This window comes from Cynocephalus volans, chromosome 6 (assembly GCF_027409185.1).
Source record: "Cynocephalus volans isolate mCynVol1 chromosome 6, mCynVol1.pri, whole genome shotgun sequence".
Taxonomy (NCBI): domain Eukaryota; kingdom Metazoa; phylum Chordata; class Mammalia; order Dermoptera; family Cynocephalidae; genus Cynocephalus; species Cynocephalus volans.
In genome coordinates, this window is record NC_084465.1 from 78,692,178 (window position 1) to 79,268,893 (window position 576,716).

Below are 576,716 nucleotides of genomic sequence, written 5' to 3' on the forward strand. Positions count from 1 at the left end.
TAATGAACAATTCTAGAAAAAATTGACAAATTAAGTACAGGGAGAGGCTTCTTTCAGATATATGGTAATCCCGTAAATAAACCTAGGGCATGACCACTATTAGAAGGTTTAAAAATTCTGAACTCGTTCATCTTGTCAACTCTTCCTTTAACTAAAATACTTACCATGTGAACTTTATTTTGTAGCTTGTAGCATCAAATTGAATAGGAAATATTTGAACTTAAGTTCCTGGGCCTATACTTCTAAAGATTTGCCTTGGGTATGTGACATCACAGAATGGAGAAACATCATGGCTTCAGAGAGTTTGAATTTTCTTTTGGCCACTTAATATGCTTTACCGGTTTGCACAAGTTATTTAACCTCTCTTGGACTCAGAATTCTCTTCCATAAAAGGGTTCTAATAGCACCCAATTCACATTTAGAGGCAAAATGAAGTAATGCTGATAGAGTACTACTCAATAAACAAACGCTCCATCCCTCTCTCTAGTCTTCCTTATGGTAGATTAGCAAAACTGAGTATCTTCATCATGATTCACAGTCAGTTTGCATCTTTTCATTAGAAGTGGTGGGTAATTGATGAGTCCTATTTTTAGTGCTTTCCCTCCAGAGAGAGAGACAGAGTCCTCCCAGTCAAGAGTAAGCATAAATTGCATGGCATCACTCAAGATTAATTTACAACATTAATAATAGTTACATGATCTGTCACCATGCGTTAGTGCTCTGCAAGAGAAAGCTGGACTGGAAAATTACCAGGGTTGAAGGTGAAGAAAAAGTGCTCTGGTTAATGCACAGAGACCCTAGGAACACTGCCTTTCTGGGAACCACTTCCACTTTCAAAGGCCTGGAAATTGGTAGCTTGAAAATATCTTTATTCCTAAAAGAAAACCATTCACAATTATCGTGAGGGAAGCTGAGAGAGAAAAGAGAGAATTAAAAAAATTGAGTTTACTAAAAGAAAACTTAACTTCCCCTTAAAAGGATTTTTATCATTTTTGAATTATTTATTTCCATTATTAAACTCAATTTTAGGCCACTCCTATAAAACCATATATATTCAGGCATATGTGTGTATATTTGTGCATCATTCCCGGGGAAAGCATTAAACTATTCAGCCATACTAAAAATCTATTTAAAGATTTGTAAAAAGTCTCTTTTCTATACTATAAAGAAATGATGTGACCTACAGACAGAAGAAGAGTCAGTAGTATGTAGAATCTGGATCTGGAGAATGTTCACACTGTAAGTTTAATCATTTCAAGCCAGCAGAGGGCTCCCTGCCTTAACATGATTCTACATATGCAAAGTCAGGCAAGAATTGCTGTAAAGGACAAAAGTAGGATTTAATATTTGTTATGGGCTTAAGTATTTGCTCTAACTCTGTGTTAAATTAAGAAATATAAAAACACGAATGAAGGAAAGCCAAACTCCACTTCTGACTCTTAAAGATGTAACTTGCTAATTTTCCATTATGTAAACAACTTAATCTTCCTCTGCTGTTCCACTTTAAAAATAAATATACTTCAACCTATTATGAGTCCACATAGATACCTACAGTCTGATTCTTTTCATAATTTCACACTTTTCTCTGTTTAAAGCTTAAATAACATATTTATAAAATGAGTTTATCCAACGGATCAGTCTCTATGTAATCACTATGCTAATCAGTGATTAACACAGGCAAAGCTCCACAAAGCAGAGCATTAATTCACTTAGTATTTGCAACTTTGATTATTTAAATTGTAACTTGAAATCTAAGAAATATTGGAGTGGGGAAGAAAAAACATTTTTAAATGTCTTTCAGTCCTCCTTCTTTGGACTTTATCCTGCTTACTCCTGTCGATTCCCTCCCAATAAAACATTTGGTGCAGTTTTACAATCTCAATGAAGTATGGACACATAACACCTCAGGCAATTTTATTTAGAGAATTTTATTCACATTATTGTGATAATTTTAATTAACACAGATTTACTGCTTGCTCCTCAATCTGCCAGAACAAATTGACCAAATATATTAGATATATGTATCACAAATTAACCTGTTGAACAAGCTAATTTTGACAAATTCTATTTATTTTTATTTCAGCGATGTCTCTTCTGTATAGTAGCTTAGGTCATGTGATTTTCAAAGGTAAATGCAGCCTTAGGCAGACAACTAACATAGTACATTTTTATGGCTAGAAAAATGTATCTAAGCACAACTTTGCATACATCAAAGGGAATGCTGTTGTCAAGTCAAAGCAAAGGCAATTTTTATTCAATTTTACTGTTTTTAAGTTTTCCTCTTTCCTTTCTTATACTCATTGTCTTAGATGCTACAGTGAATATAACACTATTATATTTCAGATCATTCATTTTTCAACTATTGCAATAACTAAAAGTAACCGCAACTAACTTTAATTTTAATAGAAAACAACAAATGTGAAAAACAAACAAGAGTAAATAAGTACATTTACCTTTCATTAAAGAAATGGTTCAACACATTATATAAGACAATTTTATTTCCACATTCAATGATTATATATTGTGGCTGTGGACAATTGATTAAAACAAGAGAATTGTGTACAAACTTAGGTTATTTCCAAGGACTGGAGACAAGCTGTTTCATACTTCTTGCTCCCCAGAAAGCAATGCAAATGGAAAAAAAAATCTGAAGAAATAAAACACAAAGAAGAAAAACAATTAAAACTGAGTCAATATATTTGTTCAACTGAGTTAAAAATATCTTCCTAGGGGAAAATGAACATAAACATTTTAGAAAGTTAAATTATTTAAATTGAATCTAGCAGTTGTTCACTGATAGAACATGGAACAATTTAATTTGAAACATGTTACGTGAAGACAGAAGTGGGAGTAAAAAACTTTGTTTCTGTGGCTTTTTTCTTATACTCACAAATCTTGGTCATTTCCAGGGATGGGGCCATATGAGTATAAGTTAGATGTTGAGTGAAATAGAACTTTCTTCTGGCATTTGGGGATACTGCATGTTGTATGTACTATATTAAATGATCCCAGTTTAAGAAGCCTTTGGAATAGAACAAGTAAAAATATTGCTGCTGCTGACTTATCTTTTGATGTCATCAGGTGTAAAACTGTAACTGCATAATTCTCTTTAAAACTGAAGACAGAACTGAACCATAATAAGCAGCCTCAAGAGTGCATTGAGTTTGCTCGATCTATGAACTGGTCATGGTCTTTGTACCATCAGGTTTTTCCCAAGAGAACCCTTCCCCTTGCTCTTACTGAAGCACTAAAAATTAAGCTATCACATTGCTTTCATGATTTCTATTTTAGGTGGTTGAGTACTAGAATGAAGGTAAAAGAGACTGATGCCCAAACAGCTGGAATTATTGAGATAGCTGTTCGAAAGTTTCTCCATATTTTTTCTTATGGTGCAAACTTCCTTTCCAAATTATTAAAATATGACCAGTTGCCTCTCACCAGGAAGATGATCACTACTCCTGGAAGATCCATTAAAATATACAAAGAAAGCATGTTTAAGTAATAAGATAGAGGCCTGGAAGCATTCTGGGGTGAGGGACTGAGGGGAAGCCAAGGACATTAATGAGGCCAGCCATTCATTCACAAAAGATATCTTGAACTGTGCTGATTTTGTAATTAAAGCCTGAATAAGAAGGAAAAAAAGAAAATAATAAATAAAAAATAAACTAACCACCACATAAATAAATAAATCATCACAAACATTAATATTTAGATTTAGCAGTGGATTGTCCAGTTTCCTATAAATCTTCTGGTTCTTTCTAGAGAAACATTATCCTTCACGTTAGCCAGTCTGATAGTTTTCTTCAAATCCATGCAATTCCTTTCAGCCTATAACACCCACAATATGAAAAAAATACTAAAAATAAAATCGGTAGTTATATTGAAGCAAAGTCAAGAACAATATTAACTTTTTGAAGTTGCCTCGAGGTCAACTACAATATATTTAAAGGCTGGTTTTGATATTGTTTCTTTTGACTGAATTCAAGAGAAATGACCTCATGAGATTTCTCATGATGGTGTCAGGTAAAATAATGCCAAGTTTGGGGGAATATTTGTGAAAGCTCTAGTCCTGTGTGATGAGTTGCGTTTGTCTATGAAGATGGGTTAATGTTGACACAGGGACAGCTGAGAAGACAGCTGTGTCAAGTGGGACAGAGGTGCCAAATCTATAATACCAGAGTAAATAATTTGGATCAAGCAATGAATAGGTACCTCGTGTTGTGCAAGATACTGAAATCTGAAGTATAGTTGGCAATAGAAGTTTTCACTGGTTTTCAATCTGGTGTCTATGGTTGCAAGGATTATCTCCATGGAGGAAGGCTGAGGAGAATTACTTCAGTGAAACCTTGAAATTTGTATGTAAACTTTTGTGAATGTGTCATAATTACTCTATTTTCCGTTTTCCAAAGTAGGGATAGTCTCCCCTAGACTATTTGTACTTTCTTTTGGATTCCCAGTGGTATACCAAAAAGGAGAGTGAAAGAGATTACCATTCTAGTTTGTTTCTTTGTTGTTAATCCACCACTTCATAACTAAACCTGACTACCTCTGAAACTGTAATTCAAGTCCTATTTCACCTAGGACCCATCCTTAATCAAATCTCAAAGATCTTCCCTGTTCCAATTACCTAAATGCATGTAGCTTCCTACCAAGAATGCAATGTTGCAGTTTGCAGTTTTATTTTGTTTGCTTTTTCATGTGTTTTAGACTCCTATGTATTGTCCCTCCAAGTAGATGTAAAACTGATGTAGCACAGGGGCCAGAATCATCCTGTGTTAATTGCAGTGGAAGACCCTTGCTGAGGGCAGGTACTATCCTAGGTGCCCTTACTTAATTACAAACCTTGGACGATTGGTATCCAGTTCATCGATAAGACAATAGGAACTCAAAATTTATGTGGCTTACCAAGGAATCACAGAACTGCTAAATATCAGAGCTGAAATGGTGTTTTACATTAACTTAATGTGCCCCAGAAAATCCAACTGCACAGCCTGGGAAGTTTGTTCGATGGATATGAATAACATAGTGAATTCATTACCTTTTTCGTAGTAATCATCTGGATTTGCTGGTGAATTTTCGAGTCAGTAACTACTAAATTTCTGAGACCTTTTTACAATTAATATTTTAAGCATGAAAATTGGAGTTTTTATATATAATGAAATCCATATTGGCACAAGATCATAGAAATTAAATAAAATGAATATGTCCTAAAAATACGTATGACCCTGAAATATTTACCCTGTTCCATTAGAATATATTTAAATAGAAGAAAACAGATTTGCCTTTATATTTTTGAATATGTGTATGTGTATATATATTATATACAAAATAGATTTAAATATATGTTACATATATAATTTTAAGTCAGGAAATTAACATGGACTAAATATAACCACTTCATTATTGTTGTTATCCCATTTAAAAATGTCCCTTTAACTGCTCTCTTGACTTTTGTATTAAGCTGTTCATTTTAGAACTCCATAGTTGAATAGATTAAATGTGCTGATTTAGATAATAGTTCATTAACATATTTCTCAATCATCTGTTTGTTAAATGTAGTCAAAATTCTTACTTAGGCTATTAGAATAATAAATGGAAACTGTAGCGTTTTTTGTTTGTTTGTTTTGAAGTATTTTTCTCTAATCTACAGATATGCTGCTCCTGGATACATACAAACTCAATGCACATTTATTTTATCCTAGGTCTGGGCAAGTCCCATGATTTTAACAGCTGGATTCAAAATACGAAGCAGAGGAAGTTCATTCTTAGTGTCAAACCCTCCTTGTGCTAACACATCATTAGTGGCCCTTGTCTTCAAGCTATTTTCTTGACTTTCCAGGGACCTAAACTTTGAACTCTGACCTGTACAGATGCATGAATCTATGTTTCCTCCACCTCTTTCCAAAATGTTCATCAATTGGCAGGTGGCTAATCTGAGCCACTAATCCATATTAAAACACTCAAGGGAACTGGTGTTATTCTGCTGCTCCTCCCAGTTATGTCTGTGTTTTAAAAGGCCTTATTCTAAATGACTCCAATGGTGAGCAATTCAGGCACCTAATATCTTAAAAGAAAGAGAATAGTATCAGAAGAGGTATTTGTGTGCATGTGGCAGGTCCTCACACCGTAATCCCTCAAATTACAAAGCTAGTGGATTTGTCTTGCACCTGTGTACATATCTGTCTTGGCTGGTTTGAATCCACTTACTATATTTATTAATGAATGACTTGATGAGTAAAGAACAACAAATAGCACCTTGAGCAGTGGACAATTTCAATTACAACAGGCTAGCGACATCCAACACTCTTTACGAAGGTGATAAAATAAGACTTCTCAAATAAATCATTTAACCTTTAGATAAACTTGCAAGTAAAATTAAAGCTTTAAAGTACTTGAAGAATTATTCACAAGAGAAACAAAATCTCTGAAATAGCTAAAATTTATTTTGTTTCCCAAATGTGCATTTACTGTCACAAATATTCAAATAGAAAACATTCACTTGGATATATCTCATTTAATTTTATGGCTATTGGCAGCAGCAGTGTAATTATGTACACATAACTGAATCACTAATAAGTTGAATGAACATATTAAATGAGCTAAGTCATATTGTGATGGGTAAGGTTGCTTATTACACTTTGCCAAGGAAAATAATCCAGTTATTTTAAATATGAAATTGCATTTTTGTGAAGACTTGAGACTTAATCACCTTACAAAAAATTAAAAATTTATTACCATTTACTAAATTGTGTGAGTTTTCAGCCAAATTTAGATATCTGTGTCAATTTCCTGAAATTCCCCTGAAATGAACGTACATATTTTGTATGCCTAACAAATCATACTGGCTCTAAACAGAAGAGTATACTTTCACCTAAAAATTATTTCTCTGACACTGACGAGGTTCATAAAATACCAGTTAATTGGCTATTTAGCAGAACTATAACAACCATAACAGCAAGAATTTGTTTTAAGGAAAACACAATTAAAAAAAAAATGGAGAAAAGTAAAACCAATCTTTGTTAAATACTTTTTTTAACACAATGTTTTGGTTTTTGTACAGATGACCATTCTCTGCTGAACCAAACAGGGATCAAACCTGAATTGCAACAAATTATCTCTAGTTCCTATTAATTCAAGAGAACAAATAAGCACAAACAGAACTACAGGAAAAATTGAAGTCAAATGTACTGAAGTTTCTTTTAAAATGAAACCAACAGAAAGATATTAGGTAATAATATATTTTTTTCCTAGAATTTTGCAAGAACCCAGTTTGACAAATGCCAACTGAAAAGAAATTTAGAACTATTAATTTTATTTTTAGTATATTCTATATATGACCAAAAATATTTAGTCATCTGCAAAGAAAAACAAAAGTCTTAGAGAAATAATTTCTAGACACAGCACCTACTCTTTAGAAGTCTTGTGTTCTCCCTTTGGGTTTATTTTTATACCCTGTTCAAAAGAGGATACGATCACAGTTATGTTTAATATGAAATCTTGGAAGGATTTATTATTATTTAGATTTTAAATCAAACATTATTATTTTACATTAGCTTTTAAATATATATTAAACTTCTTAGCTTAGAAAAAACAATATAAAAAGAAAGTTTATGTGAATGCCCATGTGATTAAAAACACATTATTTGAAAAGAATATATAGTTTCCTCAATTGCTAAATATCTACTAATAATTTTTAAACAAGAAAATATACTTAACACGATCAAGTTTTGAAAAAGTAAACACAAGATAAACATTAGAACATAGCTATAAAATTCTTTAGCTGAACTCTAAAAACTGAAAAATCAGGTTTTTTACTAATTTACTACTCAGTGGGGGCAAAAGACACTTAGAGTGACAAAAAGTACTAACTTAATTTACACAACAAATGCAGAATCTTCATTTTAACCATTTCTTCAGTTCTCCAGGGATGATTATCTCTTACTATGTACAATAATTTATTAACTTCTAAAAGTCTAAACCACCTAAGAAAGTGTGCATCCTTTCTGATAATATTCCTGATGACTAACCTAATTGTTCATCCAGACCACATCTGAGCTATCAGGATAATATCTGAAAACCATAAATGTTAGTAACAAGATTAGAGATTCCTGAGAGGTCTCCAAAGCATAGCTATAATTCAGAAAATATATTTGAAGACAGTTGGCATGAATTAGCTACCGTATTTGCAAACCCATCTGGTCAAAATTGTATAAACCACAATTAGCATAAAGTGAAAATAGATACTATAGTTCTCAAAAAAATGTGTGGATTTTTTCATCTTTGAATGGAAGTTATGAATATGGTGTTTTTATAGATCTCTGGCTTTTAAAAATTCAGATATCGCCAACTCTTGTTCTCAGAGTCTGGCAATCTGGTAATATGGATTTAAAAATTGCCTGTGATTAATTACTAGATTCTTCTCTTTCCTTACAAACAATGATAAAATGATACGTCTTCTATTTAGAATGTTTTCCTAGAATTTTTCTAAATTTTTTGATACATACACTCTCTCTCTCTTTTTTTTTTTTATTGTCACATAATTGATGGTACATAACTGTGGGGTACAGAGTTGATATCCAGTCTCCTTTTCCTCAATTGTTTCCAGGTTAGATTTTTTTTTTCTTTAGTTCGAAGTTTGTCAAAAGCACAGGTAAAAAGAAATGCCCAACTTACCACAACTAACACATAGAGAAAAATCAGAGAGACAACCAAAGTTGATTAGGCATGATTTATATTCATGGGGTGGCCAGAATATGTGCTTTGTTAAAACTGAAGTCTGACATAGTATTTTTCTAATCATTCATGTTCTTAATGCTACAAAAGAGTAAAACTTTTTAGAACTTTTTCTTCAATTACAGGAGAGAAACAATAATAAGGAAACACAGAAATAGGTTTGCTATAAGGTCAAATTAATAATGAACCAAATATCATTTGTCGGAAGAGATGTTAGGGAGGACTCTACTGCGCTGGAAAAACATGTTAGGAAAGGTGTAGTTTATAGAAAGAATCTTCACACCAGTAATCTTCCTCTTGTACTTTCAATGGAGTCTCACATTCTTTACTTTTTATAGATGTGAGAAGGAAATAAAAAAAAAAGCAGGACAATAAAAAGTTTTTAAGGATGGTCTGTTTTAGTTTTTATAAAGCTGGGAATAAAACAAGAGTAGAAAAAAATAACAAGGCACTTGATGAACGTTACCTAGTTTGACTTTCTGCTGAGACTTTTATGCATTAAAATAAGCAATCGGCAAACCATTCAAAATAACTTGACCTCATGCCCTGAAAATTATGACCGAATTTTTTCTAAAGTATAAGATAGTTCAGTGAATCAAAAATTCATTAAATTTCCTTTTTACTTCTGTACTTTTGCAAATGAGTTCTAGTTACACCTAGAAATAAAATTTCATTTAACTTTACTGAGTATGCCTAACACCAGCACAAAATTGTTTGCTTCCTATCCAGTATGTTTTGAAACTAAAGATTTTTGAATAAAATGTTTCTAGATGAATCATAGTCCTTAAGTGTCCTAACAGAACTCTCTCTAATGATGAAAAACATGACATTTAATCTAAAATTCAAAGTACTACATCCTTCTAATATGCTTTTATGTATAACTACTAAATTGTAAAGCATTTACATTCTAAAATCAGAGCTGTTTCAACAAAAATTATCAAGAAAATCACTCAGTCCTAATATTCTACCGAAATTCCATTTTTGTGTTAAATGAGTGACAGCACCCCCGCCCCCCAATAGTTCTATCATAACAGCATACTGATTTTCAGATATCCTAAAGAGCAGAAACATGCTTCTGGCATCTCTCTGGCTTAAAAAAGAGGAGCCTGGGGCATCTCACATGGATAACAACTTGCAATATTTGAAGACTAAAAACTTAAATCTAGAAGAGCATGTGTTTACAAATGCAGAGTACCATTCAACACTGCTTATCCAGGATTTTTAGTGTGCCATTAAAGAATTCTTTGTACTTGTCTACTATCTAGGAAACAAAAAAAGTCTCTTAAAAATGAGTTTATTTTTAGGGAAAAAAATGCCATGTTTACAGAAATAATAGTGATGTCTGGTTTTAAAAATAGAACAGTCTATCTTGGAAAGATATTTTGAAAAGATCTTCCATATTGTTTTTGCTTGTGTCAAAGGGATGATTAGAGCCCCAGTAAATGGGAACTTCCCAGAGTAGGCTAATAGAAGACCAACAGCCCACACACATATGGCTTGCAGCTTGGGGGATTTCTCTCAATGTTCTGCCAGAGATGGGACTGCCCAAATGGTCTCTCTCATAAGTTCTAAGTCATAAACTGCATCCTACTAAGCCAGCCATGAACTGGACCCAAGGGTATACAGGGTCTTGGCTGTTGGGAAACAATGACTGCTTCCTAAGGAAGCCACAGCTGCTTTCCTGAGAGACACCCCAGATGCCTGAATTTTCCCTTACTTTCCATTTTTGACTACCTGTTCTGGCAACAGTTCCAACAAAGGGAGAGGCAGGCAGCAGGCAACCAGCTGTTTTCAATATGCCTTGGCAACATAGGTACTGATTGCATAAACACTACAAACATTCAAAGAGCATATTTTCTAGCTTTCAAGCTACTAAAAAGGTGTGAGCCTGTACTAACACGCCACATCTCTTCTACTCCAAATAATGTTGATGATGATGATGATGATAATGACTTTAATTATGAAAGCAAAGATTATCAAAGGAAACATATCATGAACTGTTGGGAAAGAGGTCAAATTATATACAGTATTGAAAAAATGTAAAATCTCCATATTTCAGGGGTAAGAATGTTTTTTCCTTTATAAAATCTCAAGGTCAAAATGTACACTTAATTTGATTGATTACTTATTTTTCCCATGACCCAGGCAAAAAGCAAGCAGATGTTGCATCATCCATTGTCATTGTAGCACGTTTTCCTTTTCGTTTACATATATGCAAAAACATAATTTTAAAATCGTAATCTATATTAAGATCTCAGGTAAGTATATCAGTATATTATCACATAAGTTCTTCTGTTTATATTAATATCAGGTCTAGAAATCTAGAGAAGATATCAACTTACTTTTTAATTAAAATAGATTTTCCTGGCTTTAAAAAATACATACACTTTCTGGATTTGATATTTGAAAACTGAAAATGTAAATAATTCACTCATGCTTATAGGTCACTAATGCAGGGATTTTTAAAAATGTTTTATATATTTGACATATTAGAACAAGAATTTACTTAAACATTCTAAGAGACGAATTGGAGTTTAAGTAATCTATATTTTCAGCTGACTGTTCAATTTCCTATATAACAAAGTGATGTTCCTATCATAGTTAGAGAACAGAATTGCATTTAATTTTCTACCTTAACATTCACATTTATTTTTACCTCAGTGATTTAGAAAAATAATTTTTGTCTGTGCCAATTCTCTTTAATATATTCATTGTTTTCTGGATAATTTTCTTTCCTCTGTGATAGCTGGAGATATTATTTGACCTGAGTTTTAAATTGGATCCTTTGAAAGAATAAATGCTACTGAATAAAAGCAGCACAGGGAATACTTTCAAAGTTGTTTTAGAAAAAATAATTTTGGACAAAGTGACCAACTGCTAATTCAAAAACATAAGGCTATTTCACAGAAAATCAAAATATCATTGGCAAAATAGTGAATAGAATAAGAACGATATGTTGCATAGACATTGCAATTAACATGGGACATAAAGTTATCCTAGTAAAATCAAAAGAACTCTGGAAAAGAGATAAGAAAACTAGATTATCCCAACTCAACACAAATTATTTTATCTCAGGAGGTCCCTTGGATTTTACATTTCTGCATCTATAAAATGGGGGTAATAGCTTCCCTGATTTTTCACAGGATTATAGCAAGTATTGACTTTACATTTTTAAATTGTAAAGTACTATAAAGATATGATAGAGTTTTAAAGTATGCTATTATTTTTGCTACAAAGACTCAATAAGTTAAAAGTGAAAACAGATAGTGACAGATAAGGAGATATGAATTGTAAGTAGAATTTGAAATGTAAGAGATTTTAGTTAGCTCTTTCTCATTGGTGGTCATAAGTCAAGAAGATGCCCTTAGAGCTGTGGGTATATTGTGATTGCTGGGAATGTATAATTCTCCTACAAGGTGGGGTAAGATTTTAGTGGGTGACTGCAATTATACTCACTGTTTGAGGTATTTCCATTGTGTACATTATCCTTTAGGAATATGGAGTTCAATATTCCTGTTGAATTTTTATACCAAACTTTTCAAACAGATTTTATTGTTCTAAAATCATTTTTATTTTAATTCCTTACTTCTAACACAAAAAAGAAATAATTATTTCTAAATATTCTCCCATAAGTATGAATAGAAATTCTAATATTTACTTCTTTCATCTGAATGGACCCTCTCATTCAGTACTTTTGAATCTTCTGATCCGTAGTCAGACGCGTTATCCATTGCGCCACTGGCCCCGTGCTTCATTCAGTACTTTTGAAAACCACAATCAGAACTATAAAGAAGTCTTCCAAGTTCTCAAATTTGATGTTCTACAGAACCACTGGCTGAGTTCTAAAATCTGAGTTCTCAACCTTTCTTTCACAAGATGGCTGAATTATTTTATTTTCTCAGGACATGGGTATCTTTTGCTGTCCCATGAGAGAGTAGAAATAGAAAATCTCTGAAGTCTATTCTCAGTTCTATTATCTGAAAAAAAATAAGGAAATTGGCCAATACAATATTATGATTGTAGAAAGTTCCCAGGACAGTTTAGAAAAAGTTCAACTTGAATAAAAACACCACACCAGAAATACTTCATCTTGCCCTACTAGCACAACAAGGTAATTGAACAGAAGAAATGGAAAAGGCCTTTTAAGAAAGCATTCTCCATGCATTTGAAGTGTGTGTAGAGACTGGCAAAGGATGGAAGAGATAGATTCCCATATCGTCAATTCCTACATAGCAAGGTCCCTCATCTTCTCCTTGGACATATGCTGGCCTCCTGGCACTCTGCTGCCTGGAATCGTACAAAATTAGGACACACTAGTATCATCTTGGAAAAATGACTTAGTGGATATCAAAAAAACAATGGCAGATAATGTATCAGCAGCAGCAGTGATTTCTTACTAAAAATGTGCAGAGGTATATACTGAAATAAAAACAATTAATGGATAATTTTGACTTACTGGTAAATGACAGTGGGTTTTAAGGATAACAGAAATTTCAGAGGTAAAATATTTTCTTATTTGTGTTTATAGTTCAAGAAATACAATCTGGTGTTAATGTATTGTCTAGGTGGAGATAAAAAATGAAATCTTCAAAAGGTTTAGTTTTAATTAATTGCTGTTTCTTTCTCTCTCCAATGGGGGGTGGGGAGAGAGAGAGAGAGAGAATTACTAGGATCCCTAAAAATATGTTGTAAAAAAATCTGTGGGAAACTTGTAACCAATATAAAATATTGAATAAGGGAAAAATTATACTTTAGGACAGTATGGCTTTTTAGAAAATGTCTTTTGAGGCTGCAAATGTGTTTATAATTATGTCAAAAGGTATGTTGTATGGATTCTGGGGAAATGTGTTAAGGATTCTCATGAATAAATAAGGACAAGAGGAATCTCCTCAGTTAGCTTCTGATATTAGCACATGCAACAAAAGTTGTCCAGAGGTAAAATTACCCTAGAAAATCCCTTAAATGACCCTACAGTATAACATGCATGGTTTTGTGTGTAGAAATCCTTTCTGATAATTCTTTCACATGCTCAAGTTTGAGAACCATTGTGCTGCACTGAAGAAAGTAACCAAAGGAAGGAAGGAAAGTAACCGAAGGAGGAAGGTGAACTTTATGTATGAGGAAAGATCTCCGTGAACTTTTGAAGTACCCTCATACATCCTGGACTCAGCAGTAAGTTCCAGATTCTTAGAGTAGCTTAAAAGCACAAATGATGTCACTCCACTTTATCATAATATACAGAAGAATATTTAGCTTGGCTTCTTGACATAAAAAAAACTTGTTTAAAAATGTTTTAACTGTCGACAGCTTTTTGTGTTTGTTGCTATTTCTAACTGCATCTTTGACAGCCTTGATCCTATAAGAGGCTACGCAAGCACAACAGTTTTATTTCAAATATTCTAATGCATAAGTCCAATATCAATTCTGTCACAAAAAATGTGACACATTAAGATTTTCTGTTACAGGTAGAATAAGCTACTTTTAGATTTGAATATCATCTTTTTCTTTACCTAATTATGATCCTTAGCAACAAATCAGTCCACCACAGAGTATTTACTTCAGGGATTCCCTGTATTATGATGCAAGACTCATCTAGGGAAACTTTACGGAATCCCAGAGTGAGAAGACTATTGTTATCCTTGACAATTTTGCAAGGCGGGGACACTGACCAAATTGCATGATCGATTGAATTTCTCTATGCTCTTATCAGAAGAAAGTACATGTAATCAGAAATATTACTTTTCTTTTTTTCTTTGTTCCTTTTCTCTTAATTTTTTTCTTTGCTGTGGTGAAGTGAGTTACAAGCTCCCATAAGACCTGAAGACTCAACACAGCTTGGGTTGTGGACAGGAATTCTCCCACATGAGTTTGGCAGCCAGGTCCATTAGAATGATACTATTGTATTTAATTTTCAAAACACATATAGTGCAACAGATGTGTTTTATAGGGACTACTAGATGAAGTTCAGAAATAAGGGGTCTGGCTAATGTTTTAGTACAATACGGTTAGAGATCACTGTATAAAACTAATTCCTGCTGATAATCATAACTTGTCTCTGTGAAAATTAGTTTATAATATTTGTGTATGGCACTATGGAGAATATCAAAGCTACCAAGATTTGAAACAGTGCAGCAGGAGCTCCAGAAGTTTATGTAAATTAACCCCACAACATGGAACACATTAACTTGAGGGTTTTAGGAATTTGGAACTCAGAATGCCTAGGATGTGGGTTTAATTGAAATGCAGTATTATGACAATCAGTTTTTCTCTCGAGACAGAATATTTTAAGGTGCATGCAAATGTATAATTGAGCATCGACATGTGACATCATGGTGATACATTTTAAACAACCCGTATCTGCTTCATAATATTTATTTCACTCAAATACCACTGGATATTCAAAGATTCCTCCTTTAGCTTCCAGCCATCTGAATAAATGAACAGTACACTGAGGTGAGCCAGTCAACTCTCAGATGGGGCCAGGCCTCAAAAGGCTCACACATAGACAAAGCACTTCTTCTGGAAAAAATGTTTCTGAGTTTTCAACATAAATCAGAGTCAACACATAATACTATCATACTCTAGTGCATTTAAAAGCTGGAAAACAGTCTAACTAGGACTGTGATGCTTCCAGCAAATCTTCAGGCCAAACAGCAATCAGAGAATTCATGGCTTTGTGATCAAACTCTGTGTCTGTTCCAGTCCATGAAGGGGCTGCCTGCTCTCCTGAGGAAATTTTAAATGGGCGTTAGAAAACTATACTTTCTTTGCTGCTATGATTTTACAGGGTTTCTTTTTCTTTTCTTTCTTTTTTTTTTTTTTGTTTTTGGTAGACTGTAGACATAAATGAACATAGTGGTGAAAAATAAGAAAAGGTAAGAGCCCTGGTTTTCACACAGTAACAATTAACTTATTATACTTTTATGACCAAAGAATGAGCCAGCTATTTTGATTGGAATCCCATATGCATCACTCATAAATGGTAGCAGTAAGAAGATAAAGAATAACAATACAAATTTTAAAGTGTAACAAAAATTCTGTATAATTACAAAAATTATTTTTGGTTAAATTGCATATGGAATTCAAATATATGCCAGATAAAATCAAGTATTTTATTGTTCCATTTATTGTTCCATAAATTATAAATCATAAAACTGAAAGTTGCTTATTGCATGGCAGAGTCGAAAGCTCTGTTATCGATGAACACATATCAATTGAGCATGCACTATATTCCTAGATATGTGCTAGAACCATAGTGACAGAGAAGTAATGTGTGTGTGTGTGTGTGTGTGTGTGTGTGTGTGTGTGTGTGTGTGTGTGTATCACCTTAATGATGTTTTGTCAATGTGCAAAAAGATACTTCAAAAAGTTCATGGAAAAATGCAATTAAAAGATAATATGATCTTTTCTTGAATTTTTAAGGTACCCTCATATATATACACACACAAATATATATTATAAAATCAAGGTACTGGGACTTCCTGGAAAGAGACCTATTGCACACACAAAACTGTCTTGTAGTACAAACACATTGAAATGCTGCATAAGTGTACTCTCTGAAAACCTAATATATAGCTTGTCTCAAAGATTTTCCCTTGATTCTAGGGAAAAAAAGCAAGAGAGAGAATACAAAGTTGGACCTAGAGTTGTGAGGCTCCAATTAAACCATGAAATGTGGACTTGAATCTACGAGAGTTGTGATAGCTGGAACTGATAATTCTGTAAATGACATCCAATTCATGAAAGGGCATAGACAAACCACCAATGGCCCAGAGAAGTGGCAGAGAAGCTTTTAGTTGGTCCCATGTTACAGATTTGCAAAATTAAAAAGCCAAATTTTTCCACAAGTGGGTGTGGTTCAGATATCAAAAGCTGATAAATTAACATAAAACTGGGTCTGTGAGGCCCCCAAAGGAAGAAATATTAAACACCATAGAGATGCTTTCATATCCAAAGACACATGAATAGACCAGAGATGTAACAATCTCAGCTGAGGATGAGTTTATAATAAAAATTTAACTGCATGAGCACACACATTCTCTCTCTCTCTCACATACACACACACACAAACAAAGACATCTTGAGGAAGATTTTAAATATGCAACAAATGGAGAATTTACACCACAAATATAAAAGGTAATAGAAAAGCTGGAAATATATTTTATATAAAATATAAAAGTAAGATTTTTTTTAATTTTAAAGAGATTAAAAAATAATGGGAATAGTGAGAAACAAACAAAAGACTAAACAACAACAACAATAAAATAAACCCAAAAAAACCATAGCAGGTAAATTTAAACATAAACCAAATAAAACAACCCAAAACAAAATATAGTTACTGAAATTAAAAATCCAGTGAGCTGGTGAAAGAACTGATCATATGGAGGAGAAAATAAAATTAGTAAGCTTAAAGATGGAATACAGAAAAAGCTAAAGAAATAAAAATATGAAAAATTGTTGGAGACGTGAAAGTTAACATGAGAAATATATATAACATGTCTAACTGAAGTTCAAAAAAAAAAGGAAATAAAAGGAATAATAGAGAGGTGACATGGAAGTGGTAATATTCAGAACTGAAGAAAAAAAGAAAAGTGTAACTGAGAAACATTAATGAATCCCAAGAAGATTACAAGAAAAAAAAAAAAAGAAGAAGAAGAAAAAGACTAGAAGTATCTTGGTGAAACTATAAAAGACTAAGGACAAGGTGACACATCTTAATGGAAACCAGAAACAAAAGACATATTACATTAAAAGGAAAAATAATATGACTATGCTATATCACACTTCTGGTCTAATATTAATGAATTATCTGAAAATCTCAACAAATGTCTTTACATCTCAAGTGTCAACCTATAGCAAAATACCAGCTAACCAATCATTTAAGACTGAGGGTAAAAGGAAAGCATTTTCAGATGCATAAAAACCAGTTTACTAATCAGAAATCATTGAATAAACAGAAGAATTTATGCTTGAGAAAATTAAACTAGAAAGAAATATGGGAGGAAAAAAGGAAAAAAAAAAAAAAAAAAAGAAAGCCCAGTGCAATGAGGGGTAAAGGGGGCTTTGGTCAAATGAGTGAATATTGATTTATTTGTAATAAATTGAACAATATAAATTAATAATAACAAATAGGCATTATTTTAGTAATTTTTTAAAAGCAGAAAACTGCTATAAATTATTTAAGATATATAATAAATGAAAATACATTATTCTTCAGAGGAATGAGAAACATTAATACTACATTGACCATGGGTGTGTGTGTTTTACAAATTTTTGTTTTACTATTTTAGAAGCCATATGTTTCAGTTCTTTCAAAAATTAGTCTTTTAGTGGTTCTTTTAGTGGCTAGTCTGCATAGTAATTACATTGGATAGAGATGAAGAGGATGGGTTTGAGCAGAGTTAGCTCTGAATGTTCAGATAAAAATCTGTTATTTAAAAAAAAAAATCTGTATAAGATACCAACCATGCTTAAATTTGATTGATGTTAAATCATGGGTATTTTTATTTGTCTATTTTTCTGTATTTCTGAAAAAAAATCATAGTTTAAAAAATTTCCTTAATAAAAAGAAAAAAAGAGGGGCTCTATAAGACCTGGGAAAGTTCTGGAAAGCTTCAGGATGCTCCTGCTGGCCTGAGAGCCATTTGGAACCTGAGGTGGAGGGAGGAGAACTAAACTGAAGCATGGCACACGAAGTCCACAGTCCCCCTTGTAGTGCTGGAGGCTGGCCTGACTCTCTTTTAACATATTTGGGAGTAACAGGAAATTTGAACAAGAAGTCATTCCATGCGGCTATTCAACGCCAGGCTGAATAATGAAGATCTCATTTGATGATTTTGGGAGAAAGAGAATACCATAATAAATGCTAATAAATGTTTAAATAACAATTTTAAATGTCTACTAGGAGATCATATAAGTCAGGAAAGTCTGGCAGAATCATGTTTGTTAAGAAAAGGAGTAGTGTAGCTTCATCAATTTATGGATCAAATTTGTATTGAGAATCTCCATGCACAGATTATCTACATAATATTCATCAATATAAAGGTAACAACTAAAACACTTATTTTACAAATAATTATTTTATAAAGTGATGATTAACAACCAGGCAATTTCTACTCTTATGGGGTTTACATTAGAATAATTAATACACAAATAGTTAATCACTGAAAAATTACAATACAGTTTGCTGTATGTAGCAAGGTGTTGGGAAAATAGAAAAGTTTAATCAGGCCCCCTCACCTCAGGTCCGATTGGGCGTGGTGCAGCACATTCTTTGTAAGCAGGTTGTGTGTGGGTGGAGTTAGTGCACATGCACAGCGTCACCACCTGGCTGGTGTTTATTGCCTCCAGCGTCTGCCCCACATGGCCATGCTCTCCAACCTATGGCTCCAAGGACCTTTTTGCCAGTTATCTAGCTCATAGACCTGCATGTGAAGGGTCTGGGGATCCAGCCTGGCATTTGAAGGGTTTGTGACCCAATCTGGACAATGGGCTTGAGGGGTCTGTGAGTTCCAGACCCAGCCCTAGCTTGACACAAGGGCACATAACACAGTCTGGAAGATCAAAGAAAGTATCTCAGAAGAATTAAGTGTCTGGAACATAGTAGTTGTTCAATTAAGTATTTATGAATGGATGATTGCATGAACTGATATTTAAACTGAGACAGGAGAGATGAGAAATTTGCTAGTTGAAATAAAGGAGGCGGAATCCAGGGGGTGGGAAATACCATTTTTTGGAGGAATGAAGATACCTTCAGAGAGGTCTGACCCTGGAAGCACAAGAAAAGAGTAGAGAGAGGTGAGGCTATGGAAGACAGGGTTGGTGACTGAAGGGCTCTTATCATGGAGTGACTTGATGAGATTTGTTCTTAAGCACCTGGCTGTGATGTGGAAGATGGAAACTGGCACCCTGGATGAGAAAGGATGCTGTCTCAGTATGCTGATGATGACTATGGCCAGAACTAGAGCAGCAGAGGCTGTAGGCTGGAGAGAAAAAATGTAGTTAAAGGGTTTAAGGGATTACACCATGAGAGTGAATGATTCTCAAAGGACTATATGTATAAGAAAATATGTGTATGCTCTCTGGGTAATCCCCTAACATCTTTCCAGGCAAACCAGATGGCTGTTACACGTTTCCTGAATACACCCAGGTCTTTCCTGTTGTACAGCTCTCTTCATGCTCGCTTCCTTTGATTCTTTTCTTCAATCCCATTTCCTTAAATCCCACCCATCCTTCAAGGTGAGCCTGAGTGCTACCTCATTCATTGAATCTTCCATGACCTCAGTTCTTCTACAAAATATATAGTCTCTGCATCCTCTTAATCTTTAGAATTTTTATTTTTTGCCTTTTTTTTGTTTTTGTTTTTGTTTGTTTTACTGCCTTTACTTCACACTGCCTACTGTAATGGTATTGTGCATCTTCTGTGAATACTAAACTGTACTTTAAGGCCAGGGAAAATATCAAATACAAGTTCTTTCCCTCTAAAATGTGTGCCATACAGTCTTGTGCATATTACAGACTCAGTAATAATAACATGCTGTATTAATCCAGAAATATTTCATTAAATATGGATTAAAACTACTTCAATAAAAATTTAACCGCATTAAAACTGTTTAAATTTCAGGACTGATTGTAAAACCAAGCCTAGAATTGACGATTGGTTGCTATCAATATATGTATGCTATATTATTATTATTATCATACATGGTTTTTAGTATCTGTCCCCTGCCATTAATCTAATCTTAATTAAAGTAGGTGGATGTTCAAAGAGATATGTAAGCTGATAACGATGCTATTATCTCTGGTGACATTTATAAATCTTATAAAATAATGAAAATTACAAAAGCATTGCATAGAGTTGAGAGAAGAGGAAAATGAAATTAAGACATTGGAATGTTTAATAACTTTGTGTTGCACCCACGAGATTAGAGAGACAAACTGTATAAATATTTTTTTGTTATTGTTGTTGTTTTTTTCTGACTCAGTATGCCTCCTTGTTACTGGGCCAATAGAAAATGTAGAAGAATTATTTGGCCCCTATCTAGTTCCTGGATTTTGAGGACATGTGTGTCGGACAAGAATTACAGGGTGATTTCCATGAATGTATTCCCACCCCTCTGGAAGGAAAGTCCATCTGTCAGTTCCTTGAGCCAGAGCTGGGCTCTTGTTAAGTCATCTATCAAAATGTTGGAATCTGGCTGATAATGCTGACTGCTGCAGAGGTGCCTTTCATGAAAAAACAACTTTACCTATATCATAATCACAGAAAAAGAGGAAAAAAATGACATAATTTTTAAAAAATTCCTTTTGTTTTTTCTTTGAATTCTTTATTTCCCTTGCTGAGACAAAGGGCAATAGTGGCAACCATGAACATAATCCTCTTTTTCCCAGAAGAATCAAGTACAGAGTCTTGATTTCATAGCAGTCAACTTTGATATTGTTTTTCCTTACTGAGAAGTAGGATATGCAACCTGGTCCTTGTTTGCAGGCACACCGGTAGTAAGTTGTAGAGTTCCTTTCAAAGAGAGAATGAGCATATGGAAGCTGTTTTTTGTAAAACTATTGTTCAATTAAATGTTAAACATACCATCCATAAAATTAAATTTAAGCATCTGCTTTCTTCAAGAAATAGCCACTTGCTCTCTCTCTGGAGAGAAACCCTACAAAATAAACATAGTTTTACCTCTTGCAGTATCTATGAACTAGAAGGCAATTGCTAGGTATTTGAGGGTACTTCAAAAAGTTCATGGAAAGATTTGTATTATCTTACAGTTTCATTTTCTACGAAGTTTTCAAAGTACCCTTGTATGTTGTACAGTTTCACCAATTTCAGTCTATGTAAAAGTCAAAAATTGTTAATATTGATGTAGCATTATCTTTTTTACTTTTAAACATCTCAAACTTTATAAAAAAAGAAATATACAGACAGCTTACATAATTATCTTATAATTAGTTATTTAGTTTGGAAAGTAAAACCTCTAATCTAATCTTGAAGTTTCCTTTGGGATATTTCGATCTAAAATGCTATCATTGAAGGAAAAGGCAAGATGTAAGCTTCAAAGCATTTTGGAAAGAAGAGTTCATATTTTCAAAACCAGTATGGTTTGGAAATTGTAACAGAATTTTTTGGTCTAGGTAAATAGAATCCCAAGGATACTGAAGAATGGGTGTTCAGATTAATTATTTTACAAATATCTGAAACATAGCCTTGACTTTTGATTTTGAAAACCAGAATAAACTCAGACAAAGCCGAATTAACAGCAAACTTAGACAAGAGGCTCAAGATATTTTGAAAATAAAACAGAGAGAAAAAGAAAGACAGTAAGAGGCTGAGGGGATTGACATTTGGTGATCATTACTATTCAACCAAATATTACCTTAAAGCAAAGACTGTTTTTTCAAGGTTAGCCCTCTTTTGCAACTTGCTCGTTGGCTAGTGATTAGCAATGGTCAGTAGTTACTAGCAGCAACACCTGGATACAGTTTTATGAAGGAAATGGTTTTACCTACTAGCCTATCCTCTTTACATGTTAAATAAATTATTTATTTTTCCCATCTCTTTATAATAAACATTTTCAAACTTATAGAACAATGGAAAGAATAGTACTATAAATGTCTCTACATCTTTACGTGTTTCACATTTATTTTGTCATATGTAGTTTTCCCTATTTCTTTCTCCATCTTCTGTTTCTCTTTCTCTCTCTCTGCTTCTTTCTCCCTTTGTATCTCTACAATACTTCTGAGCATTTGAAGTTGCAAATAGCCAGAAATGTAACACTATATACCTTGGTGTGTATTTCCTAAAGATGAGGACTTTCTCCTACATACTTACAAAAATAGCATTACACACAAGAAATTTAATATTAATAAAATTATTATCTAATATCTAGTCCATATGCAAATTTTCCTAAAATGTCTCAAAATATGCCCCATATAGTTGTTCATGCAGATGGGCACTGTGTGTGTGTGTGTGTAACCTCAATAATACTCAAGAAAGCATTGATTGTGTTTGGTTAAATTTTATATTTAATTCAAATACCACTTCACTATTTTATGGTTGTAGATAAAGCAAAATAATTAGATTTCAATAACTTCACAAATTTTAAATAAGTTACCAAAAGGCAATTAAAAAACAATACTTAAATTTAGTTTCTGCCAAGACCTACAAGATGTGAAGAAATTCCAAAATGTCACAGTAACTGGTATTTCTGATTTGATCATTCTTGCTCTTTTCAATTTCGTATTGATACTAAAGGGTACTAGAAATGCCATCATTATTAATATCCAAGAGACAATTAGCAGACAAATTTTTTAATAAAATGGTAGTTTTAGTGATATCATTATGTTATAGTAACATACTACTTTTTTATCCTTATTGTAAAAAGATAATTTCAGAAAAAAGTGATTCTCACATAGATATACAAATGAACATTTGTTAAAAATTGTTTTCAATGAGGAAACCAGGCAGATATTCTAACTTGTTCAAAAAAGAATGCAAAGAAGAGACACATTTATAAAATATTAAAATAAATGTCCAATGAGAGGCAAAATTGTTTTTTCTCCATGCAGGGAGAGGGCATCAGGCTAGACAGGACAGAATTTAGATGTCTACAGACAAGAATTATTTTTCATTGCTATCAGTTACCTATAATTTATAGAGCTGTAAAATAACTTCCATGGAACAAGACTGTTACTCAAAGAGGTCTTCTCTAGAGTCTAGACAATGCATAATTTTTCACTGAAGCACATATTTTTTTCCTATATCTTTATTAATACCTACGCCCATCCACTAAAAATTTATTATGGTGATGACTATATTTAACAACAGAAGAACAGCACTGTTATGGCATTTGAGTTATTTCAAGCAATGTAATTAATTGATTTGTGACAAAGAGTAAAATAAATTATAAACACACAAATATCTAAAATGTTTTCATCAGCAGCTTCATGGGGAAATGTGCTAAAAATATATACTCTAAACAACCATTACTGGAGAAGTTTCACTTTCAGGCTAGCAAACAGAAACTTTCTTGTTCGAAATATTATTTTGACAAAACTTTGATACATAACATTTATTCATGTTGATATGTCAGGATTATTATGTATGGGTAATAAGAATGAATAGAGATCTAAATTAAATGGAGAAGTCAGAGAGCAGTTTCTTCTAAGGAGGTATGGTGCAACTCTCTATCCACAGGTTTCCAAAGTGTTCTAGAATAAAATCATAAGTAAAAGGAAACATGATTAATAGAGCTACACTCTTCTTAGTGACTTTATAATCTGCTGAAATCTTTGACGTGTGTTAGGAGTGAATGTTTGTGTGCCACTCCACTCCCCGCACCCCCACCACCAAATTCAAATGTTGAAATCCTAACCCTCAATGTGATGGTACAGAGGGAGGAAATTGGGTCATGAGGACGGAAACCTACAAAGGGATTAGTGCCTTCTTAAGAAGAGATAGGATAGAGCTTGTTTCTGCTTTCTTCCTCTCTCTTTCTTTCTTTCCCTCTCTGCTCTCTTCATTGTGAGGATACAACAAGAAAAAGCCCATCACCAGACACTGGATAGGCCGGCAACTTGATCTCAGACTTCCCAGCTTCCAGAACTGTGAGGAATACCTTTCTGTTGTTGTAAGCCACCCCATCTAAGGTATTGTGTTATAGCAGCCCAGACTAACACAAGTTATATATCCCTTCCTCATCACTTCATGCCCCTGCAGCTCCTATGCTTGAAAATTCTCCTCTATTGTTTGTCTGAGCACCATTTTCCTTCCTAACTCTAAGTAATGAGATAGGACTGTAAAGAGGACCTATGACATAATGATTTAGGCCATGCATAGGATCAAAGCAATTAGCACATTTGGCAATAACAGTAACAGGGTCCAATGATATCTACAAGTTTTCTAAAAAGTATTTTTGCTTCATATTACACTTCTACTAATATCTGGAGTTTTTTTAAGTTTTAATTTTGTTCTTGAGATAAAAATATACATACTGATTGTGTAAATTTTGGACAGTAAGAATATTATATAAAAGTTAAATATCCTATTCAGGGGTAGGAATGGGGATTGAGGAAATAGTCGGTCATCTTTTTCTTTTTTTCTGTTTCTCTCTTTATGTATTCAGTTCATTATACTAAATACATTAAGTTTGATATATTTTTTATTTAATACAAGGGGAACATTTTTCTATGTGTTTACATAGTCTTAAAAAATAATATTCTTAATGATTGTGTAGTGTTTTACTGCATGAATGCCTATGATTTTTCTCTATTCCCATAAAATTGAGCATTCCATATACACTAATAATTTCTCTTTATAGCGAGACTGTAACTAGTGATGTTTATATAACCAAAGACTCTGTTTTGTGGTTTAAGGAGAATAAAGTTGATTATGATTAAAAAAAAAAGTTCCCTTTATAAATAATTAGATAATGGTAATGTTTAATACAACAATCCTTCAGCTTATCTTCACATTTTCTTATGATACATTTTTTTAGTTGGAATTACTATGTCAAAGATTACAAATATTTTAAATTCCTCAATACATATTGCCAAAAATCCCTCATAAAATTGCACGGGAATTTATAACTCTACCAGAAGTATAAAAGTATGACCATGTCATTACACTCACACCAATCTTGGTATTTTCCATTTTAAAAAATGTGTTAACCTGAGAGATTAAAAAAAGACAAACTAATGGCTTTTCTTGCGTCTTTTTTTTTTGATAATTGCTAAAGTTATTAAGCTTATTTCATAATTGTTACTCATACTAGCTCAGAATAAAAACTTAGCAAATTCATCTCTGAATGAAAAGGTTATTTCTTTTTCATATGATTGAATAAATATATCTTGTTTTATGAAATATACAGGAAAGGCAAGAACAGACATTGTAAATGTTTTAATGCATTTTCTTAATTATTTGAGAACTGGTTAAACTGATTGATCCAAATTCTTGTATTTGTTTTGTGAAATATGATTTTTTTCTTGTTAATATTTTTTGACAGTTCTCCCCTTATCTGAACATCTAGGCACCTAGCCCTCCCTACCTGACTCATAGTACATTCTCAATAAATATTTATTGAATGAATTAAAGAGACAAGTCAGCTTCTATTATGATGTGTGGTTTCTCATTGCATATTTCACATGTGTAAACGTGGTCAAAGTTTGTTCTTACTTTATTTCTCCCAGTCTTATTCATCCTCAGCCCTAATAAAAACCAGCCTTTCTCACATCAGATTGCATTGGCTAAAATCCTATCAAATCTGGCTCTGGAGGAGGTCCAAAAAGCAGAACTTCGAGCTCCATGTTACCTCTTCATAATGACTGGCAACACACTCTTTACTTTAAATATCACTGGACTAGATCCATTTCTAAAATCAGACCAACACACCAGGAAGATAATCCACAGAAACTGGTTTGCATCTTGATTACAGGGATTCTCTCTATGTTGTCTGGCCACGCTGGACATGACCTTAGAATAGTGATGTGACTTAAGCTGTGAGGTGGCTATTTCCTTCTAACATCAATTCTGAGAAGGACATTCTGAGTTGATTTTAATGAGAAAGTAATGACTATAAAATTAATCACAACATAATCTTCTACAGGTCTCACCTTAACAAATATTCCTTGATGTTCAAGATCATGACATAAAGCCATGCTACATTTTTTTTTCTTTTTATTTTGTTTATTTTTTAAAGAGTGGAAATAGGGGGTCAGAATTCCTGTTTACACAGATCTGGAATTTGAGAAAAAATATCCTCTCTGCATAGGACCTTTTAGTTTTATTAGCCCTGGAGAATGTCAGCTTGTTCATTGACCCATAGCAAATCATTCTGGCACCTAACAGCCCACTAAATTATTCTCAAACCTTAATTTCCAACTATTTTTAGGAGGGCAACTTTGAATCCTGATTGTTACAGAAACAACACACTATTAAAGTCAGTTTCTGAAGAGTTTCACACCCAGGAAAAACAATCCAACAGAAAACATTATTATAAAGTAAATAAAAAAGAAGTAACACATCCCTTAGACTGAATATCTCCAACAAAATATCACCCAGCAGATGAAAGGGAAGGACCCCCAATTATAATTAGGAAAGAATCTTGAGTTATTACCTAAGGAATTACCTGAAAAGTCCAGACAAATTCAAAAATCCCTTCCTTGACTTGTCTTTTTTCCTCAGAACCACCTTACCTCGATTTTACTAGTTTCTTCTATTATTTGGGACAAAACTTATGTTTCTTTCCGTAGTGTTTCTTTCCACAGGAAATTAAAGTCTATACTTTTCCAGCAGGCAATAGTATAAGTCTCTACCTTGGAGGCAAGTGATAAAATGTATCTTCAATTAGCAGGTAGCTTGAGGCACATGTGGTGAAAACCTGGGTTGAAGGCTTTCCAAATGCTGATAAAAATACTTCTTGGAGGTTATGGAACATCCTAAAAGATGCATAGAGGAAAGATAACTGAAAACAACCCCCCAAGCCAAAGAGCTGGAAAGGTCTTAAAGGAAGGTAGAGTATGAAGAAAGAGAGACACATGGAAGGAGAGGTAAGAAAAGATTGAATCAAAGGGGCTGGAAGAATAGTAAAGAAAGGGTCAATTAAAACAGCCAGGGTGCTCAAGAAGAAAATAAAATATTAATAGGTAGGTGGACTCACATATTGGAAATGTATGGAGAACAGAGAGGAGAAAGAACAAGCCACTAAGAGAAAAAGAGGAAGGAAACAAAATAACTAAAGGAAAATAAGTGGAGGATACCAAGAGATATAAATGATCACTTAAGACTATCTGGCATTTATTCATGTTTTGCCACAGTAATTATCTGCCACAGCTGAAATTGCAGTATTCCTCTGTGATTCCCTTTAATGGATTCAGCCAGGTGCATTATCTGTAAGCATTCTCTTTCAGGAGAAAAATTAGCCAATCATAGATCTGGATGTGAATTTAAGGGACAAGAGTAAGTGAAAGCTTTCCAAATGATATTTACGCAGTGGTCCAATCAAAACTGCATAAATTACTGAATTCGATTGCCAGGAAAAGGGGTTAAATTTAATACAACTAGACAGCTGAGCAGCTGCTTTCATGATTTAAATAAAAACAAGCTGAAACCCTTGCTGTCAGCTCAGTGATATATGACTTGTAATGGGATGTTTCCAACCTTCACTTCCATATGGCCGCCTACACTTTAGGTAATGTTCCCTCCTCCAGTGCAAGCAACTTTTCAGAAAACATCTGGGTCCCATTCCTGCTCCATTAGCTACAACACTGCCTCCTACAAACACAAATGATTCATTGGACAACATCCCTTCACTTCAGGATCAAATTAGGGTGTTTCATTGATAATTTTATCCTGCTTATAACCAGAGATACTATATATAAATATGGCATACTTTCAAGACCCAAAATCCCTTCACACAGTGTTCATACTTGTATAGATAATATATTTAAGATTAAAAGTAAATTTTAATAGTTAGAGTTTTAAAAAATAAAGGTTATTTATCCCCCAAAAGGTGGAGTTTCTGTCTTGCTACTCTCTTACTGTTGCACACTAGAAACTTTTCCTATCTACACATTTCCCCACATTCTTCCAAAAAATTAAGGTGAGGGAAGAAAAATGACCAACAGCCCTCTGAAAAGTGAGCTTGGCACAGGGGAAAAAAAAAGATGAGAACTTTGCCAACTTCACAAAACTTTCACTTGTTTCAAGTACAAACAAAAAGGTAATTTCTTTATGAGAAATAAAATGTCAGAAGTGCCAAAGCTTACAGAAAAATGAATATATATATATATATATATATATATATATATAATACTTATTATTTGAACCAAGACATTTGTATGTCTTGCAAAGCAAACCATCTGGGAAGATCACTTCTAATAAAATATTTGCTATAGTACAATCCAATATTAGCTACTAGACTCTATTCTGTAAAGTAAATTAAAAATATTCCCTTGATACATGATACTTGGAGATTTTGCCTCCAATTATCAATTATGGAACTCGACAGTAGTTAAATACAAACCATATTTCTCATTTTTAATTCATTAAACCCAAATTAATATTTTAACTCGTGTAGGTGTCTACACATAGGTACACACAAAATTGTCAGCCAAATTTTCCAAAATGATTATTTTCCCCATTAAAAGATGACAGTGTCAAAGAAAAAGAAAAAGGAGGAGGAGGAGGAGAAGCAGACACATCAGCAGTATACTGGTGGCGGGCTATAGAAATTTGAAGAAATTTGTGCCAGAAAAGGAGGAAAAAAGACGTTAAAAGTTGCCTTTTTTCTTGCATAATAAAAGAATACAAAGGTGATTACGTTTTCCCCCCACGGTTGTAAGCTTATTGGTACTCTGCCTTATTAACGGTCAAAAATCTTCATAACATGACTGAGGGGCTCCACTCCTGGTAAAAAAAACCTATGTGTCATTTTTTAGGCCCGGTTATAGGCACTTACAAAGGTTTAACCTGGTGGGCCTCACAGAGAGGCTGCTCTCCCCACACCAGACTTAGGGCATGGCCAGCGCATGGTGGTTTCTAAAGGGATTTCCAGTGAAAGACTCATGGCCCCTGGCTGGATCATGCTTTCACATATTTAGATCCCTGATCTAGGCAACTTTTTTCCTGGTTCTCTTTATCTGAGGCCTTGGGCAGAGGTCTTTTTCAGGCACTTCTGCTGAAACCTTCCAATGGGGGTGTAGAGGGGGAAACCTGGAAGACACTTTTTTTTTACTGTGACTCCGTATCCATGACTTTTCACTCCTAGCCCCCTCCCCTTTGCTCTCTGCCCACGCCAGCATACATTAAACTGCCAGAGGCTTTTGTTCAGGGCTCATTCAACAGTGAGAGGACCTCCATGTCTGCGTTGATTCCCTTGACCAATTGGCGTACCATTCCAGGGGTGGGGGGGAATGGAACAGGGGGAGATCCCACTTTCTCCAGTTTTAGAACCTTACTTATACTACCACAATATTAAAAGCTGAACTCTTTCATTTTTGGCTTGTTGCTTTAATCAGCTCTTCCTTTACAGGACGGCTCAGCTCTCTCTCCCATCTTAGCTGAATCCCAGAAAATAAAAACAAGCCAAATTCACTCATTTACAATTGAGAGCATCATCAGAAGGGTTTTTCAGAGCATCACCAAATATAGATTCCCCCCGATATGGATCAAATATGTCCCCAAAAGTTCATGTGCTGGAAACTTGATTATGAGGATGGGAGGTCCAATTATGATATTTGAGATGTGTGGCCTATGAGAAGTGATTGGAGTGTGAGGATGCTGCCCTCCTGAATGGGTTAATCCATTCCTGGAGTAATGGGTTGTCGTGGGCATGGTTCTGTTGGCTTTATAAAAAGGGCAAGTGAGAAAGTTAGTTCTCTTGTTCATGCCGTTCTTGCTATGTGATACCTTGTTTCACCACAGGACCCTGTAGGGAGTTCCCACCCAGAAGAAGGCCCTCACTAGATGCACCCCCTGGACCATGGACTTCATAGCCTCCAAAACTGTAAGAAACAAATTTCATTTTCTTCTAAATTACCCACTTTCAGGTATTCTGTTAGAAGTGATGGAAACAGACTAATACACGCCCCCTTTAATTTCTCATTAATTCCTAAATACACCGGTTTGGTGGTTACCTAGTGCATGCAGTGGTTACAGCAGGACAGGAACATGATCCTATACCTTCTGTTACATTGGGTAGTTTGCTGGACTTCTAATCCCTTTTTTTGTCCTTTTTGTTTAGCTATTACAACCTATAAACAGGTTAATTTGATGGACTCTGTTTCTACATTTCTCTCTCACTACCCCAGCTACGTAAGTCATGTGTACTCTTTTGTTCCACAACATTCTCCACTTATCTGAAGGCACAGATCAAATTGGCATCTCTCATATGGTGAGCTTTCTTTGAAGTCCTCTTTTGTATTTAACATAATGCAAATTTTGTATTATGTTCTATAATGTCAGTCTGTTTTAAGATAAAAATAATGGTATACATCATACCATTTAAGAAAGTGTTTAATAGTACCTATTAAACAGCTTTGCATAAGGAATAACCCTAATCAATTGATATGCATGTTTCATTCTGCAAAGCAATTCCAGTTGAGCCTGTCAGAACTGGGTTAGGATTCTAGATCTTCTAGGAATTACTAAATTATCTGTGGGAATAATGCTACCTGTGTTGCAGAGTTCTATGAGGGTAAAATGAAATAATGCGATTTTCAATACCTATTTCTTCCCTTTCCTCTGCACCTGTTTTCATATGCAACTGATAAAGAGCTGTGCAACTTTGTGGCTCAGGTACAGCATAGTGTTATGGCCGAAGTAACACCAATCTGACAGTCAAAAATAATAGAGGAAAAATTGATATATTTATTGCAGACTGAGAAAAATTTTAAAGAGGGATCATGAACAGGAAAAAAAATGTTAAAATACTCTTTTAAGTGCTCTTAAAATACTCTTAAAAATTATCTTTTTACTTTTACCCCCAATGTCATACGAGGGTTCTTCAAAATGTTTATGGAAAGATTCATCTTATCTTTTAACTTTATTTTTCCATGAACTTTTTGAAGTACTCTCATATTTGTCATATAATTCTATCTACTCTAAATCTCTCTCACAAAAAATCTCGAAAGTGATTTTTTGTTTCTCATCCTCCCACCTACTAAATGTTTACTTCTCTTTTCCTCAAATATCAAACTGGCCTCTTCAATGCAAAACATTCTACCTTCCCCTCCCCATTACCCATTTGCTCCCTCTGTACAACGATGATTCAAGAATCTACCTGTCAATTTCAATTTGCTCCTTACCAGGCATAGGAAGTAGAGGTGTCATGAGTATCCATGTGCACTTGGGGAAACAGGATTTGTGGTGCTGAGTTATTTGCACAAGGTCACTGATTTTGGAAGTGGATGATGGACTTAACACACATGTCTTTCCCCTTTCTTTCTTCTCTCCCTCTCTCTTACTGTCCCAATGCTGTCTTTTTTTTTTTTTTTTTTTTTTTTTTTTTTTGTGACCGGTAAGGGGATCGTAACCCTCGGCTTGGTGGCGCCCGCACCGCGCTCAGCCAGTGGACACACTGGCCATCCCTATATAGGATCCGAACCCGCAGCCTCGGCGCCGCCAGCGCCGCACTCTCCCGAGTGAGCCACAGGGTTGGCCCTGTCTTTTAAAAAAACAAATTGCCTTAATCACATATGAACATACCACAGTACAAGAAGCATTAAAAATATGAGTCTTGCACCTCTGCTAACTTCATGGACAAGAGGGTTGCAGAAGAGCTGGGAGACACCAGTTAATGAACGTCAAGTGTTTTATGGAGAAAACACTTGGAATGTCTGTGCTAAGATTTGAAGAATGTGTTCTACACAGCAGTGAATAAAACATCTGTTAATGAGTAGAACCTGAATCAAAGGAAGTTTTACCTAACAAAATTGCCTCAATTACAATTCTGCACTTCACTACTCTATAAAAACACAGTAATTGCACCAATATTTAACGTTAAACATGCAAACCATACACACGCACACACACACACACACACACACACACACACAAGAAAAAAAAAAAAACAGGGAAAAAAAAATCCATCCAGATTCACCTATCACTTCAGTGGGTAGTCCTAGAAACAGCAACCGGGAGTAAAGAAATTTAGGATGAAAGAGGGAGAAAGAAGAGTACAGAAGTTCCAGGAGAAAGCTGAACAAAGCATTTTAAAGAGTAAATAGAAATTATAAAATACCAAATGGTGGCATAGATGGAGATAGATGGAATTTGATACCATGATGTGTATCATAAAATCAGACTACTGTTCTAAAAAAACAGAAACTTACTATCTTTTATTCATATAAATTGTTTTAAAAAAAGCAAGAATTTTAAGAGAAAAATTGGAGACATCAGACAAAGAGAACAGAATTAGCCTTGAAATCTATAGATTTTCACATGAACGTTTGACTTTTATGTACTGGACTACTATTAAGAAGTTTTATGAAAAGCATATGATAATGCATAGGGGAAAATGAATCCATCTGAAATGCCAGCCACAACCTGGCATTGTGAACACTTGCCTGGCTGGATATAAAGAATGACACTCTCTTCCTGAGATCATGTGTATCAGACAAGATCCGGGCAAGAAAACACAGCCCACTTCAGGGAGACTGAGGTAGAGATTTGAATATGGAGAACTAGTTACAAAAGCTACGACAGAGAACAGAGGATACCAGGAGCTGAGGGAAGGAGGAATATTGCTTAGTGCTTATGGAGTTTTTGTTTTGGGTGATAGAAAAGTTTTGGAAATAGATAGGAGTGGCAGTTATAAATCATTGTGAATGTACTCAATGACACTGAATTGTACACTTAAAAATGGCCAACTTGATAGACTTCATGTTGTGTATATTTTACCACAATTAAAAATAAAGGAAGAATAGAAGGAGCCAATACAAGAATTTTAAAAGTTACAGCAGAGCATAAAAGCCAGCAGGAGACAGTGGGGCTAATTTAGGGATGAGCAGCAGCAATGGATTAACCATAGCGAGAGGGAGGGGGAACAGGGTTATCAGAGTCTGGGAGTCAAAGTTCTAGCAGGTCTGGAACCACAGCAGAAGCTTCCCAACAAGAGCTGAAAACTCGCAGAAGACACAACCCTTGCTGAAGATGCTGCCCTAACAGAGAAAGTGAAAATACACTGACTGCTCCCTTCCTCCCAACCATCAGTTTCCCACTGCTGCCCTACAGCTGTCCACACTGGTGGAAGACAGAGGGTTAGGGAGCAGGCAAGGTGGTTTGCAGAGTTCGGTCCCTGAAATATGGAGTAAAGCAAGGGCATGGCAAGACATAGACATGCAAGCAAACGAGCAATTAATGCTTACACAACATACATCATTGCAGCATGTACTGGGCACATCTCAAAGGATTCTGATCAAACATATTATGAGGATATGACCAAATTGTAAAACATATTAGAGAAGGAAAGGTCAAAATGAATCTTCACCCGAAACTTGATCATTAACTACAACCTATGGAAAGGGAATTAAAAATTGTCCTTTCATGTACTTGTTTTTTTGACCACAGGCAAATTTATGTTTATCAAATAAATCATAACTCAGATGTTTCAATTTGAAGTTTATTATTGGCTTTCTCCATAGAAACATAGCTGTTTCCTTGCCATCCCAAGCACTTTATTCTGTGTGAATGTCCATCCCTTCCAAGGTGAGTGTCACCCATTTCTTTATATTTTCCTCACCTTCCTAGCACAATAAATGTCTAAAATAATCTTGACTTGCTTATCTGCTGACGCTTTAGTTCACTTGGACAATGGTCTGCATTGCAATGCATGCGAACTATTCTCGAAATATGCCATCAGAAAGAACAGTTTACAAAACAGCTCTAATGAGACACTTTTTAAAACCCTTCCATGGTTTTTTCCTTTATAGCATAAACTCTTAAAGTCTTGGGTCTACATAGGCTGTCTGGTTAGCTCAGTTGGTTACAGCACACAACCTTATAACACCAAGGTCATGGTTTCAGATCCCATGCTGGCCACCTGCCAAAGAAAAATCAACAAACAAAAAAGTCTTGGTCTGCAGAGGGATCAGCAAATTTTTTCTGGAAAGATCCAGATAGTAAATAGTTTAGGCTCTGCAGGCCATATGGTCTGCCTCACAAATACTCAGCTCTGCCAGTGCAGTGCAAAAGTAGACATAGATAATTGGCAAACGGGAGTGGCTGTGTTCCAATTAAATTTTGTGTAAATTGAAATTTGAATTTCTTATCATTTCATGTCACAAAATATTACTCTTCTTTTAATTTTTATTTTACTATTTAAACATGTAAAAAAAAACATTTTTAACTTTCAGGCAATATGAAAATAAAAGGCAAGCTGCGGACTCCTGGTTTACAACATAAATTCTCTAAGACCTGGCTCTGCTTACTTTTTCAGTTGTATTTGTTTTCTTCCTCCACTGTTATCCTTTGGTTTAGTTATCCTGAGACACTTGCAGTTCCCTGAGCCTCTCACACCATTTGTTACAAACTTCTTCTACCTTGAATGACTCCCCTTCTTTCTGTGGGTTCTTCAAATTTCTGCCCAAAGAAACCCTGTTCTGAGACTCTCACCCAGGCCCTTTGAGCTGCTTTATCCAACATTTCTATTAAAATATCTCATGATCTATGACATATGTATGTATCTAAACATGATTCTCAAAATGTTGGAATTATTTGTACCTGTTTTTCTTCCCCATTGACTCTGCTTAATGAGGGTAAAGACCTTGCTTTAGCTCGGTTTTCATCCTTAGAATTTGGAAACATTCCTGCAGTGTGACAAATACACAATAAATAATTTTCCAACGAATGCATAGAGTGGTAATTAACTAAAATAAAATGCAACTGTTTGTTTTATCAAGTAATCAACCACCATAAAGATTGCACTTAGCAGTGTTTCCTCATCTATCCACTAGTGAGTAAATTTGGTTCAGAGTACTGTTATTAAAAATTCACTTCAAAACAGATGCTATTCCTAGACAATTAGTACAATGACAGAAGAGGTGATTCTTATTAGACTGAAGATGGTGATTCTTATTAGTGTAGCTATGATCAGAAATATGTTGATTTTTTTATGTTTTGTTTTTTCTAGAGACTAAATTAATTAATGTCTTGAAAAACAGATCCCAAAGAAGAAAAATAAAGCTTGGGATGACTAAAGCCACTAGTAGCCACGGACACTTGGGGACATGTAGTTGAAATGCCTACAGACCATAATGGCAACTCTTTGGATAGAGAAAGGAACTAATTTACTTAGGAAAGTAATTTAAAACATTACTTTTATGGAACAAACTGGTGAACAAGGCAATATTGTGTTTCAGAATGCAAAATTTGCATTGTTTTGTTTTAACAATAAATTAAGAGACTATAAATGCATTCCCCACCAAAGGTGGCTTATTCTTCCCTCCCCTTTCGTAGCTTTACAGGAAAATTCCTAGAAACATTGTTATAAACAAATGGGCCTTGAAGAGCAACTTCTTAACAGCTTTCAAACACTATAAAGAAATATTAAGTAAACGAAAATGATGTACTGTTCTTTATCAGCAAAAGGTATAAGCATAAAGAATTCAAGTTATACATTGGAAAATATTACCAGGGTATAAAGATTTAGGGACACTGGGATAATTCCTTAACTAAAAGCAATAATTCTGAAGGATTTAAGGAAAAAGGTGAACATTTATTAGATTTGTGGTTGGATAATACTCTGTTGAGAAATAATTAACAGGATTATGCATAGTAAGATGTTACTGTATAGATCCTGTTATAAACTACATTTATAGGCTATTAAATATACATTTACATACTGCACATGTACATGTTGAAACTACATTTACATGCTGTAGAACTTGTATTTTTCATAAATTTGAAGGAGAGTATAGCATGATCACATGTTTATTAACAAATTAGTCAATAGAAGAAAAGGAAATAGCTTTTGATAGGTAAGTGTGGCAAAGGAAGATAAAGATCCCTGTCCTGAATTATCTATGTCAGATATGAGATGTGAAAATGCTGTTCCAAGATCCCTGCTTTGATATGGACATAAAAAGTATGTAGAGAGACAATATTGCTTCAGGCACTGAAGTGTGTAACAATAGCCTAAATGTCAGCCATAGATGATATAATTGAAAAGTTCAATGAAATGAAGGACAATGAAGATATCTGTTGGGGATATATAATTTAAAGATGAAGAAATTTACGGTTGCTGCTCTCCTGTTATCTACTGGAAGTTGTCCTCAATTAAAAACAAACAAACAGCAACAACAACAACAATAAAACCTGGAGTCTAGTTACTAGTTAGTAGTGAAAAGTTGGCCTAGAGATTTTATACCTCAGGTATTCCTACTGCTTCCTATTCCATCACTAAAATTCTCTTAAAATTTTTCAAACACTATGATTATATGAAAAACAAACTGAAAAGTGTGACAAGCATGTCCATGACCTAAGATGAACTGAGAAATGGCAATCTAAGAAATAAAAAATATTCAAACCCCAGTATAAAAAGTGGTAAGACCTTTCTGATTAAGACAAAGAAAGATCCTTTGAGCGCTTTTTCCTTTATAACCATTGAGAAATCAACCTCAAATTTGCCTTGGAACTTTTGGAACTTTCCTAAAGATTATTTTGCTGTGAAGCTCCATGTCTGCACATATTCATACCAGACAATGGAGAGAGAAAAAGAGGAAGTAACTTCCAGAAGGAGCAGCTGAGATCCAGAACCTGGGGGTGGAGAAATTGTCTACCATGTTGTGTGTTCTTTCTTCTTTGGAGGGTCAGGCTTGTGTCACAGTTTTCAAAGACATTTTCACCAGAACAGATGAAAGTAATATAAAGGAAGGGAAACAGCTCATGCAGGCTTTCTTTTTTATATATTTTCCCTGTGTTCTCTTCATTTGTGGGGGGGAAAAGAAAAGGTCTAATTGGTATTTAAGGTCTTGTCTACAATTCCACAACAATATCTATACAACATATATATATTTTTAAAACACATTTGTGTTAGATCTAGAGAAAGGCTTTTTTCTTGCATGGAGAAGATACTTTTGGAATCTAACCACACGAAACTACAGAATTCAAATTCTGTTTCAGGAAGTGGAAAATGAGAGGGCAAGAAATTAAAAATATGCTTCTATAACAATAAATTCAATATAAAAGTTAGAATAAACATTCCTCTTGCAGGTGTAAAATATCTATAGTTTCCCCTTAAATAATAGATTTATATACATACACACACACACACACACACACACACACACACACACATACACACATATTGATGTACATATACATGTATATAGACATATATATGTATACGTATATGTGACAGCATTAATGTTACCCTCAGTTTGACCAAACTTTTGATGCGCTTTCTTCCTGACTATAGGCCCCATTAGAAAACTTGCAATTGTAGATTTTTTTCTGCCTTATTGAAATGTAAATCATTTCTCAGCTTCCTGCCACTTTCACAACAAAGGATCTTCTTTCTCAGGGACCTGGGAATCAATCCTTTGAAATGTAATTCTCAAGAAAGATAGGGACCCTATATACCCCAGGTTCTGTGAGAGGGTAGGAGTCTAACTTTGATAAGTGCCAATTAGCAAACACAGATGGCCTAACCACACTGATCTTTCTCCCTTTTAATGGTCTTTAGTGCTTTCCCATGAGCTTACCCCAGCATTTAAAATCCTCCTGCCTTTTGTTTAAGGGGAGTTGAGTTCACTTTCTCTCCCTTATTGCAATGGTTATATAGTGGTCTTGACCCCTATTGCAATGGTTTTGAATACATTCTTCCTTACCATTTTTAACAAGTAGCTGGAGCAATTTTTCTTTGTCAATGCACAGACACACATGCACACATCTTTTAAAGAAAATAATATTTTCAAATTAGTCTTTCTTAATTTTTTATTAATAAATTAATCTAAAGGTTATAGAAATAGTCTAAAACACAAAGGCAGAAAGATTATATAAATTAAAATTAATATTTGTGAAAAATAGAAAACTGGAGAAGGTGAAAATTACACAACTCTTTTTTTTTTTTGTATTATCAGACAAGAACTTTCTTTGTATTTTTTCTTATGAATATTCACGAGATACAAAGCTAATTGTCACCCCTCCTGCCCATGATGTGAGGGCCAGATTCATACCGGCAGCTACCCATTACCAGAAATTGCATTTGTACCCTGTGTCCCCCACCCAATTATCCCCAACCTCCCTCCCCTTCCCTCTTTGCCCCCCACTCCAGTTTGTAGCCCTAGGAATGTTCCCTCCCTCTGTAACACCAATGCACTACCATGGTCTTTCTTTCCTTCCTTCCTTTTTCTCTTGGCTCCCACATATGAGTGAGCACATGTGCTATTTATCCCTCCGTGTTTTGCTTATTTCACTCAACATAAGTTTCTCCAGGTTCATCCATGTTGTTGCAAATAGAAGTATTTCATTTTCTTTTTTATGACAGAGTAGTATTCCACAGTGTATATATACCACAGTTTCCTTATCCAATCATCCATCGATGGACATTTAGGTTGGTCCCATGTCTTGGATATTGTAAACAGAGCTGCGATGAACATGGGAGTGCAGGTGTCCCTTTGACATGATGATTTCCATTCCTCTGGCTATATACCCAGAAGAGGGATTGCTGGATCATATGGAAGATCTATCTGTAGTTGTTTAAGAAACCTCCACACTGTTTTCCATGGTGGTTGTACTAATTTACAGTCCCACCAACAGTGTAGGAGTGTTCCCTTCTCTCCACACCCTCGCCAGCATTCATTATTCACCATCTTTTTGATTATAGCCAGTCTAACTGGGGTGAGGTGGTATCTCAATGTAGTTTTAATTTGCATTTCCCTGATGACTAGTGATGTTGAGCATTTTTCATGTATCTGTTGGCCATTTGTATGTCTTCCTTTGAAAAGTGTCTATTCAGTTCCTTTGCCTATGTTTTCATTGGGTCATTTGTTTGTTTTTTTTTACTGTATAATTGCTTGAGTTCTATGTATATTCTGACTATTAATCCCTTGTCAGATGCACAGTTAGCAAAAATTTTCTCCCACTCTGTAGGATGTCATTTCACTCTGTTGATTGTTTCCTTTGCTGTGCAGAAGCTTTTTAGTTTGATATAGTTCCATTTGTTGATTTTTTCTTTTGTTGCTTGTGCTTTTGGGCTCATGTTCATAAAGCCTGTGCCCAGATTTAATTGCTGAAGTGTTTCACCTACATTTTCCCTTAGTAATTCTAGTTTCAGGTCTTATACTTAAGTCTTTAACCCATTTTGAGTTGATTTTAGTGTAAGGTGAGAAATGCATATCTAGTTTCATTCTTCTGCATATGGATATCCAGTTTTCCCAGCACCATTTGTTGAAGAGGCAGTCTTTTCCCCAATGTAGATTTTTGTTGCCTTTGTCCAATATCAGATGGCTATAAGCCTGAGGGGTGATTTCTGGGTTCTCAATTCGACTCCACTGGTCTGAATGTCTATTTTTATACTAGTACCATGCTGTTTTGTTTACAATACCTTAGTAGTGTAATTTGAAGTCAGGTAGTGTTATGTCTCTCACTTTATTTTTATTTATTTATTTTTTTGCTCAGGATTCCTTTGGCTATCCAGGTCTTTTATTGTTCCATATGAAGGGTAAAATTGTTTTTTCCATTTCTGTGAAGAATGTCTTTGGTATTTTGATGGGGATGGCATTGAATCTGTAGATCGCGTTGGGTAGTATAGCCATTTTCAAAATGTTAATTCTTCCAATCCAAGAGCATGGAGTATCTTTCCATCTTTTTGTGTCTTTAATTTCTTTCAGAAGTGGTTTGTAGTTCTCATTGTAGAGGTCTTTCACCCCCTTGGTTAAATTGATCCCTAGGTATCTTATTTATTTATTTATTTATTTATTTATTTATTTTGGTGACAATTGTAAATGGGTTTACTTTCTTTATTTCTCTTTCTGTTAATTCATTATTTGAGTATATAAATGCCACTGATTTGGAGGCATTTATTTTGTATTCTGCAACATTACTGAAGTTATTAACCAGCTCTAGGCATTTTTTGATAGTCTTTAGGTTTTTCTATATATAGTATCATCTCATCTGCAAATAGAGACAGTTTGACATCATCTTTTCCAATCTTGATTCCCTTTATTTCTTTCTCTTCCCTGATTGCTCTGGCTAGTACCTCCAGTACTATGTTAAATAGAAGTGGTGAGAGTGGGCATCATTGTCTTTTTCATGTTCTTAAGGGAAAGGCCTTCAGTTTGTCCCCATTCAGAATGATACTGGCAGGGTCTTATCATGCACGGCTTTTATTGTGTTGAGATATTTTCCTTCTATACCTAGTTTGTTGAGAGTCTTTATCATGAAGGACATTGAATTTTGTCAAATACTTTTTTAGCATCTATTGAGATAATCATATGGTCTTTGTCCTTGAGTATGTTGATGTGGTGTATCACATTTGTTAACTTTTGTATGTTGAACCATCCTTGCATCCCTGGGATGAATCCTACTTGATCATAGTGTATAATTTTTTAATGTATTGCTGTATTCTGATTGCTAATATTTTGTTGAGGATTTTTGCATCTGGGTTCATCAAGGATATTGGTCTGTAATTTTCTTTTTTTGTTGTGTCTTTATCTGGTTTTAGTATCAGAGTTATGTTGGTCTCATAGGATGAGTTTGGGAGAGTAGTTTCTGTTTCAATTGGCTGGAATAGTTTGAGGAGAATTGGTATTAACTCTTCTTTAAAAGTTTGATAGAATTCAGCTGTAAAACCATCTGGACCTGGACTTTTCTTTGTTGGAAGATTGCTAATTACCACTTCAGTCTCCTTTCTTGTTGTTGTCCTGTTCAGGTTTTCTATTTCTTCTTGGTTCAGTCCTGGTAGTTTGTATCCTCCAGATTTTCGTATTTGTTGTCATACAGTTGTTTATAATATTCTCTAATGATTATTTGTATTTCTATGGTATCGGATGTAATGTCTCCCTTTTCATTTCTGATTATTTGGGTCTTCTCTGTTCTTTTTTTTTTTTTTTTTTTTGGCAACCTAGCTAATGATTTATCTATTTTATTTATCTTCTCATAAAAACAACTTTTTGTTTTGTTGTCCTTTTCTATTGTTTTGGGGGTCTCTATTTCTTATAGTTCTGCTCTGATCTTAATTATTTATTTCTATTTACTACCCTTAGGTTTGGATTGTGTTGTTTTTCAAGTTCTTTGAGGTGTAGTGTTAGGTCACTTATTTGAAGTCTTTCCATTCTTTTGATACAAGCACTTATTGCAATAAATTTGCCTCTTAGTATTGCTTTTTCAGTAACCCACAGGTTTTAGTATGATGTGTCTTTATTTTCGTTAGTTTCTAGAATTTTTTTGATTTCATGTTTAATCTTCTTGGACCCAGAGGTCATTCAGGATCCTATTATTTAGTTTCCATGTATTTGTATGGCTTCTAGAGTTTTGCTTATTGTTTATTTCCGATATTGGTCCATCGTAGTCTAAAGAGATAGTTGGAATGATTTCTATTTTTTAAAATTTGCTGAGATTAGATTTGTTACTTAATATGTGGTCTATCCTGGAGACTATACCATGAGCTAATGAGAAGAAAGTGTATTCTTTAGGTGTTGGGTGAAATGTTCTGTATATATCTGTCAAATCCAGTTGGTCTAGGTTGTAGACAGAATCCTGTGTCTCTTTGCTGACTTGTTACCTGGAAGAATTGTCCCATACTGAGAGAGGGGTGTTCAGGTCACCTACTATTAATATATTAGGTCCTAATTCCTTCTTTAGGTCTAAGAATATTTGCTTTATATATCTGGGTTCTCCAGTATTAGGCAAATACATGTTTATGATTGCTATGTCCTCTAGCTGGATAGATCCCTTTATCATTATATAGTGGCCTTCTTTGCCTTTTTTTTTTGGTTTTTGATTTAAAGTCTATTTCATCCAATATAAGAATAGCTACTCCTGCTCATTCTTGGTTTCCATTTGCATGGTATATCTTTTTCCATTCCTTCACTTTTAGTCTATGTGTATCTCTACTGGTGAGGTGGGTCTTTTGGTGACAGCATATACTTAGGTCTAGCTATTTAATCCAATCATCAGTCTGTGTCTTTTGTATGGACAGTTTAGTCCATTCACATTTAGGGTGGTCATTAACAGTGTTGCTTAATTCCTGTCATTTAATTGCTTCTTGTTTAGCTGATTTAAATATCTTTTGATCATTATTTCCTCTTGTTAGTTGGGAGTTTAAGGTGGGATGATTTAGCTTCTTTCTTTTTCTTGCTGGCATTTCTTTTTAACAGTGGGTTTTGCTCTTTCTTGTGTATTTGTCATAGTGGTCACCTTTATTCAGATTCCAGATGAATGACTCCCTTGAGAACTTCTTGCAGGGCTGGTCGTGTGGTGTTGAACTCCCACAACTTTTGTTTGTCTTAGAAATACACTATTTATCCCTCATTTCTGAAGGAGAGCCTTGCTGGGTAAAGAATTCTTGGCTGGCTATTTTTTTCTTTTAGTATTTTGAATATATCATTCCCCCTTTTTTCTGGCCTGTAGGGCTTTGGTTGAGAAGTCTGCTGTTAATTTGATGGGGGTTCCCATATAAGTGACCTGACACTTTTCTCTTGCCACTTGTCAAATTCTCTCTTTGTCTTTGAGCTTTGCAAATTTACCTACAATGTGTCTTGGGGAGGATCTTTTTAGATTTAATCTGTGTGGGGATCTTTGAGCTTCCTGGATCTGAAGGTATGTATCTCACCCTACACTTGGGAAGTTTTCTGTTACTATTTCCTTGAGTAGATTTTCAATACCTTTTCCTTTCTCCTCCCCTTCAGGACTACCCACAATTCAGATGTTAAAGCACTTGAAATTGTCTGCTATCTCTCTTAGTTTTTCCTCATCATTTTAAATTATTTTTTTCCTTTTTTTCTTGTCTGCCTTAGTTATTTCAAAAAGACCATCTTCAAGTTCTGAAATTCTTTCTTCTGTTTGCTCTACCCTACTGCTCAAGCTCTCAGTTGTGTTTTTATTTAACTAAGTGAATCTTTCATTTCTAGAAGTTCTGCTACACTCTGTTTTAAGGTATTAATCTCTTTGTAGATTTCCTCCTTCATATTCTGGATATTTTTCCTTATTTCATTGTGTTCTCTAAGTGAATCTTCCTTTATTTCTTCAAGTTTTCTTAAGATTATTGCTTGGAATTCTTTCTCAGACATTACAAGGATTCCCTGTTCCATGGAGTCTGACTCTGGAGCATTACTGTATTCTTTTGGTGGTGTCATTTCTTCTTGTTTGTTTGTAGTTCTAGTATTTTTTCATTGATGTTTGGTCATTTGGTAGAGGGTTTGCTTCTTTTATTCCACTGAGGTTGGCTGTGGAGTGGCCCTGGTTGCTACTGTCATGGTGACTTGTCTTTGCTTGACAGTAGGCATGGTGGTGGTTATGTTAAACCACCTTGGGTCCTGTTTCCAGAATCTGTGGTCATAGAATGAGCCTCTAGTACTATATGGTTCTGATGGGCGCATCTCAGAGGTTCAGACCCCGTGGGCTGGCACTCCCCTCCTGGTCCAAGGAGGGGCTGGCTCTAGCTGTGCATTTCTGCTACTGTTGCTCTCACCTCAGCGCAGGTCAGGGCACATGAAATTACATAACTTAAGAAAAAAAATTCCAATTTTACATTTTTAATTCATATTTCTATAAATAAAGTACATCCTTCTTAATGAAATAAAATGTCTTGGGAAGTTATAAGCATAATTAGATTTGAAATATAAAAAATACTTTAAATGTACTAGCACAAGTTATTTATTTATTTGTTTTCTTTTTTGTGACTGGTAAGGGGATCACAACTCTTGGCTTGGTGTCATCCACACCGTGCTCAGCCAGTGAGTGCACTGGCCATCCTGATATAGGACCCGAACCCACGGCCTCGGCGCTCCCAGCACCGCACTCTCCTGAGTGGGCCACGTGGTCAGCCTACAAGTTATTTTTTAATAATACATACCAGGCACTGTTTAAAGTTGTTTGTATATGTAAATTTATTAATCCACACAATGACTTTTTGAAATAGGTATCATTATCCCTTATTTTACAAATGAGAAAATGGAAGTACAGAGAGGTTCGATAACCAGCCAAAGGTCACATGGATAGTACCTGGCAGAACTGAAATTTAAATTTAGGAAGTCTGGTTCTAGATCTGTACCCTTGACATTGCTGAATGCCAACTCTCCACATGCCACTAGTGCAGCCTGTTGATGAAACAGTGCTAAGTTTGTGGCTTACTGTTAAGGGAGAGGTTTTGCAGTGTCTCTGAGGGGAGAAAGCAAGGCTAGAATTTGTCAAAAATTGGAAGTTTGGTTTAAGAAGGTCTTACAAAGTGGTGTCTTGGTTAGATTTGGGTAAAGATCAAAATACAACATTCTAGGATCCACGGAAACAACCAGGTGATGATATTTGAGGCAAAGTATTTAAACAATCTTAGGGTACAAACTGTCTGTTGATGAGTTCAGCTGAAGATGAATCAATTCTGAAGGTCCTGTGATGAAATATTAAGCAATCTGCCTGGCCTCGAGTCTCCAGGGATAGTAGACTCAAGCTAAAGAAGATAATAGAGTAATAAAGTCATGCTAATGTATATAGTAATCTGTATGGAGATTAGGTCATTCAGCCCTCAGTGTACAACTGTGTGTAGCGATATATAGTTTTCTATATATCTTAAAAGAACCTTACAAGTAGTTGTGTTTTCATTTGAAAGCAGTATGTCTGCTGCACAATTTAACTTTTTTAGGTTGACATGTTAATATGAGTTTAAAGCACCATTTATGTTAATAAATAAACCAGAATAATTAATAACTAGTAAATTAATCAGGGTGTTTTATAAATAATTTTACTTGCTACCAATTGACCCTATGTAGTGGTTTGTTATTATGTACATATTTTGAACACCCTGTTGTATTGAAAAAAACTGTTTAATGAGCCTCACTGTTTTTTAGCTTTAAATGTGTCTTGGCTAGGACATGTAAGAATGGGTTGTTTTCATATGTGCGTTTCTTCATCCATGCATTTTGAAACTAATATTTTTCCTTAAAAGTGTCATGTTTTTGAAGTTAAATTGTCCCTGTTTGTAGATGGCATAATCCTAACTAGAGAAAACCCTAAAGATTCCACCAAAAACCTCTTAGAGCTGATAAATGAATTCAGTAATGTTGCAGAATACAAAATCTATATACAAAAGTCAGTAGCAATTTTGTACTCCAACAATGAACCAGCAGAAAAAGAAATAAAGAAAGCAAACACATTTACAATAACTACCAAAAAATTAAAATACCTGTTAATGAATTTAACCAAGGAGATGAAAGACCTCTGCAATGACACCTACAAATCATTGCTGAAAGAAATTAAAGAGAACACAAAAAGATGGAAAGACATTCCATGTTCATGGATTGGAAGAATTAACATTGTAAAAATGTCCATATTACCCAAAGTGTTCTGCAGCTTCAATCTGATCCCCATCAAAATACCAATGACATTTTTCACAGAAATAGAAAAAACAAACCTAACATTTATATGGAACAGCAAAAGACCATGAGTAGCCAAAGCAATCCTGAGAAAAAAGTAAAATAAAAGAAAGTTGGAGGCATTACACATCAAATTATACTACAAAGCTACAGTAATCAAAACAGTACGTACTAGCATGAAAGCAGACACATGGACAAATGGAACAGACTAGAGAACCCAGAAATCAATCCACATACTTACAGCCAACAGATCTTCAACAAAGGCACCAAGAACATATATGGGGAAAGGACATCCTCTTCAATAAATCATGCAGGGAAAACTGGATGTCCACATGTAGAAGAATGAAACTAGACCCATACATCTTGCCATATGCCAAAATCCACTCAAAATGGATTAAAGACTAAAATATAAGACCTGAAACTATAAAATCCTAGAAGAAAACATAGAGGAAACACTTTAGGATGTAGGACTGGGCAAATACTTTATGAATAAGACCCCAAAAGTACAGGCAACAAAAAGTAAACATATGGGTATTTGCAAAGTATAAATCTGACAAGGGATTAATATCCAGAACATATAAGGAACCCAAACAACTCAACAGTAAAAAACAAATTATCCAAATAAAAAATGAGCAAAGGAGCTGAATGGACAGCTTTCCTTTTTCCAAAGCTGAATAGATTTACTTTCTCAAAGGAAGACATACAAATGGCCAACAGGTATATGAAAAAATACTCAACATTACTAATCATCAGGGAAATGCAAATCAAAATCATTTTGAGGTGTCATCTCATCCTGTTAGACTGGCTACTATCAAAAACAGAGAATAACAAAGGCTGGCAAGGATGTGGAGAAAGGGGAACACTTCTACACAGTTGATGGAACTGTAAATTAGTACAGCCAGGGAAAGCTATTGGAAACATAATGTATGGAGTTTTGTCAAACAACTACCGATAGGACTACCATATGATCCAGCAATCCCACTACTGGATATCGAAAAGAATGGAAATCATCATGTTGAAGGGATACTTGTACTCCCATGTTAATCACAGCTCTATTTACAACAGCCAAGCTATGGAATCAAACTAAATGTCAATAGATTGATGAATGGACAAGGAAAATGTGGCATATATACACAATGGAATACTATTCAACTATAAAAAAGATTGGAATTCTTACACTCACAGCAACACGGATGAGCTTGGAGAAAATTACGTTAAGTGAAATAAGCCAGTCACAGAAAGAAATATTGCATGTCCACACTGAAAAGTGGATGCTAAAATGGAAGCTAAATATTAAATTAATTAATTTAAAAGAAAGAAAGTAGGAAAGAGAAATAAAGAGAGAAAGAAAAAAAGAAACAACAATCACAATAATATGTTGAACTTTCAGAAGGAGATAATAGAACTGAGGTTCTACAGGTGGGAATGGGGAAAGAAGAAGGGGATGGCATGAAATTGGTTAATAGACACAAAGAATGATTATGTATTATAATGATGAATAAGCTAATAATCCTGGTTTGATCATCACAATCTTACAGAAGTGTTGATAGTCAACTTTGCACCCCACAAATATGTATAATCAATTGCTTCAACTTTAGAAAAGGTGTCTTGTTTTATCTTTTCTTGTTTTAACTCTTTATGAAACAATAACTGCTGCTGCTAATAGAAACTTTGAAAAGAGAAACATGCTTCCTCTTAAAAGACAATCAAACTACAGTAAAGGAATAAAATAGTGAAATAAACATTTATTGATTAAATAATCAAATGCCAGATCTTTTCATATTAGGGATGCCATATTTAAAAAATAAAAATGCAGGTTACCCAGTTAAATTTGAATTTTAGATAAACAACAAATATGTTTTTAGTGTAAATATGTCTCATGTAGTATTGCAACATAGTTATACTAAAAAAAAATTGTGTTTTGTCTGAAGTTTAAATTTAATTGTGTCGGTATTTTATTTGACAACTGTCCTTAGTGGACAGTTTTCATCTGACAAGAATTAAGTGAGGTGAAAGCTAATTAGGACACCTTCATCTATTTCAGTCAATTCTCTAACAATTTCTCTTCCAAGATTTGCTTTTCAGTTTAGGTACATGTAACTATTGGCACCATTTTAAATGGCTGCTTAGCATTTATATGTATTGAAAAACTATAATTTATTTATTTTTCCACTCTTGGGCATTTAAATTGTTTAGCAATTTCCTTTGTATAACTAGTGCTGTGGGACAAATACCCTGATAAATAAGGTATTTTAAATATTTATAATTCTTTCCTTAGGCCTTATTTCTAACAATAATATTGTATTAAGTCAATGCTTATATGCCTTTTTTTAGGCTTTTGGAACACTTTTCTAAATTGCCTTCTGGAAGGATTATTTCAATTTTTATTTCTACTAGTGATGGATAAATTCTTTTCCCTATAAATTTCATGAGAAACACATTATAAATCATATTTTAATTTACATTTAAAATCTTTAATTACTAGTAAATTTGCCATTAAAATTTTTATTTGCCCATGGAGATTAAAACTGAGTGGTCAATAAAATCAGGAGAAAATCTGAGAATATTATCACAGAAGCTGAAGGGATAGAATTTCAAGAAGGGCATTGTTAACAATGCCAGATGTTTCACAGAGGTCACATAAGGTAAGGACAGCAAGATAACCAGGGGACCACTGGCGACATGCTCAGAAGAAGTTTAGAGAAGTGATGGGAAACAGATTTCTATTTTAGGCTGAGGCATCAATGTGAAGCCAGAAAGTAGGACCATGGCTATAAGACAGGCCTTTTAGAAGCTTAGCTCTCAGCGGGAGAAAAGAATGCTGGCTAGAAGGAGGACAAAAGGGGAAGCAGAGAGAGCCTTAAGCCTGTTGAAAGGTAGATGAGAAAGTGAGAAGAAGAAGGCATTTGATATACAGCCAGGTCTAAATGAAGGATTTGGATTTTGGGCCCAGAGCATAGGAAAGAAACCATCAACTTAAGCCCTCATTACCATGGAAAATAGAGATAAGACATAAAAATATGAAGTAGGAGAATATGACATATGAAATATGTGTACATACATATATAAATACATGTTGGTGAGGCTTTAAGACTTTGATAAATCTTTATTTGATAACTTCCATCTTTTGTTGGAGAAGAAGGCAGTATAATTTGTGGAGCATGAATAATATTCACGTTATTGTCTACTAACTCCAATGGCATTAAAAAAAATCTACTTTATCAAGGAACATAAGAAATAGGGTTTTATTAGTAGCTGTTCCCCCCAAAAGTCAATATGTAAAACATCTTTTAGGGGGCTGTTTTAACTCATAGAAGGTCACAAAAGCAAATTTATTCATTACTTAAATAAATTCCTATTGCATACCAAATGCAGCATATTCAGTTTGAAAATGCTTATATACTTTAACCATTAGAAGCTATTTTGTAAAACCAGCATCCTTAGAGAGATGTTGCTGGAATATGTAATCATTTTGGCATAAAATTTAATCCCTAAAAATGTAGTTTGAATTATTGCATGATTTCTTTATCATTAGTAAGAGAGGGTTTGTGATGAAACAGATGAGCCATTTAATCAACTTTTAAAAAAATCCCTTTAGTGATGTATTCTAGGAAAATGCTTCTATTTTCTACAGTAAGGCATCCCTTAATCATACTAGACATTTTCATTGTATGTGCAATAAAGGAAATGAACAATGGAAACATTTATGTAGTGTCTGATTGTCTGGAGATGATGATTTATAAGATGCAGACCTATTATTTAATGCTTTGGGGGATTCCCTTCTCTTCCTCTATCATTCCTTTAAGCTCTGGTTTCTGTACTAATCCTGGACAAAAAACAAGCATTTATGTTATTTCTGAATTGGCACATCAAACTTGTACTTAAGAGTTACATAATATTCTCAATTAACTAAAAATAAAGATGGTTAAATTATCATGAGTAATCATCGTGCCATTTTCTTTCTTTTTGGTAGAGAAAATGGTCCATAACTCTGAACACTCAGGACATATATGTGAAACTCTTGCAATTTGTAGGTTTATGACTATAGGTTTTGAATATTTATGGTGCGCAATACCTCTATGACGGTGATTGATTTTTCCTGAGCCTCACGGGTTGCAGATTGTCTTGCCAAGTTGGGGGAGGATGAGAAGAGGAAAGAAAGGGCGAATGCTATTTTGTTCCCAGCTGAGCTAGTTAGGAATCTAAGGCTAATTTAGAAGGCTGCACATCTTAGACTCCCTCTCAGTCAATTAGGTTAGCTTGGGCTCTAATTTAGACCTATATTTAGTATTTCCCCAGGTCAAAGGGGAAAAAGAGGTATAATCTTAAGTCCCAGACCTTAGGGTGGAAAAAAAAAAAAAAAAAAAAAAAAAAAGACAGGTGGTGATGACATTAGGAATCTGGTGGAATACATTAGATTATACTGAGGGCATCTCATTGTCATCAAAGAAAAAGGAAAAAAAGGAAAAGGATATATGAAATATACCACATGATATATAATAACCTGATCTATTAGAGGGCTAGAACTTCCAAGTGATCTGGAATACTCGGATCATCTGCTATTGACACTTTCATTCTTAGAGTCTGCAGACTAACTTTTATTTTTAATTTTCTAGACGCTAATATGCTTTCTTTTATAGCATAACAATAGGATATATTATTATTTTCAAAATAGTAAATCGATTAAAATTAGCCATAATTTTAATTTAAGAATTAGCAGATACTTTATTATCTTTAGTTAAGACAGAAGAGAAGCCCTGGTCTTGTCATGAATCTATTTATAGTGTAAACTATGGCTTCTACAGAATGGAAAGATGATTTGTTTTCTGTGTTGATTTTTATTAGCTTTTGTTCCAGAATATACCTTAATGGGGTGGATTGGGGGTAGGGTGGTGGTGTTATGCAGTGTCCTTAATGCATAAATTATACAAAATCAGGTAAGGCATTAAAAAGATGAGTAACATATAACCCTTGCTCTAGGAGAACTTACAAAAAGGTAAGGGAGAGAACATTCATAAACAACAATGATGTAAGGTATTCTTATTTATCTTTGAATACATTTTTTGAAAAGATAATTACCTGGTTCTAAAAGTTAAGCTGATAGACAAAGGTGCATATTGAAAATGTTTATCTCCTCTCACATTTTATGTTTTATATCCTTCCAACTATTTCTTTATGCAATTTCAAATAAATATATATGTCTTTTATTTTTCCTTCTTTTCGTACACACACAATTTCCTATATATGCATCATTTTGCCTCTCATACAAGGTTTGCTAGGAGTTTGGAGCAAAATTTTTTAGAATGATACAAGACAGGAAAACTACTTCTAGCTCAGAAGAGATGAGGGGTGTTTTAAAAATGAAGTTTTGTTTGATTTATGACCTGAAGTATGGAGATACAGGGGAAGAGCATTCCATATAGAATGAATGTCAAAAGCCCATAGGCAGAAAATTCGAAGTTTAGGGGATGATTAGAAAGTATCAAGTGGTTGCCCGGACTATAAGTAGAGAGAATCATGGGAAACAAAACTGGATGAGTGGTTTAGGGGTAATTGTAGGTATTTTTGCTTGTTGAAACCTTGAAATCTTCCATACTTTGAAAAAATATACAGATTGCACATTCTTGAAGTAGGGATATATCTGGGTTTTGATGACTGCTAAAATCTCACTTAACTAAACAACTCAATGGTTTTTATATTACTACTTAAAATATTTAAAATCCAATTTAAAGCTTAATTGGCATATGTTTTGATTACTATGTAACTTCTCTCTTTGAAACTCTCCAGCCACGATCACGGCAAACTCATATACTTAGCGTCAAATAACATTTACATTATTCCTATTACCCATAGCTATTGGTCATATGCCAACTTGAGAAAAACAGAGATTCCTCCAAGTCCCAAACAGAGAATAAAATAGATGGATCTTAACTGATTTAACTTTTTCCTCTATCTTCTGGGAGAAAATCTAGCTCATAAGATTTTTGCGTAAGCAGGGTCCATGGATTTTACCCAGATGCTCTTCTAGGTCTCTAGATGATATAATAATAGGATAGTCTAGAGAATAGTAATGCTGTAGCTGCTTGGGAGAACAAAGAAACACTGATAAATGTCTACCACCCAACTTTAAAAAGATACTTTGCTTGGATTTAATTTGAAGATGCTCATTTTCCTGAAGGTTTGGATCTAGTGAGTAGGACTATAAAAGCAATCCCTTGAGATCTGAGCATTCTCTGCATATTAATATTGAAGAGATTTTTGAAATCTAAATTTATATTTTTTAGAATATATGCAATGATAATGCAAAAATAGAATGCTTTTAAAGTGATAGAAGAAATTCCTTTCCAACCCAAACCCTGCTCCCTCCCACACCCTTCCTCAAATCCCTACTAATAATGCTACTTTTTTTTAACTTAAAATCTGTCTTACATCTTAGATTAGTGAAGTTGGTAGCAGCTATTACTATATAAACTTAATGTCATTTACCTTATTTCTATAATTTAATAAATTAAATCATTTTATTGTTTTAATATACCAAAGATAATATGATTGTCAAGTGACACTGTTTCTGCTCAATATATACATATGCCTTTTATATTTTACATGTTTGGTTTATCATATGTTTTCCCCTAAAGTTTTGTTTTTCTACAATGGGGATAATCATGCAAATGGTGGTAATCATGTATATATTTAGGTCCTTCTCTAATACAATCTGACTTTTACTGATTACCCATCAAAACTCTTAACTCCTTTTATATGATGTAGTTTGTAACTCAGATATTCAGTGATCAGTTTAATTCTTTGCCTTATCTCAGGAACTATTATATGCTAATGCTAGGTACTGGAGCTTTACAATCACCAGTTAGCAACTCGGCCTCATCTGTCTTTTGTAGTGTTCCTTAGCATTTGTTCTTAAGACTATTGATATTGCCAATTACTAAAAGACAATTTGATTCCAAACACTATGGTTAAAAAATAAGTTAAATCCAATACCTGATTTCACCCCTATAACCCTATAACGTAAAGTACTAGTTTATGGATCAAATTAGGATTTAAATCTTGTTCCCACTATCTAGAAGATCCATCCATGAACTAAATGATCTTTAAATTCCTTCTAATTTGTCTTGAGTTCAAGAGATCATGTGTAGCAGGCAGAATCCTAAAGTGCCTCCTCCAAGATTTCTGCCCTAATTTTAGAATGCTGAATATGATGATACATCATGTCCTGATTATGTATGGTAAGGATGTAATTAAGGTCAGTATTTATTCTAGGTTAGTGGACAAGTGATTACATTCCACTCATGAATTTGTCCTCAGTCTTTCAGTAACTGTAGTTGAAGTCTTCAACAATTTAATATAATTGTGCTGAGTTACCACATTTTGTAAAATTATTAACTAAAGCCCAATATGCATATTCATTGGCCAACCTAGGCTTTCCTAAATGATCCCTGGGGAACAATGCCTGTCAAGTCCTGTTTTTAAACCATCCCAACTTGTTAATTTTTCTTAATGATCAAATTAGTAGTCAAAAAAAGTATTTATTGTATTCCCATCACCACAGAAAGAATCGTGAGACAATCAAACAGTGGTTAGAATTTTTTGTTAAGAATGTCAGTCAGATGGCCGGTTGGCTGAGTTGATTAGAGTGTGGTGTTGTAACACCAAGGTCAAGGGTTCAGATCCCCATACTTGCCAGCTGCCCAAAAAATAAAATAAATAAAGAATATCAGACTCATTTACATGAAAAATTAAGGCACACAGTAGTAAGAGCAATGTGTGTGCTAATTACGAAAATTAATGATCTGTTTATTTTTTTACTAGGTAGCACAGTCTGGTAGCATTCAAGCGTTACACAGACTGTCTGATACTTTGATAATGTATGCCAGTGAAAGGCTCAGAAGGAAATGAGTGTAAATGGAAATTGAATCTCTCTTCATACACACATACATGCATACATACACTAGTTTATGTCACTAAACTGTTTTGCAGATATAAATCTGAAGTTGAAGAAACTTGACCAGAGATGACCACTTGAAAACATTTTTAAAAATTCACCACTGAATTATATTGTAGGGTCAGACAGAAAGAGATAAGTAAGAGAAAAATTTATATCTTAAAGTTTTAAGATGAAAAAATTGTTTCTAAACCAACAAAATTTGTTCTTACATATATTCATACGTTTTTCATCCTGGCCTGTTTTGCTTGAACGTATAATATGATATTTGGCAGCTCAATTAGAATATTGTATTATCCAGCCCAGCTCAGAATGCTATTGCTTTCCTTGTGATAGCCCTTTGCTGGTCAGCCACACCCTTCCTACATGGCTCTGTATCTTTGCCCATTGCTAACATATTCAGGAGTGGACATCTGACCAAATAGGATCCAATTAAATTCTCTCTCATAGAGATTTGGAAAAATCTCTCTCATAAAGAAACTGGGAGTTTATACCAATCAGGTACCAACCAGGAAAATAACACTATCCAGGGTAATTAAAACAAAAATAATTTAATGCAGGAAACTTGTTGCATCTTTGATGAAAGAGCTAAGACTACAAATGGGGGAGAGCGAGTCAAGGCAAAAAAAAGCAGCTACATACTAGATGGGAGGAATAAAGAAGGGGGTGGTGTTACCAGCATCACCAGGGGACCAAAGTCGTCATCCTTGTGGAATTAATGTTCTAAAATAGATACAAATAATAATTATAAATCCCAGCAGGGGATCTTTTTGGTCTCTACTAAACATTCAGATTCAATGAACTACCCAGTCTACACAGAAAAATATAGAGCAGGAACCACAACTTGCTGAAAGACCCATGTTGTCAGACATTCCTACCTGTGGAGTTCTACCACAGTCATGTAGCAGACAACTTAGGTGTAAGAAAATGGGGTCCACATGGGGCGATGAAGGAACTGCTGGCCAGCACAGCTCTGCTTTAAAACTTCATGCCCCACAGGAATTAATGCTTCCTTTAACAGTTCCATACCCATAACTTTCAGTGTTCTTGCAAGGGACATGCTAGTTACAAGACTTACAACATTTAGATAGGCCCAAAACATGATGTCCTTAGTAGGTATTTATGGTTCATTCATAGCTCCTCCCATTCTGGTGGAATTTACCAACCAAGAGCCATTATTAGCATAAGCAATAGTGCTTCATAACAAAGTTGACATAATCTTTAGGTCTTTTCAGGGAAACAGATCCAGGAGTTTAATTGAAGAGCTGGTTCCCATGAACTGGGGAAAAAGGGTTTGTTAACTCTTTCACCCACAATAATCATAATGAAAAAATTAACTATACAGAATTTTAGAAGCTGGTAAATATTATGGAGAAAAGAAACTATAAGAGGATTAGTAGTTCAAGTTGGTTGCAATCTTAAACAGGATAGACAAGTTTAATGGGCAAATTGGCAAGTAAGGCAAGTAAGGTGGGCTCTGTGAGTCCTACCTTTTGGTACTCATGTCCTTATGAAACTCCCTTTCTTTGAGTGTGGGCGGAGACTGTGTCTTGTTTATAACAGGTGGAATAGGGCTAAGGGTGCAGGTTGTCCCATCAGCCATACCTGTACGATGTGGTCCTGTTTCTTTGTCCATAGCTGACAAATTCAGGATCACTTCTGTGATCACATGGCTATGTTAAAAAGGTCCATATGAAAAGTAGCTGAGGACAACTGCAGCCAAGAAACTGAGGCTTGTGCTCCAACATCCCATGAAGAACCGAATGCTGCCAATAACCATGTGAGCAAGGAAATAGATGCTTCCCCCATCAAGCCTCAGATATGGCCACAGCGCTGGCTGCTTACTGCAGCCTTACAGAAGACCAGGCAAAGCCCGTCCTGGACTCCTGACCAATGGAAACTGTGAGAAAATAAATACGTATATTGTAAGGTATTAAATTTGTGATAATATTGTTATGAAGCAATAAACAACTAATACATCAAAGTAGTTACCATTAATAAGTTGCTCAAATGTCATGTGTTTTTTCAGGGAGAACGGCATTTGGAGCAGAGGAAATACAGAGTGAAAAAAATCCCAAGGTTGGAAAGTATTTTGAATATTCTAGGAGTAGCAAGGAAACAGTACAGTCAGAACAGAATAAACAAGGAGAGTGTAATAGGAGAAAAAGAGGAAAAGGTATGTAGGAATTTATCAGCTGTAGTAAAGACTTCGATATTTTGACTGAAATGAAGATGCATTAGTGTTTTGAATAACTAACTAGCTATAACTTACTTTTATAGCTTTGTACTGGCTGATGTGTTGAAAACAAAATAGTAATAAAAGAGACCAGGTAGAAGACTATTACAATAATCTACACGAAAGAAGATGGTGATCTGGACCAGAATGAGTGATAGTGTAATTGGTGAGAAGTGGATGGATTCTGGTTATATTTTGAACCTACCACCAGCACGAATTCCAGATAAATTGGATATGAGTTGTAAGAAAAAGAAGACAGAAGGATGACTACAAGGTTTGGGGCAGAAATAACCCAGGTAGAGAAAACTGTGAGTGAGTGAGCAGGGTTTTTGTTTTATTTTTCAGTGAGAGGGTGATAATTATCAGATGCTAAGTTAAAGACGTGTGACACTTGAACGCCTATTGACTTCCAGTGGGAAGTGCTGTATCAGCATTGTTGTATCAGTAGTTTAGAGAGGAGGCGCAACCCAGAGGATATATTTAGGTGAGGCTGGATATGCTTACTATGGGAACAAATGTAGAGAGAGGACAGAGCCCTGGACTGAACCTTGCAGCATTCCAAAGTTAAGAAAATTGTAAGAAAAGAAAGAATCAATAAAAGAGATTGAGAAAAGATGGCCAACGAATTAGAAGGAAGACAGAGATTGTGGTATACAGAGAGTCAAGTGGAAAGAATGTCTCCGGGAAGAAGGTATAATCCACCATGTTAGATGCTGGCAAGAGAGAAAATTTGAGAACAATTGAATCCAGTAGAAATCATTGATATACTTCAGGAGAACACATTCAGAAGAGTATTGAGATTAAATTTGGTAAATGGGCAGTAGTTCATGGAATGGAGAGCAAAAACTAGTTTGTTATGGTTGTTTTGAGACGAGAGATAATAATGGCATAGAAAAATTGACAATGTGGAACAGACAGAGAAGAATTGCTGGAGTGATATTTTTGTGTAGTTGAGAAAGGAAGGGGTCTTCTCAGAAACAAAGGCCTAGTACATTTCTCAGAACAGGAGAGGTAGCAATATGAGGTGGAGATACTCATATTGGCAGGCGAGAGTTTACCGAATTTCTTTCCTTACTGCTTTTTTGCATTTAAGTAGGGAGTTAGAATCTATAAGCTAAGAATGAGGATAAAGGGAGGCTTTTGGCAGTTTAAGTAGAAACTAGATGCTGTAGAATAATCATCTGGGACAGTGGGAGAGAGAATGGATGGGAAAGGGAGAATGACTTCTGGGCAGGGTGAAGGACCAACCTGCATTTCCTAATCATGAATTTGAAGTGAGATGACTCAGGATGCTATTGTGCTTTTTGCTTTTTTTTTCTATCCACATTCAGCTGATCAGGTGCTGACAAGGAATAGGTGGAGACTGGGAATTAAGCAAGTCTGGAGTATTGTAAAAGCCTATGATGAAATAAAGGTGGCAAGAGGGTTGAGAATATATATAAAGTGCAGATTATAATGATTGACCATGGGATTTAAGCTGAATAATGAGGGAAGAGTGGGCATCGGGGATGTGAAGATTACAAACAGGCAAAATGCTCCATTAATTCAATGCCATGGTGTAGTGGAAAGATTGTTATAATTGAGATACTAGAGGTAGAAGAAGGATGTAAGAGACTGAGAATTTGGAGGTGCTGGCAGTTACTGGCAATGACAAGATCCTTGATATATTCAAGGGAGTGAGTATTCAGGCAGGGGGTAGGACTAGATCATCAGAGGAGAGTACTAGAGTTTTAGAAGGAACATGTCTATGCATATTAAAAATACCCAGAACTGAGTTGAAAGTGGTACTGGGTAGAGCGAAGAGAGCCAGGAACTAAAAAACAATAGGCAATGAGAGTGTGTGTCCTGGTGACCTAGAGGAGGGCAACTGTAAGGGGGTAATGACTGACAGTCTTATGGCATGAAATAAAAAGCTGAGCATTTGTATGGGGGCTGGGTAATGGCCTCAAGGCGTCAATGAAGAGCAAGGAAACCACCTACCTCACCCTTAGACTCACCAGCTCAGTGGCTTTGGTAGAAATAAGAGCTACCACCTGATGAGGCTATGTTCACTTAAAACAAGAAAGTGAATGGAATTTTTAGATTGGCTTGTTCAGATAGTTCATTTCCCAATGTCCCTTGTACCCATCAGTTCATTCTCTAAAGTACAACAGAGCAATATTTTTATGAAATAACTATAATTATGGGAATCCTTCCCATAAATTACTTTAATGGCTTCTGTTTCTTCTCTGGATAAAGTCCAAACCTCACATCTTCAACAATCCAGTGCAATCTGGGACTTGCTTACATCTCCAACCTCAACTCCTGCCACATTGCCCCTCCCATACTGCATACTGAGCACACTAAAGTCCTTTCAGTTCCCTCAAAACTCTAGCCATGTTCTCTTGCCATATGTCTTCACAAACACACGGGCTTTTTCCTTTGCCTAAAACCTCCTTTAAACGTCCCCTGTTCTGTAATCCCTATCATTCATCATTGGCAAGACTCCTTCAACTGTTAGCTTTTAATGTAATTTCTTCTAGCAAGTTTCCACATGACCCTCCCCAGTTCAGGCTAGTGTCCCTCCTGTGTCCTTCTAGAACAATGCATACATTTGCATTCACATCACTTCTTATAGAAAACTTTACATTTCACGAGCAGGTAGTGTGTTTAACATGTTTATTCTTGTAAAGGCACCATGCCAAGTAAATAATAGATGCTCAACAAGTATTGTTCAATGTACGAATGAGTGGTGAAATACATGTCAGTATATTAATTTAAAAAAGAGAAATATCATTAAGAAGTTTTATTGTTTCAGGGTGTATGTTTTATTCTTTAATCCATTTTGAGTTGATTTTAGTATATGGTGAGAGGTATGGGTCTAGTTTCATTCTCCTGCATATGGACATCCAGTTATCCCAGCACCATTTGCTGAAGAGGCAGTCTCTTCCCCAATGTATAGGCTTGGTGCCTTTGTCAAAGATCAGATGGCTGTAGGCGTGTGGGTTGATTTCTGGATTCTCTATTCTATTGCATTGATCAGTGTGTCTGTTTTTATGCCAGTACCATTCTGTTTTGGAGAAACACTTCAGGAAGTAAGACTGGACACAGACTTCATGAAAATGACCCCCAAAGCATGGGCAATCAAAGGAAAAATAAACAAATGGGATTATATCAAACTAAAAAGCTTCTGCACAGCAAAAGAAACAATTAACAGAGGTAAAAGACAACCAACAGAGTGGGAGAAAATAATTTGCAAACATACATCTGACAAAGGATTAATATCCAGAATATACAAGGAACTGAAACAACTTTACAACAAAAAAACAAGTAACTCAATTAAAAAATGGGCAAAAGAGCTAAATAGGCTTTTCTCAAAGGAAGATATACAAATGGCCAACAGACACATGAAAAAACACTCAACATCACTCAGCATTCGGGAAATGCAAATCAAAACCACACTGAGATATCATCTCACCCCAGTTAGGATGGCTAATATCCAAAAGACTGTGAATGATAAATGCTGGTGAGGTTGCCGAGAAAAAGGAACTCTCAGACATTGCTGGTGGGACTTCAAAATGGCGCAGCCTCTATGGAAAATGGTATGGAGGTTCCTCAAACAATTGCAGATAGATCTACCATATGACCCAGCTACCCAATGCTGGGAATATACCCAGAGGAATGGAAATCATCAGGTCGAAGGTATACCTGTTCTCCAATGTTCTTTGCAGCACTCTTTACAATAGCTAAGAGTTGGAACCAGCCCAAATTTCCATCATCAGATGAGCGGATACAGAAAATGGTATATCTGCACAATGGAATACTACTCTGCTATAAAAAATAATGAAATACTGCCATTTGCAATGACCTGGATGGACCTAGAGAGTACTATATTAAGTGAAACAATTCAGGCACAGAAAGAGAAATATCACATGTTCTCACTTGTTTGTGGGAGCTAAAAATAAATAAATAAATACACAAACAACCTGGGGTGGGGGGGGCGGGGAGAAGACACAACAATTACAATTCCTTGAAGTTGATACGACAAGTGAACAGAAAGGAGTTTGTTGGGAGGGAGGGGGAAGAGGCAGGAGGGAGAGAGGTTTTGGTAATGGACCACAATGATCAACCACATTGTATATTGACAATATGGAATAAAATTAAAAGAAAAAAAAAAAAAGAAGACATGTCCTTGATTCTGTATTTTCTCTGAAAATAGCACAAACTCGCCTTCCACTTCTGGCATTATCTTGCCTAGTTGCTGAAGTTATAGTGGCAGCAACAGCTGAGGCAGCAGCAGTATGTCAATAGAAATAATCTGTAGGATGGAACTGCAGCACACACAAGATCTAAGGTTTATCTAAAGTTTAACACAGACATGTTCTACAAAATCTGCTTTGCTGTATCAATTTAAATATTTATTCCTTAATTATTATTCCTTTATTTTCATTCTTCCCCGAATAGATGAGGAAAAGGTATAATTGATTGACGCTTGAGACTGATGGTGTGATTGTGTGTCTATATGTGTGTGTTTTGAGCAGTAATTTCTGGTAGATGCCAAAGAGCAAGGTGTTTACTGCCTTCTTCAGAAAAGAGAGAGAGAGAGAGAGAGAGAGAGAGAAATATCAGAAAAAGAAAAGCAATCCCCCCAAAAACTTGTAACTTATTTACATTCAAATAACTACATAAAGAATATAGAGATTTAGAAGTCTTAATTTGTTACTAAGTATCACTATAATCTCAGAAAAAGCGAGTCAAATAAATGGATAAATTCAAGATGCTATTGGAAAAGTGAAAACTGTTTAACTGCCTTATACCCAAGAAATTTAATGGTGACACCAGAGAAAATAAATGAATACATATACAGGCACTCTGTAGTGTGCTTCTAGTAAGCCTTTAAACAGAGGGACATTTGTTCTATGAGATTTTAAATTTGTATTTCCTCAATTCTATAGCTATTAAAGATAGAAATGATAAAAGAAATTGCCTCTATTTTTTGACACAGTTTTCTGTTTGGTTTGGTTTTAGTATGAATTTTACCTTTCAAAGAATGTTTCAAAACAACATAGATGATAATTCATGAACTCAAAAAGAGTGACAATGCTTCAAATACGTTATTATGTAAACCATATAGTCAAATATGGAACGAATGGTTAAGAAAGATCATTATATCCAATGAAAGAAGTCTATCTCAGGCAGATCTTTATATAATCCAAATATTAAGGTATGAATTGGATACGTGTTATGAATATATTATAATGGCTTAAGAGTATCATTACAAAGTAAAATTTGGGGATTAGTTTATTGAAATACCAATTCCTCGATGCTCTTATAACAATACAATATTTATAATTTATATTGTGTTAACATTTGAGCCATATGAAAAAAGCGAATTAACTGAAACAATTTTCTTGATAGCAAAATACGAAGAATATCAATTTCTACTGGTTTAAGTCATGAGATACTTTTTAAAAAAATTTTTTCCCTCTATCTAATAATTATAAATATAATTTCTTTAGGGGATATAAATTCTCAAGAAAATCCCATGTAACAAGAATAATTGATCTAAAAGATACTACATTTTACTTATAAACATAATATACCTGAAACACTATCTGTTCAGGAAGTTACCCTAATATGAAAGGTAATTAAAAATCAGGGTGGGGGCAGGAAAGGACAGGGAAGAAAGGGTTCAATAGCTACTTCATCTAAATGAAATCATATGCTTTCATACAACTTTTAAAAACTTCTGTGCACAACTCTTGTGGGAAGTGAAGATTATTACTTATTTAATAATTTATGCTAAAACATAAAGCTGCTGTTTAGCACCACACCCAGTCACATATCCCAAACAGATTTATTTTATGGAGTCTTTCTTTGTAGTTAACCAAAACTGTATTTTAAATGATCTGTTTAGCATAATATGAAACTCAGAAACATAAACTAAAAACACATGATTCTCCATTCTTCATCAAGTTTATAACATTTCTAACCAGATTGCCACCTTATAACAAACTGATTTATACTATCCATATAAATTCCTACTATCAAGGTGATATTTTAGGTTATAATTTTGCAAAAGTTAAGATATTTTTAGTTATAAACTAATATGTTTCTACTTTGTTATGGCCTCTAATTTTGAAGCACAGACTCTGAAATGAATTTTTGAAGTGGGTACACTTTGTGTGGGATCAAAGGTAATTTTTCCAGTTATAGTCTCTGAATACTATTTTTTTGTTTTTTCTTTTACTTTTTTTTTTTCTTCTTTTAGATGATCAAATTACCAGAGACAGAATAAGGTTAGGCCTGTGAACCAAACTGACTCCATTTTTACTGCAGAGGACATGTTACTTTTCCATTCCTCAGTCATGAGATCCCCCAGGGCACATGATTACCTCTGGACCACCCTGATTAAAAAAAACTGAGAAAAGAGGGGAACAGATATTCACTGAGTTGCAAAACCCCTCCCCGAGTCTTGTTTACAGTAATGGTAAAAATTAAGTTACAGATTAACCTTAAGACCCCTTAGGAATTCCTGCATGCACACAAAGCTACAATGACTCTTTACAATGAACACCACCACCATCTTGGACCTACTGAGCAAGCACAAGGACCAAAGCCCTAAGTGAGCATGTGCCTAGGATGCAGCCAGGAAGAACAGAATGGACCACCTCCAGTGATGCTGGCCTGCACCCCTTAACTCTTTTCTCTATGAAAGACCCTGAACAGCCCCTCTCAGGGGGCTAGCTTTCCTGTAACTACCCCCCCTTATGCATAAGTCTATCTCCTCTTTTAATAAAGCACTCCTTGCTTTACTGCTGGGTGCACCGTTCATTTCTATGACTTTGGAACCCAAGAGCCTAATTGGATAACATTACTTTGGCAAGCCAACCCAGAAGATAAAGTCACTCTGGGGGGTGGGGATGGCCCTGGGATTTTCCCCAGGTGGCACACGTGCTGCTCTAATATCTGCAGTAGTGAAAATTGGAAAACCTTGGGCACCAGAGAAGATCCCAGGGGCAAGAGGCAAGTGGCCTCTGGGACTATTTTGCTCCCTTGTCTCTGCTGCCAGTAAGTCTCTCCTAGAGTCCCCAGCCTAAATTCCGACAAGATAATGCATTATTCTCTTTTCCTCTTCCTTTTTCTTTCCCTTCTCTTCCTCTTTAAAGTGACTGCCGGACAACTACAGCTTAAACTCCTCTCACCCTGTGAGAAGCTTCTCCCTCTGGCTGGCAGCGGATTGCCCTGATGGGTGACTAGCAGAGGTGGGAAGGCTAGTCCCGCACCTGCAGATCTTGCTGGAGCAGGTTCCCCCTGACAGGGGATTCGTGATAGTGGTGGGGATTCGTTCCCATGCCACGCAGTGACTAGAAGTCCAGAAGACACTAAAATTCTCTTTTCTTTTCTCTAATTTTCTGAGTCCTCCCCTGCTGTTTGGTCAGATCACATCTGCTACTATGTAGGTGCACCCTGGAGGGCTCCCAGCTATGCTTTGTTTCTCTGATGTCAATCTGGTTGGTACCTTTCTTCTTTGTGCCCACAACAGTGCGGAGATCCGTTTTTATCAATTACTGTGTCAGTGGAATAAGAATGAGTAGGAGGTTAGCCCGCCAGTTGGGACTAGGGTAAAGCAAACCCCATTGCTCTTTTCTCTTTGCTTGCTTGCTTGCTTAGACATTTAGTTGAGTACCAGTTATCTGAATAAACTTTCCTATCCTTGCACCAACTTTTGGACTTTTGAGTCATTTATCCAGTACAAGAGGGCGAACCGAGCTTGGTCTACTGGTAACTTATCTACATATGACTGTGTGTCGATTCACTATGTATATTTTAAAATATTGATTCCATTGAGATTTTATTTTTAGTATGTTACAAAATCTCTATTTTTACCTGGTACAACTTCTTCAAACTTTATTTACTTATGTATAACAAAAATGTGATCAAAATATATTTAATGTGAATTTTTTTTTTTGGAAATTCCTATAATTTTCCTTGATAAGCATAACATCAAGTAAAAATAGACATCATGTGAGTAATACCATGAAATGATACATTGCCATGCAGGCAATATCCTGGCAGAAAGGAATGAGGGTATGAAACAAAGAGACAGAGATTAAATTACAAAATAGAATGGAGGTTTGAAATATCAAAAAAAGAGAAGGAAGCAAAAGATATTTTAGGATTATATTCATTAATTAGGTGTACACATCTAAAATAGTGATCAACTGAGAGAAGCCTTTTTCAAAGACTAATTATACATTTTCAAGTGCTAATTTTAGGAAAGCTCAAAAGATTATCTTTTCTCCTCCAATCACACATCATAACCCAGTCCAAAATGGTACAGATTTTCCTCATAGTGAAATAATTGACATACATTTATCTTAAACTATTATAAATCAAAGCAATGAATAGCCCCAGCCAAAAAACACTTTAGATTTCATTTGAGAAAAAAACAAAATGCACCTTAGATGAATTCATTGTCAAGTTTTTTTCTATGGTATTAATAATTAGTATTAAATACAATAAGGCAGATTTTCAAATAGTTTAATACTGATTACTCTTTCTATTCCCATTTAAAAAGTAATTTTAATTCACTTCAAAGGGGCAATTGTGGAAGAGTCCTTCCTGGTAACTCTCCCGTATTAATATTTTACTAAACAAAACCTTTTCCCTCTGGACAGTGATTTATTTCTCTTTCCATATGACTTATTGCTGCTTCTATTTCCATTTGTGCTCTGTTCAGTGCTTCTAATTTTCACATTCTTTCCCAGGAGCTCACTGTTTCAGAAGAGTATCCTCGAGAAGTTAAGAGAGAGATATAAACTTTTTTTTAAATGTAAGGAGCTTTCCTCCAGGAGTTTTAATGAAATTATTCTCCTCACTGACTTATATATTACAAATAAAATACTTTTTATGTTCTTCTTTCATATATTTGCCTCTTCTATGGTTAACATCTTAAAAAGTTGGGAAATTCCATGTATCTTACTAGTGTAACAAAATATATTCAGATGGTATCACATAATATCTACGGAAACAAAATAAAGGATGTTCTATAGTCAATAATCTCAAACTAGACCAGCTAATTTTAGAAATTCAAAGGAATGTGCAATTTGCTGTCTAAAACATTGACATAACTCGACAATAACTTCCTTTACTTTTGTCAAACTGTCACTTAATGAAAAAGAGAACAAAAAGAAAATTTAAAAAGGTGCTTTCTTTGACCTCTATATAAATTTGTCCCATTAGAAGTGCTTACTTTGTTTCAGAGAATTTTAATAAGTGGGAGGTTGCTTCTTGTTAAAGAGGAATCCCTTAAGAGTTAAAAACATTTGCAAAAAAATGGCAAATGTTTTATGTATTAGAGCAAATCCTCATTATTTTCTTTCTTAGAAAAATACTCTTATTTCCAGTCATTTCTCTTTTGTTTCTTGGAAAAATAAACTATGGATAATTATACTAAGATACATTGATTACACTGAAAGTTATTCTATATATTAACCTAAAGATACTGGAACATTATTAAGTGAAAAAGACAGAATATAAACTCAAAGTATTTTCTAACATATTGTGAAACAAAGTGAACTTCTTTAGTCATAATAATCTTTAAAGGCAAAAACACATAAGGATTATTACATTGACATCCTCCAGTAATTATTTCATCCAAACCAGTCTATATGTACTATTATTCAATATTTAACTTTGTTCGAAACAGTTATTCAAGGACAAATTGGATGATACAGTGCTGTATAACAGTTCACACTTTTGTTTCCACACTTACCTTTCTTTAGTGACTCATTCTGTTACTATACTCCCAATTAGCTTCTCTACATTTAAATCAGTAAGGGAAGGTGGAAGATACAAATGGGCTCACACACACTCAGAAACAGAAATCAACATTTAAGAGCAGTGATTACTCAAACTGAAGGCGAAAACTTTTATTGGAGTGGAAAGTCAAAATGTCGTGCCTTGCGCCTCCAAATTCTAAAGCAGTGTATGCGAAGATACTATGAATATTTCCAACTTTAAGAAATACAGCGAAGCAATTTTGTAACAACTCCGGTAATGACAGAGACAATATGTACTAAAATATAATTGATCTATTGAATGTATTATAAATTAAATTTCTGTATTAATTGTCTCAAAGCTATAACCCAACATTTATTGAACAACAATTATGGGTGCCATATAAAAGCTGCATGATAATAAAGAAATATTTTGTTTGCTCTTAACAGAAACATTGATATCGTGCAGGAGGTATTTTTACTTTTGGATCTGTGATTGATAATAGGAGTCCTATTAATTTCCCTTTTCAGTTGCCTATTATTTTTAATGTAATGATGAGAAAAAAATTATTTTAATTTTCTGAAGTCTCAGTTGGCTTATATGTATAATCAGAATTTGGATACACACTGTCTTTAAAATCTCTTTAAAGAACTGGGCTGACTGGTTAGCTCAGTTGGTTAGAGCATGGTGCTCATAACACCAAGGTCCTGGGTTCAATTTCTGTACCAGACAACCACAAAAAAATAAATAAATAAAATACTGACACAGTAAAAAAAGAACTAATATTCTAATTTTTTAATCCTTTTTTGTCTTTCCTTCTCAAGATCATTTGTTTCCCAGATCAAACTTTCTTCAGCCCCCACCTCAGTCCATGTGGTTACCAACATGGTGTTCAAAATCCTTTCAGAGTATTTGAAGATTCAAATAGATATCTACTATCAATATTTCAAAAAGGAAATTTTATGCATGTATTCCATGTGGTCATACAATTGTCAGGTGTCTTTTTTGTTTATGTGTTTGTTTTTGGAAGGGCCTGGAATTATATTCTCAGCATAAGGTTGTCAAATAACAATAATAATAATAATAGCAAACTGATTACTTAATAAATGCTGTTTTTTTAAATAAGCTTTTTAACCATTGTCAAACCTTAATAGAGAGTATCAAAAGGGGTATAAGATAACTCAACCAACTTTATCTCATGACTCCTACTACAATAAATATCCCACACTGGATATTCCTACTCCTGTTCTCTTTGCCACCAATATGTCCTCCTGACCAGACAGAGCAATATTTTCATCAAATTATTTGTCCTGTTCAAGAGTATAAAACATTAATTCTGAAGTTCTCTATTTAGTTCCCCCCAAATTCTTAGTTTTGTCCTATACCTAAAGAAAGGTAGATTATTTTCCCTATCTTGCATCATGATAGATTTTAGTCAATTTATAAAAAGAGTATGTACATTTCAAAAGTGAATTGTATTATCCAAATACATTGAGAATGTGTCATCAATATGCATATATTTAAGAATACTTATATATAGGCACCAGAATTTTTCAAAATAATTACAATGACATTAAGCGTCTACATTGGCATCTTTAAGTATTTTAGGTCATTTTAATACAGATAAAAAATAATTTTATGTATGATAACTCTGGTTCTTTAGAATAACTTACCAAATGTGTTTTCAATGAAAAAAAAAAAAGTCTTCCCTAGAATTCCAGTCCTTTCAATTATTGGAATTTTGAATCAATTAACAATTATGTACACCCATAATGTATATTTTATAGATGCTATGGAAATCTGAGTCTCAGATTAACTCAATTAGAATGCTCATTTTTCACTCTGTAAAAAATGATACAGTCCTCCCTCAATGTCTGTTCGGGATTGATTCCAGGACCAACCCCCTTGGATACCAAAATTGGTGATTCTCAAGTCATCAATATAAAATGCTGTAATACCTGCATATAACCTGTGTACATCCTCCCATATACTTTAAATCACCTCTAGATTACTAGTAATACCTAATACAATGCAAATTCTATGTAAATAGTTGTTATACTAATTTTTTTTATTTGTATTATTTTTATTGTTGTGTTATTTCCTATTGTTTTTTGTTTTTTCAAATATTTTTTATCTGAGTTTGGTTGACTCCAAGGATGGGGAAACAGCAAATATGAAGGTCTAACTGTAATTTTGAAAAAAATTAAAAAGTCAATTTTGATTAAATTCTTAAGTTTTAAAATACAGAAATACAGTACCAGTCCTCAAACATAGTTCTTTCTAAAGTTTGAGTTGCTTTTCTAATTTTAAAACATAAAATGTACAAATATAAGATTTAATTCTTTTTATTGTTGAATAAATATTAGTCATTTCATGACTCTAAATTACACAAAGAAAGGTAAATAATTACACTTTGTAATGATGAATATGCTAATATCCTGATTTGGTCATCAGATATTGCACAAAAATAATGATGGTCAAGTCCGAAAAATAATGATGGTCAACATAAGCAATTACGTTTCAATAAAAAAAGTGAGGGAAGACTGATAAAAATAGATATTGTTATTAAAAAATCATGACTAGCGTCAATGAAGAAAAAGGGATGAAGAAGACAAAGCAAAGTGCTACACAGAGTTCGATAACATGAATAAAAAGAGAGAAGAGATGACACTGACAATGAAAAGAGCTATTTCAGGTCTATATAGTATCAGAACAAGAAAAGGGAAGACATCATCTGGGACATATGAAATAAAGTTCAAGTGACAGAGAAAATAGAGCTCCTCAAATTTCTACATCAAGAATGTGCTTCAGGGCTGGTCGATTAGCTCAGATGGTTACAGTGCAGTGTTGTAACACCAAGGTCAAGGGTGCCAGCCAGCTGCCAAAAAAAAAAAAAAAAATACTTCAAGTGTTTCCTTAATCATTTTCTCTTCCCCTTTTTACTGACTCCTTTGCCATAGTGTATACATATACATATATATATATATATATGTATATATAGTAGTCCCCCCTCATCTGCAGTCTTACTTTCCATGGTTTTAGTTACCCATGGTCAATCCAGAAATATTAAGTGGAAAATTATAGAAAAAAACAACTCATACGCTTTATGTTGTGAGCTCTTCTGAGCAGCGTGATGAATATAAGGTAGATTCTACTCAGTCAAGTTTATATCATGAGCTGGAATTATATTTGTGTATGCATTTCTTACCAAGAGATTTCTTCTTTATGATAGCTTATGATGTAATAAACCTGCATGAAAACTATGGATTGTATCTTTTTTTTTACATCCTTTAAGTAGGAAAGAAGGAATGAACAGTTTTATGAATTAATAAAGTAAAATTCTTTGCATCCAAATCAGTCTGTGTACATATTTACTTAGTAAAGAATTTAAACAAAAAAGGAGAATAGGAATCCTATCTTCAGCCCCATATATCTGCATCTTTCTAATGTCTTCATTAAGATTCTGAGACATAAGTTTGGGTTTTTTATCACCACTTTCACATGACTTCAAAATAAGTTATTAATTTTAGGACTTAAATCATTCTGGAAAAAAAAGAGAAAAACTATGTATGGAGAAAAAAGAACATTTCCATCCTTATAAACAGCGGAGTTTTTTAAAAACATTTTTTAAAACATTTTTAGAGACTCCATAAATTTTGGCAAACATCACACCAGTCTCTTCCAACTTCTAAAGCTGGGAGTTGATCCAAAACTCTAGTAGTCAGAGATCTACTAAGTGTGTTGTTGCTCTATTACCTGACACGTTTAGCTCAATTCAAAACATTTTTTATTCAGTCTTTATATTTTCTTTTCCTATTGTTGTTGAATCTTAAGAGTATTGGAAGAGCTGTTTCTTCTTATTTACAAAAATCTGAATCTTTTAATATTGTAGTTCCATACACAAAGCAATTTACTTGATTCATAATTTAAATTATTAAAATCTTTCTGGTTCTTTGTTTTGCATTTTGCCAAAAAAGGTGAAGATCATAGCTTTTGAAAATCTTTCAATCAGTTGCATAAAGTAGATTTATGAAGTGTTAATTATATTCCTTTTTAGAATTAAATGATGAATGATTATGTATTATCATTATCCAATTTTAAAATGTATAATTGTGTCTATGATTAAAATTCTGAGACTTTTTTTTGGAAGTAGGTACATCTTTAAGAACAATATTTAATCAAATATACTTATAGACAGAAAATTCCAGATATTACTAAGAAATACATAGTTTTATTCCAATGATTTTGGTTTAGCCATTACTTTGGAAATAAAAGCTTTGTAGATCACCAAGAACATGTGATATCTGAGTAAAGAAATTTAAGTGTCTACTTACAAAAACATTTAATATATAGATTCTATTGAGTCTATAACATTTCATGAGTGTGTCTATGGAATATTTGGTTCTACCTTTTCCTGACTTCTTTGGGAAATAAAATGTGCTTAAGGAGTAATTCAAAGAAAGAGGTAAACACTGAATCCTGGTATTTAAAACTAATTTTTTTCAGTGTCTCGATTAATTGATCTGTTAAAACAGAGAAAATAAACTATGTTATAAAATATTTAAATTCACTATAGTACAGGTGGATAAGTGGGTATTCTCTTTGGTAGAGATCTATATGATTAAAGTTTTGTTGTACTTTTTCACCATTCAGAGACTATTTTGGCAACACATGCAAGAATATTATTTATTCCAAATTATTTCTTTCTTTCTTTCTTTCTTTTTTTTTTTTTTTTTTTGTGACCGGTAAGGGGATTGCACCCCTTGGCTTGGTGTTGCCCACAGCGCGCTCAGCCAGTGAGCTCACCAGCCATCCCTATATAGGATCCGAACCCGCGGTGGGAGCACCGCTGCGCTCCCAGCGCCACACTCTCCCGAGTGAGCCACGGGGTCGGCCCTATTCCAAATTATTTCAAAATATTCCTTTTAAATTTTTCAAAACATTTCTCTTAAAGCATCATTCTCACAGTTTATTAATAGGTGCTGAGGATGGGGAGCACAGAAAAAGTTTCTGAGATATCTTAAGTTAGAAAACTGTTGAGTTTAATTTTTAAAATCTGTGAAATTTTCTTTCTGAAACACTGTTTAAAACCTAAGAGTGGATAATAACATGTACTCCTTATTATCTTCCTACAAGATGCAGTTTAATGGTTCTTATGTATTTTCTTTTCTAAATGATGTCTATCCTGAACATTAGGAACAGAGATTGGGCTTGCATGTAGTAACATGGAGGAATGGGGCAACAGATATTTGGTTTATATCAAGATTTTGCATGCTGATAGGGTGGATTCCCTAGAGTTAGAGTAGGTTACATATACCCACATTCCATTCTTACCAAACCATTTAAAGAAAACAAACAAAAAAATAAATTTTACCTCTGTTAATATTTTCCAAACTTTTGTGATAATGAAAAAAAGATCTGAATGATACTTAAAAGCAGAATTTGAGGCATCACACCAAATCTACTGATTCAGAATCTGTAGATGAGGAATCCAGAAATATGTAATTTTATCTTATTTTTTTCGAGGGGTTATTATCAAGAAAAAAAGAGCTAGGAAATCATATGTTAGGACAGAAAATGGAGTCTCCCCAACCTAATTTAGCTCTGTTCTATCTATGGTAAATTTTATTCATTCCCACATACAAAACTTCAAAGCTTTAAAAATTTTCTGAGCTACAGTAATTCCTCTAATACTTAGAATATCACAATATGTGCAAGTCAGATGATATTTACAGTCTTGCTTAAGGTCCTCAGATGGCGCACATTTCTTAGGGTGTGTAAATTTTTTAGTTTATCTATTTAAAATTAAAATATCTGTGGTTAAGTCTAAGGTAGGTGCGTATGTTTACATAAATATGAGCTTACACACACATAAGTATAGAGAAATATAAACAAATAGAAACTTTATAATTCTTTGATAGCAAGTTATGCATGTATATATACATGTATATTCCTGAAACATGAATATTTTTGCAATGCAGACCTTTTCTTCAGCTTTATTACATTTCAAACTTTGCAGGTATTGAGACCTTCTTAAATATGACTCAATCTTAGTAACAAAATATTTTTCAAAAATATGGAAAATATTCTTATTGTTTATCTAGATATTAGGGAGGAAGAAACTTTTCACAAGCCATGAAATAATATTATGATCTTTTTAAAATTTAGTAATTCACTTATTCATCCAAAAAAAAATCAGTGAAACAACATTTAGGTGATAAGAACCATGCTAGGACTGAAGAGTGCAGAGGTGGATAGAAAGACACAGAGTGCCTGCCCTCAAAGACTAGTGCAGAAGACAGATAACACATAATAAAAACATCGTATGACAAATGCCAAGAAAGCTGGAGGTGTGTGAGCACCTAGAAAGAACTCATAAAGGATAGAATCTTAAAGGGCAATGGGGGCAAAGCATTCTCCATTCACTAGATGGAGAAGAAAGAGAATAATATTCAAGGTGGCAGCAGCAAGGGAAGCATGGAAATTTTAAGTGGGTATGAACAACTTGACCTGTGTGGATTGTGGTGACAGAGTGTGAGAAGTATGACTGTGATCACGTGCTAAGATTAAAAGGTAGACTCAAGGAAGGCAGTGAATGAAATGCATTAAAATTCTTTAAAGTGAATTTGGACCATATCCCGCAGGCAATGAGTTGTCAAAGATTTTTGAAAGAGTGATACGGTAGTCCCCCCTTATCTGCAGGGGATACATTCCAATATCCTCAGTGGATGCCTGACACTGCACATAGTACAGAATCTTATATTTACTACGGCTGGATTTCTTTATCATTCTTCACAATATCACAGGTAGAAGATTGTTCTTATCATAGACCTTAGCACCTTCAGCATATGATTTTTTTTCTTCTCTTATTGAGAACTTTTACCTTTTCACTTAAAGGAAAAACTTTCCAGCTTCCTTTGGCATATCACAATTACCAGTATAACTACTCTTACACTTTGGGGTCATTATTAAGTAAAACAAGGGTGACTTGAACATAAGTTCTGCAATCCCAGGAGGGTCAGTCTGACTACCAAGATGGCCACTAAGTGATTAACGTGTGAGGAGTGAGGACAGCATGGACATGTGGGATAAAGGGAGTTTTCATTTTAGGCAAGAAGGGGCAGGAAGGGGCAAGATTTCATCACACTACTCAGAATGGCACACGATTTAAAACTTATTGATTGTTTGTTTCTGCAATTTTCCATTTAATATTTTTGGACTGTGGTTGACCATGAAACTGCAGAAATGAAACTGCAGACAAGGGGAGACTACTGTACTGTGGGGTGGTGGTTGGAAAAGGTCACAAATTAGAAAGACACAGTGATATGCTGTGTGAAGGATGATGAGGGTTTAACCCAGAGCATTTATGTGAGTGGTTCTTCATCTTGGCTGAACATTTGAATCAACTGGGCAGTTGTAAAAACATGATGCTCCAACTGCACCCTAGACCAATTAGAGCAGAATGTCTGGGGGTGGAACCAAGGCATCAGTACCATTTAAAATATTGTTAGGTGATTCTAATGCACAGCCACAGTTGAGAACCCATTAGATCACTGGTTCTATTGGGTTTAGTGGCTGATACATAGTTGATGCGGGAAGGACTCTCACTGGAGCAACCGAGGAAACCAGCTAAGCAATAATACTGATGGGAAACAGGAGGAGACAGCTCGATATTGTAAAGATGAGTATGAGTTCAACTTTTAATATTTTGAACTTAGAGAAATGCACTTTACAATATCGTAGAGATTCTTCCCTGTACTTGCTGATGAGGTTATGTTGGTCTGGGAGAATGAAGAGACCATAAAGATGTAAGGGAAAGGCAGAGAAGAATTTAAATATTAAGATTTCCGACAGTATTGTTCTTGATTCTCCACCTCTGGAAACATACCCTGTTCCATCTGTTTTATGTGAGTTTTCTTTATTTAGCCCCTGTTTCAACAAATAATCACATGTTCCTCCTATGAGCCAGGTTTTGTGGTGAAGAGGCTCAGCAAAGTGGAGGAAGGCCTAGCCGCGATTTCATGTGTGCTTATTTTCTTTCCAGACTCTGACCACTCGTATCCCTGACCCAAACTTAGTAAATGTCGTAGGCTGGGCAAGCTCAACTTAACACAAAGGTGGATGATTACCTTTTTTATTATATTTACTTAATTGAAACATATTGATTGTACATATTTATGGGGTATAGAGTTATATTTGAATACATATATATGAAGTATAATGATCAGATCAGGGTAGTTCACAAATTCATCACAAAAATGTATTGCTTCTTTGTGCTCCTCCTCTCTTTTAGCCATTTGACAACACACAATAAATTATTGTTCATTACAGATTCCCAGAACTACTATACAGCAATAGAACTTATTTTTTCCTAACTAGCTGTAACTTTGCAACCTCTTACTATCTCACCTTCTCCCTTCCCCTTCCCACTTTTAGCAACTATAGTTCTACTCTCTACTTTTAAAAGTTCAACTTCTTCTTATAGTTTATTTATTTTTTTAGCTTCCACATGAGAGCTAAACATGTGGTATGGTTCTTTCTGTGCTTGTCTTATTTCACTTAACAAATTTTTCCCAAGCTCCTCCATGCTGCTGAGAATGGCAGAATTTCAGTCTTTTTTATGGCTGGGTAGTATTCCATCATGCATGTATACCACATTTTCATTATCCAATAATTCATCCATGGACATTTAAGTTGGTTCATAGCCTTGGCTATTGTGAATAGAGCTGCAATAAATGTGAGTGCAGGTATCCCTTCAACATGTTGATTTCCTTTCCTTTGAGTATATACCCACTAGTGGGATTGCTAGATTGTATGATAAAAGGCTAAGTAAGACAAAGGAGAGACCTAGAATTAAACTATACCATTTCCCTCACATCACTGAAAGATTTCACAGGTTAGGTAGGGGGAAAATATTGGTAGAGGTATTAGAGTAAGAGAAGAAGTTATTTGTCCCAAAATGATTTTTACATATGTAGATAATGAACTTAATAAAGTTTGGATCACTCCAATGTACAAACCTATGATTTATCTAAGTTATATAAAATTTAAAATAACAACAAAAATCACCCAAGATACTAGTTATAAAGGATTATTGTTTCATTCCAGCTCATAGTCTAGCCAAGCCAAGCCCCAAACTAATGGTAAATTATATACTCAAGTATTCACACAACGACCAGTGTTTGATTAGTGAATAATGATATAAACTATGTCTGATTCTCTGCATTTCTGTTTAATCCATACTAGCCTTTTCCCCAGTGAATATTAAACTAATATTCTCCGTGTTTGCCTTGTTTAAAATAACATGCTTCCCTCATCTTCCTCAATTTCAAATATTTCTAGATTCCTAGGACTTGTGCATATTTGAGTTGTTGTGTAATATTTAAAGCACTCAGAATGCACAGAGATGCAAGATCTCTGAAGAAATAGTGGTATTATACAAAGTCACATTTAGCAGAAAATCTAAATAGCGATATTTAAGAAAGGAGAGTTAGTAATTTAATATAGGTTAAAAATGATGAATGAATAGATGTCTTAGCTCAAACGATATACATTTAATGAAAATTAAATTTTTGAAGTTCAAAATCTTGAATAGATTCAAGAAAATAAGGCAGAGTTGTCAAACTATGTGACAAGCAGCCAGTAAATTTTATTTAGATTAATAGTATAACAGAATTGGCATTTAATCATGTGGAATAGAAATAATCTTTAAAAGATTTTTTTTTTCTTTTTTGCTATATAAGACATTAGGGCACAGAGTACAAACCTCTAACAGGTTGGTCATAACATGCCAGAAGAATTCCATTAAAATTGAAAACAATACAGATATATCTGCTAGTATTTGTGGATGTATTTAAAAGTACAATAAAACCTGAAACAGAAATGAGATATGAATATGGAAAAGGAAGAGAGTAAATTATTTTACATAACCCAAAAGTAATGAACTCAAAAACAATTAGAATTACTAAGAGTGGTCAATAAATTGCCAGATAAAATAAAAATGTAGACTAGTATTTCAACATATCAATAATATCAAATGATAGAATACAATCTCAATTAAAAGAGAAAAAAATATAAACTACATGGGAATAACCCTAATTTTAAAAATGCGATATATATATATATATATATATATATATATATATATATATATATGAAAATCTTAATAATAAAAATATTTCCATTTCCCTCTCCCTGGCCTGGAATGTTGGAAGAAACCCAACAGCACAAATTGGCCGTGGCCAAGAAAATGTTAAGACAATATCAGCAGAAGAACTGTTCTAGTGGTCCTGCAGGAGCAAAGAAGAAGAAAAAAAGAAAAAAAAGTCAGTAGCCCTGAGTCAACCACTCGTGGTCATTGCCATTCACCCAAGGATACACCCAAAGACCACTTTGTTCCTGTGCCGCTACCTGCTGATGACACCTTATTACCTGGCAGTGTCCCTTTGCCTGGTCCTAGTCTCACTAGCATGACATCACCTCAGAAAACATGATGCTGACAACAGCCTTGACCTCATGGACAAGACCAAGACTTTGTCATCAACTGAGAGTCTCCAACAGCTCTCTCAACAGTTTAATGGTCACATCCTACATCAGTGGGGAGGGACTCACATCTTGTACTAACGTGAAGGATCTGGAGAGCTGGTACCGAGAGCTAGCAGTAGCTCTGGACTCCAGCTATCTAGCAAACAAACAACTCAGTAGCAAGATAGAGGAACTGAAGCAGCAGCACCACGAAACTCTGGATCAACTGGAAAAAGAGAAGAACGTCAGCAAAATTAGGCAAACGAACAGGGGTCTCTATGGGAACAACTGCAGGTTCACATTCAGACCATAGGGATCTTAGTGTCTGAAATGGCAGAACTACAGAAAGGCCTGGCCCACACTTACCAGGCAGCCAGGCAGAAAGCACCTGGCCAGCCGCCTGCGGTCATCTCGGCAGCGCACAGGAGAACTGGAGCAGATTCAGAATGCCGTCTCCACACACCAGAAGCAGTCAGAGAGGTGTGACAAGAGCAGAGTGAGATGCTCTTAAGCTACAGTTGTACAACAAGAAAAACAGTGAGGACCTTAAGCAGCACAACTCCGAACTTGAGAGGAGCTCTGGGTTTTAGTGACAGAGAAGGCGACCATGCAGCTCGGGGTGGAGGAGCTGCAAAAGAAATAGAGACATCTGAGCTCCTGCGGCAACAATTCTAGTCGGTCTGAAGCTCCTGTAGAAACCAGCAGTCACAGTAGGCCATAGAAGAGCGGGCCACTCTGGAGACACACGTGGAGCAGCTGATGATCAGCAACTTGTTTCAGCAACTGCAGCTGGAGAGGGACCAATACACGGGACATCTAGATGGAGAGCGTGCCACCTGGCAGCAGAGGACACAGCAGATGGAGGAGCAGGTGTGCACACTGAGGAGAAGGAGCACGGCCTGAATCAGATCCAGGAGCTGGACACCTGCTTGGCCGAACCGAGGAGGCAGACAGCTGAGCCATCATCCCCAGAGCCCGCAGCAGAGCCCTCTAAGGAAGAACAGCGGCTGCAGGCGGAGGCTGCGCAGCTGCGGAAGTAACTGGAAAGACTGACGTATCAGGGCTGAGCCGCTTGAATCAGGGAACAGGAGGAGCGGGAGCTGGAGCAGGCTGCGGAGCTCTGGGGCTAGCGGGCGGCGGAGCGCAAGCAGACCATGGAAAGCACGCAGAGCGATCCATCGCACCACCATCAGCCGTGCGCTCTCCCAGAGGCGCCAGCTCAAGGAGCAGCCGGCTTAGCTGCAGGCCGGCTTCGTCAGGCTGGCTGATGAGAGCGTGGAGGTCACCAGTGCGCTGCAATCGGAGCAGCACGTGAAGACGGAGCTGGCCAAGTTGGGTCAATTGCTGGAGAAGCTGGGAGACCTTAAGGAGACAGTGGAGCTGAAGAGCCAAGAGGCTCAAAGTCTGCAGCAGGAGGGAGACCTGTACCTGGTCCACCTGCAGCAGCACGTGGCCGCCTACCAGCAGCTGACATCCAAGAAGGAGGTGCTACACTAGCAGCTGCTGCTGCAGACCCAGCTCATGGACCAGCTGCACCATGAGGAGGTTCAGGGCAAAGGGACAGCCGAGGTGGTCTGCCGGGAGTGGCAGGAGACCGAGGAACGCCTGGAAGGGGCCAGCCAGCACAACCAGCAGGTTCAGCTGAGCCTCATGGCTGTGTCCGGGGAAGGAGATGGATCGGAGGAGAAGGGTGAGGAGGTTCCTCGATCCAGACTAAGCATCCCAGAGGATCTAGAGAGCCAAAAGCCCTGGTGGCATTCTTTAACTCAACGCTAGCCAGTGCCGGGGAAGAGTAGGCACGCCTGCGTGCGTGGGCAGTTGAGGGGAGCACAAGGCTTGCTGCCAGCACCCGGCTCCCTGGCAGCCGCATCCCAGAATGAGCCGGGGAAGGAGGCCTCAATCCCTGGGAGCGGGGGCAACTGTGTATCTGGGGAGTCCCATCGGGCCTTGCAGCGGGCCATGGAGAAGCTGGAGAGCCGCTTTCTGGAGCTCATGCAGGAGAAGGCAGATTTAAAGCAGCGGGTGGAGGTACTGGAACTTCGCTGCATCCAGCTCTGGAGAGACAGACAGACACACTGGCAACTACATTGCTCTGTACCAGAGCCAGAGGGCAGTGCTGAAGGAGCGACACAGGGCGGAGGAGGAGTACATCAGCTGACTAGCTCAGAGCAAGAAGGAAAAGAAGGTGAAGCTGCTGGAGCGGCAGGAGCTGGTGCTGCAGCTTGCGGGCGAGCCCAGCCAGTGGCAGGGCAAGTTCCTGGCAGCTGCCTAGATCCCTGCTGATGAGTGCGCTCCAGGGTCTCCAGCCCCTCAGGAACTTGGAGCTGCCAACAAGCAGGAAGATCTTTGCGAGGAGAGCCTTGCTGACAATGTGGAGTTGGCACAAGGAGACGCTGGGGATTCCACTGTTAATCCCACTGCACAGCTGATCATGAAGCTGCTGTGTGAGATCCAGAACCCCCAGGAGCACCGAGGTTTGGGCAACAACTCATGCATCTCCTTCTTGTACTGGGAACACCAGGACGATTAGCTTAAGATCATGGTTATCTAATATGTGGGGCTGGGGCTGTGCCCCACCCATTCCTGCCACCCCATCCTTGCCACCCTGTCCCTGCCACTCCTTCCCAGTGACCTCTTTATCCTTTGAATATTAAGACCCCTGTCTAAAAAACAAAAGCTGAAAAAAAAAGAAAACAAACAAACAAAAACCAAGAAAAAAACTAGAAAAACAAAAACAAAAGATCATGCAGCTGAGGCCTGAGATCCAGAACCCCCTGGGCAACACCTCATATTTCCTTCTTCTACTAAGCGGATGAGAATGACAAGGTCAAGATCATGATTGTCTGATGTGTCAGACAAATACCAGCGAAGTGGGGCTGGGGGCTATGTCCCTACCCAGTCCCTGCCACCTCATCTCTTCCACTCCTTCCCAGTCACCCCTTTATAGTATTAAGACTCCTGTCTAAAAAAAAGAAAAACAAGAAAAAAAAAAATAACTCTGTCTAATGGGGGGACACAGACAGGTGCAGACCCTTTACCATCATAGCCAGGTCTGTTGAGGCAAGATAGCAGGGCAGCTCTACAGGCAGGCCAAGGCAAGGGTACTGGGGAGGTGGGGCTCTAGTGGTAGCCCAGGCCAAGCCAGAGGGGCCCTTAGTGGCATGCTTAGCCAGGCCAGGGGGACCCTTAGCAGCAGGCTAGGCGAGGACAGTCTTCCTTCTGGGGGCTCAAATCTTCCTGAGAGGCACTTTGGGGCAGGACAGCCAGGCCACATGTTCTGGGCCTTCAGATAGTGGGGGCTAGCCATCAGCCTGCGAAGGCAGAGTCAGTGCAGGCAGTCTTTCCTAAGCGGCTTCCCTCCTCTCTGAAGCAGTGGGGCTGGACCACCAAGCAGCATTCTTTCTGGCCTGATGACAGTTGGGGCCAACTGTAGACCAGCCAGGGGCACAGGCTGTTGGGGGATGGGCTTCCCCTCCCCCAGTGTATATATTGTATCAATGTAACATTTTGTATATTCTAGGGCTAGGGCTGCCCCCTATATCATAGCGGAGGTTGGAGCTAGCACATGAGGAGGAGGTTCTAATAATCATTTGGATCTGGGAAACTTATTTATTGATAGCACAGGACAGAGGAAGGAAGCAGGGATGGGACTGTAGCACCTTGGTGATGCGGCTCCTGTGTATTTTGCTTTTTATTTTGGAATAAATGGATTTAGCCATAAAATAATAATAATAATAGTATTTTCTTAAATATTTAAATAATTTAGGATAAAATTTGTGGGAATAGGAAGGCTGATTGATTTAAAGGTGTCAAGTGTTTTCATATTTATTTGAAAACTGAAAGCTATTCCCATCTGAACATCATTGGAGTTACTTGGAGCCTTACCAAAATATTTTAAAATGCATCTAGAGTTTCATTCCGATCAATGTAAAAGACTATATAGACTGCATATGAAAATTCAATGCATTATAAAGGAACATGAAAAATAAAAAAGTCACGAAATTTTTCCAAATGTGGTACAGTAATAATGACTACGAAAGCATAATGTTAACTTCTAATCATAAACCTAAATAATACCCAAATAAAATAATAAAAAATAGCGGAAGAAACTAAAATCTAATAGAACTGAATATTTTTTTAAATACCTCAAAAATAAGAGAGAAAATTTGAATACTACAAGCTATGGACATAATTGTAATTGCAAAATAAAATAAAAACAGGCATTTAAGATTTTAAAACATCTATACTGAAAAAAATATGTAATATATGTTATGCATAAAATCTGTAATATGTAAAATTAATAGCCAAACAACAAACTAGGAAGATATTTTCAGAACATAAAACAGGGAAAGGATTTGTACTTTTGTTGTATGCAATCCTCATTCATATTTAGAAAACACATATTTCTTTAAAGATAACTAGGCTGAAAAAAACAACAAAAAAGAAAAAACTATAATTATACATTTATTTGGTCAACAAATATTTATTGAGCACATACTATGTGGTAAGCACTGTTCTAAACTTGAAGAAACAGCAGCAAACAGACACCGCTCCAACTCTTCAACAAGTCTGATCAATTTGATTCTGAATTATATCATATTTCTTTCATGTTTTTCTGTTGTAAGCCACTCACTCATTTCAAGCTATAGCATCCTCATTGTCATATCTGCCTCCAATCTAATAGAGTAACATAAGTACTGCCTTTATGCAGAACATATAGACATTAGACAAGATAAGAAAGTGTGACTTAATATGTTCTATGGTAGTAATTGTCATGGAGAAAAATAATGCAGGGAAGGATAAGAAATGTGGGATGTGGCAGGGAGAAGAGAGAGACTATAGTTTACAGTTTCCAATTAACAAATGGTTAGAGAATGGCAATGTTACCAAAAATTTAATTCTCACTATTAACACAATCATTTTGAATTTAAATAATACAGAGATGTTTTGAAAATACAGATAGTAAGTATCCATCATTCATAACAGTATCCAAATGTACAATATTATAACACTTTTAGAAAATATAGTGGTATATTTATCAGAGTTCTTAAAATGTTCAAAACATTTCAATCGGGAATTATAATTCTGAGAACTTATTTGGAGAATAGAAATATGGAAATAGCCTTTAAGAACAGCAATGCTCAATCCAGTTTTATTTATAACAGTCAAAATTCTGAAACAAATTTGAAAACCAGAATGTTTTCTGGTTTATCAGATATCAATAGGGGATATTTACACAGAGCTCAATGCCATCATTATATACATATTTCATGTGATCATTAAAAATTAGGTCTTCAAGTATATGAAAAACAAAAATCAGAGTATTTTATTGTATATAGTTTTCTTCAATTATCTTTATTATATATGAACATTTATGATCAAAATGAAAAGATTTCATGTAATAAAATATATAGAAATAATCTGATTTAAGATGATAGTCTTTTTTTTCCCCCAGAATCACAAACTTTTATAGTGGACAAGACTGTAAAATCACCAACTTTAATTTCTCAACCAGTACAGAAACCACTCCACATTATATCTAAAAAGATTCAAACTCCCTTTAGATAATGTTGCTTGGCCCAGTGGTAGACTTTTACACAGCTTTTACCTTATCCCACAAGTCTCAGAGTTTATCTGGCTAAATTACAATTTCCAGATTGGTGATATGTGGGAGGATAACAGACAAGGTGACTTATCTCATTTGTCTAACAAATGAGGAGTTTTCCAACTGGAAGCTCTATGGCATTAACAACTCCTCCCAGGAAACACTATAGTTAAGACCCAGGTGACCTGTACTGTTCCAGATCCATTTTCTTGCTCAAGTGCCTATTCTTTCTGACTGAAATATTTATCCCTTTTTCATCTTCTTGTTAAAGTATTTCTCATCTTTTAGACCATGGCTTATTCAATAGTAAAAATATTCAATACTCTTCAAGACTATTCAATACTATTCAATAGTAAAAATAACAATTTGTAATAATAAGCATAATAATAACAACAATACAAACACATCATAAAAGGGACATAAGTGAGAAATAACTATTGCAAATAAATTACAAATACTAACTCTGTATGAGTCCCTCTCTACCCCAAACCACAGGGTAGGTATTTATATTTCTCTTTTTCAAATTAGGAGACTGGTATTTAGGACGACAAAATAATTTGCCACAGTAACACGACTATAAAATTAGCTGAGCTGAGATTTGTCTTTGTGCCTGAAAGAAGCCAAAACTAGTGTTTTTGTGGTTCTTTTCCCCAATTTTCCTATCACATAGTCTTCCTAAGATCCCTCAACTGGAATAAGCCTCTTGCTTCACTGTTTCTCAAATGTACTTTGAACTTGAGAACATCTTGAACTTGAGAACATCACTGAGTTTACAGACTACCTTGTATCACGGGTATCTATACATTTCTCATACCACCCACCCATCTCTCTCTCTCTCTCTCTCTCTCTCACACACACACACACACACACACACACACACAAAAAAAAAAAAAAAAAAAAACCACACACAGACAAGCACAGTCAGTATACAGAGGAAAATACTTGCTCAATAAATACTTGCTGATCTGCTATAAGTTCAGCTTGATCTATCACCAGCTGGCCTTCCTTAACATTTCTAATTCCAGTATTAAAGATAGCATGGGCATAAAATTCCTTGAGTATAACATCGAGTTCCAACCACGTCGATGCAGGACTACAAAGAATGTAGAGCAGTAAAAATGGAATTTTTTAAAAAATACTTCTAAAGAACAAGAGTATATAAATACTAGGTGGTGCTACATTTCACTACTGTAGTTATTGGCATTATGGAATACAGTTTTAAATAAACTTTTTTTCGAGTCAAATTACTTAATAGAAATGGAGCTATAACTGTACAGTGTGGTAAGTCTTCAGCATCTAATGGCTCATGAATGTTGGCTAAAACATGAAGATTTTGAAAGAAAAGGTTTATCTTCTTCTTGATTTAGTAGAGTAAATCATAGACAAGTCAGTGTTGAATTTGGCCATGAAGTCAAGAATAAGACATACAACGGCAAAAGAAAAATACCTGACTAGCATATTTCCCTCTCTGGGCAGGATTGATCATTATTGTGTGATGATGTGAAAAGTTTTCAAACAATTATGAAAGTGTTTAGTTTAAAAATATTTCCATGAAATCATTGTCATGTATGGAAAAATAACCACATGCACTTAACAGAAAAATAGGTGAGCATAAATGAATGAGTTTTGTATAAAGAACAAATAATAGATACGGAACTAACACAAAATCCAAATAGCCAGAAAGGCTATTCTAATTGGTTAAATATTTTTTCCTAGGAGAGACGTTGGATTCAATGTTGAGAGAAAATATTTTAGTCCATTTGTAAGATGACTGTCCTCTAAAGGTAACACTTGAATTCACGAGATAAGTCAATAAAATTTTCAAGAACATTTGACATAAAATATTTGAGTAATCACATAAAGGGAGCCATAACAATTTATCTCATCTGGGCTTTTGAAGAACATTTGTTTAAAACTGAGAAACACATAGACTATCTATGTACTTGTATAATAAGTATTATACTGGCAGACAGTGTTACTCAATTTTCCTTATAATTTTCTTAATGTGACATAAAATGCATTAAGAATATTTAAGTAGTTCCACACATACTTTTCTACTTTATCATCTAACCCAATAAATCTGATTTCTCCCTCTTAATGATTTGCCTTCACACCGCTCCAACTCTTCAACAAGTCTGATCAATTTGATTCTGAATTATATCATATTTCTTTCATGTTTTTCTGTTGTAAGCCACTCACTCATTTCAAGCTATAGCATCCTCATTGTCATATCTGTCTCCAATCTAACAGAGTAACACTGACTGTTTTATTCTTCTGTTTAGAATTCATCATTATTGGGCAGAAACACAAATGTCTTAGCATAAAATATCCTCTCTGGTTTTCTTATCTGCCTCTCTAATTCATCACTCTTTGTCTCACTTGCACTGAACTATCTTCATTTCCCCTAACTCTCCATGATATTTCACACTTCATGTCTGCTCGTGTCATGGTCCCCCAGGCCTCTCTACTTTGTCTTTTCTAAGCACCTTTCAAGACTCTGTTCAAGTGTTACCTCCTCTTGGAATTGACCTGTGGCCACTCTTTTATCATCACCCCAAACTGTTAGGTTCTTATTCTCATGCTTCTTTTAATTTAAGTTTAGCTCGATCTGAAATTCAAAGTTCGTCTTTGCTACTTATAAGTTACTTACCATGAACAAGTTAATTTCACTGAGCTTCAGTTTCACATCTGTATAATAAATATAATAATAATCAGTATTGCTTTCAATAAAAGTAATGTGCATCACCCAGAATACTTAGTTCCTTTTCTGTGCTCCCTGTTTATACATCTGTGATGATACTGATAAGAGAGCTTTGCCATAATTTATTTGTTCTTGGTATCCCCAAGTAGACACTGAATTTCTTGAGAGAAGATATATAGTATATTACTCAACTCTTCAACTCAGCACCTAATCGAGGAGTAATAAGGCCTGATATCTATATCTTACATGAACATTTACTGAGGGTTAATGCTGTGCTCAGAGTTTTCTGAATTTGAAGTATTTATTCAACATATCCTTTCTCCTTACTTAGTAGATAAGAACGTGTAAAAAAGAGAAGCAAACCACGGTGTAAGTAAGAAAACTGTGAATACCGTTAAACAAACACTGATCAAAGCATGGGGTTTTCAGCTTAATAGGGAAGAATGGGGGGAAAGTAGAGGTAGAAGTAACAGAGAAAAAAAAAATGAGGAAGATTTTAAGGATTTGCAGCATTTGAGTTGAGGCTGGAAAAGTTAGTTAGGATTTGAACATAGAGATGCCCAAGAGGTAAAGGCAGAAATATCAGGTAGAGGGGAAAAAATAAAAGCACAACGAGGGAAACACTGAACACATTTAGTTGCTACCAAATAGGTCTACTAGTTCATGATAGCAAAAGTGGTAGTGTCTTTCACCAGCAAACATGGAATTCAATAGCTTAACTGGATTTGACTACGATGAATATCAAAGCATATTTTCAGGCATTGCAGCCACTTGACAGGATTAGTTTATCATAGTGGAACTGGCATCTTCAATGCCTTGAAACAGTAGCTGATGCAGCCATTGCTCATTAATTAATTAATTAAGGTGAAGAAAACTCAAAAATTTTCAAGGAGGAAATAGATTGCTGGTTATCTTAAAATTTTTAAAGAGTGAAAGCACACACACACAAAATCTTCAAAAGAAAAAGCAATTTTTTTCTTGCTGGTAATCATTTGGATATAACACTCATATTACATTCAAATGCAAATAGTAACAGAGCATTACTTCATCTGGTGAATGGGGGAAGCTATTTTTCTACCACTAACTGGCATAAGAAAGAGCAAAACTCCTGGAGGAAATTAGCAAATCTTAAAGGTGTGGATGACATTCTGTAGTCTTGCTTGTCCAAAAAAAATGAAAGAAATTATGGTACTGTACTCTAAAGCCAAACAGCAGCAGACATTCTCTCCATGGCAAAATGCACAGTTTTCCAAGTACGAATCTCCAGGCAAGCCAACATTTTAGTGTAAGTTTGCTGTATGTTACAAGTTACACTAAGTCAGTCAGTTGAATCTCTCTCTCTCTCTCAAACACACACATACACACAGAGGAATTTTCCACTGGAGAATATAGGAAAACAACTTTTTATGTTCTAAGACACAACTGTATATTTAAGAAGTCTTTCCCGTATTTATATTGTTTCAGTGGTTGTATGTTTGTGGGTGAAATTAAAAGTGTCATTGATAGTACTCTGAAAGCAAATGCCGAATGTGTCCACAAAATAAAGGCAAATACTATTTTTTTTCAAATGCCAGAACATGACAGCCACAATTATGCAACTAGTTCTCAAAACATCATCAAAACTAATACTAGAAATGGTAATTTAAAAATTGTTTTTTGTAGATGAATATATTAGCAAAATTCTAAGAATGATAGCTGAATTTCAGGGCTGACTAAGCCACTAGGTCCATGAGACACAACGATGAGGGCCCATGATAATATTAAGGGCTCCTGAAAATGTTTTAATTTTAATTTACTTTAAAACCAGAAGAAAAAAGGAGTATAGTAATATTGAATAGGTAAGAATGAATCAAGCTTGAATCATTCATCTTTTACCAGCACAGTTATACAATCTAATTTTATAATATTTTTTATTACATAGAAATGGGTTCGAGAAGACAAAAGTGCCTAGGACCCATGAAAGTCAAAATGTAGTCCCGCCTAAAATTATTTCTGGTGCTGAAAGGAGAGAAATGGTACTAGAAAAGATTATATAGAGAGAGTTCCTCAACTTTTTTCTACAATATTGTTTTCACTAAAAAATATTGTAAGCAGACATAGCATAAGGAGATTTGACAAAATTATTTAGAGTACATACAACTTTGCTATGTTTTCCATATCATTTTATTTTATTCTGGAATAAGTCACAATTAAAATATTAATTAATCAATGAATTAATTGCTAATTATTTTTTTAAGGGTAATATTTAGGAATTTTTCTTTCAGATGTCAGTCTGGTCTTTGTAAATATGTTTCATCTCTGAAATAAATAATTGTTTTTGTAAAAAAAATTCATCTTCAGAGAAATGTGATTTTAATTTACAGAATTGTTCTTCTAACCAAAAAATTAGTCAATGAACTTTCTTTGAAAATCATATTGTTTATGGATGTTTTATAGGATATTAATGTTCTCTAATAAGATGGATATAGTGAAAAAAAGGTGTAGGGTATTTTTTCCACATTTCTTTATTCAAAATTTTATTATTTTGTTCCAACTCCAGAATTTAATAAGAACAAAATTAGGAATGTAAAAGAGATGGAAAATGTAAAAGTTGCTTAAAAATTAAAGTATCTGGAAATGAGAATATAAATCAGATAGAATAGGACATCAAGCTCAGTACTTGTTACAAAGCAGACATTTTTTCCTCAATATATTGGCTGATTTCAATTTACAAGTCTATTTTCACTAGACTGCAAGCTCCACGAAAAGAAGGCTTTTTGTTTTGTTTTGTTTTGTTTTGTTTTGTTTTGTTCACTGCTCTACTCCAGCATTCTATCTAGAACAGTACCTGGCATAGAGTATGTTTTTAATTAGTATGTATCAAATGAGCCAATAAAACTAGGATCGAGCTTCATAAAAAAAGGCAGGATTCAAGTCATAAAGTTGTCATTGATAGCAATAATTTCTGCAGGTACCACCTCTGGACTACTCTTAGAAAAGATAAAAACAAGAGAATTATCTATATATCTGCAATCAGACAAAACCCTGTAAGCATAAACTTAGCTGTATTCAGTGAGAAAACCTGAAGAACTTCGAAAGATGGAGGACATCTGGGTGGTTAATGAAGAGTCAGGAGGAACAGTCTACACAGGAAGAAAACAACTAAATACATTCTTGGAGCTATTTCTCAAAGAGCAGCTCAAAATATGGATGGTTATGAAAAAGCGCAGCTCACAGGTGATATTAAGATGGCAGCACAGACTCAGAGAGAAATGTATGTTAATAATGACTCAATAACAGGCTGAAAATTCCAGGGAGTCTTCACAATTATGCATTTCAACTAAAGGAGAACCTGTGCCCTAAAGTTTTTCTAAGTTTCAGGGGTTTTTTGTGTGTGTGTGTATTTTGTTTGTTTCTTGTATTTAAAGTACATTAGGTAGAAAGAATGATCAATCTTTTGTCAACGTAGTGGAAGATAGCTAGCAAGATGAATGTCTGTGTATTTGGCATCAAGCAAGGAAGAGAATGGAAAAAACAAAAGGAGAGAAGGAGTGGTGAACATCTGGGGTGGTTTCTTTTCTAGGAACAGGGAAAAGGTCACATCCCACCCAGTGAGAAGAAGTGACCCCCTAAAAAATGTAAGTGATCTTGTTTGACCTGTGACGCGAGCACAGGGATGACCTCGGCTGTTTAACTGCAATGTGTGTTTCTTGTTAGAAAAAGTGAGAGAGCTGTGCTCTGCCATAAAAGAATGTGAAGGATATGAAGGTGCTGAAAAGCCGCAGAAAGAAGTGGAGCACAAAGAACTTGATGCAAGCTGTGGAAAAATGGACTATTAAGTTGGCCCCGTCTTTTGTAAACATTAGGTAGAACAGAAAGATCAAAAGTATTTGTATATATACTTCTATATGCACACACACACACACACACACACACACACACACACATACACACGGATTTTTTTGATGTTTGTTTAATTGTGAGGATCAATTCTCTTTCTAATCTCCTTTTCTACTTATTAAAATAATGATATTTATCTGGAACAGAATAGGCCTGTGGGCATATCTCTATTAGCTCAAAATATCCAACACGACAAATATTTCTCATGTACTCCTACAGTCCCAAGTCTAAAACATAAATTTATGTTAGCTCAGCTTTCAGTTTTTATAGGTGATCATACCAAGTCAATACCCTGTGCAATGCTTGACAGCATCCTCAGAATTTTTTCTTCTATAAAACAAGTGGGCTATCTGCTCAGAGTAGCTGAAAGATTCCCACATTACAATATAAATGAAAGCCAATTTTAAATGTCTTGACCTACATAAATTCATAATATTTGTTTCATCCTTTAAAATCTTTTTCATCCCCTTCTCTTCCCTAGCTCTCTCTATCCCTTCAACTCCCTTGAGGTCTTCTCCACAGAGCCCCATTATTTAAGTAAGAATGCACCTGCAAACAGCTGTGGAAGGGAAGAGGTGGACTGAAATTCAAGGCCAAATCAGGATAGAAATTTTGGGGTACAATCTCATGTCTATTGGTATAAGAAAAACTAAAAAATATTGAGTTTTCAATTTTGTTATTGTTAAATGGCGTTTGTTGCATCAGTTTTATTATGGAAATATAGGGGACATTTTACAATTGAAGGATTTAGGGTTTTCAGGTTGATTTATCATAAAAATCTTACTTATTCAGTTACTGGTTAAAAAGTTCTGTTTATCCTTTTAAAAGTCCTTGACTGAACCTTTACATGACTATCATTTTTAAGTGGTCCAATGAACTCAAAGAAAAAGAAACTTTTGTTTTTAGGATGCTGCCTGCATGAATGGAAATAAAACTATAAAGATCTGTCAATTAAAACAATTAAAAAAAAAAAAAAACAGAACTGGGAAGTGATAAACCTTCCTCTACTCCAATTGCCCCAATATTCTCATGAAGATGTGAGGCACTCTTTCAGTTACACAAAACATTTAATAGGAAAGTCAACTCTAGCCAATGACTTAGTAAACCCTGAAAAGTACATTGTGTAACAATTTTCCTCTTGATTCCCTTTCCCCTAGGATTCCCTCCTGCAATCTTAAAGCAGAGTGAGCCAGTTGCCTTTAATTAGTTAAAATTAAATTTAATGTTAAGAACATGGTATTATTTTAAAATATACAAATAAAAGTCTTACTAGAAGTGATTATCCAGTGACTTGTGGTTACACCTATCTTAAATACTTATTCATCATCTCGCCATGGACTTTCTGCCACGTGTCTTTTCCCTTCTTTTTCTTTTTATCATCCTGCTGCTGTCCACGAGGGGGCAGGCAGGGGCAAGGAGAAGGCAACCCTGTTAGGAAATCTGGTTAAAAAAAAAAGTTTGATAGGACAGGAAGTGAAAAGCATTATTTAAAACAAGATTTCAAGATTATCTGCAGATTTTTTATATTCTTCCATATCCTTATCTCTCCTTGATATGGAAAAATGAAGATTGGCACTTACTGTGAGCATTTGGGTAAAGTATTCTCTGTGTGTTTGGGTTCAGTGGTGAAACATGAATGATCAAAGTGCAACATGTTGCATCAATTTCTTTTCAGCTGGCAAAATGAGTGACTGTGCCAGTTACTAAACCTTGTGATTTTGTAGTTATTTCCTTTGACTCAAATGGTTATATTAAATAAATCAATAAAAATTCCAAATTTTACTCTAAGGAAAATTACTTCAAAATTACATTTCTCTATATATGATTTGGCTGTATATCTGATCTAGAATTTGGAATGAAGATCTGTATTTTACTTTAGATGTGCTACGAATTTACTTAAGTACCACAGATGAATAAGATATATAACTTAGTTTTTCTAATGTGTGTAAACGAAGGCTTTAGTTCTAGAAAAGTCACACGAAAGATTATCTGAGTTATACTTGGTTTCTTCTCCAAAAAAGTACTGACAATGTGCGATGCATTTTGGGTAAAATTCTACTATGGGTATGTGGATGGGCTGCAAGAACAAATCATTTTTTTAAACATTACTTTCACTTTAAAATTCTGAGTAACACAAACTTTAAAGCAATAATTTTTTTTCTGGAAATTCATAAATTCTAAACATTTAAATATGAGTGCAATAAATTTTATGATAAGTAAAAGAAAATGTATAACTTTTAATCAAAGAAAACTTTAAAGAATAATTTAAAGTCTGTCTGAATGCATCCTCCAATATTCTGTTTTAATTAACCTACTTCCATTATTCACTTTACATTTTCTCTCACCTCATATTGTACTCATCTTAAATGAAATCAAAACTTGTGATATGCACTGACATTGACTTCATTAAATCCAAAATTTTGACATTTTTTGAAAAAACTTTTATGAAGGAATTTCTTTATTTCATACTAATAAATGAAAAGGTTTTGAATTTCAATGGCTGAAAGGAAGTCAAATTTTAGTTATATGAATCCAGGTTAACTTCATTCATGGATCAAAAAAGACCTCTTGGGGCTTACAAAATCTTTATTATTTTCAAGCTACAAGAAACACTTGGTTGGAGAGCTGGATAATAGGAAACATATTCTTCTGTGATCAATCCACTTTGGGGTGCTTTCCAGCTGTGAGACAGTCTCTCAAACTTAAAAGTTCTCCAAAGTTCTCCTTGGCCTGGAGCCTAAATTTACTTATAACAGAATATGACTGTGTATAAAAAGCATTACAAAATATAGCAATTTTTGTTACCTTGCTAAAAAGTTAATATGATTTATGACACTATTAAGGATTGTTAATGCTTCAAATAGTTAGATTTTAATGTTTAGAATTAGCACAATTTAAGTTTTCACCTACTATTTTAGATTGCACTAATTCTTATAGGCTGAACAATATGTCCCTAAACTTAGATCTCTACTTTATTATGCTAAGTATGCCATACTAGAAAGGCCTATTGGAAAAACATAATTTATACATATAGTGTATAAAATATTATTAAAATAAGTTATCATCATCATAACAACGGTAATAAACTCTTTCTTTGTATAAAATAGTTCACCATTTTAAATGCATAAGTGATATTAATGAGAAATAAAAGCCAATAAAGCACAATGAATTTGGGGGGGTGGGCTTTAATATTAAAAAGCAATTCGAGTTCCTACACTGAAGATTATTCAAAAGTGAAGCAATTATGAAGTGATTCCAAAAGAAAATATATCAAAATTTTCAATTGGTAATTATACAATTCTCTCATTACTAATAAGACAGGCCTGGCAGTAATGATGATCAGATCCATACATTGTGCTATCTTATTGTCTAGTCTAGTCACCTAACTCTTAACAGTCTTGTGAGAGATAAAGACATAATTCATATTCCATTATGGCATATTGCTTTGGGGCCCTAAAATGTGGAAATTCTTGTTTGACCTGATTTGTCTTCAAGCCAACCCCATTTAATTGGAAGAAATCTTGAATCACCATTTTTATCATATAGCAAAAGTTAAATCAGGCATAAAATTTTCTCCTTAGTGTAATTCAAAATACTTAATCTAAAAGTGGCAGTGGCAAAGGTAGATATAGAATTTTTGCATAAATCAATTTAAAATCTAAAATAATGGGACTCTTTAATTGGATTGTTTTAAAACGAATGTGCATGCCCTGAAATAAATCACTAAGGTATACTAGATCATTTTTTTCTTATAAATCCCATGACAGGAAGACATTATAATTACCTAATCATATATTTGCATTGCGGCGAGGAACAATAAAAAATTTCCCCAAGGTGATTGCTTCTATGCATTTGGACTCGATTACCATCTTCAAACTGACATTCCAATCTATACCTCCAAGTCTGACCTATTTTTCTGAGTTTCAGACATGCAACTCAGATTCAGGTATATCACAAGCACCTCAGTAAAAACGTGCCAACAAATAGACTCAGTATCTTTCCCTTCAAATATTTGGCTCTTCCCAGGTCTCTCAGTGAGAGTATAAACTCACCAATCCAGAAATTTAAGTAAGACTCTTCTTCCCTTCATTGTTCACCTCTGACCAATCAGTAAACAAATGTGATGAAGTTTATGTCTTCTGTCTCTCCCTAGTCAATCCTATTCGTCCCCAGTGCCTACTGCTTTGGTTTAACTCAATTTGATCCCTACTTTCTAAATACCTAGAATTTCCGCACTATCTCCGATGCTTTCAGTCTTGTGTGTTCTTTTTCTCAGTGTTCCCCTTCAACTCTTCATCTATTACCCATAGGCTGGGTAATAGAAAAATCTCCCCAAAGAACAAATCTGTGTCACTTGCTTCTCTATTTAAAGAATGTCAGTCCTCCTCGTAACTCAGAGTGGAGTGGATTAAGCTCATTATGTATTTAAATCCCTTTACTTATCCCTTTTACTTCTAGCACAAGCACCCGTCACTCCAAATCATTGGTTACTCTCTGAATATAGAAAACACATAACTTCGCATATGTTATTTTTTCTATTTAAAAATGTGTCCCTGTCCCCTTCCTCTGTTTATTTTACTCCTATTCTTCTTCTTTAAGGCTTTGATGAAGTTTACCTCATTTGAGAAGACTTTTCTCAGCTATCGAGATTGGATTTTCCTTCTGTACACCTGCAGCATTTGCTTAATATTGACCTACGTCATGGGGTTTTTCACTACGCACAGTAACTATTCACTCGTGTGCTTGTATCAATTTACTGTGAGATTCTTAAGGACAAAGTTTATGCCTTTAAATTCTTTTTTATCAGAGGCATTTTTTGTCAAAATGTTAAACAAATGAAATCACATAAATACGTTTCTATTAAACAAAGCCCTTCAATTGTCCTGTATCTGTTGATCTTATTAATTTTATAGCATATACAATGAGGATATAACTAATGTGATATGTTTTATAGTTTACAAAGGATTTCATGTAACTTTTGAAAGCAGGCAACGATTTCTACATTTTGTGGATACAGAAACAAAGTTTGAGTAATGTATTCAAATACATTCAGTCGGTATATGGTAAAATTGAAATTCAATACAATTTAAGTTCAACTTCAAAATTACTGACTTGTAGTTGGTCAAACACAGTGATTTGGCTTAAATTCATGACTTAAAAGCTTAGTTACTTAATATGAAGCAGCTTTACTACACATCTCATTATCCCAGGTATTCAGGTATTGGGATGAAATCACTCAGTCAAACAGCCACATCAAGCAATAGTTCATCAGCAATAGCTCCTTACAGCAGTTATTTATCAAATGTTCTGCATAAAAGAGACATGTCCTATTATAGAAAGACAAGCTCTGCTAAAAATCCTTTGGGAGAACTTCTTAATTGCAACTACAGACACACATTATGAAGAACCATCATTATCCTCACTGAGCAGTTTTACAGACAGGCAAGATGAGTAGGGCCAACATTTTTTCCATAGGAGGACATCTCCAAATTTTTGAGTAGGTACCAATAAAAGATGATCAGCAGAGGAGAAATATTTCATACATTTTACCAGCTCTCTGTAGTAGTGACAATCCTCAACTATATTATTTTATTTTATTTTATTTTATTTATTTTTTTTTTTGATATACATTGTAGCTGATTAATGCTCCCCATCACCAAAACCTCCCTCCCTTCTCCCTCCCCCCTCCCCCCCAACAATGTCCTTTCTGTTTGTTTGTTATATCAACTTCAAATAATTGTGGTTGTTATATCTTCTTCCCCCCCCCCAGTTTGTGTGTGTGTGTGTGTGAATTTATATATTAATTTTTAGCTCCCTCCAATAAGTGAGAACATGTGGTATTTCTCTTTCTGTGCCTGACTTGTTTCACTTAATATAATTCTCTCAAGGTCCATCCATGTTGTTGCAAATGGCAGTATTTCATTCGTTTTTATAGCTGAGTAGTATTCCATTGTGTAGATGTACCACATTTTCCGTATCCACTCATCTGATGATGGGCATTTGGGCTGGTTCCAACTCTTGGCTATTGTAAAGAGTGCTGCGATGAACATTGGGGAACAGGTATACCTTCGACTTGATGATTTCCATTCCTCTGGGTATATTCCCAACAGTGGGATGGCTGGGTCGTATGGTAGATCTATTTGCAATTGTTTAAGGAACCTCCATACCATTTTCCATAGAGGCTGCACCATTTTATATCATCCTGAATGGGGAAAAGCTGAAAGCTTTTCCTTTAAGAACAGGAACTAGACAAGGATGCCCACTCTCACCACTCCTATTCAACATAGTGTTGGAAGTACTAGCCAGAGCAATCAGAGAAGAGAAGGAAATAAAGGGCATCCAGATTGGAAAAGATGAAGTCAAACTGTCCCTGTTTGCAGATGACATGATCCTATATATCGAACAGCCCAAAACCTCTACAATCCTCAACTATATTAAAAGAGTTATGAAACAAACTTTCTGGGGAGAAGGGAACTAAGCCAACTTTGAAGTCCATTGTCCTAGCCACAGTGAAATGAACATTCCTTCCTCTCCCCCCAAACATAAGATCTCATCTAGCCAATGTAACTCAGGCGTTATTGTTTTTAAATTTTATTTTAAAAGACATAGGTAGAATGTTAGAGAAGGAGTACCTTTCCTTACTACTATATCATACATAATATAATAATTTTTGTGTCCATGTATATGTATAGCTGTGTGTGTGTATACGCACCTTCTCTAAAACAGAATATTAGAGAGGGAAGAAACTTAGTTATTATTATATTTATTTATTTTCGTTTTAGACATAATACAAATAAAGCCAAGAGGACTTTAACTGACTTGCCCGAGGCCCCTCTATCAAAAATCAGTATTTTATTTAATAAATATTTTCTCCATATTTAATAAATGTTGTTACCCATTGGAAATTATATTGGCTTCAGAGTCAGCAGGAGTAAGGTCTATTTCTCCTAATGCTATCTTTGCAGGTTTCCAGATTAACACTGTATACATTTATATTGCTCTAGCTTCATATAAATTTTATGGTGAAAGTAATATATTATTTGCTGTCTGGAAGGAAATCTTTGCTCATCCTGGTGTGACACAGGATCCCTTCCCAAGCTCCTCACATGCTCTGTGCCAGTCCTTTTAGGATTAGCAGCTGCTATGAGCAAACACATAGCAGTAAGGCTGAGTAACTTGGCATACTTTAAATAGATCAAGTTTGGTTTTGATTTAAAGAATAATTTGATTCAATAATGTTATTTAAACAAATGTAAAAGCCCTCACAAAAACTCACATGTAATAAATGATCAAAGCTGCGGTTATTTAGGTTTCTATATGCTAAAAATTTCAAGACAATATTTTTAGCAAAATTTTCCATTCCATTCTCAGCTATAACTTTGGAGTAAGGGGCCTAGCAAAAATTTCTGTTTCTAACCTTGTGCCAGAAATAAGTATATTTGGTTACCATTTGGAAAATTTTGTCTTTTAGCTTTAAATCAATCAGTATTTAAAGTAGGAAGAATTAATCACTAATACTAAAAAGAAAAAAAAATGTGTTAAAAAGTTGGATCAGGCAAAAAATGCCCTAACTTTCCTTGGCATTGTGTTCTTCCACTATTATAACATTTTAAATAATAATAAGTGTCTAAAGTGACCAGAAATATGGAGATAACACTGTTGTTATTTTTATATTTTAAATATTTAACAACATTCTTTATAAAATAAGGGGAAGCATCTATTTCTGTTAAGGCAGGGTATACATATCATTTTTGCTGCTGTTACAAATTACCTAATGTCTTAAATCAACACAAATTAATTATTTGACAGTTCTGGAGGTCAGAAGCCTGAAATGGGTCTCACTGTTCAAAAATCAAGGCATTGGCAGGGCTATGTTCCTTCCGGTGGCTCTAAGGGAGAATCTGTTCCCTTGTTTTTTCCAGCTTCCAGAGGCTGCCTGCATTCTTTTTGGCTCATGGCCCTCTACCATCTTCAAAGCAGAAATTGAGTTGAGTCTGTCTCACATCACCTCATCTGAATCTCCTGCCTCCCTCTCCCTCTTTCACTTATAAGAACACTTGTGATTACACTGAGCCCACCCAGACAATCCAGAATAATGTCCACTTCTCAAGGTCAACTGATAAGCAACCTTAATTCCGTCTGCAATTTTAATTTCCCTTTGCCATGTAACATAACATATTCACAGATTCTTGGAATCAGAACAAGGGCATATTTAGGGGAAGAGGCATTTTTCTGCCTACCACACAGTGTAGAAACAACTCTGCTTTGAAAAACAAGAACACAAACACTATTTTTTTTTTTAATTATTAGAAGCACTGAAGAGCTAACAAAAGAATTATAGATCCCAAATTCCAAGAGAAAATGGGAACTCAGAGAATGCAAAAACTACTTTTAGGCTAAGGACATTTGTGCTCTAGCAAAAATGACTTGTTTTTTTTTTTTGAAATCTTCACCTGGGTAAAGGGGAAAATAAATGAAAATCCAGGAACCATGCAAGGTTTGAAATATAACAGAAAATTCTCCTCACTTTAATCTGAATCCCCAAATGATCCCACCCCACCCTTCTAATACCAGGCTACTACAAAGAAAGTTGCTTAGGCTGAGCAGAGATGGGAGGGAAAATGTCCCCGAGAAGTAACAATCACAGGACAATTCTTGCTCAGATATGCAGCCAAGTTTTCATCACTTAGGTAGACCAAACATCTGGTCTGGTAGAACCTCCACCTGCCTGACCAATGCAAATACAAATTCTCTCTGGAGGAAGTCACCTAGGTCTTAAATAATCACTATAAATATATATTTTTTAAATCAGTGACCAACACATAATAAAAAGTAATCACATTCACAAGAAAGAAGAAAAGGATTTGAGTGAGAAGAAACCCATATAATACAAAGGAGAAGCAGATCTGTTGAAATTATCAGACATATATTCTAAAATAACTCTGTTTGCCATATTTAAATAAATTAAAGATAAATTTTAAAATATTTTCAGGGAATGAGAAACTATGCAGTAATATATTTAAAGAAGACAAAGATTCTAGCAGCAAAAATTACAATACCCAAAAGTGTGTAAACTAAACGAATGGGTTTAATATCATATTCTTTTTTTTTTTTTTTTTTTTTTTTTTGACCGGTAAAGGGATCGTAACGCTCGGCATGGTGTGGTTCACCGGCCATCCCTATGTAGGATCTGAACCTGCAGCCTCAGAGCTACCAGCGCCGCACTCTTCTGAGTGAGCCACGGGGCCAGCCCTAATATCATATTCTAATACCAGATTAGACACACATAAAGAAAGGATTTGTGAACTGTTAATGAAACTATCCAAATGTAGTATGGGAGAAAAAATAGATGAAAAATTTAAAAGAGAGAGTGTGTGAAAGAACAAACTTATGAGAGCTGGAGTATAGAGTGAGAAGGTCTAACACACATTTCATTGGCATTCTAACAGGAAAGGAAGAGAGAATTGGGTAGAGGCAATATCTGAAGAGTGAAATGCTGAGGATCTTCCAGGACTAACATAAAACACCGTTTCATAGCTTCAAGAAGCCAGGTGAATCCCAAGCATGACAAATAAAAAGAAAGTGAGGCCTAAATATAAACAAAAAAATACATTGTGGAATAATTAAAAAAAAAAAAAAAAGAAAAGAAAGAAAGAAAGAGAAAAAAACACCAATGAGAAACTAAAAACAAAGAGAAAATGGAAAATGCTTATAGTTGCCAGGGCAAAGGAATGGGGGGATGGAGATAAAAGTCAGGATTTCTTCAAATAATTGATAGCTGGGATGAGAGCTGACCTCTCAAAAACAGTAATGAAAGTCATAGGGCAATCAAACATATCTTTAGTGGCCCAAAAGAAAATAGCTGCCAACCTAGAATTTTATATCCAAGAGGTGCAGAAAGAGAGGGGTGGTGTCTTTGAAGAATGAAATTGTGAAATAAAGCTATTTTAAGACAAACAAAAATTTGAGGATTTCAGATGACACATTCACTGAAGGAATCTCTGAAGAATGAAATTCGTCAGAAGAAAAGTGAGCTGTGATGGAAGGTCAGAGGTGAAGAATGAATGCAGAGAAAAAAATCATAAATTGGTAGCCATAAAACAAGGGTACTTCAAAAAACTCATGACAAAGTAGAATTGAAAGATAATACGAATCTTTCTATGACCGTTTTGAAGTACCCTCGTATCTATGAACATTGACTACGTAATATAACTATGGTCAATGTTTTGAGGAATAGAAATAAATATGAGTTTTATGTGCACAGAGAAAACCCTTCCTTAATTTGCCTTCTTTCATGGCAATAAAGATATATTTCTCACTGATCCCCTGTAATAGTACTCTTCTTAATAAAATTAATATCATCTCTCAGTGACTTTTAATTAACTGTATTCCAGACACAGTGCTAAGCATTTCACGGTCACTACCCACAGTTCCATCAGGTAGCTCCTATCAAACTCATTTACAGATAAGGAAGCAGAACACTAAGTTTACATAAGTATTCAAAGAATCCAAAACCAGTGAGTACTTCAGCCCACACTCAATCTTACTTCTATCTGCTTCAAAAAACCCATATTTTAACAGTTAGGCTTCCTGAAAAGAATGGGCAATTTTTGCCAGCAGATGTGCCTGTATTTTGGATAGTATAAGGATTTAAGTTTCTGACAAATACTAAATTTGATTCAGTAAAGGAACTACTTCGTATACTCAAACAGAAAATAGAGAGATAAGAGGAGACAGAATAAGATCAGAGGAATGTAATGATATAATTCACAGTCATCTAAGAGTATGTACTTTGTTCATGAACAAACAGGCAAAAAAAACAATACATACTGGTAAACATGTATGCTTAAAGTTTGTAAATGTCAATTTTATATACCTAAAATTTAAAATTTAAAAAACAAACACGGGTATGTTGTACTTTATCAAATTTTAGCCTTCTAAAATTTAACCACATTCTCCTCACATCTAATCTGAAGTTCTTAGATCATTGCAACATAGCCTAAATGAGATTTTTCTTGGTTCATTTCTAAAATTTTGTTTGTGACATATAAAAAAAAACATACAAAAATTCATAAAACAATAGTGCTGTGGGTTGAGTAATGCCTCACTAAAAATATCCATGCCCTAATTCATGGAGCACATTACCCTACGTGGCTTTAATATTATGATATATATATATATATGTCAGGTCTTAAAAACTAACACCACCTTAAGTGACATTACAAGTGGCGCCATTATGGGCCCACAATGGTGTATTAATGTGGCAGCCTAAGACGGCCCTGGGAGGGAGTAGGGTGGGAGTGTCTGTGGGAACCTTGCCTTAGCCCTTATTGGCCAAATACGTGCTTCTGCGCTTGTGAACACTGCGTGATTGCAATAGCTAGGCATTGAGACAGGAAGCATGCCCTTGATCTTTAAGCTGATAGGATTATGTAAAAAACCTCCCTTCCCCAATTTTCCTTTAAAAGCAAGTGCTTGTGTGATAATAAGCGGAACTGCTCGACAGAACCCCTGCCGCGTCTGAGTTCCTTTAACGGGCTGGTTGGGGCCGGGGGCTGTGCTCACCTCTCTTCATGGCTCTCTTCCTCCGTCTCCTCCCAACGGGGACTGGAGGGAAAGAGGAATCCGGGCAATTCGCTCACCCACCAAGGGAGAGACTGTTAGTGAGGAAAGGGCTGTTTGGGTCAGCCGGCGGTGGACCCGACATATAAATATAAATATAAATATATATATATATATATATATATATATATATATATATATATATATATATATATATATATATATATTTGTCCATGGCTCCCAGTTCATTTCTCCAGTAACCCTTGTAATTTGGACATTTTAGGCCTCAGAATCAGGCTTCAGAAATCTGAGTCTTTCTCTCTGACCTTCTCCTGCCCTCCTTTCACCTGCTCTTTTGTCTCCTTGAGGCAAGTCATAGAAACTAGAATCCTCTTCCCCAAGGTGGGTCATAGAAACAAGCTCTGAAGCTAGCCATTAAGCCCTTATCTTTCTGCCTTGTAGCTGGCTGTTAAGAAATTCTGACTCATCTGTCTGATTATAGGTCATGGGACCCTCATTCCAGAAGGGGCCCTGTCCCATGCTCTGGAGCAATGGATGCTGCAGAGACAGGTCAAAAAGAACCTGAACAAACTGGCCTTGCTGGGTTTCCCCACCCAGTCTTCAGTGTTAGATCATACCCTTTTTGACCAATCACGTCTGTATACTATTTTCCATGCATCAATCATGACTATAATGAGTTCTTCATAAAAGGCCTGAGAGCACAGGGTTCGGAGAGCTTCTGGATAGCTGAACACGTGGGGGCTCCTGGAGGGTGGTGCACCCAGGGAGGGCATGGAAGCCCCATGCCCCTTCCCCCATACCCCATACCTTGCCCTATGCATCTCTTTATCTATGTCCTTTGTAATATCCCTTATAATAAACTGGTAAATGTAAATGTTTTCTTGAGTTCCGTGAGCTGCTCAGCAATTAATCAAACCCAAGGAGGGGATTGTTGGAACCCTGATTCATAGCTAGTTGGTCAGAAGTTCCAAAGACCTGGACTTGCGACTGGCATTTACCAGCAGGCTGGAGGTGGAGGCATCTTGGTGACTGAGCCTTCAACCTGTGGGATCTGATGTTATCTCCAGGTAGATAGTATCAGAATTGAATTGAATTAGAGGACACCCAGTTGGTGTCTTTGGAGACTTGCTGACTTGCTTGCCAATGGGGAGAAATACCCATAAAAAATTTGGTCTCAGAAGTCAGTCTTCAGTGCTGCTTGTTGTTGTTGACTAAGAGTGTAAAGGGAAAAATAAAGAGTGTGTGTTTTGTTTTACCTTTGCAATGGTAGAAGTAACTTTGCAGATACACTTAAAGTTGTGAACCTTAAAAAGATCATCCTGCATTATCCAAGTGTACTCAATCTAATCAACTGAACCCTTAAAAGCAGTGAACTTTCTCTGGCCAGAGACAGAAGAAGAGAAAGTGATGTAGCAGAAGTGAAAGTCAGAGAGATTTCAAGAGTGAGAAGGATTTGACATGTTGTTGCTGGCTTTAACATGTAGAGGTCTCAATGAAGGGACTGGAGGGAGGCCTTTTGAAAATAACAGCAGCCCTGTGTTGACAGCCAGCAAGAAAATGGGAACCTCAGTCCTACAACCAAAGGATCGAGATTCTGCAAATAACCTGAATAAGCTTGATTTTGAATGTTGATTTTGCCCTTGTAAAACATATAGCAGAGAAACCAGCTGAGCCAACCCAGACTTCTGACATACAGAGATATGAAGTAATAAGTTTGTGTTGTTTTAAGCCATTGAGTCTGTGGTAATTTTGCAGTGGTAGCAATAGAAAACTACTAAATGCAGCACAACTTTTAAGTTGAAGTAAAAATGAAGAGAAAAAGCATAAGGTATGTGGATATTTGCTGCATGTTTAACTCTGAGCTTTTTATAAGTAACACAAATAGAAAAATTAGATCTAGTTATAAAATTTTATAGTTATAGCAGGCATAGTTATACATGAGAGATACAAATGAGTTACTGGAGTTTCACAACTCTACCTGTAATTGGAATCAGAGGAAAAGTCTCCTTCATAAAGCAGACCATAATGGATAACATCTTCAACCACATCCATAAAGTAGAGTAAAAAAAAGTCCATCACATCATTGTTCATAATTTTCTGAATTGTAGGTCACCTTCACAATGCCTAAACAGTTCAGTAAATGTCAAAAACACAGGACTTCTCTATTACCTAAAATTTAAATTTTCTAGAGAAATAATTTCAAAATAATGCTCCAAGAAGCATTACTTTTGGGGATATTATTAGAAACAATATTATTAAGCAGAATACTATGCACCAGTTAAAAATGCCAGGGGAGGATTCCAACTACACAGAGGACAGCAAAGATCATCACAAGACCAGCTGCCAGGAACAGAAGTGTGAACACTTCTGCCCATTGCATCTTGGCTTTGGAGTTGCCAAGGAAATGTAACACAGCCAATCACTGGCTGGATTGACAGATCAGCTCCAATAGGGTGCACCGGTCCCCCATGGCTAGCTAGTCACCCCCCACTACCACCACAGACACACAGCCCCCATAGCTGACCTAGGCAATTGGCTTATACACACCCCTTTATTTCCACAGGGCAGGATCCCTCCCCAATGGAGTCTGAAATGCTGAAAACTGGGGGCATTCCTGATGGTCATTGACTGAGAACAAAGTACTCATCCAGTCTGAAACAAAGATATTACCACTCATTGTGATAGCCTGCCATAGGCTGTGTGGGCTCTTTATTCCTTGGTAATGAAGTGTTCCAGTACCAAGGTTCATTCTTATGTGGCCAAGTGGGTTGGAAGTATGCCCACATGAGACTGCCTTTCCAGACAAATATGCAAAAACAGACAAAAAAAAAAAAAAAAAACTCATTAGTAAGATAGCTAAGCAAAGGAGATCACAATAAAGTAGGGCATTTTTTTCCTGTAAGACATGTTAAAGTCTTTAACAGCCTAATATGTATAATAACTCTTCAAATCTATTTGTAAACAATAGAGTTTTTAGCAAAATTCCCAGAAAAAAACAGTTACAAAGTGTATTTCTTTGTAACTAAATAAATCAGCTCACTTTATAGGTTTATTGGGTATTAAGTAGCATACATTTAAATTAATTTGATTATTTTAGTCAGTATGTAGATAGCATAATTCACTGTCTGCCAATGGCACTTCAATTTCATAATAATAAAACCAAACTGTTTTTATATAAAGAAAATATTCAGCTTTTTGCACTCGACAACTGACAGGATGGACATAGGCAAAGGGAAACACATCGAACATATCTGAATGTGACATTGTTAGTAAAGTAAAAGCATTTTCAAAAGACTTCCAGTTTACATCTCTTTCCTCCCTGATCAGTCAAGTGAATCTTTTTTGTGATTCCCATTCTCAAAGTAGTATCTTTGACTACCAACTTAGTAAATTCTATCATTGTTTCACACAAATCAATGATGTATTGCAGTATACTGTGGATCAATATTAACTCAAATCTTCATCCTTTACTTAAGATTATTTTTGATGGGAACTATAGATATGAACTATATCAAACATATATAAGGTATGAATTTATAACCCCAAAAAGTAGTCAATTCCATAATCCAAAGACACCGTAAAAGTTTATTTAACTGTAACCTGACAATTGACAGGTGTCTAGATGAACCAGATGTTTATATTTAGTGTTGGGACATAAAAATAAATGCAGACTAGAATAAATCATAGTAATCCAGCTTTCTTTATTAAATCAGGAGTGAGGATAGACAGAGAGGTTCAAATTCCATTCATGTTATTGGATACAGTACCATCTTGTAAGAAGAGAAATTTCTTAACTTATTGGTTGGTCTAAAATTTCTCACCGTTTTAAACACCTATTAAATCCCCTCATAAGTTTGATTGGAGTGAACATGAACACATTATCATTATAGCTACTAGCAGTAAAATAAAATTTCCCAGAAGACTTTCTTTCATTCATTACTTTCCAAACACAGAGTCAGAAGTGATTTGATTTAAGTATCTGGTATATCAAGCAGTAGAAGAAAATTTGCCACCAAATAAGACAGTGGCAGCATTCAATGGGTAACACCATTGAATAATTTCCACTGGAAGGGATTTAGAAGGGTTTCTATTCTTTGTTACGTATAAATTAAAAATATTGTGAAGTCAGGGTGGTCCTTATTTTCCTATTCTCATAAAAAGTAATCAAGTTCAGGTTTACGCTGAAAAAGAAAGCACTTTGGATTTAGTGTATCATTCAAAATGACATTATTTTTAAATTGATCAGTATAAAGATAAAAATACCTTACTGATCTTGAAATCCTAGTCTACATGGTCAATACAAGCTGATATAATTGACTCATACAAGTTTACAAGGCAGTATCAAATGATGTTCCTGGAGTTCACAGAAATTAAATATTATGAAATTAAGGAAAACACTGAATTTCCAATACTCATTCTTTCAACCTTAACAGAAGGGCCTGATAAGCATTATATGTGAGGTCTATTTATAAAGAAATTTAATTACAATTTAACTATAGTATGATTAATTCAAATGTTTTAAAATATAAGGACTAGAATTATATTTTACATCGACTCAGAATATTTTTCTATTTTTGTCTTTACCAAACTTCTTAAAGAAGTTGCTAAAACTGCTTTTTAGCTAACTAGTGCTTTTTTTTTTTTTTCCTCTTTTTGGTTATCTTTTCATGTATTTATTTATTTATTTATTTATTTATTATACATATATGTGGGGTACAATGTTGATTTTCAATAACTGTGTAGAATGTGTGGTGGTTAGATCAGTATAGTTAGCTTATTCATCACTACAATACACAATCATTCTTTGTGTCCACTGACCAATTCCTCATTAGCCACCCTCTCCCTCCTTCTCCCCTACCCCTTTTCACCTTTAGTTTTCTAAAGTTCAATGTATTACTGTGATTGCTGTTAGTTTCTTTCTATCTCTCTTTATTGTTCATTTGTTTATTTATGGATTAAGCTCCCAGTTATGAGTGAGAACATGCAGTATTTCTCTTTCTGTATCTGGGTTGTTTCACTTAAGATAATTTTCTCCAGGCTCATCCATGTTGCTGCAAATGGTAGAATTTCATTCTTTTTTTATGGCTGAGTAGTATTCCATTGTGTATATATACCACAATTTCCTTATCCAGCCATCCAGTGATGGACATTTAGGTTGGTTCCATCACCTAGCTATTGTAAATAGAGCTGCAATAAACATGGGAGTGCAGGTATCCCTTCTACCAGATGTTTTCCAATCCTCTGGATATATCCCCAGGAGTGGGATTGCTGGATCATATGGAAGTTCTATCTGTTGTTGTTTAAGGAACCTCTGTACTGTTCTCCATAATGGATGTACTAATTAACAGTCCCACCAACAGTGCACAAGTGTTCCTCTTTCTCCGCATCCTCACCAGCATTTGTTATTCTCTGTCTTTTTTATAATAGCCAGTCTGATTGTGGTGATACCTCAAAGTGGTTTTGATTTGCATTTCCCTGACGGTTAGTCATGTTGAGCATTTTTTCACATATCTATTGGACATTTGTATGTCTTTCTTTGAGAAATGTCTATTCAGCTCCTTTGCCCATTTTTTAATTGGATTATTTGTTTTTTTGCTGTAAAGTTTTCTGAGCTCTTTGTATATTCTGAATGTTAATCTCTGGTCAGATGCATATTTTGCAAATATGTTTTCCCATTCTTTGGGATGTCTTTTCACTGTATTGATTGTTTCCTTTGCTGTGAAGAAGCTTTTTAGTTTGATAATCACATTTTTTTTTTTTTTTTTTTTTGTTGCCTGTGCTTTTGGGATGTTTTTGCCAGAGCAATTAAACAAGAGAAAGAAATAAAGGGCATCCAAATAGGTAGAAAGGAAATCAAACTGTCCCTTTCACAGGTGACATGATTCTATATATAGAAAACCCAAAAAACTCTACCAAAAAACTCTTAGAATGATAATTGAATTCAGTAAGGTTGCAGGATACAAAATCAACATACAAAAATCAGTAGCAGTTTTATATTCCAACAACAAACTAGAAGAAAAAGAGATCAAGAAAGCAAGCCCATTTACAATAGTCTCCAAAAAAAAAAAAAAAAAAAAACCTAGGAATAAATCTAACCAAATAGGTGAAAGAGCTCTACAATGAGAACTACAAATCGTTTCTGAAAGAAATTAAAGAAGACATTAAGGGATGGAAAGACATTCCTTGTTCTTGGATTGGAAGAATCAATGCAGTAAAAATGTCCATACTATACTATCCAAAGCCATCTAAAGATTCAATGCAATTCCCATCAAAATACCAATGACATTCTTCACATAAATAGAAAAAGCAATCCTAACATTCATATGGAATAATGAAAGACTCTGAATAGCCAAAGTAATCTTGAGCAAAACAAGTAAAGCTGGAGGCACTACACTTCCTGAATTCACACTATATTACAAATCTGTAGTTAACGAAAGCAGCATGGTACTGGCATAAAAACAGATATGTGGACCAATGGAACAGAATAGAGAACTCAGATATCAACCCACATATTTACAGCCAACTGATCTTTGACAAAGGCATCAAGAACGTACACTGGGGAAAAGACTGCCTCTTCAATAAATGGTGCTGGGAAAACTGGACATCCATTTGTAGAAGAATGAAACTTGATCCATACCTTTCATCTTGTGTCAAAATAACTAAAAACCTAAATGTAAGCCCTGAAACTTTAAACTCCTAGAAGAAAATGTAGGGGAAATGCTTCAGGATTTAGGACTGGGTGACTTAGTACTTTTAAAAAACTCTAAAATCAGACTTCTTCAAACTGTCCACATTAAACTCCCCAATACCCTCTGAATTACAAAATTTGATATCCTTTTCTCTGATCTCATCTTATTTGATCATTCTTACAGTGTTAATCATTGACATCTTCTTGAAATTCTTATCTCCCTTTTCCTCTCATGATCTCTTTCTTCCTACTTCTAAGATTGATCATGGCCAAAATCTTTCATTAGGTCTTTTTCTTCATCCTCTTTTCCATTGCTAACATTTTCCTGTTCTAGTTTGCTCTTATTTGTTGCTATTCTTCACAAAGTTGATTGTAGATGTCTCACCACAGGATTTCCGTTTTTTGTAATGGCAATTTTATAACCACACTTCCTATCAAAGCTACCAAAAAAGTGAGACAAAATAATTTTATCTCATCGTGGTTTTTATTTGCACTTCCCTGATGATTAGTGATGTTGAGCATTTTTTCATATAACTGTTGGTCTTTTGCATGTCCTCTTTTGAAAAATGTCTATTAAGATCCTGGGCCCATTTGCTAATTGTGTTATTTGATTTTTTGCTGTTGAGTTGTTTAAGTTTCTTATATATTATTGATATTAACCCCACATCAGATGTGTATTTGTGAGTATTTTCTTCTATTCTGTAGGTTTCATTTGATGAAAGCTCTGTTAACAGTTAACAGTTTCATTTGATGTGCAAAGGATTTTTAGCTTGATATAGTCTCTGTTAACAGTTTCATTTGATGCGCAAAGGATTTTTAGTTTGATATAGTCTCACTTGTCTATTTTGGTTTTATTGCTTGTGCTTTTGAGACCTTATTTTGAAAATCCTTGACCAGCTCCATGTCATGGACCAATTCTTTTATGTTTTCTTCTAGTAGTTTCATAGTTTCAAGTTTTACATTTAAATCTTTAATACATTTTGACTTGATTTTTGTATACGGTAAGAGGTGGTAATATAGTCTCATTCTTCCAGTTGGGGATATACAATTTTGTCAGCACCATTTATTGAAGAGACTGTCTTTTTCACAATGTGGTTAGAATGGCAACAATCAAAAAGACAAAAGAAAACAAGTGTTGGTGAAGATATGGAGAAAAGAGAACACCTGCACACTGTTGGTGAGATTGTAAACTAGTATAACCATTGTGGAAAACAACATGGTGGTTCTTCAAAAAATGAAAAACAGAACTACCATATGATCCAGCAATCCCACTGCTGGATGTATAGCCAAAGGAAATGAAATCCATATGCCACTCTGATTTGATCATTATACATCATCCATATGTATCAAAACATCAAATTGTATGTCATAAATATGTACAATTTCAATGTGTCCACTAAAAATAAATAAATAAATATTGATTTGTTTTTTTGTATAAAGAAAGGAAAAAGTAGGTAATAAATACACAATCATGAAGGTCATCTTATGTGACTAAAGAATAGAAATTAAGCATACCTAATGTCTGAATAAACATACTCAAAACATAGTGTAATCCTTGTACTAACAAGAATTCTTAATTTCCAGTATAAAGTGACAATAAGCAAATGTCTAAGTACAGAATTATCTTGGTTTTCATAGTATAGATTATGAGCAAGATAATTTTGTTTATTGAATAATCTCCACAAACAGATGCAGACAATTTGCCCTAAGAAAATGTTCCAATAGTCAGAGACAAATTAATTCTGACTGTTCAAGTTTTTGTTTTTAGTTATGTATTGTTTTGTTTTGTTTTTTAATTCTCTGATACAGAAGAATTGGAGGAAGTCAGGAGGGGAAAAAAAATAACCAGCATGGGAGAAATCTTCCTTTCAAGGGGGATAAGAGAAAAATTGGGAAGAGAAATACAGCATATAAAATATATTTCATATGGAGATGGTAGAAGGGATGATGTCAAAATTGTACTAATTTTTTGAGTTTTGTTTTATAATACTTTGTTGTTCTTTATGATTTGTGTCTTTAAACTATTAGTTATTTCCAATTCTATGCTTCAGAAAACCACTGAAATATCCAGGCAGGTCACTGAAACACTCAATCTCTAATAATATTTATACACAAAATAACTCAGAGATTCACAAATCATTTGTGGCTCTCTCTGGAGCGTAAGTCTATAACTTTTGCCAGAGCGAAGGGTTGTGAGGTGGAAAAGCCTGCCTCCAGACTCTGGGTTTCAGAGCAGCTTAGCAGGTGGTAGCAAGGAAATAGCCCCATGATATTGTACTAGGTGATTTCATGATTTTCTACTCATTTTAAGATGGTGAGATTATCAAAACAGACACAGAATACAGCCAAATACGGGTTTCTTTGCTTGAAGCTCATTTTAACCACAGACGAGTGCCTGGAAAGTGAATGCTCTTGCTATTACCTCTGAGTAAGGCAACTTTAAAACTCAAGGTTGCTGAAGATATTTTTATTTTCCAAAATGTTGCTTTCTTTAAAATTGTATTTTATGTTAAAAATACACATATGCATAATTACCATACACATTACCATATATTATCATAACAATCTATTATAAATATGTTGCAAAATAAGACTGCTGTAGGCCATTGCTTCTATCAGATAATTGTCATTATCACTCCACAGCAGTAACCCACCACTCAGCTACTACCAGCTAGCCTTCAGACAGGCTCTGCCCACTCATCCTCATGAAGAAACAGTAGTACTAATGGAATGGGTTGGACTTTTAGATGCTGGCATCAGGCAGCTCTTTCCCTGCACATCTTGCTCCTTGTCCTATAAATTCCAGATCCTGAGGTTCTCCTAGTTGCTGATTGTCTCCCTCTTAAAGTGTCCATCTTAGCTTGTTGCTACAATTCCAGCAAAATCTTTCCTGGCATTTCCCCTATAGGCTTTGGCTCTTTGGTGTTTGGACTTCCTGATTTCTTCTTGATTTCTGTTTTGTTACCTGGCTTCTGACTCCAGCATGGCCTTTATTTGCCCCCTTAATGTCCTCCTCTCCTGAAGTCTGTCCTGTAATGAATCTAAGTAGGCTACTCCAAACAAATCCAAAAAAACAAAAAATTCAATTTTTAAAAGAATCAAATAACTGCCATATTTTTAAACACGCTTTCAAAATCATCTCTGAAAGCACCATAATTGTTTCTTACTGATAAGTAAAATGTGAATTAAAATAACTTTATATTTTATCTTAATTTAACTCCTTGAGAAATATATACTTGGATATATACAGTTGGTCTTATGCAGTGATGTTTAAATTTCATACCCAATGTAAAATGTATTTTAAATTCTCAATGCTACTTTTATTGGAAAGGTATAAGAAGCCAGAAAATTGTATTCATTATATGTCATACAGATTTTAACACATATATACATAATTATATATATTAGAAGTTATACATTTCATAATTTTATATGTAAAATTTAATACATAATTTTATCTGTAATAATTTAATACATAATTTTATCTGTAATAATTTAAAAAGGAATCTCAGATTAAAATTCATTGTAAAAATTTATGTTCATTGTTTTTTAAACTAATTTTCCTCACATAATTCACATACAAACTCATGTAGTAAAGAATAAAACACACACACACACACACACACACACACACACACACACGACACTTAATGAGACATCAGGCCTCTAAAATAAATTTAAACAAAAAACTGTTGAAACAATAACAACTCAAAACATTGTTAAAAATGTCATGTTAAATGTGAAATTCTTAAATTAAAAATATGTTATTGTACCTGACCATCTCATATTTCACTTTTATCTAGTCTTCTAAGTTTTTTTATTCCAATTATTTTTTTCACCCTTTGTTTCATTAATTTTCTTTATTATTAACTTTTTCATAATAAGTTTTGTTATTGTTTTTATACAACATTTAATCTAAAAGGCAATTTATGGCACCTTAGCTTAGTTGTTCTGTAATTTGTTTCTAACCCTTTGAATGATCAAATAAAAGCAATCAAAGGAATAAAAATCTATATAAATGAGTATTCAGTGTAATAACTACTTAAGCCAAATTTTATAAAACAGATGAAATAAAATATTCACATTAGAGAATTTTAACCTTGGATATCACTTTTTCTTAAAAAGAATACGGACCATAATTTATAATGTCTTCAAGATACAAATTCTATCTATTAAATAAATTTGAGTAAAAAGGCTGTTTGGGAAAATGGTAAAAACCTACAGTTACCTTCTACCACTAGGTGGAGCCCAGTCATGTATACGGCAAAACTCTCACTATACATTTGGCTGTATTTGATCACGTACAGAAACTGACTTATGAGCAGTATAACCTGAAAGGGGATGGGGGTAGGACAGGTGTTTTTAAGACTGTAGTATCTTGGAAAACTATAAATTAATGAAAAGTAGATGTTACTTCTTCTCTTGAGGATCCTACTTCCTGAATACAGATTCTCCTTCACGCAGAACACACAGACCCCTTTACTTTTATGCCTACCTCTTCACTTTCTGCCTGTTCTTTAAAGGCCTCTCTAGAATAATCAGTGATGCTCCTAAGGTTATTCCAGTTCCACTTTTCTCACTCTTTTCTAAAACAGCTGATCATAGGAAACATTCGTTCTTAACTTGGTCATATATATGTTTTACAGGTGGTTACAGTGATTTTTCTTGATGAAGCGGCCTTCTCTCCCATGACAGCACTCTATGATCATCCCTACGGAATGGGTATCAATTTCAAAAATACAAATGGCTGACTTGGGACAAACAGATATTATCCATTTTGTTGCATCTTTAAGCCTCCGGGAAGTAGGGCAATCATAGAGAAAGGGTTCCTATATACAGAAGGCATGGTGACAGAGAAGAAAGCAGACAGAGATTTGGTGCTTGCTGCCTTCAAAAATTAAACTGGTCCAGGATTTTGGAAATGATTAAAAAACTAGAGACCCAGGACTAAGACAGTAAAGCTTTTTGTAAGCAGCTGGAAAGTTTGCAACTTTCCGGAGAGTAGAATTTTGGCACTTGTATTCTTAATGTAAATTATTTTCACTGTTTTTAATCAATGCTGAAAGTTCATGACATACAGTGTTTGTAATTTTGTGAAGGCAAAGATTTGAATACCATGCTGTGTTATAAAGCTTTTGTGTAAGGAGTGAGCCTCTTTTGCTTACAAATAGGTTTAATTAATTTCCTTGAATATGCATCATAACTTGGCTCTGTTGTTCTAATCTTGCTATTTATGGAAAAAAATGTTTTGGACTCATCTACTAAATCTCTATTTTGATCTTTTCTGCTTCATATTTGCAATTAGTAGAAAAGTAGATAAGAATGAAAAATGCTTGAAGCAAAGGTTCAGTGAAGAAGGAGAAAGCAGAGTCAAAACACTTTGGGCAGGAGAGAATGTGTCCACTACCAAAAGGAGGACTTGTGTCTGGATCCAAGAAAGAAAAGGAGAAAGTGTGGAAATGACTTTGGCTGTGCCTGAGGAGGCATTTTTCTGAAGCTTCCTTCACTCACATGCAAAGATCATCTGTTCAGCACCTACAATGTACCAGCCAGCCACTGGGTTAGAACTGCACAACCACAAATAATAGACAACTAAGAAATTTAGGAGTTTAATGGGAAAAGAAGATTAGAAAAGAGACTATCATAGCATGGTGATACAGGAAATACAAATGACAATGGGAGACTATAGAAGGTTTTCTACCTTTGGGGTATTTATAGTTGGGAGGTGAGAGGGACAGAGAAAGAGGGGCTTCCATGAGACAGGGATAAACTGATTTCTTAATCTATGAACAATTCAAGCAAATTAAGGAAGGAGGCTTGTGATTGAAGAGCAAGGAGAGGAGATTCTCACCACATGAACAGAGTTAACTATGAGCAATTCACTCTTTCAGACAGAGAAGTACAGGGATAATTGAAAGAATAATCTGGTGCTGGACAATCTAACCAAAAAAGGGTTTTATTATGCTATGTCTAATGCTCAGAAGCAGCCACTGAGGGTTTTAGACAAGATAGGGAAACTCATTATATATAAATTATTTTATATATATATATATATATTTTTTCAAAATAGGCCATCAATATGCCTTTTACGAGGTAAGTTTCAGAGTGCTCTTTTTAAAGCTAAGTCAAATAACATTACTCCTCTGCTCACAAATTTCCAATAGTTTCCCATATATTTCTTATACTGGTCAACAAATCTATACAGATTCTGTTTCCTATGTTACCTCTCTGACGCATCTCCTACTCCTCTCCCTTTCTGTTAATCCTTTCCAGCCACAATGGTCTTCTAGCTCTTTCCCAAACACACTAAGCATACTCCCATAGCAGGCCTTGGAACCATTCTTTCTCTCTAGTTGGTTTCCATTTCCTTAAAATAGCAGTATGGCTTGCTCCTTTATCTACTTCAGACATTTGCTGAGAGTTCCCACAGAAAGAACCTCTTCCTTCCTTGCACCCCAACTCCTTATCCACTTCTCTTGCTTTGTTGTTTCTCACATCTGATTTATCACTATGTAAAACAGTACATATTTTATTAACTTATTGCTATAGTCCATCTTTCTCCACCAGAACACGAACTCCCTGAAGGCTTTGACTGTTTATTTGTATTGTTGTTGGTATATCTCTAGAAACAAAGACAATTCCTGGTACATAGTTGATGTCCATTAAGTATTTTTTAAGTGAATTAAATCACTGGTGGTAAAAACAAGATATTAAAAACTTAGAAATCTATAAAGAGAGGTGATAAGGGCTTCCAATTTAAGTTTAGTAGTGCAGAGAGAGAAACCCTCAACCACTAAATTGGAAGCTCCCAATGGACACAACAAGAAATTGTCTATCTTCATGCAGCCTTGGACGAGGTAAACAATAAATACTTGCTTGATGGGAAAATGTTCATTTCTAAAATTAAAATGAAAAAGAACAATTCAAATATTTCTATACTCTCAGAGAAGAATAACCTAGGAACTGGCAGGTGACACTTTTATGTAATTAACATTTATCGACACTATGGGTGTCACTTATTGACATCTACATAGATATGTTCTGTTCATTATAATGTTTAATTCTTTCAAACCCACTGAGATCTCTACCCCTATCTCACCCCCATTTTATAGAGAGGGAAACAGAGATTAAGTAATTTATTGAAAATTTTGGGCTAGGAAGTGATAGTTTGGAATTCAAAACGATCTCTGGAATTCAGAGGCTATTTGCTACAGGGGGTACGGGAGTTCCATATCCATGAGCATCTTTTCTTTGCTGAGTTTGGTAGAGAGCAGAGCTGCAGCTCTCTAAAGTTAATGGAGTACCAGTAGTGTGCTTTAGGTCAGAGTACTGAAATATGAACAGTCTTATGCTCAAGTAACTTATGGATGGTCTGGTGGAGTTAAAAACAAAGGCAAACACCAGTTTATAGAAGTTTAGGGTATTATTATTATTTTTTTTGATACAGTAGATTTAACTATAGGATATTATACAATTATTTCTTAAATGTCTTTAAGACTACTATTTTTAACATCACGTTATTGACATTTCAGTCACCAATGATAAGCTGAATTGTTTCAAAGTGCGTTAAAACTAATATATCTATTTGCCAACCTGTTACTAATGCTAAAAAATAGACTCTTAGAAAACTAATTTAATTGTTCATCCCTCATTTGAAACCATTGGTAAATATTCACTTTATTTGGTGGGGAGGAGGGAAAATAGAAGCAATTGTCCTGGTTTCAGAAATGAACTTGATACAAGTTAAATTCCAACCCTAACTATGAGCTTCCCTCACTTAGTTCTTACTTCTCTGCTAATTTCGATATCAAAAATAGAACTGATAACTTAGTAATTCAATATGTAGTTACAAAAGATCATATTTGGACAATCATGTGTGTTTCACTTATGGATCTGAGTTACTAAAAAGTTTGAGCTTTTTTGATGTTAAGCATTCCCTTTACTTGAAATTCTCTTGCATTTGAACTATTTGAATTTCTACAGAGGCCTTCCCTTCTGTTTGTGCTCACCAGCTACACACATTTTTCTGGGAGGAAACACATACCTACATGCTTTACCCACATATAGAGACAATATACTTTAGCTGTTAACGGCAGGAATTTTAAAGTGAAACATTCTTGTGTGCGGGTCTGGACTTGCTAGTTATGTGAACTCCCTCTAATCTTTACCTGCTTTATCTGCCAAATGGAAGTATAAGAATCAACTTGCAAAATTGTGCCAATGGTTTATACATTCTGATATTTATATTGTTATATAAGCCCCTCCCACAATGAATCAGGACTGGCCCTGTGTGACCCATAGAACATGGTAGAAGTGATCACACGTGACTTCTAAAGTTAGGTTATAAAAGGCATTACATTTTCTCTGTTGGCCTCTTGGATTTCTCTCTATGGGGTAAGCTTTGAGTACCTTACAGCAAACAAGTGGAGTGGTCTATGTGAGGAGTAACTGAAACCACCCATTAATGACCAGTGTCTTTGTGCTAGCCTTGGAAGCAGGTCCTCCAGTCCTAGTCTAGTCTTTAAATGACTTCAGCCAACTTAAGACTGTAACTATGAGAAAGACACGAAGAAAGGATTGCCCCGCTGAGCCCTTCCTGAATTCCAACAAATAGAGACCATTAGAAGTAAAAATGATCGTTATTGTTTAAGCCATTAAGATATAGGATAATTTATTATGCATTCATAATAACTGGAACAGGGGTCACATATTTGATTGAATTGTTGTGAGGATAAAATGAGAAAATCAATATAAAGGGATTAATATAGTGACCAGCACAGAGTACGTGCCTGAAAAAACTGTGGTGGATGCTATTAAAATTGTGTCTATGTGTGTATGTGTGTTTGAAGCCAGATGCTTTTCCAGGAGAGGCCATGTTATTATATACATAATTTTTGCAATTTGTAGCCAAAGTTATGTGTTCACTAGATCTGCTTGCTGGGCTAGATTGTATTTTCCAGTCACTTTTTTTGTTAAGAATTGCATGTAACTCAGTCCTGCCAATTGAATGGGAGCAGAGGTTATACGTACCCCCAAACTTTCAATGGACAATCGTTACTCTCCTTCCACTGTCTTCAGAATGGAAAGGAGGGTGAAATCATAAGAAGAAAGGAGATTGGGTTCCTGAAAAACCTCGTAAAAGGGTATACAACAAACAAGAATACTATCATTGGTCTTTTTGTGAACAAGAAGTAAGCTTCAATTGTGTCAAGCCATTAATACTTTGGAGTTTACGTGCCATAGCAGGTATTGTGGTGCTAATTAATATTTCACTTCACTGGACACCAATACCTTCCTCCCTGTCAGGACTCCCCTCTCTGTTGCTTGCAGTTTACTCTGTGCCTGGTTCTGGGATATCACAGACACTTAATATCTGAGGGATTGAGTTGATCTCAACTGTTAAATGCACCACTGAATAAATAAGTTCTGTCTCATCTGGAACTTTCACTAAATCAAACTAGAAGAAACCACATCTTCAGACACTGGATTCAGTGTACTTCACATCAAATTTTCCTATTGTAAGTACTCAATATAAGCTCTTTCTGATATTTTACCTTACTTTCACCCTTTACCTGTCCCACTTTGCTATAGCTTCTGGAGCATCCTGACCTGGTGTCCTGATTTCCCCATTTACTAACTTATGACCTTGGGCAGGTCAAAATATGATATAAGACCTGTCTTGTATAATTCCAAAAGTAATTAATATGAAATAAGATAAAGCAAATGAAGTAAGGGACCTATCAGAGTGTCTAGTACTTAGTAGATGCTTTATAAAAAATACCTATTATTATTCAAAATAAAAATTATTTACCAAAATGACTTATATTCATTACCAAAGTAAAAAATATGTTTCACTATTTTTTATACATGATATTTAAACTCCTTCACTTTCATATCCCAATTCTTTGGCAGATTTTATAAAGTAATATCAATAGCTTACGTTATGGGTATACATTACATGATGCTTTCTGGGGATATGAAAGTTAAATGGATCAGTTCATCATTTTGTTGTGCTTTTTTTCTTCTTAAATTGAAAACTCTCTAGCAATCAAAACCCTTCATGAATACTAGAGGGAAAAGCTTATAGTCCAAACATATAACCAGAAAATTGAACTCAACTCTATTTTACCATAATATCTTGCACTAATGTGATGATGCAGCTGACAAAATTCAACAAGCTTGCTGATATTTATTTCAGAGCACCACTTTGTAGCCTGAAATAGATACTCATCCCAGCAGGTGTCAAGACTCAACAACATTCCACTTTCAAAGTTAAATGCAAATTATACACTGAAATTCTACAGAGAAAACAATTCCACTCTTTCCCCCCAAAAAAGATTTCTTACACACTCTTCACTAATGAGATCTCACTTAACTCATACAGTAAATGAACTGGGAAAAATCCCATGTGGCCTAAGAAACATCAAAGTCCATTTCACAAATGAGAAATAAAAAGTGACTTCCTTTCAACAAAACAAACACCTTGATGATGATTCTTTACCACATTAACAAGGGATTTAGAATTCTTATATTCCCTTTGAACATGGTAGTAAGTTTCAATGTTTTTTGCATGTTGATGTTAAATATGGATATGACAAGTGCTAATGTACACCCTTTGGATTACTTGATATGCTCTATAGAGATGCAGTACTGAATTAAAAAGAAAAAAAAAAAAGAAAGAAGAAAAATAATAAAGAAAAGTTTTTGCCATGGGTTCAAACATTCACTTGTAAAGAAAATGAGAAAATCATCAATATTTAAAGTGCTTAGAAAAGTATTCATTATGCAAATTATTTTACACTAATCTAGACATCACAGTCAATAGTTCCCAAGATGATGCAATAAATATCTGCAACAAGTGGTTAAAATAATCGTAGTTTGGTACTTAGTCATCTTTCTTTGCAAAGTTTCCAAATTCCTATTGTATTTAGTCCTAAAATATCTCTTCTTCCAGTGATGTCAATATATCAACATTTATTATAGACTTAGTATTTTAAATATCCCATAGCAGTTTCTACAGAATGCAAGCCCAAGTAAGTGTGAAGGAAGCAATTCCCCAAGGAAAGGAGTTAATTTCCCACAATACTGAGGGGATGGCTCAAAGCAGTAATGCTCCAAATGATGTAAAAAGAAGTTGCACAAGTGCCTGTATTTTCTTATTATCTTTTATATGTAAAGAACTATTCAAAAACAACCTTAAAAGCAACAAAAGAAAAGAAGTAAAAAATAAAATTTCACAAAGCAAATTTGAAACTCTAAATTTAATCACCTTGAAATGACATATTGGAATGTAAAATTTCAAATCATTCTGAAGTTTTTAAAAAAATTACCAAAAACCTGTTCTTTATGACCTCGTTGACTCATTTATTTTAAGAAATACACGTCTTTCTTGTTATTTACATTTACAATGATCTACTTTCAAATAGTCCTCTATTTGGGACATTAAAAAAAAACTGTCACCTCATTTTATTTTCCTTCTGTGATATCAAAGTGACTGAACCTTAGGTGATTAGAAAATAACAATCTGTTGGAACTTCAATCCCTTGCTTTCCCCTGGGGCAGTGGATTATTCCTCCATCATAATATCTGTTAGTTAATACCAAAGGCTTTGCCCAACTTCAAAGCAGAGATATTAAAGGCTCACTTTCCACTACAAGGCAGGTGTATTTTTATTAGCTTTCTCTTTCAAAATTGCTATGACTTCACTTGCGGATATCCCGCCAACAACTATTATTGAAAGTCTTACTATAATTGCTAAGTTACATGCAACGTCTGAAGCACAAAACCAATGTCACTTGCAGCCCTCCAACAATCGACTGAAACCAAGTGTTACATCATTAAAGCTGAATTACAACACAGCCATGGTGTGCTTTCCATGTGTGCTATATTTTAAACAATAGTAGAGCAAAACCTGGCTATAAATTCACAGATCCCCAATTTGTTCAAATTCATGAACAATAAGAGCTGTCCGAGAGCCTGTGCTGGCTCTATTTTAGTCAGAAATGTCATGCACCAAAATTAAATGTCTGTTTGGATTTTATTGGAGATGGAAATGCTAGCTTTATGTTGTAAATTTAAACAACCTGCCACAAAGGGAGACTCACATTTGTATCACTTGGGAAGGCATATTCATCTCTAATTGCTTAAAGTTACACAAATAAACTAATGCACAGTGTTCCATTTCTTAACTGGTTTTGTGTAGAATAAATCAGCTAAAGTGATGATGGCATGGGTTTTCAGTGGGTTCAGATTGGATTTCTTTTCTTTGATAGAGTTGAATGTGGGATCCATGCATTCAGCTATTGTTAATGATCAGGAAGCTTTTTGAAAATTTATTAAAATTCAATAAGACATTCATTAATGCTGATAAAAAGAAATATTGGCAGCATACTCACATTACTCTTTTTTTTTTTCTAATTAGGTTCAACCTATTTCATTATTCAGTGATCTAAGTGGAAATATTTCTTCTGTCATACTGGTATGCAAAGCTATTATAATTACTTTTTTAGAAAGGTCGACAACTTTTTTATTTGGCTTCAGTGATTTTATGGTGCCTAGATTCCACCGGAAAATATTTAGTCACTCGCTTACTTGGATAGAAATCCATCACCTGGAATAGAAATCATGGTAAGCGTGCCAGCATCTTTGTGCAGACAGGCCCTGAAAATATATACTAGGCAAGGCCACTGCCAAATGACTTGTGTCTGGCCAGCACTCCCTTTGAAATGTTCTCTGCATACCAGTTACTGTTAAGATTTATTATAGCATGTGTAGGTAAATACATTTTAGCTTTCATATCCATAACTTAGATAATACAGTAGCAGTCTACACTCAACATATTACTTGTCTTCAGTTATGGTTTCAGTAGCCATTCACTATAGTCAGATTTCTCACCAAAACTTAACAGTAGTCTTCATGTTATTTTAAATAGATCACATGAAAGCAAATGTAAAAATTTCCAAAATATAGTGTTTACTAATCCATAGAGAAATTAGCTTTTTTGATATGTTCCCATCACGAGAAAACACATCACAATAAACAGAGGATGTACTCGAAACTACATGGGGCCCTGTAAAAATATACAAAACCTTAAAGCTAAGTGGTTGTCTGCTATGTGAAGATAAATCAAGTACTCATATACTTTCTATTTATTTAAGTCCTTGCATTCATCTGAAAAGTAAATAACACACATGCACACAAGCTCCACAAGTCATCTCTCCTAACACATTCAATTTACCAAACAAATTATGATATCAAAAGAAATTCATCACAGCTACCAAAGAAGAAAAACAAAAACAAAAAAAACAAAACTATGCTCTCACCACAAATATACGTCCACCCAGTTCTTTTCTTTATTTAGAAAATCTCAGTGCCAACTGAATCAAAGCAGCCATACTATTTTAAGGTTTATTTGTTTTCTTTAAATTTGGCGGACACCATTCTTTCCTATAAAATTGGTTGACTCAATACGGAAAAAAACTTACACCATTAAACTTTCAGCATACTCACTTGTTATTCTTCACCTTGAATCCCAAAATCAATCTTACAGATTCATAGCTGTTGAATAAGAAGTATTTTATAAAATTATGTGTTTCCATTTAATGATTTTGGAAAAATGTATTTGTCATTTAAGTGTCTGCCATTGAATATACTAATCACATTCTTTAGATTTTAGGATATGGGCATTAAATTCATCAATTATTTGCAATTCTGCTACTTATCATGTTTTTATACACAGTCCAAGTCATAGAGAAACTAAACTATGTGTTATTTCCAATTTATTTATGTTATTTTAGTTTAATTAATTAATTTATTTATTCATTCATTCATTCATTCATTCATTCATTTTTAGCTGCTGGCCAGAACGGGGATCTGCTGTATTATTTCCAATTTAGATATTGCTAGTAAGTCTTAGTTTATAACAGTCATGTGATTAAAAAAGCATTTATTGAGTAATTGCTTATCAGGACCTACATAGATTTCAACGAATCAAGATGGCCTAGATTGTATTTAATTAGACTGTAGAGTAATTTTCCCAAACCACATAAACAAAACCATTTTGACACCTGGTCTTTTAAAGTTCATGAACTTCAACATCTAAAAACACGTGTGGGATCTTCAAACATTCCACTGCCCTCCCTCGGGGCACCCAAACACATGTAATGGTGTATATCACAATGTCATATGCCATCAAGTTTTCTTAAAGAAAATTACTGGGTCTTTTTATCAGGGCAGCAAAATGTCACAGCTCTGAATCTGTGAGATCAGGAGCCAGTGCTTCTGAAGGAGGAAGAAGTTAAATTGCAAAGTGTGAGTCAAACATGCCCACTCTTTCGGAATTCTCATGCATTCAAAACACATGAATCAGTGCCAAATAATAATGCCAAAGTACGCAAGAGGGAAGACCTTAAGCCCACCCCCCCAAATTACATTTCAATAACAGAGTAAATTACATAATTATATAATTTTTATTTTCAGTCATGCCAGGGAGGGAGGAGAACAGTAGGAAAAGGGACAGACAATGAGAGGAGTGACTACCCATAAAACAGGGGTAAGTCTGCTAGGTTAGCACAGCTCAAGGAGACACTTGATGAAATCCACCCCAGCTACTCAGCTGCTCAGCTACTCCTCTCTGCCTTGTCAGAGATCTTTCCAGCTGAACAAAGGCTTTTGGAGAAAGGGCAGCTGGAAAGGCTGATTAAACCCACCACTACGTGCAACACGCATGCAGCCTCTCCCCAGAGAAGAGCTCTTTACAATTCTGCCAGGAGAAACGGGGGGGTCAATTGCAACACACCTGCTCATCTTGAACAATCTTAACGCTTGGTAGCAACAGGTTCACAAAATGCAGTAGCAGTATCACTCAAGGGGCAAAAAAACCTCTTCAGCAGCATTTGTCCACCTGTCTCTGAGAGCAGCCACTGGCTGAGTCCTGCCAGCTGTTTCTTACATTTCCCAGACTGCTAAACCTTTTGACCACAGGCAGATAAATGAAGCTACCTGGCTCCACCTTCCCAGCTTTGAATAGAAAGAGGAAGCTTCTCTCCAGTGGATTCTTAGCTCCAGAAATTAAACAAAGAAAGCCAAGGCTCCAAGCCAGGCATAATACTTGTAGAGGACATGGGGTTGTAATTAAGCAGTGACTTGGGATGGCTGCAGGGAATATGGCACCAAAACTTTATTTCAGGTGGACAGGGCTGTTTTCTAAAGTACTTTAGGAATACTTTTATGTATGGCAATAAAAGTAATTTTTTTTTTTTACCAACTTGAGACATGTTGATATGTAGATTTCATGTTTCCTCTGTGTGACATTTTAAAACTTTTTTTAGAGGTAAAATTCACATAAGATGAATCATTTTAAGTATATAACTCAGTGGCATTTAGCATATTCACAACGTTATACAAACACCACCTCTACCAAGTTCCCCAGATATGCTTTTATACATGGCTAAACATCACAATCACCTGGAAAGTCTGTGTCTGTAGATCTTGAGTGATGGAATCAGCGTTTCTCTAGGTGTCTGTAGTGGCTATGCTGTAATTGCTACCAGCGGTCAGAGCAACCATGAATGAAGTGCACAAGAGAGTTTGGGGAAAGGCATGGGAAGGTACCCTTTGTCAAGATTATAAGTTGATCAGTTTTTGCTGAGGAGCTTGCAAATATATCTATTCTTTAAGTCAGAATTTATGGTCCAAAGCTCTGACAGGAGAGCAGAGTTTGCATAAAATCATACTTATTGCTATTTATAGAATTAGAAATCAAAATGGAATGTTCTCATGTTTTTTTAAGTTGAAGACTAGATCGTAATGAACAATGAGTTATGTAAGAATAGCTACACTTTAAAATACTTCTGCATATACCGTTTGATATTGTGTATACTTATATCTATGAAAATCCAAATATAAGACCAAAGAGTGGTCAGCTGCCATTATGTCAGGAGGCTATTCTAAGCTTTGTTAATGTGAGATGCAGTATGTCAGGGGTGAGTTTTTATTATTGAAAAATAGGCCTTGTAGCCTAGTATAATGAATGCCAGAGTCAGGCTCTGACTAGAGAAATGAAAGGTATTAAAAATATGTAGACTTGTGTAAAGCTACATGACTAAGCTGGTTGTCGAGTAAGGCAAATTGTAACTAAAGCCAAAACATTTTATTTTATTAATACTAAGTTTCCATTTGTATTGTCAGGTAGGGGCTCAGACCCTTTAAACCCATTGTACAGACTGGGTCACAAACCCCTCACATGCCAGGCTGGGTCACCAGACCCCTCACACGCAGGTCCATGCCAAGTAATTGGGAAAGGTCCTGGGAGCTGTCTGCAGATGACACGAGCTCAGTCTGCAGCAGCAGCAGCCGCAGCAGCAGCAGCAGCGGTGGCAGCCTCATGGAGGGTCTGGGGGGCCCCAGCAGCAACAGCCTCCAGCAGCAGTAGTGGCCTCCCTATGGTCCCCCCAGGGGCCTCCCAGGGGTAGGGAACACCATGGATCAGTGCCACTCATCCTTTCTACTTAAGTCCATAACCCAGGACACCGGGGTGCACATGTACAATTACATTAGACAATAACCAAGGATCACCTGGGTGCATGTGCTTATCCACATCAAATGCTCAGCAAGATTCTGAACATCCGAGGGGCCCTGACCATTTTCCTATATTTTCCCAACAACTGGTTAAAATATCTTACTTTCCCACCCTTGTATAGAAATGGTGTAAAAATCCAGTAAGGCCTGTAACCCTTTAACCCTAAAGACAATCCCTTAGGCAAAATCCTCCCAAATTTCTTGGGTTCGACTACCATTAATCCAACCAAGTTGAATTAATAAGAGCACAGAATTTTTTAAAAAATTATCTTTGTTAATAAAGTATCAATAATAATTCGTCATTTCTATAACCTAGCAATTTCTGCATTCATTACTGATATTTAACTAAGGGTAAATAAGTTAAATTCATCATGTAGCTCATTAGTTGGAAGATATCAACATGAGACTGTGACTGAGATGCAGATGGAATGAACATAACCCAGGTATAAGTACAATGACTGTTAAGACTTTAGGTCATCTTTTTAGAGGTGCCAGAGACAACTAGCCTCGTACCCAAATTTTTAGCTAAATCAACCCTGCAGGTAAAGAGATAAGAGATAAGGGCAGTCCCAAATAAATACATAAACAAATGAACAAATAAACTATTCATAAACTACTTAAAAACCACTACTTATAAAGAGTTTATTATTTATTATGCATGGTATCAATTATATAGTATGTTAATATTTATAAATGACATTCATTTTTTATAAATGAACTTTATACTTCATTTATAAACTATTTGTTTACTTAGTTTTTTTTTCCTCTGATTCTGACTTGGACCTACAAAGTAAAACTTTGATTCTCTTATTTTATTTCTTTTAAAATAAAATTAGGAGTAGCCATCCTTTCCTTATTCCTATCACAAAAGTCTACTTCAGCAGCGGCTTGACTTACCTATTGAAAGATTTGCCTTCAATACAAACTTTCCTTCATGGATTCCTGTGTGATAATTACCTCCCAGGAATATTCTAGTGGGATCCCCACTGCTGCTGCTGTTGCTGGGCACTTATATCACACTAGGGACTGAATATTGCCCTGCTGCACACTAGCTGCATACAAAAACAAAGTCCCTTCATCCTCACATTTGGAAGAAGAGTCCATCCCTCAGTGTGTGACCCTTGTGGAAGGCTCACTTTTGCCTTCCAATCTGCCTAGCTCACAGGCTGAATCCCACATGTAGGGACTCCTGAGAAATGTAGTTCTTTCTAGTTTCTGTAGTAAATAAAGGCACAAAAGGGAAAGGTTTGTAGTGAGAGAGGGACAAGCCAATCTGCAGTATTTAACACAATGATCTGAGTGGTACATTTTGAACAGTTTCTGAACACTTTATTTACTTTGAATCTTTCATAGCAGAGAACAAACTGAAATTAGTCTCTCCTCTAAACTATGATTGCTGCGTCCATCCTACCATACTTATAAATTTATTTATGTTGGTACTTATATAATTTCTCCTACTAGATGGTTATTGCCTTGTGGGCACATTCAATGCTTAAAATCATTTCTAAAATTTTCAGGACAAATGGAGAAGTTTCTTGCATTATGTAGATTTTCAAGTAATACTTGTTGAGTTATAAATGAATGAACAAATGAAGGAAGGAATGAAAGTTTGTTTCAAAAAAGATAGATCTTATTAACAGCTATGCTGAATTTTTTATTAAAAATGTAGAGCACAGAATGAATCATCTTAATCTAATCACACTGCATTTAAATGTTTCTATCTGTTAGAGCTCTACTTTAATATTGATCAGAGTTTGGTTGAGGAAGTAGAATCCCAGATGCTTGACAAGAACTTGAAGAACTGCCAATGATACCAAATATTATCTAATCTGTTCTTATATATAAATTGGTTACAGTACAGTTTTTAAAAAGAAAATGCTAACTGATGGTTCTCATATAAAAACTGTTTAAATTATAAATAATCATTGAATAGCTTAATTAGATTTAAATGAAGTAATTCAAATAAAGTAATATAAGTCAATGCTGAAATAGTATTATGTTTTTATTTTTTGCAGCTAGGATAAGAAAAGAAATGTACCCTCTCTCACCCAACTTACCAATTCCCATTGACTTTTAAATAGATGTCTTCCAAATTTATATCTCCAGTTAAATTTCTGTCATTTCCAGACCTGCATATCCACACACAGCCATCAAGTAGGGAATTAGATATGTCTGAATTTCAATGGAGAAACCAGAGCAGGGTGTACAAAATTTGGTGTCAACATCACTTAGAAGGCATTTAAACCCATGGGACTGCATAAATTGCCTGAGTAAGTTGAGAGTAGATACCACAGAGTAAACAAAAGATGACTAAGCCCTGAAGCACTGTGAGAGTTAGAGGCTGGGAAGAAAAGGAGTCTCCAGCCCTGAGAAGGAATGGCCAATAAGGCAGGAATAAAATCTTCAAGAGTGCTTGGCTGTGGAGACCAGAGGGAAGAGGAAGGAGAGAAAGGCCAAATTTGTTTCTCCAAAATGAATCCGAAGTGAATTCATGAATGTCTTCCAAATCCTTCTCCACCTAAGAAAATTTATTCATCTTTAAAATCCAGTGCTAATGAATTCACTGGTAAACTCCCCACCCATCCCAACCGTTCCCACTCCCCTGCCATTAGTCAGAGCCAGATTTGCTGGGGTGGACAGAAAGGTTTCATGTTCTACCTCATCATATCGTTTTCTCCGGTTTTAGTCAGGTTCATCAATAAAAATGCTCAGAATGAAAATATTTTGTGATGAAGAGATTTGGGCTTGCCGTCCTGATCTAACTTTTCTAAAAACTGCTTATTTGATTAATGTACGCATCTGCAAAAGGAACTGTCATGAGTATTAATATTCTGTTCAATGTCATTTTTATTCTTTGCAAGGGAGTACAGTATAGTTGCAAAAATACAGGCAGAAAATGGATCTGAATTCTACCCATGACCACGAATTAAGTTAATTAACTATGTTGGTCTCAATTTTCTCAATTGAAAAATGTGAATAACAATAGCTATTAAAATGTGCTGTAAGGAGTAAACGAAAATGCATACTTGGAATGGTGTAGACACTTGATAAATACTAGTGTTTCCTTTTATAAGTGTTTTGCTTTCTGTATCTAACATGGTACCTGATATTATACTTATATGAATAAAAAACATTAAGAAATTCAATATTTTCATATTTTCCTACAGCAATAATTGGAGCCTGAAATTTATATGATATCCAGTTAGATTCTGAGGACACCATGTACAATTATATATTAGTGTGATAGTGTATCTCACCACCCTCTGTTATAAAATGATCAATTATATTTATTAATAACTATGTACCTTTAATGGTAGAATATATCGATGTCAAATATTTAATATTTTAACAGAAAATTTTCTTTCTACCCATGAGAGCTTACTTTTCCATTCACCATTATTTCATCTTAAGGTTTCAATATCATATTGTAATAATTATAAACCATATTGTGTCAAATATTTAACTCATTTCCTTTCCTAACATCAGCATACCTCTAAGTGATACGAAATGTAAGGCAGACAGCCACAGAGCTTGGGATTAAGAGATTTTAGAAAGAAAGCGGTTGGAGAAAGTTAAGAAAATCTTTAGTAGATACAGGTTTGCTTTTTGGCATTTATGATATCTTAGTCTTTCATAACTTATTACCATCAAGTAAAGAAATATAATTCAGAAGATCAAATTACAGAAGTAACAAAACATTCTGAGTCACATATACACCTTCTTACCAAACTTTTTGCTTCACCTCACTGCTATTTTATTTTTATCTGTATATGGCTGAAAATGACATGAGCTTCATGGTTTCAGCTTACATTTTGCTGTAATCTTAATCACAAAACCTCTGCAAAAATTGTATTTTGTGTTAGTGCCTACCTTTCAAAAATGGTTCTGAATCATGGAAAGGGGAGGGGAGACATCCATTCATTACCTAGTATTAAAATAATAAACAAACATTTCCCTTCCAGTAATATGTCCTAAGCAAACATAGTTTAAAAGGTGAAATTTGTACTTGTTTACTTATGCACACAAGAAAATAAGATTTAGAAAAAATTTTTTTTTCTTTAACCATCCATAAAACTCACTGGAAAACACTGGCTGTTTTTTTCTTTTTAAAGATTTAGGAACTTAAAAACAGAAACTTGTCAGTCATGGTGGTTGATAGAAATTAAAAGGATATAATTCCAATCTTGAGAGTAGAGCAAGGATTTCTTGATTACCTATTTAGAAAATCATGCATATTTTTGGTCACTGATATATCTGAAGCACCTATAACAGTAAATAACACATAGAAGGTACTCAATAATATTTATAGAATGAATAAACTGCATATATATATGCATATATATATGTAACTGCATATATATATGCAACTTACTGGGTTGCCAACATAGATGATTTTGCAATAGGACTAGTCGTTTCAGACTTAAATTTAACTTTCATAGTAAAAACATCATATAATTTGAAATTAGAAATATGCATACAAATTTTCTTTGCTCCAAGAGAGGACTTTTGCCTTAGAAACTTGGTAGGACTACCTGAATTGTATGCCTTTCCAATGGCTGAATATGTCCCTAAACTTAAATAAAGTACCTGCCAAGTATTATCTGAATTAGTTACCTTGTTTTTTATATTAGTTGTATCTCCCAGGTAAGATTATTACTTTCTTGAAATGCAAAGAATGATATAAATTATCCCAAATCTCTCAGAGTTTTCTGGTTCTATGTCTCTATCCTCAGCATGACTGTCCTAGTTCAAGCCACTGTGACATCTTATCAGGATTACTGCAATATATTCCTAATAAGTTTCTTTGTCTCTTACCTATTCCTCACCAAGTTCTTCTTTACAAAACCATTTCAGTGATTAGAGGAAACTAAATCTAATCAAATGTCTCTTCTGCTTTAAACCTCACTAATAGCATTGGTGGTATTCCCCGAGGACAAAGTCCTAAACTATTTATGTATATTCCCTATGTAACATCTTTTTCTGAAGTTACTCTTGTTCATCTTTCTAGTGTTATTCATTGCCATCCTTTCACCCCCACTTAACACTTTAGCCACAAGGAAATATTTTCAATTCCCCAGTATGATACGCATTTTCTTACCTCCTGGCCTTATCCTAAGCGGCTTGGTCTGGGTGCCCTTTCTCACACCCTCACTTGTGAAGGGAGTAAGAACTCCTGCTCAAGATATGAATCACCTCTTTGGGAAAACTTATCACATACCACAACTGGATTATTTATGTTTCCCTTCTATGTTCTCTTGGAGCATGCCATGCATAACTTCAACATGGCATTTATCAAACTACACTGTAATTATTTACTAGTGTACTGGATCCTCATCTGCAATATGCATCTCAGTACTTGGTACTGATGATATTATTGTTGTTTTATTTATCACCAACAATAACAGCTAACAATTGTTAAAGAGCTACCAGGTAACATTTGCTATATAGCATTACCATACAGAGCATAGCAATTGTTAAATATTTACTTTGTACCCTATGTGCTTTACATGCAATATTTCATTTCATTCTTGCAACAGTCCTAACGGGTGAATATTATTATCCCCAGAAAGCTTGAAAAGTTACTTACCAATATTGACACATCTGGTAAATAATAAAGCCAGGTCCCAAACCAAGTTTGTCTGAGTCCTGACCCTCTATTCCTACACAGTATGACAATAATTCCCTCATAAAGTTGGTACTTCATAAATACTTTTTGATTACATGAATGATGGATGGATATAGTTAATCTACTGTAAAGTGACGGAAACATCAATGTTTTCATAATAGTATGTTAATTCTTATTAAAAAGTGCTAATATTTGTTCAATAGAGCTGAACTTTTTCCTTTTAAATTAACAAGATGATGATTTAAGTATATTTGTTGTAAATAGAACAATTCTGATTCTTTCTTGGAAGGTATAGTTAAAAAATGTGTTAAATTCAAATAAGTTTTGAAACCAAATGATAGTATTCTTTGCCATATAAAAGTTATGCTTTTCAAACTGGAAACAGGCACCTCAAAGTACATATACTGTATATTAGCTTTCAATCAGCAATGTAAACAATTGTAATATAAGCATTACATGGACTGTACATTAAGATAAACCAAACCACTTTTGCCAAGACAGATGTAATCACTCAAGTTCCAATGGGAAAGAGGTAACAGCATTATTTGGTCTAGGTTCCAAGTACCTTATTTAGTAAATAACTCGAGCTTTGTATACTCGTTTTTTCATAACACCTATTTCCAATGTTTAAACATTATAGTGTTTCAAGTGTTCTGGGCTTAGGATTCAATAGCAGAACAGGACATTTAATATTCCTTCATTGTGCTATTTTTGTTTGACAGTTAAGAAAAAAATTATTTTAACTACTTTTTCTAACACAAAACCTAAATAATTGTATTTAGGAGGAGTATTGTATTGCCATCCTTTTTTATACTTCAAGCCTCCTTATTTTTGTATTACAGACGTTAAAAAAAATTAAGTAAAGCATAATACAGTAAAAAAGTTGTATTTAGAAAAAAATCAACAATTTGATATTAGTCAACATGTTAATTTTAAAAAGTTATTCCAGGGTTAAAATTCAGAAATTGAGTTGACCATATGCAACATATGACTTTGGAAAACATTTGTTTTAGTGCTGATTATAAGCAAGAAAACAAATTGTCTGAATTGAAGTGTATCATTATTTTTTTAATTACATCCACTTTTTTAAATTAAAGGGGTATTTTCAGGTAACTTTTATATTTCTAAATTTACATGTTCTATGTATTATATTTTTATATCTTATGCATTCAGGGAAAAATCACTCTTTGCAGTGTAAATATAGATTCTTTATTTTTTAAATAGTCAGTACAATCATATGAATCAAACTGTAAAACATTCTGTGAAAAGTCTCCTTCCACATCCATTTCCCTGCCTTGCAGTTCTTCCTGGAGAATCCCAGTGTAACTGCATTTTTGTATGTGTACTTCCTGACAGACTTTATGCACATGCAAACATATATACAGGCAAATATTAAAAGACCTAGATCCATGCTCTGACACTTCACTAATCATGTGACTCTAAACAAGTCACTCAATCTTTTAGATGCAGGGCACATCTGTAAAGTGGAGATGCCAAAATAGATGATTAGGTTTCTCCCAATTCCTAACAGCACCACAGACGAGCGCTGACAACATACATTTACCCCTTCATTTAAAGTTTCATCTAAAGTTTAAACATGCTTTCTTCATCCATGATGGGAAATCTAGCCATTTACCTCTGCGGTTTAAAGGATTTATAGTCTTATATGTCACCTCTATTTGCCTGTCCTGCTTGATGTCTTATAAGAGACATATAATTCTAAAGAATTAAAACATTGCCTAAACATTTTAATTCTAAAATAATTAAAATGTTGCCTAGAGGGCAATTTACAGTCTCAGAACTGTTCCTCAGCTGCAACTCATTGATGGCCCAAGGGAATGCAGGCTCAGGGTGGCTGCATTTGAACAGATCATCATCGAAGTTTTCAAAAGAAACCATTAAGCCAAGATTTTTTAAAAAATTCTTTTAAAAACTATTATTATTCATATTATCTCTCTGGGCTGTGAATTCCTATAAGCTAATTATAGATAGTTTTATTATTTTTTTTTTCATTTTTTTAATATTTTATTTGGAATTGTGTTTAACCTATACGTTAACATGGGAAGAACGATACCGTTTTTAACATTGTGTTCTCATCTAGGAATGTGGTATGTCTCTTCAGTTATTCAGATGTTCATTGAGATAACTCAAAATGGTTTTGCCATATTTTTCTGCAGATATTTCAGAACATTTACTTCTACGTTTTTGTTCCTATTTTATTTTATTTTTCCCCTATTTCTCCCCCTCCTCCCCCCCTCCCCCCCGCGCAAACTCAGTTCTGTTCTCTTCTCTTAAAAAATTCAACAAATTATTGTGACTGTTTTATCTTTTTTGTTCATTTGTTTGTTTATTGATATGTTTTTGTCAGCTCCCACATATAAGTGAGAACATGCAGTATTTCTCTTTCTGTGCCTGGCTTATTTCACTTAGCATAACTTTCCCTACATTCATTCATGTTGCTGCAAATGGCAGTATTTATTTATTTATTTTTATAGCAGAGTAGTATTCCATTGTGTAAATATACTACATTTTCCTTATCCACTCATCTGGTGATGGGCATTCAGGCTGGTTCCAACTCTTGGCTATTGTAAATAGAGCTGCAATAAACATGGGAGTACAGGTATCCCTTCAACATGATGATCTCTACTCTTTTGGGTATATACTGATGGCTGAGTCATATGGTAGTTCTATCTGCAGTTTTTTGAGGAACCTCCATACCATTTTCCATAATGGCTGCACCGTTTTACAGTCCCACCAACAGCATCAGAGGATTCCCTCTTCTTCACATCCTCACCAGCATTTATCATTCTCAGCCTTTTTGATAATAGCCATCCTAACTGGAGTGAAATGATATCTCAATGTGGTTTTGACTAGCATTTCCTGGATGCTGAGTGATATTCAGCATTTTTTCATGTGTCTGTTGGCTATTCTTACATGTTCCTTTGAGAAATACCTATTCAGCTCCTTTGCCCATTTTTTAATTGGATTACTTGTTTTTTTACTAAGTTGTTTGAGTTCCTTGTATATTCTGGATATTAATCCTTTGTTAGATGCATATTTTGCAAATATTTTCTCCCACTCTGTTGGTTATCTTTTCACTCTTAATTGTTTCTTTTGCTGTGCAGAAGCTTTTTAGTTTGATATAATCCCATTAGCTTATTTTTTCTTTTGTTGCTTATGCTTTTGGGGTCATATTCATAAAGTCTATGCGCAGTTCTACTTCCTAAAGTGTTTCTCCTATGTTTTCTCTAAGGAGTTTTATAGTTTTAGGACATATATTTAATTATTTAATCCATTTTGAGTTGATTTTGGTGTATGGTGAGAGGTACAGGTCTAGTTTCATTCTACATACGATATCCAGTTTTCCAAGTGCCATTTATCAAAGAGACAGTATTTTCCCCAGTGTATGTTCTTGGTGCCTTTGTCAAAGATCGCATGGCTATAGGCATATGAGCTGATTTTTGGGTTCTCTATTCTGTTCCATTGGTTCATGTGTCTGTTTTAATGCCAGTACTATGCTGTTTTGGTTACTATAGCCATGCAGTATAATTTGAAGTTAGGTAGTGTTATGCTGCAGGCTTTTTTTTTTTTTTATCAGAATTGCTTTGGCTATTTGGAGTCATTTGCTGTTCCATATGAATGTTGGAATTGTGTACTACATTTTTGTGAAGAATGTCAGTGGTATTTTGATGGGGATTTCATTGAATCTGTAGATTACTTTGGGTAGTATGGATATTCTCATGATGTTAATTCTTCCAACTGAAGAGCATGGAATACTTTCCATTTTCTTGTATCCTCTTTAATTTCTCTCAACTGTGATTTGCTGTTCTTGTCATAGAGGTCTTTCGCATCCTTGGTTAACTTTATTCCTAGGTTTGTGTGTGTGTGTGTGTGTATGTGTGTGTGTGACTTTTGTAAATGGACTAGCTTTCTTGATTTCTTTTTCTGCTAGTTCATTGTTGGAGTATAAGAATGTTACTGATTTTTGAGTGCTGATTTTGCATCCTGCAATTTTGCCAATATCATTTATCAACTCTAAGAGTTTTTTTGTAGAGCCTTTAGGCTTCTCCATATATAGGATCATGTCATTTGTAAACAGGGACAATTTGACTTCATCTTTTCCAATCTGGATGACTTTTGTTTCTTTCTCTTCCCTGATTGTTCTGGCTAGTGCTTCCAATACTATATCAAATAGGAGTGGTGAGAGTGGGCATCCTTGTCTTGTTCTGATTCTTAAGGGAGAAGCTTTCAACTTTTACCCATTCAAGATGATGTTGGCAGTGGGTTTGTCATATATGGCTTTAATTGTGTTGAGATATTTTCCTTCTATACCTAATTTGTTGAGACACTTTATCATGGAAGAATGTTGAATTTTGTTAAATGCTTTTTCATTGTCTATTGAGATAATCATATGGTTTTTGTCTTTGATTTTGTTGGTGTGGTGTATCACATATATTGACTTTCATATGTTGAACCATCCTTGCATCCCTGGGATGAATCCCACTTGATTGTGATGTATAATTTTTTGGATAATATGAGTTCTTAAAATCTCCTGATTTTAAAATGTTGGTAACCTATCAAATTTTAAATTAAAAACAAGTAGCTCTGTGCAGGTCAAACAAAATAAAACCAGGGGTGGGATTTAACTTAAGACTCCTGAATTTGTTTCAGACTAGAACCTACTGACTGATAAGCAACTAAATAAAACAAAATCTATTATTGTCACCATATTGACACAAGATGTAGGATACTGATATTAGATCTATCTTTATGTCAAAAGTAACTTTATACCCTCTCTTGCTTTTACTCTTATAAAATGAAATTCACTCATGGCTCTTGTTCTTGAAAAAGTTTTCCTGATATTAACTATTGCTCATTGTGACTTTTGTTCTTCCAGGGTACCTTTGATGTTCATCATGATGTTACAGTACTGTTATAATAATGCTTTATCAAAGGTATGAAGAACACAGAAATTCCATTGACCTATAATCCAGATGAAATAGGTTAGCATTTTATAGTCTCATGTTCTTCCAAGGGCTCATAGCCTAATGACCCAACTACATTTCCAAATTGATACATGAATTCATTCATCTGTATCCTCTGTCTTGAGATAATCCCCCATCAGTATACATCTATATGGTATTAAAGTCAAACATGCACTACTTAAAAAGATCTTAGCCAGAGATAAGCAAGTAAAAATTGAAATGAATGATAGATGAAACTGTTTTGGTAACAATAGGAAAAGGGAAATAAGGAAAATACCTCTACCAGAAAAAAAGAATTGAGGGTCAGATGAAAGAAAGTTGAATAAAGAGAGTAACAAAATTTGAAGCTTTCAAGTAAAACTAAATGCCTTGGAATATACTCTGGTTATTTTGGGAACAGCTCTTCTCAAATTCGTATTATTCTACAATAGCTTTGGCTGGATTTCTTTCCATGTGCTGCTTTGTAACACTTGTATATTTGTACAGTCAGAAAATCTCTTTTTGTAGGGCCATTTTTACTACATTTTAAATATGAGTAGAGCATTGCTCTGCTTTTCCCTTAAAGATTTTCTTCTGGAATAAAGGAATAAGCCAGAGCTAAAAGAACCACTGAAGGCTGAAATAAATCCACCATTTTAGTTGTGTTAAGGTTGGGTTTACAGTAAATGGAAATCATGTGCAAAATTATCCATAGCCTCCAGCAATCATCTGGAGTATTTAGCAAACTGAAAAAATAATTTTTGTACAGTGATTTCTACATACTATCACCAATAAAAAAGTGGAAAAGCAAATCTCAAAGTTCTACATTATCTGCCTAATGCATTTTGATTAAACACTTTCACATGCTCACTATAAACCTCTAATGTGTCTCACATTGAGGCTTCTTTCTGTGAGTGACACCTCAATGATTTATAAATAACATTTTATGAGAACAAAGTAGAAAGAATACATGCCTCTGGCAGCATTTACTGTAAGCACATGAACAATAACAATTTTGCTAAATGTTCTTGTTGCACAGCTATCATCAATTATTGGCACAAGGATTCTCAGAGAACCTTCTTAAAGACTTGTCATTTGTATCAAAGATGGTGGCTTTGGTAATTAAAAATCCAGTGTTCTCCCAATCACAAACTTGTTTCAGGCTCCCCTCCATTGATCTGACTCATTTTCACTGACCTGGAACCACAGTAAGGAAGCTTGTCTGAGAGATGGATTTAAAAAAGCAAACTTTTTTTAAAAAAATCTACTTTTATTATTCTTTTATTTGGATTGACTTTATAGGTTATAAAGGGCATGGTGGTGACCACACGAAATTGCAGTTAACTTCTCACAATTAGAATCACTCTTGTCCCAGTTCTGTCTTTTACTTTCTCTTATACCATATACTGAAAACTCTCATGGACCCAACTCTTACCCTCATTTCTCACAGATTTCTCAGAATTTCATTTTCTCAGTGAACTAATTATATGAATGTGAATCAATAGTAACTATTTAATCGCTTTAAAAAAAATCATACATCTAGTATGAAATCTTAAACACTGAAGTAACTATAGAAAGTTTTTTCTCTATTTCATCACAGTAATTTAAATACTTATTCAGACTAGGCCAAACCAGTGTCATATATTGTCATAGACAAACACAATTTAGGAGAGATATTACCTTCTTGTGCTATACACTAAATCCCGTAACATTATTTGTCCTTATTGAATTTTGGTGGAAAAATTCAGCATATATAAAATTTAGTCAATATAAAAGACAGCATAAATTATGTGGAAAAATCCATATGAGTTTTTAATCTGTGTCCACAAATTCCCTTGGATTACATCATCATGAACATGGAAGAAGAAATGATACCACTTAAAAAATTTATAAGTGATGGGTGAGGGTTTCAAGCAGTAATTCTTCACCAGCTGGCTGTTTTTCTCTGAGATTCCATGTCCAAATGGTTATTAGAGAGGTTGCATTCTCACCTAATACTTAGGAGGAAGCCTCAGAGTTGAGTTAGAGAGAGCAGATTTCTGATTTCTCCCTGGAGAGCACATATCAATGCGTTCAATACCAAACAGCCAGATTTTGTCCTCAGATCTGAACATATTTAGGAAAAGCTGGCACACAAAATGTTTCATCTTAGAGAAAAGGAATAAACAAATTAGCTAACTTTTCCTTTCTGTGATGATTTAATCACAGGAAAGTAAATTCCAGAATATTATCAAAGGCTGTGTATAGCTTCCCCTCCACCCCCCATAATAAAAGGAAGTTTGGCTCATCAATAATGTGCCGAGGATATGGAGGACATGGAGAAGGATAAATGAGGCATTCTTTTTGAAAGATGGTAATTAAATTTGTTCAGCCTTGTTTCTTTTTGTTCTTGTTGGTATGTGTTACTTTACTCAGAAAGTTATTAGGCACTATATGCCTTTCTAATGATCCTTATCTCATTGTGGCATGCATGAGACATTAGGTATTCTAAGTAACTGAATTTTTTAATTTACGTAAAGTTATTCAATGACTGTGATAAAATCATACTATAGTTTAGGGACACTTAATAACGCATTTGAAATCAGTTTCACTACCTCATAAACCTCCATCTAGAAAACAGAGCAATCATGGGCAAATGTCCACACAAGGAGAAAGAGTCCTCATAAGAATGCAAATTCAAACTTATCTCTGTTGTCATTAAATATGTAATTACTAACAGAGGAACAAACACAAAAATTCATGCTCCTCACCTCTCCACCATTACCTAAGCAGAAATTGCAAGACTTTAAGTGGAAATAGCAGATGTTGTTTAATTCCAATGTGATTATAGGAGGTATAGAGGTAGTTTTGCTAACTAAAACTGTATTTAATGGTGATTCTAGGAATGGGGAGAGTTTGGTAGAATTTCTTAAAGGCATGAATGATCTTTAGTGATTAAAATATAGACTTGAAATCTCCTCTGGTTCTTAGCCAGCAGGAAAAACAAAAGCAGACTTCCGGAAAGCATATCATGTACTCAGGAAAGAAAAGGCCATGTGCTTGGAACTGCCAGATGATAATTCAGATCACTGGGTCTACTAAGCTTTTCAACCTGGCTTTAAAAAATTATGTTTTTATTCAATAATAGCTACTGCATTTTAATTGGACACATAAATATAAAAAATATATAGTAGCTTATCAATAAAGCTTATCAAGTAGCTATATTTAAAAATTAAAAAAAAATTCTTGTAAACTTTTATGATGTTATATATGTAATATTAAGAGAAAATGAAAGTAGGCCAATATATAACAGTTTATTTTTAAGCATGCTATGTTTAAATGAGTTATTGAGAAAGTGTTAAAATACAAAGGTGAATAGTACCAAGCATGATGAATCATGTGGAGTATTTGTTGTTATACAGAAGCATTTGAGTTGGGTAACACTGGCATGATAAAGCCTAAACAGCATTTAAATTAATACATGCAAATATATGACATTTTTTTAATTCACATTATTGTCAGAAGATGGGTTCTGATTTCCACTAACCTTGACTATCTTTACTTGTTAAGCAATTGTCATAAGAAAAGAAATAAGAAATGCTCTTTTACCATTTACCTACAGTATGGGGACCTGTTGCCAGTATTTATAACCATTTGACACAATCCAAAGATCCTCCCATCAAAGATCTTTAGCTTGTTCACTGTGAACAAGAAATATATAATCCAAATTTAACCCCACTTTCAAAGGCATATAAGACGGTCTCCTGACACGTCTTGCCTATTTAAAAAATTTTTATGATGGTAAATAAACTCTGGAAAATTCCTTCTCAGATTTTACCACCTGAAACTGCAGCTGTTGGCTGCCACTATCACAGCCTCACAACTGCAGACTCACGTGCAAACCTCATCAAGGGCAGACATTTCTAATTGATTCCAGAAGTATTTCTTTTGCTTAGATCAGGGGGCAAAGGAAGAATAATGAGCAGCTTTTCAGAGGGGATTGAGGGGTGGGGTGCTGAGGGGAGGGGGAGGGGAGCTTTTAAAATCTCAGGCTTGGCCTGAAATGCATGGCAATTTTATGGTCAATTGGCAAGAGCATCTGGAACCAGGCACTCTGGCCTCATAGTTGATGGTAGTGAAATCAGCTTACAGGCAACACAAGCCCATAATGAGTCCCTGTCATGTACGAGTGGAAACCATGTTGATTGTCTTCCAAGTATCCCTGCACCTTTTTCTCAGTGACAAGATTCCCTTTGGACCCTTGTCTAGTATATGAAATCCTGTCCACGCATGGATCTTCACCTATTTTAGCCATTCTTAAAGGCAATGAAAAAAGAAAGACTAAAACTTAGAACATGCACGTGTTTAATTCCTTGTGTGCTGACAAGGCTTTATATCACAAGGCTGTGTTTGCTTTCATTTGGGGGATATATTTCAAACGCAGCAGGACATCTTGTTAGTGCTTGAAGAGTGTGGGATGCTCAGGTCATAAATCATAGCACAGAGCATGGCACATTCAGACCAAAATGTGAGGCTCTTTGTTATTTCAAATGTAGGACAGGTGATTATCAAAAAAAAGAAAAAAGAAAAAGAAAAAAAGGTGGAGGGGGCAGTTTCTTTTTAAAATGCCAAGCAGAAAACCAAGGGTGATATGGAAATAATTTTTATGAGTAAATGATGTTTACTTTAAACTGCTGCTCATAATTCATCGTGCTGACACTGGTACACCCACAAACAAGTCAGGTAATAGGACAGCCATGAAAAGTGTAAAGATATGAGTCAATAGGGTAGAAACTTGTTTTGTGGAGAAGAATGAACCATGCAGAAAGCTAGACTTCTAATATTCCTAAATCTCTATTTTTTATCCAAACCATATAATTAATAGGGATTGCATCCATTTTAGAACTCACTCAAAATTCCAAGTTTTGCATTGTTAAACTAAATTCAACATGTTTGCTCTTCTAGTTGATCTACCCTTGGCAGAGAATCACTTCCTGTTTTCAAACAAGTAGCACAGCAAAAAAGCAATAAAAAATGAAATGAGACAAACTAAAGTAAAAGAAAAAAGCAATGCATCTGAAATTTTTTTTTTTTAATTTTATTTTGTCGATATACATTGTGGCTGATTATTGCTCCCCATCACCAAAACCTCCCTCCCTTCTCCCTCCCCCCCTCCCCCCCAACAATGTCCTTTCTGTTTGCTTGTCGTATCAACTTCAAGTAATTGTGGTTGTTATATCTTCTCCCCCCCCGTGTGTGTGTGTGTGTGTGTGTGTGTGTGTGTGTGTGTGTGTGTGTTGAAATATTTTTTTAAATGAAACTAATTTTCTGAATGTATTATTTCCTGAAAACACCTATGTCCTGATGATTGCAACATATATTATCAGAAATATATAGAATTAATGTTGCTTAAAATACTCAGAATATCAAAATGCAGAAAAAAGTGCTAGATCACGAACATTCACTTGAACATAAAGTATTTACCAAAGCAACTGCACTTTGTAAATGCTTGTGCTAATACTTTTCAAATAAAGGCCAAAGGGAGAGGAGAAAGGTGAGTAAGAAAATAGGCTGTAGTCATGTCTTAATTTTTAACTGTCTTAATAAAGAAGATACATAGAAAACTATCATGCACTAATAATTTCTTGGATGTAGCTTCAATACTTAAAATCCCACACAAATGCCAATAAAATTTAGGATATTTCATGTAAGAATTTGCAATTCACTCTGTCAAAACTAGTCTCTTTCTCTTTTCATAAAGCAGAAAAACACTACTATATTCTAATATTGCTTTTTATTATTTACCCAGTATTTCATTGTTCATGGAAAGAAAAAGTTATTATGTTTAGAAGATATGTAGGAAAAGGGCAATGTTTTGAAAAAAGAAGCCCTGTTAACTCACTTGTTTAGAGCATGGTGCTGATAACACCAAGGTCCAGAATTCTATCCCTGTAATAGCCAGGGATATTTAATTAAAAATAAAAGTCCACATGGAAATCACCCCAAATGGCTTATTTCACCTTCTGCTTAGCTTGCCCTACAACCTGGTATATCAGTTATGTTCTATCCACCCTTGTAGAACAGTAAGCAATATATACATGAGAGATGTGCATTGTGAACGAGATTACACATATAATGGTCTCTTCATAGGACCTGGGACAGAAACATTTGTGAATTGCATGTGATGATAATCATTAATCTTGAGAATGGTTATATCCTTAGATTCTAAAAATATTTGCAAGGATGGCAATGAGAGTGAAAAAATACAAGTATTTTAAAAGAAAGTGGGTGATCCTTATGTTGAATAAGAGGTGAAGGTACGAGAATAGTGACAAAGCTTTATTATATCAACACAAAAAATTCTCAAAGGGAATTTGAGAATAACTCGAGTGTTTCTGTATTTTATGTTATTCCCTGAATTTTGCATTTTTTGCTAAAGATAGAAATATATTATGTCCTATATAACATATTCTCTTATATGTTACATGAAGGTAATTTTCAAACTTGCTAATTTATAGAATATAAAAGGAATATATTATGGGACTGTAATCTTGGGTGAAATGGGTAATATTGACTTATAAGTGGCTAATGAACAGGTGAAATGACTAGTAATTGGTCTATTTAAGAGAAGACTCATGTACTCAGTAACAGCATCATCGACATAGGAGATTTTTCAATATATTTCAGAAATTTTGATGTAATATAGTGTTAATTTTGGATTCATTTTAAGTGTGAGTACCCTCCTCTATGTAATGAGGGAATTCATCTATGTACTTCAAATTCAAATAGCGAACCTTGCTAAAGAAGCCAAGATCGTGGAATTAATCTCCACCCTTTGAATTTTGGCTGGCCTGATGATTTGCTTTGACCATTGGAATGTAGCAGATGTGTGAGAGATCCAGAGCTTAGGCTTCCAGAAGCCTTGTAGTTTTTGCTGTCATGGTCCTGAAATTGCCATGTAAAGAACCTGGTCTGACCCACTGGAGAGTGAGAGGCCATGGGGAGAGAAATTAATGTGTTCTTCCTTTCTATTCAGAACCAAGTGCCCTTCATGTGACCTTTCAGCCCAGCTGACCCTTTAAGCTAAATATAGCTCAATGAGTGAGCCCAGGTGAGAACAGCAGAAGAAGCACCGCAGAAGTGTGAGAAATAATAAATCATCATTGTTTTAAGTCACTAAATTTTGTGTTGGTTTGTTATACAGAAACAGATAAATGGCAAGGAAGGCTGAATTGAAGGAGGAGGGTGGAGAGGAGGAGGAAGCAGAAGAAGAATCTATAAAAACATGAAATGAAGCTGCTAAGAACTGCTGAAGCTTCCTTCACTTTCTGATACATGTATTTTGAGCAACTCTTTAGGTAATGAGGGACACCTGAATATGTACTTGTAATTTGAAGTCAATAAATATTTAATTCAGCATTTTATTGAGAGTTAAAATTATAGCACTTGCTTTCCTCAATTTTGGTAACAACTATATAGCAGGTGTTGTCAGTGCACACTTGATATTTATTGAATAAATAAATGTTGAAGAGTCTTTTTGTTGCTACTCTGAATGTTGATTTCCTCTTCCGTACACAAAATGGCTAAGGTGGTAAATCATAACCTCTGTTAATATTTTATCAATAGAGCTGCTCAGGCAAGATAATAATGTGGAAAAAGATAACTAATAAGAAGGCATGATAATTAGACTACAGAGTGGGAAGACAAGCAGGATGTCTCTTCAAGGGTGACTTGCGCACTAACGGTAGGACTCCATATGGTTTCATTCAGAACTCCAGTTTAGGGAACTAAGGATTTTTCCAGGGATTTCTTCCTTGGATGCAAGTGAGATTTTCTGCAGTTCAAACTGAGAACCTTCCCAAGGCCGCTCAGACCTGAATTGCTACTCTTCCTAGCTTGACAGAGACTTCTGATACCCTGAGAAAGATGCCTCCTATACCCAGGTCCTCAGTGATGCCAATCCATGACACTGAATGAAAAGCCCAGAATATCTCCCCAGTGTGGATCTCCGTCACCAAACACCAGTGAGGGTGAGACAAGGAAGCACCTCACTGTGAGTTTTAGGGCTATCTTACTTGTCCTAGTTTTGCTTGAGGTTTTGGTTTTATTCAATTGAAGCTTTGGGGATGTGCACTTAAATACGAGATTTTAAAAATAAAACAGGGATTGGGATGGAAATGTGAATATTAGAAATGATTTTGACATCACTTTTGATATTTAGCTTAATGCCATTATGTAAGGCTTTTATTTTTAGATATGATGTCTACATATTAACTAGATTTATTATTTTTACTATTATTTCTTTCTATTTTTATTTCAAAAACTGATGACATAAATTTATGTTTTGGGTATTTTAGTTTATCAGTACTCACAATGTATGGCTTTCTATTACTGTAGAGAAAAAATTTCCATTTAAAACAAATATAATTACATTTTAAAAGAAGAGATAATTGAAAGAAAAATATTGAGAAGAAGGCCATCTAAGTGGCCTGCAGAAATGTCATTTTTCTTTTTGCAGAAGTATAATTTTTCCAAGAAGTTCCCAAGTATGATACCAGTGAGGAAAATTAGATAATCTTTCTCATGTCTCTTTTAGAAACAAAAGCACCTGCTGTGTATTAAAATCATCATTTCATTTACTCACATATTCTCTTTATTAGCTCAAGTCCCCAGACTGAGGAATGAGCCAGTAGTGACAAATGAGTTTGTCTATGAATAGTTTCTTTTTTTTTTTTTTTTCTTTTTTTCGTGACCGGCACTCAGCCAGTGAGTGCACCGGTCATTCCTATATAGGATCCGAACCCGCGGCGGGAGCGTTGCCACGCTCCCAGCGCAGCACTCTACCGAGTGCGCCACGGGCTAGGCCCTATGAATATTTTCATACAGCAGGTTACTCAGATACCTGTAGGCCATGGTAAAGGGCTTGGATTTTATTCTAAGTGTAATCTAATGCCACTGAACAATAAAAATAAAATTCAATCTTGCTATTATATGGAAAATGGATTGGAGAGTGTCAAGAATAGAAGTAAAGTAAATATTTAGGAGACTACTGCTGTAGTCCCAACAAGATGTGATAGTACCTTGAATTACCCCCGTCTTGTGCACAACTTCAGCAGACACAATTTGTTTTACCATTTAGGAGTGATAAGTTTCCATTTTCATGATTTATTCTAAAAGCTGTGAGTGAGATTTTATAATCTTTCTGAGTTCTAAATTTAAAGCCATCACATGTTATTTTGGATCAACTCACATTATCTGATGCTGACAGCCAGATATTCGAAGGTTTCTATTTTCATTGCTTTTGTGTGTGTGTGTGTGTGTGTGTGTGTGTGTTCTAACTTAAATTTATAGTGTGTATTTAGATAAATGCTTTACAGGGCACCATTTATTGCAGAGGCTGTCTTTCCCCTATGTATGTTCTTGGTGCCTTTGTGGAAGATCAGTTGGCTATAAGTACATGGTTCGATTTCTGGGTTCTCTATTCTGTTCCATTGGTCCATGTGTCTGTTTTATGTCAGTATCATGCTGTTTTGTTAATATAGCTTTGTAGTATAAGTGAAGTCAGGTAGTGTAATCCCTCCAGCTTTTTTTAGATCAACATTGCTTTGGCTATTTTGAGTTTTATGTTGTTCCATACGAATGTTAGGATTCTTTTTTTCTGTTTCTGTGAAGAATGTCGGTATGTTGATGGGGATTGCACTGAGTCTGTAGATTGCGTTGGGTAGTATGGATATTTTCACAATGTTGGAAAACTTCTTTAAGGACACATATCAATTAAGTGGCAAGGCTGGGACAGGCACTTAGGTTTGTGTGACTTCAAAACCAGTACTTTTGCTAGTACCCTAAATTGTCTCCCTAATTAAATAAAAAGTTATATGGAACAAAATGCACATTTGTATCAAAATATATGCAAACAAGGATTTTCCCATAATTTGATATACTATACTTATCAAAAATAACTGTCCAACTCAGACCTTACTTACTTCTCTCTGTTATAAATGTTCATCAGGCTAAACATTTTTAAATCTATGGTTCTGAGAAAATTAAATCAATCACAAGTCCACAGGTGCATCTCAGAAACAACAGATTACATGTGAGTTAGCAAACAAAACATGTATGTGCATATGTGAGTAAAAAAATGAGTACAGGAAATAATGAAGGGATTATTTTTCTGTCGAGTTTCTTATAAATAAGAAAGTAAGTACAAAAAAAATGGTATGGGAGTTGGTGGTCAGAATATTTGTCGGACTTATCCAAAGAGAAATGTACGCATCATTGCACATACTAGACAAGCAGCTGTGCATTTGTGTAGCAGCATACATAGCAAGAGCCCCCTACCCTTACTCAATATTCTTGTGAATATAAGCTAAAGGAAGTACATTTTCCACACACAGGTCACAGGATCAAGTTCAAATTATATTTTGTATTTCTGGCCTAAAACTGACATTACGCAAAAGCAGGGTTTTTTTTGTTTGTTTTTGTTTTTTAAAGATGACTGGTAAGGGGATCTTAACCCTTGAGTTGGTGTTATCAGCACCACACTCATCCAGTGAGCCAACCAGCCATCCCTATATGGGATCCGAACCCGGGGCCTTGGTGTTCTCAGCACCACACTCTCCCGAGTGAGCCACGGGCCGGCCCTATGCAAAAGCAGTTTTATAATCTAAGTGAAAAATAATTTAAGGTCAACTTTCTGGCGTGTGTGTTTCAGGCTGTAAGAGTAGCTAACAGTGTGCTTTTCTAGTATAGAAAGGATATGCTCATGCAAACCTATGGAGTTTGACTTTCATAATAAAGCATTATATCAGAAAACCTTTAGCCAGCCTTCTAAGTAAATAAAAAAGAATCACAGGGCTACAAGCTGATGTTGCCAATATATGCAACATTGATTTATAACAGAAAGGGGATTAACTGATTCTAGTGATAGCTTCAAAGAAAAATGATGGGAACACTGTGTCCTAGAATAATTACTCTTGGTCAGTCAGCCCTAAATCATATTGAATAGAGTCACTGATGTCATTTATTAGGTTTTTATACTTGTGTGGGGCCAGGAACAGTTTCATTAAATCTATGATAAATGGCAAAGATTTACATAAATTCATAAAAGATAAAATTGTAAAGTATACACAAATTTGAAATTTACAATTAGGAATATAAGAATTGGTTTTCACTACAAAGAAATGATGAATGCATGAAGTGAATGATAAAAATTAACTACCCTGAACTGATTATTATACAACATATATATATATGTATATATATATGTGTGTGTATATATATATATATATATATATTCATCAAAATACCAGATTGTACCCATAAGTATGTACAATTACAATGTATAAGTTGAAATAAAAAAGAATTGGTAGCTGGTTATAATTTTTAAAATGTTAAACTTTCAAAAGAAGTAGAAAAAAGAAAAAGCTACCTAACAGGTAAAAATGTTTATAGTAAAGTACTCTATTTTCTCTGCCATCTTCTTATTGACCTCTGATCAGAGAAGACTTGCTCATTTTTAACCATTGGGAATTAGTGGTTTAATTTTTGATAATAATAATAATTCAGTAATAATAGTGATATGAACACATATAATAACTAGAATGTACTAAGTGCTTCCTATGTTCTCTTCTTTGTGGCATCTAATTTTTCCACCAAACCATGTGAAGTAGGTACTGTTATTACACAATTTTAAAGAAAAGTTATAGTGGCAAATTACAGGCAACGTCTGCTCCTGAAGAACTGGCCATGTGTGTTCCAAGATGGACAGAAAGAGGTTCTAGAAAAAGGAGATAAGCACCCTAAAAGACTTTACTGTGGTGTCCTCCCTTCCTTGAATCATAAACCAAAGATAATACAGAGGCAAATTATTCAAACTACTTGTCTTTTCAAAACACTTTTGCAGTTAAGTTGATAAGACATTTTATTATAGCTCTTCATATATACCAGGCTACTTTTGCTATGTCTGTATTTGTCATCTATAACCGTGGAGGTAGATGAGTATTGGTATCTTTTTATGTAGAAAATATTCCTTGATGATTAAGAGTCACGGTGTCAGACTGCTGAGTTTACATCCTGACTTGCTCACTTATTAGTTATGTATATTCAAATAAGTTATTTACACCCCTCAATTTTCTCGTTGCAAAAATAGTAAAAATAAGTACATCTTGAGTTTTGCATGAGAATTAAATGGAATAACGGAAATAAGGCGTTTAGAACACAATGAAAGCTCAATGTACGTTAGCTCCTATTAAATCTATCATACAGGTGAACTACCAGAGGCACAGAGTCCAATGCCACAGACACAGTGAGCGTCAGGTTAATAATTAACAGCCGTGACTTTTTGGTCAACATCATTCTTCTTCCACACTACTCATTCCAGTTGTCTCCAAACTTGACCTGTGGATCTCTAGGCAATCCAGGGAATTATTTCAAGAGATCCTTAACTTCAAATAAAATAATAACAACAACAATAATAGCATCTAATATTCATTAAGCACTAAACTATTTGTATCACTTTGCTAAATTCTTACATATACCACCTTATTTAATCCTCAAACTCCTATTAGATGTTATTACTTCCTCGTTTTACAGATAAGGAAGCCAAGGCCAATAATAATATTTATAAATTAAATAATAATATTTAAATGGTCAAGTAACTGCCCGAGGATACACAGCTAGTAATTTCTCAGAGAATCAAATTCAGGCAATGTGGCTTCAAAGCTCAAGTCTTAACCATTCACTTTCACCTATTAATTAAATAAGTAAACTGACAATTTTTCACCACTAGAGTTCATCATACTCAAAAGTTGGACACACTACACTGCCCTACACCATCCTTTCTCATCAAGGAAACCAAAATGCAATGTGCTTTTGTAAGCATATACTCCCACATGTTTAAAATCATTGCTAAATAACCTATATTCTCTATTTGCTTCTGGAGCATATAAGATAAACTACCACCATGTATCCAAGATTGGGTTCATTAAATGGAATTATTGTCTCTCATGACTGTGTTAGAATGTACTCCTCAGAGTGTAAAAATTCCATTTTATTTTATTTTAAATTTTCTTTTGGCATGTATATTTCCTGTTTCATTAAATATGTGCAATTTGTGCTACTCCATTTTGCTTTCAGATTATAATCTCACAAAACAGACTTTAAGTATACAATATTTGAACTTTAATGACTTTTTTAATGCAGAATGTATTAGATTAGATGATGTCCAAGATACAGGCACTTAGATTTTATGCTTCATTGTTTAAATCGACATCTTTAAAAAAATATTAAATATACTTCCATGGCTCAAAAATGTTTAAGTTACCAAAAAATATTAACTTAATGAAGAATCTCCCCTCTCTTTCTTTTAGCCAACGAATTCACCTTCCCCTCCCAAAAGTAACCGTGTGTTAGGCTCTTCTTTACCTCCTAGATATATTTATACATACAGCAAAATACATTTATACACTTATATACATATATCTCTCTCTCCCCATTTTAATACTCATACGCATTGTATGGTAGCATACTTCACATGGAATTCTATATCATGCTTTATTATCATTATGTATGCAATTGAGATTGCTCCATATTGGAACTAAAGAGGTCCCTGTTTTTATTTTATAGATGCCTATTTTATTTTATGAATAAATTATAATCTTTAAGCAGTCCTCCATTAATGGCCACTAGATTTTTTCCAATCTTATGCCATTATAAATGATTTTGCAATGAATAATGATGTATATACATCTATTCACACGTGAGCATATCACTTCTGTAGCATAAATTCTTAGAAGTGGAATGCTGGGTCAAAGGGTATGTGTATTTGTAATTTTGATAGATATGATCAAATCTCTTCCAAAGAGGTTGTTTCAATTTATAATCATTACTAAATCATGAAAGTGTCTACATTAGTTTTTTCCATTAAAGCTGTAGGGGATGTTAGTATCTATGTTTCATGCTTAGATAAAGTCACACATTGCACATTCCAGTGATTTTGGAAGGTTGCTCAGCACCAAAGTTGAACAGTATAACCCTTAATTTTAAAAACTGATACCCTGTCTATTAAAGCACTAATGATGAGAAAAAAGATTTTGTTAACAGTGCTTAGACTCTGAAATAATAAATATATACCCAAAAGTTCAATGTAGTTCTTGGAAGATAAGTTTTAATTTTCAGAGAAGATCATATAATAACATATTTTTCAGTTGTAGAAAAATCTCATTGACCTCGATGATTTTATTTCTATAAGTTGATTACTTTTTGTAGGTAATTAACAAGGAATCTTAATCACAATTTTCACTTTAAAAACTTTAAAAAAAATCAAACATCAGAGTCTCTGCAATAACTTTTTGTAAAATCATTTCTATCACTTCTTGAGTACCTACGATGTGGCCTGATTTATTTATAAATGTTATGTAACATAATTTATCCAACAAATTTGCAAGGTTAATGTTATCAATCCAAATTTAGGGAGCTGAAAATTGAGGCTTAGCATTATTAATTAGTGCAAAGTGACACAACTAACAAGTCCTGGTTAGTAAGTGAATAGGTAAAAATTTCTCACAAGTACTGGTCACAAATGAAGTAGAGAGAAAACATTTTGAATGAATTAATTAAATATAGAAGTATAATTCCTGCTTTAGATACCTAAAGCAAATGTCTTACCTCAAAAGTAAACGATAAAGAAGGGACGAGAGGTTTCAGGTGACCAAATCTATATAGTATTAGGAACATTAAGCAACGAATAGTTTCCACAATAGCTGCCTTTTGTCTGAAATAAAATGTCATTAACATGCATTAGCTTTAAATATGTTCTTTACATATTTACATGTTATAATGAATATACTGATAAACTTTAAATTTTCAAGAAATGAATAGTATTTTAAAACATTTAAGAAGCATGTCTTTTATTAAACTAAGAAAAAATTCATCTTTTTAAAGAAAATCTATTCTTTATCAATTTATTGTTTAGTTTGAGCATTGATGAGTTAAGGTGAAGTTTATTTTTAACTAATAACTAAATGTTAGACAACTAAATGTCTTGGGTTTAAAGTAAGAGACTCCCCTCACTGACCCAACACCTTTTCTATTTCATTCATTGAAAAATGACTTGTTGGGAGAATTGATATAGTTTACTCTAAAATAATGAAGAGTTAAATGCAAAGGTTTCATATTTATTTTAAAAGCCACACTATAAAGTTACATAACCTACTAATACTTTGCTGCTCTACAGAAAATTCTTAAATTGTGCAAAGGAGAAAAAAAAAAAAAAGAAAGCATTTCACTTCTTGCCTTTGATCCAGAAGAAATCCAATTGAGGTCAAGGTCAGGATAATGAAGCACACCCTCAGAAGGAGAGTTACGTGCGATAGTACCTGTCAAACAAACACAGAAATCAGTGGATCCTTAGGATAGTTATTTGAAGGAACATTAGGAGTTAAAGCTGACAAGAAAACAGCCCCAATTTTATTTTCTATTACACCATTTGTCACTGATTCTTTTAAAAAATGTTGAGTACAGAGAGGACATTCTGGTTTTTGTAATGTCGTTTAGTTAGCTTGTTGGACACTTGGAGAATGAATTAAACCATCCCATGATGGTTTAATTTGCTTAAAATGTTCTTTCTAAAAATCCTTCTTTAAAGTTTTGACTTTCATGATTTTTTGAAGCACATTAGCCCCACCTGTGGAGAAATCACTCACATTTCTATGAATAAATACAACATTCCAACAGCTAATTTTAATCATACCAATTCATCATGGTTTCAAATCCAAAGCTTTTTTTTTTAAAACAAAAATTATTTAAAGGAAAATATGTTTATGAATGCAAATAAATACATGAAAGAGATTACACACTTACAATCATATCTGATGAAATTGTATATTCATATGTACATGGCAAAGTTATCTTTTGAATTATTGTAACAAAACAACATATTTTTCTGTCAGAGTTATTAATTAATTACTCATTTAGTTTACATGTCAAAATTTAATAATAATATTCATTGATCATCTGCTATTTTTACACCTACCACATGTTTCCTACAAATTCTTTTCATATTTCCAACAACCTTGCAAAATATGTATCATTACATCTGCTTTACATATTGAAAAAAAAAATGGAGACCAAAAAGGATTATATAACTTTTCCATCATCACACAAAATAAATGATGCCTCTCAAACTCATGCTTCTGGGGCCTGCCTGACCCCTAAACATGACAATGGTAGAATACAAATGAGCGACAGATTTAAAGGGGCCAGTGACAGAGATCTAAGTTGAGGTTACCTAGCCAGGTTTTAAAGCCAAATGAATATTGCTTCAGATGGAAAGTGGATCTGTAAACTCAATGGGTTGAATACACTGTTCCTGAAGACCTCCCTACTCACTGATGGTGCTTAAGTTTCACCTTGGCAATATCAGAGGTGTGATACAATAGAGTGGATAAAATAGTGACCAAAACATTATGCAGACATTCTCTTTTCTTTTTTTCCTGAAATAACTTCAGGTAATTTCAGCTGATTATTAGCTTGTATCCTGACTTACAGCTAAATTGCATTTGCCCAAAGTTATTAACAATAAGCAAAGGCCACCAGATGCAATTGCTGCTCACAGCAGTACCTTAGCTTCGTGCCACCTTATAAACCATCCCTATGTCTCATGGCCAGCTTCCTGGAATGGTAGCCAGAATTGTCAAGGCATTTTAATATATTCAAAGCAATAGCTTAGTGGAACAGTACTGCTGAGTGATCACAAATCTGAATAAAATGTGTCAGAATGTTTAGAAATATGGGGACAACAGTAATTATCAAATAAAGGATGCGGAGCTCAGTGGAAAGTAAAATGTCTTAGCAGACAGCCAGAGAGTGCTGTTTGGGGAAGTGAGGCAAAAAATACAAGAAAAACATTTTCTTGGTGGTACAAGCAACTAAGGTGTGTTGAGTTAACTAATATTTAATGAAGAGAAACATTTTGCCTTTAAAGAAAAATGATTCTCTCACTGTGTTGCTTCATTTTGATATTTTGGGTGAAAATTCACACAGAAGGGAGAAATGGTCTGAACCACAAAAATATAGTACAATTGCAAATACTCTATAAAAACAGAATTTGGAGTTATGCCAATCTATCAGCCATATAGCCATGAGCAAAAGATTTAACATTTCTAAGGCTTGGAATAAAATTTGAAAAAAAAATATGAGGTTGGCAAGGACTGTAACAAGCACTTAGAAGAGTGCTTGGCACAAAGGAAAAAGTCAATTAATGGTCATGATTAGTATTGTTGTTACTATGTTCAGGCACTTAGGCTAATCTTAATTACAATAAGATAAAGAAGTGAGAAGTATAAATAAAAGGTCTAGTTAGCCCTTCCAAGTATTATAGGAAACTCAAATATATATTTGGTTGTGGTTAGGAAATTTATGATCCCTGGACAAAAGGCAGAAGTCCTCTTTCTCACGTGGCTTCCTGACTACTGGAATCAGAGTGTCAACCAATTTAACATAGGAATCCAGCTACCTAGTCAACACTCCCACTTGGCTAATAAGGATCTGAAAGTTAGCAGGTCTGAAACATGGCATTTGATTTCACAATCCCCACCACATGTGTTCATTTTCTTCATCTTAGGAAACGGCACCTCCAGTTTTTCAATTGCTCAAGACAAAAACCTGCAACTCCTCCTTGACTCTTTCTCTCACTGTCTACTTCTAATATATCAGGTATATGTATTTAAAATAAATCCAGAATAAAGGCTTTTGTTACAAACAGCACAACCAAAGTTCCCCCAAACATAAACTTCACCACAGTTGTTGAAATACCCTCCTAACTGGTCTTCCCACTCCTAAAAGTGCCTGTCCATGGATCAAAGCCCCACCCACCGTATGCAGAGTTGTCCTTTAAAGCATAAGTCAGTTCATGTCACGCATGTTCTAAATCCTGAAGGGGCTTCAAACCTCACTCAGAATAAAGCTCAAAGTCCTTACTCTGGTCTACACACACCATATTCCAATATCAGCACCTACTAATCTCTCTCTTTTTCAGTCTTAATCCATATCAGAAATGTTACTGTTCTGGAACATGACAAACATCTTCCCACTCAAGTCTATTTCACCTACTATTCCTTTTGCTTGGAATGACTTCCTCCAGTGATCTTTGTGGCTCATTTCATTCAGGTCTCTATTCAGATATGCGTCCCTGTCAATCCTATATAAAACAGTACTCTGTTATTCTCTATAATCATCTTCTGTTTTACTCTTGTCTATATGATTTATCAATTTCATACACATACATTTGTTTGTGCATTGTCTATCTGTAATTTGTCTGACTCCTTTCACTAGAATGTAAACTCCATGAAAGCTTTTATCTCTTTATTCATTGTTGTACTCCAAGTGCCTAGAACATTTCCTGGCACGTAGCTAGTACCCAATATGTGTTCACTAAGTGACGGACTAAAAGAATAAATATTTTAAATATATGTTTTAATATTAAAACCTTTAATGGTAATAACTTTAAGTACATTTCAAATTAAATTAATCAATAATTAATACTCTAATATTAACTATTTAAATAAATATTTTAAATGTCTTAAATTTTTAAATAAATTTGATTTAATTTAATTATTTGATCAATAGTTTAATATTAAAATATTAAATGTTTCTAGATGTTTAATAATTTCTTTCTTTAATCCCTTATAGACCAGAATTGTCCTAAAAGTGTTTGAGTTTAAAGGAAATTAAGAGTACTAAAAAAGGGAATTCAGTGTGGAATATGTATGCTTCTTTAGAGAGTCCATTTTCCTATGGAACTCCTAAGTATTTTCATATAGCCTCCTTTGAAAGGCTAATTAAGGCATATAATTAATTGATTTTCTCTAACTGCTACACATTTTTTTTCATTCTACAAATATTTACTGAGTATGTGCTGAGCACTATGATAAATACGAGTTTGAGAGAGTGAGCAAGAAGGACAAAATCCCTGCCCTTGAATTCATACCATCTTTATCCCTGTGGATAGGATCATAGGTCAGCTACACTAGAGCAAAAGAGGGGGAGGGGGCGGATAGAATTTATAGGCTTTGACCACTGTAAATACTAGTCTCCTGTGTTTTCAACAATATGAGAAATCATATATAGCTTGTTAGTTTTTTATAACAGGAAAGTTTTTTATTTTTCATTGGGTTTACTCCCATTTCATACCATCTACTGCTGGTGTACCTTTCACCTAAAATATCTCTGCCCTCAAGTGCTAAAATGGAATTATTCTAAATTAACCTTTGAGTGTATTATCACTCCTTATCATGAAAAGCATACAAGGAAAGTCATATTATAAAAAGCTTCGTGAAGCTAGGAATTATTTTTCCTCCTTTAAAATTCTCTTTTAAATCCCAAACAGTTTGGTAAGCCTTATTTCCATAGGTTTTCAAGTGTTGTAGCTCTGTGCATGCCTGAAGAACACTACTTCCCTGCAATAATTCTTTAAATAGATGGGAAAAACTACTCCAGAGGAGACAACTACACAGGAACTCCAGATTAAATGTTGGATACAATGTTCCTTAAATAATCAATAAACGCACAACACCATAATACAACTTATAATTCTACGCAGGTCTCAAAAATCTGTCTTGAAATAAGACTGCACTTTAAGAAAATTGTCAATATTGACTATTTTTTCTTTTCCCCCTAAATATTCAGAAGTCCCTAGGTGTCTACTATTGAAGCATACTAAAAGGAACATGATTAGAATGAACATTTTCTAGAATTTCAAAGAAGAAAACACAATAAATATATCAAAGATGAAACTATACCAGCTAGAAAATAAAATGAATACATGTTTCAGAAACATTGAATTGCCATGGAGTTAGTTGGTCTCTACAAAAATTTGTAAGAAATAAAGCCAAAGATCCCATTTTAGAACTTTAAGTAAATGTTTAAATATTAGATATATTAGTTATATTTTCAACTATGACTCTATTCCACTAAAAAGATCAATGTGCACCTGACAAAATAAAAAAATGTATAAAAAACAGGGACAGATTTGCCCTCTCACCTGAAAAAAGTAAACAATAAAAATGTATCTGAAGCCATTGTTTTCAAAATGTTGGACACCAGGCAACAAAGGATAGTGATCTCAGGGAAACAGGATAAAAATAACGTGATCTCTATAGCCCCAAATTACTGCCTTTAGAGTTCTAGGCTGAAGCACAGATAGAAACCAGAGGAGCCTTGTGGACTCCCTGAATTAAGGAGATGGAGCTAGGACTTAGGAGAAACTGAGGAGGCTATTGTATAGAAGACCAAATGCAAAAGAGGAGAGAGTTGCACAGAGAGAACTCTATGAATCTGCGGAGGGCACCCATCAGGTCTTCAGTATATCAGCTCATGCATGTGAATAAACTGAGGCCAGAAAAGGATTAGACTTTACAATGCCCAGTGCGTATAAACCTACCATCAGACTAGAAAACCCACGGTTCTCTGGGAATTGGGCAGAGAACATTGTAAGGGTTGTGCGTTTATATCAGGTAATAATTAGTTCAAGACTGATCACCCTCAGCAATGAACTGCTGTAAAATTCTACAACAGTTTCTGGAAGATTCCCATATTGACATATTATCTTTCTTGAATGCTCACTAAGACTATCGGGGAGGTCAGTGAAGCCATTCTGAATAATTCAGATTTGCCTCAAGATCTCGTTAAAATCACTACACCAAATTTCTCTGTACTTTCGATAGGAAACTTTTATTTTTTCACTGAGAAACAAGTAGAAATACAAACTATATTCCTTTCAATTGCTTCCCAAAATACAAAGTAAAAAGATATTAAAAGACAGTTTCAAATAGACAAACTTCTTTTTCATGGGGATTACTTTTAATAAGGAAATGTGACTCCAAAGAGTTGTGCATTTAGACTTTGAGTTTCCAAAGTTGAACTAAAATGTTTAATTTTTTACATGTATTTAATAAATCAAATTAAAATGATGTCATAATTCAAATTATAAGCAGTTTGTGGTTGATTGTGTTTACTATACTGTAACTACTAAAGGAGCTGCCCGATACTAACCAAATCTGGGGACAGTACTAATGGTGTAAAGATACATTTAATTTCAAAGTTAATATTTTATTATTTGATGCATTTGACAGTTTTAAATGAACAACTTTCCACTTTATTATTTATTAATTTTTTTAAAAGATGACCGATAAAGGGATCTCAACCCTTGACTTTGAGTTGTCAGCACTATGCTCTCCCAAGTGAGCTAACCAGCCATCCCTATATAGGGATCCAAACCCGTGGCCTTGGTGTTATCAGCACCACACTCTCCCAAGTGAGCCACAGGCTGGCCCTTCCCCACTTTATTATTATATTTCAATGTAGTGTGCAAAAGTTCTAACATTTTTCGTTAAGATGCACAATGATCACTTTTCTTTTTTTAAATTTATTTTTATTAGCAAGTTTATTGTTACAAATCATACTTATTCTTTATGCCCCTTGTCCAATTTATCCCCTTCCCCCTTCCCCTCACCACTTTCCCTTCCCCCTTTCCCTTCCCCAAGCCCTTCCCTCTCCCCCTTTCTCCTCCTTCTTTCCCCTCCCCTTCCCCCTTCTAATAACCATAGATCTGTTCTCTCCATCTGATAGATCAACTGTTCCTCTGTTGGTTTGTTGCCTAGATGATCTGTCCAGTACTGAGACAGGTGTGGCCAAGTCTATCACTCTTATCGTAAATCAGATACTTCTTCTGTTACTCTGGAATGTGTTTGTGGAGAGAGAGGTTCTCTTCTTTTTTGTTATTTTTGTTATTATTATTATTATTATTAATTTTTTTTTTTTGTTTTTGGCTTCTGCTGGTGCCTCTCCTTGTGTCAATGCAGTTGAGACTCTGGCATGCCATCTGCATGGTGGCTGTGACTGCTGCTGTAGGAGACTGGCCACTTTTGTGGCAGCAATGACAATTGTGGTAGCTGTGGTGGGCTATTTGTATGAAATGGTGTTTTTGGTGTCTCTTTACCTGGCTACAGCTGGGTTTGGCTTCTCCCAGCTCCATACCTTGGGACCTCAGCAGGGCTCCAAGGGAGCAGTGACAGCCTGCCTAGTTATATTTCAATGTAGTGTATAAAAGTCATATTTCTCATTAGGATGCACAATGATCAGTTTTCTACATTGCTGGACTCTACGCTTATTAGAAGGAAACTTTCGCTAATATCTTTCCTTTACCACACATTTATTACATTCATTTCATGCCTTTAAGTAATAATTGATGCTCATTTTGGCTCAGATTTCTTCCTTTTTTTTTTTTTTCTTCCACACTATCTTAGTTATCACCTAAAAACTTTAGGAAATTAAATGAAATCCCAAGGAACTAGGCTGAAGGAAAACAGTATACACTGGATGTTGATTTGAGAGGTTTCATATAGTACCTAAGCAAGATCTATTTTGCACAAGTAACACTTTCAGTTATGAGAGTAGAACTAAATATATTGATTTTTTCAGAGGCTTTATTAAAAAATGTCAACATTAAAACTTTAGTTACAAAATTGTAGTGCCCATAATGTTTTACAGAGCATGGCATCCAGGGAAATTTAAAATCGTAAAAATCTGTTTCCAAATTTATATGGGATACTCTCAGATGCCTTGTTAACTTGAAATATATCATCAATCTGTGTTAAAACATATCTGTTGTAACGTTATTGCACATTCTATTATAAGACCTTATTAAATATTCAAACTGTTTTGTGTGTATCTATTATTTAAAGGATAGCATTGCCTTTTCAATTTTAGTTTGGAGAACATGCTAGTGCAATCCATATTTTTATTTTAAACATGTATTCAGGATATCACCCCATGAAGTGGACCCTGGCAGTTGAAGAATTGATATCCCAACCATTACTAAACCAAAATCAACAAAAATGTCTGTGAGTCATAGCATTAAACTAAACACTATATATTTAAATGGATAGTTTGCAAGTTTCAGTAAGAAAGGAATGTGCCTTTTATATCTTTATCGTAGCCATCTAATTGCTTTTTTGACTCGCAAAGTTGTTTATGCAGAATTGCACACATAAAACAAGTAAGTATTTATCTATTCTAGTATATGAATAAACGGAAAAGGGTGTGGGACCACAGCAGGGTCCCCAATTACAAGTCAGCCACAACTTTTCTGTGTGATTATTGGCTACAGTGAATCTGGGAAAAAAATATTGCTGTTGGATTTTAACATCTTTGTGTGCTTTTGAACATCCTGGAGACTAAAAAGGCACTGTAAAATTTCGCAAATAAGCAAACTTTCCTCCTCCTCACACAGCATGTTTTTAGCAAAGAAAAACATATGTGGGAAACAAGCAAACGCACCTTTCAAAATTAATTTGTGTCAGGAATGAAGCTGTCTCCAACTCTAATTTCAATTTGAAAAGGGTTTCAACACCTGACATTTCTCCTTGTCCATATATCTACATGAGTTTCTCATACAGTTTTTTATGACAGTAGAAAAATCTTGCGAAAACCATGCTATAAGTCACATCTTTTAATAAACATGGTTCCTGTTATCAAGGAAACAATCACACATGTGCAGACATTCAAATCTCTTAGTGAACTTAATGTTAAAGACTTCTATTTCAAAATTAAAAATGGGGGCCGAGCCCGTGGTGCACTCTGGAGAGTGCGGCGCTGGGAACGCAGCGACGCTCCCACCGCGGGTTCGGATCCTATATAGGAACGGCCGGTGCACTCACTGGCTGAGTGCCGGTCACGAAAAAGACAAAAAAACAAAAACAAAATGGAGGCTCAAATAGATTAAAATGGGTAAATTTCCACTGTTGTTTCTACAGATTAGTATAATTTATCTAGGGATTTTATTTAGTACAACTAAAAAACATCAATAACACAAACTGTACTCAACATTGGTCCGTGTATCAAGAGTTGGAGAATGAGACTAGCTTTTCTTTTGGCCTCGTTCAACTGTCTAAAGTCTATTAATGTATGTACATTTTAGTCATATTTGGGGCAAAAACATTAAGATAATGTATTAAACAAAGCAACCAGTGATTGGTTAATTAAATGTTTGAAGAGATGATCATGTCTTAGGTTAAGCAACCATTTTGGTAGTTCAATGTCTCCATGTGTCTACATGGTTAAGAGTGATGTGGTTCATGCTGCTAGTATGAAAGCTTTGCCCCTGGCGGAAATTTTTGGTCCAACCTTTGTCTTTTTGGGAGCTAAAGGCAAACAAACTCGTACAATATGGAATTGGCTTAATCATTAGCTGTAGAACATATAAGAGTGAGTAAACAATAAGCAAGTATATATTCAACCATTATATTTTCAAGTTATTTCTGGTCACATTGTATCCTAGTTCCTATTTTCACTTCACAAAATAGAAACTAGAATATAAATTATTGCTTTCTGTTACAATTTGAAAAATGTATTACATGTTTACCTGCAGATTTTTCTTTATTTTTTTAACTGTATTTGGACAAAGAGCACATGTGAATTTATCTTTCAAAACTGGGGTCACTATAAGGAGGAATACTAACTTTGAATGCAAAAAAACAGAATTTCATAAGGACGACACCAATCATTAAGGTCTTTAAATGATGCTAAAAATTGCAAATGGCTTTCTTCAATATATTATGCAGCAATCTCTGGAACAACTTTCTGTAAGCGTATTTTGTTTAGCGGGACACACTATAGCTAAACACTATTGGTTGCACAATCAGAAAACATCTCCAACTTATTTTTCACTAACACAGTGCTGATTTAGCCCAAGTCTAAATGGATAATGCTCAGGGGAAAAGTGAGCACTCTATCCTAAGGACATGAATTATGCTTAGTATAATTCACTCGTGGTTAATTCATGACCTGGTGTTAGTTATTGGTTCAGTGTGGGAGTATACATTAGTCTTGATGATGAAAAGTGAAAGGAAATTTGTTGGGAAGAAATTCCTCCCCCCATTCTTAAATAAAATGAAATCAAATTAAAAAGATGCCTTACAAGAATTTAACTTGCTGCCTTTGGCAGAGAGTGAGAACAGGATGCCTGGAGTTGCAGCAGTTATCTTATAATGACAAAAGCCAGAGAATTATAGAGAAGACTTTTCGGAAGCTCTACATTTTGAACTGCTGTACTAATCAATCCTGAAAACACTTGCCTCTAAATTTCCATTTATATTCAAGTCACATTTAATTGAATACTCGGTTTGTTCGAGCATAAAACATCCAATGAATGCTCATACCATAGATACCTTAAGTAAAATGGTATGCTGTAGGCAGGTTTATATGTCACTATGCATTTTATAAGTGATTATAGAATATTTTTTGAAAACAAGTTCAAATCATATATTCACAAGTGAGGATTTATGTAAATCTAACTTTTGCATACTTGAATCTATTTACCTTTTTCTATGTTCTATCACCTCAATTTTTCTTTCAAAGCCGTCTTGTTTCTCCTCTCAGACCGTGACAGAATCTGAACTGTGAAAAGCAAGTAGGAGAGAAGATTCTTGATATCATTGCTTGACGTGTTGAATCCAGAACTGTATGAAGAAGCAATAGTCCTAAACTTTTCAGTTATGTGAGTCAATAAATTCACTGTGGGTTGAATTTCTGTCACAATCGAAAAGTTCTGCCTGACATGCTCAGTAACCTATTGTAAGTAGACTTCTTTCTTATAATTCAGTATATAAAGCATATGTCGTATATGGAATTGTTATAGTGGAATTATTATAGTGAGATTATTATACTGGTGCCTAATTGCTTAAAATAATTCTACAGAATTTATATATTGAAATTATTAATAATAACCCTACAGTAGATCAATTTTCAGCACACATTATTTTTTAATTTCTATTACTCATGGGTTTTTTTTTTTAAATAGACAGACTGATGTCTATCCGCAACACTCCTTGTTCTTTGTAGAAGGTAATTTATTCTTGCATAAATTCACTGATTGCTAACTCTATTTGCATTCATTTACATTTTGTAGGGATTCTTGCAGCTTTCCTTTTAGATTTTTTTGCAGTATTCTTCATATCTGAAGATGATTTCTCTGCCATTTTACTAACTTTTTAATCTATCATATTTTCCCACTGCATAATGAATAGTTTTTTTAATTTTATTTATTTATTATTATTATTATTATTTTACATTCTCAGATGTTGTGGAGCAGTTGAGGGGGAGGGAGAGAGTGGAAAGGGGAGTGGGATAGGGTTGGAGAAGGAAGAGGGAGGGAAGGGCATGGTGGAGGCCTGCAGCACTCCCGTCATTCTGGCAGGGGATCCCAGGGGGCTTCTGGCAGTGGCTTCTGGCTGGGCTAGATGCGGACTTCGGGGGAGCATGGCTGAGAACCTCGGACCCCACCGCCCCGGCTCAGGAACCCAGGGTGCTCACTGTGTTGGATACAGACGTCGGGGGAATGTAGCTGAGGCTCTCAGAACCCCTGCCTGGCTTGGGAGCCCAGGGGGTCTTCCTGTACTTCAAGGTTTTATAGGTGTTCTTTGGTGATATGAGAACTTTACTGGTTAAAAGCAGAACGTTGTCTCTGATCTGTGGGGCTTTTGTTTTTCTTTCAGATCTGTGTTGGATTATTTGCTATTCTCCCCACCTAAACTCTGCACTGGAACTAATTTGTTGTCTTTTGTTTACTTCTGAAATGGGAGAAGTTCCTGTGGGAACCAGAACATGAACCCTGTGGTTGAGCTAAATTGCTGCTTTGCTGCTGATTCCCCGGGGAAGGCCTTTTGTGCAGCTCAGGTTTTAATTGTTGATCTTATATGCACTTCCAGGTCTTGCAAGGTCTGGTACACCTGGGTTGTATGGAAACTCTGGTTTGGGCTTGAATCTTTTCAGGAAACTGTACCCTCTGCAGTTCTATATTCCTGACCAGTCTCCACTGAGTGTTCCTGTGCTAATTGGGGGGGCATATTGGCTGTCCATGCTGTGACCCAGTGTCCCCCTGGTGGGTCAGTCTCCCCCACTCCCTGTACTCCAATCCCTTCCCATGGGGCAGACCATGTGCTTGTCCCTTGCAATGACTCACCAGCCTCTGAGTGGCTCCATTTTACAGTTGTCAGTGGCCCCTTAGTACCATGTGGGTCCTTGGGAACCCTGTTAGTAGTCTTGCTGGCTGGGGGCCATCAAGGCCCTCTTCTACCCTGCAGCCTCCAAGCAACTTCATACAAAGGGTACAGCTGTGGCCAGCTCTTACTTCATGTGCTCAGCAGGGCCAGTCTTGAAGTGATTGGGGCTCGAAATGATACAAGTGGTCCTTTCTTTCATTTTCTCTCATTGTGGCTTTTCCTGCCTTCATGCACTCTGTAGGTCTCTCCTCCTCTTCCCCTGAGCTCTAACAGCCCCAGCTTGGCTGTCATTTCTTTTAATAGTTGTAAATTGGTTGACTGTGGGAAAGTGTGATGCTGGGTACCGTCTGTGCCACCATTTTAATCCTCTTCTCTCAATAATTTTTTGAATCTATCTTTGAGTGCATTGATTTTTCTCTTCACTGTTTTTAAACTGCTATTTAAGTCATTGAGTTCTTTATGCCAGATATCATATTTTGTTTTCTAGAAGTTTGTTTTCAAACTGTGCTTCATAATATGATTCTTTTTTTTTTTTGATATTTTTATAATTTCTTAATTTCTTAATTTTATCTTCTATTTCTTCAAACATTTTAAGTTTACTTTATTCATATTTTAATTACATTGATTTCCAATACCTACTCTGAGAGTTTGATTCTGCTGTTTGATCTTTCTGCTGATGCCTCATCATGGTGACTTTCTCCTAGTATGCTTTTGTTATTTTTTACTTATGAGTTTATAATTCTTGAGATGTTATCTGTTGGAATACTCTAAGGCTCAGACTGATGGAGTTTGCTCTAGGAATGATTTGAATATGCTTCTTATAGGCACCTGAGATCTAATGTGAGACCACTTTAAATTTTATTTTTCACTTAGATTTATCAGGATCATGGTTAGTATATATTCTGGATCCACATCTGTGTGAGGGCTAGCTTGGAGCTAAAAATATTCAGATTGATTTCTGGGTTTCATATTCTGTACCATTGGTCCATGTGTCTGTTTTTATGCCAGTACCATGCTGTTTGGGTTACTATATCTTTGCAGTATAACTTGAAGTCAGGTAATGTTATGCGTCTGGCTTTATTTATTTTTGCTCAGGATTACTTGGGCTGCTATTCTGGATCTTTTGTTGCTCCATATGAATACTGGGATTGTTTTTGCTATTTCTGTGGGGAATATCATTGGTATTTTGATGGGGATTGCATTGAACCTATAGATTTGCTTTAGATAGTATGGACATTTTCACAATGTTAATTCTTCCAATTCAAGAGCATGGAATGTCTTTTTATCTTTTTGTGTCCTCTTTAATTTCTTTCAGCAGTGATTTGTAGTTCTCATTGTAGATAACTTTTGTCTCCTTGATTAAACTGATTCCTAGGTTTTTTTTTTTTTTTTTTTTCTTTTTGAGTGACTACTGTAAAGGGGCTTGCTTTCTTGATTTCTTTTTCTGCAAGTTTGTTGTTGAAGTACAAAAATATTACTGATTGTTCAGTGTTGATTTTGTATCCTGCAATTTTAATGAAATTGTTTATCAACTCTAAGCTTTTTTGTAGAATCTTTAGTTTTTGTATATACAGGATCATGTCCCACATACTTAAAGCCAACTGATCTTCAACAAAGGCACCAAGAGCATACAATGGGAAAAAGACTGCCTCTTCAATAAGTGGTGCTGGGAAAGAATGAAAACAGATCTGTACTTCTGGCCATATACGAAAATCAACTCAAAATGGATTAAAGATTTAAATACAATATGTGAAACTATAAAACTTTTAGAAGAAAACGTATTGGAAACACTTCAGTATGTAGGACTGGGCAAAGACTTTATGAATAAGACCACAAAAGCATAGGCAACAAAAGAAAAAAAACAACAAATGGGATTATCTCAAACTAAAAAGCTTCTACACAGCAAAGGAAACAATAAACAGAGCAAAAAGACAACCTATAGAATGGGAGAAAATATATGCAAACTAGGCATGCCACTAAGGGCTTAATATCCAAAATATACAAAGAACTCAAACAACTTAATAGTAAGAAGACAAGTAACACAATTAAAAACTGGGCAAAGGAATAAATAGTCATTTCTCAAAGGAAGATATACAAATGGCCAACAGACACATGAAAAAATGCTCAATATCACTAAGCATCAGGGAAATGCAAATCACAACCACATTGAACTATCATTTCATGCCAGTTAAACTGGCTATTATCAAAAAGACAGAGTAGCAAATGCTGGTGAGGATGTGGAGAAAGGGGAACTCTCCCACACTGTTGGTGGGACTGTAAATTAGTGCAGCCATTATGGAAAATAGTATGGAGGTTCCTCAAATGACTACAGATAGAACTACCACATGATTTGGCAATCCTACTGCTGAATATATCCCCACGGAAGGGAAATTATCATGTCAAAGGGATCCCTGCACTCCCATGTTTATCACAGCTTATTTACAGTAGCCAAGAGTTGGAATCAACCTAATTATCCGTCAATAGATGTCTGGATAAAGAATGGAATGTTCAATGGAATGCAATTTGTCCATAAAATAATGCAATTCTGCCAAGAGCAGCAACATGGATGAACTTAGAGAAAATTATATTAAGTGAAATACACCAGACACAGAAAGAGAAATACCGATAGATAGATAGATAAATAAGAATAAAGAAAGAAACAGCAATTACAATAATATGTGGAACTTCCCAAAAAAAAAAAAAAAAAGGGAGAGAAGAGAGAACTGTGGTTATTAGATGTAGGAAAGGAGGGGGAGGTAGGTTAGCGAGAAATTGGTTAAGTGTCACAAAGATTGATTATGTTTTGTAAACATGAGCATATTAATTATCACGATTTGATCAGCACATATTGTACAAAGGTATTCATATTCAAATCTGCATCCACAAATATGTATAATCAGTTATGTTTCAATAAAAAAACTGTCAAAAAAAAAAAAGTACTCAAGGTAGACCTTTTTTTTCTGCCTCCTCAAAGCTAAGTGCAAGATAAGCAAGTTTCCTCTCCATGTTTTTATTTTCTTCTTATTTCTCCTTCCTTTCACAGTGTTTTTGTTTTTTTGGTTTCAGTTGTTTTATCTGAGGTTCTTTATCTGACTTCCCTCCCGTGCAGGTTCTTAGCTTTGTCTCTGGTCCCTTGCAATGTTGACCATCAGGAATTGTCAGAGGTCCTAGGACAGGCAGCTATCAGAATAAGTAGTCAGTTTCCTCACTGACTTCATATTTTCTCAATATTTTTAGCCTCTTAGGTATCCTTCAGTTTTTTGCCAGCTCTTTTGTGCATTCTAAGGTCTTTTTGTGTATTTTATACAGCAATTTTAGGTGTCCTGTACACCTTAAAAAATAGGCATATCTAAACTACAATATTGCTGGAAATAGAAACCTCCTATGTTTTTTTTTAAAGTATAACAATTATTCATACAGAGTTACTGTGTAACCTTTAACATTCTCGAGTCAATGAGGTTATTTCATGAGGTGTATGTTTTCTTGGTAACAAGGTACCAAAACTGTAATTTTTATTCACCCGTGATTCTATTTTCTATTTCACCTACTTCTAATTTAGTTACTTTACTATTTTTCATGTAACTTTTTGAACAATTATAAATCTTTGCATGAAGAATATAATATAAATAAATCTATAAAACAAAGCAAATATTTTTAAAAATAGCTATTTTTATCCTTTTGGCACTTTATAGCACATTTCTATGTACCTTATGCTATTTTTGTTCTGTCCAAAATGTATGCATTATGGGTATTGTTTTGTGGCCAAAAAATTACTCCCAAGGTGGAAATTCTTGAACTAAACTATGGTCTAGTGCTCATGTTTGCATCAGAGAAATAGAATATTCTGAATGTTTCAGAAAGTGCAAAAATAAAGGAAGTAAACTCTACATTAGAACTCTCTAAAGTCATTCTACTGGGGTATTCTCTAAAAGAAGGTATTTATGTTGAAACTGATGGAAAGTGTACTTTACCAAACACATTTAATTCTTACTTCTGAAGTATTTCTATCATAACTGTTGTGAAATGTATTTATGGCAAATAATTTATTATTTCTCACTTCAATTAATAGCATGCTATTTGATGGGCAGTCTATACAGAAGTACTTTGGATATAATTGATTTATTTACATATAGTAGTACAGAAGAATTAATTTACTTGTTTAAATGAGAGGCGTTGCCAAAATTAAAGCTGACAATCACAGAAAAGAATAGGGCATGATCATAAAATGGGGAGCTTATTTTCATTTGTGAAGAGTGACAATTTTCTCACACTATTTAAAATGGGTGTCACTTACAGCTGAATCTGCAAAGGTGTCTTCATAAAATGCTAGCATCAGTGCAAACTGTACAACTGAATATGTCTTTAGCAGTTGAGATGCAGAGGATGAGAAGGGAACTTCTTTCCCAGTGACCTAGGAAGACAAGAAAGAAGCCTTTTCTTTGTATAGTCCCAGGGGTTATTCCTCTTATTGAAATTCATGCTAAGTAAAGAGATAAGTAAAACGAAAAGAATCTGCTTTTTTTTTTTTTTTTTTTTTTTTAAATAGACTCTACTATTCATTTCTTTGGATAGAAAAAGGTCTATAAGTTAGGATAATTGTTTCTCATTTTAGAAGCATTATGGTTGTGATTTAGTTTGCTTTGAAGAGCAATGTAAGAATTGATTCAGCAATATGTGTTAATGATAAAGACAGTCAAAATTAACGGGTTGGATTTTCCCCACCTGAAAATATGTTCATAATCATATATGACAGCAAAGCAAAATAAAAAAATTCAGGTGATTCTGGGTAGTGTAGGTAGTGATGCCTCAAAAGTAAATATTATTTTATTGAAAATACTTTCCTAAACTACTAAGTTTCCCAGAAATGGGAAAACACTTTCATTTTTATAATGCAGACATCAATACCCATATAACTTGAAAATATTCACTTCAAATTATTTATTGAAAAAAAGAAAAATAATAAATGGGAAATCAATGAAAAATAAAAAATAATAATAAATGGAAAAATAATAATAATAATTAACTAGTCTTTTTGGAGCTGAAAAAAGCAAATTATTATAACTAATTGTGTGTCTGGAAATTTAATCACAACAGCTTTGGTAACTGGATGAGACAAACATCTGTATTTAGATCAGGATTTTTGTAAAAGAACCATATTCAAATAAAACATATCATTTTGTTTCCTTGAAATATCATAGAATAACATAGTATTATTCATAGTATTATCTTTGAAATTAACAGTAGTTTACTTTTTCTATCACTCCTGTACTATTCATGACATTTATTTGATAAGGAATCATAACACCTATTCTAAATGATTGAAAAAAAAGCCCTTTTTCTTCTCTAAAACAGGAATTCAAGAATGAAACTGAATTTTTCATTTGGTTTCCAGTGTTTTAAATCTCTACATTTCTTACTTTTGGTTTTTAATGTGATTTCTGTATTTAATACATCTACTACCTCTACTCTACTATAGAAAGAATACAGTTATGGTCTGACCCGGTAACCACATTATCTCCATGTGACTTTAGACCTGTTCTGGAGACTTCAGTTTTTCATGAGTGAAATTAAGATTAGACTGAATCATTCCTAAGGTTTCATCTCACTCTGGTGTTCTTGGATTCTGTGTCTGAGCCGCAGGTATTTGTGAAGTTATGCCCTGCACAAAGTCTCTTGGCTGTGGATTTGAGTGAATCTGAAAACCAGCCTCTATTACTCTGCTCCACAAACTGCTCCCTGATAAGAGGCAGTGTCCACCTGAGAGAAGGCACCCTTCTCATGAGGCTCTAAGTAATGTCTACTCATTAAATTATGAACCATAGGGCTGCACCTAAGAGATTATCATTTTACAGATTTGCATGAAGACGGCATTTATACAGATTGGCTGTAGGCCTGCAGTATGAGATTAATCTTCATCATCTCCAACTCCATCAACTCTGTTTACCTCTGGAATTTCTTCACTTAGTCCAAGTCTTGGTTTACCTGGACTCCATCCTGGTCCTTTAAATATGACAGAAAACTTATTGAAGAATCCAGGTGTGGCCCAGAATGTAGCCCATATGGAAAACAAATGGTGGAACTAGAAGGAATAAAAATATAACTTATTTAACATACAACAAATATAACAGTGATGATCAAATACAACAAATCATGTATTTTATTGTTCAATGTAATTTACATATTTTCTTTATGTGTTATACATGATTAGACTAATGTAGATTAATATGCAATTGCATTTCATATTTTAATTCATTCTACGCATTCTGTGTACATTTAAGTGTGTTTTGTCAATATTTCTGAAATTCAACAAAATCATAATATTGAAATTTAAAAAATAGGGCAATTATTTAGAAAATCAGCAAACTACTAAAAAACAAGTTATGAGGCTTTGCTTCCAATCACTAACAGCCTGTGCACTCAACATCCTTATCTAATGGTACCTTTTCTAAAGTCTTGATAATTGGATATTAAGGTTGAACATGGCAACATACAAAGATTGCATATCAGTTTAAATATTTAAAAAATAAACCTCTATTTATTGTATTATGTTATACCAAAACATATTATGGTAACCAAAATTGCTTAAAGCCATTTCCTATGGTAGACTTCTGACTATTAAATAGTGCATATTATGTAATTAGAGATGGAAAAGTTTGCTGACTGAGGCCAAAGTTTGCCTTGAGTCTCATAGCAGGAATCTACATTCTTTAAGAAGCATACATTTGACTTTTATTACAGTTCAACGTATTTCCATGAGTGGTAAGTGCTCAATAAATGTTAGCTATTGACATAATTAGCTCTATGTGATCATTATATACCATAGAATTAAAAGTACTCCTAGGGTAAGGCATTAGCTATAGACTGTAGAGATGAGTTCTACTATAAGTAGAGAACTGAATTAATGGAGAACAAAGTTTTGGCTTTATTAGAATTTGTGGTCTTGCTGGTACTTTCACTGTCTCTTGAACTGCTGGGATTATAAAAATGAATTTAAAAATTGCTTGAGACATTACAATAAGGAATCAGAAGCAAATAAGGAACAACATAGGATTAATGGAGATTTTGAGGAAATGGTAAATATTAGATGGACACTTACCCTGAGGCTTTGCATTAATAACAATATGGAAAATGAATGCGGAGTTACAACACACATTAGTGAATTTATCTGTTTTGTTTTTCTGAAAACTAACTGTAATTTTATTTTTATCATTCTGGACCCAAGTCATGAGAAATACGTGGCAGTATTTTAAAACAAGAATTTGTCCTCACTATGTGTTTTACAGTGTTCTGAAACTCTGAGACTCCAAATGAGAGCAAAATGTTCTATGCTTAATTATAAGGAAAATTAAAAAAAATAAATGCCTCTGTCTAATTTGAGTCATCCTAAGTTGTTTTAGATGCTTCTGAGGGAGCAAAATTTAGCTGTATATAAAGGAATACAAGTAAAAGTACTATGACTTTGTAGGTTTATATACTTCTGATGATTAAAACTTGCTTATTTGGCATTTCTGACAATATAAATGAGCATGTAGAAGACTAAACACTAGAAACACTTGTGACAATTACTTAGCTAAAGGAAATGTTCTTGTGAGGGTAGAGACCTGGAGAACTGAACCTAACACAAATTCAGCAGCAGCTCATAAATATAGTACCTAGGACTGTCTGATTATTGTGCCTCTCCAAATCCTAATCATCCAACTATTTGTGCAGCTCTCTTCATACACAATATTCATTCTCATATTCTCTCTCAAATATGAACCCCTTTTTCCTCAGCAACAGTGTACACTCCCAAAGCCTTGCCACTTAAAGAATTACTTAATAGCCAACAGCATTGGCGTTACCTAGGAGCTTGCTAGAAATAGAATCTTGGACCAGATCTCAGACCTACTGAACAGAATTTGTATTTTAGTAAGTTATTGCCATGATTCACATTCACTTTAACTTTGAAAAGCTCTGTCCTAGAGAACAGAGTCCAAGTTGTCTATTTCTTTTTTAGTCTCCACATTACGGAGATAAACTTTACATGAAATGAAGAAAAAGTAGCCTTCAATGTATTAATTCTAAATTGGTTTTAATTCTATAAAGGTTATTAAGAAAGTATCCAAAAATATTTGTTAGTATGCTCCTGAGAGGCATATCATGTTCTCAGTAAAGTCTAACCAAGAAATAGACTGAGAGAGAGCTTCCATGTAGTTGAGAAGAAGGAATAAAGATAATTAACTTTTCTCTTTTGGTGTCTGAGGAGATAAAAATGCCTTTCACTTAAAAAGTGGAGGCAATTTGCGATGGTCTTATATGTAAAGAGGCAGCACAGAGTAAAGGTTGAATTGCGTTGAGCAAGTCTTGTGCTTGACCTACAGCTGACAAGCTGTGTGACATTAGGTGAATTATTTAAATCCTAGGAACCTCAGTTTCCTCTACCAGAAAATGGGAATAGTAAAAGCCACTACCTCATAAGGTTTTAGTAGTGGTTACATAAAATATTTGGCGTTGGGCTGTTAGAAGTATCCTGCACATAGTAGAAGCTCAATATTGTATTTTTAAAATGATGTGGAGGAAATATAGTTAAGTGCAAAAAAAATTTTTTTAATGTTAAAAATTTAATTCCTATTTCATAAAAATTTATAAATCTTACAAAGAAGGCCTAACAGGATGTGTACAAGGTATTAAGGCAACTTTGCAGAAGTAAATTACAAAGGTTTTTTTTTTAAAAAAAATTATTTTGTAGTTTTTTAATTTCCATAGAATAAAATTTTTATAATACTAATTAAAAGGCTACTTTTATATTTAAAGAAACAGGTGGATAATTCTGAGAAATAGCATCATATACCCAGCTGCCAAACCTGAAACCATTTATCCTTTTGTCTTCCTGATACCTACAACTAATCACCAATTTCTGTATATTTCACTTTCTAACTATGTCTAGGATCCACCGTTACCTCTCCATTTCTACAGCCATTCTCTTAATCTTACCCTCATAATCGCTCATCTAAGTTTTTGAAAGAGGATTTTTTGACTGACCTCAACTGTTAATTCAAAGCATTAGAAGCTCAGCATTTTGTCAATTATTTCATTATTTCAACTCTCTGTGAAAACTTGAGAAGCAGACCCAACATGAACCTGTAATTTTGTCATTTACTGAATGCTCTGACCAGTCCCCTGTACAGAGCTGTCATTGACTAAATCTTCAGCTTTCCAAGCATTCTTGTCTTTCTCTCATTTACAAGTCCCTCACCCCGGGAGTATTTGCGGTGGTCTGGTGCTGATGGATCGGAGCTTCACAGACATTCCTCATTTCTCTAGTGCCAACCATTGAATCCAGTGAACAACCAATACCACATGTCTAACAGAAAACTGGTCCAGTCCAGTGAGTCTTAGCAGGTGAGGTAATGTGCAGACCTGACTAATCTATAATAGCTTCTGACACTTAGGTCCAGGAGTAGGGCAAAGGCCTCATGTTGGATTTCTAACCACAGTCATGCAGCCTTGAAGCAAATATTTTTCTTACTGTGGGATCAGCTTTAATTACACATGTTACTACTGCTCCTTCTGAATACATGAATATATTTCAGGCCTATTCTCAGAAAGAATATGTTTGCTAAAGAGCTACTTTTTTCTTTTTTTCTTTTCATTCTAGGTAGTAGACATATCTGAAAATACTTTTAATGAGTTGTTTTTAAATGGAGTTTGCTCAATTTGATTCAAACTTTCACTTGAGTACCAGAGTCATTTCCAAATTATTTCAGTTTTTTCAAGGTACTGTAGTGTACTTTCTCCTTTTAACAATTGATTTGTCTCTTAACTCTAAGATATATGAAATTATATAAGTTCAGAAAGAATAAAACTGATTACATTACCTGTACCTTGATTGGTTCAAATGTATTAATGGGATGTGTTAGACCATACACAACTTTTTCATTCTCTGCTTCAAATGTCCCTGGAAATAAACATTAAGGGTATGGTTTTTGACTTCTTCTGAATAAAGAAACTAATTTAAATTTTTTATATATTCATACTCTACTTACCAAAAATTTTATCCCAAATAATAAGAAAGCCACCATAATTTTTATCTATGCAATAACGGTTTCTGCCTGTGAGAGAAAATATTAAAAATAAGTTTCTCAAAAAAGTGAATTTATGATTTTTAAAATATCTCTTTGTCTTGTTTTTAGAACACATTCATAAAATTAAGATTCAAGCAACTGAATGATTTTCCTGGGAATGTCCTCTCATTGACAACATCAAATTTTATTTTCTAGTAATAGAATTTTTGTTGTGTTTATTTTGCAGTTAATTTTCCCAAAAAGAGCAAAGGTTTCCTTAAAATTATATGTATTTCTTTCTCACAATATTTCAGTTTAAGGAAAAACTGAAATAAATCTTAATAATTATTTTTTCAGGGCTATTAAAGAGCAATAATTAAAACTTAAATGGCACAGAAAAAAGTAAATAAGAAATAAGAAAATAATATACATATGTGTTTTTATTTTTAATTTTTGATGTGATATACCTCTATCCCTTTGTCTGCACCTGTTTCAGGAAGAAAATTTTCTACTTAGTGTGAGATTAGACTGTTTTCTTTTTTAAAAAGACATAAGAGAAAATTACTTTTTTAACTCATAGCATATATGTTATTTTTCTTCCTCCAAAATATACAAATTACAATTTAAATTTAATATAAATAGCTGGGCATCATTTCTTTCATATATTTTTAAAATACTTAGACACTATCATCATATCAATGTGATAGTAAATCTAAAGAAAAAGAAAAAGAATATTAATCCAGCAAACCACTACTCCAACAAACTCAACTATCTTTGTGTGTCCTCATTCCTTCACACACCTTCCATGAACACAAATATACATTTGAAAGTGTAGACACAAGGTAAAATTTCCCCCAGTGCAAAAGTAGAGTGAGAATGGCCGTGTAGATGCACACCCCTTTTTCATCCATGGTCTAAATAATGGGTCTCTGTTGGGTAGGGACGTATTTTGCCTCTCAAGGGACATTTGGCAAAGTCTGGAGACATTATTGGAGTCACAGCTGGGAGGGGATACTAATGGCATCTAGTGGGTAGAGGCCAGTGATGATGCTACATCCTAAAATGCACAAACAGCCCCCATAACAAAGAAGAATGGGTTTCAAAATGTCAATAGAGCTGAGGTTGAGAAATTCTGAGATAAAGCAACAGGAGTGGAAAGGTGATGTCAGACAGAGGAAACTAGCAACTGTTTTCTTCTTTTTAAACATGGACTTGTTCTTCTCCACTCCTTATTTTTCCTTCTATATGGAGAGAACTGCAAGAGTATAAGACTTTGGGCCTCTCTACCCCCTCACTAGTTATTCCCTGGGGGTGGAGATAACTTCTGAGTCTGCAGAGGAAACTGAGCACGTGCAGCCTGATCCCCTCTCCTCTTCCTATGGAGCTGCGCTTCTGCTCTGCTCCCTGCCATGGGGAAAGGGACCTGCCCCCCCCTGAGAAGACAGGGCTGCAGTGCTCCAGGACTGCCTGTGAAACCTGAAAACTTATAATAAAAACAGAACAGTAGTATTTATTCTTTATCACTGGCTTCCTTCTCTCAACATTATGTTGTGAGATTTATTCTTGCCATTGCATGCAGCAATGGTTTGGACATTTTCATTGCTATGTAATTCTCCATCACATGAATTGTCTACAATTTATTAACCTTTTCCACTGCTGATAAACATTTAAATTACATTGCTTCTGGATTTTTGTTTGTTTGTTTTTCTTCTATCACAAATAATTCTGATATGCACATTCCTGTATAGGTCTTGTGGTGCACCAATGTAAACATTTTTCTTATTCTTGAAGTTGGTGTCTTTAACCTGAGGGACTAGCCACATGAGATTTGCTCCTTGTCACACAAATGCAACTTAGATTGAATTTACTAACAGAACATGGGCAGAAAAGTAAAGTGTTGTTTATCAGACTCTCCTCCAATCCCAACAGTTTTAAGACTAAGGACTCTCTGACTGTGGATAGGAATGACCCTCAGCAGCAGGACAAGGAAGTAGCCTTTGACAGACTCCTTCAAGCCATAAAATGTGTATAATTCCTCAGCTGATTAACTCATTTTCCCACTACAACTGACCTGAGATCTACATAAAAAGGAAAAAAAAAAAAAAATGCCAGCTAGAGAAAGCCTCCAGCTCTACCACAGTCCAGCTTTGGAGATGAGCCCTGTCTAGGTACAAAAAAAGAAACTATACCTATTCATACAATGTATGCTGACTATATTGGGTAATTGTGATAAAACGAAGTAAGGCAAAATAATAATATAAATTTAAAGAAATAAAGGGAAGAAAGAAGAAATAGAACTTTCTCACCATGATGAACTCTATGATGGCTTGGAGTATTAAGAATCAGTTCCAAAGGGCCAAGGTTATTGATGACCTGTTTAAAACAAAAGGAACATTTTTACACATAGTTATCATTAGATGTGCACATAATATTTAAATAATGCCATTAAAAACCAACATGAGTTAAGAGATATAGTAAGTTTCAGGGTTGACATCAGAGAATGGGATGAAATTTCTCTACCACCTAGAGCTCATATCAAGACAGTATTCTCACAACTCTATTTTGAGAGGCAGTATAATAGTATGGTTAAGAGGTAGACTGCCTCAGTTCAGTTCCCAGATTCTCCATTTTTTACTATGTAATTGTGGGGAAATAATTTAAGCTTTTTATAACTTGGTATCCTCATCTGTAAAATGGAAATACTAGCAGCATCTAAATAATAATGCTGTTCTGAGGATTATGAACATTCTTGTATTACATACCACTATTGCCAAGGCGCACTTCTTTCAGGTTTCATGTTGTTTATGTTTTTTGCATTTTGACTATGGCTTTAATTATTGGTGTTAGCAGAGCATAAAAACACTGCATTACGTAAGTTTTCTGGAGTTGGTTTTACCCTGTAATCAGCCACGTAGCAGCAACTTTCTATTGCATTAGGGTGATCCTGCTTGTTTAAATAGAATCCTAATGTTTCTTACTTGTAGGCAGACCATCTACCATTCCATCTTAGAGGCACAATTTAAAGTCAGATATGTAAAGGGGCCTTTTGTTGCAATTCAAGTCACTTCAGAATCTGATCTCTAACCCTCTAATGATCTTTCTCAAAAGTTCTCGGTAAGAATTCCCTATTCCACAGTCTGCAAATTCTAAGGACAATAGAAGACAGCTAGGTGTCATTAAAAAAAAGTACAGAAGGCCATATGTAAGACTTTGGTATGTTATATAATTAATATGGGGCAGTTTGGGAAAACTTTTCATTGCAGTTATGTTATTTATTCTTCTGTCAACCATGGCAGATAACAGAATGTTGGACTTCCCTTTAATCATAATCTAAATGGATCCGTTAGAGCCTACACCAATGACAAAATCAATACATTGTTATGATATTTTAAGAAATGACTCTTTAACAGAGTTAATTTCCATTTACAGACTATATAAGGAGTAAAGAAATGAGTTAAAAGATGCTTTAGGGAAAAAAATAACCACTGAACATCACGACACTGACATAAATTTGGAAACAAGACAATGGGATGGGAAAAATATTAAAAAATAGAACAACTTAAAATGAAAAGATATTTAAGATACATAACAACCAAATGTAATGTGTGACCTTGTTTAGATACTTATTTGAACATACCAAACATAAAAGACATTTTATAAGTGATGAGGGAAAATTGATTATAAATAGAGTATTAAATGATAAAAAAAGAAGTACCATTTTTATTCAGGATTATGCTGGCTTTGGCATTGTGTGAGAAAATGCAATTGTTTTTTAACGTTGTATACTGAACTATACATGACATGCAATCTAGGTTTTGCTACAAAATGAGTTGGCAATGAAAAAAAAGACAGGATAGCTGATACAAATGAATCAAAATCTTGATTTTTGAATGGAGGTTATGGAGATATGCAAATTTATTGCTATTCTCTCTTCTTTCTGAATGTTTGAAAATTTGAAGATATATATTTAAATAAAAGAAATTGTTAGTTTAGTAACACATGGTCATGCTCACTAAATCCATTTAAAATATTAATAGATTCCAAAGTCCCAAACATGCCTCTAAATCAAAACTATTTAGTGGGGTTTAATTATTTCTTGTCAATCTCTGACTTTAAAACACCCAATTTACAATTGCTTTAGAAATGTGCACAGCTGGGGTGGCCACACTGTCTTCAGCTTGTGGCATCCTGCAGCCTCTTAAAATGGAAGCTGTGGTCATACCGCGACATAGCAATTCAGTATCCCTCCACAGGACAGATGCCATCATCATCTCCCTATCAGCCCCACTGTTTACACGCCTGTAAGAGACAGTCCTTGCCTCCCACCCTGTGGCCCAGCTTCTAAGTGATTCTCAGCTTCCATTACAGGACAAACAGAAATGTTTGCGTGCAAAGAAATGTATAATATTATGTGTTGTATGTTAATTTATGTCTTTCTTCCTTCCTTCCTCTCCCCACCCCCTTTTTCTCTCTTTCTTTATTTTGTTCTTTCTTTTTTCTAAGCTGGGGTCTTATCCACTATTTTTAATGCTATTTCTAGGAGATACGTATTCTAAGCTCCAGACAGAACTTGCAATTAATTCATAGAAGAGAACTCATTTGTATGCCGAGAACTCTCTGTATTTTTTTTTTTTTTAATTTCAGGAGTTCAAAATACTGTGAATATACAGCTTTTGTAACAGACTACATTCCTATGACATAAGCCACAGAAGGTATTATCCCACAAATTCAGTACTAATGACTGGTAATTGGGAAGGGGGTATGTAGAAATAACTCTGTATTTTACTGGACTACAATTCTTTGAACTTGGTGGAAAATATTTGTTAAGAAGAATGGTGATGGACTGAGAACAAGAAACTGGGCTTCCTCAGCTGTCAGAACATTGAGATCTGATGCTTTGGTTGGGCTTTGTATCTCTGGCAAAGAATCAGATGGTAAAGGAGAAAGCCATTTTATCCTTGTTTGTCTCTTTGGTGCCTAACATGTGTTACAAAAACAAACAGCAGAGAGGGTGGAGGGGACTACACTGACCAGCTTCTGCCACCCAGATGCATTTGTGATCTTTGGTCCTGGCATGTGTGCAACCAGATTTAAAGCCACACAAATGGTGAGTGCATTCAGATGACCAGAGCCTGGGCTGAGGGTATTATTTGTTTAATGTCAAGCTCTTTTTCTCAGAGAAAATCTTTTGTTCCTGCAGGCTAAAGCATGGTGATATCAATATTGCAAGTTCCTTTTTTTTCCTGTTTTTTCAGTTAAAAGCCAAATACAACACAGCCAACCACAGTTAAATTTCCTGGTGGTGTCTATGAGCAGCTTGGATCTGGGGAAGACCACCTCAGAGTGGGAGGTGATTCATCATTCAGACAGTACAGTCAGAACTTCTCCTGTAGAAAACCTTTCCAATTCAAAAGCATGGAGAATTCATTAATATTTAATAAGGGTTGAACATAACGACTTAATTATCACTCACTTTTGCAAATTCAACCATTGAGCGATTCAGCCACATCTAGCTTTGAATCACTTCATAAAAATATGTTACTCTGGGAATAATTGCAACTGTTTTCATTTCTAAAAGTCATTCATTTGTCTTAACATTTTAGGGTTTTTTTAATTGTATTTTTTTTTTAAGTTTTATCATTACACAATGTAAACATTTTTTGTGGCCCTTTACTAATAACAATTTTAGAACATACAGAAGGCTCCAATATAATATAGCATAATACTCTATTATTTTTTAAAAAGCATAAAACTGAAGCTGAGAAATGTTCAATTACTAGTCCAAGTTTAAACAGCTTAAAATAAGCCCTAAAGTTTTTTTCAGTTTTAGCTCAGGAATATTTCTATTTTTCTATCATGCTGCTTTTGAGACATATGTCAATTTCCTTTCAATAAAAGTAATTTAAATTTTTAGAACTTTAATAGAAAATGATAACTAAATCCTTTTTGACTACATATCAGTTAAAATGATTCCAGGTATTTGTAAAGAGCCCACGGATTTCAGCTTCTAAACTGCCCCTTGTGGTATTCTGGGGACTTCTGGTACTTCTTAGGTTTCTTACGTAATGCTTTAAGTCTTGTGTCCTATAATTTTTTTGTGTGAGAGTTTTAAAACCAGAGGATATATGCCTAGAAAGGCCATAGACTTCAGAAGGTCAGGAATACTCTGAAGTTTTATGCCAAATTTTATGAAATACTGCCTGTTTATGTATCCTTCTGGGGAGAAACTACTGTTTTCACTATATATTCAACTTTAGATTATTTTCTTTGCTCTTCTTATTTATATTGATTGTTAGTTTCCATATTGTTAAAATTTGGGTGCTAATCTCTCACCCAAACTTCAAAAACAGCAACGTAAACATATTTTTTGGCCAATTTTTTGAAATCATTAAGTTTTCCCAAAAGACAATTTCTTAAGCCATTTTATTTGCATAGTAACAAATAATAAATATATAAACAATAAAAATAATCTTGTGATAGCAAGCTCTGTGAATACTATTCATTAACTTTGATCCAACAGCAGTGCTGTGGATCATTTGCTAGATTCGTCTTAAACTCCTCATTTCTCCTTCCACAATCTCTGGTGGGGATGGAGAAGAGTTAAATAAAAAGTAAGAGAACAGGAGTAACGAAACTCTGTAATCCTCTCATCATGTCATTTCCTCTTATCAAAAATAAAATGAAGTCAAATGAAACGCTTCTCGTAATGAACTACATAATGTTCCAAACCTCCGCAGTTCAAAGCCATTCACACTTTTTCCCAAGAGTGTTTTCCAATATTCTCTTTTCTTCTTCTTCTAAGGCCTTAACTTCCCATCTTTGCCTGTTGGAATCCCGCCCTTCCTTCAAGACCTACCTAAATGTCACATTCTCCAAGCACCCTTTTGATTTTTCCAATGAAAATCTTGTTTTTCTTTCTCTGAATACATATTGAGACATCATTGATTCTCATGTTTTTCTATTCTGTGTCCTGGTTATTTGTGTTAATTTTCCATGCTATATTGTAAGTTGCATAAGGACAGAAGTTGTGCCTTCCTCTTCTTTATGTTTCTTATAGCACGTACAGCATTGCCTACATATTGTGGTTCTACAAGATTATATTCAGTGGATTAATGCACCTTACTGTTCTGACACTGTTATGCCTTTGTAGCAGTTTTGCTCAAAAAGTGGTGATTTTGCCCCCCAGGTTATATTTGGAGATATCTGAAGATATTTTTGGTTGTCACAACCTGGGAAGGTGTTATTGACATCTCGTGAGTAGTCAGTTTAATGTTGCTAAATATCCTACAATGAACAGGATAACCCCCATTATAAGAATTATGTGGTCCAAAGTGTCATTAGGGCCAAGGTTGAGGAATTCTGCTTTATGGGAATGGATGTCTTTCAGTGCTCTAGTCCTTTGTAGTTCAGGAGGAGATCACTGCATAATTCTTGTCTTTTAATGTGGGAGTTTGTAGGAGGGGTGCCTTCGTGACAAAACTTGGGGGTCATTTCAAAGGCCAGAGGCAAAACATGAGTCTGGAGACCTTGAAGTTTAAAACCAAGAAGTAAGTCCAAGTATAATCTTTTATCAAGTGAGTTGGAAAAATTAAGATAAATAGCTAAAATCAAGAAACTGAAAAACAAAAACAGAAAATCACAGAGCAAGAAACTGTAAAACTGGATAAGATGTCTGAATTTTGGTGATCGTTGACAAGTGAATACCTTGTATTATTTTTACATTTTCTGAGTACAGGTTTGTATGAGCTTCAATTTCAATGAAAGAAGCCAGAGATGAAAACAACTTCCATATCACCAAGTGACTTTGCTGTTTCTTCTGAGAGTTCTTGTGACTGCCCCATCCCCTGCCCTGCACTCACAGTGTGAGTGAATGACTTACAGACCTGTAAGATTAATGACAGTCTCATTGTATCGAATTGACCATTCTGGAGTAACTTTGCTATGGAAATTGATAAACTAAGTATATGTGGCAAATCTATTAATTAATTGCCTCCTGTGAACTGATCACAATGCTTTTCTCTGGAGTTTTCTGACTATTCTACATTACCAGAAAAACATACTTCTATAGGTTTTTCCAATTTAAATTGAATAATCACTTACAGTTGAACTCTTTAAAGCATCAAAATAAATACTCTCAATAAATTTCCTGTCTGGTGATTTCTTATGCAATTAATTCATTTCATTCTGCACATTCCATAATCATTCTCACTGATTTTTTTGCTTGGGAAACACCGACTGGTTACATTTTTGGAGCGCAACTAAAAGTACAGAAGCAATGACCCTGATGATTAAGTTGGAGAACAAGACTTGCTTTCAACATAATTATTCAATTAATAATGCAAGACAAATGATTTTCTTTGTTTGAATTGCTTGGAAAATTGCCTCTTTTCACCTCATTCTGATTATTGAAGTTGGAGAAGAGACTTTCTAAATCTAATAACAAAACTCTTAATTCTATTCTGTTGTCAAATTTTAAAATAATATTGTGAGTGCCACATAATATTTCTATCTTTCAGTTTTCTGTCTGCAAATGGGTGTTTAAAATATTGGAATATATTATTAAAAAGCCACAGGAATAATTAAAACCATTTACTTTTCACAAAAATGGTATGAGCCTATAGCTAATTGTAAAGTTCGTTCCAAATAAGAGGTGCTTACAAATATTCAGGCTTCCTGTCTGAGAGAGAAAAAAAGGTGATAGAGAAAATGTGTCCTTAGAAGCATGTGTTTTACAGAATCCTTATTATAAAAATGAATGCACAAACAATATAAAAAATACTGAAGAGTGGCTGGATTGGATGTGGAGTGACATGAAATCGCCATAGTAGGAAAAATGCCTACATTCAGATGAGCATAGGCTGGAGAGACAGCATTGACTATAACCAGTCATGAACTTTACAGTACCTCACATGATTGATGTTCCAGAGGGGCCGAGACCACTGTGGGCCTCCTCATTCTACTGCAGCCGGTATTTAGGGAAATATTAAGCCAGCCCCTAGTACATTTATCATCTGATATAAAAATCATTGTCATGTTAGATTTAACTGAGAAAGATATGTTTTAAGTACAGTTTGAAAATGGCAAAACTTGGGCCAGCCCGTGGCTCACTTGGGAGAGTGCGGTGCTGATGACACCAAGGCCACGGGTTCGGATCCTATATAGGGATGGCTGGTTGGCTCACTTGGGAGAGCGTGGGGCTGACAACACCAAGTCAAGGATTAAGATCCCCTTACCGGTCAAAAAAAAAAAAAAAAAAAGAAATAAAATGGAAAAACTTTTCAAAAATTAATTTTCAGGTGGATTAGTGGCAAGATTCAATGCAAGTCCAAACTAAAATTAAATGGACTAATATTTATACCATTAATACTTGCCTTTGTTCTGGCCAATTTTCTCCCTTCTTTTCCTCCTTCCCCTACTTCTCCCTTTTTCCCTCTCTTTCTCTCTCTTCCTTTTTGGTTTTTTTTATTCTTTCATCTACCATCTATCTATCTTAACTGTGTATGTGTGTATGCTTAAAAATCTAGATGATCTTTTATTTGGAAATATCTTTATAATTAACTATAGGCTCATGCATCTTTTCAAAAAGTGAGTGGTTATAAATATTTCCATGCCCTTTTAATAGTATATTCACATATTTTAGTCCCATTTACAGTTAAAAAACCTGAATGACACAAATATTAATGTATATGCATGTATTTACCCTTATTATTAAATAAACTTATTACATATGTTAAATATTAAATATATATTCAAACACCAGACAACTACTATTTTAAGTACCAAACTACCAATAAGAGTTTTCAATTAGTACTGGAAATGATCTGTTTCAGAGCGTTAAAACCTGCATTTATAAATCCTTACCAGAATCTCTCATTAAAAGCTATTTGCATAATCAATAGAACGAGAAGCCTTTTGTCAGCCAGTTCATTCATTCTGGAAACATTTATTGAATTTCTAGGGACTTTATTTGGTTTTAGACGTATAAAGAAATAAAGCAATACACAGGCAGTGCCCAATGGAAACTTATTTACAGACCAATAGACTCTTCAATGGAAAGTAAAAACTATTGCAGGAAAAAAAGATTTTATTAAAAAAGTTACCTTTTTCATACAATTTCGCTTTCTCTTGGGATCAATGAGAAAAACGCTCTTTTTTTTTTTCTTTTTCAAATACTATTACATAGTAGAGAGATTTGAATTTATAATCAACAAGAGTTATCTAGTAAGAAGGAAATTGAGTTTTTCCCCCCAGGTTTCAAGCTAAAAATTACCTTTAGTAAAGCTGTTTACTTTTATTTATCTTCCTGTAGTGCAGCTTTGCATATAGACCAATTGATTGTTCCTGGAGAATGTTGTAGAGAATTCTCCCTTGTTCGTAACTTCAACTAATTATATAAAAATCAAAATAATCTACATGGGTTTCATTTATTCAATAGGTATTCATGCAGTGCAAGGTACCATGCTAAGATCCTTTGAAAGGTCACAGAGTGGAACAAGGAAAATTCAATTTAGTATCAGGTAATTTAACTATTTCTTAACTTAAAGGTAGAATGAGTGATCCTGCCAGCTTTTATTGTTTGAATATATAGAGAAACATATTTTTCACTATCAATAAAATCTATAGCACTTATTTAAAAGTTTCAAAAAAAGATAAAATCTATGAATGCTATAAGTCAACATTAAAATAGTTTCACTTCTTATTCTGAAATAGTTGATGTTTAAACACTCATTGTTTTCCTTGTTAAAGCTTAATCAATCGTTGAACATTTATGGATAAATTTATATTGTAGAGCATCTGGTGATGAAATATAAAAATAAAATGTTAATTACATCCCCTACTAGTTCTGCTGTGTTAATTCAAGACAACACATTCGACTATTTAGACAGATGGTAGTTGCGGTCATTCTAGTCTCTGATTTCTCTACAGGGAAGCAAGAAAAAGCAGAGCTCTTAGGATATGTGCTTGTCTGCCTAGTTTCACACTTTGAAATACTCAACAAATGCTGATGTATTCACAGCCAAATGTTTTCCTATCTGATTAGGCAGTTTTCTACTTCAGTAAGCATGTAATATGGAGGTAGCCGAATTTCCACACTAAAGAGTGAAAAAACAATATTTATAGTTTGGAAATAAAACAATCTGGAGGAATCAGGACTGTTGGGATCATAAAGAGCTTCATAGGGAGTAAATTTCTGATGAATCCATACCATAGGGTTAAACAGTTAAAGGCTTAGTTTTAACGAAGAAAGGGACTAGGCTATGTTTATACAATAAACAAGAGTTTTAAAGGAGTGGGTTTATAATAAATTATCTTGAAGGCTGATTCTTGTCACTTCGGATTACCTTATTCCTCAAACAAGAGGACAAGAACTGGATAAGTTAGCATTTTGTTTGAATTTGTTTCAGCTTACGTTTTGAATAACACTTTGGGATTTTCTTTGGAAAAATGAATACAATTTACTGCTAAACGTGTTCCTTCAAAGTGTGGTTAATTCCAAGTGACTTTTTTTTTTAACACCAATTAAATTCACAGAAGAAAAGGAAAAATTCATAAACATAACCATATAAAACTTAGTTCTTATATAACACTATTTTATATTTACGAGTTCAGGTATCCAGTGAGAAAAGGAAACACGTTATTATAAGTAAAAGTAACACTCTAAAGTGCAGAAGGAAAAGTCACTATTTGTAAGAATAAATATGCTAAAAATAAATAATTTAAAAAAAAAAAAAAAAAAACAGCCAACAGTAAACTGAAAGGTTAAGTAGTCCATGTACAAAAATCCAATTCAGGCAGTCTTATAATACATGCTCCATACTTTCAACTCATTCTAAAACTCGCTGTATTGTGACTGCCATTATGTTCATATTCCTAAATTCTGGCATGACTCTCACATTCATCAATTGACACATGTAAATGAATTACCAACTATGTGCCATATATTATCCAAGCAGTAGATAATTTAATGGACAAAACAGATATGAATCTACATTTCAGCTTCCATTCTCAAATGTCAGATGTCTTCATTGTCATCCACAACAAATTTTGATATGTTAAAAAATATTTTCAGATCCTAATATTTTAAAGTCAAATATTATAGAATAAATTCTCAATCAGTAGATTAAAATCTATGAGGAACTATACATTCATTTGCCCTGTCATTTCTATTTGCATAACTTCCCTCTTAAGGACAAATCATCTTACTAAAGTGTGACCCTTTCTCTTGTCCCCTTAGGAATATTTTTTGGATCAATCCATCCTCTCTGATCTAAGTCTTGGCTGTGAGCACTTTCTTGTTTCTTCCTCCACCCTTCTCCAATACACACACATAGTGTAGAGAATTTAATTAACACCATTAATTCATTAATTTAAAAGATGCTTTCTGACGGTCATCCAACTTCTAGACTTTGGGAAAACACTGTACAATAAAATACAGTTCTTCTCCTCAAGAAATTTACTGCAAACTCTCATATGCGTAGTGCTCACACTTCATCACATCAGTGTTCAGTCTAATCTCTTGGAGTGTTTGTTCAAAATGTAGATTCCTTCCCTCACTCACCAGAGATTTAGTGTCTGTGGTTCATGGAAGAGGATGATCATTCTATATTTTGACTAAGCACTCAGATAATTTTGATGCATGCAGGTTACCCACAACAATTATACTTGCTCTATTCTAGCTCTGACTTTATGTACCAATTCTAGTATGTCATTTGGCTTTTTAAAAACTACCATTTGTTGAAAACATATTATGTGCCAGAGTATGCATTTTACATATGTTCTTTCATTAATATTCATAACACTCTTATGGAGTGATTATAATTACCTTCACTGGACAGATTAGAAAGCAAGGTCAGAGAGTTTAAATAAATTTAGTAAATATTCATACCCATTCTTTCAACCAACATTTTTTGTGCTTCTACTGTGTAGATACCCTTTCAGGTTCTGGGAACACATTAGTGAACATTGTACACAAACCTCTAATGGAACTAAAATAGAATAAATTTATCTTTGATTACAAAATGTTTTCTCTTATCTATTATGTTATACTACTCCATAGTTCCTGAAATGTCGCCCTCTCCAACTCTGGTAAGTAGATCCCAATCATGTTCTTTGCATCTGAGAGCTCAAATTCCAGTACTTTCACAACAGACATATTTTATGGATATTTATGAATTTCTAAACAGTCCATGGATGAGCTTCCGGACGTTCAATAAAATTCTTGAAATTTTGTTAATTTTTTTCTCTTTTGGGAAAGAGTCACTACAACCCAACAAATTATCAGAGGAAGCTGTGATCCTCAAAATGTTAATGGCAAGGAATTCCAATTCAGATCAGAAGACTAATAGTTGCTTTGCCTAGTATTTCATATATATGAGGGCACTTCAAAAAGTTTGTGGGAAAATAGAATTAAAAGTAATACAGATATTTCCATGAACTTTTTGAAGACCGCTCGTATATACACGTGTGTGTATATATATAGAAAATACATTTGAATAAACACTAAAAACTCATACATGAATAAGCAAGATGGGGTGAATTACCTGAAAAGTTAACTGTAGAACAGAAGGAAAGATTATTTCTAGAGAGAACTGAAAATGCATGGGACTTACATTAAAGATGAGCTACAAGAGAGACCAAGTAGCTGAAGCTGACACCAAAATTTGACCTTGATGTTCACTTTAGACAAATTGAAGCAAAGAAGGAAAGTAGGTGATTTAAGGTAGGAGAGGTCATAATGAAATGCCTTTTAGATATGTTGGCTCAGGGTGGTGTCAAATATTCCTAAGAATGTTAAATAAGACTTTGGAAACACTGATTTTAAGCCATTAAAAGGATCTGGCATTAGAGCCATAAACTAAATAAGCAATTACTCACAGCCAACATAAAAATGTTGAAGTAAATTAAATTCTAAAGAAGGAAAAGTATTTGGAGAAGAAAAGAGAAATGAAGCCAGAATTAAGGAAGGAGTAAAATGGAGTAAGGGCAGTGCGGTAAGTATTATGAAGTGTCCCAATTTATTGCAAGAACAAAAGGTTTATTAGATTAGGTACTATTGAAGTAAGTACTTAATAATGACTTAAAGAAAGGAAGCATTAAATTTGATATTTGTTAAAATAGGTATTTTTGAAAGCACATATTTTGAAATGTAATTTGCTTCTTCACCCAAATTCCCTAAAATTCCAAAAGAGATGAAATCATAACTCTCAAAAACTTATACTTTCTTAGAAGAGATATGCATAGGTATAGTCCAGATATAAATATAAGTACAAATATATAAACACACATACATAACATATTTATTAATATTTAACACTAACAATAATTATTAATAATACGTAGATCTTCATCATTTATTAAACACTTATCAGTACTTATTAAAATTTATGTATGTGTACATATATATATATATAAAATATACATACTCATAAACACAGAAACACAAACATAATAGACGAGAAAAATTTTTTGCTATCAAGGAACCCAGAGAACAATGGCAGAGACAAAGATTTAAACAATGAATACAATACAGTGGTATTAGAATTAAACTTCACTATTATTAATTGGATGCTTCCCATATGCAGGAAGTAATATGTTATCTCATTTCTGTTCCCCAACAGAATTCATGCTCTTAATCCTTAACTACCAATGTGGAAATAGAAATAAATACAGAGGTATTGTAAAGAAAAGTGCACTTAATTCTAATTAGAAGGTGAAAAAGGATATTACAGAGGATGTGGTAATTGATTGCATCTTGAAGAATGTTTGGAAAAGGGCATCACGGAGACAGCATGTACAAATACAGAGAACACCTAAGTGTTTGGTCTGCTTAGGAAGCAGACAGCAGTGTGGTTTAGACAAGAAGCTGACCTGTGGGATGCGGTGAGAAAGGTAAGCAAGGGTCATGTATTTTTTTTTTAAGATGACTGGTAAGGGGATCTTTACCCTTGGCTTGGTGTTGTCAGCACCACGCTCAGCCAGTGAGCAAACCAGCCATCCCTATATAGGGATCTGAACCTGTGGCCTTGGTGTTATCAGCACTGCACTCTCCCAAGTGAGCCACAGGCTGGCCTGCAACGGTCATGTTTTAAGGACCCTGAAATCTGTTCATGAATCTAAAGTTTTTGATTTGATCTTGGAGGCAACAGAGAATCATTTAAGAATTTCCATTGTTGATGTTTGTTCTCATGTTAGGCATACCCTTATATTATTTGGATTCTAAAATGATCACAGTTGAAATGAAAATATACAGGAGAGAAAAGATTCTGTAGGAGTAGGAAAAAAAAAATAGAATTCTATTGCAACTATCTATGTAACTGATGAAGGAGCATAAATGAAGATGGGGCAATAGAAATCAAAAGAGTAAGAGGGATTAAAGAACTATTTGGGGGGAAACTCAACAACTGTATAACAAATGTTTTAAGACAGTAGAAGGGTGTAGTATTAACAATTATGTCACAAAAATAGGCCTATGAATATACTGGGGCTTTTTTAGGAAAATTAGAACATCTAAACACTAAAGCTCTAAGAGATATAAAATCAATGATATATTATTAAAGAGGAAGAAGAAAGAAAGAATAGCTTACCAGGCTTTGAATCATGAGTCTACCACTAACTAGTTGGAACAACACTAGGCAAGTTACTTAACCTCTTTATACTCCAGTTTCCTCACTCTGAATGAGGACAGTATGGATGTATGGTGATGAAATCAGTAAATATATGTAAAATATTTAGCATAGCAACTGGCACATGGTCTGAGAAATATGGTGGTTTACTCTTAATAAGAGAAACACTTCATGGAGATGGGGTGTTTGAGTTGGGCCTTGAAGAATGTATAAAATAGTAACGTGGAAAATAGGAAAAGGAGAGAAACTTCAGTGACTGGAAATTGGATGCATCTGAGAAATGGAAGTGGTCCAGTTTGACTCATTGAAACAGAATGGGAAGTAATGGGATGTAGACTAGGAGACATGGTTGGAAGGCAGTGCATGAGGAACATGAAATGTAAGAAATTTAGACTTTATTCAGTAATCAACAGAACATCATCAAAGGATTTTCATCAGGACTGGTCTCTGAGAATGGGTTAGATGTTAAGAAGGGGGAATAGATGCAGACAAAGACCACACAATTATTTGGTACAGACAGGATTACAGCTGAGCTCTGTTTTAATCAATGGCCTTGATCTTTTCACTGCACCATATTGGTACTTGGCTGCCATCTGCCATAGTACACTCAGTCATTAGTGGATAAATGTATTGTTTGAAGAGGAAGTCTGATGGGTGAGCAATAGCCAAAAAAATCATCTCTGAAGCCAGCTGTGTCACCTTATATAAATCATATTTCAATATTCTTAGCTTTAAAAAGGATTGTGTTTGCTCACAGAGCTGGGTGAATATAAAAATTCCAGCTATCTAAAACATTGTCTATTAAATTCTGAAATGGTTTGCTGCTGCATGTACTTTTACATGTACCCTTAAAATAAAGCCCTATTACTGAAGTAACTTGAACTTATATTCATTCTTTACAACTCGTAAAGATTTAATTAGCCTTTAGAGATTCAAATTATTTTGTGGGAATTAAGTGAAATATTTGTGCTTGGCACGTATTGAATGCTTAATACATGGTGGCTATTTTATTATAACATTAAGATCAGAAATGGCCCATCTAGAGGGAAACTGCCTAGCGTAGTGTATGAGGGCATGGAATCTGGAGCCTGACTGCTTTGCACAAACCCCAGCTTTGATAGTTGCTGTGTGCAACTCAGGGAAAGTTACTTAGTATATTTAATTGGAGGTAATAATATTACCTCTTCCAAAGAGTTGTCATAAAGATTTAATGAGGTAATATTTGTTAAAATGCTTAAAATACTTCCTGAAAAACAGTGAGTGCCGGATAAGTATATAACACACACACACACACACACACACACACACAAAAGAATAGAAAAATGAGTAAAAATGGTATCTAATCAAATTTTCCTTGGAAAATATCAAACCAATCACTACTGTAAGTAACAGATTTCTTGGCCTGAGATGACAGTAACTCTTCTCCTAAACTCTGGTCTTTTTTTTTTTTTTAATATCTTTTAAAGTCAGCTATTTTTCTTTCATCCAGAAAAGTATAACTCATTATTCCAGCCTTTAATCCCTTTTTGTCCTTATTACTAAATGCAAGACTAGAAATGCAATAGGCACTCAATAAATGCCTTTGGAATACAATAATTGAAATATTGTAAAAAGATATACTGAACTTGGCAAGTTTCTTAATTTGAACATTAATCAGCTTCTGAATTAGGGAAAAAAAAGAATATAACAAAAAACCTTAATAATGTACTTCATGATCAGAATCTCAAACTCTTAAACAGTAGCTATTCCTTTATCCACAGGGATGAGTTCCAAGACCTCCAGCGGGTACCTGAGACGGTGGATAGTACCAAACCCTACATATACTGTTTTTTCCCCCATACGTGCATACCTATAATAAAGTTTAATTTATAAATTAGGCACACTAAGAGATTAACAATAACTAATAACCAAATAGAACAATGATAACAATGTACTGTAATAAAAGTTATATGAATGTGGCTTCTCTCTGTTTCTCCCTCTCTCTCAAAATATCTTAGTATTTTGGACTACATTTGATCACTGGTAACTGAAGTTATGGAAAGTGAAACTGCAGATAAAGGAGGACTACATTTTTTCTAAAGGAAAAAAGGATGCATTTCTTCTAAAGTATGCATTAATTAATTATTTCTTTAAGTTTCAAATTCAACTGCATTAATATTAATAATTCGTATTAAACAAAATATGGATTACATTAAAATTATGTCACAAAATTACATAAATAATCATAATGATGGCTAAGAAGGGTTAGTAAGTGACACATTAAAATACCTATCTAGACTGAAAAAAAATAACAACAAATAATACTGAAAACATTTTTTAATACTTTCTACATGTCAAGCACTGTTCTAGTCATTAGATTGGAACATGAACTATCTTTTTTAATCCTCACAACAGTGCCACATACTGTTATTATCCTAGTTTTAATTAGAAGAACACTGAGGCACAGAAAGGTAAAGAAAACTGCCCAAGTTCATAGTCATAGTAAGAAACAGAGTCAGAATTTGAACTCAGACAATTTAATCCCAGAGTGTATAAAAAGATACAGTTTACGTTATGAAAATATTATTACCTATTTGTAATGTATCTTGTGTTTAAAAAAGAACTTGAAATGACCAATTGTGTGCTTATAATATTCATATTTATGTTTTTATAATCATAGAACATAAAATATTCAAGAACATCTACCCTGGTATCACGTTTTTCATGCAAAATAATATTTAATTTATTAATGAAAAAATCTTGCCAACAAGCTTAATAATTCCAACTTATTTTTCACCTATGCAAAGGGCTAAATAACAGTTTCAGATACTTGAGATAAACACTAAATATGTTTCTATGCAATCATAACTTAAAATTCATGTCACGAATATTATATATTTTTTCTTCCTGAAGGGCTATTTAAAAAATAGGTAAAGGGTATATAGTTACTAGAAGAAAACTAAATCTTTACACGTGACTGGGTCTTGCATAGACTCTATATGATTTTAAAGAGTAAACACAATGGTGCTTCAAAGAGTTCATGGAAAAATAGAATTAAAAGATAATGCAAATCTTTTCAGGAACTTTTTGAAGTACCCTCATATTCTCAGACTTCGTGAAAACTGCAAATTTGGATGCAAAAGGGCAATAAGCAAAACACTGCTCAGCAGTCAGATTCCCTAAATCTCTGCTCATGCTATTACCATTCTTTTGCTGTTGCTGCTGTGCTGGTACAGTAACATTTTATATTTTCTATATTGCCTACTTTCTTCAAACTTCTGGATTCTATTATCTCATTGGTTATATTACTTCACAGTTCTACTGCACAGTTCTTATGCTTTTTAATTCTGTATATTGCATCCCTGCCAGTTCTCCTATACTCTAATTTCTATCGGCTTTTATTACGTAGGTCTATCATAAAATTATCCCGAGAGAAAATGCCTAACTGGGACAGTTGTTTGAGTATAGAGAGTTGCTAATGAGAAGATTTTTTTTTTTTCCTCACAGACTGTCAACTAGATCATTAAATGGGCAGTGTTTCTACTTGCTGAACATAACTGGTGCAATAACACTTTGATAGAATGGCTGCCCTATGGCATGTCCTTAATGCAAGGAGAAGAGTCATAAAGCTCAAAGAGAAAGTGCCAGTCTTGTTAGGTTACATTTTAGGCACAGGTCAAATTTTGGGACTGCAAAAGTGACTGGAAATTAAGAGGGGAAAATCCCAGAGTAAATGGAACCACAGAGGGAGAGCCACAGTGTCTGCGCACAAATCACCCTCAAACTTCCACTGACTCTTAAATTACTATGTGTAGGGCAAGGGCCTACCTAAGGAACTTGATGAAAATCTAAAATGGTAAAAAGCTAGAAATTTTTGAAATGAGATTTCAACTGCTACCTGGTGATAGCAAGAAAGAATTTAGAGTTTGAATTCTACCAAGTGAGAGGGACTTTGTAAACACTTCAGACAGGCCTTGTCCTAAGATTATAGATCACCAAGCATAAGGAATATGCCCTAGGACTAAAAACTGCCAGAAAACACGTGTCCTAACAAAGTGTAAATCAAAATCTGTAAAACACAAGACAGACAATTATTTTACCACCTCCTCTAATACAAATAGGGAGCAGTTGGAGAAATATAACAGAATCTAGAGTCTCTACATGTGAAGGTTAATTCTAGGTGTGGACTTGATTAGATTAAGAAGTGCCAAGAAACCCGGTAAAGCTATTTTTTTTAGGTGTGTCTATGAGGGAATTACTGGACGAGATTAGCATGAAAGCCTGAGTGGACTGGATGGGAAAGATTTGTCCTCAATATGGGCAGGAACCGTCCAATCCACTCGGGGCCTGGATAGAATAAAAAATGGAGAAAAGAGATGAATCTCTCTCTCTTTATCTGCTGGAGCTGGGAACACTCTTCTCTACTGTCTGTGGACATCAGACTCTTCGGCTTTTGGGTTCCAGGACTTACACCAAGGATACTTTTGTCTTTCCTGGTTTTGAGCCTTTGGACTTGGACTGAGCAATGCTGCCTTCATCCAGGACTCACACCCAGGACACTATCAGCTTCCCTGGTTCTGAGTCTTTGGACTTAGACCTCCGCCATGCTAACCGCGTCCAGTTTGCAGTGGCCTATTGTGTGACTTCTCTTCACAATCATGTGAGCTAATTCCCCTAATAATCCCCTCTCATATATTTATAATATATCTTATTGATTCTGTCTCTCTGGAGAACCCTAACACACTACAACAAGCTTATAATAAAGAATAACATATAATAATAAATTACCAGACACAAAAGAAAAAGACAAATGTGACCCATATCAAGGAAAAACAAAAACAAAAACAAAAGCAGTCAAATTAAGTAGACTTATCATGACTCAGATGCTAGAATTAGCAGGCAATGATTTAAAAATGATTATTATAATTAAAACTTAAAGGAAAATATAGTCATAATGAGAGACTGATAGATAATCTTAGCAGAGAAATGAAAACTATTTATAAATAAACAAATGGAAATTCTAGAACTTAAAAGTAAAATATTTAATGTGAGAAATCCAGTGAATGGGCTTAGTAGCAGATTGGAGAGAGCAGGTAAAAGGGTAAATGAACTTAAAGACAACTTAATAAGAGCTAACCAATGTGAATAAAAGAAAGTAAAATTTAAAAACTTGACAGAACACTATTGATCTCTGAGGAAAAGAATAAGGAGTAGCGAAAGTACATTTAGGCAGACATAGAAGACTAATTCTTTTATTGATTTCTTTAAAAGACAATTGACATTATATCCGGAATAATACAAATAATACTTTTGGATTTACAAGTATAACATGCAAAAAATTAACATATGTGAAAACACTAGCCAAAAAGTTGGAGGGCATGGATGGAATCATACTGCTATAAGATTCTTACATTTATGATAAGTAGTATTTATATTTATTCAAGGTAAAATGTGATAAGAATGCATATATATAATCCATAGAGCAACCACTAACACACAGACACACAGACACAGACACACAGACACACAGACACACAGACACACAGACACACACACACACACACACACACACACACACACACCCTATATATAGAGAGAAATAAAGACAGAAAGAGAACAAGCCATTAGTGGATGTCTGCATGTCTGCATCTTTCTCTAACCACGTCTTGTACTATAGCTTCCCGCCAGAGCAATAAGGCAATAAAAAGAAATAAATGACATAAATACAGGGAAGAAGAAATAGAACTTTCTTTGTTCAAAGACCACAAAATTGTGCAGGAAAAAAACCCTACAGAATAGTAAACAAGTTATTTTACAAAATGTTCAAACAATTCTTTCTATATAAAAAGATAATATATTGTAGATAATAAACTAATGTAATTACATAGTTATAGGACATCTCAGAAATGTATTCACAGCTAACATAATTTAAAATTCTAAGATCCAAACCATAAGTTCAGAAAGTATATTCTTGCCTCCTGTGCAGCTCAAATGTCTAAACTGCACATGGTAAAGTGCTTTCAAAGTATGAGTGCAACACAAGTGAGAGGTTCTAATGCATTGCTTTTGAACTGGTAATGAAACCACCTGGAGGTTCTGAGCTTAAAAAGAGTAAGTCTCACCACCGGCTTTCCCCCACTCTCCCCTTACTTCATGAGGTGGAACTCAAGCCCTGGCTCCTGGACCTCTCTGGGAAACACAGGAAAAGGAGGAAGTTACTTAAACCCCATTGTTCTGTACCCAGACTAATACCTGATCCAACACATGGCGTGACCTGGGGCAGAGCTGCTATAAAAATGTAATTCTCCTTTAACCCCTCCATGTAAATCATCAGAAAGCTTCCCTTCCCTGATTTAAACAAATTTGGTCTTTGACCTCCAGAGTCAGAATTGGCCTCAACAATGCTTTCAGATGGTTTTGTTATTGAGTGTTTGATGTATGTCAACTATCATAAAACACAATACTATTTCATGACAAATCTTCAAATAATGCCACATATGTCCGAAGTCAGAGTAACAGTCTCTTTTTTTCCAAGTAAATCAGTAGCATGAAATACTGCAGATTAATGAAATAATGCGCTTTGTTGTATCAAGATTTGGCATCTAATGCAGCTGTGATTTGTGATGTCGTTCCACCACTTGCAACACCTGTCAACCTGCTTCCTATAGTAACTTCAAAAGGCTTCCAATAAATACCAAATGCTTGGAAGGGTTCTCATGGGTATAAGCAAGAATTTTTCTGGGTCTGTGATTTTTGATATTTAACAACAAGATTAGTACAATAGTTCATAAACCAATCAGTTGTTTAATGATCTATCACAAACATTCAAGTCTGACAATTTGAGATACCACAGAAGAATCAAAAACTCTATTTGTTCAGTTTCCAGAAAAAAAAAAACTGAATAATTTCTTGAAGAATTTTAAATAAAACCTAAACTCTACAATTAAAGCAAGTTTACCAATCAAAATTTTTTTCAATATTTCTGCGAACATTAAATTTTTTTCAAGGAGTTTTCAAGGAGTTACCACTGACACACACACACACTTGCATTTCTATATATGTAAAAATGTTCTACTTTAAATTGAAATAAATTTCAACATCTCTTGGAAAGTAATATTTAATAAACTGTAATACAGGAAGATATTGTATTGAATATAGTATTAAAATTTTTTGGTATTTAATAGTTCAAAAATTGTTTTATTTAATTGAGACCAACTGGCCTCATTGCTTCTTATAAATTTTGCAATATATATTCAGTAAAAAGGAATAAAAATGAACAGATGTTTCTCCTTAAAGAAGGCACACAAAGATTTTTCTTACACAATAAATCAGCTGCTAGTGAATTTCCAGGACATTGCTTTGGGCTAACTATTTAGGTATAAAACCTAAAAAAAATAAAATAAAATAAAAATAAAAAGATTTACCTCTGTATGTATCCAAAATTGATAGAGAAGATTGAACTGAAGATGAACAGCATATACTGAGGGTGGTATTACGAGGGCCAGGGGAGAGTAGAAAATCTGAAAGATAAAAATGTTTAAAAATTAATTTACATATATGATTTGTCACTATAAATACTTTATGAATGGTTTGACATTCTGAGTTTATATTTCTTCAGCAAATATAACTAATTATGTATGTTTTATTGCCATTTTTGACTTCACAACATTCATTTTCCATATGGTGGTAAAGTTGCAGATATGCTGGATCACAGTTCATGAGACTTCTATTTTGCTTGTAGTATTGAATAGTTAAAATATCATACATTGTGTGTTATTTTCTTAATCTTGAAAAGGTTGGATATGTTTCCTAGAATTAAATAAGCTTTTTATATACACACATATATGCATTTTCTTTATGTAAAAAAAAAGCAGGCACATGTGCCTTTATACCTTGACAGCTCCCGAACTGTATTATTACCTGAAACTTTCAATCATCAAATGAAATTATAATAAAAGAAAGTAACCTTATAGAGTATAAAAGTGAAATTAAATAAAAGAAAGTAACTTTACAGAGGATAAAAGAGAGGATAACACATATATTCCCTTTTACATTTTTTATATTTTTGATTGAGGGTAACATATCTCCTAATTTTTTCAAAGTTTTTAAGGAAGGAGGTATGATGTGGTGCCATTGTTGAAACAAATTTCAAAGGTCCATATTTCCTAACAGATGGAAATGCCTCTGCCTTGGAAAAACAACTTATGCTAAAACCACAGAACCGGTCAGAATCAACTAATAAGCACGATCTGCTGTGTTCTCCTAATGACTTTGATCCCCATGAGTGGTTTCATGTTGGAAGGAAAGATTTTATTAAATGAAAACTAAACAATCAAATAAGAATAATGACTTTTACTTTACATTCCTGATTTTATAGAGTCCATATTCTAAAAGATTAGATATTTTAAAAACTTTTTTTCTGAATTTTACAATTTTATTTCTAAATTGTTTTAAGGCTTTTATTCTCAATTAGGCAAAATGCCATTTCAAGATGTTTAGTCGTGACTATGCATTTAAAATTAGGCATTTACATAAGCTCTTAGTTTTTGTTTCTCAACTGTCATCACAAGCAGGATCAGTTTTATTATTTATAAACGGATTATTAAGCCATGGATTAGAGTTTTGAACAACAAAAGAATACTGGGCTCTTATTCAAGAGATCACCTTTAAAGCCATGTTTCCACTACAGATTCCCTCCATGATGTTCACAAAGTTCATAAACTTCTCTAGGCTTTAGTTTCCTCAAATTAATGGTGAAGAGAAAAAAAACATTTGAAAGCTAGCCATTCTTTTGGTTCCAAACGATCTGTGGTACTACAATTTGATTTTGGGTAATATATTAAAACAACTCTTTTACAATAGGTTAATAGCAAATATTTGTAAAACATGTATGGCCTATGATATAAGTCCTTTAGATTAAGGAGTATTTTGGAATCTCCTCTTTGAAAGGTAAGAAAAAACATGCAAAAATACTTATTTTGGATGCTTACTAAATATTTCTGTTTGGAAAGACCATGCATAGCAGATGAATAGTTATAGTTTATTATAATTCCCCAAAGTATGCAGAAATAGTCCCTTGAGAAAATAACAGCTATCATGGAAAAAGTGGTCCTACAGTCAAATAGGTTGTGAAGCGGTGAGTTGAACAAGTGAAATTTCTTTAACACACGACGTTTAAGAACCTTTATCATAGTAATGTGAATCACAAGCCTGTTAACCCATAGAATACTTTCTTGATAAGTTTTTCACTTCACAAGACTGGATTTCTTCAAAAACTCATTTATGAAACAATGTTCTAAATCATAGAAATCAGTAAATATAATGATGAACTGAAAATTAGAAAAATGAGTTCACCATGAATTCCAAATAATCACATTTTTAATACGGAATAAAAATATAGGTTAGGGAATGAGTCACATGAATCACATGAGTGACAATTTTTTGTCACTGTAAAAAGAATCTAATGATACAATCAAGGTTCTAATTTTTATGATTGAAAGCAGCTTAGTAAATGTGGTCCAGGTATGAGAATTTTCACTCATTTTCTCTTCTGCCCCTAATCGTTGCATTCTCAAATCCTCCGAGCTGTTGCCAGAAGCTGAAGCCCCTGGGGGGGTGGGGCTCCTGAGCTGTGGGGGTGGTGGGCGGGGCCAGAGGGGCCAACACTCCGAACCCCCCTGCTCCCCTGCTCCTCCCCCAGTGTCCGCCACCAGGCCAGTGAAGGAGTCAGCCTGGGCCAGCCCTGCCCCCTCCCCTCAGCCCCTCTCCTTTCTCTCTCCCACCATTCCACAAAAACATCTTAGAATGTAAAAAATAATAGTAATAAACTTTAAAAAAAGAGAAAAATCCAAAAAAACCTAAAACTGATTTAAATGCCACTTCTATTATAATTCCTTAAGTGGTACTAACTTCACTGAAGAAATTTCTCCTTCCTCAAACTCAGAGTAACTCTTAGTACCTGGATTACGGAAAATTATGCTGTTTACCAAATATATCCATTTCTCTCATGCATTCAAACCCATGTCATTCTGACTGCAAGTCTCTTTAGCCTTAAATTACACTGTCTATCCTAGGTGATTTTCTGATCTAATGGTCGAAGTCATATACAATAGGGCTATAAAGGAAATAAGAAATCCAGACATAGATGTGTGAGGAAAGAATAAAAAGGATAAGCCTAGAGGTGATCTTAGACTAAGAGATATTAGATGAATGAATTTTATTCTGTTATTGAGTGAATGGGGCAAGCAGGGTCATGTGAGGTGGCATCACAAAGTGTGAAACAATATGGAATTTAGGGAGAACTATAAGTATTTTGGTATTGCTGAAGGTATTGAAGAATAGCGTGGCAAGATATCAGGTTGGCCAGGGGATGCCTAGACAGAACTCAGGGAGTCCTTGAACACCCTGACACTTCTACAATGACGGGTGAGCTTGTGGGCATGAAAAAGTGTGCATTTTTCTAAAGAAACCATCTATAGCTTTCACCAGGGAGTCTCCAGTGGACCTGTGATGTGCCATAGCCAAAAAAGAAAAAAAAAAATTAGACAGTGGCCAAACCAGGAGATTGGGCAAGAGGGAACCATTAACATCTTTTTAGGCCTGTATGAAATATAAAATATAAAAATCTGTTAGGAATCTATTTCAATCACTCAGTGAAAAGTGATGCATACTTAATCACAGCAGTAGTCATGGGAGTGGAGAGGTGGAATACATACAAATAGATCTAAAGATTTGGTAATTATTTAAACATAGGTGCTGAGAGGGATAGAGCAGTATCAGAAGACACTCAGATTTCTGACTTGTGTATCGGGTGATACTGTTCATCAAGATGATGAATAGGAGGAAAAATAGGTTGTGAAATTCAACTTAGGCAATTTGTGCTGGAGTCCTTAAGATATATCCTGAGGAAGCTATTGAGTAAGTAGTTGGAAACGTGTGTCTGGAATCAATATCAAAGAATCAGGAAATGTCTGGGTTGAACTTGCTAATATGTGTGTCTTGCAAATATTAATTGTATTTGCACTGAAGGATGTGTCCACAATGGGAAGATAACAGCCAAAGATGCTACTCCATGCGTAGTCAGAAAAAAAAGAGTGGTAGCAAATTAGGCTGAAACAGGACACTGACAGAGAGAGGAAAGATCCAGTAGTTAGTACTGTCAGAAACAAATGAGAGATTTTTAAGAAGGAGAGAATGGAAGCCTCTCAGTGAGTTTTCAGGTAAGACAGGAACTGGAAAAAAAAAAAAAAAAAGTGACACTGGATTTGCAGGAATCGATCAGTGGATGAGAGGGATTAGAATCCAGACCTCAGTAAGATTAAGAATTGCCCAGAAGAGGTAACCAAGGTATTCAAGGAATACCTTGAATGCAACAATGAGAGAGGAGATTTTGCTTGTCTTTTTGTTTGTTTTGATTTAAAATGTGGGATACATGAATATATTTATGGCTTGTTCAGAAAGGGCCAGCTGAGAGGAAGAGAGACATATACCAAAAATAGCTGACTGGACAAAGTCGAAGACAGAAAATAAGATAAAAGCAATGTTATCAACCTAGGGATTAAGGCTTCTGAAGAGAGGTGACTACTTTCTCTAAAACTAGAGATAAGAAAGCATGTTCACTTGTGAATTCACAAGTCTTAATGGAAGACATGTGAACAGGAAGTTGAGAGAGGGATAACTGGAAAAACTCACATTTCTCTGTGAAGTTTTTAAATGCATTCAAGAGGCAGCAGTTGAGAAGAGATCTTGAGGAGACTGTAAAATTCCAGAAAGGATTCTTCAAGGTAGAGAGGAGAAACAGAGCAGTCTCATGTTTGCCGCTTGGTGAGCAGTGTGGAGGGCTCAGCTGTGTCTGGAAGCCAAGCAGGCAAAGGCACCAAACCCCGAGCTGGTGCTGGAGGATGCCCGCGGCTCTCAGCAACCTGGATGTGGGAGTGAAGGAGATGGATGACTGGATTCATTTGCGATTTGGGGATCTCAAGGCAGATGTAACAGAGGATGCGGGCTGTTCTTGCCAGAGTCAAGGAAATCAAGCCCCTTAGATTGGATGAGGTAAGAAGTAAAGCCAGGAGGAGAGGACAAATTGGGGGGAAAAGCAGGGGTGGAGAGAGAAGAGTTGTCCATGAGTACGCTGCTAAGCAAAATGGTTGAAGTTTAAGTGAATAATTAATTTGAAAGAAACAAAATAACACTTTGGGGCTCCAAGATGCATATCTATTTAATTTTAATAATTCAAGGTAGTTTAATTAACTTTATAATGTCTGAACTTCTAGGATTCTCATTTATTTTTATAATATCACTTTAGAGAAAAACAAATTTTTTAATTTTCCTTCAGAATTGAGAAACTAAAGATTGAAAAATCAAGTAACATGTCCCACATTTCTTAAGTCTATGATTGGTAGTGACAAAGAACCAACTCCTCTGATTGCAGATAGAGTGTACAGATCTCTATCCATGCCTACTTAAATGTTATGTCTTGAACAAGGGTTTGTGTTTCTACTTAGAAAAGAATTATCTTTAAGTAATCTAAGCCTATCTTTCTGGTTTTATTTCTGTGCTCTTATCCATTTCCTTCTTTCCCATCCCACTTTTTCATACATCCTATATTCTAGCCATACTCATGGTGTTATGTGTTGAATTGTGTCTCCCCCAAAAGATATGTGAGGCCCTAGAGCCCAGTACATTGTAATGTGACCTCATCTGGTAATCAAGTTAAAATAAGTTGATTAGCGTGATCCCTGATCCAATATGACTAGGTCCTTATAAAAAAGGGCAATTTAGAGACAGAGAAAGCCATGCATACAGAGAGAATGCCATGTGAAGTTGAAGGCAGAGATCACAGTGATGCATCCACAAGCCAGGAAATGCCAAAAATTGCCAGCAAACCGATAGAATGTAGGTGAGAGGCATGGAACTGATTCCCTCTCACAGCCCACAGAAGGAACTGACTCTGCCTACATCTTGATCTCAGACTTCCAGCTTTCAGAACTGTAAGACCATATAAATCTGTGTTCTAAGCCACCCAGTTTTTGACACTTTGTTACAGCAGCCCCAGGGAACTAACACGAACATATACCTTATATTTTACTTACTAACTCCTAAATATATCATTTTTTTATAATTTTGTGTTTGTATTCACATTGTCCTTCTACATAATATCCCATTTCCAACCTCATCCATAGCAAAATTTTAGTCTTCTTACAGATTTAACTCAAGCATCATTTCTTTTGTGAAGCTTCCCTTGACCCACAGTGGTTCCTACTGCAGGCACTTCTCTCTAAAACCTTAACAGTTTGTAACAGTGGTGTTTACTGGCCCGACTCTCTCCCAGGAAAGTGATCACCTTGAGAACACAAGATCATGTCTTACTTATTTTTATATCCCAAACCTTTGCCACCATGACTGGGCCTGCCAGTCCAAGACTGCATATGGAAAAAATGAGTGGATGTACTTCTTAAAACTAGAACAATAACATATATAGAAAGTTAAATATTTTAGCCACCTGTACATTTTTAAAAAGTGGCAATAAGATAATGCTGCTTTATGTAGAACTGCTCACTTTGCTCCCCCTTGTTTATTCTTCACTATAAACACTGAAAATGATGATCAGATTTCTGAAAAGAAAAACATCAAACATCGGAGAATAATTTTATTTTACCAAATTTCAAAACGACTTGGCAATCTGCAGAATAATTCCATTTTCCTGATACATGTTAAAATTGAGACTCTGAAACTGGTAAATATTCAAATCAACAAAGGAACGCCTTCATTTAATATGTGGACATAAACTCTCTCGTTAGCCATCTTTGAATGGAGGTTGAGGGTGGTGAAGGGATGCCTTTGCATTTTGAGGCAAGGTTATGAGAGAAGTTTTGTTTCTTTAGTTCAGGCGGGCTTAAGGCACACTTTCCTTCTGTGACAAAGAGTTATGAGACTTGTATCTCCAGTGTATTCAAATGCACTACAAAAGTTTCTTATATCTTTACTCACATTTGTCTTTATATAACTCCAACTCCCGCATATTGAAAAAGCCTTTGCTTATGTAGTTTGGTAGGGAGTACAATGTAATAAAAAGATCTGAGTTTTCACTAAGATTCCTCTGTAGTCGTATATGTAATATGAAAACAATATCACACATGAGAATCACACTTGATATATGTGATAGAATTTCCACACTCACTATTTAAGGTGATCTTCAAAAACCCATATGAAAAGGCAGAGCAAATATTAAGAGCCCCATTTCATGTACAAAATTTTTGAGACTCAAACATTAATTGAATAGTTCAGAGTGTCATAGCTGCTTAATAACTGAGCTAGTGGTGGGACCCAAATTTCCTTATTTCCAGTCAACTACTCTTCACCATTTCCTAAAGATAATGAATATTTTTTAAATTATTATGCTCAAAATAAGATCACAATACACTTATATATTCTCTAATTTACAATAATAAAGATTTTAATAAAGGTTTTAATAATTTGAAGTTATAGCTATATTTCTTTTCTCTAATGACGGGTAAAACTTCTTTTTAGATGATTAATATGTTACAAACATATTCCACTAATTCTTATAAAGTTAATTTCAACACCAACTTAGAGAACAAACCAATTTTAATGATTGAGAGACATGACAGCAAAAAAAATTTACTTAACCTAGTCATTAAAATTAAGTGCACTTATCATTAATTGACTATACTTTTGAAATACTCAGCTCTTTGAAAATAGTTACCTTACTATTTCCACTCAATACTAGCTTCATATATTAAACAAATTGCTAAAGTAAATTTTATTGCAAAAGGCAAGTAAATTGTAAAACCTATGTCTAATTTTTAGAGGAACTATTAAATGAAAAACATTTAAATAGATGACAAATTTAAATTATTTCACACATTGTACCTTTATTGGTTTCACATTTGTCTTACCCTAGTTAGCTTAGCAAAATATTTTCATTGCCACATTTATTTTGACAACTATAAAACTGTTTATTTTATTAATGGGACTACATCAAACTAAAACGCTTCGGCACAGCAAGGGACACAGTTTAAAAAGTGAATTGACAACCTACAGAATGTGAGAAACTATTTGCAAACTGCACATCAAGCAAAGGGCTAATATCCAGAATATATAATGAACTTAAACAACTCAACATCAAAAGCAAACAAACAAGCAACCCAATTGAAAAATAGGCAAATGACCTGAACAGACATTTCTCAAAAGGAGATATACTAATGATCAACAAGTACATGAGAAAATGCTCAAAGTCACTAATCATTGGGGAAATTCAAATTAAAACCATGATCAAATATCATCTCACCCCAGTTAGAATGGCTAGTATAAAGAAGACAGAAAATAACAAATGTTGGCAAGAATGCAGAGAGAAAGGTATTCTCCTACATTGCACTCCTATGTTCATTGCAACTATTCACAAAAAAGATAGAATCAACCTAAATGTCCATCAGCAGTTGAGTGGATAAAAAACTGTGGTATATACACACAATGGAATACTATTCACTTATAAAGAAAATAGAGAGAAATTCTATTATTGCAGCCACAAGGATGGAACTGGAAACCATCATGTTAAGTGAAATAAGCCAGGTAGAGAAAGACAAATACTGCATGATCTCACTCATATGTGGAATTCCCTCCTGCACCCCCCAAAAAGTGGTTCTCACAGAAGTAGAGAGTAGAATAATGGTTACCAGAGGTGGACTGGGAGAGGAGAGGGGGTGGGAGAAATGAGAAGTGGTAGATTAATGGGTATAAAACTATGCTGTTTACCTAAGTGAGTCATTGTGAGTATATGCACATACTGAAACAACACAATGTACTCCACAACTATGTACAAGTAAATGTTAAAATTAAAAAATAAAAAATAAATAAAAAGAATGAAAAAATGAAGAGTTCTTTTATAAGAAGGGCCAATTTAAAAATAGCATTGGCTGATACATTATTCTTTATGGAGTCACAGCAATCAATGTCTATTGTTTATGGCTCATACCCTAGAGTAGATATGTAATCTACAGTGGCTCTGAGTATGAAAATGTACATATGTACATATAGTTGTGTTTTTAATGATATTCACTTTATAATAGTTTTGTAATTTCAGAAGAGTTGCAAAGACAACGTATACCCTGCACCTAGATTTCCCTGTTGTTTACATATTACTATGTTACATTTGCCAAAACTAAGAACTCACACTGGTACATTTTGCGGGGGAGGGGTACCAATTTTGTAATAGTTTATGAAAAACAAGTTTATTTCTTATCTGTAAGATTAATGAACCAGGCTGTAGCATTGGTACACTTGTATTAACTAAACTTCACACTTTATTTAAATTTAATTAGGTTTTGTTCCCCCTGAATGTCCTTTTTCTGTTTTAGGATCCCATCCAGGGTGCAGCATGCATTTAGTCTTTATATCTTTAAGAGTTCATTATCTGTGGCAATTTCTCAGATGTTCCTTGTGTTTTGTGATCTTTACAGTTTTGAGTGGTAATTAGGTAACTTTTAAAATGTTCCTCAATTTGGGCTTGACATATGAGTCTTCTGATGGTTACATTGGAAGTATGGCTTTAGGGGATGGAGAACACAGGGGTAAAGGGCTATTCTCATCACATCTTATCAAGGGTATATGTTATCAACATGACTTATGGCTAATGATCTTAAATTTTATCTGAGATCGTGTTTGCCAAATTTCTCCACTCTAAAGTTTCTACTTCTCTACACATAGTCCACAGTTAAATGGTGGGTGGGAGGGGGTCCTAAGCTTCATTTCCTGGAGAGCGCAGTACCTACATATATTATTTGAAATTCTTTAAGGGGGTTTGTCTCCCATTTATTTGTCCCCATTTATTTAGTTAGTTAGTCATTTGTCTATATCAGTATGTACTGGTTTCAAAAATATTTATTTCACTGTTTGGGTTATAACTCCATACTACGTTATATATTTCATTCAAATTGTTCCAGATTTTGGCCATTAAGAGCTCTTTTCGTTTGGCTCCTGTGTCATTTTGACATATCCCATCCTTTTATTTTGGGGGTATTTCTGTAGCTAAGTTTTGAATATAAAATTGTAGCATTCAGGTATTTTACCTATAAAGTTGGAAAGAAAGGAAATGTCAATCCTGATACTGTTATGTATTATATAATATCCATCGATCTAAGTACATATTATTTGCAAAATGGAGAGACATTTTATTAAGATGTGTACGTAAAGATTGAAGTAGTGGGCAAAATCATGTATTGCAGTATAAAGTAATAAGTCTCACTTCAGATTGGCATTCTACCAATTGCAGCTCTTTTTGAGAAGGTAATATTCGGCTTTAAAATTAGCATTAAAAAATGCTAATAGTACAGTTAGAAATTCTGAAAAGTTGAATTCTTATCTTTTACTACTTTAAATGGCAGGTATACCGCTCTAATTTTCATAGTAATATGGAAGAAACACACTATGAGCTCTTTTTTTGGCTTTTCATTTTACAAATCAATTTTCTTTTCCAAGACATAACCCATTTATTATTTGTTCTACAAGACATTGTTACCTGGGTAACTGCCAAATTATAAGCCTATGCAACAGTGTTGATGAGGAGAATCTTCCAAACAACTCAATGAAAATGAAGAGACCTGAAGTCTGCTCTTTTATGTTAATGTCTAGAAAGACCTATTATAGACCATTAACCATCACAGATCCTTAAACCGTCTCTCCTAGATTCTTCTAAGGGACCTAGCAGTGCTAGTCAAGAATCCAGGCTGACGTACAATCCCTCCTTTTCATTTCCCACCATGTAAATTCTCCTATTACTAAAAAAAGAAAAAGAAAGGAAAATAAAAGCGAGGAGCTGTGTTGCATTCCAATGCTCGTTTCCTTATTCGATACGTTTTTCTCTGTCCCTGACAAAGTGGCATGAGGCTGTAAAGGAAAATTATTCTGGCAATAAGATAGGTGTGAATCTGCATTTTACATAGATTTTCATTGATCTGTAACTTTGTATGCATTGACTTAATAGAAGGAATGATAAAAGGGAAATCAGGATGGAGTTTACAATAAACTGGGGTCAAGAGTCTGGACTCGAGTTCCAACACAGCAATGTTCTATGCTGTGTGATGTGGTGGGCTCCTCTGAGACTGATTTCTCTAGCCTTTAAAGAAGGTGATTTAAACATATCATCTCCAAGATTTCTTCTAGTTCTGAAGTCTGTGATGCTCTGATAAGTCTTCCTTTGATAATTCCACAGGTAATTAATTCACTTACTGCACTGATTTCCCTGGAGCAAATTCAAATACAACTACATTCTCTATTGGAGGCTTTCTACCCCTAAATGCAATTACTGGAGATATGAATTATCTATAAGCAAAGGGAAATGTGTAAATCAGGAGAGAGTGGAGATTTTTGAGATTAGTATTCTAATCAGCCACATACTCAACAGATTTTGTACAGTATGACAAAAAACTGTATTAATGCAGCTATTTCTAAAGAAAGGGAGGAGGGATGTTGTACTTTTCATCACTGTCCCTGTTCTTCCCTCCAGTCATTATTCTAGAGCCTTAGTACGTTCTCAAGCTATGTGGCTGTGAAATAGGCAGCATTTTTTTTCTGCATTTAATCATCCAGAGTTCTAGCACAAACTCTAGGAGATGAAAACATATATATTTATTTCTTTTCTATGTATATTGCTTAGAGCTGTGTTATGGATTAAATTGTGTCCCCCATCCCCAAATTCACATGTTGAAATATTAGTCCCTAATACTCCAGAATGTGACCCTATTTGGAAAGAGGGTCACTGCAGATGTAATCAGTTAAGATATAGTCATACTGAAGTAGGATGGGCTCCTAATTCAATGTGACTGGTGTCCTTATAAAAAAGGAAAATTTAGACCAAAACGAAAACAAAAAAAAAAAAACAGGAAGAATGCCACGTGGAGATTGGAGTTATGCTATCACAATCCCAGGAACTACTAGAACTTAGAAAAAAGGACAAGAACAGATCCTCCCTAGTGCCTTCAGAAGTAGCACTGCCCTGGCAGCACCTTGATGTTGACTTCTGGCCTTCAGAACTGTGAGACAATAACTTCCTGTTTTTCTAAGCCACCCAGATTGTAGTAATTTGTTATGGCAGCCCTAGGAAATGAGTAGACGCTGAAAATACGTCTATAGTGCGAGGTTGGGTAGGGATTTTTTTAAAGCCATTATATATTAGTACTGCTAGCATATAGATTTGTTTTGGCTGTGCTGTTGTTTGGGTTAGCACACATTCCAGTGTATTTTTCTATCAGTTATAAGGCATCTGGTTTCAAGTACATGGCTTTGTCACTTACTAGCTGTGTAATCAAACTTACTGACCTTCAGTTCCCTGATAATGATTATACTTGATCTAGAGAACGATGGGCTTATTTATGAGATCACAGGAAATAAGACAAATGAAAACCAATACAGAGGCACTTAGAAGAGGATTTGGAATATAGAGGTTAAGATCAAAGGCCCTGGAGCCAGGCTGCATGAATTCAAGTTCTACTCCTCCCTTTCAGTATGACTGAACTACAGACTCAGTTTCATTATGAAAATCATAATAGCACCTGCATATTAAGGTTATTGTACAGATCAGATGAGGCAATGTATAAAGAGCCCTTAGAAGATTGGCACATAGAAAGTACTCAATAAATAGTATTTAATAAAAGTACTTTGCAAACTATATAGAACCATACAAATGTTTCATCATTACAATTTACAGATCGTAAATAGCTTATTGATTTTACCCATCAACAGTGAGTGCAAATCAACATTAATTTTACAAAGCAATAACTCTGACTTTCTAAGTTATTGTTCAAATGCATTCAAGTATCATGTATTTTGATAGCCAGGAAGAGCAGAGCAAGAGCCATCACAGAAAAGGGATATTACCAAGTAGATTGGGGTTGTCCAGTGAGTCAGAAGAACCGTAGAACTAGATATTATTTCTGGTATTCATTATTCCTGCCATTTCCTTGTGTGAGGTATTTTAGAGACAAACATGTTTTTGAGCACAATACTAATTGATTTAAAATGGTAACAAAAAGCAAAGGATTCAAGTAGATTTTACCTGGACACACAGAAATGGGAATTGACTTTTTAAAACTACTTTTAAATGTTTCTAATAAAATCTTTGCATATATTTGAATTGAGATATATGTCTATCCATTACCCTCTTGGGTGATAGTAAAGGAAAAATAGCCAGTCACTTTCTCACATGCTATATACCTCAAGGTGAGTTTGGGGGTCAAATAAAAGACTACGACAAATGGAAAACACCATTTGCCTCATGTGTGTCTGGACATACAGAGGAGAAAGAAGCATTTCAGCAAAATACCTTCTATTATTTTACTCCGAAGAAATAGAAACAGTTGAGACTTTAAAAACAAATTATAGTACGTGTTTATTCAATTATATACAACTTACCCAAGAAGTATATATCTGGAAGACAGATTGTCTCAGTGCTGTGGATAAGTTATAGTCTTCAGAACTATGGTGTGTTTGGTGGCCAGCCCACATAATATTAACCTCTGCAAAACATATAATTTGAAATGAGCCACGAGAATAAGAACAAAGCAACTTCCATTTTCAGTTATGCATAATGCTCTGTTGAGTGAGGAAGAAAAATCTGGAACATGTTTGAAAAGCTAGCCAATATAACTATAATTAAAATAAGGTGCCTCAAATCATTTTTGGAACCATGGAGTACATAAATTATAAATAAATAAAAAAATTGAAACATGCCCAATATGCCCAATAAATATGTATAGTGTATATGATAGAACTTAATGCCTCCAGCTAACTGAAATAACTTCCACAATATACACTTTGCTAACATATTACAATTTGACACATCATAAAAGCTAACTGGTAATGTTGTAACAATACTGTCAATGGATAGTGATGATTTTTCAGTATGTGATAATATATTCTTAATTAAAGAAGAATTTTCTGATGGGAGAAATTGGCACATAAATTTTGGAATAAAATATTACATAATATCATTTCCTGAGGGCTTTTTGAGAAGTTTCAAAATCTGTCTGTTGGAATAAGAAACAAAGCATAGTAATACTTGGTCCTAAAGTTTAAGGTTCCATTTTTATTTATATGTTAGCTAGTAGTTATGGTTCTTCTCAGAGCTTACGAAATACAATACCATTTCTAAATTTTTTTTACATAATTGCTATTTGTCTGCATAACAAAGAAGGAAACAAATGTTGCTTATTTTCATCAAGTGTTGATTAGATGACCTCATACTGTGTTGCAATTCATACACACCGAAAGGAGAGTGGCTTGTTTTTTCTACAACAAACTTGACACTGTAATGACCCCCTAAATAGATGGAACAGAAAAGTACAAGTCATTTTTTATTCTGCCCAAACTGTTTTATTCTATGCATATTTTTTTTTATTTTCTAATAGAATTACAGATCAAAATACCACAGTTTATTCTATTTAGTTAAAAAATATGTTCTTAGCTAAACTAACTTATATTTAGTCTTTTGTTACAAAGCCAGGAGGTGAAATTAACCATATGATATGATCATGGTTTCCTTTTCAGTATAACTTAGAAATAAATTTTTTTAGGCGTGGATGGATGGGCACTGAACAGATCTAAGAGTGGAAAAATCAAGTTACTGGTGGTTGCAGTTGCTATATACTAATAGTCGAAATGCATGGTACATGGCAGAATATTTCGTCAGAGTTTTAGGAAAATCATGACAACATATGTGTATAGTCATGCGTTGTTTAATGACAGGGTATGTTTCGAGAAATGTGTCATTAAGCAATTTTGTCCTTGTGCGAACATCACAGAGTGTACTTCTACAAACCTAGATAGTATAGCCTACTGCATACCTATTGATTGCTTCAAGGCTACAAACCTGTACAGTAAATTACTGTAGTAAATACTGCGGGCAATTGTGGCACAATGGGAAGTATTTGTGGATCTAAACACATTTAAACATAGAAAAGGTACAGAAAAAAAGATTAAAAATGGGTAAACCTTTACAGAGCACTTACCATGAATGGAATTTGTAGGACTGGAAGTTTCTTTGGGTGAGTTAGTGAGTGGTGAGTGAAAGTGAAGGTCTAGGGCATTCCTGTGCACTACTGCAGACTTTATAAACACTGTACTACACTTAAGCTACACTAAATTTATAAAAAAAATTAAGTAACTGCACTAGGACATTAGGACGGCTACACATCACTAGGTAACAGGAGATTTTCAGCCCCATTGCAGTGTTATGGGACCAGTATTGTATATGCAGTCTGTAGTTAACCAAAACATTCTTGTGTGGTGCATGACTGTACTTCACCATAATGACCTCTAAAACTGCTCAGGCATAATCCTTGAAATAACCTAGAACCCAAATCCCTGGTTTATTTATTAGCCTCTACAGCTACACATAAGAGATAACACAAAGATTTTTGTGGCACTTTATATCTTCAGATGTTGTGTGATATTTGAACGAGGTAACAAATTTGATGAACCTCCTAAATATTTAAAATTCCATGCATACTGAACCCTTGAAGTAATCTGAACACCATTTTGTCTTCAGAACATGCCCATCACTGAACATTTCAGAACATTTCAGTATTTTGTAATACTTACAAATCTTCATTAGGCAATAGATGATAGATACATTGTCTATGTTTTGGACCTTTCAGGATTTGCCTTAAAAAATTCATCCTAATACACCCACAAAATGAGTTCATAAGGGGATCAGCTAATCAGATGAGGTTTAATTAGAGAGTAATAATATATATTGGAGCTACTTCCTTATAATATTTACAGAAGCTAAATTGTGGAATAAAGATTCCACAAAGGTGGAGCTTAAAGATCTGTCTTTTTAGGTGTTTTAAAAGCATTTACTTCCTATCACAAACTGTGTAATACAAGCCTTCATTCAATGAAGTACAGCTGTATAAACAGGGTACAGTAACAGGATCCAACTGCCTTACTTCTGTCACTTTTCAGAATTAGGAAAAGCAAGAAGGAATATGGAATTTTTTTTCACAGTATACATTCAGTTTATTGGAAGTAAATTATTTTGAAGAGTAGCTATAAAAATGCATTCTACAGAAAATGGTTCCAATAGTTCATTTGTGAATGAAATGAGAAAACGTTAACAGTGCATTTATGTTCAGCCTCCCTAATACTTGAATTGATGAATTGTATGTTCTAAGGAAGGAAAAAAAAATATTACGGAAGAAACAAAAAGATATTCAGAATAAGTTTCTTTCTCTGAAAGACTTACTATAATTATAGATTCTGATCAATAGTATTTTTTCTTTTTTATAAGCAATAGATTACATATACATAAGCATGTAATTATTAGCTTTTCAATGACATAATTACAATTACGCTGCTTTCCAGTGCCAAAATGTAGATTTGTATGAATATATTTTATTACTACTTTGGCCAGTAATTCCACACATTTAATTTCATGTAATATGTTTTTATGTGTGTGTTGTATTTTTGAATTTGTTAAATTTTTTCAATTTTTTATGAAGATACAAACTTTGATACAGTCAAATCTATCCTTTTCAGTGTTCAGTTCTATGAGTTTTTAACAAACAAATACAGCTGTGTAATTACTACCACAATCAATGTACAGAACAGTGTCATCACCCCAAAAAGTTCCCACAAACCCCCTTTGTGGTGTGGTAAGCAGATTCTAAGATGGTTCCCAAATTCAGATAATGGGATTCTGGACTTTGAACTGATAATGTAATGGGAAGAAATTTTGGGGACCTTGGAGGAGGTGAATGTCTTTGGAAGGTGGGAGAAATATGAATCACGGGTGTTGAAAGGGCTGGCTCAAAGACAGCCCCTGATAATTCCTGTCCACTGGTATTTATGCCTTTTATAATACCGTCTTTTTGACAGAGCTGGATGTAGTTACTCCCTTCTAGTGAGCAGAATTTTGGCAAAGGTGAAGGGACGTCACTTCTGATGTTAGGTTATGAAGAGACAGTAGCTTGTGCCTTGAGTGCTCTCTCTCTTACTCTCACATTCTCTGTCTGAGGAAAGCCAGCCTCCATACTGTAAGCTGGCCTTTGGAAAGGTACACATGGTAGGGAACTGGGAGAGGCCTCTGGCTAACAAGCCAGAAAGGCACTAAGACCCTCAGTACAAACCTAATGAGGAAGTGAATCCTGCCAACAACCATGTAACAAGCTTGGAAGCAGATCCTCCCCCAGCCGAGCTCTCAGATGACACTGCAGCAAATAGCTGAACTTCTTAACGGCAACTTCATGAAAGACTTTGAGCCAGAGGCATTCATCTACACCATGCCCCAATTTCTGGCACACAGAAAGTATGAGACAATAAATGTTTCCTGTTTTAAGCTGCTAATTTGTTACAAAGCAATAGATAATTAATATAGTGGTCAAGCCTATCACCCCTACCCCCATCCTCAGTTTCTAGCATCCATTGATTTCTATTTTTTCCTTATAGCTTTGCCTTTTTGAGAATGTCATGAAAATTGAATCATACTATATTTAGTCTTTTGAAACTGGTTTCTTTAATTTAACATAACACATTAGAGATTCCTCCATTTTGCTGTGTTTATTAGTAGTTTGTTCCTTTTTATTGCTGAGTAGTATTCCATTTGTATGAATGTATCACAGTTTTGTTTTGTTTTTGTCTATTTACATTTGAAGAAAATTTTGGTTGTTTCCAGTTTTTGATAATTACAAATAAAACTTCTATGAATATTATCATAGAGGTTTTCTGTGAACATAAGTGTTTATTGCACTTGGGTAAATACCTAGGAGTGGGATTACGGAGCTATATGATACTATTACACTTAGCTTATTAAGAAACTATCAAACTGTTTTCCAAAGTGATTGTGTATTTTGTATTAGCACCAGCAGTGTGTGAGTGTTCAATTTGCTCCACGTCTCTGGCAGTCCTTGACATTATTCATTTTATTTATTTTTATTTATTTGAGAGCTAGTATAATAGGTGTGTAGTGGTATTACATTGAAATTTTAACATTCATTGCTGTAATGTTTAATGACAATGGTTATATCTCTGTGTGCTTATTTGCCATCTATATGTCCTCTTTTTAAAGTGTCTGTTCCAAATTCGTTCCCACACTTTGATTAGATTGTTTTCTTATTATTAAGTTTTGAGAGATCTTTATGTATTCTGCATACAAATTCCTTATTATTATTATTATTTTTTTTTAATTTTATTTTGTTGATAGACAATGTGGTTGATTATTGTGGCCCATTACCGAAACCTCCCTCCCTCCTCTCTCTCCCCCCTCCCACCGAACAATGTCCTTTCTGTTTGCTTGTCATGTCAACTTCAAGGAATTGTAATTGTTGTGTCTTCTCCCCCCCTCCCCCAGTTCTTTTGTGTGTGTGTGTGTGTGTGTGTGTGTGTGTGTGTGTGTGTGTGTGAATTTATTTATTTATTTTTAGCTCCCACCAATAAGTGAGAACATGTGGTATTTCTCTTTCTGTGCCTGACTTGTTTCACTTAATATAATTCTCTCTAGGTCCATCCATTTCGTTGCAAATGGCAGTATTTCATTCTTTTTTATAGCTGAGTAGTATTCCATTGTGTAGATGTACCACATTTTCCGTATCCACTCATCCGATGATGGACATTTGGGCTGGTTCCAACTCTTGGCTATTGTAAAGAGTGCTGAGACCTAAAGAAGGAAATAGACACTAATACCATAATAGCAGGGAACCTGAACACCCCACTGTCAATATTGGACAGATAATCCAGGCAAAGAATCAGCAGAGAAACACAAGATCTAAACAATACTCTAGACCAATTGGACTTGGCAGATATCTACAGAACATTCCATCCAACAGCCTCAGAATATTCATTCTTCTCATCAACACAAGGATCATTCTCCAGGATAGATCACATATTAGGTCACAAATCAAGTCTCAACAAATTCAAAAAAATTGGAATTATCCCATGTATGATCTCGGACCACAATGGATTAAAATTAGAAATCAATAACAAATGAAATTCTGGCAACTATACAAACACATGGAAATTAAACAGCATTCTACTTAATGACATATGGGTCCAAGAAGAAATGAAGCAGGAAATCAAAAAATTTATTGAAACTAATGAAAATAATGATACATCATACCAAAACCTGTGGGATATGGCAAAAGCAGTACTAAGGGGGAAATTTATTGCATTAAATGCTCACCTCAGAAGAATGGAAAGATGGCAAGTGAACAACCTAACACTTCACCTTAAAGAACAAGAAAAAGAAGAACAATCCAAACCTAAAGTTAGCAGACGGAAAGAAATCATTAGGATCAGAGCAGAACTCAATGAAATTGAAACCCAAAAAACAATACAAAAGATCAATGAATCAAAAAGTTGGTTTTTTGAAAAGATAAATAAAATTGACAAACCATTAGCATGGCTCACAAAAAAAAAAGAAGAGAGAAGATTCAAATAACAAAAATTAGAAACAAATTCCTTATTAGATATGTGATTTGTATAGTATATTTTCTCTGAGGCTGTAGTTTGACTTTTCATATTTTAGTGGTGACTTAAGAAGAACAAAATTTTTAATTTACACAAAATCTAATTTATATACTTAAGAGTTTTATTAATTTTTTGGTGTTTATAACAAAAAAAAATTGTGGTATTTTTTGAGAAATTTTTCAGAGTGATGAGAAATCTGTGCCTAGAAGCTAATCATCTATATGTATTACACATATAAAATATACCTGAATAAGTCCTCTCTAATATTGTCACCTATGGAATGATCTTTTAGGTTAATTTGAGACAGGAACAGGTCCACAAGAAATTTTCACAATTATCTAAGATAGCCATTTTATTCCTAACAGTGGGCAGGCTAGGAAGTCCTGGAACATCCTCCGAGTGATGATGTTGCCTTCACTCATAATCTAGAAAACCCCAAAGTTATGAGGCAAGAAATGTTAGAAGCACATTTGCAAATTGTTAGTAATGCTCCCTACCACTAGAGACATGTTGGTCAACACCTTACACAACATTTAGCATATTGTACAGTGACTATGGAATATGATGGCTGTGCCATAGCGCATTTTATTCTACTATATCAGGATACCCGAGACTGGGTATCCTGATATAGTAATTTATAAAGGATGGAGATTTATTCTCACAGTTCTGGAGGCTGGAAATTTCAAATTTCAATAACCTGACAGGTTAGAGCCCAGTTTCTCCGCTTCTAAGATGGTACCTTGAACACTAAGTCCTCCTGAGTGGAGGAACACCATATCTTCATATAGCAGAAGAGCAGAAGGTGAATCCACTCTTGCAAACCCATGTTCTACGGGCATTAATCAGCTCATGAGGACGGAGCCCTCATGACCTAAACACCTCACGTTAGGTCTCATCTCCCAACACTGTTGCATTTGTGATTAAGTTTCCAACACATAAATTGTGAAATGGACAGAAACACCCAAACCATAGCAAGCTAGAAGAGTCTTTAGAAGTCACTTAATCCAAACTTTTAATCTTATAAATAATTAAATATAATTGAAAGGGGAAATGAAAAAAAAAAGAGTTTCATTAAAGAGAAAAAAGCATTTTTCTCTCTTTCAGCAGTGATTTATTTGATGCAATCACTACCCTCTTGGAATTTTCTTTCTCTTCCAAAAATAGAAGTGACTGGGTCCAAATGTCCTCTGGGCCCCAAATGGCACATCTTTACTAATTTCCAGTAAGTGAAGAGCATTAAAGAGCTCAACACACACTATTAAATGATAGTGCTAAATCTCTTGAGTTGGAACAACTGCCTATTGTCTTTAACAACAAATCTGACAGCATAAAATTCCAAACTTTTCAATTCAGAATAAAATAAATTGTCACATTGAGTTTGGAGATACACCAAATATGTGAATCCTTTAAAAGTATATTTAATCTCTTCTCAGTATCTAAACATGGTTGATACATGAGTTCAAGAAATTAATTGAGCTAAGCAAACAAAATAGAATTAGTAACAGACTCAAGCTATCAAACTAAAATCTAACTGGAAAATGTAATATCAATAAATATACCTCCACTTCTTTCACTATTCTCTACTCATTGAATGCATTAGTGATATCATCAATTTTATCATCACAACTTCATTCAATTTCTATAGCAACAGATTAAGTTATGATGATAAATTGATGGCATTGCCAATTCATTCAATGAGACTGATATTTTTTGTTATATATTTTTTCTAATCTTCCCTTTGCCCATTTGACATCAAAACACAAATTGCTAAATCTATATAACAATCCCAAATCAATTAGAATAACATTGATAAGTAGGCTGGACCTCCATATTTTTGTTCAACATATTTCCTATATATCCATATGTTCAGCATCATAGAAATCAGTAATCTGAAGAAGTGACCAAATTTTTTTCTTTTTGCTTGGATGTTTTGCCACATGTAGACATTAAATCATCTCTCAGGAGGAGGTAGCTAATGATGGCACTAAAACTGTCACAAACACTAAACTGTCCCTCTAATCCTTCAAGTAAGCACTACTTTCATACATTTTTTCTTTTTTATGTTCAAATGGAAGCTTTTAAATTCTAGCATGCAGAATTTTAAGAAGACTTTTCCATTTGTATGACTATATTCTTTTAAAATCTAAACAAAACAAGCAAATAGCTTTTTTAGTATGAAACAAAAATATAGTAGAAAATTTTTTTCATCTTTTCAATCAAAACTTATATTTCCATACAATGTAAAAGAAAAAAGTAATGTTGTGCTTATTATTGAGTTATTTAAAGAAAATGTTTAAAATGTAAATTAAGGTTAATATTGTTACCACTTAGTTCATTCATTTGTATTAAAAATGAAAAATGTAATTTTAAAATTTCAGAACTTTCACATGTCCATATTTATGTCAGTTTTATTATATTTCACTTCCACTTGGTAAAGTCTAAGAATTAAGACAATATTTAATAAGATTATATTTAATTTGTGGATTTCTAAAAATAGATTCTTTTAGCACAAATTTATTGAATTCCTACTCTATATTAATCTTTGTGTAGATGTTCTAATCAATAAAAGCACAGAATAGAAAACAAAAAACCAAAAAGGCAAACTCCCCAAAACCAAAATAGCTCTCAAAAAGCCTGCAACCAAATAGAAGCAAAAGAAATATAAATGCCTGATACAGGAGAGAAAGTTTTACATCCATTAAAATAAACATAATTCTGTGCAAACTGCACATCTCGTATCACATAGCTTTATACAAACTTTTTAAAGGTTATAACGACCAGGGATTCTACAGCATGTAAGAAGACATTAGCTTCCCTCTGCCTGAGAGATTGACCATTTCCCTACCGGTCTTCCTATATTGACCATTTCAAAATGTCTTAGAAATGAGATTTTACAAAATCTTGTGCAATGCAAATTTGAGTTATTGCCTACTTGTCTGAATGGTTAGAATTGCCATAAGAATTCCTCTCTGCCTTTACTTAAAGATGAGACTGATTAATGATAATAATAACAGTGATGATCATTAACACATCAGAATGCTTAGTGTATACTAGGTAATATTTTAAACACTTTACATATATTAACTCGTATATTTTCCATAACTGCACTACAAGGTAGATACTTGTAGTTTCTATTTCATAGATGAGGAAATGGAAATACAGTGAGATTTAATAATTTGCCAAAGAGGTAAGTAATGATTATTATTCTTATTACATATTAGTACTTTTTGTTATCAGTTTCAGAGACCATATTTTCTAGCCCCATTGCACATGAGGGGGTTTACTGAATTGTTTCCTAATGATGCAGTGTGAGTGGAAATAATGTGTCACCTCCAGCCAAGGTAAAGAACTGCTGTACCTTATCCACACTCTCTGTTCCCCTACAACTGCAAGCAACATGCAGAATATTCAGTGAGGATCCTAAGGTCCTAGACTATGCAAAGACAGCAGATGGAAGGATTCTGGGTATCTGAATGACGGCATGGAGTAGAGTGCCTCCACTGACCCATATTGAACCAGAATGTGAATGAGGAATGAATCTTTACTGTGTTAAGTCAATGGCATTTGTTATTGTTCAGTGAACTAACTCTAATACATACTTATTAGTAATTTTTGTTTTTAATACATATGAATGTGATGCAATAACCACAAATATCTGTGACCTTATTACAAGTCTATGATCTTCACCACTCAGTATTTCCTATGAACTGACTACTAAGGGGAAAGCACTTCATAGGGTACTGGTGCCTATGTTTCTAATGGAAACCTTCAATTAGCATAGTTCAAAGTCCTATATTTTCTTATTAAAACCTTCCAAAATGACTGCTTCAAAGAGATGGCTATGGGAATTCCAGAACATATCCTGTAGCTTGTTTCTACCTCCCTTTCTTTTTCTACTTTGAGTTATCCCTCACTTCATTCTAATGAAAGGCTTACCTCACCTTAGGGTGATTGTATATAATAGGACTGGCAATATCAAGAAAAGAAAAAGTCTCAATGGATGAATGGATAAAGAAAATGTGATATATATTCACAATGGAATAGCACCCAGCCATAAAAAAGAATGCAATCCTGTCATTTACACCAACATGAATGAGCCTGGAGGACATTGTTAGGTGAAATAAGCCAGGCACAAAAGATAAACACCATATGTTCTTGCTCATATATGGGAGCTAAAAAATTGATGTCATGGAGGTAGAGAGTAGAATTGTGGTTACCAGAGTTTGGAAGTGTAGGTGGGAGAGAGAGCAAAAAAATATTGGTTAACATGTAAAAGCACCGTTAGATGGAAGAAATGAGTTCTAGTATTTGATAGCACAGTAGGGTGATGATAGTTAATAATAATTTATTATATATTTCAAAATAGCTAGAAGATTTGAAATGTTCCCAACACAAAGAAATAATAAATGCATGAAATAATGGATATCCCAATTGCCCTGATTTGATCAGGACACATTATGTATATGTATCAAAATATTAAATGCACCCCATAAATATGTACAATTATTGTGTATCAATTTTTTTAAAAGGCTCATATCTTATTAGTAGCATCTACAACCCCAGTCCCATTTTTATTCATTCACAGGAGGGAATTGCTCATATATGTGTTTCAGGAACTAGAACAAGGGAAGAATAAAAGGTTATCTATGATGAGAAAAAGAAAATGGGCTATATTTCCTCAAGAAACCTAATCAGAAAGAGAAAAGCCACATGTAAATTGTATACACACACACACACATATGCACACTGTATGTGCATTGTGCATCTCTGTGTGTATGTATGTATTTGTGTGAATATAGACAAATAGATAGGTATGAAAATACATACAGTTTCATATCATTTTCCATGTTTAGGTATTGCAGATATGAGGGGTCTTCAAAAAGTTCATGGAAAATGTGCGTTATGGTAAAACTATGCATGAATTTCAAAAAACTTTTGCTCCAAAATAAACTCATACTAACTTATTTCAACATGTCTGAACAGGACCCAGTTTGAGGCACTAAAAAGGATTAGACATTAGTTTGAAAAGAGCCCTTATCAGAGCAACACAAATTCTGCTAAAATTGAAGTAAGAACAAACATCTAACTTATAGTGAAGCTTGGGTGGAAGAATGGTGAAATTATAGATGTTTTACAAAAACTTTATAAGGATCATGCCCCAAAGAAATCAGCAGTTTACAAATGGATAACTCCTTTTAAAATGGGAAGAAATGATGTTGCAAATGAAGCACTCAGAAGCAGACCATCCACATCAATTTGTGAGGAAAAGGTTAATCTTGTTCAGGCCCTAATTGAAGAGCCTAAGATGAATAGAAGAAACTGAAAAATTACAGTTGAACAAACTTTATTCTATGGGTGCCAAAACTGTTGTGCCCAGATCAGCTGCAGACAAGAGAAGAGCTTTCAATGGAAATTTTAAACAGGTATTAAGATGTTGGAGCATTTCTTTGAAAAATTGTAAGAGGAGACAGCACATGGCTTTAACAGTGCTATCCTGAAGATAAAGCATAATCAAAGCTATGGCTACCAAGAGGCAGAAGTCCAGTCAAAGCAAAAGTGTACTGTTCAAGAGCACATAACAGATTTTAGGGATGCTCAAGCATTTTGACTGTTGACTTTCTGAAGTGCCAAAGAATGATAGCATCTGATTATGAGTGTTTTGAAAAAATTAGCCAAAGCTTTAGAGAAAAAATGCCAGGGAAAGTTTCACCAGAGAGTCCTTCTCCACCACAACAATACTCCCCCTCATCTCTCTCATCAAAGAAAGGCAATATTGTGAAAGTTCTGATGGGAAATCATTAGGCATCTACCTGACAGTCTTGATTTGGCTCCTTTTGACATTTTTTTGTATCCTAATTTAAAAGAAATCTTCAAAAAACACCCATTTTCCTTCAGTTTATAATATAAAAAAGGCTACATTGAGATAGTTAAATTTCCAGGGCCCTCATTCTTTAGGGATAGACTAAATGGCTGGCACCATCACTTACAAAAGTGTCTTGAACTTGATGAAGCTTATGTTGAGAAATAAAGTTTATATTTTTCACTGTTATTTTTTAATTCCATTTTTTTTTCACAAACTTTTGAAGTTCCTTCCTATGTATCATGGATTCACCTATGGATAGAATAGAAAGAAACTGTTTGTTTATATATGAGAGCAGAAAGCTCCACTTTGCAAGCGTCATTCGAAGCAGACTGAGCTATATTGCACATTGTCAACCTATGTTTTCCCTGTAACACTTCCAACCCATGGGATAAACTGTGCCTACTAGCCTAAAAAAAAACTGTAATTGTTGACTTTATTTTCTACTCTATTACAAGATTCTATTCAAGGCTGACTAAAAGTAATGTATAGAAGGTGCCTCGTTAGCGCAGTAGGTAGCGCGTCAGTCTCACAAAAGTAATGTATAGATAAGAGAATTTGATTACAACATACATTTTCAGCAGAAAAATGCCTGAGAAAACATCAGCAGAGAGTCCTTCTCTTAGCTTCATTATTCTTCATTTATGTCCTTCTACTACCAATTATTTTGTGTGTCAATACTGGTCAAGACCAAATAATCAACTAAAGATCTCTTTTCACAGTTCAAACTTACATTTCCTTAGCCCTAGGCCATGGTCTTGGTAATCTGCTAGGGTATCCTGATGTATTTCTGAAAAAGTGTGTAAAGAGCTTGAAATTTCCAGAAATATAACAGATCAGCAGAGAGAGATTTTTGGGTAAGGGAGATTACTATACCTCTCAACCATGAGGAAAACCAGCCCTGAAGGTAGAAAAAACTAACCTTCTCTGCACAAGTTGTCATAGTTAGATAAAAATACTTTGAAATAAAAGTTATCAGTATTATATTTAAAAATAATTTTTATGTTTCATGAAGATCATTTATTCACTTAATAAAACCAAATTGTAGTACACTTGTTTTCTGGTTGTCAGCAGTCACATTAACGCCATGACTTAAGTTTGGAGTGGTTGGGGATTTTATTATGCTTACAATACATTGAGATTCAAAGGAAGCTACATGCTTTACATAAATTAATAGCAAGAAATATTCCAGAGTATTTAATGACATTTATTTGGCATCCATAATAACCCAACTAGTACAATTAGCAGAAATCGTGGGAGAAGAACCATCTTTATGTCAATAGAGTCAGCTAGGAATGGCAAGCCCTCCTGTTACACTCCTCTGCAGCAAGCCCGCCTGTGGTGAGACACAATGAACTTCTGCTGTATTATGCTTGGAATGATGATTTATATAATTTGTCTCCACAAGTCACAGAATCCAAGAACAAATAACCTACAAAGTTTGAAAAGAGAGCAACATGAAGAAGTGAACAGGAATGCAAAATAACCAGGGATTGCCAGCAAAGGACATGAAGACAGGAAAAAATGGCACAGAAATCTCTAGGTAGAAAGTGGCAGCCACAATTTCTCTTCATTCTCTGCCTAAGGAGCCTCCTGAGTGGATGCAGATTATACCCATCAACAACAAAAGCTTACCATTATCTCTGCCGTTAATAAGCTTTCTATTGCTCTTACCATTTGCCTCTGTGTTTTGAAACTAATTTTAGCACTTCATAGCAAATGAGTCTAACTTTTACGTTAGAAACTTTCAGTATTACTGGTTTTGCAAGAAATAAGGCTGTGTCGAATGAAAGTGACAGATTAAATCAGAACTGAATGCCCTAATTGGAACAGGTCATCCTATTCTTTGTGCGTGGTGTCATGCAGATTAGCATTGTCACTGGCCCTTGAGGAAGCAATCTGCACTTCTGATAGATTTCTATTTGTGCATTTAGGATCTGTTGTTTCCTCTGTTATTACACATTGTATAATGTTGTTTGTCACTTTGATGAGTCACTATGTCCTTTCAGTTCCATTCAAGGTACTCCTTAAATCTGAATGCATTTCTATTTAAGAGGGAGGATATCAATGACTATCAGGTCTTGCTACACCTGGAGGGAGAGGTTTCATGTGATATTCTCTGACTTGGGGCATGGAGAGATGACAAGGGTTATGGAGAAATATCTCCCCCATTATTCTAATAGGGGTAACCTCATATCTTACTCCTTATATCCTCTAACCATGACCCCATTGCTACAGGACATTCAAACCCAAATGCTATTAATTAACTGAATTCGTTGTTTTCTTCTATATCTACTCTTTTTGTTTCTGATCTTGTAATACGATTACTATACTTTCGGTCACTCTTTCCTTCCAACCCCCATCAAGATTGCATTATTGACTCCCATCAATCCACAATATCATCAGCATCCTTCCATTCCTACCCACATGTGCTTTTCTGGATTGAGGGCTCATTGCCTTAGTATAGTCAGTTAGTATTTGCTGAGTGATATCTATGTACAAAATGTGCTGCCTTTACAGCATTCAAAATCTAGTTCAGGGATCAGCAAACTGCCACCAGGGGCCAAATCTGGCCAGCTGCCTGATTTGTACAGTCAGTGAGCTAGGAATGGTTTTCACATTTTCAAATGGTTGAAATAAAATCAAAACACTAATAGTTTGTGGCACATGAATATTATATATCCTCTTTCTCATTCTCATGTACCCTCCATTCTCTGGGCTTCTTGAGCACCCTAAGCACTTTCATGGTCCCCTATCTTTGTGCCACCTGTCAAAATATTTCTCATCTTTAAGAACCACTGCATATGTCATTTTCTTCAGGAAATTAACTTTAGTCTTCCTCAGCCAAAATTATTATATAATCCTTATCATTAGGTAGGCCTCTAACATCACAAATTCTGTTATTCTGTATCTTCTACTGTTTTATAAGCTTCTTAATGAAGCTTAATTTGTCCATCTTGTATTTCCCACAGAACCTCCCATTGTGTCTTTGTCTAACAGACACTGGTGTGTTTTTTATTCATTAAACATATGCTTATCAAATAAAATTGGTTCATTTGAATAACCAATAACCAAGTCACATTGTTTATTTTATTTGCTAACTACATGTATTTTTATGAGCAAAATCAATCCTTTTTTTAAATTTCTTTTTCCTTTACACTGATTTCTCCTCTCTTTCAGTCATATCCAAACATTCCACTTCGTACAACATGATCCCTTGACCTTCCACTTCCCTAATTTGTTTTTCTCTCAAGCATCTGAAAAGAGCAGATTGTTTATTTCCTTACGCCCATTCATTCTTAAACTCACTGTTAACGTCACTTGAATCTCTCCAAAATCATTATTGGCCTCTTTCTTGCCAAAAACAAAGGCCACTTTTAGATGTCATCCTATTTGAACTTGCTGAAACATTTGACAACTGTTTCTGCTTTGAAAATCTTCTATTTGGTCTTGAGTAGCATCCCTTGCTCCTGGTTCTCCTTCTCTGCTCCAACTGGGTGCATTTCCCTGATTTCTTCCCTTGTCTCATCCACCTTTAAGGTATCAACTCTTGTTTTTCTTAACTCCTCACTGTCCGTGTTTTTCAAGGTTGTGCTGGTTGTGCTATTACCGACAATGACTTATAAGCACATATCCAAAGGCTCACAAATATGTATCTGCAGCTCTCTGTTGACTCTCAGACCTGAATTCCTTTTGTGAATCCTATACATATTATTCTCTGAGTTTATCAAATTGCCTTCCTGCTTGTCTCCTGATTTTCTTTCTTGCTTAATGGCATCACCATCATCCTGGTCACCTAGGCCAGGGAACTAACAGCCAGGAAGGACCTATTAAGCAGAACTAGATCTCAGTGCTTTTTGTATCCTTTTGACCTCTCTTTAGGTTTTGTGCAGTGCATAGCATGTATCAGGGTGGAAATCAATATTTCTGAATGAATAAATTTTTAAAAATAACTTCACATTATCCTGTGATATTTTCTTCTAATACACTGAAGCAAAAATGCCTAAAAAATTGGTTTTATTACTAATAGAAATGTTATGAGTTAAATATTTCCCCCAAAAGTACATATATTGGAAACTTGAACCCTGTTATAACGGTGTTAAGAGGGTCGGAAATCTAACTATTGTGTTTGAAAGGTGGGGCTTATACAAGGCGGTTAGATTGTGAGGACATTGCCCTAGTAAAGTATTGATCGATTCATGGAGTAATGGGTTGATGGTTTAATGGGTGGGCATGAGTGTGATTCTGGTGGCTTTATAAGGAAAGCCAGGGAGCAGGATAGTTCTCTTGCTCAGCCCATTCTCACCATTTGACAGCCTGCGTTGCTGTGGAGAGTCACCACCAAGGAAAAGGCCCTCACCAGATGTGTTCCCTGGGCCTTGGACTTCCCAACCTTCAAAATTATAATAAATAAATTTCATTTCTTCTTAAACTCCCATTTCAGTTATTCTGTTATAAGCAACAAGAAATAGGCTAATATAAAGAACAATTGAATATTTAAGGAAAATACGAAGAGAAATGTGGAACAGAAAACATAACATAAAAAAACATTATTTGTGTGGGTCAATAATAAAATGTGGGATATTATTTTATCAAATATTTGATATTTTAGAAAAATTCATAAGGAAAAGTTTATGAAGAACCTCAAAGACTACACTTGACAATAAAATTCTAAAATGATGAGACAGCTCTCATACTAAAGGATATTTTCCTCTAATTCAACAAAGTACATTCAATATCATCATGTGGTAGAATGTTGTCCCCTTGGTACTGGGATTAGAATATCAAACTTGGAGCCCATTCACCTTGATGCTGTTTTTAGATTTCTTAACCACTTGCAGGATGCCACAGCCAGAGTTACCTCACTTGCTCATAGTTAAGTTTATCTCATGAAATATTTAATCTTTACTTAAAGATATATATTATGTTGTTTTTTATACACTTTTAAGTTTGGATAAATATAAATATGATACATTACTCTATTAATTATATTTTATTTTCTGAAGCATAAAACATGAAAAAAAACAAAGAAAGGCTATGGCTACACAAAACTTTCTAAACATTTTAAAATTCCTAAATGGAGAAAAAAGAAATGGTCAAAACACATAGGAATGTCCATGTGGTTTTGTTGCAGTGTAATCGCCACCTGCTCTTAATACCTAAAGGAAGCCAGCCATGGCTTCCATGAACCCCCTCCTTCCCTCTTTTCATAACTGGTCCTACTGTGAACTGGAATTCGTCCTACCCTGTCAGATACAATGAAAAGCATATTTGTTACTTAAAATAATACCCTTCCCTAGGAGTACCATTTTGTATTTAAGTATAATTACAAAAGCAAATTGTTGAAAACACTTTATAATGTCATTAGTGTCAGGGACTGTTATTTTAAAAACGATTGTGCATGTGATGAAGATCCTTTGAATTGGTTATATGTAAAAGGTCATGAAGCAAAATATTGTCAAAGTCTAAGGCATACATGGGGCAATCTAATACCAGTGAGTACTCGATAGTTTGCCTTGATCTCTGAGCTATGCAATGCCATTTGAATTTGAGCAGCCACAAATCAATTAGTAGATTTCAAGACAAATTAGTAAAAGTCAAAACATTGAATTAAACAGATTTCTCCTAATAATTATCTCTTCAACTTATAAAAAACTTTCCAAATAACCAAAAAAGCAAAAAACAAGAAAAGCCAGTTATCCTGGTGTTGCAGAGTTGCATAACGTGATCGCCTATAATGATGTCACGTTTGATGCTGCAGACAATGTGAAACAGATTAGCTGTGACCAAATTAGCATTTTCCTGTAAGGCCAGCTGATATGCACATGTAAAACATGAAACACACACACATACTTCAAGATGCAATTAAATGATTCTCAAATGCTATGTATACATAATTTAAACCTCATAAATATCTACCTTATAAAAAAGAGAGTGCTTTTTATTTGTTTCCTGAAACAACCAACATGGAAATTTAAGTAATTTCAGTGCATATTCATCTTTGAGAAACTTACTAAAAAAATGCTGTGGTGGCAATTTTTTTTTTTTTTTTTTTTTTTTTTTTTTTTTTTTTTTTTTTTTTTTGGAGGGGGTGGATAATGCCTCGTTTGTTCTTTTTAAAGAGTTTTTATTTTCATGTGTTCTGGACTGTCTTTAGGAAAGATTGATGTCTGGTGTCATTGCTAGGAAGTGCAAACTGTTCAGCCTCACTGCAATCTATGTCCTCATCCTCTTGCTCCACAGGATACCACATACTTTGGCAGACAACATCCAGAAGGGAAGTTCTTTAATGGTAATAAGTGGTGCCAATGAAACCTTTCCCACAATGCTTGAAACTCTCAGTGGTTGAACACCGAGGCACCAAAGGGCGAGACTGAAGGGAATAAATGAATATTTCAGCTGAAAGGTACTATTGCTGTTTACCTAACCAAAGCTAAAATAAATGCAAAATTTCCTCTGTCTTTAAATTTTTTTACCAAAGTATCATCCCCATGACAGCTTGGGAGAATCTGGATCTATTTAACAACGCTTTGACCCTTTTCTTTCCGACATAAGAACTTAGTGATCAATTGTGTTAATAATAGCAATTGTCAGTGTGCATTTTAGAAGTAATTTCCACAGTATAACGTGTTCCAGCTATACCTCCACCCCTAAGGAGAGTAGAGCAATAGGAGGGAACACTTTTCAATGTAAGCAAAATGAAAGGAATTTATATAAGTTGACATGAAACAGGTGTTTAAGAACCACTGAGCCCCACAGTGGGAAAAAAGTGCTATTGCGGAAGCAAGACCTACAGAAGCTGGGTGAGCATGGCAAAGTCATTCAAAGTCTGCAGTGTTCTCATTCCTATCAGTGAGGAAAGGTACTAAATTTCATGAAGAACAATGTAGCTATATTCACAATGTCAAACAGGAACAGAATCTACAGTTTTCTTTCTTATAGATGATTTGGATTCTAACTGATAGAAACAAGTTACTCTTTTGATTGCCTTGGGTTACATGTAGTCAAAACCACCAAACCCAGTGAAAACAATAAACTACCATGTGGGGATATGACCTACCACCTTGATCTTATTAGCTCTGTGCTTTATGCAGATGACATAATTCTTTGAATTATCCAATGAAATGGATTGCTATGGTCTGAATGTTTGTGTTCATCCAAAATTTGTATGTTGAACCCTCAAGGTAATGGTATTAGAGAAGTGGCATTTTGGAGGTGGAGCCTTTGGAAGGTGTTTTTGGGAAGAGATAGGCTAATTAGGGAATGGGAATAGTGCCCTTATAAAAGAGGCTCCAGAAAGATCCCTCACCCCTTCTGCCATGTGAGGTTACAATGAGAAGACCATTTATGGTCTATCTATGGACCAGGAAGTAGCCCCTCACTAGACATGGAATCTTCTGACCCATTGATCTTGGACTTTCCAGCCTTCAGAACTGTAAGAAATAAATTTCTGCTGTTTATAAGCTACCCAGTTTATGGTATTTTGTTATATCAGCTCAAACTGACTAAAATATGGATGTCAGGTACACTGCAAGTAAAAACTTCAAGCATAAGCAATCAAAATAATCCTAACAGCAATGAGACAGCAATGAGTAATTTCTCCAGTAAGTTCAAATTGTTTTTTCGGTTTTTGCCTAGGCTATCGCCAGGATTTTATCAAATAAAATTAAAATTTTTCCAGGTCTTTTTTTTTTTTTTTTTTTTTTTGCTTTTGAGTTAGGGACACTAAAAAGCCACTATTTAAAAAAAAAAAAAAAAAAAAAAATGATTCCTGCAAGGAATTGTGAGGAGAGATGAAGGTGGTTTGAAGGAGAGAAATGATAAATAACAAATTGAAGAACTAAAATGTGTCAAATTCTGGGCAGATACTTGAGATTATTCTTGCTAATGCTTACAATGTGTCAGCGCTTATTTTCACTGTTTTGAAAAGCAGGAATTGAGGAAACAACTTTTCAAAATCACAGCTAGTAAGAGTCAGAGCTGGTATTTAAATCCAGACTTATCTGGCTCCAGAGCTGGCATTCTTTCCTGAGTTCGGCTATAGGTATCTGTCCTCTGCTTTACATGTGCTAGAACAGACAGGTAAGTAATGCATAGTGTCTGCTTAAAAGTTTGTTCTTTAGACAGAAAGAGAAGATGAAGACATCTTGTGAAAATGTAAATATTAGAAAATAGTAAGCCACCAGTGTCAGGTTAGTTGTACAAACATTGCTTATAATGGAGTTCAGGGAAAGAAAAATACAGCTAAGATCTGCGTGATCACATAAATCCTCAGAAAAGCCTAGAGTTGAAGCTCTGTATGAATTTTAAAATAATAATTTCTTACATGGCTAAAGGTCGGCATATAAAGAGTGTAACCTTCTCTCTCTTTCCCATATACATGTATATGAGACAGAGAAATATATGTAAATATATTTATATGCAGTGCAAAATAATTGTTACAGTTTGCCTTCTTTTAAAACAAATTCAAAATATGGACATTGAGATGAACCCAATTGATGTATATATTTTTGCTTTTACAATGATAAAGTACTACTTGGTTTAAAAAATCATTTTATGTGCATTTTTAAGATCCATTACTAATGAATAAAGTGAAGTCTACAGAGTATGAACAACTTAATAATGTTCCATTTAAGAAAAGGAAAACTAGGACTTAAATATCACTCATTTTAAATAGAGGGACTACTTAGATCATATTTTAAAGCCTGCTTTCTCAAATTTTACAACAAATAGTTTTATGACACACTTAAATAAATTTCTGCTCAACTCCTTTATCCAATTTAATTTACATAATCATGGAACTTAATTCTTTAAAAGCCTTAGCAGAGTTACAGCAAAATATCACAAATGCTCTCAATTGCATCAACTAAACATTTTTAATTTCTATTTCAGTTTTAAATTTATTGAAAATATTAATTTTTCTTCAAAATATTGATGTTAGTATCCTGAGAATTTCACCAAAAATATTTATTCAAACATATTTTTCTTTAAAAGAAATAAAAGAACAAGGCTGTCTTTGGATTTCAGAGTAATATTTATATAAATGAGGTATGAATTTTGGTTAGTCTATTCATGGTCACACATATAAACATGCACACACACACACACACACACACACACACACACATAGCATATCTGATATTATCATGGTGCATAAAACTCTTTGTTTCTGTACACTTTTAGCAATAAAATGTGCCCCTAGCAATAAAATGCACATGAATGTATGTGACTTCCTTTGGTTTTACTGAAAGGCCTGTTGCTGGCTCATTCACTTTCCTTTAATAGAACCCACCCATTTGGCGAGTTTCTCACTTCTATTTGAAAAATATAGTTAGGCATCAAAACATGAAACATAAACAACAAAATTAAATAAACACTTTCATGCAGTACTTTATGGGGGCAAAAATGAAATTAGAACTGAAATACAGAAAAAAAATTAAGAAATTATGTTAACTGTACATTAATTATTTAGTCACACCACTTTATATCAGTGGGAAATGAAGCTAACTATGTTAGGAAAAATGTCTATCACCACATTTTACTGTAGGAAAATAAAAATTTTAGCAGAGGGTATTTAAAACCCAGTCCACTCATTACTTTTTTCCAGAATCTTAGCTGAGTTTTCATAGCCTTTTCATTAGTGGAAGCAAGCAATTCTGTAGCAAGTTATACATATACATATACATATATATATACACACACACACACACACACACACACACACACACATGCCTATATATTTTTAATGAAAATAAAATCTGATATAAAATTATCTTCCATGTAAAGGAAAATATAAGGCTCCAAAAAAAAACAATGCTTGTAATTTATTGCCTATACTTTAAGAAAATAAGAGTGATTCTAATCTTTGTAAAATAGGCAATGAGTTTTGGGTAATTACATATTCTAGTTAATAGTGTCTCAGTCTGTTTGGGCGGCTATAAATAAACAAAAAACAAAAAACAAACCTTAGACTGGCTAACTTAACAGAAATTTATTGCTCACACTTCTGGAGGCTGGGAAGTCCAAGATCAAGATGCCAGCAAATTCAATGTCTGGTGAGGGCTTGCTCTCTGCTTCAACGATGGTATTTCTGGCTGTGTCCTCACATGATGGATGCGGTCAACAAGCCTCCTTAGGTCTCTTCCATAAGGGCATTTAAGAGGGTGGAGCCCTCATGACCTAATCATCTCCCAAAGTCCTCACCTATGAATACCACCACACTGGGGATTCAACTTGAACATATGAATTTTGGTGGCACCAAAACATTCAGACCAAAGTGATATATCACTCACATAAATTGCCAATTTTCAAAAAATTTGACTAACTTAAAAGAGACCACATGAAACTACAATGAGATAATTAAATCTCTCTCTGTTGTTTCAAAAAGTACATAATATTAAAGTGCCTCAGGATCGTTTCACACCCTAAACAGCATTATAGGGCAATTGCACATATGATGTGTTTAGTGAGAAGCCCGGGTTACAGAGAGCCTCAGATATTGCCTTTAATTTGATAACATTTATCTGTTTTTACTATGTGTAGCTTGGCCTTTGTCCACCTTTGAAAAAACTGCACACAGATATTGTGCTATTTATTCAGAGCTGCTCCAAACAAAATACTAAGTATTATTAAATACTTTGAAATACTTAGTTTTAAGACATTATTCTATATTTCTTTTTTCTTCCTTCCTTTCTTTTTCTCTGTCACTCTCTTTCTTTTTTTTCTTTTTTGTTCTTACTTTTTCCTTTCCTTTCCTTCAACATTTTTATCTTCTTCCTCCTCCCTACTGTTCTTCTTTCTTTCTTTTTTCTTTCTTTTCTTTTCTTAAGGACCTCTTTGGACCATTCCTCCTGTATAACCAACGATCTCTTGGTGCTATGTTTTCAGAGAGATGTTGAGAGGTTATTTCCACTTTCCATGAGGAATCTTAGAAACAGTAACCCCTTAATCCAGAACGAGGATATTTTCATAGTAATGTATAATACACAAGATTTTAAATGCCTCAAGTTTGAGCTTAAACTAACCCAAACTGTCATTAAATTATTTTTATTTATTTCCTTAAATCTCTTTTGGTTTCAGTTTCTTCATCAGAGGGGCAATGGCATTTTGCCTAATGTTTGTAGGAGAGCATCATAGCAACAGGACTTCACATTCATTCATATTCAAAAACTACCATGTTTAGGTATAGGTTGGCTTCTATTTGGTATGGCACAAACAGATGGTGGCTAGCAATAGAATTGCTGGCAAAATATACATATGTGCATATATGTATATGTATCTGTCTATGTATACACACACACACACACACACACACACACACAAGGATTCTTCAAAAAGTTCATGGAAAGATTCATATTATCTTTTAATTCCAATTTTCCACAAACTTTCTGAAGTACTGTTGTGTGTGTGTGTATGTATATATAGAAATACATATACATACGTATATACACATATACATATATACTTACTGAATTACTCTAAAAATTTGGAAATATGAACAAGGAAAAAAATGACAAAGAAAGAAAGAAAGAACAGAGGAGAGATAGAGAGAAAGAAAACATTATAACCTGATAGTATGCAAGTGTTAAATATTATCAGGTTATTATTGTCATGGTTACAATATTATTATCAAGAATTAGTGCCTTGACTCCTAATTTTTAATGTCAGCTAACTATTAATATTCTGCTTAATTTTGTACATGAATTTCATAGCTTACTTTTATTGTACCAAAACCAAGAATTGAATTATGTACCTTTGCATTTGATGTGTATCATAAAATTTAAATAAAAATTATTTTTAATATGATCCTTTTTTCTTCTACTACTTATTTATATGCTGGTCCTCCAGCATCTTATCTCACCTGTATGATAGTTTCTGCATACTCCAATGTTTTGGTATTCCTTCTTCTTCTTTGCTTTCCTTGGAATAGCAATATAACACATTGTCATTACACCTAGGCTTTGCACTTGTTTCTTTATTCTTCTGATTGCAATTTATACAATCCCTGAACATTATCAAGTCTTCACATAGAGAAGGAAAGTGAAAGGCAGAGAAATGATTAACTTGCCCTAGAGCAAAAAGCAATTTGGTGACAAAACTGGACTTATACTCAAATCATTGCCACTTACACACGTGTAACTATTTTACAGTGAGGCACATGTTTAATTATACTTTATGCATTACAGCCACCCTCTTAACAACTCAACTATAATCTCAGTCTCCAGAAATTCATTTCTGTATTTTGCCATATGTCATACTAGATGGAGGTTACATTTTTTAATATCTAACTGTCATATAGCTGGACTATTCTATCATTATGCTTCCTCAGTAGAATAAAATTTTGTTAAAGACAATGTTCTTATCGTCTCACCCTCAACTTAATTTGATTAAATAAATGTTTTCTGTTCATTATTTGTAAAACACCATGCTCATCCTACACAAAAATTAACTCAAAAATGGAACAAAGGCCTAAGTGTAAGAGCCAAAACTATAAAAGACTTAGAAGAAAATATAAGTATGTATCTTTGACCTTAGATTCGGGAATAGTCTCTTGGATGTAATACCAAAAGCCCAATCAAACAGAGAAAAAAGAAGTAGATACATTGTAGTTTATCAAAATTAAAAACTTTTGTGTATTAAAGGACTCTATTAAGAAAGTAAAAAGACAATCCACAGAATAAAAGAAAGCATTTACAAAGCATATATCTGATACAAGGCATAGAATCCAGAATACATAAAAAACTCTTACAACTATACAAAATAAAAACCATAAAATCTGATTTTAAAATGAGCAATGTATTTGAATAGCCATTTCTCCAAAGAAGATATACAGACAACAAGTGCATGAAAAGATGCATAATAACATTAGTCATTAGGGAAATGCAAATAAAAATCACAATTCTATACCACTTTATATCCACTAAGATTATGGCTATAATAAAAAAGGGACAGTAACAACTGTTTGTGAAGATATGGAGAAATTCGAATGTTCATCCATTGCTGATGGGAATTGCAGATGCTGTGGAAAACAGTTTGAAATTTCCTCAAAAGTTAAACATAGCATTACCATATGACCCTCCAATTTTCTACTCCAGGTATGTACTCAAAATAATTGAAAGTATGAGGATACTTCAAAAAGTTTATAGAAAGATTCATATTATCTTTTAAATCTATTTTTCCATGAAATTTTTGAAGTACCCTCATACATGTTGACACAAAACTTTCACACAGATGTTAACAACGGCAGCATTCAGAGTTGCCAAAAAGTTGGAAACAATCCAAATGTTCACCATTAATGGATAAACAAATGTGATATATCTATACAATGGAATATTACTGAGCCATAAAAGGAATGAAGAACTAATACATGCTACAGTGTGGATGGACCTGAAAACATCATGTTAAGTGAAAGAAGCCAGACACAAAAGGCTTCATCTTGAATGATTCCATTTATATGAATTGTCCAAAATAGGCAACACTACAGAGACAGAAAGTAGATTAGTGGTTGGCAGGGGCTGGGGAAGAGGGGAATGTGAAGTCACTGCTACTGCACAGGAGGTTTCTTTTGAGGTGATAAAAATGTTCAGCAATTAGAGAGTGGAAATGGTTGTAAATACCAAAAGCCACTGAATTATACATTTGCAGAGGGCAAGTTTTACAATAAGTAAATTATATTTCAGTAAATTTTTTTTAAAAAAATTATTGGGATGGAGTGTGGAGGAAGGAGAGAGAAAAAACATTTACAAGTGACCCAATTGTATATATTTTCACTTAAAAGAAAACAAAAACAAAAACAAAATAAAACCAAGTCTGTGCTAAATAATGTGGACAAAAAGATGAATGCCTATTGCCTTTAAAACAACTTCATAGTGTAATGGAGAAAGCAGACACTCAGCATAACAGAATACAACACAAGTCAAGCTGTAAGAAGTGCTGCCTAAACAAACAATTGAAATATGAAAAGAGAAAAGAAAAAGCAATTTATTCTAATAAAGAGTTTGAGATTGTTACATTAAATAAAAAGAGAAAGAGGTTATAAACCAAAACAATTGAAAAGTTCAACTACGAAATAAAAGCACAAAATATAAAAAACAAATAAATTTGGCCTGAAGTTGCCTCTCTACATAGCAAACTGTAAACTAACTTAATGTAAACAACTGCAAACTAGCTTGACAGTATGTTCTTGTAACAAGTAACCAAGTCTCGGCCAATCATGGCAGCAGAGCTTTCAGCCAATCACAGGCTGCAAACTGTTCAGACTCTTCCAAATAAGGCAAACACCAAGCTGTAATCAATCAGGCTATTTCTTTATATCACTTTCTTTTTTCTGTCTATAAACTCTGCCTGCCCATGTTACTAGGTGAAGCTCCCCAAACCTATTTACTGGTTCAGGGTGCTGCCCAATACATGAGTTGTTTCTTTGCTCAAATAAACTTGCTAAATTTAATTTATTCAAAGTTATTCTTTTAACCCGATCGTTCTATAGAGCAGAGAAATTCAAACCAAATCTAAAAGGATTTCTTTAGGTGAAAATGGCATTTCAGCCAAAGGAAATTAATAAGGTCAGAAAGACCTAAATGGGATAAAGCATCTAGAGAACAAAAAGCACTTCTGTAGGCAAGAGCTAAAGCTGGTAGAGCTGAGGGCAGTCCAGTACAGGAAGTTTCTGACATAGGGTCTGTTGAAAGGTTTGCAAAATGCTTGAATAACAAAGACATGGCTTCTTATCCCAGCTTCACTACATGAGGATCTGGGAGATCTTCCACAAAATAGTTGGCTAATCTGAGTCTTAGGGATTATTGAAAAAAAAAAAAAAGAAAGAAAAAGAAAAAGAAAACAGCCTCAATATCACTAGAGGATATTGAAAGAACTTAAGGACATACATAGAATGCTGTTTTAGCCCCTGCCACATATTAGGTACATATATATATTATTGTTCTCTAAGAAAGTAAACATATGCTAATTGTAGAATATTGAATAGAAAAGTAGAAAAGAAATAAAAATTATTGACTTAAGTTCCAAAGATCTAATGGACAGTGTGGCAGCTATAGTTAATGATACTGTATTGTATACTTGAACTGTTCTGAGAGAGTAGATCTTAAGTGTTCTCTGCACACACACACAAGTAGTAACTATATGGGGAGATGGGTATGTTAACTAGCTTGACTGTAGCAATCGGTTCACAATGTTCATGTGTATCAAAATATCATGCTGTACACCATAAATATAAACAGTTTCAATATTTTTTTTTAATTACTGACCTATATTTTCTCCACCCAGAGATGGTCATTAATCACCCCTTAGTACGTAGATTTCCAGTCTTATTTTAGTGTTTGTATAATTAGATTCAGATTGTATAAAATATGATGAACTATTTTTTATTATCCTCAAACATTTTTAATAGTCCCATAATATTCTGCTTTTAGTAATATATTTACCCTAATTATAGAAATGGTTATCATCATTTTGAAAGCTTCAATTCTTCTATTGCTATGGATGTTCATGACTTACATATTTTTGCATATTTATTAAAGTAATACCTGTTATCATTTTTAAAGTTAAATTTTCCATAGGACCTATAAAGAAAAATAGTAACCCTTGACTCACTCTTCCCTACATCTGATTCTCACTTTCTAAAAGAAACCACATTTAAACTGCTTTAGCTGCTTCCTTTGGTATTTACCCTCATAATTTTAAACATTCTTACATTAGTATTTTTGAAAATATTTTAAGTATTAATTACTGACTGTCTGCCTGTGCTTCCATAGATAAAAATTTAGCTCTTTAATTTAGCTTGCATTTTCACATACACAAACACAAAAACATGCACAAACTTCCTCTTTTCCCATCCTCTCATTAGAGTTAAGCTATTATTTTTGATAAACAAGCATTAATTATGTACATTTTTGTGACTATAAAAATATTATGCACTGCTGAGCTATGCAGCATGTTATATAATATTTTCTTCTTGCACCTTTTGTTTACTTGAAGCTTGTTTTTTTTTTTCCCTTCATTTCTCTTTTTTATTCCTAAATTCTGCTGCAGAAATGTTCTCCTATTAATAATTCAGATATCTCAGTAACCTATGGAAGTTTTCTCTTTTTTTGGACATGGTTCATGGCAGCTTTGGGTTACCAGCTTCCCAATCCATACTGATCGTTCTCAGATTGGCTTCTGTCATCCTAAGGCTAACTGACACCACCAATTGGTGGTTTCCTTTTATCTCTCTCCCATTGGAATTCCGGTTTTCAGGATGCCACTTCCTCCTTTACTTATTCTCTTGTCTTGGTAAATACGTCCTATAGAACATACAGGAGGTAAAGTTTGAGACTAGCCATATAGGAAAATATTTTTATACTGTTCACTTGCTGATTCATAGTTTGGTTAGGTATATGATTTTTAGTTGGGATGATTTTTCTTCAGAATTTTGAGAGCATTGATACACTGGCCCCTAGCATCCAGTTGGTGTTGAAAAACCTCAGGCCATTTGATGCCATCTCCTTTAAATATCTGACCTGATTTTGTTTTTCTCTCTGGAAGTGGTTAGCTTATGTTTTGTCCTCAATGTTATGAAATTTCACAATGACATGTTTAAGTATGGATATTTTTTTCATTCACTTGGTCAAATTAGAAACTGCCATCCCTTAGGTCTCAGAAATTTTCTAGATGTATTTTTTTTAATGATATCTTGCTTTCCATTTTCTCTATTTTTGGAGAGAAAAAAAGTTCGTTATATGTCACATCTCCTATACATACCTCCTACACTAATTTCTTATTTATTTCTAAATTTCTTTATTCATTTTTCAAATTCTATCCTTTGGAAGATTATCTCAATTTTATCTTTCAACCCTTGTTTGAAAAATTTTCTTTCTTTTCTCATATACTTAATTTCTAAATTTCTACTTTTTTCTGCACTTTTCTTTGATATAACCTGATATTATTGTTTCATAAATACAGTGCTTACTCTTTACTCTCTAAAGACATTAATTACATTAGAATTTTTAAAGTATTTTCTTTCACTTCTTGCATTGTCTCTGTTTCCACTGTTTCTGTTCTTGTTTTATTGTTGTTTTGTTTTTGTTTGTTTTTTTTTTATCTCTATTTTTTAAAGTACTTTAAGTATTTACAGGTCAGGAAGAAATCTTCCTATATTTGGCTTAGGGGTTATAGGAATTTTCGACAGATTCTCGAACCCAGTGGAGAAAGTTTTATTTAATTTTTCTGTGTTCAATTTAGTTTTCTTGCCTTTAGATTTACCTACTATTTTCAAGTCTAGGGACCTTCTATTCCTTGTGATCAGAGAATAAGCACTCAGTCTTCTGAGTAAGAAAGCAGCTTTTTCAGCTGTGCTGAGGATCTGGGGATCACTACTTTCTACACAGAATTTCAACCAATTCTCTAGTTTCAACTCCAACTATACACCTCTTTCAGAAGCACCTGCAATCTCCGGTTCTTGAGACATTCTAGAGACCTAGGGTGCAGATCATCTTTCTTCTTGTCTCTCTACCCTGTAAGCTTGGGTTTCAACTTTCTTGGTTCAGCCAATTCATTTAATTCTAGTCCATCAAATTTCCACTTCCAAATTTTACTGCAGTGTCCTCCAATTATTGCTCAATGTTCTTGAGATTTATGACTTTCTTTGTCCATCTCTTTACTGTAATTATCATGAGACTTCCTGAGGGAGCAGAGATGAAAGCCTGTGGTGAATCAGCCATGTGTAAGTGGAAGCAGGTGTCCATGTTTTCATATATAAATTGTTATAATAACCTATGAAATTATCTATTAATAATATTTAACGAGGTAACTGTATAAGTCCATTTTGTGTTGCTATAACAGAAATACCTGAGACTGGGTAATTTATAAAGAAGAGAGGTTTATTTGGCTCACAATTCTGGGACAGCTGCCTCTGGCATGGGCTTCAGGCTGCTTCTACTCAGGGCAGAAAGCGGCAGGCAGCCAACGGGTACAAGCAGATCACGTGGTGAGAGGAAGCAAGAGAGAGAGAGAAGGTGCCAGGGTCTTTTTAAACAACCAGCTCTGCCAGGAACAAACATAGTCAGAATTCACTCATTACTTCCCCTCCCCCAGGGAAAGCATGAATGAATTCATGAGGGATCCGCCCCCATGACTCAATCAGTTTCCAACACTGCCACATTTGGGGATCAAATTTCCACATGAGTTTTGGAGGGGACAACACATCCAAACTCTATGAGTATCACACAATATTGAAATGAACTTTAGTGTTCCAATGAAATAAAAATCTCAAGCCTATCAATTTTCCAACATAGAACCTGAGATACTGATTCCTTCTGCATTCTATGTTCAGATAACTTCGATGAATACATATCCTCCTTTCAGAGATACATGTTACTCATTAAAGTAACAAAGGTTTGGACATATCCTGCAGTAAAGATACATAGTTAACTTTGTTTAAACTTAGGTTTCCTAAACTTATTTGACAGTTTTTCTGCAAAACTCACACCAGTACACAAGAATAGATTAGTTCTGTGCAGTATGTTCTGAGAAATGCTGTTGTAACATTTACCTGAGTACAGTTTGCCTAGACATGATGTATAATCACCATTTACTGCAGTTCCGATCAATCCTTTTAGATGTCTTAAAAGACAGCTAGAGGAAATTATCTTACAATGGTAATATTACTTGCATCAAATTTGATTGGTAAGTTCGGCCAGTATAAAACAATACAATTAGTTCTTTAAAGTGCATGTGCCTTTTCTAGGATATATGACTACAGTAAGTAGAGTCATTAGTATTTGGACTCCAACTACAAGCATGACAGCTATATTTTATTCAGAAGACACAAATCTGAAGAACACATTACACCTACCATGCTATCCACTTTAACCTAGTTCTATAGTGAATGCGTAGGTAATATTCTTGTCATGTTGTACTGTTCAGTACAGACACATGTTGAATATATAACCCACAAGTGATGTTCAAAATTGTTATCCCAATTATAAACTACATAATAAAATAAAATGGGGGTAAATGTGAATAAACTCTATTCATAACTAGGAAGAAAAAAATGATTAACTCATAGGACCATTTATTCTCTCACTTGCCTACAAGAAAGTTTCATTAGATTTACCAAACTAGCTATTTTTCTGCTGTAAGCTCTTAACCAAATATTGGCACTTAAGAGCACTGTCTCTCCTTCAGTGGATCAAGCCAAATACAACTACAGCCCAAAAAAGACATCCTGTCCCTCCTTCAACAGCCAGAAGTCTCTCACAGTTCCAAAGAAAAACAAGAACAAATATTTGCAAAGATTTTTGTCTTGTAGCAAAAATCAGCATTAATAAAATCATGCTTGGAGGAAAGTACTGACAGAGTATATAAAAACGATATTGTAATTTCAAAGTGGGAAACATTAATTCATAATATGCAGGAGTATTTTTAGATGGCACTGACAGTTTGCATGAAGCTTGGGAGTGGTGTGACTTGCTTTCATAGGAAAGGAATGACCTAGCCTGGGAATTTTATTGGCAGATATCATAGCTTAAAAATGCACATGGGATGTCTGTCTTATAAAGCAACTTGTATAATATTTTACTTTTTTGTCATTTTATGATAGGAACCAGTTATTATACAAGAGAAAAGTTTTCTTGCTTTTCTCATTATTCATCTCACTTTTGCTAGACAGTATTAAACAGAAGTCTGCATATCATCTTGAGTTTTTATGGCTCTCTATGGTTTGCAAAGTACTTTCACATACATCGCCGCCTTTAATCCTTGCAATGACTGTTGAGGGTATTATTAATATCTCTACTTTGTCTAAGAGAAAACTGAGCATGAAAAAGGATTAGTGAGTTGCCTAAAACTACACAACCACTAGATAGTAGGGCCAAGACTGGAACCCTGAACTTCTGCTTCCAAATCCAGAGAAGACACTCCCCTTTACAACCTCTGTGACATGTTCTTCCTTCTTGTAATTAGCTTAACATAACCCCATACTTTCCAAAATCTTCAATCTACATTAAGGAGTTATTTTCCATCAAATGTCAGATTGAAGCACACAAGATCACAATTTTTTTTCAGGTTGGAAACAGGAGAATATCACACTTTCATGTAGTTCAAACTAAGGCATACAGAATCCCTATAAAGATATTTGATTATTTGCAATACTGCTCACATATAAATGTCAAGTTTTAATGCTATACCACAATCTTTCTATACCAAACTATACCAAGTTTCTTTCTTGCTTGCTTGCTTTCTTGCTTGCTTGCTTTTTCTTTTTTGGAAACTTCAGTTCTAGAACTTGAAGCTATGTCTATGCAAACACACTGGTTTTGTCAATTTGATTGACTTAGTTAAGCCAATTCAAATAAAATTATCCAATGCATTGTTTTGAGTGCAAAATATTTGTTTGTTTGTATTTTATAATGAAGAAATCAATAAAGTTAGTTTAAAGAGTTCATTTCTATAAAAACAGTGTAAGTGATGCAGCCTAGAGAAGGTGCTTGTGTACAGGAATCGGAGAGAGTTCTCAGATGACAGACAGCCCTTTTCCAAGGCCTTAGGATGCCTAAAGGGAGGGAAGAGTGGTCATTTTCTGAATGCTCTCATTTCCTGCCCTCTCCCTAGGGAGGCATAGATAGCATAAAAGGTCCTGGAATGAACTTCTCTGAATCTCAAAATAATTCTTTTGTAACTTTTAAGGGATTGGTAAAATTTAGGTTTGATCTTTCTTTTAATAAAACAATGTTGTCAGTCATTTTAAAAAGTTCACACCACCCAAGCCATAAATTTAGATGTTTTTGCTCATAGATTGTATAATGGTTCTAAACATAATTATGATTAAGAAAAAATACATATATTTGACACACTTTAAACTGGGAAAGAAAAATAAGGGTAAAAAGAGTGATATGATATCTATTTTTCAAGCTATGTGATCAGATAACTTGATCTGACTATTGTTTAAGATATAGGTAGCCTCATTAATTACACTGGATTCTATCAGATGGGTAGCATGTTTTGTAAGACATGGTCACTATTACAATTTAAGTTATACTGTGATTAACATTTATTAAGAATTCTTATTCATTCACTTATTAAATATGTATTCATTTATAAACAAATACTATTGAGTTACTAAGCAAATACCTGTTGCTTTCTATAGTTATAGCAAGTTTACCCATGTACAATGGTGAACAAAAAAGACACATGAAGTTGTAAAGCAGCTATTTACCTAATTTCACATGTATTTATTTTTATGAAATTTCCTTATCAAAAATCCCCATTTCGCAATTTTTCATATTCTCAATATCTATAACTACACATTTTCAACAATGTTCCTTTCTGAGAAACCTTTGGGAAGAACCAAGTATATTATCATGATTATGGAATATGTTATATAATTTGGGTTGTGTTTAATTACACTATTTTATGAATTTTAAGAAATGAAAATGACTATTATATATCTCAAAATAAAAATTTTAATTTCAATAAGATATTTTAATGAGATCTGAGAAATTAAATATTGATCTAGGCTTTATGCTAATTTAGAAAAAAGATTTTCAATTCACATTAACATGGTTTAAAAATAAGACAATGAAAAAGTAACAAATATACACAATTAGGAACTTTCATAGCAAACTGATCAGAGAAAGTTGGAAGAAAAATAAGATCTATGATGTATTTTAGATAAAATGTAAGATAGAAAGAGCTGATAACTTCTAAATTAGAAATTACTCTGAGATCTTGACAAAGCTAAAGTAATGTACACTATCATTAATAAAATAAGAATATATTGTGATAGTTGTGTGATCCCTTCTTTGAATTAGAATAAAAAAGGTTGTAGTAACTCATGCAACAGACATTCACTGTGGTCTCTACTGTGTGACCTAGCCAGTGTTGAATAAGACAAACATAGTTTCTACTCCAATATGGCCTAGTATTGAACAAAGGACAGGGGTGTTACGTAAAGTCCAGAGATAAGAGGACATCTCCAACTAAAACATGAGTTATCAAACTAAAAGTCATTGCTCATTGCTTTAAAGTAGTTAGAAATTTCTGCCACCCACTTAAGTGTCTCATTATTATAATGCTATATGCTTTTGAGATTGGTATAATATTTCTTTGGAATTTTATAATTGATGATAATTGTAAATATCCCATATTTAATCAAATATATGTAAAAATGTCTTGATTCTTCCCTTTCTATTTAAAAAAAAAAACATGTTAAATTAAGGATGTAGAGAAACAGCATCATTAATATTTTCTCTCAATGTTACAACTTTATCTGTAACACCTCTAGATGCTAGCCACATCAACCCTAATGGGTTGTACCTAAGGTCAAGCATAAAGAGCTTTACTAAAAAACTGAAGGACATAGTGATTTAAGTACTAATATTACGATGGTCACAAAAGACCTATTTTACTAGAGTTCTCACTTGTCAATATCTGAGCACTAGGGGTTTTCATTAACATTCATCAAATCCTCCTGCAGAGAGACCGGGGCTGCTGATCTCCTTAGAATGAGCATGTCTTTTGGCACTTTGTTGATCAGACCTCTGGGAGATCAGAAGGAAAGCATACTCAGTAAATGATTCAGGATTTTAGAATGCATTTCCCTTGCCAAGAAAGGAAAATCAGAGTCTTTGGGGGGCTGAGAAGCTCACATATTTACACATGTATTTACTTGAAGAAGCACAGTACAAATTCCCAGGACTCATAGGAAAATAACACTGTTTGTGGTTATATTTGGCAAAAGGGCTAGAGATTCAATTTCATGATAGACAAATATTACAAACATTGAATAAATGAAATAAGACCTTTTTCTTATCCATGAACCACAAATGTTTCAAATAATTCATAATACTTCTGCAAATGACCACAGGTCCACAAACTTAAGGTTGAAAGATATTGAATTGGACTCAGAAGAATCCTACTTGGAAAAAGTAAAAAAAATTCAAAACTGAAAATGACACAAAATATGTATGGTACCGTAGTTTCATTTTATCACCTACATCAACACAGAATTTGAAGTAAGATAAGTTTCAGAGTTTAAGAGAACATCAGAAAACTAATTTCATTGTACTTATTCCCCAGTACCCTAAATTATGCTTTATACACCATTTTAGCTGAAGAAATTTCAATCAGCAGTGATATATTGTAAGAGAAATTATTGTTTTCTAATTTATTTGCTGTTCTGAAAAAGAAAAAGGCAGGTTTCAAGCCTGTAAAAATCAAACCAATGCTTTTATGTAATTGTTTGACTAAGTAAATAAGTCATCGAGTTTGTCTGTTATTCTGCTGGAAATTAAGTTTTACTAATGTCATTGACATTTTTCTTCCTGTAGTATACAATTGGAAAAGTTCTAAAATATCGGATTAAAATTAAAATATCAGATTAAGTATTAAAATATACAAAAAAATTACTGAAAAGAAACCATACTTCCTGTAACAATATAAGCCTTGACTACTGAACTCTAAACAAAAATGAATAGGCATGGCTAAATTATAGTCATGCGGATTCTAATTCATGTAGGAACTCTAGATCTATATCAACACCAAATGTGTCTATATTTTTCATTCACTAATTGCAAAAGCCAATAAATTTCTCTTATAGAACTCTTTCACAAGTGCGAGGAGAAATTAAACTCTATCATATGATTGGCCAAAATCTCCTATATAAAAAGTTCAAATATCCAATCAATATGCCAAGTAGAGTAATAATTGATTTATAAATAAATCTATACAAAATCGGAGATAGAAAAATGAATTAGCATACAAAGTGCAGTCACTCCGGTCTCCTCTAAAGGTATCTTCTAAAGGTCTTCAGTCGGATTTCCTGGAGGGTAGGAGAAATCAGCAGGCATTACCTGCATGATGTCCAGCTGTCAGATTCCCTGAGAAGGATGCTTTTCATAGAAATTTAGTATAAAATGTGAATGAAGTTAACTGGATGGAAACATCAGGTGTAAGATTACTATGAATTAGATAATTGGAATAAGTTATAAAAGGAAGTGCCTCCGACTGTCCTTCTGAATCATTGAATAAAATCTTGACATGCTTATTGCACATGTAATGATTCATCAACACAGTGATTGTTTAAAATATACAAAAAGAGTAAGTATAAGAGACCAGATTATAAGGAGCAGCAATTTTTTTGTAATAAGTAGAGGCAATAAACATGGACCACAATAAGGAAGCATACTAGAAACAGTGAGAACATACTAGAACTTTACTTACTTCATACTGACTTCTCTTTTATTTTCTGTGGTCCAGTAAGCTGAATTATATTCACCTCACTACAGCTGCATGAAGGAAAAGTCCAGATGTTCTCCATCACCTACCTTCTACACCCACCCAAACTGGCCACACACACACACACACACACACACACACACACACACACAGAGAGAGAGAAATAATAATGATGAATTGTACTTGAGTTTCTATAATTTTACTTTAGTTATTTTTCCTTTCAAGAGAAGAATAAGCGAGTAATTCTTGAATCATAACAGGTTTGATACTGGAGATCTGAGGAAAATATTAGAGAGGGTCCTTTTCCTCAAGAAGTTCATCCAGATGTTTTTTCAATGTACTGCTTGAGTCAATGCATCTGTCTAGCTGTGTGAAATTGGACAAAACAGTCACCTTCTGGAAAGATGTAGAATAGTAGCCAAATTTGAGTTGTCTTTTCATCAGGTAATGAGAAAAGGGGAGCATATCTCATGGGGGAAGAATGAGGAGTTAACACACAAAGAAAACAAAAATCAGGAACATAAAAGTAATTGTTTTTGACTGAAGCACAGAGAGATGTTAAAAGTAATGAAGAAACTATAGTTTGAATGTTCGGGTGTAGGACTACTATGACCATTTCAAAAACTGTGGCTGAAAAAACAGAAGAAAATCCTCGAAGTTGTGCTTGATTATTTTTAGTCCTAAATCTGGATAAAGCTCTTTCCTGCAAGACTGAAATATCACCTTCAGAGTACTTCAGCAGGTCTGACTGAAGTTTTGAGCACAATTTGGTATGTTAAACTATGAGAAATCTCTTGATCGGTCTCTTCCAATGATATTTTCTCATAATAGCCAAGGGAAATCCTTAACCTTTCCACTAGTTTGCTTTAGAAAGTTAAGCACAATCCTGATCACTTAAAGAAGGTCTTGTCCACAAATTCCTCAATTAAAACTGAGATAAATGCATGCCCAAATTAGAGTACACATTTGTGCAGTGCAATGGCTGGACTGCAATGGGACCAGGAGGTTACCAGAGCCTTTTAGCTGGTCCCTTCATAAAATCATGTAATCTTAGCCAGAGCTACTTCATCATTTGCCATAAATAAACAAGGTGTTTGGCTGCTGACACTCTTTAAATATTAAAAATAATCTACAGTTTCAAATGAAGACTTCAGCTAGTGCTTTTAGGCAAATTATTCTCCAATGTGCTGCATAACACATGGTCTATCTGGAAATAAAAAGAAAATCCTCATAAAAACATTTTTAAAACAAGTAAGTCATACCAATGTTCTTGAATTATTTAATTCATCTGGTAAAGTTTCTCTATTATTATACTTCCTTCATAACCCATGAGGGATACTGGCCAATTGAGTCTCAAAAAGAGTTAGTTGATTAACTTAACAGGAATATCTTCTAATATGGAAACATTCAGTGAAATACGCTTAACAAATCTTGTTGAGGTTAGTGGTTACCTGAAGGTATCAGATTATGGTATTGCTTATAGACAAGACAGTACTTATAAACATTGTGCACTGCGCTGTAATTGTTAGCATAGGCTTTTATTCTTAAAAAGGAGTCACCAAGCATGATTAGAAAAAATAAATATTAAGGATTAGGCCAAGAAAGCAATTATGGAACTTCTTGATCTCTAGGTCAATAACTCTTGAACGAAAAGTAATAACTTGAAACTTGTGATTAATAATACAAAATGAGGCAATTTTGGCAAGAAGCAGAAATTTGCAAGCACAGGCCAGCAGTCAAGGACAGCTTGACACATCTCTAAGTCCACAAGGCCATATGCCTTTTTTTCTTTAATTAGATAAAATATCTTTGGAAATGCTGCCTTTTGTTGGAGAAATGTATTGTAGTAGTAATATGACCCTAGGAAAAGCTTAAAGTCTTTACTGTGTTTTCTGAGAAGTCACTTCATGCCCCTAATTTTGACAAGCTGAGTATCAAGCCGATGTGAGCCAAACCCACCAGATATGGGTTCATGGCACCAACCTGGGCTGCTCCTTTTTCTGAGCACTGCTTCCCAGAAACAAACATGATTTTTTTGAATCTTAAATCAGAATAAGTACAAAAATCTTCCCCCATTAGTAAGAGGTTGGTATGGTGGATATGATATCACGTAGGTAATACATTTTATTTCATTTGAATAGTCAAAATACCACCAAGAGGTTAGCACTGATGTCTCCACATTACAGAAGAGAAAATTGAATTTCAAAGAATACAATAAACCTGCAAAGATTACTCATCTAATAAATGGCACTACCAAAACTGATTTCCAAAGCACATCGTTTTATGATCTCTTTGGTTCTATCAAGAGGTCTTTGTGAAGACCCATCATTGGTTGATGAAGCTCTGCATGGCACGATGGCAAAATGAAATCTGTTTGTGAAATGTAAATCTCTGAACATGATTAAAATGCTTGTGGAAAAATCATAACGAAAAAAGGGCACAATAGTTAATCTCACAAACTTACTACCTGGCTTAATACTAAACGAAGAGCAATAATTTGACATTATTAAGGTGTATATTAATGTTGGAAATACCACACTTCAATTTGTATCAGTCTCTATTCAAGACAAAACAAAAATTTTTCATCTTATCAATCCAAAGAAGCAGGCTATGTAACACTAAACTTTTAAATTTGCCACAAAGCATCCCCATTTTTAGCACAGGAAATACTTAGTCTCACATACAAGTATTTCAGAGTCAATCTATGTTTCCAATATGTTTCTAACAGTCAACCAGCAAAAATATAATACAATCTGGACTGTTTAGTATTGTAAAAACTACTCCAGACTATGCAAAAAAAACTCTCCTAAATACATATATGATACATTTTCAAGAATACAAATGGAATGAAAATGCTGATATTTATTTTCTTATTCATCTAATAATTCTGAAAATTTGTATTGAAACACCTAATATGTTTACAATACTCATTTACAAGTCAGATGGTATGACACTGAATAAAGAAGAACAGAATCCCAGACCCCAGGGATCTCATGTTATGTTATTCCAGAGCCCACCCTGTGGGCATGTGGTAACTGCTGCAGGTACAGTGATGCTGATGACAGTGATGGTGGTAATGATAGTTAATTTACTCAGTGTGTCTTCTTTAGTATTCACAATTGCCCCATCTTTATCCTGATGTACAAGTGTGGAAATGGGGTACAGAGGAATGAAATAACTTTCCCAAGAACATAAAATTAGTTATTGGTGGGGCCAGGATTCAAATCCAAGTAATCTGAATCTTATGCACCCTTCCTGCTCATAAGGATTCTTTTGGTCTAGTGGAAGACACAAGGATGAATGTAAATAATCTCACACGTATATATGTCATTTTAAACTATGATAAGCACTATACAGGAAAAGAGACTTGGAATTATAAATGTGCACAACAGGGAATTCCTGGGGTTTGCACCTCCCTCCCACACATTCATACACTTGACTTGCTTCATAACCTGAGATATCCTAACTGTGCTCTCCTTAGGACAATACTGGGCCAACTTGCTGATGCTGTAGCCACCTTTAGCCCTCATTATACACTGAGGGTCCTGCAGTGCTGGCTGTCTCAGTCCTCACATGGTCAAGGGCACACATGCAGCAGGTCTTACTCCAGGCTTTGCAAAATACCTCCAGCCTTTCACCCTGTGAATTTATTGCTGCCATTAAAGCAAGAGACATGGTGGATCTGCTTGGCATCTAGGAATGCACACAAAAGTGCAAGCGAGTTTGATACGCATTGAATGTGTCCCCCAAAGTTTCATGTATTAGAAACTTAATCTCCATTGTGACAGTGTTAAGAAGCAGGGAAATCCTATTATGGTAATTGAAAGGTGGGGCCCTATGGTTACTAGAGGTGGGAAAGGGGAGGGGGGAGGAGAGATATTGAAAGGCTGGCTAAGGGACACAAAAGTAAAAAAAAAGCAAGATAGGAAAAATAAGCCCTATCAGCATACAGTCAACCCAAAATTCTATAATCAATAATAATGTTTTACTGCATATAACCAAACATCTAGAAGAGAGGAGCTCAAATGTGCGAATCACAAAGAAATGATTAAGTTTTGCAATGATGAGTAGGCTAGTTACCTTGAATAGATCAACATACGTTGTATACATGTATTGAAATATAACTCTGTACCTCATAAATATGTACAATCAATATGTTGAAATGATTTTTTTAAGAGGTGATTAGATTGTGAGGACTGTACCTTGTGAATGGATTGATCCTGCATGGAATAATGGGTATGGTTCTTATGGCTTTATAAGGAAATCAAATGAGCAAGTTAGCTCTCTCTCTCTTGCTCAAGCCATTTGCCATGTAATACCCTGTGTTGCTGCAAAGAGTCACCACCCACCAATATGGCCCTCTCCAGATGAGTGCCCTGGACTTTGGACTTTCCAGTCTCTGAAACTGTAAGAATTAACTTTCACTTCTTTATAGCTTACCAGTTTCAGGTATTCTGTCATAAGCAACAGAAATGGACTAATACAGAGTTAAAGCCCCATGCAACACCTTTGACTAATGGGAAATAAGAGCCTGCAGAATAAATTATTTCGTCTCCCTAACACTGATGGACTGCTCAAGGAGCTTATCATGACTCCTGGAAGATGTGCTAGGAGACTAAGTGATCAGCTCATCAGGAAGGTGGGGCCAGCTCAGTCACGTACCCCTTGTATTTGCTTTTTCTCTCTTTTAATGCCCGGCTCTTATTTTCCTCACTCTTGTTTCCTTAAGTCGCATGTCCTGGGAAGATGTCTGGCTAAACAAAAAATGTATATGCTTTTGCCTCAGGCTCCATTTCCTCAGGAACTAAGACTAAAGAGTGGGAGGGAATGTTCACCTAGTCTGGGGGCAAAGAAAGGCACGTTTCTGAAGTTATCCTGCACGGACTGAATAAAGGTGGAGGTCAGGAGGGTTGGAAGTAGGGAGGAGGGAAATTGAGCTCGCAGGTGCAAAGCTCTGTATAGGGCAGGGCATGGAGCTTCTGAAAAAATAAAAGAAAGTCAATAGGGAAAATGATGTGGAAAATAATGATAGTTCCCATCATAGGCAAAGTATCACTCTAAGTATTTTACGGTGATTATCACATCTAATTTTCACAACTCTCTGAAGAAGGCGCCTTTAGTCGTCCCATTTTATCGATGAAGAAAGGCTGAGAAAGGTTCGAGAACTCATACCAGGTTTTATAAATGGAGAGAGAGCACAGAATAGTTTGATACAACAGACTTTAAACTAAATTGCCTAGGTTTGAATCCCTGCTCTGCTACTTATGAGTTGTGTAACATTGAATTCTCTGATGCAATTTATCTGTTTAATAGACTAAAAATGGTATTTAGAGCACAGCATTGCTACAGGATTAAATAAGTTATTATTTGCAAAGCATTTCAAGAAGTTTTAAATATTCCCATTTTAAGTCCTGTGTAATGTTTTATAAATAAAGGATAAAGTCAGTTTATGCAAAGTTATGAATTCAGATCCCATACTCTATATTCAATATACTGTCTGTCTTAATATGTAAATGGTAGTAGATAAGGTTAATGAGGAAATGAAAAGGAGGGCAGTGATTACTAATAACTTAGCAAGGTAAGTACAAGTTAGGGGTAGAAAACAGTATTTAGTAACATGGACCTGAAGATTCCTAAGAACTGTTGCAATACTATCCTAAAATACAAATAACATGGTTTTACAGTATTGCTAAATTAAAAAAATGTATAACAGGGGATAGAAGAATGTAAATCCTATTCAATATAATGGTCTGGAGGATTTTAAATGGAAAGCTCAATCCAGACGACAATGAAATGTTGTACTCTTACATGCCTAATAGATGTGTTGCATTTACTATGGCTTGCCCGATTTCATGCGGACATGCAGAATATATTGAGCACCAAAAGGGTACATTCAGAGAACATTAAATGCCTAAGAGCATGGGGTTTCTGTTGTTGGAGTAAAACTTGGCCAGACATATCAGGCGTAACTCATGTGAAAGGAAGGCCAGAGTAGCAGCTAAAATATTTGTCCTGACAATATAATTAGTTACATTACTTTTACTTTAGATATAGGTATTTCTTAATTCAGCCTGCTTTAATTGAAGACATTATAATGTTCTTCATTTTCCAAAAAAACATAATCAAAAACATTTTACGTATATACAAAAGGGCTAAAACTTCACAACAGTGCATGGAAATTTAATAATAGCAGGATTCCTGAAAATATTTACACCCCAACACTGTGTCTATAATGGCTCTTCCAGGCAAATAGAAAATCCAGAATTTTACACAGGGTATTTGCACTATATTAAATAACAGGTATCTGTATTTTTTGGATATTATTTCTGAAACATTTATGGGATTTGTTAAATAAATCTTCCTTTGAAATTACTAAGTCTCATTCAAAATTCTATAATTTTCAAGAAATATAATTTAAGATGAAAATATTTAATCCTTTTAGAAGAGTGATTTTATTTGCTCCTCTTTTAGGAAAACAGACATCTTTCAATATGGTATGGTCCTGGGATGCTGGGTGAGGGAATTGTCCTACCCCTGACCCCTGTAACCACTCCCCCATCCTTCCACACAAACTCAACTTCCCCTTTGACCTCAGCAGAGCTAATAGTCTGTTTCTCATTTGTAACTCTTCCTTTACCTTAACTTAACAAGATTTCCTAACAGATATGCTCACAGCCACTCTCCCCCCCCTTCCTGACTGAACAAGGTGGGCAATTCATTAAATTCTCATGTGCTTCTGGGATAACCCCTCAAGAAGATACTAAACTTAAGTGCTGGCTCTAGTGGCTAATCCAAAATGATGATGCTAAAATACTGTCACAGCTGTTACATCCGTCGTAATACTCTGATGGGTGGCAACACTATGTAAGGATAGCTTTTATTTATTTATTTATTTATTTATTTATTTTTATTTTTGCTCTGGACGATAATAGCAAATAATTTTTATTTTTGCTCTAGACATTGGTACCAAGATGACTACACCAAGAAAACATTCTTTTCTATGTAATTTAAGAATTATTTTTATGAATATTCAAAGGCAACCTTACTTAGTTTTGAAATTTCTTATATTGCCTAACAATTTCACCATAAGGAAAATATATAGTTATATCAATTGTACAATTATATATACTCAATACATAATAATTATAAATATACATTTAATATATATGTACACACACATATATATATGATTCTGTTCTGCACTTCATAAGAAGGTGCATTAGAGACATAAATTTAGATCATCTTCAAAGATGTAGAGGCATATGTTTACATACAAGAGGCCTTCAAAAGCCTTGGAAAAAATTCATATTATCTCTTAATTTTATTTTTCCAGAAAAGTTTTGAAGTGCTCTTGTATAACATATATAGACATAATATTTACATAAGTTTGATATAAGAAATATATGTGAATATGTGTGCTGACATATTTATAGGAGTTCTTACCTGTAAGAGGTTATATTGGACTTGCTTATCAAATGTTTGAAGCTTGTACAGCTTTATGAATTGGGGTAAAGTGAGTAGAGATGGATTATTTTACTATTGAAATTTGTTTCTAATATTGTGAACTGAGATGTAAAATTTACTAAAATGCTGCTTTTGTTGATATATTCAATATTTTATATCAATACAAAATCATAACAATAATTCAGTGAATTAAGAACTATATTTGCACTATAGGTTGAGTTTTGCTTTCCTTCTCTTCCTAATTCGTGTAAATGGAAACTCAGAATGTATTTAGGAAGTAAGCTTTTGATTAGGAATGTATAGATAATTTTCTTCACATATTACACAGTGAGGGTATAATAACTTGGTTGGTCTGATAAATTACCACAATATAAAATTATGATTACCTAGATTGTAGTCTCACATGTGCTTTAGAGCTGCTCTATACTCCTGGAAAGTGCTCGTGGCAGTAAGAGGACTCTTTGAATATGCAAAATAATGTTTTATTTAAATTGTCCATTTTGTTTTTGAAATAAGAACTTTTAAAAATCCCCTTTTATTAGCTATTTTAATCTCTTACCACTTTTACAGTGTTTATTTGAAAATTTGTTTGGAAACTTAATAAATAAATATATAGTTTATTTTTCTTGTCAAAAGCTAAAGAGATGAACCTTCTCATGAAATAATAGATTTTCAAGAGATGGACCTTTTCATATTATCTTAATGTGTGATAGCTGAGGAAAGTTAATTAAAATTTTATCCCTAATGTTTAACAAAGGTTTTAATTAAGTAAAAGCTTATGTGAAAACAACAACAATAGCAACAATAAAACCAATTATAACAAAATAAATGAATGGAGTGTACCATTTACTGTATGACTAAATAACTAGGAGTCAGACACTCACTGGAGTTCAGCCACCTGCTGAGACACTTCCTGGCTGTGTAACCTTAGCTGATCAATTGAGCTTCTCATGCCTCCTGGCAAGAGACAGTTTGAAACAGAACAGTAGAAATCAAAAGAGATGGGGAGACTCAAGACTATCTTAGTAGTAAATTGACAGGATTTTGTAATAAGCTGAATGTGAAAGAGAATTAGAGAAAAAAGTCCATGTTCTTCTAGATGACTATGAGATGCCAATGAGATGATTATGAGATAACAAATACACAAGAAAAGCATAAAAAATAAAAAAAGATTTCATTCTAACAAGTTAATTTTAAACAGTCTAGGAGATATCCAGGAAGAAATGTCTAAAAGCCACAATGAGACATAGAAATTTAGATCAGAGAGAGGTCAGGTGAGAATGAAGATTTGCATGATTGTCATGTTTCAGTCATACTTGGAAGGCATAAATACTAGGGAAAATTAAAAGAATGGATGGCCTTATTAGGGAATAGCTGACTTATAGCAAAAACCTAATGGAAATAATTTTTTAAGGTTTAGGTTAAAAAAGTAGAGTGAGTGAATGACTGAGAAAGGGTAATCAAGATGTAGGAGAATTAGGAGAAGTGCCATGAAATGGAAGGCAGAAATTCATGAAAGATGGGGGTAGTATGTAAAAAGTTGAAATAAAGAGATAAAATAAGGCCTGTGAACATGCCATATAATTTAATCATTAAGAGATTATATTTAACCATTAGAGAAAGTGTTTGGGGTAGAGTTTTGGAAATAGAAACCAAATGGAACAACTTTGATGAGTAAATAACAAGAAATTTGAAAGTTAAAGAAATACAATTAATAGTAAAAATGGACATATTGTATTATAATGACTTCAGTTTTTGCAAAATTTTCAAAATTTTATCCATCAAACAAGATTTCACGATTTTAGATGGTAATAAAATAAAGATTTAATCTATTTCTAAAATTTTTCAACTTTGGGTATTCATAAATAGAACCTCGATAGATTGTCTTAAACAAAATAAATTTCCATTTTCAGTCATATTAAATTAATGATGGAAAAGGTCCAGAATATCCTCATGTCACCTAAGTGGAGCTACCTCTTTTCAAGCCCATGTAATACAGAAATTAAACTTTAAGAAATTTTAGATCACTTAAACACTTTGCTATTTTTTATTTTTATTATTTATGATTTTTAATTCTCAAGGACAGCAAACTACAAGAATATAAACACTAACTCATATACTTAAAGAATTAGAAAGAACAATAGTTTCAGGGGAATTAAATTTCACCATCCTTTCTTAGAATATCCATAACTACAAATATGTATTTCAAAAGTACTCTTTTTTGTGGGCAGTGAATAGCTAACACATTTCATTTCCTCTGTTGTAATCATGTGTGTGTATATATATATTTCTGAATAATAAGTACATTCATCATCTTAGACCTAAATTGTACGGTTTTTAAAAACATAACCAAATCCTTCTGGGACAGTCAGCTGCTTGTGAGTAAAAATTAAGTACTCATGGAGACACATTTGCTCTCTGGATTTGGTGATATATTACAACTCCAACACATTAAAACAAACACATTTCCTTAAGTGGTTTATTTATACCTCTAGAATAGTATGTACATAAATCAGAATTGTACTCAATTGTCATCATTATCATTTCTTCATTTCCTCCATAATGCTTGATATCACACACTGGTATGATCTTTCAACTCTGCAAGCTGGAGATGAGATTTTAAGTGTCATGGCCATTGGCTAACAGAGGTAATACTCTGAAGCACAGAACTTAAATTTAATGTTTTCTAACTTCATTCTATACCTAGCCATAAGCTCGGATACAAAAAGTTAAAAAAAAAAAAAAGGCAGCATAATAATTATGGGTCTGTGTGGAACCACTTATGAGCATATTCCATTCTCAATAAGAATGAGATCATTTCCAGGATTCTTCTTTCTACTTTAATTATCAAAGAATAATGTCATGATTGTCATGTCTCAGTCATACTTGGCAGGTCACAGAGGAGAATCTGGATTCTTAAATATTATTTAGTAGCTTTAACTACAAATGAGAATTACCCTACAATAAAGCAGCATTGTTTCACAGACAATGTTAACTTTGTGATTAATGAGGTGATGGATGAGGAACATATTACTGTTTCCAGGTTCATTCCAGCATTTTTCTTAACTTCGACCTCAGCCAAAACTGTCAATACTAATGACAAGATGACCAGATAATGTTTCACCTGCAAGTGGGGATCTTGACTGCAATTTAAAATTTCCAAAACTTCCACAAGGCACAGCTCTTATGTAAAGCCAAGATTTTTTTTTTTTTTCAAAAAGCGTAAAAACAAATGGGATTGCAAAACTCTCAGGAGGAAAAGAAGCAGTTTGGTTTGCACTCTTGGAAGTCTTAGAAGTGAAGGGTGATTAGCAGGCTAACTATGCTGCTCAGAGACTGGAGCATAAAAACAAAGGATTTTGTATTAAGAAGAATCCAAACAATAAATATGAGCCTAATTCTGAATGATATAGTCATTCAAAATGCTGAAGCCTACAATTTTTGATGAAAACTTTTAGCAAGATGTATTGAATTCTATCATGTCGCAGTAGATTTTAAACTCTTCGAGGTTAAGGACTATGTCTAATCAAATCTATAAGATTCACAGTACCTAGTATTCAGTGCTGTGGACCCTTGCAAGATTTTGGGGGTGAAGCTTTGGCTCAGAGAAAACATTCATGTCAGCAATAATCACAGTGTCATAAAGTCTCATGCTACAATTGACTTTCTCATTAATTCATTAGAAAGAATAATTTATAATATATCTCAAAAATATTTTCAAAAAACTGTATGAAGATGTATTTCCTAGTAGGACAGACTTCAGTCAAACTCAGATCTATGCAATTAGCAAATTATTTTAACCCATTTCCTCATCTGTGAAATGAAAATATAGAACTAAATATGGAAGATCTTTTTTAGCACATTGAAACACTCTCTAGACTCATAATATTTTAGAAAGAAACCTCAGTTGTCAGTCAGGTTCAACTCTCAATTTCATACAATGGAAACTAAAATGCAGCACTGCCTTTAGAGCACACAGTCCTATTATAAAATCACAGAAAAAAAAACAATATCACAACTGATTTGAAAATTATTTTAATTCTGAAAAAAATACTTGTTTGAAGTTTTAATTATATTACATGATTATATTTCTTGGCAATATTTAAACTTTGTTGTGCCAATGTTAGCCTATATATTGCTAATAACACTAAGTGGTAAAATACTTACGACTTCTAAATACAACATCAAACCAAAATATTGCATCTCTCTATGTGAATCTCTATGGTATCTCAGCATGTTCAACATGATTGGGTCAAGCTAAAAGTCACTGTTGACTGTGCAATTAGAATAAAAGCAAATAGGAAACCAAACTATAGGAAAGCTGATGTCCTCTTTCTCATTTGCACAGTGAGCTCTTTATATGTTCAGCATCTGTTTCATTCATGTGGCCAAGCCTGATTTTCCTCAGTGTAAAACATGAAGAAATATTAAAAACTTGTAAATGTATATTGTAATAAGCTTATTAAGAAAGAATTGGGGTTTACCGAATATAAATATACTAATGTTTTTTCACCTTATTTTGATTTTTTGAATGTAACTCAGCTAGACATGATTGTAGCCTAAAAAAGAAGAAAGTAAAATAATTTGAGAATCAAGATTTAAGGAAGATTGCAATGAGCTATAAAATAAAGAGATCTCACTATTATATTCCACGTGAGATTGAAACATATATGTTCATTTCTGCAAGCATTAATTTTCAAACCCTGGGGTAGAAAAGCTTCCAACTCATCATGTAATAAAGCATTGGCAATGAATTGGGTTGAATAACCAAGTGACATTCTTGGACTGATTTAGATTGGACCAAGGCAAAACTAAAACTTTTGGATAAATGATACAGTGTCTCTTTAAGTGGAAGCTTACTGATAAAAAATACGTGCAGAGTGGGAATACATCTTAAAGCAGAAATCTAATTCACTTTAGGTTTGCTTTTATGCTTAAGGAATGAAAGATGGACTCATTATCAGAATCCTTGCTGTTTGAGAAAGCAGAGAAAGTTAAGGAAGGACTGTGGAAACCAAGGTAACAGTTTTCCAAAACAACATCTAAGATTTCAAAGATTTCTGTGAGGTCACATTAATCCACATATGGATTATATCATTCTTGACATTTTACTGAAAGTAGTGAACAATACTTTCGTGAAAAATTCAGCCTCCGAAGATATTCTTTCCATGGAATGTTTCTTTATGCCCCAATATTTGAGTATTTTATAAGAAGCTCTAATTAGTGAAGGACATGGATAAGTGAAGTTGTTGCTATTGGTGTTGTTTTATTTTCATCTTTCTATGGACATAAAGTAAGTTATTATCTCTAGAACATTCTACATCAAAGTAGATTCTTTTCAAAATTGGGAGAAAAATACAAATCTGGTTTTGTGGTGGTGGTGGTGGTTTTATCTTTCTTTTCTTCTTTTTTTTCCTTCTTCTTTTTTGTTTTGTTTTGTTTTGTTTTGTAAAGAGGGTTTTCTTTCTAGTTGGTTGTGTTCTCTAAGAGGTTGAAGTGCTACAGAACCAGAGAGCCCTTTTCCTTCTATCAAGCTCTGAAAGTTGTTGATAAGGTTGGGTCTGCTGGACTTTAAAACATGCTGAAACACATTTCCAAATATTGTGAAATACATGTGAAACAAAATAGCTGAAGGACTGCACTGTTTGAAGGACTTTGTACGTCACATAATTCAATTTAGGCCTATGAGGTTAATTGTATTATCATTATCTTTCCAATTTTATGGATGAGGAAATGGAAAGGAAAGTAGCTCACTAGTTGAGCCAAGATTTGAACTCCAGCATTCTGAGTCTAGAGACCAATTCCTCACTATCATGATCTACTTCTTATCTGAGGGTCTACCTATACAAAGTCCTCCCCAATAACATCAGGGTGTTTTTTGGTTTTTGTTTTTATTGAATGTCATCAATTTGAGCTAATCAAATTATGTATACACAAGAAAAATGGTTCGTCGATCTTTGACTATCTGTTCTAGAAAATGCTTGTTTTTCAAAGATGAATTCTTAAAACTGCTGAATATGTTAAGCAAAGTTGAGAATCTCAAGTTAAACATATGAAAAGAACATAAAAATAAACCACTGAGCAGCAAAAAGAACATATAATAAGATATAAATAAGAAAGCGTCTTTTGTCTGCAGTACCTGAGTGCCACTGAAACAGGTAACTAATTTGGATTATAGAATCTGCCCCATAGACAGTAACAGATGCTTTCATGAAATAATTGTTACATACACACTCACTGTGTCTTGTTATATGATCCTACCATGCCTCAAGGTGTAACTGTGTTCAGCAAAGCAGCATATGGATGATGAATGAGATGCTGGGGCAAGAAAATGTAAAAAGACTATATTTAGCAGTAGAATTCTTTTTAAAAGTGTCTTAGTTTATAAACTTTTAAAGAAAATTTACACAATTCTTGTGGGCTACCTAATATTTTTGCACTGCTAGTATTGTATCTAAAATACCAACAAAGCGCAAATAGTTCCAAGATATCCACTAAGCCAAGTAACTTTTACTTTCAGATTCCAAAGTTGTTATCATTAACTATCTGAAGAAATATTATTGTCTTGATACTCCAGATACTCAAAGTGATGCTTCCTTTCTTTTCCAATTTTATCATATCTCTTCTTCAAATTTACTGCTATGGAATTGGTTTTCTCACATATGAGAGCAATAGAATGATTAAGTCAATTGTCTAAACAAGTAAATAAATGATAGTATTAACCTTCGTGATTGTGATACCCAAACAAGATCGATAACCACTTCTCTACTGGACATTTGTTGAATTTGGGGCCACTGGCAACCAAACATTTTTCTTATTTTAGGGAATCTCAAAGTATGAGAAGGGAGACTCTTTCACTCTTCCCCAGTGTATTTAGAGATACATATCCTCCAGAGAAATGCTGTTTCTTGGCCAGCTATCATCCACTCATGGGTGCAGAAAAATAAAACCTGTCTGTACTGATAGTTTAATAATACTTATGAATTAAATATAGCTGTAGCCTTAATTGGAAAATGGGCCTAAAAGAGTGAAGAAAGCCCTGGACTACTATTCAAGAGATAAATTCATGCACCTAACTCACTAATTTGACATAGGACCTGGAACAAATCACTTAATCTCCACAGCCTTGCTTATACAATGAGAAGATAAGGCTTGGTAATCTCCAAGTGTTCTTCTGTAAGAAGGACCCAATCTCTCAAGTATCACTGAAAACACATTAAAGTTTAGAGAAATGTTTAACTGCTTTTTCCTTTCCAAACTCACTGTGGATCAGACTGCAAAGTGATCACTGAAGTAAACCAGTCAATACACAAAAACCAGGAGAGTCTGGCACTTGCATGTAACGTGGGTGTGACTTTGCTGTCTGCTGACAGACATCAGATCTTGTCACTAGTACAGTCAATGGGGTGCAAAATCCTGTGGAATTTGCTGAACTGAACAGGACACCACACATAACGATGGGAACTTCAGACACTGGCCATGTCAAGTGTTGTCATCACCGATCCTTTTCCTGTTCTCACTCCAGGGCCAGCCAGAGAGTCTGTTTTTTATATTAAAGTAAAGACTGTTCAGATGGGATCAGATCTTAAGCAATTATTTTGATTTGATCAAGACCTTCTTTTATATTTTCAAGTTAATGATTAGGTTTTCAAAAAATATACACCACAGATAACCAGCTTTATTTTAAATTTGGTTTACTAGAACCCTAATCTGTTGTGCTGTTCTTCATTTGGGATAAGTATTAGAAACCTAATCTTGTATAGCAACTTTATATGCTGTTATGCAAGACAAATGAGCTAATAAACATTGCACCTGCAGGTGATACAGCTCTGAGACTCAAGTTAGACACACAATTGATCATGAATAGTTTTCATTAGAAGCAATATAAATATCTATATAGACAGAGCTAGGAGGAATTGTTTTACATAATCAGTTTCTACATAGAAATGATAGACATTAAAGTGATTTAATTAGTGTGGAAAAGAGGGAACATCCCAAAATAAGAGATGCTTTTATGTTTGTGATTAGAGTTGAAAGCGACAAAAGTGGAACAGGACAGGGCCAGAAGAGGGAAGACAATCAGAGTACAAAAAAATAAAATGGGCCTATTACACACATAGGCGATATGAGGCTCATTCTAAGTCCACAAAATTTTATAGTTGTAAAGACCAAAGAAATAAAACTTGGAAGAAAATGAGTCTCTGAGAGATTAAGTGATTTGTTTAAGGTCACAGGTCAAGGACTAGGATCTTCAGATTTCTAAGCCAATGTTCTCTCCACTGAATCCCATAGTTATGGTTTTAGGTTGCTTAAATATTTCCACTGAATATGAATCATTCATATTTGAAAGAAATAATATTTTTTTTCATAGACCACCATAGAATGAAAACAAAGCTGTGGCTTGGGTTGGCACTTGCAAACATGGTTTAGTAAGTCACTTGGATAACAATTGACCTCTCTTCTCACACATCATGCATTCCATCAACTTTGAAGGCCTGCGTGTGCCTGGGCTGTGCCACGTGCTAGGGATACAAAATTGAAGATGGCGTGGGCCTTGCCCTTAGAACACTTCCTCTCTAGTAAAGGAGACAGGCATGTAAATAAATGGTTGCAAAAAGGTAAGAGGCATGAGTGGTCATGAGAGCTTAGTGAAAAGGCTGGCATATAAGGAGAAGCCCGATCATGAAGAGGGTACCTGTGGTAAGAATTTTAAACTATGTTTTGGCATCCTTGAGTCAGTGGATGACTTAAAGCAAAAAAGCAACATGAACGTGTTTATTTAGGTAAATTACTCTGGTTTGTTGAGGTAAACAGAGAAGAGAAGATGAGATAGACAACAGGGTGACCAAATCAGAAGCAGTTACAATGGCCTGAGATCTTGAGCCTGAAAGAGGAGGCATGGAAGTCTCAGTCAGTAGTTATTTCTGAGACAGATATATTCATCTTAAGTAGTAATTAGAAAGTGATTGTAAGCTGTTGGTGTGAGTAATTAAGGATTAATCAGAGCTATCCAGATTGGGGTAAGGGGCTTCAGTCATGTGGAAGAAAGTTTAGGTTTGTAAGTATAGGTAAGTTTGTTAAGGACACCTTCCATTTGAGGTTCTTATGATTAAAGCATGTAGTGGATGCCATGAGAGTAGAGGAGAGCATGAAAAAATAAGGATAGAGCTGTACAGCATCACAGTATAAGAGAGTCTAGCATTTCCTACAAAGTCACAATTAAATGGCAGGATGTCAAATTCAGGGTATGATTAGATTTTAAGATTGCCCTAATTTTGGCTGGAATTCTCCGTTCTTTCTACATACCAATTCAAACACTCTTCCAACTTAGCTGAACTGTTGCATCAAAGTGTAAAATGCTTTTCGATGAGACTTTCTTTATCTGTTCTCCCATTTCACAAGAAAATTTTACAGTTTGGATTTTATAGTTCATATTTATCTACGTCTTTGCTATTACATAAAGAAAATTATTCACACAGCACCTGCCACTGCCACAGGAAAGACACTGATTGATCCAAGACCCAATCAAGTGCCATCTAAGCTTAAAGTGAGAACTAAGTGTGTGTTGACCATGATGATTCTCTAATGAATAAGAAACCCTCACGGTATAGGTTCTTAGGTGTCAGAGAAAAATGGAAGCAGCTAGAGCATTAATATATGTTGCCACATAACCACAAGAACCGTGGGGCTGAGGAAAAGTTACTTCTGAATTTTAACTTCGTCTTCACTGTTTCAAAGGGAAATGCTGCCATATAAAATAAAAAAAAAAAAGGAACAAAAAAGTAAGAGTTGATAGTTCTTAATACAAAATATTTTTGCCAGGATCCCACCTCCAGTTCCTAATAATGGGTAGTAGGTCTGGAAAAGTGCAGCGGAATCTTTATCAGTAGGAAAGGACTTTGAGAACACTTTGAGAGTGACATAAGTGTTGGGAATTACCACCCAGTCCATGAATGTCTGCCAAAGCCATTACAGCTTGACATGGAGAAGAGCTAAATGGTTTCCTTGATTTTAAAAAGGCATGAAGCTTCTCTACCAATAAACAGAAATATTTCATAATGATAAAAATATCAACCCACAATAAAACTATATCAGTTATACATCTTTTTTTTTTTTTTTTTTGTCTCTTTTGTGACCGGTAAGGGGATCGCAACCCTTGGCTTGGTGTCGTCCGTACCACGCTCAGCCAGTGAGTGCACCGGCCATCCCTATACAGGATCCGAACCCGCCGCAGGAGCGCCACTGCGCACCCGAGTGTGCTACGGGGCCGGCCCACAGTTATACATCTTATACACTTAATAATACAACTTCAAAATATGTAAGCAAAAGAAAAGGACAGAATTAAATGGGGAGACAATACACCTCTCCCTTTCCAAAATTAATAAAACAAGCTGACAAAAAACTTAGTAAGAATAATGAAATTAGGCCAAGATCGTTAATTGTGTTGTTCGGGATTCACCAATGCATACTTCTGTTCTTTTTTCCCAGTGCTCCTGTTGTATTTTGGGGGCTAAGTGCTGGATCGTAAATCAAGTTTAATACATTTCAAAAGATTGAAATAGAGTATAACTCTGAACACAGTGAAATTAAGCTAGGAGTCAATAAGAAAAAACTAACTAGAAAGCTCCTGAGTGTCTAGAAATGTAAACAGTACACTTGCAAATAACACATTGATCTAAGAAGTAATCACAATAAATGCAACATACCACAAACTGTGGGATGCTGATAAAGCTGTGCTCTGAGGGTAATTTATAATTTTAGCACATATATTAACGAAGAAGGATGAAAATCAATGTTATAAATATCTATATTAAAAATTTAGAAAAAAATAAAATAAAACAGAAAGAGAGAAGAAAGAAGGAAATAATAAAGGTAAGAGAAGAAATGAAAGAAACAAAAAACATATGTACAATAGACTCAACCAAAGCAAAATACGATTTTTTGGAAGGATTAAAATAATTGCTGCACCACTACCAAGGCTGATCAAGACAATACAAGAGGAAGTCACATATTACATACATCAGGAATAAAAAACAAGATACCACTAAAAATCTTACCGACTTAAAAAAAAACTTAATGGGATGACATCATAAATAATTTCACATCAAGACATTTGAAAATTTAGATAAATTGGGCAAACAAAAACTTACCAAAGGAAACAGTACTTTGAAAACCTGTATAGTGATATATTCTTTTAAAGAAATTAAATCTGTAATTAAAAACCTGCCCCAAACCAAATATTCAGGCCCAGATTATTTCACAGATGAATTATCCCAACCATGTAAGGAAGAAATAGTGTTAAAAATAAACACTTCCATAGAATAGAATAAAGAAGGCCACATCCCATCTCTATTTTGAGGCTAGCATTTCTTTTGTAATGAAATCCTGAAATGAAAATTATAAAAAGGGAAATGATAGGACAATCTCTGTTCTGAAAACAGATGAAAAACACTAAAAATGTCAGCCTGTATAATATAGTGATATGCAAAAAGGATGTTATGGTATGGACAATTTGGGTGTATCTCTTAACAGCTTTGGTTAGTGTTAAAAAAATCAGTACGTTCAATTAATCACATTAAAAATAATCAGGGGAAAGAATCATATGAGCATGACATAGGCGTAGAAAAATAGTTTGAGAAAATTCAATATCCATTCATTATTTTTAAAAATTAACAAATAAAGAGTAGAGGTAATTTCCTTTATTTCATATCTATGTATTTAAAAAACACTCTCTTGTTGATTATTCTACCAAAAGTACCAGTCAGTGCAATGAGGCAAGAAGAAATCAAAGTTGTAAGGGTTGCAAAGAAAGAGATAATGCTTTTACTACTAGTAGATTTTAGAACTGGGTATTTAGAAAATCCAAAACAACTGTAAATTACTACAATATCCCAAAGTTATTTTATTTATATATACTGGCATTAATCTATTAGAAATGATACTTTTAAATAGTACAATTTTTAATACTATCCTAAATATGAAATTCCTAGGAATAAAACTATCTCAATACGGACAAGCCTTCTACACAGAAAGTTAGAAAAAATGATTAAAAAAAAAAAAAGACATTATTAACCAGATGGAGGAATATACCATTTTCAAGATTGGAAAAGTTGATTCTGTAAGGATATCAGCACTCACAAACTGATTTATAAATTTAATGCAATTGTAACAAAAAAATAAAAACAACTCAGTAGAGATTTTTGACAACTTGACAAGATGATTAAAATTTATACAGAGAGTCAAGAGGTCATGAATAGTCAAGATACATTTGAAGAAAATAAAGTTAGAGAACTTAAAGTATCAAATATCAAGATATGTTATAATGCTAGTAATTAAGTCATGTTTCTACTACTGCAAGGATAGAAAAGTAATGCTTCAATGAACATTCTAATACATGTTTTTTGATATACATATCAATTCATTTTGATTTATTATAGTTGTTAGGGTAGAATTTCTGTGTCTGAGGATATGTGTAGGTGTAATATTAGAAGATATTGTCACAGATCTTCCAAAATGGTCCAGTTTATATTTCCAAAAAAAGAAGACTCTACAAAAGCCCTTTAAAATAACTAAAAATAAAATATATATGAAATACTGAAGTAGACATAGAGTAAAGGAATTTTCATAGATTGTCAGATGCACTCATTGCAGGTATTATCTTCCATTCTGTGCCATGGCGCAAAAGAGTATGTACCATATGAGTCCATTTGTATCAAGTTCACAAATTTATTATACAGAGATAGATATAAAACAGTGGTCACACTGAGGGGCTAATGACTGATGAGGGGCATGAAAGAAACTCCTAGGGTGCTGGGAAAGTTCCATGTGGCTATGTGGATGGTGGTCACATAAAAGCATTCACTTTGTAAAATGTATCCACCTGCACACTTATGATTTATGTACTTTTCTGTATGTATCTACATTTTAAAAAATGTTTGCCAGAATTTAGAACATAAAAACATAATAAAGCACCAGGAAACTATCCTACTCCTAAAATGCTTTTTGACAGGGATCAAATCTTTCATCCTATTCAAACGAGACAGATAATTAAACTCAACTAGTGCAGGAAATGTAATAGAAACTTATGTACTTAAGAACAGGTTTTGATAAAGAGGAAGACAGAGATTGTATGAGGTCAAAGGATCCCTCAAATATAGACTGTGCCAGATCAGTAGAAAAGGAATAATAGCACATACTTAAAAAAGTAATTGAGGGTCAATCTGTTTAAAAGGTCTTATGATTTCTGCTCAGCTAGTTTTGCACATTAACAAAATGTGTAACTGTGTGGACAGGACAGGCTAGTGGGTAGAAAGAAGTAAATGAGATAGGGATGTAAAATATGGTGATATCAGTACAGAGAGATACAAGAAAGACAGTGATGAGAAAAATATATTTTGTTTTTAAGTAAGGGAAAATGAAAGAGGAAAAAAAGGGAGATACAAGGGTCAGCAGTGTCATCTCAGAAGATGGAAACAAAACCAAGAAAGCCAAATTACCTGTGTCTGTGCTCATGAGTTTTTAGCAGACTTCATCAATTTTCTCATGTTCAGATGAGGTCTCCAGGGTGGCTAGTGCTTTGGTGGTCAGGGAACCCTGCTCAGTGTTAACAAATGCACATTGTAACTCATTTCTTAAAACATAACAGAGATATTTCTCCCACTTTGGGGGGGGGCATGAGAGAAGTTGGGGCCTGATGGAGATTGATGGCAGCCTTGGAAGAAAACGTAGGTGAAAAATTACAGGCTTCACACTGTTGCGTGGTGCTCTCCAGGTCATTACCAAGATTGTTACTCCTCACTGTTCTTCTAATCAAGGAGTGCTAACTTTTTGTTTACAAACAAGGCTGCTCTCACAGCGAAACAGGCTTTATTTCCTTGTATAGACCTTTCTTTTCAATTTGGCCTTGTTTGGGGATTTGAGGTCTGAAATACTCTAAGGCTTTTGCTAAGTTATAAGGGCGTTTTCTGGTAATCTTATTAAGTGAGGTTCAACTCTACTGCATGTTTACAATTTCTGTGTTTTGTGTGGTTAGGAAATGCTCATCATCAGCAGTTCTGAGTTTCACATTCAGAATAGTATGATTGCAAAGAAACTGGTTTTACCTATGTACTACATAGCCCATGTATTGAATTATTGCTATCCATTCAGAGACAACACAAACCATCCTTCATATGTACAAGAGTGTTGCTATTAAATGTTTGCAAGTGGACATGGGCTGTAAGACTGCTGTTCAGTATCTAGATTCCATAACCCAAGCTCAGTGGTATCCAGGAGTACATCAACACAAAATCTCTAGACAGTCAGGGGTGTAATTTGGGCTTAGGAGGCAGAATATTCTTTTTAGAAAGTGATGTGACTATGTGAAGTTCAAATCTATGACCCTGGATCTACATAAAACACTCCCTCAAAAACCGAAATAAACAAGCTTGAGAAAGTCATAACGCGTAGTAAACATGAACACATGGAGATTTTGCTTGACAGAATGAAACATTCAAATGACTCTTGAATTTTTGTAAGCCATCCTAAACAAATATATAAGAAAAAAAAAATCCAAACTTAAGTTTTACAAACATGAAAATCTAAATACAGACAGATCGACAATATATGGTACTTAAAAAGAAATAGTACTATAATTAATTTAAGGAACTGTAGACTAAATTTTAAGAACCCAATTATAATACACCCTGCATTATAATAGTGATTTTATATTGTCATGTCAAATTAAATGAATGTTAACTTTATATTTCTAAAAAAAATACTTATTTATGTTTTATTTTATCAAAAAGATCATGATAATTTTGACTAAAATACATTCATTATGGGGGAAAACTTCTTGCTCACTGTGAACAAGAGGACAAAATCATTTTGTTTTAAGTAACTTGTTTTCTGTACTTTCTGCTTCACAAAAAATATGCAAGTGAAACAAAACAAAGAACCACTGAGGCCATAATGTCTTTCTTTGCTGTCCTGTTTCCTTGACAACCACCAGACGCCTCCTCCACCCCTCCATCCCTCCCATTCCGTCTGGAAGAGCTGTTAAATCACATTCAGCTTTGGTAGATTAAGACAAGTTAGGAATTTATGAAAAGGACATTGCGTTACTTATTAAAATTTGCTCTAATCTATTCTATTTAAAATAACGGTGGATTAAATTTCTCTTACAGAGATTTTTAAATACAAAGTTATATTTCATGTTCCAACTTGGTGACAAAAGATTCAAAATGAATTGTAGAAAAGAACTGCAATAAAATAGAAAAATAGAAATGTAAAACAAAACAATCATTGAAAAAGTAAATTACAATAGGAGTTAGAAATTGGCCATACAATGGAACTGAGATAAGGAGGTCAAAAGCCACATTCAGTTATATAAGCTTTGTGATTGAAGCATCTATGACCTCCTTGAGATAGCAAGTTTAATTTGAGGGACAAATTAATAAATTAAATAACATTGAATAAAATAATATGGTAAAGTTGAAGATTACATTCTTTCAAAATCATTTTGGTATCTCATCAACTAGATCTATTTATATATCATGTCTGTCTGGGAAAATAACATAGACACATGATGAATTTAGCAATATATATTTAAAAATTGCAAACTGCCTAAGCATGCAGGAGCCCATTTTTTCCTTAAACACTATATGAAAACTAAAAACAAAGTTTATCATTTTATTTAAACATGTTTCTTAGTCATGTCCTTCGTTTTACTGTTTAAACCATTTTGCCAAACTGTGTCAGACATTTTGAGGAAAAAAAAAAGCAAACAAAAAATGGTCATGGCCTTCCAAAGTAATGAAAACTATATTCAGAGCCCTTAAAAATATTTGGAGGCATTTTATAAGATCTCGAAATGTCAGTGGCAGCTAAAACATATTTTTACCTAAAATGTGATTAGAATAGGCACTGGGAATAGTACACGAGCTCCTGAGGATAGTATCCTAACAAATTAAAAATCTCAAAAAATATTATCAAGAATTCAGGCTTAAGTCTTCAGTGATTTTCCTTTTTGCAATATATATATAATTTTTCTCAAGATCTATTTAGAATAAAGCTCAGTTTCTAAGAAGGGAAGGAAGCAGCATATTTTATTGCTGGCCCATAAGCAAAGAGCAAGGCATAAAACCACCAAGTTTATTGAAATGTGGAACACATTTTCCCCAAGTTCTCAAAAGCTATTCAACCTAAGCTTCAGCTGAGCAGAAGGTAGAATATAGTTTTAGAATATTACACTCCTAGTGAATCTGTTTAGCTTGGTTTTCAAAGATGATATTGAGAATTATAGTTTGTTGAGCAAATTATTTTAACAAATAGTTTTGACTCTTTGATCATTCACGGTTTTATACTTAGAGCCAGATGCCTTAACGCAAAAGAAGAAAAGTTTGTTTCTGATTTTGGTTTTTCAGGGAATCATATTAAAGGGCAACTGATCTCTGTAATACCCTTTATGTTCACAGTAATATTTGGCCTAGACTTAGAAAATCATTAAGGACCAGAGCAAATATTTCATTTTGAAGCCACAAAGTACCTAATAGTGCTGAACAGATCATAGATATTTAATAAATATTTGAAGATTATTGAATTTGGATTCCCATAAACCATTCCCAGGATAGCTTACTACTGCAGGCAAGAAAGACTGTATCTTTCACATGTTCATGCCCAAGAGCACATATATAAAAACACATTCCATTGCGTCCTTTAACTATATGTAGATAATAGAACTATATGTTGCACTAGATTATTTTCTGTTATGTCAAAAATGAACAGAAAAAGATGACAATACTTGATAAACTGTGTGGAGTTGGTGTACTAAAAGTAAAGATTGCTATTTCAATAGATTTATTTGGAAAAACTACAGTGAAACACAATCAGTTTATCCTTACTTTCATTTGCAATAGCTGATAAAATATAAAGATTCACGCAAATTACATACTATGGTTTTGAACTATGACCACTGCTATAAAAAAATAAAGTCTATAGTTTTTAATGATTGTTTTTGAATTTATGAAAGGCTCTTGAACATGTTCAACATAAATAACTGGAAAACATTACTTTCATAATGGCCATAAAGTAATAATAAAATAACTAATATTTATTATAAAACTGTGTATAATCATGGGGAGACCTTCATAGGGAGAATAAAAACAAAACTAAACTAAATGGCTTAATGAAAATTAGTATAAATTTAAAGATTTTCTTTGATGCAGAAGAAAAAGACTCTAAAATTAAAACCTTTGTGAGAAGTGTTTGAAAGCAGGCAGGAACTGAAGCTGTGCTCTGCAGTCTTGGCTATTGTTCTATTATTGCAGAGTCCCATAGGCAATCTTCACATGTACCGTACATCCTGGATCTTTTGATTCTTTTGTCCGCCCTCCAACCTGCATGGCCAGGAACCTTCAGCCAAGAAAGATTTATGGAGCTCCCACTAACAGGGTCAACCCTGTTTTATCACCAGAGGACTTCTTCGTAAAAATAATAACATCCATCTACAGCTCTGTTGGGCTGATTCTCTTGGCATCGACATTTTGTGTTTATCTTAACAACCAGTGCACACTCAAAGCCCCCAGTTGAAATGAGGGCGTTCATCAATTCCACTAGGCACGGTAGCCCAGATGTCAACCCGATGTCACCTAAGTTAATGGACAGGTCAGAATTTTCGTACACTTCAAAAGGTTGATAGCATTTGAATTTTGAAATGAAGATAGTGAGTTTTAAGGAGAAAAGTTTGCAACAACAAAGGTAAAAATATTGCAATAGACTCATGAGTAAATAACCCCAAAGCACAATGGAGACAAGCTAAAAAATATTACAAATAACTAACTGGAAAAAAGTTAAAATATTTTTAAAAAGAAATTATTTTAAAACTTTTTCTTCTCCATGCACATGACACTCTGAATTGAAGGATATCTAATTTGAAGATACTTATCAATAAGTTATTAAAACATAATCTTTTTTCTGCTTTTAGAAGTCTTTCATGAGCTATCTTGAATATTTAAATTTACATAAAAATAATTCCTGAGTTGTAAGCATTACATATTTTTAGAAAGAAAAAGCTCACTCAGTTTTTGCAATTTAGTATTTGGAATATTTTATCAATCTATTATTGTTCCTGAAATTTTGATAATTTGTTTAAATCATTAATTTTACTTTCTTGTAATATAAATTTGTAGGATTTTATAAAATGTTTTGGGACTTCCTCTTGGAAAGAAGTGTGCATAAAAATCCAAAGAAATGCTCAATATTTTATTGTAATTTCATAAAGTAGTCCTTTCACAAAGATCATTCTGAACAATCTCAGTTCCCTGTGCTATGATGAGAGAGGCTTTTCATTGGGTACTTGGCCAAAGGTTTCTTCTAGAGTTAATACTCCCACTCTTCTTCCTTAAGTGTCTTGGGATTTTTAACATCCGCAACACAGACAGGAACTTGGTTTTATGCCTTAAGAAAAGAATGGATCTTTTTTCATATAATGATCTGCAGTGCAATTACCAATGAAAATGTAATATTGTACACCATAAACTGAACAATCTGCAAGGAACATTTTAGTAATAGACAATTCTAAATGCAAGGAGCATAAGGAATTTAAATCAAGTGAAGAAGGAAATCAATACAAGAAAATAAAAAATAATCCCACCATTTCATATGCAAAATAAACTTGGAGGAACAAATAGAATACCTGTTGTCTGTCTCAGACCTTGAGCTAATCAGAAACTCATGCTTTATTGGGTTTTTTTTTTTAAAGTGGAGGCATGGAGGAGAGTCCTGGTGGCTTAGCATCTGCAAATCTGAGAACTCTAATCTGCCCGTTCTTATACTTAAGTGGGATTACATATATATGCTCTCTCATGTATTTCTCAGTCTCTGAATCAACAAAGGTGTATCAAACAACTACTGTGTGTCCAGGCCCTGGAGGATACAGAGACGATGGAGAAAAGATTCCAACCAAGCAGCAACTCGTGATCTACTGGGGGGACTGGGCAAAAATGTAAGCAAGTAATAATTATCTAGTGTAACATGTACAAAAATAGACAATCTATACTGGTATTATGGCATAAGTACTGCTAAGAATAGTTTCGATCCCTCTTGCTGAACCGGTCTCACACTGATATTTATTCTATTTGTTCTCCATTAGCTGTCAGACTGGAAGTAAGTGAATTCACTCAGGTTTCTTTTATTAAACACTTAAATTTAAATTTAGTACTTATTATGTGCCATACCACAAAGTAAGTGCAATATATGAAGTTCTGAGGACTTTAATAATATTAACTCATTTAATTCACTTCATCATATTAGTAACAGAAAATAAATTACCATGTGCTATGGCTAAAATTTAACAGTGCATCTCATGATGAAACCCCAAAGGCAAAATGGATTATCATATGATACATTTTAAGAACGTGGTATTTACCAGTTCATGCAAAATTTACACTGCTGCATTTGTGCAGACCACAGAGCGTACCAAAGGAAATTGAGAAGACGGAGATGAAAGAATTCTCTGAGGACATTTTTTATATTCTTAATGAATAAATAATATGTAGATTTTTACAGAGGAACTAAACAGTCATTATTTTGTTAATCGTAAAATCAGAAGGACTAAAGTCTGTGACAAAGAGAGGTATTTTTCTGTTTTCACATCAGTCACTCTGTTTAGACCAAGCTGGAAATATTTGCAGTACAGTCTAGAATAAAGGATAGTGAAAGCAAAACTCTACCCCATTAAGACGTTGTGTGATGGCAACACTAACAGCAATAGCAGTATTAAAACTTTATAGTCATGCAAAGTTTCCCACTTTTTAAAGTGTTTTCAAACACAACACCTTATTTGATACTTATTCCAGGACTGTAAATAGGGGAAGATAATGTTTTCTGCTTATGAAGTGAAATGACCTTGCTTGATATAACACAGCTAAAAGCTAATTATCAAAGAAGTCCATTGTTGTTTTACACCCTCCTCTATTATGACATAAGTAGTGCTAGGAAGAGTCTCAACCCACTTATTTCCAGTCTCACAACTATTGGAGAGCAAATGGAATAAATACCAGCGTGGGACCAGTTCAGCAAGGATGGTAGCTCCTTCCTGGAGATAAGACAAAATCCTGCTGGACAACCAAGGTGGGTAAATGCAATTTATTAAAGCAGGATCTTTTGAGGCCCAATACAATCATCATCATCATCATCATCATCATCATCATCAATTCCCTCACTAGCAATGGAGAATGTCCTGGCTTTCTGCAGGGCTATACAAGTCTATGGATGTCAGACGTAGAATCTTCTAGATTGCAGTATCCAAATTGTGCCCAAGGCCCTCACAGTTATAGTTGACATCTGTCTGATAACACACAGAAATGACTAACTCAAAGCACTCCCAATTTCAATATTACATTGCACTACATTTCTTCCTACAACATCCTATCTTCCTGAAGTAGCGTTTTCAGAGGCTGTTCTGATAGGACACAAGAACCGCACACAGTGCACTGAGGAACGGTACGGAGAGCACCAGTTTTCAGTCTGATTCCCAGATTCGAGAAACTGTGCAGAACCCAACAGATGCACATGTCCTGCTGGGAAGGAGTTGTGGTTGTTTAAGAATGAAATACATATTTTTCAATTTATATGCATAATCTTTTTTCAAACAGCTAATAAGTTGTGAGGACATAAATACTTTTTAGGTTATTTAGACCTAACTGACTAATAAACAGAACTGTTGGCTATTTCCTTAATTAGGAGTGCTATGAAAAAGTAACCGAGACATAGGAGTATCAAGAAATAAGAAAATTTGGAAAGTTCTGTTTTAGAATGAATAAAGTTCACTATAAATGGTTTCTTAAGGTTCCTGTATTAAGGAAAAGGGAATACCTTAGTAAAAAGAACATAGGAAATCTTACCTTTATTAAATTATTTTCTATTTTTTCACAAAGTATGGGATATTGGACTTGTATAAAACGAAACTATTCTTTTACTTTTCACTAAAAATTTAATATGTTCATATAGTAAAAATTCAAATAATTCGAATGTACCTACAGTGAAGAGGATCTCTTCCCTTTCAATCTTCTATGTTCCATGAATGGGTTTGAATATAAATATTTTTGATCTTCTTTATATTCTTTCTCATTCAAAGTGTTTATACCATTAGACACTCTCTATCACCTTTTATTATTATTATTATTATTATTATTATTATTATTATTATTATTTATTATCACTGTTATTACTAGACCATAAGCTCAGTAAGGAAAGAAACCTCTTTTATATAGATCATCATTGTTTCCCCAGGACTAATAGAGTGCTTGGGACTTAGTCGGCATGCAGTTCTCACATATACATGATGAATTAGTAGATGAAAGGAAGGAAGGGAGAAAGTGAAGAGTATAGGGAAGCAGAGAGGAGAAGAGGAAGATTTCACAACCTACTTTGCTTCTGGTCCTTTTATAGCCTATCCTTTTGGGTCCTGCTTTGGTTTTATGTTTTTGTTCTCATTTGTTTGTTTGTTTGTTTTTGTTTTTGTTTTTGTTGTTGCTGTTGCTTTTTGCTAGTCCCTTTGCCTTCTCCTAAATCTTCATTAAAGTTTGCCATTTCTGACCTCATCTGTTTCTTCTCTTATTTTGGGACATTTAGGAAGTTTAATTGATGTTTGCTGTTATAACCAATACTTCAGTAAACAATTTTCCAATTATTTCCCTAGAATAGAGCCTGAAGAGTAGAAATGTTGTTTCAAACTTCTTGTATAAACGTTATAAGAGTGTAGATTAAGACTCTACATTGCCAAATGGGTCTAATAAAGGTTTACATCAGTGCTTTGTTTTTATGTTTACATAATTTTAAACTTAATTAAAAGATCCATACAAGGTACAAGGAACCCATATATGAGTATAATCATTTAATCATTACCCAAATTTATCATTTTTTCTTTTTTGCATTTTGCTCCATATTATTATTCTCTTTCTGTCATTTTTTTCCTAACTACTTGATAATAACTTGGGGCCCTCACGTCCTCTAAATTCTTTAGTGTGTATTTCCCAAGGACAAAAGCATTTAGTTACATAATCCCAGTACAATTTTCAAGGTTGGGATATGCTTTTACAGATATTTATTTGTTTTCGTTTTTGTTTTTCATATAACTGCAGATTTATTTTTAAAATTTTTCCTCTACAAAATTTTGTGTTCACAGCTCTGCCTGAAATGTATGTTTCTTACTTCCTATTTAACACTGGATTAAGGCTTTTAAGGTCAATTAGTGAGTTCCTGGTGCCATATAAAGGACTATTAGGATGTAACACAGTATACTACACCTAGTAGGAACTAAATCAGTATCTCCTGATAACATCCTTAAGACAAAGAGAAAAGGGCTTTCAGGACTCACTCCTCTACCAAATTTTGATTTGAAAATGGAGGCTCACCAAAATGAAAACATAAGTGGTTCAAGATATTTGAGTGCAGCTATTCACAGGCTGTGGCATATGTTAAAAGTGAATTTAGTACCAGATCCAGTGCATTAGGGTTGATTATATTCATGCTACAATTAAGGTAATTACTTCACTTTAAAATTAATGCACTCTAAATATGTTTAATGACTGAAATTAAAATGTGCAATTATAGTATAAATACATGAAATAATGTTGTAGTGTGTTTATACTAATTACTGTGTGTCAGCTAAAACAGCTGGAGTGAACACTTAAATAAGCACCCGGTGAAGTTGTCCCCAGCCCATCTAATAAAGGTGCTCCTGGACCAAGTGCCACGTAGGAGACATAAACTAACTGTGGTTGAGGGTTTAAGCAGAGAAAAAAAATGCCTTCTTCCATATACATCTGATAACTATGTAAATAACTACCTAGTTAATAGAAAATGCCTAATGCATGAAAACCCTCTTGAGTATTACAAAAAAGATCTTGACTTGAGAAATCCATTTTGCAGAAGCATAGAAATACAGACACAACCTACCAGACTGTATATAGTGTCCTGAAGAAAATATAACACTGACGTGAAGCCACTTCTTCCTGCAAGTCTATTGGCCAACTTTTACAAATTGCCTGAACAGACATCTGTCACATTTATCAACAAATGCTGATTATGTTGCCTTGCATTTGGTAAGTCTCGGACCTAAAATATTTTTACCATGTTAGTATAACCTGAAGTATGACTTTTTGTTTGCTTGTTTTAACAAATGACATTAGGTAAATGTGTTATCACAAGGAAAAATTAAAATCTCCATCATTGACATCTTTGCTACTACACGCTCACCTTATAGCATTTTGCCCAGTGCTTCAAATTTTTAAAATTCTATCACTTTAAATTCCAGGACCTGGAAGGCTTTGTTTGCTCCCCTAGAGTCATAAAATTCCCCCTCCTCCTCTGAAACTTACTGAGGTTTGGCGGTGCCCAATAGGATTTGGCAACCTTCCAAATACTACCCCTTCTCCTTGATGTTTATGCTCCAATGTGTTCCAGAGATAATTCAATCCACGTGCTCCTAATTCACTTACTCATTTCATCAAAATATTGTTTGTTTAGAATCACTTGATGCCCAGGTAGTCTTACCAAACTAGTTAACAGACAATTTCTCTTTAAAATAGAAGGCAGTGGGGACTGGGAGAGGTGCAGGGGTGGGAGGTGTAAGCCTTACAAGGTAAGTAAAAGGGATAGTGGTTTTAATTCTAAATTCCTATAGCTCATAGCCTCCCATTCCTCTACATTTAAGAGGCTATCTTAGTCTGCTCAGGCTGCTATAACAAAATACTGTAGACTAAGTGGCTTAAACAACAGACATACATTTCTCATAGTTCTGGTGGCTGAGAAGTCCAAGATCAAGGTGGTGGCAGATTTGACTGCTGGTGAGAACTACTCTCTTCCTGGCTTGTAGACAACCAGCTGCCTTCTCACTGTGTGCGCACATGGCTTTTTCTTGGCGGGTGGGGATGGAGAGAAAGATTGCTGTCTCTCTCCTCTTCCTCTTCTTATAGGGCACTAATCTCATCCTGAGAGTCCCACTCTCATGACCTCATGACCTCATCTAAACCTAATCATCGCACAAAGGTCAAACCTCCAAATACCATCACTTTGTGGGTTAGAGCTTCATCATATGAATTGTGGGGCAACATAAACATTCAATCTATAACATCTGCAAAACACTGAAAAGACATTAAAGAGGCAACAGTATTGGATATAGTTTTGCACAGCCTGGGGCACTGTTTTGCATAGCACTGCAAACAGCATCACCCCTATCCTGCAGCTGAATGAAAAGATATCAGCTTCCATGTGATTACTCCATCATCTTGAGACAGTGACTACAGATTGAGAAAAGCAACTGACAAAGCAGAACTGAGATGTGCCTGATCAGCTGCCAGCCAGTTTTGCCACCGAATAAATGGTTGGCTTTGTATATCAGCCTTGTAGGTTGTGCTGGCAATAAAACAATGCTATAACTCAATAAAATGACAAATTACTATATTTTAGATGGAGATTCTCTGCAGAGCAAAGGGCGGGGATGCTTACTGCCTTTTAGAAGACTTGAGTTGCCAAAACTCAGGGTTCCTCTCCTGTAAGGTAATGAACTCTGTGTCCTGAAGTCACCTGTCTTTTCATTGCTGGTGGGAATTGAGGCTAAGAAACCAGTGAAAATGATAGTACTCTGCCTACTGCTATTGGCATGAGAAGGATGGGCAGATTAATACATATGTGATAAAGTAAATATAATAAGAAGGCAATTATAGAGTCTAGGACGTGGATGGTTATGTGAATGTTTTCTGTGCAATTCTGTCAACTTTTATGGTTGATTGAAAATATGCTTAATAAGATATTGGTTAAATGTATATTTATTCAAAATCTCACTTCAAAATTAGTAGTAGCTCAGAAATTGAATGCAATTAGCAAGGCCCACTTGCACTACCCCTGCCCTTATGTAATACACATTTTTTCATAATCATTCAGTCTTTTATCAATTATTGATCAGATTCGCAATCACCCCAACCCTCTGTGAGACATCAAAAAGGCCTGCCTTTGCTCACAATGTCCCTAGACTAGAATTTATTTATTTACTATCCAACCTTATCTACACTTTGTTCCATTTTTTGGCTAGCTCTATTCTGGCAGTAAGTTATGAAATGGATATTATGAGAAGCATCTAAAGTATACTGAAAAGGAAAAACCAGGGATCTCAAACCTTCACCTTAGTACTCCCACTTATTCCTGAAAATAGTCACCATTTGTTGATGATGAGTTATTTTTTGAAAAAACTTTAACATATTTAATCCTCACAACAACTGCATTATTCCTATTTTACAGATGAGAAAAGGTGAGTCAAAGAGGTTAAATATCTTGCTAAGGGTTCCATGATGCAGCCAAGATTTGAACCTTGACTTGTCAGACTCCAGAGCCTGAGACTATAACCACTTGCTTGTATTGTCTCCAAGCCTCATTACTTCTTTCTCGCTACAGTAAAACTACCCTATTTCAAGGGGATTGTTTTAGTATCAAATACAAAATATAGTTGAGAAAGTATATTTTAAATTTTAAAGAATTCTATAAAACACAGGTACAATTATCATCAAGAAGTAGAGAAACTGAACTGGCTTTGACAAGTGAAATATAGCATGGCATCTCATGACAGAAAAGCCTCAGAAGAATCCTTTATACTTAGATATGCATTTCTTTGGCAATTCTAATACAGTGGGAGTACGTACACATTTAATCACATTAACTCTTCAGCTCAGGTGTGAATACAATTATTAGATTCTTTTTAAAACCATGTATTGATGATGGCAAGGAAGCATGAAGAGACGTAGTACCTATAGAAACACAGAGAAGCCATAAGAAATGCAAAAAAAAAAACCCCTAACAAACAAACAAAAAAACCCCCACTAATGATAATGGCTGGGACCCACTTGACTTGTGATTCCCAGTATATTCTGTTTCATAGGTTCATTTCATGGAAGGACATAAACACTATATAGTTCCTTAACTCAGTGATTACCAAACTTGAAAGCCTTTAAAAATCAATATAAAAAAAAAATTCTTAGGTCCAGTTTTAGGAGATTCTTATAGAGTTGGAGTGAGACTGTGAGACTTGTGAAGTTCAGTTTTAAGGTTGTTAGAAACCTTACTAAGAGATTTTGATAAACAGCAGATTTAGAGACCAATGCCTTAACCAAAAAAAGTATATTTGAAACAGTATTTTGAGACACTCCATATAATGCTTAGTGGTAGAAATATTTGGTGGCGAGAAGATTCTTTATATTACGTAGGCTGTTCTACTTGCTCTATTCGAAAAATTAGCTTGGTTCCCTTCAGTGAATTAGATAGCACTGATTAAACATAGTATGTCAAAAGATTATATGTACTATTAATACTGATAACCTAAATGTAGCCTTTACTACAATAATTGTAGTATGTATTGTTATAGAAAATGTATATTATATTTGTATGTATATGTATTTACTGTTAAAGGGAAAAAATACAGAATATGAGCTGTCCAAAAAGACAATTTTTTAAAGGAAATAGTTAAAATTTCTTAGCACTGAAAAAATTAGTTGTTATAATTCTTTGCGAAGTCTTTCATGCAGGAAAACTTTGATAGTGGCCATTTATTTTATATATTATCAATAGTTAGTGGGAATATTTAATGGTTTCAAGTCTAACTCTAGTTTTTGCATTAGAAAACTGATGAATGCCTTTTTCTGGAGACATTATTCTGCTTATTTATATTGTTTAAGTCACTTGTATACATAGAGGAAGCAAAGAATGACTTTTCCATGCTTATGTTTCTGCAGTTTGTTCCAGATGAAAAATAGTTTCATTTTGTGTGCACAGAATAAAAGAGGTTAGAAGGTTACAAATCATGTTTGTATAAGGTATTATGGCATCTCTCCAGTCAATTGGCAAATTAAACTTACTGATGCACCGACCAAATCAAAACAATGTGCTTTATTTTTTTTCTCTAGAAAATCTCCAGCCCAAATAGCAATTTGGCTTCCTATTCCTTCACTTAGAAAATACATTTTGATTTACCACAAGTGTCTAATTTAATCAAAGATACAAACATGTAAAGGGTGTCTGGTTCTTGTTTCATTGTGTTTTCAGCATACAAATGAGAAACACTGAGAAATGTACTTTCTGCCTGAAGACATCTATTGTATATTTCCCCAAGCAGTGTTTATAAATTTCAGACTTTTTCAGCAATATCTAAAATGTAAGAAACTTTTACTTGATACTTAAATATATATTTAAAAATCTCTAACTGAAATAAAAATTATTTCACCCTTAAAGAAGATATAAAGTTGTGGGAGCCACAGTTGTTTAGAGTAGAAAACATGAGGGTGCAGAGAGTCACAGAATTCTCCTGACTCTGTATTAAGAAATGAATAACAATTAAAGTTTTAAATCATGATTTTGTTAGATCTTTTCAAAGAGGATCATTATTAAGTGACCGCCTCGAAAATGATAGATAAAAAGTTCAGTGAACAAATCTGTATCCTTTTTTCTTGTCTGGTGGTAAGTTGAAGAACAATGCAGATGAGGCTCTTATCCCACGGCAGTCTGTCTATAAAAGAGTCAATTATACCTCAATAGTGATGGATTTTTTAAAAAAGAGTCTACCCCTCTCACTTCATGCGTGTCCTGTGCATTGTGTAGAACTGAATATAGCTTTGAAACAAACCCTTACCACTACATGTACGTAAAAATTTGTAATATATGGGATCACTATTCTGATCAACCAGGTATGCTCCAACTGGGTTAACAAATTCCATTAAAACAGCGCTGAGATTCTATTTTCACCAATCAGGTTGGCCAATATCTAGAAATTTAACAGTACAGTTTTTTTTTTTTTTTTTTGAAGAGGCTGTGAGGAAACTGGCACTCTCATATGATGTTGATGTATATACAAAATGAATCAACTCCACTGGAATTTTTCAATAGCTATGAAAAATACATATGACTTTCCCCTTTGCAGCCTCCTTCTGAAATCTGTCCCAGAAATACGTTGCCAAAAATCATAAAAAATATACAAGCATACTTCAAAAAGTTCATTGAATGATTTGTATTATCTTTCAGTTCTATTTTTCCACAATTTTTAAAAAATACCCTTGTATGGACAAAGCTATTTATTACTGCCAAAGACTGAGATAATCCAAGTGTTCAAAAATACAAAACTGCCTGAATAAACCATGATACGTCTAACAATGTACTATTCAACTGAAAAATGGAAGAAGGCAGATCTTTACAAACTGCTTTAAAATGATCTCCAAGATATACTATTCAGTGAAAAAAAGCAATGTACAAAATTATGTTTATCGTGTGCAATTTTTGTGAAGCAGTAGGAAAATGATTCTACATATATGCACACACATGCACACACACACACATTTCCTAATTATTTCCGAAATGGAGCAAATAAATTTTGAAATAAGAATTCGTAAAAACGTTTTCATTGATGGAAAGGCCAGAACTAGGTGTCAGTATATGTGGGGTGTATGAAAGCAAATTCTCTCTGAATGTAACTTTTCTTACAGTTTCGGATTTGGATGCAAATGTTTTATATAATTAAGAAACAAGATTAAAATTTAAAAAAACAACACTTAGAAACTGGAAATAATTAGCAAGTGGGCTTAACTAAAACCAAAGGAACCTTATTTCTAATGATTTTAAACAAAATATTTTGAGAGTCTATCCCAAGTGGGAAATAGCCAAATTACAAAAAGAGCCACAACATAGTCTAAAATGCATTAAGTGGCCTTGATTTTAAAGACAGTGAATAAAGCAGATAAGTAATTACATTAATATCATTAGGAACCAAATTTTTCATTATTAGTGAAACGATTTAAAAAAGCAATCCAAAAAGTAAAACCCTACAATATTTATTTACAGGTATCAGTATAAATTCATGTAGTATATAAATGTGTGTGTGCTTTTTATTTTTATAGGATACCAAGCTTATAGAAGAGCTTCAAGAATAGTACAAGGAAATCCCATAAACCTTTCAACAATTTTCCGGATTTCTTTTTTTTTTTTTTTTAAGAAAGAAATTTTGTAACTATGCCCACTAAAATGGCTTGTAAGCAATGACAATCTCCCAGCAATAACCACCCTAGCACCTGGAGTGTGATCTCTGCATACCATTTTGCATAAATGAAATTAGGGCTTTTGGAAAAAATAGGTATTCTGGGTTTGGGTTAGAAAATGTATACTATGAACTTGGGATAGCTTATCTTGCCGGAAAGCTAAAAACATATCAAAGACTACTAAGATCATATCAAAAAGTCAGAGATATTTGATTACGAAAATACATGATGAATCTAAAGTATTTAATGCAATAAATATATTTATGAAAGCTCATAGAGTCATGCTCTCATTATATTTCAAAAGCAAAATGTACTCATGGATCACCTTTGCTAAGACACCAATTTTTTATTCTGAAAATTCATACATAATGGGAGGAAACCAAGCATTTGTTCTGCCTTTTCTGAACTAATTAACTAACTACCTAGATAACTAACTAACTAAATATGTAGTGAGGGGAATTTTTTTAGTAGATATTAAGTACAGGAGAAATAATATACTTAGAAGGAAATGGCTGTCACTGGAGCCTACAATCACTGGGTTGATAGTTGATGTGGACTTGAAGGATGGACAGATCAACATAACACCAGACATGATAATGGTCACAAAGGAGTAGATAGCACCAATTTGGAAATAGCCTTGTCCTTTCCATGCCTCAAAATTCAACCTAAACTTTTTCAATTATCTTGATCTAAATACGGCATTTATGAAATATCACGATGACAAAAAGTAAAGTTACATGGTATTAAGATAACTAAATCAACCAAATGTAAATTGTGGGCAGGTCTACAGGAAAAATAATGACAAATGTTTTTTTCAACAGATGAATACCTTGAAAAAGTGGGAGGGATTGTTATACACATTTAAAGATATGTTATAGGCCATATCAAGCAAATGCACAGTGTTGACCTTGTTTAAAGTCTAATTTAAACAATCAACTGTTAGAAAAAGCACAAAGTATTCATTAGAAGATATTAAGGAATTGTCATATATGGTGCCAGGTGTGATAATGGCCTTGTTATGTTAAAATAAAAATGTTACAGTTAGAAACTGAAATATTCACACATGAAATATGGTGTTTGGGATTGGCTTTATTATATTTAAGGCAAAAAAGTACCTGCTTGTGATGGATGAAATGAAAATGGCAGAATGTTGATAATTTTGAAGCTGGATTATGAGAACCCTTGGGGTTTCTTACAGTCTTCTCTTCACTTTTGTGTATATTTGAAAGTTTCCATAAAAAAATTAAAAGAATAATAACAAAGTGTTTGACTAAATGAATCAACTAATGTCAATTTTATGCAAAATCAAATGAATACACAAGAGTTCCATTATCACACCCCACAGAGAGAGGAGTGAGACAAAATAGGGAGAACCCAGTAACAAGGGCATAAGAGGTAGACTTGTGATTCTAGGGGAAAGGGTGTCAGCAGCCCATGATTTTTTAAAATCAAGAAAAGGCGTAGGACATTAATTCTAATAGGCAACTGAGTGTCATTGAACAAAAATAGAAAGGCACAGAGCAGAAGAAAGACAGAAGATTTCTGTGAAAAATTGTTTGTCAAAATGTAATAATCCAAGAATAAATAATCTCATATGAATAAATCAAAACGAGCTGTAGAAGAATCGAAGTGGTTTCAAGGAGCTTTTCCTATGAGAGTAGTTCAATCCATTCTATATTTAGTTAATATTGCAATATCATTTTGCATTTAAAAATAAATTCCATCAAAACTAGCCAGTGATTATAAGATGGAAAGAATAATTCAGAGGCAATATGGTGTTTCCTCCTGAAGTCAGCAATCTCAGCACAAGTGTCAAATTTTGGATGACAGATTAATCCACATATCCTCTCTTGGCATGCATTTTCTCATCTGTAAAGTGAGGGGTTTAAACCAAATGATCTCTCAGTGTTCTACAATCAACATGCTATAATCAGATGACCTAAGTTTATTTTTTCTCATCTTTCCAAAATTCCCTGATCCTTTGCACTGTTGCAGACTAGAGGAGAGCAGCTGAATCCAACCCCGCCCCTCCTCCTTCATTTCTAAACATTCTTTCCTTCTCCCCAGCCCAAGACCCCCACCTCCCCACACACATTCTGGCAGTATGGGTGAGTGCCAGAGGCAGAAGGCTGGGAAGCAATTTATAATCACATGTACTGCTGCTGTCACCTCGGAGAGAGAGACAATTTATAATAAACCATGGACCTCTTAAAATTATCAAAGCAGTGGTCCTCAGCACATGGGGTCAGTTCCCCAGAGAGTCACTGATGGTTTTGAGGGTCTGGCTAACATTTGCATCCTGTGCTGCCTCCTCATAAAGCTCCCTCTCATCTCTTCTTCTGGATTCTGTAAGGGCCACCCTAGGAAATGCCGGGGCAAATTATTCTAAAAAAAAAAAAGATGAACTGCAGAAAAGACTTCAGTATGGTAACTAAGATGAAAAACAATACTTTAGGTAGGTAGATGCTAGGTATGTAGAAACAAAAATGTGGAAAGCAGATCAGGCAAATATATTTAGTGAAATAGAGAAAATTCTTTTTTAAAATTTTTCTTCTTTTCTTCTTTTCTTGACTCACTAATGGGTAGACAGTGTAAGTGTGACAGTAAACGGCACCGAATCTAATGCATGAAGACTGTGTTCAAATTATAACTACATCCCGTATTAGATTTCTAACTCTGTGCTAGTAATATAGGTTCAACTTTGGGGACATAGACTAATGAAAATGATGACTTCTCTCACATGTCTGCTTTTACTTTGTCCACACCAATGCCTTAGTCCCACCACCATAGGTTTCATTTTTGGAATTGAGGCATTGATTTAGAAAGACAGAGCAAATCAGAGCCAAACTGACCCACCAATTCTAAGTCATTCATTCATTCTTTCAATTTATTTATTCACCTAGTTATTTCCATTGAAACCTACTCCATACAGGACACTGAGCTAGATGAAGCAGGTTGGAAGGTGTGTCTGTTAATCTGCGATAAAGACCACTGTTGTACAGTGAGCTGGTGCTAAATATACATTGGGTCATTTAATGCTCACAACCACCTTGATAAGGAGGTTTTATTGTCTGGATTTTACAGATGAAAAAAGTAGGACAAAAAGTAAGATAAATTATACTTGAGCATACAGATGCTAAGTGACAGATTAGGGATTTGTGGCCAGGCTTGCTGTGCTGAACTCTGTACCATTTATTGACTTAATAATTAATATGGCTCCAAAAATGATATAACCTAAATATTACATTTGAAAAGCATTGAAATAGACTTAAAATTATAACAGAAACACCTTTTATTTATACAACATGAATCAGGGTATGCAGCGAGTATAGACAGGTATTTGCAGTCAGTCCCTGAAAATATTGTAAATTTTTTTCTGAAATCATTGAAAGGAAGAGAATCACGTCTTTTCCCATTTCAAAAAAAAGTAAATAATAATCAAAACATTGCATTTTTCTTTGTAATAAGTAAAATAAACATACTTTTATTTTCCAGATTATATATGGAGACTGATTTTGTGTAATTTTGAAAATCAGTTTTGTCTTTTTTTAATCATCCCCACAGCAATTATAGAGGCAATTCTCCCCAGTTTATGTAAAAGACTTCTAGTCAGTCCTTCAGGTAGAAATCTAAACATCTATAATACCAGTAGAGGGAGTGGTGATCTAAAAAGGATATATTTTTGAATGAAATATAATAAAACATTTTTAAATGCAGTGGTTAATTTCTGACCTAGCAAGCACACCAACTGCAGAAATCATGCTTTTAATGCATAAATTCTAATGTAAACATCATATCTTCTCTTTCCGACTTCAGTTGATGCATCAAAATTTATAACTACAAAGTCTACAAAGATAAATGTGAGGGAGAAAAATTAGTACCGTTGCTCTCCAAAGAACATTTGATATGTTCCAAGCCTGGCTTTCTCTGATGGTTTCTACAGAGCCGTGTATTAAGAAGGAAGGCTTTAATCTGTAAAGATGAATTTCAACCTCAAAACCCCCACTGGTTTTAATGGGAGTGACATAGCTAACATGTCACAACAAACTTTGGAAAGGTACCCCTGAGTGTCCAATTATTTTAAGTGCTTTTCCTATTCACTGTCGCTCAACTGATCATAGTGGATTTATCTGGCAATAACATTCCTCTGACATGAACTTCCGGAGGAATTGCTCCATAATTCAACCTTAGTTAATGTTGCCTTAAAAATTAAGTGTTTCCGTAAGTTTTAAATAGATACCAGTACTTTAGAACAACTACATTCTTGGATACGAGTTTATTAGTTAGACAGGGTTAAAAAAAATCTGGCAAGAAACGTTTTTCCTTTTCTAGTTAAAATGAAAAAAATAAAAAACGATTAAGAGAAAACATCCTGTCATAAGCCCCAGAATAATGTCGCCAATCTGGAACTGGAGATGTAATCATTTTTCAATATTGCCTCAATAAATGTGAAATTATCATTTCAATATTCATCTCTTTAAAATAAAAAGTTATTAGGTTTTTAGTATCATCAGTAATCATCCCCCCTTCATCTTTGAAGTGTTTTCCTAGAATTTTTGCATGCTCCAGGTCCTCAGTTTTGTAATGCCAATTTTAAATTTCATGATTATTATATATGACATTAAATCAGTTTTCCAGATACGATCTGCAGTGGATACAGATCTATACCTCTGAATTTATCCGTGCTTCAAATCAAATCACCCATTGCTGAACTGCTACATTTTTTGATGTAATAATGAAGGTACTAGTGAATACAGTTCTCACATTATTCTCAAAAAAGAGAGATAGTGTCTATTTAAAATAACAGGAGAAAATAAGATTATTTTCTTTTTGCTCTTCTAAAGGTCCTCAGGATTTACGAGCAGTATAGATGATGGGCCATACAATCAAGTTAGACTTTGCATTCATACAAGATAATATAGAGCTAACCTGTGTCTGTCTGGTTGAAATGCAGTCAATAATGTAGCAGAGTTTATAGAAATCTGTGCTTATGTGTACAGCTGAAATTGCTCTCTGCTTCTGCAACCAAGTAGGCAGATGTTATTCCTATATCATTTGAACGAACACAAGGTCTATGTCTCTTTTCCTTCCGATTTGTTTCTTGTGTTATTACAAAAAACAAAAATAGGCACCAGGCATCTACTTGTGCTACAGAGTTGCAAGAGGTCTTTAATTTTTGTACCTGGGGACAAAGAGGACTTGACATGAACATGATAAATGTGACTACTTTTATAATAACGAACTCATGTTAAATCCCCATGCAGTTGTAACTTTCAAATATTTTGGATAATTCCCATCTCTTCATAATCTTTGGAAATATTTTTTTCTTGTTTAAATTATTAATAACAGAGAGAGTCTAAAAAATCCAAATAGACTCTGTATTTCTGTTTTTAACGAAAAGTAAAACAAAAATTGCTATCACATGAACCGTCTGATGATTTTTTAAAGTTTAATAGTTACAGCATGATCCAAAATTCAGTATTTTAAAATGAAGAGTCCACCTACGCACTTGGCACATTGCCAAAGTCCAGAATACCACAATGGCAAATTTAGAAAAGAATGGGAAAATACTATTTTGATCTTGTAAACATCAAAACTACATAGAAAAAACATTCATTTACATTAGAACTGTGATCTGTCTGAATTTTATTAACACTCAAAAGTAAAGTGAAATTAGTAACTTTACTTGGAAGCACACGCTGAGCTCAGTAACTTGATATTTCCTCAAAACCTCCAAAGATACACTGAGTGAAGTTTTAGTAATTGAATATTTACTGTGTCAGGAGCTGTCTGTAAATAATATAAATTACCTATCTTTTTGATGTAGGTAATTACTATTATTTTCTTTTTACAAGTGAGGAAACTGAGGCAGAGGGAGGTTAAGAAACTTGCCCAAGTTACACCAGATTCTAAGTGATAGAGCTGAGATTCAAAACCCGGGAGTCAAGTTCCAGAGATTGAGCTCATAACCAGTGCTACACTTGCACTCTGTAGTAGTGTGTTCAGGTTATTAGTGTCCTCTGTGAACATTTGTCTGAATTCTATTCATCTGATTTACTCTCAAAGAGTAATTACTCCCTGATAGATAACTACACATAATACATTGTGTGCATCTCTGCCTGTTTTTGTTCTGAACCTTAATTCATTATTTACTCCTATGTCTTTGTTGAACAAACACGAAAATAAAGACAAGTTGTTCGAGTAACACTTGGCACTTGCATTGCACCTGAAAGAGCCTTCTTCATCCACATATTAACTCCAATACCACCATAGCCATAGAAACTTCTACAGAGCATAGAAACTGGGATATTCAGATAAAAGTGGGAGAAAAAAACAGAGCCAAGAAATCTCAGAAAGTATGAGGCAAGGTAAATACACACACACTCACACACACACACACACACACACACACACACACACACGTCATTAAAACAACGAAAAAGAGAGCTCTAGTGCTGTGAGGCTGAGAGCTATCCTAGCATACCTTTTCCTCCTAATGTTAAGGAAAACTAATTTCCCATAAAATGAGTAACAGAAATGGATCAAGGTCTCATATACCAAAGATTTAACTGGGTCATTTAAATAGGAAAATAACTCAAGTTTCCATCATGGTTATTAAAAAAAAAAATAATGGTGCTTTATTTAAAAAAAAAAAAAAGCAAAGGAAAAGGGAAGAAATAACATATTTAAGACACTCAAGGAAAGAAAACGTGAGCCAAGGATTTCACATGCAGCCAAACTGACTTCCAAGTATAAAAGTCAAGGCCAAATTGTTATCAGCATACAGAAAGTCAAGAAATATTGTTCTCAGTGTAATCTACTAGAGAACACATTTCAGAAAATCACGATGACTGAGAGTCATCAACATAAGGCCTGGTGACATGAATATCACTACTCACTTACAGAGATAGAGAATGCATAGTCGTGGGCCCCTATTGAAGGAAGAAAACACCTGAGATGAAGTGCTCTTGTCCCCCAAATCAAATTTAAATCTTATTCAGCCTCTAGATCCTACCAAGAATTAATGGGAATTACAGAGGACAGAAAAATATGATAGGCTACACCACACGGGTGGAATCAGCAAAACCCAGATAGTTGCATGTGCCGGGGGAGGGAGGCATAGTTCCTTCAACAAATAAATAACAGGGGAAGCGAAAATGTGCATTATGGTTTAACAGAGGATTTTGGGATTTTTTTTGTTTGTTGGTTGGTTTGTTTTTAATTTTCTTCTTCATTGCATTCTACCTTAATGAAAACATTCTCACACTAAACCACGGTAATAGCATTGCATTTAGCATTAGCGTAAATCAAAGAAAACAATTTTGTTCTCTAAGGAACCTGAAGGCAAGATAAATCTACAATTTTTTCTTCCTCTCTGAGTATTTACTTATTCAATTGTTCATTTGTTTAGTTAATTTTTAACTTCTGCTATGAAAATTTAATACATGTACAATAAATCCAGCTACAACAATCAACAACTCATCACCAATCTTATGTTATAAGTACCCCCACCCACTTTCTGCTTTCCCCCTGCATTATTTTGAATAAATCCCAGTATCAATATATTTCCGTGTGCCTTTAAAAGATAAGAACTCTTTTATAAAAGACATAACTGAAGTATATAATCATATTTTTAAAATAAATAATAATTCATTAATGTAGTTAAGCATTAAACATGTTTAAATTTCTCCAATTCTCCCCCGCTCCCTCTTTCTTTCTTACAATTGATTTGTTTACATCAGGATCTAAACAAGTTCTGCTTGTTGCATTGGTTGCTATGTCAGCTGTCTCTTAAGTTTCTTTTAATCTATAAATTCTCCTTTCATCTAATTTTTCCCCCTTTATCTCATAAAGTTGCCCAAGGTCTGGATTTGCTGGCTTCATCTCAGTAGTGCCATTTAATATGTTCTGTGAGACTCTGCATTTCCTGATGATTGGCTGCTGGATCCTAAGGCTTGGTCTTGCTCAGGTTAGATTTGGCTTCAGAGGTATGTGTTCTTACTTCAGAAGGCCCATTATGTCTGATCATCTCTCTGTGATGTTAGTAGTTATTGATCAGTTGCTAGATCTAGTATTTCAATAGGGATTTGCAAAATACCATATTCTAATGATTTTATTCCCTCTTTATTTACTAACTGGGATAATTCATTAGACAGAGATGTTCCTTCCTCAGTTATTTATTGTTACCCTGAGGAAAAATTCATATGGGAGAGACAGGATACATGCTTAACTCTTCCTTTTTACTTACTAGTTTTAGAAAAATGAATTGTTTCTCTGTCTTCTTCCAAAGAGACAGAGTTTGCTTGCTTTTGTTTCACTATCATTGTGTTTTTTTTGTGGTGGTAAGATTTAGTTTCTTTCTCTTTCTCGTTTGCATTTTTGTTCTACCAGTGGGATTTGTTTTTTCTTATGTATTTGTGGTAATGATTATCATTTTTAGATTCCAAATGCAGAACTCCTTTGAGGATTTCTTGCAGGGCTGGTCATGTGGTGGTGAATTCCTACAGTTTTTGTTTGTTTGGGAAATACACAATTTCTCCCTCATTTCTGAAGGATAGCCTTGCTGGGTATGGTATTCCTGGCTGGCAGTTTTTTTTTTTCTCTTTTAATATTTTAAATATGTCATCCCATTTTCTTCTGGACTGTAGAGTTTCTGTTGAGAAGTCTGCTGTTAGTCTGATAGGGACTCCCTTATAGGTGACTTAACACTTTTCTCTTGCTTCTTTTAAGATTTTCTCTTTGAGTTTTGCCAGTTTGACTGTAATGTGTCTTGGAGAGGATTTTTGGGGGTTGAATCTGCTAGGAGATCTTTGAGCTTCCTGTATCTGAAGGTCCATGTTTCTCCCTACACCTGAGAAGTACCATTATTATTTTGCAGAATAGATTTGTCATGCCTTTTCTTTTCTCCTTCCCTTCTGGAAAACCCATGATTAGAATGTATGCATGCTGAAGGTTGTCTGTTAGATCTCTTAGATTTTCTTCATTTTAAAAAATTCTTTTTTTCCTTTTTTTTTTTTTTTTGTCATCCTGGGTTATTTTGAAAAGTTTCTCTTCAAGATCAGAAATTCTTTCTTTTGTTGTTGTAGCCTGCTGCTTATGCTATCAGCTGTATTTTTTATTTCATTGAGTGAATCTTTCAGTTTCATGAGTTCTGCTACATTCTTTTTTGAGGTATTAATCTCTTTGTAAATTTTCTCCTTCATATCTTGAGTTTTTTTCCTCATTTTATTATGTTGTCTAACTGAGTATTCTCATATCTCAGTGAGTTTCCTTAAGATTGTGGCTCAGAATTCCTTTTCAGTCACTTAAAGGGTTTTCTGCTCTATAGGTTCTGGTAATTGAGAATTGCTGTATTCTTTTGGTGGTGTCATATTTTCTTAAGATTTCATAATTCTAGTATCTCTATGTTGATGTCTAGTCATCTGGTACAGCTGTTGCTTCTTCTATTATCTGGAGTGGACTTTGAAGAGAGAGACTTCCTCTTCTTTTTCCAGTCTCTGCTGGTGACTCTCTTTGTGTCAGTGTAGTTGAGTATTTGGTGGGCCTCCTGCACAGTGGCTGTGGCTACTCCTGTGGTAGCAAGCCCCATTTATGGTAGCTGAGGCTGTGGCAGTGGCTGTGGTGGGCCACCCATGCAGAAGTGGTGTTCTTGGCATGCTACTTGCCTGCCTCCATGCAGGGGGTGCTTCCCTTGGCTTCTGCCTAAGACCCCTGGTGTGCTCCTTGCCTACTTTTGGGCAGTGGGGGCTTCCCTCAGTGCTTGCCTGAGACCCTGGGCATGCTCCTTTGACATGGTGGGAACTGCCCTTGGCTCTTCCAACAGAGGTTTAACAAATAAAGTAACAATTGCAATATGATGACTTAATTGTGCCCTTATGAAAAACTTAAGATACAAACATTTTCTGACATTTATTAGATAATACCAAGAATTTGAAACCTGAATGGATAGTTGATGATGTTAAGCAATTCTTTTTTTTTTTTTTTCTGACCGGTAAGGGGATCATAACCCTTTGCTTGGTGTCGCCCGCACTGCGCTTAGCCAGGGAGCGCACCGGCCAGTCCTATATAGGATCCGAACCCGCGGCCTCGGTGCTCCCGGTGCCGCTGCGCTACCAGCGCCACACTCGCCCGAGTGAGCCACAGGGTCGGCCCTCTTTTTAACAGGGTAGGCCCTCTTTTTAACTATTTCATAGTTTGATCAGGTGGATATGTTAAATAAGAATAGAAAGGCTTATTCCATAGATATTATACTAAGCTATTTACAGATCAAATGAATGCACTGATACTGTGTCTGAATTTTCTGGGTATTATGGATGTGGTTATAAAAGGCATAGGACAGGTCATGGGGTGATGACTGTTGGGTTGGATGATGGATCCTAACTGCTGATTTTTGATATTGGAAATTTGTCATAATTAAATTTCAAATGAAAATGAAATAAAGAGATTTTCAAATAAACATAAGCTAATAGAATTCATTACTTGCAGATCTGTGCTAAAAATAACATCAAAAGGGGGTTTTCAGGAAGGATAATTATCCCACAAGAGCACAGAACAATGTAGGAAAAAAGAAAGTGCCTGGAAAATGCAAGTAAGTGGGTAAAGCTAAATGAATATTGACCATTTAAAATAATAATAATTGTCTTGTGGTATTGAAATGTGTGTAGAATTAAAAATAGCTTTCAAAAACTGCACAAAAGTTAGAGGAATCAATGAAGTCATCCTGTTATCCTTGCATTGTCTGTGAAGTAGCAAAAGCACTAATTTATATTAAACTGTAATGAGTCAAGGATGCAAGTTGCCATCTGGAGGGTAACTTCCTCTTTTCTTTGGAAGATTGGTGACTATAGTAGGTTTATTTATTTATTTTTATTAACAATGGAACTATTGAAATGCATTTGTTTGGAGCAGCTGCTCATTGCAATAAAAACCCTCTTTAGTCTTCCTAACATGTTCTGTTAGGAAGTGGGTGATAAACATATGCAGGGTATTAAAAAAAAATGCATGAAGAGATAAGAATATGGTAACAAGACTTAAATGAACACAGTTCACAAGAGAAGAGATACAGATACTAAGGAACTTCACCAACAAGAATGTGAATAGAAGACTTAGCCTGTGAAGATTCCACACAACATTGTCTTCTCTTCACTTCTCACCCCTCAACCATACTAAGTTTAAGTTAGTATGGAAACTTTTTTTTTTTTAACAATTAGAAAGCAAACAAAAATTAACCATATTTTTTGTCATTTTCCTGTTTCTTTAAGTCATGTGAATAATAAGGTATGTAAATTAAACATAGCAAAAATATATCTTAATACATTTCATTCAGGTTAATGTAATTGAATCTAGGAATATTTAAAACATAATGTAGCCTTTTAAGAAATGAATGAATGAAAAAAAATGTTTAGTAAAAAATGTGAAAACTGGCATACTGACCTTGCTTATGAGAATTTCAGAAGCTCTGCATGTAACTACCACTTGCAATTGTATAGTCCTCAAAAGTCTAACACAAATTACTTCCTTTGAGCCTCTCAGCAATCCAATAAGGTAAAAGGGGCTGGTATTGTTGTTTCAAAGTTTTAGATAAAGAAATTTGGGCTCTAGAAGATTAAGTAATGCACCAAAGGGCAAATAAATAAATACTACTGATTGAGAAAAGGAAATGAATCTAAACAGTATGGTACTGGCATAAAAACATACACATAGACCAATGGAACATAATAAACAGCTTAGAAATAAACCTAAGTATAAGGTCAACTAATTTTCAATAAAGGCACCAAGAATACACACAGCAAAAGAATAATACCTTCAATAAATAGTGCTGGGAAAACTGGATATCCACATGCAAAAGAATGAAATTTGACTGTTAAACTGTACACAAAAAATTAACAAATTGGATTAAAGTCTTAAATGTAAGACTTGAAACTGTAAAATCCCCAGAAGAAAATACAGAGAAAAATTTTATTAATGTTGGCTTTGGCAATAACTTTTTGGATGTGATACTACAAGCCCTGACAACAATAGCAAAAATAAATGAAACTACAAAGATTCTCCATAGCAAACAATCAACAAAATAAAAAGGCAATATGCAGACTGGGAGAAAATATTTGCAAGCTATCTATCTATAAGAGGCTATCTATCCAAGATATATAAAGCACTCACACTACTCAATAACAACAGGAACAAACACCACTGCCACCACTAAATAACCTGATTAAAAATGGATGAAGGATCTGAATAGAATATGTTAAGAGAAGACATTTAAATGGCAAACAGATATATGACAAAGTGCAAAATTTCACTAATCTCCAGGGAAATGTAAATTAAAAGCACAATGAGGTATCCCCTCACACTTATTAGGATGGCTGTTACAAAAAAGTCAATAACAAGTGTTGATGAGTGTGTGCAGAAAAGGGAACCCTTATACACTGTTGATAAGGAATGTAGTACAGACATTATGAAAACAGTATGGATATTTCTCAAAAAAATACAAATAGGACTATCGCATATTCCAGCAATCCCTCTTCTGGGTATATACCAAAAGGAAATTAAGTCAGTACTTCAAACAGATATCTGTATTTCCATATTCATTGCAGCATTATTTAAAATAGCCAAGATATGAAATAACCTAAGTGTCTGTGGACAGATGAATGGATAAAGAAATTGTGATATATGTATGGACACCATAGGATATTACTCAGCTGTTAAAAAAAGGGAGATACTGCTATTTGTAAACAACATGAATGAAATTGAAGGATGTAATGCTAAGTAAAATAAGCCAGACACAGAAAGAAAAATGCTGCATGATTTCACACATATGTAAAATCTAAAAAAGTCAGACACATAGAAACAGAGAGTAGAATGGTGGTTACTGGCGGGGGGGGCGGTCAGAGGATGGGGGAAATGTTGGTCAAAGGGTAAAAACTTGCAGTCATAAAATAAATAACTTCTGGACACCTAATGTACAGTATGGCAACTATAGATAATAACAATCTATTGAATACATGAAATTTGCTAAGTGAATAAATCATTTCACAATGTACATATCTATCAAACATGAATACGTTGTACAACTTGAATATATACAATTTTTATTCGTCAATTACACTTCAGTAAAGCTAAAATTTTTTCTACTTAATTTTAAAAAAAAAAGAAGAGGAAATTTGAACACAGGCTTGCCCATGCACCGAGCAAAGACCGTATGAAAACAGAAAGAGAAGACAATCATCTGCGAGCCAAGGAGAAGCCTCAGAATGAAACCAAACCTGCAGAAACCTTGATCTTGGACTGATAGTCTCCAGAATCACAAGAAAATAAACTTTTGTTCTTTAAGCCAAAAAAAGAAAAATAAAACTAAAAGATGCAAAATAATTTTAATGAGTTAAATGTAACATTTTATAGCAGCATGTATCATTCATACAAATATTGCACATTCAGAATGACAGTAGTTAATATTCTTTAAATTTATCAACCTCTCCTGCTGTCTTTTAAAATAAAAGTAGTGAATAGCACTGATCTCTCTCATTGTAATTCACTGATGATGAAGTGTGATATTTCTTCTTCAACTGAGAAATACGTGAACTAGATATTTGCCTACACATTTAATAGAATCGTCTATTTGGAGTATCTCAAATATTGGCACTTAATAAAGTGCACATTATTTACTATATCAGTCAGTGTTCTCAGACAATATTTTCTAAGACTTTTACTATTTTAATAATGTTTTCATTTATTAAGAAATGTTTTGGAATAATGTTAGGATTAGCTCAGGGACTATGAAATCTTAGAGAAATAGTACTATTCAACGTATGTAAGATTTCACTTTATCTTCTGTGTTCCATATTTTCTTTTGTATTTTTCATCCTTTTTCTCTCTCCCTGCTACATTCTGTATAGTTTATTTTTATTTACTATTGAGTAAGTTTTTCTTCTTCTTTATGCAATATATCATCGAATCTAAGTACTCAGTTTTTAATTTCCATTTTTGTAACTTTTATTTCTAGAAATTCGATTGCTTTCGCAAATCTGTGATGTCACTTAAAAATGTTTTACTATTTGTCTATTTACTTGCAAGATTTTCTTTTATTCCTTTAAACATATAAAACATCATTGTTTAATAACTGTGTCTGATACTATTGAAATCTGCAGGTGAGTTTCATTTGTCTGTTGTTTTCCTGGTTGTCAAACATAATTGCTTCTTTCGTGTGTGCCTAATTTTCTTTGATGCATGCTGATCATTGTTGTTGAAAAAATAATTGAGACATAGACAAGCATCATTATTTTTCCACAGGCATTTGCTTTAGTTTTTGTCAGATACTTGGAACACCATTTTAAACTATATTCATGATTTAAAATGTCTTGGATAAACCTGGCACTCTGCATTTTGGCGATAGCTGTCTGTATGAGCTGGTGTTTGATTTACAAATGCTCAGAGACCAGTTTTGTTTTTATCTTTCTTTTTTGGCTCTATCTCCCAGCATCAGAAAAATTTCCCCATATGTCGGTGGCAGCGTGAAGGAGGGAGTGGGCTTATATCTGTTTGAGACTTACCTTTTGAGTTCTAAACTTAATTGATAGAGTCCCCACTTGGAGCAGACCCTGAGATTTACTTCCACCCTTCTGTCCCCAAGACAACCAAATCACCACTCATGGTCACAGTTGCTTCTAAAGATGCCCACACAGTAAACCACAGTTGGAATGCAACCTTAAATTTTTGTCCTTACTGTCTTCAACATTTGGCCTGGTGATTCCTCACTATTGTGACTTCTCTCTGAAGCTAGTAAGATATTTTTTATATTTCGCCTAGCAGTTTTAATTGACCTCGGAGATGAAGTTAGTCCCAGTGACCTGGCTTACCATTCCTTAAGCAGGAATCTTTTGCAGTATTTGACACAGTTTATTATTACCTTCTCTTTAAAACACTTTCTTCACTCTCTTTTAGTACCACCCCCACCCCCACCCTCCTGTGATTTTTTTTTTTTGTACTGGCTTCTAGTCTAATTTGCTGGTTTCTCCTGTTATTCCCAAACACTAAACAATGGAACACAAAAAGGTTATGATTTTGGAGAGTCTCTCCCAACTCACTCCTTTAAATCTCAACCTCTCCCAAAGTTTTCAATAGCACCAATACTCTAAAGATATCTGCACATGCTTAGATCTCCATGCTGGGCCTCTTCCCTAAACATCAGTCTTAGATCCAACTTCCTCCCTGACATTTCCACTTGGAGATCTAACACATATCTCAAATTTAACACGTCTAAACAGAGCTCATCACCTCCTGGCTCACTAAACCTACTTGTCCTGATCCTTTTGACTTAGCCTGCTTTTCTTTCTGTTTTTGTTAACAATGGTTCTGAGGTTGAGCATGGTATCAGTGAGACAAAGCACTCACTTTAATCAATTAGTATTATCTCTTATAGATTCTGGAATGGTCACCATATACTTGCTATGCCTACATGTATAATAATAATGAAAACGACTAGTATAAATATGGTATCTATTACCACTCACTGAACACATTTATTTCATTTAATCTTAGAACACCTTGAGAGGTATACAGTATTTGTGCCCATTTTACAAATAAAGTTGAGATTCAGAGAAATTAAGTAATTTGTACAAATTCACAGTAATTAATATACGATGGAGTCAGAATTTGAAGTCACGTCTGTTATGGGTTAAATGTGTCCCCCAAAAGTTAATGTATTAGAAACTCGACCCTCACTGTAACAGTTTTAAGAGAGTGGAAATCTGATTATGGTATTTAAAAGGTGGGGCCTTTAAGAGTTGATTGAATCCTGAGGGCCTTGCCATAATGCATTGATTAATACATTTATGTAGTAATGATTTAATGGTTCAATGAATTGTCACAAGAAGACACTGATAGCCTTATAAGGAGAGCAACTGAACATGTTAAAGAGCTCTTGCTCATGACATTCTCACCATGTCATATCCTGAGTCACCATGGGACACGGTACAGAGCCCCCCACCAAGAAGGAGGCCCTCAACAGATGTGTTCCCTGGACCTTGGACTCTTTAGCCTCCGAAACTGTAAGGAATACATTTTGTTTCTTTATAAATTACCCAGTTTCAGGTATTCTGTTATAAGCTACAGAAAATAGACTAATACAGTGTCTATCCAACTTTAAACTTCTCCTCTAATTCTCTGTGTGAAACTGCCTTTCTGAAAATTAAGAGCATCTAAAACCTTGGAAAGGAAGTAGATGAGTTCCTTAAAAGAATATATGTGTTAGGTTTGGGAGAGGGGAAGCCGTGCATGAGCTCTGCAATGCCTCAAGGCCTTATCCAGTCTTGGGCTCCTCTTTCTGCAGTTTCTCCATTCATTTCTTCCTCCTACCACCTGTTCAAGAGCCACAGGAGGAAGTTAAATCCTAGAGAAATAGCTCTTCCATTGAGTGCATTTACAAAGGATGAAAAGGAAGTGCTGAGCTTTTAAAGTTACTCCTTTAACATGAATAATCACTTTCTGTCTGCTTATGCTCCTAAGACTATGCAAGTTTCCACCCTGGCCTAAATCTCTAGTGAATTTCCACTGACAACTTTCTCTATGTTAAAAGCCTCCTACCTACCTAATTCATTTTGAGTTAACTTCCTATTATCTGAGCAAGTTATCATACTTCTACTTTGAACATCATTTTTCTCTCCAGAACTGTGTGAGCTTTAGGAAAACACAGAACCCAAATGGCTCCTTTTTTCACCCTTCTTCTGATGTGTACTGGAGCTGCGCCAAAGAAGTGTCAACTTCAAATCCCAGGGCCCTTTAAAATCCCTGGAATTAGGATGTGCTTTGTTGTTATTCCCATGAATGTACGTTTTGGCTTCTAAGAAGCATGCAAGGCATGGTAACCATGTAAAACATAAAAAGATATTTTGTTGTATATGAACTAATATTTGAATGAGGACAGTGTCTATCCCAAACTGGATCATTCCTTTGTAGTGCTCCAATAGCTTTCTCATGTGGAAAAGACTGCACTTTCCTTGTTTTGTATTTTTAGATATTCTTCATGTTAGTTCCTAAGAGAATTAAGAACTATACTGCTAAAAGATGACATTGTTCTGTAGGATTTGTAAACAATGGAATCATTTTGTTATTTTCCTTCAATGGTTTTCTTTAGCAAGAACATTTGCAAGCTGTTGTGAAGATGTTTGGTAACATAAGAAGTAATTGTGGAGAAGTAGAGAGTAGAATGGTGATCAGGAGCTGGGGAAGGGAGTTAGGGAAATGAGTTTCCTAAGTTTCCTAAAATTTTATTTATCTTGAGAGTTATCACATCTCAAGATAAATAAAAGTTCAGTTAGATAGGACAAGCAAGTTCCAGAGATCTATTGTACATCATAGCTAATAACAATGTATTATGGTATTTTGAAAATTGCTAGAAGAGTAGATTTTGTGTCCTCACCATAAAGATAAGTATGTGAGGTAATGTATATGTTAATTAGCCCAGTGAGCCATTCCACAATTTACACATATTTCAAAAGATCTTGTTGTACATAATAACTATGTATAATTTTATGTCAATTAAAAATTTAAAAATAACTTAAAAATATTGGAAATATAAAATAAAAAATATTTTATTTATAAAACAAACTTTACAATTTTTAAATGTCAACAATAAATATTGCTTGTTCTTAAAAAAAAAAAAAAAAAAAAGGACAAAAGTACCCAGCTGTAGATAAGTAAAGATTTTTTTTAAAGTCCATTTCCGCTTTATGGTAAAAATAAATTCACCAGAAATGTTCATACACATATTAAAGATGATATAGCAAGATTTATTTTTAAAGACTTTTTAAAAGTCTTCATCTGATTTAAATCTCTGTATGATTTTTTTGAACTGATTTTACCTATGTAAGGACTTTCAATGCACTGCTAAATGGTTTAAAGAGATGAAAAAGGATATATTACTCTGAAGATTTTAAGAAATGCAGGGACAGTTGATAGCTGAGTTACGTGTTTACTATTTACAACTTCCTTTCTAAAGATACAGGTATTGTGTTCCCTGTCTTTTAAAATGTAATCTTATACATCTGTTGAGCATGCATCTGGACATTTAGCCCAACTCATCATTTCCTTCTGTATGTCCCAAAACTGTCAGTTATTTCAGAGGAGATTCAGCCCTTGGGAGAACTGAAACAGTTACATCCTTTTTGTATCCAGGTTTTATAAACTCTTTTTTTACCTTTTCCCCAGGATATCAGTAAGTATAAAAATAAGCAGTCTGAATTCCTTCTGGATCTGGAGAAAGCATGATTGAAGGATGAGGGGCTTGTACTTCATTAACATTTTCTTGTATAGAATAAAGAATAAGAACCTTCGTGAGAAAGAACAGACATTGTCCACAAAGTTATAAAACAAGTTTCTTCTTTTTTTTTTTTTTTTTTGGACAAAGTAAACACAATCTGAATACATAAAGGAAGCAACTTGAATACTAATGAGAAAGATCTGTACTTTCAAAAGATAAAGATCTCACACTTCATAATGTTAAATTTTCAGCTCCTCAAGAAAATGCAATGATTTTGAATGTGGTACAGCTAATATCATAGCCTCAAAATATGCAAAGTTAAATTTAAACACAATATAAATGTAAAATGTTATCTTCATAGTGCAAAATTTTATCACGTCTCATTTGACTTTATTTTTTAATTGAAACAATTGGGGTATAGATCAACTATCAGTATTTGTGTACAGTATGTGATGATCAAGTCAGTATTGTTAGCATATTTACCATTACAAATTGTGGTTATTCTTTTTGTCTGTTACCCAATTTCTCCCACACCTCTTTTCCTTTCCTGCTTTCCTCTCCTCTCTCTCTCTCTCTCTCTCTCTCTCTCTCTCTCTCTCTCTCTCTCTCTCTCTCTCTCTCTCTCTCTGTATGCTTCTTTTGCTTATAATAAAATATGCAGAACTGGGTGATTTATAAGAAAACAAAACTTATTGCATACAGTTCCAGAGGTTAGGAAGTCCAAAGTCCGGGGAACACAGCTGGTGAAGGTCTTGTGGTGTTGACAGCGATGGCAGGGTATCACATTGTGAAAATGGTAGAGCAGAGAGAGAGAAAGACAGTCTCTCTTCTTCTTTGATTTTTTTTTTTACATAATTTAATTTAACTTATTTTACTTCTCAAAATACATTGTACTTGATTTTCATGCCCCTTTACCCGTTCCTCTCCACCTCCTTCCCTCTACCCCCACCCCATCGTATCTGTGCACTTGGCTTAAATAGTTCAAGGAATTTTTGTTGTTATTCTGTCTTCTTCCCCCCACCCTTTATTTGTTTGTATGTTTATCTATTAATTTTTAGCTCCCACAAATAAGTGAGAACATGGGGTATTTCTCTTTCTGTGCCTGACTTGTTTCACTTAATATAATTTTCACTAAGTCCATCCATGTTGTTGCTAATGGTAGTATTTCATTCTTTTTTATAGCAGAGTAGTATTCCATTGTGTTTCAACACACTCCTATTTCCTAGAGTGTTTCCCCTATGTTTTCTTTAAGGAGTTTTATTTTTTTAGGGTGTATATTTAATTCTTTAATCCATTTTGAGTTGATTTTAGTATATGGTGAAAGATACAGGTCTAGTTTCATTCTCTACATATGATTATCCAGTTTTCCCAGCACCATTTGTTGAAAAGGCAGTCTCTTCCCCAGTATGTATACCACAGTTGCCTGATCCACTCATGGGATGATGGACATTGCAGCTGGTTCCAGCTCTTGGCTATTGTATATAGAGCTGCAATAAACACTGGAGTACAGTTATCCCTTTGGCATGATGATTTCCATTCTTCTGGGTATATTCCCAGCAGTGGGATCACTGGGTCATATGGTAGATCTATCTGTAATTGTTTGAGGAACCTCCATATCACTTTCCATAAAGGCTGCACCATTTTGCAGCCCCACCAACAGTGGATAAGAGTTCCTTTTTCTCCACAACCTCTCCAGCAGTTATCGTTCTCAGTCTTTTGGATGTTAGCCATCCTAACTGGAGTGAGATGTTATCTCAGTGTGGTTTTGATTTGCATTTCCTGGATGCTGAGTGATATTGAACACTTTTTCATGTGTCTGTTGGCCACTCGTATATCTTCCTTTGAAAAATGTCTGTTCAGCTCCTTTGCCCATTTTTTAATTGGGTTATTTGTTTTTTTGGTTGTAAAGTTGTTAGAGTTCCTTGTATATTCTAGATATTAATCCTTTGTTAGATGTATATTTAGCAAATATTTTCTCCCAGTCTGTTGATTTTTTTTTTTTTTTACTCTGTTGATTAGTTCTTTTACTGTGCAGAAGCCTTTTAGTTTGATATAATCCCATTTGTTTATTTTACTTTTAGTTGCCTGTGCTTTTTGGGTCCTATTCATGAATTCTGTACCAACTCCTATTTCTTGGAGTGTTTTCCCTATGCTTTCTTTAAGGAGTTTTATTGTTCAGGGTGTATATTTAATTCTTTAATCCACTTTGAGTTGATTTTGGTATATGGTGAAAGATACACGTCTAGTTTTATTCTCTACATATGATTATCCAGTTTTCTCAGCACCATTTGTTGAAAAGACAGTCTCTTCCCCAGTATCTAGACTTGCTGCCTTTGTCAAAGATCAGATGGCTGTAGGCATATGGGTTAATTTCTGGGTTCTCTATTCTGTTCCATTGATCTGTGTGCCTGTTTTTATGCCAGTACCATGCTATTTTGGTTACTATAGCTTTGTAATATAGTTTAAAGTCAGGTAGTGTTATGCCACCAGCTTTATTGTTTTTGCTCAGGATTGCTTTGGCTACGTGTGGTCTTTTGTTGTTCCATATAAATGTCTGTATAGTTTTTCCATCTCAGAGAAAAATGTCATTGGAATTTTGAGGGGATTGCATTGAATTTGTAGATCACTTTGTGTAATATGGACATTTTCACAATGTTAATTATTCCAATCCAAGAACATGGGATATCTTTCTATCTTCTTGTGTCCTCTTTAATTTCTCTCAGCAGTGGTTTATGGTTCTCTTTGTAGAGATTTTTCACATCCTTGGTCAGCTTTATTCCTAAATATTTTATTTTTTTGGTGGCTATTGTAAATGGGCTAGCTTTCTTGATTTCTTTTCTGCATGTTCCCTGGTGGAGTATAGAAATGCTACTGATTTTTGTGTGTTGATTTTGTATCCTGCAACTTTGCTGAAATTGTTTTTCAACTCTATGATTTTTTTCATAGAAGCTTTAGGCTGTTCAATATAAGGATCATATCATCTGCAAAAAGGGACAGCTTGACTTCATCCTTTCCAATCTGGATGCCCTTTATTTCCTTCTCTTCTCTGATTGCTCTGGCTAGTACTTCCAACACTATGTTGAATAGGAGTAGTGAGAGTGGGCATCTTTGTCTAGTTCCTGTTTTCAGGGTGATATTGGCAGTGGGCTTATCATATATGGCTTTAGTTATGTTGAGTTACTTCCATCTATGCAGAAAGTAACTTGTGGAGAGTCTTTATCATGAAAGTCTTACAATCTAATCACCTCTTCAAGGATCCACCTTTCACCATAATAGGATTTCCCACTCTCTTAACAGTCACAGTGGGGGGTTAAGTTTCTAATACATAAAACTTCAGGGGCACAATTCAAGCTTCAATGAACTTTAGGGGGACATAACTCAATCCACTACACTCTCTTAGCTCCCACTATGAGTGAGGACATGTGGTATTTCTCTTTCTGTGCCTGGCTTATTTCACTTAACATAATTTTCTGCAAGCTCATTAAAGTTGCTGCAAATGGCAGAATTTCATTCTTATTTATGGCTGAGTAGTATTCCATTGTGTATATATACCACATTTTTCTTAGCCAGCCATCCATCTATGGACACAAGTTGGTTCTATATTGTGGCTATTATTAATAGAACTGCAATGAAAATGGGAGTGCAGGTATCCCTTCAACAAGATGATTTCCTTTACTTTGGGTATATATGCAGAAGAAGGATGGCTGGATCCTATGATCATTCTATCTGTAGTTATTTGAGAAACCTCCATTCTGTTTTTAATAATGGCTGTACTATTTTACAGTCCCACCAACAGTGTAGAAGAGTTCCCTTTTCTCTGCAACCTCACCAGCATTTGTTATTCTCTGTCTTTTTTACAATAGCCAGTCTGACTGAGATCAGATGTTATCTCATTATGGTTTTGATTTGCATTTCCTTGATGATAAGTGATGTTGAGCATTTTTTCATGAACTTGTTGGCCATTTATATGTCTCTCTTTGAGAAATGTCTGTTTAGCTCCTTTGCCCATTTTAAAATTGGATTATTTGTTTTTTTACTGTGATGTTGTTTGAGTTCCTTGTATATTCTGGGTATTAATCCCTTCTCAGATATATACTTTGTAAATATTTTTGTCCCATTCTGTAGGGTATCCTTTCTCTAAGTTGATTGTTTCCTTTGCTGTGCAGAAGCTTTTTGTTTGTAATAATCCCATTTGTATATTTTTTCTTTTATTCTTTGTGATTTACTCATAAAGTCTTTGCTCAGTCCTATATCCTGAAGTGTTTTGCCTATGTTTTCTTCTAGGAGAAACAAAACAAAACAAAACAAACAAACAAAAAAGGATAACCAACAAAATAGGAGATAAGAATACCATGATTAAGTGAAACAAGTCACACCCAGAAAGAGAAATACCACATATTTTCACTTATTTGTGGGAGCTAAAAATAAATAAATAAATAAATGCAAACAAACAAATAAAGGGTGGGGGGGAAGAAGACACAACAATCACAACAATTCCTTGAACTTGTTAAGACAAGTGAACAGATATGATGTATGGGGGGGGAAGGATAGAGAGGAGGGGAAAAGAGGAATGGATAAAGGGTCAAGAAAATGAACTACAATGTATATTGAGAAGTTAAAATAAAAACAAACAAACAAACAAACAAAAAGAGTGAGGCAGTTCATCAAAAGGTTACATAGTTACCATAATACCCAGCAATTCCACTCCAAGGTGGAAGAGAATTCAAAAAATACCTGCGCACAGAACTTTGTACATGACTTTTCTACACTATTCATAATAGCCAAAATGTGGAAACAACCCAGATGCCTATCAACTGCTGAAAAGATAAATAAGATGTGGTGTGTCTATACAATGGAATATTATTTGGCAATAAAAAGAATAAAATGAAGTAGTGATACATGGTACAACATGGATGAACTTTGAAAATGTTATAGTAAGTAAAAGAAATCCATCACAAAAGACCTCATATTGTATGATTCCATTTACAGGAAATGTCCAGAAGAGGCAAATCTATAGAGACAGAAAGCAGATTAGTGGTTGTCTTGGGCGGGGGGAGGGAGTGGGGGAGATGAAGAATGACTGCATATGGGTATGGGGGGTCTTTTGAGGTGATGAAAATGTTCTTAAATTGGTTGTAGTAATGGTTATACAACTCTGAATATATTAAAAGTCATTGAATTGTTAAAAAAAAGAAAAAAGAAATTTAATATATACTGTCATGTGTGTATGTGTACTTATTCATATTTTTACCAAGACACAAAGGAAGAATAAAGAATAAAGAAGCACTTATGAAAAACGGTTAACTATGTGGTGTGGTTATAATAAGGTAGGGGGAAGAGTAATGTAATAACATGAATGTGTCTGAGTACACATTTTACAGCAAACCCTTGAACAATATGGGTTTGAATTGTGTGTGTCCACTTATATGCAGATTTTTTTTCAGTAGATCTACAGGAAAATTTTTGGTTAGGTATGTCATGAATGCATATTTAATTAATTAATGACATACTTAAGTAATTAAGCAGTTGAGTTTTTGAGGAGTTTAAAGTTATACTTGGATTTTCAACTGCAGGGTGGTCAGTGCCCCTAACCTCTGCATTGTTTAAAGGTCAACTGTGTATGCTTTTGAATTATTGTAGGTACATACTTACAAAAATAAAAGTAAATTTTAAAAAGTAAATGAAAACAGTTGGACAAAAGGAAACAGATTAACTATCTATCAAATTGATATCATAACCAAAAAGAGAAAATAATTAATTCAATTAACTTTTGAAACAGTTCTCTGACTCCACCTTTGGTGGAACATGCTCTTACAGAAAAGCAAAACTGAAATGAAATCTTAAACTTCTACCAGTAGGCTTTGTTTGATATTTTTTATTGTAAAAATTTTATTTGTGTGCTACATTACAGCAAATAATTAAATATAGTAATATTATTACACCCCACGATTTTCAGTGTTAGAGAATAGAAATACAATATAAACACTTAAGAACAAAATGTTAAATTATTAAATGTAAATTTCATATTCCAAGATGAAATTATATACACATTCACACGTGTGTGTGTGTGTGTGTGTGTGTGTGTGTGTGTGTGCGCATATATCCTGGCTCTGTTGAATAGAAGGGATAGAAAATGTTGGTTAATAGTTGTAGAAGGAATAATAACTTTTTTAAATCATCATTTTGTAACCCTCAGGATAACAATTGACTTAGATAATTTTCAAAATGGAGGTCAAAATCGTTGTTTGAAATGTCTGATGAAAACTTGCGAGACCCATGAGCCAATTTGTAATTATTTATAGAAACTGCTGACTTTTGATGACTAATTGAATTGTTTAATGGTCAGTAGGAATTTTGGATTTTTCTTAGGTTATTGAATCAGTCTGGAAACAATAATTTTTTTCTAGAAATTTGTCATTTGTTTATTTCTCATACATATTAGGCAACCTGCCTTATGGACATCTTGATGTGAAGTACCTAACATCACTTATAAACTTTTCTTGCCAAAGATATTAACCCTGAGTCTGATCAATCTGGAGTCTAAACCTAGACTCCAGTTTTCAGAGTACTCAGAGGACAGAAGGAAAAGTTAGGAAACACTGAGAGGGGACAGTCAGACACGTGTAGAATGTGGTCCATTTTACAAGATAATTGGCCTGGCCTCTTCAGATAATAAATGGAACAAAAAATTGGGTTGACAGCATAACTTAACAGACACAAAAAAGACAAAAAACAAACAAACAAAAATCCTTATAAGTAAACATTAATTTGATCTAATTAGCAAATTATCAATTTCATAACAGATATTCTTGGTTTAATTGGGGAGATTTAAAAAATGGACTGACAACACTAGCTGATATAACAGATTTATTGTTCAGTTTGTTAGGTGCAATACATATTTTTTATTTTTTAGAAAAGTGTTCTAAGTGTCCGGGGATGCATCATGTAGTACTTGTGGGTGTAGTTATATTTCAACATACATGTAAATCACTTAATTACACACACAGCTCTATTTATGACATTTTAGTACCTATTACTGTCAATTCATCTTCCAAAAAACTAGCACGTTGCTTGTTCCATCTGTCAATCTTCAATGAGTATTCCGTGTTACTCAGTTTGGGCTACCCATTAAAATATTGCGTGCCTTAAAACAACATCAACCACGAAAAAACAACTAAGCCCAGATCACACTCCAAGAGATTCTAATTTAAGTGGTTCTTCTTATAGCTTAGGCATAAATATCTTTCAAAGTGTTCAATGTGATTCTTATGTGCAGCCACTACACAAGGCAATAAGCTAGCAATTACTGTGATGTAGGCTTGAGGGCTACAGTATGACTAAAACATGAGTATAATATTGCATTGGGAGAGGAGTAGGGGAAGTCCCAGTTATCTATCCTAATGCAGCTTAATCCTTAATTTTCAAAGAATTTTTTGACCCTGAACAACCAAATCGTTACATTTAAATTTTGTTTCCTACATAACATTTGGGCATTTATGGAAACATGATCTAAAATAGATTGGATAGATGTTGATATTAGTATATGCTGCATTTAATAAAAATGTTTAGTTTTATTAAAAGGCTGAAGAAGTGGCAAGCCTCATAGGTTCTGAGATCAATGGAGTCAGATTAACATATCCAGGCAATGGCACATCAGCTCTGAGGGTTGGGCAAGTTACTCTCTCTTTGTTTCAGTTTTCCCTTTTCTACAAGTGCTGTGATAAAAATTATCACCTCATTCTTTTATTTAAATATGAAAATATGTGAAAAGCACTTAGAAACACCTACTAAGAACTAGTAATTGTTAGTTAATTGCTAATATCATTTCATAGTGACAGATTTCACTGCCCAAGGGGACACGAATGTTTGGTACTTGTTTGGCTTTGATATACTCGCAAACATTTTATTTTACTGTACCTGATTCCAGTGACGAACATTCAAACTCTGGAGTCCTTTAGGACTTGAGAAATGGTACTAGGACATCTTGTCACCTATAGAACATCCTCCTTACTTTTGAAATTTACTGAAATTCTGTGCTCGCCCTTCACCCACACACAAGCTTTTGGCAAAACCCCTGAGTGATATCCTTAACTTGTTCCTGTTGAAGTTTTTGCTTTCTTTATGCACTGAAATATGCATTTGGAGTCACTATAAAGATGGTTGCTATTAAGATCTAAGCAGTATAGAATACTGATGACTCCTTGTCATTACAAGGAGTTCCTGTTATGCTGTGATTACGTATTGTTTTACATTGACATATTTTTATTATCTCCATTCTCCTAAAATATCCATCAACCTCTTTTCTTGATTTTATAATTCTATCACTTTTTATTTCCCAGTTTTCCTTATATTTACTTAGTAAAAAACTTAAGATATGATGGTAACTTAATGTACTACATTACCATTATCTGGTTTCATTCTTAGATTATGATTGCCTATATTATTCTTTTTTATGGAAATTTTAAAATTTGTTTTACAGAACTTTGCTATAAATATGATTTGTGCATCACTGCCTCCACTCAAATATCCTCTGTTCGACCTACTTTACATTCTTTGTTTTCTTCTTTCTACTCGTTTGTTTTTGTGCTTTACGTGCAGTTCACTTTGTCCTTTTACTTAGGATCAATTCTTTTCTTAAGCAATATTATCACCATGGTGGAGCCCGTCAAATTCTGCATAAAGGCTTATTTTACCACTATATTCCTACATTTCTAAAGAAAAAAGATTACAACTAATGAAATTTAATACTGATGAAATCAGATTTCTTGTTGATTTAACTACCACCTGCACATCTGGTGTATTTTTCTGGGCCTCGTCTATACCGTTTGTTTAACTCACAGTATAAGCACTTCACATAGAGGTCGTGTCTTCTTCAATGCTTGAAACAGCTCCAAAACACAGAGCTGGCATTGAGGTTTTGTTTTAAAAGATGATGTAGCACAAGCTATTTACTGTGATAATATACAGCTGTGTGTGTGTGTGTGTGTGTGTGTGTGTGTGTGTGTGTGTGTGTGTGTGTTTGTATCATCAGGAATTAGTTATTTGGAGAAGAAAATAAGGTATACTGTGCACACTTTAGGAGTACCTATGGCCCAAAATTACATTTTGCAAGGCACTCTAAGCATAAGACTTCAATTGTAAGGAAAAGGACAAAATCAAATTACCTATTAGCATAAGAGAACGAACAAATCTGCTTTAGTAATTTTCGTTTTCTAGGTTCTTGAAAAGAGATCTCAATTGCTAAGCTGGAAAAACATTTTTTGACCAATTAATATTTAATTTAGCAGAAAAGTCAATATAAGAAACTTTAATATGTAGGTAAAATGTACAAATTCTAATGAATTTTGTTTCTTCCAAAATCTTTAAATATTTTTAAACAGCCAGATAAAAACACTCAAGTGTTAAAAGAAAACCAAATGCAGATACATTTTGTCTATCAAAAAAAAATCCAATTATATAATAGTCAGGTGAGGAAAAGAAACAATTTTAAAAGAAATGCATGTTGTAATTTTACTTATTATAGTTGAGAAATATTCATCTAGGAAAAGATTGCTAGTATCATGTCTATATGAGTGTGAGCCTAAAACACAGTCTGTTAGTGTTCCTTGTTGTCTAGATATCTGTAGTGGGCCTAAAATGTTCATTTTCCTACATAAACATCTTATAAAAGACAAAGGTAATTTCATTAAAATTTAATAAATAGAAACCCATATGGCATGCTTTATATAATTAAAATTCCCTAGCTTTAGTTTTTATTATATAATACACTTGTACAAATACTTAATGATACAAATACATAGCAAATCTTTATAAGATCCTTTATGAAGTACTATTATTATTTCCAGCTAACAATGAGAAAAATTAAGTTTGTATGAGAATAGGTAAACTTAATCATGCATTTTGATAAGGTGATTCTTTTACCTGCTAATGTATATTAACTGTCATTTAAAGAAAACATGATATCATTTACATTATTAAATCATATTATGATACATTAAACAGAGATGCCAGACAGCATAGTTATTTATTTTTCTACTTATCTGTTGAATTCTGCTTCAAGTGTTTTCTTTATTTTAACCTCACAATGGCCCTTTGGAGATTATACTATTGTTGTTTGCATCTTACAAATAAGGAAACACAAAGAGGTGGCATAGCTTTTTCAGTATTACACAGTTAGAAAGTGGTAGAGCCAGGATCTAAATCCAGGCAGTTCAGTTCCAGAGTCCATTCTCTTATCCTATATTTACAGAGGGTGTCTCTGGGGGATGGGTTTAGACACACATTTCATTTCCTACCTTTTCCTCATTAGATTTTTTTTTCCTTTTCCGCAATTATTTTTTATGCAAATGATTTGGAATAAGAAAAATATGTTATTTCTATTTTTTATATGAATCTTGATGGATTAATTCTTATAGAACTCTCAATCATTGTGCCTTCAGAATAAATGAATCAAAATACAAAAAACACATTACAAAATGAACTTAAAATGAGACGCTTGTTGGTTTTGAACAAACAGCAGGAAAAAGCTTAGAAAATTAATCAAACTCAAAACTTTGTACATTTCAAACTAATTACCTTGACTTTTGTACTTAATTTATAGTTTGTACAAACATGGAAAAATACCTTGAATATCTACAAGTCTTAGGGGAAAAAGTGAGAAAATATATAGCAATTTGATAACCACACCAAAAGGAAAGGATTATGATTCTCATTTTATAAATGAGGAAATTGAGCTATAGAAATATTAAATGGATTAGAAACTAGATGTTATTGACTTAATATCTGTTCTTTTTCCCACTAAACACGATCTCTTCCAGAAACCAATCAAATGGCTAGTCTATATATGTTCATGGACAGAGAACATTACTGTTTTCTCAATAAGCAAGGTGAATTGTGTCTCTCCAAAATTCATTTGTTAAAGTCCTAACACCCAGTACCTCAAAAAGTGATTATATATTGTGTGTGGTTAAAATAAGGAGACATCAAAGTATGATTTCATTTGTCTTTGCTTCACAATGCTTAAACAGTGGGGAGAATAACCAGAACAGACCTCATAGGGAATACACTTGAAAGCTGAGGCGCATTAACCACAAAGTGAGTGAGTTTCAATTTAGAGTCCAATTATTAAAGTCCAATTGCTCAATTAAGATGAAAGCAGGACTCTGTGGAAAGTAAAGTCTAATCAAAGTTGGATGTGTACTTTACACAAGTGGTTCTTGGGAGAGATTGTGCCCAACACAGCAGAGATCCGTGAGGACTTGTAAGGTTCACTGACGCTAGAAGACAGTGCCATTGTTGGCAGGCTAAGATTTGGAGATTAGCTTGAAAGCTGACAGGTCCTGTTGCAGCCTGAGTTGTTGGTCTTTGGTCTTCAGAGAGGTGGCTGATAGAGTGTAGCCTTCTACAGCCTTAACTTTCAAGGTGTTGGGCAAACTTTTAGGTTTATACCTATTTTGAAGTACAGTAGTTGAAGTCAATTGCTCCCATATGGGGTCTAATAAGGTGTGATGTCATACTCTCAAGGGAATATTTGAGAATATGACATCACATATTTGGGGGAGTACCTCCAAACTCTTATCACTGCAAGACATGCATCACTCATGTAGCAAACTATGTGAGTGTTTGGAATCATTTCAAGGCTACAAAACACTGTTTGGGAGATAAGTTCTCTAAAGACCTATGTTGTCCAGTATGACTGGTATACTTATAAAAAGAGGAGATATGGACACAGACACATACAGACGAAGACCATGTGAAGATACAGGGAGATGATTGCTATTTATAAGGCAAGGAGAGAGGCCTCCAAAGAAACCAACCCTGTAGACATCTTGATCTCAGATTTCTAACCTTGACAATTTGTGGGAAAATAAATAAATGCTATTTTTTCTTACCCCTTGAAGCAGAATACTTACAAAAAACATTCAACTGAAATAACCAATCTCAGTCCAAATTCCAAATATTGTAATAAGGAAGGAAAGATAACTAGTGTCTTCTGAAATTGGAACAAAGCTAGGTGTCCAAGCTGTTAAGGACACCAGCTCCATGGAGTTGTGCATGAGTCCTCCCTTCTGGCTCATCTTCTCCCCGTCCTGGCCCTTTGTGCTTTCTTTGCATAGAACTATGATATAGTGGATAAGAGAATCCGCTTTTTCTTTCACAATACACATCTTTAATCCCACTAAAGGTGGATTGAAAACAAGCACTAAAATGTATTAGCTTTGTGGCATATTGCTTAACTAGTTGAGTCTCTCTCCTTTTTTTTTAATCTGTAAAAGAGATATAATAAAACTAATAAATTAATCTCCAGACCCACTCCCCATCCCCCAGGATACATTGTGTGATCAGTAATAAATATTGTCCTTCTAAATTGATGACACTACTCACTTATTTGCTAAAACCAAATGTTTCAAGCATTTGTGAATTTTCTCTTTCTTTCACAACCCATATCCCCATACACCACGGAATACAACTCTGCCATAAAAAAGAATGAAATTTTCCCATTTGCAACAGCATGGATGAGCTTAGAGAAACTCAGGTTGAGTGAAATAAGCAAAGCACAGAGGGATAAATACACATGTACTCACTCATAAGTGGGAGTTAAGAGAGAAAGAAGGAAGGAAAGAAAGACCACAGTGGTGCATTGGACTTGCAGAGGAACAGAGCATACCTAGGGATACAAAGTGGAGTGGGAAAAGGGGGATGGGGAGGGAGGTCAGGGATAATTGGGTGGGGGACACAGGGTATAATCACAATTTGTGGTAATGGGCATCCTGCCAATATGGATCTGGCCATCACATCTTGGGCATGAGTGGTGACAATTAGCTTTGTACCCCATGGATATTCATAACCACTTAAAAAGAGAGAGAGAGAGAGAGAGAGAGAGAGAGAGAGAGAGAGAGAAACCCTTCTGGCATTAGATTCAAAACATATCCAGAATCTGACCACTTCCACCACCTCTGTTGATATCATCATGGCCTAAGCAACAGCCCTTTAAATTGGAGTACGCACTACAAAAACAAAAACAAAAACAAAAACAAAGAAAACCCCCAAAGGTTATTCAATGCAATGATAGTTTTAGAGCAATAAATTTCAACTTTCATATGAACATGTTCCTAATGTCACTTACCTGAAAATAAATCTATAGTGGGACATTTATTGTTTTGCTTTACAAAAGGTGTAGTCACAAATCTTAATATAATGCATTAACTTGGGGTGTGAAAATGTCTAAGGCACCAAGCAATGAAATAAAACTAAATGTTGGTTTGGGAAGACTTCTACTAGGATTAATGAAGGGACATCAAAATCATAGAGCTGTAAGTGTTTTATGTTTTGAACACATTTCTAACCATACTTGGTTCACAGAATCAATTTATAGTACTGGAGACAGAATTTTTAAATGAAATAAAATTAACTAAGATAGAATAAGAAACATGTGTACATCATATAGGTTGACAAAATACTGTTTATGAAATTGTGTAGATGTGTGATGGAATCATTATAAAATTTAATTTTTGTGGAAAATTGATACAAAGTATTTCAAATCCACTGAGCCACATTTGAGAACACAAGTCACATTTTGTCTTCTTAAGTCACTCTGAATAAAAGCTAATTTCATTACAATAACTTACCAGGTCTTGCATGATCTGCCCACCCTGGCCCACATCTTGGATTACCTCTCACCCCCATCTTCTGCAACTTTAATTCTTTCTTGCTTGGTTCTAGCCACTGTGTTCTCCTTGCATCTCCTCAAATGAGTCAACTATGCTTCTGCCTCAGAGCCTTTTCACCTGCTGTTCCCTCTGCATTGTCCCTTTCCCCAGAATAGTTGGGCTCACTCTCCCAGAAAGTTTTAGTTCCGTGCTCAAATGTCACTTTATCAGAGAAGCATTCTTGATCATTCTCCAGAAAAGTATAACCACCATACTAAACTGGCACTATTTTTCTTAACCTGTTTTGTTAATTTTACTGTACGCGTCATCCTGTGGTTATAGTAGGAAGCTTCATAAAACTGTTTTAGCTTTGGAGGATTCCATGGGTCTAACAAGATGAAAGCCTATAGTAGGTCTTCGATAGATATTTGTTAAAGAAAGAAATGCATGTAACTCCTCTCCTAAAAGTCCTCCAGTGGCTTCACATTACACCTAAAACAAATAGGGTGCAGAGTGGGTAGTGCGGCTGGGGATTAATTTACCAGTTTGGTTATTGCCAATCTTCAGGATCCTTATATGGCCAGGTCCCTGACTATCACCCCAACCTCTTTCTTCCAGTTACCCCTGGTGTCCTCCACATATGGTTTCTTGATGGTTCTCAGATGGGCCAAGCACATTTCTTTCTTTTGTCTAGAAAGCTCTTTCCTCAGATATGCTTCTACTGCATTTTTCACTTCATTCAAGTTTCTGCTAAAATGCCATCTCCTCATAGAGGTCCAGTAGAGGCCTTACCAGACTGTTGTGTCCATTACCGCTTATCCGCAACACGTCTTGCTACCTGGCATTATAGTACATAACATGCATTTTATATCTTCCTCCGTTAGGAGGTAAGCTCCATAAGGACAGCGACTTTTATTTGTTCACTGCTACGTTCCTAGCAATTAGAAGACCTTCTAGTACACATGTTAGGTACTCACTTAATGTCTGATGAATGACTGAATGCCTATTTTATAGTGTTCTGCTCAGAATTAAATAAATAGGTGAGTTGTGTTATTAATATAAAGCATCTAATCTAGTACCTGGCAATATAATAAACATTTCTTCAATAATAATAATAATACTTAAACAGCTTTAACTACATTCCAGTCACTTTCCTAAATTTTACTCATTTAAAATTTATTAAAATCTTATGAGATATAGACTATTATGATTATTCCAATTTTATAGATGAGGAAACTAAGACATAAATAGATTAACTCACCCCAAATCTGTTAATAAATGTCAATACTGAACTCAGGCCACCTGGTCCAAAAATTTATGCTTTTTGGTCAATATACTTTTGTTGCTTCTCCAATGTGATACCTGATGCTATTACTAGCATCATAATTTTAGGAATATGAATTTTAAGCAGAATCCCATTTTGTTTTTATGCACAATACTTCAGCATATTCAGAAATTTGGAAATTTAAGAATTAATGGCAATGAAAAGGACAAAGTATGTTTTGTAAATTATAGAATTCTCTACATAATCTTTATAATTTCCCTATAATTATTATTATAATTAATCATTGATATCTATGATCCACAGTAGAATAAACAATCAGTGATCGTATCTGCTATCAGCAAACTATTTCAGGTTTCTAATACAGGATTGGTATCATATAGGTGGTCTTAAATGTCTGTTGAAAAAATTAGTACATGAATAAATAAATGAATGAATGAAGTCTGTAACTGTAGAAATAAATCTCTAAGTTGATGATTATTCCAGGAATCTTCACTTAGTATATTTTGTTAGTACCTCACACAGCAATTTTTCTAATTGTGCTATTTTAATATGGCAGCATTAAATTCAGCCACAATTATACATGTTTAATAAATGAATAAGGCTAGAATTCCACTTGATTTGGCTTTTTTTGGTCTAAAATGGCAGTACTCAAATGTGTTGTATGCTAATGTATCATATACATCCAGTAATACTTTCCAAATTCTCCTTTTGAACAAAATTGCTTGGGACAAAATCTGGTTTCCTCAGATCATATTAAATTAAATATTGTTTCAGAACAATCTTAAATCCCACTCCAAACTTAAGTTTTTCTTTCTGTGCCACTTGGAACACCCCTCAATATTCGCATGACTCAATCTTGCTTCCTTTAAGTTGGCTTATTTATTCATTCCCTCATATTTACTTGGCTCCTGAACTTTCAAAGCATTTCGTATTTGAATTTTTTCACAAAACTAGAAGGTGAGTGAAATGAATAAAATCTGTCTAGAGAGGTTAATCCCAACACTGTGTGTGTGGTAAATGGTTGCACAGTAATGTGCACCCAGATCTCAAGACTCAAATTTCAATGCTCTTTATTCTACATGAGGCAACTATACAATGCTCCAGAACTAAAAGAAAGGCAGGGCATGTTCTGTTTCCTCAAGCACAGTCACAAGTCAGCAAAGTCTCATAATCTTTACTTCGTCTCTGAATTCCAGTTTCCTTTCGATTACTCATTTCACAGCTTTTTTCAATTCCTGGAAAATATTACCACAGCCATCCTTAAGTTGTTCCAACTATTCTAAGAACTATTTCTACACTTTTGTATCAACGTTCAAAAATAGGCTGATGGAGATTTCTGACATCCTTATTCTTTATTATCAAGTTCATGACTTCCCTGTTTAATAGCTCAATACATCTATGCTTACAATGCCTTGATGATAGCCATAATCTTTGTTTCAAATGGACTTTTTATACATTATCTATCTATGGAATCTAGGAACACCAAAGGAAATTTAGGTTTTAGCTTTTAGGAGTGACTGCAGCTGTCAGTGATAAGAATAAGTTATTTCTAGAAGAAAAACTCCCTCAAATACGGCTCTTTGAAGAGAAATCATGGCTATCTTTCAGTATATATGTATTTTAAGTGCTTATATGAACAAATGTCTCAGAGATGGCCCTGTCACTGAAATGAACTCAGAGGAAGATGGTTAACACAGGTGCCATGGTTTTTAGTAGGAAGAAATAACAGGAAACTGGAAGTCATAGGCAAGTTGATGGGAATTCTAAGGTGTCCCATAGAGGTTCTGAATGACACCTCCTCCAAGGGCTGAGAGAAGCTGAGGGATCATGGAAGAAGACAAAAGGAATGGTAGTAAGTCAGGCAAATACAGAGTGGACTTTGCCCTCAGTGATCTAATGGGAATACGATCACAAGGTATTTTTAAAGTAAACCATGAGGCCTAACATGTGGCAAAGAGTTACAAAAATCTTAGGTATATTCTGGTATCTCAAAAAAGGAAACGTAAGTGTAGCCAAAGGTAGGTAATCCATTTTTAGATGGAGACCACAATCCTGGCACCACCACAAGTTAAAATAAATTTTAATCAATATATCTATTTCTTTTCTTCATTTAAACAATGATGGGAATTAGGATGATCTAAATTCACCTCCCATTGAAAGTCAGAAAGGAACAAACAATTTGAAATTCCAGAAGTCATATATAGAAGCTCCCTTAATCACAATTAAGTAGTGGAAATGAACGTTTGTAATTAATTACATAAATCTTGTGATCACCTACCTTGTTTAGATACAGAAAGAGATGAGTTGAAAGTGAATTAAGCAGTTTAACTGTTGAGTAAAAGAATTAGAGTTTGAAGGAATATTATAGATTTCTTATTATAATAAGCTCTTCATTTCAGGACTGAACTTGTGTTGTAGCCTAAATGTATAATCAATGCCTCATAATGGGATTGTAAAAGGGATAGGCAGGTAAAGTCTAATTTATGATCCTATATAATATATAGGAAGGCTGCCTGTATCAGTCAGGATCCAATAAGGAGACAAAAACCACACCAGTAATTTGAATAAGGAAAAATTCACATAAAGAATTCTTAAAAGAGGTAAAGAAAGAGTAGTTTAGTGGTACAGAAGTAGCACCTGCAGAACACAGCTACTGCGCATGGAGCTGAGGGAGAGAGAACACGGCAGTCACTTATAAAGTTAAAACAACCCCCCCCACACACGCACACACACATCAATACCAAGTCTGGAGAGGTTGTGGCTACCACCGGACTCTGCTAGTGACAGAAAGACTTGCTAGAGTGTGTGGGCCCCAGAGAGTGTGGGCTGAAGCTAGTCTTCCAGTGTGCCTCACTGGACGACAGAGAATCTTGCCAGCTGATTGCCAGGCTACAGCTGAGTCACGAGGTGAACGGTACCAGGTCACTCACATACTGATCTGCTAAGTGCCAGATGGAAAACAGCACTCTGGAAAAGGGAAGCAAGTTCTTTCCTCATGTTCTAGCTTTGCAGTGTCTCTCCAGCCCCTTAGATTGTCAAAGCCTAACATCAAGTCAACTGGCAAAGGAGTAATGTCTGCAGCATACAGCTCTGATAACACAAAAAGGTCAAAGAAGGATAGATTTGGAGAAAAAAGACAATAAATCAATAACTGCTGTGTTTGTACTTTCTCTATCCTTGGTTGTGGAAACTGATACACTTAAAAACTATGTAAGGTCACCAGTTTATGCTCACAGTCACAAATCATAACTTCTCTGTTCCTATTTCTAAATTTGGTTACCTACTATATCATTCTGGCTTCAGACTATTCGCCAAGAAATCACATTGCTGGCATTATTTATTAATCTAACTTTTTATGGAAGTATAGATAAAGTCCATACCTTTTAAGTGTACAACTTACTCAATGAATTGTGTGTACAACTAACTCAATGAATTTTTACAGATAAAGTCTATCAGGTAAATGCCATCCAAGGCAAGATATAGTCTATTTCTAGCACCCTGGAAACCTCATTCTGAGTCCTCCCAAGTAGTATTTTTTTTTTTAAAGTTCCCTTATTTTTTTTTTTACTTGTTTTCTTACATGTTTAACATAACTAATAGGAAGTACATGAAAGATAAAGCAACATTTTGTAATGGAGGATAAGCATGCCAGAAGCTACTCTTAATTTAAGACCTATTTAATTTTATCATTCTATATCTCTTCCTATAAAAATTATTGTGCTACTCTTGTTTTTTTATACGTTGAACAATAATTATCAATTTCCTTCTCATTCCAGAGGAAAAGGAATGTGAAATATGAAGAATATATACAACTTCAAATATTTCTGTTTTTTTTTTTGCATAGAGATAGAGATACAATTCAAATTTTTGAGAATAAACTCTTTTCCACTTATACCAAACTGTCCCCTAAATGTGAGAAAATGCTGCATGAATGCAATACAAACAAATGACAACAACAAAACAACAAGTAACAACAAAACTAGCAATAAATTAGGTACTAAGAAAGTAATTGAAATACATGTAAAAATAAAATTTCAAATACATAATATACTGTTTCTTCAAAACTCATAACATTTAACATATTAAGTGTGGAATATTTTTTGTTATATCTCTTTACTAAGAGAAGTGAAAGGAAAGTAACACATTAGGTAGAAAAAGTGGGGGGTCCTTACTATATTTTAAGATGACATTTGGATTTTGGAACTATTGAAACTTTTCAGTTAAATGAATTCAACCAGTTACTCAGTTTGGGCTCACTAACCCAAGAGCATCAAGAAATTTGATACTATAAGTTTTTCTTGTCCCTACGTATTATGGATTTCAAAAACCCATTTTAATATTTATGCTATTATTTACATGTAAAATTTTAAAATCAACTATCATTTTGAAAGTTGACACATTTAACAACATAATTTATTTTTTCCTGCTAGATTTCCATTACAAGTCAAAAGTCTTTGAACTTATGATTAGGCTCCATAGCCTGAAGGTTGTGAGTGTTATTCCAGAAGGTTTTCAATTTTCTTTTTAATGTCTGCCTCCTTTTTTGGATTTAGTTCAAAATTCTCTAATGGGAAGCATACTTTAAATAACCTTGATTCCGTGTTTTAGTATTTTATTTTATTTTATTGGTCTTCTCTAACTGAGAGCACTTACAACCAGTATATTTTTTAAAGTTTTATATTTGGTATTATTTTGTTGCTTCTTTGTTTCCTGTTATAATGGGCTTTCAAAGATTAAGCAAATTTGCAGATTTCCCAAACACATCTGTACAGGACAGTGTGATATTACAAGGTTCCTGAAATTAAGTAATACAATGTAAATGCTTTCTGCAGTACGTCTTTGTTGCATAGAAAATGAGGAAGATTGCCAGTGAGTTCATTTTAGGGAGAAAACTACTACTTTGAATTGAAATACAAATAGTTTACTACATAGACTATATTGTATTCTTAGTCGTGTTTGATTTGGGAATATCCTCTTGCATTTATATACAAGGAAATGATGTTGGGATCTGACCTATTATATTCAAAGACAAAGGTTATCACAAACAAAATAAATAACTCTCTCTAGATTATAACTTGACTTCAAATTGCTTTAATGAATTAACTCTTTTAAAGTTTCGTTAAATGCACATGTTTAAAATGCTTAATGAAAATAATGCTATATTTAAAGTTTAGCAGGCTTGAGCATAACATTTGTCCATGCTACTCCTATTTCCTTCATCCTTGCTTGGGAAGGACATTTGGTCACACATACTCCTACACACGCAGCTCAGTTATTCGCCCTGATTTCAGGTCTCTTCTTTCCATTTCCCATTTACTTTTTATTGTTATTCCAGGTTTCTTCCTCTTTCTTCCTTCCTCTGCACCCACTCAACCCAACCACCCACTGAAATCCAGAGTTTGGCTCTTCAGTAGTTTTTCAAAATTAGAACTAACCCCGCATCCCTTCAGAAATACTTGGACATGCGTTATTTCTCCTCAGAGACCACGTGGTCCCCTTAGCTCTGCAATCATTCTTCAACCCCTATGTATCCCTACAGACCCAGACCATTTTCCAGCTCTTCCATTTCCCTTCCCGTAAGAAAACATTTCCTTGAAAGGTGAAACCGAGAATCCAAAAAAAGCAAATTAAGTGAATCAGTACCGTAAGAAGGATCTGTATTAATGAGGAATTTTGCAGAACTGGTAGCACTGGAGTGCATTATGGTCAGTGCCTAGATGATTACATTTTCATTTGTAATGTGGAAGTACTGCCAAGAAATGGAATCAAGCTTACTGTAACAAAACACGGTACCTAGAAATTTATGCTGTTACAGAACTCTTCTTAATGACCGTCAGTAATTGTGAAGGTGAGTCTCCTATGCAAGTGTCTGTAGCCTTTACCAAGCATGTCATAATAAGAACAATGTAAGGCAATACATTAAAAAGTAATGCTATAGCTATCACTTTCTAAACTTTTTTTTAAACTAGGAACAATAGGTGAGAACAATATACCTCCAATAATTTCACATCTTCTGATTGAAATCACTTGAATTTGAAAGTAAACTTTCATTATTAATCTTTATGTCCTGTAAACTATACTATTTCACTTAGGTATTTAATCACTCAGTAAAATTTACTGACTACATACTATGTACCAAACACAGTTCAACATAAATTAACAAAAATTTTTTATTTGTAACTTACCATGGGCCATGCGATGGAACCAGTAGTAACCAAAGTCAACTCCTAGGAAGGTTAAATACCAAGTCCATGGAGAATTCCAAGGCAGACTGAAGAGCCTGTAGTTCTCCCAGATATAAATGTAACTGGTCAGTTCAATGCTCCTGAAAAACAGACTGGAAAATAAAATTCACAAGCAATGATTATACCACATTTTAGATGTAAAATTTTGCTAAAACAATTTAGGCAGCATTTAAAGATTAATACTTCACATGTAAAGATGAAACTCTTTCTTCCTTCTACTTTGTTTCTTATTGCTCTTTTAGAGGCTCGATTTTCTTCCTATCAAAATGATTAACATGCTGTTTTCTTTTGTTTCATAGGCATCATGAATGCCAGCTGTTTGCACTCTCAGTTTCACGGAATTTAGAAGGCCATTCCTTTTTTACGTCTCTTAAAATACTTTTCATGGAACTAGTAGAACATAAATATGACAAAACTACAACTTATTTTCTGTGATTGTCATTTTTAAATCTTAATGAAGAACACATTAAGGATGCTTTAGAAAGAAAGTATAAAAGGCTGAAAATTATAAATGGCATATTCTTAAAGGGATCTGCAAATCGCCTACTGCCTTCAAATATGTTGATTCTATAAAATTTGCCTTTAGATTAAAGTTGTTTCTAATTCTATCTCCTCTCTTCTCTCCTCCCTTCTTCCATCTTTCTCTCTCTTTCACACACACACAGCCACGCACACATCTTCATGTTTTTAGATGTGAACCTAGAATCACATATTGGATTCTCATAGCAGTTCAATATTTCTGGTAAGGAATGTAAACTAAAGCTTCTAAGATGTTAGAGAAGAATCTTCCTCTAGAAATAAGGGATATGAAGCTAGGTAAAATAAACAATTGCTTTAAAATCTAGATACTAAAATATGTCTTGCCACCTATTCTGTGAAGCTTCTGCAAGTGCTTATTTTAAAAATTTCAAAAATATATATAACATACTTCAATTTTATAAAGTGTAGTATTTTTTCTTTTAAATTTTCTGTGATAAAATTTAAGGTCAGATTCAAGATAATCACTTAGTTTATCACTTTTATAAATTTGATTGAGTTGAAATTTCTTCTGCATTAATTATTAAAAGGTAAACTGAATTGACACGAGGTAAGAGGTGTGCTCTATGGTAGGCTGATAAACTGGCATGCCAAAACAAAAAGAAGGAAGGAAGGAAGGAAACAAGGAAGGAAGGAGAAAAGAAAGAAAAAGAAGAGAGGGAAATGTGTGTGTGTCTATATACATACCCACACACACACACACACACACACACACACATGTAGAGCGAGAGACAGAGAGAGGAGAAAGAGAAGGAAAGAAAAAAAAGTAAAAAAATAATATAAAATAAATAAATCGATCATTGTACCTGATAAAGACATATTTATAAGCCAACAAGAAGTTTGGTGCTCAGAGTTCTGAGGAAATTCTTTATTTTATTTTATTTTATTTTATTTTTGTGACCGGTATCGGAACCTTTGACTTGGTGTCTCCCGCACCACGCTCAGCCAGTGAGCGCACCAGCCATCCCCACATAGGATCCGAACCTGCAGCCTCGGCGCTCTCACCGCCGCTGTGCTCCCAGCACTGCACTCTTCCGAGTGAGCCACAGGGTCGGCCCCTGAGGAAATTCTTAAATATTCTAATTTCAGATAAGAGTTGAAGAAGCAGCTCAGATTATTATATTACTAAAATTCATCATTTTAATAGTGTTTCCCTTTATGGTGTCAGTTTCTCTGAATTAGCGTGTTACAAGGTCTTTTGGAGACTCGGGCCTTTAAGTTTTCCCTGTTCTTGAATTTAATTGTAATATCACTTCAATTATAATTTAACAACTTGAAAATGTCCTCCTGTATTTTGAATGCTTCAAGTCACTATTATTTAATCTGTAAAATAAAATACTAGCTACTTCATAACAGCAGTAATACACATAACTCATTGAAATGTTTACAGTTTTGAGCATTACCATTTGAGAATTTCCCTTTCTCAGAACTCAGTTTCCAATTTCAGATTACATGGCTTGAAAAAGCAGTTTCACCCCTGAGTGCAAGTCCTTGACCCAACAAAAGAGCCCATCCTGGACCCCATCACAATGACAACCTGAGCAATGATCTGGACACTCCAGAATCACCTGCTCAAGTGGCCCTGTGCCTGCGTGCAGGGTTTGCAATTGGCTTTTTCCTGATCTAGTTCTCCTGAGGGTGGACCTCTGCAGGTGTGCAAACTCCTACAAATGACAGGACAAGCAGTCTGGGATGTCCACACACACGTGTGTGACATCCCTCATGGGACAGGACAAACCATGAGCCAGGGGCTCCCACAGTTTTTTGGAACTCTGAGGAATCCAAGAACTGGAAATTTAATACCTGACTTTCAAGTTTGTATCAGGGTACATTTGTCAAAGTGGAGGGTTAGAAAAAAATTATTTTAAAGCTTGTTAGCTTGGTTGGTACCTTTTATATATTTAGACCGGGGCTTCTCAATAGTGCCGCTGTTGTCACTTGGACAGGATAATTCTTTGTTGTAGGAGATTTTCCTGTGCAGACACTCACTCAGACTATAAAATCTTCAAGTTGTTCTCTATTGTACAGTAGTAGAGGGTTACCCATATACAATTCAAATTTTATTTAAAAAATAACAAAAAAAGGTGAATAATATTAATTTTATATGGCTCAACCTAATAATTTCTTTAAAACAGGGATTCTAAACCTTGGCACTATTGCCATTTGGGATCAGATAATTCTTTGTTGTGAGGGCCCGTCCTGTGCCTTATAGAGTAGAGCAGCAACCCTGTCCTCTTTCTACTAGATTCAGTAGCACTGTTCCCATCCCAGTTATGACAACCAAAAATGTCCCCAGACATTGCCAAATGTTTCTTGGGAAGCAAAATTGCCCCCAGTTGATAACCACTGCCTTAAAACAACTGATCCAGAAAAAAATAAATAAATAAAACTTAGAAAGTTCAACAGCAAGTTAAAATAATCTATAGCTTCTTATGAATGCTTTCGTGCGTGGTGTCAAAACAATTCACCCATGAGTTCATTCAACCATTCAATGAATTTCTACAAGGAACGTACGACGTGCAAGGCACAGAACAAGACATAAGGGTACATTACTGAATGGGGTAAACATAATCACTTGCCTCACAAATGTTCCATTATTTTAATATCTTTCTTAAAATTTGATATCTTCCATGTCAGTTGCATTGACAATTGAAATGGGCATTAAGAAACCAAGACATCAATAAAAGAAAGAGTCCCTGAAAAACTTCCATTTGTAAAACAAAGAGAACCTGCCTGCCATCAAAATACTTTTTTATTTCCTGTACAGGTGCCAAGTCTTAAGCAGACACCCAATTTATCACTCTGTCAACTGACTTATTAGGGTTGACAGAAATTGAGCTGAAATATGCCTGACATACTACAGTCAGGACTTTTTTTCACACTTTCGCATGAAGCCAAACTTTCCTCAAGGTGAAGGGAAAGAGGGGAGAAGCTATGGGAGTTACATTCCCTGCTTTCTATCAGCAAGATGTATATGATCCTCTTCCACTACACTTGTGAAAGAACCGCCAGGGAGTGCCCACAACTAAAACAATTTACCAAAGTGATACAGCTGGGAAATGATCATCAAGTTCTGGAAAGCCCTTGATTGCAGGAAATAGCACCTACATTTTCAAAAATGTTCCCACCAGACCTTGAATCATAAACCAAAGCTCCTTCCTCTTTTTCCTCCCAATTCCTCCACCCCCCTTTCCACCCTGCAACCCCAGCTATGACTCTGCACTCTGGAATTCAAACTTAAACTCTCTGAATCCCATCCTCTGGGAAGAGGCATATATAATGCACGTGTATGTAGTGAGCTTATTTTATCACATGGAGATAGAATTTTGGGTAGCATAGGGGCTTGGAATTACCAAATACTCAATGCCATTTATGCATCAAGTTCCGATGGGCGATCAAGAAAATGATCTAAATATAAAGAGACATTAGAATCCTCTAATAAACAAGCTGTGCACACAGAGTCTTTCCTCCCATTGTCCTATTTTCTTCATGAATTTCCCCAGATGGCAATTTTCTCTTGGGTCTGAGGTATATTTTTTGGCAAATGAAAGGTAGTTTATTATTCTAACTAGTGAGATGATTCTTTATGTGTGTGGTATAACATTTTCTCTCTTTACTAGAAATGTGCTATTCACTGAAATGTGCTTTCAGTAAATAGCAATTCACTGAAATTGCTATTCAGCACTGGCCTTGATTTTTTTTTTCTTTTTAAATAATGTTTAGTCATAATATTGGGATTAATAAATAATCAATAAATTAGAAATAAATATAAATTTTTATTTGTGGACTAAGAATTGCAAGCTAATTAGCTTTCAAATTCATCTCGACCTGAATTTACCCATCTCCAAGAGTAGAACTGTGACATTAGACATGTCATTCAGCCTTTCAGGATGTCAGGGCTAGTTTAAGATATGAAAGCATTAGGTTGAATGGAAGCTATAATTATCTAGTTATCAAATACTCCCACGATCTGATCATTAAGGAAGTGAGTAAAATGGAATGTAATGCTCCCATTGCAAACTGCTAAAATTTCAAAGAAACTTTCAGAGTAAGTAGAAATATGTACTGAGACTCACAGGTATCTGCTAATTTATGCTATTTAATAACTCTCATTATAGCTGTGTTCACAGTCTGACTTGGCCAGTTTATGCAAAACCGAAGAAAATAAATTAGATGTTTTTATTTCTAATAATCTTGTTTTACAAGCTGGAAAATAAATCAATATTTAAATGAGAGCACTATAAATATCCTTTAAAAGACCATAAAGTTAAAAGTAATTAAACATATAAGTAAATAAATATATACATATACACAGAAAGAGAGAGAGAGATTTTTTTCTGAGAAATTTTGTTATTTATTAACTTAAAAATCTCTTAAACCTAACTCAGGAATTTGCACTGCCATCTGTAAAGCTACTGCCACTTTTGCTCCATCTAGTGGAATATTGATTTTTGCTCAGAAATAATAAGATAATACAACCTCTACCTTTTGCAAACAGACAAAATTTTTACTACTGTTTCTTACCGTGAAGTGGCATTGCATTTCAAAAGAATCACTTAATTTAATTTCTTTTTACAACAACCATAAAATCATAAACTTTTATTTAAAAAAGTGGTAGATTTGGAAGAAGTAAATTTGCTGTATTCTTTGCTTTGCAGGAAAATATATTACTCTTGAGCAAGGACACAAGTCCAGGCTAATAAGCAATGAAACTTGCATTCATTAGGGAAGGTTGGTCTAATAACAGTCTCTGAAGTCATGCAATTAATAAAGACAAAGCCTATTTATAAGGTTTCTAAGGTAAAAGTTAAGAGGAAATGAGGCATTCTACCTCTAATAAACATGTAAGGAAAATAAATTTTAAAAACTTGGTGTTTTTAAAAGTATTTTCTAGGTCAACAAAACTTTTAATATTAATAATAAAGTGTTATTATTGACATTACATGAATTCATTCATCTCTTATTTTGGACAATTGAATTACTGCTCATTAAAGACATCATCCAAAATGATATGCACCCATTTGATAGAAGTCTGATGTTGCCAAAGGCAATATTGCCTCTGATGCTAAAGCCTAGTGTAAAAACTCAGTATACAATTTTCCTTTATTCTCCAACCCCACCCCAAGGAGTCAAAAGTATTTCAAAGAAGTTTAATTTCCTCCTCTTTATTTATTTATTTATTTTTTTGATGAATTGAAACTTTCTTGTCAGGAATGGAAAATTCCATGGCAGGCATGGCCAGTAAAACTGTGCACGTATGGTTGAACATTGCGGAGCTAGCTCAACAGTAAAAATTGGCAGTGACCCATATATATTAAAATTGGAGTGTCCCCAACTTTATTTGAAAATTTACCTACTTATATAATCCCTCCAACCTATTGCAATTTGATTTATAATCTGCTGTTTCAACAGAATAAATGAACCCATTAAAAACAAACATACTGTAGATATTTATATCGGGAATAAAACTTCTCTGGGGAGGATGCAATTTATGGAAGCAGAAACATTGGAAGGAAGTAACAAATTGAGGTCCCGGTTTTCTAATGAAGGATTGGAAACTGAATTTTGCTTAAACAAGCAGGGAGAAAAAAAAATGTGATTATTTTTCACTCGTTAACATTTAAGTCAGTAGCAGGATATTTCACAAGTTTTGTGTAGTTTTTTTTTTTAATAGTTTTAGTACATATTTTGTTTAATCAAATTTAATTTTTATAGTCACATATGCAAGTAATTGATAGAAAGGCAGATTATCTGCATATGATACACTGTGTTTAACTATGATAAATAGAAATATCTGTTTATAACTTCACAACTAGATTCTGACAAGTAAGGCTGCCTACTGGATGTTGGAAGAAAAAAACAGATGCAGGCCTGCCCAGAATCTGGTTCTTAGGACAGATGGACTTTTATACAGATCATGGTCTGTCTAACAGGCTTGTAAACAAGATATAATCTTGTCCATAATAAATATTTTTTCTTACACAAAGATTTGAAAGATGCAGTATGTATCTTTTCTGTTACTATAGTAAGCATGCTATTAATCTTTAAAATACTTCAAATTTTGTATAATTGTGAAATTGAAATTCTCAAAGGAATATTGTTCTTCCTCAAAGTCTGCATACATTTCCATTACATGAATGGCAAAGTGGAAAAACATGTTTACTTTGATTTTCACAATTTATTTTGTCAGAGGCCACATGCTATTTAGAATTATTATAGAAAACCTAATTCTTCACAAAAGAATTAACGAAAAGTATACTAACATTTTCTTGCAGTCATGTATTGTAAGGACGTGGCAAGCCTCTGTTGCTAGTGTCAAAAACGTAGTTAGTCCCTCGGAGAGGATACGATCAATGCTGTGTTAATCTAACCCTCAGCTGTTAATGATTTGCCTAGAGATTCCCCTTGATGCTGTGGCTTCAACTGAAATATTGTTTTATGATTTGATCAAATTCCCCTTCTCATTTTTTGCTAAAAGAGGATTGAGTAAAGTGGATCCTGAGGATCAGCTTTCCTTTTTTTTGCTTATACCATATTTTTTTAAAGTGATAAAATAAAAGAAAACATTACTAAATTTTATTTTCAGATAGTTTGCTTTGCTGGGATCTTTCAGATAAAAGGCTATGAAAAATGAAATCCTTTACAAACTTAAAAAAAATTCATATTTCATAATTTAGAATCACTCTTCATACCTACAAGGAATAAAAGGAGCAATTTGCTGTTCTCATTCAGAATACAGCTGCAGGAAAATATTCTCCAAATTCAAGTTCATAACCTTTTACCTTTCTCTCAAAGGGCACCATAGTTAACAGTTTGTGTTAGCTTAAGAAGTGTTATGAGTAGTAGGTGAAGGAAAGGAACTGTATGTTCTATCTCTGAAGAACTGGTTTGTTTTGGTTTCTTTTCTTCTCTGTTTCTCTCTCTCTCTCTCTCTCCCCCCCCCCCTCTCTCTCTCTCTCGCTCCTTTTTCAGGTGTGTTTTTTTGCAAAACTATGTATTTGATTCTTGTTTTCCTGTCCTAACTATATATCTTTTTAAAATCACACTTCTTGGCAGAAATATTGTACTGAGGATACAGTTTACACTTCTCGTAGTTAAAATGTTATAAGAGAACAATCTAATTCCAATTGTAACCAAAGACAATCTTGAAGAAGCAAAAGAAATGCTGAAGCATTCATCCAACTTGTTGTCTCCCTGAGTTCTTAATAAATTCATTCAAACTCAATAAAATATGTTAACAATAATTGCATATGTAGGGTACTTCTCAGTTATCAAGTGATTTTTACAGTTTATCAATTTTCTGATTTCCATAAACCTGTATACTTAACTTTCTCAGAATGGGCTATAGTAACCAATTGGGTATTTTTCAATAATCAAATCTACATACAAATTTACATATCTCTTGGTTATGTTGAATGTATTTCTTGTCCATTTCTGTTTAAGAAGGACATGTAATAGAGGAAATTATCTATAATTTTAAATTCTTACTTAGGCTAATCTGAGAATTAGCTGCAAATAATTTGAAACATAATCCGCATCTGATTTTGACTACTATGTGCACCCATACAAGTAGTTTTCAGAGTTATTATTATCAATATTACTACTACTACCATATATTTAATAACCTACCACTCTTTTTTTTTTTTTTTTGTCTTTTTCGTGACCAGCACTCAGCCAGTGAGTGCACCGGCCAGTCCTATATAGGATCCGAACCCGCGGCGGGAGTGTCGCCGCGCTCCCAGTGCCACACTCTCCCGAGTGCGCCACGGTCTCGGCCCTAACCTACCACTCTTGAAGTAACACTTATTGAAAGAAAATTTACTTTTAGATTTACTTCCTATCTTAAGCTATTTTATGCAATTAAATGAAGTCATTTCACCTTCTCTCAGATATCTTTAAGTTTTAATGTCACTTTTTAAAAATCCACATTGGTTTCTCACTGGGCGGTTCATAGAAACATTCCAAAGCAATGAGCAGTGGTCAGAAGAAAGGCTCTTAAAACAGTGAAAGAAGCAATGGGTGGGAAGCTAGAATGAGAACATTCATAAGCAGCTCAAAGCACAGACTTCTATGGGAGTTTTCCCTCACCCTCTGCCTCTTTAGTAAATTCTCACATACCAAAGATGCCTTCTATTCACTGGTCTCCCTCTGTACACATTATAATTTACTCTTTCTAAAAAGTAGTAGATAATTTGTTATTTGCTATTATTTGGTCCCTTTACCACCTAATTTTATCACCAACATAACACTATGTGAGTATTACTTTTATGGCTTTTTTTGGAACATTTACCATGTTCCAGACATCATTCCAGGCATATGAACCATGAGAAAAGCACATCTCTTGCTTTCAAGTTGTGTGCAAGCTATCAGGAAGGGCTGGGAGGAAGACAGGTGAGCATCACACACGCTATATAATTTCATATCTGGGTCAAGCACAAAATTCTGTGGGACCATAGTGAAGTGGTGCCTAACCTAGAATTGAAGAACAGATAGGCCTTGCTGAAGAGTGTGACATCCAAGCTTAGGCCTAAGAAATGAATCAGAGTTGGCCACATGGATGGCTTTGCAGAAGGAGGGGAGCACCTGTGACATGTGACAATGACAAGTAATAGAGCATGATGGAACAGAGATAACAAACGGGGAGGACAATGGAGGGACCCAATGGAAGACTGGAAACACAAAGTCCTGGGTAGTTCAGGAAAGACATTTGTACCTTATCCTCAGGGCAATATAAAACCAGTAAAAGGTTTCTACCAGATTCATAGGATGGAAATGTTTGGCTTCAAATGTGGTGGCACTAGAGATAGGACACCAGTTAGGAGCCCAATGTCATAATCCAGAGATTTTTGTGACCTGCCCTGCACAGTGCCTGCAGCCCAGAGAGCTATTCTATGTGAATTTGGCTGAGGCAAAATAAAAGTTCCAATAGATAACTTAGGTCATAATTCAGGGCTGGGTCTACAGCAAAGCAAATGAAGCACTCACCTAGAGCACAGAATTGAAGTGGGTGCCAATAAACTTAGTAATAAATAGAAACAATATTTATGGTGATTTTTTAAATGAATGCAAAAAAAAAATCAATGATGAACACAATATCGAAATTTTAGATAGTGACAGGCACTGAATTCTTTGGGAATATATGCATAAATAGACTAATTCTCCCACTCAAGGCTTTCTTTTCCCCTCATGCTTGGAGAATTTGAGTGCTTTTACTCAGCGTTGCTCACCATCTAACTCACCTTGGAAGCCGAGACAGAACACCAGCTGATATTGATGTTAAAGCATCATCCAAACGACCTGGTGGCTTCCCTTTGCGAATCCAGCTGACAACCAGTTCAAGCAACATCAAGGAAATGAAAAATGGAGTTGCCTGGAGAGGAAATTGCAGAGAAGATATACTATTATGATCCATATGAAATTCTTTCACATTTCCTGATTAGTCATTCCAGAAATGGGAGGCCCAGAGTTGGGAGGTCCAGCAGGAGATGGTATGCATCTATCCTAAAGGGTCATTTCCTATACAATGGGCAAAGAAGTCTAATAATTTTGGACATGCACTAAACTTATGATCAAATTCTATTATCCAATTTGAAAATGGAATATGACTATAGATATAACCACGACAATTGTGACAAGAAAGTAGTAAGTTTAGGAGGGACTTGTTCCAAGTTAGATCCAGAATATACATTTAAAATAAGTTAAATAATCAGAAGTCTATCATCTACACATGACTAAGCTAAATCCACTCGAAGAGGATTTCTTGAAGGATGTATACAATTCTAGTTTTTTAATTAGAATTCCCAGAACTGCTTTGAATGATGAAAATGAAACAGTAGGATAAACAATTTTCTTCTGAGAATTTTAGAGAATAAGGTAATTGTACATGTTTGTTTAAAACACCATCCAAGTTTTATTCATTCAGTTTTGATTTTGTTTTATATAATAATAGGTGTTTTTCAGGCTCCACTATTGATCACCGAGCATTGGATTAAGTTTGGTGTTGCAAAATAAATAAAATTTATTTATGAAGGTATGAGTACCACATTTTTATTTTAAAAATTAGAAAGAGCAATATCCAATCCTAAAAATGATATTGGTTTCACTCATTTGGAAGCTGCTCTTAAGTTTTGAAGTTTTCTAAACTGAACTCCCAAGAACGTATTCTCTGATGTCATTTTTTGCTATTTCTGGCTTGAACTAGTAAATGCTGTAGGAACAACTATGACAGGGTGGGGAACTTCAGTATTCAAGTTCTAATTCTGGATATTTCCACTTCCAATCATAGCCAGGAACTAGAAGTGAAAAGTGCCTCTGAACACTTCAGAGTTTCAAAGAAAACTTGGTTCAAGTTCAAACTTAGGAAGTCAGAGTTGGACTCAGTGAAGCTACATGTCCTTCATTCTGCAGAGCTACTCTACCAAATTAAGAGGAAATAGTTTCCCAGAGGTGATGGACAAGTTAAACATTTTAAAACAGAATTCTTACAAATTTTACGGATGTGGTATAACTATTTGACATTGAGTTTCCAATGGCTAAATTCTCAATGCCATAGTATCCAGAAAAACCTCTAAACATTTTTGTCATATTCTGGAGAGACATATAAAGGAAGAAATTTATAGACAAAGATGCCTGTGAGCACTATATGGAAATTCACCTCAAGCAGAAATTCTACTTTTGTTCTATGGCTTTAAGAAACTGAATTATTTTTATTAGAATGTAACAATTTGAAGAATGAAAGTGAACAATACCTCATGATACATTCACCTTACTCCTTATAAAGAAAAAATTGAGAATAGCCTCTTTCGATATAATCTCACCTGTTTTACATCATCAGGCACCTCTTCTAGGGTTTGGAATGAAGTTTCATTGGGCTTCATCATGTAAAACATCATGCGAACTCCCTGGGAAACTGAAACATCCTGTTGGGCTTCTGAGTTCTTCATTTCTGCCCTTGTCTGATTCCCAGCTGGAGGATATTTGTGATTCAGTAAGCCAGAGGCTGAAGAAAGAGGACGAGATGTGCAGCACAGAACAAGCTCTTTGTCAGAGAACAGCTAGAAACAAGCTCCTTAGAGAGCACAGCCAACAGTCAATTCTGTGCAGAGACAGGAAAATATGAGGATCAGAAACAAGTTCAGCGTTCAGTGGGTACTCTCCCAGAAATGGGGCATGTAGGGGAGGGAAAGGGCTCCCACCCAAATCAAAGGCATACTGTGCAGTTTGATTGGAGCTGGAGTAACTTATCATTAAAATAAGAAAAGAAAAGAATATACCATAATCGTGCCTTGGAAAATGAAAGAAAAAAAAAAAGAGTGCACAGATGAAAGTTCACTCTGAAACAGTGGATCGAAGTTCAAAGGTCAAATTACATGAGAAAAATGAATTTTTTCTCCTTATTTTGAAATTCACAATGTGTTCAAGTTTGTAGTATCTTTATAGAATCATATTTCCTGAAAAGACAGGTGTTCAATTTCATAATAGCTTCAAAGTCAGTAAGCACCGAATATCAGACTTGTTCTCGCTGATGTATTTCTGGATCTGAATCATGTTAACTTTTGAATGTTTGCAAACCAATTTAGGGACATTTGGCTTGTTACATAATCTACACTGTTTAAAGGAAACTTGTCCAGTCATGTCTTCTCTATCTTTTTTAGCACTTGTGGGGATTCCCTGGTTGAAGAAGCTGCCATGATGTTGCTGTGAGACCTTATCTCTGTTTTCCAGAAAAGAGTTTAAGTGATTTCACCTTTTTTTTTAGGTAGACTAGAGGGCACTTGATTGCATCACGGTGAATGTGTGGAGCTTAAAAGAACAGCCTCAGCTTTTTATCTTTATTTAATCACAGAATAGCTGTGATTATCATCTAGCTACCATTTCACCTTTTAAAAATGTTTACATTGGGCCGACCCCCGTGGCTCACTCGGGAGAGAGCGGCGCTCCCGCCGCGGGTTCGGGCCAGTGCACTCACTGGCTGAGTGCCGGTCACGAAAAAGACAAAAAAGAAAAAAAAAAAAAGTTTACATTGATTTAATTATATTACTAATACATGATTGTTTTAGAAAAAATGGAAACTATAGATAAGCAACAAATTAATTACTATCTACAGACACTTTTAACATTCTGGTATATGTATAGTCAGTTCTGCTACAATGTAATGTATATAAGTTCCTAAAAATCACCATATTAAGTGAAATTGTGCAATAAAAATCATAGAACTTATGAGAAAAATGGGATTAGTGTACAATAATCAAAAACTTCATAGTGACCTATGGGGAGGAAAACAGATTAGAATCTAATAAAAATGGTAGCACACTTTTTTACACATTATATGATTTTATTTTTCTTGAGTACTAATTTCTGCTTTCTGAATGTTTATAGAATATTTCTGTGTCCTTGAAATTAAATCATTGTAGTGTGTTATTTTTGGGAAGAAAATCTTACAGAGGTAAGGTGTCTTGAGCCACAGATTTGAATCTTCTTTTGCTTTGGGGAAATATTCTGCCACTGTATTTCTGCCTATTATTTCTATTCCATTTATATTTTCTAGTACCCTCTCACTGATTTTCTCAAGCCTATTTCTTGGGTATATTTTTCTTCAGTTTCCTTCCTCCTTTTGGTTCTGCTTCCAATTCTGTAATGACATTATTTGTTTTCTTAAATTCTTAACTCAGTTCCCCTTTTATGTCTATTTCTTATATAATCTGATTTTTCTTCAAATTTGGTTCCTAGTTAACTTCTTTGGGTATATAAAACAATTCTGCCAAAAATTATTCTTAGTTTGCTGGGGATAATACTTAAAACCATGTTCTCTATCTACTTTGGCAGGCCCTTTCCCTGCCTTCACTCCCAATGTGTTTATCCTTGAATGGGTGCAGGTCTTTTTATGCTCCCTTCCACATTTCCCCTCACCTCCCCTACAAAAGGATGTGGATGAACATTCCTCGGGTCCCCTGCAGGTATGCGTGGCGCTGTGGAGTTTAGATTTATCTTATCAGTTCAACCAGAGAGGACGGAGGAGGGAGCTGTAACTATGAGCAGTCCTCCCCTGTCTCTGCATGCTTTTGTGCTGAGTTAGAATTGCTATTGTAGAGGTCAACTTTCTTTTTGGCCTCTACTCCAGGCACTGAAAGAACCATTTAAGATCTTCTTCCTGTAGGTTTTATTTATTGAGAATTGGGAGCCTCCATGGACTGTTGTGGGGGGCATTCAGTAACAGAACTTGGCTTTTACCTTTGAACAATTTGACAGTTGGGACAAATGAGAAGTTGTTTGAAGAAAGCTTCTCAGTTCATGAGGTTTTTTTTTTTTTCTAATTCTTATAAGAATTCCTATAAATTCCTCCCTCCTAGATAATACCATCTTTCTCTGCTGTCATTTGTCCTAAAGGCCAAAATTATTCTAACTAGAATGGGTCAGTTTTGGCTACTTCTTACCACCAGTCCTGACCACGTGCAAATTACAGGGTTTACCCACTACATAAGAGGAAACAAACTCTGCTTTTAAGCAACTGGATTGTAGAACTAGTTTATTGAGTGATCATCTTTCTACTAATGCTTAAGAATAACATATAGAAGTGAAATTCAGGGGGGACACAAGAAGGGAGACCCTCACTTTTTCCTTGGTGTTGCTATATCTTCAGCCTTTACCTCTCCACCCCTTACTAATAAGGGGATATTTGGTTTGCCAGATTTTACTCTACAACTGATGGAGTACTTTTCCTCTCCATATATACTTCTCTTTAGTCATAAGAATCAGTTCTGGAAATTAGACTGGACACCTACTCTTATACTACCATCTTAAAAAGTTTGTTTATATTTCTAAGATTATAAAAATAATATGTGTGCACTGTAGATATATAGAATGCAGAAGATGTTTAAGAAAAAAGTAAGTCATCATAACCCCACCAAACAGATTATAGCCTCATTAATATTTTAATGGCCATCTATATTTAAGGTCATTTTCAGACACATTATTTTACGTAGATGTATTCATACTCTATGTGTGACTTGAGGTCCAGCTTTTTAAAATTTGAAAGCCATATGATAAAATAACAAAGCCCCAAATTGGAAGGTGTCTGGGTCTCTAAATCACTACTTAGAGAGAGCGGCCTATCAATTAGGACATTAGGTGAGCAAATACTAACCTTGTAACTTATTTTGTGTTGTATTTTTTATTATTTGAGACTTGATCACTTAACAGCTAGCAGAACCTCCACTAATATTGACAGAAAAGCATTGGAAGGTTTTGAATGGAAGAGTCACGTGGTCCAACTTAAGCATTAAAATGATCAGTCTAGTTTCTGTGTAAAGAAGAGACTTTAGACAGGGAAGCTGGAAACAGATATGTAGGCAGAAGTGATTGATATAGTCCAGGCAGGAGATGTTGGTGACTGTAACTAGGATGGTTGCAGTACAAGGAGTTAAAATGGAAAGGTGACCCTGGATGCATATTATTGGTAGAGTGGACAAGATTTGATATCAGCTTGAATGATAATGAGACAAAGAGAGTAGACATGGATAGTTTCATGAGTTTGGTTCGAGCAGCTGAAAAATTGGAGTTGTCATTTACTGCAATGGACAAACTGTAGGATTTGGCTTAAAATATGATATGAGATGCCTGTAGACATCTAAGTTGAGATGGTTCTAGCAGTTGGATATATAAATATGAAGTTCAAGCTCAAAATAGGAGAAACAGTTAATACAAATAAAAGATAATGACAAAAATAATTACAAGTAAAGCATAAGGATGATTTTTCACAGTCACTTCAACCACATTTATGTACATAAACAATATTCATTTTTAAGTCAAAAACCAGGTCTATTACATTAGTTTTATTATCATGACAAATATTTTGAAGTTCAAATGCAAATATCATAAAATATAATAATTTTTTATACTATAAATACATTACTATAAATAATCACTAGAAGCAAACATAACTATAAATAAGTTTATTGTAGATGTAATTGAAAGAAATATTTGCATTTTAATATATAGCATGGTAAACACACGTTTTAAAATTAAGAAAAATCACAACTGTTTTTCAAAATGTATGTGCTGTTTGGTATTCACACCAATATGAGAGTTCCAGTTGTTTTGCATGTTTTCCAGAACTTGGTATGTCCAGTCTTATTTTTATTTTTTTACTTTCTCTTTTTGATCTAAATGTCTGCATCATTTGTGTAGAATATTGTTGTCATAATAGAAAATTAATTATTTCCCTTCCTATTATATCTCTCCATATTTTGAAGGCAATTTTATAAAGAATATACTTGTGTGTTGCCACAGTTTTAATATTGTCTCTAAGAGTCTTTGAATCGTTTGTATTAGTACTTTTCATTAGAAAATAGTAGCATATGCAACTTAAATCACTCTTTCTATTTTCTTAGACTATATTTTATTATAGTCAAAATCCTTTCCACAACTTACAAGGCAAAGATCAGGTAGAACACAATCCTTAAATAAATTTATGGCATACACTTGAGGTCAGAGCACAAAAAACAAATAGTATTTCAGAAGTTATTTCTTTAAAATCTCATCAAGCTAGTAGATCTCATTGTTATTTTAGCAGTCACCAGTGCGTGCCAAATGAGTAACTCAAAGTGCTGCATATATATCAGTGTCAGAATGTGTGTAACTCTCTCTTTATAGAATGGATTTTGAATCAATGTTGGAATAAATCCAAATTCACAGTGCAGAATGTGGAAGATCTCAAGAGTATTTCTTGAAATAGCTCATGAGATGCTCTGCAAAGAGAAGAATTTCTTTTATAAAATATGTTTGGAAAACACTGAATACTACATATGCTTCTCAGAAATTAGTCTTGTATATAAATACTATATCAAAGGTTCTGAGGAGTCTAAAATGAACTCATTTTAACTTGCTCAGTTTCTCAGTTGTAATATACTGCAGTTTCTCAATGGTAATGCACTAAAGAATTTCTGTTAATCTAACACTGGTGAGCACCTCTGAGAATGTGTATAACATAGATTGTATGATTTGGGGTTGCTGTTCTAAATTAGGTTCTCCAAAGGGCTCATTTCTCCATTGAGGGAAAAATAGGCATTACCTTTGGTAACGGTAATTAATGGTCATGATTTGGGGGAAAATTGTTATAATAGACTTATCTATGCTTGAAAACAGATAAGAAAATATTGGTTAAATAGTGTTCTATAGTACATACAGAGGGTATTTCTAACAATGCCAGAAGTTCAAACATAGTCCTTTACCTAAGTATTCATCACAGGAACTGCTGCCTGCTGATGAAAGGACCTGTGAACCTTCTTTTATGAAACAAAGTTGAAGCCATTCATCGTAGACATAAATCCAGTTCTTATCATTCTTTAGGACATGTGGTTAGGAATTCCTCTTAGTTTCTGTACCTAGAAAAATGTGTTTCGCCTGAACAGCATATGTGTTATTTAATTTTATGGATGCTATGAATCACCTGCCTAATCATGTTTCCCACTTCAGATGGTTTAATAGGTAGCTTAGTGTCAAATGTATGGCATAAATCTAACAAGTGTGTAGGATTCAAGGCGTGGCACACTGTCTTAGTCTGCTCTGACTGCCGTAACAGAACACCGTAAACTGGGTGGCTTATAAACAACAGAAATTTATTTCTCACAGTTTTGGAGGCTTGAAGTCTAAGGTCAAGGTGCCAGCAGATTCTGCGTCTGGTAAGAGTCTGCTTCCTGGTTTTTAAGAAAATGCCAATCAAGTGGGCTCCACCTTCATGACCCAATCATCTCTCAAAGGCTCTAACTCCCAATATATCACCCTGGGAATTATGTTGCAATATGTATTTTGGGGGGACACAAGTTTTAGTCTATAGCACATACTAAGCTCACTCCTGGATCTACCTTGATTCCTGCCTCTAGTGTCCTTGCCTAATTTTTACCACCTATTTCATATTATTTCGTTGAGTATATTTGTTAAAATGTTTTAATTTCTCCTTGCAATGAGGTAAAGAATTTTTAAAAGTTAGTAGATTGTCTAAGGAGTGACAAAACAATTCTCCAGCTAGATGTGCCTCATTTTGGTCAGGATTTCTCAGGAGACACCTATAAATTTGTATTATCCTCATGAGAACATAGACCATAATTAAGAAGAGCCAAAATCTTCTGGGATCAGACTGCTGGTTATGCCGATGGAAAAAAAAATTAAGATTTTTACAACTCCAATTCATGATCCAAGCAAACTGATATATTTTTCACTTAAGTTTTATTTCAAGCATCATCCTTAAAATAAACGCATATCAATATGAGTACAGTTGACTTTTGCATTACACTTTTCCTTGGAGGAAGAGGATTGATACTTATCCAGTATTCTCTGTAAGGAGTGTGCTGCTATATACTTCAAATAATAATTTGTTGGCTCCATAATGAACCACTGTGCTGTTGCTGCCATCACCTAGTCAAGAATGCCTGTGGCCCAGCTGAAATCAGAAATATCTGAAAGATATTTTGTGTTTCACCACCACCACAAGAACATTAGTGCACATCATTGTCACCTGTCCAGTTCAAAGGAATGAATTGAATGCCTCATGATATGCTTGTTGCTTTTTTCGTTAATGGAAAAGAACTCCTAGAGTCATGGGGGTGTTTTTCAAAATAATAGAGGGGATGCCTCACACAAACACATCAAAGCCATGTCTCTTCTGCACCTTCCCTACTTTCTCAGGACTACATCAAAATATAAACTTTTGCTCTTTGAAAGTCACTGTTAAGAGAAAGAAAGGTAAACAACAGTCTTGGAAAAATGCTCACAAATCTTATATTTAATAAAAGACTTGAATCCAGAATAAACAAATAACTCTGAAAACGTGAAACTCAAAAGTAAAATTTTTAAAAACGGGCAAGCGATTTGAAGAGACCCTTCACTAAATGCTGTTTATATGACAAATAAGTACCTTAAAAATGTTTATTGTTATTAGTCAGCAGAGAAATGCAAATTACAATCAGTACACACCTATTAGACTGGGTAAAATTAAAAAGGCTATTGATAGTGGGTGTTTGTGAGGAGGTAGAATTGAAATCTTCATATACTGCCAGTAGGAATAAAAAATGGTACAAATCACTATGGAAAGCAGTTTGGCAGTTTCTTAAAAAAAATTAAACATATATTTACCATGATTGAGCCATCAGCAGTCTTTACACAGGAAACCAAGCCTATGTCAAATACCCTCACTCCAAGGTGCAAATTTACCTTCTGTGAAACAAAACATGCAACTATTGGACATCCATTTTACTCCTAGATATGTACCGAAGAGAAGTGAAATCATATACCCATGCAAATACTGGCACAGATATGTTCATAGCACATTTGTTTGCCCTTATGACAGACAAGTCACACTAATTCCTAGGTTCATTATATAACCTGTTAAATGTCCCCACTGCAGTATTGGGTTTCTGGGGACTATTCAATTTTTCTGTCAAATTTCCCTGCACAGCTTATATCTGAGAGTCTTCCTTGTTGCTTCCATGTACCTTACTTCCCATGTCTAATTTAACATCAACTCCTCTAGGTTCTGCTGGTAAGCCAGTGTACTATCACAATCTACTAATTAGTTTGAAACTCAATTTAGCGGGCCGTGAGTAGCACTAAAAGAAAAATAAGATAGAAAGCAGAAAAAAAGACAATAAATTATTCCAAAATTTTAATGTACTGTACCTGTCATAAAATTAAACATTGTTTCATGAAATCTTATTTCACATTCACAGACTTACACATATGAATACTTTAATTTTTTTTAAAAAAATTGACTTGTTATATAACAACCACAATTATTTGAAGTTGATACGACAAGCAAACAGAAAGGACATTGTTGGGGGGGGAGGGAGAAGGGAGGGAGGTCTTGATGATGGGGAGCAATAATCAGCTACAATGTATATCGACAAAATAAAATTAAAAAAAAAAAAATTGACTTGCGGTTAAAAGATGATTGAAAATCATTGCTCCAAATCTGAATTCTCTCCATGTCTTCCACTATCATCCATCAAACTGTCTCCATGTTTTTCCTGGACCATTATAATCACCTTCTCTTTTACCTTCCTGCTTTCTCTCCAACACACTGAATCAACTGCCCACATAGGAACTAGAAAAATCTTGCTAGCGTGTTAATCATGTCAGTCCTTCCTCTACCTTACAGTCTCCATGGGCTTCCATTGCTTTCAGTACACATCCTCATGCCCACCTTAGCTGGATTTTAGTATATCCCGTGAGCTGGCTACCGCACATCTTATCCCAGCAACAGCCTTACTACGTGCCTCCAACTCCTTTACTCCACTCCATGCAGTCCTACTGTCAGTATCTCAGATGAGCCTCAGCACCGTTAAGTTCACTTCACCTCTGCCTAGAATCCTTTTTTTGGCCTCTTAGCATCCCTGGATCCCTCTCATTCTTCATGAATCAGTGTGAATATGTTCTCCTTAGATGTGTCTTCTTTGAATACAAACTGACTTCTGGATGTCTCCACTTGGGTACTAAACACATATTTAGAACTTAACATGTCAAGATTGAGCTCATCTTTGTTCATTCTTGCTTCTCTTTTCGCTCCACCTTTACCGTAGCTGTATATCTTTCCAATATCCCTACTTTTGTGAATGTTACCACTTTTTAGAGTCTAGATGTTTCCTGAGTCTAGATACATCCTTATTCCTCTCCTATCTCACCACTACCACATCCATTTCCTCTCCAAGTCTTAGAGATTTTACTTTTGATAGTGCCTGATAAATGTCTCCTTTTCAATCAACAAGTTTGATATATCAGCTTTACATGCTTGAAAAAAATGACAATGTTTGAAGCACTCAAATACCCAGGGTTTTTCAACTTTATAGATTTTATTATTGTACTCTGACATGATTTACAATATCCACTCTGATCTCTAAGGCAGTAGTACCATGTCCGGTTACTGTATGCATTCATGGCTTAGGAGATAGCTCATGAACCTAGATCATGCCTACATTAGGGCAGAGACCTCTAAGCCCAACAGTAATGGTATCTAGAAAGTTCCAGGTCCATATCAGTTCTAATCACCCCTGGCCTCGTGCAACTACACAGCAATGTGAAACTTTTTCTTTTTTTTAATCCATCAATAAATTCACTATTTATTTCAACCTTTTTCCTTGTCCTCATCTTTATTTTTTCATATATATATATATATATATATATATATATATATATATATATATATATATATATATATATATATATATTTGTTTGTTTGTTTATTTATTTGTTAATATATTCTTTTGTACATTCCCAGCTTTTGTTGCAGAGCACTTGAGGAGGAGAGAGAGAAGGAAGTGGATAAGAAATAGAGTGGGAAGAGGAAAGAGGGGAGGCATGGTTGAGGCCTGTGGCACTCCTCTCATTCCTGCAGGGGAGACCAGGGAGCTTCCAGCAGTGGCTCAGTCATCACTGGGCTGGTTGCAGGTGTTAGGGAGGCATGGCTGAGGTCCTCAGCCTCCCACTGCCTGGCTCAGGAGCCCAGGGTACTTCCTGTGGCAGCTCAGTGGTTGTCACTGGGCTGGTCATGAGTGTCAGGGAGGTGTAGCTGAGGCCCCCAGCCCTCCCTCCTCCCTGGCTTGGGAGCCCAGGGGACTTCTGGTCCTTCTAGGTTTTATAGGTGTTCTTTGGTCATGAGAGACTTTTACTAGTTAATATTAAACTTTGTCTCTGGTCTGTGGGTATTTTGTTTCTTCTTTCAGTTCTGTGTTGAACTATTTGCTGTTCCCAACACTTAAACTCTGCCCTGGAACTAATTTGTTGTCCTTTGGTTATTTCTAAAATGGAGGAACTTCCTGTGGGGACCAGCACTTGAACCCTGTAGTTGAGCTAAATTGCTGCTTTGCAATTCCTGGGGAAGGCTTTTTGTGTGGCTCAGGTTTTAATTGTTGACCTTGTATGTACTTCCAGGTCTTGTGACTTCCAGTGCACCTGGGTTGTGTGGAAACTCTGATCTTGGCTGATACTTTTCAGCAAACTGCACCTCCTGCAGATTTGTATTCCTGACTAGTCTCCACTGAGTGGTCCTGCGGTGACTGGGGGCAGGTCATGCTGTGCCCCAATGTTCCCCCAGTGGGCCCATCTCCCCACTACCTGTTCTCCAAACACTTCCCACGGGACAGGCTGTGCACTGGTCCTTTGTGATGACTCACCAGCCTCTGAGTGACTCCCTCTTCAGTTGTTCTGGCTCCTCACTCCTGTGTGGGTCCATGGGAACCCTGTTAGGGGTCTTGCTGAGCTGGGGGCCACCAAGGCCCTCTTCTCCCCTGTTTCCTCCAAGCAACTTCATACAAAGGGCACAGCTGTGGCTTTTACCAGCTCTTGCTCTGTGCACTCACCAGCTCCAGCCTTGAATTGGCTGGGATTTGAAATTATGGGAGCGATTCCTTTCTTTCTCTTATTTTACAGATGAGAAAACTGAAGGGTTTAGTCTACTTAACTAGGAGGTCTAAGCAGGTTTTCAGTAAGTTGAGGATGTAAATAAACCATTGTTCCTCAGACCCAAGATGATTCTACACATTTAGATGTAGAAAGATGTGAAGATTGCCGGAGGCTTGGAAAGAGGGTTTTTAAAATAAGTTTACTTAACATTGTACATCTACTACACACTGTTCCAGAAAAGGAGAGTCTGGAAACTTACTTTCATGATATAAAGAATTGTTCTTTGAGGGGCAGATTAACATCCTAACACACTTTCCAAACTTAATGCTCATTTGTCGACTGTTTTTAGCTGTCCTTGGAGTACACAATTTGCTCAACAGTCCACCAGAGATGACTGCCTGCTTTCACATCTGTTTGCAGTCCTTTGTAGTCACTGATTTGGAGGCTACATATCCTATTCAAAAGAAGAAGTTGGTTTTTAAAAAAAAGTGATTTGTAGAATTATTTGTAAAGAATCATAGGACTTGGGTTAAATATAGTAACTTAGTTATATATATTGCTGAGTAACAAATTAATCAGATTTTCTTTATTTGTAGTAAGTTTTTATTTTTATTAATTTTTAAAATATTTAATGACATTTTATTTTTGTTGTGTTCTTTCTTACATTACCATCTATTTGCAGGAAATAATACTAAGTATTCATTTATGTTTCTAAAAAAAACTTTCTCTGTAGGTAATTCTATTTATTTTAAAATGTAATAAAGATATATTTAATAAATAATTGAATGGGAAAATTTTTCAAAATTGATACTTATGACTAAAGTCTAATGAATATTACATTATCTTATTTAAGATAATGCTTTTGATTAAACTAAAGTTTGCATTATCTTAACTTGTGAGGCATATATTATCCCATTTTACAAATGAGGAAACTGGGGGACATAAAGACAGCTAAATTATTTAAGGTCATATTTATAATTTTGAAAAATTGACAAAAGACAAAGATAACTATGCCTAAGTTAAAAATAACATTTATTGATTATCACTGTATTTTAAAGGTGAATAAGAAACAGAAGCTACCTTTAGGAGCCTGCAGTCCTATTAAGGAAAATAATAGCCCATTCTTGGGACATAATGTGCTCAGTGCCTTAGCAGAAAGGACTGCAAAGAGGCACCATGCAGAAAACAGAATGGTAACCTGTCTGGGAGGTAAAAATTGAAATTGTGAAGTCTGGTTAAAAAATGAATTGTAAATCAGAAAGTAAAAAATTAGAATTTTCTCACCTACTAACTCAGACTACTTTACATTAAATATATTATCATATTCCATTTGATAAAAATTATTGAAATACCAAGATGAATCAATCGTATCTGTCAAACTTGATTGGGCTCAGAAATTTAGCTCCCTCTGAAAGCAGACAATATTCTTACTTTTCTAGTCTATTCCTGACCCAACCATTCTTCAAACCAGAAACTCATCAGATGCTTCCTGTTTGATTCTCTGAGTACTGGAGCTGCACTAAACACAACGCATGAAGTGCAAGTAGAGAGGGTAGACAGAACAACGTGAAGTAAGCCTCCCCTTACTGGTTTGAAGTGCTGTTCAGAACTGAGCCTATGCAATTTATTTCTACCATTTAACATTGTCATGGAATATCAACACAAGCTGAAAAAAAAGAGAACACCTTTGAATAGGTGACTTTTATATTGTTTTTTTCCAGGGAGACTTTATCAAAATCAGCATTGCTCTGTTTTTAGGGATTTATATGACATTTATTATTAGTCTGGTTGACAAGTGCAACACAGACTCCTGGTATAGAGTATGCCAGACCAAAAGCTGTATTTTGGCCAGCACCTCTGGGTTAGATGTGGTTTCTCATGTGTGTGTGTGTGTGTGTGTGTGTGTGTGTGTGTGTGTGTGTGTGTGTGTGTGTGTGTGTGTGTGTGTGTGTGTGTGTGCTGTACTTAAAAAAACAAACATGACACTGACATATCTAAACAGAAATGAAATATGCTTTGATTAGGCCAGCATTATTGAGCCAAGTTTCTTGGTAAAGCTTCAAAGTCCATATTTCAAGCCCTAATTTAATCTTATTCTTTAGCAGGCTAAGTGATAAAATCCATGCAATCAGATTCATATAGGTTATAAGAATGTTAAACATAATAGCTGCTATCTCTTGTATCTCAATTTTCTGCAAGTTTCTTTATGGAAAAACTGTGTATTCAAAGTCAATAGCATGCCATTCATGGGTTGAAGTACAGTTTATGAAAGTAGCTACAAAGAATCAGTCTTTCAATGAGCATGGAACAGGCATTGTCATCATTAGTTTGGAAAATCATTCAAGGTTAAGACAAGGGATGCTGTGACATCCTTTAAGTTATTTCATCTCATTCATTTTTCTCCACCTATCATTTTGGGAATTCTAGAGTATAATAGGAAAATAGTCTGATGGTGAGTACTCATTTCCAAGAAAAGGAAGGAAAAAGAAACATTTTTTGAGTGTCTACTGTTGGCACTGAATAATCCTTTTCCTTAAAGTCAGATAAAACTAAATTAATTTAGAAAATAAAACTTACAGTGCTGAGCTATCACACAGAGCTCATAGGCTGCTTCTAAGTGCCATACTAAGGGCATAATGGGACTCCCCCCAGGCTCTGGGACAGCCAGATGTACATTTCAAGCCTCTTGCTGGTTCTAGAACAATTCTGAAAAAGTTTCTTAAGTTATCTGATGCATTGTGTCCTCTACTTTTCAACTTAAATAATTATATTTTTCAAGGATACTTATATATTCAGTGACTGTTCAGTCTCTTCATTTACCTGATACTCTACGAGCAGAGGATGCAAGGTGATTGCAGGGGTCTTGCTACCATAATTTGTGCCAATGGGAATTGTAAAGATGACATAAAATGATCCAGGGAACAAAGAGTGGGCATTCCATAAGCATTATTTTTCTTTCTTCTTTTTTTTGAAAATGGGCACTCATCATCAGATTATTTTTCTATTATATCCTACAATTTCCTGAAATGATAGATGGAGAAAAATGAAGTTGGATCAGATAAAATGATTTAAAGGATGTCACAGTATTCCTTGGGGTTACAGCATTATCATGACTGCACGCACCTACCATTTGGTAGACACTGTACTAAGCAGTAGAATATACAGAATAAACAAAGCCTATAAACTCAAAGAGATTACACTTTAAAGACTTGAGGTTTCATTATCATGAGAGCGACTCATATGTGTTAAACCTCAAGGAAAATAATAATTTATTAGTGTATAAAATAATTTATAAAAATTCATTTATATAATTAGTTATATAAATTTTATTAACTATATTTATATATGATATAGTGCCTAATATATAGATAAATAAAATATAAACAATTTATAAAATGTATACTCCTTACCTCAGTCCTATTTTCTATTAAACAGAGTTATGTCAATTTTTTATATTTTTAATTCTGTTAGTGGCTATTTCCATGACTGTTAAACTCTAATCTTTATTATTCAGTTTGGACATTTAACCACTGACCACCTTGCCCTGGAAACTGAAGAGTTAGTTCACTCCTGCCATCATATTCTTCCACATCTTCCCCTTCAAATGTTGCCGTTTGTACTATTATTTATATTGTTATTACAATTGTAATTTTAAATAATGTATTTAAATCTGTGTTCTTGTTCAATCAACTTTCAATGATAACTCTTGCCTCCTATCTCCTAGCAGCCTTATTTTTTCCACCACCTTTCCTGCCAATTTCCATGGCCATGTCGGACGCATTCTGGTGAGCTCTTCTTTCATACAGTCAATGTTAATACATGAATGTCTTTTGCAATTCCAGCCATTACTACATGATTTGTCCACTCTAAAGGGTAGATATAAATAAACAGGATCTAAATTACTCGACAATATAAATACTGTTCACTAGGGGCAAAAATATATATACAGGGATTATATTTCTTTTTCTAGGATCCAATATCAGGAACTCCAGACTCTGCAAGGAAAATGTTACTGGCATTGTTAAGATACTCTCTCAATGTCTAAAATCACTCAATGTTTTAGTTTACTTCGTATCTGGAGCGTAATTTACTTGCACAGCTTTTAGAATTTCCTCAGGTGTTTTTAATTCCTCTTTGTTTCTTGTACTATTTGCTTTTATCATAAACTCGTCCCCCATTGCCTTTCAGTTACGTCATTGTTTCCGGTGGTTCTCAAAGTGTGATCTGAAAATCCCTGTGGTTCCCTCAACACCTTTAGATGGCCGAAAGGTCAAAACTTTTTATAATCCTGGGCCGAGCCTGTGGCGCACTCGGGAGGGTGCTGCGCTGGGAGCGAGGCGACGCTCCCAGCGGCCGCGGGTTCGGATCCTATATAGGAATGGCCGGTACACTCACTGGCTGAGTGCCAGTCACGAAAAAGAAAAAAAAAAAAAAAAAAAAAAAAAAAAAACTTTTTATAATCCTACTAAGATATTATTTGCCTTTTTCACTCTGGGCAATAGTAATGGTGGATAAACTGCTGACAACAGTCTGTACTGGGAACCAGTGTAATCTTCAGGATTATGGTTAGATGAGGGGAGGAAAAAAAAAAAAAAAGAAAAAGGCCAGTTATATTTAAGAATCCCCTTGCTGGTTGCTTTTCAGGAATTAAAAAATGTTAATTTTGTTAAATCTTAATCCTTAAGTGCACATCTTTTTAATATTCTGGGTAAGAAAATGGAGAAGTGCTCAGGAAGCACTGCTGTTGCATACTGAAGTGTGACAGATGACTCAAGAAAAAACACTTTTATGATCGCTTCTCTGAACAATGCCTTGTTGTAGAATGGCTGGATCATATGGTAAGTGCACGATGAACTTTTTAAGAGCTGCCAAACTGCTTTACAAAGGACTCGTACTCGTTTACAATTCTACAAGCACTGTACGAGAGTTCTAGTTCCTCTATATCCTTTGCAATACTTGGTATAGTCAGTCTTTTTAACTTTAGCATTTCAAATAGGTGTGTCAATATCATATTATGGTCTTATTTCACATATGCCTATAGAATTTTGGGGTTGGATACCTTTTCATGTGTTTATTTGCCCTCTGTAGAACTTCTCTGGTGAACTGTATTCTCGAATATTTTGCCCATCTTTTTAATGTATTGGTTTTTAGTTTGTTTTTTTTTTTAATTGAGTTTTGAGAGTTCTTTATATATTTTTAATACAATTTCTTATTAGATATATGATTTAAATTGATATTTTTCCAATCTGTGGCTTGTCTTTTTTTTTTTTTTTTTTTTTGTCTTTTTCGTGACCAGTACTCAGCCAGTGAGTGCACCGGCCATTCCTATACAGGATCCGAACCCACAGCGGGAGCGTCGCTGCGCTCCCAGCGCCGCACTCTCCCGAGTGCGCCACGGGCTCGGCCCAGTCTTTACATTTTTTTAACATTGTCTGTTGAAACATAGATATTTTAAATTTTATATTTTATATAGTAAACAGTGAAATTTTATATTTTATACAGACACAATACAACCTACCAACTTTTCATTTTACTCATTTTGCTTTTGGTATCTTACCTAAAAATATATTTGTCTAACCCATGGAAATAAATTGTATTTGCCTATGGTCTAGAAGTCTTATAGTTTTAGATTTTGCAATAGGTCTATGAAATGTTTTAATTTTTGTATATGGTGTAAGCTATTGATCAAAGTTCATTGTTATTATTATTATTATTATTATTATTTTGTATTTAGATAGCCAATTTTTCAATTAGTATATGGTAAAAGGACTATATCTTCCCTGCTGAATTACTTTTGCTTCTTTGTTAAAACCCAGTTGTCCAATTATCTGTGGACCTACTTCTGGACCCTGTGTTCTGTTCCATTAATGTATTTTTCTATCTTTACACCAATATACCTTCTTGATTATTAAAGCTTTATAGTGAGTATTGAAATCAGGTAGTGTTAGTTCTCAAACTTTGTTCTTCTTATTCAAAACTGTTTTGACTATTCTGGGTCTTTTGAATTTCAACATGAATTTTAGAATTAGTATATGAATTTCTACAAGAACCCTAATAAAATTTCAGTTGAAATTGCATTGAATCTGTAGACTAGTTTGCATAGAATTAATATTTTAACAATATTGAATCTTCTGACCCATGAACATGATACATCTTTTCATTTATATAAGATTTCTTTTTCTTTCACTAAGTATTATAGCTTTTTGTGTATAGCTTTTCTTTGCAAAGCTTTTGTCAGACTTATCCCTAAGTATTTCATAATTTTGTCATGCTATTGTAAATGATATTAATTTTTACTTTTAATTCTAATTGTTCCTTGCTAGCATATGGAAACACAATTGATCTATAGTCCTATATTCTGGAACTTTGCTAAGCCTACCAATTAGTTCTAGTAGGTATTTTGTACATACAAAGAGCTGTTCTATATATATGATAATGTTGTTTAAGAATAAAGACAAATTTGGTCTGTTATATTTTTGTTTTCATCCACTTAAAATGTTTTTTTATTCCCTTTGGTTTCTTCTTTGATCACACAGGTTATCCCTGTGTGTTATTTATTTTCCAAATATTTGAGTGTTTTCCAGAGATCTCTCTATAATTGATTTTAATTTCCCATTGTGCTTAAAGAATGCATTTTGTATGAACTTTTACACTTATTGAGACTTGTCGTATGACCCAGAAGATGACCTCTCTAAATGTTCCCTATGCACCAGCAAAAAGAAAAAAAAAGTGTTCTGTTGTTTAGTGCAATGATCTATATATATATATATATATATATATATATATATGTATATATATATATCAAATAAACCAAGTTAGTTGATAATGTATCTATATCTTTAGCAATTTCTACATGTTTATTTTGACAGTGGTATTGAAAATATCTGACTAAAATTGTTAATTTCTTTACTTTCCTTGCTGTTCTATACATTTTCCTTTCATGTATTTTGGAGCTCTATTATTAGGTGATAAACACTTAAAATTGCTATGCTGTTTATCATTAGAAAATAGCCTTCTTTATCAGTGGTTATTTTTTTTTCTCTGAAATCTGCTTTTCTAACATTAATATAGCCATTCTGGCTTTCTTTTGGTTAGTGCTAGCATTGCATGTATCTTTCTACATTTTGCTGTCAATCTATTTGTGTCTTCATATTTAAAGTGTGCTTTTGTAAGCAGGATATAGTTCAGTCTTGCTTTTATATCTAATCTGGCATGCACTTCCTGTTAATTGTGGTACATAAAGCATTCATATTTAATATGATTATTGATATGGTTAGGTATAAGTCTATCATTTTGCTCTATGTTTTCTATTTGTTATGTCTTTGTTATTTTCTTTTTTCTCCCTAGTTCTGTACTACTAGAGAATTCTTTTATAAATAAAGAATCAAAAGGAGTTAAAAGTTTTTCACATTATTATACTTGTAGTGATTACTAGTAGAGATTTGTATTAACATGTTTACGAAGACAGTTAATCATCCATGTAATTTTTAATTGTGCCAGTTAATTCATTCTAATTTATTGAAATCCATATTAAATTACCAGGGTGCAGGTACTGATATAAAAAAAAAATTAAGCAAACTCGATTCTAACTCCCAACAAAAATCTAAAGGGCATGTGTTTTATAACTTCTGCTACAAACAAGTATTACATAAAAGGTTTCCTGTTGATTCAAATATAAAAATCCAGAGAAACTTTGGATGAACTAAGATACAGTGGAGTATGACTTTTACAGAGCTTATTAATTTTTGAGGCTCACAACTAAGTTCAAACCCGTTTCAAAGCAAGTTAGAGAAAGCTGAAAAAATTCTGACATTATGAACTCTGAAAATGGAGATTTGGGGATGACTTCTGTCCTCATTGCTTATGAGTTCTTAAAATAGGAAAGCCTGTTCTCTAGATTTCACTGAGGCAAAATTGGCATAAATCCTGGCCTGCCTGGAAAAACTCCATTTTGTTGATGTATAAAGCAGAGTTAAAGACCTGTCTTCTTGGCATAATATGGCCACATAGAGAAGAACGCATGTGGCTCTAGTTTAAATAGTTTTACCCCCTCAATGAATGTTCATGCTGCTTTGAGGTAACGAGGATTTTTTTTTCCCCCTTAACCTTGCAAATATTAACACAGCTTATGGCTGATACATTTTTTTTTTTTAAAAAGGCATAGGCCTCCGAAATTTAAGAAGGCATAAGACAATATGCCTAAAACAATAATTAACACAAACTATAAAGTACTTTCTTTATTGCTGGTATCCAGTGGCCTGGCCCAGGTTCTTAAAAAGAATAAGGTGTCAGCAAGCATTTTTGAATAAATAAATGCCAAACCATGCCACCTTTCCTTCAGAAGAGAAAAGCCTAACATGGTGTTTTCTTTTATGGACTTTTTCTGACTGCAAGATCTCCCACTCAGTGTAGGTAGCATTGCACCACAGCACGTAGATTATGGTCATTACCTGGGGTAGGAACAGGAAACTCCACTTACCACCCCAAACAGGGACTGGAAATAGTATTGTAGAAACAGGACACAAGGTGAGTCACAATAAAAAGTAACAGTCGAATCAACAAGAGCTACAGACATTGAGAGGAGTGAGTCTTTAGGGAAGGATTCAGAGAGAAAGTGGGTTGTTTACATTTGGTTGAGAGTGAGAATGGGAATGAAATGTTAATTTTCTTAAAAAGTCCTGGAGGCAAGTTCTGTGAACAAATCGATAGTTTTGTTTTGCTACAGCCATGCTGGTGCTTTCCTCTGCTGAGAGAGAAATCTGAACAGGTATCTAAAAGTAAAATTATGAAAAAAGTATGAATGCAAATTGATGACGGTTGAACTCTGTGTTATGAAGTAAAGCTGATATGTGAAAATGGTACAAGAAAGTCAATCTTGCAGAATGTGATAGAATGCATGGGAAAAAAACAGAAAGTGGATACAGAGTGACAATTAGGAGTCCTCAGCAAGTGCCTCAGGTGTGACAATGTGGTCAGAACCTGGTGGTGATGACAGAATCAGATGAAAGGAATGGATAAAAGAGCTACTAAAATGGACGACTGTATGTGGGAAAGGAGGAAATCAAAGTGATTATTCCAAAAATTAAAGCATATGTTTCTTTAAGAATGAGTTCACATTTCACTGGAATTGGAAGATAGGCGATTTGGAAAATGGTAATAAATTCAGTTTTAGAAGTGTTGAGTTTTGAGGTGGAAGGTCAAATGGGAAGAATTGTATAGCAAGTTGTCTTACATCCAAGTCAGAAGTTTATCTATTTATTTATTAAGTGGTTAATGTGTGCTTTATTATGTTTTTCATTTAATAGTGAAATACATATTTTTATAGCAACAAATAATTAAATTTATTTTTATTTTTATTTTTTTAGACAATTTATTATATATACATGTGGGGTACAACATTGATTTTCAATAATTGTGTACGACGTGTGATGATTAGATCAGGGTAGTTGGCTTATTCTTTATTACAATATGCAATAAATAAACAAATGAACAATAAAGAGAGACAGAGAGAAAGAAAGAAGGAAACAACAATCACAGTAATACATTAAACTTACAAAACTAGAGGTGGAAAAGGGGAGGGGAGGGGAGAAGGTATTGGGACTAATGAGGAATTGGTCAATGGAGACAGAAGTTTAAATATAACACAATGATAAAGATAAATGTTCAACTACACCTAATTGACAAATAATGTTACAAAAGTAGGGTTAGATGGAGAGGATGAGTGTGAGACAAGCACAGGACCACAGATAAGTGGACAGGAAAAAAGTTGGTATCGTGGGGAATAGGTCAGAGAGGTTGAAAAACTAAGACACATTACTATAATATAAATCAAATGGCTCCAGTGTATTCATAGTTACTGAAATGTCAAAGGCAAATGAGCCCTGGAAAAATCCATGAGATTGGTGATTAGCAGGACATCAGTAAATAAATACAGGGAGAGGAATGGTAACTGGATTACAAAGTAGGGCCTAATTAAATGCATCAAATAAAGCAGGACAATCAAAACCAAAAACATTAAACAAGGTGAATATTGATAATGTGAATATTATATCTGGCTTTAGGTGTTATTTACGTTGAAATACACATTATGTTGTACAGTTCTATGAGTTTTGAGAAATATATAACCTCATATATCCACCATTATAGGATCTTACAAAATAGTCTCACAGGCCATGAAACCTCATTCTCATTCGTCACCTATTATTATTATTATTTATTTATTTTTTTTTTTGCCTTTTCTAGTATGTCATATAGTTGGAATTATGCAAAATGTAGCCTTTCAGACTGGCTTATTTCAATTACCAATGTGAAATTAAAGTTGCTCCATGTCTTTTTGTGGCTTAATAGCTCATATCTCTTTATTGCTGAATAATACTTCTTTGTCTGGATGTATCATAGTTTGTTTATACATTAATCTAGTGAAAGACATCTTGGTTGCTTCCAGTTTTTGGTGATTATAAATAAACCTGCTATAAATATTTATAGGCAGCTTTTTCTGTGAATATAAGTTTTCAAATCAATATCTAGGAGTATCATACCATAAGGCTATGTTTAGATTTATAAGGACTGCCAAACTATCTTCCAAAGTGGCTGTGTCATATTTGAACCCACCAGCAATAAGTGACAGTTGCTGTTACTCCACATTCTTGCCAGCATTTGATATTATTAGTTCTTTGGATTTCAGTTATTCTGATAGGTGTGTAGTGGTATCTTATACTTGCTTAAATTTTCAATTCCCTAATGGTGTGATTTTGAGCATCTTTTCATATGCTTATTTGTCATTTCCACATTTTATTTGGTCAGATGTCTGTGAAGATATTCTAGCCATTTTTAATTCAATTATTTAGTTTTTTATTGTTGAATTTTATGATTTCTTTGTATATTTTTGGATATAATATAAAATCCTTTATCTGATGCTTGTGTTGCAAATATTTTCTCCCAGCCTTCAGCCTGTAGTCTTATTCTCTTCAGTGTCTTTCAGAGAGCAGAGGTTTTTAACTAATAAAGATCAATTTATCAATATTTTCTTTCATGGAGCATACTTCTGGTATTATCCAAAAAGTCATCGCCAAACCCAACATCAACTAGATATTCTCCTACATTATAGATATTTTATAGTATTACATTTTACATTTAGGTCTATGACTCATTTTGAGTTAATGTATGTGAAAGGTATAAAGGCTGTGTCTAGATTTACTTATTTATTTATTTTTTATTTGCAACTGGATGTTCAGTTGTTACAACACAGTTTGTTGAAAGGACTATCTTTTCTCCATTGAATTGCTTTTGCTCCTATGTCAAAGATTAGTTTAGTATACTTGCATGGGCCTATTACTGGGCTCTCTTTCCTTATGAATTGATCTGTTTTTCTCTTAACGATACCATACTATCTCGATTACTTGGCTTTGTAGAAAGTCTTGAAGTTGGGTAGTGTCAGTCCTCTGACTTCGAGTTTCTTATTTAGTACTATGTTGGAAATTCCAGGTCTTTTGCATTTTTCTCTCATTTAAACTTTAGAATCCAGATAGTTTACTGGGATTTTGATTGAGATTATGTTAAATACATCACACTGGAAAGAAGCAACATTGAGTCTTCCTACTGAACATGAAATTTCACTCTATTTTTATTTTCTTTTAATTCTTTCATGTAAGCTTTATTTTCTTCACATAAATCCTGCACGTGTTTTGTTATTTATTTATTTTTTTGGTGCTAATGTAAATGGAATTATGTTTTTAATTTAAAATGTCAATTGTTCATTGCTGATATATAGGAAGTCAAACGACTTTTCTATATAACCTAATGTCCTCCGAAGTTGTTATAATCACATATGAATTCTAGAATATTTTCTTCACAGACAATCATGTCATCTATGAAAAAAAGGCAGTTCTATGTCTTCCTTCCCAATTTTTATTTATATCTTGTATTATTTTTTCATCTTATATTATATTATTGCATTAGCCAGGAATTCCAGGATTAAGTTGAATAGGAGTGATGAGAGGTACCATCTTTGTCTCTTTACTGATCTAAGAGAAAAAACATCTAGGTTCTCAACATTAAGTAGGATATTAGCTGTAGTATGTTTGTATATGTTCTTTATTAAATTGAGGAAGTTCCCCTCTATTCTCTGACTTTATTTTGTATTCACACTGGGGATTTTATTGAATGTTCTGAAAATAACTCTCTAAATTTAAGATGGTCTGTATGCAACCATAACTCTTCTTCTACAGATAGACTTACTTCTGTAGGAGAAACAAATGATAAAGCTTTGAACTAATCTGTTCACTTATATTTCATATTTTTAGTATTTAGTACTTCATTTTAACCTGTTTCCTTCTGGGCTAGCCAGTTCAAACAGATTAGAGAAAGGGTCAAATCAAGCAAAAGTTAAAAAGTATAATCCATCTGTATTAGTCCATTTTGTGTTACTTTAACAGAAATACTTGAAACTGGAAAATTTATAAGAACAGAGGTTTACTTGGCTTATGAATCTGGGACAGCTGCATCTGGCATGGGCCTCAGGCTGCTTCTACTCATGGCAGAAAGCAGCAGACAGCCGGTGGATACAAGCAGATCACATGGCAAGAGTAAGCAAAAGAGAGAGAGGAGGTGCCAGGGTCTTTTAAACAACCAACCCTCATGGGAACTAATAGAGCAAGAACTCACTCACTATACCTCCTCTCCAGGGACAGCATTAATCCATTCATAAAGGATCTGCCCCCATGACTCAGTTTCTAATACTGCCACATTGGGGATCAAATTTCTGTATGAGTTTTTGGGGGGACAACACATCTAAACTCAATCATCCTGCCCCTGGACACCCAAAACTCATGTCACTCTCACATACAAAATACAATCATTCTACCCCAACAGTCCCAAAAGTCTTAGCTTGTTCCAGCACCAACTTAAAAGTCCAAAGTTCAAAATGTCATCTGAGAACAAAAGCAAAAGTCCTTCCAGCTGTGAACTTGTAAAAATCGAAAACAAATTTATCAACTTCCAAGATATAATGGTGGAACAGACATTGATTGGGTACATATTCCCATTCCAAAAGGGAGAAATAGGCCAGAAGGAGAAACAGGCCCCAAACAAGTCCAAAACCCAGCAGGGCAGACATTATGTCTAAAATCTCCAAAATAATCTTTGACTCCAACTCCTGCATCCTGGGCACAGTGAGGCATCTGGGCCCCAAAGCATCAGGCAACCTCACTCCCACAGCTCTGCCAGGTGCAGTCCATTGGGCTGTGCTGGTGCCTGCAGTTTTTCCAGGCTGCTGTTGTACATCGACAGTGGCCCTGCAGTTCTGGGGACCTGGCAGCAGCCTGGCTGCCTTGGCTCTACTAGACATTTCCCTGGTGGGGGCTCTCTGTTGGGGCTCTGACCCCACTTTCCTGCTCCACATTGCTCTAGGAGATAGCCTCTGCAGTGGATCTGCCCCTGCAGCAGATCTCTGCCCCAGTCCCCAACTTTTCCATACATCCTCTGAAATCTGGGTGGAGGCTGCCATGCCTCCACTGCTCTCATGTCCTGACAGCCTACAGACTTAACGTGACATGAATGCCACCGAGGTTTCAGGCTTAAACTCACCAGGGCTGTGGCATGAACCACACTTGGGGCCATTTGAGGCAGAGCTGCTCTGGCCAGAGTAGCTGGGATACAGGGAGTAGGTTCCTGAGGGCAGCTGTGCCCCAGGTCAGTCCTCTGGGACTACTTAGACTTTCTAGGCCTCAGAGTCTGTGATGGGTGGGGCACCCTTCCAGACTTCTCAAATGCCTTTAGGGCTTTTCCCCCATAGTCCTGGTTATTAGCATCTGGCTGCCTCACCACCAAGATAATGCCTTTAGCAACCAGTTTATCTGCTTCACCCTTGCATTTTTCTCCAGCTCTCCACTTCTCTACTGCATGGCCAGGCTGCAAATTTTCCAAATCTTTACACTCTGCTTTCCTTTTAAATTCTGGCTTTACATCATGCCTTTGCCTCCATAACTCAGAATAGGCTGTTAAAAGTAGCCCTGAAGCTTCCTTGGTGCTTTGCGGCTTAGAAATTTCTTCTGCCAAAAAATTCTGGTTCACAACTCTGAAGTCTCACCTTCCACAAAGTCCAAGAGCATGAACACAATACAGCCAAGTTCCTTGCTATGGTGCACCAAATGTGATCTTTTGTCCAATTCCCAGTAAGCTCCTCATTTCTATCTGAGACCTCATCATCTGCATGGCCTTTACTGTCCACATTTCTATCAGCATTCTGGTCACAACCATTTAACCAGTCTCTAAAATGTTCCAAACATTCTCTCATCTTTTTGTCTTTGTCTAAGTCCTTCAAACTCTTCCAACCTTTGCCCATTACCCAAAGCCACATCCACATTTTCAGTTATCTGTATAGCAACACCCCACTACTCCTGGTACCAATTTTCTGTATTAGTACATTTTGTGTTACTATAACAGAAATACCTGAAACCGGATAATTTATAAGAACAGAGGTTTATTTGGCTTACGATTTTAGGACAGCTGCATCTGACATGGGCCTCAGGCTGCTTCTACTCATGGCGGAAAGTGGCAGACAGCCAGTGGATACAAGCAGATCACATGGTGAGAGGAAGCAAGAGAGAGACAGGAGGTGCCAGTGTCTTTTAAACAACCAGCCCTCATAGGAACTAATATAGTGAGAACTCACTAACTATACCTCCTCCCCCAGGGAGAGCATTAATCCATTCATAAGGGATCTGCCCCCATGACTCAATCAGTTTCCAACACTGCCACATTGCGGATCAAATTTCTGTATGAGTTTTGGGGGAACAACACATCCAAACTTTATCAGCATCTAAACTATCTCTGTTTGAGTTAGAAAAAAAATAGTTTTCACACATAGCTGTGGTTTACCATTTTGGAAAAGTATATTTTGGGCAATAAGGGTATCTAAAAACAAAAGGAAAATGAAGTAAGTAGATGGAATGAAGCCAATTCTCTTTTTAAAGTTACTTTATTTTTATTAACAACTTCATAAGGAATCATTGATATAAAATAAGCTGCTCTTAGTTTTTTACTTATAAATTGACAGATATAATTGTATGCATTTATCCTGTACAACATGAGGTTTTAAAGCACATATACATTGTGGAGTAACTAAATCTAGCTAATTAACATATGAAGTACTTCACATAGTTATAATTTATGTGGTGAGAACACTTAACATCCACTCTCTTAGCATTTTTCAAGAATACAATATATAGTTATTAACTGTAGTCACCATGTTGTACAATAGATCTTTTGAGCTTATTCCTCCTATGTAAATGAAATTTTGTATGCCGTACCTCCCAACCTTCCCAGCCCCTGGTAACCACCATTCTGCTCTCTCCTTCTGTGAGATGAATATTTTTAGATTCCACATATGACTGAGATCATGCAGTATTTGTCTTTCTGTGCCTGGCTCATTTCACTTAACATTTTGTCTTCTAGATTCATTTATGTTGTCAAAAATAACAGGATTTCCTTTTTTTATGGTTGAATAGTATTTCATTGTGTATCTATAACACATTTTCTTTATCCATTCATCTATTGATGGAAGCTTTGGTTGCTTTCATGTCTTGACTATTGTGAATAAGTATGCAGTAAACTTGGGAGTGCAGATATCTCTCTGACACACTGATTTCATTTCCTTTGGATATATACCCAGTAGTGGGATAGATGGATCATATGGTACTTCAATTTTTAATTTTTTTAGAAATCTCCATACTGTTTTTCTTAATGGATGTCCTAATTTATATTCCTACCAACAGTGTGCAAGAGTTCCCTTTTCTCCACATCCTCACCAACACTTATTATCTTTTGTCTTTTTGATAATAGTCATCTGAATAGATGTGAGATGATATCTCATTGTGGTTTTGATTTGCATTTGTCTGATGATTACTGATGCTGAACATTTTTTTATATAGCTGTTGACCATTTGTATGTCTTCTTTTGAGCTGCAGTTATTTAAAGAACAGAATGATAATTTTTGACATATGTGTGAACTCATAAAAACCATCACTACAATTAAAATAATAAATATATCCACCACCCCCAAAAGTTTCCTTATGCCCAAGAAAAAAATTTTAGTTTAGAAAGCTGGCACTGTATTTTCAGGTTTTATTGGCATAGCCCATGCTCTAATGTCTAGTCTTATGATAGATGACTGCTATGGGTTAAATAACAAAAGTTCACAAACTGGAAACTTAATTTCCATTGTAATAGTGTTAAGAGGTCAGGAAATCCTATTATGGTAATTGAAAGGTGGGGCCTTTAAGAGGTGATTAGATTGTGAGGACTGTGCCCTTATGTATATCTCATGTACACCCAATGGATTAATCCATTGATGGTTTAAGGGGTGGTCATGGACATGGTTATGATGGCTTTATAAGGATAGTGAGAGCTTAGCTCTCTCTTGCTCAGCCCATTCTGGCCATGTTATACACTGCATAGTTGTTGAGAGCCACCACTCAGAACAAGGCCTTCCCAGATGTGTTCACTGGACTTTGGACTTCCCAGCCTCCCAAACCATAAGGAATAAATTTTATTTCTTTATAAATTACCCAGTCTCTGTTATATAACAGCAGAAACAGACTAATAAAATGCCTGAAATTAAACTCTTTAAGGAATTTATGTGCATTTCATAACACTCTCAGGTACATTATAATTTCCTTGAGGCTATTATCACAGCCTAGACTTTGTATTTATATACATTTCCATATACTTACATATATACATATATACATATACATTTCCATATACATTTCCATATACTTACCTCTTCTTTGACAAATTTATAATTGGCATTAAGGAAATGTTGATTAGGAAAGGGAAAAAAGCTATTATTTATTTATCATCAAAATTTTATTATTGTGTTGAAGTTAACCATATATGTGTACTTCAAAAATTTTGTGGAAAAATAGAATTGAAAAATAATATGAACTTTTCTATAAACTTTTTGTAGACCCTTTGTGTGTGTGTGTGTGTGTGTGTGTGTGTGTGATACAAAGGTAAATAATATAGTTTAGTATTAATTAGCTTGTAATATAGTGGAAGAGTAAGTAAGGACTATAAGCAGATATAATGTACTATTTTAAGTACAACAGGAACTATGGAAATATGTGTGTTTTATTCACTGTTGTGTACCAAGTGCATTAGCAGAGTGTATAGCCAAAGTAGGTGGCCAATGAACATTTGGTAAATTATTAAATGAATCTTTAGAGCGTGTTAGGATTGCACTTTCAATGATGGTGCTCAAGTTTGCTTCAGAGAAACCCTCCCGTGCAAAAAAAAAAAATTGAGAAGGTAAAAAATATGTATACTTAAAACTGTTTGATAATTAGGGAATTGAAAACTAAAACAATGAGATAAGTGTACATACCTATTAGAATGACCAAAATCCAAAACACTGACAACACCAAATACTGCCAAAGATGTGGAGAAAAATTCCACTGCCATTGCTAGTGGAATTGAAAAAATGGTATAGCCACTTTTAAAGACAGTCTGACAGTTTCTTACAAAATTCAATATCTTTTACCATATGATCCAGCAAACGTGCTACTTGGTATTTACCCAAATGAGTTGAAAACATATGTCCACACAAAAACCTGCACACAAATGTTTATAGCAGCTTTATTCATAGTTGCCAAAGCTTGGAAACAACCAAAATGTCCTTCAGTAGGTGAATAGGTAAATAAACTGTGATGTAGCCAAACAATGGAATATTATTAAGTGCTAAAAAGAAATGAACTGTCAAGCTGTGGAAAAACAAGCAGAAATCGTAAATGCATATTGCAAAGCTGGAAGAAGCCCAAATAAAAAAGCTACATGCTACATGATTCCAATTATAGACATTCTGGAACAGGAAAAACTATGGAGACAGTAAAAAGATTGATGGTTGCCAGAGGTCAGGGTGGGAAGAGATCAAAGGGTGAGCACAGAAGATTTTTAGGGCAGTGAAAATACTCTATTCCGTATTATAATATAATTATGGGTACATGTCACATGTCATTATACCTGTGCGCAAACCCACAGGATGTAAAGCGCAAAGAAAACCCTAAAGTGAAGTATGAACTTTGGGTGGTAATGATGTGTCAATGTAGGTTCATCAGTTGTAACAAATGTACCACTCTGGTGGGGATGTTAGTAATGGGAGAGGCTGTTGGGGCAGGGGTAGTAGAGGGTGTATAGAAACTTTCCCTATGTTCTGCTTAGTTTTGCTATGAACCCAAACCTGCTCTAAAAAAAGAAAAGAAAAGAAGTTTATAAACAAAACATAACAAAACAAACAAAAAAAATCTTTTTGAGAAAACTGCAATGCATTGCTGAAATAAATTTTAAAAGACCAAAATAAATGTGCTCATAGAGTGGAAGACTTACTATTATTATTACATGCTCATGGATCAGAAGACTTACTATTATTAAGACAGCAATACTAGTCAAAGTGATGTACAATTTCAATGTAATCCCTATCAAAATCCTAACAGCCTTTTTTTTTTAAAATAGAAAAGCTAATCCTCAAATATATGGAATTGCAAGAGGGCCAAAACAACCAAAACAATATTGAAAAAGAAGAAAAAAGTTGGACTTACACTTTACAGTTTAAAAAACTTATTATAAATGTGTAATATACAAAGCAGTTTGGTACTGGTATAGGTTAGAAATACAGATCAAAGGAATGGAATTGAGAGTCCAGAAATAAAACTGTACATCTATATCCAAGTGATTTTTTTAAAAGGTGCCAAGATCCCTAAAAAAGAAAAGAATAGTCTTTTCAAAATATGATGCTGAGATAACTGAATATTCACATGTGAAATAATAAAACTGAAGTTCTACCTCATACTATATAAATATTAACACAAAATGCAATAAAAATCTAAATATAAGAGCTAAAATCATAAAACTCTTAGAAGAAAGCATTGAGGTAAATTTTTATGATCTTGAATCAGGCAGAGGATTCTTTAGCTATGACAACAAAGTCATGAGCAACAAAAGAAAAAAATAGATAAATTGGACTTCATCAAAATTACAACTTTCATGCATCACAGGACTTTCATATTCAAGAAAGTAAAATGTGAAGGTAAGAAAATATTTGCAAATCACACATCTAAAAAGCATAAAGTATCCAGGATAAGTACAGAAGTCTTACAACTCAACAAAAAGGACAAACAAGATGATTTAAAAATAGTGAAAGACTTGAATAGCCATTTTTCTAAAGAATATATACAAATGGACAGCAAGCATATGAAATGATACTTAACATTTGTCATTAAAATCAAAACTATCATGAGATACCACTTCATACCCACTGGAATGGCTACTATCAAAACAAACAAACAAGGAAAACAGAACACACCAAGCATTGGTAAGGATGTTGAGAAACTGGAACCCTTATACATTGCTCATAGGGATGTGAAATGGTTCAGCCATGGTGGAAAACAGTTTGGTGGTTTCTCAAAAAGTTAAACATAGAATTACCATATGACTGAGCAATTCTACTTCTACATATATACCTCAAAGAATTGAAAATAGATACTTAAATACTAATAGCAACACTGTTCACAATAACCAAAAGATAGAAACAGTCCAACTATCCATCAAGAGATTAATGGATAAATAAGATGTGGTCTATGCATACAATAGAATATTATTCACTCATAAAAAGGAATGAAATACTGATATGTGGCAAAACGTAAACAAACCTTGAAAACATTATAATAAGTGAAAGAAGCCAGACATGAAACATCACATATTGCATGATTCCATTCATATGAAATATCTAGAATAAGTAAATTCATAATGGCAGAAACTGTATTAATGGTTTTCAGGGGCTAGGGTCAAGGGAAAATGGTGAATAATTTTTAATGACTACAGATTTTTCTTTTGGGATGACAAAATGATTGCCTCTTCGTACTGCTTTTGCTGTATCCCACAGGTTTTGATATGATGTGTCTTTATTTTCATTAGTTTCTAGAAAATTTTTGATTTCCTGTTTAATTTCTTCTTGAACTCATAGGTCATTCAGGAGTTTCCATGTATGTGTATAGTTTCCAGAGTTTTGCTTATTATTAATTTCCAATTTTAGTCCATTGTGGTCTGAAAAAATATGTGGAATGATTTCAATTCTTTTAAAATTTGCTTAGGCTAGATTTGTGACCTAATATGTGGTCTATCCTGGAGAATGTTCCATGAGCTGATGAGAAGAAAGTATATTCTTTAGTTGTTGAGTGAAATGTTCTGCATACATCTGCCAGGTCCAGTTGGTCTAACATGTAGTTTAAATCCTGTGTCTCTGTTGATTTGTTGTCTGAAAGATCTGTCCCATACTGAGAGAGGGGTCGTCAGGTCATCTACTATTAATGTATTAGGGCCTATTTCTTTCTTTAGGTCTAAGAGTTGTTGCTTGATATATCTGGGTGCTCCAGTATTGGGTGCATATATATTTATGATTGTTATGTCTTCTAGCTGGATAGATCCTTTTAGCATTATATACTGGCCTTCTTTGTCTCTTTTTATGATTTTGGTTTAAAGTCTGTTTTATACAATATAAGAATAGCTACTCCTGTTCATTTTTGGTTTCCATTTGCATGGTATATCTTTTTCCATCCCTTCACTTTTAGTCTGTGTGCCTCTATATGTGAGATGGATCTCTTGAAGAAAGCATATACTTAGGTCTAGCTTTTTAATTGATTCAGTCAATCTGTGCATTTTGAATAGGGAGTTTAATCCATTCACATTTAGGGTGGTTATTGACAGATGTTGTTTAATTCCTGTTATTTAATTGCTTTTTGTTTAAATGTTTTAAATATCTTTTGATCATTACTTCCCCTTTTATTTCTTTTCCTCAATGATAGTTGAATATTTGAGGTGGCATGATTTAGCTTCTTTCTCTTTCTCACTGGTATTTTTGTTTTAACAGCAGGTTTTGCTCTTTCTTGTGTATCTGTGGTATTTATAGCAATAAATGCTTATATCAAAAGAATGGAAAGACTTAAAATAAATGACCAAACACTATGCCTCAAAGAACTTGAAAAACAACAACAATCCAAACCTAAGGGTAGTAGACTAAAATAAATAATTAAGATCAGAGCAGAACTAAATGAAATAGAGACCCAAAAAACAATAGAAAAAATCAACAAAACAAAAAGTTGGTTTTTTGAGAAGGTAAATAAAATAGACAAACCATTAGCTAGGTTACCAAAAAAAAAAAAAAAAAAAAAAAGAAAGAAAGAAAGAAAGAAAGAAAGAAAAAAGAAGAAGAGAAAAGACCCAAATAACAAAAATCAGAAATGAAAAGGGAGACATTACAACTGATACCACAGAAATACAAAGAATCATTAGAGACTATTATAAACAGCTGTATGACACAAATATGAAAATCTGGAAGATATGGATAAGTTTCTAGACACATACAAACTACCAAGACTGAACCAAGAAGAGATAGAAAACCTGAACAGACCAATGACAAGCAAGGAGATTGAAGCAGTAATTAACAATCTTCTAACAAAGAAAAGTCCAGGTCCAAATGGCTTTACAACTGAATTCTATCAAACTTTTAAAGAGGAGTTAATACCAATTCTCCTCAAACTGTTCCAAGCAATTGAAACAGAAGCTACTCTCCCAAACTCGTTCTATGAGGCCAACATAACTCTGACACCCAAACCAGATAAAGACACAACAACAACAAAAAAATCACAGGCCAATATCCTTGATGAACTTAGATGCAAAAATCCTCAACAAAATATTAGCAATCAGAATACAGCACATATTTAAAAAATTATATACTATGATCAAGTGGGATTCATCCTAGGGATGCAAGGCTTGTTCAACATATGAAAGTCAATAAATGTGATATATCACATCAATAAACTCAAGGACAAAGATCATATGATTATCTCAATAGAGGCCAAAAAAGTATTTGACAAAATTCAACATTCCTTCATGATAAAGACTCTCAACAAATTAAGTATAGAAGGAAAATATCTTAACACAACAAAAGCCATGTATGACAAGACCACCACCAATATCATTCTGAATAGGGAAAAACTGAGGGCCTTTCCCTTAAGAACAGGAACAAGACAAGGATGCCCACTCTCACTACTTCAATTTAACATAGTAGTGGAGGTACTAGCCAGAGAAATCAGGGAAGAGAAAGAAATAAAGGGAATCAAGATTGGAAAAGATGATGTCAAACTTTTCCTATTTGCAGATGACATGCTAATATATATAGAAAAAGACTCTATCAAAAAAACTCCTAGAGCTGGTTAATAACTTCAGTAATGTTGCAGTATACAAAATAAATGCCCCCAAATCAGTTGCATATATATACTCAAGTAGTGAACTAACAGAAAGAGAAATAAAGAAAGTAAGCTCATTTACAATGGTCACAAAAAATAAAATAAAATACCTAGGGATCAATTTAACCAAGGAGGTCAAAGACTTCTACAATGAGAACTACAAACCACTCCTGAAAGAAGTTAAAGAAGACACAAAAAGATGGAAAGATATTCCATGCTCTTGGATTGGAAGAATTAACATTGGGAAAATGTCTATACTACACAAAGCAATCTATAGATTCAGTGCAATCCCCATCAAAATACCAATGACATTCTTCACAGAAATGGAAAAAACAAACTTACCCTTCATACGGAACAACAAAAGACCTCGAATAGCCAAAGAAATCCTGAGCAAAAAAATAAAGCTGGAGGCATAACCCTACCTGACTTCAAATTATACTACAAAGGTATTGTAACCAAAATAGCATGGTACTGGTATAAAAATAGACATTCAGGACAGTGGAGTAGAATTGAGAACCCAGAAATCACCCCTCAGGCTTACAGCCATCTGATATTGGACAAAGGCAACAAAAATCTACATTGGGGAAAAGACTGCCTATTCAACAAGTGGTGGTAGGAAAACTGGATATCCATATGCAGAAGAATGAAACCAGATATGCAATTCTCTCCATACACTAAAATCAACTCAAAATGGGCTAAAGACTTAAGTATAAGACCTGAAACTGTAATGTTACTATAGGAAAATATAGGTGAAACACTTCAGCAACTAGGTCTGGGCACAGACTTTATGAACATGAGCCTGAAAGCATAAGCAGTAAAAGAAAAAATAAACAACTGGGACTACATCAAACTAAAAATATTCTGCACAGCAAAGGAAACAATCAACAGAGTGAAATGACAACCTACAGAGTGGGAGAAAATTTTTGCTAACTATGCATCCGACAAGGGATTAATCTCCATAATATACAAGGAACACAAGCAATTATACAGTAAAAAACAAATAACCCAGTTAAAAAATGGGCAAAGGAACTAAACAGACATTTTTCAAAGGAAGATATACAAATGGCCAACACATACATGAAAAAATGCTCAACATCACTAGTCATCAGGGAAATGCAAATTAAAACTACATTGAGATACCACCCCACCCAGTTAGACTGGCTATAATGAAAAAGATGGTGAATAACAAATACTGGTGTGGAGAGAAGGGAACACTCTTACACTGTTGGTGGGACTGTAAATTAATACAACCACTATGGACAACAGTATGGAGGTTTCTCAAACAACTACAGATAGATCTTCCATATGATCCAGCAGTCCCACTTCTGGGTATATACTCAAAGGAATGGAAATCATCATGTCGAAGGGATACCTGCACTCCCAAGTTCATTGCAACTCTGTTTACAATAGCCAAGACATGGAACCAACCTAAATGTCCATTGACAGATGATTGGATAAGGAAACTGTGGTATGTATACACTATAGAATACTACTCTGCCATAAGAAAGAATGAAATACTCCCATCTGCAACAACATGGATGATACTGGAGAAACTTATGTTGAGTGAAGTAAGCAAAGCACAGAGGGATAAATACTGCATGTACTCACTCATATGTGGGAGCTAAGAGAGAAAGAAGGAAGGAAAGAAAGAAGGACCACAGTAGTACATTGGACTTGCACTCCTTGTGCTACAAAGTGGAGTGGGTGAAAAAGAGGGAGGGAGATGGAGGTTGGAGATAACTGGGTCGGGGACACAGGGTACAAATGCAATTTGTGGTAATGGGTATGCTGCTAGTATGAATCTGGCCCTCGCATCATGGGCACTAGGGGTGATGATCAGCATTGTATCTCATGAATATTCATAAACAATAACAAAAAATAAATAAAATAAAGTAAAAATAATTTTTAAAAAATGTTTGCAATTACATAGATACCACGGTTGCACAACAGTGCAAATGTATTAAAAATGCCACAGAATTGTTCACTTTCAAAAGGGTTAATTTTATGTTACATATACTTTAGCTCAAGAAATTTTTTTTAAAGCACCTCTATTTGAAGATATTAGAGTGTAATCAACATAGGCTGAACTTGACAAGCCAAGGCCTTGAGGAGAAGAGAAGAGAACATAAGTTATCCTGACATTAAGTGATTCATCTATGTCAAACCATTGGCAAAATCCAAGCATCAACTCAGAGGTTAAGTGAATGAGCCGAGAAAAAGCAACTGACAAGATCCGAGCTCAGCAAAATTTTCCATAATCTGGTGGGGCTATGGGTGGGTGTGGGGTACTGGGCAAGACTTAGAGTTCTATTTCCAGTCATGAAGAGAGGTCCTACAGTTACAACATGGAATAAGGAAGAATTAAGTAGATTAGCTCTCAACTAGACTAAAACTCATCTTCAAATTACCTCATTCCTAAATGGATTAAGTTTATATATCCATACCCTAAATGAATGTCAGAAGGGAACTTAAATCTTTTCTGGAGGAAGATAAAATCATTTAGATCTCCGATAATGTCTTTGTCCAGGTAGTGAGAACAAAGATGGAGTTAAAGTGGAGTTAACTGAATTATTTACCATCAGTCTGAATGTGAGGGCAGGAAAAGAGGCAGAAGGAAGAGGCTACTTTGACTGAGAATTCTAACTTGGACATCTAAGAGGATGGAAGTGGTATAAATTGAGTAGGACATAACGCAGGAGGAGTGGGTTTAGGAAATGAAAGACCTCATAAGTTTGGATGGGGATTTATTACATTTTGAAGTATCTGTGGATTTATTCCAGGTGGAGATGTGTCCTGTTACAGGAAAAGTGTCTAGGAAAACAATATTTTTTATGTGTCTGGACCTGATTCTGTGCATTTGCCATCACTGGCAGCACAAATATGCGTGATGTGAATGCTTTGCCACCTGTTACAGTTCATTTGAAATAGCTATGTGGTGAAAGTCTAAAACTTACAAATTGTCATGTTAGTAATGAACTCTTCTAAGTGCATAAAGGAAAAGTAAATTTATAAAAGAGAAATGGAAGTATTACTTTACATATTTGAAGCAGAATTCATAAAACTCTTACTCAATTTTTTTTTTTTTAATCTCAGTATAGTTTCTCCATTGAACTGGAAACTTGATGCTCCAAAAAGGTCGGTATATGCTGGAATATATTCTCCTATTTAGTTTGCAACTTTACAAAGATATTCCTGTCTCAATCCCAAAGTTTTAATAATATTTGAAAACTGTAAATGACTAAAAAGATTTACATTTTCAATTACTTGCAAGCCTTAATCTAATATATAATTATATTCATCTGAATATGCTAACTTCTATGTTATCTTTTCTCTCTCTCAGCATATTTACATGAAAATCCCTTTTCAATGAATTTCAACTATTTTCATGTAGAAAAAGTAGTTTATAAATCAGTCCTGGAACATATAAGGAAGCAACCAATTGATAAAAAATGATTAATTCATTTAGTAATCAATTATATGTTAAAATATGCACTTTCTACATTCAACACAATCATATACCTTATAAATATATTATTTTCTTGATTATAGTAAAGAAAGTCTGATAGAGATCTCAAATAATGTCTATATGGAAAACACAAGAAGTAATAAGAAGGAGAAAGGGGTTATAAACAATTTTACTGCAGGAAAAGTTTCCACCTTGGTTTTGGTAGAAAGCCAAACGGCTGATTCGAGCAATCATTTTTTATTTTATTTTATTGAACTGTATCCATTTTCAGAAAAGTGGTGAGAGAGAGTAAGAGCCAACCCAACCAACTGTTCCTCAGTTCAGCTATGTCGATTTCATCCCCTACTGGGGCTCTCCCCTCAGCCCATTCCCCAGAGCAGAGCAGAACCTGTGCAAGTCTGCAGGGGCTCCATGTGAGCAGAATCTCAAAGAGGAATAAGTGCAGGCCTGGAAAACGCTGACAGGGAAGGGGGTCCAAGCAAAAGGAGGAATGGATTCTGCCCGAGAAATGTTCCTGAGAGACTGCAAAGACTAACAAAACAACTTGGAGCATTAGTAAAAATGTTGGCAGCAGAAAAAAAATCGTAAACAAATGGGAATCCTAATGTACTACATGTTACTAGTAAAATGTGACTCTAATGTCTGGGGCTTCTGGAAGTGACTAGAATATGCCAGGATGATACCTTAACATTTTCTGTATGATAATTTAACTAGAAAGAAAGTGAAATTATTTTCCTATAAAAATTCATTAAGACATATAAAAGCTTTAGCTATAATCAATCATATTGGTATGGTAGAATAGTAAAATTACTCATTTACATGTCTCACATAAAATTGGCTAATGGGAAATTTTCATTTGATCGCATTTTGAATTACACAAAAAATTTTGAAACCTTAATATGGAGCCAACTATTTATTTATTATATATGAGTGTTTTGTGAAATGTCATTTTGACTATAAAAGAGAAACCATCTTAGTTGGAAATTTCTGCAAAAGTACTTATCATGTAAGGGTAAAAATACCTGACACTACACCCAATTTCCAAGAACTGGATCTATAAGTATTTTTTCAAAAAGAGCTACCACCAACAACAAAGTATAATTCCTTATTTAACAAGATAATAGTAATTGAAATATATACACAAGGTTGACCTAGGAGTGGGGAGAAAACATTTTTTTCCAAACAAGAGAGAAATCAAGCATCAAAACCAATGCAAGGCACATTATGAATTCCTAGTGGAAACGCAGCAGTAAGGTGTTAAAAAATAATAGATTATGCTTGATATAAAAATATAAACTAAAAATGTTTTATGAAAGTGTTTTTATAAAATACTACTTTTTGTTGCTCTTGTATAGTCACTAAGTCAAAATTGTAAAGAGCAATAACTATGTCTTTAGTATCTTCTTCTTTTCTATTTGTTCAAATCACACCCCCTTCCTTGTTATGTTTCTTCTACTTATAAAAACAAAACATTTGTGTTCTCTTCTCTCATTTTCCATTTTAGAAGAAAAAAATATCACCCTGAGTGGATTTATATGGTAATCTCCTGGGAAAATTGTGTTTCTAAGGTTAGAACTCAAAGCAATAGTTTAACAACAGACCACTATTAAAGAGATTAGGGGGCCAATCTCTGTGTGCCCCTCCAATTTCAGCTACCTTCCAAGATCAAGAATTTCCTAATAAACACCCTGTGATTGTCAACGGATCTTTCGTCCTTCAGTTGCATCAGATTCTCAGTCAGAAGATATACACACAAATGACTGACATTTGGAGAACTATCTCACATATGCCTTTTTACCCAGCTAAATTTCCCAAGGCCAAGATAGAATAAAGTGAAGTGTAGATGTAGTCACAATTTCAAGTTCAGGGAACAATTTCAGAAAGGAAAGGCATGATGAGAGTATACACAATGCTACAATTTAATATTGTCCAGAAGATGAGAAGGTCTTAACAGATTGCCTTATTTTTATTTTTGATTTTTTATCCACTTCCTTGTTCCAGAAAGATTTTCAACTAAATTAAATTATGGAAGGAAGTTATCAAAATAAAGTAAATAAAAGAAAAACTACAATAATTGTAATTCCCTATTAAGTAATAAGGTAAGTCCTTTTACTATGGGTTATTGAGATGAATTCAAAACACAAAGTAAAAGAAGGAATTGGTAAAGGGACAGAAAAATCAACTATATTGTATATTGATATATTAAAATTTAAAAATTGTAAAAAAAGAAAAGAAAAAAGTCTAATAAGAGGCACAAAGGAAAATAAAAACACTCTTGTCTGTTGACAGCAGTTGATTTCCTGATTACGTTCTTGATAGACCATATAAGTGTAAGGTTTGCTTCAGTGCAATTTGCAGGTGTCCTGTGGCCCTCTCTTTACCATGCAGGGTCTGTAATGCTGACTGTCCCAGGATTAGGCAATACTTCAGCATCCTGTTATTCTGCATTTAGCAATACTAGGCTCTCTTTCCCTACATTTTGGATACGTTCTTATTTTCTTAGAATGTTTTTATTTTCCCTTTCCCCAGTTGGATGTATACGATCTATATGGTGTTGGTGTTTTTCTGTACATGAAGCTTTTTTCTTCATATGTGTGAAATGTCACAAGCTGTCAACTGTTTACAAGGAGATTAGGAGTGGCAGTCCCAGACAAAGCGTGAGGGTTACAGTGGAAACTAAACCCTTCTTTCTTGATAACCCTTCTCTATTGATAAGTTCGTTCCAGTCTCCTGTCATGTGATGAGGATACATGTGTTGTTTTATTAGGAGCTAAAAGTAGGAGAAGACTGTAATTACTGTGATATATATATATATAGGAGTTTCTTATAACTATGTCAATCTAATTTTTTAAAAAAACCTAAACTCTTGAGATGGGATTTAGGCACTGTATTACCTCCTTTGGTGCAGAAAAAGAATAAATTATTTATAAATCAGATTAATTTTTGCTTTTTTAAAAGCTACTCCAAGACAGTAAAAGGCCTTGATTGTTGAAATTAGCCCGTGCTCCAGACGATACACTTAGGTGGAAGCCTTGATAAGTCAATTTGCATTTGGAATGGATCGAACCTGTAAAAGTAGGATCCTGAGGTATCTGACCTAAACTTCTTGCAAGAATTATATTTTTAAAAAATCATTTATTAATGTGAAAAAATATATAATATAAATTAATAACAAAATTTGGTTATAAGCCAAGCAACACACATAAGTCACTGAATTCCTGAGACAGATATCATATAACAAGGTCTAGGTAAGAGAATAGTCCTATGCCAAAATAAAAGTAATCATTCATCAGTCGATGTTGGGTACAATACAACGTCGTTTATCCTGTGTAGTTTGGTTGAATTGCATATTTTATGTTCGTGCTAGTAAAAAATGTAATAATATAGTATTTTGCTACTGAGTCACTCATTATAAATATATATGACAGATTAATTTTACTAATAAAATTAAATTGCATGTAAAAGGATTCACAATCCCACAATGTCATCATGACCTTTATATACTATATGATCTAGTTATTTACTGTGTGAAATTAGTAACACTGTCATTTCTCTTTGAGGCCCAGGATTAATTTGTGGGATGAGAACAGCAGGTAATTTGTGCAGCATTGGATAACATTTATCAGCATAGGAGAGCACTAGACAATGAACTATTAGAAATAATTTAAGAAATGGAAAGACATTTTGCACTCCACATTTAAGCAACCAGAGATCTAGAATCATAGCTGTTTCATGATTGAAAGTATTTCTAGTCCGTGTCATTTTACATTAAGTAGTATTATAGTCCTCTCTTTTTGCTTCCCTAATGAACAAAATACCCAAAAGTGAGCTGTTCTCACTTATTTTCTTAAATTATTTTGAGCCATTTTCATCTTAATATGTGGGTTTAGATACTGTCAGAGTCACCTAGCTTGGAGAGGGTCTGAAGCGATAAATGTTTAGTGAAATCTGTATTCTCCATGGATTACAAGATCAAGAGAGGCCCTCACAGGGTGAAGGGCAAAGCTTATAGCAAGAAGACGATTTTTCCTTTCTGTCTTGAAACAGTTTTTTCCACCCTCATTCTTACAATGGGATGATTAGGGAGTGAAGTTGGAGGGCGGATGAAATTTGGAGAGAAGCATTAAATGTGCCTAGGGTAAGGATTACTTAAGTTTTATATATGAATTTGTCAGACATATATTTTTGAGGTAACATTCTTATGGCTGCAGAAGAAATAACCTCCCATGTTTGGTCTAATAATGATTTAGTCCACCTCAGGACTGCAAAAAAGCAGTACTATTAAAATAGGGTACTGACTCTATTAAAAGTATATAAATAGTACGTATTTTATTATTGACTTTAGACGAGTATTTTTATACACTGATGACATAAGGAATTTTTCTGCTTGTTGTGTTTTATATTTAGCTGTCTGATTGTTCATTGATACTGAAACTTAAATGCACATTTTGCACCATGTTTTTGATACAACAATATATCCTCTTTTCTCTTTTTTTGCTTGTGCTTCCAATAGATTTGGCACTTGAACTCATTAATGGTGACAGATATTTTTAATAATTAGATGATTCTGAAAGTCCATATGCATGTATGTATGTGTGCACACGTGTGTGTGTGCTTTCTACTAATAGATATAATATGTTTCAAACAAAAATTTATTTGTACTATACTTATACATAAATACATTTATATATTCTCCACAGCTTTTAAAGTGGCTCGTGTCTTAATGCTCCAAATTAGTGTTGGCGCCTTAGGTCTTGGGGGAGATGTACTTCAGACAGTTACCAATCCTGTGGCAGTTAAAAGTAATTACTATTATATGGGCTGCTAAATATATTATTTCAAAATTTCAAGTATATGACGAGATAATTAAAGCATGTTACAAAGTTAGCTTCATTATATTAGTATTTTAGAAGCTTGGCTTTTTTACTAGCCATAGTAAGATTAAAGGTAATTTACAAGAGCTCTTAAAATTAATTATAGATTTAAAAATATTTTTCAGGTCAAACAATGTTTAAAAATTGTTATTGATCACATCATGACAATTCAAAAATACTTGCTTTTGGAAAATTGCCATTCTTTTACTAGCATCGTAGATTGCTGAGAACTCCAAAGGTTTTGATTCAGTACGTCTGGGGTGAAGCCTAAGAATGTGTATCTTTAACAAGTTTTCACTGCAGTGTGATTTACACATCATAATGAACCAAATCCTCTTATACTGCTGGAATACATAGATTTTTAATAGGCAATTAGCTCCAAATTACTTTATATTGCTTTTCTGTGTTGTCCTTTGATATTTAAGCTGCCAGTTTGGCTGTTATAGCCCTTTGTCCTGCAGCAAAAACTTTATTATGGGATAAGAAAGAAAATAACTAAGTTAGGTGAAATTGGTTTTGAGAATAAGCAAATAAGCCTTTGCATTTAAGTCTATTGGCTTTAAAAGACCCACAAGGTACATAATGAGAAAGGGGTCTTTCAACTTCCCATTGGTGGCCTGTTTGCCTTGGCTAAAGTGGCTGATATTTTGGTTGAGGCCAAGTGATTATGTAAATTACCATACCAACCAACTAGTATGTAAATAGTCGGCCATGTTAATGACATGTCCTTTGAGAATAAATGGGATAATAAGGGAAATCTTTCTATCTTGTATTTGTTTTGGGAAGAGCCTATTTTTGGAGTGATCAAAACACAGGCTTTGAGGTTCAACAGATCTAGAAATAAGCGCCAGCTCTGCCACTTACTAGCATGGAAGATGATCTAACTTATTAAAGTTCAATGATCTCACCTAAGAGATCATGGGAACGTAGTGGAATCTAAGTAATAGAGTCCTTGTAGTTAAATGACATAATGTATTAACTGTATTGCAAATAGCAAATAAGTGGCATGTAAGAAACAAGAACAAAATTAGATTCTTATAATGATAAAGAATGTTTTTATTGTAGTAGTGATATCTACACTCCTAATTTAAAATTTGCCTATGATACGTTTTTCTACCTTGCTTTATATGAGTTAGAAGAGTATCAAATGAGACATCATGAGTCTGTAGTAAACTGAGAAAGCCTGTAATACTTCTAATAATTAATATATTTAAAGGAAATAAATTGGTCATTTTATCTTGCAGGGAGCTAAATAACTCCACTGAGGCCTATTTACTGCAGTTATTTAAGGAGTTCCAATTAATAACTAGGTAAGACTGATGTTGACTAATTTTGTAAAATTAATTTATGTATTTTAAATTGATCGTCATATTTTTCAGCTTATTGTTCCTCCTTCATTGACGTTTCAGAAAAAAACACATAATTGGGATGATATTTTAGTGAGAAAGTTGTATAACTTTGATCTAGCCTATATCCCTGATGTAAAGTAAAGCTTTCTTTCATTGTTGATAATGGAAGTAGTTTGATAATTTTACAGCTTTGCTGTGCAATCTGACCTTCACAGCACCCCCCAAAATGGAATGCTTACATGCCATGCTTAAATTCCAACTTACAGCACGGTATGCCATTCTTTCTCAGAATAACACAGTCATTTTAGGCAATTAGAAGCTTGACACCTGATTTCACTTTAACAGCATCTGCCCAGAGCATAATTAGCAATCCATTTTTTTAAGAAGGCCTTCCATACTGCACAGATGGCATTCTTCATACCAGACAAGCAATGATGTATGTTGGAAATCAGCCAAACTGTCTGCAAAATATTGTGAGAATTTTAAGACAGGCATCTGAGTGGAAGAAAAATTTTCCCTTTCCTCAAAATCATATATGAACATCTGTTAAAACTTGTTCTTAACTTTTCTTTCTACTTATTTTCTTCTGACTCGATATATTATTAGAGATATTTCAAAGATCCTAACCAGATTTTTGTTTTGGTTTGTGATTGCCGCCCACTAAAAAAAAAAAAAAAAAAAAAAACAAACAAACAAAAAAAATCCTTGAGCTCCATTTTGCAGCTACATGTGTATTAATTTACATTTACAAGTATGTCTTAGGGTGAATTTCATGCCATTTCATTCATGCATTTATTCAAAACTATTTATTGATAGCTGCAAACTGTCTGGTTCAGAGTGAGTGCTTATACTTGTACAAATTATTCATCAGACACCTTCAGGGGGTATAATTTGCTTCACAATTACCTAAAGATCTACACTTATAAAGATGGTCTGCAAGCACTGCCAATCTAGTGATTTGAGGCAGTACTGCCCTATTCTAATTCACACAAATTCAGGATGTGGGTTGGTGGGGGGGCTGCCAGGGACTGTTCAAAGTGCCAGTGACTTAGACAAAGCCCCTGCTCTCCTAAAGCCTACTTTCAATAAAGGGAAGATATTAGTAGATACCTACCTAACTAATGATTAAGAAGAAACACAGTGCTACTTAAAAGGCTAGCATGTGATGTATGGTGTCATTTTATTTAAGAGCAGGGATTGCCTGTAAGAGGAAGGGGAAACCTAAAGGAAATGAGGGAATAAGTCAAGATATATTTGGTGGGAAAACATTGCATACAATGGGACTAGGGAATAAAAAGCCTGAATGAGAGAGGAGTAAACTCATTGTGGTCAAGGGTCAGCAGGAAGCCAGGAGTGGTTCGAGCTGAGGCCATTCAGGAAGAAGTGTTGGCAGACAAGATGTGCTACCAGTGTGTGGCCAGATTTTACATTGTCTTGAGACCCAGATAAGGCTTTAGGGTTTATTCCAAGTCACTGGAGTGTTTTGTGCAAAGGAGGAGGAACATGACGTGATTTGTCTTTTTAAAAATACATGCAAATGTTTCCTTGTGGACCATAGCCTTCACTTGGAATTTTACATTTGCAAAATTCACCATGAACCACTTATTAATTTGATTGGCATTTTAGAGGAACCAATCTGTCTGCAGTGTGAAGAATTGAATACACAGGGCAGAAGAAGAATGGAAAATGGATTACAGCTATTTTCATGTGCTAAGTTTCCCTAAAGTTTGCAAATTGTTTCATCATAGGACAACTGAATTCTTCTGTCCTCCTTATCAGGGAACCACTGGGAACTCGCAGTGCTGTTTGGAAAAGAATCACTGTTTATACAGCTTTATTAATGAAATAATTTTTTAAAAATTGCAGATGAACTTCCTTTAATTTTAAACATGGTTATCAAAATTATTCTAAACACCTTTAAATCATTTTTAATTATTTTATATAATTGGATGATTGATTATAAATAATAACTCAGGGAATTGTAGGTGTACTCAAATTCTTAAAGTATTTATTTACGAGAAACAGATTTTTCATGTGATCTAATGATATTTTGTATAATTGTCTGATGAAATTTAAAATATATATATTTAAAGTAAGTAATGGCCATAAAATAAAAACTAATGATCAAAATAAATTTCAAAACCTGCAGCATAAATTGTCAGGATCATTATGGGTTTTGACACAGTAGCTTGAAAATTTGCTGGCAGAAAAATAATGATAGTTGAACACAAAGAAAAGATGGGTCATAAATGTCAGCCAGCTCTTGTTAACTGCTCCCTCTCTGAAAGGTACTCCAAATGTAGCTTTGGCTGCTGCTAACCAGCACTCAGAGTAATTAAATGGTTTTGTTTATTAGCAAACAGAAGTGGACTAAACAATGTCCAAGAAATGCTGAGCAGGCAGTTATTCCAAATGTGCTTCAGATTGGGAAACATATTAACAGAAATCAGTAATAGCAAGTAAAATGATGTTTGAGCAGAGCATTACATAGCTTAGCACACAATCATTTGTAGAATAAATGGATGAATTGGATTGAATTGACTTAATCAAATGTTGGCTGATGTAATCTGAAAAAAATATTAAAATCAAATTTAAGCTAAAATTGTCTTGAATAAGACTCTTGATTTATTAATTTTGTGGTATCAGAATGTTATAAACAAAATAGACAAGCCATTGGCAACACTAACTAAAAAAAGAAGAAAGAAGACCCAAATAACAAAAATCAGAAATGAAAAAGGAGACATTACAATCAATACCACAGAAATACAAAAAACCATTAGAGACTATTATGAACAACTACATGTCAACAATTTGAAAATCTGGAGAAAATGGATAAATTTCTGGACACATACAAACTATCAAGACTGAACCAAGAAAAAATACAAAACTTGAACAGACCAACAATGAGCAACAAGATTGAATCCTTAATCAGCAGTCTACCAAATAAGAAAAGCCCAGGACCAGATGGCTGCACTGCTGAATTCTACTAAACCTTTAAAGAAGATTTAACACCAATTCTTTTCAAACCACTCCAAATATTTAAAGAGAGCCTATTCTCCCAAACTCATTCTATGAGGCCAGCATCATCCTGATGCCAAAATCAGACAAAGGCACAAGAAAAAAAGAAAGCACAGACCAATATCTTTGATAAACATAGACACAAAATGCAACAGCACATCAAAAAGATTATAGACCATGATCAAGTGGGATTCACCCTAGGGATTCAAGGATGGCTCAACATATGCAAGTTGATAAATGTGATACTTGACATCAACAAAAGCAAGGGCAAAAACCATATGATTATCTCAATAGATGCAGAAAAAGCATTTGACAAAATTCAGCAACCTTTCATGACAAAGACCATCAACAAATTAGGTATAGAAGGAAAGTATCTCAACACAATAAAAGACATGTATCACAAACCCACCCCCAACATCACCCCAAATGAGTAAAAGCTGAAAACTTTTCCTTTGATAACAGAAGATACCACTCCTATTCAACATAGTATTGGAAATATTAGCCAAAACAATCAGAAAAGAGAAAGAAATAAAGGGCATCCAGAGGGGAAAAGACAAAATCAAGATGTCACTATTCATGGATGACATGACCCTACATATTAAAAAACCCATAACCTCTACCAATAAAACTCCTAGAGCTCATAAAAGAGTTCAGTAAAGCTGCAGGATATGAAACCAGTAAACAGAAATCAGGAGTGTTCTTTATACACCAAGAATGAACAAGCAGAAAAAGAAATCAAGAAAGCAAGCCCATTTACAATAGCTACCAAAAAAATAAAATACCTAGGAGCAAATTTAACCAAAGAGGTGAAAATCTCTACAATGAAAACTACAAAACACTGCTGAAAGAAACTAGAGCAGACACCAAAAATGGAAAGATATTCCATGTTCATGGATTGGAAGAATTAACCTTGTGAAAATGTACATGTTAACCAAAGTGATCTACACATTCAATGCAATCCCCAGAATAAAAATGAAGTTCTTTAGGTCCGGCCTGTGGCTCACTCAGGAGAGTGCGGTGCTGATAACACCAAGGCCAGGGGTTCAGATCCTATATAGGGATGGCTGGTTTTTTTCACTGGCTGAGCGTGGTGCTGAGAACACCAAGCCAAGGGTTAAGATCCCCTTACCAGTCATTTTTACATAGGAATTTTTAAAAATAATAATAAAATAAAAAATAAAAATAAAAATGAAATTCTTTGCAATATAGAAAAAGCAATCCTAACATTCATATGGAACAACAAAAGTCCCAAAATAGCCAAAGCAATCCTGAGCAAAAAATAAATAAATAAAACTGAAGGCATTAAATTATATGACCTTAAACTATATTGTAATGCTGTAATAACCAAAACAGCATAGTACTGGCATAAAAACAGACACATGAACAAATGGAACTGAGTAGAGAGCCCAGAAATCAATTCATGTACTCACAGACAACTGATCTTTGACAAAGGCACCAGGAACATACACTGGACAAACAACAGCCTCTTCAGAAATGGTTCTGGGAAAAATGGACATCCATATGTAGAAGAATGAAAGTAGACCCATACATCTCACCATATAGCACAATCAACTCAAAATGGATTAAAGACTTAAGTATAAGACCTGAAACTATTGAAGTCCTAGAAGAAAAAATAAGAAATACTTCAGGATGTAGGACTGGACAAAGTTTTTTATAAATAAGACCCTGAAAGCACAAACTACAAAAGAAAAAAATAAACAGATGGGATTATATCAAACTAAAAAGCTTCTGTACAGCAAAGTAAACAGCACAGTGAAAAGACAACCTATGGAATAGAAGAAAATATTTACCAACTACATATCCAACAAGAGATTAAACTCAAATACCGTAACAGTAAAAAACAAATAATCCAGTTTAAAAATGGGCAAAGGAACTGAATAGACATGTATCAAAGGAAGATATACAAATGGCCAACAGACACATGAAAAAAATGCTCAGCATCACTAAGCATCAGGGAAATGCAAATCAAAACCACAATGAGATATCATCTCACTGAAGTTAGATTAGCTATTATCAAAAAGATGGAGAGCAACAAATGCTGGCAAGGATGCAGAGAAAAGGGAACTCTTCCACACTTTTGGTAGGACTGTAAATTGGTGCAGCCATTATAGAAAACAGTATGAAGTTTTCTCAACTACACTGAACTATCTTATGACTGAGCAATCCCACGTCTTGTTATATACCCAAAGGAATGGAAAATATCATGCTGAAGGAATACCTGCACTCCCATGTTCATCACAACTCTGTTTATAATAGCCAAGATATGGATCCAACCTAAATGTCCATAGATGGATGACTGAATAAGGAAAATGTGGTATATATACACAATGGAATGCTGCTCAGCCACAGAAAAGAATGAAATTCTGCCATTTACAGCAACATGGATGAGCTTGGAGAAAAGTATGTTAAGTGAAACAACGCAGGCGCAGAAAGAGAAATACCACATGTCCTCACTCATGAGTGGGAGAAAAGAAAGGAAGGAAGGAAGAAGGGGAAGTGGGGGGAAAGAGAGAAATAAACCACTATAATACATTGAACTTGCAGAAGGAGAGAAGAGATCTATGGTTACTAGAGGTGGGAAAGGGGGAAGGGAATGGGAGAAACTGGGTAATTGACACAAGAATAATTATGATTTTTAATGATGAACATACAAATAATACCGATTTGATCATCACGTATTATACACAAATATTGTTAGGCAACTTGGTAGCTCACAAATATGTATAATTAATTCTGTTTCAATTTTTTGAAATATGCAACAAATTTACATATGCTACATAGGCTTCTCCATAAGGGTGTTTCCTAATAATTTAAATTTGGTTATTAGTCTTAAGGTACATTTAAAAAAAAAAATTCAGAACCAAAGTGTCCATGAGGAGCAGGAAACTATTTGTTTTCTACTTGGCTCTTATTATAACAAGTTATACTATGCTTTGCAAGCACTGGAAAATTTTTAATAGTGTATTTTATTATCACCAGTAATTTCATGAATAACAATTGGCATTTACACAGGATCTTAATACCCCTGAAGACCATTCTGACTGTTCTTTTAAAAAATGAGAGAAAAAGAATTTACCTCAAAATATCTGTTTCTTCCTCTTTCTAAGACAAGATGCTTTTGTTAAAATGTGCAGTTTCCACGCCCACCCCTCCTCCATATCTGTTTCTACTATGATCAAAGACAGTTTATTACAACGGAACTTTCTTATATTTTGTCTTTGCCACTCTACCATTTAGTGTTTCCTCAGCTACATATGTGATTTTCTTGGAAGACTTAGCTGATAACTTCTAGAAGAAATGTAGATTGTAAAGATGTAATCATTAGAAAATACTTGTCATTATAATAGGTAGTTTTACTGTTGCTGCCTTTGTTTTTCTAAAAAATAAAAATAAAAAATAGAAAAAAAAGAAAGAAAGACACCAAAGTTTGTTAGTGTTGTTTTCCCCGAACCAAAAGACCTAGAAATGTTAATAATAATTAAATTTGTTAATATTAAAATATCATCTTCATGGCTTCCTATTAAATCAAATAATGTAAGTATTTGGTATTTTAGAATTTATGTCTTAATATAAAAAATGTTGACTGTGAATAATATAAAAGATGTATTTATTTGGTCAATTGCTTACATATATAAGAAATGAGTCATAAAAATATGTTTTTGGTTTGTTTAATTTCTTACACTAGTTACTTATTGCTTTTTTTAAAAAAAATACCTACTCTGTAAAATAACTGTAGTGAGAAATAAAGGTGTAATACTTGCACATCCATACTGAACTGCAACAAATTGTTTTCCTAGATTTTTTATAAAAGTAGAGAAATTTATAATTTTTAGCTTTATAATTTTATAAGCATGTAATATTTGACATTTAAATGGTTAACACACTTAATATGCAAAGAACTTTTGACAGTTTATGAGAAGTACAAATGTGATCAGTGATTTTAAAAATATTGTCAGTAAGCACATTATGATGTCCAACTTCATTAGAAATTAAACAAATACAAATTAAAATATGCTTTTTCATCAGATTCAAAATAATTAAAAACAGTTCCAATGATTAAAATTGTCATATATGTGTGAAAAAAGGCATTGGAGGAGTGTAAATTTGCAATGGGAAACTGAAAATGTGTACTGAAAGTCCTAACAATAAACATACCTGCTTGTCCCAAATAATGCCCCCGTCGGAAAATTTAGATTTTTCAGGGAGGAATCTAAAAAGTGGTTTAATACTATTTAGGCAAACATGAAGGAAAAAAACGTAAGTATCGGATAGTAGGGGATTTATTAACTAATACATAAAAAATCCATGTAAGGGAATACTGTTTACCTACTAAATATATTATTAAGCCAAAAAAAAAAAAAAAAACCTAGCTAACAGAGCAGCATGTGTTATCTATTTCCACTATTATTCAAATATATACATTTATACAGATATGCATTTTCTAAAACTTTTTATCATGTGAATAAAAAAGTTTTTATTACTTATATATACTCAGAAAACAAATAAAAAGTGGTTTTCCTAAGTAAATATCCGATATGATTTCATATATTATTAGCAAGGATGCCTGAATCGACATGAGGTTACCAGTTAAGAGAATGGGGATGAGTTAGCACTTTTTCATTTAACTGGTCTGACATGTGTTCTGTTGTTAAACTGAATATTCTAACAAGACACAATTTCCATTGATTCCTATCTCATAAATTGTATAACGTTTAGCAAACATTTTATTTCAGATACAAGAGATACAATTTTGTCCCGTTCATCAATCTTTGACATTGGCTAAAATCACATCTCTCCACTGAACACAAAATTTGCCAAAAAATGTGTCAAAGGCAAATTTGAAAAGCATATTTAAGTTCTAAAGAAAATAAGTTCATGATACTTTTATAAAATATGCAATACCGTGACCAAATTTCTTTTTGTATTGAACAATCCAAGAAGTACTTTTTGAAAGCCTTATCACTGTAAATGTATGTTCTCTGTCCATTTTTTCTACTTTTTTTTTCTTTAACATCAAAACACTCTCTTACACTACATAGAACTGTAATAATAAAAAAATTACTATTTTCCAATGTTGGCTAGTTCAAAGAATACCAAATTCTGTCCTAAAGAAAATGAAAGCCAAGCAAGTAATTTGACTGGAATTAATAATTCGGCTCTACGTAATAGTTGAAGTCTAAAATTTCATCAAACTGGGTAAGTAGTGATATATTTTCAAAATTAATATTCACTAAACACAAAAAATGATATGATAATTAATGTCAACTATTGATACTACATACATGCAAAAATAAAGTGTATGCTTAAATAATTTTAGGATATTGTGATTGTTTCTAAACCTTGTGACTATTCTTTATTTTAAAGAAAATGCATGTTTATCTTAGGGAATTACTTTATGAAGGGCAGAAACACAAAGTACAGCCTAAACCTGATATTACTTTATACTCAAATCTCTGTATCATCCCTTACTTGAAGTGGATATGGCAATAATTCATATTTGCTAATGCAGTCTATTTTGAAAGTTTTCTGAAATCCAGCTGTAACAAAAGTAAACAATATTTTAAAGGGGGATTACTGAGCTGGTTGAATAAATTGTGATGCAATCACAATTTTTCTTGACCACAGTTTGAAGTTAGATTTGAATAAAAGTAGGCTATTAAGAGGAAAAATAAGATATAGGAGAAAAATATATTTTTGCTCCCAAATGTACTTTTAGTATATTTCACCATTTTAAATGTCAAGATGAGATATTTAATACATAATAATTGAGAATTACTTAGATAAATAAAAAGCCATATTTAAATATTGAGCCACTTATTCTTCTAGGTTCTCAAAGTTTGGTGCAGCAATCTTTTTTTTCTGGGGACATGTTGTTCCTTGGTCCACTAATTCTAGCATTATTTTGCAAGAGCTGAAAAGAGAAATGTTGAGGTACCCATGAGAAGTGCTGCTTTTCAATCCTGGCTAGCTTTAATCAGGAAATATGAAAACATGATCAAAAATGTGCTTTCATAACAGCATTTGCAGTTCAATCCTTCAGATTCAAAATGTTTGTAAGATTTAAATGTTTAGGGTATCAATCTAAACGCTAAATTTTCAGTAGCTATGAATTAATTTTATTTATAGATTGCTTTTTACTGAAAGAATGCAACTAAGGGAGCTGACAAAAATACAATTATTTCCCAAATGATTCAAAGAAAAAATATGCCAATTAAGTATTTGTATTTGATATTCTAAACATTACATTGTAATCTAAATATTACTTACCTCAAACATTAACTAAATTATTTTAATAGAATTTTATTAGAAAATAGGGCATGGCATAAATGGCTTATTCATAAAAATTACCAGCCTGTGTATTTAGAAATTAAAATGAAAAAAATTGTCTGTAAACCTTCCTATACACTAAGTTAAGACACTCTTACTGTCTTGTTACTGATTTTATTTTAGCTCTATATTTCCTCTAAACTTCTCTGCAAAGAAAATTAGCACTTGCCATCATAACTATGCTAGTAATTTTTTTTAATTCACAAAAACTAGTAGCATTGAAAATGTAAAATATTAATTTTTATAATTTATTTTTCAGTCTCTCCTCTAATTTTATCGTGTTGTCCTAGGGAAACCCCTTATTACTAAGTTTCACAAGTTATTTTCACATTAATTTCATGTAATGTCATTCTTGAGTCTATTAAAATTGTGGTCAGGATTATTTTAAACGCATTTAGTTCATTTTTAAAAAGAAAACGGCAAACTCAGGTATTATGCATCATCTCTGAAGGAGAAAATATAGATTGACAGCCCTAGGCAGATACTGAAAGTAAGAGAAAATCGGGGTCATGTTAATAGTGTGTTAAAAATTCTTGGATCAGCTTCATTATTCCGTCTTATTTTCAGAGAAAGGTGCTTTCGTGCTGTTATGAACTTCCACAGAGCTTGAGGGTTTGAGGGAATTACATGAAAAGGGCATTATGTAAAAAGATACCATATTGTACCAGGATTCCAGTGTAGAATAAAAACAAACAGAGTTCTTTTAGATTTTCTGTCATTTCTGGAGTAAATTAAATACAGATAGTGTGTGAGCATATTTTAATTTTCTTCTTTCTCTTAATTCTAGAAGGATTTGGAGGTATTATCTAGCTAACTTACGCACCACTTTGAAGACAGGAGACAACCAAACTGCTCCAAAAAGATACCAAGTTCTCCTAATTAAAATTATTCTAGCCTATTTGTTAGTGGTCAATGTGTTGACGATTGCTGTGTCCAACGTCTTTCATGGTAGACCATTTAATCCATCATAAATAAAATTATGCCCCCTTTTGTTCAGCATGTGGCCTTTCCTACTTCTGTGTATTTTCTGGAGTCAACTTTTATTTGGCAATAGATCACAATTCTCTAAAAAATGTGTGGTCCATGATACACGTGCCTCACATTTCCTAAATGTCATATCCATTGAAAATCACTTTTTTCTACTTCATTTATCTTACTGTATTGTAATTCTTATATCTTTCTGTTTGGCTAGAGCCCTTAGCTCTCTGTTTAGCTACTCCTAAGTGGTCTTTTCCTCTTATTTCTGGGAGTTATTTTCCTGCCCAAATAAATTATCCTCCACTTTGTCCTTATTGAAATCAATTTGATTTATATCTTCCCACTTCTTCAATTTGCCTGCCAAGATGTTTTGAATTTAAATCCTATTCTACAATAAGAAAGTCAGTCCACCCAAGTAGATGTCATTTGTAGAAATATACTTTGTATTAACGAGATTGACAGAAAAGTGTCTTTTATGCCTGGAAGACTTCAATCTTAATGGTCTATCCTCAATGTTAATATAGAAATATTGCTAATATTTAGATAAAAATTATTGCACAAAGAGAAGATTTGATACAATAACATAATGACTTACTTTATTATTTACTTTATTTCTTATACTCTATATAGAGTGCTAGACTAACTTACAATGAATTGAAATTTTTTTGTCAGCTTATCATTCTAAAGCAAATGAAATTAATTAAATAATGAGGTTATTGGAAATATTTACTGATTATTTTTCTCTATTTGTATTTATAATTAGTTGGGGGAGAGAGGGAATGCTGGCAGTGTTTCCAAGCATTTCTGGTTAAAATATGAAACAAATGAAAAACAATGTGATAAATTTATAAGCAGAATTTAGACTTCCAGTGTGTGTGCAATCACTCATGATGCAAGGTACATTAAGCTGATAGAATCTTTGGCCTCATATCAGTAATGTCCATTAGAACTGAGGATTCTGATTAGCTTATCTAGCATATATTTCACATCAAAGACTTGGTATTCTGACTTTAAAGTAACTATTGGATTGATTCACATATATTATACATAACTTTTAAATGTATGACTGTTTCATTTACGTCATAGTGGTGAATAATGCTACTTTTTCTCCTTCTACCTTTGATTTCATAAAGCACACAAAGTAATCCATTTGGTGTCTTCTTCCAATTATGAAAAGGGCTTAATATATACCTATCCATTGATGTTCTCTGATTAGCTGGGGATTGAATTTTTTCTGCCATAATAAAAAATTCAGAAACCAAATAAGTAAATGAATCATTATGATTATCTGAATTTATACCACAGCAGATGAATTTGAGAGTTTTGTAAGTATTGATATTAAAATCTATAAAAAGTTAAGAAACAGTAGGAAGAACAAAATTATTTACAAAGGATCATTTATTGAACACTTTTTTTTTACAAAATACAAAAATCCTTGTTCTGCATGAATACATCAAATATGAAAAAATAATGTGTTTTTACCAAATTTAACTTGAAAACATTCAGAATCTTGTTGTCTAGCAACTTGAGGAATCAATTTTGCTTTGTACCTTGTCTATCATGCCAATCAGGAAGAAGCCTTTTACTTTTTAATTAAATCATAGTCATAACAGCGAACATTTTATAGAAATAAAATCAGACAATGTCTGTCATACAAAGTTCTTTCTGCAAGGTAACTGATTTGCCTATGATCCTAATTTTTTTTCAAGCTATAAGATAGAAAAAATTGAGGAGCTAAGTTAAGTTTTATAATAACGTATTAGCAGCAGTTGATAGTAAATGCAACATAAGATTTGTTTTGTCTGTGGTACAAGAATATGTCCTATCAGACTCTACTGTACTTTTCTCTACTTGAACACAAGTAAGCACATACTGATTGTCGCTGGGATGACAAAATGTATAAAAAAAGATAAGAAGCTAGTTCTGGTTGTCATTGTGAGTGCATGTTTTCATCAGCTAATATGAATGCATTGCTAAAATTAGTGAAGACAGGAAAATGACTTAAGGGTAATATATACAGAGTTAAAATACATTTTTTTTTAATCCACTTGAGTGATTTCAGGCACCGTGGCTGTTCAGGATAAAATGTTTCATGGTTTATATTTGATAGCAAGTTAATTTCAGTGCAAGCAAAAGCAAATACCTGCCCACTGTCACACACATGACCTCATCCATCTGGAATGTTCAAAGCAAGTTCATCTTTGGTAACTTCACTCTGGAGACATCTTGAATAAAAATGTTTTGTAGTTTGCTCTTGATAGCAATTTAATTTTCAGTGCAAGCAAAAGCAAACACATACCTGCTCACTGCCATATACACGACCAAACACATCTGGAATATTCAAAGCAACTTCACCTTCTCCATCTTCACTGTGGAAGCATCTTTAACATGTGGCACTTAGTGTTAAATCTCTATCAATCATGAAAAACAGACTCAAGATGTCTGAATTTAATAATAATAAAAATCACTGCCATAGTCATCTCTCTGTGTAAACGATGTTTGGGTAAGGCTTGCCATCACAACATTTCTTTCCTGAGAATGGAGCTTGGTCCTCTCTGTGTATATCATAAGTGCGCATGCTCTGAGCTGTGGTCACTGTCGTGACTGTCTTCATTTGCTAGAGAGTCCCCTGTTTGCTGGAGGGTGGCTGCACCAATTCCTGAAAGCTCTGACGGGAGGAGTGTTCCTTTTTTCACGTTCACCAGTTCCTTTTCTCGAGCTGCAGCTCCTTGCTGTCCTCCTTTTACCCTCTTCCACTTCATTCGCCTGTTCTGGAACCAGACTTTCACCTTGAACACGGGCAAGAAAGAAATAAAGCCAAAAAGAAAATTAAAATAACACTTTTTCTCCTTTTTGTCGTCCATAAAAAATAGTTCCTCAAAGTCTTATAACAAGGACACCATGAAGAAGGTGTGAATATAAAAATAAATCAACATTGAGTCTAATCAGGTTGCATGCTCATGATAATAATCTTTAAACTTTCAGAAGGTGCATATGAAACACTATATTTCATATCTTACGACAGATGATATAAAAAATAGAAATAGACGAGAAATAGACACAAGGATTGAATATGTTTTACAATAATGCATGCTGATTATCCTGATTTGATCACTGCACATTGTACACAGGTATTGATATTCAACACTGTACCCCCACAAATATGTTTAATCAGTTATTTTTCAATAAAAAAAGACAGATGAAAAAGAACATTATCATTTAAGGTTGATCAAAGGTATTAGGCACTATAAATAATTTCTGTGACTTAGAGCTAACATAATATTTGTCTTGGTCAAAGTCCTCTCTCTCCCCAAGGTCTTCTTTGACTTGACATGTAGCTGCCAATTCCTGAGCTGATTTAAAACACGCTCAAGGAGCTACTGATGAAGCTATATTTGAAAGGCCATCTGTGCCTTCATAGCGCACTGCAGCTTTCACAAAACTTATTTGACCATTCCACCTCATAATGAGCCTGTCTTCTTTTGAACTATTCTTTTTATTCTCTTCCTCTAGTACTTTTATTTTACTTTCCAAATATGTGATCTAATAATGTCCTAAAAATATGGTCAGGATCAAAAATTCTAAACATTTGTTAAATGCTACTGCTGAGATTATATACTATACAATTCACATCAGCTTTGTAGAGAGGTTTTTCTTTTAAAAGCTTAATTGAATTTGTCTAATACATTTAACATACAAGTTACAAAACAAAAAATGATATAAACATGCACTTAATGACCATCTGTTATCAGAATCAGAATAATATCCGCCTTATTGCACCATGTTTAGGAAGAAATCTGTTCCTTTCACATTCCACTTTTCACTGTATATTTTTGTTAAGCTAAGTCTTCCTTTTACATTGTATTTCTCTGTCTACCCCACCCCAAATCACCACAAACTTGAATTTTGTGTCTCACCCCCAAGACTTTCTCTAAAGAAAAAAAAAATTTTGTTTTTTTTTAATAACATGTGATCCTAAAAATATACTGCCTAATTTTGCTTTTTGGGGCTTATCAAAAAGCCTAACTATAGGCTTTTTGCCCTATCCATGTTAACACAATAGATTGTATTATTCACTTTTTACTATTGTATTCCATTCCAGATTGTGTGAGTATACTTCCGTTTTTCCATTTACTGCCAATGGACATTTGAAATACTTTCTTTTTATAAACAATGCTGCTATAGTCTTTCTTGCATTTGTATTCTGATAAACATGTGATAGAACTCCTCTGGGTGTATATCCAGGAGTTGCATCAGTGTGTCACAGGGTATATGAATATTCAACTAACTCAATAATACAGAAAAATCATTTCCAACATTGTACCAATTTAACTCCCCTACCCACTCCAGTGTATAAGAGTTCTAACTGATGCACATTCTTGTCAGCACTTGTAATTGTCAGCCTAAATTTTTTTAAATACAATGGCTATAAATGTTATCATACCGCACTCTTATTTTTTATCTCCTGATTGCTAATGAAGTAAAGCATCTTTAAAATATTTATGGCCTATTTGTATTTCTTCTTTTGTGAATGCCTGTACATGTCTGGTTTGCATTAAATTCTTCTATCTTATTTTTTATAGTCTTAAAATATGTTCTCAGTGCCAATTTAATACTTTGAGGTAATACGGCTGTTACTCTCTTCTGTAAATTTATGCTGTTTCTTTTTCCTTTTCTGAGAGCATATTTTGATAATCAGAAACTCTTAACATTAATATGTTCAAATTTACTGCTAGTTCTTCTGTGTCTTCTTTAAGAAATCTTCTGTCGACTGAGACCAAGATATTCTATGTATAATTCTAAGAGTTTTATTGCCTTTCAAATTGATGTGGTTAATCCATGAAGTATTGTATTAATTTCAGTACATAGTGCAAAGAAAATGTCTAAATTTATTTTATTTCATTTGGATAACAAGATGTTCCACGTTTATTTGTTAGATAGTCCACTCTTTTTCAATGATTACTTTTTCAAATTTATCATAAATCAAGTCTCTGTTTTACATAGCTTTATTTCTGCAGTCTGTTCTATTCCTTTATCAATTTTTGTATACCTGTGACAAAACCACACTATATTAAATATTAAAATGTTATAATAAGTATTTGTGTCTGGTAGGGATAGTTCCTTTTTATTCTTCTATATCAGAAATATTTTAAATATTCTCCATTTTCACTTTAGAAACAATCTCAATTTCTGTAAATACTCTTTGCTACAGAGAAGGTGAAGAGAAATATATTAAATTTAAAAGATATATTTATATCAATGATTTTCAAATCACAATGCTTCATCAAAATTAATATAATTTCCTTAGATGCTTGCACAGTGAAATGCATAAACTGAGACTTTTTTCCACCCTGGATTTTCATTGGCCTCACTTTTGGTCCATAATTAAAATCATGTACTATATATTATTCATACATATATTAATACATTTGACAATAAAAAATAAAAGTGTAGTTAAAAAAGATTGATTAAAAACAAGTTGATGGGTGCTCATGTATTTTTACTACTTACTAACCAGAAGGATCTGTAGTTGCCTTTAATTATATATACATATACTTAAGCATAGTTAGTTATACAATGGAAACTATTTATGCATTATTTCTGTTACAATTTTTCCAGATATTGTTAATACTATTCCTATTTTATAGATGAGGAAGTTGAGACAAAGTTAAGTGATTTGTCTGAGATTACACGGATGGAAAAATGGGTGCCAGTATTTAAACCTGCAAGAGTTCATTTAGCTCCAGAATCTTTTTGTGGGGGGGAAGAGGTGCAGGGGGGTATCTGTTATATTTTAAACTCCTACTTTTAAAGCACTCAGGATAAAAAAGTAAAGCACATAAAGTAAGTGAACTTCATCCCTATGATTACTATCATTCAGGTAATTCTCCTACTTGATATAATTAGGTTTGTAAATATGACACTATTTTCCTGTACTGTAATTTAGGTAATTATACTACTCAGTTTAATTACCTTTGCAAGGTTGACATCGCATGTTGCATTAGATCTTTTCCACATGAGTGGGTTCTACTCCTGGCTTCATTTCTGAGTTTTTGTGTGAATTTGAGAAAATTATACTTCTCTCTGCCTCAATTTTCGTATTTGTAATGTTGGAATAATAAGCCTTTCACGATTCTCCACAGGGATATTTTCTCCATGGATAATGCCAGATGTAAGAAATACGTAAGTCATCATCATCATCATCATCATTGTCACCAAGAACTGAAACATTCAGTCAAAATAATCTTGGCAGAAAAATGGAAGAAATGGATTTCTTAAAATCTACACTTATTTCCTTTTCTAGGAGAAGAGGTAAAGTAACACTGTAATACCAGTAAAAAACCTGATATGTGCAATTTTAAATGAGAAAAAATGCAAGTGTATGATATTGATATTAGAGATACTATGTAGCCTATTTTGTGTCATTTTCTATGTTTACTATGTGAAATTTTGCCATTTCAATTTTTTTAATAGCCTGATAAAGGACCTCATACTTGTCAATAGTAACCATATATACATATATATAAATAGATACATACATACTTAGATATATACATATATGTGAGAAAGCATTGATGATTATGTAGTAATTCTTATACTTACATGCTTTTTTCATTTAAGGTAATATTATATATGTGATGCTAGAAATCCATGAAGTAAGTAATGGAACAAAAAACAGCAATAGATACATAATGGGCAAATCTTATAGAAACGGGAAGGAAGAATACAGAACTCCAAAAGTCAGTCTGTCCAGATTTATTTTCAAATATGCTATAAACTATTGGATTGAATTTAAATGAAGGAAGGAAGATTTTGGAGAAGAAACACATATTTCTCCATTAGCATCACAATATTAGCAAAAAATAAAAATACAAAAGTAATTCCAGATTATAAATCAGTATTACTATTAGAATAATAACACCACAGTAGGTTTATAAATAAAGCAGCCTTATAGTTTAATTTTTTATCACTTCAGCAAGGGAGATTTATTGACTGAGCTAATTTTTTTTTTTAGACAGCTAAAATATAATCATCCAAAGGCCTGATACTATTTTTTTTAAGTAAGTATTCTAGCTGGTTTAATTAAAATTTACCAGCATGTTTTATAAAATAATCTGCATTTATAAACTACATAGATTAAAAATAATCCCACATTTCCTTGGTGACTTGAAATCTCCATTCATTCATTCATTCCTACATTTAAAAATATTACTAAATTGTCCAGTAACTGGTACTGTGTTATGTCAAAGATGGGAGAGGTCAGAGTGAGAAATGCACAAATAAATAAAACATAGTTCTGTCCCTTAAGGCATTCACAGTCAAGAAAAGGGAGAGTCGCAAACAACAGATACTACATTGGCTTTATATGAGGCTTTTGGCATATACTGAAATGTGTAAGGGTTAGGCTTAGGCTTCATACTTGACAGAAAATCTTTAACTGTTTGCTGTTCTCGTTGGTATCATTCATCATATCCAGTTAAAAGATTCTCCCAGTGGTCCCTGAGATAGCAAAGAACTGCACCCCTACTTTTAGTGCCCCCCACTGCTATGCTGCCACACAATTATTACATAGAACTCTAAGTTCTTGGTTATCAGATCGTCAAATACATTTTGTGTACAATTAAAACAAATATTCCCTACCTTTGGGCATAATATATGTACTTTGTGAACTTTTTTTTTTTTTTTTTTTAGCTTAAAGGTGATTGTATCTTCTGGTTTGCAACTTTTCTGGAAAGTGTTGGATATATTAGAGATTTAAAAATACATTTATTTTAAGCTTGGATTAAATTTAAGACTTCATATAAAATTTTCTTTGTTACACAGTATGATTAATAACTCAGATAAAATTAAATCTTTTATCCCAAAAATCTGAGTAATGAAAAAATGCTATTATTCATGAAATTGAAGCAACATGAACCAAGCCTTGAATGATCTTAATAACTCTACATGTAGATAATATTTTTCAACGAAGTCTTCATAATAAAAAAATAACTAAAGTGTATAATAGCCTGATGTAATAGTAGTTAATTTTTAAAGTGCCCAATTATAAACTTTACTATTCAATACATTTTCTTATTATGAAATCTCATGTTTTCTCCCTGGATGATCAAACTACTCTTGAAAAAAATGGAATAATATTTATTCCCACCTTGACTCTTTTTACCAAAGAAAACAGCCAAAAGAATTTTGCTGTGATTGATTTATTTGGATGATATATATCAGAATCTAGAAATCATATTTTTGCCTTTAATAAAAATATTGTTAAAGGAGAATCATTGTTGTCATTTCCTAAATAATCATTTCAGCCCTTTGTTTAACTTATTTAGTCATTCCCACTACAGCCTGTATGCAAAAGTTCACAATACCTGTCCTCTTAGGTTTCATAATATATCAGAAGAGAACACAAATGAAATATGAATCTGTATTGTCACACAATTTCCAAAGGTGGCCAGAGGAAAACAGGTTGATAGAAAGTTGAATTTATATAATGCCATAACCCATAGTACCATAAATATATGTTTTTGAAGAAACAACCACATAACCAAACATCTGGATGAAAACTGAAAATTTCAGTGACATATCCAGATGTCTCTGAACATCTGGAATTTGTAGATTTAATATTCCTACTGTTTCCATTTTTATCTGGGCACATGAAATACTGTAGACACTATCTAACATCTATTTATTCACATCTTTAAGATGTGAAAACATGCAAAAAATAATTGTATCAATACAATTCTCCGATTTAATCACATCCCCAGTGATTAAATTTGGTCAGGATGGTTGATCTAGTAAACTCAATATAAATAGGCCTTAGAAAGACTCACCCAAGTAATTCAGTGGCAAAGTCAGTAGTTGAACCAAGGAATTAGAACCAAGAATACTTTAACGTAAGGATAAAAAACTGGGAAAAGAAAGCTTCTGTACTCTTACTGCTTGAAGAGATAGATTTGTAGAAATGTAATCCTTCAGCTTTTTCTGAGAAGCTTATTGGAGCCACTAATTGACTGTTCTTTCTACAGCAGTGTAGTGGGGTTGGGAGGTGCTCATGTCCGTGTGTTGAAGGGTGTGGTTGGTTTGGACATATTTCATGACTAAGGACTGAATTCCTGTTTACAGGACTGCCTCTCACCTTTATCCTCTATTTTAGCACAATGTTTACGGACAGGGAATCATTTTCCTGACTTTATAATTTACAGTTCTGAAGCCCTTAAGTTTTTTCTATTTATAAGTCTTGAGAATAAGGCTCATAAAAGTTTACTATTTCACATGTTTTTAAACAAAGTGAATACATATTACCTATTGTCAGTTATGGACAAACAACATATTGAACAATAAGTAACTCTTTTGAACAGCAACAAATGAAATTTTCTATAACAAATTTTAATCTTATGGACACTCTTATAAGCCAGTCTTTTATACTCTTATCTCATTCTCCTCTCCATAAATGAACCAAAGGTAACCATTTACATGATGAGCAAAGTTGTCAGAGCGTTGTTTCCTCTTAACTTGGCCTTTTAGAAATGTAACAGTAGTAGTAAGTGCTAGTAATTATCTCTCTTTCTGTAATAGCTGATGAAATTCAATCCAAATTACCTATTTCATTAATATTAATTTGCAGGGTAAATTTACTACTCCTAATCCTATTTATTTACTCAAGCCAAAAAAATAGGTATACTTTTTAGTTATTTTGAGTGCCATATGTTTGACCTAGGTACATCATGAATAAATGACTTTAGCAAATTGATTGAAAATATCAGAACTAAAGTAGGCACTTTTCTCCTTTATTGTGTTATAAAATTCCTTAACAGCAATACTTGAAGATATGAAATTTGTGTATTCCAAGTCATTACTTGGTACCTATCTTGTTCAAACTACTGATACTAACTATAAAGATGGCTTTTGTTCTCAACATCTTTCCTAATCTTTGGAATGATGTTTAACAACATATCACCATCAATATAAACAATTTTGACTAACAGCATCTACTCTAACCACCGTCAAAGTAAAACATATCAGATAAAATATTTAACTGAAACATAGGAACTCACCGTTTTTATAAGTAACGAACAGTAGAATATTGACAATTTACTGCAGTTCAATCTAATAAATCTAATTAATATTCTGATTGTTCAAGCTTTTTATAAGAATATATGTGAATCTTCACTACCCTGGTCCTTTTATTTATTAGATTTAGGGACTATCTTCTTGCATCCAAGATTTTTATAAGAACTTACAAAGATAATTATTACTATTGCATAAGTATATACTGACCCACAAAAAATAGTCAATAATTCATCAGATGAGTGGATATAGAAAATGTGGTATATCTGCACAATGAAATTCTACTCTGCTATAAAAAAGAATGAAATACTACCATTCACAGCAACACGGATGGAATTAGAAAAAATTATATTAAGTGAAATAAGTCAGGCACAGAAAGAGAAATACCACATGTTCTCACTTATTTGTGGGAGCTAAAAATAAATAAATAGATACACAAACAAATGGGGCTGGCGGGGAAGAGGACACAGCAATCGCTATTCCTTGAACTTGTTAAGACAAGTGAACAGATATGATGTTGATGGGTGGGAGGGGTGAGAGAGGGGGGAGGGAGGTATTAGTAAAGGGACACGAAACCTAACTACGTTGCATATTGATAAAATAAAATTTTTAAAAAATAGTCAATAATTTCAATAACTGGCAAAAGTTAAAAAAATTCTTATAATTTAGCACAAAAAATGAGAAGTAATAAAAGGATTTCAAGTTCAAAATCTGTTCTAAATTGAATGCATCTCTGAGTTTTTCATGAGGCCTCATGAGAACAATACAAAGTCTTTTATAGCCAGAATATCTAGTACATGTCCGTTCTCTTTGGCCTGGGTTTATTATTTTATAGTTGTCATAGAACATATGCATATACTGCTCTACATACATATGTAGATAATAGAAAATCTTGTTATAATTTAAGATACCAGAACAAAATTTGCACCAGCTCTTCAAAACTTCCAGAAGCTTTTCAGTTTCAGAATTATTTTAAAAGACATTTAAAAATTTTTATGTATGTGAAGATAATGTAGAAAAAAAGTGCATAGAATGGTCTTACATAGCAGAAGTTTCTTTCCTTAGCATTACACTTTGACAGTTCTGTGATGCAATACATAATATGTTTCAGAATGTTATTGTTGATTTATATATAAATTAATATGTTTGCTTTATTATTGGAAAAATTTGGAAATAAAATGTGGCAAATTCTTAGACTAATGGTAGCATTAACCATACCCTTTTATTCTATCAGTTTGATGAATGCTAAAAGCAAGAATCAGTAGAACGAATTTGCAAAACGTCTCTAAAATAAAGGCTCATTTTACATATATATACACATGCATATATACAGGTATGTATATGTGTGTGTAGATATGTATACACACAGATAGAGATATATCTCTATATGTCTATCTCTCTATCTCTATATAGAGAAAGAACAGCATATGAGAAGAAAATAGATTATATCTTCTCAATGCCAGTTCAGTAATGGTAGGGCCTTATTTTTCTGAGGTTTCTTTTTCTATACTATTTCAAATGTATTTACATTTATAAATGGTTAGGCATCACTCGCTTCTTTCTCAGTGTTTTACTTTATACAGGTAATATTTCTGAAAATTAATTTAAGGGAGGGTTGAAGCATTAATCTGCTTTGTATAAATCTTGTTTAATTATTGACACTTCTTAAAGAACTTTTCTTTTATCATAAGTTTTTTCTGGAACCTAAGGTAGTTTTGAGTCTGGCTTTTAGAGCTTCCCACACATTGTCAATATGCATTGCTTTTCAAAAACTGCATTATGAGGAATACCTCTTTTCATTTCAAACTAAGATTCCCTCCCATATACCACCACTAACTTCTCCACCGTATGCTACCTCACTTTTCAATGTGGAGTCAAATCATGTCGGATCTTTCAAAACAGCTGTCACTCCATGAATTAAGCAAAGAAAACATCCTACTGTTACTCTAGGTGATTGTTAAAAATTGCTCTAAAGAAATGAAGGAATATTCTAAAATCACTGGCTACACAGGTAGTATTGGATTAACTTGAATAGATAATATGCCTGATCATGAAAACATAATTTACTAGCTAAATAACTAACTGTGTTCATGTAAATTTATAAAAGTAAACCTGCAAAACAAAGGAAATTTATAAAAATGCTAAGCAAAAGACAAAAAACACTGTTTATTTGGCACACACAATAATTCTCCTTTATAGTCATCCAAGAAAATAGCCGGCTATTTTAAAAAGAGTTGGCATTAAGCCACTTAATGATTTATGAGTAACCAAAAAAATATAATCCCTCCCATTTCCGCTAATGGAGTATGATCCAACTAGGTGGGATTCTCCATCTATCTTGACAAAGATATCATGAATTCAATATGTTTATTCCGGTAATCTTAGATAGTTTACAAATCTGCAATATTGCGTCTTTGATTAGCTCTGTGAAAAAGATTGTGTGAAGTGGAACGATCGGCCACCTTTCTATATTTGGTAGCCTTAATTCCATAAAAATGTCTATTTCAACACTCCTTTAATACTGTTACACAGCTGCTTTCTCTCTCCTTTCCACTGTGAGATATTAAAAATCTGGCAGGAGGTTTCTCCAAATTTATCTGGAGATGAGGGGGAAAAAAAAAAAGGTAGAATAAGCTTTTCCAATGTAGAAATACCTTAGGACAGGAGGACCTTTAGGCTGACTGAATCTTCCAAATAGTCTAGGTGACCCTGCCAATTGGAGATTATTAGCTGTTGATATTGAAAGGCATATGAAAATATGTTGTAAAATGGAAGCTCTAAGTTAGAAGCTGTAAGATTACTGGAGTAATAACTGTTCCAATAAAACAGCATTATATAATTAAAATACTTGAAACTCAAGTTTTTCTGGGGTCTCTATTTTTTTGACATAAAATAATTCCCTTTAATACCTCTGTGCTAACATGAAATTATTTTGTAGAATGAGCCTCTCTTTTTTTTTTTTTTCCTTCTTTGGCCCAATGAAATTCGTAGAGTTATAGACTATAAAAGGAATTATAGACTCTTCCCAACATCGCATTATGGAAGACAAACATAAGAGTGTGATTTTGTGAGATTTCATGACTATTCTTCAGGTAGAAATTTGAAAATTTGAGCCCTATGTGATATTTAAGGATTTAACATATCATTTTTTTCCAAAAGGAAATCTAATCATTATTACAGATCTTTATAACAACATATATGTGGTCTTTTATAAAATATGTGGCAGGTATACTGATCGATGATGTAAATAAGGTAGGGGTAACTATGAATAAAATATCAGTTGTAGGCATGTATATTTTATAGGCAATCATATAAAATTTCCAGACAAAAGTATGTCCAAAGACTAGTTGGCTTATAAAGTAAGCTTTCATTTAGGAGAAAATTATTTCTCTACAACAATTCTGCTATAGATTTAAGTGATTTATTTATTTGTTATTTTTTTCCTTACATGATATGAGTTCTTTGTCTGCATTGAATCTCAAAAGTCTTTGACAAAATTGAGAAAAAAATATTTTAAATTTAGAGAATTCTATTAAGGATAAAGGAAACATTAAACAATATGGAGTTACATATAATATTCTTTTCTGTATACATTTAAGTTACTTTACTAAATCTCATGTTATTTTAAAGTATGGGGGGAAAAGTCTAGCAGATTAAACATAAAAATGTGCATATCTATAATTAGAATAGTTTACATGTGGAAATCCTACAAAAGAGATATAGATTACATAGACAAGCATGTATGACATTAATGCAAAACCAAGGTAATGGAATAGCTGTGCTGCGGTGTGAGTGTCTGTGTTTCCTTAAAATTCCCATGTTGAAATCCTAAACCCCAAAGTGATGACATTAGGAAGTGGGGCCTTTGGAAGGTGATTTGACCATTAGGGTGGGACCCTCATTAATGGAATTAGTGCCCTTATTAAAAAAAGACCCCAGAGAGCTAGCCTGTCTCTTCAGCCATGTAAGCTTACAGTGAAAATATGGCTGTCTGTAAGGAAGCAAGCTCTCACCAGACACTGAATCTGCCAGTGCCTTGATCTTGAATGTCCCATCCACAGAACTGTGAAAAATAAATGTCTGTTGTTTATAAGCCACCCAGTCTGTGGTATTTTGTTATAGCAGCCCCAACAGACTAAAGCAGCAGCATCCAAATTTAAAGATGAATTAAAAAGGGTTTAATTTATAACTTTATGTCTATAACTTTAAAAGCCCAGCCTCCAGAAAATAAAGTGAAAGTATTTCACAAGATTTTATTTACAGCACCTAGCTCAAGTAATATTTGTTACAAAAAAATATTATTTCAATATGCCTTGCATAGCAAAGATTTTTTTCCCCTGTGGGTTATAATTGTGTTTTATAGTTTATGCTAAAATGTCTTTCATATCCATCACCTATAAATATGAGAAGAAAAAAGAGCAAGTAGTTTTAATTTCTACTTTATGCCTTACAGAGACTGTTACAAGCCTAAGAATGCACAATTACAAGTAGCAAATTTTAGACTTTTATTCAGATTGTTTTCATAACAATTCCATTTTTTCTGACTGACACACAGTGGCCTGTAAAGACTTAGTTTTGATTAGAAATTTAGATCCATGTGCATACATCTCCCTTTGATACTAACTTGCAAAACTGCAAATAAAGACTTACGGAATTTTAAAAATCTGCATAATGTCGAATTTTCAATTCTTTGGAAACCTGATTATCTCTCAAGTGGTTTTTTTGCTATTTTTTATCCTATAAGGCTGTGGTTAGATCATCTCAGGAATGACTTCTAATGAGTTAGTACCCTCCCACACTGGCACTGAACTGGCTCATATGACTTCCTTTAGACAATGAGATATTATTAGTAAATATGATGTAAGCAGAGACTTCAAAAGCCCTTGCATGTTGGAGCTTTTTCTCTCAAAGTTCCTGGGAATGCTTCTACCACCATTTGAAGAATTAGAACATGAAACCACATGCAACAGAGACGGGTTGTCCCCACTGAAGCCCAACCAACTCTTAATCAATGCACCAGCTGACTGCAGTTCCATGAGGGACCTAGGAAAAGCCAGCAGTGGAACTTTGCAACTAAACCCAGTCCAAAGCTCTGATCCTTAAAATTGTGAGCAAATAAAATGATGGCTAGTGTTTGAAGCAACTAAGATTTGGAGTGGTTTGTTACACAGCAAAAGCTGATACAAAACTGAAAATAAGCATTTAAAAAAATTAAATTTTGTATACGTGTGTGTGTGTATATTTTTTCCCTATAATTCTTTTTTAAGTATGTCAAGTCAGTTAGGAAGAAAGAAGAAATATTGAAAATAATTTCACAATCCCCAAACAGAATTGCTTCTAAAAAGAAATCTTAGACAAAAGTGAAACATCCTCTCTATGACTATGTAATGACATAACCATAGACCAGCCCAGAGTAGCAAGTACAGAATCTTGATCTTGCTCTTGGCTGAGAGCATAGTACTATATCCACAATTTCTATAGATTGGAAGTAAATCCTAGTTTCTTATTTCTTTCAGGTATTATATAAAAAGTGATTGCATTTCCTGCAGCACACCATCTCTATCTAAGGACATTTACATGTAATTTTCCTTCTCTCTCTTTATTTTCCTGTTTCCCATTAAAAATAAATAAATAAAAATAAAACAGATGTCCGATGGTATAGATTTTGTATCCTTATTTCCAGCATAACACATGTTGCACACTCATAGAGGTAACTTTGTATGTGAGGTTCAAAAGAGGGAAAACGTGCTCCATAACTTAGGTACTAGTCATAATATTTAATAAAACATAAACTGCCAATAAATGAAACAACATAAAAGTGTTCTTCTGTATATTTGTTCTTCCCAGAAATAACCTACCAAAGCTGAAATGTAAAAAATAACAGAAGGAAAGCAGACGATTTAAGAAATTGGATAAAATAACTTGCTCTCCTAAGATATGTATTCATTTGTCCACACCCTGTTGATATTTCCTTGGTTCCAAGGAGATCCCCCGGGAGGTACATACATTGAAAGAGGAAATGAGACTCTAGCCCTAAGAGGGCCAATCATAACTGCATTGTCCATAGAGATGTTTGCATTTGCCTCTCAGGAATGTTTTTCTAAAGATTAGCAACTGTTAACCATCAGTAGGCTAGATTCTCCCAGAGCAAATCAGAATCTATACAAGGAGTGTTCTTGGAGCATTATTGGAGCAAATCGTTTGTCATCCATATAAAATCCAAGTAATTTAAAAGTAATTAATTTAAAAATATTATTTAGGACTTATTGAGGCCCAAAGGTCATTAATAATTCCAAAGTGTTCTCTGAGTGGGTACCAGAATTTTGAATTATCAAGACCAATACAATTTCAAAAATATTTTGGGTAATGGCATAGCAAATGCTTACAAACAATCTATGTGACCTTGCTTCCCATCATTTCCCAGTCTTCTTTCACCTAATCTGCACCATTTGACTATTTCTAGACATTAGAGGGTAAATGGAAGTGACATGGGTCATTTCCAGGTGAAAACATTTAAAGGTCAATACATGAATTTCCAGCTCTGTCTTACCTCCTGTGGTGACCAAGGGCACCACATGTCCAGATGCCAGAGAGTCAGACTGGGTCTGTGATTAATCATTTGGAATGCTGTATTTGTAGAGTTAGTATGGAGAGTGAGCAAATAATGTACATTTTTTGTGTTATGTCATTGAGGTTTGAAGGTTAACATGTTACTGCAACATAACATACTCTATCCTGGGCAATAACTAATCTGGGGTTGCCAATTTTCTATTATGCCAAATAAAGAGATTTAAAATATAAGCATACAAAATTCATCACCATATGCTGTCATTATATATAAAATATATATTATATGTATATATAAAATTTTAAAACAAAAAATACAGCAAGGTTATAATTGTAGAATAAAGGATTCTTTTTTATACTCAATAGGTATGGTTTTCTTTAAAACATCACTGTATTACCCTTAATTTTGTCATTTTGCTGGGCAAAAACTTCACCATGGAATAGTGCATCTATCTTCCAGTTGGTGTTTAAGAGACACAGATCTAGATATTTCAAAAATGGCAAAAGAACTTATTGATCCAAAGCAATTAAAAAGATCATATAATGACAACGCCCAGCTTTACCTGTCTCTCAGTGAGATCTAGATTCACTGCGATCTCGTATCGCCTCAGTCTGGTCAGATAATTATGATGAGCAAATTCTGCTTCAAGTTCTCTGATTTGCTCTTTGGTAAAAGCTGTTCTTTCCTTCCTGGGTTTGCTATTGACTTCTGACTTGTAATTTCCTTCCTGGGAGTCTGAAAAATAATAAGTAAGTAAATAAGTAAGAGGATTAGTATTAACTTATCCATTCAAATACATGTAATCATATCATTCATGGTTATTGAGAAGCCGTTCCAGGTACTGTGCTAAACATGGGACAGAGACTGAGGACGGTAAGAATAATTTCAGCTCAACAGGGTACGATACTAGTGCACTTCAAAAAGTTCGTGCAAAAACTGAATAGGAAGATAATACGAAACTTGCCAGGAACTTTTTGAAGACCCCTCATACATTTCTTTCTTTTTTCAATTTGCCTTCAAATAAACTCACAGCCTGATTGGGGAGGTGTCAAATTTTCTTCTTACAAACAAGAACAAAATGTTAACTGCTCGTAAAAGGGTATTATAATAATAAGATAAACCAAATCCTCTCTAGAGAAAAATTTTAGGTATGAAATTTTTTCTCATAAGTTGTATAGTACATATACTTGAGATCTAAGTGTGATTGAATAGACTAATCCTAAAGAAAGTGGCAACTCTATATATGAATATTTGAGCAATCCAAATTTTTAGCAACTGGACCATAACAGCTCAGACTGAGCATATGTAAAAGTATGTACTTACTTATTGGCTTTTTTTATATCTATTTAAATACAATCTCTTTGAGGGCAAAAGAATGCTCTCCTTTTATGTTGTCATAATTAGTCTAACCTAAAGTCTATAAATAATAATGTGTTCGTATGACTTAAAATATGAATGGAGTTTTAAAATACGTTTTCATTTTATGTGAGTTAAACATAAGATGCACAACACCTAAAATCAGCTATCCACAAACACCAAATCTTATAGTGTCATGTAGAAATAACAACAATAATTTAGAGCATATCATTCCTTTCTTCTTAAGGGTTCAAGACATAATGAACATGTAGTATTTCATTTATCCTCATAATATCCCTGAGATATAGGTTAAAAGACATTTTTAATATACTGAAAAACAATGTATGTCTATAAGGGGAAAAAATCGACATACACCAAGTAAAGCTAATCATATCCAGCTCTAGTAATTCAGTCAAACTTATCCTCAGTAAAATATCAACATATTCGGAATAAAGCAGCATGTTTGTGCTTTCCCAAAAATTATTTCCATCTCCTAATTATTTTTGAATATGGACATATAAGCAGTGTGTATATCTTTATCAGGTGGATGTACAAATAACTCTTCTATGAGCCCGAATAAGAAAAGTGATGTAGAAAAAATAATGGTTAGCCAAAGGTTGCAGAGTGACATTTTAATTGTTTTATTTAATTGATACATGTAATATGGTATGGCTTATAAAGAATCTTTTATACTACATTTATTTATTTTTTCATCCAGTGATGCTTAATTATATTAATAAGTCCAAAAAATGATTTTTTTAGTGTGCTTTTTCTTTTTATCTGCCTTGGGGAAGTCTAGCAAGTAAAGAGGTCCCTGCAGAATGGAAATCCACTAGACAAGGCACTCTAATGTAAACACTTTTGTTCTGACTCTTACCAGAATCTGGGCTGGACAGATGTAAACGTTTTTAGATCTAGCAGCAGCAGCAGCAGCAGCAGCCATTACTTTTCCTCTGATGGATCACACAGTATGTTTTACTGACTGGTGTGCTGGCACCAACTAAAATCCATCATTCAATGACTACACTTCTTGGCTTGTCACTTACCCATGTGCTGACTGGCTCCCCACTTTGGCAGTGCAGGTGGGGCTTTATCCAGCATAAAAGTGGTTTGTGATATGTGATGCACAAGTTGCCTGTGCTTTATAGAAAGCCACTGGGACCAGGTGAGTTACATAATAGATGATGTGTGAGTTCTCAGGTAGGCCATATTTACCCAATGCCAACTTACCTGGATCTAACTGAAAACTGCAGTTCATCATCTACTTTTTTTTTTAGCTGAAGATTTGCTAGCATCCACATCTTTGGAGCATTTAGCTATTTCTGCATTGTGCGAGTAAATCTTCCAAATGACTGACTTTTTTTTTTTTTTTTAACTTTTCACTGGGCTGTTCTGGCACACTGTAAATTTAATCACAGCACGGAATATTCAGATAACAAGTCCCTCTCACAAGTATCCATGTTCTCGTGAATCAAAAGAATTTTTGCCAATTTGGAGCCACACTCTGCTGAAATCTGTGGCTGATTAGTCTTTACATGGGGACAATGCTCTTTCTCCTTCAGTCAAGCAGCTCTAGAAACCGACAGCAAAGCCAGTGCATTTTTTTGCATGAGCAACTCAATTTGAATGATTCATGGTTAGTACATTCCCTTATGTAAGCATGAATGAACAAATTCACATTGAGAAAAGCCTATTAACTTGTATTTATCTTTGTTTCTTTGAAACTGATCTTTAACTTTTGCGATGTTCAAAAGTAATTCATAAATACCACATATACATACAAACAAACACACAAAACATTGGCCAAGGCTTAGAAGGATGGTCATATATGTACTGAATCTGTATACACGCCCATTGTAACTGGAAATATACAACAGGAAGTTTGTACAACCAGTGACTAGGTTTAAACAAAAATCTGGCTGTAAGTCAACATTCAAATCCAAAAACAATTTACTGAATGCCTGAATTCCAAACCAAAATTGCTCATGAAGTAAAATCCAGTGAATAAAATGAAGTGAGCTGTGCACACTTGACATTTACAATAATCACAGAAGAAACCATTAAACTGTAATTAAACCACATTAAATTGTACTACAAAGAGTGGGTGTGCGCTTCTTAACGTCATCACCTGTGAGAGAGAATGTCAATGTAGTGGAGATAGTAATGCAGCAATAACTTCTATCCTTGTAAATAAATATGATTCTGTTGTGGTTTTCATTCACAATGCTCCCACTCTGCCTAATTAAAAACATACTCCTTGTAATTGCATTTCTAGACTTGCACTTCCTCTAATCTTGGATTTTAAAAAATTTTAACTTTCTTTTTACAGTTTCCAAAATCCAACACTTGCTGACCGTAAAGCCTCTGCTACTATCACCTGACTAGCTACTCTTCAGTGGAAAATGGGTGGGAACTTTGGACAAGGCTTTTGGCAAATTTCACATCAGCTTCCATCTGTTTCCCAGCTGTTTCAACTGAAGCAAAATTCCCTCCGTTTTCTTCACCCTCCCATACCCTATGGCAAATGGTAGGTGTTGAGGGGGTAATCTGGAAACTGCCTTCTTTTCTTCCCTATAACCACAAACAAAACGTCACCATCTGTACAGTATATTCCAAAGTAAAATATTGCAATTGTTGTTTTTCGTCTCAGATACTTTAATGCACCTGTGGGTGGACCCTCATACTCTCTCAGCGCTTCTAGAAAATGTTGACTTATGTTTTCAGGTACAGTTGGCAGTTCCAGTTCCCTAACCTTTTGCTCCCTGGGACTATGCTAATGGAAGAAGTCTGCATTACTTCCGTGGAGGATAAAAATTGCCCTCCAAGGATCAATTCTGTCTAACGTACAGAACTTCTCCACATGTGACTTTTTATTTCCCCTAGTGCAAGAGGATGCCAAAAGATAATAATGTTTTATTGAAGGCAAGTAATTTGAGGGCTTGGTCTGCTCAGTAGTGGTAGAGATTACTCTTTAGCCAAAGAGAAATAATAAAGTATGATTAAATATATTTTTGGCTACTATGCACAAACTTATTAACTTGTTTAAATGAAGAGCATAATTTACCTATGTCTGTAAACTATCAAAATGTAATAGAACATCTATATAGCTTTTGTTGAAATGAATTCTTATTTCATATGCTGAAGAAATTATGAATACTAAATCTCAGCGTATTTTAGTCCTTCACAACTTCTGGTATCAATGTTTTGTAAGCTATTCAAAATGAGATAGTCTGTTATTTATGGCCAAAGCTGCACGAGTTCGTAGGTACAGAAAGCTAATAATCATCTTTACATAGGCATAGAGATCATGGACGGAGGCAGGAAAATTTGTAGAATAATCCTATTCATGCTAGTCATTTTCACATTTAAACTAGAAATTTCCTTCCTGATGGGCATTTATCCAACTTGCTACTACTCTAGCTTCTTAATGAGTGGACATTTCAGCCTCTCCATTTTTATTTATTTATTTTTTTGTCAATGTAATCAATCTTCCCCAGAGGTTCTTAAAATCCTCTCACCAATTCACTCTCCATATTTGAGAACCACAGAGTGAGCTACTATTACTCATGAATGTGTCTATTATACACTGAGTTGTGTAAAGTGGAAAAAAATAGGATTTCTAGAATAGAATAGCATTGAAAACACCCACTATTTCTCATGACTTTGATTTGAAAAAAAAGTATAGCTACGATAATAGTTTCTTTTACCAAGCAAACCTAAATTTCACATACCAAATTAAAAAGGAATCTCCATAGATTTTTAATGGTAATTATCATCTTCGAAATACAAAAATCATTCTACCCACTGGACCAGTGACTGTCAATTGGTAGATGTACTCTTGTGGCATCTGGCCTCCCCGCTCACCACCTCCTTCATTATTCATGAGATTTGCTAATATGTTCTTAGAGATAAAATGAAGTAGATAAATCCCAATTTAGTAAAACTGAAGATTGATTTGTTTTTATTATATTTGTGTAGCCGATTATAAGTCATAAGCAGATAATTTATACAGGAAATCCTACTTATATATGTTAAAGAGCATTTAAGTTTTTACTTGGTGGGTATATTGAAAGATTAATTGTCCATAGCTAAAGGTTTTCTGTAACAGTCTTTCAATTTTATTTACACACTTGACTTTTTCCCAATATGTTTTATAGGTTTGTTTTTATACAACTAATTCTTAAAATGAGATTAATCAAAATTTAATATACATGATTGTGTTGTTATTTAGCAATAGCTGCTTACATAAGAAAATATTATAATTGCTAACATATAATGCAAATTATGCTATACAAAGTATGACATAAAAGGGGAAAAGTGTGAAGACTTGAGATGCTTTATAAAATCTATACACTTTTACATTGCACTTTAGAATAAAAGAAAAGTCTGATTTCCAGAAATATCTTACAATAAATTTATCTTGGGCTGTAAAAGTTTTCCAGAAAGAAAAGAGTGAATTAAACCAAGTTCAAATACCCTTATGTGTGGGAAGAGAGGGAAGAGAGAAAGGAGAGAGAGAAACCAGAAAATAGCACAGTAAAGTGGCATACATTTAATAACTTAGCATGAATATGGCTATAAAAATTTGAAAACAAATAGCTCAGAATTTTTATAAAAATAAAATACCCAGTTCTCCAAAGTCATCCACACCTTAGATGTAGATATTTCCCCAGAGTAGGTAATGATCTTTCCTTCCTTGGCATTACATTGCATTCCTGGAATAAACTGGCAAGTATGTACAATGTCTTTCTTTTTTTCTTCCTCCTGTCTCCTCTATAATTTTGAGACGATGGCAGGTATAGGAATTTTAGCCAATTTAAAACAGGTACCTTGTCAATAGCTCATTGTATACCCTACATTTTGTGTTGATCAATCTATGAATTCAGTTTTACTTTACAGCCTATTCTTAGTGGAGTCCCTTTATTTTTAAATAATAAGACTTTAACACTTGATTTTGTTTTAATTTCAGTATCTTGCTTCTTCTAATATTTACCACTGTGTAAATCTTCCTGACTGTTAGAAGATGCCAACCCAATGGTTCTTCTTCCATGACATAAATACAAAGTGAAATCCACAAAGAACTAAAAAGTTGATGAAATTAATATCATGAGTAATACTTTACAATTCCAAATACGTTCAATAAAAACAAAGTATTTTATTAAAAAATAAAAAGCCAGAGACACATAAAATAGGTATATAATGCAATCTTCTTGAGTCAAATTTGACATAGATTTAATTCTTCTCACTACCAACTTCAAAGCAACTTAACACAAACACAAAACCAGCACATGTTTTCTGGGTATATGTAAACTTTGTAAATCTTGCTACACATTTCTAGGCTTAGAAACTAGTTACAGATGCCCAGAATTGACTTTATGCCTCTTGCTATATTCCAGAGAGAAAACACAAACTACAGAAAGATCATTGCCATCTGTCCAAGAAAGCAGGACACATGTGCCTAGACTGTGCCTGCTAGCAAAGGACTCCTTTAACAGTCATTATTTCCAGCTCCAGTGGGTCTAGAAACCCCTAGTGAAGACTTTTTGACCTACAGCATTCCAGTACATTTTCCCTGATCATATTAAAGAGGGCACCCCACCTGTGGGCTCCCATCAAACTCTTTTTGTTCCTTTCTTGCAATGCTTACCAAATTCTGCCATTACATTCTTCTCTTTACTAGAATGTAAATTATTGATACCAACTATTGCTCAGACATTGGAGATAAATAAAGATATTACTGGCATTCACACTTACATTTTAATACATGCAGAAGCTTTAGGCAAGGTTACGAAGAAGATTCAAACCTCCACATGCATCCTCCAAGCACCTCCTATCCAGTTCTTATGTCAGCAGATGGCTTGGAGTGTAACTTGTATGTCTTGGTGTTACTGCATCTTTAGGGAGATGGTGATGGAAAGAAACTATTTTTACAAATTAGGGACAGTAGGTATCTTGGCAGCGACTGGAAGTATTGTGACACTTCTAATTTACAACTCTCAACAGGGCAAAAAGGACTGAACATCTTTTATGGCACCATACGGATTTTCAGTACCAGAAAATTCAATACCAATTTTGCTAGTATCTTGGTAAATCCCTTGGGCATATAACAGGAGAACTTCTATAGGGTTTTATTTTACGGGAAGAAGTAGTCTATCTCTCAGAGTGTGAGGACTTGCATTTATGCCCTGATTCTGAGCATTTTTGGCAAGTCAGCATAGTGACATTAATTTATTTTTATCATAGTAATTTATAAATTATTAAGCTTTTCAGTTATCTTCATGTCTGCTTTGCTCCTCTGTACTCTGGACTCTTGGTAATTTAAGATTATGAATTTTGCCTTATTCATCTTTGTATTCTTAGTGCTGAACAACTAATTCTGAAACTCTGCTGGATCTTTGATTTTCATGCTCTGGCCATGGATTATAACTTCAAAGATAACACTAAGGGGCCTTGTTCTGTTATAGGAATTTAAGTGACCTTCAGCTTAACCAGAGGGAAAGCATAACTCGCTATTGCTTTATATTGATTTTTCAAAGCACTTTCACACATCTATCATATAATTAACAGCAGATGGAGACAAGTAATATTATCTTCATTTTATATCTACTATGATATCTCTAAATGTGATCACATAAAAATGTACCAAATCAGTGTCACTCTTGTAAAATTTAAAACCCAAGAGATCAAATGTTATACCAAGTGAAAGAACAGATTGCATACAAATCATAGGTCTTAACTTCAGCACTATTGACATTCTGAGCTGAATAATTCTTGTTACATTTGTATTCAATGAAATATAAACATATTCAAGATAAAGGTGTATCAGCGTGGGAGGCTATCCTGGGCATTGTAGGATGTTTAGTAACCTCCCTGGCTTCTACTCACTAGATTCCCATAGCAACCCCCATCCCCACTTTTAGTGTGCCAGATCGAACCAGATAAAATATAGGACTCTCTATTCAATTTAAACTTCAGATAAACAACAACAGATAATATTTTAGTATATCACAAATATTGCATGGAACATACTTATAAAAAATATGGACCATTGAATGGAAATTCAAATTTAACTGGCATCTGTATTTTCATTGGCTAAATCTGGCAAGCCTATTCTAGTTGTGACATTAAGAAAATGTCTCCAGACATTGCCAATGTACCCTAAAAGGACAAATTACCCCCAGTTGAGAACCACTACACACAGATAACATTTGGGACAGACATCAATAACTACAAGTTATACATCTCTCTTTACAAAATGACCAACCCGATTCAGAAGTTAGTGTGAACGACTTATGGGTAGATAGTGCCACCTATATACTATGGTCAAGCCTTATCTCCTCCAAGCCAATGATTAGGTTGCCTATAGATAAAATTGGTCAAGAAGGGATTTTGTCAATGTTAATTTACTGCAAATTATATATATATATATATATACACACACATATATATATAATTACATATAAAACTGCAAAATAAGTTCCTCTAATAACTTCAGAGAATTTTTCACAAAGAACAGCAAATTGGTACATATGGCATCACCATAGAAATGCTTTGCTATTTACCTAAGCCTTCCATGTAGAGGGGTGTGAGAGTGTCAGTAGATTTCAAAGTGAAGTATTATGTTTCCACAATGTGTAAAAGCACATATGAGCTAATTATAAATCAATTATATTCTTAAACACATTATTTAATTAATAATATATTGATTTAATTAATAAATATTGATTTAATATGCAGAGATTTTAGAAATTGAAGAGATTTTTGCAAATCATCTTTTTCCAACTGCTCTATTTATAAATGAGAACAAAAGGCTCAGAGTGGCTAAAGGGCCTATCACAGGTCACATAGAGTCACACATTGTCACACAATGTTTCTAAGCCTCACTAATCATTCAATTACAGAAACCAACATAAATACATTTTCTGAACTTCCTAAATATACTTTAACTATTGCATGGCCTTTTCATAAGAATGAGGATTTCAGAAACACAACCATTTAATTGTGATACTAAATATGGCTGTGAAAGCTAAAATACTCAAATAGAATCTTGATTACTCAAGATGCCAAATACACAGATGTTAAAAGCATACTCTCTGCCACTTATGTGCTAATTAAATCACTATTATCTTCATTTTCCTCATCTTTAACACAGAATTAAAGCGAAGAGGATTAAATTAAGTAAATTGTTCAGCATGTTGCCTGCACATTGTGAGCACTCCATAATCTATTGTAAGCTTTAGCCAATATTAAAAGGACTGTGGTCTAAGGCCTCAGTAATTTAAAGCTATAAATGTGATAGAATCAAGAGTTAGAAAGTATTTCTTTAAGCACAGGAAAATTTTGGTCTTAAAATGAAACCTCATCTAAAGTCTAGGAAGTTTAGAATTTACACAGTGACTAGTAGAGTTGTATACTACATTGAAAAATGGATGAGTCCCTGAAAGGAACTTCATGTTGTTTTTGGCTAGTGTACAAAGCTGAAGGTTTAATGATAATTTTCCACTGAAACTGGTGAGGTGACACTTTACGAGGCCCAGTGGGACTGATGTATGAATTTCTGTGTCCTTTGAAAGTTTTATTGAGAAATTCGATAAAACGTAACCAAATCTGGCATACCTAATAAATTGGAGTCAGATAGTGTGAGAGTGTGTTGTGTGTGTGTGTGTGTGTGTGTGTGTGTGTGTGTTTTCTCCTTTAAAAAGTCCTAGCAAACAGGTACATTGATTTAGGAAGCAGGAGTCACATTCTGCCTAGATGTTAAGAGCATACAAATGTATAATTAACAGTCTTAAATGGATTTTTAAGAAATCAATGAGATATTTACTAAAAAACACTTATAAGACCACTCTGTTAAGTATTGTGTTAGTATTCGTTTACTTGGAAATATTATCTCATTAGAACTTTCTCCGCATAGGGGGTTTGAGAAGTAAATGACTTAGGTGTTTTTTAACTTCTGAAATAATCATATTGGAAGATTAATAGCGGATAATTTATAAATTTATTATTTCTTAGTTTCACAGTACAATAGACAAATTATAAAAATAATAAATAATACATAAAAGTAATAAAATAAAAATAAGTTTTAAATCCCAAGCAAACTGGGGTTCTGAACCATGCACCAAGCAGCAGTTTCCTTTTGACTGATGCTGGTAAAGTTAAATGCTTTAGGATCTATTCCTCTATTGCAGCTGTACTGGCAAGAAGGATAATAGTCTCAGGGTGACTCATCTTCATAATAGTCAATTTGTGATTGTTTTTGTAATAGAACTTTCTCAATTATGTAAAGTCTAAAAATTTAGAAGTTATGTTTATAGAACACTACTTAAATATCTTCCACATGTAGAATTCTGTTTACATTGACTAATATTTGCTTTCTAAAAAATAAACTCAAATAAAAATAAAGTCAGTGCTCCACAATTAAATCAATTTATTGTGCAATTTAATAATTTCTGAAAATTAGAGAAAGTCTGATGTAAATATGTTTGAGCATGATAACATGAAAATGACAAAGAAGTGCTGACTGTTCCCAGAATATGCAATGCTTATCATTATCCTCTTTCTCATCATTATCACTATTACTTACCACTTATATATATAATATTTGTATGTTATATATACAATATTTAATATTTAACATTAAATATATATATATATATATGTTGAGTTGGGAAAAACTTCAGTGAAATTTACTTGGGAAAAACCAGTATGTGAGATCTGAGTAGAGGCAGGAAATAATAAACAAAAAGGATTTTTTGATGGTAAAATATTAAGAATTGCTGACTTACCCCAATATGAAAGCAAAAGTTGCTGGTGACAGAGACTAGTGAAGCCAGAATGGGTGCAGTGGTCTAAAAGATTACGAATAAGAGGAGGGAACAATGAAGCTTTAGTTTTGAATGTAAATGCTGTTCTTTGAGATGAAGCCAGAAGTTGAGGACAGAGACGGTGATTCTAGTGTTCAGTTTTTGGACAAAGGAGGGTATGAATTATGGTGAAGTCCAGAACTGGCTTGTCTGTGGAAACAGGGGTATTAGGAACTGACAGCATTGTTGAACTGTGAGGCTCAAAAATAGTGTTATTTACATACCATATTACTGCTATAATATGTCTTACAACCATGTACACATAACCTATGTTCTATGGTGAAAGATTGGTGTGTTACACATATAAAAATAGTTTGTTGTGCAATCTGCTATGAAATCGACAGAACAGTATGACATAGTACCTGTCCTAAAGGACCTTACAATCAAGTTGGGGATAGAAGCTGCTTAAGATTAATCTACAAATAATTGTAAACTGTAGCATTGAAAGTGCTATCATAGCAGTTATGTGTTAAAAATTGATGTTTTTTTTTTTAATTCTTAACCTGTGTCATTGCTAGAACATTTATGGGAAATATCTATAATAACATCGCTATGACTCCATGTCATGGGAAATAGCTATAGAAAGACACATATGTATATTTGTGAACATAATAGATTCTAACCATCTACCGATGAAGCTTTCCTTTAATCCCATATATAGTATGCATGATTCCTTAAAGCCTTAAGAATTGCTAACTACATAGGGAGTGTCTAAAACACTTGTTTGAAAGTCTTAAATGCAATTACTTTCAATATAGAAATTTTAAAACTTAAATACAGTTATAAAAATCAGTAATTTATTTCTCACAGTTCTGGAGGCTGGGAAGTCCAAGATTAAGATGCTGGAACCTGGTGAGGACTTTCCTGCTGCATCCTCACATGGCAGAAGGTGGAAGAGCAATAGAGAGTGAACTTATTCCCCAAAGCCCTTTTTATAGAGACATTAATTTATTCATAAGGATGGAGCACTTGTGACCTAACACCTTCCAAAAGGCTTCACCTCTTAACACTTCCATTGTGAATTAAATTTCAAACATGTGAATTTTGAGGAACACATTTAGACCATAGCATTATCCGTACATTCATGATATTTAAGTGAACAACCTGAATGGTATGCAAAATGAATTATACCAGAAAAGTAATTTTCACTGAAGTCCAAAATATTTTTAAGAATTATACATAATTTTATATGCGATTAGATATAAAAAATCTTCTATAGCTATTTCTAATCCCTACAAAGATAGTATACATATGGAGTGTGGGGTTAAATAAAGGTATGGAGTTAAGTTTACATAAATGGGGAGCTTTCATCCAGATCTTGCAGACAATTCATGGGTTGTAGTTGTTTATCAAATTGAGGCACTCCATCACAACTCACAATTTGATAATTTTTTCACGTCATAGATCACAGCCTGTAACTCTTGACATTTTTTAAGTGTGTTTTTAGGGTTAGATATTAGATAGCATTCAATATTCCATTACACTGTAGAGGTAAAGGGACTTGAAGCCTAAATATTTTTGTTGTACTTAACACTTGTACCGTCACCCACAAAAGCAATACATGATTAACTCCTAAAATGTAATTTTCCAACTCATAAACACACACTCTCTCTCTCTTTTTCACACACACACAGACACACACACACATAGCATATCATGTTCTTATCTTGCAATAATTTTCAATCAGTAGAAAAATATCTTAATAATAGTATACAATTTTAAAAGTTTTAATTAAAGCTGTATAAGCAAGCTGTGCTTTTTTATTTACAACTTTAACATATTTAGAAGAGAAAAAATGGGTTGGGGAAAATAGCAGCTGCTTTGAAGCCCACGGACTTGAGTTGGAAATCCATTGTTGTTGTTTATTAACTGTGTGGTCTGCTGAGCCTGCTAAGTCTTTTGAAAATCAGATTCCCTGCCTATAGAATTCACACATAATTCTGTAGGCAACATTAAACTTGATGTACCATAAGCAATATGGTACTAAGTCACATTTATTAGTCTTTCAATTTTATTTGAATCACTTACTTGTCACTTCACTCTTAGCATTTAGTAAAATACATCTTTATATGTTTTTTTAAAAAAATGAAATTGATTTTAGAAAGAAGGTAATTTTATTTTCCAGCTCTTTCCATTAATTTGTATTTTAAAAGACCTAGCTATATTCATAATTTCTTTGGCTAATCAGCAAGGGTTAGGAATGTTTGCTTTTAAAAAATAAAGGAGTTTTGAAAGTCTGTATGCTTTTATTTCTTTCATATTTTCTTTTCATAGCTTTGCTGCTAAAAAGTAAGGTCTAAATTAAAGCATAAATTGTTTTTCTGAGTGTAATTAAATGACATTGTCTTTTTGAAGTCAACAGTATATGTAAATTTCTAAGTGTGTATGAATGTGTATTTATAGTTTACACGTTTAAAATACTTTGTTTATATATATATATTTAACTAGTGTTTGTGCAAAGAATCTCTGGAAAGATATGTTCAAGCTAATAAACATAACTGGAATTTGGAGTAGAAAAAATTTTGTTTCATTTAGTCATCATTGGTCACATATGCATTTAGTCAAATTCATGCAAATGTTTTGATACATATATAAAACACTTCTAGATTTTTTATTATCAATCACTCCTGCAATATTTGAATCTTTTTTTAATAATTTAGAGTAAGTTATACACAATTGTGTGCTGGGAGGTGGGGGAGAAATGTTCTGAATTTACCGCTTTCTATGATGTAAATACACTCACCATAGGGGATTCCAAGCCAGTAAGCTAAGATGATGTCAACTGGCTCTCAAACTTCCTGAAAATTTAACAAGCAGCTCCCTAGATCCACTACTGGCCCCAGCACACTCACCATTGTAACATTAAAATATTTCACAAACTATATGTTGGTATTCAGGAGCATTTGTAAAATGATGGATAAAAATCTCCTTAGTGATAGCCTGCTAAGAAAGAAAGAAAATTAGATTAGGCTAAGAGAGTATGATTAGCTAATGTTAAGAGTGATCTTAATGATTACACAACAGTATTGAAAGCAGTAAAGTTCATCTATAGAACTGACAATATTTTTCTGATTCTTTAATAACTTTTCTTGCTGTGCTGATCTGACAATCAATTCAACAGCATTAGTAAATCACGGAGGCTATACTGACACCATTGTGAGCAATGAAAATGCTATGAGTTGCTATACGTAAGTAAAAAAAAAAATTCTTTTTAATCATATACAAGTAGTAAGCAATTGCTAATCATAGATGATTGGGATGTCCAGCAATGATCACAACATCTAGTGTTTTTGTCCTTTAAATGAAATAATAGCTATGTCAAGCCTAAAGCATAGAAAACTGTATATATTCAGAAGAAACAGACCACCATTTGATATCCAAATATTAGGATCTAACAGTATAGACGTGGTCTCATGCCAGTGGAAAAAAACTCCAGATTTTCCGTGACTGCAAAAATATTTTTCTTTTAAGATGGATATAGGAATTATTTTCCCTTGAAAATATTTCTACATTAAAATTGCTTAAGAAACTTACAATTTAAAACAAACAAACAAAAAAGAATTGGTTAGTAAAACCACCTTTACAGGTGACAGAGTACTGGAATTGTTTGGGGACTGTTAACAAAGAAAAAAAAATTTCTCAATTGGTCTCTTGACTATTATGCAATTTTAAAAGGACTAGAAAATGTAAGTAATATAGACAAAGTACCTGAACTCTATAAAGAGTTGGTTTATAAATAGTAAACAGGAGGGAAATTTTCACAGAAATATAAATAAACCTTGTATTCTGACGAATGTGTATATTTTTGTGTCACACGCATTAGAAGAATGTGCTTGTGTGTATGTACTTGTGGCAGTACTAAAGGAAAATTCCTATTTTATAGCTTGTATTTAATGATAAGATCAAAGGAAATCATCCAGAAATGGGAACTTACTATGAAATATTCAAAATTAAAAGGAATGTTTTTACGATTAAGCTTCATGTTAGTAGCTACATAATAAATGCAATTATTCAGCACTAAAGCCCTAATTTTTGTGATGATAGCTATGGAAATTAAAATGGCAACAAACTTGGCATAAAAACCACAGTTCTGGTACCTCTCATTTACCTAATAGTTGTAACAACTCTTCTGTCAATTTATTGCCTGCCTTATAGATTTCTTAAATGGACAAATGGGGCACTATACCTGAAAGAACTTTATAAACTGCTCTATAAATAAATATGTTTTATCTGACTTCTATAGCTCTTTGAAAATATATTTTCACAATTTATTTGCATTATTTTTGCTCAGATGAAGTGACATTTGTTTTCTACTATCATCTTTCTCACACACTTGCTTCTTTCCACTCTGGCATATAGTCTCTCAACTGAAGGAGACCCCCTCTTGTAACATAGAAAGGGTTGAACTTGTGTTTGATGAAGTATGTCATTACCCAGTAAAACCCATGATATTGAAAATCTGTGCTACTGAAAATACTGTTATTTAATTCATTATATTTTAAATGTTTATTTTATAAACAGAGCTCTATCATGTGCTTATCTATAAAGTCTTATTTAAAAAAATACTTTATGGAACATGATAAGGTTTTCATAATGAAGAGAGAAAGCTTTATAATTCATAATTACATTTAAATCATAAATTTGGGAAGAGCACCAGTATTTTTTACTAAAAAAATCACACTTACATAAACTAATATCCAGAGAATAAAGGAATGATGAATGAATTAGTGAGTCAGTATTCATCCTTCCTCTCTAATGTAGTAATTAATTTTAATAAGTGTTTCCTATTTATTGATATCTTGTTATCCTCATGGTATCATATTGACTGTATTGAAATGTTTATGTCAAAATATTTTCCATATTAAATGCAGTTTATATGCAGTAGTGTCCACACATTTGGTGCATTTATATAGATGGGCATACACACCAAGAAACAAATACAGTTAAAACCTTTATTATGTTAAACCAAGCATAGCTAAAGCTTATACTTGGTCTAATATTCACAAACAAGACTCGAATATTAAAAATTCCTTAATTTAGGTATATCAATAGTTCTACAGGAAGAAAGTTTTTATAAGCGTAACTAAGGTCTTTTATGATAAATGTCATGCTCTAAGATATTGAGGTTTTGTTAAGAAAAATCATCATGATGCAATTAGCACAAATCTGTGATACGCAAACATACATAAAATCGGCATGGAAAATATTCTCATTGCTCATTCTTACCAATAATCTAGGATTGTCTCACAAACCCACCATAACGGTATCTCAGGGAGGTCCCCATGCTTTCCACATTAAATAGTAAGGCACTCTAGACCTATGGCTCAAAAATACATCACAGTAAATTCTATAGCTAAGCTCAACAAGCATTAAGATTCTGCTTATTATGCAAGAGTCTACTTTGATGGTTCAATTTCTTTGTCTTCTCATATTACACTATTTCCTTTCCTTACCAATCTTAAGCATTAACATAGAAATTCTCAGGGATCATGATCTAGGTTCTAAAATGTAAAGACAGGAAGCTCAATTTTATGGGACATGAAACTAAAGCTTCTGTGAACAGTTACTACATACTAGTGGCAATGCTATAGGACTGAAACTTTATAAGTATTTGTAATAGCCAACAACAACAACAAATCACGAAAAGTTTTATTACTGTAATTTTTGTGAAATCGCTAAACGTAATTCCTCATTTTAAAAGATAAGCATTTAATAAAGCACGAAGACTTTTAAAATTTAATTAACTTTAAAAAAAACAATCACTTTTTCTAGGATTACCATGTTTGCATTAGTTCATCTTCTTACAAAAAATGACTTCAGAACTCTTTTTTATTTTTAAACTTCTCAATTTACGAACCATGTTTTGCCGAACTGTTAAGACAAACTCAAATGATGGAAACATAATAATGTCAGAAGAATTTCCTTTACCCACTTACTAAAGTCAGATAATCTAGACTTAAAATGCTAAATATTAACATGTTAATCCTGTGAGGCTAGAGATATTCCCATAGCACTCAAATCTATCCATAATAACAAGTGAGGTTTTTAAAATTAAATTAATACATATTGAAAAAAGCCAAGAATAGACAAGCTTTGTCTCTTTTGTATTTAAAAAGTCTTTATGATTTAATGTAATATCTGTTTCTCTGAATTATCATTAACGGCATGAATAATAAGTGTTTACAGACAAAACACAGCTACTTAAAATGTAAAACTTTATTAGCATTATTTAATTGAATAAAAATGTAAGTTTGAACCATATAGGAGATTGCTTTTATTCTTTAAAAATGTAACCAACTACCCATAAAAAATAATTTTATGCTGTTGTGGATGAAGGAAAAAAAAAACAACAAGAAAGTGAGAATTACATCACACTGTGTATAAATGGTTATATTTGGAAAGATGGCTCTTTTTGGAAAGCTACGTAATCACTGCTGGGATATAGAGGAAAGGATAGCAGGCCAGAAAAGGGGATCTGGATCCTTTATTGTTACCATTAAACTCTTACATAAAACTGTCTCCACATTCCATAAAAATGCCATGGTGCTTCAGGAAAAATGCAGACCTGAGACAATAGTTTATTTTGGCTGGAACTAAAGTTTCAGAAATGAAGAGTTACTGCCAGAAATAGGAACCAGCTTTGAGAAAAATTTAACTGAACTAGGATGCAGCAAAAGTGCTGTAGCATTAATACCTTAGCACTTGGGATCTGAATCAAGGGTCCTTTGTTAAGAACCTTGCAACATAATTAATCACTCAGAGGAAGTAAAGAGGTTAGAGGTTGGAGTCTAGTTACCCAGGGAATTCCCTCTTCCTCTGGCACCCACTTGCCAACACAGCTATAAAAGAGGAGCAGAAATGTCTCACTCTGTAAATGATTAATTATAGCTGATTTACATGAAATTAAGTTGTTCACTAGCTAAGACATAGTTGACCTGGGTTCTAGGAAACCCTCCCACAACCGCCTGAATAACCAGAGCAAGGCACTATCTGGGCTTGCTCATCTCTGTCTCCCTTACTCTTCCTTCTCAGAATGCGTCATGCCCCAAGGGCCATGCTTACTCTGATCTTGTCTATAAATAATTTCTTATCTTAAGCAGTTCACCATTTTCAAGGTGTTAATTACCATATGAATTTCACTCAAGTAATATTTTTTGAATACTTACAATGCAACTTATTGTGTTAATCACTAGGAAACAAATCAGTAAGTAATATATCATGCAACTTCACTAAGGAGCTGCTATGGCTTGGATGTGATTTGTCCCTGCCAAAACTCATGTTAGAATTTAATTGCCAGTGTAATGATGTTGGGAGGTGGGGCCTTTACGAGATGATTAGGCAGTTAAGATGGATTAACATCCTCCTCTGCAGACTGGGTTAGTTCTTCGAAGACTGGATTATTTCTCACCAGAGAAAGTGGGTTGTTATAAAGTGGATCAGCCTCATTTGTCCCTTGTCTCTTCCCATGTGCTTGTTACTTGTCCCTTGTCACTTCCCTTTCTGTTTCTCCACCATGTTATGACTCAGCAGGATTCCTTTACCAGAAGCTGACCAGATGCAGCTGCCCGATCTTGGACTTCCCAGCCTCCAGAATCATGAGCTAAATAAATCTCCTTCCTTTATAAATTACCCAGTCTCAGGTGTTCTGTTATAGTAACAGAAAACAGACTAAGACAGGAGTTTATAAAAGTAGTGTGGATAGGAGTTGGGGGAGAGAAGCATCAAGAAATGGGAATAAAAATGTTAAAAAAATAGCTAAAAACATCAAAGAATAAACATGTATGGATAATTGGATAATCAAATAAAAAAACAGACAAGATATAGGAATTATGGAAAGTTCCATAAACAGATTACACTTATGAAAGAGAGAGCTTCTACAATGGCAGAAGAGGGCTTTCTGGATAACAGGAAAAATAAGAGCAAACACTTGGGGTCAGGAACTGATTAGTGGGTGCTGGAAGCAGTGAGTACCTGGAGTATGGAATACAGATGGGAGAAGAAGCATAAGTCATTCCACAAAGACAGGTTAAGACCATGAGGTATCTTGAATAAATGACAGGCTGAGGGAGGTACTTATACGTTTTTGAGCAGACAAAGTGTTCTGTCACAGCAGCAAGGAAGGAGTATGGGAGAAGTACAGATGCCCGGCCTATCAGATCATAAGGCTGATAAAGGTAGATCAGGTCACTATGCTGCTGTCAAACCATCAGCAACTCCAAGGAGGACTCTAGTCCAGCAGAGAGTCTGGTATTACTGGATAAGTCAGGCAGAAGCTCTCCATATTAAGCCAACACTGTGCAGGTTAAGCCAAAAACTGGATCGATGTATTTATTGTTGCAAAGCAATTCATTCTAAACTCTCAAAGCTGGTGACCAGATAGGCCCAAGCCTATAAAACGTTTTGAGAATCAGCAACCGAGTAAGGCCAGATGTCTCCTCAGTCACACTCACCTAACTGCCCACTGGGAATTCCCAGTAGGCAGCTTTGTCATTCCCTACAAGCCAACAAGTTTTGAGATAAATCCTTCTGCACAAAAACTACATTAGCTTTCTTTTCCAAACTATCTATCCTTGGCACAATAATTTTCCCATTTTCAGGCTCAGAAGCTTTAAAGGGTTTTAATTCTTTTGACTTTTCTCATCCCCCATACCCTATTTCTCACCACATTCTGTGTCATTTTCCTCTGAGGTAGCAAACAACACCTCGGCCAGGTTCAGCTTCTTGTGCTAAGATCACGGCAATAATCTTAACCCAATTCACTCTTTTTTACCTGCTTTCCAGGTACCTCCCAATTTGCTTTTACTCTATATTTTTTAAATGTTCCTATTGTGTCATGGTGTGCATCATATATGTAAATGATGCTGATCTCGTTACTATATCCCAAGAACATCTCAAACCAATTCCATCTCTTGCAAATGCTTTAATACATGAAATATTTACTGAGTGCTTCCTAAGTGCCAGTAACTGTGCAGGGCACTGAGGGAACACAAAGATGAGCAAGAAATTATTCATACCCTTGTGGACCTTAGCATTGGAGAGAGGAGAAGGATAGTGAGGAGAAATAGAGGGCGGGGGGGAAACAACTATAAACACCCATTATTCTCTTCTTTGTACTTTTCCATACTTTCACATTTTTGAATTATGAAAAAAAATTGAACTGAAAAAATAAGTCAATCCAAAAAAGGTGCTTTAAGAGTGGGAAGATTCACATAGTGTATGAAAAGGAGAAGAGATGCATTTGGTCTGCCTGCCTTTTGTTAAGAGGGGCTTCCAGGGAAGGTAAATGTGAGCCAGGACTTAGAAATGGAGAGGAGTTTGCCTCAAAGAGAAATGGGAAACTGCAGGTTGATCAGAGTGAACAGAGAGGACTGAGACAGAGCATGTGGAAAGTGCAGGAAGCACTTACTTTTTCAAAGTGCAGGAAACAAGGATGTGGAGCTCAGAGGAGAGAGGAGGCTGGGGCCAGCCTGTGGGAGTCCTTGATGTCCACGCTTCGTGTTTTTTCTTGCCAACAGGAAGTCATTGATGATTTTAAAACAGGGTAGTATAAAATTGATTTGAATGTCTGATTTTGGTATCTATAAATGAAATATAATATACTTTCTCTCACTACTGCTATGAATAGCTTCATGCTTCTTTGATATTCTGAGAATTTCTCCTGTCCAGAGCAATTAAAGGTGGGGATTGTTTTATGTATTGTCACCAGTAGTGGTGTGTGGTAGGCACTGAACAACAACAGAAAAAAAATCATTTAATTCTACCATAATCTTGGTGGTCTAAATAAGGTAAGATACTGTCTGTGGTAAAATTGCAATACCATTTCTAATCACTCAGAAAAGAGAGAGAAATTCATCAAGAATGTAATGCCATTTTTAGCACTACATTTATTGTCTCAATTAATCCCTTATTTCAGAAATAAAGAAACTGAGGCATAGAGAGGTTTAGTAACACATGCAAAGTCACACAGCCAGCAAGGGTTCAGGTTTAATTTTGAGCAATCTTGCGCCAGAGTCTGTGCTCTTAATTATTGCACAAGACAACCTTGCCCAAGTACTCTATTTTGAACACATACCAAAACAGACCCTACTCAAAGAAATGCAAAATAAGGAGAAAAGACAAGAGCACAACTCAATGGCTGTACCTTCCCAATTTAAAAATTTCCAAGTCATACATAATTTCAAAATTATCAGTCTTTTCTTTTTTTCAGTCTTTAATTTCATAAGTAATAAATTTAAGTAATTATTTATCCACATGATTACTTAGTAATTTCATTTTCCGAACATAAGACAACTGGACAAGAGAAGATGGAATGATCTAGAACCCATTTAATGTTTAATGCGTCTTCTTCTCAGTCTTAGACTCTTTGCCAACAAGGTATCTGAACAGCTTTCAAAATATCATTTTTAGCAGAAATTATCTTTTAAGATGAAAGGGGATTATGACCCAAGCCTTTGAACCAATAGGCTTCTCAGCAATGAATTAATTTTCTTTTCTGGAAATTTCAAATGCAGTTACACTTTTTTACTGCTCAAAAGAAACTATATTCAGTGAACTAGATGTGACTGAGTTATAGGATATTCTGGGGATGCCTCTTTAAAAGCCTGGCACAAAGTATAAATCTCTGCAATTATTCATTCATTCTAAATACTTTAAGTAACTTACAATATTTTCAACAAAATGTATGTGGCATAAAAGCACATAATATATGTTGCTTTATCTTTTCTAAACACCAGTCATGTAAGCAGATCTTCCATTCTCAGCCATACTATTTTCCATTTTGAAAGCAGCACTAACATTGCCACATTAAGTAAGAAAATATATACTAAGAATATACACTGTGGCTAGCTGATTAGTTCAGTTGGTTAGAGTGCGGTGTTATAACACCAAGGTCAAGGTTTGGGATCCAGGATTGGCCAGCCACCAAAAAATACATACACACACACACACACACACACACACACACACACACACACACACACACAGTATTATGGCCTATATAAATAGTTAATAAACATATATCATATATCAATACACTTTAAAACTTACTGAGACATTATATTTTTTAATTGCACTAACCTTTCTATTTTAAGATAATTGTTGATTCACATGCAATCTCTACTTGTTAATCATTTTAATCATTGTTCATGGACATTTGTACTGTTTCCAGTTTCACGTTATCACAAGTAAAACTTTTGAGAATATTTATGCATAGATACTTGTATAAACATAAGTTTTCATCTTTCCAAAATAAATGTTCAAAAGTACAATTGGTGGGTCATATGGTAATTGCGTCATTAGTTTTTTAACAAACTGTCAAACTTGTTTTCCAAAGTGGCTGGATCATTCTACATTCCCACCAGCAGTATGTGAGTGATCCATTTCCTCCACATATTTGTGATCATTTGGTATTATCACTATTTTCTTAAATTTCAGCCATTATGATAGGTGTGCAGTGATATCTGTGTGGTTTTAATTTGCACTTCCCCAATAGCTAATGATTTTGAACACTTATCATGTGTTTATCTACTATTTACACATTCTCTTTGGTGAAATGTCTCTTGATATCCTTTGCTTACATTCGAATTGATTTTTTTTTTTTTTTAGTGAGATTTGAGAGTTGTTTATGTATTTTAGATAGTACTCCTTATTGCATATGTGGTTTGCTAATATGTTCCCCCATTCTGCAGCTTGTCTTTTTATCCTCTTAACAGGGTATTTCACAGAGCAAAAATTTGTAATTTTGATAAAATCTGATTTATCAGATTTTCCTTTTATGAATCATGCTGTTGGTTAGTATCAAGTCTAAGAACTCTTTACTTGGCTTTATAGATTTAAAAGATGTTCTCATTCATATGTTTTATTCTGTTTCATAATTGTATGTTTCACATTTATGTTTATGATCTACTTTAATTTTTGTATAGGGTATGAGGTTTAGATCGAGATTTTTTTGCTTATTGCTGTCCAATTGACCTAGCACCGTTTGTTGAGAAGACTGTACCTCCTCCATTGCTTTTTCACTTCTGTGAAAAATCAATTGGGCATATTTGGTTTGTTTGTATCTATTTCATTCAGGCCGATGTAATTTTTATTTCCAGCAAGACTTCTTCTTTGAGACATAATATTTAGAAATGTATTGTTTAATTTTTGTGTTTAAAGATCCATTTGTTATTAATTTCTAGTTTGATTCCATTGTGGCCAGAAAATACATTCTGTAGCATTTTAATTCTTTTAAGTTTATTGAGGTTTGTTTTATGACTCACGTTACGGTCTACCTTGATACATGTTCAACGAGCTCATATTTATTCTATTGTTTCAAGGTGGAATATTCTAGAAATATTTATTAAATCATTTGTTCATGGCATTAAGTTTTTCTATGTCTTTGCTGGTTCTCTATTTATTTGTCCTACCAATTACTGAGAAAGGTATATTAAAGTCTCCATTGATAATTATGAATTTGTTTATTTCTCCTTTCAGAACTATGTTCTTGTTTCACATATTTTGAAGCTCTGTATTTTGGTGAATACAAATTTAGGATAGCTACATCTCCTTGGTGGATTGACCTTTTATCATGATATAATGTCTCTTTCTGTCTTTGGTAATTTTTTTTTTTACCCTGAATCTACTTTGTATCTTATTAATATAGCTACTCCTTTTTTTAATTAAAGTTTTCTTAACATATTTTTTCATCTTTTTTCTTTCAACCTATATGTATCGTTGTATTTAAAGTGAGTTTCTTGTAGACAACAAATGATTGGGTCATGTCTCTCAGCTGGATCATGTCTGTCAGTCTCTGACTTTACATTGGTGTACATTTAGACCATTAACACTTAATATAATTATTGATATGCTAGAATTTGAGTCTGCCATTTTCCTTTTTTATCTTTTTGTTTGTTCATTTCACTTCCCTCTAATTATCTCTGCCATTTTCTTGAATACTTGAAAATTTATGTAGAATTCAATTTTGATTTGTTTGCTGTGATTTTCAAAAATTCTTTTCTTGAAATGTATTTGTGGAGTACAGAGTTGACTATCAGTATTTGTGTGCAATACTAGATGATCAAATCAGGAATAGTTGGGATATTCATCATTACAAAATGTACTCATTTGTTGTGGATTTGTATCTCTTTATATAGTTTTATCAAGGTTGTTCTGGGGCTTACATTATATATTTAAAAAAATGTCACAGTCTACTGGTGTCTTCGCTTTATCAGTTTGACCGAAGTGTAGAAACATTACCTCCCTTTATGATCCTTTACCCTCCACAATTTATAATATCAACGTCTTAAATACTTTCTTTACATACATTTAAAGCTACATCATATAATGTTACAGTTTTTAACTTCATGTATCAACCATAATTTAGGAAAATCAAAAGGAAAATGTATTACTCATAATTCACTCTTGCTGTTCTTTCTTCTTGCTAATGTTTCAAAATTACTTCTTTTCTGCTTAAGAAACTTTCTTTAGTCATTCTTTGGGGTCAATTCTACTAGAAAAAATTCCCCTATCTTCCTTCATTTGAAAATGTCATGATCTCTCATTCCTGAAATATTTTTTATGTATATCAAATTCTGTGTTGACCATTCTTTTTCTTTTTTTTTCCCCTACACTTGAAAAATATCATGCCACTTCTTAATGATCTCCATGGTTTCAGTGGAAAAAATCTACTACTATTCAAAAGTTGTCCAATATAGGTAAGATTTGTTTCTCTTTCACTGCTTTTAAAGCTTTTTTCTTTGTCTTTATTTTTCAGAAGTTTGACTATGATGGGTTAGTGTGAATTTCTTTGTGTTTATCTCATTTTGGATTATTTCAGCTTGTTGTGTCTTTTGCCTAATTCAAGAAATTTTCAGCCATTATTTCTGTGAGTACTCTGTCAGTTCCACCCTCCTTTTCCTCTCCTTCTGGAATCCCAGTAACATAAATATTATACTTTTTCTCATACTCCACAGGTCCCTGAGGCATCATTCTTTTATTTTTTTTTCTCCTATTTTCCTTCTGTTGTTGAGATTGGATCATTTCTATAGCTCTGTCTTCATGTTCATTAATTATTTCCTCTGTCTTCTTCATTCTGCTGTTAAGCTTATTCATTGCTATTTTTATTTTGGTAATTGTATTTTTCAATTCTAAAACTGCTTCCTGGTTCTCCTTTATATTGTCTATATCTTTGTTGAGCTTTTTGTTTGTTTGTTTTTCTTTGCTGAGACATGCTTTTGGTCTTTTATTTGTTTCAGGAAAGTCTGTACCTAAACATTAAAATATTTTTTAGAATGACTTATATGACTTTGTCAGCTGATTGTAACATCTAACATTTCTGTTATCTCAGTGTTAGGGTAATAATTGTCATTTTCCATTCCAGTGTAATTATACCTGGTTCATGGTATGATTATGATGAGTCATTTTTCAGTTGAAACCTGGATATTTGGGGTATTATGTTATGATATCTGGATCCTACTGAAGCTCCATGTTTCAGCTGGCTTTTTTTTTTTTTTTTGACACTGCTCTGACAGGAGTGAGGCAGGGAAAGCAGCTCCCTTATTGCCAGTTGAGAGTAGAAGCACAAGTTCCCCACTTAGCTTCAGTTGATACCAAAGATAGGAAGGGGATATAGATTACTTCCAGGTAGAGACAGGATTTCTAGCTCCCTACTAGATCTCTGATAATACCACTTTACATAGAAAGGATAAGAGGACCTTGTTACTGATACCACAGATGTGGGTGAGATTGTCCTCATTACCACTGGGTAGTGGTGGAAGTCCTGCCTGTACTAGGCCTCCTCTGATACCACCACTGTGGTGTGGGTGAAAGTCAAGACTCCACACAAAATCTCCACTGACACTGTGTGTGTGTGTGTGTGTGTGTGTGTGTGTGTGTGTGTGTGTGCGTGCGTGCGCGCGTGTGTGTGGTTGGGGACTCATTAATGCCAGGTGAGGATGAAGTCCTGAGTCCTTGCTCAGCCTTTTGTGACATTAGCCTGATGAGGGTGGGAGGGAGATTGGGGTTCCTCATGAAAGCTTTGTGAGTGTTTAGGTCCAGGCTACCCACTAAGTCTTCCTAGTGTAGATGAGGGGAGAGGCCACGGTTTTTTTTCTGAGGTGTTTGGCTAGAGTAGAGAGGTATCTGTATTAAAATGTTATACTTTGTGAGGCCTTTCCTGGACCTTTGCCTAAAGACAGCAGACTTGTATGAGCTTTTTTGCGTGTGTGTTTGGTGTTTTGGGTTGCTGGCTTCTTCAACTCCAAATTTGGGACTGATAGGGCAAAAAGGGAACTCAACACCATGTCATTTCTTAGGTCTCAAAGTCCCTACTTGCTATGGACGAGAAGTTTGTTCTCTCTTCCCCCAGATTTATATGTTGAATCTCTAATCCCCAGTGTGATAGCATTTGGAGAGGAGGCTTTTTGGAAGTAATTAGTGCCCTTATAAGAAAAAACTCAAGAGGATCTTCCTGCATACCAGGAAGAGGATCATCACCAGACACTGAACCTGTCAACACCTTGATCTTGGGCTTCCTTGATCTTGAGCCTCCAGCACTGTGGGAAATAAATGTTTGTCACTTAAGCCACCCAGTCTATGGCATTTTGTTGTAGTAGCCTGAACAGACTAAAACACTGGCAAGTCTTCCTTCCTCTTTCTACCTTTCGTAATCTTATGTTTGTATTTTTAGTTGTATTTAGTAAAAGAAATTGAGAACTAAACATTTACTCCATCTTCCTGGAGCAGAAGTTTAAAAATTTACGTTTTTAATACGTTAAGTTTTATAAACCAGGCAATTTTATTTTAAAATATGAGTGGTGTGGCAATCATAATACTGCATGTTTCTTCTTTTTTTTTTTATTTACTAGCAATTTCCATATACTTATTTGTAAGTATAGAGGTTAGTAGTTGGAGAAAAAAATGACTTTGCTGTCTTGTTTGTGTACGTAGAATACATATCTCATATCTAGGTCTGTTTTGAGTCAAAGGATGCCTTATGTCTAAACCCAGAATTTTGAACAATTGGGAGTAAAGAGAATCAAGAATATTTATTTTAAAAAGTTCTCTGTAATATATATCTTTCATTCTCCTACAATTATTCAGGTGCTTATTTTATTCTTTTATCACATAATTTGAGTAGACAATCTGTACCTAACCACTTAGAACTAAAGACTTATTCTCTGCAATCAAATGTTAAGAGATACAGACTAATAAATGATTTAAATGCAAAATGACTCATTCAAAAATAAAAGTATGTGCAATCAGCTACAAGATCATTGAGAGGAAGGAGTAAATACCTTTCCTTGGGTGAGTTAAGGATGGCTTCAAGGAGAAAGTGACATTTGGTCTGGATCTTAAAGTATGAATAGAATTTCTGTAGATGCAATAAGGAAGGTATTCCAGACAAAGGAAAGAGCAAGAACAAAATCTAGAAATGTGAAAGAACACAAAATGCCCTTCAGAAAGCCATACTCTCTTGGGATTGAAATGAGCATATGAAGAATGCTGCGGAATTGGAGAAAAAAATAGCAAAAGAGTGTCGGTTATGAGCAACATGGTAGAAATACATTAATTCAAGAATTTTAATCAGGGTAGAATTAGATCGGTGAACTTAAGAATAGGACCCTAACATTGTTCTTTACATCTTCTCCATACTGCCTCACCTAGAGTTTCTCAATTGCAGCACTATTGACATTTTGTACTAGATAATTCTTTGTTGGGGGAGGGGCTTCCTGTGCATTGTAAGATGTTTAGTATCATCTTTGACCTGTAACCAAAAGATGCCAATAGCACTCCCCCCACCTCCAACTTCTGACAATCATTTGTGTCTAGATATTGCCAAATGTCTCCTGGGGAAGAAAATCATCTCGGTTTGATAATCAGTGATACCACCTTAAAGTTCCAGCACTGTGCCTGACACATAGTCAGAGCTCAATGAACAGTAGTTAAATCCACGATCACACTGCATTAAAAAAACAAATAAGGAAGGAAGCAGTGGGATAAATTGGACAGGGGATGTTGTAATGATACAAATGTAAAATTGCATTTCTAAAGTATGAAACTGGGGTGAGAAAAATATGAAACAGTTGCTCAGCATATAAAATTGACAGGCTTTGATAACTAAGTACATAAATAGCTTTTCTATTGGTAAGTGGCTATCTTCTTTCCTTAATGAAGTTGCCATGACCCACAACTAAGATACTGGAGATGTTCACCCTCATCTCTATTATTTCTTAGAGCAAAGTTTATTATGGTTTTAGAGAGGGATATTCAAAGTTTCTCAATTTTCTTCTTAAGTGATTAATATATTAACACACTCACTAAATAGATTTAGTCAACTAGACAGCTACATAAAATATGGGGTCTAAGCTTTCAGATTGCTTTTGCTTTTAAAATCAACCACATGTTCCAGAAGTACAATACTTTGCCAGTAGGAAGCACTTAGTGTGCACTTTATAAATGACTGAATAACTGAAGGAGTAGGGAAATGAATCAATCGTACTAAAAACATGGTCAACCATTTTAAAGTGACATTCTTGAATGGGTTTTCCATTTATGGTTAGGCAAAAATACTCAGTTGCCTGTGTAACACAGAATGCATTTATTATATGGCTGGTAATGATTAGGACAGTACTCTATAGCCACAAAAGAAAGTCATTCTTTGTGAAAAGCTAACATCACAAATAAGCCTGTGGTTTTGGTGTTATTAGTACCACTCAAACCACTTGAGCAAATTGCCAAATTTTCCAGTCACAAATAATGACTGGATGGGATAGCAGATGTAGATGCTACTATCATCACAGCTGTATAATCACATAATGTAACATTGTGTTATACAATGGAAGGTGTCAAGTGAAATAGGGTAAAATAAAACAAAATGGTTTATAGTTAGACAGAACTTTGCAAAGTTAACTAATGCATTTTCATTTTAAGCAAGATCATCCTTACACTCTGGAAATAAAAAGGAAAAGATCAGTGGCCCCCCACCTCCCAACCACGTCAGTTTATTCTCAATTCTGATGTTGACTAAGAAAATCTAGAACAGAAAAATCAGAACCACTACTGCTATTTGCCTTCCTGTTAATTTTTTAAAAGGAAAGGTAAAAGTAGTCAAAGACTATTATTTAGAGAATTTTAAATGGAGCAACTTTGAGGTCTTCAAAGAAGGGTGCCATATTAATACAATATATAATACTTTTTCTTTAGGACTGTGTATGAGTTTTAGTGGTTTTCAGTTTGCCATTTTCCTAAACTAAAAGCAATTAAGTATTCATGGAAAGAAATCTTGAAACAGCTTACTTACAACCAATAAAAATGTGTATACTCCAAACTATACCAATAGCATGAGTATCAGCTGTACAATAGTCTAATAAGGTTTGAACCGTCAGCAGAACAAAACTTTTGAATGATTACTAGATTCAAAATAAAGGAATAAAGACAGAAGGACTGGGAAAATTAAACATATTTTGTAGTTGCCAAGCAATATAATTTTTCAAGGTTGAGTAATGCATTAATCCCCTATAGGAATAAGCAGACTTTTAGTTTCCATAACGTTATAAGCCAAATTTTGATATTTTTGGCTTAGAACAATGGAGCAGGCCCCCATTCCTTCAAAATTTTTCCACATCCTCTTTAATATCCACACAGTCCAGTGACTGAGAGTATTTTTGGTAATTTATTTGTATTTTATCCTGAGATTTACGAAAATAAAACCACTCCAAAAGCCTTATGATTAAATGCAGCAAAAATAAAAACTTAAAAGTGCAGTCCCATTAAACCAATCAATGCTTCTCATAATTAGAAAACAATAACTAGCAGACAGAAGGTCAAAGGCTAAGTATTATCAATACTGTGGGAACCGAAGCCTCTGATTTAAAAGGCCTCTTGCCTTATTATCAAATAAATCAGAGATGTAAATAGCTGAAGCTTCAAATATGTTAGCATCGTGGTCATTCCCCCATCTGTAAATAATTCATCTGTAAATCTATCCTAAGGATATAGAACATCAACTTTCTTAGTGTAGTTCCCAGTGACTGAGACCACACAGAACAGACAAGCCACACAGAACACACCCTATAGCCACAATCTATATTTTGTTAAAAAAAAAAAAAAGAAATATCTGAAAACCAATACAATTATAAATTGATTGATGAAAGTTGATGAGTAGGAAGATTCAATTTTCAAAAAGATGGCAATAAGGACTCATCCTGTGGCCAAATCTATTACTGCCAAGCAAGAGAAATTTCTTTAATAATCTTTAAAATATATGAATGGCAAAGCACTAAATTTATTTTTGAAAGAAAAAAAAAATGTGAAAGCTTTCTGAAGGCAAGAAGTAGAATATATAATTGCACAGTAGCAGGTATCCTAAGAGAAAGAGAGATTACTGTGAGGCAGGCAGTGAGAAGTTGGGAAAGACCCTTGGTTATAGCAACAGCATCATTCCAGTCACTGAGCTGCTGGCAGAGGCAAAATAACTTGCTGTTTTGATCTTCCCAATTATGCTCCTGGTTCCTTCAACACCATCTTTTTAAAAAATATACTCACCGGAGTTAAAGAATTTATCAAACCTTGAGATGAAAAAACTTTTCATTTCAAATAAAACTTTTAGTGCAGATCAAAAGCTTTGTTTTAATTTTTGTTTTAACATTATGATTGTTAAAACAAATATAAACCACAGTTGATTGTGCTCAAACAGCTAATAATTGTGTATGAAGGAGACAGATTAAGAGAGATTTGCTCTGTTATGAGACAAATAAGTTCATTAATCAAAAATAAAATATTTATATCCCATAAATATGAATAATCAATTATGTTTCAATTTAAAAAATTAATTTAAAAAAAGAAAAAAAGAAAATAAAAGATTCATACAAAGCTTAGGAAAACTAGCAATGCATTAATCTTCCAATTTAAGTTTTGAATACACTTTCAGTTTTCCTTTTAGTGTCTATTTATTTCCTTTGAATCTTATTTGCTTTTCATTCTTCCTAAGTGTTATAGCATTTCGCTTCTCTTTTTATTTTGCCTCTCTGACTAAGTATTTTCCTGGTGAATTGCTGGTTATAATGCATGTACATTTACTTTAAAAGAACACATTTATTTTGATAGAGATAAATAATAATGAAATATAACTCTGAAATCAAATATACAAGAAAACAGCAAAAAAAGCCCTCAACAATGGATGTTTACTCCTTAACCAAAAGCCCTCATTTCTAATAAAAGTTATAATATGAGGATCAATTGCCCTTTGATTTAAAGTAGGATATGAAATCATTTAAAAATAAAACAACTCGGGCCGAGCCCGTGGCGCACTCGGGAGAGTGCGGCGCTGGGAGCGCAGCGACGCTCCCGCCATGGTTCGGATCCTATATAGGAATGGTCGGTGCACTCACTGGCTGAGTACCGGTCATGAAAAAGACAAAATAATAATAATAATAATAAAAATAAAAAAAATAAAATAAAACAACTCTAGGACAAATTCAGTTGGGGCCCATAGTCCTCCAGATACAATTCCAAGCTTTTCTTCTTCAAATTTCCTATGTTCACATAAATCAGGCTTTCTACTTAAGAAGTTTCCAAGAGCCCTACAAATTTCGTTCTTGGCTTAGAATCTGCACTCTTGCTGAATGTGAAGGTTTGAAGTTCATTTGAATTCCTGCTCTGTGGATATCTGCTGGACTTTCTAGCAGGTGTGAAGACCCCACCACTCCTTCTGTTGCATCTCATCTCCACTTATTAAATACTTTATCTCAGAAGATGAAGCAAAAGTGACTTTGTGTTTCCTGGCAGTCTCCTGCTTCAAAGGACTTAGTAGTGATTTGTTTATTTCAGAGGAAATGGAGACCAGTCAGTGATGACAGATTTATTAGTTAAGTGGACATCACACGCACACAAAAAATAACCCTTTTCTTACAGTTCAGGCTTCCTTCTAACCACACTCTAACTGTTCAAGACAATGTTATACATTTTGGCAAATCAAATCCATGTGATTCAATATAGTCAAATTTGTGAATTTATATGATTTCCTTCACATACATTTTAAGAACAACCTAGGGAAAAGAAAACGAGCTAAGAAAACTAATGTTACTCTACATTAAGAGACAGAAAAATGCCCTGATGAATTGGTAACACTGAATTTTGGGGGGAACACAATAAAAAGAGTGATAAAAACAAGAAGTGATGAATTGTAAGGATTCGAGTAAGATATCTGGTATTTAGAAAGAGAACTTGCAATGCAGGAAACTTTCAGATCATGAAATAATGTCAACTATAACAGCATTATAGATTTAATTATTATATTAATCACTGATGATTTTTTTTTTTTTAAGGATGACCAGTAATGGGATCTTAACCCTTGACTTGGTGTTGTCAGCACCATGCTCACCCGGTGAGCAATCCGTATATGGGATCCGAACCCATGGCCTTGATGTTATAAGCACCACACTCTCCCAAATGAGCCATGAGCCGGCCCCATGATGAAATATTTTAAATGTTAATTTAAATTTTCAGTTTAAATTCAAAGAATAGGCATTAACTTCAGAATGGTCCAAATTATTACTCTTCAATGAATGACCAATCTTACCAGGAGTTAAATGTCATCAGCTCTCATCAATGGAAATTCTGTCCCTTCCAGATTCAGTTTAAAAAATACTGGCAAACTATTCTTCAAATCAAATGGACATTCAAATCAAACGGACATCAGTAATTAAATGATGAATTGCTAGACTAGGAAGGTAGATTTAAATGCTATCATTACCCTTATTGCTAAAAGTGATCAGCAGAGCAATCCTCAAAAGTAAATGTCAGTTATGTAACATCTTAGTAAATAAATGGGATAAAATTTTCAAACAGCAGATTGTAGAAATAAGAAAAAGATATTGAATAGGACATTATTAGTCCCAGCTCTGCATATACAATCTCATGAGTACCATTCTCTCTGAGCTTCAACCTTCTAATTTTAGAGGTTGAGGGGTGGTTCTGATGGATTCTAGAATCCCTTCCAATTCTAGACTTCTATGAATATGCAAATAGAGCCTTCTGGAAAGTCTCAACAGCTCTCAAGATAAAGATGGGGAGAAAGGAAGAAATGCCAAGAACACCAAAAAAGGGATATCTAGAAAGGGCTAAAAATCACTTGCTTCACAATTTTCATCTGAAGTCAACACTTGAAATATGGGAGAACAAATGACATTACAGTTATGCCTATAAATATCTTTTATGGACCTAATCCTCCCTTGCCTTTACAAGATGACATCAATTTCATGCCAAAAATAATACAACATACATATATTTAATCATGTAGCAATATGCTTATCTTTCACTGTGATTTTTATCAAATGATATCCTGGGAATGATATTTTTGAATTATAAACTTTAGTTATCTTGGATCAATTACTGCGCCACAAACCTTAGTGCTGAGACAAAGGAATGCTTAAATCACAGAAACTGGGGATATTAACAAGAATATCCTAGAAATGAATTTTGTGCATGATTCCAGGAACCCAAAACCTACCCTGCCTTTAATAACCTCGTTATTTGACAAGTCTCCTTTAATTTTTCTCCAAGGGTGACCTGATCCAGAACACAGTCTAACAGATTTTCATGCACTTATCACTTCAGTAGAAAGTTAAGTGGTGAGAAGAACTGAAGCAGGCATCCTCCTTTTTCTGAAACCGCCCTGAGTTTCTCTGGGTATGTCTATTACATTGCTGCATCCATTTGTTTCCATCTTTGTCTTCCCTAGTATGCTGTGGACCCTTCCAGGAACCTCAACATATTCTATTCATCTTATTGTACCCACAGCATAGAGCCAAGTCTCTGGCACATAGCAAGCATTTAGGAAATTACGTATGAGTCTATGAATTATAATTATACTGTAACACCTATTGTATTGAGGTGTGGGGTGGGGGCCTGGAGGTAGTTAGGCTACAGTTTGACACTAATTTACCATTTATCAAAATAGTTCTTTTCTGAGCTACCTGCTTTTAAGTAATTCAGCTCAATCTAAAGTACTAATGCTGCTTCCTATGGTTAATAGGTGATTCAAAATGAAGTGTAATTTCATGAGAAAATATAAGATTAAAAAGTATAAAAACATATTAGAAAAAGTGTAAATAAAATGTGAGAAAGTATTTATGTCTGATGTGACAGTAACACAGCTACTTCATAAGGAAAATTCCATAACACTCTTCTTGTGACTCTTGTCTTAGTAGCCCCTCACTAGTTCAGCACCTTTTTAGAACACAATTAAATTATAAATCCACTTTATTATATTGCATTTGTATAACATATTTAAATTTCCCGTTGGTTTAGTTTGGCTTTCTCCCATCCTGAATTTTCAAGGTAAAACCATTCAATGTAGAAATCACCTATTTTTACTGTGTATTAACATGCATTTGACTACTTTACTGTATTTAACTAACATACTTTTATTGGTGTCTCTAACAGAAGTGCTTTATATATGTAGACTATTTCTTCTAAGTGGTTTCTATTTAAAAAAAAAAACAACTCTTACCTCTACTTACTGTGTCCATGGGAAAAGCAATAACACTTTTTTTTTTTAATTGGGAAGAAAAAAGATATGTTAATCCAAAGTAAAAAATAATTGGCATTAATAACATAGATTACCACACTCACACATTTATATACTCATGGCTCCCAGTATCATATGAACCAACTTTCAATATAAAATTAAACATAAATTTCATTCACTGAAAACTACCAAAATGTTTTCCCTACTCTTCTTCTACACTACCAATAAAACCTTATTAGAAATTATATTCGTTCTGGCCATATTCTGTTCTAAATTCTCTTCTAAACAATGAGAGTTGCTTGGACACGTATTTATGTTTGCTCAGTGCTATAGTACACGTATTTGTTTTCTGTGTCCCTAAGACATCTTGGATGCAATCAGTAACATTTTTCTATATTTTCATACTTTAATGCACACTCACAACTCATAAATTCTAACATAAATGTGTCCAGTGATACTTTTGTCTAATGGGTAATATTAATATTGCCTTTTCTACCACAAATTGTTAACAGCTTAACTGTCAATTAATTCTGAATTAATCTCTATTAAAAAAATGAATTCACTGGTGAGTAGTCCTGCTCCCCACATACACACAACTCTGCGGTTGTGGCAGCCTAATTGTGTAATGTATGGCCACAGCCCAACAGGCCCAGATGTTTCATACTATAGAAGTGGGACTCCCTACACTTCCTCCTTCCTTGCATTTGCTTTTTTCTAATGCCAAGATGAATACTTCATCCCCATTTTCCTTCTAAAAAATTAATCTCTTCTAACAGGTTCTTCTGTTTGTCAGCTACCTGCCTTGCAATTCTAGAATTCAGTACACGGATTATTAAAGACCAACTCTTTTGAGAGTATTTGAAAGTCAATAATTCTATGTTATTAATCGCCACTGTTTGATTCTATTAAGTTTTCATACTTTCCCCCTGGAAAATCCAGCTTAGTTTTGGCATGTTCCCCACCCTTTCCCAGAAAAATGTTCTCCTCCCTATTCCTCAAGGGGCCTGGAAGAATCTCCCTACTTGACCTTACATTCCTGAATATGCTTTTATTGTTTGCCTTCCCACTTCCAAAATTCTGTTTTTTACATTTACATTGATTGTTTACATTGTTATATTGTATTTTACTTAATTTTAATTGTGTATCTACAATTCGATGATTTAATATCTCTGATTTTGCTTTTATTTTGATAACTGCCTAATTCCCAGGCTTATACACTATGTTTAATTAGTAATTATTTTACGATGTACTTTGGCCTTTTCAAAATCATGAATGCATTTTATTTTAATAAATATTTGCTTGACAAAAGAAAATTTATCCAAAAATTCATTTAGTTAAATAGTGCTATTTACGTTTTACTTTCATCGATGCTTCAACTTTTAATTGTATTTGGCTTCATGTGGTATTTGAATCCCATAATCTCTTTGTTCATTGAGGGAATTTCCATCCTCACTGCTTCTTTCAATAGCTGCAGGGTAAGAAAGTATGCCTTTTTGTATAGAAGTGCTGTCCAATTGGACTTTGTAATAGATGAAGTGTTCTATATTTATGCCATCCAACACATTAGCCAGTAGACTATATAGCTATTGAATACTTGGAATGTGGTTATTGGAACTAAGAAATTGAATTTTTAATTTATTTTTTAAAGTAGTTTGGAATTTTACTTTACGTGTGGCTAGTGGCTACCGTACTACACAGCATAAAAGAATATTATGATTACTGGTCATAATCACAGATATACAAAAGGCCATTTCTAGCAAATCTGTAATGTATTGAGAACCATATCTGGCATTGCTCTTCATGTGCAGAAAAGGATATTTAGAATACAGGGTCCCTGACTCCCAGAACTTTTCAACTGGGAAACAAGGCTATTCTAAATTGGTAGTTCTCGACTCTGTCTATACATTAGAATCACCTGGGAGCTTTTTAAAAAATGCCCATGTCCACATAAAATGATAATGTATCTGTTGTCTGTGTCTAAAAAATTGGGACAATGTGAGGGAGGAGTGGGATGCTGTAAATGAGATAAGACTTGTCATGTGTTGATAAATATTGAGCATAATGAGTATATGGCAGTTCTTTACTGTTTTCTCTATTCTTTTAATGCTGTAATTTTCCATTACAAAATTTTTTAAATGCCAGCTCCACTCTAGATATATTTATCTAGATATACACTATAGATACATTATGACATAGGTATCATAATCCTTGGGGCATCGGTATTTTTTTGAAAAGTGCCACAATGATTTCAATGCAAAGTCACTGTTGAGAATTTCTGGTCTGGATAAAGTAATCTTATGATACGTTAATGAAAAGGCCATAAGCATAGAGCATCTGACAGTCACCTTTCCTCATGAACCGAAGGAATTGCTGAAATAGAATCAGTATTAGAATCATGGATAACAGAATTTAAAAGAAAAAAAAATAGTCAAAATCTATTGCAATATGTATTGATTTTAACTCCCTTACAGAAATAAATGCTAATTCACTTGCATGAGTAGACTTGTAGAAAACTTTCCTTTCATCAGTTTATGCACCTAAGCTCAGAACCACGGGTGAAATGATTTTTTTTTGGCTTGCCCACCCCTCACTATGACTGTTCCTTCCCTACTAGTCAGGCCACAAATGTGGTCACTTAGTGTCTCTAATCCATATTGTCTAATCATGTAGCATTGTTTGCATATGGTTAACCAGTCATACCCAAACCAGTATGACACAGACTCAGGCAATATGGATTGAATCAGTGTCAAGGTATCAAGGTCCTCATAAAAGGGATTTTTCATTTCTCTTTTCAGTCAGCTTAAAAAACTTGAAAATAACCTATTTTTCTTTTTGAATCACTATTCGTACCACTATCCAATACTACAAGGCAGATTTCTTAATATTCCTTAATTTTCTCAATTATCCAATAATTTCAAGTTTATTTACCTTTTTGGCTTTGTTAGACTGGCATTTTAAATACTATGGTATGTAACACTCAAAACAACGCATAGCCTAACTCTGCACGGAATGCTTAGAGAATCTCATGTCTCATCTAAAACTAAAGGGATGAGGCATTTCCACATATTAATTGGCAGGATATTGGGTTTAACAGTAAGCAAATAGTTGAAAATATAGACACCTTATCTTTTAAAATATAGATATCTTTGCTGATTTATGTTAAAATTTTTAATAAATGCATATTTATTTTTGTCCTGATTAATTAGAAAATGGTAAATATATCACATGTAATGAAAGGTATTTCACTTTAAAAAGCATTTATAAATATCAATCAGATACACAGATGATTAGACTTAAGATGGTTATTTATGCAACTTTCCTATGGATTGCCAAAGTCTCTTTCAAATTTGCCTTCCTACTAGAATCCTGGAACCAAGAGCCTCAGAAAACCCCTGCATAGATGATTTATTCAGCATTAGTGAAGCATTTTCTATGCCAGAACTAGGATTTAGCAAGAACTTTGGTACATTTATACCTATCCTGAACATCACACTAAAAGAAAAAGAAGACACTAAGTTTCCTTAGGGAGTGCATGTAATTCAAATCAGAAACTAGAGACATGTGAATTAGAGACCTCAAAGAGAACCACAAGGGAAAATGTAGAGTCAAGTGACACTTAACAAGGGGGATAAGTTCTGAGAAATGTGTGGTTAATTGTACAAACATCGTAGAGTGTACTTACGCAAACCTAAATGGGATAGCCTACTGCACACCTAGGCTATACGGTATAGCCATATACGACAATCATATGTAGTCTGTTCTTGACTGAAACATTATCATGTGGCACATGCCTGTAAGTGTATTATTATGCAGTTTACAGATATTAATGTGGTAAGAAAAATTTAATAACTACTGTAGGGTGGTATTGATCTGAGAAGGTGTAACAGTACAGATTTTAATCAAAATAATACATTTAGATTGAAAAATATTATGGTATGTAGGATAAAAATAAAAAATGAATCTGGCAGGTAGCATAGAACTATACATACACAGACACTCACACACAAGTGCATTCAGAACTAGTGAAATCTGACTCATGTTGGTAGATTGTACCAATGACATTTTCTCGACTGTGGTACTGCAGTATAATTATTCAATGCATTACCATTGGAGAAAACTGGGTCAATGATACACAGGATCCCTCCATATTATTTCCTACAACTGCAAGTGAATTTACAATAATCTCAAAGAGATTTTTTGTTTGTTCATCTGTTTGTTTAAGAAGGGGTAGGCATAAACAAGTCTATTGAAAAAAAGATTGGTTAAAATAAAAGCAAAACAGCTATCAATTAAAACTGACCCAGATGGTCCATAAAGGCTTTAATGATTGCACTGAGAGATTTTAAATGGATGCCCATTAATAGATAGCCTAAATTCTTATCAAAGGAAATTAGATAGTAAGTAAAATATAGCATGTCACTGGGGTTCTTGACTAAATGAGAGATGCAGAAATGCAGCTAAACAATACATATCCAAGTACCCACATTAGGAAGTATCAGAACATTGTCTTAAATTCTTAATAATTTAGCATTGTGTCCCAAAGACTGAGTTAAAAGATCACTTTGCCAGAGAAGCACTGCCATAATCAGTGCTTTAACATCTGATATATGCATAAAACATATGTGTGTGTGTATACACACACACACATAAAACAAAATTCGGTTGCACACAAGAACCAGTACAAGCAAAATCTAGTAATCTATAATTGATGGACATTAGCCACTTCAGGTATCATGTGCATCAAAGCCTACAAATAAACATTTGTATTATAAGTGTAGAATAATTTCGGGTTAACGTAGAATTCCAAGAAGAGGAACGATAGGGTCAAAATAGCACTATGTGTTGCAGTAATGGAATCCTGGATTACATTAGGGAAGAATGAAAAGAGATAAAGAGGCTCAGAGAACAGTTACTTCAGGAGTCCTGGGGAGAAAAAAACTGAATTGAAGGGCAGGACCCTTAAAAGTAGGAATAGGGAAAAAAAATACAAAAGGATGTGGAATAGAATGACTTTGGGCCATGCTGTACAGGTGAAGTCGTGTGACTGAGTCCTGTATAGAAGTATAGTGAAAAAGGAGAAATCATCAATTGAGATCATTAACGTAAAGGCATGTTGCATGTAATTTAAAATTAATTAAGTAAAAGAGGAATTTTTTTGTGTTTGGAAATGGAGTTGTGTTTAAACCAAAGGGGGGGGGGCAGATTTTTTATATAATAATCTGCTGTATTTTTGATATTTAACCTTGTGTTTTGAGAGTCTAGTAAGAACTAAGGATCTGGAATAAGTGTGAAAGGTCAGCGTAGAGTGTTCCAGAGGTTACAGAGCTCCTTCTATTAGGGAGGAGCAGATGGATTTTTAGCATATCATGGAGAAGATGGGCGTGAACAGTAGAGGAGAAACAAGGAATGCCTGTCTGGTCAGCATAAACAAAATGACCAATCATTAATATTTTCAAGCATCTGTGCAAGAAGACTGTACTCAATTTTAAAAATCAATAGATGATATAAGAATGGAGATAAAGTTAAGGACTTGAGACAAAGGAGGTTTCCTTGATGTCTACTTGTAGCTATTTTCCTTATACTTTACCCAAACACAAAAAGGCAAGTACACTGTAGGTAAAACTCCAAAAGATTTACTTGTAATAAATTAAAATTTATCAAACAGATTCATCAAATCACAAATGGTTACTCAAAATATGATTCTGTTTGCATAAATATCTATTATTTACAGCAAAGTCCTTCTGTACATTATCAGATACCGAACTTTAAAATGCTATGGTATATCATATGAGGTGTCAAAAAAATTCAGTTACTTTGGTAGTGGATAATATGAGCTACATCATTAGAATACTGAAGCTAAGAAAGTTTATCGTTGTTTATATTCTTTAAGCAAGGATGAAACATGACTGAGGTGACCATAAAATCATATTCTGAGTGAGGTACTTTACACCCAAGTAAAGCACTTTGTCAAATTCCGTTTTGTTCACACAAAAGCAGTAGCCAACATTTTAAATGATGCTAAAGTTTATTTGTATTGGGAAGACTAGAAACTTAAGGTTTCAAAGTATTTTATGAGATTTTCCTTTTAAGGGCACTAGGCTGAAGTCAGGATATGGAAGTTCAGCTGCCGCTATTTGGCTGGATGGACAGACATGACTTAACTTCTCTGGGCACATTCCCTCATCTAGGAAATACTCACACATTCATTGAACTGGGTAATGCCTTACGTCCCTTCTAGTGTCTTAATAATTCTGATTCTAATGATCTGTTTAAGCATTTTAGATTACAACTCATTAAGAAAACTCTGCCAAACGAAGCTTACTCTGAAATCAAAGAATTATCAAACCAGTCAATACAGTTGAGTCTTTCTTGTCACTGCTGTGTATTATCGAACATTTAATGTTTTTTTTTTCTTCTCCCAACCCTTTTCTATTCCTATTCCCTCTCAGCTATTCCATTTTCTAGCAGAGAAGCTATTCCCTTGAACTGCTCTCAATGTAGGTATCAAATTGCAGTGAATCTGCGAACTCTGAAAGAGTTCACTCTTCGCATTTAGGATTTCAATATAGTGTTTGGTTCTTTTATTTATTCACAAGCAACTACTGAAAACGATCACATATAATAATTTAAAGTTTCTCTGAAGTACTTTTTCTGAATTCTCCGCATTGCACCGTGGGTATAGGAGAGGTGACTAAGTTAAATGAATAGAGTGAATGTAGCCAGTTGTCCAGAACTTGCAACTCCAGGGGATTTTGCTGTTTTCTGTTGTTTCAATCTAAGCATTATTTCTCCAGAATCTAATAAGTACATAAATGAACAAACAAATAAACAAACTATTTGTGTAAAAAATCACCAATATATAGCTGTTTTCATGCATTTTATGTGGGATAAAATTCATTTTTGGTTTTTAGTAGTATTTGTATATTTGCCATTCATGAGTCTCCAAATGGAACCACTAAAAATAACAATAATCAGCTACAATACCTAAATTCTGTCTGCAATAAACTTTATAACACAGCAGAAAAATATCACGCCCACTCTCCTAATTAACAGCTGAAACCAAGACCCGAAATTGTAATGTCATATTTGAATCCTTTTGACTTAAATTCTGTTCTCTCTCGACTAAATTCCCGTCTGTACACTTCTTTTTTAAAAAAGAAGATGAATTTTTGTCCTTTATTTTGTTCAATATACACTCCTCTTGATGCAGGTTTTTGATGGAAGTGACAGGAGATACCTGAGAACAGAAGGTTAGATGATATCCAAGCAAAAAATAAGCTGTGAAACAGGAATCTTAAGGGTAGTGAAGCCAACTTGAGCCTCTTACATAACTTGACTGCAATTTGCCCTACATTTCAGGAAAATATCATGCTACTTACAATTTTAAAAACGGTGCGATTATCTTAAATCTTTAGCAATCACTTAGGCGCACAACATTCCCTATAGCAAATATTTGTACTAAAATACAGACAAATAACATAAGACAGATTGTTTTCATACATAGTGCACTCATGACATAATTGCATGTTCATAGACAATAAAAACAATAACTGACACTTACTGAGCTGGACATTATTCTAAGTTCTTAAATTAGTTAAATTAGTGGCCAAGGGTGACAGCTAGTGAGAGACAGAGGGAGAGTTTAGCCCCAGACTTTTGTTCTCCCGGATCTACTCCCACATTTCTCCTTCAGGTTGACTCCTATGGATTTTATCCACCAATTCCTCTGTGCTCTCATTTCTTATTACATTTGGCCAATGGGAGGCAACAGGAGGAGATCGGAGGGCATGAAGACGGGTTACTGAATGATGTCTGACATCAGCTGCAATCCTCCACCTTAGGTCCCAACTTTGCAAGAAGGCTTCTGTCCTCTTGCTCTCACTGGATTCTGGTGAAAGCTCCCTCTGTTGGCCCCCTCAGGTTTAGAGGAGCTAATATTTTCCAATTATGAATAGACCCTGGCTGATTCATCATTCCGTTGATTCCCCACATTTTTCCCACCATGGTATTGTCATCATCAAACTCTTTTTTATACAGCCTTTTCAGTGTGCCACCTGTTTCTTTGTCTGATATAATGACTAAAAAATAAGATAAGTTATTTATAATTTACCAACTAATCACTAAATATGCAAAAGAAAAAAGACTTGCCACTTCTTTATATTTTCTCAAATATCTGGGTATCCGAAAATAAATCTGATAAATCCACATCCAGGAACAAAACATAGTCCTGAAAAGAAGAAGTACCTGTAACTTTCTGAACTTTGAAGTAAGAGTAGACATTCACAAGATGGTAATCCTGGAAATGTGAGTGGCAGCAGGCCCCCAGATTTAGATGCCTAAACTATGGCTTTCCTGTCATTTCAATCTGTCTCAATAGTTTACATCTACATGCTTCTAGTTTAACGCATCCAGATGCATTTATATTTCAAATTTAAAAAAGCATGTAAACATAGCCTATAGTTGGGGAGATTTTAATTGTTACAGACAGTAAACATACTGAGACCTCATTTTAAGTTTTGAAAAATATTAAATAAGGAGAAATGTCACTTGATTTTAACCCATCCAGTTAGTGTTAAAACATTGTTTAGATGGTTCTCAAAATGTGAAAGCCAATTGCTAAATTACTGGTGTCCTATAAAATCAAAGCTAAGTTTTATCCATTTGGTTCCCACTAAGTTTCTGATGGTGCAATTCTATTTTCCTGAATGGCACGTTTTAGTTACCAACATAAATCAATAATTTGTGAAATTTACTTTGCATTCATTGTTCATTTGATGAGTCACTGCCCATTTTATTTTTTATTTTTTCACTTAATAATAATATACCCCAGCTTCATCTGCTAGTTTTTCAGGCGGTTAAAAATGATCATGCAAACATTTTCTATGCAGTCCGGACAGTAAAGAAGCCGCCTCTACAGACACTGAATACATTTCACCACTGCATTTGCAAATAACTATCACTTTGCAAAAATAAGTTTTTATTTGGGTGTCATTTCTGGCAAAAGCTTTAAGGCTATATTTTCAAAGAGTAAAATTCCAGGCCTTTAAAATTCCGCTGGCATCTGCCAACCTAAGCTGGACCCTCCTCTAGGTTTCCGCAGAGCCTGGGAGATGGCTTGATCTTGATCATTTTCTTGCCCACAGTCACGTAAGATAACTGGGGTTTTTTCCTTTTTTTTTTTCTTTTTCTTTTAATATTATGGGAGTCTCTTGAAGCATGTGGAGAATAATGAGCTTGAGGAAGAGAAAAACAAAAGACAACAAAAACTGCAGGGGCCTTAGCAGGTCTGACTTTTATGACTATCATTGATTACCAGCTTCAGCCTATTGGACTCTCCACACAGCCATATATGCTACAAACTTAATATTTTATTTTACAATTAAAACATTTAATGTTATATTACAGCATTCAATGTGGATACTTTCATTCAGATTTTCTATTATCACGAATTTCAATTGGAGTACTGTCTATTAATATATACATACGAAGGGACTTTAGAAAGTTCGTAGAAAAATAGAATTGAAAGATAATACGAATCTTTCCATGAATTTTTTAAAGGGATGTGTATATTAAGACTACATAAACGTGTATTTTTAACATGTGCTTTAAGTATAGCTGCCACATCCTAGTTAATTCTGTGTCCTCCCCATTATCCTTTCTTTGCAATTAACCTGTCTACTAGAATAAAATGAAAACAAAAATCTATGAAAAATAAGCACCTTATGTTCACAATTTCAATCAATATAACTTGTGCAAGCTTCAAGAAACATACCTGCAAAATCTGAGAAAGAAATCTTATGAAAACAAACAGCACATTATTTAAATGTATTTGAAATATTCAAATGAGTTGAGTCTATAAAATTTTGAAGAGCAACAACTTTTGAATATAAAGCTATAATCAATACCCTAAAGTTTTTGCCGCTATGAGTTATTACCTGGTAAACATGTTTATGTGCAATAAAAGTAAAAGTTGCAAGATGTAAGAATTAAGCCACTAACATACATAAATATTTTAGAATTACTAAACTTTAAAGTAAATAAGTTTTTTAAATAGCATAGCAATAATATCATATAAGTTAAAGATTTAATTTGTTAATTTTTAAATCTATCTAGTATAGAGAAAAGAAAGAGATTATTTTTGAGAGTTTTTTTCCCTCTTTCATATAAACCCTTTCCAAAAATGTATGTAAAACATATACATTTTACCTGATCATTCTTGTTCATATTCACATGTAAGAAAACAAAAAACATATAAAATATTTTTAGAACCTTGTGAAAACCAATATTCCATTATACAGCACTCAATTTACAGACAGTAACAGGTGTAAACAGAAATATTATATTGCTGTGGAAAATGTAACATTATAAATTAAGGTTTCATAAATAATGAGATATTTTTATTGTAATTTAAAAGTTCAAATACAGAGAAAAATCAATAATTAACCAGCTTGATCACATATGAATGTACATGCTTACCAAGTAACTTTCTGTTAATTTAGTAATAAATATATCAAAAGGTTTTAAATAGAAATACTTACTCTGAAATATAAAAATAATTTCTGAGATTCACACCAATAGATCAATAGATATGCTATTGATAATTTTGTATTATAAAATACTATCTAACACAACTTTCTTAAAGGGAAAATAAATGCCCTATACTTTAATGATGTAATTAAAGAGAAAGAGCCATTAGAGAAAAGAGCATCAGATTTAGATTAATTCTGCCTCGAAATAAGTAATGCAAATTGAAGACTGAGACCTAAATGGCCATTACCATTATAAGTTTTACTACACGAGAACAATAAAATATCCTGCGAGTTTCTCTGCAATTGAATTTTGAATGTCACTGACGACTACGATTTAGAAGTAGTGTAGAGTTCTGCAGCTAAATTTACTGTACACTCTGACTCGTCTGCTTGGAGGCTTCAGTTGAAGACAGCTATTCATAGAAATAGTCATAAAAGCATTATTACAAAAATAAGAAAAATATTAGTGCTTCATTATCTTTCCAGCCTTTACAAAAGATATATTACTAATTCATAAACCATATTAACAACTAAAATACAAAATATATAGAACAAATTGTGACGACAAAATTCTTCTTGTTGCTTAAATATGTTAAATAGAAAATACATCATACCTACCTCAATTTCTAACTTGCAATCTTGGTTTGTGTTTCATCTTTTTTTCTTTTGATTTTAACCATTGGAATTAGCCACCAGTACCATAAGCCAGGACATGTAATTTATCCAGCCAGTCAAGAATTACTCCTTCTTATTTTATGATTAAAATCAAGAGAGAAAAATGCTACTGCTGATAGTTTCACTTCATGTGCTAATATATCTTCCCTCACAGAATGTTTTATTATTAGAAAAAACAATATGACAAAAATACAAAAAATTGGGAGAGATAAATCATCCACAACTATTAACTCAAAAAAATATTAAAGAATTCCTACAGCTCATTTATTTTCTAATATTTCTCCATCCTTAACATTTACCAATAATAGGTATTTTCAAGCCTCATTACAAGTCTTGGAAAAGAGTATGTCTGAAATTTTAGAAATATATTTCTAAAGTGAACACTATCTAAAACTAAAACATATTTTTGTATTATACTGTTTTTTCTCATTTGAAATGAAAATCTAAAAAGCCCTCACATCTTTGTTTTCTGTTTTAAGCTGCCATTTTAAATATTCTAAATGGATAAAATTGTCCAAGCAAGGCAGCATTACCAGGCCAAGTAATGTAACAGATTTATATGTGAAAACCTCTTATATAATTCAGGTATTAATTTATCTATAGGTTGACATTTCTCATTTAAAAGAACCTTAATTCTTCCATAACATATGGAATCAGTCTCCCAAATTTCCCTGAGGCTACAAGAAAGGACTGATCCTTTTTCTTATTTTATTTTTATTTAAAATTAATTTCTTAGAAAGTTTAATTTCTTAGAAAGTTTATTATAAGTTATAAATTCCAGTACTGCAATGAAGGGTTTATGAAGGCACTTCAAAAAGTCCATGGAAAGATTCATATTACCTTTCAATTCTGTTTTTCCATGAACTTTTTGCTGTACCCTCATATCTTTTCAAACACAGAGGGAAAATGGGGTAGCAATTAAAATTTTTTTTCAGTACATTAGTCTAAATCAGCTTACAAAGTGTCAATGTAATGGTTTCCATTGATGATTACTATAGACAAAGATTAAAATTTTAAATATTTAATACTGAATTTTTAGCCCAGTGAAAGTTTGTGTGGTGCCATGCCTCGTATTTAGTGCTTTTTCTTTTCAAATGAACTATAATATAGAAATTTACATGGAACTGAAAACTTTTCCTATTTTTATTTGCATTCTTTCTTCCATTCATTGCTGACTTTCAACAATAAATCTCAATTCTAAAAGAATTGTTGCTCTTGACTTCTGAGAGTAATCATTTGAAAACACTCATGTAGGTCAATGGTACTTAAAAATTTTTTTTCAGTGTTATCTCATAATTTAAAATAAAATTAATCTACCACCCCAAGAAGAAGAATGGAAGTAGTATTTTTTTATTCCATAGCTTTGAGACAATTTGTTCAACATTCTATAATCTTTAAGATCCAATAGACTACTTTTTTAAAATTCTGAACTAAATGCTGAAAAGTCACAACCCGGTGACATAAAAATGAATAATAAAATCACATTTATTTTTTATGTTTTCTTTCAGAAAACACATTGATTGAAACATCCAGGAAAAATTGTAATATAATTTCAGTTAGGCCAGGTAAGACATTACTCTGGCTTTAATCTGCAAGTTATTAAACACACATTTGTTTGTCATTCTGCATAGGCAAGCATATAGACAGACAATTTGACAACAAATATTTTATGATCTAATAGCTATAAATAAAATATTTTCAATTTTACAAGAATCTAATGTGATTTAAACCAAGTAAAATTCACCTTCCCAAATCATTCTATTCCTTTTTGATATAATTTTGATTTTCTATAAAGTGTGTATTAAGTTAATTATAACAGAAAATATCTACATATTTTTTACTTTAGGTTGCTGCATAAAAGCTCAAGTTAGATTGATTAATTAACTTTGGTAATTTTAACTAAAAGTAGACATTTAATACCTATTACTACATTGTTTGGGAAACAATCAAATGTAATTGAAGCCGAGGAACCCACGCTATTCATAGACGATTTTTTCAGAATCACCTGCTTTGCATTGATTGTTTTAAGTACAGCTGTAAATTTTCAATTTTTAAGAGTCCCTTTGAAGACGTGGCAGATGGTGGCTTTGCTAATAATGCTGGAAAGCATAGCAGGTTCAAAGTTACAAAAATGTTTAACACATATAAAAAATAATGGTGTGCTTTTCTATTAAATGTGGTTATTTTCAACTGTCAATAAACTATAAGGGAAGCCTAAAGTCCATAAATATTTGCCTCTAAAGAGCTAAGCTTCTTGAGTCTGTATATGTGTGCATCTATGTGTGTTTGTGCAGGGGAAATGTATATGAATACATTCCGGGAAATGTTACATATTGTAGATTTAGCATTATTACTATGAATAAAAATGTAAGGTTTATAAATATTTGGACTGTTTTTCAATATATTCTGGTGCTTAAAATTCTATTAGAATTTAACATAGTCATGGACACATACACATACAGTGTGGGCATTACAAGAGATACAGAAATTTGGCTCTGATTTTACCCTGGATTTAAAGTAGTATGTATAAACATACAAACGGTCTCTACTGTGCATGATGTGATTGTCATCTAGTACAATTTTAAGTTTCAAGAGTTCAGAAGTCACCTTAATTTTGTTTTCTAGAAATAGTGAAATATTAAAACTGTACTATAAGCAATGAGAGGTATATGTATTAATAATACACCAGAATTTTAATCATTTTCTATGTTGCTTTAGTTTCTGTTACATTAAGACACTATGTAATGAAATAGCTTTGAACATAAATTATGGAAGACAAAATGCAAACATTACAGGAGAAATATATCTTGGATTTAAATCTCACTAAAGATCTAATAAAAATTAACTCAAACACTGAAACTGGCAAATTAAATTTGATTTTCAACAAATATACAGATATTTATCCAGAAACTATTGTCATGTTTCTTTTTAGTTAGTCAAACATTTTTCCAAAATATACCATCAAAGAAAAAGCTCATGCTAAGTCCCCAGTGATTTTATCCTTGATGAGTAACAGTATTTCCCACTCAAGTTGTAATCTATTAATACTTTATGCAGCTGGCACAAACATTTATTTTTGCTTGTTTTTCCGGTACCCTATCAGCTTTGACACATAAAAAATAAACTTTATTTGGCAAAATGATTATTTCCCAAGGAGGAGGGAGAGAAGTACTATTAAATTATTCCATTTCTTAAAAGAAAGTTTTTATGAAAATAGTTTGAGGGAATCAATCCATAAATCCTACTTTCTCTGTTTCCCCAAGCATGTGCCTGCATGAAAATTCAGTTTTCCCTAAGAAACTTAGGGGGCACTGGTTCAGTTCAGGAAGCATAGGAACAATCCATCTCATAGGTTTCTCATTGCAAAAAGTAAAGTGAACAGTTAGAGCTTTTGGTAATCACAGATGTACTCTAACCAACATGAACTGGGATCTGCTTCCAAAAGTTACTCTGATATCACATGCTCAGTTTATGAAATGGTCAACTGCATTCTTAAACTGGCTTTGTTTCTAATGAAGATGGAAACGTTCTTGATAGAATTAACCTTTCAACTCACTGTCTTGAGAGCTTCACTTATAGTTAGTAAATATATTATGAGTAACAGTGCTGATAACTTTCTTAGATAGAAACTAATTTGTGATGGAGCATTAAAACTTCACCCCTGACCTTGGAAAGAAAAAATTGGATTTTGAGACTGTGACAGAAGAATCTGTCCCATACTAAGGTGGAAGAACAATTGATTCCATTGCTGCAAAGGGATATGAAATACGCGGCTCAATCATTGTCATTTAGGTGGCATCTTACCTAAAGCTTTATAAAGGATAAATATTTTCCAATCCTTCAATCCAAGATCTGGGATTACCTTCTAGGACTATTAAACCATTTCCGCAAGGAAGCAAAATATGCAAGCATTATATTAAACAAATGACACCTTCCAAAATGATGCAACCCAAGTTGCGCTATAGCTACTAAAGAAAACTCACAATCCCCCTAACAGTAAAGTTAATAATTTCATGATACAGATGGGAAAGGGCTTTGAAGAGTTGCCTGGAAAACTTTTGAGTTTCTGTAGATTGCTACCATTTACTCGGCAAGCCGTGCCTTCAGGCACGGGAGTTCAGAAACGTTCCTTCCCCTTTTGCTTGGCTGCTCAAGTTATTCCCACATAGATCAGCGCCTCCTGCGAACACCCTCGCATACCACCTTCCACCTCCACCTAGTGAACTAGCACTACTGGAGTTGCTGTTTGTTTCCAAGTACCTTTCCCCGACAATACCCTATTGGAAGAGGATTTTTTTTCTCACTTTTGAAACTCGGATTCTCTCTTTAGAATTAGCACCAAATGAATTAGCAAACTACTATCAAGAATCGTCTTTCTCCAAGAGTCTGAGCATCTATTTATTCACAATTCTCTGACACATTCCTCAAAATCTTCTAGGTGACGTCTTCTTCCCCAAGAAAGGGAAAATTTTACCATTTGGAATAGGATGCTATTTAAAGAACTCTGAAATCAGAATGTTTAAAAAAAAAAAAAACTAAAACTTTTTTTTTTCTCATGCGCTCTGCCAAGTTCCATTGCAAGTTCCAAATATTGTGCAATAATTTGGAAATCCAGTTAACGATGGGAAAAATCGAGCCACTCAGAGTTGGGAACTTGCAAGGAAAAAGTCAAGGAGCGGCACCCGCACGCCCGCCCGCCCAACTGACACTGCATCCCAGGGCGCTCACCCCTCCCTGGTGCTGTGCGCTCGGGTGGACCGTCAAGCTTCACAATCGATTTCACAGACTGTCACTTGTCCTTTTTTCTCAACCTTCTGGTAAACTAGTTTAGGACCTTGGAGGGCTTGGAGCTGCTGGCTGTATTTGTGTTGCCCTCAGAGAAACACGTGCCCCCAAATAACAGGACCAAAGCTGCACAGCCGAATTTGGCTGTGGGGAGCCAGAGAGGGCAAGACATTTCCATCTTCCCTGCCGCCTCCCTGTAGTGCGAGAATCTTCCCGGCATTTCCCCGCCCCCTTTCCAACCCCGCGCGCACTCTCGCCGAGGGCGCTCGGCGCGCCCTTACCTGAGCTGTCGCTTTTCCTCTTGCCTCCACTTCTCTTCTCCGCCTCCACGGGTGACAGCGCCTGGCGGCCGTAGTCCCCCGGCGCGCACGCGGCCCCAGTCGGAGTGCTGGATCCCAAGCTGGAAGAGTTGGAACACAGGACCGGCGGGCTGCTCCCCAGCTCTGGGGGCCCTCCTGAGTCGGGCTGGAGGCAGAGGCTGTGCCGAGCCGCACTCGGTGGGGAGGACATCTGCGGGAGGTGCCAGTTGGTTTGCAGAGCCTGGTGCTGCTGCTGCTGGTGGTGGTGGTGGTGGTGATGGTGGTGATGGTGGTGTCCTCTGTGATGCTGGCTGGCAAACATGCCCTCCTCGTTGGGGTATCCTGCGATTATGCAAGAGGAGGAAGAAGTAGAGAGCTCGGGGTAGGACATATGGTCAGATCTTCCATGGAGGGCGAGAGAGGACTGGGAAAACGGGTGCAAGCCTTGTGCGGTGGCGTGAGGGCTGCGCAGGCAGCCAAAGAGCGGGTGTTCCATAGCATGCAAGTCTCGGGTTCCACGCTGAAGACTTCACGACGGTTCCAAAGGCCACCACCCTCTGTCACTTTTCACTGGAAACCGTGCTACTTTTCCCCCTACCAAAGCAATAGCCGCGCGCGTTTCTGCGGAGCTCGGATAATCCCGGTCCTGAGCCCTTAGCGGCCAGTCTCCTTTACATATAAACACTGGGACCTGGAGGAGCTTCCCTCCGAGCTACTCAGATGTCAAGAGTGGGAGAGGTTGAAGCCAAAAGAAGGTGGTCCCAGAGAACTGCTTTCAGGGGGAAATGGCTCTGAGAGGTTATAAATAGAGTGTAATGTGAGCTGGGGGCTGGCTTAGGAGCCCAGCGCTGACCACATGCAAACTCCCTCCAAAACTCCCGCTCAGTCTGCGCCTCGCGCTCCCAGTTCCACTTCCTACCGCCGGCTGGACCGACGCAGCGCGTCCACGCCCGCGCGACCCCGTCAGCCGCCAGGGCTGCGGGCGGCGCGCCCAGCGCCTAAAGCCGGTCTGGGGGCCCAGGAGTGCCGCAGCGCTCGGCAGCCCCAACCGCGCACCCGGTTTCCCACCCTCTCACTTTTTCGGAAAATGTGACTTATCAGTGCCATTTGGAAGCTGTCACCTGCAGGGAAGCTAGGGGTGCGCCTAGCCCTTGAGGAGCACGGAAGAAAGAATAGGGTTTAAGGAAAAGATCAGAGCTAGTTGGGTGCGCGCTAGGAGAAATTTTTCAAACTTGGCCTGTCCCTGCGCCCTGTGCGCAGCCGCACGCCTAGCTTTTCGCAGCTGGAGTCCGTGGGTGTCTTGTTAATGGGATCAGGTCCGAGGTTGCAGGGTTGTGCACCGTGGACGGGAAAGGGCCTGTCTAGGTGCTGAAAGGAGAGGGAGCTGGTGGAGTGGGTGGGAGGAAAGCGTGAGGCGGGGACGGTTGCAAATGCCCACGCCCTGACCTCCTCGCGTAGGATGCCAGGTGGAGTCACCCTTCCTTAGCTTTCCGTCCCCCTCCCCCCGCTTTCCTGGTCCCGCTCAATTACTAGCCACTTGTCGATCAAGAAGTTTTCCGGGGTCAGGAATATTCCAAAGCGATTTAGTCCCGGTCATATGAGATGTGTAGATTACACGCGTTATTTCTAGCCTTTGCCCTCAGGAGCCAGCCCAAGTCCCCTCATTTCTCTCCAGAAATGCACCCTATCTTCTGCTCAGAAATAAATCAGATAATTGCACCCTTCTCACCACCACGGTTCCATTTGCTGAGAAATAATACCCTTCGATATCCCCCCAAATTCTCTACACTTGGGCTCTTCAGGTCTCCCTGGTTACAATTTCGCATCACTGAAAATGAGTTAGAAAACTTGCCATCAATGAGCCTGTAAGAGGCGACACGGTCTGCTGGGGGCAGAGTCGTTTACACACAACAAGCGAGCTGCGTGTAATGAGCTGCAGGGACAGTCAGGTCCACTCTGGGAGTTGTCGCATCAGGAGAGTATCTGTAATCACCAATCCCGCCCGGGGCCCGGATTGCGCCCAGCAGTGTCGCCCACGTTATTTTCATTGTCTCAGGTGTCCAAAAGGTGGAGACCAGGTCTTTGAAGTTATTAATGGGATTAATGGGTACAGCAAACTGGGTTAGACATCTGGTTTGAATTAGGAAAAAGTATTGATTAATCTTTGAGAGGCGTCCTCAAGGCAGAACCTTTCCCTCACCCAGTCCTTCAACCTGGCTATCTCCCTTTTCTTTTAAGTCGTGCTACAGAATGGTGGCTTCGCTATAAACCTTCCTATCAGAAAAATCAAATTGTTTTCCATTGCTGAGAGGTGGGGTGCAGTGGGGATTGATCAGGAATTCTGAGTGTTGTAAGCGCTGCTTTCTTTAACGGAAATTGAGCCCTATTTTGAGGGAAATTAGTTTTGCAGACTTCGTTAGAAAAAAAAAAAAAAAAACTAAAACTTTTGTTCACCAGCTGCTCAGCTTCTCAGTCCGGGTCTGAGCTGGAACCTGCTGCAAGCCTTTGACGGTAAGACTTTCTTTGCCTATATTTCGGGATTCTAATATTGTTTTAGACTTCGAAAAAGGGGGGTTTCATGTTGCACGTTTCTAAGGGTTTTAAGCACTCGCAGGACGGCGTCCAGGACTTAGATCTTAAGACTATTTCTTCCTGCCACTCCCCACACCCTTGGCTCTTTAAGAATAAAAAAAAAGGGGGGGGGGTATATTCCTCCAATATTGTCGATTTTTTTTTTTTGAATTTTCATTGTGTTTATGGTTTCAATATGTGCTCCGATATTAAAAGTTGAAGTACAAAGAACAACATTAAACTTCTCCAACTCTCTTAGCTCCTCAATGGATTCTGGATGAAAGTACTAAAGGCTTTATGTACGCAAAGTAAAATTTAGGCAACTGAACTAACCAGAAATATTTACATAATATAATACTGTCTATTAAAAGCATTGTGGGAAATGTCAAACAAGGCTGACTAAAAGTACAATTGATCTGCAGACATCAGTGAAAACACCCATAAAGGTCCTTTTGGTTTGTATTACATTGGTTTAGAGGAAGTTAAGCAATTAATAAATGAATGGATTTGAATTTAACCAGTGTGTCGCAGATAACTAGCAACTAGCAAACACAAACTTTTCATCTCCAGGAGGTGCCACTTCTCCTTGACCCAGCGACTGTGCTGGCTTTTCTCTCAGTCACTGTGTCAGATGTTAACAACATCTCCAGAAATTTCTCCACAACCTGCCTCAGCCAGTCAGCCTATGGAACTGTGGGAACAGAAATCGGAAAGGAAAAATTAGAAAAAGTTAGAAGGGGAATCTCTTCCAAAGGCATGCGAGTAAAACTAAGCTAGGAAGAAAGGTCTTTTTAATTGAAGACACAAAGCATTTAATATCAGTAAAACTTATGAAGTTCAGATTTGTAATAGAAAGCATAATATAAGGAAAATATTATTTGGAAGGAAAAATATGTGTGATTCAAAGAAGAGAGGAGTAAAAAGGAAGTATTGTTGCATTCCATGATTAAATATAACTTTTTAATTTTCTCTGAATTTCTAACTATGTATTAATTATTACATAAAGCTATAAAAATTTTCTCATTTCTTAGAATATTTGGAATATATAAAACATTGATTTTTATTTTCTAGGCTATAGGGAAATTTTTAAATGTAAAAACAACAGGAAAAAAATCCCTAGCCTTTCTTATAATAGCTACTTCAGTGTTCACATCTATAAAATCCAATGTTAAAAAAATGACTCTACTTATTATATCAAGAAGAATGATAAAAATTACAAAATTTATTTAAAAATGCCTATATAACAGTCATGTTTAACTATAATGGTATAGTATTTATCCTATATTTATAACATACTTGAGTGTTCTTCAAAAAAATGTTATATTAATGCCAATATTTCATGCAAAGTTTTAGTATTGAGTAGCACATTATAGAACGGTAAATTATATGAAAATGTAAGTTAGTCAGCTCTTGAAAGGTACATAAAGTTATTTTAAATATGTGCTAAGCTTTTATTAAACTTGATAAGTGTATATCTATCGTTCCCTCTGCTTAGATGAAATGATATTCAAGAGTAAAGGCAGAGATGTTTTTTGATTAGGACTATTTTACTTTAAGGAAAAACAGAATTCATATTATGTAATCTGATGAACTTATATTTGAATTTTAAGTTTCATGATGATTATTTTAAAACTTGCTGTTCTTCTGTACATTTGTAATATTAGGTATGATAGGAATTAAAATATTTAAAATAAATATAATAAAACTACTTTACCTTTTGCCCTACATGCAAATTTGCCTTGATATCTTATAGTCATATATGAATTTAAATGTGGGTAATTAACTTGAAACTGGAATTTGTCTCTCAAATTGTATTGACTTGAAATATTATTTCTGTTATATTTACCTGAGAAATAACAGTTATGTCCTTCAACTGGTTCTTTTGAAATAAAGGATTTTGAAACTATATTCAAGTCTGCTAAATACCAAGTGGTAATTTATGTGATTTATGATGTACTCCATTTTATAAAACTAAGGACTTGCCTTTCTCTGAGAATTATGCATTAAAAAAAATTAAGGAACAATTTTGCTACAGCTAATTCATGTAATTTAGTGATTCTACGTATTTTCACAGATTTTTTTGTTAACTATTTTTACTTATCACTGATTGATGTTTCACAATAAAACTTGTTACATTTCTACACGTTAGAAGAAATGAATACCTAAACATTACTTCTAAAGTGCAAAACAATATCCAACATAATTTGTTTTTCTAGTTTCTGCCTCCTCTTGCATTTATAGACTCATGATTTCTTTAAGAAATTGGTGGCTTTCTTTCATTCAAGTACCATATAGTAAATGACATGTACTAAACACTAAATGTAACTCTTTGTCTAAAACAGTAAGAGACAAAATAAAATATATCAAGTTTAGAACTATTTAACAGATAATGTTCAAAACACCAACATGAAATGTAAATTGTGACTGATAAAAACAAGATATAATAAAAATTATAAATATATACAATCCTTCATAATTTTAATTGTGTCCCACATACATTCAAACATTTTATAAAATTCTAATGATTTTTGTGTGGGGGAGTGCTGAAATTGGGAGGACATTTACTACTTCTCAAATTTCAAAAACTTCTAGCTGGACTTCCTTTTGTCCACCTGTTTTAAATTCAGAATTATTTGGCGTTTGCCTTATAATGATGCAAATGGGAAATAATTACATTAAATTTCTATGTTTTCATTTGCATTCACCTTGTATATTATTTTTATTGATAAATGTAGGCATTTTCAAAATTATATAGTCGAAAATTGCCTCATTTCAGTATCTATTTAGGAGACGTACAGACACATGAATGCAAGGTAGTTCTATAATAAAATGCTATACTTTATGTTATTTATTCTATTGCATCAAACTCATAACTATCAGATTTTTATCCACAATTTAAGGGAATTAAACCAGTTACTTCTCCCACATCATAAAAATCAATGCTATACTTTTAAATGGATTGGATTTAGAATGAGTTCATAAATCTCTGAGAACAAAAATTCTATTGAAACTAGAGACGAAAATTATAGGTAAAACCTCAGTCTTCTGTTTTACATTTTTTGACTTGAGTTTAACATGACTAATGTAATTTTGGCACTATTCTTTATAGGTTATTCTTTGTGTTTTTATTTTTCATACTTCATCAATTTGTAGCATGTTTTGTTCATAAAGTGTCTTTTCCATTTTGAGCTCAGGTTTATGATTTGAATCATTAAAAACCCCAGTGTTAATATAGTTCCCCCAAAATACTTAATCACACACTCTAATTTTATACAGTTCAGACCCAGGAAAGAAATAACAGCTGCCTTTGGTATCAATATTTTTGTTTATAGAAACAAAGGAAGAAGGTTTGTACATCTGTGTACCAAAATGTAAAGTTAAGGACAAATACATCATCTCTTGTGAGAAAAATATATATGTTTTTAAGACTTTAATATTAGTACTTTGATTCAGCTCATAGTTTTTATAAAGATTTTGAGAAGTGATATGGAGTATTTTATGCAAGGCAACAGCGATATGGAAACAGATCAAGACAAGAATGAAGATTATTAAATAACAACTATCTGCTTATGTCTCAATTGACCTAAGAAATAAAAAAGATTACAGGAGGTCAGAATAGGGCAAAGAAAAACCAAAAGACAGTATTCAGAAGGTCAAAAGGCAGAAAGTAAAATAAACTTGAAATAATTTTGTATCTGTTAATATGAATCAATAAATTATAAGTTATGTATACTTATGATAATGGTAAAAAGATCTCAGTTGCATATCTTAGTTTAATTAGAATTAAAAAATAAGTGTTCAGAAAGGTTCATATTTAACCATATGGTGCATACATTTTTGATAGAAAATACTAAAATACTACTCAACTGAGAAACAGTTTTAAATACACACAAGTGCATAATGTGAAACTTAGCTAAAGACATGGGCATTGCCTGAACGTGTGCAAACTACTGAATGTCTGAAGTTCTGAATAATCACTGCCCTTTCATTCTACAAATCTGTAACCTGAAACTCATTGCAGTCACATGCTTTTTTCTAAATTTTAGCTATTTTTAGAAAATGATTTATGCTAAATCGGGGTAACAGCATATGAGAAAGGAATAAACTGGGTTTTGACAGCTGTCAGTACCTGAGGAGGAAAAAAGGTATTGGGCCAACTCCATCACAGAGCACTTCAAAGTCCAAGTGAAGGAATTCTGGTAGAACCCAACTAACCAGAACTCAGCAGAAATGCCAGTGTTGAGCCCAAGGGCCCAGGAAAAGAGCAATTTCTCATACCATTAGTTAACAGTTGTTTTCACCCAATGTGATAAAAATAAAGCTTTCTCGCACTACATGAGTGTATAAATAGTAGATGAAACCTGTTCAACACAGAGTGGCTAGAGAAAATTCTTTCCCATCACATGATGTTCATTTTCCGTGGCCCTTGCCCTAACATCTCAGTTACAGGACCACCTTGGTCCAATTTTAGATTTCTAGCAACTAATTCTTGAGGGTATAAATGACTAATGAATGGGAAAACAGAGCAGTGACTGAAAAAATCAAAACAATCTTGGGACATTTTATGATAAAATATAATAAAACATACTACTGAAGTTCAAGTGGCTCCATGAATAATGGGAAGCCTGACAGTTCTTTCCTCTGATTTAGGGCATCCGTAGTGATCTGCAGCAACATTTCTGCAAGTAACTTATTAAAGGTGATTAAGTGTGCTGGTTACAGTGAGATTAATGTTTCTATGAAGACATACTCAAGGTCAAATTAAATAAGTTTGACCCATAATCAAATATAATACCACCTCCATTTATTGTTTACAACGTTAAGAATAGTCCCTGATGTGATAAATATATAGAAATAAAAATAGCACAGTTATGACTTTCCAAGATAATTGTTTCATTTTTTTTCCCATTGTAGCTAATACCTGTAGGCCAGTAGTACCTATTAATAGCTTCCAAACTGCTCAAATTCCTACAAATTTTGTTCTTGTCACCTCTGACATCCTACATTGTACAGTTAGTGATCTGATTTGATCAGAGTCAAAGCTGAGTGCCTTTGAATTTTTAAGATTAGACCTTCCAAAATATGTGGCATACCATCACCTGATAGACACTGCCAAGGCAGATGGCTCAGGCCCAGGTGGCATCACTTAGAATTCTTCTAGATAGAAAGACAAGCACATAATTATAAAACTCTGCAAAAATAACTGCTGTTCCCTGTGTGGTGAAAAATCTGAATGTGTATATTTAGAAAAGATATAAAGAAGCACATAGAAGTTTGTAAATATTATGCACTTTAAATCTGAGTTGTTGAATTAGCTATTGGTATTTCCCTTTCCATAGTAGTATTAAAGTCTTGCCAATCCATGCATAGTTCTTTCATGGACACACTATTTTTCTTAAATAGCATTGGTTAAATCACTATCATCTGGCATTTGTGCCATACTTTATATAGTCATGGCTAAAGAAGGGAGGGGGGATTAGGTTCCTTGTACTATACTAGCAATTTCAGTGATCAAAAATCGCCAAATCCCAATTTCAGGTTACCAAGTTCTATATCAGTCTTTTTCTAAACAGCATTATTGACAACTGAATTGCACAAGTCAGAGGCAATAACTCACCCTTGGCAAGCCCTTCCTTCCTTCCTCTCTCCCCCATATGCAATCATCAAGTAGACTATCCCCAGTTATACCTCTTTAAAATATTCATTAACTACATCCTTTTCACCATCACCAATGTCATTACTTTTGGGATGGACCTCACCCTTCTCTCTAGAGTTACAGAGAAATCCCATGGTACTCTTCCTGCCTAGAGATTGCTCTGTATCCACAGGCAGAACAAAGAATTGGCTTGGATCTTAGCCCTGTCCCTTTTTAAGTCTGTGAATATACTCATTTGTTTAGTCAAAAGAATATTATAATAAATAAATTAAACAATGTTGTGAGTGTGCCTAACATGATAAGCAACATAAGATCAATCAATGTTGAATAAATTTAAGTTATATCTAGAGCTGCACTGTCAAATTCAGCCTCATGTGTTTCTTGGGCACTTGAAATGTGGCTATTCCAAATTAAGATTTGCTTTAAGATTAAAAGATTCAACCAGATTCACACCAGCTTTCAAAGAATTCATGTAAAATTAATAAGATTTTTATACTGATTGCATGCTAAAATAATTCTTGTTGAACACATTGGTCTGAATAAAACATATTATTACAATTAGTTTTCTTTCTTGGTTTTTACTTTTTTAATGCAGCTACTAGAATTTTAAAGTGACATAAGTGGCTTCTATTATACTTCTCTTGAATAGTGCTGGGCAAGAGGATGTCATTTAACTTTTTCCCTTTTTTATTTTTTCTCTTACAAATAGGTACCAAATTACATATATATCTGTCAAAATGATGTAGGACCTGAAACCTCTCTGTAAATTGATACTCATGACCCCCATGATTAGGAGTTTCACCATGTGGTACCACACCTGGAAATCTCCAGAGCAAGATCTCGAGGAAACACAGGAAATTCCTGGAACAGCAAAACATCCTACTTGAAGACATTCAGTTATTCCTCTGTGCATCAGGAGCATCATTGTTAATTAACTGCTGATATGCTTGAACGCATTTGTTTGTCAATGGACTTAGTTAAGAAAAAAGGGCCAGGTATATTATTCAGGATGAACTAGACAATGCTGTCACAATGAGTTAACTTCTACATCTTATATTGCCTAGTAAACGTTTAGTTCTTATTCCTGCAAATTCTGATGCAAGAAGGTTGGCTGTCCAGGCAGCAATTGATCTTGTGAATTAGTCATCTCAGCATGTGTCTCCAAGATACCACGGTGGGGAGGGGCGGGGGAGGTGGAGGGTCACACACCTGGTCTTACATACTTTGATGCAAAGGTGATACATGTCATTTCTGCTCACAGTTCGTGGGCCAGAACAAAGCCATGTATACCTGCAAGAGGACTGGAAAGTATTCTTTAGCACATGATGATTTGGTGAGCTGTAAATGTTTCTGTCATACCAGAAACTTCAAATTTGCTGCTAATAGGCCTAATCTACACCACTAAACAGTATAACTCTTAAATCTTGCTGGCATCTTATAGTGGTATTTTCTAGCATAGTGTATATAGCACAGAGTAAGAACTCAGTCAGTGTACTCAGCAGAGCATTTATTTAGATCTAAATGTTTCACTTCACATTAGACTTTAGTACCATGTAGCTGCTGTAGCATATTAGGAAACTGTAACTGCTACTACAATTACAAAGAAAATGCAATTGATAAGATGATCATCCTAGCTTCGGTTTTTGTGGTTATCTGTTTGTTTTTTATTTATTTTTATTTTTTTTACTGTTTTGCTTTGTTTATGCTCTGTAGCAGAGGTTCATTTCTAATTTTCACTAGAATTACAACAGTTCTGTTCATACCCAATGACGGTGCTTCGAATTCTTTGGGGAATTTTCCTACAAGTGTCTGTAGTCAGGTTGTGATGCCAATCTCTATTTGCCTAAATCAGATTCATTCCTTGTCAGATATTATATTTTATTTTTAATCAATACCATATATTCTGTAATGATTCATAGCACAAACTTGGGTTGTGTCTTGTTTTTGTCACTAACTAGCACTTTGACTGTGGTCAGTTAAGTTAAAATTGATTGTGTCTTGGTTTTCTCATCTCTAAAATAAAGATGTATATGTCTATAGCTTCTTGTTGACAATTACATTTATATTTTTATATATAATTCAACTATCAAGTCAACTGATAAATAGTGTGTCTATAAATGTTAGCTATTGTCATTATGATAATTTTTATTATCACAGTTATCGTCAATTCTCAGACCCATATTTAGTCTAAAAAGGAGCTGTGTTCTGTCTAAAACAAGCTCTGAAAGAAAATTGTGCAGTATTTACTTATATCTAACCATTTATTGAACTTTTTTCCAAATTAACACTCTAATATCTTGAAACTTCTTATCTAAGACAAGATTACATAAATGTTTGTCAAATGAGCACATAATGTACTAATCATAAATGTAACTTTAATTATCTCAACATTTTTTGTGTAATGATCACACTTTTAGGTCACACATATTTCACTTGATTATTCTATTTGTTTCAAAATAAGATTTTTTTTAAAAACTTTCAGCATATAAAACCTAGAATTTGGGATGATTGACAAAAAGGCCTCATATGGCCAAAAGGACTATTAAGTTCTAAGGAAGAAGGTACATATTGTTGCTTACCTACAGCATTTTGGAATGAATTTATAGTGGTATTTGGCACCTTTGATTTTAGGTTTTACTAGATCTAGTCTTTGCTTCAAAGGTAATAAGTCCTTTAACAATGGAAGTTTAGTGGGATAATAACTACTGGACTAACCCTACCCCTCAATTCTCATGTAATGTACAACTTCCTTAACTCCAAATTATTAGAGGTACTAACATTGAATTAAAATACTCTGAAACAAATAATATCACTAGACTTAAGATTTAACACCTATTTACATAACTTATGCCTGATTCATATAGTGACTACATATAAATTATGCTAAAAGTAAGCTAACTGGGCTGCTTAATACTCATTAAAATGTATTTAATTTTATAATTGAATCTCTTCCTAGTTCCAGAAAGGGTTTGTGGAGATTTACAGTAAAATTTGCTCAAATAACATAATGTAAAATAATGATGTAAAAACCTTCTAAAGCAGTGGTTTCCAAACCTTAATTATCAGAAGAACTCTCTTTTCCTTTTATCAAGGAAACTGCTTATAGAACCCAACTATGAAAAGTGGATAGTGAGCAGCAGAGCTGTTGTGATGTAAAGAGTACAGTTAGAATGGCTGTTATCAAAAAGTTGGCAAGGAGGTAGAGAGGGGGGAACTCTTATCCACTGTTGGTGGGAATGTGAGTTAGTACAGCCACTGTGGAAAACTGTATGGAGCTTCCTCAAAAATTAAAATTAGGACTCCTATATAATCCATCAATCTCATTACTAGGTATATATCCAAAGGAAACAAAGTTAGTATGTTGAAGAGATATCTGCATACCCATGTTTATTGCAGCAGTATTCAAAATAGCCATCTAATCCCCACAGAATTCAATGCTAAAAAAAAAAATTGCCTAATAGAAAAAAAGGCAAAGGACATGAATTATTAATCAAAGAAGAACGATGAAGAATTATAAAACTACTTCAACCTTACTCATAATAAAAACATAAGTTAAAGATAGCATTTTTCACCTACCTAATTGACAAAGTTTAAAAAAACAAATAGGTTATGATGACAAGGATTTAGGAAAATAATAAACCACATAGTTTAAAAAAACAAATAGGTTATGATGACAAGGATTTAGGAAAATAATAAATCACATACATTACTTATAAGGGTACAATTAGAACAGATTTCCAAGACGAAATTAGCAGCAGTAAGAAAAATACTAACTCTAACTTGGTAATTCCACATGAACTAATATAGCAATATTCATAGAAAATGATCAGATATATCAAAAGATTTATGTATAATTATGTCTCTGAAGTGATATTTAATGCACTTAAAATATGTCAAACAACAAAAATTGATTAAATAAATTATGGTAAATTGTTATTATAAATACAACATTAAAAATAATGTTCTGAAATAATAAATAAGAATATGAAAAATTAGTTGCAATATAATGCTAAGAAAAAAACAGGTCACAAACATATTGTAAAAGGTGATCAAAATAGACTCACATCGTACATGTTTTGTTATATATACATTCTATATATCTATATCTGATATCAAAAGATATACTCAAAATGAAAACAATTTGAGTTTATTGATGTTATCTGTGGCTGGTAGGATTAGTGGATATTTGTATTATCTCCTTAAATGTTTCAAAATTGTTTTATAATTTTTAATAATAAACATACGCACTTTACTATCAGAAAAATGACATTGTTATTTCTAAACAATTAAAAGATGCTCTATGAAGCAGAAAAAGTCTTTATGGTTTGAGTAAACTTTCACATGTTAAATAGGTCCATAATGTATAGACATAATCATCACATAATTATTGTCTACCAGGTGTGTTAAATGGATTTAATTAGCTTTGTTGAATCTTTGCCTTAGAAACTACTGTTATTCTTTCTAAATAACATCCATTACTCTAAAACTGTATTATTGTGCTTTCTCCAATTTGGAACTAATCTGAACCAACTCAAATGTAAAAGATTCAATTGCCTGCCTATGCAGTAAGGCAAAGCATATGGACTGCATTACACCTAACATCAAGAGTTTACACTGGTTGCTTGGTAGTGTCTGTAATACAAACCGAGGTGTTGTTTTGGACAAATACAGTCCGTAATGTTTTGAGTTACAGTAACTTTGAAACTAATTCTTCTCCCATATGTGAAAGTAGATATTGGATGAGGGACATTTTTGTTTGTTTGTTTGTTTTGGCCATGGCAGCGTTTAATCTTTAGTGGGGGTCAGAAGAGTAGAAGGTGTTCTCATATTAAGGTATGACAAGGAAAAGTTCAGAATATCACATGACAGCTTCTATTCTGTAAGACGCATGAGCTTCTGCAGTGTTAAAGCAAAAGTTTACAGAATTTTAGGATCTTAAAATTTTTACACAAAATCTCAGACAGAACTTGTAGCGTTACTTTTTCTCCTGAGTTGACATCATTTTGGAAACATACATTATTTTTAACTAACAATACAAAAATAAGCATATTCAAATTTCTAACACACAACCAGAGAAATTTTCTTTCCTTACTTAGTACTGAATATAGCGCATGAAAAAAAACACATTTTAGCATCCATTTGTAGTAAAAAAAAATCCTCTCTCTCCCCCTCTTCCTTATCCTCTTTGTATCACTTCTCTCTATCCCTAGCATCATATTACTTAGATTCTGTTATTTATGTCTTTATTATCAAATTACCCTCAGAATAATGAGAGCTTAAACTAGTGAAAGTCGTTGAAATGTAAATTTTTTTAAAAAATCTTAGACTTGGATGGAAGTGAATTCAGAGTTCATCTGGTTCAATCTTCTATTTATAAAGAAGGATTCAGAGGCAATTATTGACTTATAAAGAATCTCTCAGTCCCAAGCTAAATAAGTAGTTATTTATTAACAGGCTGTGACAAAATTTAAATCTCATATAGCCAACAAACCTGATACACTTCAAAGGAGCCCTGATGTTTGCTCTTATTTCATTATTGTCAATTTTAAACTCTCATTAAGGATCTAAATAGCTCTCTCACATTTTTAGACATAGGCTGTTTTTAGCTGGGGAGAGACAAACTATGAATGTAAATGCTATCCATAAATATAGAAATTCATGAAAATTTAGATGTATAACCCTTACAAATGGTAGCATAATTCCATATTTTTCAGAACTCTTTACTGAGGTAAAACATATATAAGAGAAAGTGGACGTAGTTCTATTTTGATGACAAAATTGTTCTAAGAAATTTTTTAACAAAATTGATACAATACAGATCTTTACCTAATGTACAGATGAAAAAACAAGAATTTTATCTATTTGATTGAGGATTATTCTTCATGGCTTTTACTCCAAATCCCACCAGGGCTGTACCCAGTAAGTCCACGATCGGCAATCAAAGCAACCTAACTCCTCATCTGGTGCTTACCTTTGCTGAAGACTAACGTAACTGTTACCCCATAAGAACAGTAATATCACTTACTATTGCCACAATAGCCAAGCTCATGTACAAAGGCTTATGTATACAACAAAAGAATCAGTTGTATCATGTGCATATGTAAGGAATTTTATTTAGGACTAATGAAAGTGCAATTAATGAAGCACTTATAAAACATCTCTTAATTACCATTGGTACAAATGCCCCAAATTGAACGACTTCTGCCTCATTGTTCTTACTGCATACACTTTTTCTTTAAAAAATGCTAATATGTTCAAATTTTTATTTCATTTCATTTTTTATTTACACATAATAATTATACATATTTATAAGGTACAGTGTGATGTTTAACTACATATGATTGGCAGAACTTTCAAAAACCTCTCTTCTTCCTAATTTAAAATATGCAGTGTATGATTGTGAACCATAATCACCTCACTGAGTGTTGGAACACTGAAGTTAATTCCTCCCGTGTACCTGTAACTACATACTTCTTGACTTATCTCTCCCCTTCCTCCCCTCCTACCACCCCTCCCAGCCTCTGGCAACCACAAGTCTGCTCTTAACTTCTATGAGATCGGCTTTTTCTTAGATTCCACAAAAGAGTGAGGTCATGCAGTATTTTTCTTTCTGTGACTGGCTCACTTCAGTTAACGTAATGACCTCCAATTCTATCCATGTTGTGGCAGATAACAGGATTTCATTCTTTTTTATGAAAAGAATCCATTGTGCAAATATACCACATTTTCTTTATTCTTCTATTGATGGACACTTAGGTTGATTCCATATATTGGCTGCTGTGAATGGTACTGCAATAAATATGGGTATGCAGATAACTCGTCAACATACTTTGTTTCCTTTGTTATATACCTAGTAATGAGATTGCTGGATCATATGGGAGTCCTATTTTTAATTTTTTGAGGAAGCTGCATACAGTTTTCCACAGTGGCTGTACTAACTCACATTCCCACCAACAGTGTGTAAGAATTCTCCTCTCTCCATCTCCTTGCCAACGTTTTTGATAACAGCCACTCTAACTGGAGTGAGATGACATCTCATTGAGGTTTTAATTTGCATTTCCCTGATGATTAGTGATATTGAGTATTTTTTCAGATATATGTTGACCTTTTGTATGTCATCTTTTGAGAAATGTCAATTCAGATATTTTCCATTTGCAATCATGCTATGTTTTCTGTTTTTTATGGTTTTTTGTTTTGTTTTGCTATTGTATTGTTTGAATTCTTTATATATCCTGGATATCAAGCCATTGTCAGATGCATAATTTGAAAATATTTTCTCCTATTCTGTAGGTTGTCTCTATTCTGTTGATTGCTTCCTCTGCTTTGCAGAAGCTTTTCGTTTGATGTAATTCCGTTCTTCTATTTTTGCTTTTGTTGCTTGTGCTTTTGAGGTCTGATTTTAAAAAATCTTTGCCCAGACCAATGTCTTTGAGCATTTCCCCTGTTTTCTTCTAGAAGTTTCATAATGTCAGGTCTTACATTTCAGTCTTTGATCCATTTTGAGTTGAATTTTGTATATGGTGAGTGATAAGGGCCTAGTTTCTCTCTTGCTTTCCCAGCACTATTTATTGAAAAGACTGTACTTTCCCCAAGGTGTTTTCTTCATACCTTGTCAAAGATCAGTTGACTGTGCATAGATTTATTTCCAGGTTTTCTTTTCTGCTCTATTAGTCTATGTGTTTGTTTTTATACCAGTACCATGATGTTCTGGTTACTATAACTTTGTTGTATATTTTTAAATCAGGTAGCATGATGCCTCCAGCTTGATTCTTTTTGTTCAACATTGCTTTGGCAATTTGTGGTTCCATATTGATTTTAGGATTTTTTTCTATTTCTGAGAAGAATATCATTGGTACTTTAATGGTGATTTCATTGAACCTATAGATTACTTTCAGTAGTATGGACATTTTAACAATATTAATTCTCCCTACCCATGAACATGGAATATCTTTCCATTCCATTACTTTGTGTCTTCTTCAGTTTCTTTTATCAATGTTATACAGTTTTTATTGTAGAAATCTTTCACCTCTTTGGTTAAATTTATTCCTTGCTTTTTTTTTTTTTTTTTTTTTGGTAGCTATTGTAAAAGGGATTGCTTTCTTTATTTCTTTTTCTGAAAATTCACTATTGGCATACAAAAATGCTACTGATTTTTATATGTTGATTTTGTATCCTGCAACTTTACTGAATTTGTTTATTAGTGCTAATAGTTTTTTTGGAGGAAGTTTGGAGTTTTTTATATATAATATCATGTTGTAGGCAAACAGGGACAACTTAACTTCTTCTTTCCAGTTTCGATGCCTTTCATTTCTTTCTCTTGCCTAATTGTTCTGGCTAAGACTTCCAACACTATGTTGAATTAAAGTGGTGAGAGTGGGTATCCTTGCCTTGTTCCAGATCTTAAAGAGAAACCTTTCAGCTTTTCCCCATTCAGAATGATGTTGGCTACGGGTTTATTATAAATGGTCTTTAATATGTTGAGGTATTTTCCTTCTATGTCTAATTTCTTGAGAGTTTTTATCATAAAAAGATGTTGAATTTTATCAAATGATTTTTTTCTGCATCTATTGAGATGATCCTATAGTTTCTGTTCTTCACTTTTTGAAATGTGATGCATCATGTTTATTGATTTGAGTATGTTGTTGAGCCATCCTTGCATCCCTGTGATGAATCCCACTTGATTATGGTGGATAATCATTTTGATTTGCTGCTAAATTCTGTTGTGATGGTATTTTGTTTAATATTTTTCCATCTATGTTCATCAGGGGTATTGGACTGTAGTTTTATTTATTTATTTATTTGTTGTCTGGCTTTGGTATCAGGGTAATGCTAGCCTCACAAAATGAGTCTGGGAGACTTCTTTCCTCTCCAAATTTTTTGGAATAATTTGAGAATAATTGGTATTAGTTCTTCTTAAAACGTTTGGTTGAATTCGGCAGTGAAGCCGTCTGATCCTGGGCTTTTCTTTTTTTTTTTTTTTTTTTTTTTGTCTTTTTCGTGACCGGCACTCAGCCAGTGAGTGCACCGGCCATTCCTATATAGGATCCGAACCCGCGGCGGGAGCGTCACCACGCTCCCAGCGCCGCACTCTCCGAGTGCGCCACGGGCTCGGCCCCTGGGCTTTTCTTTTATGGGAGACTTTTATTACTGATTCAATCTCATTACTTGTGATTGATCTGTTCAGATATTTCATTTCTTCCTGATTCAATTTTGGTAAGTTGTAAGTGTCCAAGAATTTTCCATTTCTTCTAGGTTTTCTAATTTGTTGTCATATATTTGTTCTTTATTGATCCTTTGTATTTCTGTGGTGTCATTTGTAATATGGTGAATGTCACCAGAAGGTTGTATATGCTTTGAATCAGCATCCAGTACTTGATACTGTTTCTTTTATGTCTAGCATTTATAGATTTAGGAATTACAGGATAGAAATGGGAGTGGCACTACTCATTATTACCTCTAGTGACCCATTAGCAAGTATTTTGCTTCCTGTTCCCCTGACTTTCTGTTCTGCTGGCCTAGAGGTCCTAGTTATAGGGGAAGGAATGATTCCACCAGAACACACAGCAATGATTCTATTGAACGGGACGTTAAGACTGCCACCCAGCCACTTTGGGCTCCTCATGCTTCTGAGTCAACAGGCAAAGAATGGAGTTCTGGTGTTGGCTAGGGTGATTGATCTGGACTAGCAAGAAGAAATTGGACTACTACTTCACAGTGGAGGTAAGGAATAGTATGTCTGGAATACAGGAGATCCTTAGGGCATCTCTTAATATTACTATGCCCTGTGATTAAGGTCAGTAAAAAACTACAAGAGCTCAATCCAGGCAGGACTGCTAATGGCCCAGACTCTTCAAGAATAAAGGTTTAGGTCATTCCAGCACATAAAGAACTATGACCAGCTAAGGTGCTTCTGGAAAGCAAAGGAAATACAGAATGTGCAGCAGAAGGCACTTATACATACCGGCTATGACTACATAACCAGTTATAGAAATGAGGACTGTAATTGTAATCAGTATTTCTTCCTTATTTTGTTTGGAATATATTGTGTGTGTGTGTGTATAATAAAGCAAATATCTTTGTTTCCTTTATTCTCTTATTCCCTTATCATATAACATAAGATGTTTATCTTTATGGGGGTACTTCAAAAAGTCTGTGGAAAAATAGATTTAAAAAATAACACAAATCTTTCCATAAACTTTTTGAAGCACCCTTGTATAACAATATTTAAGTATTGTTAATTTTACATTATAGTGTTCAAGTTATGGGATATCAGATGAAAAGTAAACAGCACTCAAGGACTTTCCCTCTTCTGGAGAAGGGATTAGTGCACTTTCAGTTTTATGTAAGATAGGTATATCATGTTATGCAGAATTATAACCTAGTTACTGTCTTTATTTGGAAATTAAGTATGGTTTAAGGAGATGTGTATGGGTGCCAAGTTGACTAGGGTTGGACTTGTGATGGTTAATTTTATGTGTCAACTTGACTTGGCCAAGGGATTCCCAGATAGCTTGTAAAATGTTATTTCTGGGTGTATCTGTGAGGGTGTTTTTTGAAGAAATCAGCATTTGAATCAGCAGACTGAGTAAAGAAGATTGCCCTCACCAATGTGGGTGGGTTTGAAATGACACAGAGTTTACAGGAGAATGTGTTATCACAAGTACCCACAATTGTTTTCTTAACATCGTAGCTTTTGACAATTACATAACTTGTGCCATAAAAGAAAATTATACCTTTAATCAAAATCTGTCAATACTGAGCTGTAATTATTAACCAAAATGCAATGGAAACCACTTTCTGTATTTTTTGAAGATGGGTAATACTGGTTTATTTGAGAGATAATACATTTATAAACCATATGTATTCTACTACTATGTTTAGTGCAATGGACATTTTGAGCCAATTTTGATTATTTGATTTCTACAGCTAAAAATGAAGGTTAAAAAATCAACAAATATATCTTGAAATATATATGTATTTCTATACATTTGTAAAGCCAGGATCAATGCTTACTTCAATAGGCACTAAAATATATACACAGATCCTTACACTTTTCAACAGTTATATTGATTCTGGTTTGAAATATGTGACAACTGGTTATTGTTACAGATATTTTTCTTCGGATTCAACTTTTCCCATTGGACCTCACCATTTCATTTTAAATATATAGCATATATTAAATAATTAGTAAAACATTTCAGGTTTTTATGTTAGCTTTAATTACTAAACACTAATCTTCCTTTGCTAGAAAATTGTTAACCGTCTAATAATTCAAGTGAAATAAGATCTAATAATATTCCAGTGGAAGGTCCAATGACGTGTTCAGTCATCAAGGTAATATTTTTAATGTATAGACGATTTCCTCTCCAGAAGAAAATTGCTAAATTTTTAGACAGACAGGATTTACACACATGAGGTATTATTACTAGCTAAAAATACAAGAATATAGCTAGATAGGGATATTCTTCTGTAACTGATGAATGCAAAAAGAGAGGGAGGAAGTGCACACATGAGAAAGAGAGAGAGAGAGAGAGAGAGAGACTTTACATATTAGAGTGGCCTGTAGAGGCTCTGTAGGAAGACAAAACAGCATAAATCAGAAGGGTTTTTGGAATTTCGTTCAGAGGGAATGTTTCTTCACTGGGGCAGCAAGTTAGACAAGTAGGAATTGTGAACTAATTATATTTTAAGATAAAAAAGTAGCCATGCAGTTCATCCCCTGAAAAGTAGGAGAATGTTGTTGTATTTGACAGAATTGGAAACCCCCAAAAGGATCCATCCAGAGAGGAAGGTAGTGAGTGTTATATTAAATACATAAAATTTGAGCTGATGGCTGTATACTGAGTATATCCTTTTATTTGGTTAATTGAAACTTGCATTAGAAGTAAGGATAAAAGCAAGGATTGGTTGCCAAATGATCACTGAAGCTGTGGTTAGGAATGAGCTTTCTGAGATGGTATAAAGGACAACGATACAAGAATAACAGCTCATCCTTGTGATATCTCACACTTGGAAAAAAAACAGGTGAAAAATCATAAGGAACACTTGTCAGAGAAATAATTAGAGAAGGAAGACACAGACAAGAACAATATTCTTAAAACCAAGAGGAGAGAAAAATTCTAGAAATGGGTAACAAGCAATTTCAAGAAGAGTAGAGATATTGTAGAAGATAATATTTGAGAAAAGACCCAGAGAAGAATGTGTTTAATAGTACAGAGACTGTTCCATCAGAGCAGCAGGGGACCCAGAACGCAGGAAGAAAGAAGGAAATGAAAGCAGTGTTTATCAGAAATTTGGATATTAGCAAGAAAAAATAATGCAGCTATCTAAAGGAGAGGCAACGGCAGTGGAGGTATTTTTGTTGTTGTTATTTGCTTTTTCCTAAGAAATTAGCAATATTTAAGAAATTTAAGTCAAAGGAAAGAAACAGTGTATGTTGCCATCACTTCGTACATGTCTGAGCTCAATATTTATTGAGTGAATAATTGAGAAACGGTTGAAAAAGGCCAAAATCTTGGAAACAAGAATATTATTGGAAGTCAGAGAAGGTGACTATAAATGAATTTTCCTTTAGAGAGAGAGAGAGAGAAAGAAAGTGATGCTACTTTTTAAAAATGTAAAAATCATTATATCTTTTCTATACATTGAGATAGCACTGTGGAGTTTTGAATAAATTATCACTTTGATATTAATGACTATGTTGCTTTGAGGTCTTGGTTTCTCTCTTCCATGCATATTTCTCTTTTCAACTTTAGCATTTTAAGGATGCTTGACTTTGATGTATAATATTCTCCTTTTGTATCTGTAATAAAATCTACAATAAGTAATAAAATCAATAATAAATAATACAATTATTAAATGTTATAATATGTAATAGTGTGATAAAAATATGGGCATCAAGATTCTGACCAATAAGAACTTGATAAAGAAAGTCAACTGAATAACTCTCTCATTAAAATCTCAGAAAATTATTAATCAGGCAATTTTTAGGCACATACTAGAATAAAGTGCTTTGGACTGCAGGTCACAAATTTTACAAAAGATTCCCTCTTTCACACAAATTTGTAACTTGCTTTGTCAAACTTAAATCATACTTCAGCATCTTTCTAGGAATGCACTGATCTGGAATTAAGCAGTGAGTTTCATCAAAAAACTTTGCTATTTTCTGAAACATAAGATAATACATTTTCCCAGTATTATCTTACAGGAAACAAAAAGTCATACTTTGGATTCTTGCACAGTCTCCTATGGGTCGCTCTCTCAATAACTTTATTTTGAACTTCAAACCACTATTCAGAAAGACATGTTAATCTAAAACAACCTCAATAAAAAATATTTTTTTTATGCTTGTAGAAATTACTTCATATATTGAGGACAAAAAATAAATAAAAGGGGAGAACAAGAAATTTAACACAAATTTTAAAATTTTGCCTAGGACATGATGTCAGACTTACAAGTGTTAGATGACTAATTTGTTTAGGGTGCTGTAGTAAAGTCTTTTAAGGATTACTTAAAAATACCAAATGATTAAGTTGTGAGACCAAACATGCCTTAGTATTTCGTAAAGTGGTACAGTAAGAATTGAAATAAAATATTGAGTGAGTGACTTATGAGCTCTGTGTCTCAAATAGTTTAAAAAGAGATGAGGATTATGTACTCCAGAAAAATGCCTTGGAAGACTCAAGACATGACTCCAGTGTGGGCTATGGAGAAACACAGTGATGCTGAAGATGCGTGTTAAGAGTGTAAACAGTTTCTTAGGGCTTCCATAACAGATTATCACAAACAGTAGCTTAAAACAACAGGAATTTGTCCTCTCATGGTTCTGGAGGTTGGAAGGGTGAAATCGAGGTGTCGGCAGAGCCATGCTCCCTCTGAAGGTTCTGGGGAGGAATCCTTTGTGGCCTCTTTGTTGGTTCTGTTGTTTGCCAGCAAGACTTGGAGCTGCTCAGCTGCAGCAGCATCACTCCTACTTCCATCACTGTGTGGTCTTGTTCACTGTGTCTCTTTTCTTCTTATGAGGACACCAGTCAGTTTGGATTTAGAGCCCACTCTGATCAAGTATGACCACATCTTAACATTTATGTATGTAGACTTCCAGTGAAGATGGCAGAATAGACAGTCCCCCGTGTCACTCTCTCCCATAAATCGACCAATTTACAACTATAAAAAAGTAACAACAGCCAAGCTGGGGCTGCTAGAGCTCAGGGGAAGAGGAGGAAAGACTACAGAGTGCATGAAGCAGGAGAAGCCATGATTAGAGAAAGAAAAAACTGCTCCAACCATTTTGAGCTCCAGCTGCTTTAAGACTGGAGCTGCCGAGCGCATGGAGAAGAAACCGGAAAAGCCACAGCTGTGCCCTTCAGATGAAGTTGCTTGCAGGTGGTAGGGGAGAAGAGGGCCTTGGTGGCCCCCAGGCCAGCAAGACTACTAATAGGGTTTCCATGGACCCACATAGAAGTGGGGAGCCACAACAACTGAAAAAAAGGAGCCACTCAGACCAGTGAGTCATCACGAGGGACAGCAGCATGGCCCATCCATGGGAAGTGTTTGCAGTATGGACAGTGGGGGAAATGGGCTACTGGGAGAACACTGGGACACAGCAAGGACAGCTGATCTGCCCCCCAGTCAGCATAGGACCACTCAGAGGAGACTGGTCAGGAATTTAGAATTGCATGGGATGAAGTTTGATGTAAAGACTCAGATCCAGACCAGAGTTTCTACACAACCCTGGTGCACCAGATTTCACCAAATCCAGAAGTACCTATAAAGCCAACCATTAAAACCTGAGCTGTACAAAAAGCCTTCCCCAGGGAATCAGCAGCAAAGCAGCAATTTAGCTCAACCACACAGCTCAAGTACTGGTCCCTACAGGAAGTTCCTCCATCTTAGAAGTAAGCAAAGGACAACAAATTAGCTCCTGTGCAGAGTTTAAGTGGTGGGAACAGCAAATAATCCAACATAGAACTGAAAGAAAAAACAAAGTACCCACAATCAGAGACAAAGTTTGATAACTAATAAAGGTCTCATTTCACCAAAGAACACCTATAACACTTTGAAGGACCAGAAGTCCCCTGGGCTACCAAGTCAGAAAGGGCCTCAGCCATGCCCCCCAACACCTGCAGACAGTCCCAAGGGTGGGGGCCTCGGGCCTCGGCCACACATCGTCCCCCCACATGTGCTACCAGCCCAGCGACAACCACCTAGCTGCAAGAAGGGCCCCAGTTTCCCAAGCTGGGATGGTGGGGGGCACAGGCTTTCACCACACCCCTATGACATCTGCACACAGTCAGTAAAGACCACCACTGGAAGCCCCCTGGTCTCCCCTGTGGGAATGAGGGGGGTGCCACAGGCCTCAATCCTACCCCTCCTCTTTCCTCCTTCTTCCATCCATTTCCTTCCCCTTTCCCCTTTCCCCCTCCCTCCCAACTGCTCCACAACAACATCCTAGAATGTAAAAAAAATATTAATTTAAAAAAAAAGACATTTACATATGTAAGTACCCTATTTCCAGATAAAGTCACATTCTGAGTTTTCAGGTGGACATGAATCTTGGAGGAACACTATCCGGCCCAGTATAGTGAATGAAGATATTTTATCAAAGTAGAGGCTGGAAAGAAACATTTGAAAATCATATACTATTTTATATAATGTGTAATTTTTAAGTATGTTTTGGAAAATTGGTACATTAAATAATATAAGTAGACATGGCTATTTGTCTACATCTCCAAAAGTTCATATACCCAAAATGGCCAAAATCTTTCTTTTGAATCTTCTTATTGGGAAAAAAACAAAACAAAAAAAAGACCATTAATTCAGGCACGAGTGGTGGTAGGGTGAATCAGTGGTTTCTTGCTCATTATTTGCTCCCTCAGAAATGTTTATTTGACCCAGCAGACCTTTTTCATTTCTTTTTAACTGTGGAAACAAAGTTGTTCTCAAACTTTAAAGCAATAGTTATACCTGGCAGGCTTTGCATGGAAAAGTAAAATAAATGTCCTGTCTTAAGTGAAAAATTCAAATCCAATTTAACCCACTTAAATCTCCATAAACAGACTTTCATTAAAGTTTCTGTGTCTTCTCCTATTAAGGACAGAACAATATCTATCCTCATTACAGGGATACAACTGAGAGACAGAGCAAGTTATCCCTTCCTTTGCTTTTTCAATTTCTCCTTTTTTCCGCTAAGTCCTTCAAGACCGAGTTCAAGGCTCTCTTTTGCAGGGAAACTTTAATCATATATCACTTAGTCACCTACATATATCATGTATTGCTTCTAAAAAAAAATAAAAAGAAAAGAAAAAAACCTTTCATAGAGAACATAGAGAATAGATACTTCTTGATCAATTTACCAGTAAGATGTTAATAAATAATTTGCCCAAGTTTGCATAAGTCTCAGAGTCAAGTACACACTAAGGTTGAATACTTTCAAATTCCAATCCATGTTTCTGTGACATAATGCTTTTATTAATTTTCTACTTTCTCTAAGCATCTACACATGTTTATAATTGACAACATAAAATTAGAAAGCATTTCACCCTTATTGTTTCAGTTCTGCTTGCCTTATATCCATAGATTACCTACAGGAAGCAGAAGTTTAGTACATTTGGGACAAAAGGGCTTAAGAGCAGATCAGAATGCCTAGATTTAAAGCCTGGCTTTATCACATACTAGTTCCATGACCTTGGGCAAGTTATTTCATCTCCTTGCACCTCAATGTCCTCATATGCAAAGTGGGCATGCTACCAGAAGTTTTACTGGAGTGAGGATTTAATGAGGTATTCCATGTCTGGTAAATGCAGCAGTGTCTAGAATAGAGTAAGTGCTCAATAATTGTTATCATTGTTCCATACCTTCTATAGCCCCTCAAATATTAAGCCTGCAATAAACATCATTTACATAGTTTCTCATTTTTAACAGTTCATTGAAACGTTTGATTTGATTTAAAAGATGACTTAATGTGTTGAGTCATAGTACAATGAATTAACTTGAAAATTAATTGAAAAATGCATATTCCAAGTGTTACTTTAGTGAATTTGAGGACTACTCAATTAATAGCTCTTGAACTGATGAAAATACACATAATTTAAAATGTTTTACAAAATGGCTTTTAGGCACATTCCTTTATATGCACCTGTTTTATAGGTGAGTTTTGTTTCTCACCTATATTAACTCCAAAATTGTGGTGATGTGATAGATACAAGATCCCAGACTGGATTTCAAAAACATCATTCAGTAATATCAATAGATTTCTGTACAGAAAATATTGATGAAAAATACTAATGCCACTGTGCAGTTGATGCTAAATAAAAGTCAATATTTAATTATGTGCAATATGTACAATATAAAAGTATAGAATATAAAGCTATGGAAACTAACATACGAGAAGAAATCAATATTGCACCAATGAAACATACTGTTCATATCTCATTAACCGAAGGTAATAAAAACTCCTAGGGAAGGAGAATTACTACTTAAAGGAAAATTTCATGAGAAATTGAAAACTAAGGGACTCAGTGAGGTCCCTGAAAAATCTGAACAATATTTTACACCCTCTGAAATTAAGATTTAGTTATAATACATGATATAAGGAGATTTTCCACCAAAGTTCACACACTTAAAGTAAGATAGATACAAGGCATTTTACTTGTATTCACCACACCTGCTCAATAGGAAAATTTCAGTACTTACCCTCCTTGTAATTCCAATAGGTTTGTATAAAATGTATTTTCTTTGTTGCTTAAAACCTTCTGATTTAACAGTTTATAATTGCTAACACTTAGTTTTGGAACAGAATAATTTGAAAGCTTGACTAATTTTATTCCCATATTAAGTTCCTGATGAAAACCAAGGCCAAACAGCCAGTTTCACAATCAGTTCAATCTACTCTCACTTAGACATAGATGAATAGTTCTAAAAAAATAATTTATTGTAGAATCTTCCATTTCCCTTAGCCGTAAAACTCTACCAGTTGTCAAACAGTATCAATTCCATCTCATAAATATACTTTGACTCTCTCATTTTCTCTTTGTAATCATCTCTATAGCTGAGTTTGTAAAATAACTTCTACACGCTTTTGCTTCCAGTTTTCACCTCACCAAATTCAACCTATGTACCACTGCCAGAAGAATAAAACCCAAATCTAGTTATGATTTTTTTATACACATATAAAACTCACATACATACCTGGCATATATAACGATCCCATTTTAAGGTAGTACAATCTTGTATCTCTTTTTAAAAATTCACTTCCTTTAAGATTTATTGCCACAATGCCTCTTTTTTTGTCTTCTAAATCAAATTTTTTGCCTGGTGAGTTGATTGGATGAGTTCACGACAAAAAACCCAAACTCAAAATGGCTCAACAAGGAGGGCACTTTAAATCTCACGTAACAAATATTAGAGATTGGGTGAGCTCTGGATCTGGTACCTCAGGGTTCCAGCCCTACTTCTAGGTGTTCTTGAGCCTGCCTGCCTCTTTATATCAGCTAATCATTCTGTCTGTCTCCTCTAATGAAGCAGTGACTGTAGAACATTCTTCCCGCCATGCATCTAGTTGGAGACAATGTTGTTTCTGTATTCTATGGAGCTAGAGGAAGTTTCCCCTTGCTTAGATCCACCTACTCCTGCGTCAATCATTAGAGAGGGAACAAAACTACTATGATATGTTTATCAATATCTGGAGAATAATTATGTGGTGTATAATGAATATTGATGAGTCAATTGCATATCTCATGTAACATACCTGATTTTTGCATGATATAGCCCCAGATTTGCCTGCACTCAGTCTAAATGCTAATCACAATAACTCCCTCTGATTAACTGTGTCATGCTCTTCCCTCCTTCAGCTATTTTTTCCCCTTTGCAAAGACTGACCTTCACCATGTCTTCGTCTGACTAATGTGAAGCATTCTTTAAAGCTTAGCTTAAGCATCACTTTTTCTGAATATATTTTTCTGATTCTACCAGGTTGAATCAAAAATGCCTTTCTCATAACCTTGCTTGCCTCAAGCACAGCTCTTCTCAAGTTCCTGCACATCAGGATTAATTGGTAAACCATTTCAAAATCCTGATGGCCTGAAATCACTTCTAAATATTCTGATTGAATTAGTTTGGGGTGTATCTGAATGTGAGACTTTTTTTTAACTTCTCAGGAAATTCTCATGTGAAGTCAGGGTTGAGAGCCCTGCTCTAGATTATCACTTGCCATATTCAATTACTACACATGTGTCTTTCTATACTAGGCTGTGAGTTTTTCAGGATAGGACTATATTTTTTACATTGCATTGGTAGCCTAAGTACCTATAAAAGTGTCTGATCCAAAGTAAGTGCTCAAAAGTTAGCTGATGAAAAAAAGGGGGGGGGGGCTGAGTTTCAAATGATATTTATTTTGATTCAATTTAACAGCTATTAATAAAAGGCATTCTGTGTGCTGGGTTCTATAGGAGCTGTTTGTGTACAAAGGTAGATAATACAGTGCTAGACTTTAGGGAAGTAAGTATTTAATCAGGTGCTCACAAATTAGCAATTATCATAGCCATAGTAGCATCAGGCCACTACATCTTAAATTTCTCTTCCAGAAACTCCAACACTCAATGTAATAGAGCAAGTCATTCTTTCCTTAAATAATATATCAGTATCTTAATTGAATGCATAATTTTTTAAATAAGAGGGCCTTACAAATATATACTTATGAGTATATAGTAATCTAAATATAAATAATTTCCTCCTTTATCCAAATATTTTATAATTTTTCTGTTTTTCCCTGGGCTCTAAACAAAATCCAAATAGTTGTACACTGGCTTAATAGCCAAGGAAAGGCAGGTGTTCAGTAAATAGAACGAGAAAATTAAAAGCAGTCTAACTGCAGAAAGTCCCATTGAACCACAAGTTTAAAATTTTAATGGTTTTACAATCTTTTCAAGCTGCCAATGGAAAAACATGGCTTGACATTGAACACATACTAAGTCAGTAGCATAACTATTTTATAATGTCTGATTGGTCATTGAAAAAAATAATTTAAAATTCAATCCATGTGATGGAAATGACACTTAGAAAAAGACCATTCATAATGCAGAGCTGCAGGAAAACTGTGGTTATAACAGTTCCCATTTCATCCAGCAGCAGAAGGGTTTTTAAGGAATTACAAATTGAATGGTTCCTAGAATACTGCATGTTAAATATTACTAATATAAATTGTATAACCATAAAATTTACCATTAGAAGAAGAAAAAACATAATATTATTTTCACCCTTGTGGGCTAAAAAACTTCATGTCTTAAATGAAGATTTTCAGATTTACTTATGGGAAACTTTTGAGAAAGCCCATTCATAATTCCACTGGGTAATTCATTCATTAATTTAACTGAAATATGTTGAACACCTGCTATTTGTTTCTCATGGTAAAAAGGGTTTACCTAGTCATCTGTCCAAGTGGCATTTATATTAGTCATGTATTTTGTGTTCTGATTGGAAAGTCTATGAGTAGGTATTAATAGTTATAGATTATAGAATGACAGATTACCTGAAACAGAACAAGTTGCTTCAAATGGTTTATGTCATATAACAAAACAAAACAAACAAAAAACCCTAGGTAATCAAAATCAATCAAATGGTGAATTTTTTAAACTCAAAAACTGTTCTGAAAAAATTATGAAAAATTAAATGGACTTCATCCACATTTAGAAATCAGATTTGTCTTACACATCTCAGTATGAGACCAGTTATGAGGACAGTAAACTTTTAAATTTCTGCTAATTTCAGCTAAATTTCTTTTTTGTGACCGGTAAGGGGATTGCAACCCTTGGCTTGGTGTTGTCCGCACCGAGCTCAGCCAGTGAGTGCACCGGCCATCCCTATATAGGATCCGAACCCACGGCGGGAGTGCCGCTGCGCTCCCAGCGCCGCACTCTCCCGAGTGCGCCACTGGGTCAGCCCTCAGCTAAATTTCAATTGTCTAGTTTTGAGAAACCCAAACTCATTTATTTTCAGGGCCTGATCAGTTAGCTCAGTTAGAGCTCAACCTTACAACACCGAGGTCACAGGTTCAGATCCCCACACTGGGTCCCCCCCCCAAAAAAAGAAACAAGAAAAGGAACAAGAAAAGAAAGCATTGCACTAATCAAACAGAATTGCCAGGTAAGGGGCATAAAGAATAATTATGATTTTTAATAATGAATATGCTAATAACAAGAATAAGAAAAGAATTTGCCCTATCTTGGTTATCAGGTCTACAAAATGAATTAGTACAAAAAGGAGGTTAAAATTAGTGCCTAAGTAAAGATTTCAGACAATATGTGGATTTCCAAGATCTCTTTTATCCCTTTCCTCCATAACTGCCAACAATTAAGAATTAGTCCTACCATGTTAAGCATTAAAAATTACTTCAGTTATTGTTATGGCAATGACTAATAAAAGCTCCTGTGAAGTATTGACAAGGCTTCAAAAACATAATGGTTAAAAGGTGATGTCTAAAATGTACTTTGAGACCTGGGCATGAAGGTGCTTTATTGCTACCTTTATTTTTATATATAATTCAATCTACTTCGTTCCTTAAGGGTTGTACTAAGGGTTTTTGTTTTTGTATTTTGGTTTTTTAATAGACTTTATTTTTAGAGCAGTTTTAGGTTCACAGCAAAACTGAACAGAAAGTATAGAAAATTTCCATTTATCCCTTGCCCTCCCCCCGCCCCCGACTCCCACACAGTCTTCCCCACTATCAAACATCCAGCACCAGAGTGGTACATTTTTATGATCAATAAACCTACATTAATACATCATTTTAACCCAAAGTAGATACTTTACATTAGAGTTCATTCTTGCTGTTTTACATTCTATGGGTTTGGACAAATGAATACCGACATGGATCCATCATTTTAGTACCCTATTGAATAGTTTCACTGCCCTAAAATACATCTATGCTCTGCCTGTTCATTCCTCCCACCACCCAAATCCCAGGCAACTACTGCTTTTTATTACTGTTTTCATAGTTTTGCCTTTTCCAGAATGTCACATAGTTGAAATCACACAATATGTGTAGACTTTTTAGATGGGCATCTTTCCCTTAGTAATACACAGTTAAGCTTCCTTCATGTCTTTTCATGACTTAATAGCTCATTTTTTTAGTGCTGAATAATATTCCATTGTCATTCTGTACCATGGTTTATTTATTCATTCACCTTTCAAGTTTTCAAGTTTTGCAATTTTGAATAAAGCTGCTATAAACATCCATGTGCAAGTTTTTGTGTAAACATAAAATTTTAGCTCCTTTGGAGAGATATCAAAGCATATCTCGATCATATGGTAAGAATATGTTTAGTTTTGTAAGAAAGTGCCAAACTATAATCCAAAATGTCTGTATCATTTTGTATTCCTCCAGCAATTAATGAGAATTCCTGTTGTCATACATTCCTGCCAGTATTTGGTGTTGTCGATGTTCTGGATTTTGGCCATTCATATAGGTGTGGAATGGTATCTCACAGTTGTTTTAATTTGCATTTCTCTGATGACATATGATGCATCTATTCATATGTTTATTTGCCATCAGTAGGGAGTACCTCAAAAAGTTCATGGAAAAATAGAATTAAAAGGTAACACTTATTTTTCCATGAACTTTTTGAAGATCCATTCTATATCTTCTCTGGTGCGGTATCTGTTCAGGACTTCAACCTATTTTTAAATCAGGTTGTTCCTTTTCTTATTGCTAAATTTTGAGAGTTCTTTGTGTATTTTGGATAAAAGGCCTGTGTCAAATATGTCTTTTGCAAATATTTTCTTCCCGTCTATGGCTTATCTCCTTATTCTCTTGACAATGTCTTTTACAAACCAGAAGTTTTTAATTTTAATGAAGTCCAGACCACCAATTATTTCTTTCATGGATCTTGTTTTGGGTGTTTTATTTAAAAAGTCATGACCATATCCAAGAGCATCTAGAAATTCTTCTATTTTATCTTCCAAGAACTTTATTTTTATTTTATTTTATTTTATTTTTGCATTTTAAATTTAGATCAGTGATCCATTTCAAGTAAACTTTTGTGAAGGATGTAAGGTCTCGGTCTGGATTCATTTTTTTTGCATGTAGATATCCAGTAGTACTATCGTTTTAATATTTGTTTGTTTGACCCATATTTTTGTGATAAAAACTGCTGGATTTGATTAAATAGTGATGTCACTATTAACTTGGGTAGTATTAGTAATTAACTATTAGAAAAATTCACACCTAAATCTAAACAAAAAAAATGTTATCTGTAAACAGAATGGCATAATTCCTGTAATATAATCTAAGTCATTGCTTTCATGAAATATGAAAGAAATAAAGAGCAGGGAAGATAAACATCTCACATGTTCAGCCGCTATATTTAAAAATTAATGTATCAATCACTGTGTACCCACTTCAAGCGTTACTACTAAAAAATATTCTAAGTCTCGGAGCTTACTTTAGAAGGTAACTATATATCTTTTAAATGAGAAAAATGACTTACCCTAAAAAGGTGTGGGACAGGAAAGGTTTTAAAGAGTCATTATTTGCATTGTGATGCATTAAATGTCTTTCCTCAGCAGGCAAATAATGTCCTTCTCATTAAGCAATCATAGGATAAGTGAAAAGTTGTGGTGTGTGTATGCGTGTGCGTGTGCGTATGCGTGTGCATGCATCTACTCTTTTTATGTATGTGATAAGGAGGTAAGCAGTGAAGTTATTTGCAGGACTTTGAGAACTGCATGTTTATGTCTTTTCCTAAATTAACCACAACAAGATGGTGTTAAAAATGGTGAAATATTATAAGAAATGAGGGGAATGGAAATCAATAACAACAAAATTGTGTGACATAGGAAAGATGGTTAAGTATTTGTGCAGAGGAGTTAAATTGATTAAGGTTTTCCTGGATATAGCTCCATACACATGTTATTTTCATAACTTATCCTTTCAGGGGGGATAAAAGAACATATTTGGGAGTTTTTTGTACTGAGTATATTATTAAAATAGTATTTCTTCTTACTCTTTCCTCTCAACCCCTGATCCATCTTCCAATATCCCACTGATTTTAAGTCAGCATGCTCTGTTTTTGACTAGACAAATAGTATACATATTTATTCCTACAGAAACAAATCTCTGGTAGAATTGTAGAGTGCCTACTTGAATAATACCCAAAAGTAAGCTGCGTGTTTTCCATTAGGCAGAAATAACTCACAGCAAATGAATTCGCAGAGCAGTCAATGGAATGTTGCAACCCTCTTAGAGGAGCCATTGTACTATGAGAGAAATTTGAGGCAGTGAAGCAGCCTTTATTACATATATACTTGTGTGTGGGACACACACAGATATGTGCACACACACACACTGTATGGCAGTCATTATGGTAAGAATAAGTTAGGCTAATGATCTGTGATAAATTTCCACTTGAAGTCATGTAGTGTTATCTTGATAGTTCATCTACATTGTATCTAGGTGATACTTTATTCCAAATTATTTTCATTTATTATTGTTGTAAGACTGACAATGGACTGGACTGCCATAATTCTAAGATCAAAATAAACTGATATTAATTCTTAGAAATAAGTTCACATGGATTGGAAAGTTTGTACTATGGGATCTGTGATTCTTAAACTGAATTTCAGAACTTACATAAGGGAGAATAAAACTCATGCTTTCAGTATGATTCTGTATTTCTGGGATTAATTAAAGACATTAACAATTTTTTACTTAACTCACTTTGAAATTTGAGAAAAGAGTTTGAGCTGAAAGTATGTAAAAGTGAAATGAAAATGAAAATTTTTAGAATTAATAAAACTCAAATTGGTCACACACTAAAAGTCATTAACTATTCAAGTTAGAAAGTTTGACTACTGCTATTTATGTCATGGTTTTGTCAATCTGCAGATTTGTTGTTTTATGCTGACTTGTGCTACGATTTTTATGTTATTCTTGGATGCTCACACGCTTTTGTAAATTTCTATGAGCATTCTAAGAGATTAATAGACTTGAAAACAAGGAAAGGTAATTCTTTTAAGGACATTAACATACAATTAAAAGACATTCTCAATATGCCACAATCTGATTTAAATATGTCCCTTAAATTAAAATGCCAGTACAAATTAAGTTTTCTTACACCCTAGGAATTTAAAAATCTTTTCCCCTTTGAAATGATATTCCAGGGGATTTCCAGTTGCTCCCTAGAATATCTACACACTTACACACACACACACACACACACACACACACACACACACACACACACACACACTAACTTCAATGTGCACATTGTGTTCCCTTTAACCCTGCTCACATTTCTTACTTCATCTTAATACTGAGCTGGTCTCATTTCTTATTTCCTTGTATTTCTGGGATGGTCACATTTCTAACTTCATTTAATTCTGGGCAAGGGCAAGATTTACTGCGTTTGGACTGACGGTGACAAAGGGCATGATGAAGGTGACAAAGGCACACCCTTGCCTCTCACCGCACCCCCCCCACCCCCCCACCCCCGAGAATACAGATTTTTCCTTCAGAGGTGATGCTCCAAGAAATGAAAGGAAGTGATCAAAGATCTGCTGCTGGTTCGAGTGCCTCTGAGTATGCAGGGTCTTCCCAGGAACCACACTGCAAGTTTCCATACCTCTTCTGATTATTAGACCTGTGTGCTTTTATGTCTCTATATTCTCAAAGGGGAAGACAAAAGGTAAGGAGGCGTAAAAATCAGAGGGAAATAAAAAATGAAGACCTCTATGCCGCTTTTCTTTCCATTTGCTAATAGCTATGAAGGTGATTTTTAAAAACATCACTGGGCTTCTGTTTTCTTTCTTCAGGGAAAGGAGGGCAGGAATGAAGCTGTCAACTTTATTCTGTTTGTGGTGGGAGCAGGCAGAGCCAGCAGAGGGGAATTATGTAGCCAAATCCAGACATCGGAGAAATATAGAAAGGGTAATGGGAAGATTGCAGGACAGAGAAGTGTGTGCCCAACAGAGCCTTCCTTTCAACCTGCATTTCTACTTCTTTCTTGGTCCTCCCAGACCCCTTGTCCCAGACCTTGATCCCCCAACAGTAATTTAGAGCTTATACATTGCCAAATACTGCAACTGGACAGTCTTCCTGTTTCAGTGTCACAGCTGGGGTGTGATCATAGCATCTGACCTTGAGATTTTGACTGAATTTTCCCTATGTTTAATAATTTTTAGCAATACTAGTGCAGAGCTATTATTTATGCATAATATATAGGTTAAACAGAACATTATGAGTGTCAGGTTGAAAGTCCAACCACCACTGACAACACTGATTTTATTTGTTTGCTTAACAAATACTCATTAAGTACCCAAGGATGTATTCCAATTTAGCAAAGGAGAACAAATTAAGCAAAAGAGAATAAAAAGAGATTAGGTTTCTTAAGTTGGCAATTATTGGAATATGGGTGGGATTAAAATGTGTACATTGAAATTATCATTTTTCAGCTTAGTAAAATCCTAATGTTCTCTTCCAGAAAATGGCAGAAGGTGCAATTATTTTAATTACCACTATTCATTAAATATGACTTCTCCAATGAGAAGTGCTGGGGTAAGGTTTTCTTAATTTCAAAACAGATAACTTATATCCTAATTATTAAGACAAATGAGAGTTTCTCTCCGTGTGTGTGTGTGTGTGTGTGTGTGTGTGTGTGTGTGTGTGTGTGCACATACCACATCAAAGTGGAATATAAATTGAGAGAGTAGTATTTATATCTGCCATGCATATAATAAATAGAAAATGACATGATATGAAAAAGTGTTTTCTTCCTAGTCAATTTTCATAGCATTTATTTTAAATTCATAAAATGCTTTTCTAATATGAAGAAGGCAAGTCTGGATTTGAAAAACATTACACCAGAAAATTTATTTCTGAGTCTAGCTTCAGGTACAGAGAAATGTTGAGACATTGTATTGCTAATCATTGTGTATAAAGTACACTTTCACATCTATATGTACTACTCCATGTGATTTAAATATCTCTGTATTATCACAGAAATAGAATAATATAGTATTTAATTTTTGTCAATATATATTTTAATCTAAAATACATAAAATTTGACTTCATTTTAAGAAGAAAGAAATAATATTATATTATTATTATTGCAAATATTAATATTATTTAGGCAAAATAATATTGATACAAGTGGTCTTCAAAAAGTTCATTGAAAGATTTGTATTATCTTGTAATTCTATTTTTCCTTGAACTTTTTGAAGTACTCCCATACAGTTGAAGAAATACAAGTGGGTGGTTAGAAGAACTAAGATAAGTTTCTGACTTTTTGTCTAATTCTAATCAATTATTTGGGTTTTAAATTTAGAATATTTAAATAGACAATATTTTTATATAAAAGAGTTTGATTGGAATACATTTTGGCATTTCTCCTAACACCTTTAAAATGTAACATTTATATATATTTTTTTCATCAATTCAGATATTTAATCTTGGATATTGCAGATAATCCATCTGAAAATATAATACATGTTTTCCCCATGACTAAAGAAACGGGAGCTTACAAACTGGAGGAAAAGTTCTTGTCCATGGAAATGCAGGCATCTCCACAAGTACTGCTTTGTTACTTGCATACATTATGGAAACACTTGAAGTACGGAGATGCATTGGCTCATGTTCAAGATAGAAAATTTTGTCTTAATCCTAATGCTGGATTTGTCCATCAACTTCAGAAATATGAAGCCATCTGCCTAGCAAAGTTAACAACTCAGAAGATGTCACCACTCCAGATTGATAGGTCATTATCTGTCCATCCTGTACCACAGGCAGTTTGATAAGAACATAGGAGGATGATTTTGGAAACATACAAGTGGTTTCTGTACAAAACGGCTGAAGAGAAAAATCACAGAGGGTGTGAATTTCTATTTGAGAAAAGATAATAATATCAAATGTGAAAGCACAAGTAGTTTCTTTTCAATTACGTTAATATTATGTCTGATACATTGAACCACAAAAGAAGATTTTCTTGAACTAGTTATAACACAGAAAGACTCTTATTTTAAGCAAATAAAATTTCAAAAGATAGGTCTTCTTTTAAAAAGACGAATTACACTAAGCAAATCAAATATGGGAGCTTGAAAAATGCTTATTTCTGGAGGAGAAAAGCTCACTCAAGTTTGTGGTATTAAGGCTGATATCGATAAGGACATTTTCAATGTGCATGATTTCCAATTGCCATTCCCATGATGATGAATTTTCAAACAGTCTTGAAACAATTTAGAACTCTGCTATTCTAAAACTTTAGGTATATATTTTAAATACATATGTAAATATATGTGTATATACATACAATCAATATATACATGTGTATAGAGATCATTTTTTCTCCTCAAAAAAAAAAAAAACCTTTCACAATAGAGAGAAAAAAAAAAAAACATAGTGGGTGACTAAAACTCATTGACTTCATCTAAGACCCAGTCAAAAGGATCATGGCACTCTGTAAACAAAGCAGTACAGGCTGTATTACTACTGTTTCATTCTTTCCCACAGTTGTGTCCTGATATCACGAGGATATATATCTGGGTTCCCAAATTCTTGCCTCCCTAAGGGATTTTAACTTTCATACAATTCTCAGCAGTAAATATGAACCTCCATTTCACACTGGATAACATTTCTTTCAATATAGCAGATGCTAACGGCGACATATTTGACTGAGTCCCATGTCCACAGGATACAATGCATTTTGAGTGTTTGGGTTATAGTTGGAAATAATAGTAATCTACACAGGTAAAAAATATATTCTAATGATATATTTAATTTAAATGGCAGAAATATTTTTTACATTTGTCATTTTTTTCTATTTTCATAATTTTAGCAAGAAAACAAATAGTTTGAGATCTCCCAGAACTGAACTTTAAAAGTAAAAGTCAAAATGTTCAAGTATCAACTTTTTATTTTATAATGTTATGAATTTTAATGCCTCAAATTTAGAATGCTTCTTGAGTGCCCAATTTATAATTGGCCTGCAGTAAATGAGCTTTATAGAGAAAAGAGAAGACAAAGATAGTACCAACAAAAATGTTTCTTACTTGCTTTTAATATGAAATGCCAATCTAAAAACTACACATTTTAGGTGATCTTTATGGAATTTTTCTGCTGTTACCATCAGAAAATGAGCTTGCTTAGGTAACAGATGAACCTGGTTAAATTTTTGTAATTCATCGAGCAAAAACTTTTGCCAAATATTGTATTTATGCATTATTTAAGTTTATATTTTTAACTGAGCATAAAAAACGACAAAGTACAACATTTCCAAGTAATTAACTTTTAATTTTTAATAGTAGAGTAAATCCAGCAACAAACTTCTAAGTGTTTTATTATTATTGTTGTTGTTGTTGTTATTCAAGAAATGACTCATAATATGTAAATGTGGAAAATCCCTATTTTTCCAGTGGTCAGATGTTTTGAACTTGTGTTGACTGAACCATAAAAATGCCTGACTCTACCACTCTACCACTAAGGAAATTAAACCTGAAAGATATATTTCTTTGTTTTGTTCCTGTGGTGTTTTCCTCTAAATTACTCACTTTTCCTACAAACTTTAGAAACCGTTTCTTATATTTTTAAATTATGTACTAACCTCTCAAGCAAGTATACACAATAGTCTTTAACACTTAAGCTGAGAAAAAGGAATATTGCACCACACAATTTATTTTCACTTTTTAGCACTGCATGATTTTTAAAAGTTTAGATGTTCTGCAATGGAAAAATTTGCACTGGAGAATAATACAATTACAATTAGACAAGAAGAGCCTTGTTCTCTAAAGACCCTCTACTTCCCAAGCCAGTATGATTCATCACAAGAACACAAATGGCAGGGATGGGGGGAAAGGGGTGTGTGGAAGGAATACAAAAACAAAAATCAACTTAATAAGGAGAAAAATTGGAAGATGTACTTAAGTGTTGGAGAAGTCAGTCTGTCAGGAACACCAGAAACAGACATTTAATTATCTGCAACAATATCCAACCATAGATACCTCACAAAATATAATAACATTTCTGAGAATTATCTGGAAAATTAATTCTCAGAATGTTTAATACCTGAAAACATTCCCCAGCACACTGCAAATATGGAACTCGCTTTTGATATTCTGAGAAAAGCATGGGGAATGTTTCCATCTGTAACAATGAATCATATCCTCACAGTGCCATCTACCAGTCACAGTTCAAACTACAATGGAAAATGTAAAACAAAGCCTATGACTATAAATAACCAAAACAATTTCTGAAATCATGCAATATATAGTTGTGTCTAATATGTAAAACATTTTATTTCAGATTCATCATTTTATACTTTTATTATGGTGTCAGAGTAAATGAAGTAGGTGGTTTCTAATTAACCAAAAGGCTGTGGTCATGTATTCCATGAATCACTATGTATAAATCTATGTAGCACACAAATATGTAGCTAAGCTAATTACTATTTGAAAATTTATTTTATTTTAATCACTACCAACATGTTCTCCAAGGCAATATAGTGTCCATAGTTTGTTCATGTCCTTCTAACTGTGATGATGCCTCGTGGACTGAATAATTTTGTGACTTCCTGCATCACTGGCCTTCTCATGTTATCTTAAGGTCCAGAAAAATCCTACTTCTTATCCTAACACCGCTTTGAGCTTGAAATTTAAAGACATAGAATGTGAGTCCTTATTTTTCTCTTGTGAAACTTGAAAATTAATTCAAATGAAACATTGCTAAATCATTAGAGAATTACTACAAGTTGTTTTTGTATAGTCATTTAGTTTGGAGCCTGTGAAATGGGAAACACACTATTTCAGGTTTTGCCCTGGGGCCCTGCTTTAGTTAAAAAGACATTAAAGTCTCTCATGGGCATGTGGGATCAGCTTTTCTGTCCAAAACCAACAGTCCATTGGCTCCATTCTCACTGATTTCCTTCCCTTCTTTTCATTCTCTTCCTCTTCCTCCTCCTCCTCTTCTGACAGAAGCAGAGAAATTATTTGAGCATTTTGAAACAAATATCCTTTTGGGGACCAAGATGTCTTTCCTTTCTACTACCCAATTAGAAAAGCAGAAGAGGCTAGGTAAATTTGGGAACCAGTACAAACTCGGAGGCTGAACAGTAATCATGTTACCAACATGAAACATACAAGCTTCTATGGGGACCTGAACTGGCTTTGGTATTTGGAGTTACTCTAAAGATTCAAAAAAAAATTGCTTTTCTCAAGGTGTTTCTTTTTCTATATGCAACCTTGATTATGGATAATAAATGAAATGAATGAAAAGAATGCTCTATTTGGTCTTCTTTAAAAACTTTATGAAGAAGTTTAAAGGGTGACAAATAATATTCCTTCTTTTTTTTTTTTTTTTTTTTTCCTTCACGGAAGAGAGAGTAGTTTGTGCTTGTCCAGACCTGTGCAATATAAAGACCTTCTCTTTTTTTGGAAAGGAAGATTTTTATACCCTTGGTTGACTTCACAAAAAAACACAATCTGGTACACAAATGTAGGCAATTTAAACTAGTTATATGGGTGAAAATCTTTCTGTCTTCATCTCACTCAAAATATTACCTAAATGTAATCTGAACCATTTAGAGTAGCTGCACTTAAATCGTGTTATGTTTTCGGTAGTAAAGACTGATAACTTGATAGTTCCCAGGGGTTTGATGCTTACAGTTTAAGTACAGATTTTTGACATTACATGCTAGTTTTCTGAAAGTCCCCAGGGCTATGTTAGAGATGAGACAAGTAAAAATGTATAGAACTGCATAGAAATCTGTGGGTATCTTCCAACACAGTACTATTAGTCAACATCCCTGTAGATTTAGTTGTTCTCACATTAATATAACCTTGTCACTGGTAATTAATGGAAGATAATGAAAACTTGGCCTCGAAGTTTTAAATAATTATATATTTTTTGGAAGTAGAATTACTGTGAAAACAGCATGTACTATACACTAAAAAACACGTTATAGGTATTAATTTTTGGAAGCTGTGAGTTCATTTTTTTCACTCATTCTCTTTCTGACAGAAAATTAGAACTTTCTTACCAGAAGGTTCTTAATTGGGGCCATCATTTCTCCTCCAGACTATTGCTTCACTCCCTAACTGTATCTTTCATCTTCACTTTCTGTCAGTCTCTCATTCTTCTGTTTGTCCTTTGCACTGTTATCAGACTGATCTCTCTAATCTCATTGTCCCATCTTCACTGCATAAAATATGCACTGGCCCTCGATAACAGTCCCTCATGATAAGACTTCGCCTTCTCTCTTCTCCATGTCAAACCTGATATCCAGCCACACTGAATTAATGAGTGGTCTTTTAAAGGCTTTGTGCTCTCTCTCTCTGTTCCCTGCTCTTTTAGGACCTCCTCATTGATGTTTTTAATATCTACGAAAATGACACTTTTATGAGAAATCTATCCTGACCTTTTGAATCCTTCTATTTAGCTTCTATGTTTCCGACTCACGTTGAACTGTAACCACTTACCTGAAATTGACCAGACTGTAAGACTTTTTATAGGCAGAAAGCATGTTTGATCCATTTGTAAGCCTAGCACTGAAGACAATGCCTGAGATAGTTCATTGATATGAGTTCATTGAATAAACGAAATGATGATTGAATAAACAAACAGATCAACTCAGTAACTTTAGAAACAAAGAAATCGGAGGTAGTTTGATTAAGAAATATGTCTAAGGCCACTTTTTAAAAGAATGGCACCGTGACTTACCAGATCACAATTGTCATTCAGTGTTCCTTCCTCATCTATTTTGACAACAGTTTCTGAAAAATTTTCATATCAATAGCATTAATTTATGTCTAATTCTTAGCTACCTGCAATGTCCCAGTAAGAATAATATGCTGTGCCTCTTTTCTTTGTGTTTAAACAAAGTGTGTGATCTAGAACAGTGCAATTTGAATTTGGTGTCTTTTGTTCCTTGCCTGAAGTGGAGAACACTGCTTTGAGAACTATGATCGAGCGGCAGCCATTCCTATGAATCAAGGAACCCAGTTACCCCACTCTTCCATGGTTTCTTGAATACTTAAGGCTTTCCTGGTTTCTTCCAGGTTTTTTTTCTTCTTTTTTTTTCTTTTTTTAAGCTTGGAGAAATACAGCCAGCTGGCTAGAATCTGCTTCCCATGTGTTCTTAATAATTTTTATTTCCCCAAGGGCCAGCCTATGCTTCTTAAACCTGGCTACACATTAGAATCTCCAAGGTAACTTAGAAAAATACCAATGTGTGCATCCACAACCAAAGATTCTGATTAAATTGGTTGAGGGTGGATCTTGGGCAAGACTAGTTTATAAAACCTCCCATCTGATTCTAAAGTGCGGCCAGACCCAGCCATGGCCACTCTTGACTTTTTTAGGTGGAATACTGGAATAATCTGGCCTTCTATTTGATTTGCACATCATTTCTGTCCACAACTTCCAGGGCAGAGGATGCTGTGTGCTCAATATATACTGACTATTCAAATGTGGAATTAATGATACATCTGAAAAGATTGTTCCTTTTTATATTTTAGTTTGGTGATGTGGCTAGTCAAAATGCCTAAGAGGACCAATAGGAAGAAAAGTTATCATATAATTCTTTACTATCAATGCTTCATCTTATCTTGGAAAGGATGTACTGGAGTCCTATTCAGGCTTGGTTTTGGAAAGCCCCTGCCTCCTCCAGGGGGCATGTGATGAAAGAGGTTGAGTACAGAACAGGATACATTTTTCCCATTTTCTCTTTAATTCTTAATATTTTCTTGCTGAATCCCCATTTCCCTATACGCGATCTGGTTAGGTACTAGATCAATGTTGATTGTTAATTGAATTAAATAGTTAAGCTGTTAATATTAACACAGAAGACGAGTGAAAAATGAACAATGAGCTGTACTTGGCATAACAATAGTAAAGCTAATGATTATTCTTATTCTGGTGTCTTATTCTCATGACTGCCTGAGCAATTATTACCATTTATGGAGAGACCTATGATTCTCTTAAGTTATTAATTTGGGTGTTGGCAGGCATTTAGGGAAAGATGTTGTTCATGTGCCAGCCAGTTCACCATCAAGTTGATGTGGCCCACAGTATCTGCTAACTGAGTAGTTGGTCTGCAGATCCCTATACCTCTGGCCATCACTTCGCCAATTGGACAAGAAGAATAAACTATCAGTTTATTGGTTGTCCAATGGCCGATCCAATTATTTTCCAGTGATTCATAAAAACAGTATCAGAGATATTCAGAGAGTTTTGGACACTGACACCTTAAGGTTATACGTTCCGAGGCTTGTGGCCAATTTCAGCTATGCGTAAGTTATTAATTAAACAGAAAAATCTGTTTGCATATAAAACGTATTGAGTACTTGGCTTAATGAGTACACCTTGGAATGACTGGGAGGGAGAACAGAGAGACAAGCTACTTGCTTAGATTCTGGTTCCTTGGAGTTCTGGCTATACTTTCTTTGAATCAGTTGGCAAGATTCCCGTATATTCATCTGATAGATTCATTTTTCCATAGCTAGTTTTGGTTCATTAAAATAACACTATCCTAAACCACGAAGAATAATAAAGTGTTCCAGAACATAGACATTTAGATAATCTTCACTTTGAATTTCCTTTGGTAAAAAGTGATTTAAACAAAGAAAGCGTTTAGCCTTGGATTGACAAATTTCCAAGGGAGGATTTTCACCTAAAAGAACAAACTGTGGAAAGAACTACAGGCTAATGTGATAGAGGAAAAACAATGAAAATTTGAAAGACAAGAAAAGAATTTTGAAAGTTGAATTTTGTGTTACTTCATATCAGTAAGTTATTAGTTTATATTAAAATATTCTCTAAATAAACAAAAAAATATTTTGTAAATCTTAAAATGCTACATGCATACTTTGGTAAGAAACACACACACACACAATAAAGAAAAGAAAATGCTGACATTCCTAGAAATGATAATGATAATAAAAACTACTGTGAATATTTGTATGTCAGGCTCTTTGCCAAAACCACATTAACAACAAACTTTATATGGATGATAACATTGAATTCTAACAATTTTTTGAATTTAGAAATGTTATTATACCCATTTTATGGATAAGAAAACGTAGGCTTAGAGTGCTTAAATCACAGTCTAAAGTTATATTGCTCCAATGTGGTGCATTCAAATTGTAAAATCAATTGAATATTGTTTTAACGTCCATGATTTCAATCACTCTCCTTTGTTATACTTTTAGGAAAACGTTCCTGAATTTCTGGAGATGAAGAAATGGAAAATTATCCAGGCTAGTGGCAACACAAACCATCTTAGAAAGGAAAGCTGCGGGGTTTGTCTGAGAGACGACATTTCATCACAGCTGTTGTTCTTGGGAAGAGTTAAGACTTTGTAAGATTTAATTTGAAAGAGATTATCTTAATTTGAAAAAGACACTTCTGTGAAGGTTTAGTCAGAAAAAGGAAGATAAGTAGATGACTGTTTTAGTAATTCACATGAAATAAAGACATGTGGTTTGAGGTTAAGATTATCAAGATTTGTGGATGTTGGTAAGGGAGAAAAATAGTTACACGTAATTATAAATTTTGAGTCTGGTCGGACAAAAAAAAATAATGGTGCCATTGGGAGCAAAAGGAAAATTGGAAATGTCTACTTTTAATGAGGAAAAGGAAAATAATCTATCTTTCACTGGTGGTACATGTGTACTTCAAAAAGTTGAGGGAAAGATTCAAATTATCTTTTAGCTCTATTTTTCCACGAACTTTTTGAAGTAACCTCATATAATCAAATAGTGAGCAAAGATGTGAGATAGATCTTTTTTTAGTTCAAGTGAATTGGCTCTCCATTCTGTTCTAGTAAGACCTTCTGAGTGTTTAGCTGAGCATCTCAACCTCAAATTAATAATTTAGCACGTCTAAATTGTGGTCTTTGTTGTGATCTTTGGAACTGTCTTCTCATCTGCTATCCATATTTCAATAATTGAATAGTACACTATTTTATGCACCGATATCCTGGCTTGTTTCCCAAAAGGATCCAAAGTTAAGGAGACTTGTATCTTAACCCAGTGGCTGGAGATTCTAACTAGTAGTAGCTCTTTAGTGCCAACTTTTATACACTCTTAGATTTTGGCTTACTGACCAATATGCCTGATTTTTCAGTGTGCCATATTCTGCCTACCTTCCAAGATATCAACTTGCTAATCGTCCCTAGGTAACCTTGATTCCCAAAGAAACATTATCATAGATATCTATTGAGTTTCCAGAGACCAGCCATTTCTAGTGGAGCTTATTGCACCTGGACCAACCACAGTCCAAATACTTATTGTCTGTGATTCCCCATATATTCAGAATGTCTTGATTTTATTTAATAGATCAGACATTATATATACCTATAGGTTAATAGCCTGTATACCACTATCTTATTTTTTCTATTGCTTTTTAAGCTTGTAATGGTAATGGTGAAAAAGAAAAATCACTGATAACCTCAAAAATTTTTTTCTAATTTACACAGTGAAAGTTATGATCATCTTTGCCTTGGTCAACTCCATCCCTTAGAAGTAACTACTAAGTTTGCTAAATATATTTTTCTGACTTAACATATATTTATTTATGCACATACATGCACACTTATGAATTTATTACATTAATTAATTAATTTGTTTACAGAAAATAGAGTCATGCTACATTGTTCTTTTCTTGTGCTTTTTTTAAAATCCACTTACTAAATTATCATGTGTAGCTTTACAAGTTAATACCTCATTCTTTTTAGCAGTTTTATAGTCATCTTTGAATATAGGTACCATAATTCTGTCATTTTTAATGTGTTTACTGACATTGAAACTGCAAATAAAGTTTGCAATGAATATCATTCTGCCTCAGGGTCTGCGATTGTATGTGGATATGTCTATGTGCTGTCAGAGTTAAACTAGTGTAACTGAAGAATGGATTCTTACAGCTTAGATCATTGGGGCAAAGAGTAGAAAAATTTTAAAACTATGCATGTATTCCCAGGTTACTCTCTGAAACCCATATCTGCTCACACCAAAGATTTGAGTATGCTTCTTACCATACCCTTGCCAGCACTGAATGTTATCAAATTTTTACTTAATTAAGTAGCTAGGTAAAAAGTACATCATTATTTTATTCGAATAATGAGGTTAAACATCTTTTTATGTGTTTACTGGTCATTTATATTTCTTCTTACATTAACATGAATATTCGTTTTCTGTATTCATTTTCTTTTTGAAGTATATGTATTTTTCTTTTTCATTTTGTATGAGCTCCCAAATTTTACTGCATATTGTATGCAAGAGCTACTCTTTCTTAATGTGTTGCTGACATCTTCACTTTGGTGTGTTTTATTAAGATTAATTAAATGTATTTCACCATTTGAATGTATTTGAAATTATATATATTAAATAAGTGTACTTGGAATGCTTAAAAATACATTAAAGCAACCACAGATTGATTGATTTTTTTTTTTAGGATTGTACATGAAATGAGAACTTCATATAGAAATAGACTTAATTTATCTAAATGCACACACATTTAGAATGAACTTGCAGCATACACACTCTAGACTTGTGTGAACATGTAAAATATGTCAGCTTTGTACTGTCTGTTCTTAAATCATTGCAGCATGTTAAAGGCAATTTAAAAAGTATTTAGCTGACATAATTGAAGTATTTATAGAGAATAAAAGAAATGAGATTTTCCTTGACAGAATTCCTGTAATACATTTCTTCATGTGTTCTATTTTTAAGGCACAGTCAATTTTTAGCATATTTATGAGAAGCATGTATATACAAGTGTAGTATGTTATCTCCCAACAAAATATTTTTTCACAACTTTATATTGATTTTCAGCATAACAGAGATTGTGAAGGGAGTTTAGGACTAGATTTATAGGCAATAATTTCATTTCAGTGACTGTGTTAAAAGATAAGGATTGAGGATTTGAAAGAGAAATAGAAAACGAGAAATTATAGCTGGAGAGAGAGGCTCAAGGAACAAATCCCAAGCTACAAGACTCAAGATAAATTTATTTATAGAAAGGGAATTCTCCTTTATTCATTTTCTTACCTATCAGCCCAATCTCTCTTAATTCCTCTAGGAAAATGAAATCAGTAGATTGAGTAGAGTATGTCTATAGACATAAATTAATATAAATTATGTTTCTTTTATTTATTTATTTTTCCTATGAGTAAAGCAAATCATCCAGAAACTTTCTTCACCACGTAGGGCACCTTGGGTCATAAAAAAGTATTTCTGAGAGTTTCAGAGGAGACAAATTCTTGCTATTAGAGAATTATAGCCAATGCACATGTCTATTGTCTTCTTAATGCTTAGTTGGTAAGCATTCAAGGTAAGCATTATGTACATTAAAATCAACCAGTATGTGCAAGCTGATGAATATCCAATATTTATTATGTACTTATGATACGTTGAAGAATACATTGATGTGCAAAACCAGAAAGTTACTTTTATGAAACTCAAACATATTCTAATAGTAATATTATAAATGGTTTTATAAAAATATAAAAAATATAGTGGCATAGTATAAATCATGGGCATTAGAGTCTCAGATATCTAGATAATTGTCCCAGCATTGTCACCTACTAGCTATATGACCTTGGGCAATTTATCTGACCTCTTTAAGTGGTCTTAATTATGTTGTTAGAGAATATTTCCTCTTGTCACTTGGAAGGTCTAAGGAAAAGAACACTAGACTCGACATAGAATCGTGGCTTGTGGTTTCTGCTCCTGGCTCCAACATATACCTGCTCTGGGCCTCAGTTTCCTTATATATGAGGAGTGGATCAAGTAATTTTGTAAGCCTCTTCCATATTTTATGATGCAAAGAATCTTTGTCTTCACACTCAATTTAACATTCATGAGGGGAAATTGGTTTTTTTAGTGTTCACCCATTCCCTTTATCTTTTTAATTTTTGTTGCAAAGCTGTAGTTTTGAATCTAGGAGCAAAATATGATGTAAGTTCTAACATTTCAAAATTATTTATTTACCAGAAAAGACCTTTGCCATTGGATTTCAAACAATGGTAGGAGTGGTTTTAAGAAACGCAGTCTGTGCTACAACTTATTTCCCAGGGGCTCTGAAAGACCTCTCTTTCTACAAGTTACATTTTTTAGAAAGGTGGAGTTGAATTCTCATCTGTAGAAAACATCTGTCAGAATCTGTGATTCATTGCCAGAAGTCTTCATTTGGAATCTTTTCTTAATAACAACACTGTATAACAAAAAGATGCTTTGTATTTCAGGGATGTCTTTATTTAGACCACCTTTCCAATCCATTTATAAACATGTCTAAGAAACCCAGGCTGTGTCTAGACTACCAAACCAAAAACGCACAAAAATCAAACAGAAACAGTGGTATATAGCATTGGGGAACTGGTACGTTCAGTAGTCTGAACATCCATATTAGTTTATTTCATTGATAACTTTCATAAAAACTATATAAAATGTATAAATTTTATAGCAGCAAATTTCATTTTAATCATTCTCTATCAGTTTGGACATACTTAAAACATCTGTAGTAACTGTGATTGGTACTCAGAGCTTAACGAGATGTAGACTATACACAGTTTACCCACGTAAACAGAAGAAAATCAAAACAAGAGTGTCTGTTAAAATCTCTCACTTATTTTTTAATTGTGTTGTTTATCTTCTGGTGAATGACTTAGAAGAATTCTTTATATATTCTAGATACAGGTGCTTTCTCAGATACATGGCATGCTAATATTTTTTCCTCAGTCTTTTGCTTGGCTTTTTGTTTTTATAATAGTGTCTTCTGAAAAACAAACATTTTTAATTTTAATGTTGTCTATTCAATGAGTTTTCCTTGCTTTTTGTGTTATAGTTAAAAAATCTTCGTCAAGCTCATGGTCACTAAGAATTTCTCTGTGTCTTCTTCCAAAAGTTTTATAGATAGCTCTTACATTTAGGTTTTTGATCCATTTTGAATTATTTTGGCATATGGCATGAAAAAACAGTCAAAGTTTATTTATTTGCTTATGGCTATCGAATTGCTCCAGTACCATATGTTGAAATGTTTATCCTTACGCATTGAAATACCTGGGACTCTTTGGCAAAAGTCAATTAAACACAAATGTGTGCATTGATCTGTAATATTTATTCCATTGATCTATTTGTCTATGTTTACAGCAATTCCTCACTTTCTTCTTTACTGACCTATATATTGAGATCAGGTAGTGTAAAGTCCTCCAACTTGCTCTTCTTTCTCAGAGATCTTTTACTATTCTAGGTTCTTTGTATTTCCATATAAATTTCAGAAATATTATCAATTTCTACAACAAAGTCTACTGGGATTTTCATTGAGATTGTATTGAATGAATTTGCAGGTAATTGATGTATTAACAATATTGAGTCAACCAACTATAAATGTATGATATTTCTCCACATATTCAGGTCTTTATCCTAGGTATGTTTTGTAGTTTTCAGCATATATAACTTGCACATCTTCTGTTAAATTTATCCCTAAATATTTCATTTTTTATATATTGTTACAAATTTCTATAATTTCATTTTCCAACTGTTTACTGCTAGTATAATATAATTAATTAATATAATTAATTTTGTGAATTAATCTTGTATCCTGCAACCTTGGTAAACTTATTTACTAGTTCTGATAGTTTTCGTCATAGATTTTGTAAGATTTTCTACATAGATGGTTGCCTTTTATTTTTCAACCTGATTGCATAGGCTGGAATCGCCAGTATAATGCTGAATAGAAATAATGAGTCTACCACCTTGCTTTGTTCATGATCTTAGAGGTATAGCATTCAGTCTTTCACCATTAAATATGATGTTAGCTGTTAGTTTTCCACAGATGCCCTTTATGGGTATTTGAAAAGAGTCTTGGACTCCAGAGAGCATACACATTATTTAAAGGTAAGGGTAAGGTAGAGAAAGAGAAAGAGAATATAGGCAAGCATCAGGTGCCTGAAAGACATTCCACAGGAAAATTCCCCAGGGTCACTATTCATACTCAGGTAGTAAATGAGTACCATGCTGTAACTCCAGCCAGGCTTGTGAAAATGGTTAGGCCAGTTGCAAATATCAGTAAAGAAATGGACTTTGAGGGTCACTAGGAGAGTTTTGCACCTTGAACAGCACATCATAAACCCCACTGCCTTTATCTTGTCCAAGAGTCACAGACCAGACATCCTTACAGATCAAGAAAGAACTTTTTCAGTCCAATATTACTCCCCCTACCCAATTCCATCTCCTTGTAGTTTGAGGAAGTTCACTTCTTATTTTTGATTTGCTTAGAGTTTTTATCATAAATGGATGGTATATTTTGTCAAACACTTTTTCTCTACCTATTCAGATTATCTGTTTCAGCTATAATAAGAACTATACTGGCTGACTTTCAAATCTTAAACAAGCAGGTATAGCTAGGAGAAAACCCCATTCGTTTGGTCTTGATATATTTACATATATATACACACACACATATATATTTATATATGGTTGGATTTAGTTTGTAAAACTTTGTTAGAAATTTTTGCACCTATTTTCATGATGGATATCTATCTCTAGTTTCCTTTTATTTGGTTTTGATATCAGGATCATAATGACCTCATAGGGTTGGGAAGTGTTTCTTTCTCTTCAATTTTCCAGAAGAGCTTGTGTAAAATTGGTATTAATCTTTCCTCACATGTTTGGTAGAATTTTCCCATAAAGCTATCTGATCCTGGATTACACTTTATGGAAAATTTTTAACTAACAAATTTAATTTCGCTAATAGATTTAAGGCTGTTCAAGTTAAATATTTCTTTTTGAGAGAGCTTTGTTGGTTTGGGCCTTTCAAGGAATTTTTTTTTTTTTTTTATCCAAATTGTTAAATTTATTGGCATGAAATTTATTATATTTCCTTACTACCCTTTTAATGTTTGTAGTGAAGGCAGCTCTCTCATTCTTAACTCAGTAATTTAAGTCTTCTTTCTTGTTTTCTTTATCAACCAGGCTAGAAGTTTATCAATTTTATTGGTCTTCTCAAAGAAGCAGATTTCACTTTTATTGGTTTTTCTGTATTGTTTTTCTGTTTGAATTAATATTTGTTTTTCATGTTTAATATTTCATTTCTTCTGCTCTTTTTAGAATTAAATTTCTCATATTTTTCTAGTTCCTTGGCAAAGAAATTTAGATCACTGATTTGATAACTTTTTTTTAGCATAGGTATTTACTGCTTTAAATTTGCTTCTAACTAAAGTTTTAGCTACATCCCAAAATTTTTGATATGTTGTGTTTTCATTTCTATTCAGCTAAAACAAAATTTCTAATTTCTCTTTTTATGTCTTCTTTGACCCATAGCTACTTAAAAGTTTGTCTTGTAGTTTCCAGATATTTGGGAATTTTCCTAATAATCCACTGTTATTTGTTGCTAATTTAATTCCATTTGATCCGAGAACATACTCTGTAAGATTTGATACCTTCTAGACATATTGAGACTTCTTTTATGGGCCAGAATATAACCATTAGTGGTAAATGTTCTGTGTTCACTTGAAATAAATGTGTATTTTGTTGTTGTCAAATAGATTGTTCTATAAATATCGATAACTTCTAGTTGTTTGATAATTTTGTTTTTTATTTATTTAAGTAAGGATAAAATTTCATCCTATATTTGTGAATTTTTCTATATTTTTCTTGTAGCATTATCAGTTTGTTATTTATGTATTTTGAAACTCTGTTATTTAGTGTACGCACATTCTGGACTATTATATTCTCCTCATCAATTGATCTCCTTTATTGCTATGCAATGGCCTTCTTTGTCCTGTTTAATATTCTTACCTCTGAAATTCACTCTGTCTAAAATTATTATAGCCATTTTAGTATTGTTTTTATTAATATTAGTATAGTGTCTTTTCCCATTTAATTACTTTTAATCCATTGCTATCTTTATATTTAAAGCAGGTTTCCTTTATGCAGTGATAGCTAAACCTTGCTATTTTGTCCAATTAAGGAAATTCAAATAAACACCACAATTAGATACCACTCACTAGAATGGGTAAAATTAAAAACTCAGATAATGACAAGACTGATGAGAAGACATGTGAGATTGATGGCTAAGTTTATTGTCTTGAGTGTGATAACGGATTCCTAGATAGATAGGTAGATAGACAGATATTAAATACTTTGATTATTGTATGTCAAGTATAGCTCATTAAAATTATTTTTTTAAAAATCAACATATTTTAAACAGAAGTCAAAGTAGAAGATACAGTAAATTTATGTTTTAGGAGTTCAAAAGATTTGATGATCACTGAGAACTGAGACAGTCAAAGGAGGTATATTAGAAGATATGAGACTTAAGCTGTGCTTTTAAGTTAATGAAGAAAATTTATGGTTCAAAAATGGGCCCTGTTTTTGGATGGTGCTAAATACCAGCAGTTTCCTGTAACTTTACACTGAAAGAATATGTCTCCATATGGCTCAAGCAGAAAACAATTGTATTCTGTTTCCCTTTTGTCTGCTTAAAACTTTTCAATGGGGCTAGTTATTTCCTGTTCCTTGGTGACATCTAAGGCAGTCCTCATGTCATTGTCTGCTGTAATTTCAGGAATTAAAATGTCCAGATCCATGTAATTGTCAAGACTCCCAATTTCATTTATGGCCAATGATCTCTCTCCACTCCTTTCTTGCTGCACCTGTTAAGGCATGGAGCCTGCAGACAAGAAGGGAATGTGTCTCCATCATCTCTATTATGCCAACCATTGCTTCTTTTTCTCTCCCTCCTCCCCCAATTTGTTAACCCCAGTTTCTGACCTTTTCAGGGCAAGAGGAGTTGGAAAAAAAGAGCAGTGAGAGAAGGAACAGTTTTACTTAACTAGTACTGTTGTAATCTTGCTTTAGTAAATGTTTTTAAATTCAATTTTTTTCTCTCATGGTGTGTTCTGCTGAATTTCCCATTACTCAGATGATTGTATCTTTTTTTTGCCTCCCTTTCCCCCACTAACCCGAGATTTCTCCCTAAGTCTTGGATTTCTGAAGATGTATCCCTTTGGCTGAGGTAATATCAAACCCACAGATGGTCCTCATTGTCACAATTTAAATCCATTCCTGAGTGGCTCTTTCTCATTTGACACGCTGCAGGGAATTGTGTGCGGTCTCCCTCACCTCTGTCCTCTTTCCTCTCTCAGAGATCCCTCAACACCTTTATACTCTTCCCTTGACTCTGGTGGATGTATATCACGCTCTTCAAATGGTTAGATTAAATCCTCTTAGTGGACTTCAGTTAAAGATAAAGCACCCTCCTTGCTTTTCTGCTTCTTTGAGTGGAGAGAAGAAAAAAAAGGCAATGGAGTTGAGCAACTCTATCAAAGAAAAAAAGGTATTTCTCTTAGCTTTTTTTTTATTAACCCCAAAATATGCTGTAAAGAATATTTAACCAGGCTTCAGAAAATACTGTTTTCATCTTTGTTTCCTCACTATTTCCTTTGCTAGTCTTACACAGGCAGCATATCACCTCAGTGTGGAATGTGGAAGTGCTAGCTTGCTATTGTTTTCTTCTTGGAATGTGAGGTCTCAGCCAAAACTGAAAAGAAAGGTTTCCATTTTAGCATCCTGTTACAAGAATGCATACTGCCAAGGGCAGGCTGTAACTGAATATGATTATCAAAGTCTGCAGTTTTTAGAACATAGGATTACAAGAGGCATCACTTATGAGCATCTCGAAAGAATGTGTGATTAGAGTTAGAATACTTCATTTTTGGTTTACTTGCATTTATTGCAGATTCTGTGCCAACATGGCATTAGAATTTGGATTGGATAACAAAATAAGATCATGTAAAACTCGAAAAATGTGAAAATATTGGAAAGCAATCTTATTAATGTAAGAATTTTCCATGAAAGCTAGCAAAATAAAAATCATGTTTTGAAAATAGTTTTTTTTAATAATATCATAGACCTGTCTAACTTGACATTAAGAATCATGACTTGCTTCTTGCAGCTAATAATGTATGATCAATTACTTGAGGCATGAGATAATATGACTAAATGCCAAATAGTTTTATTATGTCTTGAAATTATTAGTAAGAGTTTAATGTCAAAAAACTCATAACACATTAAAATGACAAAGGCTTTAAAACTTTTTAATAAAGCTTGAGAAAATATGTATAAATTTTTTAGGAGGAGGTGTCAAAGACAAAAATTCAAACAAATAAACTGATTTTATTTGGGCTTCTGCAGTAGGGAGAGCACTTCAGATATAAATTTCAGACCGTGTCAGCAGGGTAGTTTTGCCTTGTCATTTATAAATAGGAATAAACTAGTTGTAGGTGGGGTGATTATACAGTTGGGATTGTTTTCCTAATCAGGAGGAATCTCAGTCAGTCAGCTGAATAAGAAATGCTTAACTCTAGTATCAGGGGACAAACACTTCAGCTAATTATTTATGAGCCAAAGAACAGGAATTTGGAGGGTTTGTATCTGGTCTTGTCATAGGCAAACAAGAAGGTCATCTGCGAGTCTTAGGAGAGTCACAAGGAATAGTGGACATCAAGTCTTATCTAAGTCATATGGGGAAGGGGGGTTCTGTGCAGTTAAGCCATTTTCTGGAACACAAAAAAGTCAGGGTTTGTAAAAAACAAAAGTGTGGTGAATGTTTCTTAACCACCACTGTTTTCATGAGCGAAGTGCTCAGGTGAAGTTAAACATTGTCAGGGTTACCTCTGGGAGGGTATCAAAGCATTAAATTAGCAAAGCTTCCTTTATGTATTTTTAAAAAAACTGATGGCACTGTTATAATTTTAATTTCTGTCACTGCTGCTTGTCAAATAAAAACATATTCTAGACTTCTAGTCCGACATGTAAAAATCTTAAAAGTCATCAATCCCATCCTCATAACAAAAGAACAGCTGAACAAACAGCTGAAAATTGACAGCTCTACTTAGAACCATCAGAAGATGAAGTCACAGGTGAACTGTTGCTCCAATATCTGAAAAAATAAGGGAATATAGAGAATCACAATTTACTGGGAACAGAAGCAGCCCAAAAGATGGTAACTAGTAGGAAGATCTAAAGGGTAATTGACTAATTCTTAGAGACTGACTATGGACAAGCTTGAGAGATAAAAATTCCTGGGGCCCATCCTTAAAGAAGCTATCATATATTCTGTAAGTTCTGGAGTTTTCCCTCCAAGAGTTCAACAGGTTCTCAGGGTAAAGATCAGAGGAATTCCTGTCATGCTTCTCGCAGGAGGAAAGGAAAAGCGACCATTTTGAAATGTGCCTATAGTCTGCTGTTCTATCTAACAAAGGCCTGCCTGCCCTCAAGGGAAACTATTTACCACTGCTTACACTTGGGTTTTTCCAGAGACTAAATGTTTTGCAAGAGGAAAATACCAAGTTTCAACCCCTTTTAGCCTTCCTGTCTCAACTAACAAGGAAAAAAAGACTAAAAAGCACTTGGAAAGGTCTTAGATAGAGGCACAGGCTTACTAAAATATTAATCATAGGGTTATAGAACACTTCCCCTCCCCCAAACTTTTCCAGTCAGACTGCCGTATCATAATAGGGGATTACAGCTGAAAGAAGTGCAAACCTCAGACCCCGTTTAAGAAGGAGCCTAAAAGGAAATCCAAAGACAAAAGGGTACACAAAAACAGAGACACGAGAGAAAATTTTAGCCTTTGATACTTACAGGTACAGCAGACAGTAAACACAGTCTAACCACTAGCCAGATAAATATAAAACATTGTACTAATAGCCTTTTTCACTTCACTTCTCTGTACCAGGTACATCATGTCCTGCTTTGAACAAAAAATTATAAGGCATGCTAAAAAGGCAAAAAATATAGTCTGAAAACTCAAAGTAAGCACCAGAATTAGAGATGAGAGATTTTGGAATTTTCAGACTGGAAATATAAAATAATTGTAATTACTATGCTGAATGCTCTAATGGTAAAAGTAGACAACATGTGAGAACAGATGGGTAATGTTAGCAGAGAGACAGGAATGCCAAGAAATAATTTTTAAAATGTTAAAAATAAAAATATTGTAATAGAAATGAAGAATTTCTTTGATGGCCTGATCAGCAGACTGAACAGGGCTGAGGAAAAAAATCAGAGAGTCTGAAAATATATTAGTAGTAACTTCCCAAACTGAAAAGCAAAGAAAATGTTTTAAAAAACGAGAAAACAAACAGTATCTAAGAACAGTTGGATAATTATAAAAGGTGAAACATACATGTAATGGAAATACTATAAGGACAGGAAATGGAAGGAAGGAAGGAAGGAAGGAAGGAAGGAAGGAAGGAAGGAACGAAGGAAGGAAGGAAGGAAGGAAGGAAGGAAGGAAAACATTTGAAGTAATAATGGCTAAGAATTTTCCAAAATTAATGACAGATACCAAAACACAGAACCAGCAGTCTCAGAGAACATCAACCAAGATAAATACAAACAACAACAATAACAACAACAACAACAAAAACCCTACACCTAGGTATACAGTAACCAAACTGCAGAAAATCAGAGAAAAAGAAAATCTTGAAAGAAGTCAGAAACAATAAAACCAAAACACTTTACCTGTAGAGGAAAAATGTAAGAGTTACATCAGACTTCTCTTCAGAAGCCATGCAAGTGAGAAGAAAGTAGAGTGAAATATTTAGTGCTGAAGAAAAAAAATATCAACCTAGAATTCTATATCCAGAAAAACTATCAAGGAATGGCCGGTGCACTCACTGGCTGAGTGCTGGTCACAAAAAATACAAAAAAAAAAAAAAAAAAAAAAAAGTGAAAGAGAAATAAAGACTTTCTCAGACAAACAAAAACTGATGGAATTTGTCGCCGGTAGACCTGCCATGCAAGAAATGTTAAATGTTCTTCAGAGAGAAGAAAAACTATATGTCAGAAATTCGATCTATATAAAGAATGGAATATAATCAGAGAAGAAATTAAATGAAGGTAACATAAAATATTTTATTTTGATCTAACAGATAATGGTTTGTTAAAAATAATAGCAATGTATTTGGTGATTATAGCTTATAGATAAGTGAAATGAATGACAAAAATATTGTAAAAGATGGGAGGGATAAATTGAGAATGCTCTATTATAAGTTACCTGTACTACACATAAAGCAGTACAGTATTATTTAAAAATGAAGTGAGATTACTAGTAAATGTATATTGCAAACTTTAGGGCAACCACTACATTTAAAAAATAAATATGATTGATAAGCAAAGAGAGGTGAAAAATGGAATCATATAAATTAATTAATTAAACCAGAGAAGGAAAAAAATAGATTGGAAGACAAAAAAAGAAAGAGATCAAGAACAATGAAAGAAAATATTTATAAATATGGTAGAACTTAAGACTCAGGTTAAAATAAAGGGAAGGAGAAAAATATACCATATTAACACTAATCAAAAGAAAGCTGGAATAATAATATTAATTTCAAACAATGCAGACTCCACAGAAAGAAAAACTATCAGGGATAAAAAGGGTATTACATAATGACAAAGGAGTCAATTCTCCAAAAGATATAACAATCGTTAATGTTTATGCACTTTACAAGAGATTGTTAAAATACTAATTGAACCGCAAGGAGAAACAGACATATTCACTGTTATAGTTGGAGACTTAAAAAACACTTCTATCAAGTAATTGATTATTACAACAGGCAAAAAAATTAGTAAGTATGTAGTTGAACTCAACAGTATCATTAATGAACTAGATCTAATTGAAATTTATAAAATACTTTCTCCAAAAATATGAGAATGCACATTCTCCTTAAGCTCACATGGAACATTCAGCAACATAGACCACATTCTGGGCCATATAATGCGTTTTAAGGGAAGGAAAAGCAATCACATAAAGTATGTTCTTAGTTCACAATGAAATTAAACTAAAATAACAGAATAATAGCTGGAAAATACCAAAATATTTGGAGATTAGACAACATATTTCTAAATCACACATGGATCAAATTATAAGTCTCAAGAGAAAAAAAAAATACACACACACACACACGCAAGAAATGAAAATTATCAAAATTTGTAGGATGCAGTGAAAGCAGAGCTTAGATGGAAATTTATAGCACCAAATTCATATATTAGAAAAAAAGCAAAGTTCTAAACTTCCACATTAGGAAACTACAAAAAGAAGGGGAAATTAAATCTAAAGTAAGCAGAAGATAAAAAATTATAAAAATTGGAGCAGAAATCAATAACAATAAAAATAGATCAATAGATAAAATCAATAAAACCCAAAACCTTTCTTTTTTTTTTTTTTTTAAAGATTAATAAAATTTATAAACTTCTAGCCAGGCTAACCATAAAAGGAAGAGAAGACACAAATTACTAAGATCAGAAATGAAAAAGGGGCCACTCCTACTGATCCTATGAATATTAAAAAGATAATGAGGGAATATTACTCATATAAACAACTCTATTCCCACAAATTTGATAACTTAGATGAAATGGAAATTCCTTGCAAGATGCTGCTGTCCTGGGGATTACACTTTGAGAAACCGCTTTAAATGAACTCAGACTGCCATAACTTCAAAAAATTTTTGATCAGATTTTACAACAATCTTTTTTCCTTAATATTGAATTGCCATTTGCCAGTTCTTTTTTTATCTTAAAACAACAACAAAAGTAAACACCTACAACAATGAATAAATACTAATTTATTCATTCCTTAAGTTTTTACTGTGTATTTATGACTTACTGAACAATGTGATAGATGCAGAGATTTATGTTGGCTAGAGACCATTCAGTAGCAGTGATTACCCAGCAAAAGCAGGAGGAATTGACTGGCAGGAATCAATTTGTTTCACAGAATTTACAAGTGGGATGTACTGCTGGGTCTCATGAGATGCTACAACCAGGATCTAGAAAGCTATTAGGAATCTAGGTATAGTTGTGCTTTCTCCTCTCCCCCCTCCCCCTCCCCCTCCCTCCCTCTCCCCCTCCCTCTCCCCCTCTCTCTTTCTCCCTGCCCCCCCCCACCACCAGAGCTACATACTTACATTCCTTCATTCCTTTCCTGTTCAAGCCTTTAGTACAGTTGATGGAAGTCCTTTTTGCCAGGAAGAGATAATAAAATGCTCAATTTTTTCATTTGGGACCCAACCATCTGTGTTTTAACCACCCTCCAGGTGATTCTGATACATGCTAGAGTTTGAAAAATTATGGGCCAGGGTAATAATCCACCAAAGAGGCTTCTGAGGGTTGTGAGCAGCCAACATCGACTGCAGCTACTAGATGAATGCACCACAGCTTAAAGTCATCAGCAGCCTCCACCCCAGGGTGCTAAGTGCCAGCTCCTTTGTTTTTATGTTCATTCAGACATTTCTACTGTAGGACACAGAAACTCTGACAGCCAACAAAATAAGATGTTCTAATGCATCCTTGGGTTGATAATAACCTTAAAAAATTACATAGGTTAAAAAAGGAGAAGGAGAGAGTTAGGAACAGTGTATCTTATTTTATCTTAAGCAAATTACATTTTTAAAATGGAAAAGTGCTGACTACATTGGCCTATGAACCCAACAGTCAGAGAAGAGGTTCTACCACTGTACACTGCAGCCTCCTGGGGTGAGTGCTTGTTACGCATGCAACAGACTGGTTTGAACCACTTCTATCAAGTGCGCTTTCAGATCAAGATAGATGGACACTGTCACAACCCATAGGTTCTCCAGGGGGAACTTGGATATAGCCGCCAGGTCTGCTGGTAAATTTGCACTCTGGGATAGGAATCTCTCCATTCATGGATGAGAAAACCCATTTACACACAAAACCTCAGCCCAAGGCTTATTAACAATACTGTCATACAAAAGAAATAATATTCCTTTGAGGATATGGGAAACACATATCTGAAAATGATTTATTATAGGAAACAGAAGATATTTTTAGAAAATTTACTTAATAATCTTGCAAAAGATAGAGGGAAACATTGCCTGAATCTTTGCTAAAAAGCTGACTTGAATAGGTCACTGGATATGAATTACAATTGAAGACTCAAACTATGTTTTATTATATACTCCTACACAAACTGTGGGACAGAATACAATTCCTGGTAAGATCCCTGTCAACAATAGTCACTGGGGACAAGTACTGTGGAAGGAACGGGCACATCATTGAACCTACATGTATGTACAGGATCGTTCATTCCATCTTTTATTTTTATTTTATTTATTTATTTATTTATTTATTTATTTATTTATTTATTTATTTATTTATTTTGTGTGTGTGTGTGTGTGTGTCCGGTAAGGGGATCATAACCCTTGGCTTGGTGTCGCCCGCACCACACTCAACCAGTGAGCGCACTGGCCATCCCTATATAGGATCCAAACGCATGGCCTCAGTGCTCCCAGCGCTGCTGCACTCCTAGTGCTGCACTCTCCCGAGTGAGCCACAGGGTTGGCCGTCATTCCATCTTTTAAAGAGTAATCTGGCTGATGAGCCAAAAGAAACCATTTCCTTTTCTGTTACTGTTCACAAGTCTTCCGGTAGGGTTTACTACCAGATCTGAAGTCCAATGAAATCTTATTATAACTGGGGGAAAAATCACCAACGTCTATTGTAACAAAATTAGCATATTTATACATATCATTTTAGCAGATCAATGATATTAATCATGTCTAGTTTAGTCATATATATATTATGGTAAATATAATAAAAAATTTGTTCTATAGTCACCACTAAATAAACCCAGTAACCAGACTCTTGAAAAAGTAACATATAATGTTCTTTGATTAAATACATATTGCAGAAGGCATAAGAAGATTGTGCCAAAGTAGAACCCTGTGACAATCTGATGTGCATATGATTTTCATAAATACTTTTATGCATTATATAGAGTTCAAAATCAGTGGCATATGTTTAACATTACATTTCAGGAAATTCCAAGTTTACATTTAATAGTTAAAGTAAACAAATGCTTAGAAACACATAAAATTCTTATAAACTGTCACTACCTGTCACCTGTCAATGTCAACATTTTAAAATTAACAGGCATGCATTCACTGGCTGGAATGATCACATGAAAACCAGGTCCAGATAAAGTGAGGGAAAACGAACATAAAAGTTTTATGCAGATAAAAAGAAGGTAAAAGAGAAGATGGTTCACCAGAATTTGGAGAAATCTCAGATGGCCCCCTTCCTGCTTTGTGTCCTGCTAGGGCAAGATGGTTGGGGCCTTCCTTCCTAAATTTAGATGAGGAAGATGGGGCAGGATGGATGTTCTTCCTGGGGTGGCCATCCTAGGGTAATCTAGGAAGGTTTTTGTGTCGGAACTGGCCAATATGTGTGACTCAGTCATTGACTATGTCATACTGACATGCCTACAGTTGTCAGCATGTAAGAGCCCTCAGTGTATCCTGACTCTGGAATATCATAATAGTTATCCTGGGCTGCTAGTTTATTCAGAATGGCACATATGCTCAAGTAGGTGGCTGGTAAGGGTATCAGCTGTATCTTTTTTGCAGCATCTCTTTGTAGGCTTGGAATGTTCCTACCCATGCAGCTGGGATATTGCCAGGGGCAGATGTATTTTGGTGGTATGTTTTAAAAGCTCACCTTGGAATTCAAACTCATGTTACTCCAGCAATATGCTTCTGGCTAGGTACACCTGAAGTGTGGCACTCTCCTCTCCAGGCAAGTAGGCATCGATAGAATCTCAGGAATGTAGTTTAAACCCCACTTGATCTGGAAGGAGTTTCTTTATCCCCAAATTCTCTTTCCCAGGTGATCCAACTTAAACTTGGGGGCATATGGGTACTCAGTCCCCAAGACTTGCTCTCTGCCTCCTCTAAAGTCTGAGTAAATCTGAGTCGCAGATTTACCAGTTTCTGGTTGAACAGCTCTTTAACCTCTCTGTGCCTTAGTTAAATCATGTAAAGCAAGGACAGCAATAGCACTTAACAGCACAGATTTACAAGCCCAGCTTCACCATTTTCTATCTGAGTGACCATGGGCAACTTATTTAACTCTTCTGTGCCTCAGTTTTTTCTTCTGTAAAATGGGGATTATAATAGTTCCTCTTTACAGAGTTGATGTGAAGATTACATGAGTTAATACATGTAAGTACTTAGGAGAGAACTGGCACATAGTAGACACGATGTAAGTGTCTGCTATCACTACCAGTGCCATTATCACCATATCATCACCGTCTTCACTGCATTTTCCCAATAGTCAGTGGGAGAATTTTTCATATGGTTATTGGAAGTCTTTGCCTTCACTGGCCAGAGTGATCATCTAAAAATTATACCCAAGTCAAACTGCAGAAAATATAAGTAGATAAAGGGATAAATAATAAAATATATAGATAGTACTTGAGTCACGTTTCAATGAGCTGTTTTATTTCTTTTTTTCTGTGCTGTTAAAAAAACTATATAAAAATGTATCATTTTTAATAAAAATATAAACTTGCAAATGCTTATATCTGACAACGAGTAATGACAAGCATGTAGAAAAAGAAAGTATTATTTAATGTACAGTGGTTAGACAATTGGCTAGCTCTGTCAAAATAAACCTGTAAAGACAAAAATTCAAATGTTGAGAAATCAAATAATAAAATAAGAGAAAATGAAGGGAGATGATTAACACATTTCTGAATGAAAATGAGTTTTATAAGGTTAAAGGAATAGAAAAACTCATCCCAACCATATTTCGGACCTGAGGTGAAACTTCTGGAATGGGAGAGTGAAGACCTTGGTAAATCCTCTTTACCCCAAAAATGATGAACTATCAGCAAATCAGCTTTTTCAGAACTCTGGATATTAGCCAAAAAATTTACAATAATCTGAAGAGCAATTAGGCCAGAAAAACTACTGAATTTCAGTAAAAACAGCAGTTTGTGATCATTTAACTTGGCCTACTCCTATCCTTCAATCCACAGAAATGCAGTTTAAAACCACAACAAGATACCATGCACACATTCTAGAATTGCTGTTATAAATAAGACAGACAATAATAAATGTTGGTGAGGATATAGAGAAACACGGTTGGTGAGAATGTAAATTGGTTCTGCCACTTTGGACAACAGTTTGGCAGTTTCTAAAAAAGTTAAACATAAAATTACCATATGATCCAGCAATTCCACTTCCAAGTATCTACACAAGAGAACTGAGAACATATTTCCCCACAAAGACATATGTTCATAGCTACATTATTCATCATATCCCAAAACTGAAAAACTGCCAATCAACTGGATAGACAAAATAGATGGATAGGCAAGATGCAGCATATCTACACAATAAGATATTATCCAATAACAAAAATGATTGACACATGTGTCACGGATGAACTTCAAACATTGTGCTAAGTGACAGAAAGCAGACAAAAGATACCACATATTGTATAATTCCACTTATTTGAAATATCCAGAAAAGTCAAATTCTTAGAGAAAGACAGTAGATTAATGGTCGCCTAAACTGGGAGTGGGAATGGAGATTAACTGCATACAGGATGAGTGATTCTGTTGGAGGGATAAAAATTAGTTCCCAAACTGATTTATGGTGATGTTTACACTACTCATTAAAGTTACCAGTAATCGCTAAATTGTGTATTTCAAATGGGTGAATTTTATAATACGTAAAACATACCTCAATAAAATTAATTTAAATTAAAAGAGTATTTTAAGCCAATTCCCCCTCCCAGAAATCAGAGGATGCTTTGCTCTGTGCATTCTGGAACCAATGGCCTAAAATCTTGGTTAGATAAAGAGGCAGGGTTTTAATTGCCAATAATTTGCAGTGCCTGTCATCAACAGAGGAGAGAATTTATAAAGCAGTGTCTGAGGGAGTCTTTGAATAAAAAGCTTATTAAAAAATAGCCTTTTTAAAAGAAAAGAGAGTTCTGGGTGTGAAGTCAAATTTGGATTACAGAGAGTCAAATATGTGTAAGAAGATTTGAAGCCAAATTTAGGAAGCAAAACACAGACACGTATTTGAAATGACAAAGAGATGGCTGAGTGTCCCCGGACAGCTCCACACACACTATAGAAGAGAGATGTATTGACTGCCACACATACGTTTCTTAGATTTTGATTAAGGATCTAAATGTTCAAGGATCAATGATCAGTGAAAAACAAAACAGAGCTTCATTAGTATGGCAAGAACCTTTTATCATTGAAGCTGGACTTGGGGAAAATTCAAATTACAAAACACAGCTCTTGTTTCTCTTATTGAATCCTTTTTAATTTCACCGTTCTGCCTCAACAGAGGGTGGATATTTTCTCTACAGTTCAGTTCATATCTATTTAGTAAATAATTAGTGATCAAGTATTATGTGCTAAGTTTTTGCCCTTGGGATAAAAACAAAACAGACTATAAATTTTGCCCTCATTGAGCTGGCATTCTAAAGGGAAGAAACAATAATATAAAAATATCAAGTAAAGCTGATAGAAATGTTATGGGCAGATATAAACAGGGAAGGGGCATGAGTGAATGATGCAGGAAAGGAGCTGACATTTTAAGTAAGTGATCAAGGAAGCCCCAGAGAAGGTGGGCCTCTCTGGGCAGGGGGCATGATGTTGGGTAAGGAAATTCTCTGAATCTAAGGCAATCCCAGCAGTTGGCAGCTAAATACTGCTCACCAGCAGCACTCTCAGCCACACTGGCAAAGAGACTATCATTTAAGAGAGATCCACTTCAATATCCTCAAATAACTGAATTCATGAATTCTGAATTCAGAATGAGTTACTCATCAGAGATTTATTTATTAATTTCCATCTATAGGTGTTTGGGCCTCATGATAGCCAAACCAAATGAGGGTTTTATATTCCTATCATCTGAAGGACCTTAACAAAATCATTAGAGAAATACTACCTAACATATGTAAAATAATAGATATGAAACAATTATCAGAAAAACATGAGTATAATACTTTATTGCTAAATTGTTAGGTGCAAAAGGTAGGATAAGAATCAGAAAATGTAGCAATAATATAGTGGGCAAAATCATCAAGGCATGGATGGATTCTCACAGGGGCATTTGCTGTCTCTATAATTCTTTGATCTCATAAAAATAGATACTATTATTGATATATTGCCTCTTTTTATTCTCAAGTATTTTAAATTGTTACAAGCAAAATATCAAAAAGTCATATGTATATTTTTAAAGTACTATTTACTTCAAATCATTACTAAATTCCAGTTCTTTAATGTTTATTCACACCCTAATTGCATAATGATTTAAGCTAAATCACTAGTTACCTCACAAAGACTTTTGAAGAGTGCATATTTTCAGAAATAATAGTAGTTATAATTTATTGAATAATTTTTATGTGTCAAGCATTATGTGAGACACTTTAAATAATTTATCTCAGCTAATCCTTATAACAACTTTACCAGGAGTAATCTAGTGTTAATCATCTTCATTGACATATGAGAAATTGGAGGGTTAGAGAGAATAAAGGATCTGTCTGAGATTACACAGCTACTAGTTGGCATATCTAGGATCTAGTCTCAGCCTTGGAGTTAGGTACCAACTCTTAAGAGCTTTATTGCAAAGAATACTGTCTGACGGCAACAGGAAAAACATCCCTGATATGAAGCTGATTAGTGGAGATAATCATTATGTATCAGTCATTGGAAGAGCATTCCTCAGTCCAGCCTCAAGCCCCAGCTATAGCTCTTCACCTCAGACTTGAATAAGACAGTTGCCCATGATGGGATCATTTGCTTTTCTGCTGGCAAGTCAGAAAGCTGGGGAACTACATACAAACTTGAATAATGACCTAAGAGATGATGATAATTTGATGAAAACTAACCAAGGCAATCCAATTGCACAAAATTTCACAGAAAAAAAATTATAATCTTTAAAATGTGCTGTGGGATAGGGTTAATTCTCTGAAGATATATAGACAAATCAGTCCAGCAGTGGAGGAATGGAATGCAATGTTTAACAAAAGTGAATTGCTGAAAAGTTGTCATTACAAAGAAATTCTGAAGTCTGCCGTTGCTTTAGCTGAAGCAGATGGAGTTAATCATGCCATGTTGGAGATTTTTTTTTTCACCTCCCCTTGAAATAATTAGCCACGAGACTATAAGTACATTTTTCATGTCAACTGGACAGTGGCTTCAAAGAAATGGGAGGGAAAAACTGCGAGAGAGTGAGAAAAGAAGGCTTCCTCAATGCACGAAAGACAAAATATCAACATTTCTTGTGTAACTGCTGAACATGTGTGAGCAAGCATGAGGTCACTTTTTAACTGGAAACAATAGAACTGAAATAGGTAGTTTGTCAAATAAGAGAAGCAATAAAATGGAGCTCATCTTGCCTACCAACTCAGAAACTTGCAGGACATTGGGGGCAACACCGGTTTACTTAACTCTAAATTCAAATAATATGACTCAAAATACAATGAAACTGCTATGAAACTAATGCAAATATAATATCTGGAAATGAAGAGCAAAAACCTAATTCCACCTATGATCAGATCAAACTTGATGAGATACGTTCCAGTCCATACTCCCCACTTTGCCTCGTGGCGAGGTTGGGTGTGTCAGGAGAGCATTCATGTTATAGAAGGCATACGAGGAGCACTCTTATTCAAGGCCATCAAACTGGTATTAAGCAGTTAATCAAAATGTCAGTTATATGACTTCTGTGGTCATTTGAACTGAATTTTTAGTAAGGAGTAGTCAGTGAGTTTTATGAGATTTCTTTCTGGTTTCTGTCAGATTCTAGCTGCATGAGCCAAAAATGGACACACTGCTGGTTGGGCCATGCTAGAACTAATTACTCTCAAAACCTGTGCAGGGTATCACCAACTACAAAGAATAATAATAATAATAATAATAATCATAATAATTGCAATTGTAATTTTCTGATCAAAACACTTTTCATATATTAACTCCTGTAGTTGTAATAGTCCCCTTTGAAGTGGGTCCTATTATTACATCTTTTTACTAATGAGTGTAAGCAGAACTTCAGAGAGGTTAGGAGACTTCATTAAATCTCACAACCAGTAAGTAGCAGAGCTGAGATTGAAACTACCTTCAAAGTCTATGCTCTTAACCACAATGATATACTACAAACTATGACAGCTATACTAAAACCACTTGGCTATAAAATATGCCTACTCGCCCTCCTGGGTCTACGCAAAGGATTCTTTGCTGCTCTTGCTGATTGTTCTGTGGAGAATCTCTTTTTGCTTCTTCTCCAGAATAATCCAAGTCAACATTTATGAGAATGCCATATCTTACATTTAACCTCAGTAGAATCAAGTTTCTTTTCTTTGGTGTTATGGAGCAAGATCCTGGGAGGCCTAAACAAAGTCAATGCAAATTTACTCAATTCAAAAATACAGCATCCTGTATATCATAAAATAAAAATACTCACAGGGGCTATATCTAAACTGTGCTCATGTAAACTGGTAATAATTATGGAAAAAATGTTTTTAAAACTCACAGAAAATGTTCTAAGCAGTTTTGGAATGAGTAATTGATGTCTATGGTATCCAGGGACGAATTAGTCATTCAAAATTTAAGACAGGAAGAAAAGCCCCTTGGGTGTTTCTCAAAATCTTATTTTTGTTCTTTTCTTTCATTGTCCCTGTTTATTGTAATGACCTGTCTGAATTTTGGATGCCACCATCCTCTCCATATAACTGAGACCACTTGAGAGATACCTGAATATTTTGGCATTTCGTGGGTATACAGCCAGTCCTGAGGCTGGTCAGCAATGATACAAGGATTTGTAAAGGAGAGAAGTTAACTCAGTTCTACTCTAACCTAGGGCTTCTCTCTCCTTATATTCTAGCAAAAATTCCCCAGGCACATGCCCTTACATTTTTACAAGCTTAGACACTGCTGTAGCCATCTGCTAGGGAAGCAATACATCTTCTTTTGTTTCCCACCCTTTCTGAAATTAAAACTAACCACAGCTCTACCTTTTGAATTTAAGTCTTGTCACCTAAGGATTTAAACTCCTGCCTATTCCACACACTAACTGGCCCTAGAGGAAACTATCTTTCTAAACTCACCTTTGAACACTTTTCCCATTTTATTTGTTGGCAGAATATCCTGATGCTGACTCTTAATTCAACCAATACTTGCTTCTTATTACCAAATTTTTCTTTTTCTTTTTTTTAATTCATGATTTTTCTGTATGGGAGCTTTTCTGATCCATATCTTAGTAGACCTGCTCCTGTCCCCTCTCTCACTCTGCCATGTCCCCAGGCCAAAAGCCTACCTAAGGCAGTTATTTATTTCTCTTGTGGTCTTCATGCTCCTCTACAGTGCTGGGTTACCAACTCTCTTTTCAGTCAACAATGGCTCATTATTTGATGCCTCATTCAAACTACACTAGACCTTAGCTCCAAGGAGACAGGGATATTCCCTTCTTTTTCCCTCCTTCTGCATTAGTCTTCTCATAATTAAATCCCTGGTGACAGCACATTAGCTTACTACCTGCCTCATAATGGACACTCACAAATATGTGCTGGAAAAAGGAAGAAAAGAAGGAAGTAAGGCAAGAAGGAAGAAAGACTGGCCTCGGGGCTTTAAAAACTAGGACTTGTTCAGTAAGTAGTAATGAAAGATAAAGTGCTAATAAAGTTCTTGGTTTCTAAATTTAAAAAAAATATTATCATATTCAGCAAGGAGCTTAATCTATTTGGTGACACTTAGATCAATAATCACTTATAAACTAAATTAATGATAATGATAAAATTAGGACTTAAATATCATTTAGGTCCAATCAAAGTTTATTTAAAAAGTAATACTAACATTTAGATCTTGGATGCTAAAAATGTTAATGCAACATGGTGCGGCAGGCAGAACCTGAAGTCACACATTTTTGTGTTCCAACCTCAGCTTACAATGAGTAAATGAAACTCTTGGTAACTCACTTTCCTTGCTAGAAATGCAGATTAGGAAGCATTAGCAATTTTTTTTTTTTTGCTTCTAGGGACAAGGTAGAATATTTTGTTCAAGTATTGGAGAGAAAAAAAGAATGATTTGTATAAAAGAAAGTGTAGTCACTTAGAAAAATGTTATTAATATGTTGTTATTAAAATTTTACAAAGACTTTGTATAACATTATTTTTGTATGATAATCTACAAAAGAAAAAAGCAAGAAAGTTTATTTTTTTTCCAAAAGAGCTACCAAGAATTATCTCTTTGTTGTGAGTTTATCATATTTTCTTTATTGAAAATATATGTTTATCAATATATGTTATACTTAACAAAATGAAAAGATAGATTAGGTAGAGAGATGCATGGGAAAAGGGAATTTAATATATATCAAATCAACATCTTTAGCACATTTGTGTTCCTGAATACCAGATAATTGATAGAAACTTACTCAAAGTAGTATATTTGCATTAATATTATTTTTAAATCAATTAGTAATTTAAATGAAGTTCCAAAAAAGTCATTTATTATTTATTTTTTTAAAATTCTGGATTTAAAACTAATCAATAAAATTGATAACTGTCATGCAAATTTTTTTTTCTGGTAAGAGAAATTATACTACCTTTCTAAGTATAGAAGATACAGTAAAACAACTCTAGAAAACAGTTTTGGTGGGTTTGTACAGCTAATTGTTGGTTATAATAATGGTACAAGGAGAGAAACATGGATGTACTATAGCTTATATTTTATGATTCAATTTCCCCCTAAATATTGTGTAATTTTGCCAACTAGTTGCACTGGTCTATTTCACTTGTCCTCCTGGCAAGCAAGGTAATAAAATAGGAAATTATTTGAGCCAAGTAATTTCACTGGAAATAATACAGTTCAATTGTAGTTGTTGAATCTCTCTAGGACAAGCTAAAATACACCTTAACTTACAAATACCCAAAGTTCTGACCTTTTGATGTTTCATTATTTTTTATTTACTGACATGAATTATTCTTCCCACCCTTTTCCAGTTAGTAATTTGGATTCTTTCCTGAAAAGGATTTTTCCATGCACACCACATAAAGCTATCCATCAACTTCTTCCCATGCTTAGGTTTTTATTCATCTTACCAACACCAATTTTTGTTGGAAACAAATCAGAAAGTTAGGGGAACTACAAATGGAAAAGATATGACATGTCAACCAGTATAACTTCCTACGAAAAGGATCACTTCTTACAATTTATTTAGTTTGCTTTATTATACTTGACATCAACACAAAAGCACCATTATTCTGTAATCAAAGTGTGAATGTTTTCCTTGTTTAATGCTAAGTATAACATTTAGTTTTATGTTTTCTCTCTTCCTGGAGCTGGAAGAAAAAATGAAGAGGAATATTTTGGCTGCACAATTCTCCTCCCATCCCTGCCCATGCCAAATCTTCTCTTTTGAGTTCTGAACCATTAACTCTTAGTGCAAACACAGGCATTACTAAATCAAAAGGGATTTTTCTCAACAAGAAAGAAAAAGGAACAAAGTTATTTGTCATTTGCTGGAGAAGGGAGAAAATTATCTGAAATGTATTCTTTGCTGCTTAAAAATGGCCAGCACCATGATCCTTCTCCAATCCTCCGTGTCTGTGATTCTCAACCCTCTCACCCAATGATTCTGCAAATATGAAAGTAGTTCATAGTATGTGGCAAGCACTGTTGTAAGCACAGGGTTTACAAAATTGAAATTCTGTATTTCTAACCTTCAAGCTGGTGATGGTGGTGTGGGGTTAGAAGGAAATGGCAAACAACAGTTTAAAAAGTGATTTAACATTTTAATAGTAAATACGTGATTTAAAGAAGAATGTACATGGTGCAATGGAGATATGAAAAGATATTATCTCTGAGATTACAAAAAAACTACAGAAAAAGAGTGCTTGAGTTTTGATAAGAGTTGTGACTTGAAAAAATGACTAGAAGGATTTCATCAGTCAAGCTGGCCAAGCCAAGGGAACAGAGTGAGCAAAAACTGGAATCTGTGAGTGAGTGTGCCATGCTTGGCAAGCAGTTCTGAGTCATGGGATGGATGTCACAGCTCTTTCATTTTTATACAAACACATATGATCTGAGAGTGTGGAGGGTTTAAATAATAAGGGGTACCTTGATAAAGTTTTACATTTCTTAAAGTTTATTCCTCTTATTGGTGTAGATCTTCTGCAGAGATATTTAAGAAGTTTACTTAAGTCTAGATGATAGATGGTCATATCCTATACTAAAATGAAAGGCAGGAGAAGCACTTCTGAAATGATGAGGAAATGTCCTCTGAAAATCCTTTCTTCCATAAAAGCAACTAAAACAAAAATAGTCAAAATCTACTTTTATGGAACTCTGGAAATTGACCAAAGGCTTACCACAACACTAGGAGAATATATTTAAGAAAAATGGCTAAATCTCAATAAGAACAAAGAACTCTGTGACATTTTAGCCTATTCTCATTCCTCTCCCCGACTCTATGGTAACCTTGAAAACCAGTAGCCCTGCCAGCATGGTAGCTGTGAAAATCAGCAGCCTACCAGCCAGTGTAGCTGGCACAACTGGTTTGCAGCACACCAAATAGTCTGTTCCCCATATAATTGTCACTATTTGACTACTGTGGCAGCTTCCAGAAAATGCTCTAATCTCAGGGTTTTTGTTTATTTGGCATGTCTAAAAGATTGCTATTTGTGAACAATCCTATCTCCAAGTTGTTTACTAGAAATAGTCAGTGGCAAATGATACTGTATCTGTCTGCAATAGTGATACCAGTGGGACTAATAAAGGCTGACCAAAAAACAGAAGAAACTGGGAATGAGATGCTTAGAGGAGGGACTTCAAAAAGCTCCAATGTATTCCTCAGACTGAGAGGGCCATGTGCATGTATGTGCAGAGTTATGTGCATGCCCAGAAAAGCCCTGAGAGGCACTAATCTCCCACTTCTTACTTATTTTGAGACTCTACACAAGCAAAAAGTAAAGACTGGGGCAGAGTTATAAAATGCTTGCCAAAGCATTAAGGGCATGCCCCCAACATATATACAGAGCCCCTGGGCAAAGGCTGAGAGATTCTTGTTCCATGCATTTAAAGAAATCTCTGTCCAGTCATGAGCTGACTGCTAAGATCACTAAATGGAGACTTCAGTGGCCATATCTGACAAAGACTACAGACTTTATAAATTTAGTCCAGTAAAGTCAATAAATAAACGAATAGCAACAACAGCAAACCTGGAGATGGGGACTGGTTTCAAGAGTTGCCACATTATATTATTTACAGTGTTCAGATTTTACCAAATATATATATATATATATGCGACATGCAAAAAAAAAATAAACCCAGAAAATTATGGTCTATACATAGGGAAATAAAGCAGCCAATAGGAAGCCTCCCTAAGGAAATTACAGCATTGGACTTATTGGGCAAAGACTTTAAACAAGGTATTATAAACATGTTCAAAGAAAACAAACCAAAGAAGTAAAAGAAAACATAGAAATGATTTCTCACCAAAAAGAGAATATCAATAATGAGATAGAATTGTTTTTAAAAAATGAAGAGGAATTCTGGAGTTGAAAAATAAAATAAACATAATAAAAAAAATACTAGAGTTCAAAGCAGGTTTAGATTAGCAGAAGAAAGAATCAGAAAACTTGGAGTAATGTCAGTTGATATTATCCAGTCTGAGAAACAGAAAGAAAAAAGTGAAGGAAAAACAGAGCCTCAGCATCCTGTGGAACACTACGAAGCATAGCAACATACTCATTTTATTAGTTTTCTATTGCTGCTATAATTAATTACTTCAAATGTAGTGACTTTAAACAACACATATTTATTATCTTATAGTTCTAGAGGTCAAAAGTCTCACTGGGCTAAAACCAAGGTGTCAGTCAGGCTACATTCTTGCCGCAGGTTTTAAGGGAAGAATCTGTTTCTGGCCTTTTCTAGGTTTGAGAAGCTACCTGAAATCCCTGGCTTGTGGGCCCGCATTGGTCTGACCTTGGCTTCTGTCCTAACACCTCTGATTCTGATTCTTCTGCTTCCCTTTTACACTTATAAACAATCTCTGATTAGATTATGTCCACATGGATAATCCAGGATAACCTCCGCATTTTAAGATCTTTACCTTAAACAAATCCACAAGGTCCTTTTTGCCATGTGAAGTAGCGTGCACACAGACTCTGGAGATTTCAACATAAACATATTTTGAGGGCTAATTATTCCACCTACTTCATGCATAATGAAAGTCCCTAAAAGAGTTCAGAGACAGTAAGGAGCAAAAAAGAATATTTGAAGATATTATGGTTGTAGCCTTACCAATTTTAAAGAAAAACCTTATCTTGCAATCCAAGAATCTTAATGAACTTTAAGCAGGATAAAGTCGAAGAGATTCACACCTAGGCACAAGCAGCTAAAAGAGAGACTTTTGAAGGCTGCAAGAGAAAAGGGACTCATCATGTACACAGAAACCTCAATAAGATTCATAGCTGGCTTTCATCAGAAACCAAGAAGGCTAGAAGGATATGGCATGATATTTTTAAAGTTAAAGATATTTTAAAAGAAAAACACTGTTTATTAAGAATTCTATATCTAACAAAAGGATCTGTCAAAAAACGAAGCAGAAATTAAGACATTCTCAGATACCAAAACTGAGAGACTTCATAGTTAGCAGACATGCCCTACAAGAAATAGTGAAAGGAGTCCTTCAGTCTGAAATAGAAGGACACTAGACAATAACCTGTTTCAACATGAAGAAATAAAAGCATTGGTAAAGGTAACTACACAAATTAAATCTAAGTGACAGTATGTGTATCTTTTTGTTTGTAAATTTGTTCTTCTGTTTGATATAAAAGACAAAGGCATAAATCAATAATTATAAAACTACATTGGCGTTATAATGTATAATGGTGTAATTTTTAGGACAATTATATCACAAAGGAGAGAGGAATGAATGGAGCTATATTGTAGCATAGCATTTGAACATATTAAAATTAAGTTGATATTAATATCAGCTAGGTCATTTAAGTTAAGATGTTAATTTTCATTCCTATGGCAGTCACTCAGAGAACAAATCAAAAAATTGTAAAAGAAACAAGAGTTTAAAATAACATATTAGAAAATATCTATTTAACACAAAAGAAGGCAGGAGAAATAGAGGAATGTAAACAAATAAACACACAGAAATATCACATAAGACATATTGATAACAAATAGCAAAATGGCAGATAAAAATCCTACCTCATCTGTAATTACATTAAATGGAAATAGACTACATTCTCTAATAGAAATACAGAGATTGGCAGAATAGATTTTAAAAAATATTCAACTATGTGTTGTCTACAGATGCACGCACTATATTTCAAGGATAAAAATAGGTTGAAAGTATATGAAAAAATATATACCATGCAAACAGTACTATAGGAGAGCTAGAATGGTTTTACTAAAACCAGACAAAATATATGTTAAGACAAAAATTGTTACTAAAGACAGAGCAAAATGGGTTATATTGGCAAAGAATCATTTCATCAAAATAAAACAATTACAAAGATCTATCCATTTAAGAACAAAGATCACAATACAAAAACTAAAAACTGACAAAACTGAAGGAAGAGATAAAGAATTCAACAATAACAGTTGTAGACTGAAATAACCCACTTTCAATAATGGATAAAATTAGTAGGCAGGAAAAAAAAGAGAAGGCTGGAGTAACACTGTAAACCAACTAGACTTAACAGACATCTATTGAAAATTCAGCCCAACAACAGCAGAATACACATCACTCTTTAGTGCATATAAATCATTCTCTAGGACAGACAATATGTAAGACCCTTTAAAAAAATCTCCATACATTTAAGAAGGATTGATATCATACAATGAGCTAAATTATACGTAAATAACAGAAGGACTTTGGGGAAATTCACAAATTTGGAGAAATTAAACAACATACTTCTAAATAACCTATGGATCAAAGAAGAAATCACTAGCAAAAATAGAAAATACTTTAAGACAAATGAAAATGAAAATACAACATACTAAAACTTACAGGATGTATGTAAAAAAAAAAAAGACAAAACAAAACAGACAAAAAGATAAGACAAAGGTATCAATGTATCACTATTACAAGAAAAGAAAACTACATACAAAATGTAGATGCAAAAATCGTAAATAAAATATTATCAAACTAGATTCAGCAACAGTAAAAATGAGAGTAAAACATGACCTCGTGGGATTTATCGCAAGAATGGAAGGTTGATTTAGCATATGAAAATCAATCAATTTAATGCACCATATTAAAAGAATAAAGGGTAAAAACGGCACAGTCATCTCAATAGATGCAGGAAAAAAGCATTTGATATAATCTAAACCTCTTTTGTGATTAAAAAAAAATCAGAAAACTAGAAATAGAACCTTCTCCAATGTGATGAATGGTATTTAAAAAAACCCAGAAGTACCAAGAAGTACCATCATACTTAATGGCAAAAGACTAAATGCTTTCCTCAGAAGATTAGGAACAAAACAAAGATGTTTGCTCTTGCCACTTCTATTCAATATCGTACACTTCCATTGTCATTTATACATTTTACTAGAGGTTCTACCCAGAAAAATAGGCAGGAAAAAGAAATAAACTTTAACTTGATTGTTGAGGAAGAAATAAAACTATCTCTTTTTGTAGATGACATGATCTGGAAATTAAGGAACAAGTTAAGGTTGCAGGATATTAGAACAATATAAACAGAATCAATTGTTTATCTGCACACTACCAAGGAACAATCTAAAAATGAAATTAAGAAAACAATTTCATTTGCATTAGCATCAAACAGAATAAAATACTTAATAATAAAATTTAACAAAGAAGTTCAAGTCTTGTACACTGAATACTATAAAGCACTGTTGAAAGAAATCAAAGCATTCCTAAGTAAATAAAAATGCCTGTTCACGGATTGGAAAATTTAGTTTTGCTAAAATGACAATTGTCCCCAAATTGGTCTAACAATTCAACATAATCCCTATAAACATTCCAGTTGCCTTTTTTAGAGAAATTGAAAAACCAAAATTTCTATGGAAAGACATGGGCAGCAGAAGAACCAAAACAATCTTGAAAAAGATCGAAGTTGAAGGACTCAAACTTCCTGATTTTAAAACTTACATTTACAATATTCAAAACCATGTGGTGTGACATAAGTATAAACATACAGATAAGTGGAATATAGCTGACAGTTCAGAAATAAACCCTTACACTTATGGTCAATTTATTTTAGGGCAAGGGTACCAAGAAAAGAGAAAAATAGTTTTTTCAAGTTTTCGGCAGTTTTTTGCAAGTGGATAGATTTTTGCAAGCAGATCTCTATATACAGAAGAATAAAATTGAACTCCTCCCTCCTGCTAAATATACGACTTAGCTCAAAATGGATGATAGATTTAAAATGTAAGGGCCAGAACTATAAAACTGTCAGAAGAAGACAGAAGTAAATCTTTGTGACCTTGAGTTAAGCAATGATTTTTTTAAACACAACAATAAAAGCATAAATGACAAAAGAAAAAATGAGGTGAATTAAACTTATCCGAAATTAAAATTTTTGTGTTAAGGGACATGATTAAGAAAGTGAAAAGACAATTTACAGAATGGAAAAAAAATGCTAATCGTATATATAAGAAACATATCCAGAATATTAAAAAATCTTCCAATTCAACAATAAAGAGACAAAGATCTCAAATTAAAAATGAACCCAATGTTTGAATAGACATTTCTACAAGGGGGGATATAGAAATCCCAAATAGACCCATGAAAAGACACTCAACAGTATTAGTCTTAGGGTAATGCAAATCAAAGCCACCATGAGATACTACTTCACATGCACTGTGATGACTAAAATAAAAAAATAAACAATAAAAAGTGTTGGTGCTCATGCATTTCTCTTGAGATGGTAAAAAATTATGAATGAGCTTTGGAAAACAATTCAGCAGTTTCTCAAAAAGCTAAACATAGAGTTATATGACCCAGCTATTTCACCCCTAATAACATTCCCCCTAAAAATAAAAAGTCTATAAATAACTTTAATGTAAATGTTCGTAATAGCATTATTTATAATCACCAAAAAGTGAAAACAACCCTAATGTTATCAACTGACAAATAGATTAAAAAAAAAAAAAGCAATATAGTTAATGAAGTATTATTCAGCAAAAATGAATAAAGTATAGACACATGGACATTTGTATAGATTTGGAAGGAGACACAATTCAGTTCAGTCCATAACATTCTGCCCTCTGTCCCTCCAAAATCCATGCTCTTCTGTCATGCAAAATACATTCATCCCATCCCAGCAGCCCCCAAAGTCTTAACTCATTCCAGCATCAACTCTGAAGTCTCTCATCTGAAGTCAGGTATGGGTGAGACTAAAGATATGATTCTTCCTGAAACGAAATACCTCTCCCACTACGACCCTGTGAAAGATAAGTTATGTGCTTCCAAAATACAGTGGTGGGACAGGCGTGGGATAGACATCCCCATTACAAAAAGGAGAAATCAGAAGGATAAAAAGGGTGATGGATCCCAAGCAAAATCTAGCTAAGCAAGTTCCATTAATCTTAAGGTTTGAAAATAATCCACTTTGGGGCCGAGCCCGTGGCGCACTCGGTAGAGTGCTGCGCTGGGAGCGCAGCGACGCTCCCGCCGCGGGTTCGGATCCTATATAGGAATGACCGGTGCACTCACTGGCTGAGTGCCGGTCACGAAAAAATGACAAAAAAAAAAAAAAAAAGAAAGAAAATAATCCACTTTGGTTAGATGCTCTGCCCTTGGGGTCCACCTTCCAGGACTGCTGGACTGGAAATTCCAACTTCAGGGCCTATAGAGGTGGTGGCCCCACCCCCTTTACCCTGGGTGGTAGTCCAAACCCTTCAGCCATACTCTGTGGATTTGTCCCTGAGGCCCTGGGCACAACAGCCTTCCCACTGAAACCGAGGAGGGGACAGCCTTACCCCTCAGACCTGTGCACTCTGGACCTGTGAATTGATTGTAATTCACTCCATAGCAGGTATATACCTATAAGTGGAATTGCTGGATCATAAGGTAACTTTTAACCTTTTCAGAAACTGCCACGCTGTTTTCCAAAATGACTGAGCTATTTTACACCCCCAACAATGAATGACGGCTCCAATTTCTCCACATCTTCAGCCATATTTGTTATTTTCTGAGGCTTGTCATTTTAAAGGAACTCTTGAGCATATTCACTGCCATCATAGTTTTAACGTGAACTCACATTCTTTCCTCTGACTTTTGATGATTGTTCATTTCTCCCTATTTTTTCTCATAAAACTAGTGCCAGCTGACTCCCAGAAAACATAGCAGAAAAAGGACCTCATGAGGCTATTTAGGGTTTTTATTTATCTATTTTCAAAATACTTTGTTTTTAGTACTGTGATATTTCCCATCACTTGGTTAACTCGATTTTGCAAGGCAAACTCTCTGAAGCTGGTTGATTTTGCCTAGACACCTTCCTTACAGTTTCCTTTCAGATAGTTTCAGGTTGCTTGGAGTTCTGCTGGAGTAAGCCTCAGGCAAGGGCTGTTTAGTGTCAGCATTTACACGTGAAGAGAAAAGTAAATTTAAAAAAAAATCAAATATAACTAATTAATATAATAGCATAGATTATATAATTGCTCAGTAATTAGCAATGTTTGTATAGCAAATTAACTAATGATTTTAAAACAAATGTATGCCCTTACAATAACCTCTTCACAGGCACCACCTTGGGACATGTCTAAATACGGGGGGAAAAATAAATGTAGTAGAATAAATATTTTTTATTCCGTTAACTGTGAATTTTCTTAATAGCCCAAGTAAAACTGGTGCTTCTGGTTTCCAGCTGTGCGGTTCCTGTCTATAATTTTTTTAAGTCGCTCTATTTTGGTACACAGTGGTCACATAAACCTGGGATATCCTCTTTAACTTTAAATTCAAGATTATCAGTATCAGACTGGAATTAAGTCATAAAGGATTATTGATACTGCTTCATTAGAGCTGATGTTGTAATGTTTCTTCAACTCATAAAATGCATTTACTGTGAAGCCAGAGTTTCAGAGATTTTTTGATACACAGATTTTTCCATGGTAACAGAGATGATCTTGTCATTTTGAAATTTACTAGCCTGAAGTAAGGCCCAGGCCAAGCACGTGTCTGAGAAAGTCAACAGATGCTGACAGCATGCAGAACAAACTCCAGTCTAGAAGCAAATGCCTAAAATTACAATCTTTATCTCTAAGGCAGGTGTTTCAAAACTGGAGTTGACCCAATTTTTTTTTTTTTTTCCCCTTTTGGGTTATTGTTTTTCTACAAGAAGTTGAAAAGGATGTTAGAGATAAGGCAGGTGTTAAGATAAGATTCCTCACCAGGAATGATTCATCAACAGCCAATCAGAGATTTTGTGTCTGTGAACATGACCAGGGTGGTGGTTTGGCTTGGCTGTGAAAATTCAATTCAATTCAAAAGCAACAAGTATTTTTAAACAAAAGTTTGAAATAATTCCCACTTTAAGGAGAAAAAAAATCTTTTAGCCACTTGCACTAATTAGATTACAAAGAAACTGTTACTATGTTACTATAATTTAGCAGTTTTGACTTTGCCTATTACATTAACGTGTATTAAATACTTAATATTTACAATTTTAGTAGATGACAAACTAAATCTCTTGGTAAATTTTAATTAAACATATCAAAATTAATTATTATAACAAAACACATTAATGAATGAGTGAATTAGTAACAAAAGAGAACATAGAATTTAAGATGTTCAGCCCTAGTGTCTTCCAGAGCTATGCTAAGCTATTTTTCTTAGAGGGAAAAAAAAGGATTAATAGATAATATCAAAACAGAGGGTCCTTGGTCCCTTTGTCATTCACCTCCACTGGGAATTACGGCAAAGAACAGTTGCCCTTGTTAACCTGTGAACATTTTTCACTCCCTTAGGTCATTGACTCTGGCTCAGGGGTCCAATTTTCCTTTCATTCATTAAGCACATTGGGAAGCAGAGTTCCTAACCCTTTCCAGTCTAAATGTGGAACAATCACATCCCCTCACAATCAACTGCCCGTGTACTGGGACCGTACGTTTCACTGTGCACTCGCAGTGACGCAAGTTTTTAACAATTGAAGGATATTAACTCAAAAACTTGTTTTCTAATTGGAGGAGCTCAAGGGATTTCAAGTAGATGAACTTGTATAAACTGGAAGCTGGTACATGTGCCTTTCCAATTATTTTTGTTCAAATTAGGGGAGAGGGCACTGCTAATCTCAAAAAGCAGATTTCAGAAATTATTTTAGCTATTAAGCCAACTCAGGATAACAAAACTGAGAAGTTGTGAATTGTTTGGATAACTGAAAAGATAATCTTGTCCTCCATCTTAGTAAAACTACCATATATTCAGAACAATGTCATTTCATTGTTTAAATATGTGTATTTTTATTAATTCACTGGATTTTTTCCCTTCATTGAATATTAGATGTTTGCTAATACTTTCTCACTTTCCTCAAATTTGCGTAATTTAATTGTGAATTTATAAAAATACTAAGTATCTATTTGTAACAATCATGATCAAAATATTGTCTTTGTTAGTAAACAGGATAGTAATAAATCTGTATTATTAATATTATCAGATATTCCCACACTGTTTGAATTAAAGTACATCACATTCAATAGACTGAAAGGAATGTGCCAAATGGCTTTCTAGGAACTCTCAAACTGTATTATACTGCTGATGAGTTTTTAAGAAAACTTGGTTTGGAAGAATGATAGGGAAATCCTCAGTGTTCTTTATCATTTCCTGTTTCCTCACAAGAGTGAAAGTATGTGTGTCTGTGTGTGTGTGTGTGACAGAGAGAGACAGAGACAGAGACAGAGAGAGAAGACAGAGAAAGGAGATAGAGACAGAGATAGAGAGAGCCAGCCAAAGAGAAAATGAAAGGAAGAGAAGGCAGGGCTCATAGTTAATTTAAGGTTTATTGAGATAACATTAGATAATTCTTGGAAAAGACAAAATATAAGCACTTTCCTAAAAATCTACAATTGATATTCACAAGGAAATATATTCATTTAAAAATATCTTATTTTTTATCCAGAAATATATTTTATGTAAAATTATAAATTAATACATAAATCTATCAAACATTTGATACTCAAAAGCTGCCAATTCACACACACACACACACACACATGCACAGACATGCACACACAATATCTCCAATGGCAAAATAGTGTTTTAACACTTAATATTTCTTTCATTCAACTCCTTTAATTCTAGTAGAATTTTTGGAAAAAGTGGTATCTATATTTTTCACTCCCTTATTTGTTCTACAAATATTTATTTTATAATATACTACAAATTACCAATTTACAGTTTCAACAATATTATATGAGAGTGCTTGTTTTCACAAAGATACATCAAGACACAATATTATCCTTCATTTTTTTCAATATTATGGATAAAAATAATATTATCCTGCTTTTTTGATTTGTCTTTTATTAGTGTGTGGGAGCATCTTTCAATGTATGTTTGACTACTTATATATTGCCCTAAATTGCCTCTTGGTATGCTCCATTTGTACTTTTTAGGTTGTTTTTATTTTTTTATTTGGTTTTATCAGAGATTTCATATCAAGTTGGGGTAGATGCACTGAATAATTTATTTGTTCAAGATATATTTACTATGGATGTTTATTGTAAGTAAAGTTAGTCACTAATTTGCATCCTAGGAAAATAATAATAACAAGACATCCCAGTAAAAGATGTGCTATGGGCTGAATGTGTCACCCAAAAGTTCACTAATGGGTTAATGGTTTAACGTGTTATCAGGGAGTGGTTCTGATGGCTTTATAAGGAGCGCAAGTGAGCAGGTTAGCTATCTTGCTCACGCCATGCTTTCCATGTGATACCCTGTGTTGCCACAGGACCCTGTAGAGAGTTCCCATCAAGAAAAAGGCCTTCACCAGATGTGACCCCTGGACTATGGACTTCCCAGCCTCCAAAATTATAAGAAATAAATTTTATTTCTTTATAAACTACCCAGTTTCAGGTATTCCATTATAAGCAACACAAAGCAAGCTTATACAGGATGACAGACTAAGAATAAGTAAACAAATTAATACATAAGATGTTGGGGCATTGAGGCCACACACCTCCTCCCAGGGCAGAGAACTAGCCACGACCCCACCCACATAGGCGTATGTAATCTGTTGAAAACATTTGCCTGGACAGGAGAGATAAAGATGGCGCCTGATGCAAGCTGCTGGGGAGTGGCCAAGGAAAGACATAGTTTAAAATTATTGGATAAAAGATATTTCCACGCTCGTGCTCACCTCATGATTGCAGTAGCAAAGCATTAGAGCAAGATGCATGCTCACATGACCTTTAAGATGATAGGTTGAAGTTAGGAAATCCCCTTGCCATATGCTTATAAAAGCAGGTGCTTGTGTGAAAATAAACGGAACTGCGCGACTGAACCCCTGCCGCATCTGAGTGTCTCTCTGTGGGGCTGAATAGGCAGGGGACATACTCACCTTCCTCCCAGGCTCTGCTGGCCACTAGGGTGGCAGGAGTAATCCTACCGGTTCTCCCTCTTGCTCATCCCGTGGCGGGGGTATAAAAGGGGCTACTGGGAGGTTCAGGGCCGCCACTCCTGAGCCCCCACAATAAAATAATTTCTGTAAAGAAAGAAGATTATCAAAGTAAATTATAACAGGAACTCTCGTTCATTGCTGATGGGAGTACAAAATGATACACCCACTCTGGAATTTAGTTTGGCAATTTTGTAAAAAACTAAACATACTCTTACCATATTATCCAGCAATCATGCTCCTTGGTATTTACCCTAATTAGTTGAAAATTTATGTCTACACAAAAACCTGCATACAAATGTTTACAGAAGCTTTACTCATAACTACCAAAACTTAGAAGCAACCAATATGTCCTCTAGTAGGTGAACAGATAAATACATTGTGCTACAGCCAGACAATGGAATATACTATTCAGCACTAAAAACAAATGAGCTATCAAGCCAGTAAAAGACATGGGAAAATCTTAAATCTATGTTACTAATGAAAGAAGCCAATCTGAAAAAGCTACATACTGTATGATTTCAACTACTTGGCACTCTGAAAAAAGGAAAACAATGTAGACAGTGAAAAGACAGGTAATTGACAGGGTTTGGGGGGAGGGAGGGATGAATAAGTGAAACACAAAGGATTTTTAAGGCAGTGAACCTATTCTCAATGATATTATAATGGTGGATACATCATTATATGTTTGTCAAAACTCATAGAATAGAAGAAGTAACATCAGCAAAATGATAGAACAAAAGTTTCCAGCACTCATCTCCTCACAGAAGCATCAATTTGAACAATATCTGCCATTAAATTCCTTTGCAAGAGCTAAGAAATCCAGGTGAAAAATTACAGCACCTTGGTAGAGAACAGAAATAAGAAAAGATAGATTGAAAAGCACGGGAAAGACAGCTTAATATTACCCAAGATACCCTTCCTCCAAGCCTGCACAGTCCAGGACTGAGTGAGATACTCTCCATGTGGTAGTAGGAGAGTGAAGTGAGCATCTGACTTCGTTGCAAACCACAGCACCACAACTGCCCCAGTGAACTGCAGTGCTAGCCAGCTGCCATGGAACCCCTGCAGCCCTGTGCTCTAGACTTGTCCCTGTGGAAACATGCTCTAGGTCCACCCCCACACCAGGTCGTCCTCCATAGCCCCAGTCTCTGGGCTGACCTCTATGTTTCCAGGCTCCAAGCTTGCTCCAGAACACCCTGGTTCAATAGCAGCCTCAGAACCAGGCCATCCCTCATAACTCCAGGATTCAGACCCATCCCAGCATCAGGCTAGCTACCATAGCACCAAGACCCAGCAGACCCATGGGCAAGGCCTGTCTCAGTAGGATCTGGAACTGGCCAACATGTATGAATCCATGCTCCAGAGCAGCCCCTACTGACCCAGACTCTAGGCCAGCCCTCATGGACACACAACCCAGAACTGCCTGCATGGCTCCAGGCTACAGAACCACCTAAGTAGACCACAGATTAACCCCTGTAGACTCAGGACCTGGACCATTTCCACAGATCTAGGCACCAGGCTGAATCCAGTGCCAGGCGAGCTATTGCAGACTCAGGCTTAAGGCCCATACCTGTGCCAGATGTGTCCTGTGAACCCAGGCTTCAGGCTGGTCATTGTGGACACGGTAGCCAGGCCCACCCCAGTAAACCCTGGTGCCCAGTTGGCACCCAAAGATCTAGGATCCAAGCCCACACCTACAGACCCGGGCACCAGGACCACCCATGTGGACCGAAGCTTCAAGCCCAAGCTGACTGGTGAAGGGCTTTTCCTGTCCAAGCCATTTTGTAAAGACTGAAAGATGTTTCTTCTTCAAATGTACAGACATCGGTGCAAGGCCACAAAAATAACAAACAATCAGGGAAATATAACACTGCCAAAGTAACAAAATAAAGCACCAATGACAAAACCTAAAACATGAAAATTTACAAACTACCTGACAAAGAATTCAAAATAATCATCTTAAAGAAGCCCAGTGAACTATAAAAAAGCACATAAAGATAAATTTTACAAAATCAGGAAAACAATACATAAAATTAGAAGTTCAGTAAAGAGATAAAAACCATTATTTAAAAAAAAAAAACAGAAATTTAAAGATAAAGAAATAATGGCAGAAAATTTTCCAAATCTAGAGAGGAAAATAAACATCCAGTTTAAATATAAACAGATAAATTATTTCACTGAAATACATCATAATCAAATTACAAACCAAATTATAAACCAAATCTGGAAAGGAAAATAAGCATCTAGATTAAGTATAAAGAGATACATTATTTCACTGAGATACAGTATAATCAAATTTTTAAAAGTAAAGGGCAGAGAGAGAATTTTGAGAGCAGGAAAAAAAAGGAGGGGGATGGGGGGACTTATTAAATAAAAGGGAATCTCTATAAGGCTTTCAGAAGTTTTCTTAGCAAAAACCACAAGCAAGGAGAGAGTGGGATAGTACTGTAAAAATGTTAAAAGAATAAAACCTCTAAACATGAACAGTATACTCTGAAAAGCTGTCCCTCAGAAATGAAGGAAAGATAAAGACTTTCCCAGAAAAACACAAGCTGAGGGAGTTCATTACCACTAGACTTGCTTTACAAGAAATGCTAAGAAGTTTTCAAGTTGAAAAAAAAAAAAAGTTACTAACTAACTACATGAAAGTATAAAATTTGCTATAAAGGTAAAAGTATATTCAAATTTGCAGTGCTCTTATACTGTATTGGTGGTGTGTAACCCAATTTTAACTCTAGTATAAAAGTTAAAACACATGAAAGTATTAAAGCTATAGCTACGATAATTTCTTGATAAATACACAATATAAAAAGATGTAAATTGTGACATAACATAAAATATAAAAGGAGAAGTTAAAGTGTAGAGTCTTTACATGCAAAGTTAAGTTATCAAAAGAGACCATTGCAACTCTAGACTGTTGCAACTCTAAGATGTTTTATGTAAGCTACTTGGTAACCACAAAGAAAAAAGCTGTAGGAGACACACACAAAAAAAACACACCACTACAAAAAATCATCAAATCACAAAGGAAGACAGAAAGAGAGAAAGAAAGGAATAAAGAAATTTCAAAACAAGAAAACAATTAATAAAATAGTATTCATAGGTTGTATTACTCCATTTCTGTTGCTTATAACAAAAATATCTGAAACTGGATAATTTATAAAGAAACAATATTTATTGCTTATAATCTCAGAGGCTAAGTCCAAAGTCCAGGGAACACATCTGGTAAGAGACCTGTTGTTGGGTAGTGACTCTTCACAGCAAAGCAAGGTGCCACATGGCAGAAGCAGAGAGAGAGCTAACGCCTCACTCCCTGAGAACCATGTCCATGACCATCATTAAATCATCAATGGATTAATCCATTTATTAGGGCATGGTTCTCACAATCTAATCCCCTCTTCAAGGCCTCACTTTTCAATTACCACAATACGATTTTCCACCCTCTTAACAATGTTACAGTGGGGGTTAAATTTCTAATACATGGACTTTGGGGATACAATTCAATGCACAACATAGGTCCTTACCTATCAAGAATTAATTTAAATGTAAATGTAGTAAATTCTCTAACCAAAAGGTTTAAAGTGGCTGAATGAGTTTAAAAAATGAAGAAAACACAAATAAATGGAAGCATATCCCATGTCCATGGGTTGGAAGAATTAATATTGTTAAAATATTCACACTATCCAGTTTTTTACAGATTCAATGCAATCCCCATAAAATACTAATGGAATGTTTTACAGAAATAGTAAAAACTATTTTAAAATTCATATATAACCATAAAACATACCAAATACCTACAGCAATCTTGAGGGGAAAAAAAATGCTGGAGACATCACACTACTTGATTTCAAATTATGCTATAAAGCTACAGTAAACAAAACAGTATGGTACTAGTATAAAAACAGACATATAGACCAATGAAACCAAATAGAGAGCCCAGAAATAAACCCACACATATAAGATCAACTAATCTTCAACAAGCATGCCAAAGACACACAAGTGAGAGATAGTCTCATAAATGGTGTTAGGGAACCTGGATATCCACATGAAGAAAAACGAAATGGGAATCTTTTTTCATTCCATATACAAAACTCAACTCAAAGTGGATTAAAGACATAAAAATTAAAGCAGACATTGTAAAACTACTAGTAGAAAACATAGGAGAAATGTTTCTTGACATTGTTCTGGGTAATAAATTTTTGCATAGGACCCTAAAAGCACAGGTAATGAAAACAAAAATAAATAAATGGGATTGCACCAAATTAAAAGTTTCTGTACCAAAAAGGAAATATCAACTCAGTGTAGAGACAAGCTACAGAATGAGAGAAAAATATTTGCAAATCATAAGCCTGATAAGGGGTTGATATCCAAAATGTATTATTAAGACAAAAAACTTAATAGCAAAAAAAAAAAAAAAATGGGAAAAGGAACTGAATAGACAATTCTCAAAGGAAGATGTACAAATGGCCAACAGGCATCTGAAGGAATGCTCAATACTAATTATCAGGTAAATGCACATAAAGGCCATAATAAAATATCACTTCATACCTTTAAGAATGGCTATTATCAAAAAAATGAAAGATAAACATTGGCAAGGATGTGGAGAAATGGGAGCACTTGTACACACTTGGTGGGAATGTGTATTGGTATAGACTTTATTGAAAATAGTAAGGAGAGGCTCCTCAAAAAAATTAAAAATAGAACTGCCATATCATCCAGTTATCCCACTTCTGGGTATATGTCCAAAAGAAATTAAATTAGCATTTCAAAGAGATATCTGCACTCTGTGTTCACTGCAACATTATTCACAATAGCTAAGATATGGAATCAATCTAAGTTGATTCAACTTAATTGGAGTCAAGCTAAGACTGATGAATGGATGGGGAAAATGTGGAATATACATACAATGGAATATTATTCAGCCTTAAAAAAAGAAGACCCTGTCATTTGTGACAACATGAATAAATCTGTAGGATGTTATGCTAGGTGAAATAAACTGGTCACAGAAAGTAAATACTTTATGATCTCACTTATACATGAAACCTAAAAATCAAATTCATAGAAACATAGAGTAGAATGATGATTGCCAGGGGGCATGGGGTGTGAGGTGAGGAAATGGGAAGATGTCAGGCAAATGGTACAAAGTTTTAGTTATTTGAACTGAATAAGTTCAGGAGATCTAATGTACAGTATGGTGACTATAGTTAATAATGCTGTACTGTATACTTGAAATTTGCTAAGAGAGTAGATCTTAAATTTTCTTACCACAAAACAACAAAAGAAGATAACTCTGTGAATTGATGGATGTTAATTAGATTGATTGTGGTAATAATTTCACTATACATAAATATATATTTATCAAAATATCACATCATACACCTTATATACAATTTTTATTTGTCAGTTATGCCTACATAAAGCTGAAAAAGAAAACCATGGGAGGTACAGCACCAAAAGTGAAACCCAATGTAAACTATGGACTTGTGTTTAATGAGGTTTCAATGTAGATTCATAATTGTAATAAATGTACCACTGTGATGGTGGATGTTGACAATGGTGGGAGGGTGTTGCATGTATGGGGAGGAGATAAATTAGAAATGTCTGTACCTTCCTTTCAGTTTTGCTGTGATCCTAAAGTTGCTCTAAAAGATAAAGTTTATTATTTACAAAGTAAATTATAAAATTGTGTTTATATTTTCTTCCAATTTATTTACAGTTTTGTCTTATATGAACTGAATAGTATGAGGTAAGATGTAACTATTAAATTTTGCTAAATGGATGAGGAATTTTCCCATGTTAATTTCTGTAATGATTTGGAAAACCTTTCAACTCCCGCATTATCATGGGTTAGTATGTGAACTATGTACTAACCCATTAGTTATCCTCGTATGTCTTTACCTATAGACAATACCAAATAGTTTTAAATACTTTGACTTTATAATATAGTTTTATTATCAGGTTGGATATAATACTGGTCAAGGATGTGAACCCTAGAATGAGACCACACGTTTACTAAAAGAATGACCTTGGGTGATGTACTTAGCTATCCAGTGCCTCAGATCCTTCATATATGCAATATATGTGAAGCTCTTTAGAAGAATGCCCGAAGCTTAAGAGGTGTCTTCTACCACATTTACAACTGCTATGATTATTACTGTCATGTGGTAGGTCAAGTATTCCCAATTAGTGTTCTAATTTTTCAATAAACTCTTGATCTTTTATTTCTTTATATCTTTCATATGATCTTGAAAAATAAACTTGTTGCATTCCATAAAAAAGACAAAATTTAATGTTTTTTATTTCTATTACAATTACATTTATGAGTTAATTTGTATTGAATGAATGTTTTTACTGTTTTGGATCTTTCCAAAACATGGAATGTCTTTCTTAATATTTAGGCTTTTATGCCTGAATTGGTAAATTCTTCTCCATATATCAAGGATAGTTTTAATGCTTATTATTATTTTGTTGTTGTTGTTACGGTAATGGGAGTCACTCTCTGTCCTGCATTTCTCTTTCTCATTACAGTTTTTAATTTGTTATTTTTGGTGTAAGGGAAAAGAAATATTTGATGCTGGTTATTATGTCTGGCCACCTTTTTCAATTTGCTTATTAGTTCTAGTGGCTTTCAGTTCATTCTTTACATACTTATTGTTATGAGTTGAATTGTGTCCCCTCAAAAGTTGTTTTGAAATCTTACTCTCCAGTACCTCAGAATGTAACCTTATTTGGAAATAAGGTCTTCATAGATATAATCAAGTAAAGATGAGGGTATTAAGGTCGGCCCACACCCAATATGACTGGTATCCTTACAAGAAGAGCAAAAGACTCTATGAAGACAGAGACACACAAAGGAGAATGCTATGTGACCATACAGACAGATTCTGGAGTGGTGCAGTCAAGGATCATGAGGACTGAGTGTCACCATCAGAAGAAAGGAAGAGGCAAGGAAACATTCTCCTCTAGAGCCTTCAGAAGCAGCATGTTTCTGACAAATCTCGATTTTTCACTACTAGCCCACAGAACTGTGAGAAAATAAATTCTTGTTGTACTAAACTATCCAGTTAAACTATACAGCACCCCTAGGAAACTAATTCACTATCGAGAAATATGACCTGAAAACAATGAGAGTTCAGTCCTTTCCTATCCAATATTTATACTTCAATCCTTTTTCCTATGTGATTCCATTGCTTAGGACCCCCCTTCAATGCTAACAAGTAGTGGTGATAATGGGCATCTATCTTATTCTTAAGTTTAATGAGATTCTTTTTACTGTTTTACTATTAGTGTGTTGCTTTCTGGGGTTTCTATTAGAAAACATTTATCAAGTTAAGAAAGTGTACTTCTATTACAGTCTGGCTAGCAAATTCCATTCAAAATTGAGTTTGGATTTTTTTTTTTTCCATCTGTATTAGTCTGTTTCTGTTACTTATAACAGAATGCTTGAAACTGGGTAACTTATAAAGAAACAGAATTTATTTCTTACAGTTTGGAGGCTGGGAAGTCCACAGTCTAGGGAACCCATCTGGTGAGGGTTTTCTTCTTCAGCAACACATGGTATCACATAGAGAGAGAATGTGCTGAGTAAGAGAGAGCTAACCTGCTCACTTGCTCTCTTTATAAAGCCATCATAACCATGTCCAAGACCACCTATTAAATCATCAATGTATTAATTCACTCATGAGGCTGCAGTCCTCATAATCTAATCACATCTTAAAGGCCCCACCTTTTAATTATCATAATAGGATTTATCATCCTCTTAACATGGTTACAATAGAGATTGTCTATATAGTATTTTTCATACAAGTTCATAAATAAAATTGACCCAACAGTTATTTTTGTCTTTTTTCATGTTCGTTTGTTTGATTATGCTAATTTTGTAAAATGAACTGGGTGGCTTAAATAACAGAAATTTGTTATCTTACAGTGCTGGAGTCTAGAAGTACAAAATCAAGATGTTTGCAGGGTTGATTTCTTCTGAGGGCCGTGAGAAAAAGATCTGTTCCAGGCCTCTCTTCTTTATTGCAGATGGCTACATTCTCCCTGTGTGCCTTCACACTTAATTTCCTCTTTTTATATAAATACTGATCATATTGGATTAGGGCCTACCCTAATGACCTCATTTTAAACTTGATTACCTCTCTAAAGACCTTGTCTCCAAATAAGGTCACATTCTGGGGTATTGAGGTTTACGCTTCAACATATAAGGGGTGGGGGGAGTAAGTCATAATTCAACCCATAACACAGTTCTTCATATATTTTTATCTTTTCTATTTAATAGCTGTCTATATCTGTAATTCAGCTTTATTTCCCAGTCCTTATATCATGCAGTAGTGTTTTTGCTCTCTTTCTTTCTTATTAGTCTTGTCACAATGTGTCTATTTAACATTCTCTTCAAATGATAACATTTAGCCTTTCGATTATAGCTACTGTCTCAAAAATTGTGTTTTTATCTCTTTATTCATTTATTTTGCTTTTTATGATTATTATTCTTTCTTGATATGAAGCTTGGATAACTCATTTTTACATTTCACTCATGAGTAAACGTATTCTTCTGAACATGACTTTGGTCACCTTTCAGAGATTTTAATACATGGTATCCCTGTCTTTGTTAACTTTATAAGAGTTTCTTATTTCCATTTTGATTTATTCTTTATCCCAAGAGAAAAGATAAATTATTTTAAAGTTAACAATAGATACTTTGACTGTGATTTTTTTAAAATAATGTGAGCTGCATGGTTTCCACTTTGAGGAATCTATGAAGATTTATTTGTTCTATAGCTTAGAGCCTGGCTAATTTGTGAATACTCCAACCTTTGGGAGAAAAAAACAAAAACAAAAAAATGTTCTTTTGTTTGTGGAATACAGTGTGTGTGTGTGTATATACATATTTATATTCATATAACCATGTTTGTCATATGTCTTAAAATTTCTGTAGACATTTTTATTTGTTAAATCTCTTTGTATTTTTCAAAACTATTAGGTTAATGCCTGAAACATCTTGTTGAAGTGCACTTTTTATCAAAACGCATTATTTTTCTTTTCTCCACTTAATGTTTTCACATTGAAATGTATTTAATTAATTTATTTTTATTGTTTTGCCTACTTTTTTTGAATATATTTTCTAAATTACTTCTCATTTCAAAACTTTATTTTATAGTAGTAGTAGGTATATTTTGTGTAAGTATTCATTCTTAGAACAATATTAAGGCAATCTATGAATCTTGATACATCTAATAGAATTCAATTTTCTCTTGTTAATTTTGACTAGTAATATGTTTGGAAATCTTCCTGCAATTGTATCTTGCATTTTCTATTTACTGTGCTTTTGATAGTTTTTATCCCTTTCTGCCTTTTGTTGTTTTAATTTTTTCCGCATTTTTCTCTCAAGTTATTTCAAGGTTATCCATCCATTTCTTGTGTCCTATTGAAAATTATGATTTCCATTCCATACATCTTCCCTTACATTATTCTATCAAAGTCTGGCATTAAGCAATAGCCTCCCCTTCAAACCAATTTTCTCCCTCTCAAAATTTTGCCTAGCTTTCTTTTCCCATTTTTGCGTTTTCCTTCACTTCTAGGTTCAATGCATCTGGATTTTAAGTCCATATGTTATTATTATATTTTACATTAGAAAGTGTTACAAAGACTTCACATTTACTGTTTTTTTTTCTTACCATATGTCTATTACCACTTTTATTCCTATACATCAGATTTATTTCGAATTTTAGTGGAAATAATCTAGTAACTCTTTTTTGGAAGTTCTGTGCTTGGGGAAATTTATGAGTATTTATATGTTTTATAATGTCTTTATTGTGCCATTTCTATTGATTGATGGTTTGACTGGATATAAGATTAAGATTTAAATTCACAGTCATAGTCTCTGAACTTGAAAAGTACTACCTCTTATGCTCTAGCATCTGCTGCTATTGACAAAGAAGCCTCATTCAAATGTAATTCTTGTTCTTCTGGAGGTAAGTTGTTTTTGTCTCTTCATAAGCTTTTGGCTTTTCTCTTTATCTTCAGAGCTTTACATTTTACCATTGCATTTCAGTATGTAGTTCTTTGTTCATTCATTTGCCTTAGGAATGTTTTGTATGTGTGTTCATCTTGTAAACACCAGTTTTCTTTGGGGAAATTTTCTTCTATATTATACTTACTATTGAATTTTCTTCTATATTTAGGGATTCATTATCATATGCTCATTGTTGTATTTGAGAACACCTGTTCAAATTTTATTAGAACTGTTCCTAACGGTAGAAATTTGTGTGGTTGATTGTGGGAAATGAGTAGAATATCCCTGGTTGAGGTGTTGTTGTAGTTTGTCTTCTTGATAGGGAGGCTCCATCTCCTTTTTTAAAGAGTCATTAGCTACCTGGGATTTGTTCAAATACCTTTGCTTCCTCTTACTCAGCCAAAGCACTGTCTATCACTGTCATCTGTGCACCATAACCTTAAATTCTTTTTCATTTCCCCTAGAAGGGATATAGAAAGATCTTGCCCTGTCGTGAAAACAAGACTTGCATACTACAAGACATCACAAGATATAATTTTCTCTCCTCTCAATTTTTTTTTCTTGGTGTATCATGGCAGTCCACTGATTGTGAAGAAATTTGCAATATGTTGACTACACGCTAATGATTATGTTCTTTTACCTTTCTCTAAAAACTTGGAATTAGAAGATTACAATGGCTAATGATTCGAGAAAAAGAAAAAAGGAAACTGATTCACACCTTCTCAGTCTTTTTGGTAGAGCCATGGCTGTCAAATTGATGTCTGGTATAATTGCTTTGACATCAAAGATTTTATCTGAGCTGTATACTAGAGATAGTTTGATTCTGTCTACAATGCTTTAAGAAACATAAACATGGCTTTCTGGTAATTAGAAAAGAACTTGAGAAAAATAAAATGTGTCCCTTCCTATTCCCTATACTTGCCACTGCAGAAAGAAAACAGAAAAAGAAAAAGAAAAAAGAAAAAAAAAGGGAAAAGGTTTTAGAATCTTTTCATTGTACCTAATCGAACTCCACACAATGAATTAATTACTGAACAAACTTCCTCTCATACACAGCCTACTATTCTGCAGAGCTTCATCGACTAACAAATTAATCTGAAATTTTATCTAGTCACTGGCCAAAATCCTCTTCCTTCTTAAAGATGTCCTGACCCACCTCTGAGTTTTAATTTCCTCCCACTCTATCCAAGTGATGAGCTCTAACCTCTTCCTTCCAGCTGTCAAACCCACCTATTCCCCTGTGATAAAATATCTACTACAATCTTGCTTCTACTGCCAACCATTCACTAAGTTAAAGCTGAATTTTTATATCTCCTTGTCAACTGTCACAAAACCCATTTTCAACTGGAAAAAAATTATATCTCCTTTTTAAATATATCACCACTGTACAATATATCAATTCAGATGCAAGAAATAATTTTCTTTTACTCTCAATCATTCTTAAAATCCCTTAAGCGACCATGCACATGCACACACACAACATTCATAATATATTCTATCTAAAAATATATTTTTACGTATAAATTTATGAAAAAAATTACACCATCATGTTCTTGAATTATTTAGAAGTGGGATTCCTAAGTATTTCTCATGCATGCCTTATATTTTAAATCTCCTTTTTATAATTTCTTACAGTAGTGGTTGCTTATAGCATTCATAGAATTACATAATCTTTTTTTTTTTTTGGCCAGCTGACTGCTATGGGAATTTGTGTGTTACCAACACTGTGCTCTAACCAACTGAGTTTACTGGCCAGCCCAAGTTATATAATCTTAACAAAAGAAGGGAACATAAGAATTATCTAGTATAGCTCTCTAATCCCAGCATGCAGCTTAAATGTATCTAATTTTAGGTTCTTGCTGTTTTGTGATGAAACTTGTTCACTATTAATTCATTTACTCAATAAATACTTATTGAACGCTTTATTATGTCCCAGGCTTAATCTAGTGGCTGGGCATAAATCAGTAAACAAAACATAATTCTGCATTTTCAAGGAACTTATATTTTAGTAGGAAGATAATAAGTAATATCAATGAGTAATTAACATAATTATAAGTAATCAGCATAAGTAACAAGTAATAAACATAATAATTAAGTCAATAATAAAATGTGATTGATCTGGGATTTTACCTACTTGCAAGTTAAAAAGTTAGACATCTTGTAGCCTGTTACTGTTTGATGGTAGCTGGCAGAAGACAGGAGCCCTCTGGGTCAGACACCAGGTTCTCTTTCACTCACAATAGTGGACAGGTTATTAGTATATCTTGCTTGGGAATTATGCAGACTCTTCATGGGAATTATGCAGATGGAACCAAAGAGATGCTATGTGTAGAGGGAGATTCCATTACAACTGAGGAGCACTGAGTATGGGAAACTCACCCATTCATAACAAGTAGTAATCAAGCCTTTTCTTGGTCTCGGAAAGAGACATTAACTTCTCCCTTAAGATCGCTTGCTGCAATTCTGAGGAATGTCCCAGATAAAGATCAGTCAGGGCTTTGCATGCTTGGCCTGCTCAGCAAGATGAGTGGGAGTACAAGTGACACACGGAAGGTGATCTCCCCCAAAATAGAAAATATAAAGAATAAAGTAGATCAGGGTAAGTAGGGTAGGGAAAGTAGGCAGGAGAGGTAATTTGTGGAGTTGAAGAGGTTGGCTAATGTAGGCAGGATAGGTTAGGTTATGCTGCAGTAATAAACAATTCCATTTTCAGTGGTTTATAGTGACAGAGATCTTTGCTTCACTCAATGTACGTGTCTGTCACCTGTGGGCAGAAACTTTGTTCATGGTAGTCATCCTTCCCAGACTAGTGGAGCAAAAACAGTATGTTCCTGGTCTTAATAGTGGAAGGAAAGGGAATATGACAAAGCACAACCTATCTCTGAAAGCTTCTTCCTCACTTATGACTCTTTAGCCAACACAAGTCAAGTGGCCAAATCTAGCCTTGCATCAGGGAGAGGAAGTGGATGCTGATAAAGTCTGTATTATGAAAAGTTGTGTGTGTAGTAAATTTCACATTCAATTCACACTAATCTGAACTATAATCCTGTTCTCAATCTTTTCATCATTACAATTTTTCCCTGCTTTTTCTCTTTCAGTTTCTGAAGGTAGATGCTAAAAATCTTCTAAAATCAATGGGCATAAGAATTTAGAATTGTAAATCTTTCTGTCAGATTGATACTTCATCATTATGAAATGTCTCTCTCTGTGTCTAGTAATACTTCCTGCTTTAAAGTCGGTTTTATCAGATATCAGTATAGCCATACGAGCTTTATTTTCAGTGTGTGCATGGTATGTACCCAACATTTTATGTTTTAAACACTCAAGGGTCATATCTTAAACAACAATTAGTTGACTTTTCCTCATCCAGTCCACCAATTTTGAGTTCTAGCTGAATCATTTAGTTATTTACATTTAAACTTTTAATGACATATTTGTATTTGAATTTACTATTTTATCATGTTTTCTATTTTCCTAAAAATTTTATTCTTTTGTCTCTTTATTTTTTATTTCTAATCTATACATTTTCTTATTTTATTTCCCCTCTATTAGTTTGTTAGTTATGTATTTTAAATTATTTTTGTGGTTACACTAGAGAGTGCAAGATTTATCACTGATTTATTAGACTTTATTTCAAATTAGTTTGTTTGCCACTTTCCAGAAATACTAGGATCTTATTTACTTTAACTCCATTTAACTCTCAATTTATTATTATTATTATTATTATTATTATTATTATTATGTATTTTAAACCTGCATATATTTTGCAACACATAAGATATTGTTACTATTGCTTTTTACAGTCAATATTCACTTAGATTTACCCTTGCATTTAACCTTTCTCTTGTTTTTAACTTCTGTTTACATTGCTATGTTTTACTCTTTGATCATTTTTCTCCTGCAGAAAAATTCCCTTCAGTAGTTATTTTAATGCTAATTTCTTTCTGTCGGGTTTTAAAAACTAACGCCACCTTAAGTGACATTACAATTGGCGCCATTATGGGCCCACAAGGGCGTATTAACTTGGAAGCCTAAGATGGCGCCTGTAGGAAGTAGGGTGGGGGTGTCTGCAGGAACCTTGCCTTAGCCCTTATTGGCCAAATACGCGCTTCAGCGCTCGAGGTTGCGATAGCTAGGCATTGAGACAGGATGCATGCTCTCTCGACCTTTAAGCTGATAAGATTATGTAAAAAATCTCCCTTCCCCATTTGCCTTTAAAAGCAAGTGCTTGTGTGGTAATAAATGGAACTGCTCGACAGAACCCCCACCGCATCTGAGTGTCCTTTAACCGGGCTGTTTTTGGGGGTCCGGCGGCTGTGCTCACCTCTCTTCATGGCTCTCTTCCCCCGTCTCCTTCCAAAGGGGACAGGAGGGAAAGAGGAATCCCTGGCCGTTCGCTCGCCCACTGAAAAGAACGAGGCTAGGGCTGTTCGGGTCGGCCGGTGGTGGACCCAACATCTTTCCAATGCATTTTTTTATTTGTCTGAAAAATCTATGTATTTTGCCTTCATTTGTGAAGTTTACTTTTGCTTATAGACTTCCGGATTACTATTATTGCTTTCAGCACTTTAAAGCTGTCATTCTGCTAGCTTTTGCCTGCTGAAAAGTTGACAGTCTTCCCGTTGCACCTTATATGGTTGTTTTATCTGGCTGCTTTTAAGATTTTGGTTTTCAACATGTTTTCTAGCCCATAATGTGATGTGGTTTTTATTAGATATATCCTGTTTGGAGTTCATAATAAAGACAGTCCCTAACTTACAACAGTTTGACAATGATTTTTCAACTTCACAATGGTGCGTAGAAACTGTATTTCAAGTACCCATACAACCATTCTGTTTTTCACTTTCCATACAGTATTCAATAAATTACATGAGATATTGATCTTTATTATGAAATAAGATTTTCATTAGATGATTTTGCCCAACTGTAGGCAAATGTAAGTGTTCTGAGCATGTATAAGGCAGGCTAGGCTAAGCTATGATGTTTGGTACGTTTGCTATATCATATGTATTTTTGACTTAAGATATTTTTAATTTGTGACGGGTTTATCAGGAGGTAACCCCATCATAAGTCAAGGAACATATGTATTTAATACCTAATTTAAATTGTTGCATTTTCAGTTGTAGAATTTCCAGTTGATTATATTTTATAGATTCCTCTTCTACAATGAAATTCTCTGTCGGGTCCGCCACTGGCTGACCTGAACAGCCCTTGCCTTGCTATCAGTCCCTCCCTTGGTGTCCCTTCTGGTGGGTGGGCATATTGCCCAGATTCCTCTTTCCCCGGTCCCTGTTGGGAGGAGACAGAGGAAGAGAGCCGTGAAGAGAGGTGAGCACAGCCGCCGGCCCCAACCAGCCCATTAAAGAACACTCAAACGCGGTGGGGGTTCTTTCCAGCAGTTCCGTTTATTATCACACAGCACTTGCTTTTAAAGGCAAATGGGGAAGGGAGGTTTTTACATCCTCCAATCAGCTTAAAGGTTACAAGACCATGCATCCTGTCTCAATGTCTAGCTATTGCAATCACACAGTGTTCACGAGCGCGGAAGCACGTATTTGGCCAATATGGGCTAAGGCAAGGTTCCTGCAGACACTCCCACCCTACTTCCTCCCAGTGCCATCTTAGGCTGCCATGTTAATACGCCCTTGTAGGCCCATAATGGCGCCACTTGCAATGTCACTTAAGGTGGCGTTAGTTTTTAAGGCCCGACAATTCTCCATTTTTACTTGTTTTTCTTCAACATATTAATCATAATTATTTAAAAATTCATATCTGATAAGTCCAATATCTGAATCACCTAAGTGTCTATTTCTATTTTTTTTTCCTCCTGCTTTTTAATCATCTGGTTCTATCTCTGGCATGCCTGGTAATTTTTTAGTTGCATGATAAATATTGTATATAAAAATTTATGAGGTCTTTTTCTGATACAAGAGATTTAATTTTTATTTGGCAATGTATTAGAATATGGGTAGGTTAAATTGTTTCAATTTAAACACTGAAATAATTTGAGTTTAGCTTTCAGTGTCATTAAAGACTGGCTTTTTCTGGTACGTCCTTAAATCTAGGAAGAATCTTTGAGAAAGGGCCTCAATTTGTGAATTCCCTTTCTTCTTGATTGGCATTAAATTACAATTTTTTTCTCTCTAATATTGTGAGACAGATAAAATCTATGTTTTATTTCTAAGCTCCTTATTGGCTATTTTCTAATTATTTTCTTTTACATATGGCCCACACAAGAACAACTTAGGAGTTAGGAAATCCCTTAAGGGGAAATTGTACAAAGAATTTTAAGCTCATTTCTCTGTGATTTTCTTTATTATCTGAAAGCTTTGACCTCTCAAATCTTGACTGTCTTGGTGGTCTTAAATTCCAATTTTTTATCTCCTTAACCCAGATTGATTGCAATAACCTTATGTTTTCTGCTAGCCTTTATGCTCAGTGCTTTGAATTACCAAATGCTGTGATGGGTAGCTGCAGTGGTAAATGTATGACTTATTTTGATGCATTTTCCTTTTCACGTTGGTTATTCTCCAATCCTTTCAATTGGCTATTTTCGTTTTTGTGTTTTGCATTTTATTCAACCTTTTTTCATTAGTTGAACTCAGCAGCATTTCTGATACAAGCTACTTTGATATAAGCAGGAGAAGTCAGTCAAACTTTTTTTTTTCTTTTTTTACATGATAATTCAGAGGATTACAGGCTTATGAGCCAGATTATTGTACTTTGAAAACAATTTTACAATTTCTCTGATACCTGAATATAAGCAAGTTAGTTACTCTCTCCAGGCCCTAGTTTCCTTATATGTAAATAGATATAACAGAGTTCCAAAATTGCAATTTTTTTGTGAGAAGGTATTATAAAAGTAATATATGTGATGTGCTAAGCATAAACCCTGGCACCTGAGAGGTGAAAATACAAGTTACAAACATGAATATCAGCTAGGTTGTATTCTAAAGGTGCACACTCATTACCCAGCTGAGAATAAAGATATTGCATTATTTTCTAACTGAACCCTTGCCAATGCTTAGCAATTGAAACTTTCTCTTTTTAATAATCAAAAAGGTTCTTTAATAACCTACACAAGAACTTGTTCAATGATTGTTGACAAATTTACCAAATTATACTTTTTGGTTTTTCTTTTTAAAATCTGTTGTTTTTTATTATACTGTCCTCTGTCACCTCAACTTTTCCACAAAATTTCTCTAATATCGCCTGAAGTTATATTATACCATATATGATTCCTTGGACCCAGTTTGGCATACAGTTTTATACTGTTGTATATTTAGCTTGTATTTATATTTTCTCTGCAACAAAATTTTACATCTCTAATGGAAATCATGACCATTGTTGTTATTGCTGACAACATTCCTATGAGCAGAGTGCTGAGTACGTAGTTGCCAATCAATCATTATTTGTTAAATTGAATTGGGGTGTGAAGTGAAGGAAAGGAATTGGAAAAAGAGAGATTCCCACTCCAATTTAATAAGCTGAGAAGAAATAGATTTACGTTTTTTAAAATTGTGCTTTCAAGAAAATGTTTTATTTCTGTTCCATTTGATCACCAGATGATGTAAAATATTAAGTCTAGTAAAATAGGTCATTTATTTTACATATTTCAAAAGATAGAAATACTTCCAAATTACATATTTACTCATTTCTGAGAGCAGTTATGGCTTATTATAGGAAACATTAGCCTGTGCTAACATATGAGACCCATTGTACTATAAAAATTGCCTTAATGTCTTTTGTTGCTTGAAACAATTGATCTTGTAGTGTGGTCTTATGACGAAAGTTCTGAGACTCTTTGGTAAGAGAGATAACTCAGGGAAAGCATAAATTTAGAAAATATCTCTTTAAGGGCCTCTGGGCTGTCCTTGTTGACTGGACCACTTTCAGACAAGGTCTGGCTTGTTAAACAAGGAGATTTTCCTGTAACAGAACTTCCTCTACTTCCTGTCTCAGTTCTTTGTCTAACCCTGGTTTGCACAAACACCACTAAGCATGAGAGCATCTTTCTTTTTCTTATACTCTCTACATTTGACTTTTATGTAGCTCTTTCTTATTTTCAGATGCCCTCTGTAGAGAGCTCAAGGTCAAGTTTTCTGATTAGGCTCCTTCTACAACTGTACTAATCACCAAAATGAAGTTGTTTCTTATATGATATTATAAGTACCTAGAACTCTCCGGAGTGAATATTTTTATTAAAAGAGATGAACCCAAGCCTATCCACGGGAAAGATATAAGGTGCTCCAAATACTGATTAAACACTGTATATGATTCTTCTAGAAATAGTCTTGGATTTGAACTGACAAAGTCACGATGCACAGTAGAATTCACCCAGCACTAAGCAGGCTTAGCTTTAAGAAAAAAACGCATGACAGGAAGCAGCACAGCATCACAGCAATAGCACAGAACTCCCAGGCACAACTTCCAATGTCCTAGTTATTTCACATTTATGTAATGTGTGGTCATTAAAGATGAGGCTATGTTTGTTTTGGCAAGTTCAGCTCGGGGAAGCCATTCATTCTGGGATACTTTCGTGTATTCTGCCTGGTTAGTCACACAGCCTCCTTCAGAAGTGTGTGACTCTTTCTATTCTCTAGAGCAGCTGTGTCTCATGAGTACCTTCTACTTATTACATGGTAACAAATGCTTGGTGCAATACCTAGTGCTTGGCCCAATTCCCATTTATCTTAGATCCAGTATAGATAAACTGCTAATAACCAAAAATCACATCATTAGGTTAATTCTCAGGTGTCCTGAGGCCAAAGGAAAGGTCACAGAACTAGCTTTTAACCCCAACTATTTAACAGTGCTTATAAATTAATAAATAATAAAAATAACATTTGTAAATATACCAATTATTTTATAATTAGTCAATGATCTTCATTTAAGGAAAGGTTTATTTATTACTTGCTCTATTTTGGCATTCTACTGGTAGCTGACACAAGGATTTATTTACGTTAGTAGTTTAAGTCCAAATGATAGAATCACATTTCTAATGGAATGCTGCAGTGACCATTCACATCAGAATTATCATGTCTTTTAGCTGACATTAGCACAGAAAACATTCAGACAGCAAATAAGCTGATGTGTGCAGGTTTGGCTGGCTATATCAGAATACTTGTACCAAATGAGGTTCAGAAGAACAACAGCTTTTTATTTGAATTATTAACTAAGTATCAATAATGTGAAACCTTGCAGTTAAAAATCTGGGCTTATTTTTCTTTAACCAGATCAAAGTAAATAATTTTATCTGGCAAAGGCATGGTTAACATAAAAATATTTCAATATTAATGCAGTTTGTAATATGTTTAAATAAGGTATTAATAAGTTTTATTAGTCAAGATATTAAAAACAATAAAGTAGTATTTACCACCCCACAAAATATTTATGATACTGTTAATGAAAATTATAAAAACATGTATTGTCTGTTTTGAATATCTCTTCCATTACAATCAGTCCAAGAAAGTGTCTATGTAATTGGGTCTGAAGATATCATTATGGATCTCTGAATACTCTGCTTATTATTTGATGAAATCCTTTTGGAAGTCTTCCCAGTACTGGGTTGCAACTGTTCTACAAAAAGGAACATATAGAAAGGCCAGTCAGCTTGCCTGGCTCAGAAAGCATTTTAAAGCTGCTATTTAAGAGAAGCCCATGGCTACTGTGATTTTACAAATTTCACTAGGTGATAATTTCCCAACCATCAGAATTAAGGAAAATTCGGGAAATATAAAAACTCACTGAAGAACATTTTAGAAGGGTCCAGTAATTGTCCCAAGTGACAGATCAGGCCTTTCTGTATACACATGACAGGGTGAGGAGAGGGTGGATATGAAGGTAGGTGTGAGGGGCAGAGCTGGCTCTGAAGCTTCTGCAGGTATGTTTGATGTTCCACTGCCCCTGGACAGGGGTCAAATGTATGCAATTAACTAATCCTTTCATGTGTTCTGTAGGAATGACATACATGCCAGGTCTCTTAGAGGATGCAGTGACTGAAAATGTGGATGGAAGTACAGACTGAAGAAGTGAGAGTGAAGCTTACCAACTTCACAGTCGAAGGTGATGTGATCTCCATCCATGACCCTTCAAAAACCCTTTTTCCAGAAGGTGCTGGCCACTTTTTAAGGAATTCAGTTCTCACTGAATTATTTATTAGGATTGGCAGCTGTGAAGGTGATTGAGATATTATATTAAAATTTTTCTTATAAAAGAGAGTAAGGAAAATACCTCTAGATTATGTAGATTGAGTTTCTCTTTTCCCCTTAAAAATGCATGCCTCTCTTACCTAAAGAGGAAAATATTCTCTTCTGTAGCCACAAGCTCTGATTCTTCTTTGGACTCTATTAGAAATAGTATGTTTATCTTCCAGGGTCATGTCTGTATCCTTGGGGTAATTCTTTGCATGACCCCCACCCTTCCATGTGCCTTCATTCAAAAAGCAGCAAATCCTGGATAGCAGATAGGCAAAGGGCTTATAAGCCATAGTGCTTTGCATGGGTTACTCTTTGGAAAGCATTGCAGTCATTTGTGCATTACAACATCCCTCAGTACATTTATACATTTCTGCTCCGTGACCTATGGGTCTCAACGATAAATTGGGCTGATACCACTTTTTCTTCCTTTTTTTATACTGTGCTCAGAAACACAAGCCTGAAATAAACAGACTGTGTATCCGGGCCATGGGAGTCTCTTCTTTTTCGAGGGCTGTCCTCTGGAAGCACTTTCACCCTCCCTAAAGAGCTTATGCTTTTACCAGCTACACTTAAAAATGAGTCTTTTCCATGTCCATTTCCTGTATATTTTGTTCTTCATCCAAACCATTTTTTCTCTTCCTTTCATGTTATTATAAAAGAAACCTCATTGTGCCCTAGTGCGTATATTAAAGTATAAAATAAAAGATTAAACGTGTAAACGGAAAAGTCAGCAAGCAACTCAAGAGTCTAACACCAAAAAAAAAAAATAATAATAATAGAGCAGGTTAAAAGGTTACAAAGGAAAAGAAAAAGAATATAGGTTTCTGGAAGAGGCTTAAATATAAACAGCCCCCTGACCTTGGGTTCAAATAAGGAATGAATAGAAGGGTTGGGCATATTTATTAAGGCAGACAATTTGAAAAATTTAATCCTTGGCTAAACTAAAAAACATTCAAGAAGACAGTATGTGAATGTCTACACTCAAGTCCAAGAGGAGGACTCTCTAGAGACTTTCTGGAGAGAAGCAACTCTATTATATTTTCCTGGCCTGGAAGTCTAGTTAGGAGGAAGTGAACAGAACCCAAGCCCAAGGCCAAATTTCAAGCTCAAGGGGATGGGCTGCCAGGACATCCTACACACCGGACAAAGTCGGGGAAGCCAAGACTACCCACATTCCCATGCTTTTAAAAACTGGGAACCCCAAGGGGGTACTTGATTTATGTGGAATAACTGGCCAGCTCAAACACACTTAAGAAAGAAAACCTTTTCCAACATTCTCACCTGGTATTGAGGACTCTGGAAAATAGGAGTGGAAGAAGGAACTACATTAAATTGCTCGTTGGCTAATACATTAGGACCACTGGAAGAGAACCTAAGGTTGGGATAATAGCAATAGCCAGCAATTATTGAGCACTTACTGCTTGCCATGCCACATAGGTTTACATGTAGAATCCCCTTCTACTTTTGCAAAAATGCTGAGGCATATTCCAGTATTACATCAGTTTTCATAGATGAGGAAGCTTGAGCCTAGATTGGTTAACTAAGTAACAAACATGCTATAAACATGCAATGAACAGCTAATAACTGGTAGAGACAGAATTTAAATGAAAGTCTGCCTACTTAGGACCTGATTCTTGACAAGCCACAGCACTGAAATAAATGAGCCACTGCAATAAAGATAATCATGAATTGAGAAGCAAACTTAATATCCACATGAGTTGTATGATTTTCTACTCAAATTAGTGAATCTCATGAATAAAGATATCAAAGACTATTAACAACTCACCTTTAGAACAATAGGAGATTAGAAGGCCCAGTTTTGCAAGGTACAAGTTGTGTATTTACTCATGCTCTAAAATTTGGAATTCTTATGAATTAGTCCTACTCCTTTACTAACTATTAACCTAATCCATTTATCGAAAAATAATAAAAACAGGGCCAAACCCGTGGCTCACTCGGGAGAGTGCGGCGCTCCACGGGTTCGGATCCTATATAGGGATGGCCAGTGCACTCACTGGCTGAGCGCAGTGCGGACGACACCGAGCCAAGGGTTACAATCCCCTTACCAGTCACAAAAATAAATAAATAAATAAATAAATAAATAAAAACAAAATTTTAAATTAAGTAGCTACAATACGTTATTTCCTGTGCTGTTGCTACACGCATCCACAGACATTTTCTCTTTTAATCCAATGCACAGTTCAGCGATTAACATAAAATATGCCTTCAATAAGTATTTTTAAAATAATGTGGTAGGGAGTATTTCCCTTATTTTACAGATGTGACAACTGACACTCAGAAAAAAACTCACCAAAAACCACAAGACCTCAGGTAGGATTCAAATTTAGTTTTTCTGACTTAAAAACCCATGCATTTGGTACAATATCAAAAGCCACAACATTACAAAATTATGTTGTTATAGAAATGAATAAAGTGAGTTGAAATGAGAACTCACTTGAGCAGGGTCTTAAGTACAGAGGAAAATCTTTCATGGAACAAAAAATGATTGTATATAGAGATGCAGAATAGCAAGGAGGGGAATATTCTTCCAAATTTGTTCACATCATGGCACATATAATAATATTTTATGTCATCCTATGGGAAATGGAGAAACAATCTCATCTGGAGGTAACATTTCTGAGTTCTCTGGCCACCCCAGGCTCTCACCAGCTACCTCTTGAGCTGAGTGATCCATATCTTATCACACTTTAGTCTACTGGCTGCATACAAATATTCAAGATTTACCAGTTAAGAAGTTTAGTTGTGTGCATATAAAATAGCATGCAAAAATGGAGATTTGAAGAAATGCATAAAGTATTTCTGAAACCTTGAGAAGTTCATCTTGGCTTAGGAGATACAATGGGAGATGACATTGGAGAAGCAGCTTAGATTCAGATAGTGAAGTTTCTCATTTGCCAAACATTGGGATTGTAAAAATAGATTAAATATGAAAAAAAACTAAAGTAGCAAAATACTATATAAATTTTGATTTTTAATTTTTTTTCTTCATTATCATTTTATGTATTTGAAACTGTATTTATGACTGGGCTCCTTTCTGTGATGCAGTAGTTACACTTAGACCAAACCCCCACTTTTGTGATCAACTACGAAAGCTGGAAAGAAACAAAACAAAACAAAAAACAACTGTTTAAAATTATTAGAGATTAACCAAGGCAACAAGAAATTAAGGAACTAAGTTCTTGGAAAGAATAAAAGTGCATTGAAATGAACTCTATATTTGCCTCTACTTTTTCAACTTCTCAGCCATTTCTCAGCCCTGAATGTAGAAACTGATCATAAAGCAGCATCTAAAAATTCAAGGGGCCAAAATCAAGGAACATCAGAAAAGTGACTCTGACATTCTACACATAATTTCTACTGTGAACATTTACTGATTCTGAGACATTGAGAAACTTTGAGGCAGTGCTCAGAAACTAAATAGCTCAGCAGAGATTTTGAAAGTCTCATGGTGCTAGGAAGACAAAAAGCAGTGCTCAGATTCTCCAAATAAGAACGATCCCATTAAACACTTAAGCTTGTTCTTAATTGATATTCTTGCAAGCATTGCATACAAGGAGTGAGAACATACTAAAAATAGGCCAGCTTTGCCTGGATGAAAGTGAGTTTTCTGTACTTTGATTTGGGTTGGAAAAACATGCACAATCAATCCTCTTTGGAGGAAGATATCATCCAGAATCTCTACAATTTTTTCTACATGCTGTCTAGCATTCAATAAAAACTTACAAAACATGCCAGTAAACATAGCCAAACAACCAAAACAAAGAGAAAACAGAAAGGGACAGATACTCAGTGATCTAACTCTGGGAGATATGCACAGCATTTTCAGTAACTGAGATTAATGTATCTAATGAAATAAATGACATCTTGAAAAACTTCACCAAATAACATCTTTAAAAAAGAAATCAGATGGAAAGATTAGACAACTGAAATTAAGAATTAAAAGATGGGTTTAATGGCATCTTAGAAACTGCAGAAGACAGTGTTAGTGATTGGACTATAGATTAGTAGAAAATAATTCAGAATGAAGCACAAAGAAAGAAATGGAAAATTCACAAATCTATAGATAAACTATTAGAATTAATAAAAAAATTAGCAATGTTGCTGATTAAAAGTTATATATGCATTAATTACATTTGTTTACTAACTACAAACATTTAGAAAATGAAAGTTGAAAGATAAATCAATTTACAATAGTTCAGTCACCAAATACCCAGGAATAAATCTTTAAAAAAAAAAAAAAAAACATTGCTTCTACATAGAAATCTATAAAACATTACAAGAGAAACCAAAGAAAATCTAATAAATGGTGGAAAACACCATGGTGAGAGGTACATAGCGAATACTGACATCTTAATAATATTGAACCCTCCACTGTCTGACCATGGTGTTTTTGCCCACGTATTTGGGTTTTCTTTGATTTCTCTCTTGTTTTCTAAATGTTTGTAACTAGTATACAAATGCAATTAATCCATGTAGAACTATATAGCTTCAATGCACTTCAGTTGAAATCCCAACTTTTTAAAAATTAACAAGCTAAATCTATATTTATATGAAAATGTAAATGGCTAAGAATAACCATGACAATATTGAGGAAAAATAAATTTGGAAGACATACCACCAGATATTAAGATTTTTACAAAACCATTGTAGTTAAATAAATATGGTATTTGTATTAGTTCATTTCCGTTGCTTATAACAAAATACTTGGAACTGGGTGATTTATAAAGAAAATGAAATTTATTGCTTACAGTTTCTGAGGCTGGGAAGTCTAAAGTCCATCTGGTGGTGGCAATAGTGACCCAGGGATCTCACATTGCATGATGGTGGAAGCAGAGAGAGCAGAGATAGAGAAAGATAGACTCTCCTCTTCTTTTAAAGACCTCAGAACCATGCCCTTGACCACCATTTTTAATACATTCACTACTTCAGGGTCCTACAATCCAATCACCTCTTCAAGCCTCCACCTTATAGTTACCATAATAAGATTTCCCACCCTCTTACCAGTCACAGTAGGGGCTAAGTTTCTAATACATAAAACTTAGGGGACACAATTCAAGCTTCTTGGAATTTGGGGGGAGGGCACAATTCAATCCACTACAGCATTGGTACATGAATAGACAGTTTGACCAATGGAATATAATATAGTGTCCAGAAGCAGATCCATTAGATCCATTTATATATACTTATCTGGTTTATGACAAAATTGTTTTTTGTTGTTTTTTTTTTAAAAAAGGTAACTGTGAAGTGACGAATATGTTAACTAGCTTGACTGTGGTAAATATTTCACAATGTACAAATACATGAAGTCAAGTTGCCTATCTTAAATACATACAATTTTTCATGTCAAATATACCTCAATTAAGCTAAAAAATTTCAGTAAGAAAATGATGGTCTTTTCAGTAAATGGTGCTGGGTCCATTACATTTTTATTTAAAAAGTTGTAATTTATTCCTACCTCAGACCTTATACATGAAATTCTTTACCAATAGAGTATAGAACTAAATGCATAAAGTAAAAAGGTAAGGTTCTAGGAGATAAAAGATTACCAACATGTTCATGTAGTAGAAAATATTTTCAAATTTCTCTAAAAATAATTTATTAAAATTATAAAACACTATCCAGAAAGAAAAAGATTGATAAATTGTACCTTACCAAAATTAGAAGAAATTGTGTTAATTAAAAACACATCATTAAAAAAGTGAAAAGGCAAGCCATAGAGTTTGAAACGACATTGGCAATACATGTATCTGCAGAAGGTGTGTATCCAGAATATATGAATAATGCCTATTCATATAATAACAGCAACAAGAAAAGAGAAAATTCATTTGATTTTAATGGCCAAAGACATAAACAGGAACTTTGAAAAAGAGGATTTCTGGATGTTCAATAAATATATCTTAAGGTGCTCAACCTTACTGGTGACCAGGGAAATGCAAATTAAAATCACAATGAGACAACAAGTGTTGGTAAGCAGTGGGACATGAGAGCTCCTGTATTACTGATGGGAATGTAAATTTATACAACCTTTTTGGAAAACTGGCAGTATCTATTAAGCTTCATGTATGAATACCTTATCACCCAACAATTCCACTCCTAGCTATGTACTCAAGAGATATGCATACATACCATTGTACACCAAAAGATAGGTGTGAAAATATTCACAGCAATATTATTCACAGTGGAAAACGACACAAATGTCCATCCACAATACGTTATGTATATTTGTATGATGAAATGATGTACAAAAATAACAAAGAAAAAAATTTCTTGCTATATGCACCAGCTAGATAAGCTTCATTGATAGGTGAGCTTCATTGATAGATGAGCCAAAGAAGCCAGATATAAAATAATATCTAGATTGCATAGCTCCACTTACTTGTTTAAACCTGGCAGAATGAATCGAGTTGATAGGAGTTAGGATATTGGTTACCATTTGTGGGCATTTTAACTGATTGGTCATCAGAAAATAGGTTTTGGGGGAGCCCTGTATCTTCTTCATATTTTATTTTTTCATCTGGTTATTAGCTACATAAGAATTTCCCTTTGCAAAAATCCACTGGGCTGGTCATTTCAAATGTGTATACATTATTGTATGCAAGTTAAATTTTAATTAAAAAGTAAAAATGTATTTATGCATAATTTATATAAACTTTATAACTTTTATTGTACATACATTAAACTATGCCATTTTTAGTCGATATACTACTGTTACCCCAATCTGAGCTATATAAGCTTATCCTGTCTTAGGTTTCAACCACCTACTCATGTCTCTCTCTCTTTTCCCTTCCTTGATCCTCATAGGCAATAAAATCCTAACAAAAAAAAAAAAAAAAAGTTTACTTTTTAGTCTCCTGTTTTTACATATGTAAAATATTAGATTGGGTTAAATTACTTCAACCTTTCTTTATTTTATTGAAACTTCCTTTATATGACTGCCACTCTAGCCTTCATTACCTATACCAAATTCTGGCAGCATGTTCAAAATTAAATATACACCTTTCTGCTTGGATTTGAGTTTCTACCTGTCTAATCTTACATATGCAACTCCTAAGAACATGCCTCTCTCCTTCCTTGTTGGTCCAGATAATTCATGGTCCTGAGATTCCTCCATATTAAATTCTGTCATATCTTCTCTTTCTCACTCTCGCTCCCTGATTTCTGCTTGTTGAAGGCCCCATTCAAGCCTTCTTTTTCCAAAAAAGTCACCTTACTGCTCTAGTCCTCATTGACATGCCTATGTTCTAAACACTTTGCAGGTAGAATGGTGTACTTGTATGCTGTCATACATTTACCTTACCCATGGCCATTTTATCCACCCAAGAAAGTATCATCTCTTTAAAGAGAAAAAATATAGGTGTTTATTTCATTCTACTAATTTGGTGTGTGCATTCTCCTGATATAAAACACCTCTTTATGTGTATGTGATTCATCTACTAAAATACCCTGTAAGATTCTGGAGGCCAGGCTTCTAAATGTATTCCTTGTTTCCTCACAAATTGAGCCCAATGCCTTGCACTAAGAAAACCTTTACTATTTACCTGTTAATTAAATTTTTCCTAGTTCTTTCAAAGAAACAGGGCTTTGGAGTACTAGAAACTAACACCATAAAAGTTTCCTTTACTTTAATCCCTAATCATCACATTCTGCATCAAGTCCTAATGATTCACCATGTGCCACAAAGGCCCTGTGGAATCTAGCTCTTTCCTAGCTCTCTGGTATTCTGTCCCTAACCTCTCTCTCCTTGCTTCTTCTCAGTCTTACTCTTCTCTCTGTCTGGAATGCTGTTCTTCCAAAACCTTGCAGTGCCCAATTCTTCACATATATTAGGTCTTTCTTCAAATATCTCCTGCATAGAGAGGTCATTATCCATCTTATCACTCCCTGTCCAATATTCTATCTTGTTTTTCTTCATAAATTCACCTACCCCTATGCCAAATATAAGCTACCCAAACTCAAGGACTTTGAGTTTCTTATTTTTGGTGTATCTCCAAGCCTGGTATGTACAATGTCCTCAAAAATATAAATTGAATAAATAGATAAAGAAATGAACAAATGGGGTAAACACCTACAATAATAGCTGGAAAAAAAAAAAAAAAAACTACTTCAAAGCATAGGTTCAGAATGAATTAAAGCAAAAGATCCTGAGGGACAGAGTAATATATCAATCATTCACGAAGAACACACAAGCTCAGAATCTGTAGGCATAATAAATAAAAATAGGGTGAATGTGAGTTGCAAGCAAATTCCTGTCATAAAATGCTAGGATATGTGATAGTACTTTAAAACTTCTAAATTCGGCCTAAGTTCGATATTGAGCTGTGTAGTAAATAATGAATAAAGTTTATTATTTATCTACATCTAATCTTATTACAAAAAAGCTATGCATCTGGGGACCAGATGACTTTAGAATTACATTATAAAAAATAACTCCTTAATGCTTCAGTATAGGTGGAGACAGGCATCATTATCCCATTTAGCAGACTTTAAAAGTTGAGGCAATAAAACCAAATGAAATGGCTTGGTTAATGTTTCAACATTAATTTTAGAGTGTCATGTGGAATTTCAGTGTGTAGCTGCATGTATGTTAGCACATTTGTTACATAATTTATATTAGTAACATAAATTTCAATATGGTGAGAGCAGCATCACACTCTGCACACTACAATAGATTTCTCTTCTGTAATCATTCAATTATGGGTAACCAGAAAGGCAATGAATATAGCACGAGGCCTTATATGTGGACATTTCCCCCATTAACATTAACTCATTCAAAATGTGTTGTCAGGGAGTTGGTTCAGGTTCAAGAATGGACTAACTTATGGAAAGACATGAATTTAAGCACAAATTAGAAAGTTAAAGGAAATATAGTACACTATAAAACAGAGAAAATGGGTTTGTGGAGGCAAAGTTGTAGTGCATACCAGTTTGATGACTCCTGACAAATCACACAGAAGCAGTTTCTAAAAAGAAAAAAATTAAACCAAGAATTAGAAGTAATATTAGTGATAATCACTTTTCCTCTTGTGTTCCTCATCCCATAGATTTATCCCTTTATTTTTATTTATTTTTTATTCACAGATATTCAGACCTCCTCTCCATCCCCCTCAAAAATGTTCCAGCCTCAAAGTTGTTAAAGTAAAAACTATTGTTAAAATGGAAAATAGAAGCAATTTTTGTCATTGGCCCACCACAGTTTGGCTCGATTCTTCCAGTCTCTGCTCTAGTGAGAATGGAGCCAGACCACACACTGCGGCTGAATTACAACACTTCAAAAAGAAGAAAAACACTAACGGAAAAAGTCAAATGGGTTTCCAAATAGGAGGTGGTAGACAGCACAGAAGCCTCTCAGCACAGCTCTTACAGGCGAAACTCTGAATAGAGGCCCCAACAGGCAGTCATTAGCTTGTGTTCCCATTCTTCTGTGGTTGTAGGACAGGAAATGTCCACTCAGCTGCACATTGTTCTAGAGTCCATCAGCTTGAGTGGAAATGCAATTTTAGGGCCTTTTGCCCCAATCTCCACTTTTTTGAAAATTGATCCTGTCATTTATGGAAATAAGAATGAGAGCTTCACGAGATATTTTCTTTCTTAAAATTATTTCAGCACTGCCAGCTGCCAAAAAAAAAAAAAAAAAAATTATTTCAGCAAGTGAATGAAAAAATAAAGGAATGAATAACTGAAAGGAAGACAAAGTTGGTAGTGATAGAGAAACCTAGTTCCGCTCTCTTGGACACAAAGACAACTTCCCAGTTCCTAGAAGCCAAGTAAGTGTTGATAAGTCAAACTGTGGGAAAGGGAGGAGTGCAGATGGGTTTCAGGGAAAACTCAAAAAAGGTATTTGATTTCTTCTGGAATACCCTCCATCTCTTATCTCTGCCTGCAGCATCTAGTGTATAGTAGTGAACAGTATCATGAGAAAGTTCATCTCCTCAATACAGCCAGGCTGAGAAGGGCGTCCCAACACTATAGCTTGGTTAGACCTGGGAAGGTTAAGGTCATTTGGCCAGTCATATATGTTTCCATGGCTCTTTCACAAATATTATACAAACTTCTGAAAATCTGGGCCTAACTTGGCACATAAAGAATCCTTTGGGAAAGAGCACAAATAGGAGCTTGGGAGAGGTTTAAATCTAGTCAGCAGAAATAAGAGGATAAAAATAGAGGAAAGAAGCAACAGGGAAGAAAATAGATATTTTTAAGTGACAAGTAGAAACTAGGTACTGTATATAAATTACCTCACTTAATCTCCCCAAATACTATGAGTGTTGGGTGTAACTATCTCCATTTTATAGAAGTGGAAACTGAGGCTTCCAAAAGTTAAGTAACTTCCTGACTGTGACAAATCCCCAGATAATAGAGATACTAAGATCGGAATACAGGACTTTGACTCCACACCTATGCTCTTCATTTTTCCATTCACAGTGTGTCTTCTCTAGAGAAATATCTCTAGGCCTTAGTAGCAGATAAGATGTGTCATCCTAAACTCTGTCTTTAATCCAATTTAAATAAAGAGAAATATGACTGAAAATTCAACCTGATTACCATTATCTAAAGAGACAAATACCAGAGACTTTCCTTAACTCTGGGTGTCCTTGATAACTATAGTTTCTGTCAACTTAGTCATGCCCTGACCTTATCTTGAGAAAATAGAATTGTCTCCTGACCATAGGATAGGTCCAGAACCCAGGCTGAAACAATGACGCTCTCATATTCTGCAGCAATAGTGTTGGTCAGTGTGGAAGACATTGTAGTTTGGCTCACCTAATACTCAAATATAATCTGTTTCTCTTCTTCCTGACTCTATCACAGAGACTGAAAAAGATAATCAATTTCTCAGAATTTTCTATGCATAAGAGTGGCCATGTGACCCATTTCTAGTCAATGAGATATAAGTGGAAGTTTGCTGAATAGGATTTCTGGGAAAGATTTTACTTTCCTGATAAGAAAGAACAGTATCATTGGCTGTCCTTTGCCTATTTATTCTCTTTCCAGTCTAAAATTGAGATGTAATACCTGGAGATGCAGCACTCATTCTGTAACCATGAAGCAATAAGCATGAGGACATAAGACAATGGTAAGGAAGTTGGTAATGAAAGATGGAGAGAGATTGGGTCCAAAGAACTTGGGTCCTTGAGCCATTTCTTTGGCCATAGACTGTCTACCTTTGGTCTCATTATGTGAAAAACAACACCACCACCACCACCAACAACAACAACAACAAAAAAAACTCCAATTGTTTAAGCCACTATTGTGAAATTGTCTTCTCTTTTACTGCCCAAAACACTCCTAACAGATAAGGTTGGGTTTACCTGTCAAGCCAGACCAATTGTCATCCTTCCTCAAGATTTATTCCTCAAGCTAGAAGAGTGTTGCTCTTCACAATGTTTTGCTTGAAGTCAGTGGTCACGTCCCCTGCAGTTGAGACCACTCCACAGAAACAGATGGACCCCCAACAAAATTTGGTTTGGATGTCTGGAATGATGATGCCCCACACATACCAAAACGGTATGAAAATGTTAGGAATAAATCTGACAAAAGATGTGCTAGGCCTGCACCAAAAAACAACAAAAAGAAAACCTCAAAAAACAATACTGAGAGAAATGAAAGAAAACCTAAATAAATCAGCAGACATACGTTGTACAAGGGTTGGAGACCTCAAGATTTTAATATGTACATTCTTCCCACATTGATTTGTAGTTTCAAATCGATTACAATCTAAACCTCAGCAAGCTATTTTTGTGAAAAGTGACACTGATTTTAAGATGTATATGGAAATGACCTATAATAGCCAAAATAACTTATGAAAAGAATGAAATAGTCAAAGGACTAGCACAATCAAGACAGTGTGGTACTGGCATCAAAATAAACAAATAGATCAATGAAATACAATAAAGAGAGTTCAGAAATAGAACTATGCATATACTGATGACTAATTTTTGGCAAAGATGCAAAAGCAATTCAGTGGAGAAAGGAAACAACAAATGATGCTGAAACAATTGACTCTGGTTCAAAATATCAACTTTAATTTGTATCTCACACCATATACAGACATCAATCAGTATGGATCATGGACTTAAATGTAAGTGTAAAATTACAAAACTGAGAAGAAAACGTACGAGCAAAGCTTTATGAAATTGGTCAGGCCAAGATTTCTTAGACATAACACTTGCAGTGGGTGAGTAATAGCATTTCATTGTGATTTTAATTTGCATTTACCTAATGACTTATGATGGTGAGTATCTCTCCGTGTGCTTATTTGGCTTTTTTATATCTTCCTCAGTGAAATGTCTGTTCCAGTCTTCAGCCCATTTTTTTTTTTTCCCCCCTAATACATCAGACAAAACTGGCTAATGGTTTAGTGAGATCAACAGGGCCAATCTGACCGGGATATATATTTTTTTGTCTGTCTTGAGTTGTATGTTCTTTATATATTCTAGATTCAAGGTTTTATCCAATCATTGTTTTTGCAAATATTTTTCCCAGTTTGTAGCTGGCTGTTTCATTTTTTAATTATTTCTTTCTAAAAGTAAAAGTTTTTAATTTGATGAAGTTCATTTTGTGATTTTTCTTTTAAGGATTTAGTTGTATGCAACCTAAGAAATCCTTATCTATGCCAAGATTATGATGACTTTTCTACTGTGTTTTTTTCTAGAAGTTGTATAGTCTTAAGTCTTACATTTAGGTCTCTAATCTGTTTAAATTGTGAGGTGGAGTTCAGCTCAGTTTTTTCCTGTATGGATCAGTTGTCACATCGTATGTTGGTGAAATGTCAACAGTTCAGTCATGCTTATCTTCACATCTTAGACAAAAATCAATAGTCCATATCTGCATAAGCATATGTCTAGACTCCCTGTTCTGTTCTATTTGTATATTCTTAATACCGTTATGACAATGTCTCAATTACTGTAGCTTTATTAAACTCTTAAATTTGGGTAGTGTATTAACTTTGACTTTTACTTCTATTACAAAATTGATTAGCATATTCCATGTTCTTTGAATTTCCATACAAATTTTAGAGTCAACTTCTTCCTCCGTCTTATTCTGAATCACATGTTCCAGCACCCTGGCTTCTCAAAAGTCTGAAGTCTGTCTTTTCCAACTGTGAATCTGCAAAGCCACCAGGCTCCATTTGAGCTCATCTTTCCTGCTCTGTGGCCTGGAAATTGCTCCCAGGATCACACAGGAGCATTTACAGGGCTGACCTTATTTGTTCTCCTTCTTTTAAGGATCACAGGCCTCTGTTGTCTATTGTTCAATATCTGGAAAGAGTTATTTCAAGAATTTTGTGCAGTTTTCTGTATACATTGAGAAAGCAATCCTTCTGGTAGTTAATCCATTCTGGGCAGAAGCAGAATTCCTGCCAGGTATTTTAATATTAGCCCCTCCAGTGAATGTGTAGTGTACCTTGGTGTGATTTTAATTTGCATTTTCTGAATGGCTAACGATCTTCAGCATCCTGCATATGCTTATCAGTCCTTCATATATCTTCTTTTAAGAAAAGCTTATCAAATATTTTGCTTATATTAAGGTGATGTTTGTCTTATAAAATTGTAGGAATTCTCATGTATTCTGGAAACCAGTCCTTTGTCAGAAACACAAATTGTGAATATTTTATCCCAGTCTAGGTCTTTTTATTTTTGAATACTATCTATTGAAGAACAAAAGTTTTTAATTTAAAAGTCCAGTTATTGATACTTTTTCTCTTACGATTTACGCTGTTTGGATCCAATTTATGCCTCAAAAAGATTTTCTCCTATTTTATTTTTCTAGAAGTTTTACAGTTTTAACTTCTACATTTACATCTGTGATCCATTTGAAATTAATTTTGTGTATATAATGTAAGGTGGGGGTTGAGGTGCATATATCTTCAAGTAGATGTTTATTTATACCAGCATCAGTTTTTTGGTAAATAAAATATCTTCTCCATTTACCTATCTTAGCACATTTATTAAACATTGATTAACCATGTGTTTATTTGTGTGTGTGTGTAATTTTGGGGCACTGTATTTTTTTCTTAGTTGACTTATATATGTATTTATTATATATTTATTCATGGGCCCATCCCCTAATGCCATAATCTCCTGATTATTGTACTTGTGCAGATAGTACTTGAAGTCAAGTGGTATAAGTCCCCCAATTTTGTTCTTATTCAAAATTATTTTGACTATCATTGGTGTTCACATTTCTATATAACTTTCAAAATCAGCTTGCCAATTTCTGCAAAACAAAACAGAAAACAACAACAGCAAAACAGCTTCCTGAGATTTTCAGTAAGATTGCACTGAATGTCTAGATGGATTTTGGAAAATTGACATCTAAAGAGACTTCCAATCTATAAGTATTATATGTTTTCCCATTTAATTATTTATTCTTTATTTTCTCTCAGCAATGATTTATAGTTTTCAGTGTAAAGGTACTAGGTGTCCTTTGTTAGACTTATTTCTAAGTAATTTTTGTTTTTACTGATAGTACTTGCATATATTTGGCTAAATTTAACTCTCTGTATTTCATATTTTAATGTAAGTGTTTAGGGATATATATATACTGTCTTCTAAATTGGAATGTCCTACTGTTTTTTGCTAGATAGAAATATAATTGACTTTTGTATTGGTCTTCTGTATGTGACCTTGTGAAATTCACTTTATTAGTTTTTTGTATATTTAGGATATTTCTACATATACATTGTGTCATCTGTAAGTAAAGACAGTTTTATATCTTTATAGAATAGAATGATAAGAGTAGACAGAAGAGTAATAGAAGTGATAAGAGCAGACGTCTTTTTCTTTGTATGTAGTTATAGCGGTAAAGCATTCAGTCTTTCACTATTGAGTATGATATTGTGCAAATTTTTTCATAGATGCTCTTTATCAGGTAGAGGAAGTTTCCTTCTATTTCTAGTTTTCTGAAAGTTTTTTCTTAAACTTAGAAACATCAGATTTTCAGAAAAGTTGTAAAAATTCTATGGAGTTCCCTTTTGCCCTCATCCAGCTTTCCTTAATTTTTACATCTTCAATAACCATAGTAGAATTACGAAAAGCAGGAAATTAACATTGGTAATAATAAATTACAATGATATATTTCATACTCAATTCAAAACTCGGTTTTTCTATTAATGTATTTTTTTTTATTCCAGAATCCCACATTGCATGTATTAGGAAGACACAAAGAAGTGTACACAGATAATGCTCACTAGTAAGTCAACCTGTTTCCCAGAAATTCTGACTCTACCATACATATTAAAATTGAACAAATAAAATATTAGAATTTAACCAATAAAATAATAACTTGTAGACAACAAGAATTATGTTTCTCATACAAATAAAAATGGGGGAAATCTAGAATAAACCTTATGTTGTTGGATTAAATTCAGTGGTATCAGTATGAACATATACTATGTGTGTGTATATAAATAATTAGATATAGACATAAATATAGATATATGTGTATGTGGGTTAAATGTGATTGCACATTTCATATGCATATGTATACTCACACATATATATTTTTCTAGATCTGTCCCTTGTGAAGACTTAGAAACAATGACAGCCTGGTGGCAATAAATACACCTATAATACAACCATTTCTTTTATTAAAACAAATTTTTTTTATTGAAACATAACTGATTGTACACATTTGTGGGGAACAGTGTTGAATATCAATATTTCTGTGCAATATATGATGCTCGAATCAGGATAATTAGTATATTCAGTCTCACACGTTGTCATCATTTTTTTGTGGTAATACACCTATTTCCAAACTCCAGTTTCTAAGTAAGGGACCAGGGATCCTGGGGAGAGTCATTGATTCCAGATCTAGGATAGGAACATTAACTATGAACATGGAATACTTTCTAACACCAGAAAGTAAGTACCTGCTTGAAAAAGGAATCAAAGGATTACAAGAGCAAACCTAAAGGAATGTCCAATGGCCAAGAAGAAAAAACTGGAGAAAAAATAATAATTATTATAGTACTAAATTATAACCCACAAAATAAAATTAAATTGCAGATGTAAATAAATAATTTAAAAAATAAATATGGAAGGGAGAAAAGATTGCTCTTTCTCACAGAATATTTCCAAATAATAAATGTAGAAGGAATGAGGGTAATGCCATAAGTTTTTGCTATCGATGAGTATTGAATTTTATCATCTATTGAGATGATCATGTGGTATTGTTTTTAGTTTTTGAATACACTAAAGTGAGTATTAATGTTAAATATTAACTATGTAATGAACAGCAATATTTATATAATTATAAAAAATAAATAATATTTCTAAATAAATTCATTTATTAATAACTATTATTATATTTTAATAATATGATTGTTGTATAATAATTACATAATTGATTATTTGAATTTTATAATTATGAAATTTTCCTTTTTATGATAGTAATAATCCTTGATCAAAGTCTGCTTTGTCTGATATTAATATAACCTCTTCTGCTTTCTGTTGATTAGAGCTTGAGTGGTATATCACATTATCACCTTATACTTTTAAATTACCCTTTAAAAAAGAATGCTAGATGGTTTTCCTGCAGACAGCATATGGTGATTTTGCTTTTTATATCCAATCTAACATCTCTGTCTTTTATTTGATCATTTAATTCATTTATATTTAATGCAATCATCTATATATTTGCATATAAATCTACTATCTTTTAATAGTATTCTACATGACCTATCCACTTTTTTTTTCCTTTTTCTCCTTTCCTGAATTATTTTGAATTATGTGGGTACTTTTCCGTATTCCATTTTATATCCACTATTTCTTATTATATATACTATGATTTCTAAAAATGTTTAGTTTCTTCTAGGGTTTCAACTATATAAATTTAACATATCATAAAATAACATCAAATAATCTTAAGTGAATTCAAACACACACACACACACACACACACACACACACACACGCACACACACGAAACTTACTATGGTATATATGGATCAAACCCTGGACCTTGGTGTTACCAGCACCATGCTCTAACCAACTAAGCTAACCAGTCAACCTCCTTCCCCATTCTTTGCTCGATTGTTGCCTTACATTTTTTCCTACATGTGTGCTATCACTCCAGAATTGTTATTAACTTTGCTTTAAACAGTCAATTATCTTTTAAAGGATTTAGCAAAAAATGTTTGTGTCTGCCCATGTATCTACTATTTCTAATACTCTTACTCCTATTTGTAGATCTGGGTTTCCATTTGTGTCCTTTTTCCTCTTGCCAGAATAATCCTCTGTAACAATACTTATAGTGCAGATCTTCTGGCAACAGATGATCTTCCTTTTTATTGCTTTTCTATTTTTTCTTTATTTTTGAAAGATTTTTTTTGTTAACATTTTGTTCAACAGTTTAACAATGCCATTTATTGTGTACCATCTTAAAATTTTCTTAAAAGAAGTCTATCACACTTAGTATGTTCCTTTGTATATACCGTGCACTTTTTTCTTTCTGCTTTTGAGATATTTTCCCTGCGTCATTAGTTTGTAGCAATTTAATATTGATGTGTCTCAATGTATGTGGTAGGCAGAATAATGGCACCTCAAAGGTAGACATACTCTAATACCTGGAACCTGTGAATATGTTACCTTTTGTAGCAAAGGGAAATTTAGGTTGTACATGGAATTAAGGTTGCTAATCAGCAGACCTTAAAATAGGGTCATTATCTTGGATTAGCTGGTTATTCGTAAGGGGTCTTAAAAATGGAAGAGAGACTCAGAAAATTAGAGATAGATGTGGCTATACAAGAAATTCACAATAAGATGCAATATGCTAGTGCTGAGGATGGAGAAAGGGGGCCAGGAGCCAAGGAATATGAGTGGCTCTAGAAGCTGGAAAAATCAAGGAAAGAGATTTTCCCCTAGAGCTTTCAAGAAAAAAATATACAGCCTTGCTGACATCTTAGTTTTAGCCCAATGAAATCTGTGTTGAATTTTTGACATCCACAATTTTATGATAATAAATTTGTGTTATTTTATTTATTTTTTTAGGGTTAATGAATTTATTTTATTAAGGTCTGTGGGTTAGCTATAAGTATATATTATCATTCCAAAATATATATACATTCTAGATAAAAAGCATTTAAATAAATATACTATGGATAATAAATTTGTGTAATTTTAAACCACTAAGTTTGTAGTAATTTGTTACAGCAGCAGTAGAAAATTAACATGTAATTTTGTGTGTTTTTACCTCATTTGTGGGTTGTTAATCTTCATGGATCAGTGGAGTCATAATTTGTATTAAATTTGAAAAATGTCCAGCTGTTTTTTCTTTTAGTATTCCTAATAACTCTCAATTCTAGGACTCGTACAACACTATTTTATATTTTTCACAAATCCCTGAGTGTCTGTTTATATCTATTTCAACCTTTTTTCTTCTCTCTGCACTTTGTTTTGTAGTTTCAACTGCTGTATGTTCAAGTTTACTGATCTTTTCTTTTGTTGTGTCCAATCTGCTGTTAATCTCCTCCAATAAAAATTTATTTTCAGACATTGTATTTTCATTTCTAGAATTTCTCTTTGGTTCCTTTTATTGTTTATATTTCTTTCCTCATTTGATCATTTTTTTTTAATACTTGAAGATATTTGTAATAGCCCTTTTAAATCATTATCTTTTGATTTCACCTTTCTGTCATTTTTTGGTTTTTTTTCTCTTACTTGTTATAGGTAACATTTTCCTGACTCTTATTACGTATGATAATTTTTATTGAATTCTGGGCATTTATGAATTTTGTATTGTTGAGTAATGAAGTTTTTTTTTAAAAAGCCTCTTTTAAAAGTTGTTGGTCTTTGGGCCGAGCCCGTGGTGCACTGGGGAGAGTGCGGCACTGGGAGCGCAGCGACGCTCCCGGCGCGGGTTCGGATCCTATATAGGAATGGCTGGTGCACTCACTGGCTGAGTGCCAGTCACGAAAAAGACAAAAAAAAAGTTGTTGGTCTTTGATCAGATAGTTACTTGTGGATAAGCTAAATTATCTTAAGGCTTACTTTTCTGTCTTATTTGTGCTAATTTAAGGTAGTTTCACATTAGGAATTTTTTTTTTTTTTTTTCTTTTTTGGTCCTACTACTCAGTCTTCTACTGTTTCTACTGAATGTCCTTCGGGTTCAATGTAAACTCTCCATGCTGGCTGGCCAAAAATCAAGTTGTCCAACCTTCTGTAAACTCTGTGATTTTTTTTAGTTTACAGGTCTGAGTTTTCTTTTCCTCCGCTAGTGGATTGTATCCTACACATGAGCAAGTTAAAATTCATCAACAGTTTCATGATATCCTGTGCAGATTTCTGGAACTCTTTCCCTGTCAGCTCTCTCTTTTCTGGCACTTGACTCCTCAATTTCCAGCCACCTGCAGCTCCCTGAAATCTGATCTCCTCCTCTTCAGACAGACCATCATTCTACACGTGGGATTCCCACCGCCCTCACCATGGGCTAAAAGGTACCTCTAGGGAGCAAGCCACAAAGATCATAGAACTCACCACATTTGTTCACCTTCTGATTTCAAGATCATTATGAACATTAAGTCCTATAAACATGGTTGTCCAAAGTCTGCAAACAGTTGTTCATATATTTTGTCCATTTTTCTAGTTTATGACAGAAGGGTAAGCTTTATCTTAATTTTCCCATCAAGTCAGGAAGCATAATTGCTTTCCTTAGTTTTTATTGATAATTCATAATATTGAAAGATTGCACATATGGCTTATAAAAAATAACTGTTTTCTTTCCTGTGTATTCTTTTATATATCCTATATTGTCACCTAATTACAAATATTAATTTGTGAGGAAAAAATAGGCTGAATTAAAATGGTGTACCTTAAACATTTTTGCCTTAATACCCTGTAAAAGAATTTTATGTATCACCTTACGTATTTTCAAGTTAATATCTAAATATTCTATCAAATGTTTAAACATTTTTTGCAAGAGATACGATTTCCAGTGTACTAGAAAAATTAACATTAAGCCAGTCTTCCTATACTTTTATATGTTTTTTGTTTTAATAAATTTCAAAGCACTTTAATGTCATCTATAATCTATTTTTTTTAATGTGTACATTAGTTCCCTTTTAAGTCATTTCCACTGAAGACTATTTTGTTATAATGTAATGTATTTTAAACTTGGACTTATTTTATTAACTTCTGTATTATATTTCACTGCCGTAACAAAAGGCATTGAAATTGAGAGTTAAGTTTTGTCCTTATTTCCTGGGATCACAGTGCTCTAAATTTTAAAAAGTGTTTTGTTCTATTTATTGTTATAATTATTGCTATTATTCTAAAATTGATCCAAGTAACATATGTTACACACTTTGTTAAGTGAATGTTAATCATTTAAAGCGAAATTTTTTAAGAAAAGTATTTTTTTCAGTGAGATAGATAAGGCTTTTTTTTTTTTTTCAGTTAGTTCTTTGTATCCTTGGATGAATATTTGTTATTGCTAGAATAAGATGTCTTCCAACATTTATTAGCTACCAATCTTTTATTTTTATAGATCTAAGCTGTGAGAAACTACATACTCATAAATAAGAAAAATGAAATTCAGGAAGTATTATTTTAGCCAAGTCATTCAATTCTTTGAACACATTCTTAGTTATGTGCCAAAAATGACATGGTGATTTATCATTAAAATTATTTTTATTAATCTACAAATGGTTAACTAGATTACAGCCTAGTTTGATGTTCCAGATTGCAAAGAATTTGAAACTATCTGATGTGAAAAAAAAGTTTGTAATTAATAATTAGTATTATTCATTTTTATTAGTCATAACACCAATATTTAGAATATTTTGAATTGTCCCTTTTTTCAGCTCCCTGGAGGTTTGAGAACCATGGGTCATGAACAAAAGTAAGATTCAAACTTTCTGTTGGAAAACAGAAAAAGGGCTATTAATTCCTTGACTACAGGCACTTTCTTAGGTAGATGACGCTTAGGAAAATACACACATGGAAGCTGATGATCTAGATATTTACCCTGTTTTTATGCTATCCATGTCCATGTATTATGTGGATAATTTTCAGGTACGCTTTGCGGTCACAGATCCCAGCTGTTAGATCGTAGAACTAGAAGAGAGAGAGAGAGAGAGCACGCACGTAAGTGCCCATGTGCACTTGCATCTACTAGAACATCTCTAGGTGTCATGTGACATAGAATAAAAGATACAAGTTTTACTCTCTGTAAGACTCTACTTTATTTGGAAACACAATACTACATACTTAAACTGTATATAAATGCACTAGTCTATTTTTACAAATGAAGCAAATAAAGCTCAGGAAGATGAGGTAACATGTTCAGTTTCATGGGTAGTAAATGCCAGACTGTAGCTCAAACCTGGGCTCTTATTATTTGAATGTCCATGATCTTTTTTCTAATACAGATGTTCCTCTACTTACAATGGTAAGTCCAGATAAACCCATCATAAATTGGAAATATAGTAAGTTGAAAACATTGTAAGTCAAAAATTCATTTAATTCACCTAAGCTACCAGACATCGTAGCTTATAATAGCCTACCATGAATGTGTTCAGAACACTCACTTATATTAGTCTACAGTTGGGCAAGATCATTTAACACAAATTCTAGTTTATAATAAAGTGGTGAATATCTCATGTAATTTTTTTTAGTACTTCATGGATAGGCAAAAACAGAGTGGTTGTGCAGTTACTCAAAGTATGGTTTCTACGCAATGTGTATCATTTTTGCACCATCATGAAGTCAAAAAAGCATAAGTTGGAGCCCTGGTAAGTTGGACACCATCTGTACTGTCTTCCAAATGGCAGGAAAACAGTATCATTTGACTGACGAACGTTATAAATGAAAGTCATTAGGTGAATATTTATTCTCTGGAGGTCTACGTAAAGAAAAAACAAAAACAAAAACAAGAAAACTTGGCCTCAGTGTATGGGGAAGATTTTCATAGATAGAAACAAAGAGCCAGAGAAGCTGGGAAATAGTATAAAGAAGATGAGAATGTATAATGGACATGGCAGGAAAAAGGAAAAATAAAAACAGCTAGAGAGGGAGTTTTTTTTTTTGAAAGTAGAGAAAGACAGTAAGTTGCTGTGGAGTCAGGCATGGAAAATCCCAAAATGATGATTCTGTTCTTGAGAATTAGGAGTCATTGATGGGTTTTGAACAGGAAACATGGTAAAAGTCAAGTTTTAGGAAGAATTATCTGGTAGCAGCCTGCAGTACAGTTTGAAAGGAGCTTTGACGAGACTACCTAAGTAGGCTATTGTAATAATCCAGATGTGAGGTTATAACGGAATAGACTAGAGTGTTAGCTGTGGGAATATAAAAGAGAAGACAAATACCAGAGACAGTATGAAGAAGGAAATCACAGGCTGAGGTAAATCATTCATATGGGGAATAGTGAAATATTAGGCAAGAGAGACCGCCCTGGGTTGCTCAGACCTTTTAATGCAAGCACAGGGCTCTGAATATTACAGCTAGGTAGGAGCCAAAAAAAATCTTTGAGCATGAGGATAAGAGTGTATAAAGAATATTAATAGTGAAATAAATATTTTTAGCTCATTTTACAGGAGTAAAATTAGAATATAATGATAAAAATCAAAAATCTAAAGTCTCAATTCCATAAACTATGAACTCCATTCCTTAAATAGTAATATAAAGTTGTTTATTTGTCGTGTTAGATCACAGCCAGATTAGCTTGTTTCTGCTATTTTGTGTTTTTAAAAAAGTGTATGTAGATGCTCAGTGAGATTTTTGTATTGCTCTGCAACCGGCTTCTATCGGGAGACAAAGAGGATGTAAACAATTTGGGCTCAGACACCCTCTCCAGATAGTAAAGCTTGTTTACTCAATGGCTGCTGCTCCCAGCTATCTCCAGGATACCACACCCTAGAGGGCTGGCAGCTTGGAGAGTCTCTACCACCAGGACCAGCAGCTGAGGGGAGTATTGAAAAAAGATCATTGGAAGTAGATCTCCCAGTTCAGGGAAAGTGTAAGGAAACTTCAAAAGAGTTTGGAAAGAATTTATCTCTAAGTCTCATGGAAGAATCTTTGAAGGAAGCGTAGTGCTCGCAAAATCATGCAAGATGTTATCTTCTTGAGTGTCCATTTGACTTGGAAAATTCATGCTAAGCATGCAGGCTGCTTCCTTTCTCTCTCTCTCTCTCTTTCTTTCTTTCTCCTGCTTTCACTCTCTGAAATACCCCCCCCTAAAAAAAAGGCATAGAAAACAGATTAGCAGATACTAATTAACAGATAACTAATTAACAGATTAGGGCAAGAGATACCAGTCTCCCCACTTGGCTCCCAATCTTTGTAAGTGGCTCTTAAGGAACTCCTCACATGATCGGAGGTGGGGAGCACTCTATGCACCTCCTACATCCTGTGTAGAGGAAGGAATTGTTGAAAATTCCACTCTGACTTGGTGAATCATGAATTCATTAGTTTATTTCTCCTTCTTTCTGCTTATAAAGTCTGGTGGGGTAGGCAGTAATGAAAAGATGCTTGGGGGTGGCAGGGCTAATGTGGTATCTGCCTAAAATTACTAAATCATAAGGGAATCTGATCTCTAAATGTTTAAACTTTTTTATTTATTTGATAATATTTATTTAGGTATAATTCCAAACTTCCTGAAGAGTTTAAAGAATATTAGAAAGAAACTCATCTACCTAGATTTGCCACTTATTTATATTTTATCATCCTATCTATCAATCATCTGAAAGTTGGAGACCGTAAGTCCCCTTACCTTTAAATACTGCATTGTATATTTTCTGAGACATTCAGTTCTTTATAGACTGTGACGGGGGCAGAAATTTGATTCTAGTGACAAAATCCAGAACAATTAAAAAAGTCTCACTCAGCATCCTATTGTAAAAACATTCTATGAAACATAATTCTTCTAAAAATCAAACTACTAAATAGTAACATGACACAAATTCAGCA

At 34.4% G+C, this 576,716-nt stretch overlaps 2 protein-coding genes, 1 non-coding gene and 1 pseudogene across 3 annotated transcripts; 1 reads left to right on the forward strand and 3 right to left on the reverse strand.

The window, feature by feature from the left end:
• Nucleotides 1-2,572: 2,572 nt before the first annotated feature.
• On the reverse strand, nucleotides 2,573-330,532 carry AGMO (alkylglycerol monooxygenase). The gene is made up of 13 exons (XM_063101383.1): nucleotides 330,407-330,532; nucleotides 328,829-328,959; nucleotides 318,993-319,144; nucleotides 206,967-207,070; nucleotides 193,964-194,059; nucleotides 173,244-173,310; nucleotides 170,920-170,985; nucleotides 170,752-170,831; nucleotides 166,839-166,973; nucleotides 165,189-165,305; nucleotides 149,123-149,212; nucleotides 148,503-148,601; nucleotides 2,573-2,647 (listed from the first exon to the last, which is right to left on the reverse strand). Exons 1-13 carry the CDS (start codon nucleotides 330,530-330,532, stop codon nucleotides 2,573-2,575), a joined length of 1,338 nt encoding a protein of 445 aa, XP_062957453.1.
• LOC134380580 (golgin subfamily A member 2-like) lies at nucleotides 75,916-78,786 on the forward strand (annotated as a pseudogene).
• A 54,950-nt stretch (nucleotides 330,533-385,482) lies between the features above and the next one.
• MEOX2 (mesenchyme homeobox 2) lies at nucleotides 385,483-451,467 on the reverse strand. Its single transcript, XM_063100891.1, has 3 exons — nucleotides 450,942-451,467; nucleotides 400,506-400,678; nucleotides 385,483-386,099 (listed from the first exon to the last, which is right to left on the reverse strand). The coding sequence occupies exons 1-3, from the start codon at nucleotides 451,453-451,455 to the stop codon at nucleotides 385,875-385,877; spliced, it is 912 nt and encodes a 303-aa protein (XP_062956961.1). The 5' UTR covers nucleotides 451,456-451,467; the 3' UTR covers nucleotides 385,483-385,874.
• Nucleotides 451,468-565,137: 113,670 nt separating this feature from the next.
• Nucleotides 565,138-565,226, reverse strand: LOC134381405 (small nucleolar SNORD12/SNORD106). The gene has a single exon (XR_010023995.1). It is a non-coding gene; the product is annotated as a small nucleolar SNORD12/SNORD106 (small nucleolar RNA).
• Nucleotides 565,227-576,716: the final 11,490 nt, after the last annotated feature.

Coding starts and splice junctions, on each gene's coding strand:
- AGMO (XM_063101383.1), bottom strand. CDS start 330,532: ATGAAGAACTCAGAAGCCCAACAGGATGTTTCAGTTTCCCAGGGAGTT. Junction 194,060..206,966: donor TCCAGATATATACTTCTTGG/GTAAGTTGTATA, acceptor TTTATCTTTCAG/ATTTTCTACTCTCCCCTGGC. Junction 2,648..148,502: donor CTTTATCGTTTACTTTTGAG/GTAAGACATTTG, acceptor TTATTTCTTCAG/ATTTTTTTTTCCATTTGCAT.
- MEOX2 (XM_063100891.1), bottom strand. CDS start 451,455: ATGGAACACCCGCTCTTTGGCTGCCTGCGCAGCCCTCACGCCACCGCA. Junction 400,679..450,941: donor GAGGAAAAGCGACAGCTCAG/GTAAGGGCGCGC, acceptor ATTATTTTTCAG/ACTCCCAGGAAGGAAATTAC. Junction 386,100..400,505: donor TAGATCTCACTGAGAGACAG/GTAAAGCTGGGC, acceptor CCCGTGTTCAAG/GTGAAAGTCTGGTTCCAGAA.